This window comes from Pseudoliparis swirei, chromosome 21 (assembly GCF_029220125.1).
Source record: "Pseudoliparis swirei isolate HS2019 ecotype Mariana Trench chromosome 21, NWPU_hadal_v1, whole genome shotgun sequence".
In the NCBI taxonomy this organism is placed as follows: domain Eukaryota; kingdom Metazoa; phylum Chordata; class Actinopteri; order Perciformes; family Liparidae; genus Pseudoliparis; species Pseudoliparis swirei.
This window is the reverse complement of record NC_079408.1, coordinates 11,657,930-12,183,849: the sequence shown is the minus strand read 5'-3', so window position 1 is coordinate 12,183,849 and position 525,920 is coordinate 11,657,930. Positions and strand designations below refer to the sequence as shown.

General features: G+C 45.3%; 42 protein-coding genes, 2 long non-coding RNA genes, 2 other non-coding genes and 1 gene segment (V, D, J or C); 23 read left to right on the top strand and 24 right to left on the bottom strand.

The window, feature by feature from the left end:
• Window positions 1–219: 219 nt before the first annotated feature.
• LOC130211649 (uncharacterized) lies at window positions 220–7,057 on the top strand. Of its 2 annotated transcripts, none has more exons than XM_056442534.1 (6): window positions 220–347; window positions 476–975; window positions 5,936–6,146; window positions 6,219–6,344; window positions 6,428–6,471; window positions 6,597–7,057. In XM_056442534.1, the coding sequence occupies exons 1-6, from the start codon at window positions 290–292 to the stop codon at window positions 6,666–6,668; spliced, it is 1,011 nt and encodes a 336-aa protein (XP_056298509.1). In that variant the 5' UTR covers window positions 220–289; the 3' UTR covers window positions 6,669–7,057. The 2 variants fall into 2 exon arrangements, with proteins under 2 accessions (XP_056298509.1, XP_056298508.1); XM_056442533.1 differs by having other exon boundaries at window positions 6,557–7,057.
• Window positions 7,058–9,668: 2,611 nt separating this feature from the next.
• LOC130212152 (uncharacterized) lies at window positions 9,669–26,733 on the top strand. The gene is made up of 14 exons (XM_056443292.1): window positions 9,669–10,997; window positions 11,255–11,484; window positions 11,621–12,331; window positions 12,443–12,568; window positions 12,656–12,699; window positions 12,844–12,959; window positions 13,654–13,658; window positions 14,212–14,306; window positions 18,508–18,802; window positions 21,287–21,487; window positions 21,626–22,336; window positions 25,992–26,117; window positions 26,205–26,248; window positions 26,338–26,733. The coding sequence occupies exons 2-14, from the start codon at window positions 11,430–11,432 to the stop codon at window positions 26,455–26,457; spliced, it is 2,649 nt and encodes an 882-aa protein (XP_056299267.1). The 5' UTR covers window positions 9,669–10,997; window positions 11,255–11,429; the 3' UTR covers window positions 26,458–26,733.
• A 12,279-nt stretch (window positions 26,734–39,012) lies between these two features.
• LOC130211789 (Ig lambda-1 chain V regions MOPC 104E/RPC20/J558/S104-like) lies at window positions 39,013–40,521 on the top strand. The segment is given in 4 exon segments: window positions 39,013–39,483; window positions 39,558–39,683; window positions 39,767–39,810; window positions 39,944–40,521. Coding segments are annotated over 4 exon segments (624 nt in total).
• A 6,560-nt stretch (window positions 40,522–47,081) lies between these two features.
• LOC130211793 (uncharacterized) lies at window positions 47,082–49,527 on the top strand. Of its 2 annotated transcripts, none has more exons than XM_056442793.1 (5): window positions 47,082–47,136; window positions 47,766–48,455; window positions 48,530–48,655; window positions 48,739–48,782; window positions 48,910–49,527. In XM_056442793.1, exons 1-5 carry the CDS (start codon window positions 47,082–47,084, stop codon window positions 49,027–49,029), a joined length of 1,035 nt encoding a protein of 344 aa, XP_056298768.1. In that variant the 3' UTR covers window positions 49,030–49,527. The 2 variants fall into 2 exon arrangements, with proteins under 2 accessions (XP_056298768.1, XP_056298767.1); XM_056442792.1 differs by lacking the exon at window positions 47,082–47,136 and adding an exon at window positions 47,448–47,627.
• A 1,111-nt stretch (window positions 49,528–50,638) lies between these two features.
• LOC130211728 (uncharacterized) lies at window positions 50,639–53,227 on the top strand. 2 transcript variants are annotated; one of them, XM_056442697.1, is made up of 5 exons: window positions 50,639–50,693; window positions 50,824–51,528; window positions 51,603–51,728; window positions 51,804–51,847; window positions 51,967–53,227. In XM_056442697.1, exons 1-5 carry the CDS (start codon window positions 50,639–50,641, stop codon window positions 52,090–52,092), a joined length of 1,056 nt encoding a protein of 351 aa, XP_056298672.1. In that variant the 3' UTR covers window positions 52,093–53,227. The 2 variants fall into 2 exon arrangements, with proteins under 2 accessions (XP_056298672.1, XP_056298671.1); XM_056442696.1 differs by lacking the exon at window positions 50,639–50,693 and having other exon boundaries at window positions 50,758–51,528; window positions 51,603–51,847.
• Window positions 53,228–60,315: 7,088 nt separating this feature from the next.
• Window positions 60,316–61,874, bottom strand: LOC130211775 (immunoglobulin kappa light chain-like). Its single transcript, XM_056442773.1, has 3 exons — window positions 61,844–61,874; window positions 61,368–61,733; window positions 60,316–60,767 (listed from the first exon to the last, which is right to left on the bottom strand). Exons 1-3 carry the CDS (start codon window positions 61,872–61,874, stop codon window positions 60,316–60,318), a joined length of 849 nt encoding a protein of 282 aa, XP_056298748.1.
• A 5,578-nt stretch (window positions 61,875–67,452) lies between these two features.
• On the bottom strand, window positions 67,453–84,211 carry dvl2 (dishevelled segment polarity protein 2). Its single transcript, XM_056442772.1, has 15 exons — window positions 83,683–84,211; window positions 79,329–79,398; window positions 77,387–77,541; window positions 74,309–74,418; window positions 73,974–74,103; window positions 73,446–73,536; window positions 73,248–73,317; window positions 72,997–73,136; window positions 72,091–72,167; window positions 71,931–71,998; window positions 71,711–71,842; window positions 71,268–71,399; window positions 70,284–70,460; window positions 69,737–69,961; window positions 67,453–69,042 (listed from the first exon to the last, which is right to left on the bottom strand). The coding sequence occupies exons 1-15, from the start codon at window positions 83,841–83,843 to the stop codon at window positions 68,474–68,476; spliced, it is 2,307 nt and encodes a 768-aa protein (XP_056298747.1). The 5' UTR covers window positions 83,844–84,211; the 3' UTR covers window positions 67,453–68,473.
• Window positions 84,212–85,549: 1,338 nt separating this feature from the next.
• Window positions 85,550–90,438, bottom strand: si:ch73-335l21.2 (RING finger domain-containing protein). Of its 6 annotated transcripts, XM_056443111.1 has the most exons (4): window positions 90,348–90,438; window positions 88,873–88,942; window positions 88,272–88,367; window positions 85,550–88,001 (listed from the first exon to the last, which is right to left on the bottom strand). In XM_056443111.1, the coding sequence occupies exon 4, from the start codon at window positions 86,767–86,769 to the stop codon at window positions 86,107–86,109; it is 663 nt and encodes a 220-aa protein (XP_056299086.1). In that variant the 5' UTR covers window positions 86,770–88,001; window positions 88,272–88,367; window positions 88,873–88,942; window positions 90,348–90,438; the 3' UTR covers window positions 85,550–86,106. The 6 variants fall into 6 exon arrangements, with proteins under 6 accessions (XP_056299086.1, XP_056299084.1, XP_056299085.1 ...); XM_056443109.1 differs by lacking the exon at window positions 88,873–88,942; XM_056443110.1 differs by lacking the exon at window positions 88,873–88,942 and having other exon boundaries at window positions 85,550–86,855.
• On the top strand, window positions 90,349–91,949 carry si:ch73-335l21.4 (E3 ubiquitin-protein ligase-like). Its single transcript, XM_056443115.1, has 2 exons — window positions 90,349–90,865; window positions 91,616–91,949. The coding sequence occupies exons 1-2, from the start codon at window positions 90,394–90,396 to the stop codon at window positions 91,672–91,674; spliced, it is 531 nt and encodes a 176-aa protein (XP_056299090.1). The 5' UTR covers window positions 90,349–90,393; the 3' UTR covers window positions 91,675–91,949.
• A 10,225-nt stretch (window positions 91,950–102,174) lies between these two features.
• Window positions 102,175–143,954, bottom strand: si:ch73-335l21.1 (insulin receptor substrate 1-B). Its single transcript, XM_056443467.1, has 4 exons — window positions 141,750–143,954; window positions 133,302–133,603; window positions 129,330–132,504; window positions 102,175–104,718 (listed from the first exon to the last, which is right to left on the bottom strand). The coding sequence occupies exons 1-4, from the start codon at window positions 142,114–142,116 to the stop codon at window positions 104,711–104,713; spliced, it is 3,852 nt and encodes a 1,283-aa protein (XP_056299442.1). The 5' UTR covers window positions 142,117–143,954; the 3' UTR covers window positions 102,175–104,710.
• Window positions 143,955–144,047: 93 nt separating this feature from the next.
• agfg2 (ArfGAP with FG repeats 2) lies at window positions 144,048–153,981 on the bottom strand. 4 transcript variants are annotated; one of them, XM_056443475.1, is made up of 14 exons: window positions 153,491–153,981; window positions 152,596–152,689; window positions 152,010–152,125; window positions 151,326–151,470; window positions 150,315–150,435; window positions 150,089–150,193; window positions 149,775–149,807; window positions 148,398–148,643; window positions 147,458–147,530; window positions 147,266–147,309; window positions 146,952–147,038; window positions 145,867–145,986; window positions 145,204–145,274; window positions 144,048–145,060 (listed from the first exon to the last, which is right to left on the bottom strand). In XM_056443475.1, exons 1-14 carry the CDS (start codon window positions 153,655–153,657, stop codon window positions 145,013–145,015), a joined length of 1,470 nt encoding a protein of 489 aa, XP_056299450.1. In that variant the 5' UTR covers window positions 153,658–153,981; the 3' UTR covers window positions 144,048–145,012. The 4 variants fall into 4 exon arrangements, with proteins under 4 accessions (XP_056299450.1, XP_056299449.1, XP_056299452.1 ...); XM_056443474.1 differs by having other exon boundaries at window positions 150,315–150,438; window positions 153,491–153,978; XM_056443477.1 differs by lacking the exon at window positions 153,491–153,981 and adding an exon at window positions 153,317–153,484 and having other exon boundaries at window positions 150,315–150,438.
• acap1 (ArfGAP with coiled-coil, ankyrin repeat and PH domains 1) lies at window positions 153,614–176,814 on the top strand. Of its 3 annotated transcripts, XR_008835272.1 has the most exons (24): window positions 153,614–153,702; window positions 157,686–158,107; window positions 160,193–160,250; window positions 163,046–163,165; window positions 163,434–163,487; window positions 163,678–163,736; window positions 164,165–164,348; window positions 165,355–165,399; window positions 166,121–166,216; window positions 169,286–169,360; window positions 169,485–169,597; window positions 169,765–169,816; window positions 169,915–170,015; window positions 170,248–170,359; window positions 170,504–170,709; window positions 170,783–170,852; window positions 170,972–171,066; window positions 172,507–172,700; window positions 173,001–173,045; window positions 173,209–173,384; window positions 173,512–173,621; window positions 174,543–174,653; window positions 174,741–175,990; window positions 176,285–176,374. XR_008835272.1 is itself a non-coding variant. In XM_056443469.1 (23 exons), exons 1-23 carry the CDS (start codon window positions 158,055–158,057, stop codon window positions 176,380–176,382), a joined length of 2,289 nt encoding a protein of 762 aa, XP_056299444.1. In that variant the 5' UTR covers window positions 157,572–158,054; the 3' UTR covers window positions 176,383–176,814. The 3 variants fall into 3 exon arrangements, 1 of the variants encoding a protein (XP_056299444.1); XR_008835271.1 differs by lacking the exon at window positions 153,614–153,702 and having other exon boundaries at window positions 157,572–158,107; XM_056443469.1 differs by lacking the exon at window positions 153,614–153,702 and having other exon boundaries at window positions 157,572–158,107; window positions 174,741–174,802; window positions 176,285–176,814.
• Window positions 176,811–182,629, bottom strand: slc16a13 (solute carrier family 16 member 13). The gene is made up of 6 exons (XM_056443478.1): window positions 181,983–182,629; window positions 180,112–180,377; window positions 179,545–179,688; window positions 179,143–179,402; window positions 178,511–179,042; window positions 176,811–178,061 (listed from the first exon to the last, which is right to left on the bottom strand). Exons 2-6 carry the CDS (start codon window positions 180,356–180,358, stop codon window positions 177,823–177,825), a joined length of 1,422 nt encoding a protein of 473 aa, XP_056299453.1. The 5' UTR covers window positions 180,359–180,377; window positions 181,983–182,629; the 3' UTR covers window positions 176,811–177,822.
• Window positions 182,630–184,539: 1,910 nt separating this feature from the next.
• Window positions 184,540–189,262, bottom strand: bcl6b (BCL6B transcription repressor). Its single transcript, XM_056443473.1, has 12 exons — window positions 188,769–189,262; window positions 188,498–188,572; window positions 188,165–188,382; window positions 187,595–187,849; window positions 187,352–187,486; window positions 187,002–187,191; window positions 186,630–186,844; window positions 186,429–186,520; window positions 186,181–186,315; window positions 185,941–186,071; window positions 185,549–185,686; window positions 184,540–185,449 (listed from the first exon to the last, which is right to left on the bottom strand). Exons 3-12 carry the CDS (start codon window positions 188,374–188,376, stop codon window positions 185,309–185,311), a joined length of 1,644 nt encoding a protein of 547 aa, XP_056299448.1. The 5' UTR covers window positions 188,377–188,382; window positions 188,498–188,572; window positions 188,769–189,262; the 3' UTR covers window positions 184,540–185,308.
• A 2,494-nt stretch (window positions 189,263–191,756) lies between these two features.
• On the top strand, window positions 191,757–198,921 carry trip6 (thyroid hormone receptor interactor 6). 2 transcript variants are annotated; one of them, XM_056443470.1, is made up of 10 exons: window positions 191,757–191,827; window positions 194,237–194,480; window positions 194,634–194,737; window positions 194,863–194,979; window positions 195,076–195,642; window positions 196,146–196,242; window positions 196,332–196,501; window positions 196,615–196,793; window positions 196,876–196,996; window positions 197,376–198,921. In XM_056443470.1, the coding sequence occupies exons 2-10, from the start codon at window positions 194,246–194,248 to the stop codon at window positions 197,505–197,507; spliced, it is 1,722 nt and encodes a 573-aa protein (XP_056299445.1). In that variant the 5' UTR covers window positions 191,757–191,827; window positions 194,237–194,245; the 3' UTR covers window positions 197,508–198,921. The 2 variants fall into 2 exon arrangements, with proteins under 2 accessions (XP_056299445.1, XP_056299446.1); XM_056443471.1 differs by lacking the exon at window positions 191,757–191,827 and adding an exon at window positions 191,839–192,321.
• Window positions 198,922–201,568: 2,647 nt separating this feature from the next.
• Window positions 201,569–216,496, top strand: LOC130212151 (uncharacterized). Its single transcript, XM_056443291.1, has 32 exons — window positions 201,569–201,597; window positions 203,381–203,470; window positions 203,557–203,741; window positions 203,825–203,914; window positions 204,075–204,122; window positions 204,206–204,385; window positions 204,592–204,634; window positions 204,716–204,927; window positions 205,313–205,466; window positions 206,098–206,312; window positions 206,387–206,504; window positions 206,588–206,802; window positions 207,919–208,036; window positions 208,117–208,280; window positions 208,364–208,461; window positions 208,533–208,660; window positions 212,733–212,822; window positions 213,090–213,217; window positions 213,297–213,437; window positions 213,507–213,575; window positions 213,661–213,831; window positions 213,909–214,005; window positions 214,083–214,288; window positions 214,500–214,859; window positions 214,943–215,057; window positions 215,135–215,340; window positions 215,425–215,542; window positions 215,621–215,793; window positions 215,883–215,977; window positions 216,060–216,178; window positions 216,259–216,314; window positions 216,467–216,496. Exons 2-32 carry the CDS (start codon window positions 203,383–203,385, stop codon window positions 216,494–216,496), a joined length of 4,230 nt encoding a protein of 1,409 aa, XP_056299266.1. The 5' UTR covers window positions 201,569–201,597; window positions 203,381–203,382.
• On the top strand, window positions 204,095–209,051 carry LOC130212283 (uncharacterized). 2 transcript variants are annotated; one of them, XM_056443480.1, is made up of 13 exons: window positions 204,095–204,122; window positions 204,206–204,385; window positions 204,538–204,927; window positions 205,313–205,466; window positions 206,098–206,312; window positions 206,387–206,504; window positions 206,588–206,802; window positions 207,919–208,036; window positions 208,117–208,286; window positions 208,364–208,461; window positions 208,533–208,660; window positions 208,762–208,812; window positions 208,946–209,051. In XM_056443480.1, exons 4-13 carry the CDS (start codon window positions 205,346–205,348, stop codon window positions 209,020–209,022), a joined length of 1,311 nt encoding a protein of 436 aa, XP_056299455.1. In that variant the 5' UTR covers window positions 204,095–204,122; window positions 204,206–204,385; window positions 204,538–204,927; window positions 205,313–205,345; the 3' UTR covers window positions 209,023–209,051. The 2 variants fall into 2 exon arrangements, with proteins under 2 accessions (XP_056299455.1, XP_056299454.1); XM_056443479.1 differs by having other exon boundaries at window positions 208,940–209,051.
• Window positions 216,497–217,050: 554 nt separating the features above from the next.
• LOC130212286 (uncharacterized) lies at window positions 217,051–220,361 on the top strand. Its single transcript, XM_056443482.1, has 4 exons — window positions 217,051–217,091; window positions 217,170–217,284; window positions 217,366–217,454; window positions 219,626–220,361. The coding sequence occupies exons 1-4, from the start codon at window positions 217,071–217,073 to the stop codon at window positions 220,040–220,042; spliced, it is 642 nt and encodes a 213-aa protein (XP_056299457.1). The 5' UTR covers window positions 217,051–217,070; the 3' UTR covers window positions 220,043–220,361.
• A 595-nt stretch (window positions 220,362–220,956) lies between these two features.
• On the bottom strand, window positions 220,957–234,044 carry arhgef15b (Rho guanine nucleotide exchange factor 15b). Its single transcript, XM_056443290.1, has 16 exons — window positions 233,810–234,044; window positions 230,111–230,657; window positions 227,499–228,440; window positions 227,370–227,424; window positions 226,723–226,790; window positions 226,313–226,587; window positions 225,757–225,917; window positions 225,394–225,546; window positions 224,484–224,613; window positions 224,216–224,290; window positions 223,866–223,958; window positions 223,579–223,733; window positions 221,980–222,147; window positions 221,789–221,874; window positions 221,596–221,700; window positions 220,957–221,135 (listed from the first exon to the last, which is right to left on the bottom strand). The coding sequence occupies exons 2-16, from the start codon at window positions 230,559–230,561 to the stop codon at window positions 220,957–220,959; spliced, it is 3,096 nt and encodes a 1,031-aa protein (XP_056299265.1). The 5' UTR covers window positions 230,562–230,657; window positions 233,810–234,044.
• Window positions 234,045–235,871: 1,827 nt separating this feature from the next.
• Window positions 235,872–249,563, top strand: hdlbpb (high density lipoprotein binding protein b). The gene is given in 30 exon segments (XM_056443468.1): window positions 235,872–236,231; window positions 237,162–237,419; window positions 238,845–238,946; window positions 239,216–239,328; window positions 239,331–239,372; window positions 239,552–239,767; window positions 240,702–240,908; window positions 241,015–241,230; window positions 242,107–242,313; window positions 242,429–242,536; window positions 242,983–243,087; window positions 243,619–243,697; window positions 244,149–244,288; window positions 244,404–244,508; window positions 244,623–244,736; window positions 244,819–244,905; window positions 245,041–245,172; window positions 246,037–246,255; window positions 246,395–246,616; window positions 246,715–246,892; window positions 246,895–247,190; window positions 247,302–247,332; window positions 247,335–247,354; window positions 247,456–247,581; window positions 248,560–248,568; window positions 248,720–248,863; window positions 248,939–249,074; window positions 249,077–249,114; window positions 249,226–249,284; window positions 249,452–249,563. Coding segments are annotated over 28 exon segments (3,438 nt in total). The 5' UTR covers window positions 235,872–236,231; window positions 237,162–237,419; window positions 238,845–238,870; the 3' UTR covers window positions 249,465–249,563.
• A 379-nt stretch (window positions 249,564–249,942) lies between these two features.
• LOC130212288 (uncharacterized) lies at window positions 249,943–252,581 on the bottom strand. Its single transcript, XR_008835274.1, has 2 exons — window positions 251,826–252,581; window positions 249,943–250,720 (listed from the first exon to the last, which is right to left on the bottom strand). It is a non-coding gene; the product is annotated as an uncharacterized LOC130212288 (long non-coding RNA).
• Window positions 252,582–258,821: 6,240 nt separating this feature from the next.
• LOC130212287 (uncharacterized) lies at window positions 258,822–259,933 on the bottom strand. The gene is made up of 3 exons (XR_008835273.1): window positions 259,909–259,933; window positions 259,045–259,204; window positions 258,822–258,968 (listed from the first exon to the last, which is right to left on the bottom strand). It is a non-coding gene; the product is annotated as an uncharacterized LOC130212287 (long non-coding RNA).
• A 1,407-nt stretch (window positions 259,934–261,340) lies between these two features.
• Window positions 261,341–286,269, bottom strand: neurl4 (neuralized E3 ubiquitin protein ligase 4). Of its 3 annotated transcripts, none has more exons than XM_056443464.1 (29): window positions 286,105–286,269; window positions 276,921–277,446; window positions 276,774–276,833; window positions 276,198–276,676; window positions 275,520–275,631; window positions 275,322–275,410; window positions 275,158–275,230; window positions 274,542–274,815; window positions 273,923–274,104; window positions 273,710–273,795; window positions 273,460–273,622; window positions 273,140–273,350; window positions 272,931–273,007; window positions 272,684–272,789; window positions 272,300–272,469; window positions 272,037–272,165; window positions 271,256–271,401; window positions 270,915–271,133; window positions 268,747–268,845; window positions 268,502–268,654; window positions 268,232–268,399; window positions 267,925–268,083; window positions 267,349–267,528; window positions 266,208–266,301; window positions 265,236–265,343; window positions 264,998–265,142; window positions 264,314–264,426; window positions 262,763–262,922; window positions 261,341–262,686 (listed from the first exon to the last, which is right to left on the bottom strand). In XM_056443464.1, exons 1-29 carry the CDS (start codon window positions 286,267–286,269, stop codon window positions 262,482–262,484), a joined length of 4,851 nt encoding a protein of 1,616 aa, XP_056299439.1. In that variant the 3' UTR covers window positions 261,341–262,481. The 3 variants fall into 3 exon arrangements, with proteins under 3 accessions (XP_056299439.1, XP_056299440.1, XP_056299441.1); XM_056443465.1 differs by having other exon boundaries at window positions 271,256–271,398; XM_056443466.1 differs by having other exon boundaries at window positions 272,684–272,762.
• An 828-nt stretch (window positions 286,270–287,097) lies between these two features.
• shbg (sex hormone-binding globulin) lies at window positions 287,098–292,015 on the bottom strand. Its single transcript, XM_056443481.1, has 8 exons — window positions 291,536–292,015; window positions 290,672–290,769; window positions 290,120–290,309; window positions 289,826–289,987; window positions 289,577–289,733; window positions 289,275–289,411; window positions 288,908–289,112; window positions 287,098–288,118 (listed from the first exon to the last, which is right to left on the bottom strand). The coding sequence occupies exons 1-8, from the start codon at window positions 291,623–291,625 to the stop codon at window positions 287,985–287,987; spliced, it is 1,173 nt and encodes a 390-aa protein (XP_056299456.1). The 5' UTR covers window positions 291,626–292,015; the 3' UTR covers window positions 287,098–287,984.
• A 1,273-nt stretch (window positions 292,016–293,288) lies between these two features.
• zbtb4 (zinc finger and BTB domain containing 4) lies at window positions 293,289–319,258 on the bottom strand. Of its 3 annotated transcripts, XM_056443461.1 has the most exons (6): window positions 318,478–319,258; window positions 317,161–317,218; window positions 316,833–317,009; window positions 316,106–316,147; window positions 312,234–312,346; window positions 293,289–301,773 (listed from the first exon to the last, which is right to left on the bottom strand). In XM_056443461.1, exon 6 carries the CDS (start codon window positions 301,755–301,757, stop codon window positions 296,388–296,390), a length of 5,370 nt encoding a protein of 1,789 aa, XP_056299436.1. In that variant the 5' UTR covers window positions 301,758–301,773; window positions 312,234–312,346; window positions 316,106–316,147; window positions 316,833–317,009; window positions 317,161–317,218; window positions 318,478–319,258; the 3' UTR covers window positions 293,289–296,387. The 3 variants fall into 3 exon arrangements, with proteins under 3 accessions (XP_056299436.1, XP_056299438.1, XP_056299437.1); XM_056443463.1 differs by lacking the exons at window positions 312,234–312,346; window positions 316,106–316,147; window positions 316,833–317,009; window positions 317,161–317,218; window positions 318,478–319,258 and adding an exon at window positions 308,294–308,525; XM_056443462.1 differs by lacking the exons at window positions 312,234–312,346; window positions 316,106–316,147; window positions 316,833–317,009; window positions 317,161–317,218; window positions 318,478–319,258 and adding an exon at window positions 308,175–308,283.
• LOC130212149 (axoneme-associated protein mst101(3)-like) lies at window positions 303,495–304,957 on the bottom strand. Its single transcript, XM_056443289.1, has 2 exons — window positions 304,943–304,957; window positions 303,495–304,271 (listed from the first exon to the last, which is right to left on the bottom strand). Exons 1-2 carry the CDS (start codon window positions 304,955–304,957, stop codon window positions 303,495–303,497), a joined length of 792 nt encoding a protein of 263 aa, XP_056299264.1.
• Window positions 319,259–319,828: 570 nt separating the features above from the next.
• polr2a (RNA polymerase II subunit A) lies at window positions 319,829–333,005 on the top strand. Its single transcript, XM_056443459.1, has 29 exons — window positions 319,829–320,109; window positions 320,892–321,024; window positions 321,168–321,304; window positions 321,426–321,599; window positions 321,724–322,005; window positions 322,119–322,280; window positions 322,450–322,670; window positions 322,770–322,902; window positions 323,026–323,150; window positions 323,312–323,522; window positions 323,605–323,814; window positions 323,938–324,106; window positions 324,234–324,328; window positions 324,457–324,660; window positions 324,749–324,971; window positions 325,145–325,328; window positions 325,495–325,666; window positions 325,768–325,873; window positions 326,616–326,821; window positions 326,928–327,191; window positions 327,297–327,504; window positions 327,583–327,683; window positions 327,766–327,870; window positions 327,992–328,174; window positions 328,263–328,466; window positions 328,585–328,771; window positions 328,879–328,992; window positions 329,088–329,237; window positions 329,390–333,005. The coding sequence occupies exons 1-29, from the start codon at window positions 320,023–320,025 to the stop codon at window positions 330,517–330,519; spliced, it is 5,880 nt and encodes a 1,959-aa protein (XP_056299434.1). The 5' UTR covers window positions 319,829–320,022; the 3' UTR covers window positions 330,520–333,005.
• A 1,964-nt stretch (window positions 333,006–334,969) lies between these two features.
• On the top strand, window positions 334,970–349,422 carry capgb (capping protein (actin filament), gelsolin-like b). Its single transcript, XM_056442864.1, has 9 exons — window positions 334,970–335,043; window positions 338,689–338,882; window positions 344,334–344,488; window positions 345,444–345,602; window positions 345,726–345,875; window positions 346,239–346,325; window positions 346,422–346,554; window positions 348,813–348,904; window positions 349,046–349,422. Exons 2-9 carry the CDS (start codon window positions 338,690–338,692, stop codon window positions 349,109–349,111), a joined length of 1,035 nt encoding a protein of 344 aa, XP_056298839.1. The 5' UTR covers window positions 334,970–335,043; window position 338,689; the 3' UTR covers window positions 349,112–349,422.
• A 594-nt stretch (window positions 349,423–350,016) lies between these two features.
• Window positions 350,017–356,414, top strand: si:dkey-219e21.2 (zinc-binding protein A33). The gene is made up of 10 exons (XM_056443286.1): window positions 350,017–350,060; window positions 350,554–350,721; window positions 351,515–351,674; window positions 351,792–351,890; window positions 352,975–353,100; window positions 353,208–353,330; window positions 353,417–353,545; window positions 354,133–354,211; window positions 354,669–354,695; window positions 354,792–356,414. The coding sequence occupies exons 1-10, from the start codon at window positions 350,017–350,019 to the stop codon at window positions 355,325–355,327; spliced, it is 1,491 nt and encodes a 496-aa protein (XP_056299261.1). The 3' UTR covers window positions 355,328–356,414.
• Window positions 356,415–356,489: 75 nt separating this feature from the next.
• LOC130211845 (fibronectin-like) lies at window positions 356,490–358,925 on the bottom strand. Its single transcript, XM_056442865.1, has 4 exons — window positions 358,280–358,925; window positions 357,953–358,210; window positions 357,213–357,479; window positions 356,490–356,721 (listed from the first exon to the last, which is right to left on the bottom strand). The coding sequence occupies exons 1-4, from the start codon at window positions 358,461–358,463 to the stop codon at window positions 356,564–356,566; spliced, it is 867 nt and encodes a 288-aa protein (XP_056298840.1). The 5' UTR covers window positions 358,464–358,925; the 3' UTR covers window positions 356,490–356,563.
• A 1,636-nt stretch (window positions 358,926–360,561) lies between these two features.
• LOC130212147 (macrophage mannose receptor 1) lies at window positions 360,562–363,851 on the bottom strand. Its single transcript, XM_056443285.1, has 6 exons — window positions 363,782–363,851; window positions 362,875–362,966; window positions 362,402–362,523; window positions 362,172–362,356; window positions 361,316–361,567; window positions 360,562–361,178 (listed from the first exon to the last, which is right to left on the bottom strand). Exons 1-6 carry the CDS (start codon window positions 363,849–363,851, stop codon window positions 361,003–361,005), a joined length of 897 nt encoding a protein of 298 aa, XP_056299260.1. The 3' UTR covers window positions 360,562–361,002.
• Window positions 363,852–364,024: 173 nt separating this feature from the next.
• tp53 (tumor protein p53) lies at window positions 364,025–369,808 on the bottom strand. Of its 4 annotated transcripts, none has more exons than XM_056442899.1 (11): window positions 369,682–369,808; window positions 368,729–368,837; window positions 368,562–368,646; window positions 368,220–368,393; window positions 366,953–367,127; window positions 366,713–366,825; window positions 366,288–366,397; window positions 366,005–366,129; window positions 365,784–365,914; window positions 365,623–365,693; window positions 364,025–365,311 (listed from the first exon to the last, which is right to left on the bottom strand). In XM_056442899.1, exons 2-11 carry the CDS (start codon window positions 368,818–368,820, stop codon window positions 365,221–365,223), a joined length of 1,167 nt encoding a protein of 388 aa, XP_056298874.1. In that variant the 5' UTR covers window positions 368,821–368,837; window positions 369,682–369,808; the 3' UTR covers window positions 364,025–365,220. The 4 variants fall into 4 exon arrangements, with proteins under 4 accessions (XP_056298874.1, XP_056298873.1, XP_056298875.1 ...); XM_056442898.1 differs by having other exon boundaries at window positions 368,729–368,874; window positions 369,682–369,807; XM_056442900.1 differs by lacking the exon at window positions 369,682–369,808 and having other exon boundaries at window positions 368,562–368,641; window positions 368,729–368,790.
• A 3,305-nt stretch (window positions 369,809–373,113) lies between these two features.
• Window positions 373,114–383,839, top strand: LOC130211711 (solute carrier family 2, facilitated glucose transporter member 4-like). Its single transcript, XM_056442670.1, has 11 exons — window positions 373,114–373,567; window positions 375,643–375,738; window positions 376,823–376,983; window positions 378,308–378,432; window positions 378,774–378,889; window positions 379,069–379,231; window positions 379,395–379,582; window positions 379,704–379,808; window positions 381,024–381,125; window positions 381,218–381,421; window positions 381,932–383,839. The coding sequence occupies exons 1-11, from the start codon at window positions 373,535–373,537 to the stop codon at window positions 382,148–382,150; spliced, it is 1,512 nt and encodes a 503-aa protein (XP_056298645.1). The 5' UTR covers window positions 373,114–373,534; the 3' UTR covers window positions 382,151–383,839.
• Window positions 383,840–384,052: 213 nt separating this feature from the next.
• On the bottom strand, window positions 384,053–387,143 carry LOC130211712 (Y-box-binding protein 2-B-like). Of its 2 annotated transcripts, none has more exons than XM_056442672.1 (10): window positions 387,036–387,143; window positions 386,360–386,423; window positions 386,171–386,204; window positions 385,987–386,076; window positions 385,649–385,891; window positions 385,393–385,490; window positions 385,089–385,293; window positions 384,582–384,905; window positions 384,431–384,500; window positions 384,053–384,156 (listed from the first exon to the last, which is right to left on the bottom strand). In XM_056442672.1, the coding sequence occupies exons 1-9, from the start codon at window positions 387,106–387,108 to the stop codon at window positions 384,462–384,464; spliced, it is 1,170 nt and encodes a 389-aa protein (XP_056298647.1). In that variant the 5' UTR covers window positions 387,109–387,143; the 3' UTR covers window positions 384,053–384,156; window positions 384,431–384,461. The 2 variants fall into 2 exon arrangements, with proteins under 2 accessions (XP_056298647.1, XP_056298646.1); XM_056442671.1 differs by having other exon boundaries at window positions 384,431–384,497; window positions 387,036–387,120.
• A 3,928-nt stretch (window positions 387,144–391,071) lies between these two features.
• gps2 (G protein pathway suppressor 2) lies at window positions 391,072–395,383 on the bottom strand. 2 transcript variants are annotated; one of them, XM_056442632.1, is made up of 11 exons: window positions 395,294–395,383; window positions 394,754–394,888; window positions 394,257–394,366; window positions 394,004–394,119; window positions 393,819–393,898; window positions 393,665–393,732; window positions 393,382–393,553; window positions 393,069–393,152; window positions 392,907–392,983; window positions 392,570–392,665; window positions 391,072–392,061 (listed from the first exon to the last, which is right to left on the bottom strand). In XM_056442632.1, exons 2-11 carry the CDS (start codon window positions 394,845–394,847, stop codon window positions 391,969–391,971), a joined length of 990 nt encoding a protein of 329 aa, XP_056298607.1. In that variant the 5' UTR covers window positions 394,848–394,888; window positions 395,294–395,383; the 3' UTR covers window positions 391,072–391,968. The 2 variants fall into 2 exon arrangements, with proteins under 2 accessions (XP_056298607.1, XP_056298608.1); XM_056442633.1 differs by having other exon boundaries at window positions 394,007–394,119.
• A 586-nt stretch (window positions 395,384–395,969) lies between these two features.
• On the top strand, window positions 395,970–396,043 carry trnan-guu (transfer RNA asparagine (anticodon GUU)). The gene has a single exon. It is a non-coding gene; the product is annotated as a tRNA-Asn (tRNA).
• Window positions 396,044–397,464: 1,421 nt separating this feature from the next.
• trnan-guu (transfer RNA asparagine (anticodon GUU)) lies at window positions 397,465–397,538 on the bottom strand. Its single transcript has one exon. It is a non-coding gene; the product is annotated as a tRNA-Asn (tRNA).
• Window positions 397,539–398,204: 666 nt separating this feature from the next.
• gabarapa (GABA(A) receptor-associated protein a) lies at window positions 398,205–401,399 on the bottom strand. The gene is made up of 4 exons (XM_056443015.1): window positions 401,171–401,399; window positions 399,511–399,589; window positions 399,298–399,416; window positions 398,205–399,200 (listed from the first exon to the last, which is right to left on the bottom strand). The coding sequence occupies exons 1-4, from the start codon at window positions 401,258–401,260 to the stop codon at window positions 399,120–399,122; spliced, it is 369 nt and encodes a 122-aa protein (XP_056298990.1). The 5' UTR covers window positions 401,261–401,399; the 3' UTR covers window positions 398,205–399,119.
• A 2,119-nt stretch (window positions 401,400–403,518) lies between these two features.
• Window positions 403,519–412,053, bottom strand: LOC130211702 (CTD nuclear envelope phosphatase 1A). The gene is made up of 8 exons (XM_056442650.1): window positions 411,785–412,053; window positions 409,309–409,375; window positions 406,508–406,626; window positions 406,348–406,419; window positions 405,994–406,110; window positions 405,781–405,892; window positions 405,386–405,470; window positions 403,519–404,831 (listed from the first exon to the last, which is right to left on the bottom strand). The coding sequence occupies exons 1-8, from the start codon at window positions 411,887–411,889 to the stop codon at window positions 404,771–404,773; spliced, it is 738 nt and encodes a 245-aa protein (XP_056298625.1). The 5' UTR covers window positions 411,890–412,053; the 3' UTR covers window positions 403,519–404,770.
• A 1,523-nt stretch (window positions 412,054–413,576) lies between these two features.
• elp5 (elongator acetyltransferase complex subunit 5) lies at window positions 413,577–415,879 on the bottom strand. The gene is made up of 8 exons (XM_056442964.1): window positions 415,586–415,879; window positions 415,418–415,478; window positions 415,214–415,294; window positions 414,821–415,032; window positions 414,346–414,521; window positions 414,169–414,264; window positions 413,960–414,060; window positions 413,577–413,879 (listed from the first exon to the last, which is right to left on the bottom strand). Exons 1-8 carry the CDS (start codon window positions 415,638–415,640, stop codon window positions 413,771–413,773), a joined length of 891 nt encoding a protein of 296 aa, XP_056298939.1. The 5' UTR covers window positions 415,641–415,879; the 3' UTR covers window positions 413,577–413,770.
• A 137-nt stretch (window positions 415,880–416,016) lies between these two features.
• phf23b (PHD finger protein 23b) lies at window positions 416,017–420,706 on the top strand. The gene is made up of 5 exons (XM_056442963.1): window positions 416,017–416,598; window positions 417,835–417,866; window positions 417,982–418,074; window positions 418,176–418,779; window positions 418,944–420,706. The coding sequence occupies exons 1-5, from the start codon at window positions 416,571–416,573 to the stop codon at window positions 419,135–419,137; spliced, it is 951 nt and encodes a 316-aa protein (XP_056298938.1). The 5' UTR covers window positions 416,017–416,570; the 3' UTR covers window positions 419,138–420,706.
• A 5,473-nt stretch (window positions 420,707–426,179) lies between these two features.
• On the top strand, window positions 426,180–433,447 carry LOC130211938 (phospholipid scramblase 2-like). The gene is made up of 8 exons (XM_056442988.1): window positions 426,180–426,489; window positions 427,343–427,424; window positions 429,018–429,301; window positions 429,785–429,827; window positions 429,993–430,213; window positions 431,242–431,403; window positions 431,591–431,752; window positions 431,883–433,447. Exons 2-8 carry the CDS (start codon window positions 427,412–427,414, stop codon window positions 431,940–431,942), a joined length of 945 nt encoding a protein of 314 aa, XP_056298963.1. The 5' UTR covers window positions 426,180–426,489; window positions 427,343–427,411; the 3' UTR covers window positions 431,943–433,447.
• A 7,423-nt stretch (window positions 433,448–440,870) lies between these two features.
• Window positions 440,871–443,656, top strand: LOC130211811 (homeodomain-interacting protein kinase 1-like). Its single transcript, XM_056442806.1, has 7 exons — window positions 440,871–441,116; window positions 441,200–441,381; window positions 441,528–441,651; window positions 442,191–442,310; window positions 442,480–442,566; window positions 442,667–442,854; window positions 442,978–443,656. The coding sequence occupies exons 1-7, from the start codon at window positions 440,952–440,954 to the stop codon at window positions 443,318–443,320; spliced, it is 1,209 nt and encodes a 402-aa protein (XP_056298781.1). The 5' UTR covers window positions 440,871–440,951; the 3' UTR covers window positions 443,321–443,656.
• A 1,332-nt stretch (window positions 443,657–444,988) lies between these two features.
• Window positions 444,989–455,786, bottom strand: tnk1 (tyrosine kinase, non-receptor, 1). 2 transcript variants are annotated; one of them, XM_056442962.1, is made up of 14 exons: window positions 455,488–455,786; window positions 453,231–453,405; window positions 452,607–452,677; window positions 452,330–452,521; window positions 451,089–451,241; window positions 450,708–450,985; window positions 450,513–450,639; window positions 450,224–450,370; window positions 449,995–450,089; window positions 448,487–448,723; window positions 448,014–448,078; window positions 446,403–446,890; window positions 446,227–446,322; window positions 444,989–445,494 (listed from the first exon to the last, which is right to left on the bottom strand). In XM_056442962.1, the coding sequence occupies exons 2-14, from the start codon at window positions 453,391–453,393 to the stop codon at window positions 445,342–445,344; spliced, it is 2,265 nt and encodes a 754-aa protein (XP_056298937.1). In that variant the 5' UTR covers window positions 453,394–453,405; window positions 455,488–455,786; the 3' UTR covers window positions 444,989–445,341. The 2 variants fall into 2 exon arrangements, with proteins under 2 accessions (XP_056298937.1, XP_056298936.1); XM_056442961.1 differs by having other exon boundaries at window positions 453,231–453,409; window positions 455,488–455,785.
• Window positions 455,787–457,979: 2,193 nt separating this feature from the next.
• Window positions 457,980–470,461, top strand: trmt44 (tRNA methyltransferase 44 homolog). The gene is made up of 11 exons (XM_056442960.1): window positions 457,980–459,249; window positions 459,332–459,449; window positions 460,795–461,014; window positions 461,130–461,198; window positions 461,526–461,633; window positions 462,212–462,283; window positions 463,773–463,879; window positions 464,240–464,423; window positions 465,329–465,668; window positions 469,662–469,778; window positions 469,869–470,461. The coding sequence occupies exons 1-11, from the start codon at window positions 458,913–458,915 to the stop codon at window positions 470,099–470,101; spliced, it is 1,905 nt and encodes a 634-aa protein (XP_056298935.1). The 5' UTR covers window positions 457,980–458,912; the 3' UTR covers window positions 470,102–470,461.
• Window positions 470,462–488,165: 17,704 nt separating this feature from the next.
• Window positions 488,166–490,687, top strand: LOC130211979 (G-protein coupled receptor 26-like). The gene is made up of 3 exons (XM_056443026.1): window positions 488,166–488,839; window positions 488,988–489,101; window positions 490,450–490,687. The coding sequence occupies exons 1-3, from the start codon at window positions 488,166–488,168 to the stop codon at window positions 490,685–490,687; spliced, it is 1,026 nt and encodes a 341-aa protein (XP_056299001.1).
• Window positions 490,688–494,420: 3,733 nt separating this feature from the next.
• LOC130211735 (carboxypeptidase Z-like) lies at window positions 494,421–500,792 on the top strand. Its single transcript, XM_056442705.1, has 11 exons — window positions 494,421–494,663; window positions 495,129–495,158; window positions 495,506–495,880; window positions 497,436–497,663; window positions 497,762–498,000; window positions 498,393–498,554; window positions 498,702–498,860; window positions 499,319–499,454; window positions 499,640–499,779; window positions 499,919–500,018; window positions 500,241–500,792. The coding sequence occupies exons 1-11, from the start codon at window positions 494,591–494,593 to the stop codon at window positions 500,591–500,593; spliced, it is 1,995 nt and encodes a 664-aa protein (XP_056298680.1). The 5' UTR covers window positions 494,421–494,590; the 3' UTR covers window positions 500,594–500,792.
• Window positions 500,793–525,920: the final 25,128 nt, after the last annotated feature.

Sequence of the window (525,920 nt, the reverse complement as noted above, 5' to 3'; positions counted from 1 at the left end):
TGGGCAATATAAATATAATTGGCTTAACTTTACTCAAAAACAGCAGTCTCAATTAGGTCAACTTTACACGGTCTGTTTAAAAGCTAATTAGTGGAATTAAATGGCTGATTATGGCTCTCAAAAGACAAAATCGTCAATACTGCACATTATATGTGGCTGTGTAAAAGCGTTGGTTTCTTAAGTAGGACATGGGGTTCAGCGTCACCTCTGGTTGGCCAATCCAACGCAGTCTCGTCTCTAAAGTGGAGAAAGTGTCGACTTGTCTTTTCACTTCTGAAGCAAATCAAACATGACGACATCTCCAGTGTTGGCTCTCTATCTCACGTGTCTGTTCTGGGGGGAAATGGGTGAGTTATTATTTCATTAAATAATGTACTCACTCCTCATACAAATAATTATCATGTTTTAACAACGCTGAACTCTGCCACACTTATTTAAATCTACATTTTCGTCGTCTGTTTATTTTTCACTCCAGCTCAGACGACCGATCTGAATTTCTCCTCATCCTTTCAACAAGAGAGTCATTTTGTGTCGGGCAAACCGGGGGAGGAATTGACGTTAGAGTGTTTCTTTGAAGGCATTATCACTGCAAGGCTTTACTGGTATAAGCAAAGGCTGGGAGAAAACCCCCAAATTATCTCTACCGTCTATACGTATGATCAAAAGACAAGTTTTCACGGTCAATTCAAGAACATTTCACGCTATACATTGGATACTGAAAATGGTAACAATCACCTGACAATCGCAGACTTGCAAATTTCAGACTCAGCTACCTACTTCTGCATGAGTTGCTATCTATACGTAGTGGACATTTCGGTGAGCATTACTGTCAGTGTCTGGGGTTCAGGTGTGAGCGTCCCAGTGTTGGTCCACCAGTCAGCGTCTGAGACCATCCAGCCAGGAGGCTCTGTGACTCTGAGCTGTACAGTTCACACTGGGACCTGTGATGGGGAACACAGTGTCTACTGGTTCAAGGTGTTAAGGGGTGAGCAAGGCAGGAACCCAAAAGCAGCACAAGGAGTCTTTCTTTCCAAATAAAAAGGTTTCTTTTAATTGTTCACTGAGTAGAACCACAGTCTGGCAACAGGTGAGAAACAAACAATCCAACAACATAAAGGGGTATGAGGGCAGTTTAAGTAGCCAGCGTCCTAATTGATGATCAGTCACAGCTGCTCTGGCAATCACCGCCCAGGGGAGGGAGGAGACAGCCACACCTTCTTGGTGAGCCCTAGACAGACAGGGTAAACACACAGGAGACAGAAGGACAGGGAAACAGAGGAAACACAGGGAAACACTGTCTTGTCGACAACATGACAGTACCCCCTCCTCAACGGGAGCCTCCAGGCGACTCTCTGGGCTTGACAGAGTGAGTCTTGCGAAAATCTCGAATTAACTCCGCATCCAAGATACGGGAGCAGGGTTCCCAGGACCTCTCCTCTGGGCGTATCCTCCCAATCAACCAAATACTGAAAGCCCCGGCCTCGTCGTCTGACATCAAGTAGTCGTTTGACTGTATATGCTGGATGGTTGTCAATGACCCGGGCGGGAGGAGGGGGATTGGTTGGAGGGACCAAAGGACTGGTGAGGACCGGTTTCAGTCGGGAGACATGAAAGGATGGGTGAACCCGGAGAGCCTTGGGAAGGATGAGTCTGACAGTGGAGGGGTTAATGATGCTCTCAATCACAAATGGTCCAATGAAGCGTGGTGCCAATTTTTTTCGAGTCAACCTTCAATGGAATGTCTCTTGAAGACAACCAAACTTTCTGACCTGGAGCGTAGTCTGGTGCCTGGGTTCGGTGACGATCAGCAGTCCTCCTGTTTCTCTCGGTCGTCTTTAACAGCGCTGCCCTGGTGTCTCTCCAAATCTTGCGACAGCGTCGAAGATGATGTTGCACCGATGGGACAGCCAACTCCTCCTCCTGTGCCGGGAACAGTGGAGGCTGATAGCCTAATGAAACTTCAAATGGAGAAACACCTGTGGCAGAGGAGGCGAGTGAGTTGTGTGCATATTCAATCCAATTTAGGTGAGCATTCCAGGAAGTAGGATTAGAAGCGGCAACACAGCGCAAGTCGGACTCCAGATCTTGATTTGCTCTCTCAGTCTGTCCATTGGTCTGTGGATGGTAACCAGACGACAGACTGACAGTTGCTCCCAGAGCGTGGCAGAATGCTTTCCAAACTTGAGAGATGAACTGAGGGCCACGGTCTGAGACGATGTCTAATGGAATACCATGAAGGCGGAAGACATGGTTTGTCAAGAGGACTGCTGTTTCATGAGCTGAAGGGAGCTTGGGAAGACCAACGAAGTGGGCGGCCTTAGAGAACCGGTCTACAATGGTAAGTATCGTGGTCATACCATCAGAAACAGGGAGACCGGTGACAAAGTCCACGCCGATGTGAGACCAAGGACGGCCAGGCGTTGGCAGGCGGAGCAACCCTATAGGTGGTTGATGAGAGGCCTTGCCCGAGCACAAACAGAGCAGGCAAGGACGTATTCTTAGTGTTGCTACCCATGGAGGGCCACCAGAAGTGTCGTCTGAGGAGGGACAACGTCCACTAATCCCTGGGTGACAAGCGAATCGAGTTATGTCCCCACTGCAGAACCTGAGAGGGGCAGCCTCAGGAACAAACAACTGATTTGCAGGTCCTGTGCCGGATCTGTTCCTCCTTTGCGCCTCACGGACCGCTGACTCCACCTCCCAGGTTAGAGCTCCCACAACCAATGATGCAGGCAGAATGGTGTCGGGCCCACTCGGGTCTCCTCAAAGGCAAACTGGCGAGACAGGGCATCGGGCTTGATGTTCTTTGAACCAGGGCGGTAAGTGATGGTAAAGTTGAAGCGGCCAAAAATAATGCCCACTGGCCTGGCGGGAATTCAGCCGTCTAGCTGACTGGATGTAGGCCAGATTCTTGTGGTCTGTCCATACGATGAAAGGGGGTCTCCGATCCCTCCAGCCAGTGTCTCCACTCCTCCAGAGCCAACTTCACCGCCAATAGCTCGTTACCCACATCATAGTTGCTCTCTGCTGGAGACAAGCGTTGAGAAAGAAAGCACATGGGTGCAATTTCTGGCCAGGTCCGAGTGTTGGGAGAACAGCCCCACCCCAATGTCCGACGCATCAACCTCAACGACAAACTGCCGCCAGAGTCGGGTTGCACCAGAATTGGTGCAGAAGTGAAGCAGTCCTTTAATAAGGCAAAAGCTTGAGCCGCCTCAGCAGACCACCGGAAAGGAACAGCAGGAGAGGTGTGTCTTGTCAAGGGGCATAATCCTACTGTAATCCCGGATAAACCGATGGTAAGTTGGCAAACCCAAGAAACCGTTGTAACATCTTCCTGGAGGAGGGTTCCACTCTGCCACCGCTTTGGTCTTCTCTGGGTCGGTCCTCACCTGCCCACTCGATGATGTAGCCGAGAATCCAACAGAGTTGACATGAAACTTGCATTTCTCTGCCTTCACGAACAACTTGTTCTCCAACAGTCTCTGTAGTACTTGGCGGATATGATGTTGATGTTCTGAGCGGTCCGAAATAATCAAAATGTCATCAAGATACACAAAGACAAAGCGGTTCAAAAAAATCTCAAAACGTCATTAACCAGTGCTTGAAAAACTGCAGGTGCATTTGTTAGTCCGAAGGCATTACCAGGTATTCAAGTGGCCCAGTGGTGTATTGAAGGCAGTCTTCCACTGCCACCCTTACGAATTCGCACCAAATGGTATGCATTCCTTAGGTCCAGTTTGCTGAAGATGGTGGCTCCCTGTAAGGGTTCGAAGGCAGAACTGATTAATGGCAGAGGGTACTTGTTCTTAACAGTGATGTTTAAGCCACGGAAGTCTATACAAGGCGAGAGACTTGTCCTTCTTGCTGACAAAGAAAAATCCTGCCCTAAAGCGGAGGAGGATGGTCTGATAATGCCAGCAGCCAGTGAGTCATTAATGTATGTCTCCATTGTCTCTCTCTCTGGTCGTGACAAGTTGTACAAGCGACTTGAGGGAAACGTGGTACCCGGTAGCAACTCGATAGCACAGTCGTAAGGCGATGGGTGGCAGAGAGAGTGCCCTCTCCTTGCTGAATACCTCACCGAGGTCATGATACTCCCGTGAGCACAAGCGACAGGTCCAGAACAGCAGATCTTGGGGAGGCAACGCTGACCTCTATTGGGGGCAACGCGGACTGCAGGCAGGATGAATGACAGAAACTACTCCATTCAATGATCCTACTTGTTGTCCAGTCAATGTGGGGGTTGTGTTGCTTCAGCCATGGATGTCCGAGAACTAGAGGTGTCTTAGGAGCAGAAAAAACAAAAAACTGAATTAACTCACGGTGGTTACCAGACAAAATGAGGGACAGGGGCTCAGTGCGGTGAGTGACCAAAGCTAGAGACTTGCCGTCTAATGCACAAACTCTGACTGGAGGATCCAGAGGTTCCGTTGTGATGCCCGCCTGGGAAACTACCTCTGTGTCCAGAAAACTCTGCTCAGCACCAGAGTCAATCAAAGCTAATAAGGGGAGAGTGAGCTGTTTAAGACAGAGTCTGGCTGGGACTTGAGTTCTGGATCTGAATTTGCAGGGTTCTTCTAATGTGCTCGCCAGGACCCCCACGGCTACTGGTGAGCCCTGTCTTTAGGCGGAGCGGACACCAGCAAGAAAATGTCCAATCCTACCACAATAGATGCACTCACCCGCTCTGATCCTTCTCTGGGCGTTCAGATTGAGAGATTGAAGCTCGGCCAACCTGCATGGGCTCCTCAGGCTGCATCGAGGAACAGGGTTTGGGTCATGGGTGTTAGAGAAACCGGAGGAAGGTCTCACGAAAATGGGGTGGCATGGGCGCTCCCAGAAGAGTGGGCCGGGTGGTTCCTCTCCGGCGTCTCTCGAATACGATTATCTAACTTTATCGCCAGATTGATCACCATGTCTAGGGAGTCGGCCACATCATGAACCGCGAGTTCATCCTTGAGTCGCTCAGACAAACCGTGCAGAAAAACTCCTCGTAGAGCCTTGTCGCCCCATCCGGACCCCGCTGCCACAATGCGGAACTCCACAGAGTAATCTGCAACACTCCTTTGGTTCTGTCTTAAATTAAGCAGACGTTTAGAAGTATCTTCAGCACAAACAGGATGATCAAAAACTTGTTTTAGTTCACTCATGAAACGGTCAAAGCAATACCCACTGATTCCTCCATCTCCCAACACAGACTCAGCCCAGTCTAATGCTCTTCCTCTTAGTAGTCCAGTAACATAAGATCTTAGCTCATCGGACGTGAAAGTGAGCGGTTGGCGAGAAAACACTAGTGAGCACTGGGTAGGAATCCTCTGCACCTCCCAGATCTCCAGCATAAGGTTCAGGAGGTGGCACAGGTGATTCCTTGATTACCTGAGGCGGAGCAGGGGATGGAGCTGATTGACTGCTGACAGTGTCCAAAAATCCTTGAATCTCCGACAATTGGGTCTTGATGGTTCTGCTGTCATCCAAAAGCTCTTGTATTGCCTCCTGGTGTCGTCCTAATAAATTTCCATGGCCAGCAACTGCCCTTTGAAAATCTTCCTTGTCAGCTGGGTCCATTCTTTTGGTTGGATTGTTCTGTTAAGGGGTGAGCAAGGCAGGAACCCAAAAGCAGCACAAGGAGTCTTTCTTTCCAAATAAAAAGGTTTCTTTAATTGTTCACTGAGCAGAACCACAGTCTGGCAACAGGAGAGAAACAAACGATCCAACAACATAAAGGGGTATGAGGGCAGTTTAAGTAGCCAGCGTCCTAATTGATGATCAGTCACAGCTGCTCTGGCAATCACCGACCAGGGGAGGGAGGAGACAGCCACACCTTCTTGGTGAGCCCTAGACAGACAGGGTAAACACACAGGAGACAGAAGGACAGGTAAACAGAGGAAACACAGGGAAACACTGTCTTGTCTTGACGACAACATGACACAAGGACTCTGAAGAGTCTCATCCAGGACTCATTTACACCCACGGAGGCCGGAATGATCAGTGTGAGAGGAAAGCCAGCACACAGAAGACACACACCTGTGTCTACAACCTGCCGATGAAGAGCCTGAATCGGTCTGACGCTGGGACCTACTACTGCGCTGTTGCCTCGTGTGGACACATGCTGTTTGGAGACGGGACCAAGCTGGACTTTGAGGGTGAGTGACTTTTTATTGCCGGGGTTGTTGTCTCATTGCTGTTACATGTTTCTGGTGTCTGGTTCTCTGCAGAGGAAGTCCACTCTCTTGTCTTGGTGTATTTCTTGAGTGGAGCGTTGATGTTCACCAGCATCCTGAGTGTCTTACTGGCTGTCTCAGTGTGCATGATGAACAAGGGGAGCAGCTGCCCGAGCTCAGGTAACTCTCTCTGTTTGTATCTGGCAGCTTTCTGTCACTGAATTTGGCTTTTTAATAACATACTTTTTCTTTTTTGCAACCAGAGTTTAACACAAGATGTCCAGCTCCCTCCGCAGAAAACGAGATGGTGAATAAAAAACTTTTATTTATTGGAAAAAGCATTGTTTACTGGATGTTGTTAATCTAATAATGATTATATGATCTCTTACCAGGGTCAACAACACAAAGAAATCCTCTATTATGCGGCTTTAGGTGTCCACCTGCAGAACGGGTCAAGAAGACCGAAGGATCCGACCTGGAGTGAATGTGTGTACTACAGCGTGAAGCAGTAGAACTGGACGTACTACATTTGTACTTTTGAGCCTGACAGGGATTTCTCTTTTAAAGTGTAATGTAGATTTATATCTCAGTTGGGAATAAGCGGATTGTATATCTGCTTTTTGAGCCAATATTACATGTTTCTATGCTTCGCTAATGTGCATATTCAGGATACTCATTGGTGGTCTGTGTGGTCTGAAGCAGGTTATCTTCAAACCATGTATCTATATTATCTCTACAAATAAATGTGTTTTCATGACTGAATCAGTATATTTCAAAGTTTAGATTTACCGACTGTTTTAAAGTCACTCAAACGCTTCTAGCTTCTTACTAGCATTGCCTGATAATCAATAAACTGATATGGTCTGTCATTAATAAATATACATGTCAGAATAATCCAGTACGGTGGTTGCCAGTTATTTTCTCATCTAGAGATGGTTCTCTCTATACGTTATGGATATGAATGCTGTTCTATACATAATTATGAAATAAAAATATATTTTCCATTTTGTCTTTGAATCTGGTCCCATAGAGCACTTGCACTTTTTTTCTCTAAACAGGGTTGCACATATATGTATTCCTCCTCGCCATCTGGATTCCTCCTCCTTTTCCCCCTCCACATTTCACTCTGCTTTCTGGATATATTTACATACGTAAATGCGTGTCCTGTGTTAGATCCGAGAGATACGCCCCTTTCCCGGGACGATCTGATCAACCAGAGCAATGTGTCCGGACCTCCGGAGATGTTTGTAGATGACTTGAAGCTGGCGGTCGAGGAAACTCTCCTGGCCTGGCTCACTGCCGTCCCTCCTGACGTCCACTCACAACTCCACTCTTGGCCGAATGCAGCCGTCAGTCATGTCGGTGGATGGACCTTAGCTCTTGGTCAGGTGCCATGATAGATTTAAAAACTAGGCTTTGAGCTCTACGGGTCCGTTTAGTGGACTAGGAACTAGAATAACCGTTCAGAACTATGTTGATGTCAGGGGCACATTATACTTAACTTTTTACAACCATGAATGCACTTCACTACTTTCCTATGATAAACTCTTTAAATGCAGATTATATATTTATTGGAGGATTATTAGCCAGGGCATCGCAACAGCTTTACTTTGTTAGATTCAGTGGCGGGCCGTCAGGGCCAGCAAGGTCTTCTCTGCTGGCCTAAACATCATCAGAATATATATTTTTTTCTAAATATATTTCCCCACAAATATGTATTCAATTATTTCCCAGAGTAAGAGTTATTCTCTTAATTTCATAGCGTTCCTCTTGGTTGCGCTGCTGCCAGCGCCAGGTTGAGATTTGGAGGGCTGGTCTTTATGTTAGATCTTTTATCCAATCATATTCAGCTATCGTGTGTTGCCAGGGGGCTAACATCTGCCCTTAGGCCTTCAGAATCAACATTGAAGGCGCTGGTAGCTTCAAGTGAATGGGAATGACGATGTTGTGTCAACCAATCAGCTTTAGAGTTGGCTCCTCTAGGCCTTCAAGAAGGCCCCGGAACCGGCACAGGAGCAGCTAGCAGGCGGAGTGCTGCAGGTCTTTTGATTGGATTACCAATATTGAGAGGCGGGGTCTATGGGCAGGTAGATGCAAAACCTCAGAACTAGGAAACTGAATTTGATAAAGGAATTAATTATGGACTACAAAGCTGTTTTTTCAACCCACAATGGCGGAAGGAGGAGAAGATGTCGATTTGGTCGAGCATATACTTGAAATCTGCTTTGGGTGCGACAATGCCCTGTTTAGTGAACAAACGAGTGCAAGTGACTTTTTTTCTTCTTCTTCTCCGTCCCGATGCATTCTGCAGAGCGCGGAGAGCCGAGAGAAATGACATGCTGTTGTGTAGATCGATCAACATCAGGCGGCTGTTTAGTTTAATAAATGAACAAAGACGTGCTATAGAAAAATGCGGGGCGGGCCAATTTTTTTAATGTCATGCGATCTACAATACTACGCCGTGATCACGTATTGAGCCCTGGTCAAGAGCCATGGCATAATGATAGTAATAAGAGGTGGATTAATTCGGGTGGGACTGTGTAGGACCTCACTGAAGGCCCAGGCCCCAGGCCCACGGCCCGCCACTGGTTAGATTACATTATCGATGGATCATAACATAGGTTTACTACTGAGCCGAGGCCGGATGGAAGGGTCCTTTTGGTGTTGGTCGAGCAACCAACGTTGCTAAGGTTGGGCCTTCTTATAAAAACAAAGAGTATTTAGCAAAGTCAAGGATATTCAGGTGAAAAGCCGATACCGCATCATGCACAGAGAGCAGAGCGACCCTACAAACAAAGAATAAGCATCACATATTACCTTATGGCAGGGGTGTCCAAAGTCCGGCCCGCGAGCCAATGGTGGCCCGCGGTCAGAATTCATATGGCCCGCGACATCGGTCATATAATGTGTTATTTGTGGCCAGCCAGATCTGTCAGAATAAATAAATCATAAAAACTTGAAAGACGTAATTCCTCCTTTCTAATGTATCTGACTCTGCATCCGTGGCGTGAACCCTTCTCCAAACCTATTTGCCATGGCGACGGCAAAAAAAGGAGAAAAGTTGACAGTGAGGGCCGCCGCTTTCAGGAGCGGTGGGAATTACGAGTGTTTCCCCTCCCATGAGAACAGGGTGGGGGTCCGCCCCACTGACATGTTCTCTATAGCGCCAGATTACAACATAATTAATGTCAGGTTGTTTTATTCAACTAAACGGTCGTATATATTGATCGTATCGACACAGCGGCATGTCATTTCTGTCTCTACGTGGTGGCGTTCACACTTCTCCTGGCTCTCGGTATCCCGGCGGAGCTCCGCCCCCATGCGCACAGACAGGTGCGCACACAAGTGAGCGCTCCAACCAGCCGGCAGAGAGCGTCCAATATGTCGGGAACAGCAAACCGACACCTCTGCGTTCCGGTGGTGAAGACGGACACGTCGTCTCAGAGTAACTCTCTGCTAGAGCAGAGACGAGGTGGGGCGCGAGGGTAAATGCAGATTCTTTTATTTCAAGACCTTGTTTGAGAACTTCACATTTTACAAACTACACGGACATAAAACTAAGTCATGAATAAATAAAGAGCGAAATGCCTGTCGCCTACTTTCGTGTAAATGTGTACGTTACAGAGTTAACCGGTTACGCTGCGCATGCGCGACAGACTAGATTATTGGCGACTTGCCAGGTGTTACCTCAGCGTTCCAGTTGGTGCCCTTCAAAACAAGAGCTCAACATTGAGCATTATTGAGAGTGGCCGTATCAAGCCTGCAACCCCGTTTTAAAAAGAGGTGAAGTGGAAAGCCCATTTTATCACACAGAGTAAAACGTAATGACTCAAACATATCTGCACTTGTTTTGTTTTTCAAAGGTTGCGCGTTTTTGTTATTTTGAAAATATATGCAGTGTAACTAACACTCAGTAAAACTCTTTATGCCCACATTCTTGATCTTATTTGGTTTAATTTGTCACAGGTTGCACTTTATTGATATTATCTTGAAAAGGTATTCAGTGCAAAACAGGTTAATTGCAACCACAATAAGCTAAATGTGAAGTGTGTTGAACGGTAACATATGTCATTAACAGTGAAAAACCTGTAGATGTGACAAACTATTGTGTTTCTGAAAATATCTAGTAAAAGATAAGGGCAAAATTAATTAGTTTGTAAGTGTAATGATAACAGACCACTTTGCATTACTTATAACTCCTGTTTAAAATGTTCATTAAGCAATGTTATGTAACTCATAGAAATGTAAGGTATTCTATATACAGCGTTTTCATTGTTATCTGACTGAATGAAAGGCAGACTTGGTTCTATTATATGTGGTTACATTGTCATTTAAAAAATAAAAGTAATTGTGACAGTTAAAATACATTGTTTTATAACAGTCTATATTCATGTAACTTTTGTGGTTTAAAAAAATGTTTAAATGAACTATTGGCCCTCGGGCATCTTGACTTTATCACAATTGGCCCTCATTGCAAAAAGTTTGGACACCCCTGCCTTATGGTATTTAAATCACAATACACAAATGCAAAATCAACTCTTAGGTTATACTCATTTTTATGTGGGCTCTCTCTTTCACTCACTGCAGCTATTCTGGGATCTCAACTCGACACCTGTCTTCCTCTTCCTGTCCACAGTTTACCACTTAGGGTCATAAACAGAGGCCTGAAGCATTATTACTATGCAGTAGCAGTGAGCATGTGATCAAGTTTCCTTAATAGGATGTCGTGTCACTTCTTGTTGAAGATTTTTCTCATTCAGCACGAGAATTTGAACACGATGACGTCTCCAAAGTGCGTCTTCTACCTGACATGTTTGTTCTTGGGGGAAATGGGTGAGTTGTGTTGTTTGTGACTGCAGTTTAAATCTTAAATTCTCAAAACTAAATGTGTATGTATCAGCTCATTCGATTCAATTCAATTTATTTTGTACACCCCAAAATCACAAATTTTCCTCACAGGGCTTATGATGAAAAGGTTGAGCGTAATTAGACTCCATTGTCAGTCATTGCTGGTGTCCACTACTGTAAATAGCTGTGATCTGATTTGAAATGTAATGCCAAGATAACGAGCCGTTGTTTTCTACATATAGGTCTCTCACCATGTGAATCTTTTCATGAGCCAAACTTCACTCTTTGAAGCTCTCAGATTTCCTTGGTAGGACGTACAGCACCGTGTCACATGAGGGCGGCCAATCAAACACAGTCTTGTCTCTGAAGAGTGAAGAAAGTAAGATTCTCTTCATTCAACACGGGAATTTGAACACGATGACATCTCCAACGATTGCCTCCTTTGTGACGTGGTTGTTCTTGTGTAAAATGAGTGAGTTGTGTTTTGGGGTTTCTATGTTTTCTTATAAATGCCTATCTTTTTATTTATATATATAATGTCATCATTATGCTGACGTCAATCCGATTTTATTAATTGTGTATCTGCTTTGTCTCTCATTTAACTTCAGCTCATGCAACTGATCTGACGTCGTCCTCAACTGTGCGTCAAGAGAGAAGTTTTGTATCAGCTAATGTTGGAGAAAACATTACTTTACGATGTTTCAATAACAATAGTAATGGAGTATGGCTTCACTGGTACAAGCAAATACTGGGACAGAAACCAACGCTGATCTCCTCCTTTTATACTTTTAGTAAAAAAGTCACATTTTATCAGGAATTCAACAACAGTTCACGCTTCACACTGGATACTGAAAATGGTCAAAATCACTTGACAGTTTTTGATGTGGACATTTCAGACTCAGCTACTTACTACTGCGCAGGTAGCTCTACATTTGAAATGACTTTTGCCGAGAGCATTGTTGTCAGTGTCCGGGGTTCAGGTGTGAGCGTCCCAGTGTTGGTCCATCAGTCAGCGTCTGAGACCATCCAGCCAGGAGGCTCTGTGACTCTGAGCTGTACAGTTCACACTGGGACCTGTGATGGGGAACACAGTGTCTACTGGTTCAAGGACTCTGAAGAGTCTCATCCAGGACTCATTTACACCCACGGAGGCCGGAATGATCAGTGTGAGAGGAAAGCCAGCACACAGAAGACACACACCTGTGTCTACAACCTGCCGATGAAGAGCCTGAATCGGTCTGACGCTGGGACCTACTACTGTGCTGTTGCCTCGTGTGGACACATGCTGTTTGGAGACGGGACCAAGCTGGACTTTAAGGGTGAGCTACACTCCAGATCATCTGATGAATAGCTGCTTTTTTTCCAATCAAATGTAACATGAACACAGAGATAAAAGCTGAAAGCTTCATTTCTGGTGTCCGCCTCGGCAGGTGAGGGGGACTCTCTTCTCCTGGTGTATTTCTTGAGTGGAGCTTTGCTATTCGCCACCATCCTGATCGTGTTACTGGGTTTTTCAATCTACAAGGTGAACAAGAAAACCAGCTGTCACTATTCAGGTAAGTGTTATTGTTTGTATCTGATAAATTGTATTCACTAAATATATCTTTTTGAATAAAGGATTATTTCTGTTTTTTCACCACCAGAGGCTCATGCAAGATTATCAGCTGCCCCCACCGCAAATACAGAGGTGAACTTTATCTAATCTCTTTTTCTTTGGATATTGTTTTGTTCAGCCAAATTCAAATTCGTCATTCAGTTTATTTATTTATTGGAAAAAGCATTGTTTACTGGATGTTGTTAATCTAATAATGATTATATGATCTCTTACCAGGGTCAACAACACAAAGAAATCCTCTATTATGCGGCTTTAGGTGTCCACCTGCAGAACGGGTCAAGAAGACCGAAGGATCCGACCTGGAGTGAATGTGTGTACTACAGCGTGAAGCAGTAGAACTGGACGTACTACATTTGTACTTTTGAGCCGGACAGGGATTTCTCTTTTAAAGTGTAATGTAGATTTATATCTCAGTTGGAAATAAGCGGATTGTATATCTGCTTTTTGAGCCAACATTACATGTTTCTATGCTTCGCTAATGTGCATATTCAGGATACTCATTGGTGGTCTGTGTGGTCTGAAGCAGGTTATCTTTAAACCATGTATCAATATAATCTTTACAAATAAATGTGTTTTCATGACTTAATCAGTACATTTAAAAGTTTGATTTCACTCAAACACTTCTACTTTCTAGATCAGCTTGTACCGTTGTGTGTTCTTCCTCGTTGTTGTTTCCTATAACCAGCTCACATGTGGGTTTTTGTTTGTGAAATTTATGTCATTAATGAAAGAAAATAAACATAATCAAACTGTTGAGCACGTTGAGCTTGAAACGATTTGTGTCCGCATGTTCAACTAAGGGGCTTCTTCACTCACGTCTAACACAGAATGTGGTTGACCGCCACAGACACAAGTGGTAAAACTCAATGTTCCAGCACAGGAAGGTGTTTTTTTTTTAAACAACCTAAAACCATGCAAATCTTAAACAAGCCACCCCCGGTTATCCGTCGCTAATTTAAGTGAAGTGCGTTTTCTCGTGCCCCGTAGTTTTCACAGTTAATGACGACTCGCCGTTCTTATTCACAGTACGAGTGAGTGACAGATCGAAGGTCAGCGTTACATCATGTATTCGACGTGTTTATTTCTGGGGATGAACAATGGTGGAAATAAATCCCAAAATTAATCGCACCGTTATTTTAGCTGCCAAGGTCAAAGTTGAGGAAAATAAAGAAAAAATAATTGGCTTAAAACCCGCAATTTACGGTAATATTGCAAACCCATTTTTCTGCTGAAGTTGTTCTGGCTTCTAATCTGCGTTTCATGTTGTTGTATTTAGACACAGCAGCTGCTCGCCCGCTTCCGCCCTTGTTCTCTGGTGGAACTAGTACCGCCAGACCCACCGGCCCCGGTGGCTCCAGGGACCTCACCTAACCCGCAGTCCCCGCCTTGTCCCGCTGCTGCCTCCGTGCCGCAGTCTCCGTTTACCCATCGGCAGCTCGGCCAACGCCTGCTCCCCATGACTAGTTTGAACCCGGGCCGACCCCTTGTCCCCGTGTCCCGCCTGTTACCACTGCCGCCTCGCGGCCCACGCCGGTTCCCGCTTCCGTCTTGCGGCCTACGCCGGTTCCCGCCTCCGTGCCGCAGTCCTCGTGTCCCGTCGGCGCCCCGGCCGGCGCCTGCTCCCTATGTCTCTTCGGCACCCCAGCCACCCCTTCTTCCCGCGTCCCGTCACCGCCCCGGTCGGCTCCAATTCCCCTTGTCCCGGCGCTGTCCCGGCCGGTTCCAGACCCCGTTCCCCCAGAGCCCCGCTCTCCGAAGCCTGGTCCCCCAGAGCCCCCCTCTCCTGAGCCTGGTCCCCCATTGCCCTTATCCTGTCCTCCGGTTCGACCCCCGGGTTTCTTCTGCTGTGCCCTTGGTCCCTCCTCCGGCTCACCTCCACCCACCCTAGTTGAACTTGTGGGATGTCTTGAATCCGTCCCTTGAGAAGGAGGTACTGTAACACCCTGTTAGTTCTGTGTCCCTGATTGTTCTAGCCCGACATCTGTGGTTTCCCCCCTTATATACAGTATACTCTCATCTTTCCCTTGGCCCCTGCCAGGTTGTTCTCATTGATTCCTGTTTATTCCTGCCGTTAATTCCTGTTGTTAGTCTCTCGTGTGAACTTGCCTTCTACCTGAGTTCTATGCTCAACCTTTTCCTCAGTAAAGAGGTATTTTTTTCTTTCACTTCACCTGGACTCCTGCCTATTTCCTCTGCACCTGAGCTTTTGCCCCACCCCAACCCGTGACAGCTACAGTCACGCACCAAAAGCCTGGCGGGTCACATATCTTAAACTATTCTACTGGGCAGCACAGTTAACAGCCATAATGGCATGGTGGAGTGGAAACGAGCAGCAAACAGGATGGACCCAGATATATCTCTGGTATATCCAAGGTATATTGTAAAGAATATATATTATAGCTTAGCATAGCCTAGTATTGTTTGCATAAATGTTATGTGGAAAGTGGAAAATCACTGTGGAAGGTTGGAAACTTTAGCAGGGCAATCCAGCGCCTGAACTAATCAAAGAAGATAACAGTGACACACGAAAGAACTTTATGCACCAACGCTCACCCTAGATTTGAATAGAACAAAGCAACACTCATGCTCACATGAACAGGAGAGCCACAGAGACAACTACTGAGCGCAAATAAGATAAGGAAAGGTCCAGCTTTGACAATTAATATCCGGATTCAACCACAGCCCTCTCTGACACACACACACACACCTACACTGGCCCTTTGTAAATATCCTGGGAACGACCTTCTCGCCACAGCGCATCCCACCTAGGAAGAGATAAGACTATCTTAGAAAACTCCCCAGCTCAGTCAAGGAAGCTACATGTGAATTCCATCTTTCTTCCCACACTTTTTCACAACATATGCTCTCATTGGCGGGCCGAGAAGAACCAATGAAGGAGCGACAACGGCGGAAGCAGAGGAACAAGAACCAATGAGAAGACACCGCCCTCTTTTCTCCTGACCAATCAGAACGGTTCCTGTTAACTATTTCAATGGCCGCGCGCTCTGCTCAGGCATCCTTTCTGCAGCGCTGAGGCCATTGGTGACAGCTCTGGATTGGGGTCCATGCGCATGATTGTCTGTTTGTATCCTGATTTTGAATAAACGCTTTATAGAGTTAAAGTAAAAGTCTACCGCTGTTTCTTCCAGTGAGTGCCGTCCAGCTGGTGTGTTGCTGTCCAACTCCAACAATATCTCTATCAACAGTGCCCTTTATTGAAATAAAGTCCTTTAATAACACCAAAATTGAAAACGAATCTGTAGTGGCCATTTGTCGTCCAAAATCAAACAAAAACATAAATAAAACCGCCACTGATGCACCGTGGGTTTCGGTGTTGACGCATGCAAAAGAAAGCAATATCCATTTCCGCCTGTTAGTATTCTGATAAATTATTTCTTAAACCAACAAAAAAGAACAAACAAAATGTTGACACTTCCTCTCTGTGCTGTGGTAAAAAACCATTGGCCACCCTGGTGCATGCTGGTCCTGTGCCTATCCACCTCTACATATAACCACAGGTGCCCAGTGTTACCCAATCAGTGAACCTAAACCTAAATATATTAAACTAAACTACAACTATCATAAGAAACAACTAACATATCAAAATATAACCTAAATAAGCAATAAATAATCAATATTACTTTACAATAAAACCTAAATACAAATGTCAAAGTAAATAGCTCCAACAGAATCAATAAAACACGCTAAAGATCTAGACACTAATATAAAAAAAGGGCCAAGCTCACTGAAGGGCTATGCCACTAGCTAAACTAGTGGTACTAATATTACAGTTGTATTTATACCTTTTTATTTTTTTATTTCACAAGTCAAAAAGATAATATACTTTTAATTTAAAGGCGGCTTGCCGAAGTAAAAAGAAAGTTGCACTGTGTGCACAGTTAATACGCTTGTTCGACTTGCTCTGACGTCATGCACACATGGTCGATGTTAACCTCACGAGAGGCGGAAACCGTTTTTAGAGCCAGGCAACGCAGTAGCTCTCTACCTGCATGGCAGTCAAGTGTTTCACAGGCAGACGTAAAAAGAACAGAGGATGCAGGAACACACACATTTCTACCTGAATATATATTTATGAAAACATATACACTACCGTTCAAAAGTTTGGGGTCATCCAGACAATTTCGTGTCTTCCATGAAAACTCACTTTTATTTATCAAAAGAATTGAAAATTGAATAGAAATATAGTCAAGACATTGACATGGTTAGAAATAATGATTAATATTTGAAGTATTAATTTTGTTCTTCAAACTTCAAGCTCAAAGGAAGGCCAGTTGTATAGCTTATATCACCAGCATAACTGTTTTCAGCTGTGCTAACATAATTGCACAAGGGTTTTCTAATCAGATATTAGTCTTCTAAGGCGATTAGCAAACACAATGTACCATTAGAACACTGGAGTGATAGTTGATGGAAATGGGCCTCTATACACCTATGGAGATATTTCATTAGAAACCAGACGTTTCCACCTAGAATAGTCATTTACCACATTAACAATGTATAGTGTGTATTTTTGATTAATGTTATCTTTATTGAAAAAACAGTGCTTTTCTTTGAAAAATAAAGACATTTCTAAGTGACCCCAAACTTTTTGAACGGTAGTGTATGAATAAATCCTAAAGAGGTCTGTAAACTACAAGTAGCCTACAGATCGGATCTAAAGCAACGTAACTGTGACTTCCTGTGTATTCTTTGAAGACGGCTGAAAACTGTCCGACTTGACCGCAAGTTTTTGTCGTCTACTTTCCAGGCGAGGTTCATCAGGTGGTTGCGTCATGCACAGAGAGCAGAGCGACCCTACAAACAAAGAATAAGCATTACCTTGTGATATAAATAATAATATAATAGTATTGTAATAAATCACGATATACAAATGCAAAATCAACTCTTAGGTGATATAAAAAAATGTTTTATGTTCTGTGTTTCTTCGCCTGACCTTATAGTCCAGTATATATATATATATTGACACCTGCACTTCCTCTTCCTGTCCACAGTTTACCACACTTAGGGTCATAAACAGAGGCCTGAACTGAAGCAAGATTATTATTTTGTTTTGATTAATGCATTTTTAATTATGATTATTATTTAAAAAATATTCGTCTTTCATGTAGGACCTGTTGCTCAAAAACTCATTTGACTCTGTAGCTGGCAGTGAGCATGTGATCAAGTTTCCTGAATAGGATGTCGTGCCACTTCTCGTTGGCCAATCAAACAACTTGTGAGTGAAAAGTGTCGAAGGGATGAAGATTTTTCTCATTCAGCACGAGAATTTGAACACGATGACGTCTCCAAAGTGCGTCTTCTACCTGACATGTTTGTTCTTGGGGGAAATGGGTGAGTTGTGTTGTTTGTGACTGCAGTTTGAATCTTTTAAAGTGTGTGGCCACTCCTCGTGACATTACTTCTGAAGTGTTGATGCATGTTACCATGAAGTGTGTGTGCTTCGTCTCTCCTATCGCTTCAGTTCAGACGACCGAGCACAATTTCTCCTCATCTGCTCTTCAAGAAAATATTTTTCTATCAGTTCAAACTGGGGAAAACTTGACGTTGAAATGTTTCTTTGACGGCGTTTTCACCTCAAAGCTTCAATGGTATAAACAGACCCTGGGACAGAAACCGAGGCACATCTCTAGCTCCTACAAGTACGAACAAAAAGGAACTTTTTCTGATGAATTCAGGAATCCACGCTTCACATTGGATGTTGGAATGAGTACAAATCACTTGAAGATAACAGATCTGCAAATTTCAGACTCAGCTACTTATTACTGTTTAAGTAGCATTTTCTCAAAATTTGATATTATAGAGGGCATTGTTGTCAGTGTCCGGGGTTCAGGTGTGAGCGTCCCAGTGTTGGTCCACCAGTCAGCGTCTGAGACCATCCAGCCAGGAGGCTCTGTGACTCTGAGCTGTACAGTTCACACTGGGACCTGTGATGGGGAACACAGTGTCTACTGGTTCAAGGACTCTGAAGAGTCTCATCCAGGACTCATTTACACCCACGGAGGCCGGAATGATCAGTGTGAGAGGAAAGCCAGCACACAGAAGACACACACCTGTGTCTACAACCTGCCGATGTCTGACGCTGGGACCGACTACTGTGCTGTTGCCTCGTGTGGACACATGCTGTTTGGAGACGGGACCAAGCTGGACTTTGAGGGTGAGTGACTTTTTATTGCCGAGGTTGTTGCGTCTCATTGCTGTTACATGTTTCTGGTGTCTGGTTCTCTGCAGAGGAAGTCCACTCTCTTGTCTTGGTGTATTTCTTGAGTGGAGCGTTGACGTTCACCAGCATCCTGAGTGTCTTACTGGCTGTCTCAGTGTGCATGATGAACAAGGGGAGCAGCTGCCCGAGCTCAGGTAACTCTCTCTGTTTGTATCTGGCAGCTTTCTGTCACTGAATTTGGCTTTCTAATAACATGATTTTTCTTTTTTGCAACCAGAGTTTAACACAAGATGTCCAGCTCCCTCCGCAGAAAACGACATGGTGAATAAAAAACATTTATTTATTGGAAAAAGCATTGTTTACTGGATATTGTTAAATCAAATAATGATGAACTGATATATGATCTCTTACCAGGGTCAACAACACAAAGAAATCATGTTTCATGCAGATCTAAGTGTCCACCTGCAGAACGGGTCAAGAAGACCGAAGGATCCGACCTGGAGTGAATGTGTACTACAGCGTGAAGCAGTAGAACTGGACGTACTACATTTGTACTTTTGAGCCTGACAGGGATTTCTCTTTTAAAGTGTAATGTAGATTTATATCTCAGTTGGAAATAAGCGGATTGTATATCTGCTTTTTGAGCCAATATTACATGTTTCTATGCTTCGCTAATGTGCATATTCAGGATACTCATTGGTGGTCTGTGTGGTCTGAAGCAGGTTATCTTTAAACCATGTATCTCTATTATCTCTACAAATAAATGTGTTTTCATGACTTAATCAGTATATTTCAAAGTTTAGATTTACCGACTGTTTTAAAGTCACTCAAACGCTTCTAGCTTCTTACTAGCATTGCCTGATAATCAATAAACTGATATGGTCTGTCATTAATAAATATACATGTCAGAATAATCCAGTACGGTGGTTGCCAGTTATTTTCTATTCTAGAGATGGTTCTCTATACGTTATGGATATGAATGCTGTTCTATACATAATTATGAAATAAAAATATATTTTCCATTTTGTCTTTGAATCTGGTCCCATAGAGCACTTGCATTTTTTTTCTCTAAACAGGGTTGCACATATATGTATTCCTCCTCGCCATCTCTGGGATTCCTCCTCCTTTTCCCCCTCCACATTTCACTCTGCTTTCTGGATATATTTACATACGTGCGTCGTGTCCTGTGTTAGATCCGAGAGATACGCCCCTTTCCCGGGACGATCGGATCAACCAGAGCAATGTGTCCGGACCTCCGGAGATGTTTGTAGATGACTTGAAGCTGGCGGTCGAGGAAACTCTCCTGGCCTGGCTCACTGCCGTCCCTCCTGACGTCCACTCACAACTCCACTCTTGGCCGAATGCAGCCGTCAGTCATGTCGGTGGATGGACCTTAGCTCTTGGTCAGGTGCCATGATAGATTTAAAAACTAGGCTTTGAGCTCTACGGGTCCGTTTAGTGGACTAGGAACTAGAACAACCGTTCAGAACTATGTTGATGTCAGGGGAACATTATACTTAACTTTTTACAACAATGAATGCACTTCACTACTTTCCTAAAATAAACTCTTTAAATGCAGATTATATATTTTTTGGAGAATTATTAGCCAGGGCATAGCAACAGCTTTACTTTGTTAGATTACATTATCGATGGATCATAACATAGGTTTACTACTGAGCCGAGGCCGGATGGAAGGGTCCTTTTGGTGTTGGTCGAGCAACCAACGTTGCTAAGGTTGGGCCTTCTTATAAAAACAAAGAGTATTTCGCAAAGTTAAGGATATTCAGGTGAAAAGCCGATACCGCATCATGCACAGAGAGCAGAGCGACCCTACAAACAAAGAATAAGCATCACATATTACCTTATGGTATTTAAATCACAATACACAAATGCTAAATCAACTCTTAGGTTATACTCATTTTTATGTGGGCTCTCTCTTTTACTCACTGCAGCTATTCTGGGATCTCAACTCGACACCTGCTCTTCCTCTTCCTGTCCACAGTTTACCACTTTGGGTCATAAACAGAGGCCTGAAGCATTATTATTGTGCACTAGCAGTGAGCATGTGATCAAGTTTCCTTAATAGGATGTCGTGCTACTTCTAGTTGAAGATTTGTCTCATTCAGCACGAGAATTTGAACACGATGACGTCTCCAAAGTGCGTCTTCTACCTGACATGTTTGTTCTTGGGGGAAATGGGTGAGTTGTGTTGTTTGTGACTGCAGTTTAAATCTTAAATTCTCAAAACTAAATGTGTATGTATCAGCTCATTCGATTCAATTCAATTTATTTTGTACACCCACAAATTTTCCTCACAGGGCTTATGATGAAAAGGTTGAGCGTAATTAGACTCCATTGTCAGTCATTGCTGGTGTCCACTACTGTAAATAGCTGTGATCTGATTTCAAATGTAATGCCAAGATAACGAGCCATTGTTTTCTACTTATAGGTCTCTCACCATGTGAATCTTTTCATGAGCCAAACTTCACTCTTTGAAGCTCTCAGATTTCCTTGGTAGGACGTACAGCACCGTGTCACATGAGGGCGGCCAATCAAACACAGTCTTGTCTCTGAAGAGTGAAGAAAGTAAGATTCTCTTCATTCAACACGAGAATTTGAACACGATGACATCTCCAACGATTGCCTCCTTTGTGACGTGGTTGTTCTTGTGTAAAATGAGTGAGTTGTGTTTTGGGGTTTCTATGTTTTCTTATAAATGCCTATCTTTTTATTTATATATATATAATGTCATCATTATGCTGACGTCAATCAGATTTTATTAATTGTGTATCTGCTTTGTCTCTCATTTAACTTCAGCTCATGCAACTGATCTGACGTCGTCCTCAACTGTGCGTCAAGAGAGAAGTTTTGTATCAGCTAATGTTGGAGAAAACATTACTTTACGATGTTTCTACAGGAAGAGTAATGGAGTATGGCTTCACTGGTACAAGCAAATACTGGGACAGAAACCAACGCTGATCTCCTCCTTTTATGAGTATAGTCCAAAAGTCACATTTCATCAGGAATTCAACAACAGTTCACGCTTCACACTGGATACTGAAAATGGTCAAAATCACTTGACAGTTTTTGATGTGGACATTTCAGACTCAGCTACTTACTACTGCGCAGGTAGCTCTACATTTGAAATGACTTTTGCCGAAGGCATTGTTGTCAGTGTCCGGGGTTCAGGTGTGAGCGTCCCAGTGTTGGTCCATCAGTCAGCGTCTGAGACCATCCAGCCAGGAGGCTCTGTGACTCTGAACTGTACAGTTCACACTGGGACCTGTGATGGTGAACACAGTGTCTACTGGTTCAAGGACTCTGAAGAGTCTCATCCAGGACTCATTTACACCCACGGAGGCCGGAATGATCAGTGTGAGAGGAAAGCCAGCACACAGAAGACACACACCTGTGTCTACAACCTGCCGATGAAGAGCCTGAATCGGTCTGACGCTGGGACCTACTACTGTGCTGTTGCCTCGTGTGGACACATGCTGTTTGGAGACGGGACCAAGCTGGACTTTGAGGGTGAGTGACTTTTTATTGCCGGGGTTGTTGCGTCTCATTGCTGTTACATGTTTCTGGTGTCTGGTTCTCTGCAGAGGAAGTCTACTCTCTTGTCTTGGTGAATTTCTTGAGTGGAGCGTTGACGTTCACCAGCATCCTGAATGTCTTACTGGCTGTCTCAGTGTGCATGATGAACAAGGGGAGCAGCTGCCCGAGCTCAGGTAACTCTCTCTGTTTGTATCTGGCAGCTTTCTGTCACTGAATTTGGCTTTCTAATAACATGATTTTTCTTTTTTGCAACCAGAGTTTAACACAAGATGTCCAGCTCCCTCCGCAGAAAACGACATGGTGAATAAAAAACATTTATTTATTGGAAAAAGCATTGTTTACTGGATATTGTTAAATCAAATAATGATGAACTGATATATGATCTCTTACCAGGGTCAACAACACAAAGAAATCATGTTTCATGCAGATCTAAGTGTCCACCTGCAGAACGGGTCAAGAAGACCGAAGGATCCGACCTGGAGTGAATGTGTGTACTACAGCGTGAAGCAGTAGAACTGGACGTACTACATTTGTACTTTTGAGCCTGACAGGGATTTCTCTTTTAAAGTGTAATGTAGATTTATATCTCAGTTGGAAATAAGCGGATTGTATATCTGCTTTTTGAGCCAATATTACATGTTTCTATGCTTCGCTAATGTGCATATTCAGGATACTCATTGGTGGTCTGTGTGGTCTGAAGCAGGTTATCTTTAAACCATGTATCTCTATTATCTCTACAAATAAATGTGTTTTCATGACTTAATCAGAATATTTCAAAGTTTAGATTTACCGACTGTTTTAAAGTCACTCAAACGCTTCTAGCTTCTGACTAGTATTGCATGATAATCAATTAACTGATATGGTCTGTCATTAATAAATATACATGTCAGAATAATCAAGTACGGTTGTTGCCAGTTATTTTCTATTCTAGAGATGGTCCTGGTTCTCTCTATACATTATGGATATGAATGCTGTTCTATACATAATTATGAAATAAAAATATATATTTTCCACTTTGTCTTTGAATCTGGTCCCAAAGAGCACTTGCATTTTTTTCTCTAAACAGGGTTGCACATATATGTATTCCTCCTCGCCATCTCTGGGATTCCTCCTCCTTTTCCCCCTCCACATTTCACTCTGCTTTCTGGATATATTTACATACGTAAATGCGTGTCCTGTGTTAGATCCGAGAGATACGCCCCTTTCCCGGGACTATGATCAACGTGAGCAATGTGTCCGGACCTCCGGAGATGTTTGTAGATGACTTGAAGCTGGCGGTCGAGGAAACTCTCCTGGCCTGGCTCACTGCCGTCCCTCCTGACGTCCACTCACAACTCCACTCTTGGCCGAATGCAGCCGTCAGTCATGTCGGTGGATGGATCTTAGCTCTTGGTAAGGTGCCATGACAGATTTAAAAACTAGGCTTTGAGCTCTACGGGTCCGTTTAGTGGACTAGGAACTAGAATAACCGTTCAGAAGTATGTTGATGTCAGGGGCACATTATACTTCACTTTTTACAACCATGAATGCACTTCACTACTTTCCTATGATAAACTCTTTAAATGCAGATTATATATTTATTGGAGGATTATTAGCCAGGGCATAGCAGCAGCTTTACTTTGTTAGATTACATAATCGATGGATCATAACATAGGTTTACTACTGAGCCGAGGCCGGATGGAAGGGTCCTTTTGGTGTTGGTCGAGCAACCAACGTTGCTAAGGTTGGGCCTTCTTATAAAAACAAAGAGTATTTATCAAAGTTAAGGATATTCAGGTGAAAAGCCGATACCGCATCATGCACAGAGAGCAGAGCGACCCGACAAACAAAGAATAAGCATCACATGGTATTTAAATCACAATACACAAATGCAAAATCAACTCTTAGGTTATACTCATTTTTATGTGGGCTCTCTCTTTCACTCACTGCAGCTATTCTGGGATCTCAACTCGACACCTGCTCTTCCTCTTCCTGTCCACAGTTTACCACTTTGGGTCATAAACAGAGGCCTGAAGCATTATTATTGTGCAGTAGCAGTGAGCATGTGATCAAGTTTCCTTAATAGGATGTCGTGTCACTTCTAGTTGAAGATTTTTCTCATTCAGCACGAGAATTTGAACACGATGACGTCTCCAAAGTGCGTCTTCTACCTGACATGTTTGTTCTTGGGGGAAATGGGTGAGTTGTGTTGTTTGTGACTGCAGTTTAAATCTTAAATTCTCAAAACTAAATGTGTATGCATCAGCTCATTCGATTCAATTCAATTTATTTTGTACACCCCAAAATCACAATTTTTCCTCAGAGGGCTTATGATGAAAAGGTTGAGCGTAATTAGACTCCATTGTCAGTCATTGCTGGTGTCCATGACTGTAAATAGCTGTGATCTGATTTGATTTGAAATGTAATGCCAAGATAACGAGCCGTTGTTTTCTACATATAGGTCTCTCACCATGTGAATCTTTTCACGAGCCAAACTTCACTCTTGGAAGCTCTCAGATTTCCTTGGTAGGACGTACAGCACCGTGTCACATGAGGGCGGCCAATCAAACACAGTCTTGTCTCTGAAGAGTGAAGAAAGTAAGATTCTCTTCATTCAACACGGGAATTTGAACACGATGACATCTCCAACGATTGCCTCCTTTGTGACGTGGTTGTTCTTGTGTAAAATGAGTGAGTTGTGTTTTGGGGTTTCTATGTTTTCTTTTAAATGCCTATCTTTTTAATTATATATATAATGTCATCATTATGCTGACGTCAATCAGCTTTTATTAATTGTGTATCTGCTTTGTCTCTCATTTAACTTCAGCTCATGCAACTGATCTGACGTCGTCCTCAACTGTGCGTCAAGAGAGAAGTTTTGTATCAGCTAATGTTGGAGAAAACATTACTTTACGATGTTTCTACAGGAAGAGTAATGAAATATGGCTTCACTGGTACAAGCAAATACTGGGACAGAAACCAACGCTGATCTCCTCCTTTTATACTTTTAGTAAAAAAGTCACATTTTATCAGGAATTCAACAACAGTTCACGCTTCACACTGGATACTGAAAATGGTCAAAATCACTTGACAGTTTTTGATGTGGACATTTCAGACTCAGCTACTTACTACTGCGCAGGTAGCTCTACATTTGAAATGACTTTTGCCGAAGGCATTGTTGTCAGTGTCCGGGGTTCAGGTGTGAGCGTCCCAGTGTTGGTCCACCAGTCAGCGTCTGAGACCATCCAGCCAGGAGGCTCTGTGACTCTGAGCTGTACAGTTCACACTGGGACCTGTGATGGGGAACACAGTGTCTACTGGTTCAAGGACTCTGAAGAGTCTCATCCAGGACTCATTTACACCCACGGAGGCCGGAATGATCAGTGTGAGAGGAAAGCCAGCACACAGAAGACACACACCTGTGTCTACAACCTGCCGATGAAGAGCCTGAATCGGTCTGACGCTGGGACCTACTACTGTGCTGTTGCCTCGTGTGGACACATGCTGTTTGGAGACGGGACCAAGCTGGACTTTAAGGGTGAGCTACACTCCAGATCATCTGATGAATAGCTGCTTTTTTTCCAATCAAATGTAACATGAACACAGAGATAAAAGCTGAAAGCTTCATTTCTGGTGTCCGCCTCGGCAGGTGAGGGGGACTCTCTTCTCCTGGTGTATTTCTTGAGTGGAGCTTTGCTATTCGCCACCATCCTGATCGTGTTACTGGGTTTTTCAATCTACAAGGTGAACAAGAAAACCAGCTGTCACTATTCAGGTAAGTGTTATTGTTTGTATCTGATAAATTGTATTCACTAAATATATCTTTTTGAATAAAGGATTATTTCTGTTTTTTCACCACCAGAGGCTCATGCAAGATTATCAGCTGCCCCCACCGCAAATACAGAGGTGAACTTTATCTAATCTCTTTTTCTTTGGATATTGTTTTGTTTTTATTTTTTTATATCTTAATCCACCTCTTCATATTTTGTTACCAGGGTTACCAAAGCGCAGACAACCCCCACTATGCTGCTTTCAGTTTCAACCGGCCCAACGAAACAAGGAGACAGAGGAACAACGCCAGTGTCGAGTGTGTGTACTCCAGCGTAAAGAACTAACCGGACATGTTATAACAAAACTGGATTTGTTGGTATTTTAAATGTAATATAAAAGTACATTTTGAGATGTAATTATCTAACTTCCTTGTGCGTCCCAGTATTATTAGAAGTTATGTTCATATTTATACCTCACGATTTACAACTGATGTTCGGTGCCGATGCAGGAAGCGTGCCCTTTAGCTAGGCGGTAAATATGGCGAGCAATTTGGAAGTGTGTGCTTTTGAATGTCCAATATATGTCCTGAGTAATCAAATAAAGCTAATATGTGTACGTGACACTTTGGTCTTGGGACAATATATATTATGTGTGTGTTCACTCACTGTGCAATCCCCCTGGATTCATTATTGAGGTTGGTAAAAATAAATTGTTCCGGTAAAAAAAAAGAATTATTCAGGTAAAATAAAGGGGATTAACGCATACTCCAAATCAACTGAAAATGTGCAATCAATGTTCATCTTCAATGAGACAAACGCATCACTGGAAGCCTGACGAGATGGATTTGTGTGCGATACGCGACCCGGTGAACCTCCCCTGATCTTGCCGGCATCCAGCTGCCTGCAAAATAAGTTCAGACGTGTTTTCTTTAGAACAGAAGATATGCCAAGAGCTTCTCGGGTCGAGAGCATGCCAAACAAACGGTTCATCTCAAGCCGTTGAACCGTGGCTGCGTTTCCTTTCGCTCGCTCTGAGTGCACAGCGGCAGTCAGGGAGGAGGCTTTAGCTGCACAGCTGATGTCGGCCTGGTGTAAGAAGAGCAAAGCCTGAGTGAGATACTACAATAGTTACTGTGCGCTAAAATGTTGTGTCCCTATGAACTATGAACATACGTAGAAAAGAAGTGAAGCGTGCATTGCTCTCAGAACTTAACGTTTTACTTTGTGACTGTTCGGTGATTGTTGTCGTTAGTCAGGGTGTGAACAATTTAAATTAAAATATTTCTGCAGTAAAAGACCATTTTAGCAAATGAAGGACATGTTTGAAATGTGGTATTGGGCAATATAAATATAATTGGCTTAACTTTACTCAAAAACAGCAGTCTCAATTAGGTCAACTTTACACGGTCTGTTTAAAAGCTAAAGGCATGTCCAGCTGTTTGACCAGCGGAGGTTATTCATGCAGTTAGAGCTGATTCTGGTTCAGCTGCCAGTCCAGTGGAATTAGTGGAATTAAATGGCTGATTATGGCTCTCAAAACACAAAATCGTCAATGCCGCACATTATATGTGGCTGTGTAAAAGCGTTGGTTTCTTAAGTAGGACATGGGGTTCAGCGTCACCTCTGGTTGGCCAATCCAACGCAGTCTCGTCTCTAAAGTGGAGAAAGTGTCGACTTGTCTTTTCACTTCTCACAGCAAATCAAACATGACGACATCTCCAGTGTTGGCTCTCTATCTCACGTGTCTGTTCTGGGGGGAAATGGGTGAGTTATTATTTCATTTGGTTGCACTCCCACGCAGACGCTCCTCCAACCAAAGACCACTCAGATATCCAAGAACAGTGGAGTGCTTATGAAGTCAAACGCTAATACCAATAATACTAAAGCTAACGAAACTACTGATAGAAGAAGAAGACGATGAAGATGAAGACAAAGAAGATTACTTTGTTTAAATGAAGCTCAAGCGGAAGTTCAGTGAGGAAGACACTCTTTACACTCGTGTTCATTCATAAGCAGTCTCTTAGTCTTGCAGGGATTACTCCATCAGTTGATTTGGGGCGTGTACGATGAATGAGCCAATTGGAGGCGACGCAGTTCTGTCAGCCAATCACGGCGTTGTTGTCAACATTTTCCATGATAATTAAAAGAATACGATCTGAGCTCATATGGAGGTGATAATAACAGCCACAGTAATAATATTCAGAGTTGACTCCAGCAATCCAGGACGATGCATCGACTGGGCTCATTTTTACAAATAATATTTATCTAAATTACTATTGCTGATGTTTTTTGGGTTGTTGTATTTGTTACAGGTAAATTCCCAAAACTAAATGTGTATGCATCAGCTCATTCAATTCAATTCAATTTATTTTGTACACCCCAAAATCACAATTTTTTCTCAGAGGGCTTATGATGAAAAGGTTGAGCGTAATTAGACTCCATTGTCAGTCATTGCTGGTGTCCACTATTGTAAATAGCTGTGATCTGATTTGAAATGTAATGCCAAGATAACGAGCCGTTGTTTTCTACATATAGGTCTCTCACCATGTGAATCTTTTCATGAGCCAAACTTCACTCTTGGAAGCTCTCATATTTCCTTGGTAGGACGTACAGCACCGTGTCACATGAGGGCGGCCAATCAAACACAGTCTTGTCTCTGAAGAGTGAAGAAAGTAAGATTCTCTTCATTCAACACGAGAATTTGAACACGATGACATCTCCAACGATTGCCTCCTTTGTGACGTGGTTGTTCTTGTGTAAAATGAGTGAGTTGTGTTTTGGGGTTTCTATGTTTTCTTATAAATGCCTATCTTTTTATTTATATATATAATGTCATCATTATGCTGACGTCAATCCGATTTTATTAATTGTGTATCTGCTTTGTCTCTCATTTAACTTCAGCTCATGCAACTGATCTGACGTCGTCCTCAACTGTGCGTCAAGAGAAGTTTTGTATCAGCTAATGTTGGAGAAAACATTACTTTACGATGTTTCAATAACAATAGTAATGGAGTATGGCTTCACTGGTACAAGCAAATACTGGGACAGAAACCAACGCTGATCTCCTCCTTTTATACTTTTAGTAAAAAAGTCACATTTTATCAGGAATTCAACAGCAGTTCACGCTTCACACTGGATACTGAAAATGGTCAAAATCACTTGACAGTTTTTGATGTGGACATTTCAGACTCAGCTACTTACTACTGCGCAGGTAGCTCTACATTTGAAATGACTTTTGCCGAAGGCATTATTGTCAGTGTCCGGGGTTCAGGTGTGAGCGTCCCAGTGTTGGTCCACCAGTCAGCGTCTGAGACCATCCAGCCAGGAGGCTCTGTGACTGAGCTGTACAGTTCACACTGGGACCTGTGATGGGGAACACAGTGTCTACTGGTTCAAGGACTCTGAAGAGTCTCATCCAGGACTCATTTACACCCACGGAGGCCGGAATGATCAGTGTGAGAGGAAAGCACACAGAAGACACACACCTGTGTCTACAACCTGCCGATGAAGAGCCTGAATCGGTCTGACGCTGGGACCTACTACTGCGCTGTTGCCTCGTGTGGACACATGCTGTTTGGAGACGGGACCAAGCTGGACTTTGAGGGTGAGTGACTTTTATTGCCGGGGTTGTTGCGTCTCATTGCTGTTACATGTTTCTGGTGTCTGGTTCTCTGCAGAGGAAGTCCACTCTCTTGTCTTGGTGAATTTCTTGAGTGGAGCGTTGTCCAGCATCCTGAGTGTCTTACTGGCTGTCTCAGTGTGCATGATGAACAAGGGGAGCAGCTGCCCGAGCTCAGGTAACTCTCTGTTTGTATCTGGCAGCTTTCTGTCACTGAATTTGGCTTTTTAATATGATTTTTCTTTTGCAACCAGAGTTTAACACAAGATGTCCAGCTCCTCCATGAAAGCGACATGGGAGGGTGAGTGACTTTTTATTGCCGAGGTTGTTGCGTCTCATTGCTGTTACATGTTTCTGGTGTCTGGTTCTCTGCAGAGGAAGTCCACTCTCTTGTCTTGGTGTATTTCTTGAGTGGAGCTTTGACGTTCACCAGCATCCTGAGTGTCTTACTGGCTGTCTCAGTGTGCATGATGAACAAGGGGAGCAGCTGCCCGAGCTCAGGTAACTCTCTCTGTTTGTATCTGGCAGCTTTCTGTCACTGAATTTGGCTTTCTAATAACATGATTTTTCTTCTTTGCAACCAGAGTTTAACACAAGATGTTAAATGAGAGTCTGATTTTCCCAGCTGCTCCTGAACGCATCATCTCACTCTTCCGGTAAGCTTTGGTTGCCAGCTCAACAGCGAGCATGACTTCTTCTTCTCTCCCTCCCGCTCCTCTTGCTCTGTAGTGTCTCATCATGTAGTTATCCCCTGCCTCCTTAATGATAACGATACATGCATGAATGTAGGTTTATTTGCTAGGTTGGAGGCAGGTCTAAGTGGGTTAGATGCACGGCTCCGCTATCGAAGCTCAGACAGCTATGCTAGTTAGCCCGCCCTCTCCGTGGTCGTGGCGGGCTACAGTAAGCTGTTAGCTGTGCCCGGTAACCGTGCAGCCGGATGGTTGGGTAACTGTTCGCGGGAGAGGTCGTACACAGAAGCCCGTGCACCAACCACTTCACGTTTGAACCAGTTTTCCCTGCTCAGCGACACACCCGCTGAGGAACACACCCTGGTTATCGAGAGCTCTATAGTCAGGAGCGTGAAAATAGCGAAGCCACGGACCAGAGTCGTGGGCCTCCCGGGGGCAGGCGGGCGACGGAGTCTTGTTTGAAGCTGCTGGCTGGGATAGCGGAGATACAGTCAGATTGTAATACCGCCGGTGGTAATGGACGCCCGAGCCGCGCTTCGAACTCACTAAAATTAATGTGGAATCGGTGTGCTTATGCCAAGGCGTTGTCGGACACCGTAATTTTCTCTGGCCCTCTCCCAAATTTGCAGACAGACAATTGTATAGCGAATGTCGTCTTTCAACCGCTGGCTGTCGGTGGTGCCCAGCGAATAATGTGAGGGCTACGAGACAACTGGAAGACTTTCTGGGAAAACCTGATCTGATGAGGAGGCGGCATTCATCCCACGTTGGACGGCGTCTCATTTCTGCGAATATGACCAAGTTGATCACGGACTTAATCTATGACAACCCAGGGTTCAGATCAGGAACCGGGAGCAGAGTTGTAGTTTAACACCCTTCTGCTCTTCCATTCGAGCAGTTACCACCCTTGACTTTAGAGTAGAGACTGTGTCTGTCCCACGGCCACTTCAATTAAATAAATCAAAAGTAAGCAGAAGAGGAGTCGTACACAATAACCTTATACAAGTTAACACAATTATTTCAGCAGTGCAACAAAATAGGTCTATTAAATGTGGTCTCCTAAATATTCGATCTCTGTCATCTAAAGCTGTGTTACTGAATGATTTAATATCAGATAATCACATTGATTTATGTTGCCTAACTGAAACCTGGCTGAGCTATGAAGAATATGTCTGCCTGAATGAATCGACTCCTCCAAGTCATATTAATACTCACATTCCTCGAGGCACCGGTCGAGGAGGTGGAGTAGCAGCCATCTTTGAATCGAGCCTATTAATTAATCCTCAACCAAAATTACACTACACCTCATTTGAAAGCCTTGTTCTTAGTCTTTCACATCCAACCTGGAAAACACTACAGCCAATTCGATTTGTGATTCTGTACGGCCACCAGGTCCATATTCAGAGTTTATATCTGAATTCTCAGAATTTATATCAAGTTTGGTTCTTAAAACCGATAAAGTTATTATTGTTGGAGATTTTAATATCCATGTGGATGTTGATAATGATTGCCTTAGTGCTGCATTCATCTCCTTGTTGGACTCGATTGGCTTCTGTCAGAGAGTACAGAACCCACTCACAGCTTTGGCCACACGCTGATCTTGTTCTTACTTATGGCGTTGACATTGAGCATTTGAACGTCTTCCCACAGAATCCTCTTCTGTCAGACCACAACCTCATAACTTTTGAATTTATACTACCGAGTGTACTCCGTTAGTCAAAAGTTTCTACACTAGATGTCTAACTGATAGTGCTGTAGCTAAATTTAAAGCGATTCCTTCTGTATTTGATTCGATACCACGTCTCAATATAACAGAGGACTCCTGGTCTAACTTTAGTCCGTCCCAGATTGATCATCTTGTTGACAGTGCATAGGCTCTCTGAGAATGACACTGGACTCGATAGCCTCTGAAGAAGAAGACAGTGAGGAAGAGGAGGTTTGCTCCTGGTATAACCCTCAGACCCGCAAACTGAGCAAACGTCAGCTTGAGCCATATGTATGCGTTCAACTAATCTCGAAGAATCCCGCTTAGTTTGGCGAGATAGTCTTAAAACATATGAAGGCCCTCCGTAATGCCAGAGCAGCCTATTACTCATCAATAATAGAAAAATAAAAACAACCCCAGGTTTCTCTTCAGCACTGTAGCCAGGCTGACAGAGAGTCACAACTGTGGAGCCGAGCATTCCTATAAACCTTAGTGGTAATGACTTTATGAACTTTTAATGAAAGATTTTAACTATTAGGGACAAGATTAATAATCTTGCCCATAACCAGTGCCAATCTGTCCTCAAGTGGAATGGCCTTGAAACCGCTGTATGCCCTGGTGTATATTTGGAGGATTTTCTCCTATCAACCGTGACCAATTATTTTCAACGGTTTCTACTTGAACACGTCTACCTGTCTCTTGGACCCCATCCCACGAGGCTGCTTAAAGACGTTTTGCCTTTAATTGGCGGCTCTCTATTAGATATTATCAATGTGTCTGCTAACAGGCCACGTACCACACTCCTTCAAGGTGGCTGTTATTAAACCTCTCCTGAAGAAGCCCACTCTGGATCCAGAGTATTGGCTAACTACAGACCGATCTCTAACCTCCTTCCTCTCCAAGATCCTTGAGAAAGTGGTCGCAAATCAGTTGTGCGACTTTCTACATCATAATAGTTTATTTGAGAAATTTCAATCAGGATTTAGAAAACACCACAGCACCGAGGCGGCACTGGTGAACATTACAAATGCCCTCTTATTGGCAGCAGATAAAGGACTCCTCTCTGTCCTGGTCTTGTTAGACCTTAGTGCTGCATTCGACACCATTGACCATGACATCCTGTTACAGAGACTGGAGCAGTCGATTGGCATTTCAGGCACGGCACTAATTTGGTTTAAACTTATTTATCAGATCGATCTCAGTTTGTATTTGTAAACGATGACGCCGATAACCACCAACGTTAATCACGGAGTTCCACAAGGTTCTGTGCTTGGACCAATTTATTTACCTTATACATGCTTCCTTTGGGCAATATTATCAGAAACACCCATAAACTTTCATTGTTATGCAGATGACACTCAACTATATTTATCGATAAAACCAGAGGAGAGCAACCAACTCTGTAAAATTCAAGCATGTCTTAAAGACATAAAAACATGGATGACCTGCAACTTCTTGATGTTAAACTCAGACAAAACCGAAGTAATTTTAATCGGCCCTGAGCACCTCAGAGATCAATTATCTGGTGATGTGGATTCTGTACGGCATTGCCCTGGCATCCAACACCACTGTAAAGAATCTTGGCGTTATCTTTGATCGGGACTTGTCCTTTAACTCCCACGTAAAGCAAATCTCAAGGACTGCATTCTTTCATCTACGTAATATTTCAAAAATCAGGCACATCTTGTCTCAAAAGATGCAGAAAAATTGGTTCAGCGTTCGTTCACATTGAGACTGGATTACTGCAACTCCTTATTAGCAGGCTGCTCTAATAAATCTCTTAGGTCCCTCCAGTTGATCCAGAATGCTGCAGCTCGTGTTCTCACTAAAACTAAGAAAAGAGATCACATCACTCCTGCACTAGCTGCTCTGCACTGGCTCCCAGTAAAATCAAGAATCACTTTAAAATTCTTCTTAACCTACAAAGCCTTGATTGGTGATGCTCCATCATATCTTAAGGAGCTTGTCGTGCCATATTGCTGCCCCACTGAAACTCTTCGGCTCACTAAATGCGGACTACTTGTAGTTCCTAGAGTCTTAAAAAGTAGAATGGGAGCCAGAGCCTTTGGTTATCAAGCTCCTCTTTTATGGAACCAGCTTCCAATTTCAGTCCGGAGGCAGACACAGTCACCTCGTTTAAGAGTAGACTTAAGACCTTCCTCTTTGACAGAGCTTATAGTTAGGGCTGAATCAGGTTTGCCCTGGTCCAGCCCCTTGATATGCTGCTATAGCTTATAGCTGCGGGGATTTAGGATGCACTGAGTACCTATCTCCTTTTTTCTCTCATAAGGATGAATTTCATCTCTCAATCACACGTTACTAACTCTGCTTTCTCCCGAAGTCCTTTTGACTTTACGTCTCATGGGGTCATGGACCCTATGAGACAGCATAAATCCTATCTGCCTGATGGATCGTCTGGTCGGTAATTCCTGCTCATGACTACGCCACTGTCCTGTTGAGACTCCGCCCACTCTCCTCCTCCCACGCCATCTGCCTGATGGATCGTGGAGGTCTCCATCGTGGAATATGCCTACTATGAACTATTCATACACTCTGTCATATTCATTGAATGTATTTTAACTCTAAATCTGTCCTTCTGTACACATTACATCTATTGCATCTGTCCATCCTAGGAGAGGGATCCTCCTCTGTTGCTCTCCTCCAGGTTTCTTCCCTTTTTTTCCCCCTGAAGGGTTATTTGGGAGTTTTTCCTGGTCCGATGTGAGGTTTTGGGGCAGTGATGTCTATGTGTACAGATTGTAAGCACTCGAGACAAATTTGTAAATTTGTGGGGTGGGCTATACAAATAAACTGAATTGAAACTGAATGTCCAGCTCCCTCCGCAGAAAACGACATGGTGAATAAAAAACATTTATTTATTGGAAAAAGCATTGTTTACTGGATATTGTTAAATCAAATAATGATGAACTGATATATGATCTCTTACCAGGGTCAACAACACAAAGAAATCATGTTTCATGCAGATCTAAGTGTCCACTTGCAGAACGGGTCAAGAAGACCGAAGGATCCGACTGGGAGTGAATGTGTGTACTACAGCAAGCAGTAGAACTGGACTTACTACACATTTGTACTTTTGAGCCTGACAGGGATTTCTCTTTTAAAGTGTAATGTAGATTTATATCTCAGTTGGAAATAAGCGGATTGTATATCTGCTTTTTGAGCCAATATTACATGTTTCTATGCTTCGCTAATGTGCATATTCAGGATACTCATTGGTGGTCTGTGTGGTCTGAAGCAGGTTATCTTTAAACCATGTATCTCTATTATCTCTACAAATAAATGTGTTTTCATGACTTAATCAGTATATTTCAAAGTTTAGATTTACCGACTGTTTTAAAGTCACTCAAATTCTAGCTTCTGACTAGTATTGCATGATAATCAATTATTAACTGATATGGTCTGTCATTAATAAATATACATGTCAGAATAATCAAGTACGGTTGTTGCCAGTTATTTTCTATTCTAGAGATGGTCCTGGTTCTCTCTATACATTATGGATATGAATGCTGTTCTATACATAATTATGAAATAAAAATATATATTTTCCACTTTGTCTTTGAATCTGGTCCCATAGAGCACTTGCACTTTTTTTCTCTAAACAGGGTTGCACATATATGTATTCCTCCTCGCCATCTCTGGGATTCCTCCTCCTTTTCCCACTCCACATTTCACTCTGCTTTCTGGATATATTTACATACGTAAATGCGTGTCCTGTGTTAGATCCGAGAGATATCAGAATCAGAATCAGAATCAGAAACAGGTTTATTGCCAAAGAATGTTTTCACAAACAAACGAGGAACTTTTTTTGGCGGGTGCAAAATCGCGCACCAAGACACTCCAGGCGCCATCTAGAAAAGGTGGATGAAAGATGACAGCATAACATGAGGGAAGAGGCGAAAAGAAGCCACCCCGACTATGCCCCTAGAGGGTACAGTGTGGGAGCAGGAGAAACAAAAAACACCATTGTACAAGCACATACATCTTAGACATGACTTGCAAGTAGGAAGGAGGGAGGTAATCCAAAGACTGGGCGTGGCCATTGGGGGCAGTAACCAGCACCGACAAAGACAGCCCGTCCTTCGACCTGGGCGCTGCAGACCCTGTCACCCTGGGGGCAAAGCAAAGCGGCGTGGGATGGGGGGTAGTGATGAGTGCATTTCAGTTTTGTTGAAGTTCGTGTGTGAGTGGCCTGGTATATCCCTCCCCAGTCCACAACAGACAAAGTTCTCAGTCCACAAGATGGTCGTTGCCATGGGAGATGGCCTTGAAGGTCCTGGGAGAAACAACCACAGGTGTCTGTGGATAGGGAAGGAATGAGAGAGAGTCTCGCTTCAGTGATCTTCGGGGAGTTGTTGTTCCAGTCACGGCCTTGGCCAAGGCCCGTCCTGGAGTAGAGGAGCCGAAAGCAGATAAGATTGGGATTGTTTGGTCTTCCAGTAGCTGCAATTCAATTTTATGCGCACCCACTATTCCTCCATTTTCCTCCGTTTGCCAATAGGATTTCAAATCGATCCAATTTCATTTGCAGGCCGTCAGCTTCTCACGATGTTATCATTCTGACGGTTTAATGCCAAAGTCTGAGTGCCAACAACTCTGCTAGCCGTCCAATCATGGCTTTAACGGCTGTCACCGTTTCCTTAATTTTCCGATAAACCAGGGCAGCGCCAAATCCAAACAGCAGAAATCCTGTAATCAAAGTTCCGAATAGGTAGATGTCCGTCCTCCACGGAAAGGGCTGCTAGGCACCGACACGTCCATCGTGTAACCAGCTGCAACGTCCGGCAGGACGGGCAGGTTCCCTGAACCCGAGCTTCGTCGAGAAGATGGTGTCAGTGCGTTTAAGAGGACCAGTTGATTCGTCCATGGTTTTAGTTCGAAGGCGATAGCGTCTCGGAAGAGTCCAGTCTAGAGACAGGCGAGACATGACGAGAGAAGCCAAGCAGGGAGGGGAAGGTCATGGGGAGGAGAGGGAGAGAAAAATGCGACCGCCTTCGTCGAGAGCCAAATCCAACAGGACTACTTTCCCGGGACTATGATCAACCAGAGCAATGTGTCCGGACCTCCGGAGATGTTTGTAGATGACTTGAAGCTGGCGGTCGAGGAAACTCTCCTGGCCTGGCTCACTGCCGTCCCTCCTGACGTCCACTCACAACTTCACTCTTGGCGAATGCAGCACGTCATGTCGGTGGATGGACCTTAGCTCTTGGTCAGGTGCCATGATAGATTTAAAAACTAGGCTTTGAGCTCTACGGGTCCGTTTAGTGGACTAGGAACTAGAACAACCGTTCAGAACTATGTTGATGTCAGGGGAACATTATACTTAACTTTTTACAACAATGAATGCACTTCACTACTTTCCTAAAATAAACTCTTTAAATGCAGATTATATATTTTTTGGAGAATTATTAGCCAGGGCATAGCAACAGCTTTACTTTGTTAGATTACATTATCGATGGATCATAACATAGGTTTACTACTGAGCCGAGGCCGGATGGAAGGGTCCTTTTGGTGTTGGTCGAGCAACCAACGTTGCTAAGGTTGGGCCTTCTTATGAAAACAAAGAGTATTTATCAAAGTTAAGGATATTCAGGTGAAAAGCCGATACCGCATCATGCACAGAGAGCAGAGCGACCCTACAAACAAAGAATAAGCATCACATATTACCTTATGGTATTTAAATCACAATACACAAATGCTAAATCAACTCTTAGGTTATACTCATTTTTATGTGGGCTCTCTCTTTTACTCACTGCAGCTATTCTGGGATCTCAACTCGACACCTCTTTCTCTCTTCCTGTCCACAGTTTACCACTTTGGGTCATAAACAGAGGCCTGAAGCATTATTATTGTGCACTAGCAGTGAGCATGTGATCAAGTTTCCTTAATAGGATGTCGTGCTACTTCTAGTTGAAGATTTGTCTCATTCAGCACGAGAATTTGAACACGATGACGTCTCCAAAGTGCGTCTTCTACCTGACATGTTTGTTCTTGGGGGAAATGGGTGAGTTGTGTTGTTTGTGACTGCAGTTTAAATCTTAAATTCTCAAAACTAAATGTGTATGTATCAGGTCATTCGATTCAATTCAATTTATTTTGTACACCCCAAAATCACAAATTTTCCTCACAGGGCTTATGATGAAAAGGTTGAGCGTAATTAGACTCCATTGTCAGTCATTGCTGGTGTCCACTACTGTAAATAGCTGTGATCTGATTTCAAATGTAATGCCAAGATAACGAGCCATTGTTTTCTACATATAGGTCTCTCACCATGTGAATCTTTTCATGAGCCAAACTTCACTCTTTGAAGCTCTCAGATTTCCTTGGTAGGACGTACAGCACCGTGTCACATGAGGGCGGCCAATCAAACACAGTCTTGTCTCTGAAGAGTGAAGAAAGTAAGATTCTCTTCATTCAACACGAGAATTTGAACACGATGACATCTCCAACGATTGCCTCCTTTGTGTGGTTGTTCTTGTGTAAAATGAGTGAGTTGTGTTTTGGGGTTTCTATGTTTTCTTATAAATGCCTATCTTTTTATTTATATATATATAATGTCATCATTATGCTGACGTCAATCAGATTTTATTAATTGTGTATCTGCTTTGTCTCTCATTTAACTTCAGCTCATGCAACTGATCTGACGTCGTCCTCAACTGTGCGTCAAGAGAGAAGTTTTGTATTAGCTAATGTTGGAGAAAACATTACTTTACGATGTTTCTACAGGAAGAGTAATGGAGTATGGCTTCACTGGTACAAGCAAATACTGGGACAGAAACCAACGCAGATCTCCTCCTTTTATGAGTATAGTCCAAAAGTCACATTTCATCAGGAATTCAACAACAGTTCACGCTTCACACTGGATACTGAAAATGGTCAAAATCACTTGACAGTTTTTGATGTGTACATTTCAGACTCAGCTACTTACTACTGCGCAGGTAGCTATACATTTGGAATGACTTTTGCCGAAGGCATTGTTGTCATTGTCCGGGGTTCAGGTGTGAGCGTCCCAGTGTTGGTCCATCAGTCAGCGTCTGAGACCATCCAGCCAGGAGGCTCTGTGACTCTGAGCTGTACAGTTCACACTGGGACCTGTGATGGTGAACACAGTGTCTACTGGTTCAAGGACTCTGAAGAGTCTCATCCAGGACTCATTTACACCCACGGAGGCCGGAATGATCAGTGTGAGAGGAAAGCCAGCACACAGAAGACACACACCTGTGTCTACAACCTGCCGATGAAGAGCCTGAATCGGTCTGACGCTGGGACCTACTACTGTGCTGTTGCCTCGTGTGGACACATGCTGTTTGGAGACGGGACCAAGCTGGACTTTGAGGGTGAGTGACTTTTTATTGCCGGGGTTGTTGCGTCTCATTGCTGTTACATGTTTCTGGTGTCTGGTTCTCTGCAGAGGAAGTCCACTCTCTTGTCTTGGTGTATTTCTTGAGTGGAGCGTTGACGTTCACCAGCATCCTGAGTGTCTTACTGGCTGTCTCAGTGTGCATGATGAACAAGGGGAGCAGCTGCCCGAGCTCAGGTAACTCTCTCTGTTTGTATCTGGCAGCTTTCTGTCACTGAATTTGGCTTTTTAATAACATACTTTTTCTTTTTTGCAACCAGAGTTTAACACAAGATGTCCAGCTCCCTCCGCAGAAAACGAGATGGTGAATAAAAAACTTTTATTTATTGGAAAAAGCATTGTTTACTGGATATTGTTAAATCAAATAATGATGAACTGATATATGATCTCTTACCAGGGTCAACAACACAAAGAAATCCTCTATTATGCGGCTTTAGGTGTCCACCTGCAGAACGGGTCAAGAAGACCGAAGGATCCGACCTGGAGTGAATGTGTGTACTACAGCGTGAAGCAGTAGAACTGGACGTACTACGTTTGTACTTTTGAGCCGGAACGGGATTTCTCTTTTAAAGTGTAATGTAGATTTATATCTCAGTTGGAAATAAGCGGATTGTATATCTGCTTTTTGAGCCAACATTACATGTTTCTATGCTTCGCTAATGTGCATATTCAGGATACTCATTGGTGGTCTGTGTGGTCTGAAGCAGGTTATCTTCAAACCATGTATCTCTATAATCTCTCCAAATAAATGTGTTTTCATGACTTAATCAGTATATTTCAAAGTTTAGATTTACCGACTGTTTTAAAGTCACTCAAACGCTTCTAGCTTCTTACGAGCATTGCATGATAATCAATAAACTGATATGGTCTGTCATTAATAAATATACATGTCAGAATAATCAAGTACGGTGGTTGCCAGTTATTTTCTATTCTAGAGATGGTCCTGGTTCTCTCTATACGTTATGGATATGAATGCTGTTCTATACATAATTATGAAATAAAAATATATTTTCCACTTTGTCTTTGAATCTGGTCCCAAAGAGCACTTGCATTTTTTTTGTCTGAACAGGGTTGCACATATATGTATTCCTCCTCGCCATCTCTGGGATTCCTCCTCCTTTTCCCCCTCCACATTTCACTCTGCTTTCTGGATATATTTACATACGTAAATGCGTGTCCTGTGTTAGATCCGAGAGATACGCCCCTTTCCCGGACGATCTGATCAACCAGAGCAATGTGTCCGGACCTCCGGAGATGTTTGTAGATGACTTGAAGCTGGCGGTCGAGGAAACTCTCCTGGCCTGGCTCACTGCCGTCCCTCCTGACGTCCACTCACAACTCCACTCTTGGCCGAATGCAGCCGTCAGTCATGTCGGTGGATGGACCTTAGCTCTTGGTAAGGTGCCATGACAGATTTAAAAACTAGGATTTGAGCTCGGAGTCCGTTTAGTGGACTAGGAACTAGAATAACCGTTCAGAACTATGTTGATGTCAGGGGCACATTATACTTAACTTTTTACAACCATGAATGCACTTCACTACTTTCCTATGATAAACTCTTTAAATGCAGATTATATATTTATTGGAGGATTATTAGCCAGGGCATAGCAACAGCTTTACTTTGTTACATTACATAATCGATGGATCATAACATAGGTTTACTACTGAGCAGAGGCCGGATGGAAGGGTCCTTTTGGTGTTGGTCGAGCAACCAACGTTGCTAAGGTTGGGCCTTCTTATAAAAACAAAGAGTATTTATCAAAGTTAAGGATATTCAGGTGAAAAGCCGATACCGCATCATGCACAGAGAGCAGAGCGACCCTACAAACAAAGAATAAGCATCACTGTAGTGCCCCCGTTACCTGTTTAACGCCACTGCTCATTGTCCGAAGGTTTAGAGGGTTTTTAAAGACCAAGAGTCGATCATTTCTCCTGTGGTTTTATTCACAATCATTAATTTCGTAGGAGACCTGGCTCACATTTCGACGGTCAAAAACTGTTTGGTCTCGTCAATAAGCAACACCTGGCCTCCCACTTCACCTCATTAAGTAGGGACAAACAACACCTTACAGCAAACTTACCCCACCTAGTGGTGGGAGGTCCAAAGTAACAATAACATAAGAAAATGGCTCCTACACACCGGCCCCTAATTGTTTCTGGCCGCGCACAAAACAATTAATCATACATTTATATAAGGAGCCATTACAACAGAAAATAAACAAAAGTACCCCCTAAAACAGATAATTAATAGCTTGGCGTTATCTTTGATCGGGACTTGTCCTTTAACTCCCACGTAAAGCAAATCTCAAGGACTGCATTCTTTCATCTACGTAATATTTCAAAATCAGGCACATCTTGTCTCAAAAGATGCAGAAAATTGGTTCATCGTTACTTGAGACTGGATTACTGCAACTCCTTATTAGCAGGCTGCTCTAATAAATCTCTTAGGTCCCTCCAGTTGATCCAGAATGCTGCAGCTCGTGTTCTCACTAAAACTAAGAAAAGAGATCACATCACTCCTGCACTAGCTGCTCTGCACTGGCTCCCAGTAAAATCAAGAATCACTTTTAAAATTCTTCTCTTAACCTACAAAGCCTTGATTGGTGATGCCCATCATATCTTAAAGAGCTTGTCGTACCATATTGCCCACTAGAGAGCTCGCTCACTAAATGCGGGACTACTTGTAGTTCTAGAGTCTTAAAAAGTAGAATGGGAGCCAGAGCCTTTAGTTATCAAGCTCTCTTATGGAACCAACTCCAATTTCAGTCCGGAGGCAGACACAGTCACCTCGTTTAAGAGTAGACTTAAGACCTTCCTCTTTGACAGAGCTTATAGTTAGGGCTGAATCAGGTTTGCCCTGGTCCAGCCCTTGATATGCTGCTATAGGCTTATAGCTGCTGGGGACGTTTTAGGATGCACTGAGTACCTATCTCCTCTTTTTCTCTCCTGAAGGATGAATTTTCAACTCTCAATCACTGCGTTACTAACTCTGCTTTCTCCCGGAAGTCCTTTTGCTTTCGTCTCATGGGGTCATCGGACCCTATGAGGCGGCATAAATCTATCTGCCTGATGGATCGTCTGGGTGGTAAATTCCTGCTCATGACTATGCCACTGTCCTGTTGAGACTCCGCCCTCCTCCTCCCCACCGCCATCTGCCTGATGGATCGTGAGGTCTCCATCGTGGAATATGCCTACTATGAACTATTCATACACTCTGTCATATTCATTGAATGTATTTTAACTCTAAATCTGTCCTTCTGTACACATTACATCTATTGCATCTGTCCATCCTAGGAGAGGCATCCTCCTCTGTTGCTCTCCTCCAGGTTTCTTCCCTTTTTTTCCCCCTGAAGGGTTATTTGGGAGTTTTCCTGGTCGATGTGAGGTTTTGGGGCAGGGATGTCTATAATATTACAGATTGTAAGCACTCGAGACAATTTAATAGAAATTGGGCTATACAAATAAACTGAATTGAAAACTGAATTCCTATAACCCTAATGAGGCACTGTGTATGGTTCTGGGGTTTGCCTTTATTGGTCACTTGCCTCACAAAGAAGACAAATGTTTGTCACTGGGCTCTCAATTATGCTCGTCTTGGTTTGCAGACAAACAGAACGCACTAGTTCTTTCTTATCAGGAAATGTCTTTAGAACTCTTCCGAGTAACCAGGAACTTCGTGGAGCTGTAGCATCTGCTACAAGTACAATGTCTCCATGAACAAGATTTCGTCTTTCCTTACTCCACCTTTGTCGCTCCTGTAACAAAGGCAAATACTCCTGCTGCTCTCTCCATCTCTTCCACTCTCCTCGTGAACTCCGCCTCAGACTCAGCTCCTTCTTCAGGCTCTGGGCCGACTGGTGAATGCTGCTCTCTGATTGGCTAACTCTCCCTGAGCTCCTCACTCCTGTTCGCTGAGCCTCCTTCAAGTTTGTTATAGAAATGTGGTTAACAGGCAGAGGGGTAGCCCTCCCAGCTCATCCCTGTGTTGAAGGGGCCATTAATCACCCACCCCAATAGGGTTTTAATAGCATATGGCCCATTTTCACGGCTGTTGATTACCTCCCCTGGTTCCATTAACTTTGATGCGTTTGTGCCAATCAACAAATCGACATCAGCATTAATTCGAGGAACGTCTAGACCTTTCAGATAAGTCAATTTTGACAACTCTTCTTCAGAAATTATATTGCTTGTCGACACTGGCATTTTCTTCTGCGTGAACAGTTTAGGAAGCTCAAAGAACTGATTTTTGGCAAGTTCCGAGATTTCCAAGCCTTCGACAACACAACATGTAACAGTACTGCTGTGACCCATTGTACTGAGATGAACCGTTGTCTTTCTTCCTTTGATGTTCAGCCTTTCCATTAGACGTTCCGAACAGAAAGTGTCAGTACTTCCTGGGTCCAGGAATATGTTTGTATGATTTTGTTTCCCTTTTTACACTTAACATTGTGGGTAAGATTGGAAGGATACGTTACCTCCGCCCCTGTATGAGCACAAGTTGAGACAGTCGTGCTACTCACTGACAATTCCTTTGGCTGATCTTCGCCTTTGCTTCCTTCTCTTGTGTTAATGTGCAAAGTGCTGGGATGACGTTGATTACACACAAGACAAGCGCTTATTGCAACTCCTATTAACGTGTCCTGTGTGCACCCAAAACAAACCCTCTTTTCTTTTAGAAAGTCCAATTTTTGCCTATGGGTTCTTTTCCTTAAGGGTATACAGTGCTCCAATGCATGTCCACCATGACAAAATATACAGGAAATATTGACGGCTGTATGTGACACATTTTCTGTTTGAGTCTGAATGCTTCTTCCGGGTTTCATTCATAGCTGGCCCAGCGGCACAGAGAGACAAGTTGCAAAACTACTTGTGAATTGTGAACCCGGTCGTGACCTCACTTTGTCGCCCCCTTTTTGCACACCACACTGAGGGTCCTGGATGTTTCCGAAGACGGGATCAGAAATCACCTTTACCTCGTGCTCAATGAATTTGGCAATATCCTTAAAGTCAGATCATGACCTTTTGTCTCAGAGATGTCACATGCAGCTGCCCTCCATTTCTCTCTGAGCTTGTAGGGAAGCTTCTGCATTGCCATTTTCATATTTGCTGGCATGTTGAGTTCCTCCAAATAATGCAATTCCTCCATAGCGTTGCAACATTCTCTTACACACAATGCATATGCCTGCAGCCCTTCCACATCTTCTGCTCTAACAGCAGGCCATCCAATGATCTTGTCCATGTAGGCAGCTGTGACTTTTAATTCGTCTCCAAAGTGTGTTCGAAGAAGGTCTTTGGCCACAGAGTACCCTCTCTCTGGAGCCATGTGCTGGCAGCTACGTACCAGATCTCGAGGCTGCCCTCTGGTGAATTGCTCCAGATAGTATAGACAGTCCCCTGGTTTTGTCTTAGCTTCCACACAATGCTCAAATGCTCTGATAAAGGATCTGCAATGAAGTGGATCACCAGCTAAAGTAGGAATTTCTCTGTGTGGAAGAGACTGAGAGTTCTGTGTCTGTATCAGGAGTGCTGTTGCTTCATTTTGTCTTTGTAACAGACTGTAGAGCTCTCCAGGTATTTGATGATTGCCTTGAGATAGTGTTGCTTGATAAACACCAGGATTTACATCTGATCGGTGTGATTTAATTTCATCAGATGTTCCTGTCTGAATAACGGCTCTGGTTGGTTGAGTGTTGGCAGACATGGAATACTTCTGCGGAATTGATTCTTTTTGCTGTGGTTTGTGCGGTGTGGCTTGAGGATTGAGTGCAGTTCCTTTTTTGAAATAGGATTCCATTCCATCTGAATGTGCCTTTGAAACACAATCACTTTTTGCGGCGTTCAACACTGCTAGCTTTGCCATAGTTGCTGCTATTTCAGTGTCGAATTCAAGTTTCTCCCTTTCCCGCCTTAATTGCTCCCTTGCTCTTCAGGCATGTTTCTTTGTAGAGCTGAAGCCCACAAGCGCAGCCTTTTCTGCCTCTGCTAAAAGGCACATGCTCGACACTGAAGACCTGCTGCTACCTATTGAAACATTACTAATTCGCCCCGAGCGTTTGCTGAAAGTATTGGATCCAGCATTTGAAATGCTGTCCTGCGGCTTAACATCCACCCCATCATGATCACCTTCAGTTGTAGGGTCCTTTCCATTAAGGAGCCACTCATTTACATCAGTAATAACTACATTGATTTTAAGCATTTTTAGTTTGAACCACATTTCCTGATTTTCCACCTCCTCCTTCGGTAAAACCATCAACAACATTTCATGTTTAACCTTTGCTTCCCCACAGAGAACATTGAATTTTTCAAATGTACATTTGACCTCTTCGACATAACCTGTCACTCATCAAACCCAAAATTGTCTCTCTGAGACTGCATGCTCTTTGAAGAGTCCCTTTTCTGTCCTTTTGCAGATTCATGATATTTTCCATGAGGGCTTTTTCTGTTAACTTAAGAGTCCGTTTCGTCGTAGAGAAGTCCATGGTATCTGCATCAGCTACGTGTCCTTCCATTGTCCGTGATGCAAATCAGTTCTGAATGTTCGCTCTGGCTCATACAGTCACCACCAGCTCACCTCTGCCCGCAGCTCAACACAGGCGCGCGTTCTGGCGCGCTTCGCTGCGCTGCAACTTCAGCGCCCGGTCCTGTAGGTCCGCTATGATGCCGCGCTTCACCGCACTGCCGCTAACTTCAGCGCGCCCGGTCCTGTAGGTCCGCTATGATGCGCTTTCACACTGCCGCTGCAACTTCAGCGCCCGGTCCTGTAGGTCGCTATGATGCCGCTTCACCACTGCGCTACAACTTCAGCGCCGGTCCTGTAGATCCGCTATGATGCGATTCACTGCACTGCTGCCGCTGCTCCTGTTGCAAACCTGTTGCCGCTGCCCGCCGATCCCGCGTCAACGGCTGATAGTTGGCTGCACCAGGTGTTCCGTCACGCTCTTTAGACGCTGCCTCCACGAGCCAAGTTTTTGATTGACTTAAAGTGTAGTGCCCCGTTACCTGTTTAACGTGGGCCACTACTGGCTGCTGCATTGCGAAGGTTTAGAGCGTTTTAGTAAGACCAAGAGTCCCGATCATTTCTCCTGTGGTTTTATTCACAATCATTAATTTCGTAGGAGACCTGGCTCACATTTCGACGGTCAAAAACGGTTTGGTCTCGTCAATAAGCAACACCTGGCCTCCCACTTCACCTCATTAAGTAGGGACAAACAACACCTTACAGCAAACTTACCCCACCTAGTGGTGGGAGGTCCAAAGTAACAATAACATAAGAAAATGGCTCCTACAATCACATATTACCTTCTGGTATTTAAATCACAATACACAAATGCAAAATCAACTCTTAGGTTACACTTATTTTTATGTGGGCTCTCTCTTTCACTCACTGCAGCTATTCTGGGATCTCAACTCGACACCTGTCTTCCTCTTCCTGTCCACAGTTTACCACTTTGGGTCATAAACAGAGGCCTGAAGCATTATTACTGTGCAGTAGCAGTGAGCATGTGATCAAGTTTCAATAGGATGTCATGTCACTTGTTGAAGATTTTTCTCATTCAGCACGAGAATTTGAACACGATGACGTCTCCAAAGTGCGTCTTCTACCTGACATGTTTGTTCTTGGAGGAAATGGGTGAGTTGTGTTGTTTGTGACTGCAGTTTAAATCTTAAATTCTCAAAACTAAATGTGTATGTATCCGCTCATTCGATTCAATTCAATTTATTTTGTACACCCCAAAATCACAAATGTTCCTCAAAAGGGCTTATGATGAAAAGGTTGAGCGTAATTAGACTCCATTGTCAGTCATTGCTGGTGTCCATGACTAAATAGCTGTGATCTGATTTGATTTGAAATATAATGCCAAGATAACGAGCCGTTGTTTTCTACATATAGGTCTCTCACCATGTGAATTTTTTCATGAGCCAAACTTCACTCTTGGAAGCTCTCAGATTTCCTTGGTAGGACGTACAGCACCGTGTCACATGAGGGCGGCCAATCAAACACAGTCTTGTCTCTGAAGAGTGAAGAAAGTAAGATTCTCTTCATTCAACACGAGAATTTGAACACGATGACATCTCCAACGATTGCCTCCTTTGTGACGTGGTTGTTCTTGTGTCAAATGAGTGAGTTGTGTTTTGGGGTTTCTATGTTTTCTTATAAATGCCTATCTTTTTATTTATATATATATAATGTCATCATTATGCTGACGTCAATCAGATTTTATTAATTGTGTATCTGCTTTGTCTCTCATTTAACTTCAGCTCATGCAACTGATCTGACGTCGTCCTCAACTGTGCGTCAAGAGAGAAGTTTTGTATCAGCTAATGTTGGAGAAAACATTACTTTACGATGTTTCAATAGTAATGCAGTATGGCTTCACTGGTACAAGCAAATACTGGGACACAAACCAACGCTGATCTCCTCCTTTTATACTTTTAGTAAAAAAGTCATATTTTTTCAGGAATTCAACAACAAATTCCGCTTCACACTGGATACTGAAAATGGTCAAAATCACTTGACAGTTTTTGATGTGGACATTTCAGACTCAGCTACTTACTACTGCGCAGGTAGCTCTATATTTAGAATGACTTTTGGCGAAGTCATTGTTGTCAGTGTCCGGGGTTCAGGTGTGAGCGTCCCAGTGTTGGTCCACCAGTCAGCGTCTGAGACCATCCAGCCAGGAGGCTCTGTGACTCTGAGCTGTACAGTTCACCCTGGGACCTGTGATGGGGAACACAGTGTCTACTGGTTCAAGGACTCTGAAGAGTCTCATCCAGGACTCATTTACACCCACGGAGGCCGGAATGATCAGTGTGAGAGGAAAGCCAGCACACAGAAGACACACACCTGTGTCTACAACCTGCCGATGTCTGACGCTGGGACCGACTACTGTGCTGTTGCCTCGTGTGGACACATGCTGTTTGGAGACGGGACCAAGCTGGACTTTGAGGGTGAGTGACTTTTTATTGCCGAGGTTGTTGCGTCTCATTGCTGTTACATGTTTCTGGTGTCTGGTTCTCTGCAGAGGAAGTCCACTCTCTTGTCTTGGTGAATTTCTTGAGTGGAGCGTTGACGTTCACCAGCATCCTGAGTGTCTTACTGGCTGTCTCAGTGTGCATGATGAACAAGGGGAGCAGCTGCCCGAGCTCAGGTAACTCTCTCTGTTTGTATCTGGCAGCTTTCTGTCACTGAATTTGGCTTTTTAATAAAATACTTTTTCTGTTTTGCAACCAGAGTTTAACACAAGATGTCCAGCTCCCTCCGCAGAAAACGACATGGTGAATAAAAAACTGTTAAATTAACTTCTGAACTAGTATTCACACACTTTTCTTGATTGGAAAATACATTGTTTCCTGGATATTGTTAAATCTAATAATGATGAACTGATATATGATCTCTTACCAGGGTCAACAACACAAAGAAATCATGTTTCATGCAGATCTAAGTGTCCACCTGCAGAACGGGTCAAGAAGACCGAAGGATCCGACCTGGAGTGAATGTGTGTACTACAGCGTGAAGCAGTAGAACTGGACGTACTACATTTGTACTTTTGAGCCTGACAGGGATTTCTCTTTTAAAGTGTAATGTAGATTTATATCTCAGTTGGGAATAAGCGGATTGTATATCTGCTTTTTGAGCCAATATTACATGTTTCTATGCTTCGCTAATGTGCATATTCAGGATACTCATTGGTGGTCTGTGTGGTCTGAAGCAGGTTATCTTTAAACCATGTATCTATATTATCTCTACAAATAAATGTGTTTTCATGACTTAATCAGTATATTTCAAAGTTTAGATTTACCGACTGTTTTAAAGTCACTCAAACGCTTCTAGCTTCTTACTAGCATTGCATGATAATCAATAAACTGATATGGTCTGTCATTAATAAATATACATGTCAGAATAATCAAGTAAGGTTGTTGCCAATTATTTTCTCTTCTAGAGATGGTCCTGGTTCTCTCGATACGTTATGGATATGAATGCTGTTCTATACATAATTATGAAATAAAAATATATATTTTCCACTTTGTCTTTGAATCTGGTCCCAAAGAGCACTTGCATTTTTTTTTCTGAACAGGGTTGCACATATATGTATTCCTCCTCGCCATCTCTGGGATTCCTCCTCCTTTTCCCCCTCCACATTTCACTCTGCTTTCTGGATATATTTACATACGTAAATGCGTGTCCTGTGTTAGATCCGAGAGATACGCCCCTTTCCCGGGACGATCTGATCAACCAGAGCAATGTGTCCGGACCTCCGGAGATGTTTGTAGATGACTTGAAGCTGGCGGTCGAGGAAACTCTCCTGGCCTGGCTCACTGCCGTCCCTCCTGACGTCCACTCACAACTCCACTCTTGGCCGAATGCAGCCGTCAGTCATGTCGGTGGATGGACCTTAGCTCTTGGTCAGGTGCCATGACAGATTTAAAAACTAGGATTTGAGCTCTACGGGTCCGTTTAGTGGACTAGGAACTAGAATAACCGTTCAGAACTATGTTGATGTCAGGGGCACATTATACTTAACTTTTTACAACCATGAATGCACTTCACTACTTTCCTATGATAAACTCTTTAAATGCAGATTATATATTTATTGGAGGATTATTAGCCAGGGCATAGCAACAGCTTTACTTTGTTAGATTACATTATCGATGGATCATAACATAGGTTTACTACTGAGCCGAGGCCGGATGGAAGGGTCCTTTTGGTGTTGGTCGAGCAACCAACGTTGCTAAGGTTGGGCCTTCTTATAAAAACAAAGAGTATTTCGCAAAGTTAAGGATATTCAGGTGAAAAGCCGATACCGCATCATGCACAGAGAGCAGAGCGACCCTACAAACAGAGAATAAGCATCACATATTACCTTATGGTATTTAAATCACAATACACAAATGCAAAATCAACTCTTAGGTTATACTCATTTTTATGTGGGCTCTCTCTTTCACTCACTGCAGCTATTCTGGGACATAAACAGAGGCCTGAAGCATTATTATTGTGCAGTAGCAGTGAGCATGTGATCAAGTTTCCTGAATAGGATGTCGTGCCACTTCTAGTTGGCCAATCAAACAGCTTGTGAGTGAAAAGAGTCGAAGGGATGAAGATTTTTCTCATTCAGCACGAGAATTTGAACACGATGACGTCTCCAAAGTGCGTCTTCTACCTGACATGTTTGTTCTTGGGGGAAATGGGTGAGTTGTGTTGTTTGTGACTGCAGTTTGAATCTTTTAAAGTGTGTGGCCACTCCTCGTGACATTACTTCTGAAGTGTTGATGCATGTTACCATGAAGTGTGTGTGCTTCGTCTCTCCTATCGCTTCAGTTCAGACGACCGAGCACAATTTCGCCTCGTCTGTACATCAAGAAAATAGTTTTCTATCAGTTCAAACTGGGGAAAACTTGACGTTGAAATGTTTCTACAGCGGAGTAGAAGCAAAACTTTACTGGTATAAAGAGACTCTGGGACAGAAACCGAGGCACATCTCTAGCTCCTACAAGTACGACGCAAAAGGAACTTTTTCTGATGAATTCAAGAATCCACGCTTCACATTGGATGTTGGAATGAGTACAAATCACTTGGGGATAACAGCTCTGCAAATTTCAGACTCAGCTACTTACTACTGTGCAAGTGGCTTTTCATCTAATTTAGTTTTCATAGAGGGCATTACTGTCAGTGTCCGGGGTTCAGGTGTGAGCGTCCCAGTGTTGGTCCATCAGTCAGCGTCTGAGACCATCCAGCCAGGAGGCTCTGTGACTCTGAGCTGTACAGTTCACACTGGGACCTGTGATGGGGAACACAGTGTCTACTGGTTCAAGGACTCTGAAGAGTCTCATCCAGGACTCATTTACACCCACGGAGGCCGGAATGATCAGTGTGAGAGGAAAGCCAGCACACAGAAGACACACACCTGTGTCTACAACCTGCCGATGAAGAGCCTGAATCGGTCTGACGCTGGGACCTACTACTGTGCTGTTGCCTCGTGTGGACACATGCTGTTTGGAGACGGGACCAAGCTGGACTTTGAGGGTGAGTGACTTTTTATTGCCGGGGTTGTTGCGTCTCATTGCTGTTACATGTTTCTGGTGTCTGGTTCTCTGCAGAGGAAGTCCACTCTCTTGTCTTGGTGTATTTCTTGAGTGGAGCGTTGACGTTCACCAGCATCCTGAGTGTCGTACTGGTTTTCTCACTGTGTATGGTGAACAAGAGAAACCGCGGCGGATGTACAGGTACTGTAACAACTATTCTTCGACTCGACTCACTTTACAGTTTTATAGTGCGGGGCACTTTTCTGTCTTTTTCAGAGTCTCATGCAAGATGTCCAGCTCCCTTCACAACCAATCTAGAGGTATTTATTCTGCAGATTAACTCCTGTATCACCATTCAAACAATCTGGCCCAGCAATGTTTCCGATCGCAGTTTTTATGTCTCTCAAGTACAATTTTATGGTTTATACTTTGTCTACAGGGTGAACACAATGAAGACAACATCCATTACGCGGTTGTAAGGGAGAAGAAGGTCAACAGACCTAGAAGACAAAGGAACAGCACTGAGCCTGAGTGCTTATACTCGGATATAAAGCAGAAGAAGTGAACATGCTTCTCAGTGTTTCCATCAAGCCCATGCGGTCACACTGAAGTCATCTTATCATTATGTCTTTCTTGCTACTTTACAAAGAGATGTGTTGATTATAACTGTTACTTTGGGGCTTTGGTTTGCCGTTGTCTTGGACTGCATTAACTGTGACGAAAAAGTTTAAAATGTTCCGTTCTCCAAAAGATTCATGTTTGAGAAAATCAGATCCAGTCGCTGAAGAAATGTACAACATATGCTTCATGTTCATACTTAAGTAAGAGAGAACTGTACGAATGCTCACTGTTTCATGCACAGGACTCTCACCCAGGAGACTGTTGTTCATGTCCTGTGTGAAAACAAGTTGGTGTGTTACGTTAGGGTGACCAGATTTGAGTTTGTGAACAGATACAGTCAGAGCTCGCGCAAGAAGGTGGAACGTAAGGGAGATACCATTTCCAAAATGTGTAAGGGGTAAATACTAGTTTGTGAAAGACCCAGAGAAACACAAATATCCGACGAAGCAAAATCCTGGACGTTTTTGGAATCCCTGCCGGACGCATTTTTTAGGTCTCAAAAACAGGACATGTCCGGGGAAAACAGGACGTCTGGTCACCCTAGTTACGTGACTACTGTACTTTGCTGAAACCTGTTACGTAACAAGCGTAGTTATTTTTACTTATTGCAATCCAAACCCCAATCTTTTCTCCTACATAACCAAGTAGTTTAATTGCGTGAGTAAACCTAAAGCTTATTTTTGAAAGACATTGGATGCATGTAGCGAGCCCCTTCGTCTCTGACACGTCCACAACTGATGCTGGAGGGGTGACTGAGTGTTTGAAGAGTTGGGAGTGAGAACTTGTTGTCAAGGCATTTGCCACTAAAATAGTCCAAAAACTGGACTGACCGTCCTCCAATCCTTAAGTCCATCTATTAGCGTCAGCATTTTAATGCCCTTTTGTTAATCAGCTTGCTGCTATGAATGGTCAAGTTACAACTGTTTCAGTTATTTCACATGAGAGTTTTCTGGATATTTGTAGTTTAAAAAATAATTCTCAACTAATGTTACATTTTATGAAGAAATACTTCCAGTTACTTCACGTGTGGTGTAATAACTTGCATGGATGTTGTACAGTGTTAATAAATGCAGATGATGAATAAGCAAAACCTTCTGTGAGCCTCACTATGTACCATTTTTATAATACACAAAACCTTCTGGCATGTCATGAGGAGATGTCATCGCCTGTATGATTTGAGCTCAGCATTTTATTGTCACCATCTTGTTTCATTAGGCGATCGAAATGTTTCAATTTAATGTCTTCTAACTGAAAACAGACTTTGAAAGGCTAAATCATAGACAACGTATTGGTAGCCACCTATCAATCACAAGGTAGCCTTGCCCTAAATGCTTTATGGTTTATTTTGCTTTAAATTAGACCATCATTTACTAAATGAACATTATGGTGTGTTGAAGACTTGAAACTAGAGATTGAGACCATGAACTCATGTTTACAATGTGTGCTCAAGTAATAATCAACGTGATTTAACGTGACGTTACTTGAATCCGGAAAGTAACATATGGGACTTTTATTTTGAAAGGAATTTTCAGTGAGCTGACCGTATATGTGACGTTTGTCGCGGGTTCATGACGTTTGACCCGGCCATTTTGTAATCTTGGCCGTAAGCCAACGAAAGTGTAGAATGCTTAAACTCACCAATGGAACTAACTTTCACAATTAAGAGGTGTCGTTATCGATACTAATAAATATTGTAGCTTCAATTGTTTGTTAAACTTCTTGCCATTAAATATTGTTAAACTGAATCCATTGCATCCTGATCCTGATGTCAATCGAGCTCCAGACGTCCAGTTCCTGGAGCATGAACGCTTGTGATTTCCCAATGTGCATAAATACAAAGGATTTCCTGAAGATAAAAGCTCTTCCACTGGGAAAAAAACCACTGAGGACTTTCCCAGGTTATACCAACAGTTTAAAAACTACACTCACAGGTCTGCGTTGCTGGTGGTATTATCTACTCTCAACGTTTCCACAACTCAAACTAATCCGGACAAAACCAACCGCAGAACGTTTCTCGCAGGTTGTTTGTTGTGCACGCTCCCACAAAGCCGCGTGCATAAAGTAAAAAGGATATCTCAAGCCATCTTGTCCTTTGTCTCTGTGGTTAAAGGCAGGATGTCTCTTCATCGCTGCTTCTCAATGTTTCTCCCTGTCGACAAAGGTGGGCTTGTTGTGTGACGAGATAAGCGCCGCCGCATCATGTTACCGTTTTCTTTTCCCCCGAACATGAAAGAACTAGATGAAAAATAGCTTTGAATCTGAGCTGTACATCCTATGCCGATCTAGTTTAAGCAGGCCTTCGACGGGACGGGTGTTTAAATCTTTGAGTTAGGAGCAGAGATGCCACGATGTGAGTGCAAGTAAGTAGCCTGTGAGAAGAGCATGGCGTCTCCTGTGGCTCTGGAGGAGTTTTGTCAAGTTTGGGTTTTGAAGACAGCTTTATGGAGGGGATAGAGGTAGTTTGGAGAATATGAGAAGACAGAAGAGTTGCAGGAAATTAGACTTACTCTGACATGGGAAGGTGTAACAAGAAGAAGGAAGTCCACACATCCGAGCATACAGGTCACAGAGATGGACAGATGCAACAGATGTCATGTGACCAGAAGGAATCATTACAGAGTAACAACACATTCAATGAGTATGACAGAGTGAATGAAAAGTTGGTAGTAGGCATGGACCACGATCCAGACCTCCATGATCCATCAGGCAGATGGAGGTAGAGAGGAGGAGTGGGCGGGGCATCAGCAGGGCCATGGCATCAGACCCAGCCAGGTCCAATGGACCTTATGAGATGTGAAGTCGCAAGGACTCCGGAGAGGAAGCCCAGTTGATGGAGAGATGACAATTCATCCATAAGTAGAGAGAAGAAGAGAGAGGTGCTCAGTGTATCCTAAAACATCCCCCAGCAGCCTAGGTACACTTAACTTGAACCTGCTATAACCTACATGTCTGGGCTGCAGGCCAGTCCAATAATCCGATGATGCATCTCCATTCCATGACTAAATATTTTTTTAAATGGCACAACTAAGCTGCAGGGGGTCCCAGCTAGAGGTGTTCACAGGTCCAGTCTGATTCGAAGAACCAAGACTCGACCCAGGACCTGAGTCAGACCAGGCTCTTTGTTCACTGCCACAGGTCTCACGTGTCAACATGTCTATCGCACCTCAGTGGATCCAGATATTAGATATTTAACTTTTTACATCACATATTTTTAGAAAATCAGAAGCCATTTAAAATATGTGTTCTCTCAAATGACGATTACTTTTCGGGATTTGATTCGCACACAAAATCTTCTGTCACCCACTTTGGTAGAGTGTATTATTGGAGGTTAAATAGGACTTTTAGACTATATTCATCTTTAGAACATGTTTTGATAGCACACCATGCTGGTTTTAATTATGCTCGGTTCTATTTGGATCTGAGAGGACCTCGAACAGAGACAGACGAGTGTGATTTACATAGACGTAGGGAACAATAATGTGGTTTCTTACTAACTATTAGATATTATCAATGTGTCTCTGCTAACAGGCCACGTACCACACTCCTTCAAGGTGGCTGTTATTAAACCTCTCCTGAAGAAGCCCACTCTGGATCCAGAGGTATTGGCTAACTACAGACCGATCTCTAACCTCCCCTTCCTCTCCAAGATCCTTGAGAAAGTGGTCGCAAATCAGTTGTGCGACTTTCTACATCATAATAGTTTATTTACCTTATACATGCTTCCTTTGGGCAATATTATCAGGAAACACTCCATAAACTTTCATTGTTATGCAGATGACACTCAACTATATTTATCGATAAAACCAGAGGAGAGCAACCAACTCTGTAAAATGCAAGCATGTCTTAAAGACATAAAAACATGGATGACCTGCAACTTCTTGATGTTAAACTCAGACAAAACCGAAGTAATTTTAATCGGCCCTGAGCACCTCAGAGATCAATTATCTGGTGATGTGGATTCTGTAGACGGCATTGCCCTGGCATCCAACACCACTGTAAAGAATCTTGGCGTTATCTTTGATCGGGACTTGTCCTTTAACTCCCACGTAAAGCAAATCTCAAGGACTGCATTCTTTCATCTACGTAATATTTCAAAAATCAGGCACATCTTGTCTCAAAATGATGCAGAAAAATTGGTTCACGCGTTCGTTACTTGAGACTGGATTACTGCAACTCCTTATTATCAGGCTGCTCTAATAAATCTCTTAGGTCCCTCCAGTTGATCCAGAATGCTGCAGCTCGTGTTCTCACTAAAACTAAGAAAAGAGATCACATCACTCCTGCACTAGCTGCTCTGCACTGGCTCCCAGTAAAATCAAGAATCACTTTTAAAATTCTTCTCTTAACCTACAAAGCCTTGATTGGTGATGCTCCATCATATCTTAAGGAGCTTGTCGTACCATATTGCCCCACTAGAGAGCTACGCTCACTAAATGCGGGACTACTTGTAGTTCCTAGAGTCTTAAAAAGTAGAATGGGAGCCAGAGCCTTTAGTTATCAAGCTCCTCTTTTATGGAACCAGCTTCCAATTTCAGTCCGGGAGGCAGACACAGTCACCTCGTTTAAGAGTAGACTTAAGACCTTCCTCTTTGACAGAGCTTATAGTTAGGGCTGAATCAGGTTTGCCCTGGTCAGAATCAGAATCAGAATCAGAATCAGAAACAGGTTTATTGCCAAAGAATGAATGTTTTCACAAACAAACGAGGAATTTTTTTTGGTGGAAGGTGCAACATTTGGACATGACAAACAACAATCAACGCAAGGAGGGAGGAGGAGTGGGAGGAAGAGGGAGGAGGAGGAAGAGGAAGGAGCGGGAAGAAGGAGGAGAGAGGAAGGTGGAAGAAGAGGTGGTAGTCCTGGGGGTGACAGTCAGTCAGTCCCGGGGTCCATTGATGAGCCCGACCGCCGTCGGGAAAAAGCTATTGGTGTGGCGGGAGGTCGTGGTCATGATGGATCGCAGCCTCCTCCCGAGGGAGGGACTCGAACAGGAGTGTCCAGGGTGGGAGGGTCGGCGACAATCTTTCTGGCCCGCTTCAGTGACCTGGAAGTGAACAGGACCTGGAGGAAGGCAGATTGCAGCCGATAACCCTCTCGGCCGGCGGATGATGCTCTGCAGCCTGCGCTTGTCTTTGGCTGTGGCTGCAGGGTGCCAGACGGTGATGGAGGAGCAGATGATGGACTCAACGATGGCCATGTAGAACTGTACCATCATCTTCCCTGGCAGGTTGAATTTCCTCAGCTGCCTCAGGAAGAACATCCTCTGCTGGGCCTTCTTGGAGATGGAGCCGATGTTCAGCTCCCACTTGAGGTCCTGGGAGATGATGGAGCCCAGGAAGCGGTAGGACTCCACAGCGTCGGGAGTCACACAGGATGAGAGGGCGGGTGGGGCTGCATTCCTCCTGAAATCCACAACCATCTCCACTGTCTTCAGAGCGTTGAGCTCCAGGTTGTTCTGGCTGCACCAGGTCACCAGGTGGTCAGTCTCCCACCTGTAGGCGGTCTCGTCCCGCCAGAGATGAGTCCAATGAGGTGGTGTCATCCGCGAACTTTAGGAGCTTGACGGACTGGTGACTGGAGGTGCAGCTGTTGGTGTACAGGGAGAACAGCAGAGGGGAGAGAACACAGCCTTGGTGAACCCGTGCTGGTGGTCCGGGAGCCTGAGACGTGTTTCCCCAGCCTCACGTGCTGCTTCCTGTCGGTCAGGAAGTCTGTGATCCACCTGCAGGTGGAGTCGGGCACGTGCAGCTGGGAGAGCTTGTCCTGCAGCAGGGACGGGATGATGGAATTGAAGGCAGAGCTGAAGTCCACAAACAGGATCCTGGCGTAGGTTCCTCGGGAGTCCAGATGCTGGAGGATGTAGTGAAGGGCCATGTTGACTGCATCGTCTGCAGACCTGTTGGCTCTGTAGGCGAACTGCAGGGGTCCAGGAGTGGGTCGGTGATGGTCTTGAGGTGTGACAGGACCAGCGTTCAAAGGACTTCATGACCACAGAGGTCAGGGCGACGGGCCTGTAGTCATTGAGTCCTGTGATCTTGGGTTTTTGGGGACGGGATGATGGTGGAGGCCTTGAAGCAGGCTGGAACGTGGCATGTCTCCAGGAGGTGTTGAAGATGTCGGTGAACACCGGAGACAGCTGGTCAGCACAGTGCTTCAGGGTGGAGGGGAGACGGAGTCCGGGCCCGCTGCTTTGCGGGGTTCTGCTTTTAAACAGCCTGTTGACGGCTCTCTCCAGGATGACGAGGCGTCGCTGAGTTGATGGAGGGTGCTCCAGCGGTGAGGGCCCCTGATGCGCTGTGGGAGGCTGGGCTGATCGTCTGTGGCTTGTTGGTGGGGCTGTGGGGATTGTCTCAGGACTGCTCCATTGTCTTTCAAAGCGGCAGTAGAACTCATTTAGCTCGTCTGCCAGAAGCACATTGTTCATGGAGTGGGGTGATTTGGGCTTGTAGTTGGTGATCTGCCTGAGCCCTCTCCAGACAGAAGCAGAGTCGTTTGCTGAGAGCTGCTGTTGCAGTTTCTCAGAGTACAGTCGTTTAGCATCTCTCACCGCCTTGCTAAACCTGTATTTGGACTCTGTGTACAGGTCCTTGTCCCCACTCCTGAATGCCTGGTCCTTCTGGTCCAGCCCCTTGATATGCTGCTATAGGCTTATAGCTGCCGGGGGACGTTTTAGGATGCACTGAGCACCTATCTCCTCTTTTTTCTCTCCTTAAGGATGAATTTTCATCTCTCAATCACACGTTACTAACTCTGCTTTCTCCCCGGAAGTCCTTTTGACTTTACGTCTCATGGGGTCATCGGACCCTATGAGACGGCATAGATCCTATCTGCCTGATGGATCGTCTGGGTCGTGGAATTCCTGCTCATGACTACGCCACTGTCCTGTTGAGACTCCGCCCACTCCTCCTCCCCACCGCCATCTGCCTGATGGATCGTGGAGGTCTCCATCGTGGAATATGCCTACTATGAACTATTCATACACTCTGTCATATTCATTGAATGTATTTTAACTCTAAATCTGTCCTTCTGTACACATTACATCTATTGCATCTGTCCATCCTAGGAGAGGGATCCTCCTCTGTTGCTCTCCTCCAGGTTTCTTCCCTTTTTTTCCCCCTGAAGGGTTATTTGGGAGTTTTTCCTGGTCCGATGTGAGGTTTTGGGGCAGGGATGTCTATGTGTACAGATTGTAAAGCACTCCGAGACAAATTTGTAATTTGTGAAATTGGGCTATACAAATAAACTGAATTGAATTGAATTGAATTAACCTCTTTCTGTTGCATAACACCTTACAGGGGGCTGTAAGAACAACAGGAAGGCAGAACGTGTTAAGTTACAGACACTGACGACTAACACTACAGCCCAGACAGTAGTGCCATTGTCTGTTTGGTTAGTTCTGCTCTCATGTTACCGGACCCCCTAAGACACAATCACCGGCAACATTACGGTCTTTAAAAGGGTTGAAGATATTGGCAAGAAACCAGATGACAGGTCCTTTGAACTCTCACCAAGTTCAAATATATGAATGAAAATGCATTCTTTCCCAAAGCCTCCTGTTTCCAGACATGCCCACGTTATGCTTATCCCATCCAGTATCGGCCTTTTGCATGATGAATTTTATTTTCCACAAATTATGTATTTTAATAAGTCTGCATATTGGGGAATATCCCACAAGAATAAACTGTTGTAATATATAAAAGAATATCTGTGGATAGCAGATGTCCGCCAGGTGTGTCTCCGACGACCAGTCATGACACCCGTGCTGGCTGCTGTGCGCTTAGTTACGTTAGCCGTTAGCTCTGTTAGCTAAACACACGGTAGGATTCCCACCGGCTGCTAACGGCTAACCAGCTCTTCGGCTATCGGCACAATAAGAGAAGAAACGTCATAAGACAAGTAGGGAGGAGTCAGCGGTCAATGACGATATCAAAACGTGAATACAATATATAGTCAATAATAGGCTATATATTTACGTGAGAGATTAGTCGTGGACAGACAGATACAGAGATGCACACATGACCGAAATGCATAATCTCCACCTACAAACGGTAGCTTTGTCAAAGTTGCTGTTATTGAGAAAATTGTAACGCATTCAAACAAAGACCAAAAACAACAAAAAAGTATGTGATAGATGCTGATTTATTTATAGCCAAACTCTGCATTTAAGACTTCACCGGCTCTTACGAACGTAAACCAGGAGACAAATGGTTCCAAAGAACAAGAGGATCGCAGTTCTAGTGATGGAGAGCCAGACTAAGGTTCTCACGTGTGCCCTTTGGTCTTCACCGTCAACTTTGAGCGCGCTTCCATTACCGAACAGCACCTCCCCGCAGGAGGCCACGGCGCAGTAGTAGATTCCGGTATCCGAGGAGCTCAGGTTCACCTTCTGCAAATGGTAGACGCAGCTCTGTGAAGGGCGCCCTGGTGGCGTGGAGTGGTGTTGACACTGATCCGTGCCTGTCTGAAGGACGCCTTGGCGAGATCCGTGTCGGAACCAGTAAACACTGGGTTCTCCATCGCAGGCCCCCATCACAGAGTGTATGGTACAGTTGAAGGTCACAGTGCCTCCTGGCTGGATCGTCTCAGATACTGGCCACTGGAATATTGTGTTGAGGCTGGCTCCTAAAGCACAGAAGATTTTTTTTTTTTTTTTTGATGGGTTTAACATATAATTAGCCCCTTTTTATCCAGTTATTGCTCTGTAAATACAAATAAACAGCATAATTCAGTTCGACAAGTGTTGATGGGGAAGTTTCAAAAGACAAACAAGTATCAAGCGTTATATAATCTATGATGCATATTTACTATTTTTTAAATGCTATAATCAAACAAACAATGACAATTTTGCAAATACACGAGGTGACCCGAAGAACATGAAATAAGATGATTTGCTTCTTCTGCATTTTATCTCAAGTAATAGCCAATTTGTGTCTTCAAATATAGGTGGAGGGTGGTCTATAAAAATGGACAAGCAAAAGATAATTAGAAGGGTGGCGTTTTTTTATCATTATTTTGTTATTATTATTTTGTTATTATTTGGGTGTATATGTATGTGTGTGCATGTATATATGTATTTATATATATATATATGTATAATTTTGTTTTTTTATGTTTATGTCTGACATTTTTTTCTTTGTTTCATGTTAATATATCCAAACGAAAAAAATATATATATTATTTAAAAAAAGAAGTAATAGCCGATGAAAAAGAACAGCACAGTACCTTTGACGCTGAGAAAGACGCCCTCTCCAATTGTCGCCACGTTGTAGTACGTGCTTCCACAGAAGTATGTGGCTGAATCTGATACGTGGACGTCAGAGATGTTCAAATGATTCATCCCTTCTTTTCTTTGCACTGAGAAACGAGGGTTCTTCTCCAACCAGTGGAAGCCTTTGGATGGTTCATAAGACTTGTAAAAGCTTGACAGGAGCTCAAGTCCACCTCCTAAGGTTTGCCGGTACCAGGAGTAGTGCATTGAGACTTCGCTACTGTAGAAACAATGTAAAGTCACATTGTCCCCAACGCTGGCGGACACAACGCCAATGTCCTGTTTCACTGCTGCCGACTGGATCCCGGCCGCCAGCTGAACTAGATCCAAAAGAGAGTACGGTTTTACAAGCATAAGCTCACGATACGTTTTTGTCCTTATCTAGAAACAGAAAATACACAGAAATTATGTTATATATGAAGAGACTTACATATTCCACAGACGATCGTGAACAAGTGCATCTCAGAGGTCTCAAGAACGAAAAGGAAGAAAGAGCAGAAACCAGCTCAGAAATGGGGTTACTTTTGATTGGTTGCTCAGAGGGTCAAACCGTGTGACACTTGGTAACATCCGTCTTGGCCTCAGTGAAAATAAATTTACATAATAGGATTGCAAAACATATCAAAAGCTTCTCTTCAACACAGGTTTGACAGTTTCCGGAAAGTGAGATGAGAAATTACATCTCTTTTCCGAAGCCACATCCGACGATATTGTCAATAATTGAATCCAAAATATTTATGCAATCTTGTAAAATTCAAAACTTGATCCCAACATCTTCAGGTTGTTATATTGCGCATTGATCCAGCCACCAAATAGGGATCACTTGAGGATTTTCCTGTTTTCCTATAAGAAAAAGGGTGTTTTTTATTTTTATTTTTCCTTCCTATTCCTATCTGTATAGTTATTACTTCGTGAGTTGCGCGAAGCATCTAATAATGGCACAAAAGGGTTTACATAGGAGTTACTGACAACTCTTATACAGTCGCTAACAGATGCCTCAGTGAATCAGGAGCAGACGGCGATACCACGTATTTGACGAGTTGAGAGAGAACAGTTTGACTGGTGGCCCACAGGGCTACATGCTGGGCCCAGTGCTATTCACACCATTAATACCTGAATGACACAGGAGTGGTGGACTGACTCGGTGTGGACAGGACAGAAGAGATGGCAGTGGGCAGCAGGGTGGGCCACGTTGATTTGCTTGATTATAACAGCCAGAACAATGACAGGGTGCCCAGCATCCCAGCTATGAGGTTCCCTATTTCTTTAGGCTCCTCTACAAGAATATATATATATGAAATATATATATGTTCAGACAGATGATTTTGCTGTATATAAATCAGTATGGAAGCCTAGTTTTTCATGTTGATCTACTTCTACTCATGGTCTCTTAGCATGCTCTTCCTTCTTTGTCTAAAAAAACGTACTCATACGAAGAATGAGGTGCGAATCATCACCTCACAGGAAGAGACAGCAGCGTGTGGTCTGAGCACAACTCAGTCAAAAGTCAAAACTTTGTTGCAAAGTATAAAGAGGAGAAAACTGCAAACTGACCTGCTGGTTTTTAAATAAAAGCCTCTGTATTTGTACAGAATTCAAATTAGTCAAAAACAAATAAAGATAATCTTCTTCTTATCACTTAACAATATAAAAATAGGTGCCATCCCATCACTAGTGTCATGTTGGACAGTATAGTGATAGTGGCGAAGGTTGTGTAGTCTGCATTAAGACTTACGGATAACTGCTGCTCATTTTTATTTCATTTATTTATTTATTTGAATAGGGACCGTACACATCAATGAACCCAGGGGTGAATGTGTCAGTCTTAGCTGAGGCTTCAACCGTAGTCCCTGTGGCCAGATATTACAAGCCATGTCATTACTTTCATCTAAAACTAGGCTTCCAAACTGATTATACACAACTGCATACAGGTCTGCTACACTAGCTGTGCAGGGTAATCACCACATGGGAATTAAGGTCACTTTGTCTCAGATCTCATTAAATATAAAATGTAAAAAGATTCAATATTAAAGTAATCGTATTATTTTCTTTTGATTGCGGTAAACTGTATTGTTCTCTATTTGACTGGATATCCAGATGTTTTAAGATGTTAAGACTCTATTGTAATCTGAAGAAGTGAATGTGTATGTGAAAAAATACAAAGGGGTAGCTTTTTTGCCCTGGGTGTGTTGGTGTGGTTGCATACACAAGTCGTGTGTGCCCCCCCCCTCCCCTCCACCCGCCTGTCATTTTCCACTGTGGTGAACGCTTTGTGTGTCAGTGAAAGCCCCCCAGGAACACTGGCCTTCAGCTCGCTGCAAAAAAACCACAAGCAAACAAAAGCTTACTGTTGAAATACTTTCTCTGAAAATATTAACCGATTTTCAGAATAAGGTGGAATCTCATTCTCTTCTTTGTTGACGACACTGACCAACTTGGTCACACTCATTTCCCTCGTTCGCCCGTACGACGTCATCAACATCCTGCATGCAGAAGAGGTACTCGAGTCCCTGGTGATCCAGCAGCTGTGAAGGGTGAACTGGACCCCACTCAAAACACAGCGGACACCAATAGTAGTAGTAGAAGTAGTCGTAGTAGAAGTGCTTGTAGTTGTAGTAGTAGTAGAAGTAGTAGTAGTAGTAGTAGTAGTAGTAGTTATAGTAGAAGTAGTAGTAGTAGTTGAAGTAGTAGTAGTAGTAGTAGTAGTAGTAGTAGTAGTAGAAGTAGTGGTAGCAGTAGTAGTAGTAGAAGTAGTGGTGGTAGCAGTAGTAGTAGTAGTAGTAGTGGTAGTAGCAGTAGTAGCAGTAGTAGTAGTAGCAGTAGTAGTGGTAGTAGTAGTAGTAGCAGTGTAGTAGTAGAAGTAGTAGTAGTAGTAGTAGTAGTAGTAGTAGAAGTTATAGTAGTAGTAGTAGTAGTTGAAGTAGTAGTAGTAGAAGTTATAGTAGTAGTAGTAGTAGTAGCAGTAGTAGTAGTAGCAGTAGCAGTAGTAGTAGTAGTAGCAGTAGTAGTAGTAGTAGTAGTAGTAGAAGTTGTAGTAGTCATAGTAGAAGTCATAGTAGTAGTAGTTGTAGTAGAAGTTGTAGTACTAGTAGTTGTAGGAATGTCACAATTCCGTCCGGGAATGTCCAGCATCCGCTCCAGAACGTCAGAGTTCCGTCTGGGTTCCAGAAGGTCCGGGTTCCAATTCAGAATTTCAAAGTTACTTTCCTGAATGTCAGTTATGTTTCGGAATCTCCGGGTTCCAGAAGGTCCTGGTTAGTGTTTGTTTACATATGGAGTCCATCTTTTAAGTGAAGAGCGCTGCTGTCGGAGGGCTGGCTCTTCCAGAATAGTAATGCTATTATCCAGTAGCTATGCAAGAACTCTGGTCCAGGAGCAGATGGACCACCTGAGACCCTGCAGGGGCCGGCTGTCGTCATCCTGACCCCTTTATGGCGTTGACCTTGGACAGGTGTTTTCAGATGAATGGAAGGATCTTAAAAAAGGCTTGGGAAAATATCTTTTGCTTTCAACTTCAAAAGATACTTGGTTTAAGGATCATTGGGCTAAATTGAAATACCTGCATACAGTTCATATTATAAACAGTTATCATGACAATATAATTGATTAATCTCGGATCAATGGTGCCTTCATCAAATATTAATTATGAATATGATGCAGGTAGACATAAATGGTTCAATTAACTCAGTTAGAGAAGTCAATACAAGTTCATAGAACCACATACATATAAATATATATATATATATATATATATATATATATATATACATAAATGCATACACATATATATATATATACAGAAACACACACATATATATATTAGGGCTATGAAACGATTACAATTTTTAATCAGGTTAATCACAGGTTTCTGTGGATTAATCATGATTAATCCCAAATATACATTCAGGGTTTTTCTTGGGTCAAAATGGGTCTTCGGTGCTCCCAAAAAAATTGTTTGCGCGCTATGCGCGCACCGTATGTTCATTGAGTGAGTGATCAGCAGCTGGCCGCTCAAAATTGCGTATTGATCAGACAAGAAGACACGCTTATCAACTCCAGTGTTTCCCCTACTATTATAACAGGGGGAAATCTCCACCCGTCACCCTGTCATTTTCGTCTACCCCCCCCCCACCCCCCGAAGCTCTGCGGCGCGAGCCGAGAGAAGAGTTGTTGACGGGGGGTGGGGGGGGGGGGGGTGCAAGTGACTTTTTTGCGTCTCGATGTGCGCGCACACGCCGGCATCCGAGCTCTGCGGCGCGTGAGACGGAGATCGGAGTCGTGTTAACGCGACACTAGAGACAGAATGACACGCTGCTGGTTCGAGACGACCAACAACAGACGGATTGGAAGCTCATTCTGCGCATGCGTTAAATGCGTAAAATTTTTTTTACCTGTAATTTAATTAACTGAGTTAACGCGTTATTTTTCACAGCACTAATATATATATATATATATACATATATATATATAAACATATATATAAATATATACATATATACATATGTTTATACGTATGTATATACATTTATACATACATAAACATAAGTATATATTTATATATACATACAAATGCACACATATAAGTACATATATGTGGCACCCTGGATATTTTAAGTGCAAATATTGTTGTCAGAATTGTTATTGTATTATAGTGTGTTAGTATCTTGCCCCCATCATCCTTATTTTCTTATCATTTTAAACGCTTTGTGTGAACTTAAAACTCACCTGCTTTCACCTGAAGTAGCTGCAGGGCGATACATGTGTTCACCAGTAGGGGCGGTAGCGGGTTTTCCCATGACTGGCGCCGTAATTCTTGTCTTAAACTAACGAGTTAGACCAGCATATCACTGACAGTGACCAGCTATTAATGTGAGTCTGTCTTGGTGTTTACAGGTGAGAAACGAACACAAGCGCCATATTTATATTAATGTTATGTTCGCTCGCTTTGGCGGTGCTTTATTTTGATAGTTATTTAGTGTGTAGTAGTTAAAGGGAAGACACTTAATTAAGGCTCGCGCTGTACATACATTTAAACAGGTTTCCTGGTGGAACTCGCCTCTTGTCATGCCTTTGATCTCTGTGACGTCGCTAGTGACTAGTGACGTCACGGAGCGCCGAACCAGAGTCTGTAACTAGAAGTGACTTCCAGCAGTAATTATCTGTGAGTTTCACAGAAGCACCTCCCACCTCGTGAAGCGGTGTATGAACCACCATGCACCCCGATCGTGGTGGGGGGGGGCTCTGTGACGCACAGACTGGGTGGGTGGGAAGGCGATTCTCAGATTCATCTGGGAATCGCCAAGGTTTTACATAAAAGAGAAACAAAAACGAAATAAATTTCTTACATAAAGAAATTAATGTTTGTGCCAGATTTGAAAATAACTTGCTCAAGGCGTTTCTGAGACATCACTGGAAATGTGATGGACGTGGGGGTTACGGTGACCTTTGAGTCCTCCGTCTGCGGCGGCGGCGCCACAGCGGGGAGGCGGGGGCACCACCCTGACGGCTCTCCTTCTCCTCCACGCAGGTTTCGTCACCGGGAAAAAAAAGAATCATATCTTCCTGATTTAGAAATAATAATAATAATAGACTGACAGACAGTATGCACAGAAGGATGTGACGGTGTGTTTGTGATTCGGGGTCAAACTGAAAGACGACCCACCGGTGAGTTTGGTTATTTTGGAGTAAGAAAATAATTCTGGTTTCTGAGAAGTTATTGTAATGTGGCATAATTACTCATTGAGGAACATTTCATGTTTTCTTGAAGCTTTTTACTGAAGTGCCTGAACAATAAAAAGTTACACGTCTGCTGCCCCACAAATATTTAACTCCATGAAGAGGCATTAACACAGGCAGTAGCATATATATATATGCTGCCTTATGAATCATAGAAATAAAACAGTTTTATGCTGATTTATATATATTGTTTTACATAAACTAAGAAGGGCAACAACACAACACAAAAGTTGTTACTAAAGTTTCATATTCACAAAGAGACTTTTTAATCCCTCCCCCCCTGTTAAAATGATGAAGTCTGGACAGTATGTAAGTATCAAATTTATTCTCAAGTACACAAACAAAGGTGGCGATATGAAATCAAACAATGTCATTCTTTTTTTCCATTTCTTTTTTTTATATGTTGAATCTTCATTTAGCACCTTAATAGTTCGGTTATACATGATTTATATAGTCACTCATACAAAAAACGAAATGGGTGAATAATGCGAGTCAGTTACATAAAAATAAGCACGGGGCATTTGGATCACAGTAACTTAAGACACACGGTATGTAATCATAAAGTACCTCTTAGCATGTTGTACCGTTACGCCTCAGAGTTACTGACGACGAGGCCGACTCAGTGATGACCAAACACACGTCCGCCTGACATCTTTTGACCTATTTTCTCTTTCACATTAGAGCTTGCCGTTGTGTATTGTTGCATTTACAGAGGAGGCGTAGATATATACAGGAGATCATTGTCAAACAATGCGGGAACTAAATTTGTCGTTTTTTTATGTACCTGGAGTGTGAAGATGTCTCTAAAAGAGTGAGGCACTCGATGCGCGTGCTGCCAGCCAATCAGGCGCGATGAACCAGGTGCTACAGGATTGCATCCTTTCGGTACGCGGTGTACCTGGCGCCCTCTAGTGTTACGCTGTGGGCCGTGCGCCTCCTGGATGGAAAGCTCCGTTTGAGAAGGCGTTTCCCTTCCTAATAATATAGCGTTGTGGTTTTGAGGATATAAAAAAGCCGGGGGTTGCCGAGCAGCTCCGGGAGGCGATCGAAATCTAGGACTGAAAGTTTGCTTTTTTTGGAGGAGAAACGAGCTCACCGCGGAGATGAGAAAGTAGAACTGGTCTTTCTGAATTTAAAAATAACTCGTTATGTAGTGGAATTTAAGAAGAGGAAATGTGTCGACAAACCGTCAGACCGCATCCCGCGTTACTCGTCGTCGTCTTTGTCAGTGTTAAACCCTGTTCTCGCCAAATTTGTAACGAGTGCCCTCGACCCGGCCGTACCCCGACTTCACATGAACGGCCGCTCCGCCGACACCGAGGAGCTACATGACGTCCACGAAGAACTCGCTGGGGTTCCCCATGGCCAGGTGGAACGACTGGCGGGACGCGGTCAGCTCCGGGGGCACGGCGCCCAGGTCGCGAGTGGGCGGGGCGCCGGGGGGCCCCCCCGGGGTGGAGGAGGGCAGCGGCGCTAGAGTCGGGTGCATGGGGCCCGCGATCATCTGCTGCGCGTGAGGAAGAGCGTGAGCGGCGGCCATGGCCGGGTGCGGGTGCTGCGGGACCATCATCACCATCATGGGGTTGTACGGGAGGATGCCGGGCGGGTAGGGGGACATGTGGGGCTGCTGGGGGATGCGGTGGTGGTGGTGGTGGGAGCGCTGGGAGGAGGCGTGGCTGTGCTCGCTGGGGGCGGCCGAGCCGTGGCCGCGCCGCAGGCTGCCGCGGGCGGAGTACTCCGACTCGCTGCCGCTGCCGGAGCGCGAGTCGGCCCCGCCTCCTTCCACGCCCACGCCGGAGGGGGACTTCTCCCCGCCGCCCGCCGTGCTGCCCGGGCCTTTGGTGCTGCGGCGGCGCTCGCCCTCGCTCCTCGTCGACCCGCTGCTCCGACTCCCTGTGTGTGTGTGTGTGTGTGGGGGGGCACGGTTAGAAAAGATGCAAACGGATTTGAGCTTTAATGTCCTTTTTAGACCGTTTATCCTTCATGCATTTGTAAAATAAACATTTAGTCAAACTTTAAAGACGCTGAACTGTGTTTTTTTTTAACAGCATTCAACAAAATATTACACAGTTTATCCTTCTTTTGGCAGTGAACTCAAATTTCTTTTGACATTTTAAACTACGGCAATTTAAAAAATCAAGCCCGGCACCGAGCCTCGCTCATCCGTGACGTCTCGCTCACAGACGGTGTTTTAAAGGCCGGCGCAGGACGTCACGACTTCAGCTCTTTGCCAAAGAGGAGGACGACTCATGAGAGGAAAATCCAACAGACGTCACTCTTTCTCCCTGTAATATGGTTCCCAAAACAATGGATACTTCGATTCCCATATTTAATACTGTGTCAGGGTATTTTATTAGTAAACGCTGATTTATTCACATCACACGCTACAGACTTGGTCGAAGAGAAATACACTCGTCTCAACAGTCTTTGCTCACAGCTGCATCACCAAAGAATGAATAATAATTGACACAGTTGTTCCTCCGTCTACGCACTGGAGACTATCAAAGAGCAAATTTGGAGAGATCAATCCGTAAATACGCATCATTTGTCGTTTCCTAATCGCCGTGGCGGTTCGATGCCGGCTCACCTTCGCTGTGCTGGCTGCCGGTGCTGCCGGGGGCGTAGCTGTAGCTGGTGAGCTCGTGGTACGGAGGGGGCTGGCTGGAGAAGGCGTGTGTCGGGTAGGGCTGGTAGGGGAAGGTGTGCATCATGGGCCAGGGAGAGGCCCCGGGGAGGGGCAGGGGGGCCAGCGTGTCCTGGTCCGAGGCCCCGCTGGAGCCGTCGTTGTCGTTCAGGGAGAGGTTGGCCATGTCTGGGCGGGAGAGGAACAACAGAAGGGATGTTTAGAAGTCGTGCGCTTCGGGAATCGGGGAAAGCCAGACAGCGCCCGAGAGCAGATCAACGTGCGACAACCGCGACGGCGTGTGGACACGTCGCCGGGTTTCCCTCGGCTCGCTGCGACGCGCTTCCTGCAGCGTCAGAGATCAGGGCTGGCAGCTCATGAAAGAAACCCTTCCAAAAGTGAAGCGTTCACGTGATCACAGCCACCGCTGTGTGCAAATGGGATTAGAGAGCCACGTTCCCGCCGACCGATCCGAGTCGGCCTCTGAAGCCGAGGCTCCCCGGTGACTCACAGTTCTCGCAGTCGCTTAGATCTCCGAAGACGTAGTAGCATTGTTCGGAGAAGGTGATCTTGTTGACGGTGTGCCGGATGAAGCCGGCCTTCAGCAGGTTGCTGGCGTACTTCCTGGCCTCGCGGCGGTCCTGGAATCCCTCGATGTGGTGGAAGAGCCACTCCACCACGTCCGAGCCTGGCGGATGGATGAGAGAAGGCGGAGCTTAAATCCCCCCAAAAGGAGATATCTGGGACAGAGTCACTGTATTCTTCACAAGAAGAAAGTCAAATAAATGTATAGTATCTATAAAAAAATGTTTACTAAAATAGATACACATGAAAAACTAAAAAGGGATGTTTTATATTATATAGATGAATACAATAATATTCCACATACAACTATTTGAAAAACTATTTGTGGAGTATTTTCATTTTATATTTTCAGTGTAACAACACAGAGCACACAAGACAAATGCATTTTAATGAGCTAAACCCGCGATATCCGTATGCAATAAATCTGTTAACTTTATTGTTCCCAGGAAATACTTTTCAGGGGGAATTTAGCGTAACCATTCGAAAGACACGACAAAGAACCACTTATGAAAAGTCCGTTAAACACCTCCCTCTGACATTCTCAAAACAAGTGTTGTTTTGGTCTGTTTTGGTTATAGAAAACAAAATCTTGTGATTTCCTGGCTTTTGGGATTGAGTGGGCGGCGTTGGTGGCCTGACGCCTGAAGTACTCATGCAGCTCAGCAAGAAGCTCCGTTATTACTAAAGTCTTGTGAAATGCATGTTGAAAGCAGAAATTAAAGAAAGAAAACCTCTAATTTCAAGAAGCACAACATCGATAAACAAATAGTGACGTGACGGCTCCTTGTGATTCAGTTGCAGGTGATTCCAATTCAACAGACGCACTTCACGGGTTTAATTCTGAGAGCATAACGGCCGCCCTGTAACGTCCCGCGAGGCGCAGAGCGTCAACGTGACCGACGCGTCTTACCCAGGAAAGCGTTGGGGATGGTGATTTTAAGCCACATGCGGTCCCTGACCTCCAGGCCGGACTCGGGCGAGGCCATGGCCTTGGCCACAGACGCCATGTCAGAGTGCAGCGACAAGTTGAAGTCATCGAAACCTGGAAAAGAGACAGACGGGCATGTGAGGGAAGCGAGAGAGGAACCGTGGATAAGTGAAGGATTAACCAAAGGAGGTGAACTCGGGGTCAAAACGAGGAGGCGAGGAATGTAACTTTGAGGTGGAGATCAAAAGGCAGGAAAGCAGCAGACACAGAGAGACAGAAGGAGGCTGAAACGGGGAGAACACGCGTTACAATAACGATGAAACCGTGAAGGACGGAGCGCTTTACGAGTTTTGGGTGGATGTGAGAGGAACGAGGATGAGGAGGAGAGGTGGGTTACGGCGCGCGGAGGGGGAAGGAGCTCTCACGTTCGGTCTCGGTGACGGAGGAGGAGGTGATGGTGCTGAGGGAGGAGCTGCCCGGGAAGGGCGGGTAGACGCCGGTCATGGCGACGGAGTGGCTCACCCACGCCGCCGGGTCAATGGGTCGGATCGGCTCGTCTGCACAGGTGGAGGAGAGAAGAGGGGACCCGTTACCGACGGCGACCGGCCCGACGCGGCACGGCGTGAACGGCGGCTGTGCACTCACTGCGCGGCAGCGTGAAGTAGCCCTGGGGGGACGGGTCCCAGCACTTGGCCACCGTCAGGATGATGGGCCTGGACAACACCGAAGGGTCAGGAGAACCACCGGAACGCCCTTCAAAGAGCTCGTCCGATGGCGTTTACAATGCGAGGACGAAACAACTCACCCTGGCTTGTGTACGATCTCCCTCAGCACCCGCACCGCGTCGTCGTTACTCATATTCTCAAAGTTGATGTCATTCACCTTTTAGAGAAAGAGACAAACGGTTTCATTATGACATAAGTACGGATACAATGAGTAGTCGATTGATGGGCAGATGTTTTGATCATCAATGAATCACTAAAGTCTTTCACCATGTATATATAGTTTTTTTGTCTCATCTCCACCAAGGAGTGTCTGTCAGCAGCATTGTGGGTCAAATACAGGCCGGATTTTAATGAGACTTGGAAGGATGGAGCATCACGGGAAGAAACGCATTAGATTTGGGGTCAGATCCAAATCACAGGACGGGTAGACACATTACTCTTGACTAACGTTAACACAGAGAGAGAGAGAGAGAGAGAGAGAGAGAACGAGAGAGAGCACGAGATTGAACGAGAGCGCAGAATTTGGCGAGAGAACAAGATCCGAGAGCGAGAGAGCGAGAGAGCACGAGAGAGCGAGAGAGAACGCGAGAGAACGAGAGAGAGCGCGAGAGAGCGAGAGAGAGCGAGAGAGACTCGCCCTCAGAGTGCCCTTCTTCAGTTGTTGTTATTGTCTGTTTCAGATTGTTGGTGAGACAAAACAAACAATCTGAGGCTTTTTTTTAAGGAAACGCTCAATGGAAATGTTCACTATTTGTCATTTTAGAAACCAGGTGATTAATCAATTAAATTAAATAAACCTTTGCTGCAGTCGAACACATAAACCCCGATTTAATTCATTTGCATTTCATGCATCTCAGCACACATGAATAAAAATGAACTTTACCAACATGGTTTCTGAGCTGGTAAAGATCCCCAAATGCATCTCACGAGCCGGACCAGAATCCAGAACCACTTTGATCCGGCATGAAGCCCGACTGCTTCCTCACCTGCAGCAGCATGTCCCCGGGCTCAATGCGCCCGTCTGCAGCCACAGCTCCGCCCTTCATGATGGAGCCGATGTAGATGCCTCCGTCGCCCCTTTCGTTGCTCTGGCCCACGATGCTGATGCCCAGGAAATTGTACTTCTCTGTCGCGGAGAAACCCCAAGAGAGTTAACGCTCCGCACAGCAACGGAACCACGGTTCTGATTCATGCGTTCAATATGTTCCAGGCGAGAACACGTCAGGAGTTCACAGACCCATGTTGAGAGTGACGGTGATGATGTTCAAGGACATCGTGGAGTCCGTCACGCTGCTGAAGGAGGAGGCCTGCGGGGGATTAAAAAAAAACACTCAATGACCATCGGAGTTGCGCACGTACAGAAATGCCACGTCTGAGCAGACCCCTTCAATGCCCCGCGAAACGTGGGAAGTCGGAGCAGTCAGGTGGTACACACCCTCTCCAAGCGCGGCGGGCGCTGTTTCCTGCGTCTGCGGTGGCGCTTGAGAAGCCGAGAGGCCGTGCTCTGCTCCGTCGCACTGCTGAACCTACGAGGTCAGAGGTCAACGAAAGGTGACGAGCGAGAACCTGGAGCACCCGCGGAAATAATGAGGGACTCTTGGAAATGTCATCTCCCACTCTGGTCTAAATGTGCAGGAAGATCTCAATAATTTCTATAAAATCTCATTAACAGACAAATAAAAATAGGTTTTTTTTAAACAGAAAAGGCACCAGAGCTTTATACATCAAACCAACATTTCCAAAAAGCTAGAAACACTCAGATAGAGATATTTAAATCAGTTATATTAATCATTTAATATAAAAAACTGGATCGTCTTCTCTATAAAATCGATGCATGAATTCAAGCAAACGCATGAACGTATAATCGGGTGTCTAAAATAGCTGAATATGCTATTTCTGCAGCACGATGATGATGTTCCTGACCGCGTGTCTCAGACTCCTCTCCCCCCCGTCGACCTCTCACCTGCTCATGGTGTCGTCGTCCTCGGAGTCGCAGAAGCTGGTGGTCTCCAGCTCGCTGCTCATCACCGTGCTGGAGCTCTCGTACCCCGCCAGGTGGCGCTCCAGGCGGGTCTGGCCGTTCATGCGAGGCCCTGGGAAGAAGGGAAGGAGTCCGCCGTGAACTCTCGTGTTTGCTCGAGTCGGCGTTCGTCTTCCTTTTTCCTCGTAGGTTACAAACATTCCTCGCTCCTCGACATCGCCGATTGGATCACGTCTCCATTGTTTGGATGTTGGCGGCGTGCCAGACCGCGGTCATAGAGAGAGAAAAAACATTTGTGCATTGGCGCGCTGGCTTACCGTGCGTCTCCATGCCGTCTCTGTGCCGAGGCCTCTCCCTCCGGAAGGAGACGACAGACTCGGTTTCAGTCTGGTCGTCCAGGGTCTCCACGCTGCCCGTCGCGTTGGGGCTGGAACAGACGAGGAGGAGGCGGCACGGTGAGGAAGAGAGGGAACGTCAACGGGCTTCATGCACCAAGGGTTCATCTATTTGTCCAGATGGGGTGTTCATATAATAAACAATGAACGTGTCGTAGGACTTTAAAAACATACTTAAGCATCCACGCTGATAAAATGCTTACGGACAGTTTAGAGAAGACCAAAACAAGTCGAGTTGGAGGTTCATCTGGTTGTAGATCTTTTCTTTGACTGAGGTGTGTGCTCCTGTGTGAACTGGGTTATGATGACTTGAGTCTTAGTTTTATTCATGCTGTGATCTAAAAGATTATCTTTTTTTTAAATATATATATTGTGTGTCACTGTTTAATGTTGTATTGTCTGAACATGTGTGTGATGAGCTACTGCTGCCGTCTTGGCCAGGACACTTGTAAAGGAGATTTTTAATCTCAATGAGGCATTTCCTGGTTAAATAAATGTAAAATAAAAAAAATTACAAAATGCAAATATTCAGTGAAAGTATGGCAATATGACTCATGAACTCTGGATTGAGGTTATGCATTATGTTTCACTCGTCATCATTTGTTCAACTTGTGTGAAAGTGTAAACTCTAATGAATACATTTAAAAAATAACTTGTTTTCATCTAAACGGGGTCAATTAAAAAGTTTACGCTGCAGACGCACAAACACACACATGAAACACATGGGAATAAAAGCACAATAAATAGGAGATATTACAGAATGCTAAAAAGCATTCAGCACACTTTAAAACAATATGAGCCGCTTGTCTCAAAAAACTATACGGAAGTGACAAGATAATGATATAACATAAATTGTATCGAAATAATATTTGAAACTGAAGCTTTAAGCGACACGCACCAGATCAGGTGACCCATCAGGTGACCCATCAGGTGACCCATCAGGTGCGAGCACGGCCACAACAAGCCGCTCACTGTGAGAACAGGAAGTCCATCGTACTTTAGTGGTTGGTCTAGCAGGTAATTGTTGTTTGTTGGTATAATATCGAATAAAGTCTTCACCGTGACATTTGTCGTCGTGTGATTTATTGTCAAACAAACTAAACTAAAGTTTAAAGTACTTGTCACTTCATGGCCTCCCTCACTTTACTACACAACAGACAGCACATGTCACTGTTCATCACTTTGTGTAACATATTTACACACGCCGTTTTTATATTTACACTTTATTATCGTTTACATTATTGCACTTCCTGTTTGTGATTGCACTGCATCTCGTTTGCATCTTATTTGTCGATTTTTGTTTTGCAGCCACATTTCCTTCATCTACCGAGCGGCACGCGCACGTCTCTATTATCTCGTTTGTTGAGGAGCAACGGAAAAAATAAATATATATCCAAAGTCAGATGTTATTTGCAGTCTGTTCGGTGCAGGCGCAGAAATCTACTGATTAATGGAGGAGAGGATGCTTTGCTGTCCCCAGGTAGTGAATTATAAATAAATAAATAGTTTGCAGGCGTGTGTAGCCCAACTGATATTAATATGTACGAGAAACATCTTTCTTTTCTTGTATAAGATAGATATCAAGCCAATAGACCCTTTGCATCTACCGTAAGCCTAGAGTCCTACTCATAATAAGCGAGCATCAGCAGATGTTTGCCACGTTTGACGCCGTGAGAACACGGGTCACACCGGCAGCTGGCGACGGACCAATGGGCGTGTAGCGACACGCAGGGCGGCCGACTTCAGGACCATTAGCGCCCTGACAAATATGCTGATTACACAGGAAGACGGAGCACGCCTCGTGGTGCACGATGAGAGAAAGATGAAAAGGAAGAAGAAAAAAAGACCCTACAATTTGAATAACCTTTTCATTTTCCAGCGTCGCTCCGGCTCCAAAAACGCAGCGCGGAAAAGAAACCGGAGAGCGGTTCATCCTCTACCGGCTGCAAACCGCACGTTTGTTGGAATAAAAAAAATGTACAAAAGGGGGAAATGGATTCATTTGAAATTCGATTTAAAATCCATCAGGCGACCGTCCTGAAGAGACGAACAGGACGAGCTCCAGACACGAGGGAGGGTGTGTGAACTCCATCTGACCCCGACTCAAACTTAAAGAACCAGACGACATCCGTCTCGCCGAGGCAAGAGAGACGGAAAGATCCTATTTTAAAATACTCACTTCGTTTGTTTTGGACACTACAAGGTTTTCATTTTAGGAGGTTAGCACGGATGCTAAAGGCTAGAGGAGCGTTATTTCTTTCACAGGGGGACGAGATGTTCACCGTTGGTCCAGGAACGACGGCTCTAGTGGCTGCGTGTCATGTGGAAGTTTGTAGTATAAAAAAACAAAGAAAACTTCCCCCCCGACTCGGCGGTTACCCTTTACTCAGTAGAGAGTGTTGAGCCTCCAAAAGCTTCTTGTTTTGGTTTTACAGTTCACAGATTTAAAGTTTTGATTAAAAATTCTCACCCGTGTCATTTCAAAATAAAAGCTCTATTAAGCGTGGCTTCCTGTCCAGCACTGTACAGACAAAGTAAGCAACGAGCTGGTGAACATAGGATTTAGCATCTAAAGAAACATTCTCCCACATGTGGGTACAGATGGATCGCGCAATAAAACTGTATTCTAAATCCTCAACATTAAGATATTAAAAAGACACACAAAATTCTCAGTGAAAGCCAATAACGCACATATTAAAAAACCACGCCCGTGTGAATGTTTAATGTCCGGAGAGCTTCCCCCAGACCGCGCCGCTGTCGTGAGATCGGGTTCAAATGAGCTGTAGTATATTCTCGCTATTCTTGTAGCAACGTGACACCGGGAGCGCAGCAGATATTCAGGAAAAGATACGGCATCGACATTACAGCTGTGGGAGAAGCTCTCGAGTGTATATTTAAGTGCGGGAGAGTTTTTTGAGACGGTTCTTGGCCCGGCGACGCCTCTCTTTCGGCGAATGTACGGCGCAAGGTGGGTTTCAAATGAGCGTGCGCTTCGCTTACTGGAAGGAGGGCGGTCTGGAATCCCCGATGCCCCCGGTCCTCTCTGCAGGCGGGGGCGGGAGGGGCGGGGGTGGGGGCGAAGGCTGGGCCGTCGTCTCCACGGGAGGAACCACCGCCACCGGGGGCTCCGCTGTGGGAGCGTCCGAAGACACCAACTGGAAGGAGAAGGAAAATGGATCAACAGACCAAAAAAGATCAGGAGATACGAAAAGAAGAAAAAAAAGAGAGAGAAAAGATGTGGAGAGAAATTGGCACACAACTGAGGGCGGGGGGGGGGAACGAGACTGAAAAGAAGGAGCGGGGAGGAGAAGCGGGTACGATGTCAACTACTTTGACACACAAACACTGCGCCCGTTTCAGGTGGACGTCTCCGGGGCAAACTGAAACGTTATCCCACACTTAACCCATCTCTCCTCATTCAGGCAACAAAACCGCGCAGACACACACCGCGGCGACACACCGCGGCGATTAGGATGGATACCGGACGGCTTCCAATTACACGAAAGCAGGAGAAAACGCACGCAGGACGGGGACAAGACGGAGCTGTGGCCCCTCCCACAGGGCGGATGTGGCTAAAGCGGAACAAAGAAAGAGTCTTCTAATGCTGTGTGTTGTTGAGGGGCTGCGTTTGGAAAAGCACACACACACACACACACACACACTGCTGAAAGCACACCTAAACAAGCCGTGCATTCCCCGTCAAAATAACTCAGCCCGATGGAGTCTCTCCCCCTCCCCCTCCCCGCTAATAGCAACGCGACTATGAAACACTCGTCTTCTGGGATCCCTTCATCCATCTTGGCCTGCAGATCACATATCAGTCCCTCTGGTCTCGGAGCTTTGTCGTCGTCCCCCCCCTCCCCTCCCCCCCTCTTTTAATTCCTCTCCTCCTTATGCACTTAGCAGATGCTTCAGCCTCGACCCTGCTCATCTCGGCCCCCGTGTTTCGCCTCTGTTCGACTGTAACTCGCGCCGCGGTGGGGGCACGTCTGGTGGAGAAATGGAAAGTATGGAAAAACCGCCTGGCAACCGGCACATTTGTGAATTGTCCGGAAAAGCTTTAGCGAGAATATAGTTCTGTGTTACGTCCAGTCATCTAAATAAACTGTCCAAACGTGTCAAGAAGACGGGGGGAAAGTCTAAAAAGCTCTCGTCTTTACAGGCATTTCACTTTTTGAAGTAAATCTTAAGTAAAGTCATAATAAAGTCCGAGATACTTGATGGGGATAACTTGATTTGGGGGGGGGGGGGGGGGGCACAAAATCTAAGGCCAAAGTTGACAAGAGTCAGTAATGTATTCCCCTCTTGGCTCTTGTGCAATTTAGATTCATTAGTTTTTTCTCGTCTTTTGTGAAACACCTTCAATGGTATCGTTAAAAAGTGAGAAAATGACTTTAGAGATTAGACTAGTGTGTGAATATTTTAACAACGCTGTCGTGGAATGAATCAAAATAAGAGGCGGGGCCAGACCAGAAGTCCAATGGAAGCAGAGGTTCACCGTGTGTTGAGGATTCCTCTCGTGTCGTTTCCTCCTCTCTCGTCTGGCTGCCTTCAGCCGCTCCACTCTTTCCAGTTGACCGTCGCCAGCTTCCTGACCAAACCCTCCTCGACCAGGACAGCGTTTACGATGTTGCAACACGATACCCAACCCCTCCACGTTCACGGCTCCGGGTTGAAATTAATGACTTTTGTTTTATTGCTGCTTTTAATGTCATGAGTCAGAGGGGAGTCCGGGGGAATGCACAGGAAGAGGAAGCGTGGTTTTCTGAGAACAGCCTCTGGCGGCTGAGGTCGGCCGACTTTTTCACGGGTTTGGACATTTTCACAGAAGCCTCAGCGGGAAATTATTCGAAATGAGGTCATTTACTGATTTAGAGTAAGCGTCAGCGGGGGAATCTGGATATACGGCGTTTACATATGCGACAGGTTTATCGTTTCTTACCCATGAAACCACTCTGCCGTTGAAACACGGCAGCTTGGCGCTGTCGTCGGAGATCTCTTCCTTCACCACCCTGAAAGAGAGAGAGAGAGAGAGAGAGAGACAGTGAGGCTCGGCAGGTACTCACGACATCGCGGCGGGTTGAACGCGGCGCGGCGGGTTTCGGTCTGGTCGTAAAGAGAAACTGCAGCGGTATTATGTTATGTTATTGGCTGCAATCTGCCTTCTCTCCAGGTCCTGTTCACTTCCAGGTCACTGAAGCGGGCCAGGAGGATTGTCACTGACCCCTCCCACCCTGGTCACTCCCTGTTCGAGTCTCCTTCCTCTTCCTCCTTCTTCCCCCTCCTCCTCCTTCTTCTTCCTCCCTCCTCCTTCTTCTTCCCTCCTGGCCGGCCATGCCACTTTAACATGCACTTTCAACTTAAACACACGTCACTTGAAACACACACCTAAACACTTTAACGTTATTTGTGGTCCGAGCACTTTATCTTTATCTTATACTTAAGTTCACTGTTGCTGTCGCGTTGATTGTCGTTTGTCATGTCTAAATGTTGCACATTCCGCCAAAAAAAATCCTCGTTTGTGTAAACATTCCTGGCAATAAAACGGTTTCTGATTCTGATTAAATAGTTTACCCGCCTGGCTCGTTACATAACAGACAGAAGGCAGCGACGATGCCGGGCTGAACCAAATCAAACGCCGGGCTCGGTTCTCAAATGCTCCGACAAGCCGTTCTTGTTCGCTCGCCGTACTCCTTGCATACGTGCCACCAGGTGTTTTATGGATCAGCCCGACGAGACGCCGGTTGAGCAACGCCAACGTAAACGTTGAGCTTCAGGCCACGCGCCACTGGCCGGCCAACGCAACCGCTCATTCAATTTGCATCGTAAAGAATAAGTACACTTGTAATGAGAGCGCAATTATATCACTGTAGAGTAAATCTAGAACCAAAACAACCCCGAAAACCACGACGCTATGAATAAACACACACACACACACAACCGTTCATTTGCTTCCACCGTCAAGTGACAGAAGGAATTTCTCCCGTCACGGCGATGAGCTAAAGACAAACACTTTCTGCTTGTGCCTCCTGGACAAATTACACACGCCGGTCAACTAGATGTGCTTCGCAAATTGGATACACACAACAACAACAACAACATCTCAGTGTCCACATGGCCAAAGCTCCGGAGAGGCAACACATCCATCTGACGAGCCTTCCCTGCTCTGTAGTTTTCCTCCATGTTCGTCAGAAAGACAAACATTTGGCCTCAGCTGTGACACACACACACACACACACACACACACACACACACACACACACACACACACACACACACACACACACACACACACACACACACACACACACACACACACACACACACACACACACACACACACACACACACACACACACACACACACACACACACACACACACACACACACACACACACACGTTGACAGGGGCTGGGCCACAGTGCTTCACACGGGGACACTTGACTGCTCCAACTCCTTCAAAAGTTCTCCCTTTTCCAGCTTCATCGGTGAGCAGCGTACGGCCAGATTGTTGAGCGCACCGGTGGGGGGGGGGGGCACGCAGCATTTAAGAGCTGCGTGTGGCTACCGAACTAGTTTTTAATTCCCGTCTTTAAATCTATTGGATTCATCCGACGGCAGTCGGCGGATGAACAGATGCGACATTCTTCCCCCGAGAGCGCCGTCGTCTTCATTCCTCGGCCTCCCGAACAAACAAGCGGCCGGTCGGGGATCATTTCACACACACTCCAAGATGCCTCGAGAACGCACCGACAACCTTGAGATATGCAGAGGCCCGTTGGATTTAATAAACCAACCCCCCCGCCCCTCGGTCTCTTGCTACGATGAAATCCTTCACACTCGACACGGCGTCGCCTTTCTAACAATAAATCAGACGGATGCAGCTCCCTCAGCCCCATTTCCAGCAGACACACACAGACGTATATCCAACGACCCCCGAGTAAACACGGCCCCACTCCCTCAACCCGTGGAAGCTCCTGAACACCCGGCAAATGGCCTCCGTCCAGCCCCAGGTTCCCAGCACCGGCCTGCTCTGCGGATCTCACACACACACACACACACACACACACACACACACACACACACACACACACACACACACACACACACACACACACACACACACACACACACACACACACACACACACACACACACACACACACACACACACACACACACACACACACACACACACACACACACTCTCCTGGGCAGGAGGAGGTGGGGGGGGGTAAACGTCCCTGCTTTGATTGGACAGCTGAGTCTGAGCTATGTTTGAATGTTTTTTTTATCTGAACTGGAGGTATTCAAACGAGAGTGTGTGATGCCAGGTCGAGGAATTTAAAGGTTTGCGCTCTGCCGAGTGGGTGGCTCTCTTGAGAAGTGGAAATTAATTTCACCTTTGGAAAACCACCAACAGCCTCTCAACGTGGCCCGTCCGCTTACACAGGGCCACGCGGCTAATTAGACCGCCGACTGGGAAACTACATGGTGACTGTGGGGAGACCGACTCAAGATCAAACTATGAATGGAGACATTGGAGTGTAAACAAAAAAAAGAGCTTTACACACACACACACACACAGTTGCCAGTGTATCAGGTCCACCTATCAAATCAAACTTTTCTAATGTTTACTTTTAGCTGTACGGTCATTTTGGAGGTCGTGTTTGTGGTGTTGACCTCTATGACATCATAGAGACACAAGGGGAGCGTCTAGCCGTGGAAACGCTACGAGCCAAATGACTAGAAATGTACATTTCATCAGCCCAAACTACAAATCAAGGAAATAAGATTAATCAGACAAGTTGCAGCCCCTAGGAATAACTATGTGCAATCACAGTGGCCATGCACTCAAATTAATTCATTTACACGAGAAGAGCTCATTTGGTAATTCGATATGTTCTTTAGGGCTACTAATGAACATTTCCACGATGTACAGGCTACTTTTTTTATAAAATTGGGAAGTCTACAAACTGTCGGAGGCCAAACACAAAACTCCCAGAGCCCAAAGTCATGCAAGAACATTGCTTACATACTAAGACCGAGAATCGATTACAGTGAAACCAACTAATAAAAACCAAGCCCGTATTTGGGGAAACTGCATTTTTCACTCGTTAAATACCTGAAATATTAGCCAATCAACGCATTGTTGCGGTTGGACTGGACGATTACACCACTAATCACCCAGATGCCGAGTATCTTTTACACTCGCTCAACGCAGATTTTCTAAAAAAAACGAACATCTCTACGCGTGTGTTCCTGGTGTTGTTGTTCTGCAGTCAACAGATCGGGCCGTGGAGCGTCGGCCTGCCAGCTCCGAGGAGGCCTAATGAAAAGCAGCCTCCTCCACTTCATCTCGGTGTTCGGGGCCGATATTGCAGCTTCCTTGGCACAGGCGCCGATGGTGCCATCCAAAAGAGGAAAAAGAGGGCAGACAGCCCGGTTTAAATCCTCATCCGAGACGACGAAGCATTCGGCAGGAGCCCCGAGGGTCTCGCTGGGAGAACCAACCACAAACAGTGCATTCTTCTGCAGGAAAATGCACAGCAGCTACGACAGACTACAGAAAGAAAACAAGATCAATTGATTGAGAGGAGACGGCTCTTTCGGGGAGGAGTGGATTGGGGAAAAAAGGGGAGAGGAAGGGAGGAAGCCAGGGAATGAAAGGATGGCTGGCAGGCCAACGAGTTAAAGAAGAGAGACAAAAAAACGGCTTCAGTCCCGAGAGAAAGAAAAGGCGAGGATTTCACAAGATGATGGACTGCAGGAGGGAGGGAGGGATGAGGATTAGGGGAAGGAAGAAGAAAAGTAGCAGGGACAGGGAATTCCTCCCCTTTCTAATGATGATGTTTTCTAAGGAACGTCCCAGCCTCCAAAAACACTTATTATTTATAGAAACACTTGAATATTCATCGCTGGTCGTGATAACTTGGCTCTTTCAGATTAGGGGACGTGTTGGTTGAATGGCGACCGGGCTTCATTCAAGTGGTATCCCTCCTCCACGAGCGATTCCTTCTGGGACAAATACACGACAGCCGGTCTCGAGATAGGATTGCACGATTTTAAAAAAAGAAAGAGAAAAAAAAGGCATGCATGCTTTTTTTTATGACCGGTTATTATATTATAGCTGAGATTCCAGTGTTACTTACTCGTTATACAGTAAAAAAAAAAGTTTTGTTTTCCAACTTTTTTTTAAAGTAACTTTTTACCAGCTTGCATCCTGATACATGCTAAAGACACACAAGCTCTTCTCTTTAAAATAAAAAGGAAAGATAAAACCACAGCAGCTCACCCGAAGTCCTGGTCCATAGACTTGAAGAAGAATTTGTAGTTCGGTTTGTTCAAGACCTGTTTAAAATCCAGCAGGGTGATATTTTCGGCAGCGATGGGTATCTTCACCAAATACGGCGTCTCCTCTTCGTCGATGTGATAAATTATTTTAGTTTCCGCCATCTCCGCGGTCGCCTTTTTCTTCTCCCCACACACACACACACACGCACACCCCCCAAAAAAGACTGGAAGTCCCCGCGAGGGAGCGTTCGGTTCGTGGGTAGCTGGCCCGCGGCGGAGCTAGCTGCTCGGTGGCTAACGAGGCGGCAGAGGTGAAACGATGATGGCCACTGAGATTTTTTCCCCCCGGTCCGAGCCAGAGGACGTAACGCTGCTCGAGACGCTGCTCGCCGTCCGACTTTACCCGAGTAGACTCCGCTCGCTGCGCCGCATCGTCACCGAGGGGCCGAAACACGACGGACTCGCCACATTCACGCGACCGAGTTTAACTACCAACTAACTTTTTCTTTTCTTTTTTTTCCCCCAACAAAAACATACAGGGGAGAAGAGAGAGGGGGGGGTCTGAAAACTTTTCACCACTTTTTGCGAGCCTACGCGGCGCGTGACGTAAACACGTTACCCCCCCCCTCACACCCCCTTCTTCTTTTTTTACGTTTTCTTTATACCACCTCCACCGTCAACGTTTGTTTGGACAAAGTATAATATATTTAGATATACTATAGTGTAAAAAATACTATAGTAATAATTATATATATATAGGACTTTTATTTATTTTTATAAAGAGTATTTTTACAGTATATCTAAATATATCATACTTTGTCCAAACAAATATATATATATATATGTATATATATATATATATATATATATATTATATACATATATATGTATATATATATAAATAAAAGTCACATATATATAGGACATTTATTTATAACAAGTATTTTTTACACTATAGTACATCTAAAAATATCATATTTTATCTAAACAAATAGATATACATATATATATTATATATATATACATATACGTATATATATATATCATATATATTATATATATGTGTTTATTTCACAATATGGCTGGATCATTATTATTGATACCTTAATGTTGACATCATTTATTACATTTTGTATTAATTAATTAATTTTATTTAAAATCAGGATTTATTAGGTTACGTTAATTTTTTGCATTGATAATCTAAATTCTCAAAGTAACCATTTTATTTAGGCTCAACAATACATGTACTGGAGTAAAATGTACACTATTTGCAAATGTGTAGTATAGTTAAATTATCATAAAACGGAAATACTCAAATACTGTAAAATAACTACTTAAGTGAATGTATTAGTTACTTTTCACCACTGAAAACAAATATAAATTATTATATCTATATTTGTAGGATCTTAGCCATGAGTAATACAAATTATGTCCACAATTAATTATTACATATAGCCACCTAGTTGTTACACTGTACATTAAACACTTATGTTACCAGACTTGTTATGTTTTATGTTCAAACATTTGTAACTACAGCTTTTAGATAGATACAATTGAGTAAAAAGTAGAAGGTATGTTGAAGTATACGCATCGTTAATGAACCGGGCAGCCCGGCTCCCGGAGCCTTAGAGGTCCCAAAGGTCCCACGAACATTGCACACAGCTGGTTTGCATGTACTTCAATGACCTGCAAATATATTTGGGATATAGCAATTAAATATAAATTGAAATAATAGAGTTCTTAAGGCAGGTTGTCCATTATTACCGATCTTGGATAGGTAATAATGGGGCACTGTATCAACATTAAATCAAATTATTTTATTTGTCTAAATTACTACAAACAAGCAAAAGCAGACTTTGTGTATCACATACGTTTAAAATATGTTTGCTTTAATTTCCACCACAAAAGAGACACATCAATCCATATATGATGAAACAAATAAGCACTATTATTTACCCGTGCAAATCTTTGGTGATTTAAACACATTTAAGCAGTATACATATATGTGACGAAAAGCAGCTTTATTCAAAGTATGCATTGGCAGGACAGTCTTCAGCTGCATCATAACAAGCACAGAGAGTGAAACTTCATGAAACCTTAGAGAAGACAGCATATTTAGGGTGTAATATTATATTTACATTTACCAGAAAAACCACTAGAGGGAACTCTTCATCAATCTATTATTAATGAAAGAAATGAAATATGCAGTACAGTGAGTCAGGATGTGTAAGTGGTGAATATATATATATATATATATATACACCACTTACATTAAGTATAATTTGAGTTGGGACCACGTTGGTTAAAATATCTTTAATAAAATATAATTGAAAACAACGGTGTTGTATTTTCTCTAAAATGTGACTCATCACCCTAAAACCATATCTGCTATTTTTTTTAAAGGAGAAAAATCCTCTTCCTTTTTTTAAAGTTTCCTCTTCAAGAAGTGCGGCCCGAACACCACCACGGACACGCAGGTGACCACGAACAGCACCCAGAAGGTGACGGCCAGCAGCTGCACGCAGAACAGCGTCTTCTTGCTCTGCTGTAAGACTTCCTCGTCGCCCGCCAGGCCCGACGCCGCGCCGTACGGCCCGCACGGCACGGCCTCCGGGTGCATCTGCTGCACCCGGAGGCTGACTGTGGGCAGGATGATGAAGCGGGCGTCTCTGCCGTCGCCCTCCAGAGAGAGCACCACTCTCTGGGTGACGGTGGCCAGGCGCGCTGCCATGGCAACGGGCAGGCGGAAGGCCACGGGGGGAAGCCTGGCCAGGATGCGGGAGTTGCAGGGCAAGGAGAGGGCATCGCCTGTCTCCAGAGGGGTGAGGTGGCGGCACAGGGGGCAGGGGATGGCTGGCGTGCTGCCGGGGTCGAGGGGCTCACTGGGACAGAGCTGGATCCTCTGGAGGCACTCGGTGCAGAAAACATGGAGGCAATCCAGCATCCGGGGGCATTTGTTGTACTGGTTGTACTCCTGGTAGCAGATGGGACACTCCACGTCCGTGGGCTCCGCAGGGGTGGTGCTGAGGCTCGGCTCTGGAGGAGCTGGGTCCCCCTTCTGGGGAGGTGGGACAACACCCCCCGTCATGGGGATGAGAGGGAGGGCGAGTGGAGTTGGGTGCTCGGTGACGGCAAGATGAAACTTGTGGAGGAATCTTCAGAAGATGGTCAAATCTGTGAAGAGAAAATAACCTTAACTAAGCCTAATAGAACCCCCAGAGGCTGATGGGGCTTTTTTTTTAATGCAAAGATCTGCTCTCCCTCTCTCACTTCCTCTCTTCCTCTCTCTCTGGGACGAAGCTTTGTTTCTTCCAAGTTTTATGAACAGATTCCACAGCCCATGAGTCATAGCATTCAGCCGTTTAACCACACCGTCTAACCATTCCCTCTCCACCGCCTCACGATCACCCCGAGCCCATGGAGTGTGTGCTGGCCTGCGCACTCGGATCATGTCGTTAAAAAAAACCTCAGAAAATCTGTAAAAGGAAGCAATAAGTCGCTCTATCTGCATGTGTGTGTGCACGTCCACTTTTCTCCACTCAACTTATTATTTTTTTTAAAGGGCCACTTTCCCAAGTTTAGTGAGTATTATTCAGTCTGAAAAAAAGCTGTTATTCGAGAAAATAACCCAGATGATGTCATCGATCTCGGCTTAGACTCAGAGAATGTTTGAAGTCAGCTTGTGATAGAAACTGACAGCATGGAGTTTGAAAGATGTCTATAGGGAAGGACGCTTGTGTAAAATGTATCATCCCAAAGTTCTTGGTATAGCTTTGTCTTTACCCGAGACTAATAAAAGTCTATTTATAGTCTTTTTTTTTAATGCATTTAATGCAAGTCTGCCAACTTCATAGAAGAAAAGAGGACATTGGTTAAGTGTGAGCTGCTGAGCTTGGTAGACAAAAAGTTTTCCATCCGAGAGTTAGATACAAATGATTGATGCTACTTCGTTCATGAGAGGGCTTCTGCCAGTTAGCTTAGCTTAGCATAATGAAAGGAAACGGGGGAGAAAGTTAGCCAGGCTGAGTTTGAAGGTAAATACATCTACTACGTCTAAACCTCACAGCTTGTTTTTATTCTTCAGTTTTTTAACATATTAGCCTCGTTTCCCCTCGGCAACTAGCTGCTGGCTCTTTTTTTCTTTTCTTTTTTTCTTTTTTTAAAACAAAGTGTTATATTTGCTTTACTGACACTTTTTTTTTTTTTTTGCAGTTTCTCCCATGGAACAACACCCCAGATCACTCATCGGGGGATTGTTGCTTAGCAGAGGGGGTCTCCTTTGAATTGATCCATGGCAGCACCTTTTCTTTCACACGTCTACTAAAGAATCAGGAGCAAAAAATAAAGAAATTCAATATAATTTACACCAATAATAAGCGTTTTTTTGCTCTCCTCGGAAAAAACCCACATCACAACATAAGGAATGACAACCTGTTGTGAAAGGATAATGGTTAAACCAGCTCTGAGTGGCGTCTCCGTATAAATAAACGAGCTCTCTTGTCTCCCGCACATCAGGTACACTGAGATTACATTGAGAGGAACTGGCACCTCCATCTTTACACCTCAGAAGTAGATAAGAGAGCCACTTACCCAGCGCTCGCCCCTTTGCTCGGTCCACACTCTGATGCCTCCGACCCCCCTCACCGACCACTCCCCTCCTCATCTCGGGTGTCTCTCTCCCATCTTCTGTGTGCACATTGACCACTCAAGTTCTTAATATCCCGCACCGCGACGTGTCTGAGGCTCGCCCTGCTGTGTTGGCTCCCACTAACTTGATGTCACTCGTCCTCCTCTCCCCGCCGAGTCCCCCGTGAGGCGTCTCCGTGGTGCGCTCAGCGGTAATTAAACCCCAGGGGATGTGACGGTAACCAGGACAAGTCAGAAAATGACAGATTCGGAGTCTACTTACTCGACTCTATATTTAGTATTAGTATATAGTATTGTGTTTTCTTAATGCTCTAATGTGCACCCGGTGCCGTTATCTTACAATGTCCCCACTGTGGGACTAATAAAGGGAATATCTAATCTAATCTAATCTAAAAAGAACATCTGTTCTTCATATTTAAAAACCATGGGCCAATCTAGTTGGAGTCAATTAGAAAAGAAAAAACCAGAGTAAATAAGTTGCAGGGACGCATTGTGTGCAATTTCAAAGCCCGGTGGGATAATTATTAACCGATACACGTGATACCTTGAATGGTTTTCCAGTTTGCCGCACGGCTTCTTTCATCTCCACGTCACAGAGGAAGTCCGACTAACCGCTGACGAATGGGACAGAAGAAATGTTCTGAGCTTGAGTTCGTCTGAGGTGACTGTGGCCCTGGTGCTCTGTGGGGAGGCTTCGTGGCACTTATGTTAGGCTTTCAGACAGAAGTTATGAAAGCAACAGACACACAGTGAATTTAATACTCCTGTGTGGGTTGGGATGTTTTACAGCCACCAGATGTAAAACATTTCAACCTTTTACTAATGTTTTCTAAACAGCGACAAATATAAATCAAACAATTCACATTTTTCTGAAGTGTTCCTTCTGTTGAGAAAACAAACCTGACATGGGGTCACCAGGCGGAAAACAGGAAGAGCGTTCATCCTGTTTCTGAAGAAATCCCTCTTTTGAACATTTGACGGTAAATTATAGTCGACTGAATTCACATTCTTTGTTCTGTAAACTCTGAAGTTCAGCAGAAGCTGAAATGATAGTTAGTCTTGTTAAAGCACATTCCTGCTTTGTGTCGTCTCAGTTAAGAAACCTGTGAGAGCACAAGTCACCAATTTGACCTGATTTGTCTCATTCAGTCTGTTGACAACCTCAGATTAAGTCTAAAATACAGTTTAGCTTTCACCAATTACTTACATTTTGTTCCCCATCATTCATTTAACATTACAATCACAAGGTGATCCATATATATAGTGTTTTCCGACTATATCTGGATTAAAACACAGATTAGCACTTCAGTGGCACTTAAATAGCTCTTATTATGGTACTTTTGTAGTTCGACTATGTTGAGGAAATGTTACTTTCTGTATTCTTGTTGTTCTTAGTTTGTACTCTAGGTTGAATGCACTTATTGTAAATCGCTTTGGATAAAAGTGTCTGCTAAATGACATGTAATGTAATGTAATAATATAAAAGTCTATAGATTCCACTCTTAGCCTTATAGCATCATGTTCAGACTGAGTGAGTTCAGGGTGACATACCTTTTACAGTAATGGCCAAGCTTGTGATTATTGGCGAGGATTTCAGCGGATATCACCATGAAAGGACTTCGTGCAGGAAGAACTGATAATAACTTGTTTGGGGATTACCATGGAGAGGAAGAGATGACGTCACTCCACCCACACCAGCTGTGGAGAAGTCGCACTTCTTAAAATAATAATAATGGGGAACCCTAAACTTTTTATAAAGCAACATTTTTACTTAACATCAGATAGAGTCACTATTGTGTCCATACATATTGTCCATAAACAAGATATACACGAATTTTCGGGGTGTGTGTGTTTTGGTGGAGTTTCATTGCATCACTCGTAGCATATTTGTAACTGTATTACTCATATGTTTATTTGGCTTGCATCCACTACGGTTTCTCCCGATCTCCTCCCACACACACACACACACACACACACACACGTCCTCACACCCTGAGTTATAAACTCCGGAGCGCTCACCTCTTGAGGCACTGAGACTCGGAGGGTAACGCAGACCGCCAGCAGGATGGACTCAGAGCACGAGTGCGGGGTTTGTTACCGGACCTACAACGCGGGTCTCCGGTGTCCCAGGGAGCTGCACTGCGGACACAGCTTCTGCGAGAGCTGCCTGCTGGTCCTCTCTCGACCCCGGGGAGCCGACATGCTCATCGTCTGCCCGCTGTGCCGACACCCGACGTCCATCTCCGGGGAGGGGAGGCGGGTCCGCGCCGAGCTGAGGGTGGACGAGTGCATCCTGGAGCGGCTCATAGCCTCGGGAGTCCTCGACCGACAGGAGGAGGAAGAGGAGGTGAAAGAAGAGGAGGAGGACAGTCTCGTTCGAGACGGCAGTGATGACAACGAGGAGCCGGCGCCTCCGCGGGCTCCAGCCGAGGAGAGCGACTTCTCCCGGGACTCCAGAGGCGGGAGGCTCCGGCGGTGCAGTCGGAAAGTGTGGCGGTTGATTCGTGGGAAGGACTCCGGGCAGAGGGGCGGAGGAAGTAAGTCAGCCGCTGTTTGTGGTTCTTAATACGTGTTTAAAGTAATGTAAACATACTCCTTTACGTGTAAAAGTCCTGCTTTTATTCATACTTGAGTAAAAGTACACAATTAGACTATAAACATTAAAGTATCGATAGTAAATGTAGACTATACTCCATGCAAAATGGCATATTTCAGAGTTTTAAATGATGGACTCTTCAAGGTCCTGAAAGATGATAAAAGCTCCATCATTTAGTTTAGTTGTGTTATATAACCTATAGGCTGGAACAGTCTGTACCCTCAAAGTATAATTAAAGATATCATATTTCTCTGGGACTGTGTGTGCTTTCCGATTTTATTGTGGTGCAATTCACATCTTTTTATCGTCGCCGTTGGTACATTATGACGTCACCTCAATACCAGGTGTAATTAGCAGCACCTGTGAGGTTATGGGGCCTCGGGAGAACACTGACTTCTTATTTTATCAATTGATCATGTGTTTGTAAAATCAAACTATAGCCTAGTCGTTAAATAAACACAACAAACCATATATTGCTCTGAAATGCATGAGGGTAGAAGTATAGCAGTACATATATATTTAGCTTAGTGGTTTTAGTTTCAGCTTTTGCTCGTGTGTAAACTGTGCCACTTATGAGTACAACTAGCTGTTATGAATTGGTGGCTTTGTATCAAGAAAAAGTTATATTTGAGAAATAAATAGTGGATAAATGTAGATGTGTTTCTAATGTGCCCCTTTTTTTCTTTTGCAGTCTGTATGAACAACGATGACTTGAGGAACTTCGCCATGATGGCCTGCTTCATGCTCTAAAGAGTCCACAACTTCAGATACCCCGACTAATGTGATACTGTATTTATTTCCAATGGTTCTCCTTTCCAACATTGACCTGTGATAATTATGATAAAACCATGCTGACACATTCCACTTCTCCACTTCCTGATTGCTTGTTTAAATGATGACTACCAGAAACAAATGGAAAACTTGTGAATTGCCAATGGACTAATGTATATATTTATTCTTATGAATGTATTTAAGTTGTAAATATTTGTACATATTTAAGGACAAATAAAATTTGAAAAACTCAATTTGAAGCTTCTTTGTGTGTGTGTGTGTGGGGGTGGGGGGGTTGGAAAGTAATATTCTCAGGAAGCAAATATTTAATTTAGTTGAAAGAAATTAAAATATATATTCATATATATATATGTATTTATATAAATATACACAATAAATTCAGAAGTATTTGACATGAAATGGAAACCATCCTTCCGATCTGGGAGGTGTATTTCTTGAGGCCAGGTGAACGGCGTTGCTTCCAATCAGCCTCCTGGGCAGCAGCAGAGCTCAGAGCTCAACGTGAATCAGGTGTTTGACAAGTAAAACGCATGGATTGACAACACCACTACGGCACATGGAAAAGCTGCCCATCATGTCAGGACCTTATGTTCTCTACTCAAGGTAAATACCAATTAAACAAGCTTTCTTTTGCAAATGTAATCTATAGCATGTGAAAAAAAGGGGTTGGTGATTATTGTTTGACTGCTTTATGAGTCCCATTACATTACAACAATATCCCTGCAGTGGTTTTCGTTGTCTTTTCCCCTGCAGACTCTTGTTTGTTTTTGCGCTGGTCTGTGCAGCTGTCATGCCGTTCATCCTGTGTTCAGATGCTGCAAGAGGTGAGTGGCAGGCCGGTATCTGTAGTGACCTAGTCCTCCTCTTTATGAAATGTTTTATGAATGTCATGAGGATTATTCGGTGGAGCCACAAAGCTTTCTCTCAATGATGACAGACATTCTAATTTATGATATGATATATACCTTGATTCGTCCCACAGTGGGATAAATTTCAAAAATCACAGCAACGGTGCACATCAGAGCATTAATAAAAATAATTATAAAACACAAAACTAAATACGAAAAAAAAAACTAAAAACTAATACTAATACTAAATATGCAAGGGGAAAACAAAGTAAAGTGTTGAGTTTGCCAGGATCTCCAGCAATCTACTGCAGTTTGTTGTGACAGTCTTTGTGATATAGAGACTCTTAGCAACTTTATATAGACATATTTGAAAGTGTATTGATTATGAATCATGGTTATTTCAGGTTATATTTAACTAAAATGAACATGCAATATTAAAGTGTTGCAGCAATTGTAAAAAAAATAGCCTTTGAAAGAATAACTTTGTTATTTCATTGTCCTCTTTCAGCCAGTTCCATAACAACCCAAGTGGACCATGGAGTGAGGCACACTGTCCTGAGACCACTGTACCCTCCACACAGACAACACCACCGCCTCTTCACTGGCCCGCCATCACTCCAAACTAACAGTGAAACTGAGAACAGTGGGACTTACAGAAAAGCATCGTCAATCATTCACCATCATTTAAAGCCGCTACGGTTAACTAAAGATAGCTTTAGTACCAATAACAACAGTCCAGATAACGGACCGTCCCGAGCAGGAACAACTAGTATCCAGAGTGGAACGAGCACATCAAGCGGCTACCGCCCTCTCTCTTATAATTCATACCCACTTATCATTAAAAAATCCTCTCACAAAGAAGCTGCCAGTCCCTTTCGTCTTTCAGAAGTTGGCGATGCCAAGGAAGCTCTGAAATCCCCCCTCAAAGGACGAGTTCCCAGAAATGACTTTGCGTCTCTTTTTTTGTCTCAGACTGGTAGATATCGGAGTTCTTCCCCGCCGATGTCCAGAGGACAACAACCACAAAGAAAAGTCCCAACCAAGGAAGTACAACATCGCTCCGATAATGCCAATCCACTGTATCGTAACGCTAATGTGACCCATGGGGGTTTCACTCGGTATCGACCCGCAGCTCGAATCTCTCCATGGATAGACGCCTTCGCTGGACGTTTTGTCCCTGTAGTTCACGCAGATGTCCCGGGTAACTCAGCTGTCGGCGGCAGCAAATCTCTCGTCGGTAATGCGACCACGAGAGGATCGTCGCATGCGTCCACACCTCTTCAAGCCACGAAAAACAGCAATGTCTTCCGAGGATTCGACGATCCTCAATGGAGAGCTATGAAGGAGCTCCCGACTCTCTCTTCCAGTGGCTCCGATAAAAGTACCAACCTTAGAGGGTACAGCTTCGACAAAGGGAGGGCCTTCAAAAGCGCAAGCATGAACCCTCCTGTGTCCCCAAAGTATAGCTTCGGCCAGAGAAAAGCAACTGCCACTGAGGGGCCACTCAAAGGCGACGCCTCGCCTTCTCCGGGCACGCATCGGGGTTTTACATCGGGATTTAAGGAAGCCCGGCCGGGGCTACCTGAAAGTGATGCCGGTGTGGACGGCGACCCAGATCTCCGATGGTTCCGAAGCAACAAAATAAAAGGTGGTCTCAAGGCATTTGGCACTCAATCGCTTGAGGGGGACATGACTGAAGTCGGAGAGCCGGATGAGTCTGTCAGAGTCCGGGGTTTTAAACTTCCGAGCTTGCAGATCTGGGAACCGAAAAGCAGCCGCATGAGCCCGACCGAGCCAAACGGCGAAGACCACACGCCGCCTTTAAGACCCTCCTCGCCTAATCTCGGATCGGCAGCGTTGCTCGACGCGGAATCTGAGCCCAAAGCACCGGACGCGAACAAACCGTCTGCAAAGAAGGCGCACCTGCTCCACAGCTCCACCAGCAACACCGTGAGAGGCAAGCGCGTGAGAGCGAAGAAGCTCAACGAATCCACTCGCTTCAATTACACCGGAATCGACGCCTTAATCTGGCGGCCTCCCAGGGTCAGGGCCACCAACAACTCTGGCACTGCAAGCGCCTCGTTGAGCGACGTCACCGCCGCGACGCGGACCCCGATCACACCTACCGCTTCCGCCGCACCCAAGGAAAAAGAAGGCGGGGTTTACGGGACCTTAAACTCCGAGGAGGCGGTGCCTAGTGGAGACGACGCCAGCAGAGGGCCTGAAGAAGTTTGGGGAAACAAGCTGGCTGTTGGAAGTGAAGACGTTGATTTATTCCTGGATAATGAAGGCAGTGGAAGCGGGGTTTTGGATGCTTCTGATGTTTTGCCAACTGCTACCACAAAGAGGCAGAGCCTCAGGGAGGATTTGTCAGAGCTCGAGTATGTACGACTGTCACCTTGGAATCTGTTCGACATGGAGACATGAGAGAAACCTGTTTATATCATCACGTGTGCAAAAAATCCCAATAAAAGATCAAATTAAAATTACGGAATTTATGATTTATTAACGTGAAAATATGACGTTAATTAATAAGTGTCATTAGTTGACAGGTTTAACAGTTTGATATGTTATGATGGTTATAGTTTCCTGGAGCGTCTTGTAGTTTATTAGTTAATCTACCAATTATTCAACCAAAGTAATTCAACTGTATATGGCAACTTGTGCATGCTTTAGTATATTATATATGTAAGTCAATATTTTTTGCACAAGGAATCTGAAGACACCTTTTAGACTTCAGGAAATAAATGGCCTTTGAAATAGTTTCTTTAGATTGGTTTCATTCATTGTAGTAAAAAAACGCTCATGGCATTACAAGATACCAGGAATTCTTAAAATATCATGTTCTATAACCGCTAACAGAGCATTTCTATTAATACCTAAAGAGATATTCTCTTTGGAAGAAAGCTTAGAGGTGGAAACATGAAGATTTTCAGAGTGTAACATTGGCTTCATTTGGAAAATGATTTGCATAATGTAATGTGTGAGGAAGAAGAAGAATAAGAAGGTCATACTTGAGGCTTTTTATAAATGGATTGTATTCCCATTCCTTGTGTCCTCATTCCCAGGCCGGCGGTGGCTGTTAAGTGTGCTGACACCGATTTTCCACCTCCTCTTTCTAGCTTACAAGGAGTTTCAGCATGCCGGTCTCTGGTCACAGATGGAAAGACAAGCTCCTCCCACTTTTTCTTTGAAGGACTTTCAGTGACGTTGCCAAGCCAAAAAGTTATTGAGTGGTTTGTTTCTATTGATTTAAGCCATAAAGGAAATATGTGCTGAATTGTCCATACATTTTAAAGTGAGTTTATCTGCATATACAGTAAGACAGGGGTGGTTATGGTTGTTGCATTCCTAGAGGACATATCAATTTATGAGAGAATGACCTCACATCCTTCCCTGAGCTGACAAAAGTGCTGAGTCAGGTAATTTTCCTTGTTGGAAGCACATGTCTGTGTGAGAAACTTAATGCAAGTACAGGGATTATTTCAGCTCGTGCTTTTTCATTGGGTATATAATCCATTTACAGAATACTGCATGTAAACTATCAAAAACACCCCTTAAAATTGTACCCGTCTTATTTTATAATCTACTTTCTGTTATCTTCACCCTTTGGAATAATCAAATGAATGATCGCCGCGTTCCATTTAGCTGCGTCAGTTTCAGGCTCCTTGTCACTGTCGTGGCTTCCTGGAAACAAAGCTATTGCTAATGTTATGAATAACACATGTGCTTTCCCTTCTATTAGAAATACCGATTGGACTTCTTTTCTGTGTGGGCGTTTTGCTAAATTGTTCCGAGACACCACGACGTTTAAAAAGTGTAACATGAGAATTGTCTTTTTCCCCATCTCTGATTGCTTAAAGTCCTTTAGCCTTTTAGATTTAAACTTCCCTTCAAGTCCCCGGGTGGAGACTCTTGAACAGGGACACCCAGGTGCTCATCGGGGCGTATTGAAAGCTTTAAAAAGAGGATGAATTCCACTATTTGGTCTTAGAAAACTTGAAATATCGTCATCACATAAACGTGAACGGCATCTGTTGCATTGAAAACAAAAAAATCAATGTTATATTTCATTTTGTTAGATGTTTTAGTCAAATTCAGTAGCATAACATTACTTTCTGAATTTAACTGCAAGTGAATTACTTGTTTATTTGAACACTGTTATTTAGGGTGCGTAGTATTATCAAAATTACATTGTTTATTGTTGTTTTCAATTTTAAAACAGAATAAAATAATGCAAGTATAGCATGTCAATGTTGATGGATTATGAAGAGCTGACGTTTAGGGACATTTTAAGGCCCTGCATCCCTTTTCACTCAGTGGCACTCGTTGAGGTCCTGTATGAAGCTCAGTAATTTGTAATTTGTTCTTGGTTTCCATCACCAGCAAACATAATACCATGTCGTCATTCATTTAGTTCAGGGATCCAAAAGTTACATTTGTTATGTTGTATTTTTTTTTGCTGAGCTCAGCGTTTCAATCGGGGCGAATGTGGCTCAGCTGTGTGCGCAGGAGGCTGCCAGGTGTCTGGCATAAATAGAATAAGTACAAATGTATTTATTCTATTCATGCCAGGTGTCTGGCATAAATAGAATAAAGTACTATTGTATTGCATTTTTTTGGTTAGGTGCAATGTTTCAATACGTTTAAAAGAAAAAATTACCAAAAAAAACAATATAAAAATGTATAGAAACTTGTGTTTGCATTTATTATGATGAAAATATGTTAGAAGTGTAAAAATAAAATTGAACGTTTTGGACATTCCTGTGAGATGACAACGGTTGAGTTGGAGAGCAGATGCCAGATGCGCCACTAGGGGGCAGTACGCCTCCATTTCATTGACCACACGTGGCACGAAGTACCTGGTGTCGTAGTTCTCATGCTGCTGGGTCCTCTTGGGCTGCGCCGCGAAGCAACAAAGACTTTAAAGGATCAGATAAAGTGCAGAATTACTGTTATGGATTTTTTTGGGGGTCTTTTTAAGCTTTAAAAAAAGCTTAAAATTAAGAGCAAAATTTATGTTTTTGCTTCCACCCGTATCAATCAGCCAACCAAGCCTTCAGTTTCAAGGGCATTGGGTCCACACAGCATCACGGCAGGACGATGCGACCCGAGAAGTGTTGGGGGGGCGGGTGCTGAGCGATTAAACATCTCTCTTGTTCTGCCTGTTTTGTGAGATACATGCCTAAAAGGTGCCTAATATTTCTAGACTGAAATAATATCGGCATTATAATTATTATAACTATGAGGATTTTTTTAGTTGCCTATTTTGTGGAGCCCCCTCAGGACTTGGTGCCCTACGCGCAGCGCGTTATGGGAGCGGCGGCGCTGGGTCCACACACCGAGCTCACGTCACGTATACCAACAGGTCCATTCACGACACATGACCCTTGACCTTTATCCCAGTAAGCCAGCAACACCTCGAGGTCAAAGGGGCCACAAAGAGAGCCTGGGAGGGGGGGTTTGAGGTATGTCAGTCAAAACTACCCCCCCCCCCCCTACCAATACCCGTGGAAAGCAAGACCATCCCCTTTCCCATAGGGCTGAGTATTAAGGTGATATGATATGATGTTGTCAAGGCATTGGTCGGCCGGCTCCTTTTAAGTTCCCTCTTTCTGGGCTCCCTTTTGTGCAGAGTGCTTTCTGGTTCACACACACGCCCCTATCAGAGTGTGTGTTCTGGTGTGTGTGTGTGTGTGTGGATGTGTGTGTCTGCCCTTACTGTGAGGGGAATTCTGTACCATGTGTCTGCGGTTTTCAGGGAGCTTTCAAGGAAAGAAAGAAAGAAAGAAGAAAAACAGTACAGAGGCCTCACAGTCCCCACGCCCCCACACAACACCCTCCTCATCTCCTCATCTCCTCCTCCCCTTTCCCCCGTTTTCCCCCTTCCTCCACGTGGCACTTTTTTTCCCTTCCCAGTTCAAACCTTTACTTCTTTCTCAGACACGCCACAGAGGCACAGAGCTCATTTCACACGCAGCCTGCGATATAGAGACAAATCCATCATCATGGCAAACTTTCTCTTATGAGGCAAGAGAGAGGGGGGGAGGAGGGGAGGGGGGGGGGGGTGAGCGTCAGTTGCTGGGGTGTGGGGGTGTGCAGGGAAAGACAGAGAAAGGCTTTTTGTTTGGCTAAGTACACTATGTGAAAGAGGGGGCGGTGAGGAAAGAGAGCTGGAAATACATTATAACATGGTTGCATGGGCTCTGGTATTTGTGGCTCGGATTACATCACATGCCATGCAGCGGATGGACCCAACCATCGGATCCCACTTGCTCCGGCCATGTGTGTGTGTGTGTGTGTTTCAACTTACTTTATTGAGTCTACAGTGATTGACTTTGCCCTAAAACCCACATGAGCGGCCTGCAGAGGGGAGGTCTGGAGCATGAGCAGAGGCAGTCTGCAGCTCTCTGACTGTAATCCAGGGCTTTTTTGGACTCAGTCAACAACCAGTCAGTTGATCTAAGCTAAAACACGATTACTTAGGTTGTTTATTATGGCAACTCCAAGGGGGGGAAACGGAAGAAAAAACAAACAAAAATCTGGCCCTTCACACTTTCTGTACCTTCGCTCACGTTCCGCTTTCTGCTATGTATTTGACAAACACGTTTGACTGATGGGGAAGGAAGCAATTTAGGAGCGTGAAATAGCGTTCACATTCCCACATCTGCTGTGGGAGCTGAAGCGATTTCCTTGTCTCTCATCCAGAGGGTTTCCTGGGGTCTGCGCCGTGGAGGAAGTCATAAAGACGGGGAGACTTCCTGTATTGTTGCCGACGCCGAGCGGTACGGACTGTTCGTGCTCCGGAAAGGCTGGGGACCAAAAGGTGTAAACTTGCACCAGTAAAAAAAGAAAAAAGAAAAAAGAAAGCACTCTCGGCCCCGTTAAAGAGGCCGAGTCACACGTCTTGTAGAGCAGTTTGTTTTTACTGGGCTCAGCAGACGTGTAAAGGATCCTCCTATCAAATAAAATCAACCACGATGACCAGCACCAGTGTTGTCTGCGTGATGGATGTCGTCTCAGGCGGTCTCATGTAGAGCAGCGTGTACGACACTCGTCTCGTCTCTTGGATTACTTTGTGCTCTTATTTGGCAGGTTGTGGGCACAGGGTCAAAGGTCAAGGGGAGTTTTCAAATGAAACGATAATCACCCTAAGGAGTTGTTTTTTCTTTTCTGTGGATGAATATGTGTGTATGTATATATGTGTGTATGTATATGTGTATGCATATGTATTGTATGTGTATATGTATGTAAATATATGTGTGTATGTATGTACATATATATATGTGTATATGTATATATATGTGTGTATGTATATATGTATGTATGTATAAATATATGTGTGTATGTATATGTGTAAATATATATATGTGTATATATATGTGTATATGTGTAAATATATATATGTGTATATATATGTGTAAATATATATATGTGTGTATATATATGTGTATATGTGTGAATATATATGTGTGTATATATGTGTATATATATATGTCTATATATAAATGTGTATATGTATATATATGTCTATATATGTGTATAAGTGTGTACATGTATATATGTGTATGTATACAATATATATGTGTATAATATATATGTGTATGTATGTGTGTATGTATATGTATGCATATGTATTGTATGTGTATATGTATATTTGTATGTATATGTGTATATATATTTGTATGTATTTGTGTATATTTATGTGTGTATATATATATATGTTTGTGTATCATTTTGCCCTTTTATTGTATTGATTTATGTCTATCTCTGAAATTTGTTTATCTTTTTATGTTAATATATCTAAACAAATCAAACAAATTTAAGTGCGAAAAAAATAAATAACCCGGGGTTGAAATATATAAAGGAATAACCACCCCAATTTATTTTGAAAAACCCCTTCTGTCGAGAAGAATACACTGAAGAAGAATACACTGAAGCAAAAGACAACCCATTCCCTCTCATGGGTGTAACTGATGCTGACGTGGTCGTCTCCTCAGTAAACTCGCCGTGATGCTCGAGGTTCTCGGCGTGGCCTGCCGCCTCGGCCGAGCAGCACCCTGGTGATGTGTGAGCAATGTGTGTGACCTTTGTGTGACCTTAGTTCTGAGCACCCGATTCTCATCTCTCACATTGTTTCACGTGTGGAGGGTTTTATGGAGGTGTGAAGCTGTGCGCCAAGTATTCCGGCCTGCAGGGTACAAACAAGTGAGTTTACCGAGTTTATTTCTGCTGCTGTAGACACAGCGTCACGCCCTCACAGCGAGCAGATGAAACAGCGGCCCGGTCCACCTGCTGGCCTCCGTCCAGCTCACCTTACCGCCACTGAACCCGGTGTCCTCTCGCCTTGGCCCCCAGCCAACTCCTCCTCCTCCTCCTCCTCCTCCTCGCTCTCTTTTCACTCCTCGTCTTCTTGACCGGAGATGTTGCCGCCGCGGGGCCTCCCCCGAGGCAGGCAGGCATTGTGGCTGCCCCGTCGCCACGGCAACCAGATGGCAGCTGCGCTCATGAGAATCGAGCTCGTTCGACTTCTCACGTCGACCCGAAGCCGCTCCGCGGATCCACGAGGAAAACACGAGAGGACAGTCAGACACTGAATCAGCAGCATTGTGCAAGACTGCTGCAGAAAAAGAGGAAATGTCTCTTAACGGATGTGAAACAGGGCTCAGAAACCCCCCCCCCCCCTTAAGGCCCCCGGGGCTCAGTGTTTAGGATGTAAGTGAGTGTGAAGAGTGTAGGTTTCAAAAGAACCTTCCGGTGAGGGTGTGTGGGGCCTTTTCTTCTCTTACAGGTACCAAGCACCTTCTTGTTGTCCACACTAACCCTATTTGCTAACAAGGTAAGTGAGAGGATCTGCAGGTGCAGGCCTAATCCCTGCTGTGTGTGTGTGTGTGTGTGTGTGTTCTCATCTATATTAATTCCTACGGTGCCTCTGTCCGGATTGAGTTACTTGGCCATCTGTGGACGGCGATGATACGAGAGTGCATACATGTTAACGAGGGGAGAAAAAGCACCGGTTTACCGAGCCGGAAAAAAATAAATGCTGATTTGATTCCACCGAGTGTCTAATAAAGACCCGCGAGGGAGCAAACGCCACGTTGGTCAAATTACCAGTAAAACGAGTGATTAACGCCGCTGGCGACCCGCCAGCTCGCAGTGCAACATATCTTATCAATGGGAGTGGTGGAGGTGACCACCGCAGCGCAGGAGGACAACAATAAGCCGTTTTCTTCTCCACATGTAACAGTTTAGCTCCACACCTCCCTTTTATTATTAGTCGTTTTCATCCTGTCTCTAACTATCACGTCATTCCAGATCCTGCTTCCCATCTCGTCAGTCCAACTCCCCTCACCTGCCTCTGATCACCTCGTTAGTCCCTCATTCCCTTCACCTGGGCCTCACGCCCGTCTCACCTGTTGCCCATTCCCTCGTTAGTCCCTGTCTACTTAGGTTCCCTCACTTGCTCTTGTCCTCTGAGTCAGACACTTCCCCTTAAAGTGGCGCATCGTCCGCCACCTGAATCAGTCGCGCTGTTGTTTCCCACTTTCTAACACTCATCCCCCGTTATATCACTCAAAAAGGAAGTCACAGAAACAAAAGAAACCACGAGTTGTTTTGTTGTTTGATTTTTTCTTTTTTCTAAAGCAACAGACGTCAAATTTTCTACATCAATGGCAAATCTCACAATATTCCCACTCAGTAACATCCCTCGGAGGAGGAGATAAGACGATTTAGAACAGCAGCAGCACTTTCCTGCACATTTGATGAACGTCCGATGCGATGAATGAAATCATACCGCCGCTTAAACGGGAGCTTTACCCCGTGACGCAATCAAAGGAAACATCGCGATAAAGGAAAGAAGAAAGAAAAAAGTTCATGAGATGCTCAAAGTGGCAGGCGGATGAAGTCCATTCCTCAGGACTGAAAGCCTGTTGTTTTGCACTCTCTAAACTAAAGCACCCTCGAGCATTTTGGCTGAAAACCGCTGAGTTTCAATATGAGAACATCTCCAAAAGACATTAGAAATACATCACGATGTGTTTCGCCTGCATGAAAGGATTCATGTGTTGAGCCCAATTGCCCCCCCCCCCCCTCCCCTCCACACACTTCTGCGTTAGTAACCACTATTAGAGCCCATTTCAACCACAGATGCCAATATGCTCATAATAAAGCTGCATGGTTATATTCTAGGCCCCTCAGAGTGTATGCATGTGTATTCTGTTTTTAAAAACTTTCTTTTCTCCTGGATTTCTTCTCTCACCCTCTGGTCAAGGTTGTAGTTCAAATTCAAGGTTAAATCGCCACACGATGACCTTTATCTCCTCGTGTCACAGAGGCAGACTGCGAGGCCCGGATATGTCCCCCCCCCCCCCACCCCACCCCACCGCTGCAAAAAAACAATCACAGCAGAACACAAAAAATTACACATTTGTTAAAACAAAACAAAGCAATACGTCCAGTCTTGAGAGCTGAAGGTTGCTTCTTGAGGTGCTGTCTTTTTGTTGTTGTTGTTGTTGCGTTTTGGCACCGATGGCCCTGCGACAATTAAGTCCTCCATAACCGGCGATGAGAAAAATTCTAAATCTCCTCCGATTAGGGCCGTGGCTTTCAGTCAAGTCGTCTGACGGATCATTGTCTCACCGAACAAACATAAACAAGTCAATTCATGAGACCTGTACAGCCAAGAGAGACAAAAATAGACACAAAAATAGACTTAATAATATATTCTGCTAGAACAGCCCTATTAGTACTAGCTGCTAAGAAGGGGTAGAGAGACAGACAGAGAGGGACAGACAGGCACTTAAGTGCTGATGCATAGCGGAGATTAAAGTAAGGGCTAAGCAAAAGACATAAGGAGGGAGGGAGATAGAAACGGAGTCTTATAGAAGGATTTCCGGTCAGAGCACTTTCAATTCGCCCGGCTTAAAAATGTAAAAGTGTTTAGTTTGACACAGTTTGGTACCTTAGTGTATAAAATAACTGAGAACAAATTAGCAGATCCATTTGATGTTCCGTACCGACAGATTTGAAAATGAAGAGACCGTCTTGTGCTGTGCTAAACGCAGTGTGCTGACCGCTACAGAGCTAGCGTTAGCATGGCTATGGATAGGCCCTCTATCCTCCGCTGTTCGTACCTAAAGTTATGTCGCATCCTGAGACAAAGTAGATTAGAGGAGACACAAGTGGCTGGAGCTAGTAGCACTGATGGGATACCGTGGCTTTGTATCAGGGGTCTGAACCTGAGCCGTCAGCAGGATGCTGAAGTTTCCGCCTTGGCCGCGATGCTAATCTGGTCTTCTGACCTCGCTGGCTTAAGCTAGCTAGCGAGCTACTGCATCGCCTTTTGTTTCCTGTGTGTTTAATACTTTAGGTGTATGGCTTTGTTAAAAAAAGTTAACAGAGATAAAAAGACAGAATAAGAGCAGCACGGGTCACAACGAGCCGAATGCTAACGCGGGCTACGCTCATATTTCTCACAGTAGACGGGAAGGCCAGCAGGTTGGCTCGTACCATTATCATTATTAATGCTGCATTCATGTCGGTTCAGATTGATTGTGTTTTCCAGTTTCCGACTTCAGCCAAGTCATATTTATGAATGTTAAACCGGCTGACAGAGGTACATTTGACATATATAGTGTCGTATTGATTCAGCCCTAAACACCAGAATCAAACCATATGACATGAACGCAGCAACGCTACCCCTCCTATCTTTATCTTCTGCTGCATTTTTCTGTAACTACGTCAACCCTCCTGAAAAACCTCAACGCTTCAGTTAGTAAGTTGAATTTTTTTGTAAAATGGCTACAATCTGAAAATGAGGCACTTTTTGAGCAGATATATAATTCCATTAATTTTCTTATCCATAAACTAAATATCCACCTTAATTATTAGCTTGTACTCTTGAATGAGAGCAGCAAATAGCTTTTCAAGAATGTAATTTGGCACACACATCTGTCGGTTTCCACAAGCGACGAGATAAAAAGCAAAGAAAGAAACAACATTTCCATCAGTCCGTCACAGGGCTTCAGGGGCGTGTCCGATCCAGCTGCTCCCTCGATGTGATTGGTCGTCACAGAAGGAGCAGGCGAGGCTTTGAAGCTCTCTGAGTGGCACCAGATTGTTTGCCAAAGGACGACGCTCCGACATCAGCACTCTGAAGAAAGAAAAAAGGAGATGTTGTTCGGTTAGATGCAGAATAAACAATAACTCAGATATGAAGAACAACTCAATATTATTATGGGATCTATATACAGTTTCTCTTGCTTATCAAGGTAATTATAATATTTAATGTAAGTTATCAGTGTCTGCATATCATCCGAGGAACACAGTGACCCTAAAACTAACAACAGGGATAAACAATGAAGCCAAACACGCTGGGGAAAAAACTCTCAGATTTAGACAGGAAGGAAGCAATAAAAGGGAACAGCGGGGAAGGAGAAAGTGATGACACCTAGGCGAAGGAAAACAGACCCAGAGGTCCCGGCAAGTTGTTTTGTGGCAAGATCGGCCTCTCAGATCACATCGGACATGTGAGCAGCGTCGGAAATACACCAGGACAAAACTGCCCCGAAGAAATATAATTCTGCCCCTGATATCACTGGGAGAGGGGCAACAAATGGCCTATAATTTAATAGAGTTTTATTTGTGTTCTTTGTTTTGTCCGTCTCATCTGTATTTCCTGTACTAGGTAGGTACACACCAAAAATAAATCAATAAATATACTTTTTAATGATTAAAAAAACAACGAAATAAGTTATAATTATTAACAGTTGTATGCAAAATGTAATAACAATAAATAACCACAAAAGAATGAAAGAATAAAATTGAATATTATTGTCTGATTTATGTTTTCTGTTTGTTTTTTGTTCAAAAAACTGTAGACTACTGCCTAATAGTCGTATTATTGCCTAATTGTCGTATTATTGCCAAATAGTCTTATTATTGCCATTTGATGACAACTGCTCATATACTGTAAGCCTAAATACGTATATGTGTTATTTTAAACAAAGGTTAAATGTTATTTCACAAGTTTTTCTGGCCTTGGTTGCTCAGCTGACCGGATTAGCGGAGAAATGCAGCCGTAATGATAATTCTTCTCCAGAGTAAAGCGAGCAGACGCGTCACATGGCAGCTCCTTTCTGTAACGTCCCTCATGCCAAGCGGCGTGATTTTGGGCCGTCACCGGCGAAAGTCGACAAGTGCGAGAGAAGAAACCTGGTGAAATCTAAATCTCTTGTTGGCACCGTGACACCCGACCAGCTGATTGCAGGGGTCAGCGGCCTTTAAACGCATTAGCAATCTGACCCACGCCCGAGAGCCCCCATCAACTCGGCTATTTCTGGAAAACAAAAAGTTCACAATCGCCAGTGAATCGCTGTGAAATCTTTGGTCTCCAGGTCAAAATAATGGCGCTAGACTGCATCGTCAGCATATGACAGAATATTTCCAGACGTTGGCGCATGGGAACTCCACAATTGCTCATTTTATGCCACGTCGTGTGTCATGGAGGACGACTGACCGCCTCGTGAAGTCCGTTCAACAACACGAGTTTTGGGTTTCGCCGCGTCACACGTGGTCCAACGACTCGGTCGTTAAGCGAGATCAACTAACAGCATCGTCTTCCACGCACGACTACGAACATACCAAAGCACAAGCCTGATCTATCACCTCTGATTGAAGCAGTCTGAGGATTTATGATTCTGTTTTGCTACGACCCAACCGACCAATCAGAATGCAGGATTAAATGATGCAGAATGAACCGGCTGACCCGACATTGTGCAACGTCTGACATGCCTTGATACCGATAGGACTAATAAAATATATGTCCCTATTTGACCCGGTGTGACACGCAATTAACCTGCTAGATGGGTGCAACATTGATCATGTGTTATTAATGTTGTTGTTCTGCTGAGGGCATGGTTAATAATCATTATTGCACACAGTGTAATTGCTTCGCCCCGCCTCTTAAGTTATAATTTTTTTTTTTAATTTTTTTTTTTTAAAGCTAATTAGTGGAGTTCATTTAGAGTTTGCTGGATTACGACCGTGGCCATAAAAATTAGTCGATGCCCTATAAACGGGGACACGCTCTGAGAAACGAGATGACGACTCACACCGGAGGCTGCCGTCAGCCCAAATAACGAACAGTGGAGAGAGAGAGAGAGAGAGAGAGAGAGAGAGAGCTCCCCGGTGTCTCCTGCCCCAAAATTTCCCAGCAGTGCTTGACTCTCTAATTGCATGAGGGTACTCTATAGTTCTTTCTCTCTCTCACTCTCTCACTCTCTCTCGTTGGTCCTCTTCCTGGTGCAGCGAGCTACATTTAGCCCCCCTCGGCGCAGTCGGTGCCCGCCAGCCGGGCCGGGCCGTGACGGCCCAGAACCAAAGCGGAGCGGCTCACTCGTCCAGTGAGAAAAAACAGCAACACAAACAAATCGAGCCGGCCACGCACGGATGCTTTGCCACGGACACACACACACACACACACCTATAATTATGCGGATGACATCCACTTAATGATGACCTTTCACCAAACACAGACATGGGAAATTATACAGGGGGAACAACTCTCCAATGCCTCATCCTAATGCACACCGCCCGCTTCTCTGCAACGACGAGCGTTTCCACTCTCTTCAAACGGTGCCTTCTTATTTCCCCCCCGCTTCCCCTTCCGCGAGTCGGACCCTCTCACGGGGGGGGGGGTTGCCCATCGATCGTGTTCATCTCCCTGCGTCGCTTCTCCATCTGCGGGCCGATCGATGTAATAACGACCGCGGCAGTGTGTGTCTGTGTGTGTGTGCGTCTCTTTCCCTTTTCCTTGCCAGACTGTTTAAATCAAGAGGTTAGGCTATCTGCCTCCGCAGTCTGTGTCCAGCCAATAACGGTTCTCTGGCCGGCTGTGTGTGTGCGCGTGTGTGTGTGTGTGCGCGTGTGTGTGTGTGCGTGTGTGTGTAATTAGGAGAGTCTGGGTCTATGTGATGTCTCAATCGAGTACAGTCTCAAATTGAAAGCCGCCCTGTTCTCTGGTCGTAAATCGAGCGTCGGTCTGTCATTTCCCTGCCGCCCCGGCTCCCACAGGACACGGTGCCGGTCTCAGTGACGCACATCACACCGCCGAGTCCACTGGTCCCTCACTTTGAGTTAAATCACTTTTTATTTTTAAAAGGAGACACCGACGCTAGATTTATGAGAGGCATCGGGTTACCGTGAATGGAAACAGAAGCAGCAGAGAGAAGAGGACCTGGAAGTCCTCGCTGCGCTTACATCAGCACACCTCCTCTTCCCTCTCCTCGCTGGACGAGGTCAATCGGTGCATTCGGGCACAAAGAAATGTGCCGTTTGAGAGATTTCTCCGCGAGAGCCGACACATTCCTCCCGGCGTCGAAGCCGCAGCTCTCACGCCAACCCTGACCTCTGACCTCTGAGGACAGAAGGTGTCGTATGCTGCACTGATTAGGAAGCTCCCCCAGGGCCAATTTGTGGTTTGTGATATTTGGCTACATGAATACAAAAATGGACTTTACACCAGTCAGAGATTTTGTGTATGAATTTTCACCCCCCCCTCTTTAAAAGTCTGCAGGGGATAAGGGTTCGATACAGAAGACGGACTTCTTTTTTTTAAGGGAAGTGCCGGCTTTCACATTTCCTCTTTTTGGACCGTCAAGGAGTCGATTGAGAGAGAATACATTCAACCAGTTCGATGGAGTTCCACAGATGTGACGACAGATGTTACAACAAATTAAATTGAGGAAAACACACCATGTGGGCCATCTCGCATGTTTTTGTAGTTTCAATAACCGACGACAAATGTCCAAATAACTCCTCGTAGGCATGTGTTTCCAGTGCTCAGTCGACGGAGAAATAATTGGATCTGTGACGAACAACGTTTAGGTCTTCGACGCCCGCTGCTCTCAACAAACATGGAGGCGACGCGCCTCTCCAGGGAAACAGGAAGACCCTTTTTGTTTTTCGCAGAAACACCAGCAGCAGTTTGTTTTGTATATAAATGAACGCATGAACAGAAAATCCAAAAAGGCAGAAGAGCTTCTCGGTAGCCGCCCACCATGCTGGATTTCTGGGAAGCGCAGAGACATCGCTATGGCAACGACGAAGCATTCGCCAGTAGCTCCCATTCATATCGAGATATTTTTGTTTTAATTTGTTTTTAATCGGCTTCATGCACTTACAGTCGATAACTGACCCGACCGCTCGGCCAGAGGGAGCAGCGCTGGGAAGCTTAAATAACCCACTGGCGTCTCGCCCGCAGGACAACGGCTTCACTGTCGCATTATTGTACTCAGACATACACTACCGTTCAAAAGTTTGGGGTCACTTAGAAATGTCTTTATTTTTCAAAGAAAAGCACTGTTTTTTCAATAAAGATACCATTAATCAGAAATACACTGTATACATTGTTAATGTGGTAAATGACTATTCTAGGTGGAAATGTCTGGTTTCTAATGAAATATCTCCACAGGTGTATAGAGGCCCATTTCCATCAACGATCACTCCAGTGTTCTAATGGTACATTGTGTTTGATAATCGCCTTAGAAGACTAATGTCTGATTAGAAAACCCTTGTGCAATTATGTTAGCACAGCTGAAAACAGTTATGCTGGTGATATAAGCTGTACAACTGGCCTTCCTTTGAGCTTGAAGTTTGTAGAACAAAATTAATACTTCAAATATTAATCATTATTTCTAACCTTGTCAATGTCTTGACTATATTTTCTATTCAATTTTCAATTCATTTGATAAATAAAAGTGAGTTTTCATGGAAGACACGAAATTGTCTGGATGAGCCCAAACTTTTGAAGGGTAGTGTAAAACAAGATGCACAGGACTGCACTCCTGGCTTTTGTTGTTCCGACATTTTTGAGTTGCACAATGACGACGCATTATTCTTGAACATGCCGGCTTTGATACAGTTGTCCGCGATGGAGGAGTGTGGCGACAACAACGCCTTCAATACCTCCCAGGAGGTTTCAAACGCCCCATTATGAGAACCCTGAACGCAGCACGTTCTGCCCTCTCCCCCCCGAGCTGTTCCAAACCTCACACAGTAACAATTCCACACTACGCAGTTGGCAGCGGAGACACACACACACACACACACACTCTCTCCCGCCTTAAGCGCTGCTGCTGTCAATCACTCTCCCTGCAGCTCCGACTGCTCCACAGCAACCTGTTATCCAGGTGTGTGTGTGCGTGCGAGCGTGTCGTTTATGTAGACATACGACAGTGTGTGTGTTCGGGTGTGTGCGGTTGCGAAAGGTTACATAGTAGAGACGGCGACGAGGTGTTATGCAATCACACGAGAGAGTGAAAGAAAGTCAGGGAGTAAGACGAATGCATTAAAAGCTTTCGCTCGTTAAACGCAGTGATTTGTGTCCGATTGTTTGACACGATCATCTCATTATTCAGAGTGAGGAGAAAATAAAAGGCGAGAGGCTGCAGGGAAGTTTCATTATGCAGCGACACATTGGGAGAGACTGAGTGGGTGTGTGGTGGCACACAGAGAGCTGGAATGTGTGGGGACAGGAAGACATACACACACACACACACACACGTGCTGAGTGGGGGGGAAGAGCACATATGTGGGAGAATCACATTCAGCCTCACGGCAGCATCTTTACATCATCCTCGGACAAAGTTGACAGCCAGGAGACTCTTTTGTAATTTTATAAGAGCGACCGACCCGAAGCTGCCGGAGAGTTTACTGAACCCTACATTGGCCCCTCTGTGTGTGTGTGTGTGTGTGTGTGTGTGTGTGTGTGTGTGTGTGTGTGTGTGTGTGTGTGTGTGCAGGTACAACACTATTTACTCGAGCTGAAACGGTTATTCAACAGTCAGAAAATGAATTTCCAACTAATTTGATTACTCGGCAATCATGAAAAAACATCTTCATATTTATTTTTAAGGAGTCCTCAGCCGCGGTCCCATTGTTCCCGTACCTGTATGAACAGTTATTTAGCACAACATAGAAAATAGTCGCGGCTGCATAGAAACCCTCATGCCACTTTCAGATAGGACAGCATTTCAAACGCCAGTAAAAACATTAAATGTCCATTTAACCGAGTGTCTCGTATGCAAAAGATTTCTAATCTCGGTCCAAAAGTCAAACAAGCACTTTGAGGTGGAAAACATCGAGGTGCTCGTTCGACTTTTGGACCTCGTGGCAATCGTGTAAAAAACAAACAGTTGAGCCTCGTTTGAGTAGAATCTTTCTCTGGCGGTTGTAAGTACAGCGTCTGAAACGTGGGCGACCTCGTGGAGCAGAAACTGGCGACGGTCCTGAAACCCGACATGGGACGTCCTGTCCCTGGACGGGACACACGGAGGAGCCCGCGCCAAGAGGACGGGAAGGCTTCTGGGGAATGTTATCTCACTCCATCCGTCACGACGCACACGTTTCCATTGTCTGCTGACTCGGACCACCCATTCCTCTTCTCCGCCGCCCCGTGTGCCGTGTCGCTCCACCAGTTCTGCCACTTTCTCCCCAGCGTGGAAGCATAACACACACACACACACACAGACACACACACACACACCGGCGGCGTCTCGAGTGAAGTGATACGCAGTGGAGAGTAATAGCATGAGCAGGTGTGGTCCTCGGTTCCGAGTAAGGCTCGTTCCAGAGTGCCAGCTCGCTCCGACAGACAGGAACACGAGACGTCGTTGCACCACCTCGAAGGAAAGCCGGCTGAGCGACGGAGCTGCTGTTGAGACATTTCATTTTCTCGCCTTGCACAATTCGGACAACAGTCTCAGCGGGACGATTCCTTTCTTTTGGGAATCTTAAGTTGGAAATTGTACAACAAAAGGGTGGAAAAAAGGAGAAGTAAAAAGCAGAAGCTGCTCGTGGTTTCCATCCTGGAAATTCCTCGCATGTGAAATGTCGACGCCTTCAAATACGCCCTCGTTAAAGTAACACCGCTTTCTCGTGTTTAAGATGGATAGATATCTTTATTTCCGTGTCATGCTCATAAACCCGTCTAAACCCTCAGGGTGGTTATGAGACACCAGAAATACAGCTGCAGTGGCGGACACACATTTAGATAGGTTTAATTTGTTTACAAAATTACAGGTTACTTCAGCGCACCATCTTAAACGACAACAACTCCTTTTTCATAATCAAATCAAATCGGTTAAAAAAAAAGAAAAAGGCTCCTTTCCTGAAGCACGACACGCTTTTCATCATCATCCAGTCAAAAAGGAAATAATTTGACTTAAGAGTAAAAAACAAGAATTGCATCTCATTCACGGAGCGGATTCTGTCCTCTGGAGTGGAGTTCAACCTCCCGGTCTCTGGGGCTGATGGCAGAACTGCATGTTGGGATCTTTGTCTTCTAAAGTTATACTAAACATAAAGTTCTGCACGATCGTCAAAAAGTCATATTCCTGAAGATGTATGAATATTTATATATATATATATATATATATACATATATAAATATATGTTTAAATCAAACTCTGGATACCATTTATGGTCAACATGTCTTCTGAAGTAGCCGTACGTTGTATTTACGTTGCACTGTAATTAACTCTCCAAATGGCCGTTTGTAAGTGGTGGAGTCCACCATTCACTTTTTGATGTTCTGTTTTTACAGAAACCCATTGATATCCAATGCAATGTTATATTATGCTAGTAATAACTCATGTAGTCGGTTATTAATTACTATGTGCTTGAAATGATCATTCAATATGATCACAAAAACCGATATATATATATATAATATAACTATATATATATAAATAGTTATATAACTATAAATAAATATGAATAAATCAATAAATATAAATATATTTAAATAGTTATATAAATAAAGATATATATATATATATAAATATATATATCAATATAAATATATATTTAAATATATATAAATATATATCAATATAAATATATATATATTACAATGTTGAATAATGCATTTCTTATGGTCCTGTTCATTACCAATTCAAAACTCCACAAACTGAACAAAAGCAGATTGCAGTCACATCGGCTTCAAGCTTTATCGGATTAGTCGTTGGTCTTAAGAGTCTTTCAAAAGATCAATTAAAAGCTTCCTTCTTTCCGCTAAGGCGTGACTGTAAATAATACATGTGGCCGTCACTTAGCCACTGAACCAAATGCACCCTCTGCAGCATCGGAGGGTGCAAAGAGCAACGGACCAACCTCTGGATCAGAAAACTAAGGAGGGACCGACGATGTGGATTTGAGTTTGCTTTTCCCGTGTGTTTACGAAACGATGACAATCTGCGTTTCACAGCGCCTCTGTGTGCGTGTGTGTGTGTCCTTGTGCCAGCTTCTGGCCTCTGCTCCGGTCCAATGATGAATTGTGTAATTATTAATAGAGACATCTCTGGCCCTTCATAACACACACACACACACACACACACACACACACACACACACACACACACACACACACACACACACACACACACACACACACACACACACACACACACACACACACACACACACACACACACACACACACACACACACACACACACACACACACACACACACACGTCTTCCCCAGTCGTTTTAAGTTGCTACGTGTTGCTATATTATGGGCAGTAATTGTGACTGCATGTGTGCGCTCACACTGTATCTATCTATCTTTCGACTCCTATGAGTGGCGGTGTGGATGGGTGTCTGTACGTGTGTGTGCATAAGTGTGTGTGCGCGTGGCTGACAGACTGGGCCAACATGCACCACAAATATTTATCTACGGACCTTCTAGCGGCTCTGCGAGCGACGCTGCTCACTCTCACTTCATCTCCACGGGAGGAGAAAATATTTAGTCTTAATTCTTAGTCTTCACCTCCACCCTGTTTTTGGCCTCTTCGCCATGCTCGACCCCTCTTCTTCATTTACTAGATTGAGTTTGAAGTTGGCTCCAAACTGTTTATTATGGGACTTTTCAGACCCGTGAAGAATCTTGTCCTTTTTCCCCCTCCTTCCTTACTTCGGCCACACAAGAAGAAAACACACTACGGAGGGTAAAAGGCTACCCGTCGTCCCACCAGCGTGGCGAGCAGAATGTTCCGCTGCGTTAAAGGCATGTGATTTGGAGCAAACGGGCTCCTTTAAGGACGGCTCTGCGTGTGTGGCTGAAAACAAGAATATATAACGTCAGATAAAAGAAGAAGAGCAGTTAAAGCCATCGAAATGGAGACATGGATGAAGTGTCAGATGTCTCAATAACAGGTCGCGTTATGTCATGTTTTGGACATGAGGCGATGATTCATATTCACATTCAACTGGACACCATCAAGCCCTCATCATCATCACTAGAGGAATACGCGAGCTGACGACACCGAACACACACACACACACACTAAAAAAAACATGTTTCTTTCAACTCCTCTGGATCAGAACTGGTCATGAATACAAACAATTTCATCAACGGCAAATGAAATTCAGAGGGGACATGACGCAGGAGGGTGCATGCACAGATGCCGCCCTCCCCGAACTTCTTTCGCATGTTATCTTCGACTTGTTTGTTCCCGACCACGTACGACTAATAAGCAGGCAGGAGAGCTGGGCGCGTTTCATTTCCTCGCTCCGCTGATTCGGGCCTCTAATGCTCCGGTTAGGTGCTGTGATGCCAGCAGCGGAGAAGAACATCGTGTAACGGCTGCGGTGCAGTGTGGGGGCTGTAATTGTCGATTCCACAGATGCCGTCTGTCAGTCATCAGAAACAGAACATCAAGTCTCCGTGAAGCATTAAAAAAAAAGAGAGACCCAAACCGTCAAAAGAGGTCCGACGTGCTCATGAACACACAGCCGAGTCTTCACGCGCACACAACCTTGAGAACGGCGTCGCCGACGCTCATGTGTAGCGGAATATAAACACGTGTGGGGACGCGTGTCGGCCGGGTGTGGTTCCCCCATCATTTTTTGTTTTGGCACATGAGCAGCAAGTGCAGAAATACATCCTGGCGCACATGGCGATGGAAAAAGCTGAGCATCCTGAATCCAAAAGGTTATTTTGATGTTGCTGCCTGCAACCTGTTGTAGATAAGAGTTCAAGTTTGGTTTTAATAATGATAATAATAAAACCAGAGGCAAGGGGTCAATTCACATGTTGCTCTATTGGTATATATTTGTCTCATCCACCACAGATTCAGTCGCGCTAGCTGCCCGTGCTAATCGTAGCATAGCCTACTCAGTGTGAGCGCTGTAACTGGAGCTAGCTGTAAACAGTGGGCGTGGGTCTCTAATATAAGCCTTTAAGTTTTGGTGGTTGCCCTCTTAGGCCTTACCAAAGGACAAAAGAAAATGTAAATAGTGTATTAAACTACATATGTCAATTTCAACTTCGCTAAAAACGCTAGCATGTCTGGCTAACTACAAAATGCAGTGAGCTAGCTTCATTTCCAGAGACCAAGGGCAGAGCTACCAACTCTCACGGTTTCGCCGTGTGACAGCAGGAGAGCACTCTTGGTATCCTGCATGCTCAAAACATCAGAGCATTGTTTGTTAAGGCTGCCCACATAGCATTTATCACTTTATTTGCAGGCCTCTCAAAAAGTTTCCAAACAGCTCTTTGAACAAGTAAGATGTATTATAAAGAATTTAACATAAAGACAGGACATTTGTGCAATAGAATTAGTCATGTTTTTGTAAATGAGAGTAGAGTTATTAAAAAACATTTTAATTATTTAAGGTAGCAAAGATGCCTCGTAAAAGACCTTTGCCAGGCCAGAATGCAGGGTACAACATGGGTACAACATGGGTACAACATGGGGACAACATGGGTACAACATGGGTACAACATGGGTACAACATGGGGACAACATGGGTACAACATGGGGACAACATGGGGACAACATGGGTACAACATGGGTACAACATGGGGACAACATGGGGACAACATGGGTACAACATGGGTACAACATGGGTACAACATGGGTACAACATGGGGACAACATGGGGACAACATGGGTACAACATGGGTACAACATGGGTACAACATGGGTACAACATGGGGACAACATGGGTACAACATGGGGACAACATGGGTACAACATGGGTACAATGCCACATTAATACAAATTTCCTGATATTTGAGCCACCAACGTGTGTGGCTGCGTGCGCGGCAACATTTTAGTCACCCGACAAAATCTCACTCCAAGTTGGCAGCTCTGCAAGGGCGTGTCATCACATTTTGTTAAGTAGCCATTTACATTAGAACAATACTCGTTCAACACTGGAACATCCCGCCTGATAATATTATGGGTATCAATAGCTGGAAACAACGTTTTCAATCAAGGGAAAGAGATTTAGCGTCAACATCGGCTAACATTAGCATCACGTTTCACGGTCAAATGCCAGACATGAGAAGCCTGCTTTTGTTCACTTATGTGAGATATTGAAGGATAATTGTTTTTTTAAATGACTAATAAGCGAATAACCCAATATCCTGTCAAGTATTTATTACATATTCAGTCTCTAAAAATGCTAAAGCAAACACAAATGAACTATTGACTAAATGTGCTCCTGGTTCTGCAATACAAGGTACAAACGTGTCTCCTGATGCAATAAATCAATTAACTCCCAAGAAACCCATTTCCAGTCAGAAAACCCATGTGCTTACGTGTAACCCACTCGACACAATGCAGCCAATTCAATAAGGAAAGGCCCTGCTAAACACAGGAAGCCGTTAGTTCTGCCACTGAGGCCCGGTGAAGGGCGCCGACGCCGAGGTGAGGTGGCAATCTAAAGGTTAAAGGTGGAAGGCGCCCCGAGATGGGGCTGTATGTTGCGTTTGTTTGCATGTAAACGGCCCCGAGGACGTGTGAGGGGGTCGTCTAAAATCTCTCCGTCCACGTGTCCGGATTGGAAAATGTTCTGTCGTGAAAAGGAAATTCTTGACTTGTCATTTTGGCTCCCTGAACACACTGAACAGAGCTGCAGCGAGCGCGGACCCAGGTCCGTGCGTCAGGATGAGGGAACTGAAACGTGGGGCTGTGTGTGTTTAGTCTACAGCTTCCCTCCAGGCTGTCGGAGTTGAGCAATCCATATGCAAAAAAGATGTCCTCATGATACGCAGGTTTTTTTGGTTTGCTAAGTGGAAACACCCAATTTATAAACTCAACTTCTACTTTGCAGAAAGCCCTCAGAGTCCCATGCTGCAAGATCTGTTGGCTAAGGCGACGAAAAAAAAGGGTTCAGTTTGCATTTTTTGTTCTTACGTCACACTTAAATAAATAAAAGGAACTGCATGTTGACACCAGATTATTGCCATCATAAACTCAAAACCGTTGACTCCACTTGACAACCATCATGACTGGTAATTATGAACATGTGCGAGCCAACTAAAGCCGTTAGTCCGACTGCTCAGCATTCACATTGGTTATAATACCATTCGACTTATTCTTTTTCGCACATTTTAATAGGCTAAAGAGTAGATTTTGCGAGCCGCGACCTACGACTGTAAAATGTTATCCTCTGCCGCAAATTAAAATCTGGTTGGTGTTCTGTCTGCGAGCTGTATTAGTTACACTCGAGGAGAATTAGAAGCAGTAAACGAAGAACAAATAGTACATAATAGTATTTTGTAGGTAAGATATGACATCGTTCTTGGCTGTTACAGTAGTTTATTTTGTGTACTTGGGAGGAGGCCATGAATAATATACTAATAAGTCATCAAAATAACACCAGGAACACTCGCACAAAACTAAACCAAGTGAAGCAGCAGACAATATTTGAGCTTCAACCCAAATAGACAACTTGGAGTTTGACGTAAAAAAAACCCAGCCCTGCTATTTTTGTGACTTTTCTTTATTTCATTTAAAGCCAGGGGTTATTAAACAACGCTGTTCTGGTCTAAAATGGCCTAATTGGGCATAATTCATACAACCGAGTAAGATCATGTCTTTCTTTGTGGGAAAGAACGAAACTTAATGGCCGCTTCCCCTGAGAAAAGAAAGAAAGAAAAGAAATGTAGACTTTTACTCATCCCAGTGGGATTCTCTACATTTGACCCATGCGGAGTCATTAAGGAGCAGTGGGCTGCAGTGAAGCAACTGGGGGTTAGAATCCGACCCCGACCACGTGACCCCTCTGCAGGAGCCTTCGCTGGATTCTCACCCTGTTGTCCCCGCCGGCACCGACGCTGACCCCGGAACCGACTGACCTCCAGTCGTCCCCTGAACCTGCTCCACCTGAACCATCTCGCTAAAGATGCAACACACACACACAGTTACTGAAACCACATGCAGCCACATAAACAAACAAGGTAGACACACAAACACACAAACACACACGCGGCCTCCATGTGCGAGGTGGCTCGTTAGTAGACGGTAATCAGCTTAGCGCTCGCCTACGCCCACCGGCCCTAAGCTCTTTACAGACAAACCCAGTTAGAGAGCGAGCAGCTGAGCGACGGCCTCGAAGCCACACACACACACACACAGTCAGATGCACACAAACATGGGGAGAAACACTTTGGCGGTGTCAACACAATCACCTGAGAGAGAGCAGGGACGTGTGAGGCCGAAGAGAGGCCGGGGGAAACCAACACAGAGTGAGAAGAACAGAAAGCAAAAAGAGAAACTTGGGTGTTTTCCAGGGAGAGAGTGTAAGGAAGGAGGAGGGGGGAAAGCAGTCAAATAAGAAGGAGTGTGTTGCGAAAAACTCCTCTCCTCCTCCTTCTCCTCCTCCTCTTTCTCCTCCTCTGGCCTCAGTAACCCCAGTAGGTTGGTGGTTGGCTGCTCAGTTCTTTTAGGCTCTCCAAATCCGGCATGCATCCCATACCACAGCGCACAATCAGCGCTCTGTAGCCAGGACAGGGAGCTGGCACGCTGCCAAGCTAACGCACAGAAACACACACACACACACACACACACACACACACACACACACACACACACACACACACACGCGTAAAGTGAGTTCATGTCAATGTAACCCGTCGGTTCAGACTGAAACATTCCAACAACTGCTGGATGGATTTACCGTGAAATTTGGCAGCGATCGCCATGGTAACCGGAGGATGAATCCTACACCCGACTTTTGTTATCAACTCACGTCCCCCCCCCCCGTTTGAGACGACATGAGATCGGGTTTTGTAATTCCTCTTGGATGAATGCCAATGAAGTGTGGAACCCACAACGAGGCCTGGCGGGCCGGTTGACGCGGGACTACTGGGAGAGGAATCAATCATTTCAAGTCTCGACAAGAAATTAATTGAGCCTTATTTTCTCACAAAAGAATATTAAACTATTCCTTTGAGCGCGACTTAAAAAGTGACACGAAGACATCCATCAATCAAACTCTGAGTATTAATTAAACAATGACGAAATGAGAGCTGCATACTGGCTTCAGCAGGTTCCTCCCCAAAGAGGCACGGACCATGGCAGACGCCTCTCAATGCAGACATGTCCTGTCAGTCATCTCTCGGGGCAAAGCGACCCCACAGCACTTTCATTCAGGCAGAAAAACCTCTCGCAAACAAAACCGAGCTCTCACACGACCGGCTGAAAGCTTCTTAAATGTGCGGAACGTGGTGATGAGAGAAAGAGAAAAGATCCGGTGTGAAAGTGAAGACAAGGGAACAAAAAGTCTGCAGGGAGAGAGAGAAAAGACAGGAAGAGGCGGAGAAGAAAGAGAGGTTTGGAGAGCAGTGGAGAGAGGCATGGCGGGGCAAGAGGGGCTTTGTTTGAAACAGAAAGAGCAAGACAGTGTTGACAAAAGGACAGGAGGTGTGTGTGTGTGTGTGTGTGTGTGGTAGGCCAGAGACAGGTCAGTGAAGGTAACTTTGGCCATTAGTTAAGGGGCTTTTGGCTGATCCCTGCTTCCTGAAAGGTGATTGGCTAGGATGATTCGTCTCAGCTTTTCTTATTTAGAGCAGCACAGCTAAGAGACTGTGTGTGTGTGTGTGTGTGTGTGTGTGTGTGTGCCAAATGCATGTAAATAAGGCGCTAGTCAGTCAAAGCATGACTTGAGTACTGAGTCATTAGCCGCGGCTTTACTACCCAATTCCCATTCGCTGAGCTGGGCAACTCACCAGAAAGAAAAAAAACACACACATACAAATGATATGATGGCGCTCCTGTTGAGAAGCCCTTGAGCAAGGTGCGTAAACCCTTCATAGGCTCATATGTAAGTGAGTTACTTGTTGGTGAAAAGAGACATTCATCTGTGAATAAATTAACCAAAGATCATATCAAACTAATCCAACTACTTTTTAAACATTTTATTAAGCAAGAGGAAAAACAATGTAAATCTACAGATGACAGCAATTTTAAAATATGCTAAAGAATCCTTAAAGACTCTGGATCATTGTGTCTCGTGCTAATCCATCTAATTATGATTTAATAGGCTGGCTCGTCAGATATTTGAGGAGTTTCCCCCTAAAAGCAGCTCAAATGTCTTCACAATCAAATATTAAAATGCCCACGAATACCAACAGTCATGAATCAGTCTGAGACGGCTCGTGTTACACTGGAGGAGGTACACTCATGATTTCATGAACTATATTTCACTGTCGAAATAAGTTCTATTTTTTCACTTTTTTAATTGTTGGTGTCTTCTTCTACATAGTCGAATTTGTTCTGGTCACAACTTCAGCATATTTCTGTTGTTTCCACTTTGTGACACTTATTTAACTTCCAGGGAAATGTACCGTTGCATTTGCTCCTCATGTTAATTTGGTTTATTTGTATCTGTATAACATCCCACTCAGTACGCACCTCAGTCTAATATTAAAATCTAAATGATCCTAATCGATAATGTGGGTTTTGTGTACATTTATCAAAGATGTGTTGATGAAGGAACAATGATAAACACTAATTGTTTTCTGGGTGTTTAGGTCAAAACAAGCATCAGAAGAAGTCGCCATCAAGTCATAATAACCGATAAAGTAATCAGCAGATTAACCTCTTAAACCTTTAAATACGTATTTTGTTATCAGCCGTAACGATCCAACGTGGGCTCAAAGAGCGGCGCTTATCTTCATCCTCGTGGTGACTCCAGATTCTCGCGTTTCAGTCGGATGACTCGCTGAGTCCATCGGTGTTTATGTTTTAATTTGAACACAGGAAGAGATCAAATATTGATGGATCAGGTAGGCGTGTGTGTGTGATTCTAGTAATTCCAGACAATATAACAAGACACACACACAAAATGTGAACTTTAGTCATCGCTTATTGCAACTGCGACAGAATTTAAGGCTCTTTGAGAGTCAGTGTTTAAAAAAATATTACTTTTAATGCCCAATGCATATATATACACAATATAGGCTGTTGAAGTGCTCCAACTGCCAGCCATCTGACACCATCAAGACTTTAACTAAAAGGGCCTTTTTTTCCGGATTATGTTTAGTTCTACCTTCATATTTAAACTGATAACTCTTAAACTGTTTTTAACCTCAGCTTTTCATTCATGCTTTTTCTGATAATACCACCGTCATTCAAATGAATCCTTCCCGACATCCTTAAGGCCTCCACTCTTACCTTCAACCGGCCCTCCCCAATGACTCGTCACTATTGCTGCATAAAAAGCCGTGTCACGCTTTCTCGTCCCTTATCTGGTTTTAAGTTGGAGTGTCGACAAGCTTCATGAAAAGGCCCTTTGATGTGTGTAATGAGGCCAATAGTCACAGGATGGCAGCCAATATACGCAGGAGGCACGGTAAACATTACGCAGGGAGAGAAGGAGATGAAACTGCTTCGTCCAACGGCTGACTGCGGACCAGTGGCGGCTCCTGAAAAAATTCTCAGGGGGGGCAATTTTTTTGATAATGATTAACCCAAAACCACAGACCTTCAGACAGTTGTTTATGTGTAGCATCATCACAATGCCATCAAGTCATGTGACTCCAGTCAGTGTGACGGCTGTGACTGAACTCTGTCTGTGAGCTTGTAGTTAGTTCATAAGCACAGACAGTCTGAGGCCGTCTGTGAGCTGCTGTCAGTAATCCAGCTCCTGGTCTTTGATTTGGTGATTTTTTTCAACAAGATTTAAATAATTATAATAATAATAAATATCAGATCCCCATTTGTGACTCCTGCATCTGAGCTTTTTCAAATAACAGAATAAATGCAATTGTAATCACTTTCAAGTAAACCAGATTGCTCCACCAGACAAGAAAAAAGCTCAATGTTGAGCTTTTGTTTTGAAGGGCAACACCAGAAAAGCCGAACTCACGGAGGTAAAACCTGGCAAATCGCCAATAATCTCGGCTGTCGCGCATGCGCAGGCGCAACTTGTTAATGCCGTAACGTAAACATTTACACTAAGGTACAGGCATCTCAACATTTATTTATTGATGACTTAGTTTTATGTCTCTGTACTTTTACCTTGTGTAACATGTGAAGTTATCAATAAAGGTCTTTCTGCATTTCCCCTGCGCCTCACCTCTCGTCCTACGTTCCTCTTTCAGGAGCACAGCTGACAACACGGCTGTCAGAGAACCCGTTTCAGGCGTTCATTCAAATCAGGCGGAGATCTTTTCTGACGTCGATCGTCAGGAAGAAAACGTTTCAGAAGACACTTTTGAAAATGTTCGAGAATGAGGAACAATGTGTTTCTGATTTTATTTTCATTTTATTTTGGAGAGTGACAGCGAACGTCTCCGAGATCGACCAGTCGATCGCGATCGACGTGTTGGCGACCGCTGCTCTAGGAGGTCCGACTTATATTGTTGCCAATGTGTCTTCATTGTTACGCCGACCGAAAGGAGTCTCTTTCAAAGAAAGAATTGAATCGCTGCTGTTGCACTGAGCACTGGCCATCTCGACTGAATACGCCTCTGTCGAAGCTGTATGACGTACTGAGACGCTTTTACGTCAATTACTGATGACAAGACCTGGAGGGGCGACTCCTCCCGGAAGCCATAGAGAATGCATTGAGAGCTCTGTTTTGTGAAAAAAATGGGTTTAACATTGGAGTCAATGGGAGAGGTCTGGGGCGATTCTCATTTCGCCCAAAGTCGCCCCAGAAGGGGCGGGGCCATTTGAAGCACGACTTTAGGCTGACTGAATGACTGTTACCTGATTGGACAATGACACACAGAGGCAGAGCAGACGTCTAGTGGTAGAATGCGACTTTTTTCTTTTCCCCCAGAGGCAGTGCGTCGCCCCAATCGCCCTTATGGACAAGCCGCCCCTGCTGCGGACGGTGTAAGACGGTCACACACACACACGTCTCTATTCATGGTGCAGAACAAAACCATTTCCTGCTCCCACTTAGTCAATGAAAGAAAGATTATGTCTGTGGCAGAGTGGACCTCAGGCAATATCTGAAACAACACACACACACACAAGTCCCAACGTCCCCCCCTATGAAGGAACAAGTCAGTTACTACTTGACCTCACTGTCTACCGGAGTGAACGATGGAAATATAACACGGTCTTAAAATATGCAGCTTCTGTGAGGAACTGATATTCCCCGAAGACGCAGCCGATCGATTTGGGTTGAGGTCTTGTCGTCCGTCCCCGAGAGAAGTGAAAGTAAACTGATGGTGTGTGCCGGCGTCGTTTAGACCGCATGACTCAACATAACCTTTTCATTCACTTCTACGAGGCGCCGAGACAGAGAGCGGGCTCTGGGGAAATCACGTTAAGGCAAAAGCAAGAGCACCTTTCAGGTAGACGACTTCATAACGGCCGTAGATCCGGGGAATGAAAGCCACCGTAACACACGCACACCTCCTCGTGAGAACATAAACCGCCTCAAACCAGTCCTCCTCGATCCCAATTCACCTGGAGTTACACGCAACGAGTCCAGATCAGCGATGGGAAGCGGACGCGTGGTTGTCGTACGAGCCTGAACGTCCACGTCGGAATTCCACGGCATGTTCGGTTTCCTGTCCGGCAGCGAGTTCATTCCCGAGGCGAGGACGCACCAAAGGGAAAAAAAGAGTTCCGACACACCCCATAAAAAATAAAAAAGGTACGTCAGTGGACATGCTCTCGTGCACTTTATTGGCTTCCACTCAAATCCCACCGTTCCTTAAAATGTTTAATAAAGAGGGAATCCAGTGAGAAACCAGGATCGTTCAATAGAGCCGCTGTGTGTGTGTGTGTCCTCAGTTTCGTTTAATTGCACAGAGGCGAGGGCCGGTAATGAGCGCGGCGCTCACAGATGACCTCATCACACGGCCTGTGCTTGAAGTCAGAGGGGAAAAAAAGCTCAGCCTTCGTGCCCTCTAATAAAAGTATGTGCATATATACGCGTGTGTGCGCGTGTGTGTGTCACACACACACAACCTTCAACACTTACGAAAAAACCCAAACAGAGCAGAGTTGTTGCTATGTGCGGTGCGAGTTCCGTGACTCCCTGAACAGACCACCCAAACAAAAGCAGACTGGACTTCATAAAACTTAAACGTCCTTGACTTTAACAGAAACAAAACTAACGCAGGAAATAAATACCAAAAAAATATACAAAAAGAGACCGGCCTCCATTTTGTGATATTCCCCCCCCCCCCCCCCAAATAAAGAAACCTAAATCTAAATGTGAGGAGGGGGGAAATATTAAACAAATACAGAAATAGGGCATTTGTTTACTCGGAGGAGGACCTGGATCCAGATTCCTCTGCTGTCCTCAAGTAAACTCACTGGTTGGGGGGGGGGGGGGAACCAGTTGGGTGACGCTTTATTTAGGCTAATGAAGCGTCGTTGCAATGCGTAGAAATTTGAGCTAATTTCCATCTTTATATTGGAAGATGTAATCGTGCGACGACGTGGCGTTCCTCTCGTCTCGGCTCCCGTTTTTCATATCTGTCGGAGGAAAAATGTGTTTAGACGTTCTCTCTCTCCTGGAATGTTTATGGGGGTTAATCTAATCCTGTGGGGTCACGAGAAAAGGTCACGAACCGTTGACTTAAGGTTATGGTCCTTGACAGGCCAAACTCAAATGGTCACTCAGTAGAGTTGGAGCAAACAGACAGGAAACAGATGGACTTTGGGAATGTGGATCGTCTCAGATCTATAAAGGTTGCAGTCTTGCACTGAGAAGGCAGCAGTTATTTCTGACGGTCTTGAAAGAAGGCTCAGGGATTCTGCTCCATTCAGCTGAATGCTTTCATGACTTGTTTGTATTTAGCGCTTGGTTGATAAATTGTAAACGTGTCACTATAATAAAGTGTTATGAGTCAACCATGCTTAAACTACTTTTGATTTCTCACCAGGTAAAGGAACACTAATTTCCACCACAATATCCATTCAGTTTGTTGTACCTACAGCCGAGCACAGAAGAAATGTGATTTCATGAAGTTGCTCTTCTCCATCTTTACCTACTTGCTGACGCTCTCCCTTAATCTCAAAGCGGTCACGCTGGATGCATAAATGTCAAATTGGGAGAAAATGCCGGAAGGTTTCTCTCCTGCTGCTCCACATGTGTGTGCGTTTACACAAGCATGAACATTAGCTGTGTGTGTGTCGCTGTGCTCCCAGACACACATTAACACAATCTGGCTTGAGCCACGTGGGTGTGTGTTACATAACTAGAGTAGTGCTGCCCTAGATTACACACACACAACAATAAAACAAAAGTCTGTCACCTAAATAAAGAAAACTGCGTTTTTTATTGTTGGTGAGGAATGTGTGAGTGAGTGTGTGTTTTGTTACATGTACTCAGTCTATATGCATACACTGCTTATTTAATGATCAAACAATCACATACAAATCATTTCTATTGGTTATAATTAATTGACAATTTCAGTTCATTGCCGAGATGTTGAAATGTTTTTCTTTCTCATTTGGAGGTAACAATTAAATAAAAAAGTGAAGTCGGTCTTTTAGCGTTAACTTTGAGCTACTACGAGAAGCAGAGATCATTAACCAAGTATCCAGTTCACTCACTTCCAGTTTTCACACCAAATTCAGAGGCGTAGAGAGACGTTGGTCTCTGGACAGTCGGATCATCTGCTTCTTCTCCTGTTGGTAATTACTTTAGTTGAGTACTTTAGTGAGTTCAATGTTAAGTGATACCAAGGCCCAGTTGTAATAACCCTGAATTATCCTTTACATTTTCAATCTTTATAATTAAATTTCCAACATCTAGAGAGAAGCACTCCATCAGAGAGACAGACGGGGGGCGAATGGGAGTGAATTACGCGCCACGTGTAAAGCCAATGGTGGACCGGACTTGGCGGCGTGCGAGTTCCACGTACTTTAAGTACGTTTACCTCTTCCTCGCACACGTGACCCGAGGCTTTGAGGAGGTGGCAGCCGGCTGCCAAGCGGGCCAATAAAGCTGCATGCTGCTGGCAGGGTCAACGTCGGGATGGATTTATTTCCAAGTCGTTAAAGTTCAATTTCAGTCGTCATTTGGGAATTATTGAGTTGTATTTTATATACATGTATTTTTAAAAGGGCTTTGAAATTGTAATATTATCAATTGCTATATTTTTCTCCAGTATTTTTAAAATCACTATAATAAAGTTACTTCATCTGATGTTTTTTATTCGGATTAGTTTAAAAAAATACTTTTAATCTGGTTACTTAATCTTTAAAACAACTTCTTAAACGGACAAATTATTCAGATCTAAGTATAAACCACTGTGCAAATATAATATACACAGTGAGAGAAGATTTGATCCACATGGTCGAACCAACTGACAAGTTATTCCTCACAATGTTTGGCATTTTTCCTAAAAAAACCTATGAAAATCTATTTCTAACATTCATCTGTGTAGCATCTTGACAAGTAATGAAAACTAAGAAAATATACACAAGAAATATTTGCTAAATGCATTTAACCTATGCATATGTACACTGTAGCTACTCTAGATCCATGTGGTCAGTTATGCGTGACTTTTCCAATTAGCCAAGAGTAAACAAATGTCAACATTTCCACTTAAGTGAACAACAACAACAACATTTCCAAATGCATCCAGGCTAAATGTGACATAATTAATATTCATGGGTCTCCCCATTAGAGCCTCCTTCCTTTGATGTAGTGTGTCCCAGGGAGGGAGTTACAAAAAAATTGAAAGAACTTTTTACAGGTTATTTTGAGGCTGGCACACACACACACACACGCCCTCTAGAAAAAAAAGGAGTTCAGGGGCAGCCGGAAGCTTAGATAATAAACTTTTCTCACATGATTTCTCTGGGAGGAGTTTGTAAGAGTGACGGCGGATTTAATCGAATTGACATTTTGTCCTCGAAAAACCCCTTTCCACTTCGTAAAGTCCCGTTTCACTTCGTTCTGCCGAAGGTCACGACGACGCGCGGTACGTGGGAAACGCCGCTCCGTGGAATGCCCACATCACAGGCGCTCACGCTTTGCCCGAGCTCAACACAGACACTGATATCTACTTCACAAAAGGCTCGCCGTGTTTGCCGCAGGGCGACAAAGCGCACACACGTCGCATTCATTTAGATTTTCTAAAAGAGTGAAATCCATCACCCTGCGTTTCATTATCTAAATCATGTGAGGATATTTTTACACATTGCATAACCAGTCAAATGGGAGTGTTCTTGGCACATCTCCCACTACTGATGTTCACATTTAGCCTTTGGCCCTCTTTGCCAAAAGGTATGCCGACCTGAGACATGCACACACTCTTTTCTATACAAGCTGGTTCCTGTTGGGGTAAAAGATCCTTGTAATTACAGCAGATCAGAACTGTTTAAAAAAAGCACACTGGATGCATCCAGACAAGATAATTATTAGTTCCTAAACTGCATTTAGTCTGTAGTAACGGATAGATTGGTCGCTGAATTTGTGCTTTTGTTTCTCTGGGTGTCTGCTTTGCTTTCTCACTGAAACACTAAAAAAATCAATTTTTAAGTGTCTCTGCAAGCATTTAAAGGATGGAATGAAACACAATGTGAAAAGGAAGGAGGACGAAAGGCGTTTTGGTTGAAGAGATGTTGAACAACAGTGTGTGTAGTGAACATGAGAGGAGGGGAGGAATTTAAAAAATCTGCCAAGAGTGGATGTCGGATGAGGACGCGGATTCTAGGATAACGACCGTGTGCGAGGTAAAGTACAGAAAAAGAAAAAAAAAGACAGCAATAAAGAGCAAAGTAGGTTAAGACGGGAATCACAAAAGCGAGCTGGAAAGGCCACAAATGTTGGCTGGTCCTCCACTGGTCCGTGCTGAGGCCTGCCAGCCCACCGCGGCAAAAACACTCGAACAAAAGGATCATTTATTGGAGGAGGAAAGCGGGGGAAAGGGAATGGAGGGATGAAAGGAGGGGGGGGGGGGGCACTGTACTGAGTCATTTTAGAGCTGTGAGAGTGAAACACTGGCCCCATCTCAACATTCACAGCCAATGTGCAACATTGTCCCCCACGCTGCCCCGCTGACATACTCAGCAGCCAGAGGCCCATATGGTGGTAGCCTGCTCGCCTCATATATGTAAAACACACCCAACAATACCAGCACGGCCTCCACTTCCCAAGAAAACCAAAACGGGTACGTATGGATGCAGCCTGATGGTTAATTTCCTTATGTGGAATATATAAAAAGCTCAGCCGTGCTGTACTCGCCACAAGATCCCTCGATGAATTTTTGCGAATACCTTAAATTCTTTATTTAATCCAACTCTGGAGTCGGGCTATGAAATGTTAACCGCAGAACCCCATGAGGTTAAAGTCCGACACAACCGTCGGTACAAATCAAGTGGAAGCTAGCAGGGCTACATAAACAACAAGGCTTGGCAGGATGCATTCATGACAAGAGCCCCACTGTGGAAAGCTCAGTAAGACATCTCCATTTAAATGCCTCTATCTGCAGGCGTCTATTTCTTAACGGGCCAATTAAGTGCAGACAGTGGCTCAAAGAGAATGTTTTTTGACCTAGTTGAAGCATTGTTTATCTGTGGTGGAACCCCACTGCTGGAGAATTACCCCACACGGGAGGAACAAAAATGACGTACAATGAAAATCCATCATCTGGCCTTATTGACCTCCCTTCCTGACGATAAGGTAGACGTCTGTGAATGCTTTCTCATGAGAACGCAGAAAAAGAAAACCCTGAACAATCATAGCAGTTTTGCTTAAATTAAGCGACGTTCAAATTTTAGAAAACTATTTTCATATAGTCACGTCTATAAACATGGCTGTCACTCTTCAATGCTTGCATACTATTTTTCATGACATCATAATTTAAGAGATTTAGGGTTCTTGGAACTAAAAAATAACATGAAATCTGAGTCATGGAACAATCATGTTTCTCCTCCATTGGTTTCCTATAGTCATGTGAGAATAGAGGCTACCAGGTCAACTCAAACTGAGCCAGAGTTCAACTTTATTCAACTTCAAGGAGAATGCTTCAATGGCATGCCAAAATAGCTTTGAGTGCGGCTCCTTGGAAAGTCATGGCTCTTACGGAGAATAAGGATTCTGCCGCTTGTCAAATGTCTATAATGAACGCCCCAAACATCAGAAGGAAGCCTTGAGGGGATCAATAGTAATTTCCAGAAAATCGATATTCATTGTTATTCCAATGAGTTATCTGGCCTTCAGCACCTTACATAATCACATAAGGTAAAAAGTGTGAATATGCCTTTCGAAGAAATCTACTTATGAATTGTCAGAGCAGACGATCTATATCTCATATTGTGGATTCTGCAGTCATACAAATCAGATTTGTGTCTACATGGCGCCAGGTGAAGTTTGATAACCAGCATCGGTGGAAAGGGAGACTGTGCCTCCCTGGATGACCTTGCATGCATATTCTTCTATTCCATCTGAATAATGCCACAGAGAAGCTGGGAAAAGAAAGGAGAGCGAGAGGGAACCTTATGTTAAACAAATGGGTTTTAAAAGAATAAGGGCAACTCGTACCTGTTCCCTCCTTGTTTCCATTCTGATGCGTCCGCAGTTCCTCTGATTTGTAGAAGTCGATGCTGGCGTAAGTGTTGAGAGCCGAGCTGCTGCTGCTGCTGCCGACGACTGCTGCGCCCACTCCCACGACCGCAGAACCTCCACCCAGTCCAGAGAAGAGGCGAGAGGGGGCCTGGCTACCTGAGGGTCCATCCAGACCCAAATGGGGGCCCTCTTTGTTGGCCAAGTCCAAGTCTATGTAGTTAAGGCCTTGCTCTGTGGAGGAGGTCTGAGAGTTTGTGGGAAGGGCCTGCTGTCCAGGGAGGGCAAACTGAGTGGGGTTGTCGGTCACAGCACCGTTCCCCCACAGCATGCTTTCAAAGCCCAGCCGGCGGGCCACAGCCTGGGGGTGTTCTGGAAAGAGGGAGGCAGTGGAGGAAGAGGAAGTAGAGGTAGAGGTAGCAAGGGAAGCCGAGGCAAGGAAGGTCTCCGAGCAGTGGCGCCTGCGTCCTTGGGGGTCGGCCCGGATAACTTTAGCCCCGTGGTCTGGGTTGGGTCCGGGTTTGGCGAGGGGGAAATCTAAACCCCGTGATAGCACTGGAACAGAGGGATCAGTCCTGGTGGGGGAAGGGGCTTTGGGGGAGACACTGGCTGGTGACCTAGGGATGGTGTCGCTATTCAAGCTGAAGACCATGTCTGTGTAGTCGCCACAGGATGATGGGGACTCGGACTCAGACACTGATGGGACACTTTCTCGGCTTTTCCTAAGTGGGGCTTCAACCACTTCGACCCCTTGTTCACGACGGTCAGCAGTACCTTCATCGCAGGATTTGGGAGCATGAGCAAGAGTTGGTGGCGTCGGAGGGGTGTGGAAGGAGGGGAAAACTAGAGGGGAGAGGGATGAGGGGGACGGAGAAGGGCCCAAGTCCATATTGACATACTCAGAGGGAGTTGGGGGGCTGATGGGGGCAGAGGGGCCACGGGAAAGGGGGATAAAGTTCCCTAAGCAAGAAGTTGGCCTGTGTTGATGATGCTTGCTGCTTGAGCCATAAGGCAGTGATAATCCATGTCTGAGACCCCGGCCGCGCACTCCTCCGACCCCAGTCGGGCTGTTCTTCTCCCCCTTAAACTCAATGCTTACATACTCCCCAGGGCTCTTAGGTTCTGGGGGCAGGGGGTTCTCACGGACCCTTGGAAGGGTATTCGCCTTGGATACGTCAACAAACAGGCTCACTGGTCTGTTCCTACTATGGCTACCCTGCTTGGACAATCCACCAGAGCCCCGTCTCTGCTGGAGCTTACTCCCATCTTTGGACGGCGTTCCCCCAGCCATGGGGCTAACTGTCTGGGTAGCTCGGTCCTCAGTCTCCCCGAGGCTCTCGGTGCTGGCTGAGCTGGAGGAGTATGAGGATGAGGAGTGTGACAGGTGACGTCCAACCACTGCATTCACTGCTGCCGTTGGCTCTTGACGCCCTACCACAGTCCTACCTCCACCCATTCCCCTAGTAAAACTCCCATTGGACCTTCTGCCTCGTCCGGGTCCATTGTCAAAGTGTCCAGGAGAGGGGTTATGTTTGTATGAGCGGGGAAGAGAATAGTAAGAGTAGACCATCTTGGGGGCCGGCTGTTGAGAACTGGTCTCCAAATGATTGTTGTGTTCAGGTGGTGGGGGGCTGCCATTTACAGAACGTGCACTGATTGGAGACATGTTCATATAGTCACTGCCTGCCCTGCTGTCTGCACTACCACTTCCAACCCACGCTCCTCCAGAGAGACCCCCACGCTGGTCAGGGGAGCAGCTGCTATTGGGGGACATTATCATATAGCCATCAGAAGCTGGTGGAGGTCGGATCTGCTGTGGCGGGGACACGCTGTTGTTGGGAGTCATGGCCATGTAGTCGTCAGCAGGTTTGGAGTCAGAGTCTGGGACAGAGACAGCCAACGACGGGGACAGGGATACTGGAGGCTGAGTGACGCCAGGCAGCATGGACATGTACCCATTGTCCACACTACCACTTGCTCCTCCACCCACTTCACTTTTAAACTCACCCACCACATCCAAGTACCCTCCTCCTCCCCCTGCTGACCCAGCCCCTATGACAGATTCCCTCTGTGGGGCGGAGGAGGTGGAAGCAAAGGACTCGCGGCTGGTGCTCCTGGACATGATGGCATAATCGGCTGAATCTTCATCTGTTGGCTCCTCAGCTCTTCGCTGATGTGGGGCCAGCCTCTCCAGGGCCATCGGCGGTAACGAAGCCCGCTTGCTCAGCAGCCTGTGGTCAGCTTCACTTTCACGACTTGAGGAGCACCGCAGAACTTTTCTGCTGTGTGGCTGGGAGCCACAGGCTGGTGTCACTGGTGCTGGCAGGGAACTGGATGTAAAGCCCCCTTGGTTGGCATTGCTAGCACCACCAATACGTTGGCCCATCATGATATAGTTGGCTCCCTCCTCGCCAAGGGACTTGCTGCCAGCACTACCAATAGAGCTACCGGGGAGGCTCGGGGTGGGGGGGAGAGTGAGATCCCCAGGGCTCGAGCAATACTCATCTGAGGAGCCATAGTCACTGGGTGAACCTGAGACAGAGGCGCGATGGGAGGGGATATGACTGTAGGCATCAGACCCTGGACCAGCACCTGCCGATGTCACGACTCCAAACTCAGAGCCATGCCCTGAGCTAGAGGAGAGGCTCGGGGCTGGGGAGGGCGTTGGAGAGGAGATGGAACGCATCAACCCAAGAGGAGTTTTAGCAGCTGTGGTGGGGACTGAACGGGCTGATTTTGACCTGAGGATCGGGGTGGTAGAGCACGAGCCATTGGTGGAAGGGCTGGAGCAAGGACCTTGAAGCGGTGTGGTACTTCCTATCCCATCCTCGCATTTCGCCCCATCACTTGCAGTGCGAGACCTGGGAAAAGTATGCCGTGGGGTGGGAGAAGCATTGGCACTGCTGACCCCTGCTACACTGTTAACTCCTCCTGGGGGCTCCGTTCGGGGCCGGCGGGTGAAGCCCACCTGGCTGGGAGGAGGGTTTGGGTGATGGCGGCGTGAGGGAACACTGATGGGGTTTGAAGCAGTAGCACCTCCTCCAGGACCGGAGTTCGACTGAGACTTGCTGCGTTGGCGGAACTCTTCGCTCAGTGCCTTCATGGCCTCCAGCAAGGTTTCATGCATGTTCTGGGCCACCACTGAGTCATCCACCTAATCCATGACACAAAAAAATCTCTCAAACAGTGATATCAAACCATGATTTTGGTAAAAACCTATTTACAATTTGAGAAAATTTTAACGGAATATATTCAAGAGAAATTTGGATATCAATTAAATTTGGATTCAAGGCATACCAGCTCAAATACTGGTTGCCCTCTTTTTCTTTCTTCTGAATGCCTTCTAAGATTCATTTCACTTCTGTTTAGTGTTGTAAAGTTGGTTTAAGATTGAGTTTTAAGATCTAAAGGCATGTGTTTAGGTACAACAATACCAGTAAAACCATACCAGAGATATAAACAGTTAACCACCAAGAATAGGGGTTGTTCGCCCAAGATGTTCAGCAATGAGCTTTGGTGTGTGTGACACAGCTGTGTGTTTGAGTGGGACACAGCTGTGTGTGTGTGGGTCTGTGTGTGTGTTTTGTGTGTGTGTGTTCAGCTGTGCCACACAAATACCCGAGCTAAACATAACACTTTTAGCAGCCCTAATTAGATAGTGCTTTGAAATTCGGCACTTAAGATCACAGAGTCAAAGGAGTGCTGGACTAGCGCCCGTTGTATTTAAAGTGATTTTGCATTTTTTTCTATTAACCGAAAATGACATCCCTAAACGGTACAAAAGCATAATTCATTGAATTGGACCATAATGTGGGGTTCTGCGGGCTTTAACCATAATGTTGTGCAACTTTATACTTTCTCTGATTCTCTTGATTATAGGCTCTTGACGTATAGATGGGATTGGAGGGCGCAAAACTCAACGCTATGGAGGACTGCAGATTACAGGCTCACCTGCATCCAGAACTCGCCCGGGCCCGTCACGGCCGAGCGTCCCACCTCCACGAAGAAGAAGTTTTCTGAATGGCCGCAGCGTCGGACGTTCATCAGCTGCAGCACCACGGCAGCAGCGTCAGAGTTGAGCTTGACGAAGTTGACCGTCTTGTCGGTCAGGCAAAGGCGATAGACGCCCACCAAGTTCTTGGCTTGGCCCAGGCCTTTGGGCCACACCTTCACCTGCCACACCTCTTTGAACGCAGGCCCGGGATTCAGTAATCCATAGTCGCCCCCTTCTTCGCTGTCAGTCAGGCTCTTACCTACAGGGACGGAACAGAACCAGAAGATTAAAAAAGGTGGTTGGGGTAGAGAAGAGGAGGATGTGACTGGAAAGGAAAAAAAACAAAGAGGTGATTAAAGTGATTGATGAACTGCACTGGTGACATGACCTTCAAGCACCTGTGAACAAAGGGAACACCGGATGAAACCACCACTATTTACCTGTGAGTAGAGGGCAAGATGCCTCTATTATGTAAGCTCTGCTGATATCGAGTTTTTCACAGATTTTTAAAGCTGATCCGAGTTCAAACGGACCATGCAGGAGCATGAGAGACTCGCTCATACCCGGGGGTCTCATTTGTCAACCGTTGTGGAAAAAACGGGAAACATGGAAAATGCTTAACAAGTGAATCTTCTGCAAAACAAAGCAAACAAAGAGTGGGTCAGAAACCCAAGAGCGAAGCACTTAATGTGCGCTTTAAGAGGAGCTGCTCTACTGACAATAAACTGACTTGGTAAACTAATAACAGAGTGTCTTTGAGCGGGAGTACAGCCAGTCCATTCACCCCTTTGCGTCTCTGTATGCAAACATAATTACTGGAGGCAAACAGAAATGGGAGGGAGGGTTCTGAGATTTTAACAAACAAAGGCCCGGGACTTACTTTTAATACAACAATGAGCTGGATGTTTGGTGTTTTAAGTCACCTTTTTGTCTACAGATCGGAAGCAGGAACCGAGAAAATCAACTTATTCTATCACGCTGTGCAACTCATTGTCGGCAGCTATCGAGACCGACTCTGAATATTCAACAGATTTACCTCTAAGCTTCTTATCTTGCGGGCACAAGGGACTTCATATGTGTTGACTAAAAAGCCCAGGATTAGAGAAATACCATCACTTGTGTTTTAGGGTGGATTCTTCTGCTTCGGGGAACCATCCTGAAATGTTCCTTATGGATCCTTTCCTCACATGCACTATATTTGATGAGTTATCTCTGTCAAGCTGCCAGGTTGGTTACGCCTGAGCTGCTAACTACAACAAACAAACCGCCACAGGGCGGCTCACCTGTTGCAGGAACAAGATGTTCTTTGTGCAACGATGAGCACCTGCCTTAATAAGAGCATCACATCTGGAGCACCGGAGAGCTTTTTGACAAGTCACCGAGTGACGCATCGTATTTCCACAACGTTTGCGTGGTGTTCTACTTTAAGCAGTGATTTTGTCAGAGTCCGGGTAATCACAGTGCACCCTGACCACAGAATTACAAATACATGAACTTACGTCTGCATGCGTTTGTTCTTCTCTTCCCACGACTCTGCTGCAAACTCTACAACGACAACCACATGTAGACAAGAAGCCTCAGCATGCACGGTGGACCCCACATTGGCCGAGTTTCCGTTATGACAAACATTTCCCCAAAGATCCTTCTTCCCAAAACATCTTGACTGAAAAAAGGGAGGTGGGGGGGTCTGACGTGTCCTCTTCTAGTTTGCTTTCCCAAAATTGGAGGATTTTGCGCAACTCGAAAGAGACGTAGAATAGCTGTTTTGTTGAAAGCCGTGGAGGTTGTGGCTTCGTGTGTGTGTGTGTGTGTTAGATGACTCACTCAAGGCTGTTTCATGCACTGCTTTTCTTTGTGCGCCGCCTGGATTTAGATTTACAACAGGAAGGGATGGTTTGGGGAATTTTTTCAGTTGGAATTAGGGACAGCAGGAATTTTCAAAAGATGAAAAAAAATACCTTTTACAAGAGATCTCTCTCTCATATATATATACACACACACACATCTCAAATACAATGTGTTTATACGTAGAATTGCTTGGAACAACATTCTTATCACACTTGATCCCATCTGCGGTGCAGCGTGTTCCTCGAGGACCATCGTTTCCTTCTCAAGAGCCGAAGAACGTGTCTTTTAGGAGAGCACAAGTGTGTTTGTTTTGAGTAGTGCAGCCTTAAACCTCCGCTGTGCCTTCAACAGCACTCCCTCACAAAAAACACCCTTGATCTCAGGGCCACTCCGGCTGCGTGCACTTAACAACGGCTCCTCTCCAAAAGCACTGAAAAGCCTTTAAGAGGCTTTCCCAGACCCCTACAGGGATGCAGAGGGCTCCGCCCCTATCGAACATCGCGGACCGGCCTTCGGGGTTACATAAAGCTATAGTTGATCCTACACGGAGCCACATGAATTATAGATCGCCCGTGGCGGTCTTCCCGGGGGGAGCTGCAGGGCAGTGTGGAGCTCAGCAGACTCTGTTGTTGGGAACGTTGCACCTTTCCCCTGCCACTTTGCACAAAGACGTTATCAGCCGGTCAGCTTCTGTCGCCCCTATATGACATAATGAGCCCTCAGAGAAACACACGCACATGGCGGCCCCTAGCAGGAGGTGAATCCTAAAAGCCGGATGCCCGTGGAATCAAAAACACACGTGGAGGTACTAACACTTTGACTTCTGAGCTTGCCGGTTGAATAAGGGATATGCGTGCAGAAAGAACCGCTCCGCCAGCCTTGATGCAACCTTTCCGTTGGGTGTATATCGGGGGTCAAAGGGTTCACACAAGGTGACTGCACTCTTCCCTTTTTTTAGCAACCTGAAAACCACTTACACTGGCTTATTCATGCACCAGCTGTTTACTTCGCTTTCGCCGCGACCACACATGAAACTTTCATACGTACGTGCGGCTCGAGAGCGGCGACCTACGCGGCCAACACTGCCGTCTATTCATGACGTGTGTTTGCTATGCTCGAGCGGATCCCATACACCGTATATAAACGGGCCATAATCGACCCTCGTTTTCTCAAACTGGCTTTTTAAATGAGAGTTATTGGCTTTTAGGCGGCTCCGTGTCTCCCTTACTTTCTAATGTGCTGTTGGAGTGTGTGTGTGTGTGTGTGTGTGTGTGTGTGTTTAAGGGGGGTAAAGGGCTGCGATATTTACCCCCCCGGGCCGGCCAGATGCCTGATGTGATATCAACAGCTCCTCCCCTGAGTGGCTGATTATTGTGAGGGTTTATCAAACAAATCCAAAAGGAAGTAGGTCTTCCATAGGAGATTGCATCAGCTCAACCACGGCAACAACAGGATGAGGGGTTATTATTCTTATTGAAGAAAAGCCCCACTGGGTGGAATTGTCGTAAGATTACAGTTTTGAAATCTTTAAAAAAGGTTCATGTTTGGGGGGGGGGAAAAAGACGTAATTTTATAGCATCCCTCTTTCTCGTTCGAAGAGGGATAACGACTCTGGCACCGAACCGGCTGGTTCTGTTTCAACTTCCTGATCTCATGGCCGTAGTACGCCGAGTCACAGCGCCACAAAACTTCTGAGGGCTAGACCCCCATTTTACAAGCCCGATCTCAGCCACTGTGCCCCCTCTACCACCCCCGCTGCCATACCGGGTTACTGGATAGGAGACAGCTGTTGTCCTAGCGTGGATCTCAGGGAGAAAAACAGAGTGGGCTACTTGGCAGTGAAACCCAGTTGGTCTAATCTCTTTCTCCCATGTGTGCCTCTTTTCCTTTTTCTCAACTCCTCCACTTCCCCATCTCTTCATCTATCTCTGCCATCTGTGATCCCCCGATCTGGGCCCACAATGCCTCCGAACACCAGCATCTGCCTGAGGTTCATTTCACATGTGGTTTGTGCTAGCCACACACTAACACACACACACACACAGTAAATTATCGGTGACGCCTACAAAGTTTGCTTTCCCTTGACGAGACGCGCTCTCTGCAAATACAGCTCAGTAGTTGTCACCAAACTGGCCGCCATCTTTGATGCTCCTCTGCATATACCGTTACAGGCCAGCATCATTTCAGGTTTTTTTCTTCAACAAAGTCATATTAGGAAAAAAACTGTCTCCAGGATAAGTTTCGTCTCACGCAAATTTTTCCAAAGCGAATAAATCACATTTTGGAATTTAAATCAGGAATTCGTTCTGGTCTTCTGGGCAAGCGGCCGCTCCCAGAGTTCATTTTTAACTAAAACTTTTCATATGTAAGATCAGAGAATTAAATTAAGGCTTTAACGTTTCAAAATCATTGAGGGAATTTAACGTCTACATATTCTCAGGTATATTAAATAGTTGCACTTAGTGGATTCTTTACCTACAAATTAAATGTACAGATTTAAACACATGACCATGCAGCCACAACTGCAAAACTAGTTCAACTTAAAAGAAAGCATGCTGTAGAAAGGGCATCATAGAATTAGGGATTTATTTCATAAAAGGAGTAAAATATATAATCTATAAGCACTGTATGGAAAGGTTCGTAGGAAAGTGTGTGTGCGCTAACACACGTTATTAACCACGTTCTCCTCATTTTGAAATAGAAAACTCCGGGGCTTAATTCCAAAAACATAAAGTTCCCTCTACTTTTATATTAGTATGTTTTTTTTAACTTTTGCAATTTATTGAAAGACAAGAAAAAGAAAAGTTGTTATTTACTGCACCGATAGTGACGGGCGGGGTTCATGCCGGGTGTTGCAGTGCATCCCGTCTTGGCTCTCCCAGAGGAGCAGCACGGCCGCTAATGAGGAAGCGCTTCGCTCGCGTCTCTAATGCATCCACCGTAAAGCTGACGGACAACTGGCGAGCTTCCCCGACCTCCACTAGAACGGTGGCAATGGGCCCCGTTTCAACCCGCAGCGATCAATACAACTCCCTATATAAGGTTACTGTGCATTGAAAGCACCACGGCTCCATCCTGCTCGACAAATGGTCGCTCCTGGACTAAATGGATCCTCAGCCCGTTACTCTGTCTGATGCGCCGCATCCCCAACGAGCCCGGAGCGGGGGGTGGGGGGGCCAACGCGTTACATTTAATTACTGGGTGTCAACGTGCCCCCAAACTATTTACAGAGAGGACATAACTTGTGGCAGCTCTTGAGCCCGGAGCAGGAAAAAGACCCACAAAAAAAAAAAAAAGACCATGGATCATTTTATAACCTATAGTTTGTATGTTTCCCCCCCGGAGACGCTCTCCCGCCTGACTCCATCAGCACACGGCCTCTCTGTGCCACCAGCGGCTGGCCCTCGAGACAATAATTACTCCCTAATTAGGGCGATGAGCAGTGCTTAAGCTCGGCTTAGCGTTTAATCGGACGGCTCTCGGAGCCACTGGTGAGATCCAAATCTCATTGGTCAGGGCAGCCGAACGATAACAACCACTCTGGAGACGCACGGATTGCCTGAGAGTCTTTCTCGACATAATTCGCTTTAGAAAACACATTTTTCCTCATTCGATTTTACGAGCTTTTGGATATCGGCCCAGGCAAAACTCATGTGTATGGCATTTTGTTTTGATAATCCTCGACCGAGAAGGGAAAAGCGCTCGCTGTGAGGTTGGTGGATTAGCATGAATAGTAACCATATCATTATCAGCTTTGAACATGGAAAACTGAATTCCACAGAGCTCGACTGTCCTGGAGTCAACAAGCCTCCGTCTGAACAGAAGGACGGGGATGCGGGCGAAGGACTCGTTTCTTGATCCGATGATCCATATCTCAAATAATCTTTTATTCATTAAGCGCTGCGTGTCGACGGGAGATGAACAGATGGGAGTTCGCTCGAAATAAGTTGTTTTTCGAGTCGAGATGTTTTTCTCACAATGGAAAGTTTAATTTTATGTTCCTCAAAATAAAAACCAGTCCCCTCGATGGGGTTCATTCGAGTTGAGCTACAACTCAAACTGTAAAGTCACCGACATGCCAACAAGGATGACGTCTGTTCGCAGATCAAGCCCAGAAGCGTCGCGTTGGTTTCATCAACAACTAAACACATTGTACTTTCTCCTTTGGATTAATGCAGAAAGTAAAACATTGAGACAAGAACAAAATGTGCAAAAATACTCAGAACTTGGAGCTTATTCTCTCAGCAGCACGACGTCACGTCTTCTGAATCAACCGTGTACCCCGCAGATGTGACATGAACCATCACATAAAAAAACAGCCTCAAATAACCCGAATATTTAACAGATTTCCTAAAATCCTTGTCGACCGACTTTCTCCCAATTAATTCATAATTTCATTATAAATCAGAGACAATCCTGTCAGATTTCATCCGCTTCTTTTTTTGGCCGGCCTTTCATTCTCGCCGCTGTAATCCGTGCAGCTTTCCTGCGCGCATGTGTTTCCTCTCTCGCTTAGAGCCGCCGCCGACGTTTCGACCGGCGCCATATTGTTTCACTCCGGGTCAACAACCGCTCCCGAGGTGGTGGCCGAGCTGCGGGACGGTGTTCCTGACAGACGGCGACTGCGGCCCGTTTTTTGTCGAGGTTAAGCCGTCACACACACACACTCAACAGACTCTCTGGCCCGATGCTGTACTCGCTGCCCCGAAGGGTCTTACTGACAGCTCTTTCCACGAACAGCTATACGCCGTTATCAAAATTAAAAAAGGAACGAACGGGAGCTCTGGACTCTGTACGACAGGCGGTGCCGCGTCTCCCGCCACTCTGGCTTCAGCTCTCGACCCGCGGGCCGGGAATTCTTCCGTCTCCCCAACCGGGCTGAGCGAGGGAGGGACAGACACTCGACTGTACTGACATTGGTGTGTGTGTGTGTGTGTGTGTGTGTGAGAGATGTGGCCAGGAGGGGGTGAGGAGGTTCAGTTCACATACAGACACTGAAGACCTGAAACTGTGTCTGATCAGCACATACCAGAGGAGTGTTGTTACAGGGAGGAATCCTGACTGTGTTCGGCCTGTGTGTGTGTGTGTGTGTGTGTGTGTTAAGCTATAGCCGAAGTGGAACGCCCCGTTCTGTACGTCTGACCTTTACACACTAAAACACTTAGCGGCCGCAGATTAGATCGCCCGCACATTTGGAGCAATTTTCCTTTTTGGGTAAAAAGAAAAAGAAAGGTCGTTGTGCCGGTTTCTCACGGACCTTTAGGGCTCCGACATCTGTCGACTGAGTCCTGCCGCCTCGCGGGAACTCAAATACTTTTGAGGGGGGGCGGCACGGCACACAAACCCAGTTATATAAAAAGGAGACATGGGGGGGGGGGGGGGGGCACCGCGTTGACACCGATTCCAAAAACCTGCACACGTTGCACTAGACTCCCCCGCCCTGAGCTCCCAACATGATGTTGGTTTTAAATGAACGATGAGAGTATCAGATACATCAGAATATCCGTTTTCTTCTTCTCTCTCTTATGTAACAGAAGTCAAGTGCACCTTGAACCTGTATCTTTACTGTTGGCCCAGATTACATCACCAGTCCCCTGTGGTCGGTCAGTGAACGCTGAACAGGTGATTTGAAGTCGCCCCGCTCACCCGCTGTGTTGACACAAGCGGGACAGTGTTGAGAACAGGCTACATGGGTGGTTTTTTTTGGGGGGGGTGGGGGGGTTGAGGCTATTTACACATTTGCAGCGTTGGATAAATCCACTGCAGGAGACGCTCGATGGGCCGGCCTGAGCTGCCCAGCTATTTCCAGTCCAACCAGGAAATATGAATATTTAATGAATGACTGAGCGTCTCCAGTGAAGATGCATGTGCTTCTCCCTTACTACTTTTTTTGGTGGACATTTTTAACCCTCCTCTTGTAGGACCAATGCTTGATGTAATATTGCAGTGTCAGCAACAACAAAACAAAACAAAAAAAGAGGAGAGCTGGCAAAGTAAACAAGAAGAAGAGGAGGGGGGAGGGGGGGGGCAGAGTTGGGAAAGAGAGGCAAAGCTTGCACACACAGCTGAGGCCCACGGAGAGAAAGCCAAAAAGTCTGGAGGACAAACTGAGAGTAAATATCCAGCCTGACACCAGCGTGATAAGAAGCGGCGGAGATGATAAGCTACGCGCGGCGGCTCTGAAGTGTTTACAAACGCGCGCTCCCTCTCGGAGGCCATTCCTAAAGAACTCTCGTTTCTTTCTTTTCTTTTTTAAGTGAAAAGCACCACCCACCTTCTTACATTAGTTTTTATACACAGACGGCCATGGGAGTGTAGGCTGTGTAAACTTGGCCCTCGGGCTGTAATTGCTTTTCTAATTTTATTTAAACAATCATTGCACCAGCGGAATGACACGAGTCCCGACCTGCAGTGCGCTGCTCCTCTGCAGGCGGTGCCACGTTTCCCCTCACACGCGGAGCCCCGCACGGCGGTGCGCGTGCGTGCATCCATATGTGTGTGTGTGTGTGTACGAACTTGCATATTGGGAGTTTGCACCGGGGGTCTCTTCGACTTACTTTTGCACTGCAGCTCCACCATGGCCTGGTACCACTCGTCCTGGTCCGCCTCGTTCTCCGCGGCGACGGCGAAGCTCTCGGCCCGCGTGTACAGCACGATCATGTGCTTGTTCTTGGAGTCGGCCCGCTTGTTGATGTTGAAGCACGTCTCCAGCGCCACCGCTTTCTTCGGCACGGGGGCCTTGCCGCGGAATTTCTTCTCGCTCTCGTAGTACTCCAGGCGGGCCGGGCCGCGCTCCGACGCCGCGCGCAGCACGAAGTACCGCCGGTGCATGGACTTCTGCTTGCGGAGGTAGCCGCTCTTCCGCACGTCCTCGCAGCTCTGGAGGTCGCCCGCTTGGCTCTCCATCACACCCGACGTCTCCATTTATCACCCCCTCCTCACACGCACACACACTCAAACTCTTTCTTTTTGTTTCTTCTTCTTCTTTCCTTTCTTCTCGTGTCGTATTTCTGCAAGTTTAGAGGGACAAGTCACACGTCCCCCGGCTGCGCTCCCCTCCCTCTCTCCCACATCGACGCAGGCATGTGAGAGGGGATGCGGGGGTCGGTTTTGGGGGGGTTGCCGCTACCGAGGAGTCCGGCGGTCGGGACCTGAACCAGGGGTCGTTGGCGGCCGCAGCCTTCGGTAGTTTCGCTCCTCTTTGGGTGTTTCTCTCTGTCCGACGGGCCGGCGCGAAGTCTCCACACGGGCGAACACATGCGGCGGAGCTCGCGCTTCACTCTGCACTGCTGCTGCTGCGCGTGGCTCGAGCGACGTCTGAGCGGTTTAATCCCATTTACTGCACATCGCACGCGCACGGAGCCCAGCCTGCTGCAGCCTGTCTCACTCTCCGCCTGTCTGCCTGTCTGCCCTCGCCCCTGCCCTGCCCTGCTCGGGTCTCGTCGATGTGGAGAGGAGCGGAGCAGCTTCCGTGGAGCGGGACTGTCACTCACCGCTGTACTAGTACTCTGGAGTGCTGGTGCGTTCACGGACCGAGCCCGGACTCCGACACAAGAGCACCCGCCTACCTCGTGTGTATTTCGGTGCTCTACGCCGAATTTAATGGTACAAAGTACTCTATTAATGCAACTGGGAGACTGTAACAAGATTATTAAACATAAATATAACATTAACTACAAACTGAACTCAAACTAAACGAATTGCAACACATGTGTAGAGACCGTTATATATAATATAGAAAATGAACGTACATTGTTTAAACTATACCATAGATACAGTGACATGTTGGATAATCATAACAATAAACAAAAAGCACACGGAATGAGCAATAATAATAAATTACCCCTATGAAAATATGTTATTACGGAATATATTTTTAAGATAAGGTAATTTATGTAACGTAGCTTTCTACTTTCCTTTTTTTAATCTATTTAATTTTAATTCCCTTTATTTTGCACCTGTGCTGCCACGAGGTGAATTGTATTGCATCCTGGGAGTTTAACTCACCCAACTAACAACCGATATGTCCCACAGCACGTGAAGGCAGCAACACTTCCAGTGTGTGGAGTAAGATTTCAGTCCTGGCTCTGCCATGGGTCCATCCTGTTCTATTTATCGTTTATAAAAAATAAAACCTGTATCCTGTATTTGCACGTTTTATGCATCAACTCGACTTCTAAAGGCTTAGAGATGTAGAAATCGAAACATGTCCTACATTAAATACAGCAGGAGGTCGAATGAAGATATTTAAAATATAGGTTACTAGTCAAACCATTACATGCTGTGGGAATAGTCATTTTAAAGTTATTGTTTACTAAATGCTACACAATACATTAAGCTGCTGTAATGTGATGAACGAGGCATTTGTAGACGCCATGTTGTTTGCCACTCAGACTGTCTGAGTACAATGATTTTGATCTGCGTTTTTTTTTTTATGTTTAGTCTGTCTGGCTGAGCAGTGACACCTCCATCTCTCACTGGTCAGAGTAAAATACCATCGAATAACAAACGTATATAATATTAATAACAGGCATGTTTAATCGGAATTTGCCATCTCAGCGCAGCTTTTTAAATGCTCTATCAATAGCCATCCTGACAGCTCTAAAGGGTTTCTATCTGTATCCTGCATGCTGTTACGCAATGTGCATTGAAAAGTAACGTTGTGCACGAGGTCAGGGGGAAATGAAGCTCACGCGCCCTCTGCTGGTTGAAGACGTAATTTCAGCCTTTAGAATAAAACAAATTAAAAAGAAGCCTCTATTATGCTCAATATTTTCTCATTTTATGTTTGTATTTTTTTAAGAGATTAAAGATGAACCAGAAAAACACATTTTAAAAACCACCCGTAGCCAAACTTACTTAAGAAGCAACAAACTGATTTTATGAACATGAATACTTGTCATTACAAAGAAACATGAATCTCTTTTTGTTCTTTTTGGCAAAAAAGGGGGGGAAATTAACTTTGCCTCCATGTCAACCGAAAAAGAAACAAAAGAATAACGAACGAGGAACATTTTGGTCCGAAACATGAAGCCATGAAGATCGTTAAAAGTTTTTTTTACACACATACATTAAAGTTATTCTGAAATTGCTTTTTACATTCAGTAGTATCTCCTTGTAGCCCTCTATGCGCATGCAGCCTAGGAAGTGGGATAAAAGGACGAATAAAAAATAGTAAAACACATTTATAAAAACGGTGACGAATGCAAACATGTTCCACACGTCCATCTTATCTGTCGACGCTCATTCACATGCAACCAGGAGACTGTTAAGGCTGTTTATGACCGTCTGTGTGGACTCGTGAGTCAGAGCCTCAACCTTTGGACACCTCAGAGACTTGGACATTTGTTTGTTTGTTTGTTTGTTTCACCGGCTGTTTTGTTGGACTTTTAAAGCAGGAGATGAAAGCAAAGTAGCAGCAGCGACATGTATGTGTGTGTGTGTGCGTTTCTGCAACAACAAAAAACACAGTACAAAAATGAACTATTGACCCCCACAGAGCCCTGAGGTTGGCGTCTACCGGCACACAAACAACTTGACGTAAGGTCACGTGACACAAACACGGCAGGCTCTCTCACACACACATGAACCTCATAACTACATTCACACGTTTTTTTGTTGTTGTTTCGTCTCCACAAACACGTAAACACAAACAGAGAGAGGGAGGAGGGGGGGGGGTGGAGGATGGCAAACCTCCCACAGAGGGGGACAACACTCAAGAGGTATTGAAAGGGCAGCGACTCCTCCGAGTTCACCTCTCTCTTAGGGTTCCCAGAGGGAGAGGTGGGTGAAAGAGAGATGGGGGGGGGGGAGGGGGGGGTCAGATGAAAGGGTTTCGCGACGTCCCTCGACCGGGGTACACATTGCCCTGAAAGACAAGAGGAGACTTTACTACACTTCCTGGAAGGAGAGCCTTGCAAGAAATACAAATGAGCCCCCTCCTTCTTTGTCCCCCCCTGCGCGAAGTGCACTCGGGGGCCACTCGGGGCCACTTGTTTGCGGTCAACTCACCGTGAACGGGTTCACCGACATCGGCCGGGGGACTTTGGGCTCAGAGTTGGGCGCAGGGAAGGAGGCGAATCCTGAAAACACACGAGAGGAGACGGGTAATGAGACACACGCTGAGAGTGTGAGTTGGTATTCCTGAGCTGTCGCTGGTGGCCACTGTTGAAATAATGAAATGTGTGTGTGTGCGTGTGCGTGTGCGTGTGCGTGTGTGTGTGTGTGTGTGTGTTCCTCACAGCTTCTCAGCGTTTAAACGTGTCACACTTTGGCACACTGCACTGTGTGGGTTTGCAGTTTTTTCATTCTCATGTATGTTAAATGTGTGGCTCATTTAGCCCAACATACTACAGCAGCAGCAGACTATATTATATTATATGGCTCAATGGGATGTTTTTTTATTTTTTGTAATTTTATGGTTATTTCATATTTTCTTTGGCTTTTTCCTTTTCAACTGATAGTTGTGAATTAAAGTAATTAGTTAAAAACCAACAAGAGGGAGAACTGTGAGACATTCTGCTTTTAGTCTCCCTTACAGATTGCATTATTATTAAAACTATTTTGTTAAAAACTATTTTTTTCATGTTAGCATTTAGCTCACAGTTGTGCCTCAGCACAGCCTTCTGCACGCAAAATAATAGACGAATAAAATGACTTTTCAAAAAGCTTTACCATTGGCTCCCTGGTTGCTGGCTGACTCATGATGAAATGCATTGTGGGTGCTGGGTGCTGGGAAGGAGGCAGACGAAGGGAACGCGGAGGCGGGCGAGGCGACAAACGCACTGGACTCATCTGGAGGGAAGAGGCAGACACATCAGACACGGCCACGAATACACAATCAAATTGTTATACTTCAATAAAGAAATAGCTGCAAAATGAGTTCTACAATTAAAGCTGCAGTTCATATGAAGGCAAGAAACGATGATACATTTGGATTTGTGAACACGTCACTGATTTATTGTTTGAGTGTTTCTTTTCTTTTTTTAAACCCTTTTTTTATTGTATTCTTTTTCATTTGTGTATTTGTTAGTTGCAACAAGATATTCAATTTAAAATAATTGTCAAACACACAAAAGCAGATATTTAGCTCATGAGAAGACTGAAACAATTAAATATATTATGCAAATTCTGGCCATTTAATTTTCTGACGAATCGACTCACGAAAATAATAGTTTCAACTCTAAACTAAATATAAAACATTTTACTTCCCCTCTTACTGCCTCTAATCTTACATACTTTCCACAAAGAGAAACTGGATGACATCATACTTTAACCCTTGTGTTGCCTTCGGGTCATTTTGACCCGATTCAATATTTAATCCTCCTGTCGCCTTCGGGTCAATTTGACCCGATTCAATGTTTAATGTCGGTGTTCTTTCGGGAGTCAACAAACAAACATAAAGTACCTCACACTTAAACTTGGAAAACAATATTAATTCTAATAATTTCCTGGAGATTTTAATAGCTGGGGTCATATTGACCTCAAGGGTAAAATATGTTAGTAAATATAAAGGTAACAGGAGGGTTAAACATTGAATCGGGTCATATTGACCCGAAGGCGACAGGAGGGTGAAACATTGAATCGGGTCAAATTGACCCGAAGGCAACACAAAGGTTAAAGTAATCCCATAAACACAAAACCCTCCGATGATGAAGTCACTGTTTTCGCCTCTTTGTCTCAACGACTGTACAACATGGCGAGGGCGTCGTGAAGAAAACACTGAACCTTAACACACAACCCCAAAACCTGCGTCTCACCTGCTGAGGCGTTGCTGAAGGGGTTACTCTGGGAGAGGGCGGCGGGCTGCTGGGAGGCGGCGCTGGAGCTGAATGGGTTGGGGAAATCTGAGACACAGGAGGGGGAGGGGGGGGGGGTCATTCACTGTGTGTGAGGTCAACGGTGTGCATTCCTGTCCACTCAAAAACAACACGTCTCACACACACACACATGCAACCTAATTAGGACGCGTTGCAAGATGAGAGGGAGCTGAAGGGAATAAACAACGCAGACGTGTGTGTGTGTGTGTGTGTGTGTGTATTGGAATCGATGCGGTTCGTGCTCGGGTACCTACTTGCAGTGGTTTGGGAGCCGGACGCGGCGTCCACACCGGGGGAACTGGGGATGGAGAAAAGCAGAACAATAACAAACAGGATCAATGAGGAGGTGACCTGTAAAAAGGAGCTCCAAAAGAACAACAACCAGACTGTCACGTTGAACAGAAGCGGATTTGACAGACTTGTTTTTGTTGTTGTTGTTTCTCTACCTGGCAGGCGTGGCGCTGGACGAGGGCCTGCTGCCGAACAGGGCGTTGTACTGCGGCGGACCACCAGGGGGCGCTGCGAACAAGCGTGAAACACAAGACCATAAAACTCAGTGAGATCGAGAGTTATTCATCTTGAAACGAGAGGAAACATCACAACAAAAACAGTCGATGCTCAGCGAGGAAGTCATCGGAAGAACAAAAGCATTACGCATCTGGCCGAAGAGAATAACGTCTGTGATGGGAATTTAAAGGGAAAATCAATAACCGACTAAAGCTTCCTGTGGGAAGCTAAACGACTCCTCCCATGAATCTATGCATTAAAAACCACCGGCTTGGTTATGAGACCAATACATCCGCTTGTAGAAGGAACCATTTAGGTGAATCTGGAGGCAACACCGTGAGCAGAGCTCAGCTGCTTAAAGCCGCGGCATCTGGCGCGAGGAAGTTACGCAACCTCGTTGAGCTGTGCGGTGGCAAACTGCACACACACACACACACACACACACACACGCACACACACCAACTCTCCCTCCATCTGTGACCTCCTGGTGGAAGACGTACTCAGTAAAAGTGATTTAGGTGACAACAGCAGAATGTACTTGTCACGCAGACAAATGGGCCTTAAATAAAGAATAAAACTCAAAGCTTCTGCTACAAATCTTTATAATATTTGCTTTTTTTGTGAAATATTGGAAGCTGTTTTTGGGAGACTCAAACAATATTCTCTGAAGTTTTTGGCGGAACTGTAAAAATAGGCTGTGACTGTGACACACGGTTTCTTCTTTATCAATGTGTTATATTTCATAAGCTTATCATGCGTTACCATGCCGATACCTGGCCCTCTGGAGAAGAAGTACCAAGTACACGTTGCTGGCTCAATTCCAACCAATCAACACGCAGATATAGCAGAGAGAGAAAAAACACTCCGGCGGTTTCTTACCCGCGACCGCCGGCGGCTCCGAGAAGCAGCTGTCCAGATGCGACACGGCGGCGTATCGGTCCTGGTGGTTGGAGCCGCCGCCGCCGCCCCGCGGGTTCGTCAGGCCGACGCTTCCCGCCTGCTGCTGGGACAGAGAGTGGGGCAGAGGCTGCTGGTGGGGGTGGCTCAGGCCCCCGAAGTCCACGCTGAGCGACTTGGGGAAGGCCCTGAACGGCCCTGTGGCCCCCGAGGCCGACGCCGTGCGACCTGAGAGCGGGACGAGAGCCGAGCGTCAGCGCCAAGGGGGGGGGGGGGGAACCCGGATTAAACACCATGAGTTCTGCAGGTTTTTAGAAAGTACCTCTCGGGCCAAAATACTTAAAAAACAATTCAAATATTTCCAAGTGACTTTAGATTTTTATAACCTCGGTATTTAAAACCACACGGAGGAAAGAGCTGAGCAAACCTGCTCAGGCCATTCGATGGATTTAGGAAACACCATTTCTTATGTCATGCTTAATCCAGATCAATTCATGAACTTTAATCCGGGTGCATGTGAACCCATGTTGTCACAAACTAACGTAGAAATGGAATTATCATCCGTGTTGGACTCAAAACAAATGAAAAGAAAGTCATCGAAACAAAAAGTTCTCATGCCATTTTGCAAGCGTCCATGCGACGGGGCTCGTCAAATGCAGGGTGAGCGTGTAGCGTGTAGCGTGTAGCGTGTAGCGTGTAGCGTGTCGTCACTGACGAGATCATTGAACAAGGCCGCGCAACAAGTTCTGGGACAGTCTTCAAAGCGCCGACCGAAAATACATTCGTTAGATGGGAACAAAGGCAGGAAGCGAGCGTTCGTAGGTAGCAAGCTTTCCACAAACACGAGCCACACAGCATGCACGCATCAGCCTGGACTGTGGGGGGTGGGGGGGGGGGGGGGGGGGGCAGCTCGTCTGTGACAGAAACCAGACCAGGCTTGGTGCAGACGATCTGAAGATAAAAGGCGCTCTGAAAGGCGGCTGCATGTTTCGGGGATGTGGTCATACGCTGTGCGGCTCCTGATTGGCTCCTGACCTCTGCAGACATACCTGAACTTCCTGGAATACTTTGGGGGTGTTGATGCTAAAAAATAGCTGAGTTTGAACTGTGTGTGTGTGTGTGTGTGTCCTTGACCCCCCCCCCCCCCCTCTAGCCTTAAGGTCTGGCTTTGAAGTGGGTAAACCTGACCGATGGGAGGAGAATATCGACCCCCGGTTGACTCTGTCGCGGCAAACTGACGTGGGCGTGCGTCTCCTCTCGGGCCGACGCACCGGCAGAGCGTCACACTCAGCGAGAGCCGATCGATCGCAGCCATTCAGCACACATTCAAAATGCATGGCGGGCGGCGCCGCGTCTTACCCAGAGTGAAGTGTTTTTTGAAAGAGCTACTGGCTACGAGGCCGGGGGGGATGATAAGAAGAGACAGAAGAAAAAGAGAGAGGGGGGTGAGTTCGGGGAGGAGAGGAGAAAAGACCCGTCATCAAGATGATGACATGGATACATCCGATCAGACACTGTGAAGGAGGGACGACAGGGAGAATCGTGCTTTTTAGGGACTACTTTCTGCGGCGGATGAACAGAAACCCGATGCAACCTCTCCCTCCGCACTGCAGTGACTAGGACATGGGATCCATTGGTGGTGTGATGTGCGATAGGGCCGGCGGAGGACACACCTGAGGGCCGCGGGAGGGCGGGGAAGGAGGGGACGTGGCTCTGGGCCCCCAGCGCCGACGACAGCGAGCCGGGCCGCTGCCTCTCGATGCCGCACAGGGTGGGATCTACGTGGGAGGGAGAGAGAGAGAGAGAGAGAGACCGGGTGGTGAAGGGGATCGATGGCGTTCCAAAATGTCCGCTCCTCTTTTCTTCTTTTAAAAAAAAAAACGAAAATCGACCTCCGACCTTTCAGAGCGGGGTCTCTGAAGCTCTGGGAGCGCAGCGACCGGGCGGTGAACACGTCCGCGCGCATGTCGGCGGGCGAGATGGCGGGCGCTCGATCCCATGACGGCAGCTGGGACTGAGACTGCTGGGAGAGAAAAGAAAAAAAAGAGAAGCACACAAAAGGCAGAAGAAGTGAGTCTCTTTCATGCTTCCTTAATAATTCATCAGCAGCAGCTTTGAAGCCGAGGCGACCTGGCGGCTCGCCGTCCGGCCCATCGGGCTCCGGCCCATCGGGCTCCGTCTCTCCGACGCTCGTTTTAAGATTCTTTCCTCACCTTCTGTTCTCTGTTTTTTTTTTAACCGTCTTCTCTTCTTCCAGCACCAAGGCATTTGGTTCTCGCCTTAAACGCCATCTCACTTCTTTTTGAAAGTTTTTAATATTGATATACAGCCCGGCGGCACAGTACAATAGAGGAAAAATATTTAAAATAAAATGTATATACATAATTTGATGTTCGTGATATTATTTTTATTTATTTTTTCTAAGTTATCAGTAGTTCACATTTGTCTTTTATTAATATTTTTACTTTGACTGTTTCTTTTTCTTTTGGTTTTCTTTGCTTTTTCCTATTCTGGTTTTCTGTTGTTGTTGCTTGTACGACATTTTATGTTTTCATCCACATGTGTGTGTACTGTCTGTGTGCCTGTAGTAGTAGTTGGTAGGGGGGGGGTGAAAGGGTTAGGGGAGGGGCTAAAGGGTTAGGGGCGGGGCCGTCCAACTCCTCATCTCAGAGCAGCCTACAGACCTCGGTCTTTGGACGGTCCTCCATTCGTACATTTTTTTCTGTTGTTAATGTCTGCCAGTATGTACACGTTATGTATGTACTTATGGAAAATAAATTACTTACTTACTTACTTCCACTTCCTCTTTTCCTCCCTCCCCCGCCCACTTTCTCTTTTTGACTCTCTCTCTCTTCCCTTTGTCCTCTTTACTCTCTCAACCGCACAATCGGGACACATTGGGTCTCTCACCAGCGGCCTGGCGGCCCTGCCGTTGGGGGGCAGGTTGTGGGGGGGCGCCTGGCTGGCTAAGGGCCCGTGGGACGGGGGCACCGCCTGGACCCCCGGGCTCCAAGGACCCTCGACGTCCCTCCGGTTCTTACTTTTGGAGAAGTGCCTAAAGAAAGAGACGTTTAGCGAGTTATCAAAGACATGTGAGGAATATCTGTGCGGCTTGAAGCTAAACCCCAAAACCACGACTTCTTTTATCCCCGGCATGAAAGCCGCTCTTATCCGGGATCTCATTTTTCGGAGAGGGCGTATACACACACACGTCTAAATCTGGAACAAACATGATGAGTTTGCACTGATATGCCCCGCCCCCTTTTACAGCTGAAAGAACAATTACATCCAGTCACAGTTAAAAAAAAAATGTCTTCCAGGAGTCGACTCAGCTGCAGACACAGAGGTCGGATGAGCTACAGGCACACGTTAGCATGTCGCATGTAACGTTCCCACGACAACAATAATAAACGTGACTTGAGATTTCGGGATTCATCCTCTGGGGTCGACGGATGTCTGCAGCTTAATTCCTGCCATATGCCATTTTTAAGACGTTTACCATGTATTCTTTGCCATTTCCTGATATTTTTACTGGTGGATAATCAGAATACACGTGAGCGTGTCACGTGACCACAACAACCACCACATGCTCACCACTTCTTCTTCTCGTATTTGTCCTGCAGGAACTCTTTGAACTTCTGAGAGTCCTTCATGTCGGAGCAGCCGTCCGTCTTCGGGTCAAACACGCACAGCCAGGTCCTCCTGCCGACCTACACACACACACACGCAGTTTGGCAGGACATAGAGAATCTCTCCGGTTTAAGAGTGTCGCAACAATGACGAATCATAACTGTCCGATCCCTCTTCAGAGGATGAAGAAAAAAAACTCTGCTCACATTATCTCACACACACACACACACACACACACACACACACACACACACACACACACACACACACACACACACACACACACACACACACACACACACACACACACACACACACACACACACACACACACACACACACACACACACACACACACACACACACACACACACACACACACACTTTCATATTCCAGAGTCAGAATGTGAGTTTGAAACCTGAACCAACAGAATTGGACCCAGTTCTTGGATTGATGGCCTTAGATGACTTTACAAGTCTGATTAATTAAAGGAAGGCAAGAAACACATTAAAATGCGTTTCCCATCCCAGATTTATGAATATTACTCACCTCGTTGCCATGGTTTTGGAGGAATTCCACTTCCTGTTGGGAGAAGGTTGTCATGGAGATGGACTTGACTCTGTGGGGAGGGTTGAGGCCTCTCCTGGGAGGAGATGGAGAGAAGGAATTAAGAGGGAAGCCTCTCCTCTGAGATGAGACAAGGAGACAAGGAGACAGGGCAGGTGGCTGAGGAAACACTGGTCACGTGACTGTGATTTTTACCGGGCAGAACCGGTGTGAAGGAGGTGCCTAGTGACAGAGACATGTGGCTTCAGTGACCCACACGCCTCGTATGGATCTCCATGCCAGGATGTGACAACTGCTGTGCACGTGCAGGATTGCGCAATTACGCACCGAAGTGCTGAAACCGTCTTCCGACACGAGCGTGTGTGTGCGTGTGCGTGTGTGTGTGTGTGTCCACGAGGCCGAACATGCAGAACAAAATATGACAGCATACACATATACACACCCACACTGGAGAGGAGCCAAGAGAGAGAGAGAGGGGGGGGGGGCTAATGTCAAACATGCACCATAACGAGATGAAACGTAACTCAGAGCTGGAAAATGACCAACTAGCGGTCTGTCGTTTATGAAGCTGCTGGAAGACACGCGCGAGAGAGAGAGAGAGAAGAGAGAGAGAGCGACTGCGTAAATTAATGTGAGCACACCAGCTCGGCTGTTGCACCACCCACCGCTCCCCGTTAACGCTGTAAGATAGAACATCACGCACAGTTGACGTGGCTCCGGGTGGTGCACGGTGCATTCTCCGGGGCCTGCTTCTTTCCCTTTCTTTTTTCCCCGTGACACTCTCCGTGTCTCCGGTTGTCCTCACACTGATGCTTAACCGTAAATGAACCCCGGGAGGAGGCGCGGCTGGGTTTTTTGTTTTTTTCTCTCCACTCACAGCATTCCGGAGCACGACGTGCAGACGAAGCTGCCCGCCGTGATGTCGGTGTAAGTCACGCCGGGCTGGCTGCACTCGAAGCAGTGTTTGTTTACTCCGGACTGGGCCAGCTCGCGGACCTTGCGGGCGCAGATCTCCTGGTTGTCCCGGTGCTTTCGGTTCGACATGGTATTCCTCCGGTGCCCCGGCGGCCCGGGCTCGGTGTGAAGCCGGTAAGCCTCGCTCCGCCCCTGGGTTCCCCTACATGAAGCGCTTCACGCCCGCATTTGGGAGACGCTGGTAATGCGGCTTCACCCCAACGCGAAGGCAACACGGAGAGGAGAGGGGAGGCGCGTCAAGCCCCACGCCATGAGCCGCGCGCGCACCGGAAGTACTGCGGATATATTTCAGAATAAGAGCAGGGGAAACTAAAAAAGGAACAGGTGCCGCTTTAGGTAACGGTCAGTTTGGCTTTTATGGTTGCCTGTTTCTTTAAAAAAATTAAAAAAACAGTTCCACTGGTTATCTCATCACACTGTGAGTAGGGCAAAGTCTTTCCCAGTATCTCTGTGTGTTCTGGGAATCAGATGTTTTTCACATCACTTTGACATCATGACATTGAGAAAGAAATGTCAAATGTCACAGTTTTTGAAACATAACTAATATTGTAGTGGCCATTTGTCCAATAAATCAAATACAACTATAGATCAAATTTCCACTGACGCACCGTGGGGGGTTGACGCAGCCAAAAGAAAGTAATGTCCATTTCCGTATTTCATTATTCTTATAATTAATTTACTAAGCAAACAAAAAGAACAAACAAAATGCTGACACTGCCTCTCTCGTGCAGGTAAAAAAACCATAGGCCACCCCGGTGCATGCTGATCCTGAAGCTACCCACACCTACATATAACCACAGGTGCCCAGTGTTGGGGGCGGCTTTAGCTCAGTGGGGTAAGAGGGCCGTCCTGCAACCGCAGGGTTGCGGGTTCGATCCCCGCTCTCCCCATTAGTTGCAAGTCGAAGTGTCCTTGAGCAAGGCACTGAACCCCCAGTTGCTTCCCGGGCGCTTCACCGCAGCCCACTGCTCCTTAATAACTAAGGATGGGTTAAATGCAGAGAACTAATTTCCCCTTGGGGATTAATAAAAGTGTATATTCTATTCTATTCTATTACCCAGTGAACCAATCCGACAACTAAATATATTCAAACAACAATCACAATGTATTAAACTAAACTAAAACTATCATAATAAAAAAGCTCTTCTAACATATTAAAATATATAACCTAAAGAGGCAATGATTAAATATTACTTTACAATTAAACTAAATACAAATTCCAAAAATAAATAGCTCTGACAAATATCTTAAAGATTCAAAATTAAGTATTGAACTTGGAAACAAAAGTAACTCGGGACAAAGCCACCCGAGCAGCTGCTTTTTGGAGCTTTTGATTGTATAATTTCAACAACAGGTGGAGTTTGCAGTTGTCATTATATGTATTTGTATTTGTTTGTTTATAAAAAAAATAGGCTTTCCTAAATTGATTGAATATGCCTATTTATCACCAGACCAGGCTGCTTTATGGAATACCAATGCTGAATTATAAACTAGACCCTCAAGGGCCCTGAAGGGCTCGGTTTGTCTGTGTATTGTGGACTATCTGTGTCAGCGTATATGTTGTGGACACCTAAACAAATGAGCTAATCTGTCTGGTAATATGCACCACTAAAACAAAACCATGTCTTCTCGTGTCTCCAGCATGTTTACCTCAACATGACATCATGTATTGTAGAGGGATGCTTAGTTAAATAATATTGGAGCATCTTTTTATTTGAAATCTGACATGAATGTGTGACAGGAAATGAGGGGAGAGAGCAAGGTGAATAACATGCAACAAAGGTCATTGACCTGACGTGAACCCCGATGATGTTGGTCAGTGATGTGTATTCAGTGCCTTAACCCATGACTCACCAGAATGTTCCCAAAATCTAATTTTAGTAGATTAAAACATCTCATTTAGATTACAGGTTGCTTACACGGTGCATATTTACCAAGCCTGTATACTGGGTTGTCACTGTTGGGAGGAAAAGTGCCTCAGGTTATACATTTTCTCCTAATATGAATGGATCTTTCTCAAACAAGCTCCCAATGTTTCGATGTCAGCCCGGCTTTTATTTTGAAAGATGGGTGAGACCTGGAACACTGTGTGGTTTGACAGTTGGACGGACGCGCAGGGAATCTCCTGTCAAAGACCGACGAGAAGCTGTCGAGCAGCCAAGTTTGATGTCGCCCGAGAAGCGTTTTAAAACTCTTTTCGAGCCGACTCGGTGTCTCGAGTCTCAGATGCTGCTGCGCTCACCATGTGCGCCAAATACGCCCCCGTTGTTTGGGTTTGGCGCAGCGCAGCGCTCTTGACGCACCGGCGCGCTCTGGGAAGGCGGCAGATTATGTTGGGGGAGTTTATAAGTGAAGCTAAAACAAAGTATAGCATTTATGAATACTAAACCGGTACAGTTTAAAGCTTATAAAACGTGAAGTAGGATTCCTCGTGCAGTTCTTCCCAGGCACAGTTTGATTTATTTACATACAATTGTTTTTCAGAGCCACATTCCCACGAGGGCTTTGGTGAATAGCGCGGTTTTAAATGCAGGGTATTGCAAATCTCTTTGTCCTCAGAGATTATCCTCAGACTATTTATTTTGATGAAGCGATTTAGCAACACAAAATAATTTACTACGCCCTCTGCGTGACGTGTATGTCATATCTGAGATGTCCTCTCATTGGCACACACTGAGAGACTAGTCCGATCAGGGCGGTGGTCCTTGAAGGCACCATGGCACTGTTATCCCCTGAGAGATAGACTCACGAAAATACATCATCTGTGCAACATATGAACCAAAGTGAAGGAAAGGTTTTCAGAAGAGATGCAGTAACTGTTAATGACCACACGGGGGGTGGGGGCAGACAGACAGACAGACAGACAGACTCACCCTGAGCCTCCAAGATGATAGAAAGAAAGAATCTTGCAATGCACATATATATATATATATGTGCATTGCAAGATTCTTTCTATCTATCATATAAACATATATATATATAGTAAGATGATGTAATACGGACAGACAATCCAGTTGATCCTCTGTAATTACTCTTCACTCCGCAGTCACCACAGGCTTCATGTGTCAGACTACCAGTCTGTGGTGATGATGACAAAGTGTGGATTTCATATTAAATGTTGCCCAACACGTGGTAGTGGGCTGTTGTGTCTCCTCATAGGACCTGGGAATAATGGACGCCTCTTTCTTTATGCCAGAATAAAATGAAGAAATACTCAGTCAGATTAAATGATTGAAGTCAAAGCGTGAACATAGTTATGTGTGTTGTCTTACTTCTGACTTAGTATATTTTTTTATTATTTAGTAAGTCATAGCTTTGTCGAGCATCTCACCTTTTTTTGACTTTGTATTTCAGAATTTGATGTAAAATACTATATTTTTACATTTCTACATTAGCCTACTGATTATTTCAAAAGTTTAACTCACTATCTCATATTGGTCATTTAATCTTAATTTATCATTTTAAGATGATCGATTTGGCGTGTCATATCTTTGACTGAGCACACATATCCTCATGTTTTCAGCTATGTTCTGGATATTTTATTGGCAGCAATGAGCTCCCACAGGAAGTGGCCCGCAGTCTTCCTCACACCTCAGCCAATAGCGAAGAAGAAGAAGACACAAAGGTTGCCAGACAAGAGCACACACCCTCTCTTCACAAGAGGCACAGTCCACTGAAACAAACACTGACAAGTTGGATACACAAACAGCAGAAACCAAATGAGGAGGGGTAGGGGGGGGGGGGGTAATAAAATAAAATAAATCACATAACATGTAATTAACCTCCACACTTAAATATGAATCACCGAGTAGATTCAGTCTATAATTATTATTAGAGGCACGTTAGTAAAACCTCTAATTTTGAGCAGTTTTGCTTCTTCAAAACCACAATTTGCCATGAGTAATACACCCGGAAATAGAAAGGTGGGGGTTGGACCTCTTGTGTGTGTGTGAGAGAGAGAGAGAGAGAGAGAGAGACTCCTGACAGCTCTCTGGGGAAAACACATCCAATCAAGCGGCTGCCTTCTGATTTAATCTAATTCATTTAGGGAATATCGATCCGTGTCGATCAGTGAGGATACTTTTCTTTTTTTTTAGGAAACTTTCTGCATCATCACCCTCCTCCTCCTCCTCCTCCTCCCACACGAGGACGCGCTTGACTTTTTTCTTCTTCTTTCTCTCCACCGGATAACACGTTACCGACGCGGCTGACATCTCCTCGGGCTCCTCCAGTAAGCGGTGACAAGTCGTCTCGGGGCTCGGATGCGCGGCCAGGCACGCGGTTGTCCCTCCGAGAGAGAGAGGAGAGCGCATGCACGAGGAATACAAACGACACGCGCAGAATGAGTCCAGTCGCCCGCCGTGGAGCCTCAACCCTGAAGGTTTAGTGTCGTCTCACCGGCTGCTGTCCGGATTCCGGCTTCGGAGAACTCCCGTGAAGAGTTCGTGAGCCCTGCGACCAGAACTATGACCGTCAAGCTGGACTTTGAGGAGTGTTTGAAGGACTCTCCGCGCTTCAGGTGAGAAGCCCACCTGCGCGTCAGCACTTCGGAGGGATGCAGGGAGTTAATTAATTAATTAATTAGTTAAAGGTAGACTTGACTCCAAGCAGCAGCAGAAGTTAGTGAATTAACCTTCTGGAGTTTAACATATATATCATACGTCCCATAGGTTTTATACAAATAAAATAAAACAATGTTTACTTTTAATTATATTCCTCAATTGAGGTTGTTATTGTTAGTGGCCTTTCAGACTCCAACACATGTATATTCAGTTTTTCTGAGTTCATGTGAATTTGAGCTGCTCACAATCAGCAGTTCACACACTTGAATGTCATTGCACGTTTTTTATTGCAGAGCTGAACACAGGGAGAAGTTGCTGCTCTGTGTCACTGACACACAGGAAGCTGACATTAACCCTATTGTCACTCAACATCTTTTAATAGAAACATGTCAATCAAGTTGGATTGATGGCTTGCACACATGCATTTCTGTATCCTGTGAGGCCTCATTAAAATGTCTGTGACTACGCTGTCAGTGTGGCTCTGCGACGGTCTCCTATCTCTCTACACAGCCTCCGCGTCTGATGTAACCAAAAGGGAAGTGTTGCTAAATTGCTTTTGCAAGCGGCTCAAGAGACATCGGGCAGAATGTAGGTGTGCCCTGATCTTTTGTTGGCATCCCGCCTGAGTCACAGTGGCTGACATCGAGTCTCGGCCTCTCTCTGCCAGTGCTGAGTTCATGAGGCTTTGCAGCAGCGGTGGAAAGTTTGAGTCGTGGAAGCTGCAGCGGTGAGGTCTCGTGTCAGGCCGAGCGCAGCGGAAGGAACAGGGGGGGAGGAAAGTTATCGCCTATACAAACACGGTCAATCCTAAACGGATAAGCCGAGAATGTAAAGACCAAGGAGGATGAACAGATAAGAAAGCTGTAACTGACAGCACTCGCATGTGCTGCCTCCTGTTGCTATGGTGAGGTGGGAGGGCAACAGGAAGTGAGGCGAGATGTGCTGAGGTGATCAACAGCGGAGGCAGGAAGTGTGTTTTCTGCGGGGAGAACGGCGGCGGAAACTCTGCGGTGGCTCTGTCTTCATTTTGCTTTCTTACACTCTGACTGTGACACTAATTCTGAGGGATATTCAAAAGCATGAGCCCGTTTTTAATGAAAGAATCCGTTTGATCTGCTCCGTTCTTTCCCTCTCTTCACGCTGACCTCAGACTTTGATTCAAACTAACAGAAACACAAATGGTGACTGTGTGTCGAGGCCCTCCTCTCCTCTCTTTCCACTCACAAACCCCCCCTTCCCCCTCTTTTTCTCTCTCTGTACTGTTGGTGGAAGGCAGCTGAAGCCACATGGTTGAGCTGATGGTTTGAGAAGAGACGAAAGACAAGCCGACTGTCAAACTAGCCGTGCCCAGGGCGTGTGGAGGCGCTTCTGTTCGAGAAGGCCGGCTCTTGTACTTAAAAACACAATTGAAGGCATATTTATCCATCACTGCGTCTGAATATTTGTTGGAGGGCCCATTGTGCAGGCTCACGCACAACCTCGACGTGATCTAAGCTCCGTTCAAACATTCAAGTGTTGTTTTAAAAACGCTGCTCAAGACCTCGGGTTTAAAAAAAACATGATTTGAGAATTCGTGTGGAAATAATTTCAGCCACGAATGCCGTAGCTTCTTTGTTACGTCAAAACAAATGCAGTCCTGTATGGATGGATGTTGTTTTTGGAGGGAGGGGAGAAGGGGGGGGCTTTAGTCATTTTCACAAAGAAATTATTGAGTTAAAGCTGAGGTACAAACATTACTTTGAATTTAGTGTGAATTTATGACATTTAAATCCTTTTCATGCACTTATTATTGGGTTTTTTCATAGTTTTTAATGAATAATCAGACGGTTGCAACTCATGTTTATTTGTTATCATTGTTTATTCTTCAATGTATTAATTGTATTGATCTGTAGTCCCCTGACAGATGTTACATATATTATTATGTGTCATTATATATAATATTAGCACACTGGGCTTCATGTGTTACTGAGAGTAGATATATATAGGGACCTTTGACCCCGAGCTACAGTTGTGACATTGTGTACTTTGTGTGTCTGTTTCAGAGCTGAAATCGAACAGGTCCAAACCGATTTGAGTGAACTCGAGACGCGACTAGAAAAGGTGAGATACGTCTCCTCCTACGCACACTTCCGTGATATCAGAGTGAGTCAATGCTCTACTTTCAGAAATGTTCCCTCCAACACACACAAAAAACGACTTGTACACACACACACACACACACACACACAGGTTTTAGTGGCGGTTGTCCACGTGATCCTCATGTGAAGAGGCATGGAAGTGAGAGGTGAGCAGTGGTAGTTGAGGTATTTTTCACCTGACGGTTAGCAGGAAGTAGCTGCAGGTGCTGCTTCCCCTTCGTATTGTCCTACAACGGAGAGACGTGCATTTGGTTCTGCTTCCATACGATAACGTATATTCCTCATTTCATGTTTGCATAGTTTCGTACACAGTTTCAGATCTATTCATCTGATAGAGAGGTCACGTGCTGTGTTCCTGTTCCTCTGTGATAATAATAATAATAATAAAAGAACAGACATATACCAGTAGTTTAGATAAATCTCTTGGTGCATTTAACTTGCAAGGCATTATAAAGGTGAGTGCTTTATGAGTGGCAGCAGGGAGATGCATTGATTTAGATTAAAACCCTGACTCGGTTAAAACCCCTCAAGCTGCTTTTATTTGCTTTGTGTGTCCTAGAGCAGAAGAAAAACGGCTGAACTCTGACCTCTGAGATAAGATAAATGCCCCTGCTTGTATGAGAGTTGGACTTTTTTTTGTTTATAAATTTAAGATATCTTGTTTTTAAAAAATCCATATATATAGCTGACCATATGTTTTATATGTAACTTAAGTAGTCCAACTATAAAGTAGCATGTAAAGAACAAGTATCTCAACTACCTTCCAACTTTGACAAATCGAAATGTCTTCTATCAAAAAAACAAACCTGTTGGCCCACACGTGCTTTCCAGATCACGTAAATCTTGGACAAGCTCAAGTAAACTGTGGTACACTGAAGGTGAAGGGAATAACAAGGGAATCAAACATTTCTAAAACTTCAGCAGCACAAGAACAAACGAGTCAAAAAGTCAACAACGTCAAACACAAATGTGGGTTACACTCGCGTTGGCTAACATTAGACACCAGAGCAGTCGAGGCAGAAGCTGTCAAACCTCTGTGTGTCTTGAATTGAGTAAGAAAACCACTCTATACTTACGAAAGAATGAGTTCATTCCTCTTTTAAAAGTACTTAGTCATCCTTGTCCTGTCACTTGACAGTACATTTGTAATCAGGCACATTAAGTTGAAACACCTTTGTGGAAAATGGCGACAATTTCCGAGGCTGCAGTTCAAATTGAATTAAACCTTTTACTTCAAGTAGAACAAATTTTTGTCGTGTTATATTGTTACATCGTTATTTTTTCAGCGCCTCGTTTTGGTCTTTATTGTCCACAATGTTTCTGTTTGTTAAGTGAGTCTCACTCTTCTCTTCAGGGTAGTGTGTAGCATGCCGCACCGTGACCATGTGAATGCATACAAATGTCACAAATGACATGACCAAAATGACACAAATGACTATATGAACATCTATTTATTGAACTTTAACAAAACTGCAAAGTGCAAATGTAAAACAAATCTTTTTTGTGGCATTTAGTCCAGCGCTTCTTTAATGTGTCTCGTCCATATATTGAAGCAATAATGATAACAAATAAAAAAGATGTCATGTGCTGTAAACAATGCAACTAGTGGAGGCGGCAAGGTGCTCAGTGTTGCCAGATTGGAAACGGTGAAGTATCGTACCAAAGGCTCAAAATGGTCTTATTTGGAGGATAATTATCGTGTATCTGGCAACACTGAGATCGGTCGACCAATGACTGTCCTCTCTACAGTCAGAGCTCAAGAAGGTGGAACGTAAGGGAGATACCATTTCCAAAACTTGTAAGGAGTAAATACTAGTTTGTGAAAGACGCAGAGAAACACAAATATCCGACGAAGTAAAATCCCGGACGTTTTTGGAATCCCTGCCGGACGCATTTTTTAGGTCTCAAAAAGAGGACGTCTGGTCACCCTACTTAATACAGAGCAAAAAAGAGCAGAAAGAAGAGATTTATATACATATGGTGGCCAGAAACATGTCGCTCCATGTGCAAATGTTAACTAACGGCAACCTAAAGGGGATGGATGGTACATGTGCAGTACTTCTCCTTTTTAACCCTTGTGTCGCCTTCGGGTCAATTTGACCCGATTCAATGATTAATGTCTGTGTTCTTTCGGGAGTCAACAAACAAACATAAAGTACCTCACACTTAAACTTGGAAAACAATATTAATTCTAATAATTTTCTGGAGATTTTAATAGCTGGGGTCATATTGACCTCAAGGGTAAAATATGTTAGTAAATATAAAGGTAACAGGAGGGTTAAACATTGAATCGGGTCAAATTGACCCGAAGGCAACACAAGGGTTAAAGTGTTGTAATACTGTCTGTAATATTGTACGTACTGTTACAGTTGCTGTCCTTTTTTTGTATCTGTGGTGTAAAATCTGTGCCTTATCTGGCCTCACCGCATGCCCTTTTGTCAGATAACATATTGGAGATGTATTGTTATCAGATATATAACAAATAAAACCCAGTGTTAAAAAGTTAAACAGTCCATCTTGTAAATCCAGTGATTATCCGTCTCCAATTAAGTTTAGTGAACTCCAGACGGTGTTCAACAGAAGCTGGAGGTTATATATGATAGAAAAGTAATCACGCTCTACTGGAATAACCTCCATCTCTGACTGGTTCATTGCTTTAATTACTCCTGGAATAACTTGTGTGGCCCCTCGTTGGTCAGCTCGAGTCCTGTTTTGAGTCATCGGGATGAATCTGACCGTGGCGTTTGTGTCATCCAGCTTGTGAAACAATGCCAGGCCATGCTGGAGGCCGGCAGAGTGTACTGCCAGACCAGCAAGAGCTTTGTGAATGGCCTCCGGGATCTGGGACACCACTGCTCCGGAGACAAGACGATGGAGGTGAAAGAAGTCCCTTGTCCACTCGCATTATGTCACGTTTATCAAAGAAAGTGGTGTTTTTTAAAATATATCTAAGTACACCTGTAAGGTACGACTACAATCTGATCCCTTAAACTGTCAAATTCACGATATCTAACTTTTCTTTTTGTATTATTATAAATTTTACACAACAATCTGCCCTTTAACGACCAAACAGAGATGATTGTTAGAGAAAAGAAACACCGCTATTAAGATTTCATGAGTCTAATCTAAGATGTCTGTCCTGCAGGAGTGTCTGGACAAATTCTCTATAACGCTGTCGATCATCTTGGAGGCTCAGGGGGTGAGTCTGTCTGTCTGCCTGTCTGTCTGCTTGCTGCCTCCCTGTCTGTCTGTCTGTCTGTCTGTCTGTCCTATCAGCCGCAGGATGTGGTCAAACGAGGCTGCAGCACGTCGTCTGGCACATTTGACATTTAGCCGCGATCCGTGCTCATTGTGATGGATGTTGTCTCTGTTTCTTTTTCCCTTTTTAGGAAGTGATTGAGACCACACAGAAGTCGGTCAAGACGAAGCTGCAGAACTTTGTCAAAGAGTCAGTGAGATGCTTTTTCACCTGATCTGTGAGATGCACACAGGCGCCTTCTTCATTACATTACATGACATGTCATTTAGCAGACGCTTTTATCCAAAGCGACTTACAATAAGTGCATTTCAACCTAGAGTCAACCTTCTTCAGGCTGAGTCACTCCTCCTGCAAATCAGCCAACCGCTGTTGGCACACATAAATAATACTAATGGATAGACTTCCCCACGTACTCTGTCTTGCTGTTATTAGTGGGAATGATACAGTAGATAAGATTAGAGCGGATGCCTCATAGCATGTGACAATAGTTATGAGCCAGCGATGCATGTTGAATGTGATTTACCCCTCTGAGCTTCCAGTATTCCTCCTTTTATTCGTCCAATAAATGTGGAATTCTTGCAGTATTTCCCCCCTTTTCTTCCCTCCCTGTCTCGCAGGGATGTGCGTCGTTTCAAGGACGTGCGCAAGGAGTTTGAGCGCGGCAGCGAAAGCCTGGAGGGGGCGCTGGTGAGGAACGCTCAGGCCCCGCGGGGGAAGCAGCACGAAGTGGAGGAGGCGAGCAACGCTCTGCTCAACGCTCGCAGGACCTTTCGGGCCGAGGCCCTCGATTACGTCCTGGAGGTGAGGGAGAACGACGACGTAAAACGACCTCTTGTTTCAGGGATATGAAGACGCTTTGGACGCACCGTTGCGGACGCACTTACTGGAACCAGGGGTCTTTGTAGGATTCAAAGAAAGGGGGGGCTGAGCCCCAAGGGGAGTGGTATGATTTCGCTTATTCACTCTCGCTCACTGGAGACGGTTTCTAAGTTTCCCTTTAATTTGCCTCAAGTAAAGCTAAATGTAAGCAGCTAACACTCGTTAACAACTACCGATATATTATATATATATATAGCCACATTCTGTAATTACCTGGACTTACAGGTGCATCATTTACTTTGAGCTAAACTCATTGACTGTAATCCTGACTCTCTTTGATGAGACACGTTACTTGGCAGATTGAGAAAGCAGCAGCCTCCCCAAGGTCCTAGTGCCCGTGGGCTTTATTTTAAACCACGCTGATAGGCTATTGGATTGTTATTTGAAGGGGGATGAAACATACAAACCAGAACGCACACACATATAGCATGTTGGTTATCAATAATGTGTCCATGTGAGAAACAATAGCTGAAGCTCCCCTAAAATAGGCCGAACGACGTCCCTGCCGGGAACGTGTTATGTTTTATTTAGCAGGGCTGCATATGTTTGATATAAGTCTTAACTTGTATGGACAGCATGATAGTAGATTTACTTTTGCTTGGCTGTTGTAATCAGTTGTACATCTTTTAATTTATTTTACCTATGAATTCATTCCCTGGGCTTACGATATACATGTGAGGAATCAAATGTTCCAGACTGAGAAAAGAAGTCTTAAATGGCAAAACCACATAATCTGGTACCCAAAAACCGCCTGGACAAGACCCACAGCGGCACGTCTAATTATAGTCGGGCTTTAGCTGTTCTGATGATAACAGGTTTTAGAGCTTTTCCGGTGGCCGTGACTCCCTGAACCTCAACCGGCCAATGAGTTTCTAGTTCTGGAAACACGAGCACCGTCTTCAAACCACTGCTTCCTTTTCTGTTCCAGATTAACGTCATCGAGGCCAAGAAGAAGACCGACATCCTGATGGCGGTGAGTTCACGTTGACTTATTACCTTCGCATTGAAAATGCCGGAAGGTTATGTTTTGATCGTCGTGTATTTATTTATTTATTTATTTGTATGCGTGTTATTCGCAAAACTCAAAAAGTATTGAACCGAATCGCATGAAATTTGGTGGGATGATTGTTTATTATCCGGGGACCAGTTGATTAGATTTTGGGATCGATCGGATCAAAAGTCAAGGTCAAAGGTCATGAACAGGTCAAAATCTTTCACAGAACTCAAAAAGTATTGAACCGAATCGCATGAAATTTGGTGGGATGATTGTTTATTATCCGGGGACCAGTTGATTAGATTTTGGGATCGATCGGGTCAAAGGTCAAGGTCAAAGGTCATGAACAGGTCAAATCTTCTTGAATCACATGGAATTTAGTGGGATGATTGGTTATTATCCGGGGACCATTTGATTAGATTTTGGGATCAATCGGGTCAAAGGTCAAGGTCATGTAAAGGTCAAAATCTTTTTTTTACCATAGCACGATACATTTGTGTCCAATTGGCATGCAACTAATGCCAAAATGTTCATAATTCAATGCCCAATCTTGTGATATGCGAAGGTATGCGCTCTACCGAGTGCCCATTCTAGTTCTGCATGTTGTTGCCTTTTGTCCAAACGTGGAGGTCGACGTCTGTAAATGAAATGTACGCCTGTCGGAAGCTTTCTGAAATCCGTTCCTCGTGCTTCCTGTCAGATGTTGTCGCTGATGGAGGCCCAGGCTCAGCTCTTCCAACATGGCCACCAGTCTCTCTCCGAACTGGATGAGTACCGACGAAAGTTGAATGAAGAGGTAATTGCTCATTAAGGCCCGACTGCTCGTTTTCTACCGGTGCAATCATGTGCGCTAACAACATCTCGGTTGATAACGGGCTCTGCACCGATCTTAACTAAATGATAAACGGCTTGGCAGGAAAACGAGATTAAGCACATTTCCCAAAATAAATCGGGCGGATGAAAATTGCCCGGTTGTCATGGAAATGTTGACGTTCATCGTCGAGTGTATTGAAGCAATTAAAATAACAGCCCGGCCACGAGGTCCCTTTAGAAGCTTTTGACCTTATTAGACAATATTCCTCGAGCCCTGTGGAGCCTGGACTACTGGAGAGCAACGCTGGAATGGTTTGTTTCATACGCGGATGCAGAGGTTGCGTAATTCAAGTTGATGAGCTTGGAAGGAAGAAAAAGTTTACCAACACGCAATTTGGCTTCTTTTTTCGGGGGGACTTTTCTCTTTGATGAGAAATGTTGGATAGTTTGCCTCCTCCCTTCCAGGTCTCTTAGCTTCCATGGACCTTATACAGCAGACGTGTTTTGCCTCATCACAGTAGGGAAGGCACAGGTGGAATAGATTACAGTGATGGTGACCCAGTGCACCAGCCTCCCCTACATGGAATGCAGCTATCATCACTGTTATTAATTACGCCTGTGCTTTTCCTCCTCCAAAATGTCTCCTGTGAAAAAGGTCTGGAGTGGGCCAGTGAAAGAGAACTGATACAAACATTGAAAATACTCTTTACGATGATTCGAAATATTAATTCCAGCTTTAATAGATGTATAAATCATGTTGCATGTGAACTAAAACATATTTGTGTACAACAAACCACATGGCAGCTATTACACTAAAGACCCCGGCTTTAGTCCGGTGAGTTCTTGGCATCTTTCTAGGAGTCACACAAGATGACATCACACTTTCATCATTACAGGAAAAAGTGAGCAACAGCAGGAAATTGTGTGTGTGTGTGTGTGTTCCTGTTCTTTGTCTTTCCAAACTCTACACAAACGTTTTACACCGTCGACCTTGAACATCAGCAGGATTATTGTGTTTCTGCTCAATTAAAAGGATTTCACATTTGTCTGCGTTTAATGTCCGACCCTCGCTCTTCACTTCCTGTTTCGAGAGTAAACGATGGGAACAAGAACAAGTAGATGAGAGACACACTCTCTTTCTTTTTCCTTTCTCGTACGCCCTGCAGTGTCTGATGCATGCAGTGAGCATGAAACTGGGACACACTACTTGTCGTAACATTGCACCTGGGTGCGTGCAGTAAGACTGGTATTGTTGGCATACTGCATGTGGCATACTGCATGGGGCGTGCTGCATGGGGTGTGCTGCATGTGGCGTGATGCATGTGGCGTGTGGCATGGGGCATGATGCATGTGGCGTGCGGCATGGGGTGTGCTGTATGTAGCGTGCTGCATGTAGCGTGCTGCATGGTGTGTGCTGCATGTGGCGTGCGGCATGGGACATGTTGCATGGGGCGTGCTGCATGTGGTGTACTGCATGGGGCATGATGCATGGGGCGTGCTGCATGTGGCGTGCGGCATGGGACATGTTGCATGGGGTGTGCTGCATGTGGCGTGCTGCATGTGGTGTACTGCATGTGGCGTGCTGCATGTGACGTGCTGCATGTGGCGTGCTGCATGTGACGTGCTGCATGTGGCGTGCTGCATGTGGCGTGCTGCATGTGACGTGCTGCATGTGACGTGCTGCATGTGGCGTGCTGCATGTGGCGTGCTGCATGTGACGTGCTGCATGTGGCGTGCTGCATGTGGCGTGCTGCATGTGGCGTGCTGCATGTGACGTGCTGCATGTGACGTGCTGAATGTGACGTGCTGCATGTGGCGTGCTGCATGTGGCGTACTGCATGTGGCGTGCTGCATGGGGCGTGCTGCATGTGGCATACTGCATGGGGCGTGCTGCATGTGACATACTGCATGGGGCGTGCTGCATGGGGCGTACTGCATGGGGCGTGCTGCATGTGGCGTACTGCATGGGGTGTGCTGCATGTGACGTGCTGCATGGGGCGTGCTGCATGTGACATGCTGCATGGGGCGTGCTGCATGTGACGTGCTGCATGTGACGTGCTGCATGTGGCGTGCTGCATGTGACGTGCTGCATGGGGCGTGCTGCATGTGACATGCTGCATGGGGCGTGCTGCATGGGTCGTGCTGCATGTGGCGTGCTGCATGTGGCGTGCTGCATGTGGCGTGCTGCATGTGGCGTACAGCATGTGACGTGCTGCATGTGACGTGCTGCATGTGGCGTGCTGCATGTGGCGTGCTGCATGTGACGTGCTGCATGTGGCGTGCTGCATGTGACGTGCTGCATGTGGCGTGCTGCATGTGACGTGCTGCATGTGGCGTACAGCATGTGGCGTACAGCATGTGACGTGCTGCATGTGACGTGCTGCATGTGGCGTGCTGCATGTGGCGTGCTGCATGTGACGTGCTGCATGTGGCGTGCTGCATGTGACGTGCTGCATGTGGCGTACAGCATGTGGCGTACAGCATGTGACGTGCTGCATGTGCTGTGCTGCATGTGGCGTGCTGCATGTGACGTGCTGCATGTGACGTGCTGCATGTGTATTGCGACAAACTGATCGAGGAGGGAAACTACCAGCGGTGCTCTTCAGTCTGACTCCGGATAGAGGAAAGGGAAAGCAGTCCTGGAGTTCAGTAAATAGACAGAAAAGGTACTAATATAAATACATAGATACATGTACATATATCAGAATTCATGCAATTATACTTTTTACAGCTTTTATTTAAATTGACTTTCTATATAAAACACAAACCAAACGTTAGCCTTACCAAATGCCATAAAATCTACATTTTCAATTTATCAGAGGCTTTCCAGACGTTGTCTCCATCGGGTTAACGTGTTATGAATATTAAACTGTGTCTTTAAGCCCCATTGTGGACGAGCAGCCTGCTGATTAACCTGTTCCACTTTGCTGAGTAAAAAAACGGCAAATCGATAAATGTTTCGGCGAATTTAATATATTATACCCTAAGAGCTCTGTTATGAGCGCACTAATGCCCATCATTTAATAATCAATATTTGGGTCTGTCTCAATAGCAAACTCAGTTTATCCTAAATTCTGCCCGTGAGAAGAGGGACATGGAGCAGAGACATGCTGCGATCAAGAAGAAGGTAACGCATCGTTTAACATGTCTCATGGATGCTGCTTTTTTTTAAACCCACAATTAAAATACAGTAATAGCCCATTAACGCTCATTTTAATTTCCAATAAGTTACTTGTTTTTAATATTCCCAGGACGTGTCCTATGACGACTCGATCATGGATTTCAACGCTGACTCAGCCAATGGGATCGCCATGGAGGGATACCTCTACAAGAGAGCCAGCAACGCCTTCAAGACCTGGAGCAGGTACGAGTTCACCCACAGGCTTTGTGCTTCTCTCCCTCCACACGTCGCACTAAAAGGACTCGCATGTCCACTGTGTTGGAAAATAGTGTGTGTGTGTGTGTGTGTGTGTGTCTCCTTTCCAAAGACTTAATCCTCGACTCCATGACCATTTGATCTTCTCCCTCCAGGCGTTGGTTTTCGATTCAGAAAAGTCAGCTGGTGTATCAGAAGAGATTCAAGGTATATTTGAGATAAATGTCTCGAACAGCCAAATAAAGGACACACACACACACGTGTGCATACACCATGCGTGGTCTTCTGACCTGCGTGTCTCTCAGGACCAGCCGACGGCCGTGGTGGAGGACCTGCGTCTCTGCACCGTGAAGCCCAGCGCCGACAACGAGAGACGCTTCTGCTTTGAAGTGGTCTCCCCGTCAAAGTGTGTGTGTGTGTGTGTGTGTGTGTGTGTGTGTGTGTGTGTGTGTGTGTGTGTGTGTGTGTGTGTGTGTGTGTGTGTGTGTGTGTGTGTGTGTGTGTGTGTGTGTGTGTGTGTGTGTGTGTGTGTGTGTGTGTGTGTGTGTGTGTGTGTGTGGACGCGTACGTGTATTCAAGCGGCGGCGGTGAATTTAATCGTGGCGAGGAGAGCGTCCATTTCTCGCGTGTTTGTGCAGGTGTTGTTTGTTGCAGGCCGACTCTGAGAGGCAGCAGCAGGCGTGGATCAGTGCCGTCCAAAACAGCATCGCCTCAGCCTTTCAGGAGCACAGAGAGGACCCACACAGCCTAGTGAGCGAGCACACACACACACACACACACGTCATACCTGCATCTTTTCCGTGGGAGTTTAATCCGAGCAGATACAGAGGAAGTTGTGTGCGCCTTTGTTTGTCTTCTCATTCGCTCGTGTGTGTGTGTGTGTGTGTTCATCAGAGACAGCGCTGCAGCTCGGTATCTCTGAACAGTCTGGGGGGAGGGGGGGGAGGAGGGGATCAGGATAGCACGAGCTGCAAGGCCCTGGAGGAGGTCCAAGCGATCCCAGGGAACAAGCACTGCTGCGACTGCGGGGAGCTCGGTCCTGACTGGGCCTCGATCAACCTGGGCATCACACTTTGTATCGTCTGCTCGGGAATACACAGGTACACACACACACACACACACACACACACTTGCCTTGAAACCTTAGCTGTAATGGTTTCCTCCACTTAACAGGAGCCTGGGAGTCCATTTCTCCAAAGTGCGCTCCCTCACTCTCGACTCCTGGGAGCCGGAGCTCATCAAGGTGACGTAACGTTTGACCTGCAGCAGCTACACAACACCAATATGAAATGAATAATACGTCGACTTTGACTCGGCGCCCCTGGCACTGAAATATATGACGGTATTCCTCGTCCTTTTTAGTTGATGTGTGAATTGGGAAACACGGTCATCAACCGGATCTACGAGGCTCGGATCGATGAGATCACCATCAAGAAGCCCCACCCCTCCAGCCCCAGGTACAGAGTGACCCACGCATAGACGCGAGTGCTGCGTCTCATCTGGCTCTGGGGGAGTGTGACACCGGTGATGTCATCAGGGCTCTCTCAGCGTTGGCTCTTGGCTTCATTTGTTCAGCAGTGAGTTTATTTTAGAAACCAGGTCGTCTCTCAAAAAGACGCCGTCGGGGAAACGATGGACCCGGTCTGGTTGTGACGTGTCTCCTGATGTCGTGGGAGTCCAATAATATATTCTTTAAGTTTAAAGACACTAAACTGATTAATCTGGGAATCAAACAAAGAGCCACAATGTAAAGAAAACGCACAAAATGTTTTTTTACTTTTCACATTCCTTTGAAATGGATTTCCCTAAAGAAATGCCTCTAAATGAAGGCATGTCTCAGAGTATGACAAAAGATCAGAAGAAAAAGTGTTTGATTGACATCCGTTCAATTAGCATTCTGATCCGTCGCATCGTCTCCACTTCCTCATACCGGCCGTCTTGGTTTGTTGAAATGAAATGCGTGGCATGACGACGAGGAATATCTAAGGCCCAACGCATCGAAGCCAGAGAGCCGGAAGGTCTTGATGAGGGAACGACACATCTCCTAAAAAGGAACAAATTGATCCTGGTTGTGAAAGACACGATTAATAATATGTTTATGGATGTTTACACTTTAACATTTTTTCCCCCGTGTGTTATTATTTAAGTACTTTGCCTGTTTCCTAATGAGTCATATTTGGTCCTTCATCATCTGACAACAGTACGCACCTGAGCGACCAACCTTCCTTCCAGGGAACTTCACGTCCTCACGATAAAGACTCTCCGGCCTCTTTCATGAAGCTGTTGATCCAGCGTGACTCATAAATCGTTATAAATAAAAAAAGAAGACTCTTCATCTCCTCCTGCTGTCATATTCATGTCATTGCATGACGGTTTAATTCTGCCTCTCTGCGTGTTTAAATAGTACAGTCTGCAAAGATATTTGTGGATTTACAGATGAATACATCGGCGGCACACAACTCTCTCTCGACCTATTCTTTGACTTCCTGTTCTCTTTGTCCAGGACATACTGACGACTCAAACTCCTTCACAACACAGCGGATGAGCATGCAGTTCATTGGTATTCATAAGCGGGGCTCGTCCTGCGTGTGTGCTGTAATTAAATGGTGACGAGAGGAGGCACTAAATGGAGCTCTTTTTAACAGAATTGATGACTTAATTAAAAGACGCTGCGCGCCTCGGGAGGCCTGTGTGAAGCATTCTTGTCTCTCAGCTGCACGATGAGCTGCGGAGTCGAGTTGAGAACAAGTCCAACCAGAAACACGTCGACACATACGGCCCTGCATGTCTGCTTTGATTTATTATTTACGAATGCGTGAAAGAAGAATGAAGAAATCTGAGTCCCCTCCCGTCCGGTTCTTCTCTTCCTCTCTGCTCTGTCGTTTCTGCCCCTCCAGAGGAAACAAGGAGTCGTGGATCAGATCAAAGTACGTTGAGAAGAAGTTCATCCACAAGCTGCTCGAGACCGGCAGGAACCCGGTGGTGAGGCGATCCAGCGACAGGAGGAACCGAACCGACGCGCAGGACCGGACCGGGCAGCGGCCGGCGCTCAAACCCAAACCCAACAGAGCCACTCTGGCCCGGGGAACAGGTCAGCGCCGAGAGGCTGGAGCCAGACTCCTAAAGAACCCATCATCTAGCTGGTTGCGTGCTTTGTTGTCGAGTAGTTCGTCCCTCTTCATACTCCTGCTGGTTTCAACACACACACACACACACACACACACACACACTCAATCCCCAAAGTTGGTGATTCAGCTAAAGTTGATAATACTCAGGGCCTAGTCAGCTGTATTGTGTGTGTGGCACTGTTGCAGTCAGCAGGATAAACCAGTAATCGTGTCTTTCTCTCTCTTTATCTCTCTCTCTCTCTCTCTCTCCCCCCCCCCCCCAGGACTGAGCCCCAGTGACCTTGTCCAAAAGAACAATGCACACAAAGGTGAGATAAACAAGGTCTTGTGCAATGTGTTCATCACGGACTCCCAGGAGCTCATTTTATTAAGTCTTCATGAAGAAAACTAATTTAAAAAATCAATAAGATGTGTCGAGTCTTCAGTTTGACGAAGAAAAGTTAACCCTCCCCCCTCTCCTCATCTCCTCAGACGTGGACGAAGAGGAAGAGGATCTGAGCGGGCTGCACCCCGGTGCGTTGTTGTACCGCTCGGCGGCCCTGCAGAACTTCCCCGTCATGACCGACGCTCTGGCCCACGGCGCCAGCGTCAACTGGGTCAACGCGGCCGAGGAGTCCAGCACGCCGCTGATACAGGCGGTGTCATCGGTGAGGGGGGCATCGCACTGGATTTGGAGGGTTTTGACCTCTTGACCTCTCCTTTTCGTACACGTGGCGAGGCTCACGTTGTGTAGGTCGTGTGTGAGCTCACGCGTTTCCTGTTTCCCCGGTCCAGAATGCGCTGGCAGCCTGCGAGTTCCTGCTGCAGAACAGCGCCAATATCAACCAGACCGACAGCAATGGGAGAGGACCGCTTCACCACGCCACCATCCTGGGTCACACCGGGTAGGACACACACACACACACACACACACTTCATTAAAAATGCTGCTTTGTAGCTGCTTATCTAGAAGTCTATCCCTCGTCTGGGACGGATTAGAGGAGCATTGGATCGCGATCTATCATTCAAAATCAAGAGGAAGTTCTATTTTTAGAGTACATTCAAGAGAACAAGACTCCTCCCCCTTTGATCAAATTGTTACACAAACTAAAAGAGCCACAGGTACTTCATGCTCTCACTCTTCTTCATTTCCTCTTCCGTAAGAACCGCAAACATTTGGAAAATGTGTCGAAAGAGTTTAACTGTCACATGCATGAAAAAATAAAAACGTCGTCATCGTAGTGTTTCTATTTAAGGCCAGACACTACGGGCAAAAAAACATTAGATTTTTTCCTGCAAGTGAACTTTGAGGCCTGTTTTTGTCATCGTGCGGCCTAAAGGAGAGAATACATCCACAATACACAGTTAGATGTATATTCTACAACATTATCTATTTGTGGCTGGAGATTTCTCCTAAATACAGAAATATCAGAAAACTTGAAACGCAAACAAATATCGTCTTTATGTAATTAATCCACTGGAGAAGTTGCGTGGCTGTGTATGTGATTTCATTGAAAATAATTAACTTGTATTATAATAATACAAACTGTAGAAGGCCGTCTTGTCTCAATATTTTCTTGTCACATTGTCGCTGTCCTCATCTTTCCTTTTATGATATGAATTACTCAACGTGTACCTAGTCACCTGTTAATGTTATGCAGGTCTAAAGTTTGACTTGGTGAATTAAAAGACACACGAAGGGAAGCAGGGGGTTAACTGGCTGTCAGGTGGTCAGATTTTGTGTTTATAAGGGATGCACACACACACACACACACACACACACACACACACACTCACACACACACTTTATCGCTCTGCTTTCCCAGGCTGGTGTGTCTCTTCTTGAAGCGAGGGGCCGACTACAACGCCAAAGACAAGACCCACAAAGACCCCATCACTATCGCCGTGGACACCGCCAACGCTGACATCGTCACTTTGTGAGTATTTACGGCGAGAAAACAAAACAAAAGGCCTGATTATGTAATCCGGCTTTTCTTGACGGATCCTCTCCTCTTTTCTTTCAGGCTGCGGATCGCCAAAATGAACAAGGAGATGCGGGAGATGGATGGAGCGTTTGGCCAATCAGGTCAATCGGGGGGGCAGGGGTCAGAGGGTGTCGTAACCGGAGGAGGGCGGGCCCACACCAGGAAGAGCCTCCTGGCTCTCAAGAACCACATAAGCGGCTGGGCTCTGGGGGGGCAAAACGATTAGTGGGGGGTAGAAAAGAGCCCCGGGCAGCGAGACTGGAATGAGACGGGGTTTTTTTGGTGTTTTTTGTCAAGTGGTGCGGCGTCAGGATCCACTGGCTCTGCAGCGTCACGCCGTGGTCACCTGCAGCGCCTGTAGATAAATGACCCCGGCCTCCTGGAGCCGTGTCACTCTAGGAAACGTGCATCATCACACAGAAACCCCAAAAAGGAGAATTGCCTTCACTGAGAGATGATAACCAGAACACGGCGTGCGGCCGTCTGGAGGCGGAGTCTCGAGGTCACGAGCGAGAACCGATTGATTGCATCAGTGAAGACGGGAGAACGTCGTGTGGAGCTAAAGTTCACGTTGCACTTTGAATCACTAACGCACATCATGCTGCACTTTGAAACACACACACACACACACACTCTGAACACCGCGTCAACACACCGCTGCACCTCCAACATTGTACCTGAGGTTTATGTATATTACAGACTTGCATCAGGCCTATTTTTTTATATTTGGAGTATTTTGTATACACGGTATGTCCAGTGTTTTCTGGCTTCAGAGGTTTTATTGTGTTCGCGCGTGTGTGTACTGGCCGGGTTGTTTTTCCAGTCCGGTTATGGAAGCTAAATGTCTGGTTTTATCTCGCTATTCCGTGAATAGTTTGAACTCTTGTTTATGTTTTAGTCGTTTGAATTCATCAGAAGCTCAGAGCGTCGAGCTGCAGCTCTCCAGCTTCAGGCCGACGGCGGGTTTTGTTTGCGTTTCGTCATTTGGCTCCTTGTCCAGCTACAAAGTCCATTCTTTCATGATTGTCCCTAAAGTGGCCATCAGGGCTCATTTTGTCTCTTTTTAAAAAAAAGTTCTTACGTCAGCTGTTTTCAATCACGTTTTCACTCATGAAGGAATGGAAACGTGACGCTTGTTGTCTGCTTGAAACAAACTGCTGGTCAGTATTTGACGTGCTTATCACGTGTGTGTGTCTTTTGTTGTGTGCACTCATGTTGCCTTCTGCCCGCTGAGATGTCCAGCTGGTCTCAACTGCTTGTGCAGTGTGCCACCTGCTGCAGACTAAGAGGTAAAGTGCATGTGCATGCCCCGATGCGTGTGTGTGTGCATGTTTATTTGTTCAACTGCATGCCTCTCGCTTCTAGGGCTGCAACTCTAAATGTGTTCAGGAAATAGTTCGACCATTACTGAGCGTGTCCTCTCCAGAGTGACGTGGCTCGGACGCAGCTGCGCTTCATTGGAAGCGAGCCAATAATTTAAAGTCGGGAGGGGATGGCGTTGATTTGAGAAACGTTTGACCCTTGTGGACACGCGTATAAAACTGTCGGGCTCATGGCGTCTTCTGCTCTGATCTTCCTCACAGGTGATGAAACCTACCACGACATCTTCAGAGACTTTTCACACATGGCTTCAAACAACCCGGAGAAGCTCAAGCGCCGCAGCGCCGACCCCAAAACCTAACGGGCCACATGTACCCCCCCACGTGCACACCTTCCACCGCGTGTGTAAAGCGCTTCTAGGATCCGACACGCGCACACATCTGACCTGCCACGTGCTCGCGCCTCGCTCAGCTGGTGTTGGCGAACGCCCCGACAGTGAAGGCTTTGTGCGAACACTGGGCAGCTTCATGGGAGCGGCATCTCCGTGCAGCAGAGGCTCACGTGACTCTGCCAAGATGTCTTAATGATATGTTGCGAATCTGTTGCTGATTTTTTTTCTTTCTCTAAAAATGGCTTTTTATTTTTTAAATGGACATAATTGTTGCAAAGATTAAGTGAACTCTTCCATCAAATTGTAATGTGCAGTTTTCCACCTTTTTTGGGGACGTTTGTTAAACTGTGTGGAGGTACTCGAGATTTGTATCATGATCAAATAAACCGCGATGCAAAAGCATTCATGAAAGTGTTTAATTAAGTTTCATTATCTTAACAATGGAGCCTGTGTGCTGTCCTGAGGGCACGTCTCCAGCAGAGGGCGCTGTGACTTCAGAAGACCTGCCGGATGTGTTTAAAGACTCATTCAAACCAAATACATTACCTTTTTAATACAAAATATCTAATTGTTGCATTCTGGGTCATTTACTTAAGCCCCATGTGTTTTGCATCGTTCCAGGTTGCAGTGACCCAGGTGTCTCCGTCCTGCAACGCTCGTGTCAAAGGCAAATATTTGACTTACAAACACAAGTTTATCGTTTCTAAAAAAGTACAAAGGCCTGAAGCAAGGCAATGATTGTGTGATCTGAAAATACACTTCAGTAAGAAGTCTGTGGCAACACAACTTAACAAAAGACACCGATTGAAAGTCAAAGTCCTGAGAAACGTTGCTGGCTTCTGCAGCTCAGAGCCACCGGGGAGCTGTTAATTAAAACATTCATTTTCTTAAGTCATAAATCCAGATGCACAAATTACGCTGGACTGTAAAAACCAAACAATAAGACAGTTAGACGTTTTGGAATAAACGCCAATGAGCGCAATATGTTATAAAAGACTCATGACTCAAGTCCTGCTTCATTACCTGAGGAGCTCTTTACAAATAATACTGGCTCGTGTACTCGGGTAATTGGAGATGCACATACAAACACTGGAGGGGGGCGCAATAGTCAGTTAATACTCATTCAAATAATATAGTACATATTCTAATGATAGTGAAGATCAATTATGGATGTGCTATATTTTGTAGAAACGTGACGGCCTTAATGATAAACTAAAGTATTTCCTTTCCATCCGACATGTAAAGCTCTTCCTTTGGGCAGAAGGTGCCACCCTGCACATTACTCTGAGGTCGGGCTGTGGAGCTTCATGAGCTCCTTTCTTCTTTGGGTCTGGATCTCGGAGTCATCCAGCGACGTGTGGAGCAGCGTGTTGACGGCGGAGTATCAGCGGAGGCTGTTGAATCCTTGACTTACACATTCTCTGGGCTTACTGGGTGCTTCATTAACTCCTCCGTGGCAGGAGGCGAGCTGTGCATCTGTTCCAGCTCTGGAGGGGAACCCTTATCTTTGTTATCCGGCGACCGTCTCCTCGGCTCTTTGCAGGAGAAGTAGTGAGGCAGAGTGCTCATGGTCAGAGTGGCGAGGACGACGAAACCGCCCGAGACCACGAAGGAAGCCGTGTAGTTGCCCGTGATGTCCTTCAGCAACCCTTGAGACGAGATACAGTGACAAAAAAAAGCATAAAGACAAAAGGCATAAAGATGTTGCGTGGGAAATATGAGAAATCACTAAAACTGAGAAAATCAAAAACAAAAAGGTGCAAATAAAACTGGCGAGAACTTTTACTCTGAAGTGATGTGTGTGTGTGTGTATCATGTGTTTAACGCTTTACGTTACTGAGTCACTCGTTGAGTTCCACTAAGACAATTGTTAAAGAGACAGTACGGTGTTTTTAAAACAGCCGGCTATCGGTGTGTTTTAAGTGTGTATTTCAGAGATTTTAAAAACCAAAAGAGGAAGTAAGAAAACAGGTATTTGATTAATAATTCACTTTTTTAGCTTCAGTGTGTTAACTTGTGTTTATGGACTGATTTAGGCCCCTTAAAACAGCATCAAGCGAGGTGCCGTGACATTGTGAGCTGCCCGGTGGTGACCGACCTGACAGAGGAGTCCCCAGGAGTCCGCCGCTGCTCTCGATGAGCTGCAGCAGCCCGAGGGCGCCCATCATGCGCTCCACGCCCACAATCATCGGCACCACGGCGAACACCAGCGAGGTCAGCGCCCCGGAGCAGAAGCCGTAGAGGAGGCTGATCGCCATCAGCGCGCCGTAGGAGCCGGACAAGGAGCTCACGGGCAGCAGCATGATGAACAGCCCGGTCAGGGCCGTCCACAGGGTCAGCAGATGAATCAGCCGAAAGTGACCCAGGTCCGAGAACCAGCCCGACGCCACGCGGCCCAGGATGTCCGTGGCGCCGGCGGCGGACATGACGAAGGCGGCCTGGTACTCGGAGAAGCCGGCCTGGCGGCTGTGGGCCACCAGGTGGAAATAAGGCACGAAGTAGCCGGCGTTCAGGAGCGTGACGGCCAGCGTGTAGACGACGTACGGCCGGTCCGCCAGCAGCGACAGCTCCAGGTGGGCGGAGATTCGCCGCAGCGTGGCGGCGCACGACCACCTGCTCTCCGAATCCACCTGCGCGACGAGGAGAAGAGGAAGACGCTGAGCTTCACCGTCGCCGACGTCACCCTCGCGACGGCCACTTCTCCGCCGTGCGTCGAGAATCCGGGCCTACCTTCTTCTCCGGGGCTTTCGAGCGCCGCCGCGGGCGGATCAGAGCCCCGCAGGCCACGATGTTGAGGCTGAGGCCCCCCAGGATGAGGAGGGCCCCCCGCCAGGCGTACGTCTCCACCAGCAGCTGGAAGAGCGGGTTGAACGCGAAGGACGACAGGCCGATGCTCGAGAAGCCCACCCCCAGCACCAGGGTGCGGCGGCGGGTGAAGTGAGCCATGACCGTCGCCACCATGGGAGTGAAGACCAGCCCCCAGCCCAGCCCTGGAGGAGAGGGGAGGAGTCACGTTGAGCACCTGGAGTTCACCGGGTGAAGTTACCGACATTACCAAGTGGATATTCGCAAAAGGGGAACGGGGGATGGCCTTTGACCGGGTTATCGTGGATGTTTTGGGGTCTTCTTTACCGGAGATGACCCCCATGGTGAGGTAGAGGTGCACCAGGCTGGTGGCCTGCGAGGCCAGGATGAAGCCGAGTCCAGCCAGACAGCCCCCCGTCATCACCACCACCCGGGTATCGTATGCATGACACAGTGCGGTGCCCAGTAGACCTGCAACACACACACACACACACACAATGTACACATTTCCACTTTCAGGTTGTTGAAACCATCTCACTCTACACAGCGTGTCGTGTTCTGCCGATCCGGCACTTTGACGCTCTGCCACGTTTCTATGAAAATGAATTAAATATTTATCGATGACCCAAAACTTACACATTTGGCACATTTGAATTCCAAGTTCTGTGGGTCGTGTGGCAAGAATGTGTAATGAGTGACCGGCTGGGGCTCGTTAATGAGTTAATGAGTTGCATCTGTGAATAGCTCACACATTGAGGAGCCCTCTCTTAAACGCTCTGCATCTCTTTTGTTCCACCTCTTCTCGCGTGAGACGATTAGCTTCTGATCTCAGCTTCGGCTCAACGATGAAAAAACAATTAATAACCGTCGCCATTATTATTCAGAGGGACTCACTGAAGAACTGCTGCGTAGCCAGGCCCGTGGACGAGATCCAGGAGATGGCCTGGGCGCTCTCCTCGAAGTACTGGACGAACTCCACGAAGAAGATCCCCAGGCTGCGCATCAGGCCGAACACGAGGCTGTTGCTGACGAACAGGGCGCCGACCAGCACCCATCCCCAGCCTCCATCCGGGGCGTCCTCCTCCTCCTCCTCCTCGTCCTCGTCGCTCTGACCCTCCGCTTTGGGCTTGGCGTCGCTCATGTCTTCGGGAGCGATGGATCTGTGGGAGCCGAGCGAGGGCAGAGGAGAAGAAGAAAGGGAGCGACCCGAGCGAGTTATCAGACCTCAGGTAAATGCAAATGATCACCTCGGCAGAACGGGCCTCTGACCCTCTCGTGGGTGTCAATCGCCACAATGATTAACTTTCCCACGAGCCAATCGAGTCCCCGGGTTGAGTCGTATAAGTGTTACTCGGCTTAACAGGTGGGCCTCCGTCTGAGAACCAGATGTAGGTGAGAGGTGAGCTCGAATGAAGAAATAGTGGCATGTTCAAGAGTGAAAGCCACTTCCTCAACTTCCACGATGACGGCGGCCGTCTGCAGATTAAAGGGGTTGTCAAGGAGACGGGGTCTCCAGGGAGTCCGCTGGTGAGACCTGGCTCAACCATTTATTCTAGGCTGTGGTTTTCAATGATCCAATGAAGTACACATGCAGATACGTCAAATAGATGACTTGAAGAGACGTAAAACAGTCCTGAAGTTCCTGAGCTACCTGAGCCCCTGGTGAACCCTCTGGGATCTGCTTTTTTACGAGAATATCTCGAGGAAACTTTCTCGTGTGCATTTCGTCATCCGATATCGTTTCCTGCACACATGGGCCTCCGATCTTACCGAGAGCGGCTCACCCCTGTCATGTGCTCTCAACTGGCGCATACCTTTGCTTGTCCCGCGGCTGCTTTCTGTTCACTGCACTGCAATAAATGATGATGCGAACGGTTCACTTGTTGTTTCTGCACGTGTTTTAGTCTTTTTTTATGGGAGTTTTGGGCTGAGAGCCAAAAGCAGCAGGTGGCAACACAGTGATCTGACCCTCTCGCTTTCTCAAACACACGTGCGCTCATGTGAGAGGTACAACTCAAACTTCAGCAAATGCAACAATTGCTTAAAACTTGATTCGTTTTTGTTTGAAGACTGCGTGTCTCTATTGTGTTCTTCCATTCGGATCAAATAATGAATAAGAAGGTTGTATGTAGGCCAGTCTGGGGTTCCACACTCGGGTCATGTGACATTTAACTTTGATTTAATCAAATATATATGTGTTCTAGGTTGAACTGCTGCCAGTTGGTCAGGGTTGAAGATGATACAATTAAATAATATAGTTCCAATACTATTAACTGAGTGATTTAATAAAGGCGAAACTAAACTCTTTTCTGTGAGTCCCATCCACTTATCCACATATAAATATTTGATTAATTAGTTTCCCATAAAGCGTCTGAGTGCTTCAAAAAGCAATATAAAAATGTCATTTATTATCATTATTATTATAAAGAAAATTTCCAAACATGTATTACACGAGCCTAAAATATGGACACACCAGCTGAGCGCGTGCTCGCCCTGATTTTCCTCCACACAGCTGCAGCTCCACTCGTAGTTCGCCTTAATTACCCACCAGCAGGTTCACCGGCGGGAACGCGCACCGGAAACAGTGCATGCGGCCTCTCCAATTACAACTCCACGTAAACGACGTCGGGCTTCACACCGCGCGTGCGCACTGGTCGACATATATAACGCGTATCCATCACGTGTTTTAACTGCTCCTCGACTGTCGCGAGCAGGCGAGTGAGGCAACGACGACGGTTCACCTCGGGGAATTTAACCGGAATTACCTCGCGGATAAAAGCTCCGGTACTCGCCCTCGGTCCGTCAGCTGTCCCCGGAGCGGCACATGGCCCACGGGCTGCGGCTTCCCCTGCGGTGGACAGCGGGCTGTCGGCGGCGTTATCAGCTGCGAGGCGCGGAGGACAAGTCCAACTGTCAGCGCGGATAACGAACCAACGGGCGGTAAAGGTGCGCGCGCGCAGTCCTCGCGGGGGCGCGCACATGTTGTCGTAAATAACTCAGGCTGGTGTACAGCCAGTAGTAAGTCATTAATAAGAAGTCGTTAGTCATTAGTCGTCCTTCAACATTAAAAACAAACTGTTTCGTGATGGTTTTAAAGCCTTTAAAGTTTTTTTGTATTTGTCAACAAGTTCACTTTCATTTAGTATTAAGTTTAGTTTCATAGTTATGTGGCAGATGTGTCTCCTTTCTCATTTTCACCCTAAAATGTAACTAACAATTTACATTACACACGTTTTTCTTTGTCAAATAAATATGTAAACAAAAAAATGTAACTTGTTTTTAAATACAAAATGTTGTCCACTCAACAAATATATTGCTATTCACTCAACACCTGTGTACTCGCTCCTTGGTGTGTTGTTGGCATTAAAGAGATTGATTATAGTATTAACAATAAATATATTTACTGTTGAAAAGATAAGGATGTTTATTGTTGTCGTAAAAAGATATAACATAATGTTGTTGGCGACTCAGTTAGTTGATTTAAAATGAGACATTTGATAAATATACTTAATAAAAGATAAAATATAGGCATAATAACTTTAAAGTGACATGAGGGCTTTGTTAAAGAGTTGTATCATTATTTTTCTGCACATTTTCAAACTTATTTGAGTTATATTAAAACAACAGTAAACACCATACTATTACTTTTCTTTCACATCAGAGTGCATATTTTATAAAATAAAAGGCAGCTTTTAGCACCCCCCCCCCCCCCCCCCCCCATGGTGGACGAGGTCAAGTAGATCCAACAAGTTTCCACATGTCTGACACTAGAGGGAAGCAGCCACTAGGTCTGAATATAACCATATATATATATATTCCTGTTGGCCCAGATGTAAATATGATATGTTCATGTATATGATATATATATATAATTTCAGCTCTATCCATCTAACTTCTGGCTTTATCTTTATCTTCAACAAGCCGAGGATACTTCAGTACTTTAGTGACTAAGTTAACGTTTAAATTCAGGACTTTCACTTTAATGGACTTTTCTTCAGTCAGGCGTATCCTTACTTAATTAGGAGACGCAAGTATTTCTTTTTGCAAGAAGTATGGATTTTTGTGTGTGTAATATATCATGGAGAAGGGGCTCAGCGGCCACTTTATTAGGTACACCTGTACAGTTCAATGAGATCCACTGCCACTATTCTACCATAAAACCCCCTTATATTTTAAAAGTTTGATAAACACTGTCAGAAAGGTGTCGTTTAAATTCTGTCTTAGATAGTGACGGCGTTGTATTGGATTTCATTTTATTAGGCGTTACCTCAGCACGATGTTGTCCAGCACAACCCCACCTATGAACTCAGAACAAGGCCGTGTAAATGTACACAACGCACCGAGGAGACTGAAGCATGATATGAAATCAGACAAGCCCGGTATCACCATCTAGTTATGATTCCTTCATTATTACAGTTTATGGACTTACATGATGCACGCTCCTCAATCAGCTCAACAAACCTGTGACAGAATATTCTTTCACAACAGTGGAATAATAATAATATTTAATGGCAGATACATTTTCCTCTTCTGATAAACTGTGTGACTTCAGTGAACTGATTTATTGGGAGGGGGGAGGGGGGACCCCCTGACCGGTGTCATAGAGGGGGGGAACTATGTTTTTTTTCAGTGGTGTTGAGGGGTGAAGGTTGGAAAGTCCCGTCAGACTTCCAACGTTTGTCTGCAGAGCTCGAACAATAAGCCCAGCGAGGAGCCACAACTCATCGGGGAGCAGGAAGCGGGGATGACAGAGGGTGGGAGAGTTCAGCGGGGGTCTGCGGCCCCCACCCAGCCCCCTCCTCACCCTCAGGAAGCTCGTGTGTGTGTGTGTGTGTGTGTGTGTGTGTGTGTGTGTGTGTGTGTGTGTGTGTGTGTGTGTGTGTGTGTGTGTGTGTGTGTGTGTGTGTGTGTGTGTGTGTGTGTGTGTGTGTGTGTGTGTGTGTGTGTGTGTGTGTGTGTGTGTGTGTGTGTGTGTGTGTGTGTGTGTGTACCCTGGAGGAAACAGGTGCCCTCTGCTTCATTGTTTCCACAAAAGCAACCGAAAGAAAACCAGAAATCTGAAAAAAGATGGCGGCGCGACAGATTTGACAGAGCAGAAGACGTGATGCATGAGCCGAGCGAGTGTGTTAATGAGAGGAAGGAAGTTCAGGGAGGAGAGGAGGGAAGTGTGGCGGAGAGTCGCAGGGTTTGCACTGCGGGAAAAAAAATCTAATCCATGTCCATCTTTTTCCCCCAATTCCAGAGACACCTGAGAGTTTCATCATTTGTTCATAAATCATACAGAATATGTCAGATATGAAATAAAACGCTGACCACAGGAGCTCCAATGCATATAAAATTTAATTTAGATTGTACAAAACCATCTTTGTCCAGCAAATGAACTCATACACATAAAACTGTAATATTATTATTACTCATCCAATTGCTTCCAGTCATCTTAATTTACATTTTTTCATGGCAGAAAACAATATATCAATTAACTTCTAGACCGACTGCAGTCAGCGTGACTAAGTCCTTTGCCTGCATGGACTATACAAGCAGACGTTACTGCACACTTTGTTTTATCTTTTTAAGAACATGCAGGCTCCAGGCCTCAAGGTGAACACAAAAGTCAAATATACATTTAAGAAGAATATTTTTCCAGCCTTAAAACAAATGTTTTTCAGTTTAATTAACTTTAATAAAACTCCCACATTCCCCAACTCCTCCTTCATAAAACTTCCTCTTTCCTTCAAACTATTCACCTACTCATACTTGACATATTTGACCTCTCTTTTCATATCTTGTTCCTTTCTTTCATACCTTCTCAAACCTTCATAATCACTTTCTTCCCCACATCATCTCCATCACATAAAAAGCCCCGCAGGATTTCTAAAGAACCTTATTGATTCACGATCAGCTCGTCCAACAACATGTAAATGTCTCTTTCTCCTAATTAAATCCATTCTAACGTGGTCATCTAAACACATAAATGACCACCTCTTATTAAAAAAAGACATACATTCTCATAATTTAAAACCATCCACCAAATATCCCATTTTCTGATGATTCCGATATTGATCTGATGAACGGGCCAAAGGGCCCGAGGCCCTCAGCAGGCCTGCAGGACGGTCTGGTAGGGCTCGCTCAGGACCTGGTAGCGGATCTTGGTGTTGGTGACGGCCCCGTGCTTCTGGCGCAGGTGGAGACGCAGCTGACTCTTGTGGCGGAAGTGCAGGTCACACTTCTCACACTGAAAAGCAAAAGAGGCCCACGGCGTAAGTCGGTGTGTACATGCAGTGTGTTTAAATACACGTTGTGTATGTGTGTGTGTGTGTGTTCTCTGACTCACGGTGTACGGCTTCTCGCCGGTGTGAATGCGCAGGTGGCTCTTCAGGGTCTGCAGGTGGCGGAAGCGGGTGCCACAGGTGTGGCAGGGGTACGGCTTCTCCCCGGTGTGGATCAGAACGTGGGCTCGCAGATGGGCGACCTGACACCGGACCAACGGGTTGAGAACGTTTGTGTTTGTGAATGTAATTAGAATAATCGGCGTAATAATCTCTCAGGCGTCAGAGGGACTCCGTGTGTCCAGGTGACTCATTTATTCCACCTGACAGGCAACCACCAGACCTTTCAGGAGAAAAAGAGGAAGCTCTGTTCTCCGACACCTGATTGATGAGCTTCCTCTCCCCTCACACACACACACACACACACACGCGTGTGGATCCACACGTGAACGCTCACCTGAACAAATCGAGCGCCGCAAGTGTCACAGCGGTACGGCTTCTCCCCGGAGTGGATGCGAGAGTGAGTCTTCAGGTTGGCCGGTCGGTTGAACTGGGCGCCGCACACATTGCAGCGGTACGGCTTGTCACCTGCCGGGGTCAAAGGTCGGCGTCAGGGGTTTGGGTTTTTTTTTTATAAAGAAGGAAAGAGAATGGGAAAGAGATTTTCTTTTTTTCTTTCTTTTTTTAAAAGCCTCACCTGAGCAGACAGTCTTGGCTCCTTGAAGGTTGCCGGGGTAACAATACGGCACGCAGTAATTCTCGCGCTTGACTGCGTGTCGGGCAGCTTCTGGACCGGCGGGCTGCAGGTTTGGGTGAACGGTGCCGGGGGAGACTGAGGAGGCAGACGACAGATATTCAGGGACATGTTTGAAAACGGAAAATAATGAAGTCGTAAAGCGTTCGAGGGTCAAATGCCGTGCGTTAGGAGAGAGGTTCGGCTTTCACCTGTTCCCTGCTTGTGAGTGTGAGGCGCTGTTGGGGGTGGCCCGAGGGGAGGGGCTCGGCCAGAACCCTCGTAGCAGGAGGCCTGCCCCTGTCTGAGGGAGGAAGGTTCACTATTTTATGAATGTGTTCACTATTTTCCCTCTCTCATCTCCTCATTTAAATCCTTCCAGATGAAGGTCATATATCATTTTTTTGGTTTACCTATCAATCTGACCGGGCACTTCTCCAGACCACGCCTCTGTTGCCTTGGGCGTCGAGTCCTTCCTGTCGGCGGCGGCTGACGCGTGACTCTGTGCCTCCTCCATCTCCTCTTCCTTCACCGCGGCGGCGGCTGCGGCGCAGAGAGGGTTGAGGACGATGTACTTGTATTTCTTCCAATTGCACGCCTTTGGGTCCGGCGTGGCTTTGACGTCACTCTGGAGAAATAACACAAAGTCCAGTTAATGACGTCAATTTGAATTCTAAAAACACAACTCCCCCCCCCCCCCACGTGGGGACAGAGACCACCGCTCGGAGACGACTACTCTCTTTGGGCTCGTTGCTTTGTCACATAAATCACTTCTTTAAACTCACCGCCAGGTTTTTGCTGCAGGTGTTTGATTCTGCTGGAGAGTTGGGCTGGCAGCTGGAGCGGGCGGGGCTGTCCGGAGATGGAGTCGCGGTGCCGATGAGGGGCAACTCTGGCTCTCTCTGCTCTTTTGACCCGGCATGGCTGTTCGGGAAAGCCCCCGGCTTGAGAGAGCCCCCCACATCCGCAGGAACCCTGCAGGAGGAACAACAAGGAAGTGCTGTAATGAGCTAAAGCCGTCAGCAGCAGACGGAGGCTCACCGACCACGGCACTCGTGACGATCCGTCAACGAGAAACATAAAAAGCTCTTTTTTTAAATCTTTTTTTTTTTAGTTACACGCATTATCCTCCTACCTTGTTGCCACAGCGGCTGGGAGTAATCTCCGGGATCCTGGGTTGGGCAGGTCCCCTCCTCTGGGGGCGACACAGGCTACGGACACCATGGAGTCCAGCTCCATTTGAGGATGTCTCGCACTCATTTTCTCCCCGCTGAAAATAAAAACATGTACGATAACACGTTAAAATCACGTTGGATTCTTTTTTTTAAAGTCTCCGTGATCTAATCCGACAACAGATAACTCCTTCCCGGCGCCTCACCAGTGCAGCTGCATGAAATCCCGGCAGGTGTCGGCCACGTGGTCCATCTGCAGGTAGCTCGCCACGGCCAGCACCCCGGGGACGCTGCCCGGGGTCAGCGGGAGGCGCGAGGTGTACATGAAGTCGAGCAGCAGGGAGACGCTGGACGGGTCCAAGGAGCTTGGGAGGGACACGGTCATGAGCTGCCCCCCCTCGCCGCCACCACCACCGCCCTGAAGCAAAACGCGGCGGGAGTACAGCGAGTAGAAGAACCCGCTGAGAGGAGAAAAGGGAAGAGAGAAGATTGAACGTAAGATATAATATAAGGCATTGTATTTCTTTTATTTGGGTCACCTGCAGTGTTTTAATTAAGGGAGAATGTGGTGAAAGGGATCGGAGGAAGATGAGGTAACCATAATAATAATAATAGAGAAAAGAACATGCAGAGGTTTTCATCTATAAAAGGAACACACACACACACACACACACATATACATATATATATATATATATACACCAATTAGAGAGAAAAACTAAAGACTTCTTTTGAGAGGGACTATTTTGTGGAGAGGCCTCGTCCTTCGCACCAACCTGCAGGCCACGAGCACGGCGCAGTGCGCTCGTAGATGTGCGTTGCAGACCACCAGAGTGGTGTCAGTCAGGATGTCCCGGTGACGGAGCTCGTTCAGGTTCAGCAGCACGTCGTTGGAGTGGCGCGTGAACTCCTTCACGTATCCCTCGGCCGGGGCGGAGGACCTCATCTCCTGCACGCCGTCCACCCTGAATCCTTCCATCGTGCTCATCCGTATCTGTAGAGAAGGCGTGATGCGGCCGACCAATGCTCATCATTTCACTTCACCATTGTATGAATGGGAATTTAGATTTTTTTATTTATTATGTGCAGAGTGCACAATAATGACCTACCTGTGTGTGATTGATGAAATAAATAGACCGGAGTGTCCCAGACACATCTAGGTGAGACCAGCTCCCTACTCGTACCTGCACCATGGGAAATAAGAAACTCTTTAATGTGAAGACAACTTATAAGACAATTTAAATCAAAGGGTTTGGACATCCTCATCTGACTTGAGTGTTAACTTTTAAGGAATAATCAGGAAAGGAAAACACAAACATCTCCAGATAAAAACAAACCATTCAAAATATTAAAATACAGGGAAATGATTTTCAAACTCACCCCGACCAGCAGGGACGAGAACTAGCGTGCAGCGCGTTGACGTCAAACCCCGGCTCGGTGTTGAGTCTACAATCGAGGACCTGGAGCAGGGACTCGCCCTGCGTCTCCACTGGCTCTGCACGGCACTGTAACGGGACGGAGGAGGGAGGGAACTCTTTATAATGTCGTACAGGAAGCCCCCCTTACAACCAGGGCTGCTTGTTTCCTCTTTCCTCAATGGCCCACGCGTCCACTGGAAGCAACGCAGGAAAAGCCCAGGCCCAGGCCCCCGGCTCCAAGTATTTTTAGTGGCCTATTAGTTTTTCTAAACCCCCTCTGAGCAAAGTAATGGCAGGAAAGCGGAGTGTGTTTTTGTGCCTCGTTGAAAAAATAAATAGGAGCACCCTCGGGGGGAGGTGGTACGTGCCTGGGGTAGGCCATCGGTCTTCCCCCACCAACGCTTTCCTCCCCATCGCCTCCTCTCCAGGGCAGAGGAAGCAGCGTGAGAGGAAGCTGGAAGACCAACGTGTTGTCGGATAAGCTATGCCCTCATCGTTAAGATTATATCTCATCAAGGGGGCTTTTTGAAAAAAACATATTCCCTCAAGTTTCACTCATATTTTTGTCACCAGAGTCCTCAACAATGTGTCAGGATAGTTTTTTTAAACATGGGGAAGTATAGAGGCCCTATGTGTTCATAGCTTGAGTTGGCCGGTGCAGATATATGGGCGTTATAGCAAGTGCTCCACAACAGTATCCGGAAGCTTCTGGCCTGCTGCCCGAGAGCAGAGGCGTCGTGTTATGAGGGCCGAGAGGAAGGAAGCGAGACCAAAGTGATCGTTCTACATGGGAGACACCTTCTCCTGGTGGTGAAAAACAACCGTTACTCCGCCCCGACTGGGAGAAATGCAGCCGACAGATGTGCAGGAACTGCCCGACACACACACACACACACACACAGACACACTTCTCAAATGCATCCTGCAAAGCTGCTCAGAGACACGGATGAAGAAAAAGAAAAAAAGGTCTGCGCAGGACATCCGTCAATAATAAAGCGGGCAGGAGACAAGGTAGGAGGAATGAAGGGATGGAGGAGTAATGCAGGGAGGAGACGAGGGCTCCGAGGTCATGAATAACCAAAAAACAACAAGTGGAAAGTCACCTCATCCTCAGCGCGGCTGCGTGCAGGACGGTTAATTGAGCCGCGGAACGTGAACTTTGAACTGAATTTCCTTCACATCAAAGTATTTTACATGAGGATATATCGAAGGAGGAGAGGAGGACTGAGTTAAAGATGCTAGTTTGGGTATTGGGTGCAACTTGTGAAAATATCTGTTTTATGAAAAGCAAACGTTTAACATGTTTAACGATCCGGTAACGTGACCCCATGACCGTGTTCGGATATGAACCCACTGAAAAGATGGTGCTCGGAAGTGAAGGTTACGCCTGGTGCGCGTGTCCTCGTGCTTTTATTTGTTTGGATGGAGGTTGCGATCAACAACAACAACAAAAACAATAAAAATACGGAAAACAACGATTAAGAAAACAGAGAGGGAGGTCTCGGCTACTTCCAGGCATTGTGAGAAGAACGGATAGGGGGGGGGGGTGAGGAAAAGTGAGAACATGACTAAACAGGTTCACCAATAGGCGGAAGCCATTGAGTCCATCCCGTTGGCGAGGCCCGGCGACGTTCACAGCGACTTCCTGTCGGTGCCCGTCGGCTCACCATCAAAGTCATAAAGGTTCTGCAACTTCAATCAAGGGCAAACACTTGTGTGAGAAGAGGAAATAAAAAATATCTCAAGACATTTTTTTCTTTTTTAACCTGCCGTCTCTCCTCGTCAAACAGAACAAAGGCAGGGGTTCCCCGTCTTTTGTGGTTTCCTGGTTGCCTGGACAGAAGCTCATTGTGTTTCTGATAACGTATGGAGCTGAAGCTCCGGCTTCAAATCCCCCACTTGGTGCCAAAGATGTCGACGGCTCCGACAACAACAACAGATCTGAGCTTAAGCGGCCTCTTCCTGTGGTCGCGGAGCAATGTGGACATATAAGGGCAAACAGGCCCAGGCTGCTGGAAGGAGGAGCAGGAGGAGGAAGCGGGGGTATCCCAGGGAGCAGCCTCGGGGCGTTTGTCCACGTATTATTGGCCGAGATAGACGTGGAAAAAAATGAATAATAAAGTTATGAAACACTTCCTTTGAAGAAGTGCCTTGGGGAAAGCAGTGGGCCTCCAACATGGTGCTGGGTGGAGTGAACCACAAATTAATAAAGCAAGCTCCTTTGACCTGCATATTCACTGCTGCCTGCAGGGCAGTAAACAACATTCACTTTAATACCTAACGGTGTGCTTCTCCCTCAAAACCCAGAATAAAATAACCTTTTTCATTCATGAATCAAAGTTTGACAGCAGTTAGCTAATGCTAAATAAAGTGTATTCCAACATGTTACATGGATACTGAATAAGAATATGGATCCATCCAGTTTGTGAACATGCATGTATTTATAATTTCTGTATTCTCTATCCAATGTTTTTGTATATTTTTCTTTTATTCTTGTATTTAAATTATATATATATATATATATATATACTTCACCATGTATCTGGGCCACACATATTTCTCTTTATTTATTATTATTATTATTATTATTATTATTCACTATTGCAGTCTTTGTTGCACCCATACACTTACTTAGCCTGTTTGACCTTATTGTGGGGTTAATTTTGGGGGATTTTTTTGTTTTTATACCCGCTCTTGAAGAAACAATATTTGATGTCAGCTGTTTTTAGCTTTCTTTGGTCTTATTTCATTATTTGGCAAATATTGTCTATATATTTACTTTAAAAGTCCCCCCAAAAAACCATTATGGGTATTGTTTAATTAAAGCTTGAATAGACTAGTTATTTGAGTATGGTCGAGTTTGTTTACACTTTTATTTTTCATAAATGTATGTGACAGACCCCCCTCCTCTCTCCACACACACACTCACACACACACCGACAGCAGTTACGTCACACTTCGGGAATGCAGTGAGGAGCCGCCGCCGCCGCCGCTGCCGAAGGCCTCAGGATCCGTCACAAAGTAGGTTAACGACGCCAAACGTGAAGCAGAGCCACGTCGGGGCCACTTTCACGGATCCTCGGACGTTTGGAGCCGCGCGGGTCGTGTTCGCGAGCCTCGTTTCGGGCGGCGGGTGGTCGGGTTGTTTCATTGTTTCCTCCCCTCGGTTGTTGAAGTTAGCACCCGGGAGGCAAAAGGCGCACGAGCTCTGCTCGAGTTCAAACCGGGTGGAAGTAAACAACCCCAGTTAGTAAAGTTAATTGTTGTTATTTATACTTCATCGCGTGTCGTTCTATCGCTCAAGTGGTGCGTTTTGGACACGTCGGTGACGCGCAAAGGACACGTTTAGACGGCCAGGCGAGCGGGTAGTCTCTCTGACGATTCATTATCGCACCAGACGCAACGTCACCGTTAGAAACGAGACAATATATCCTCTGTGTTGGTTTACCCGTTTTAATAATGTGGTTATCGTTCTGTAGATGAGACTGAAGGGAGGAGGAGAGGTACGGTGAAAGGTAAGAGATGCTAACGGGGCGTTAGTGTTGGGGAGACATGCTGAACGCGGATGTATTTTGCATTTAAATTGCTTTATTCATATTTATTTGGGCGTGAATCCCGCTATCTGCGCCTTGTTTTTGTTTTAATTTAACAAGCACACATCGCTACATTAAGTCACATATTGTTTCAAATATGTGAAGCTAACCACAGCATCTCGCCTTCAAAATAATAGAGTAGGCGTCGCAGAATAACAATAACTGTTTATTTTAGAGACATGAATACATGCGAATAAAGTGATTTTAAAATAGTATTTTATTTGTGCTTTGCTGTCTTATTTTATTTTTATCTTTTTGCGTGTGTGTGTTGCTAACGCGCTCATGGTATGGCACTTTTATTCTGAATTTATTTGAAGAAAAAGAAACCGGATGTTGTATTTGTTTGTTCCCTCGTGCTTGATTCTTGTCACTGTCATCAATTTTGACATTTCAAGTGCTGCTAGGACTCCTTTGCGTCCAAAAAGAGGTCCAGCCGAGACAATAAGTTGACAAATGCATAAGCTTTGTGCTTTTTATTTACATTTTAATTTAAAAAACTCCCTGTTGACATGAAAACACGTATAAACCGCTGACATTCAGTTCCCGGCCCAGCCGTCCTCGGGTTTGACTGCGCTCATCTGGATTCATGACGCTTCCATCAAGTCGGTTGTGGAAGTGTTGATCACTCTTTCCTGCGCGAGGTCTCTTGTGTAATGAGTCAAGTTCATGCTGATCCCTCATGGGTTAATTGTAACTATAACCCCACGGAGAGAAATACAAAAAAAAGTGGAAAAACAAACCAAAAGGTTTACATATCGTGTTCTACATCATCTTCTCATCCATCATTATAATCCACTTACCAACAAGGATTTATGACGACCACACCGGCCTCATGCAACCAGTCCCAGTGGGCTGTTCTCCACTAGGACAATATAAATAGTTGTTTAAGCTTGTTTCCATCGAAGCATTGTCACTCACACGGTGGCTGCAAAGACGATATCACGTCTTCTTTTGTGCAATGAGATTGAAAATTCAACCATATATTTGTTGTTAATCCATAAATCTATAAAATGTAAATACCAGAGCACAAAGGGACGTCTTGCAATCTCCTTCTTAGTCTGAACCCCAGTATCACTCAGTTTAGAACAATATATATTGGTTATTGATTATCAAAAATGGATCAGCACTACCTCGTTGCTGGCTCTCAATGATCTTATTTGTCTTGTTAGGTCATTTTTTACACTTTCTATACGTCCCCGTCATGTATTTCCTCGACTTCACGACACCCCTGAGGGGCAAGTCGGCCCTTTTGTGGGCTCAGCTGTGAGCCGCTGCGTTGTTATTAATCCCACGGATCATACACAACATATTGTTACAAGCCAGGTGTTCACGTGAACACACACACGCACACACACATCGTTACACGATGTTTCCTGTCCCCTATTTGTCCGCTTCATTTTTATATCCAATGATACCAGTGTGTAAACACCCTGAGGACAATAACCATTGTGGCGGAGAACCGGCGAGGCGGATTTGCACCTGTTTGTGTTTCTGTGTACGAGTGTTTGTGTGTGTGCTGGAGAATCAAAAACAACGCATGTGTTTCAGAGGCGATGTGCGACCCTGCTGGAAATCCCCGATCCGGTCCGAATGTCCGCTCACTTCCTGCTCCTCGACGCAACTATTGTCCTTCCCGTGTGTCCCCGTTGCCATAGGAAACCAAGGGCGAAGCATCCCCTGGTTTCCATTGGTTACCTGTGAGATAAACACACGCGGCAGAAACATCTGTGCTCGAGCTAATTATGGATGGAAGATGAAAATCAAGCGTGCTCGCTCAGCTGATGTTATGCAAAGTCATTATTGAGGGCAGCATTCTCTTGGCTCCCTTTGATCTCAGAAGCCTGCCATGTCCGGTCCCACCTGGCTGCCACCGAGGTCTCTGGATAGCCCCGAGCAAGCCGCCGCCCCCCCGCAGATGTCTAACAATGCTGGGTCAGCAATCTACAGAGCTCCCAACAAGAAGGGCACGGCTGACTCTCGGCCCAAATATGGCCCCTCTGACCAGAACGGAGGTGTCGGAGCAGGAGGAGGAGGAGGTGGAGGTGGGATGGCCAACAGGTACATGGCTACTGGACCCACAGGTAAGAAGACTACTAGTCGCATACTCTTGTCACTAATCGCATTCAAATAATTCAATGCTAGCATCACTTTGCATGTTTTCCTCTTTATTTAAAATAATTCAGTCATTCTTGGGGGGGGGGATCTGTTAGTGATTACTGTCGTCTCACCTGAAGGTGGGCCCATTCATCAGCCGTCTAGCGATCACTACTACTCCCCGCCTCATGGTCCCAAGGAAGGCCGCAACTGGAGCCCTCACATGGACAGTTACGAGCTGATGGTGGGTCCATTTTTATGATTTTTTGATGTAACTTTGCTGATGATACAAAAAAAAAGAGCCCATTCTAAGCCGAGCTGTGTTTTGCTGACCGTCCTTATCGACCAACGTGTTCTTGATGTTGTTAGCACCGCGGTCCGGAAAAGCAGGCGGGCTATCACTCGACTAAAATCGACGCTGATATTGACTCCCTCACCAGCATGCTCGCTGACCTGGACAGCCACCCGCAGGACGCCAACGCGCAGGTAGGGCAACACACAAATGGAAACTTTACTCCTTTTTTCCCCATATTTTCCTGATCAAAATGAGTGTTGTGCCCCCCCCCCCCCCCCCCCCCACAGCTGTACGACAACGTGCCTTACAACAAGTACCTCCCGCCGGATCACTACAAGCCTGCAGGCCCTCCTCAGGGTCGGCCATCCATGGGCTACCCGCCTCACCCCCAGAGCCAACACCACCCGGCTCCCCGCTACCCCGGCGAGCACCAGTCCCCTCAGTACCCCGCCTCCCACCAGCCGGACTACTACTCCGCCTCTTCGACCCCGAAGCCCTACCCTCAGCCCGTCCCGGCCTCCTACACCACGGCCTCCACTCCTCTCGGGCCCCGGTTCAGCGTCCAGGTCAAGACGGCTCAGCCGGTCACCTACTCCCAGACGGGGCGGCAGGCCGAGCAGGCCTACACGCCGCCCCCTCCCCACCAGCACGTGTCGCGGCCCCCTCCCCAGACGTGTCCGCAGGGCTGGTACCCGCAACACCCCAGCTCGCAAGCTCAGGAGATGCACTCCGAGGTGGTGAACAAGGGGAGCGGCGCAGGACCCGGAGGAAGAGTTCTGCAGGTCCCACAGTCCAAGAGGGGGATGGAGACTCATCAGACCGGGCCGGGGGCCGCGCAGAGTCCTGCTTATCAGGTAGAGACCGCATACACACCTCAAGCCTGTGAGGTTATATGTGAGCATTTATTTTACTGGCAACAAAATATACATATGAATATACTATCGGGCTGCGTATCATTTGACAATTTTGCTAGACTAGAGCCAGTATGATAGCGTTTTATAATAATATAATACTTTTTCTATATATAACTTTTTGAAATGTCAACAGGTTTTTCTACAAAACTATTTTTATATATTCATATGAATATTTTATATATTTATATTCATATGAATATATATTATATTTATATATACGTACAAGAATACAATCTCTGAATTAATTAATATATGATAGAAGAGTAATCATCATTCTTATTTTTATATATATATATTTAAATTATGAATCCGACCAGATGTTGCATGTACAACTATCATACATTTTCAATAACTTTCTGGTTTGAACCTAAATTTCCCTCGGGATTAATAAAGTATCCATCTATCTATCTTTCTGATGTTTTGCTTGTGTTGTTTTCTTCCAGCAGGGCATAGCAACCACCAGGCCCGAGGAGGAGTTGGATCGACTTACCAAGAAGTTGGTATACGATATGAACCACCCCCCTGTCGAGGACTATTTTGGTACAGTCCCGTCCCGCTACATTCCACATGCCGCACTAAAACCCCGCCTCCTGGCGTTCAAAATAAACACACTTTATATGGACCTGCAGGCCGCTGCGCCCGGTGCGGGGACAACGTGGTCGGTGACGGCAGCGGCTGCATCGCCATGGAGCAGGTGTTCCACGTGGAGTGTTTCACGTGCATCACCTGCCACGCCCGTCTCCGGGGGCAACCCTTCTACGCCCTCGACAAGAAGAGCTACTGTGAGAGTTGCTACATCGTAAGCGACGCTTTTACTTCCGTTTCCTCCGTCGTGTAACTGGCTCTTTCCATCCTGGGTTATTGTCCTCTTTCTTCTTTATTCTGATGCCCGCGTCTGCTCCTCTTCATCAGAGTACATTAGAGCGCTGTTCAAAGTGCTCCAAGCCCATCCTGGACCGCATCCTGCGGGCCATGGGGAAGGCCTACCACCCTCGCTGTTTCACCTGTGTGGTGTGCAACTGCTGCTTGGACGGGGTCCCCTTCACCGTCGACGCCGCCTCTCAGATACACTGCATCGACGACTTCCACAGGTACGAGAAAAACATTCACGCGCCGCGACGGCGTTCCCGATTTTTGAGACCGTGGACGCCTGACGCTTGTCCTCCCCGGCAGGAAGTACGCCCCTCGCTGCTCCGTATGCGGGGAGCCCATCATGCCCGAACAGGGCCAGGAGGAGACCGTGAGGATCGTGGCTCTGGACCGCAGCTTCCACGTCAACTGTTACATCTGTGAGGTGGGTCAACGTGAATACGATCATATCACGGAAGCATCGGGACTTGTTGATTTTAAAAAGTCTTTTTTGATGAGTTTGAGGGTTTCAAGTCGGTACGAATAAAGGACATTCAATTTGAAACACCAATGTGCTTTAGTTTTATATTTTAGTCACATTTATTCATAAACAGGCAAAATCACATCTCCATTACTGCAGTTAGCCATTTAACTATTTAATGACAGCCTCTGTAGCTCTATAATCAACAATACTCATGCAACAAATCTCTGTCCAGTAAAAGCCGTGTGTTGAGTGCTGTGTAAATGCAGTACGTGTACGGGATGAGTCCACATGAGCGTGTTTATTCAAAGTGTGTGTGTGTGTGTGTGTGTGTGTCCGACAGGAATGTGGCCTCCTGCTGTCCTCTGAGGGGGAGGGGCGGGGCTGCTACCCGCTGGACGGCCACATCTTGTGCAAGAGCTGCAGCGCGTGCCGCATCCAGGACCTCTCGGCCAAAATCTCCACAGACTGCTAACGGCGAACGCCGCATCCTCCACATTATCGATGGTCGCCGACAGGATGTGACCCGTGAGGTGCTTCTTTTTTTTTTTTACTCCTTTTTGTTGCTCTGACGGCGACAAAAAACGATGCTATAGTTCCCTCTGTTGGCATCCGGCTGTAATTTTCGTTTGCAGAGGAACAATTTGTCTGAGCTGGAGTCCCGATGGAGCGAGAGCCTTTTCATTCTGATGTCCTACTACATTCACTTTGATGATTTTTTTTTTTTAAATTGTTTTTTTGGTACACAGCGGCCCCATTTTTCTTTCACGGTTTAGTTCAGTATCGGTATGACGGTGGCCCGACCTGCCGGCAGCTTGGGCTCCACATCTATCGGTACCGCTCAACTATTCGCTCGCACGTCATCATCAAAGTCTGGAAGGATGTCACAGAAAAAGAAGGAAAGTGGCTTGAATGATAACTAAACTATCTTCACGGTGGGACCTATACATCTGAAAAACACTAAACGTCAACGTTTTTCAAATCTGCCTCAAAACGAGCATCTTAAAAGCACATGATGCAGAAACTGTGACGTAACGGGCCGGTGAGGTCGCCAACAGAGCCGGAGCCTCGTAGCAGGAGCAATGTAGGAGAGGAGGAATGTGTAGTTGTGGTTTTTTTACTTTAGCTTTTATGGAATGAAAGTACAATCTTGCCTCCAACAAATCTTTCATCGATCTCAACCTCACAGCGTCGAGTTTAATTGTTTTATTGGAGTTTAAAACAGATTTTTTTTGCAATTTTGTTTCCTTTTTTGGGGTATTTTATATCATCCACAATAACACTTTTGAATGTCTACGAAACCCACTCTTTTGTTTCACACTCGTGGGTTTGATACTTGACTGTTAGCTTGAAGACGATGGTGCAATGAAGTCAAAGTGTTGGTCACTCGGTGGTTAGAGAGCATCTGTTTGAAGTCTGAGCCTCGTGTGAAGAGTGTACGCCGGTCATCTGGAGGGAGAACGACGCTCACGTCACACTCCATGTGAAGTTATTTTAGGCGAATAGATTTACGTCACAAATACTTTTTACACAATAGTTATTCTTTATATTTGACGAAATAATAGTGGACATAAATGTGATGTATTTTTTACCTGAAAATCAACGGTGGTGGTTTTGGAATGCAACTCTTCACTCTCGGATCCCATGTTGTTGTTGTTGGTCTTCATGTGGGCCGAGTTGTGGTTCTGAGACTTTGGAGCTTCAGTATTTGTTATGATTGTGTTTTCCGTCCTGATGTTGTATTGGTTGAACTTTATAAAGGGCTAGAACTTTTGAAAGCCTTATCTCAAGGATGTCATTCAGTTTCATCATCAATATTTTTGAAACTGGGTTTTTCTGTGAATCTTTTTCTTTTTTTCCCTTCTCATCATGTTAAAACTTTGCATTTTTTCGTCTCGTAATTTATTTACTGCATCCATCTGCGTTTGATCCTCAAGGTTATCATTTCATTCCTGCTCAGAACCGTAATTTTTAGTTTTTTCTTTACCTCGGCCCACGCCAACTCGTGTCATACTCCTTTTTAATCACATCATTTAGTTTTCTTTCCACTCCATCGTGTATCATCCTAAATGCTGTGAATTGGAGCTGCATCTGACCGTTGCCCAGCGACCACGTCACGTGGAGAGGAAGGGCCATTTTGTACCGAATAAACCGGTCGATGAAGAAGAAGAAGAAATGGTATTCATGTTAACGGGAGAGCACGTTGAACACATGGGTGGGTTTACTCCGAATACAGGTTACATCATTATTGTCTGTCGCTTTTTATACAAATACAGTTCAACACATAAAAAGGGAACACTCTTTAAATTCACTTTACTATTAATGTCTGCAGATTACCAGCCGGGTCTGACGAGATGTAATTAAGTTGCATTCTGGGAAATATAGGATCCAGTGTTTAAAAAATATATATATTTGACTCGACTAAAAGTCAAGATTTCTCTGACCTTCTTCAATTCTGATGATTCTTGTTAAAATGCTTCTCTCACAAGTCTACACACTTCACATAAATGCAATAGTAAATCATTGGAATACCCTTTTTAAGACCAAAAACCACATTAGACGTACTCTTTTTAAAATAGACATATATTTCAGACACGACTTCCCCTGTCAGACTCGGGACAAGCGACCTGTTCACAGTTCTTACGAAACACCTGCATGTGTGGCATCTCACAATAAATGATCCAGTTACAACAAAGTGAGCACAAATAGATGAATTTATCCTGAAGTACATTTGAAAACAAAAGTACTCCAGCCGGAACAGCAGTGTGTGTGTGTGTGTGTGTTAACACAAGGTGAAGGTCTTCCAGAAGAAGTTGCGACATCCTGCCTTCCGCTCTCTCTGGGCGAGGGGGAGATGTCGACGTATCATCTCCATCTCCTCCTCCTCCTCCTCCCTCCACCTCAGGGAGCATCTCTCCTCTCGCGGCCGTCAGCTCGGACACAAACCTCAGCAAGAGCAAGCGGGCGAGATCCTAAAAGGACAGAAACGCAACTGAGTGGACACTTCCGACGCCAGCTGACGGACGCCTCAGCATCTTCTCTCCTCCCGGTAACACCAAACCCAAAGCCATGTGACTCAAATGTTAATGAAGCTGCCCACCGGTTTGTCACAGGGTCAGCGGGGGATAAAACATTGAAATGTCAAAACGGCAAGAGGTGAAAACTGTTTCATATTTCAGACTATTAAAAGGGGCTCTCTCAGATGTAATGTTCTTATTGTCCCCTGAAGAACACGCCAGGCAACTAACGATGACCACAGTCTTAATTATTCTCATTCTTTGAATACATGGTGGCCTTTTCTTGTCACCGCGGGGCTGTCACTGATTACTCTGCCTTTTTAAAATCGAGACATCAGTTGCGCTTGAAGTAACATTTTCGGAAGGAGTGGGCACGTCCAGCTGTGCTGCTCTGGACGCTGGAGAGGAGTCCAGCGGTCACGCCTCCAACGCCTCCTCGCCTGCGGCTACACGATAAAGAACTCGTGACAGTGTGACAGCATGTTTGTCAGGGTTCATTAAACACCTCGCGAGGAGCTGCTGGTTTGCACAGAATTAAATAATTACATCACATCAACGACTTTGCAACACACACTTTCACACAAAGAAGAAGTGAACGGTGGAATCAGGTGACGAGGTGAAACCTGGACTCGTCTCTGCTTATGAAATGACAAGACAGCAATGTATTATATTCTATTTAGCCTAAGAACGTACATTTATGTGAGTAAAAGTTAAATATTTGCCTGTGAGATGTAGTTGAGTCAAAGAATGAAGCTGGATAAAATGGTAATACTACTATAAAGGCCTAATAGATGTGTAGCCTGCTTAATTCCACCATTTCAAGCATGTTTAGTTGTTCCCTTCATAATGCCTTTGAAATAAAAGTATCTACTTTAAGATTATTATTGTTATTATTTCAAATGGGCCAATATTGTTTTTACGTTTTAAAATGTAAATAAAACAATTGTGTGGTTATTAGAAGCAACAACTTCACAACTAAACCCTGCATTTCCCTTCATTTAAACTAACATTACTCCAACAATAATAATACATTCAACACATTTAATCTTTAAATAAAAAACATTAACGGTATAGTTTGTAGAAACCTGTGTAAAAAGTAGAGCAATCAGCTGTTCTTAGCATCCCACAGGTGTAATTCCATCAGTGGCACGGTGTGGCCGCTAGGTGTCGCTGTGGGGCTGCGCTTTAAATCACTCGTGAAATATCCGCGCGAGTTTCCGCTAATTAACTGAGGCAAATTGCAAGCTGTGTTTCTGAAGATGAGGAGCAAGGAACACGGATGCGCGTGAACACCATGCGGGTCAGTCAGCATGGCGGCTCTGGCAGAAGGTAAAACACTCCGGACAGTCACGTGACATCAACTCCTAAACATCCTAAAGGATGACGACACGGCTCCATGTTCTGTGCGCGTGAGGTCCAAAAATTAAACGATATAATTGTTTAACTGCAGCCTCATGCAAACACGTGCGATGTGTTTCTGTGACGTGACTTCCGGGTTGCTGCTGCTGCTCGCCTCAGCTTTCTGTGACGCCGCTCCTGTGCCGACAGGTGAGAGCAGCTCAGGTGTGTTTGTGTGTGTATATATATATATATATGTGTGTATACAGGCACGTGCACAGACATTTTGGGGGGCAGGTGCTCAAACCAAAGGATCCGTACTGCCCTCTGACCTCATTTTCAAAGACATCAACAGCCAGATCAGTGGTCCTCGAACTAAGGCCCGCGCGGGCGCGACCCCGCCTATACATTTGGCCGGCCCTCGATTTTATTTTCAGTCTGCCACGCAAATCCTAGACTAGCCAATAAGAATGATCTCTCTCTCTCTCTATTCTAGCAAAAGGGCACTTTACTCATCGTGTATATATATATATATGTGTGTATATATATATATATGTGTGTGTATATATATATATATATGTGTGTATATATATATATATGTGTGTGTGTGTATATATATATATATATGTGTGTATGTATATATATATATATATGTGTGTATGTATGTACAGTACATAAATATATATGTGTATGTATGTATATATGTGTATATGTATGTACATATATATATATATGTATATATGTATGTATATATATATATATATGTGTATGTACATGTGTGTGTATATGTATGTGTATATATATATGTACATGTGAAATGTATATATGTGTAAATATACATACATATTTATATATATATGTATATACATATGTGTATATGTATGTATATATATAATGTGTACATATATATTTATTTGTGTGTGTGTGTATGTATATATATATATATATATATATAATGACATTGGACTCAGGGGGCTCCAGGATAATAACTGGATATTACTTCAACATGAAGTATATATTATGTAATGGTTTTCTTACAATTTAATATATGACCTGCCCATGTACAGAGTTTTATTTGTCTGGGGAAAAATCTATTTCTGTATCACTGCTTGAGAGCTCCTGTCTGAAAGGATATTAAAAAAAGATCTGGAGGTCTGCCGTAGAGTGTGAATAAGATGTGGAAAATTCAGTTTGCTACAGTATACTCTGTAGAGTGATATGGCTGATATTGGTACACTTTTAACACAGAAAAATATGTGTATGATATCAAATATGGGTTTACAATAGAGCAAATTGTTAAAAATGTACACATAAAGTAATGAAAGTCATGTGCAAGGCAATGATCGTGTTCCACTGGGATGCAACCACCAAACCAGTGTATGAACAGAAGTCAAAGAAAACGGCAAGAAGTGAATTTCCATGTCATTTTCATGAAGTTCTCATATGAACACTGTGAAATGTTAAATTCTTTCCCATCCCTATTGCATGTATTTGTTTGTAATGAAGAAGCTGAAACATCTGAATGAACTAATCTCACATGAGTGCTCTTTCAAATTCAAAGAAACCCTTTACAAAATATATTTATTTTGGAATTGGCTTTGAATTCATTCATGCATTTTCTAAAATGTATTATTTATTTTAAAAAATCTTTGGAAATGTCGATAGGCACATAACAAAGCAAACGTGCACTTCATCTGACACTTCCATTGTTTTTTAAAATCTTTTTCTTGATATACAAACATACAACAAACCAACCCACCCCTCCCACTGGTGCACCCACCTGGAGTGCAGAAAAATAAATGCATAAAAATAAATAAAAAGAGGTCTACACATATAAACAAACACGTATATCTGGCACATCTGCACGGAGACACACCTGCATCACACAGACTAAATGATGATGTTAGGCCAGCAGACAGAAACCACAGCGCCCACATTCTTGCCCATTCGACAGTCGGATTAATATAATTAATGCATTTCTTAATCTTTTCAGGAATGCTTCAGACCGAATGTCTCGAGCGTCACTTCCGGCTTTCCGTCAAGTCCAGCTTCCTGAGCCGGAACGTCCGTTTCCACTTTGAAGGTACGTGTCTTTATCCTGCGCGACGACGTGAGCACCGGAGACGTTGGTGACCTTGTTGACCTTGTTGACCTTGTTCCTGCCACCAGACCAGCATGGACTCCGCCCCCTGTCTCACCGGGAGGCCTCGCTCTGCGGTTACACCGTCTCCGTCGACCACGCCGGGCACCTGGTGCTGCGAGCCTCCTTCCTGGCCTGCCACGTCCGCAGAGAGGTAGGCGTGCCGCCGTGTCTTTGTCGGAGGATCGACATTCCTCGCCGCGCTCACCTGTCCGTGTCGCCGCTCTGCAGGGAGGCGACTATCACCTGCGTCTGTGGCTGGTGAGCGTGCAGGAGGAGGAGGAAGAGGAGGAGGAGGAGGAGGTGGTGTTCCCCCTCCAGCTCCACTGCTCACTGCCGAGTCCATGGAGCACCAGAGAGATCATCTGTGAGGAAAACTATATGGAGGTGAACGACTGAGCGGCGTGGTGATGGCATCACGTCCGAGGAAAAGATGTATATTTATAGTGTGTGTGTGTGTGTGTGTGTGCAGCTCATTTGAACATGACCGTGAGCAGGGGGAGATTAAATGGATGTGTGAAGGTGTATCTTGTGTTGTCCTCTCCAGGTGTCCATCCAGAAGCCTCTCCTGCCCACGACGTCCCAAAGCGAGAAGGTTAGCATGGCATGAGGACGCGCGTACGTTGTTTTGATGTTTACCTCCACGGCGTCGCAAACATGTTGCTCTTCGTCCCGGAGGAGGGCGCTGATGAGGCCGACGTGGCCGTGACGTTCCACAGAGACGATCGGCCGCCGGAGGAGGCGGCGGCGGTCTTGTCCCCGACGGAGGCCGCCGCTCTGGGCTGCCACGTCTCCCCGCGTGGCTCTCGCCTCGCCCTCCGCTGCCCCTCCCCCTCCCCGCTCTCACACTTTGTCAAGGTACCAAGAGACGGTGTTCTTCACCGGGGATTTGGGTCTGCACATTCAATGTTAAATCCTTGCTTCAGTCAGTGCTTTGTTTGTTTATTATTCTGGATGCCATATGTGTGTGTGTGTGTGTGTGTGTGTGTGTGTGTGTGTGTGTGTCCCAGGAGAGGGGAGTAGATCTAGAGATCATCAGAGCAACCATCCTGTACCGACTCCAGAGCGACTTCCTGGCTGTGGACGCCACCGTTTCCTGTTCTCGGAGTTAGTTTTGCATTATCAGTCTTGCATTATTTGACAAGTGTAAAATACCAGAGTGAAACGTCTCCTCGTCTCCCGCCCTAGACGAGGCGACGGCGGACGGGTCCGACCTGCTGTGGTCGGTCCCGTACGTCCTGTCGGCGCTGGTCCACGGGCGCTTCAGGGACAGAGGCTTCAGCCTCGGAGTGAACGGGCGAACTCTGAGTGAGACCGAGCACCAGGGATACGAGGTGAGCCTGCGGGGGGGCAGGGTGGAGCTCAGGATTCCTGCAGGAGCCCACGGCGGAAACATTAAGGTACACAGAGAAGATCTGATCTGGGGAAATGAGAGGGGGGAATAAGATGATTGAAAGGATACATTTTAAGAATTGTGAATTTTTTTGACTATTCCTAAATCTTTGCACATTTATGCAGCGGAGATTCTCTGAGAAGATGAAAACATTCCTATTTTTAAACGTTAACTAAAGATATTTAGTCAGGCTTTGTGTGTTTTTATAATCTTTGTGGCTTACCATTTGTATTTAAGTATACATTTGTACATGTATTTTACAATATTTAGTTATCAACATTGAAATGTTGATTGTTTTGAGTTATTTTACTTTCTTAGTCTTTAGTGTCGCCACAACGCACTTTGAGATGCGGTATAAATAAAGTTTTGATTGACTGCGGTGGCTGTTGCAGAGCGGGGTTGTGAGGGGCCGCTACAGCCAGTCCATGACGGCCGATCTGTTCCTCGTGAGGCGCTGGGAGGACGAGCGCTGGCCCCTCACGCAGCATCGCTCCTTCAGGCGCCTGAAGACGCCTCTCGTCCCAAAGAGCCCGGCCCTCACTGACAGTGAGGCATATTTAATGAATAAAAACGATGTAAAATACTAATTGTGCATCAAGGCGAGGTGATGATTCAGTATCCTTTTAGCAGAATAATGCAAGACATGGCTAAATGAATTCAAATAAAATCATTGCATCGCAAAGCTGCACTTTTCCCTTTTAAATAATGGGAAAAGTGAATCATGTGGTATACATTGTAATATGGTGATAACGTTTTAAATGTAATGATCTTAGGTGAAAATATATTTCGAGACGACAAAGCAATTCATATTTAACTATTTATTATATATGTTTGAAGAGTTTTGTCTGATAAAATAACAGCGTTCATTTCTCTGGAAGTCATGCAGTGTGTCAGACAATCTTTTTATATTGTGATATTATGAACTAATATTCAGTTTGAGATGTCTCCAAAACATTCAATTAATTACAAATAAGTCACCTTTCCTTGTAAAGTTGGTCTCCATATGCTATTTTATATTCTATGTTAATGTTTGTTTTCTATACCTTTTTTAAAACTTTCTCTTTATGCTTACTTTTGAAGCTTCAATAAAAATGTCTGATCTTTCAAACATGAGCGCTTGTGTGGGATAACGGTAGATGTTGTCCATTGATCTCTCTCTCTCTCTCTTCCTCCACAGACACGTTGTCCTCCGAGGGATTGTTCTCCGTCACTTTAGGCCTCTTTGCGCCTGATGTTTCCCTCCAGAAGGTCACGGTAGACGGTGTCGGTGACCTTCTCATCTGGACCCCCAGCGACACCGACGGCCTCAGTGTGTCCAGGATCTCCTACCTCAACGGGAGCCACTCCTACCTGCTTAGTTTCCTGTTGTCACACCCAAAAATAATCCCAGAGGTGAGATGAACCAACACTGAGCCTCTGCTGTGATGTGTACATGCGATCTGAAACAACCCGCTGTCTGATCCCAGTACATAGGTGGTGGCTATGAGACGTACAGTCTCTCTTTTACCTTTATTCTTCGCATCTCCCCCAGCGGAGAGGTGTTTTACCATCACGCCACAGTGGAGGAGAGCGTAGCATACACAGGTGAGCGCTTGATCTGTCACCACTGATCTCAGACCAGCTGGTGCAGCTGTAAATCAACGCCCTGTCGGTTCCTCGTGGTGCAGCGCCACCGTCCCCCAAGCTGCAGGGGAAGTGCACCGAGAGCAGCCTGCTGGTGCTGCTGCACCACGGGGCCCACAGAGAGCTGCAGTGGGAGCTCTTCCTCGGGGCTCGCAAGCTGGACTGGGACCTGGTGGAGATGGGCGGCTTCCTGGTGAAGGCCGAGGAGGACTTCCTGACCGTGGAGATCCCCCTTTACAGCGTTGGCATGAACTTTGCGGTAATCAATCATGTTTTGTTTTTTTACTTGATATTTTATTTGGGTATTTTTTACAGAAATACAACCTTCAAAGGTAAGAATGCATAATAATAATAAAACATGAAAATAAATAATAAAAAAAGTAAAAATTAACCATACATCTGGCCAAGAAGGGTCATAAGGAAACACAAAAATATAAATGTTAAAGTAGGAAAATAATTAGGAACTAGAAGGGGCACTCGGTAGAGCGCATACCTTCGCCTATCACAAGATTGGTCATTGAATTATGAACATGTTGGCATTAGTTGCATGCCAATTGGATAAAAATTGACCGCGCTATGGTAAAAAGAAGATTTTGACCTTTTCATGACCTTGACCTTTGACCCGAGCGATCCCAAAATCTAATCGAATGGTCCCCGGATAATAACCAATCCTCCCACCAAATTTCATGCGATTCGGTTTAATACTTTTTGAGTTTCGCGAGTAACGCGCATACAACTAAATAAATAAATACACGGCGATCAAAACATCGCTTCCTTATTACCTTCCGCATTTTCAATGCGAAAGTAATAAGGAAGCAAAAAAAATCTAAACAACCATGCAACACTTCACCAGCGTTTGTCAGTCGATCATAAATTCGGTCCAGCAAACAGATCTCTAGTACAAAATATATTCAGAGTTCTATTCACAGGGTTTCTTTAACTTAGTGTTAAACTTGTGTATATATATATATATGGGTTGCATCTTGGTGAAACATAGTGCTTTTCTTTTTAAGAGATACTGGCGCTAACAAAGTCCCAAATCCTGAGAGGCTAGGGAGGGCGTGTCACTTGCTGTCAGGAGGTTTTTAAAAGTAATATTTACACGTTCTGTCGGGACGATTCAGTTGTTTTACGTTTGCATTATATCTGCGAGGACTTTATGGTTTACTTTCTGCTCCAGTAAAGAGTCGCAGAAAGATTGTTTTGTTTTTAACTTAATTAAGGTTTCAAACATGCACTCTTAGTTTATTAAAAACCTCATACGAAGAGGGGATTTAAATTCATCGTGGGTCTTGTTTACAGTGTAATTCACTTTACACTCCATCACATTGTCGCTGTAAACATTCCCAGTTGCTCCTTTTCTTTCCCCGTTCAGGATCTGACGTTGGGGGGTCTGGTCTCTGGAGTGGAAGTGTCTGTTGTGGACGCCGAGTCTCTGACCGTGAAGGACACTCTGGTCCATAAATGCACCTTTGCCGTTGTAGAACTACTGGGTACAAAGTTCAAACTGAAGCGTCAACATCTGAGGTTGTAGTTTTGAATAAACTTGACTGTCGCCGTGTTTCTCCGACAGTGTGTTTGCCAGAAGGGAGGATGGTGGCGGTCGTGGACACCACCCACACCATCCCGCCCACTCAGCCCAGCCGGACCACCCTGTTGGACCCCAGCTGTGTTCCCTCGGAGACGGACAGCGCCAGAGCCCTGTTCAACTTCAGCCTGGACTCCTGTGGGACGACTGTAACTGTGAGATACCTTTTTAGTAATTAATAGAAATCCACACATTGAACCCTATGTTTTCTGATCTCCTCATATTTCCTCAGACTGAGGGAAGTTTCCTTGTTTATGAAAACCAGATCAGTTACCCTCAAGACTTTCTGCCTTTGGATGATCCTCTCATACACAGAGATTCTCCATACAGGTGAGAAACGTCTGTGCTGAACTCGGTCCATCTTCACATGACGAGGCTGAAGTAAGTCGTGTCTGTTTCAGGCTGACGATTCAGTGTCGCTACCCAGCCAACCAGAGCAGCGCTGTCGCTGTCCAGCACCCTCTGAACTCCTCTCTGGACCTTTCGACCATACCAGTCAGACGCAGACGCAGGAAAGCTGCAAACACAGGTGAGTGTCTGTAAAACTGTGACTTTAGTTCTTTTTTTTTCTTCAAACTGCAACTCATATTTCATATTTATTATGTAAATGTTTGATTTGTTCTCCATCAGGCCAAATAAAATGGAGGGTGAATTTGGAGAGACAGCAGAACCTAAATCTAGGTAGTGAAACGTTAATCAAACTGTAATTATATAATTAAAACTGTGCTTAATGTTCTACACAAATCTACTTAAATGTGGAGAGTCGTATAAATTACATAAAGCTTAATGTTTAACCTCTTATCTGGAGTTTCAGTGTGGACCACATGGACGCTCGTCTCCATCCTGCTGCTGCTGACGCTCGGCTCGTTGGTTTCTTCATACGTGACTTGAGAATGAAATAAATGAACACTGTTGTTTTACATTTGCATTGGGTCTTTATTGTACGTTATTTAATGTATTTTGTCTGTTGTGTTTATCCTGACAAGATATGAGAACCAAAGAAAAGACTCTTTGTAAACATGTAATCTATTCTGTGATTGTTAATGTATTCATTGTATACTCGCATAGTATATAACACTGACTAAGGCCACGTTTACACATAGCCGGGTATTTACAGAAACGAATATTTCTGCCCCTCCGTTTTCAAAAATAACGTTGTACACACAAGGTCATTTTCAAAAAAGTTTCTGTTTATATGAACCCATCATAACTATGCCAAACCTGTAGTCGGCAGTGTAACGAGAAGGATAAAGACATGCAAACCAATCAGAATTCTCAAGACTCGAGACCTCCGAGGAGTATCCTCATGTCAAGGAGGAAATAACTCGGGCGCACCTGACAACGAAAATGAAGGCAGTCGACACTGGACGTAGGAGCCAGTGTTGCCAGGTCCGCGGTTTTCCCGCAGAATTGGGCTACTTTTGAAGTGTTGCCGCGGGTTGAATTTGTTGTCCGCTGGTTCGGGTAGACCTATTTTGCATGCAAATTACATGAATATCTTTAAATAAAAATCCATATTTTAAATGAAATAATTTATTTATACACAAATCCTACCAAACTGACTGCAGAGCAGCACGTACACACATGGACATTGGACACGTCCACATACACACACTTTAAAAGCAGTGTATATGGTTTGGCACGGGCATATTTTGAGTTCTGATATTGGGCTGGTTTTGTCACAGACCTGGCAACCCTGGTAGGAGCGGCCAAACTAACTGTAAACATAGGACGCTCGCATGACATGAAGCATTTTTAGTCGCATACTGTGACGTTTGACAACCTAAAACTCCGTTTGACCTAGTTCACACGCAAACACAAAAACGGAGTTTTAAGAAATCTCCACTTTGGCCGGAGTTTTTAGAAATGATCGTTTTCCGTGATAAAACCTCCGTTTTTGTGTAAATGAAAGGCCAAAACGCATGAAAATATATGCGTTTTCCCATCGTGTAAACGGGGTCTTAGCCTACATTAAATACCTACTAGGGCCACATATATTGTGTTCAGGTACAGAAGCCGTAACCTCATTAAGTGTAATAGACCTTTTGGTGTCATACATAGCAGGTTGAATTAATAACATGGATTACTTCTGCGGTAGCTTCTGACATTCTGGTTCAAGGACCCTAAAATAAACATGCTGCTTACTGAGGCATTGACATCAGCCATCGTTAAGGTCATTGGTTACACCTGTGCTTTTCCTGAGAAATCAAATCCACTGATTGGACATGAGCTTGGTTGTTCAGAGAAAGATACACCTGAAGGCCTCTGATTGGTTGGTGACTAACCAGGCTTATAAAAGCTGATGCAGGACACAAGCAGCCACTTGATGTCATTTTGGCTATAGCCTGCCAAGTGGTTAACTATCGCTTGTGTTGGTTCAGAGCTCGGCTGCTAGACACTGACAACACATTGGGACTTGCTGGGAGTAAGACACTTTCAAGGGGAATTTACACTTCTGGAATGCATGTTATGGTCTTAGTGTGGCCGTGTGGGCAGCTGTAAAAAACGGTTATATTCCAAATGGTAAAATGGTTTTAAGCCAGTGACGGCTAACATGTTGACACTTTGTTTATGCAGGCGCTCTTCATATGTCGTGTCGTATTTGTTGCTTCATGATAGCTGTTCTCTCCTTAACTGGGAACACGCCTCACTTAGAAAATGCCAAGTCCTGCACCGCTTTGGGGAGAGCAGGTGTGGGCTGTAGTTGAGTGCTCACTCTTGAACTACACTGGCTTTTAAAGCCCATGTCTAGAGTCAGTTGTTTAAAATCTGACTTTTAGATCAATTAAACCTGGTCAGGTCAGTCTTAAAAATCAACTCAAATGAGGTTGAAGGGCCAATGTAGCTCAAGAGTAAGCACTCAACTAGAGTCTGCTGTACCTCATAGAGAACATAGGACTTAACCGCCTTGAAGCATCGATCATGAAACTGTCAAAATGGTTTGCAATTATTGCAAGCTGACATTTTAAATCTTACCGTTGGAATATAAATCACATTTTGCAGTTGCCCACAGACAGGAGCAAGGTCAGACTAAGATAAAAAAAATATATTTCAAAAGATGTCATCCAGCAGCTTGTACATGACCCTTGAAAGTAGTGTTGTTGCGAGATGTGCCGACGCTTCGAAGCGTGTGTCGAGTAATGGAGGGGGCGTTTCCTCGAAGCGCGTATCGAGGCTTGCTTCATTTAGGGGAGGAGCCAAAAATGATGACGTCCGAAGCCTCGCTGCCCGGCTGTACCACGTGACTGCTTCGGGAAGTGGTTCAGATATTGCCGGGAGGTTTGACAGCAATATAAACCCCTCAGGCTCCATTCAACATGTGGGTTGTTGGTTGAGAGTTTGGAGAGTTTAGAGAGAGATAGTTTGGAGAGTTAGGAGAGTGAGGAGAGAAGGATAGGTGATAAGATGGAACTGTTGAGAAACTTATTTCTGAATAAAAATGAATAAAATGTCCCCTGTCCTGTACATCACTGTCCAAGTTACACAAGCATATTCAGTCCCCTCTTCCTAGTTACACACACACACACACGTTCACTGTCCTCTGCCTGCTTAAGCCCATGCCATTTTTCTAAAGTGACATAACATTATGACACAACCTGCCGTATCATATCATACTACCATTTTGGGAACATTTACACACACAGAATACATTCAAAACATATTTTATTATGCACATATGTGGTGATTTATGTACAGAAATGATTTGGTCATACATTTGTGTAATTCATAGTCATTCCCAACAGCCATAACAGACACAAAAATTCAATGCATCACATTATGTGGTTCAGATACAGCTGCCTGTGATTATACACTTGGCCAGTAGGTGGTTTCGTGAGCACATGAATCTTCGAGAAATGAACCCTTTCTCAAACCAATTGGCTGAAGTGGTTCGATGCCTCATGAGGCTTCATCTCACCATCACTACTTGTAAGTCACTTACTCATTGCAAAAGCCATATCCACTGAAAAAGCTAGCCTAGCTACTTAAATAAAAACCCTGCTGACGTAAACCATTTAGTAGGCTAGGCCTATATCCTCACCAAAATGGTAACATGTGGCTGCTGTCTCCTGCACCAGCTTTTATAAGTCTGTATCCCCCAACCAGAGGCCTTCAGGCCTTACCACCACACGTGTATCTCGTTAGCAATCAAGCTCACTTCCAATCAGATGAGGTTGGAGTTTCCTCTCAGCCTCGTGGGTGTGAGGAAACTTATAAAAGTTGATGCAAAAGACACATGAAGACACTGTGGGCCCGAAGCAAGTGATTCATGTCAGCCTGTGTTAGTCTGCAGGTGTAGTTTTCTAGCAGCTACGCTAGCTTTAGACACCGCACACACACACACACACACACACACGAGTGGCTATGGCCTTTTGCTTCTGCCTCGGGTAAGTCTGTATTTGTGTGGCAGCCAACACTCTATGAAGCTATTTTTTTGCAAGCAGGAGACTCATGCTTTTGTCTTGCAGTGTGTCCTTGCTCCTCTCCGTGTGGTCAACTGCACAATGTTCTGGCATTCCCGACGGTAACCGAAATATTTGGCTCTAATCGACAATAATGAACAGAACCTCCATATTGTGACCTTCCCTTGTTTGTGCACAAAGGAGCTCTTCACATGGAGTGTCGTGATCGTTACTTCACGGTAGCTGTGGATTTGTCCTTCACTGGGAAGGATCCTCACTTTGAGGCTGCTGGTGAGTCCTGCATAGCTTCCTCACGCTGGGCCGTCGCCATCTGAAACGGCATCACATGGGCTGTGAGAAGAAAATAAGTATTTTAGGAAAATATACCCATGACTGGTGCATCGATCCAGCATTTTAGTAATCCAATCGGCGTTTGTAGTCGATTCAAATTCCAGCATTGATTTTTAACCAATCGCTGATCCATTAGATTACTGTACTTTAACAAGCACAGATTTGGCCTTGATATTAAACTTCCTTCCTCGTGCATTTGTCTTGGAGATGGGACGGGTGTGTACGCCATCACCAAGCAGTATGCAGCGCAGTGCGGCTACAGCGTCAGCCTCCTCCCCCTTCAGGGCCGCTTGGAGCTCCGAGCCTCGTACTTCAGCTGCCACGCCGACAACAAGGTGCCTACAAGAGTGCATGTAGAACGTGTTTTTACTTTTCACTGTACAAACTCTGTATTTTTCCACCGTGTTCTTCCAGGATGACGAGGTCTTCACGTTTAACTTCAACTTGATTGCAACACGTGATGGAAAGGTGGACTCCTATGCTCTGACGAAGACCTGTTCTCCCCCTCTTCCCTGGTCTCCCAGAGAGATTACCTGTGAGGAAAACTACATGGAGGTACGCTTGTTTGTGTTTTTCAACTCGTGGGAAACATTTCAATGTTTACCAATTACAATTTCTTCCCAGATCTCTGTGAGGAGTGAGATCACCTGTTCCCCTCGCACGATAAAGGACGACTGGAAGTCTCTCAAAACTGTATGTTTAAAATGCTGAATGGCTTTCCCATTCCGTCGAGTCAAGCGCCACCTTTTCGTTTTTAAGACTTTAAATCCCTTCTCAGGCGCATAGGTCCACTACCTCAGACTGGCAGGTGATGTTTCAGCGAAATGAGGAGCAGTTGCCGCCCATGAACCTCTCCGAAGCGCGCAAGCAGGGCTACGCGTTCGCCGTGACCGACGGACGGCTGGTGTTTCGTACTCCGTATGGACAACTGGACTCATTCGGCACCGAGGTAAATCGCCAACCAGTAAGGCTGTCTTGTGAAGTTGAGTTCAAAGCCGGTATTTATCTCTTTGAGGCTCTCTCCAGATGGATGGTGTTCCGGTAGAGGCCGTCCATGTGACGCTGTTCTCCAGACAAAACTGGGCGGTCATCATGATCGACCTGGTGGCCGCTTGCTCCATGCGTCAGTATTGCAACCGTTAGTGCTGCTTCTCCCCTGCATCGATGAGTTTAGCTATAACACACGTGTAATGTCCACAGATGAAGGATCTTATGATGGCGGCTACGTGATGTGGGAAACCCCTGAGGTGCCGTGCCGGGGTCTTCACGGCACACGACTCAACTTTGGCCTGAATGGTGAACTCATGGCGCGACCAGTTGCAGAGGAGAGGGGCTTTATTGTGACGAACAGCAACACAACAGTCCAGATAAGCGTCCCCTATAATGCGGAAGGAGGATACAGGAAGGTCAGAAGACTATTTATGAGTAGATCGTTGAAATGGGCTTGGAATTCTAAATGTATAGTCATCCTTGGATGTCTAAAGGGTTTACAAATAATAATTCTAGTTATATTAATATGATTATAGGTCACTGTAGAACAATAAACCCTATAAAAATAACATCAACTTGATGGCATCAGAATATTTGGCACTGTTTTACCTGTTCTGTCTGTTTCAGAGCTACGTGACTGGCGAGCTCTACGAGTTTTATGTATTTCATCTCTACTTGGAGCAAATCCTGGCGGATCCGAATCGCGTAGAAACCAGACTACGAGTTCACAGGACTCTGTCCACTCCCCTGCTGCCACGCTTCATTTTCACTGAGGACCAAACGGTTCTCGACCGGCGCACGTTCACGGTCTACCTCGGCGACGTCCCCGAAGACGTGCAGTTGGCCGCCGTTCAGTTGAATGGACAAGAATTCACGGTTCCCTTCGCGAACTCGCTCGGACACACGGTCACGAAGGTCGTTCACCCCAACAACACCCTCGGCTACACGCTGACGGTTTCCTTTGACGACCCGCTTGTTGGGCAGAAGGTATAGAGTTCTTTTAAATTAAAGAGACTTTAAAGTCTTGTAATGGTCTCCTGAGCTCAGACCTAATTGTGTTTTTCTCCTAGATCTCTGAAGATGCAGTTTTTCACTATCAGCTGGACATAAACTTCACACTGATGGTTTTGCCTGAGAACGAGTCTTTTTACCAATTGACGCGTGTCGTGGCGTTGGCGGATGTCTGTAAGTCCATTACTTTTAGTCATGGGATCTTCGTTACTGTTTGCATCTGCGGTGAGCAGCCCGGTTTGTGTTTACAGCTCTTCCAGCTTTTGACGCAGTCTGTTCGGAGTCCGGCATCAGCTTCACACTGGTCCACCGGCCGTTTCACTCCTTCTGGGAGATCTGGATCGGCTCTGAGCTGCTGACGCCACAGCTGGCAGTCCGGCGCGGCTACGTCATGAGCAACGATAGCCAGACTCTGGTGCTCGAGGTGCCGCTCTTCTCTCATGGCTACGAGTATGAGGTGAGGACAGACTTATTGGCAGCAACGACTTGCGTCCTTCCATTGCGCACGAAGAGGAATGACTGGGCTGCGTGTGTTTTATAGGACGTTACGTTGAAGGGATTCTTTGGCATCTTCAAGATCGTCATGCGGCCTCGCGGGCCGTCGTCCATCCAGAGCTTAACTATCAAGTCTTGTTCGTTCTCGAGTACCGAACTCATTCGTAAGGACGCCCTGTTTTCTTGGAGAGCTCGTTGGTTCTCTGTCGTTGATAAAGTTCCCAATACATTTTTATCTCTAGTGTGTTCAACTGATGGGAGGATGACCGTGGTGGCTGACTTTTCTCTGGCCACCCAAAGTGGAGGAGTTCCTGGAAGCTTCAACCTGGTTGACAGAGACTGTGAACCCAAAGAGACGGACGGCTCCAGGGCTCTGTTCTCGTTTCTACTCAACGGCTGTGAATCCACCATCAAGGTACTGCTGCCGTAGGATTAAAACCATCGTTGCCTTTAGACCGAACGACTGTCTTCATCTCACGTTGTATCACCGTTTGCATCTTTTAGCTCGACAAGGAAAATGTGATCTATCAAAATGAGATTTTCTATAGTCTCAACACATACGACGGTATAAGTACGGTCGTCTCTGATGCTACTGAAGGGTATGTATCACAATGTGGTGTTGAAATTATATATTGTTAAATACAGTATAGCATGAGGGGCATTTCATTTTCTTTCCTGCAGGGTGATGATCCAGTGTTCGTATCCTCTGGCTGGTCTTCATCGCCTCTTCTCAGTGTTTAGGTTTGAGTCTGACGCGGCTGGTGTCGGCAGCATCATCCACACGACGCGGCCCACAGCAGGTACAGTAGTTTGGTCACTTGACGCGATCAGTTATCGCTCATCGTATTGGATTTGAGGTATTTCTTTTTCTGAGCTGCAGGTCCCACCATGAAGCCCACTGCAGCGCCTAAAAGCACACCTGCTAGACGACCTACCGTATACATGCCGGCCAGCCACCCCACTGCCCGCTACATCAAAGTTTATAGATTTCCACAATTTGCCGGTGTTCTGACAAGTGAGAACTTTTAACATTTAAAACCCTGTATTTACGAACTATGCGTCTCATTTTTTTCATTTTCTCTTCACAGGAGCGCGAGGATTCTCAACAACTAAAATAAATCTTCCCTAATTTGAAAAATGATTTTGGAATTTAATAAAGCTGTTTTCTTAAGCGTGTCTATTAAATAAGTGTCCAACTTCTACAGACATGCATTTAGACACAGGAAGTTAAACGCTAATATAAAAAAACACACTGAGTTGTAAGGTGTATTGATTTGAGTTAAAGAAAGCTGGTGAGGTAGACCTGCACTGAACACATTAGCGCTTGAAGCTAAATACAAACTCAGGCACTGTTGAACATGCTGCTTTACAACATTTATGAGGAAAAAATACTAGACAAACTAATAAATATAGGACACATCTGGTCAAACTTTGACGGTATTTTAGGTTGGACTGTTTTTAAAAAGGTACTTTATTGTTCTCTCATTTGAACACTTGACATATAGTTGACCTGCCATGTTTATTTATACATCTATATATGCACTTAAGAAGCACTCTGACCAAAAGGACGGGGTTTCCAAAGTCAACCAGCAGGGGGCGCGTGCAGCCGCACCACCTGTTTGTGACTTTCTTTTGGCTCAACACGTGTGTGTGTAAGCCGACTAGCGGGACGTCTCATCACAAAAGCCCACCATGAACACCGGAGGACACGATGTGAGTTTTCCGTCACGTGACATCCAACCCCCTTAAAGACGACCCTCGTCGTGACCGCGTGCCCATGTTTCTCCCCAGGGGCCACGGCGGCCCACGCTGCCGCCTCTGTCCAACCGGACCCTGCGCCACCCCTCCTTCCTGCCCGTGTTCATGGGTGCAGACTCCCGTCTCACCGACTGCAGCAGCCAAACGAGTGAGTCCGGGTTTAATAAATTAATAACTAAAACAGAAGCGTCGGCCGTCATCTGAAGCTGACTGCTTGTCTTCCCTCCAGTGCTCCCCATCATCCCAGCTGAGCTCTTCTACACGGACCCCACCATGAGCTGCGGGCAGAGGGTCCCCAACGTGGTCAGTGAGCTGCAGGTAAGTCTGAGCACTGGGGCCATGTTTCCACTAGACACACGGGCACTATATCATAAACCAGCATGTGTTAGAGCAGCGGTTCCCAAACTTTTTAGGCCACGCACCCCCTTCTACATCCCGACCGGGTTCACGCACCCCCAATCCCCCACACCTTAAAAAAAAACCGCAACAGAGCCTATTTATAGCCGCATAAAATCGGACCAATGCGAGAACTGTTTGCTCGCGCGTGGCGTTTGTTACAAGATTTAGTCCGCTGTATAAATTTCAGTTACACAAGGCGTCACTTTTAAAGAGAAATAAGGATGGCGAGGAGTCGAGGACACACGCACAGGCTCAGAGGCAGATTGCATTTCACATTTATTTACTTAAACACAGTAAGCCACGTAAAGAACAAAGAGTGGCACATGCATAGGCTCAGAAACGGATATATAAAAAAAGGAGGAGTCCATATGAGGATTTTCACATGCAGAGCAGGTGGCTCAGCCTGCAGCAAGAGAGATAGAGAGGGAGGGGGAGAAAGTGAGAGCTGTGAGTATTCCCAGTAACCTGTAGCAATAATAACAATAACATTTGGCCACATACAAGATTACAATTTTCAGATCAAAGATTTTTTATTTGTCATATACACACAACAGCAGGTGCAGTGTGTGCAAAGTGGCAATGTAATGCAAAAGGGCAAGGCAACAAGTACACACTATTTACAATAAAAAACAACACAATATTTACAGTAAGTGTGTGTGTGTGTGTGTGTGTGTGTGTGTGTGTCGCATCTATTAATGCGACGGATGGGCCTGCATCTTTGCACAAAGCTCTCCGATGTTTGGCGCAATTGAAGACAGTTTAAGCCTCAGATCTTTCTCAACAGCATCCAGTCTTTGCCGATATTTGGTCTTCACTGCCGTCAGAGCAGAGAAACCAGCCTCACACAGATACGTTGTGGCAAAGGGCATCAAAGCCCTCAAGGCTTGCTTTGCCAGGACTGGGTATGCTGGCATTGCCTTGGTCCAAAAATCCACGAGTGGCTTTCGTTTGAACTGCAACTGCAGTGCTCCATCAGATGACAGCTCAATCAGCTGCTCCTGAAATGACAGCTGTGGGACAGGGAGGGAAGCTTCAAATGGGTTGCGAATCCACGTCTGAGATGTGTCTAGAGGTGGGAAGTATTTCCGTAGCTGCTCGGCAAGTTGTTTGAGGTGTTCACTTATGAGACGTTTCACATGTTCACCCATGATCACGTCGTTTGCCTCCAAGAACGCGTGAAGCGTAGGGAAACACAGGAGCGTATTCCCACTCACACAGCTTGACCAGAACCGTAGCTTCTTGATCATAGCTTCTATCTTGTCTTGTGTGTTGAACAGATTAACACTGACTCCCTGCAGACTTAAATTCAGTTCATTCAGAACAGAAAAGATGTCGGCCAGATAGGCGAGCTTCTGCAGAAAGTCCTCGTCATGCAGATTGGAGGCCAAATTAAACGGGTTGTCCTAAAAAAAACTGCTGAAGTTCAAAAAGCCTTGTCAACACCTTGCCGCGGGACAACCAACGCGCACCACACTTTGGGAATCCGTGTTGGAGTATAGGTTTAAAGGTGCATGATATTTTTCTGTTTCTTCCCACACACAAAATGTAATAGTTTTGTAAATGCTTCTGTCAAGTCCACATTAACCTCTTGATGTTCCAGGTTAATTTAATTCAAAAAGTACATCCAAAGAGAATCCAGGCTGGATGTATTGCAAAAAACTTGTGAATATTGAATCTATGTACAATTTTGTCATTGTATGTGATATAAAATCCAGGTATGTGATGAGGGGTTCAGCCTGTGCTCTGCTCTCTGGGTGGCAGGATAGAGGGTCATGTTTACAGCGGGGCCCAGACGAGAGGACATTTAATAAGTTTGGCTTAAGCCAAGAGCCTGACCAGGGAAATTGAGGCCACGGGCAGAGGAGGAGGAGTTTGTTTTGACAGTGAAGCTGTTCATTTCAGGAAATACTGTCTTTATATTGTATGACATACAGCAGCATATAAAACAGACACATGATTGACAAGAAGCTGTACAAAAGTATTCCTGTTCATAGGTGTTGCAAATTTTCTGTGTGCAGCGTTACGGCTTCACTTATGTCTGTTTTTTTTTTCATGAATTCAAACTCTTTTCGCTCCTCTCTCTCCATCAGGTTTTAGATTGCTTCCACCTAAACACTCCGACACCCATCATGTCCGCCTGCCCAGCTCCACCCACCCGTCCCGACCCGTTCAGATCAGGACCACACCCCACCAGGGATCTGGGCAGCCTCACCACGAAAGTAAATCCGCTCCACCTTCCGGTGCGGCCGACGCGAGTCGTCCTCCAGCTCACCCAGGAGGAGGACCAGGCCGTCACCAATCTCCTGCAACTGCACCACCAAGAAGAGCCTTTGCATTGGGGCTCGTCTGAGGGAGGAGTCGCGCCCCTCTGGAACGATGTGCCGTGTGCAGAAGAGTCCAGGTTGCAGCAGGGACGGCGTTGGTCAGATACCGAGCTGGAGGCGGCTAACACCCTCCTGAGGGGCTTCAGCCCGATGGAGAAGGACGCAACCGCCTCAAATCAGTAGCCACACCTCCTGAGGATTCATCTTCAGACACTGAAACCCAACGACTCACGGGATCAAGCGCCTCTGAGGCGCTTCTTTACTAGCTTTCTTTTTATGGAAACCATTAGCTGAGTTCTTTGCACTGGTAGCTCACGTTTTTGACTTGTCTCGACACCAAAACCCCTTAATGCCTCACTTGAATCTCCCTTTTTGTATTGCACGTTTTCCTTTGTAATTTTCTTACCGTATAAGTGTTCAATAAAAATGATCAACCGTTGAGCCTCTATTTTAAAAGACACATTTTTAATAAAATCACGACTACTGCTTTTGAAGGAGAGAATGCTCCTCTCTCATTATTTACAACATATTGTACATGTACAGCACATCTATCCACAAATAATATCCATGTCTTTACGGCCGCGCTGCAGTATTGATCCATAATGGCTACCGACAGCAGCTCGGCCTCATATTCACACGTGTGTTAAAAGCTCTGGTGTGTAGTTCAGTGTTTTGAGGTTGTTCAAAGGCACTTCCTGATTACATTTCTTTTTAAATAGTCTTGTAAGAGAAATGAGTAACAAGGAATGCGTGTTTATCTAGTATTCCGGCTCTCGCACACTGAACCTGTGCGAGTCGGCATCTTAAGACATGAGAGGCGTTCTCAGCGACACCCGACTCTTTCCTTTGCAGCAGGTCTGATATTTAAATGTGACCACGGCTATTGCGAGAATAGTTGGCATGTCAAACATGCCGGGGACAAAGGGCTACATGCTCACGTGGAGAGGTGTGTGTTACCGAGAGGACGCACATCTCCGTCCTCCAGTCTTCATGTCACATGATCTTCACCCTTCTCCTTTTATCTTTCATTTCCTCGTAAACGGGACACACAAACTTCACCGTCAGGAGAGTGTGTGTGTGTGTGTCCGCACAGCGTCCTATTGAACTGTAAACGTCCTTCGTCCTACTGCAGGATGCTGGGGCATGGCCGCCTGCATGACTCGGTAGCGCTCGCGGAGGTTCCTCCGCCTCACGTGCTCGTTGGTGATCTCGATGACGTTGGCTGCGGGGAACCAGCCCTTCTGGCCGTCGGACAGGCGGATGCCTTGGAAGCAGCCTGAGATGAAAAAGAGGGAAGTGGGGAGGAGAGGGGGGGGAACAAACGAGGGACGATTGGAGGTTTCTGTATCGTTCATGCGAGGAAGTCTAAAAAACCAAATCAAGAAACTGCGACGGTGAGAAGGTTGAGGAACGAGGCAGTCGTGCGGATCGGGGTGTATAAACGAGCAGAGTCAAAGGAACGAGCACGTTAATGATGGGATTTTCTGCCGCGTCGGCACATTTAAACACATTTAAACCCTTCTCGGTCTGTGCCAAATAGACGATGCCAAATATGGACACGTAAATAATTATTCAAATCTCTTTTCGGCCCTCCCAGCTGCAGAGCTGAGCTCTGGAAAAGAGGAAATGCTTACAATCGTGTACCTGACCATCTCTCCTAATCTTTCTGTACGTGTTAACGCCTCTGTGGAAGTCCGATAAGTCAACCCCCCCCCCCCCCCCCTCCTCGTTCTTACCCTCATTGGTTTTGCGGACGATGTTGACGATCTCAGTGGGCTCCAGGGCGAGCTCGTCTGTCTGCTGGGCAATGTACTGCTCCACGCACTGCACCTGAGGACAATCTGACACACACACACACACACACACAATAAACTACGGCCATGCAACACACACACAAACATGTCCTGTAGTTTCAGTGTGTGTCCTCACCCCAGTCCTCATAAATCACTTCTTCCTCATCTCTGTCTGGGTTCGTCGGGTTGGGGAAAGCCGCCATCCACCTGTGCATGTCTGACCTGTTCACAGAAACACAGCTCATGATGAAAGAGGGGGAGACCCCGAGACCAGGAGACCCCGAGACCAGGAGACCAGGAGCAGGTTGGGTCCATTCAGCTACCTACTGGGAGGGAGCTTTGAGCAGCCGCTCCATCATGCGGCCCTGGTGGTTTTCCAGCAGTGTGAGGTTGAAGCAGTGCTCCAAGGCGCCGCCGCCCCCCCCGCCCTCCTCCGTCGACTGCACCTGCACCAGAGAGCGGTGGGCGTGGTCGACTACCACGAAGCGCTCGGTGCTGTTGAAGAAACAGAAGGAGGAGAAATCATCATGTGCAGTGACAAACACTGAAGCTTGTGCCACAGCTGGGGGGCCGGGGCCTTCTCAGCTGCTGCCCCCCTCTCTGGATCACTCTCCCCATTCACATCCGTCAGGCTCTCACTTTACCATCATTTAAGCAAGACCTCTTCCAACTTTATGTATATGTAGGTATGTGTGTTTATGTGTGTGTATATATGTTTATATGGGTGTGTGAATTTGTATGCATGTGTATATGTTTATATGTTTATGTATATATATTAGGGCTGTGAAAGTGACTTTTTTTCGTCCCGATGTGCGCACACGCCGGCATCCGAGCTCTGCGGCGCGCGAGACGGAGATCGGAGTCGTGTTAACGTGACACGTAGAGACAGAATGACATGCTGCTGGTTAGAGACGACCAACAACAGACGGATTGGAAGCTCATTCTCCGCATGCGCTAAATGCGTAAAAAAACAACAATTAGTTAATCCTGTAATTTAATTAACTGAGTTAACGCGTTATTTTTCACAGCACTAATATATATATATATAGGTATATGTATATGGTTCTCTAAAATAAGTATTTTCATGAAAGCATAGGTTAGGGCACTTATAAGCTTGATAGCTTCAGCCTTGACCCTTTCGGTCGGCCACTTTCTTCTTTTGTTGAAATTTTGATTTTTGTATCGTATTGCTGATCGAAATAAACTAAACTAAACTCTCTTTCACCTGCGTCTTTGTGTATTTAGAAAAGCTCTATATAAGTTTGAATTATTATTATTATTCAGTGCATTTCCGTTTAATATGCATGTTTTACGCAATTATTTTTGTGAATCACCGTCTGTGGCAACGACGGTATATTTAAAATCTACTCATCTGTTCCTCCAAGTTCTCCTTAACTAAACACTACTTCCTGCTATATTTGAGGAAGTTTGAGTTTATTGAGTTTATTGAGTTTTTTTTGCGATCAGCAAAATATACAACCACCAGTAATAATTTAAAAAAAGAAGAAAGATACCTGTGGCTGACCGAAAGGGTTAAGGTTAAGTGCTCTAACCTATGATTGCTTAAAAAATGTGTTCCAAAGAACCTTATATATACAAAACAAAAACAAAACAAACGGACCAGAAATTCAAGTTTCGACGACATTGGCTCGTGATGACACTCTGAAAGCCTCACGCTCGGACCAGTAACACAAAGTACACCGGAGTCCGATGAGAAGGCCGTTTGTGTTGCAGATATTTGGTCACAGACTTAAAGAGAGGAAGAATCAGAGGGCCACAGGTCGGACTCATCCTCATTGGATGTCTGGTCGTCATTCCCAGCCAATCAATCAAAGAGTCGTTGAGGTGTTTGTGGACTAACTCGTCGCTCTTTTAAACGGTAACGTTTCTCATTGCCGTTTAAAAATGGATCAGCTGTGCTCTCACCCTTTCTTGGCCGCGATGATGAGCAGATCATTGAAGAGGAAGAGGTAGATGGGGTTGAACTTTGACCTCTTGTTGAAGATAGTCCCTCCTTTGGACATTTCCTGCAGCTCCCCTTTCTTCTCCAGGTATCGCGTCTGGGAGATGATCGGGACGGCCTGGAGGAGACGCGAGCACGGGGAGGCACGCGGTGAGGGATTTTTTCAAAATAAAAGTCGAACACAAATACTGATAAATAAAACGCATGCACATGTTTCCTGTGTGTGTGTGTGTGTGTGTGTGTTTTGTACCTTGAGCTTGTAAAACTCCAGTGTTTGAGAGATGTGGTATAACTCCTCCATCTGTCGCATCTTCCCCACCTGTGTGTTACACTCCTCGATGATCTGTCGGGGGGGTGATGGAAAAGACCAGATCATAAAATAACACCAGATGTATTGTTCCTTCCACACGTACACCCCTTGCTGCATCTCAGGTTCAGTCCTTTGACAAGCGTCTCCCTGTCTGAGCGAGCTGTCTCGCACTGGCCTTGTCCTTCGGAGGATTCACGGCGGAGCTCTTTCAATGAGGCGCGTGAAGCGCTCCTTCGTCTTCTTCCCTGGATGTGAAGGTGAAGAGAGGCTGAGGAGAGAGGCGCGTTTACCTTGGACACCGAAGTCAAAGCCTTGGAGGCCGCCTGCTCCTCTTTCGTCTTCTCCTTTGTTCTCTTCAGGATGCTCTGAAATCGACAAACAACCACACTCTTGTTTCTGATACTTGATAAAGTCGTAAGCGGGGGTTTCGCGAGGAATTTTCTTTAAAAATAATCGATGGTTTAGAGTCAGCGTGCAGTAATGACTGGTTCTGTTCTCCAGCCGAAGCCTAGAGTATTTGTTAAAAACATGCTAGTGCTCCCCCGCGGCGTCGCTCACCTCCAGCAGCATCTTGATGCGTGTTATTCTCTGGAAGGGCAGCAGCAAGAAGGACATGAAGGGCAGCCGCTGGCACTGAGGCGACTCTTGGAGACGAGTGATGACCGTGGCGAACTGCGCGTTGTTCTTCCTGTCGACCAACACGAACACACATGTCAAAAGGTACGTAATGTGTTCACTTCCGTGTGAAAATACAGTGACGGAGGAAGAAAAGTATTAAAAAGGAGAAGAAAAAAAAAAAAACGCTGACTGGCATTTAGTTGACATGTGTGTATGAAGACAACACACCAGAGGAAGGTTTTCCCAAATACCATGACATTTGAAATTAGTGGGAGGGGAAAAAAGTAGAAAATGATATATATATATATATAAAGTCATTTGAAATGTGTTTCCAGGTTGCAATATTTCAGTTGATTTGTAATGAATCCAGAGAATGCATTTTTTTTTTTTTTTAATTGCATTACAATATATGTATATGTATATATTATTTACATTTTTTGATATTTATATGTTTATTTTATATTTAAATAGAAAATAAAAGATACAGTATATATATATTTTTTTCTCACTAATTTCAAATTTCATGGTGTGAGTATATATATATATATATATATATATATATATTTGGGTTTTCCTAAATATCAAGGCATTTGAAATTGGTGTAAGAAAAAAGAAGAAATAATATATATATATATATATATACATATGTATATATTATTTTTATTTGTTATTTTTATACATATTTTTTAGATTTAAATAGAAAATAATAATAAAATATATATATATATATATTTTTTCTTTTTCTTTTTCTCACTCATTTAAAATGTCATGGTATTTGAGAAAACCTTCCTCTCTGGTGTAAGTTATATATATATATATGTGTGTGTGTGTGTCTGTGTGAATTCCTTACAAGAGTGAGGTGTAGGTCTTGTCCTGGTAGATCTGGTTGCGGACGTAGTCAATGTAGGCCGGGAAGTTGTGCTGGGCGTGGTAGTGGATGATGTCACAGATGTCCTGGAAGACCAGGTGCTTGAATATGCGATCCTCCAGGTCCTTCAAGAACCTGTCACACAGCGAAGGTTTCACTAAAGGGTTTCGGACCGTAAGGAACAACCAAGGCATAGACGAGGCTTTAATCCATTCAGGGAACGACTCTTTACAGTTTTCTCCTTCCTGTCTCGTGGCATCGTTGTCCTAAGTGACCTTACCATAGTTCAAGTCATCAATTCCTCTTTCCTCCATCTACCTTCATTCTCCTTCTGTCACTTCTCACCTCTCGCTGACCTCTTGGATCTTGTGGATGTTGGAGAACAGGGTCTTCCTGTCTCTGATGATCATCGTGTCCTCCAGCTCCCGGCTGTTCAGGAAGTGTTCGGTCAGAACTCGCAGTGAGCGAAGATACGAGGCCTCGGATGTCAAAACCTCGAACATACTCTGCCAGGGACACAAAAACACACACATATTAACATTACTGATGGTTTCCTGTAGAAAAGCTTCTCCACCCTGTGAGCCAAATGTGAGTTTTCTATCTCAGGATGTACATTATCATCATTTAAACTCTTCCCTGTCAATATTATGCATCACTTTATCTTTTACTTCCTGTCCTCCTCCTGTTGGAAACTTGACTGTAGAAGCTTTCATGAGTGAATCAATATTATATTCCAGCCGATGGATACAGTGAGGCGGAGTGGCTCCTAATTTATCTCAAAAAGAACCACAGCATCATTATTTTACGACGCGATTTAAAGGTCGACGCTGCATCTCCCATTTCTCTTCCCCTCATTGATCTCTCCTCATCCCATTAGCCTCCCCCTCCTCCCCCTCCTCACCTCCTGGTACTTGCACTGCTCCGGGGTGAGCTGCTCCAGCACCCCTCCCTCCCTCACAGTGGAGAGGTCCTGCCACAGGGTGCTCTGGCACCCCGCGGGCACGGGGCTGCTCCTCGGCGTTCCATTCCCGGTCCCGGTACCGGTCCCGGTCCCGGGGCGACGAGCAGCCCAGTCCATGGCGTAGTCCACGCTCGTTTTGCTGATGTTGCGACACACTGTCTGGCGCCGGATCTCCTTGGTGATGACGGTGGCGCGGTACGTCTGATACATCGGCTCTGGGGGGGGGGGGACAGGTCGCAGAGGGTCTGACTGACATTGTGTCCCATTCCAAGCATTACTGGGACTTCTTTTGGCGGCCTGACTCATCTCTGTCCCTTTATCTTTTGATTAGTCACAGGTGTCCGTCTTACCGTCCTGCAGCCGGGACTCCCAGCTGAACGAAGACACCCGCCGGAGGGAGTCGCTCCTGACTGGACGCCTAAAGCAGGAAGTATGGAAAGAGGAAGGGATCAACGAGGGTGATATGAAACAGAGTTTATTGGTGCATTCGATGATGACACTGATGTTGACTGAAAAGATAAGGCTGGGGAGATTTTATTTCTTTGTCATTGTCAACAAATACCCCAAAATGTGTTTCTGCTCCTCTGAATGCTGCATATATGTTATGTATTCAGAAGAATTAAATATATTTAAAAAAGGTTAAATAGTGTCTTTAAATTGCGGTTCTGAAACGAGTCTAAACACTTTTGTTGGGGACTATTTTCAGCTGCGGATGAATACATATTTGGTGTGCTCAGCAGATCTTACAACAGCAGGTGGGTGTATGATATAAAGTAAACCACAGTGTGCATGGTCATAAATAAATATGAGTGTGGCTCATTGGGTTTGAGTAGTTTTCATGCAACAATGAAGAAGAAGAAGAAGAAGAAGAAGCTACACAGACAATACTTGTAAGTAGGATCAATGAGGTTATGGTCTTTTGGTGTTTTTTGGGGTCAAATACAAGAACGTCCTTTTAAGAATGTAAGTTAAAGGTAAAGTGAGAGCGACGACTCACGGTTCTTCGGCTGAGTCCTCCTTCTCTCCTTCACTCGCTCCGTTCTCCTCTCCTTCTGAGGAGACAAGGCACTGGAGTCACCACGTTGGATCTCACACACTAACCAGTTGGACGATGACGTTAACGAACCTTTCTTCTGCGTGAGCGATTGCATCGAGGCGCTGCTGAGCCTCCTGGGGTCCGTCTTGGGCGGTGGGGGCGGCGGCCTGTGGGGGCTGGGTGGCGTGGGAGCGCCGGCCATCTGGGGGCTCAGTCCGCCGGGGGACGAGGGCCGCAAGTTGCGCCACTCCTCCGCCGTGGCCTGGGGCAGGGCGACGCCCCGGTGGACCGGCGCGTGAATCACGGGCATCCTCGGCGGGACGGCGGGCGGCACGTCGTCCGGGCTCGGGATGGACTCGCCGTCCGTCTGGAACTCGGACGTCGGGTCCGAGGCGCTGTAGGTCAGCCTAGACTGGCGGGGGGGCTTGCGTACCAAGATCACAGGGATGTCCAGCTCCTTTGACTTCCTCTGCGCCTGGTTGCCCACCGGGAGCGTGGCCTCGTAGACGTTCTCCTCCTCGCTGACGTGTGAGGCGACGTGTGGCGACTGGGCCCGTTTCGGGGGCACCCGGGGAGACTGAGAGCGAGTGGCGGCGAGGAAGGCGAGGACGGAGCGAGGCCCCGGGTCCGAAAGCCTCCGGTGGCCGTCGGCGATCAGAACATCCAGACAATGGTGGAACTTCACCTTGTCTTGTTTCAGCACGTCACGCTCATCAATCACAGACATCCGGTCCACCTCGTCCCCCCGCGTCGCCACCTCCGCGTCCTCCTCCCAGTCCTCCTCTTCCTCCGTCCTGTGCTCTTCCACGTCAGCCTCCTCCTCCTCCTCCTCCTCGTCCTCTCCCTCCTCTCCCTCCCACGCATCCTCCGTGTCCACGGGCACCCACACCAGCTTCATGCCGGGCCACTGCAGGTGACACACGCAGCTGCAGCCGGGCTCGCAGCTCGGGCTGAGGGGCGTGTGCGGCCCGAGCTCCGCCTCCGCTTCGCCTCCTCCAATCAGCCGGATCTCCACTTCTTTTCCGTCTGGCGCTGCGTCGAAAAAGAAGCATCGAAGATTAACAGTTTTGACACGTCGATGAAAACATTTGTTTCAGTTCCTATTGCAGGAAACACGGATAGATGTCCCTCCAGGCTCTAGTGGACCGATCTGTTTCCTGTCCACTTCTTTCCTACATGTGTATCCCCACATGGGGGCGGCTCACTTTCACGGAGAGCTTTTTTCTTTCTTTTTCAGCTTCGCATTGGCACGGCGCTGGATTGTCTAGTCAGCAGTTAATCAATCTGCAAATATACGGCAAGTCTGCAAATCGGGTGTTCAAATATTCATGGGGAGCTTGGAGCGTTGAGCTAAAACATCCAATATTGACCAAAGGAAATGAAGGAAAGAGAGAGACGAGAGGATGAAGGTTAAATGGGTCATATGGAAGGAAAAGAAGATAAAGTGTAATAAAAAAAAAAAGCCAAACTCAATATCAAACTTTTCCATTAGCTTATACAGACAGGCATCTTATATAAATATAGGAAAATGAAGAGGGTTGCTCTTTTCAGAGCTTTTAAATAAGATGATTTTAGTGTGTTGGCTGAATCGATACATCAATATACAGAGAATTAATTACATTTTTTTAAATCCAGGAATACATCTTAAAGGTAATTTTTTTTGGCCCAAATGTCAAACATTCTCTGGACCCAAATTCTCAATTACTTTCCCACAATTCTATTTCTAAAGAATTATAAAATAACCCACTGATAAATCGTTTAGTTGTGACCAAAAAATAATAAACCTTTATTGATCAATTCTGGTGGTACGTGGACGTCTCTGAAGGGTTCTTGTTTTTGGGAACCAAAACAACCACGTGAAAGCGCGGTATGTGTCGCTAGGCAGGAAACACACACATCTTTATTTACTCAGAAACCAATACAAAGTCTCTGGCTTCCTTGTTGAGTCAGAATGTGACACATCAAGGGACATTCCTCTGTCAGCGAGCTGTAACTGAACATCTCCAGCACACACACACACACACACACACAACACGCACACACCCTGTTTATGGCTGTTGGTTCATATTTTCTAAGAGGAACCACACCTGACTGTCTAAGAGTTCAAATTCAGACCAATTATTTGACTTTCAATTAAATTAAAACACACTTGCATGCTATAGGTTCGCACACACACACACACACACACACACACACACACACACACACACACACACACACACACACACACACACACACACACACACACACACACACACACACACACACACACACACACACACACACACACACACACACACACACACACACTCCAAAGTGTCCAATCAGTGTGACGTTATTATAGAACATCTCAGTTTCATTCATCAGTGACACAACGCCACTCGGTGTGTGTGAAGCTGTGAGAGTGAAACACAGTTCACACTGAGTAATGAGCTGGGAGAGGACTTATAGTTATATAATATAGTTAAATAATAGTTTAACAGCTCTGAATGGTCACATGACACAGCTGATGTTTATCCAGGTCACAACTGTTATCACTCCTGCTCTTATAGGGGGTCCTATCATAAATACTTAAACTTCACTTTTGACTTTATTATCATCCCAAAGTAAAGAGAACAGGCGATGATATAATGATATATAAATAAATAGAAAGCAGTAGATGAAGCCAAAGTACCCACGTCCTCATGTAAAATCCACTGTACCTGATCGACCTCCTTCCACGCCCACGCCGTCCCCCTCCTCCTCCTCCCCCCCACTCCCTTTCCGCCTCAGGGCGACGCGGCTCTTCTTGGCGGGCAGCGGCGGCGCCCTCTCCCCCCCGAGCTGAAGCTGCAGGCTGGCGCAGTCCGGTTTGGGCTTGACCGTCGGCGGCCTCTTGAACCGTTTAATCGACGGCACCTCCGCGGTTCCGTTCGCGGGTCCTTCGTTCACTTCGCCCGACTCCTTTCTGCTGAACTTGCTCACGATGCTCTTGACCTTCCCGGCAGAAATGCTCGCGCCGCCGCCGCCGCCGCCGCCACCGCCTCGGTCTCCCGCGGCGGGAGGGCCGCTGGTTTGTGGTGACGGCTTGGGGGCGATCTCCGGTCTGGGCTTGGCCTCGGGTTTGAGGGGCGGAGGCGACGAGGCCGTCTGGGACGCCTCCTGGACCGACATGGTAGCTCGAGTCTTCTCTCTCTCACGATATGTTCGACGCCCGGCCCTGACCAATCAGAGGTCAGGCAAAGGTCAACGTGCGCACGGCATCGTCACCTGATGAGTAAAGAGGAAGGGAAAGAAAGTTTAGGATTAGTTTGACATTATATTCAAAGTTAATGCATAAAATAAACTTGTCTGGCATTTCAAGCCTGCATTAGGCAGTAGGACGAGATTTGGGGGCGGAAAAGAGCGAATAGGTGTCTGAGGAATCGGCGGTTGCAGAGCGAGCGCCGTCCACCTCTCGCTTCGTGGTTCTCAACCTGCTTGGCGACAGCTGAAATGAACATTTACACAATCCGATAAACCCCACATGAATTCAGCATTTGTATTACACTCTCAGGATCAGACGTCAGAGCTCTGCGTCACAAAAGCCCGACTGTAAGGCCTCCGGGGGGACATGACCTTTGACCCTTAGGATACCCACTCCTTACAGGAGATTATCAGGCGATAACATAGCTGGTAAGTCTGTTTACTAAGGGATGCAGGGAAGGGAAAAACACACGACGACGACAAATAATGGATTTTTCAAATCATAAAGTTGCCTTAAAAATCTTAAATTGTTATTTATGAATGACTCATAGCTGAAAGGACAGATTTGCTGGCGGCCTCTGGAAACTAAGTTCACATGTGCCGCCCGGCCCTCGGTGGGAAGGGACACAGTAAAGCAACAAAGGCAAATGCCAGTTCTTATCTGGTCCGCTGTTGGTTTCATGTGTAATACCTGCAGACGTTATTAACAGCTCTTTATGATTCACGACACACCGGTAATCAAGTTAATAGTTAACCACTGTTTCAATACAGGGGACGGAGCGCCGACGGCTAGAGAAGGAGTTCGGGCATCTCGGGTTCTTGGGGAAAGACCCGATCCCACCCGGCGCCCTGTGGCCTTCACAGGCTGGATAGAAATCTTTTACTTATGTGGATTATCTTGAATATTCCTTGTTCAGCCACATTGTCTGAAGTCTTCACTCGAAAGGCCATTTTACAAAGATGGAGCGCGTGCTGCCGTTCCTTTAAAGACTCGTCACTAGCAACTCTTCACTCGTGACCGTTCCACAAAACTGGTAAAAAAAAAGAAAGGAAATTACAAAAACACAAATCCACATTGATTCAATCCTTTCAAATTAAAACACAGAAAGTTCCTCATTCAAAGGAGACTCTTCGTTCAGCCGAGACGAGCCGCTAAAAAATAAACGGCATGATAATAATGAGAAATGTCAGTTTCCATTCTGAGCCGACCAAATGGCCATGCTGCGGATTCTCCTCATCGTGTGTGTGTGTGTGTGTGTGTGTGCAACAGCTGATGCAACGCCACACCGAAAGAGGGTTGGTCATCTTATGAGTCATCCACGCCGAGCCCACACAACGCTACTCCATTCGTTTGCTCCAGGCTGAAATATATCAACTATTTGCTGGTTTCAGAACAACTGCTGAAGCAGATGATATTCATATTGATGATTGATGATTGACAGCCTTCTCAAATAAAAGAGTGGTCAGCTTTTCATCACGGACAATGTTATACATTACAAACTGGGATTTTTGTACATATATTTTCTAAACCTGTCTAGTCACCCAATGGTTATGCAACAGCAATACCTCAAAGTGTTCACCTGCTACAGTCAAAGATTAGAGGCTGGTCCTTTTATATAAAGTCCTTTCATATAATGTAGTGCCAGACAACAATTTTATCCAGACTATGGAACCTTAAAACCAGGAATAAACAAAAGCATCCCAGCCATCGAGCGGCTCTGCTCACTAGAGTCAACAACACAGAACCAGGCGCCGTGTGTTATGGAGGAAGTGCACCGGCCGGTCAGACAGGTTTGGAAGTCTGAGAGCTTTAAATAAAGAAAGACAGACGAGGTTTCACGTTTCAGACTGACTGGAAAACAATCCAGACAAATAGTGTTGGATCACTGGAGAGTGACCCGGTTCCCTTTGCTGACACCTCGGTTCATTTTCTGACATCCTTCATCAAAATGTTTTGATTTTGAGTATTTAAAAAAAAGTGTGTGCAGGAAACAGGACATAGTGTGTGTGTGTGTGTGTGTGTCCAGGTTTTGATCACTCACTCCCGGGTGACGTATGAACCTCAGATATAGGAGGGTGTGTACAGGCTCACAAAAGCACTCTTCTACACCTCGGGGATAACGCGTTCCGAGTGTGTGTTAATGCACTTATGGACCGAGAGAGAGACGAGACTTGAGGTTACAATTCCCCCCTGACTCTCTCTCTCAATCAGACCCCCCCCCCCCCCCCCACCACCACCAGACTCACTTCTCTTTTGTCTCCTTCTGCTCTATTGACCCGGTTGAATAGCTCCGGGTCAGTCATTCAACCCAGGAAGTGTGTTTGTCCTGCTAACTCCAACACGCATCAGATATGGTGCGACCCCTTAAATCAGAGCAGTTAGGGAACACTCCTTAAGTGTTTGGGCGCCCATTGACACTCTCTCTCTCTCTCTCTGTACAGGAAGCCATCTGCTCTGGACACTAATGGGTCAGTGCGGTTTCCAACATGAGTAGGGGGGGCTTTAAAAGAGCTGCCATCACAATGCATGTGATGTGTACAAGCTCCACGTTGGACAGGAAGAAGGGACGGAAAAGGTGTGTGGAGAAGGGAAACACACACACACACACACACACACACACACACACACACACACACACACACACACACACACACACACACACACACACACACACACACACACACAATACGCAAACACACAGGGTGGGAATCCAGGAAAGACGAATAAGCAAAGAGAGTTGCTGTGCTGACACAAGTAGGCAGATATGCTCCAAGAAAACCTTATAGATATGTAAATAAATATGTAAATAAATCATAATCATTAAAGTTTTCAGGGCAGCGTCTTCATAAACATGTTCAACATCAAAGTTTGCCTATCGCGGAAATATGTGTGTCCATAAATGTTCACTGTAACCCGGATTAACCAAACGTAATATCATATTTTAAGGTATTGAACCACTTCAATATGTTCTACAGTCGAACCACAAGGGTTGAAATCATGAACATGTGAGCGTGACAACGTCCCCATGAATCCCACAACGCATTAAGGTGTGTTGCTGCGTTTCCCTTCAGGGAACAGGTGCTTCCCGGCTCGACCAAGCCTCAACCCGATAGAGGACCCACAAGGACCCCCAAGGACCCACAATGACCCACATGGAACACGAAGGAGACCTCACCCATGGGACTCGGGCGCGTCCGGCTCCTCCAGCCAGTCATCCGGCTCTAGTGGTGTCTCTCCAACATGGTGAGGAAGAGAAAAGCAGACCGCTCTTTGCTCTGAGTCGGTCCCGGGGCGGAGCTGCGTTACTTCACACGCGAGGATATAAAGTGTTCATAAAAAAAAGACGAGGTTCTCATTGTTTCTCTGACAGGCTGGCTGTGAGAGCACCCATCATCCCTCTGTTGTTGTCTCCTTTGTTACCAGCAGCGTGTGTGAGAGGAGAGGACGAGAGGCAGCAGAGCAGCGACCCCCCCTCAGACAAGTCACACGTCATGACCATCACAGGTTCCTGGGAGGGATTTCAAAATAAAATATTATTTCGTTACACGTATAAGGATTTTGACTTGGTTGAAAGGTGCATGGCAATAAACCAAAACAATAAAGTGCAGTAACATGAGACATCATTTAAAATAATAGAAATATGTTAAAATGTACAATAGAAATATGGTAAACAAAGTGCTTTAAAACGAGTGTATTATCAAAGTGGCAAGTGTATTGTAATAGAAAGATAAGATGTGCAGGAGTGAGTCACAGTGACACATTTTTCTGAGGATGAAAATGTCAGAATCGAGCTACAAAATGATTATTATCAACACATATATTGGATAGAAATACATGTTTTATTTACTTTGATAAAAAAAAGAAAAGAAGGTAACTCCATTACAGATTATAATCACTTAAATTCATTATTACCCACACTTATTCACACATAGCAATATAATTGTGATTTCTCCTTTATTTTCCTAATTGCAAAAGTTGTGCAGCATGCAAAATCATCCTTATTATCAGGCAATTAACTTTTGTATCCACCGTTCTATCTGGCTAGTGGATTCCTAAATATACCTATTCTATTTAATCTAATCTACAAGTGACACATGACAAAAACATCATACAAAATTCCAGCAGTAAGCTATTTTATTTCATAAGATACATAGTTTAACTTAAAGAAAATACTGGCATTCTCCCCGCCTTTATTTTAGCACTCTTATTTTGAAGGTCAAAACGTCATAGTTATGTCACTCCTTGGGTGTTAATTACACACTTCACTTTTCCTGGTCTTCCATTCATCGAACGTCCCAGAAGCTGAATGAAACCTCTAAATATTTTAAGGTTAGTATTGCAAAAGTATTATATCGTGTTTGTTATTTACAGTAAATTGCTGGTTTCAATTTAACACTGAAACACGTGTTTTTTCAAATTAAAGTACAGTTACTCATTAAAAAACAAAAACAATTAATTATCTTTTTTAACGAGTAACGCAGTTACATAATGTTACGCTTGTGTGAGCCTGTAAATGAATATCACGTGACGCAGCATATAGCAACTCTTTATTGTAACCACAGACAAGGCACAGGAGGAGGTGCTTGGCTACTGGTCACGTCCCTCCCATAACCTCTGTGTTTTATTTACATTTGTATACTGCCACCTAGCGCCTGAGAGCGGGATAGACAGTTGTGTCCATTAATGGAGATACTGGATTCATAATGTTGATTCAATATATGAATAAAGCCCATTTCTGCGAGGAAAACGTAAAATTAAGAGCTGCCACTTAAAATGTAGAGGCAGTTACAAAAATCGGCTGATTATTTGTATATATTATTTATGATTATATTGGGATTATTTAATATTATATTTACTATATAACATTTCTGATAGTAATCCAAACGTTGAGCCAATTTCTCAAGTGTTCATATGTCTGACTTTACTTACTATCTTTTACTTGTATGATGGACTTTTGACTCATCATTTCATTCTACAAATCTCAAGAATTTTACTTAGAAGGTGATCATTTTAAATTATAATGTCTTAATTTTCAATATATTATCAAAATGTGTACTTTCCATCTCATACTTTTCACTTATCTCTTTATTTCTCATACCTACCATGAACATGTTTGTATTTCTATCATTAATAACAAATTATCTATGTTTTCCTTTCCTGGTGAAAGTGTACTTCCATCAAATCTACGATGCATATAACTTTATGTTAACAATACAAGTTTATAGCGTCTGCCTCCTGTGGAGCCATGTGTGGAGCCATTATGAATGAGAAGTAGACCCGGCTTGAGACGTTGCGGGGGCTGATTACTTGAAACATTATTTAACTTTTCTTTAACCTTCCGGACATTAAATTTCACTCTTTCACATCTGAAAAATAACAGCATAGTTGGTGAAGGGAAACTAAAATCAAGCGGGTCTACTTAAGTTAGATGCTCCTGTTGCGCAAAGATACTGCGGCATTTTCCTTTATACTCTGTGAGTCGCAGTGCATGCTGGTATCACTCCGCCGGCAGAGGAAATGCTCCTAGACCAATCACATCTGTGTTTACACCATCACCTGTCAAACACACGTCCCCTCCTATCGTTTCTCTCTGAAAGGTAGGAATTATGTATTTATTTCATGTTCGCCGCGTCTCTAAAAGGTGAGCACTCGGGTCTGTTAGTGCCGAGGAAGCCGGCTCACCTCCAGCGAGAAGCGGCCGGGGTTAGCAAGGTTAGCGCCCCCGGAGCCCGGGGAGCTGCTTCTCTCTCCGCCTGGCTTGTTTTGTTTTTTTAGCCGATTCTCAGAAAGTCCTCGCGCCTAATCATCTGAGGTCGGAGACGCGGAGACGCGCGTTAGCTTCGCGAACTCGAGTCTGCCGTCCGAACCCCACTGCGCGCGTGTTCGCCGGGAAGGTTAACGTCGCCGTCGAGCTAACGGGGAGCCGAGACGCGCAGCGCATCCCCGAGCGACGAAATGAACCGCGGCGGTGCGCGCGAGCGGCAGGCGCGTCCCGCGGAGCCGTTAGCTCGCGCGCTGCCCGGGTCGGATTAATCCAACCGTCGGACCAGGTGCTTCTTCTTCTTCAGCGGTGTTCGTGTAGGTCGCCGCGGAGTGACCGGGGACCGGTGTTGTTGAACGTGTATCGCTTTCTTGCAGTTTCCTATTAAAACCGTCAACAAACAAACGTTTAATAGAAAATATGTACAAATAATACAGTTTAAAGTGCTGCGTTCACAATTTTACGATGACGTAAACAAACAAAAAAGTGCCGTAGAATGAACCTAATCGCAAAATATTCATTAAGATTAGTAATTATTAATAAGTAACACTAATCTCAGTTATATATTGTCATAGTACTAATTCATATTGCTGCATTAACGTGTAAGTAGCTTTTTACTATACGTACTATTTGGTGGATCTAATTCATGTGTTTCAAATAGACATTTTCCCCAAAAATGTGCTGTTGTTGTTTTGTTTACCAAGTTCAGTCCAAAGTCACATCATCTTTTCTTTTCCTCCAATTTCCTGGACCATTGATGTTTCAGTAAATCTGTAAAGGTGGGCAGGTGAGCAGAGAGAGTCGGGATGGGAGGGGGAGAGTGAAACCGATCCAGACGTGTGAGGTGCAGTGCAGTGTGGGTGTTCACAGGAACAACCGGCTCTGTATCTTTGGGCTGTACAGTATTTGCTTTCAGTCTCTTTTTTCCCCTCCTGTGCAGCCAGGAGCTGAAACACACACTCAGACTGAAGCGCACACGGGAGCCGCTGACTGGACGGACTCTCTGGCAATTGACCTTTTGCAGGTAAGCCTCAGCTCCCTTTTATACTGTGTATACCTTTTACACACTAGTATACAACATACCACTCTATCATACAACATACTACACTATTATACAACACACAAGCCACTGGCGTCTGATCAGTTCTTACACACCTTTACCCTCATGCTGCTGTGTATTTTAATATTTTATTCATTTCTCCTAGAGGTGCGTCTTGTACCTTATATCTTTTTTACTGTCGTCATATCCACTTGTCTTTTAGAAGGACTTAGCAGTGTCCTCACCAGCAGGGACGGATTTCACATGACGCTTATGATCAGGTTACACACTGGAAGCGCAATAGCATCCCACGGCGAGGGGGTGGATGTGCATGCCTAAAAACGTGTTTTAACCCTTGTGTTGCCTTAGGGTCATTTTGACCCGAATCAATATTACACCCTTCCCCCGCTTTAGGATTAATTTGACCCCATTCAATGTTTAATGTCGGTGTTCTTTCGGTAGTCAACAAACAAACATAAAGTGCCTCACACTTAAACTTGGAAAACAATATTAATTCTAATAATTTTCTGGAGGTTTTAATTGCTGGCGTCAAATTGAACCCAAAGGGTAAAATATGTTAGTAAATATAAAGGTAACAGGAGGGTGAAACATTGAATCGGGTCAAAATGACCCAAAGGCGGGGGGAGGGTGTAATATTGATTCGGGTCAAAATGACCCGAAGGCAACACAAGGGTTAAAGCAAAAATATAACCTAAAAATGAATGATTCTTATAATCTTTGGCAACGCAATTGTTATTTGAGATCATGACTTTCTTGAATAAAAGTACAAGTAAGAGACAAAACCTAATTTTCCCCTCTTAACTTAATTAGAGAACAATTTTTATGAGGTTCTTGTAACTGTGTTTTAAAAAAAAAGCGTTTTAATGATTTTGTATTTTATCGCTGCAGCAGCCATTAAATGTAATATCCTCCCTGAATTACTGTCTCTGTGAAGAGCCACAAGATCCCGTGAATGTGATTCACAGGGGATGTCAGCAGCTGTTGTTGTTAGAGTAAGACTTGGTGTCTGACTCGCGATAACCCCGTCCCCGAGGCCTCGTGGCACCGCGTGTTTGTCTGAGCCATGCAAAGCGTTAATTGGAGCATCTCAGGTGTAAAGTGCAGCGCCGGTGCGGTGAAGTGAGTCTTCTGGGGCTCGTGGAGAGCAATCCTAGAGAATATACACCGGGGGCAATGAAAGTAGGGAGAGAAAGAGAAACAGTTTGAAGCAGGTTTCTGTGTATCTGATGGATTTCCTCCAGTTATTATCACTTTATAAAGAAACTTCTTCATGAATATTTCATCGATCAATTCAGCAAACGTCAGCCCACAGAGATTTTAAGTTTTCATGTCATCCTTCCTCCCTCCCCCCCCACACACACTCCATCCCGTCACCGCTCTGTGTTTTAGTGGAAACGCGGAATACGTCTTGAATCATGAGCTCAGTGGCAGTGTTGACCCCCGAAAGCTTTGCGGAGCATCGCAGTGGCCTCAAGGGCCAGGAGATGACAGGTAGGAGCCGCCCGTCTTCATCCTTTTACCTGTGTTTACTCTTGTTAGAGCCGGTCATCACTTTTCTTGTCCTCTACATGACACTTTATGAATTAGTTGTTTTCTTCTGCAGGTATGATTTGTTGTTTGTTTTCATCCCTCTATATACAAATTAACTACCCCCCTTAATCTGAATAATCTTCCTCCATCCATCCACACATGCCTCCTGTTCTCCTTCTCCATCCTCACCTTCATCCTCGCCGTGTCCATCTTCTGTCTCTCTGGGCCAGGCTGCGTCCCGGAGGATGAGGCCTACATCCCGACCTACCTGGAGGCCTTTCCTCCGCTGCCGGAGAAGGGGGCGCCGGGGGAAAAGGCCGGCGAGCCAGCTTTGGCGTGGGGGGGGGGGGCAAGATCAAGCCCATCAAAGCCTCCGTCATCACCCAGGTCAGGGGGTCCACCGACCGACACGCAAACACATCACACAGTTATTATAAGCACTCCGTTTCTAATGAACTGTTTCTGAAGTCATTCAATGCATCAATGTCTATCTGACAGTTATGCAAATGAGATGCATTGCCTGACCCCCCCCCCCCCCCTCCTCCTCTAACCTGTTGTGTGTGTAGGTGTTCCACGTGCCGCTGGAGGAGCGTCGCTACAAGGACAACAGCCAGTTCGGGGAAGGCGAGGAGGCCAAAGTGTGCTTGGACATCATGCAGCGGACGGGCGCTCACATCGAGCTGTCGCTGGCCAAAGACCAGGGCCTGTCCATCATGGTCACCGGGAAGCTGGAGTCCGTCATGAAGGCTCGCAAGGAAATCGTAGCTCGCCTGCAAACGCAGGTGAGCTCACCGCCGGTGTTCCGTGCTTCTGTTTGTTTTCTGGATCTATGTAAATAGTTCCTTTCTTTGAGTTAAAGTCTTATTACCAATAATAAAATAAAGAGTAAAATAGATAAACGTTGTTGCTCCTGCATGACGTTGTGATTTAATCACAGCCGTACACGTGCAGGACGTCATCACCTTCATTTTAATGAGTTTAAAATGCTCGTTGTGACGTCTTTATCGTCGATACGATGCGTGACGATATATTGTGGCGAGCACATTGTGTGCTAATGATGATTAATGTGTTTTTGAGGCATTTTGGAACCTCACCAAGTCTCTGAGTGAATGAAAGTTGAAATGAGTTTTTTTGTCTCGATGATGAACGCTATTGGCCGACGGCCACGGAGTAACAGATGTTTCTTTTGAGGAAGAGGAACGACTCGCATCACTTAAACTCATGAATGGGCTCCGAGGTTTTAATGTGACATAATTAATGTGACATCTGTGACTTTTATTGGTGTTTGCTCTTCTTTTTATTCTACATCCTCACAAAATGATAGAGCAGAGTTAGTTCTCGCTGCAGCTCGAGCTGAAAAATGACCGCCGGCTCCCGAGGGTGGCAGTAAACACGCCGATGTACACTTCAGCTGGTGCACTGAGGCCGGAGAGCTGAGCTGCAGTTATTGATACAGTAATGCAGATCAACAAGCCGTCCTCCTCGCAAGGTTTAATGCTTTTGTTTTTGTTTACCGACTGAAAACTTAAATATTCCTTTGTGACTGATAATCACGGTCCTCTAAAAACTAAAAAAATATATTCTGGTATTCTGTAAATGTCGAAACCGCAGCTGCTGCATCAATAATTCAGTTTTTTTAAGGATACGTCGGACCCCCCCCCCCGCTAATGTCTTTCCAATGCGAGTCTGACTAAAACGTCTTCTCGCTCCTCCCAGGCCTCGGCTACGGTCGCCATCCCCAAGGAGCACCATCGCTTTGTCATCGGCAAGAACGGGGAAAAGCTGCAGGAGCTGGAGCTGAGGACCGCCACCAAGATCAACATTCCACGCCCCGACGACCCCAGCGCCAACATCCGCATCACCGGCACCAAGGAGGGCATCGAGAAGGCTCGCCACGAAATACTCCTGATCTCTGCTGAGCAGGTGAGCTGCGGGGGAGTCCCCTTTCAAGATGGAGGCCTAACAGCGGAAGTAGTTGGCGGTTAAATGGCTTTGATGATTTGATGACCCCCCCCCACCTGTTCAACAGGACAAGCGTGCCGTGGAGCGCCTGTCCCTGGAGAAGGCCTTCCACCCGTTCATCGGCGGCGCCCACAACCGGTTGGTGCAGGAGCTGAGCCAGGAGACGGGCGCTCGCATCAGCATCCCGCCGCCCAGCCTGCCCAGGGACGAGATCGTCATCACCGGGGAGAAGGAGGCGGTCGCCCTGGCGCTCGGCCGCATCCGAGCCGTCTACGACGACAAGGTGATAGAAACGTCACGGTTTCTGGTGGCCGCAGAGCTCCGCGTAACTCACCTGATGAATACTTCATTTGATTCTCCGTGAAGTCATTAGTCTTTAATATTCCTCCAATCTATTTGATTGTGTGGGCGGAGCTTTGTTTCATGGCATACAGCTCTCTCTCTCTCTCCTCTATTACTACTAACTTTCTTATAACGGACAAAAAACTTAAAGACAAGTTATTTTGCGTCAGCTGGTTAAAAAATAAAGTTAATAGTTGATTAATCATTTACACTCAGGGCCCTTCAACTTTAGGTACGACTGACTCTCTTACCTTAAACTGCAAACACTATAATTTATCTGAACCCATTGTCTATTGTCTATTTATTATTTAAATGTTGTTGTCAAATTCCCTTTTGCTGCTATTTGATTTCTTTTTTAAACGTATTTGTTTCAGACGTTGTGATTCTTTCACGGCTGTAGAAACATGTTGACGTTACACAGACTGTTCTGGGAGTGAGCACAGCAGTGGTGTTGTTTCTTCTACCAAACACAATGGATGGATGAAACGTGGAGAGGAAGTGTCAGTGTGTGTGTGTGTGTGTGTGTGCGCTAGATGAATGCTGGCGATAGGCCAGCCGGAGATAATGTGGAGAGAAAATTGGATTTCACCAGAGAACAAGCGGATGAGAATGCTTCCCGACGGCTTATTTCCTTTTGTCTTACTCATTACAACTTTCACCTGCTCGCTCCTTCCTGTTTGTCCTCTTCCTGCCTCCCGTCGTGGTCCCATCCGTTTACCCACTTCCTCCCGCCGTCCTCCGGCTCGCGGCCGTCTTCTTCTTTTCTTCCCGCGACTCGCTCATTGGATTCTCATCTTCTCCCCGGCCCGCCCTGCAGAAGAGGAAGACCACCACCATCTCCGTGGAGGTGAAGAAGTCCCAGCACAAGTACATTATAGGTCCAAAGGGCAACACCCTGCAGGAGATCCTGGAGACCACGGGGGTGTCCGTGGAGATGCCTCCTCTGGACTCTGGCTCAGAGACCATCATCCTCAGAGGGGAGCCGGACAAGCTGGGACCGGCGCTCACACAGGTGTACGCAAAGGTAAGGAGAGGGGAGGGGGAGAGTGCACTCGCCCCTCCTCTCCCTTTACAGTCGTTAGTATTTGGAGATGTCAGTGAGGTGTTGAACGTGTAAACCCTTTCTCCTCCCCGTGCAGGCGAGGAGCGTGATGGTGGTGGAGGTGACCGCTCCCGCCTGGCTGCATCGCTTCATCATCGGCAAGAAAGGACAGAACATCGGGCGGATCACACAGCAGCTACCACGGGTGAGAGGGAGAGGGGGGAGGGGAGAGAGAGATGATGGGAGTTAGAAACACACACGTCTGCTCCGACAAAATGTATTTGCCAATGAAACAATGCAACGTGGAGGTGTCAGTGTGTGTGTGTGTGTGTGTGAAGGAAGAAGCAGAATATAAAGCAAAGAAACGGTGTCATGCCGTCGGCAGAGAGCATCCCCCCCCCCCCCAGATGAGTTCAGGTGTGGCTCATCCAGCTGCATACAGACAACCCCCTAGCAACAAGCACGGCGAGTGTATGGGACGAGGAAAGGTCACACAGTGCATCCCACGTAGGAGGTGAAGAAGAAAGGAGGAGGGAAGATGGAGAAGTGACAGCAGCGTGGCAGAGGACACTCGTAATACGTTCTGAGAGGTGTTCAGTGTGAGTCACCACTTGATGTGTGTGTGTTGTGTGTTGTGTGTGTTTCACGTAGGTTCACATAGAGTTTACTGACGGTGAGGAGCGCATCAGCCTGGAGGGACCGACGGCGGAGGTGGAACAGGCTCAGGCCCAGATGCAAGAGATCATCAAGGACCTGGTGAGACACACACACACACACACACACACACACACTCGACAGTGTACAGGAAGCTTGATGTTCATCTGTATTTAACTTTAGAGCTGAAACTAACTGTTCAGTCAATTGATATTTGTTTGAAGTCGCTTGCTGTTGAGGATTTATTTGTTTTCTGTGTTTCACGTCTTTGTGAACTTTAATATCTTTGAACTTAATATTGTTTTGAACTTGTTGAAGACGTCATCTCGGGCTTTAGGAAATTGTAATGTTAATTTTTCACCATTAAGAAAAAGAATACAATCTTTTCTGGTCGCCCTTCATGGGTCGTTTAATACAAGAAGGTGAGCTGTTGATGTAAATCACTAACTTTACAGGTAAAAAGGCTCCAAACACAGTCCAATACTCGCAATATTATGTATTATTTAATTAATTTCAAGTGGTTCACATTCTTACCTAAAACGACATGAATCTTTGCTGTTGGAAGTTCACTGCTTTTCCCTCTAAAGACACGGAGTGTGACACATTTAGTGATCGCTGCCCCTCTGTGTCCAGCTGGTGAGGATGGACTACACTGAGGTCATCGTAGATCAGCGTTTCCACAGACACCTCATCGGGAAGAACGGCGCCAACAGTGAGTACGCTGCTGCTCCGCTGACCTCAGCAAAAAGAAAAACACTTCCTGGCTTAAGAGTTAAAATACCAACTATCATATTTACTGTTTTTTCAAACCTCTGCTTCTGGTTTTGTTTGCTTGTCCAATGAAAGACCGGCACAGCCGGTTAAGAGACCCTGCATCAAGTGGTGGTTTCCATCATACAACAAAATATACTTTGTTATACTTGTGTCGTGATATTATGTTACAGTCACTCATTTCTACCTTTTACCTTTAAGACCTTTTAAATGTGTAGCGATGAAGTCTTAAGGGCTTGTATAGTGGCTCATGATGTGGCTCATGACAGACGGACCTCCATCCTCTTTACAGCCACCTTTCATTCCTGTAGTTGTGAGATGGTTTTTTAATGCAGATTTTGGGTGAAAAACTATCCTCTCAATCCTTTCTTCCATCCGTCCCGTTACCACAGTCAACCGGATCAAGGAGCAGTACAAAGTGTCGGTACGAATCCCCCAGGACTCTGAGCGAAGCGGCCTGGTCCGGATCGAAGGAGAGCCTCAAGGGGTCCAGCTGGCGCGCAGAGAGCTCCTTGAGATGGTCCAGAGAATGGTGAGAATGGGGTCAAAGTTGAGGCTGGTTCATTCAATCTGCTGGTTGCCAAAAAGCAACAAAACAAAAAGCTCTTTACACGGACTACAAAGTGGATTTTTCTCCCAATTTCCAGGAAAACGAGCGCACCAAAGACCTGACGGTGGAGCAGAAGCTCCATCGGTCAATCATCGGGCAGAAGGGAGAAAAGATTAAAGAAGTTCGGGACAAGTTCCCCGAGGTGAACGCCGTCTCTGCCCCTCCCTGCCCCTTCATCTCACCGTTTAACGTGAAGTAATGAGTATCTAAGCCGGTTCTAATTCAATCTGACGAGTGTTGCCTCATCTGCTTCCAGGTCATTATCAATTTCCCCGACCCGTCGCAGAAGAGCGACGTCGTCCAGCTGAGAGGGCCGAAGAACGAGGTGGAGAAATGTGGAAAGTTCCTCCAGAAAATCATCGCCGACTTGGTACGACCCGGCTCGTTCCATCTTCGTCTCTCCGCCCGACTCCGTGCCTCCAGACTTCACAGCAGCTCTCTCTCTCTTCCAGATTGAGAACAGCTTCTCGCTCTCCGTTCCCATCTTCAAGCAGTTTCACAAGAACATCATCGGCAAGGGCGGAGCCAACATCAAGAAGGTGAGACTAGGAAGAGGACTTTAAAAGTTCATTGAAACCTGAACATTATTGCTGAAATCTGGATTTTAAGCGTTTCCAGAATAATTGCGACATTATGCTAAAGGGAGAAAATAACAGATTATTTGATGCTACCAGATCCGCGAAGAGACCAACACCAAGATCGACCTGCCGACGGAGAACAGCAACTCTGAGATGATCGTCATCACCGGCAAGAAGAGCAACTGTGAAGCCTCCAGAGAGCGAATCCTCTCCATCCAGAGGGAGCTGGTGAGAGAGGCTGTGATCGGTCGCGGCAGCTTCCGGGGTCGTTGTTAGAAATACATTTTCTTTCTTTTGTATGTTACCTTCCTTCATGGTGCCCCTCCCCCCCAAAAAATAACAATATTAAGACATTTAGCAGTGAAATGCAGGGTTCACACGGTCATGGAGAACCTGGAAAAGTCATGACATCTGAAAATGGTTATTTCCAGGCCAAATAATAATAATTTACAAATAATATACAAATAATTTTCCAATGCTCAACATACCGAAAATCGAAAAATACGTTTGTGTGCAAAAAGCAGTAATAAAGTGATGTAGTAATAAATACATTTCAAACAGTCAACAACAACAAACAACATTTAGACAACATACATTTGACTGAATTCACCGTAACTGAGAAGTTCAGTGGCCATAGCAACAGTAGCTCAGGTATAATCCACTGTTATGTATTCACTGAGATTTCACAAAATGTTTGGTTATGGAAATTTGGTTTAAAGTCGTGTAAATCCATTGGTCAACATGTGAAACCTGGCGGACGCTCCAGATGAATCATGAGAGACTAGAACAGGCACTCGGTAGAGCGCATACCTTCGCCGCAGCCTTTTCATGACCTTGACCTTTGACCCGATCGATCCCAAAATCTAATCAAATGGTCCCCGGATAATAACCAATCATCCCACCAAATTTCATGCGATTCGGTATAATACTTTTTGAGTTATGCGAGTAACACACACACACACATACAAATAAATAAATAAATACACAGCGATCAAAACATAACCTTCCGCAGAATGCGACGGTAATAATAAGACGCTGCACATGGAGCGGTGCTTCTATACCTCCGTGGCTCTTCTCTCTTCATCTCTTCAGGCCAACATCAAGGAGGCCGAGGTCTCCATCCCCGCCCGGCTGCACAACTCTCTGATCGGCTCCAAGGGATGCCTCGTGCGCTCCATCATGGAGGACTGCGGCGGCGTCCACATCCATTTCCCCTCCGAGGGCTCCGGCTCGGAAAAGGTCACCATCAGAGGGCCCGTCGGGGAGGTGGAGAAGGCCAAGAAGCAGCTGCTGCAGCTGGCTGAGGAGAAGGTGGGTGGAGGGGGAAAGAGCAGTTTGAAGGCACGGACACAAAGAGTTCATGAACACGAGAGGTGACTTAAAACGTACGAGTCACCGTGGAGAGGAAGGGCAGAGAGGTCACCCACTCACACCCCCTTGTCCTCCGCAGCAAGTCAACAACTTCACCGCTGAGCTTCAGGCCAAACCCGAGTACCATAAGTTCCTGATCGGCCGCGGCGGGGCCAACATTCGTCGCGTGCGGGACAAAACGGGGGCGCGCATCATCTTCCCGTCGCCGGACGACACGGAGCAGGAGCTCATCACCATCGTGGGGAAGGAGGAAGCCGTCCGCCAGGCGCAGAAGGAGCTGGAATGCCTCGTCAGAAACCTGGTAGACACGACACCGACGTGTGTCCCGTCGTCTCGGGTGTTTTATTCGTCGTGTAATTTGTCCGTTCTAAATGTACGCTCCCCGTCTCCGTCCTCCAGGACGACGTGGTGGAGGACAGCGTGGCGGTGGACGTCCGTCACCACCGCCACTTCGTGTGCCGGAGAGGCCAGGTGCTGCGGGAGCTGGCGGAGGAGTACGGCGGCGTCGCCGTGAGCTTCCTCCGCACGGGGGCCAACAGCCAGCGGGTCACCCTGACGGGGGCCAGGGACTGCGGCTCCTCGTGGGGTCGTTAGTCCGACCGCAGAGAAAGCATCATGAACATATGAGTAAAGAAATACTCTATATCACATGAATATGTTCTAAATGACCGATGACCTCACCCTCGTGTGAGGCAGTTTCTGAAGCCGGGTTGAAAAAGCGAGACGAGTCGTACGTTTCCTCAACAGGTCAGGAGGCTCCGGCACAGGAGAACGGTGAGGTCAGTCCGGAGGCGGAGTCTGTTGCCCTCAAGTGTGACATCATCACCATCGCCGGGCGTGCGGATAAGTGCGAGCTGGTGAAAGCCGCCTTGCTGGTAGGCGGCGCTGGTACTTGACCGACAGACGCGGCGCCGCCTGTTCCTTTCGGCGCTCGCCATAATCCGCGTCGTCCTCGCTAACGTTCCCGCCGCCGCTTCCTCCGTCAGGCGCTGGTGCCGATAACGGAGGACGTGGAGGTGAGATGATGGAGGAATACGAGGCAATTATTACTCGGTGGTGCCACCTTGTGGCCAAAAGAGAGAAGAAAGGCATCTCCATTTGACATGCATTGTGTGTGTGTGTGTGTGTGTGTGTGTGCAGGTGAACATCTGGGTGCCGCAGCCAGAGAAGCAGCTGGATGTGATCAAGGTGACGGGCCTGGTGGCCAACATGGAGCGAGCCAAACAGGGTCTGCTGGATCGGGTCAAAGAACTACAGGCTGAGCAGTTGATCCAGAATGCTGCAGCTCGTGTTCTCACTAAAACTAAGAAAAGAGATCACATCACTCCTGCACTAGCTGCTCTGCACTGGCTCCCAGTAAAATCAAGAATCACTTTTAAAATTCTTCTCTTAACCTACAAAGCCTTGATTGGTGATGCTCCATCATATCTTAAGGAGCTTGTCGTACCATATTGCCCCACTAGAGACTACTTGTAGTTCCTAGAGTCTTAAAAGTAGAATGGGAGCCAGAGCCTTTAGTTATCAAGCTCCTCTTTATGGAACCAGCTTCCAATTTCAGTCCGGAGGCAGACACAGTCACAAGAGTAGACTTAAGACCTTCCTCTTTGACAGAGTTATAGTTAGGGCTGAATCAGGTTCACCTGGTCCAGCCCCTTGATATGCTGCTATAGGCTTATAGCTGCCGGGGACGTTTTAGGATGCACTGAGTACCTATCTCCTCTTTTTTCTCTCCTTAAGGATGAATTTTCATCTCTCAATCACACGTTACTAACTCTGCTTTCTCCCCGGAAGTCCTTTTGACTTTACGTCTCATGGGGTCATCGGACCATCTGCCTGATGGAAATTCCTGCTCATGACTACGCCACTGTCCTGTTGAGACCCTCCTCCCCACCGCCATCTGCCTGATGGATCGTGGAGGTCTCCATCGTGGAATATGCCTACTATGAACTATTCATACACTCTGTCATATTCATTGAATGTATTTTAACTCTAAATCTGTCCTTCTGTACACATTACATCTATTGCATCTGTCCATCCTAGGAGAGGGATCCTCCTCTGTTGCTCTCCTGCAGGTTTCTTCCCTTTTTTTCCCCCCTGAAGGGTTATTTGGGAGTTTTTCCTGGTCCGATGTGAGGTTTTGGGGCAGGGATGTCTCTGTGTACAGATTGTAAAGCACTCCGAGACAAATTTGTAATTTGTGAAATTGGGCTATACAAATAAACTGAATTGAATTGAATTGAGCAGGCTGACAGGGTACACACACACACACACACACACACACACACATGCACACACGCACACACACACACACACACACACAGGCACACACAGCATTTAGCCTCCAGCATCGTCTTATTTTCTCATCGCAATGTATTTAAATGTTCTGGGCCCCGCCTCCTTTCAGGCTCTGCGTAGTTTCAAGGTCACCGTGTCCGTGGATCCAAAGTTTCACCCCAAGATCATCGGCCGCAAAGGGGCGGTCATCTCTCGGATCAGGAAGGACCACGACGTCAGCATCCAGTTCCCCGACAAGGGAGACGAGCAGCAGGTGTGTGTGTGTGTGTGTGTCTCCGCCCTCCCTTTTCCCCGTGACCCGTTCATACCCACGTCCTCCCTCCCGCAGGATGCGATCGTGATCCTGGGCTACGAGCGCAACGTGGAGGAGGCGAGTCGGGCCATCGGGCAGCTGGTGGCCGAGTGGCAGGAGATGGTGAGCCGCGACGTCCGCCTGGACCCGAGGACCCACGCTCGCATCATCGGAGCGGCAAAGCCATCCGCACGCTGATGGAGGAGTTCAAGGTGAGACGTGTGGGACTTGGACCCACAGGTTAGACTGTCACGCTGAAAAGGGGAGGAGTTCTGAGGAGTGTCTGTTGTCGTCTCTATTTTAACCGGTGTTCTCCTGCTCAGGTGGATATCCGGTTCCCTCAGTCGGGCTGGACGCCCCCTGGAACGCTGCAGGGAACAAGGTGCGACACGCCGTCTGATTCTATTTCGTTTTTACCTTGAATTCATTTAAAGAGGAGATTAGAGAGAAGATTAAGGGCGAAAAAAGGGGCGCTGCACCTTTAAGAGAGACGCGCTTCATATTTAATGCTGCGTCCAGGCTAATAGTGCCGTCCTCTGCTCGTTTCAGGCTCCGGACATGAGCAGCGCGGAGGATTTCCCCACCTTCGGGATGGGCGTGGCCCCGAAGCAAGCGTCCGCCTGGGGGCCCAATAAGTTCTGAAGCGGCTCGCGTGAAGGAGGGGAAGACCGAACACTTCTGTAGAGGAGACGACGAGAGACGGGACGAACCGCTGCTCGCCTTCTCTTCAGCCTCCCCTCGTCTCTCGTTCTCTGTTCCTCCCACAGCCAGCCCCAATGAATCCTGGGAGAACGATCCCGCCGAGATTTTGCTGTTCTTCTTGGGGGGGGGGGGGGGATATCCTGAAGCTATCGGGGAGGTGGCGTTCAAGTGAGGATCGATACGTGTTGGATTTTTAAGCTAAAGAAAAGCATCCTTTACGGTTCTTTTCCTGTGTTTTTACAAGGAGGTTGTGTGTGTGTGTGTGTGTGTGTGTGTGTGTGTACGTGTGTGTGTGTGTTCAGGAGAGGCTTTCACCCACAGGTGTTTGGAGAACCCCCTTTGTTTATTTATGACCGGGAGCAGTAACAGCTGCTGTCGTCCACTCACTGGAGCTTTTTCTTTTTTTAATCACGATGAATCGGAGGGAGTCGGAGTCGGGCACCGAGTGTTTGTCCTGAAGGTCGTTTTGTTTGTCCTGAATGTCGTTTTGTTACTGTTTATTTATTTACTTGAGAAAACGAAAAGGAGACATTTTATTTAAACTACTGTGATTGCGTGTGTTTTTTCTAAAAGCACCGTGTAGCGCGATGCTTCCCACCTCGTGTTCTGGGACTGAATGTCGTGCGTCGGGGTCATGTGACCGGCCGCTACGTGGAAGTGTACAAAGAACTTTTTTCGCTATTTTTTAAAAAACCGTGTGAGATTTTGTTGTTTGTTAGTTTCTGGCATCTTTGGCAGATTGTATGTCTGCGCGTGTGCATGGAAGTTAAAGATATTTGAATGAAGCTGAACCAAACTTTGACATCGTCCTCGTCCTTTTGTCTCCTCAGAACTCAGAACTCACTCGGACGGTTTTACCCTCTGAGCTCGTCATCAACTCTTCAACATCCACACAATGCTGCTTAAAACCTGTAAGCCCCGCCCACAAAACAAAGTACACACGCGTTACACTTTGCTGCCCCTCGTCTCCAGTTCTGAGACCTGTTGCTAACCCGTACAATGATGTCATAATAATGACGTAATAATAGTTTAACAGTTTGGAAATACGCTTACATGCTTTGCTTCCGAAGATGAGGAGAAGATTGTCGTCTCTCACGTCTTCACGATAGCGTAAAGCTGAGGAGAAGAGAAGCAGAGACGCCAAAACAACGTCAAGTTCAATCTTATTCAATATCAACGCAGGAATACTTTTAAAGAATTGAAATTATTTCTGTAGAAAAACGTGGATGAAATGATTGTCAAGAAGTAGTTCCAATTATAGTTAAAACACGCCAAATAAGGTGCAATTTTTTTTAATGAATGTTTGTGTACGTTTTAAAAACAAAGAGAGGGGGGGGGGCTTATTTATTAAAATGTGAATCTTTCTCTCTGAGCTCGGCAGCTCATTAGAACCCCAAAAAAAGAAAACTCAGGATCCAATTAGAAGTCAAAGGCTCCAGATTATTGAACTAAACGACTCTGCAGCCCAGGAGGTCTTCAAGCGGCAGGACGGCGCCACTATTTCTGTAAAAAGCTCCAAAACAACAAAACAATATTGGCCTTAATGAGTAATTAGTCTCCAGCGTTGGGGGAAGGTAAGTGAGTACTTTTGCAACGCTGCAGCAACGTGTCGGTGACCGGACTCTTTTTTTCTACCTTTAATAAAGTTACATGAAAGAAAACGAAGACCACCAGCAGGTCGTCTCTTCTTCACGACATCCGATACATCTACTTTAGTTATCTTGAGTTTGACTGCAAAAATGTTTGATGGTATGCAGCAGGTGTATAAACCTGATGAATAACATTCTCTTGGACTCGAGGATGATTTGAATCTAGTGCGTAAAGGTCGAGCGCAGCGTGACCTCACAACACATATTGGCCACAACTCAAGAATTAAAGTGCAAATTATGATAATTTTACACCAATAATACCAAAGTTAATGCCTCTTCATGAAGTTAAATATTTGTGGGGCATTCCAGTTTAATGTGGAAGTGAGACGGGACGGATATCTGCTTCATGGGCGCCTCGACCATCGGCCGGCTCCCTGAAGGCGCACGCAGTCGTCAACACGTGAAGACGCTGATGCTCTGACTTTGAGGAGCACCGATTGGTGACATGTCGACTCTGTTGTCAGAGCAACGAGGGGTGTGACAGCGTGTGTGTGTGTGTGTGTGTGTGTGTCTTTGTATAACAGGAAACACAACCTAAAACAGAAGACGCCCGCATGTTTACAGGTTGTTACCCGTCTGTTATATGTTGGTGGTCAAAGGTCAAAGGTCACCGTAACCCCCACGTCCATCCCATTTCCAGTGGTGTCTCAGAAACGCCTTGAGCAAGTTATTTTCAAATCTGGCACAAACATTAATTTCTTTATGTGAGAAATTAATTTCGTTTTTGTTTATCTTTTATGTAAAACCTTGGCGATTCCCAGATGAATCTGAGAATCGCCTTCCCACCCACCCAGTCTGTGCGTCACAGAGCCCCCCCCCACCACGATCGGGGTGCATGGTGGTTCATACACCGCTTCACGAGGTGGGAGGTGCTTCTGTGAAACTCACAGATAATTACTGCTGGAAGTCACTTCTAGTTACAGACTCTGGTTCGGCGCTCCGTGACGTCACTCGTCACTAGCGACGTCACAGAGATCAAAGGCATGACAAGAGGCGAGTTCCACCAGGAAACCTGTTTAAATGTATGTACAGCGCGAGCCTTAATTAAGTGTCTTCCCTTTAACTACTACACACTGAATAACTATCAAAATAAAGCACCGCCAAAGCGAGCGAACATAACATTAATATAAATATGGCGCTTGTGTTCGTTTCTCACCTGTAAACACCAAGACAGACTCACATTAATAGCTGGTCACTGTCAGTGATATGCTGGTCTAACTCGTTAGTTTAAGACAAGAATTACGGCGCCAGTCATGGGAAAACCCGCTACCGCCCCCTACTGGTGAACACATGTATCGCCCTGCAGCTACTTCAGGTGAAAGCAGGTGAGTTTTAAGTTCACACAAAGCGTTTAAAATGATAAGAAAATAAGGATGATGGGGGCAAGATACTAACACACTATAATACAATAACAATTCTGACAACAATATTTGCACTTTAAATATGCAGGGTGCCACATATGTATATATGTACTTATGTGTGTGCATTTGTATGTATGTATAAATATTTATACATATGTATAAATGTATAAACATATGTATATACATATATTTATATATACATCTGTAGCTCAGTGGGGTAAGGGGGTCGTCCCCCAAGGTCATCGGTTCGATCCCCGCTCTCCCCATTAGTTGCAAGTCGAAGTGTCCATGAGCAAGGCACTGAACCCCCAGTTGCTCCCCGGGCGCATCACTGCAGCCCACTGCTCCTTCATGACTGAGGATGGGTTAAATGCAGAGAATACATGTTGTTGCCTGTGCACCTGTACTCTGTGCAATGACAATAGATTGAATCCAATCATTAAATATATATATATATTAACTTTTTAATGTTCAGGCACTTCAGTAAAAAGCTCAAAGAAAACATGAAATGTTCCTCAATGAGTAATTATGCCACATTACAATAACTTCTCAGAAACCAGAATTATGGTCTTACTCCAAATCAACAAATTAAACCAAACTCACCGGTGGGTCGTCTTTCAGTTTTACCCCGAATCACAAACACACCGTCACCTCCTTCTGTGCATACTGTCTGTCAGTTTATTATTATTATTTATAAATCAGGAAGATATGATTCTTTTTTTTTTTATGTAACAGCCTGTACAACGCAACATACAGAAAACAAAAAAGAATTAAGAACACAATACAAATAAAATTGTACAAAGCAGCACCGGGCCGTAAACAACCCAGATAATCACATCTTTCACATTTCTTTGATTGGAAGTTTTTCCTTCTGCCAAAAAAACCAGCTGCTCTCCGAAGGCGACTGAGCTTCTTCAGTATCAGTATTTGAGTTGGACTCATCAAAACTGTAAGTGGGGGAGGGGAGGGGTCAGGGGTCAGAGGGGGTCATGTCATCAAATTGGCACCAGAACTGAGACGTGTGAGAAAGAGATGCTTTGGAAAGCTATTCACATACTATCAATCATTAGGATGTTTTTCGGGGATGAAATTAAAACCCTCGTAGGAACCAGATGTTGGCCAGATGAAAAATCACTGCTGCTCGTTGACGTAAAAGGAACCGAAGCGCCACGACGAATACCATTCACGTGTAAACACCGGCTGGGGGCCGCGGGCCGATGCCGAACTCGGGGAGCGAGTCCGGAGTAAACGATGACGGGGAAACCACTTCACCCGTTTTGGCGCCAGCTCGCTTGACCACATCTTACAAGTTCAACATTATGGGATATCCACTTCCTGGATGTGAATGAGCTCATTTCTTTAAAAAAATAAAAATGAAAAATGTGTTTAACTCCTCCGTTTTCCCCCTTTTCACTGTATCAAAACCCAACACGTCTAAAAGCATCACCCGTCTTATTCTTCTCACATCTCGTCTTCTCGGGTGTAACTAACGAGCTCAACGCGGCCTTTAGATTCCCAAACCTTCCAGTTCAAAGCCTGTGAGTGTTTTCCATTTGACAAGATGGTTGCCTGGCAACAACAGACTCTCACCGGGACCGATAAAGTAGCCAAAACCGCTGATGTGGCGACGCAAAGAAAAAACTACATACGTGTAAACATTTTTTATTTCTTCCTCGTTTAAAAAAAATCTTCCCCCAACTAATGAAGTCACAATCACAAAATACTCTCGGGTTCATCCTCAGATTCAAGTGTCTTTGTTTGTTACATGTTTGTGAAAACATTGTCACTTATATATATATATATTTATATATATATACACATCTATATATTTCTTTTTTTACCCACATTTCAGTCTTTTTTTAGACGACAGTCCGTTACCGTGCAGGTTGGCAGAGGACAGCTCCTCCCAAATTAAAAAACACTGACCAGGTGATGAGTCAGAAAATAAGTGCCAAAAGATAAAGAAAGATTAGATAAAGAAACATGAGATGAAGAAACATTAGATAAAGAAACATTAGCTGTGTGCGTGAAAGAAAACATGTTGGGAAGAATGAAAACTAAAACTAAAAATGCGGCAAAGAGAAAACAAACCCGAGATGTAGCGAATGAACCAAACGCGTCGAGTCGATGAGAAGTTAGTTTAAAAATCGCCCACGAGTGTCCAAAACATAAAGTGCAGGCAGTGTCCGTCCTTCTTTGAAACCGCCGTCGCCCCCGGCCTTTAAAAGAGTCCAAGAGCAAAACAAAAACAACAAATAAAGATCATGAATGCTGAATCGTCGACAATCCGCGGTTCAACGGAAGGATTCCAGAGGAGTCTCTCTCTCAAGGCAGGCGTTGGATTTGGTTGTCAGTTTATTGAAAGTCCGAGGCGCCACGCCCCGCGCCTCCACCGAATGCCTCCTCGCCGCCCGTCACTCGACCCGGACCAGCAGTCCGTGAGCAGCGTGCCGCCCTGCTCGCCGTGACCCATTCGATCTCGGAGTTGCTGAGCGAGGGTCCAGGGGCTCGCTGTGGCCCAGAGTCTGCGGCCCCGCCTTGTAGGAGCCCGGACGCACGCACACCTGGAACCCCACCTGGGCGTGGTGGCTGCGGTGAGAACGGGGGTCCCGAAACCTGCGCGGAGGAGAAGGAGAGCCGTCAGGGTGGTGCCCCCGCCTCCCCGCTGTGGCGCCGCAGACGGAGGACTTACTGCACTTTGGGGGCGAACACCTCCATGCCGGAGTAGCGCATGGTGGGGGAGAGCCGCACTCTGGGGGCCTCCCTGCCGGGGCCGCTGTTCTCCTCCGGCTCGCTGTAGCCGCCGCCCTCGGCCTTCACCGGGGACACCGAGAAGATGGAGGACGTCCCTGCGACGACAAAACCACGTCCAGCGTAAAGACCCCGGTTTCTCACATTTAGTGCGGCCCCTGAACGCGACATGAAATGCAGGCGTTCTACTTTAAATCCTGCTACTTTACAGGTTGTTACCCGTCTGTTATATTTTGGTGGTCAAAGATCAAAGGTGACCGTAACCCCCACGTCCATCACATTTCCAGTGATGTCTCAGAAACGCCTTGAGCAAGTTATTTTCAAATCTGGCACAAACATTAATTTCTTTATGTAAGAAATTTATTTCGTTTTTGTTTCTCTTTTATGTAAAACCTTGGCGATTCCCAGATGAATCTGAGAATCGCCTTCCCACCCACCCAGTCTGTGCGTCACAGAGCCCCCCCCCACCACGATCGGGGTGCATGGTGGTTCATACACCGCTTCACGAGGTGGGAGGTGCTTCTGTGAAACTCACAGATAATTACTGCTGGAAGTCACTTCTAGTTACAGACTCTGGTTCGGCGCTCCGTGACGTCACTAGTCACTAGCGACGTCACAGAGATCAAAGGCATGACAAGAGGCGAGTTCCACCAGGAAACCTGTTTAAATGTATGTACAGCGCGAGCCTTAATTAAGTGTCTTCCCTTTAACTACTACACACTGAATAACTATCAAAATAAAGCACCGCCAAAGCGAGCGAACATAACATTAATATAAATATGGCGCTTGTGTTCGTTTCTCACCTGTAAACACCAAGACAGACTCACATTAATAGCTGGTCACTGTCAGTGATATGCTGGTCTAACTCGTTAGTTTAAGACAAGAATTACGGCGCCAGTCATGGGAAAACCCGCTACCGCCCCCTACTGGTGAACACATGTATCGCCCTGCAGCTACTTCAGGTGAAAGCAGGTGAGTTTTAAGTTCACACAAAGCGTTTAAAATGATACCAAGAAAATAAGGATGATGGGGCAAGATACTAACACACTATAATACAATAACAATTCTGACAATATTTGCACTTTAAATATGCAGGGTGCCACATATGTATATATGTACTTATGTGTGCATTTGTATGTATGTATAAATATTTATACATATGTATAAATGTATATACATATGTATAAACATATATATATACTTATTCATATATACATCTGTCGCTCAGTGGGGTAAGGGGGTCGTCCCCCAAGGTCATCGGTTCGATCCCCGCTCTCCCCATTAGTTGCAAGTCGAAGTGTCCATGAGCAAGGCACTGAACCCCCAGTTGCTCCCCGGGCGCATCACTGCAGCCCACTGCTCCTTCATGACTGAGGATGGGTTAAATGCAGAGAATACATGTTGTTGCCTGTGCACCTGTACTCTGTGCAATGACAATAGATTGAATCCAATCATTAAATATCTAAATATATATATATTAACTTTTTAATGTTCAGGCACTTCAGTAAAAAGCTCAAAGAAAACATGAAATGTTCCTCAATGAGTAATTATGCCACATTACAATAACTTCTCAGAAATCAGAATTATGTTCTTACTCCAAATCAACAAATTAAACCAAACTCACCGGTGGGTCGTCTTTCAGTTTGACCCCGAATCACAAACACACCGTCACCTCCTTCTGTGCATACTGTCTTGTCAGTTTATTATTATTATTTATAAATCAGGAAGATATCATTCTTTTTTTTTTTTTATGTAACAGCCTGTACAACGCAACATACAGAAAACAAAAAAGAATTAAGAACACAATACAAATAAAATTGTACAAAGCAGCACCGGGCCGTAAACAACCCAGATAATCACATCTTTCACATTTCTTTGATTGGAAGTTTTTCCTTCTGCCAAAAAAACCAGCTGCTCTCCGAAGGCGACTGAGCTTCTTCAGTATCAGTATTTGAGTTGGACTCATCAAAACTGTAAGTGGGGGAGGGGAGGGGTCAGGTCATCAAATTGGCACCAGAACTGAGACGTGTGAGAAAGAGACGCTTTGGAAAGCTATTCACATACTATCAATCATTAGGATGTTTTTCGGGGATGAAATTAAAACCCTCGTAGGAACCAGATGTTGGCCAGATGAAAATCACTGCTGCTCGTTGACGTAAAAGGAACCGAAGCGCCACGACGAATACCATTCACGTGTAAACACCGGCTGGGGGCCGCGGGCCGATGCCGAACTCGGGGAGCGAGTCCGGAGTAAACGATGACGGGGAAACCACTTCACCCGTTTTGGCGCCAGCTCGCTTGACCACATCTTACAAGTTCAACATTATGGGATATCCACTTCCTGGATGTGAATGAGCTCATTTCTTTAAAAAAATAAAAATGAAAAATGTGTTTAACTCCTCCGTTTTCCCCCTTTTCACTGTATCAAAACCCAACACGTCTAAAAGCATCACCCGTCTTATTCTTCTCACATCTCGTCTTCTCGGGTGTAACTAACGAGCTCAACGCGGCCTTTAGATTCCCAAACCTTCCAGTTCAAAGCCTGTGAGTGTTTTCCATTTGACAAGATGGTTGCCTGGCAACAACAGACTCTCACCGGGACCGATAAAGTAGCCAAAACCGCTGATGTGGCGACGCAAAGAAAAAACAACATACGTGTAAACATTTTTTTTTTTTCTTCCTCCAGTTTAAAAAAAATCTTCCCCCAACTAATGAAGTCACAATCACAAGACACTCTCGGGTTCATCCTCAGATTCAAGTGTCTTTGTTTGTTACATGTTTGTGAAAACATTGTCACTTATATATATATATACATCTATATATTTCTTTTTTTACCCACATTTCAGTCTTTTTTTAGGCGACAGTCCGTTACCGTGCAGGTTGGCAGAGGACAGCTCCTCCCAAATTAAAAAACACTGACCAGGTGATGAGTCAGAAAATAAGTGCCAAAAGATAAAGAAAGAGTAGATAAAGAAACATTAGATGAAGAAACATTAGCTGTGTGCGTGAAAGAAAACATGTTGGGAAGAATGAAAACTAAAACTAAAAATGCGGCAAAGAGAAAACAAACCCGAGATGGAGCGAATGAACCAAACGCGTCGAGTCGATGAGAAGTTAGTTTAAAAATCGCCCACGAGTGTCCAAAACATAAAGTGCAGGCAGTGTCCGTCCTTCTTTGAAACCGCCGTCGCCCCCGGCCTTTAAAAGAGTCCAAGAGCAAAACAAAAACAACAACAAATAAAGATCATGAATGCTGAATCGTCGACAATCCGCGGTTCAACGGAAGGATTCCAGAGGAGTCTCTCTCTCAAGGCAGGCGTTGGATTTGGTTGTCAGTTTATTGAAAGTCCGAGGAGCGCCACGCCCCGCGCCTCCACCGAATGCCTCCCTCGCCGCCCCGTCACTCGACCCGGACCAGCAGTCCGTGAGCAGCGTGCCGCCCTGCTCGCCGTGACCCATTCGATCTCGGAGTTGCTGAAGCGAGGGTCCAGGGGCTCGCTGTGGCCCAGAGTCTGCGGCCCCGCCTTGTAGGAGCCCGGACGCACGCACACCTGGAACCCCACCTGGGCGTGGTGGCTGCGGTGAGAACGGGGGTCCCGAAACCTGCGCGGAGGAGAAGGAGAGCCGTCAGGGTGGTGCCCCCGCCTCCCCGCTGTGGCGCCGCAGACGGAGGACTTACTGCACTTTGGGGGCGAACACCTCCATGCCGGAGTAGCGCATGGTGGGGGAGAGCCGCACTCTGGGGGCCTCCCTGCCGGGGCCGCTGTTCTCCTCCGGCTCGCTGTAGCCGCTCGGCCCCTCGGCCTTCACCGGGGACACCGAGAAGATGGAGGACGTCCCTGCGACGACAAAACCACGTCCAGCGTAAAGACCCCGGTTTCTCACATTTAGTGCGGCCCCTGAACGCGACATGAAATGCAGGCGTTCTACTTTAAATCCTGCTACTTTACAGGTTGTTACCCGTCTGTTATATTTTGGTGGTCAAAGATCAAAGGTGACCGTAACCCCCACGTCCATCACATTTCCAGTGATGTCTCAGAAACGCCTTGAGCAAGTTATTTTCAAATCTGGCACAAACATTAATTTCTTTATGTAAGAAATTTATTTCGTTTTTGTTTCTCTTTTATGTAAAACCTTGGCGATTCCCAGATGAATCTGAGAATCGCCTTCCCACCCACCCAAGCTGTGCGTCACAGAGCCCCCCCCCACCACGATCGGGGTGCATGGTGGTTCATACACCGCTTCACGAGGTGGGAGGTGCTTCTGTGAAACTCACAGATAATTACTGCTGGAAGTCACTTCTAGTTACAGACTCTGGTTCGGCGCTCCGTGACGTCACTAGTCACTAGCGACGTCACAGAGATCAAAGGCATGACAAGAGGCGAGTTCCACCAGGAAACCTGTTTAAATGTATGTACAGCGCGAGCCTTAATTAAGTGTCTTCCCTTTAACTACTACACACTGAATAACTATCAAAATAAAGCACCGCCAAAGCGGCGAACATAACTTTAATAAAAATATGGCGCTTGTGTTCGTTTCTCACCTGTAAACACCAAGACAGACTCACATTAATAGCTGGTCACTGTCAGTGATATGCTGGTCTAACTCGTTAGTTTAAGACAAGAATTACGGCGCCAGTCATGGCAAAACCCGCTACTGCCCCCTACTGGTGAACACATGTATCGCCCTGCAGCTACTTCAGGTGAAAGCAGGTGAGTTTTAAGTTCACACAAAGCGTTTAAAATGATAAGAAAATAAGGATGATGGGGGCAAGATACTAACACACTATAATACAATAACAATTCTGACAATATTTGCACTTTAAATATGCAGGGTGCCACATATGTATATATGTACTTATGTGTGCATTTGTATGTATGTATAAATATTTATACATATGTATAAATGTATATATATACTTATTCATATATACATCTGTCGCTCAGTGGGGTAAGGGGGTCGTCCCCCAAGGTCATCGGTTCGATCCCCGCTCTCCCCATTAGTTGCAAGTCGAAGTGTCCATGAGCAAGGCACTGAACCCCCAGTTGCTCCCCGGGCGCATCACTGCAGCCCACTGCTCCTTCATGACTGAGGATGGGTTAAATGCAGAGAATACATGTTGTTGCCTGTGCACCTGTACTCTGTGCAATGACAATAGATTGAATCCAATCATTAAATATCTAAATATATATATATTAACTTTTTAATGTTCAGGCACTTCAGTAAAAAGCTCAAAGAAAACATGAAATGTTCCTCAATGAGTAATTATGCCACATTACAATAACTTCTCAGAAACCAGAATTATGTTCTTACTCCAAATCAACAAATTAAACCAAACTCACCGGTGGGTCGTCTTTCAGTTTGACCCCGAATCACAAACACACCGTCACCTCCTTCTGTGCATACTGTCTGTCAGTTTATTATTATTATTTATAAATCAGGAAGATATGATTCTTTTTTTTTTTTTTATGTAACAGCCTGTACAACGCAACATACAGAAAACAAAAAAGAATTAAGAACACAATACAAATAAAATTGTACAAAGCAGCACCGGGCCGTAAACAACCCAGATAATCACATCTTTCACATTTCTTTGATTGGAAGTTTTTCCTTCTGCCAAAAAAACCAGCTGCTCTCCGAAGGCGACTGAGCTTCTTCAGTATCAGTATTTGAGTTGGACTCATCAAAACTGTAAGTGGGGGAGGGGAGGGGTCAGGTCATCAAATTGGCACCAGAACTGAGACGTGTGAGAAAGAGACGCTTTGGAAAGCTATTCACATACTATCAATCATTAGGATGTTTTTCGGGGATGAAATTAAAACCCTCGTAGGAACCAGATGTTGGCCAGATGAAAAATCACTGCTGCTCGTTGACGTAAAAGGAACCGAAGCGCCACGACGAATACCATTCACGTGTAAACACCGGCTGGGGGCCGCGGGCCGATGCCGAACGCGGGAGCGAGTCCGAGTAAACGATGACGGGGAAACCACTTCACCCGTTTTGGCGCCAGCTCGCTTGACCACATCTTACAAGTTCAACATTATGGGATATCCACTTCCTGGATGTGAATGAGCTCATTTCTTTAAAAAAATAAAAATGAAAACTGTGTTTAACTCCTCCGTTTTCCCCCTTTTCACTGTATCAAAACCCAACACGTCTAAAAGCATCACCCGTCTTATTCTTCTCACATCTCGTCTTCTCGGGTGTAACTAACGAGCTCAACGCGGCCTTTAGATTCCCAAACCTTCCAGTTCAAAGCCTGTGAGTGTTTTCCATTTGACAAGATGGTTGCCTGGCAACAACAGACTCTCACCGGGACCGATAAAGTAGCCAAAACCGCTGATGTGGCGACGCAAAGAAAAACAACATACGTGTAAACATTTTTTTTTTTTCTTCCTCCAGTTTAAAAAAAATCTTCCCCCAACTAATGAAGTCACAATCACAAGACACTCTCGGGTTCATCCTCAGATTCAAGTGTCTTTGTTTGTTACATGTTTGTGAAAACATTGTCACTTATATATATATATACATCTATATATTTCTTTTTTACCCACATTTCAGTCTTTTTTTAGGCGACAGTCCGTTACCGTGCAGGTTGGCAGAGGACAGCTCCTCCCAAATTAAAAAACACTGACCAGGTGATGAGTCAGAAAATAAGTGCCAAAAGATAAAGAAAGAGTAGATAAAGAAACATTAGATGAAGAAACATTAGCTGTGTGCGTGAAAGAAAACATGTTGGGAAGAATGAAAACTAAAACTAAAAATGCGGCAAAGAGAAAACAAACCCGAGATGGAGCGAATGAACCAAACGCGTCGAGTCGATGAGAAGTTAGTTTAAAAATCGCCCACGAGTGTCCAAAACATAAAGTGCAGGCAGTGTCCGTCCTTCTTTGAAACCGCCGTCGCCCCCGGCCTTTAAAAGAGTCCAAGAGCAAAACAAAAACAACAAATAAAGATCATGAATGCTGAATCGTCGACAATCCGCGGTTCAACGGAAGGATTCCAGAGGAGTCTCTCTCTCAAGGCAGGCGTTGGATTTGGTTGTCAGTTTATTGAAAGTCCGAGGAGCGCCACGCCCCCCGCGCCTCCACCCGAATGCCTCCCTCGCCGCCCCCGTCACTCGACCCGGACCAGCAGTCCGTAGAGCAGCGTGCCGCCCTGCTCCTTCGTGACCCATTCGATCTCGGAGTTGCTGAAGCGAGGGTCCAGGGGCTCGCTGTGGCCCAGAGTCTGCGGCCCCGCCTTGTAGGAGCCCGGACGCACGCACACCTGGAACCCCACCTGGGCGTGGTGGCTGCGGTGAGAACGGGGGTCCCGAAACCTGCGTGGAGGAGAAGGAGAGCCGTCAGGGTGGTGCCCCCGCCTCCCCACTGTGGCGCCGCAGACGGAGGACTTACTGCACTTTGGGGGCGAACACCTCCATGCCGGAGTAGCGCATGGTGGGGGAGAGCCGCACTCTGGGGGCCTCCCTGCCGGGGCCGCTGTTCTCCTCCGGCTCGCTGTAGCCGCTCGGCCCCTCGGCCTTCACCGGGGACACCGAGAAGATGGAGGACGTCCCTGCGACGACAAAACCACGTCCAGCGTAAAGACCCCCGTTTCTCACATTTAGTGCGGCCCCTGAACGCGACATGAAAAGCACGCGTTCTACTTTAAATCCTGCGCGGCTCCATTTCAGTACTTTCACTTTTTTTTTTAAATCGCTCGCATTTAACCCGCGGCGAGGGTGAACCTCGCGAGCGCCGCAGTTTAATGTGGAAGTGAGACGGGACGGATATCTGCTTCATGGGCGCCTCGACCATCGGCGCCAGTCATGGCAAAACCCGCTACCGCCCCCTACTGGTGAACACATGTATCGCCCTGCAGCTACTTCAGGTGAAAGCAGGTGAGTTTTAAATTCACACAGTGTTTAAAATGATACCAAGAAAATAAGGATGATGGGGGCAAGATACTAACACACTATAATACAATAACAATTCTGACAACAATATTTGCACTTAAAATATCCAGCGTGCCACATATATGTATATATATATATGAATGTATATATAGATATATACTTATGTGTGTGCATATGTATGAATATATATACAGGACTGTCTCAGAAAATTAGAATATTGTGATGAAGTTCTTTATTTTCTGTAATGCAATTAAAAAAACAAAAATGTCATGCATTCTGGATTCATTACAAATCAACTGAAATATTGCAAGCCTTTTATTCTTTTAATATTGCTGATTATGGCTTACAGCTTAAGAAAACTAAAATATCCTATCTCTAAATATTAGAATATCATGAAAAAGTATACTAGTAGGGTATTAAACAAATCACTTGAATTGTCTAATTAACTCGAAACACCTGCAAGGGTTTCCTGAGCCTTGACAAACACTCAGCTGTTATAAATCTTTTTTTTACTTGGTCTGAGGAAATATTAAAATTTTATGAGATAGGATTTTAGAGTTTTCTTAAGCTGTAAGCCATAATCAGCAATATTAAAAGAATAAAAGGCTTGCAATATTTCAGTTGATTTGTAATGAATCCAGAATGCATGACATTTTTGTTTTTTTAATTGCATTACAGAAAATAAAGAACTTTATCACAATATTCTAATTTTCTGAGACAGTCCTGTATATATATGAATGTATATATACTTATGTATGTGTGTATGTACATGTATGCATATATGTAGTTTTGTGTGTGCATATACATGTATGTGTGTATATATATCAATATGCGTGTGTGTATTTATGTACACAGTGGTTAGCAAGTCTGTCCTTCAATCAGGGGGTTGGTGGTTCAATCCCCACCCTGGTTGATGCGTCCTTGATTAAGACACTTAACCCTGAATTGCTCCCTGTAGCCGTGTCTACGGTGTCTGAACGTAACAGGATTGTAAGTCATTTGGATGAAAGCATCAGCTAAATGTCATGTCATGAAGCGGTGGCTCTCCTACCAGACAGCAGCTCGCTGTGGTCCAGCGTGCGCCGCAGGGCTCCCACGGTGGTGCCGTGGTACGCGATGTGCCACTTCTTCAGCGCATTAGAAGCCTCGCAGTGGGGCTTGATCCTGCAGAGGACACGTGGCTTATAGAGATGTGGATATGACAGCGCCGCTGTACATGCTAGTTACAGATTATCAGATACACAGCCTGCAGGTAGTTGAGATGTTTAACTCGTCCCAAATGAAAAACCCATGAATTAGAAATATGATCCTTTTCCGTCAGTCATCCACAGTGGTTATTTCCATTAAAAAACACAAAAAGGTTATAAGGAACTACATTTGATATTTAAATATTTGCTTTGATTGAAAAAATGTTTTAATCTTGACATAACTCATTTTATTGGTATATTAGAAGCTGCTTAGAGCTCGTTAGGAAGTTAGAAACGGGTCATGATTCATCTCTAATCTTTGATATTGCTGTGAAAATATCTGTTTATTCAAGTCTCTAACCAAATTTACATTTCACGTATCGTGACAACAGTATAATGTAACTTATTTTTACTGAATAGAGCTTGATCCATCACATTGTAACTCAGTGGAACAGATCACTGTCATAATAACATTAAGAGACACAAACACATGTTTATCTCTGAGATACTCGGTAGTTTGAGACGCGAGCGAGGAACCGTCCTCTCACCTGAGGGCGAAGCGGCACCAGCCGAAGGGCAGGGCGTAGTCCCGCGGCGGTTCTCCTCTCTTGTAGTACGCCTCGTCGCCCCGGAGCTTGTGGCACGACTCGCAGTAGCAAAGGTTGTACTTGGCGTCCTCGTTAAAATATCCATCTTATGAGCGGGGGGGGGGGGGGGGGCAGCGGTCGTGAGCGTCACATGGTTCTAGAGCCGAGTCAAAGGTCGCGGCGGAAAGGTCAAACTCACCTGGCAAAGTGAGCAGGTCCTTGAAGCGCGAGCACAGGGCCTGGTATTCACACGTCTTGTTGGGGTTGACCTCTGGAGGCGGCGTCCAGCACACACTCTCTTTGATTCCTGCACGGAGAAAAAGGAGAAAGGTCAGACAGACAGGCGGTCAGACAGACAGGCGGTCAGACAGACGGTTAGACGGACAGACATGTGATCACTTTATTATTTTATCATAGGAGACATTTGTGTGAACTTGTCATAATTAGCATGACTTTGATCTGTGTTCCTGCTCCACACACACTGACACACACACACTGCTTCTATTATTAATCTATGTTTCTTTCTATTATTGCTTCTATTATCATTCTCTTTTTCCCAATGATGATTATCATTAGTCGTAATCAATCTGATATTATCATTTCTGATATTATTGCCGCTACAGGCACACCGTGCTATTTCATGACTTATCTTTCATGGTACATTATACCGTGACTTCTTTTCTTAAATTCCTTAAGAAATATGAGACTATAACTTGTTTATGGCATTTTACACTTTGCCTTTCTTGACAAATTCTACGATTACTTTTTTACAACATTTTCCTTTGATTACATTGTTAATAAACTATTCTATGACTTTTTATAGCATACTAAGCTTTTGTTTATGAGATAAAACTATTATAAATCTATTCTGACTTTTTTTAAATGACTTGTTTGCTACTATGCTAGTGCTTTTATTTAAAAAATTTATATAAAACATTTTTCTGACTAATTAATGTTTTTGGGACACTTTCATGAGAATGTGCCTGGCGTGAGGTCACGGTGACCTCACCGTGACCTTTCTGTGACCTTTAACCATCAAAATGTAATTGATTGTAACTGGTAGACAATCGATTTCATGAGATGTTTCCAAGGGAATCGAACGGACGGACAACTGGAACCACGTGGCGTCTGACCACAGCCGTCAACAAAACAGAACCCAGACGCTTCTTACCGTCAACCATGTCCGCCTTCTCCATGTCGCCCTGACAACGGGTCTCACCGCTCTCGCCACCCACAGCTGGCACGCTGTCCGTTACTATAGTAACCTGCCATGATGACAACATTTATTCGCACATCATTTTCGGGTTAAGTTTAGAGTGACGCTGAAATTATTATTAGCCGATCAGTCAATCACCAGGACACATTTAGGAACATTTCATTTGAGATAATTCATTAAAGTCATCAGGCGGAAATATCCAACATCAACCCGACTGCTTCAGAGTGTGAGTGAGTGAGTGTGAGAGTGTGTGTGTGTGTTTGTAAGTGAGTGAGTTTGTGTGTGATTGAGTGAGTGTGTGTTAGAGTGAGTGTGTGAGTGAGAGTGTGTGTGTGTGTGTGAGTGAGTGTGTGTGAGTTTGATTGAGTGTGTGTGAGTGAGTATCAGAGAGTGAGTGAGTCAGTGTGTGTGTGAGTGAATGTGTGAGTGAGAGTGTGTGTGTGAGAGAGTGAACGTGAGTGTGAGTGTGTGAGAGTGAGTGTGTGTGAGTGTGATTGAGTGTGAGTGAGTGTGTGTGAGTTTGAGTGTGTGTGATTGAGTATGAGAGAGTGAGTGAGTGAGTGTGTGTGAGAGTGAGTGTGTGTGAGTGAGTGTTGTCATCATGGCAGGCATGATGACAACATTTATTCTCACATCATTTTCTGGTTAAGTTTAGAGTGACGCTGAAATTATTATTAGCCGATCAGTCAATCACCAGGACACATTTAGGAACATTTCATTTGAGATAATTCATTAAAGTCAGGTGGAAACATCCAACATCAACCCGACTGCTTCAGAGTGCGAGTGTGTGAGTGAGAGTGAATGTGACTGAGAGAGTGTGAGTGTGTGTGAGTGTGTGTGAGTGAGAGTGTGTGTGTGTGAGAGAGAGAGTGAATGTGACTGAGAGAGTGTGAGTGTGTGTGAGAGTGAGTGTGTGTGAGTTTGATTGAGTGTGTGTGAGTGAGTATGAGAGTGTGAGTGAGTGAGTATGAGTGAGAGTGTGTGTGTGTGTGAGAGAGAGTGAATGTGACTGAGAGAGTGTGAGTGTGTGTGAGAGTGAGTGTGTGAGTGTGATTGAGTGTGTGTGTGTGTGTGAGTGTGTGAGTGTAGTTCTGACCTGTTCACACTGGCCATACAAGTCTATGAAGGGGTAGCAGGGTGAAGGAATGTCCTGCACCGCTACACCCTGGTCCATGCCGTTGACGTAGAGGTGGAGACAACTGTTGGCGTCCACCAGCAGACCCAACACCGTCCCCTCTGGACAGGTGTCCAGGTTGGGACCATAGTTCTCACATATCTGAGGAGGGAACAGAGGGATGAGTGTGAGACACAACCAGAGAACACGTGACAGACGAGTTTAGTTTAGTTTATTAAGGATCCCCATTAGTCTACACCGTAGTGGAGACTATTCTTCCTGGGGTCCAGGCAAAAAAAACATTACAATACAATACAAATACATAAAATGCGGTACAGCATGATCAATTATCACAAAAACACTGAGAAAACAACATTTACATGAAAAGTAAAATAATAATACCTAAATATCTAAAATAATAACCTAATCTACTATAATTTCCTTTCTGATTATTGCTGCCTTAAGTTTCCTTTTGAAATCACATTTATTTCTTGTTAGTCACACGAGTGAGCTGAAGTGTGTGTGTGTGTGTGTGTGTGTGTGTGTGTGTGTGTGTACCTTGAGGGAGTTGTGGAAGACAGAGTCTCTCTGCAGAAGCCAGGCGGAGCGTTTCAGACAACACGCCGTGGAGGGGAAGTTGAGGCGGTCGGGCGAGTGACCGATGACCCCCAACGACAGCGACGACGTCCACGACGGGTTCAGACGGTCGATTTGAAACTGGTGACCCCCAAAAAAAGAAAGTAAATGGATCCCGTTGATAGACTGGAACAGTCGCCGCCTAAAAATACCGCGTGGTCGTATTCTGTATACATTAAACGGTTATATAGCGTCACGACCGCGTCACCTGGACGCCACACACAGTTACCTGGAACAGCTGCAGGCGAGCCAGCGGCTGGGCGGTGACCAGCAGGCCCTGGTTGTAGCTGGACACTCTGGCTGCCGTCAGGTGCCGGTTGGACAGCTGGATGTTCTTGCCGTGGTTCTCCAAGAACACCATCCCGGTCGGCACCGACGGGCACGGCTCCGTCTCCACCTGGAGGCCGTGAGAGGCGACACGGAGGGGCTCGAGTTTCTCGGGGAATTCGATGATGCGGCGCATGACGGGTCCTCTTGACGGACAGGCGGGCGCGCCTACCTCTGTGACGGGGGTGCTGTCCTCCTCTCCTTCGCTGCAGCTGTCTGAGGAGAACGGCGGCGCCTTCACGCTCTCCGTGTCCTCCGTCGGCGAGGAGCTCACGATGGACACCGCCGTGACCCGCCCGTACAGGTCCAACACGGCGTAAACATTCTGCAGGGAGCCGGAGAGAGGCGCTGAATGGTAGCTGTGTCCCTGTAGAGGTGTGTGTGTGTGTGTGTGTGTGTGTGTGTGTGTGTGTGTACCTTGGCTAATGCAGTCGCTGCAGGTCCCATGTCTTCCCCGTCGATGAAGATGTGCATGGTGTCGTCACTGCACCTCTTCACACCCACGCGGTTCCCGACCTAAGAAACCGTGATGTTCTGGTTGAGTTCTACGAGCCCGCTGAAGGTGCAGGTATAAACTACCGGTGACCGACTACTTCTCAACTTTGTTCTCACGCTCAACTCGCGTCAGGAGAACGGCACACAAAAAGAAAAACAAATACCTCAATCTGTACATCAAACTAAATGAATGACCTGTTCCTAATCTAATTGTGTATAATCTACATTATCTGGTGACCACAGAATGGCATATACAGGACTGTCTCAGAAAATTAGAATATTGTGATGAAGTTCTTTATTTTCTGTAATGCAATTAAAAAAACAAAAATGTCATGCATTCTGGATTCATTACAAATCAACTGAAATATTGCAAGCCTTTTATTCTTTTAATATTGCTGATTATGGCTTACAGCTTAAGAAAACTCAAATATCCTATCTCTAAATATTAGAATATCATGAAAAAGTATACTAGTAGGGTATTAAACAAATCACTTGAATTGTCTAATTAACTCAGAAACCCTGCAGGGTTTCCTGAGCCTTGACAAACACTCAGCTGTTATAAATCTTTTTATACTTGGTCTGAGGAAATATTAAAATTCTATGAGATAGGATTTTAGAGTTTTCTTAAGCTGTAAACCATAATCAGCAATAAATCAGAATAAAAGGCTTGCAATATTTCAGTTGATTTGTAATGAATCCAGAATGCATGACATTTTTGTTTTTTTAATTGCATTACAGAAAATAAAGAACTTCATCACAATATTCTAATTTTCTGAGACAGTCCTGTATATATATATAAAAATTAATATACACTGCCGTTCAAAAGTTTGGGGTCACTTAGAAATGTCTTTATTTTTCAAAGAAAAGCACTGTTTTTTCAATAAAGATAACATTAATCAGAAATACACTCTCTACATTGTTAATGTGGTAAATGATTATTCTAGGTGGAAGTGTCTGGTTTCTAATGAAATATCTCCATAGGTGTATAGAGGCCCATTTCCATCAACTATCACTCCAGTGTTCTAATGGTACATTGTGTTTGCTAATCGCATTAGAAGACTAATGTCTGATTAGAATACCCTTGTGCAATTATGTTAGCACAGCTGAAAACAGTTATGCTGGTGATATAAGCTATACAACTGGCCTTCCTTTGAGCTTGAAGTTTGAAGAACAAAATTAATACTTCAAATATGAATCATTATTTCTAACCTTGTCAATGTCTTGACTATATTTTCTATTCAATTTTCAATTCATTTGATAAATAAAAGTGAGTTTTCATGGAAGACACGAAATTGTCTGGATGACCCCAAACTTTTGAACGGTAGTGTGTGTATATATATATATATATATAGATCTTCCACTGTAATCACAACACAATCTACACCCTTTGTTGACTCGACTGTTGAATAACTGTTGACCACGTTTCACTGGGTAGAGACTTGGCTTGTGTTCAAGTCAGAGACGGAGTTTGTTCTGGAAGGAGCTGGAGAGTTGCCAGTTCACTTCCCAGGCAGCGAGCCTCTAGCTGCTCATGCCTCTGTGCAGCACTGACCCTTCACTCCGACGTCTCTCCACAAATTAAGAATTCATACGTGGATGTAAATAAAGTAAAATAGTTTAACCCAGAAAACATATATATATATTATATATTATATATTTTATGTTATATATTATATATTTATTTTATTATGACTTTCTGTTGCACTTAGATAGATGCCAACTGCATCGTTGTTGCTCTGTACTTGTACATGTGTAATGACAATAAAGTTGAAACTAATCTAATCTAAAGAAAAAAACTGAATGAAAAGCGTGCATTGCATTAGCAACATGAATGCATTGCATGGCCGGCGCTGTGGGTTTTCCTCCTGTGGCTGCTTGTGTTTGTCCTTATTTGCATCAGGACACTGCAATAGCAGTTTTGTAAAGGAACCGTTAACCGTGTGCTTTGGCAATAGTTTAAAATGAAAACGGAAATAAATAAAGCTCTCTTAACATCCTTAAATCTGGGCTTTCACACAGCCGGAGAAGAGACCGTGGAGGGTTTTAAAGGTCTTTCGCGTGACCTCCAATCCATCTGAGATGCAGCTCACCGTCAGACGGTCCAGTGAACAGCCGTAGTTCTGGCGCTGCAGCACGCCGTTGCGACGGACCTCAGAGCCGCAGAGCAGCCAGGTGACCTTGGTGCGCAGCTGCGGGAGGGAGGGGGAGAGGCCCGACAGCGGGCAGGCCGGCAGCTCCGGAGGGGCCAGCGTGGTCAGGCCGATGTGCAGCGAACCGCACCACTGCTCAGCCACCTCGTCAATCCTCACCTGCAGAGGGCAGAGGAGACGTGAGATACATGCAGACGTGAGGAGGAGGAAGGGTGGATCATTTGTTATAAATGACGGGGAAGGGAGCGTCTTCAGAGCGTCTCTCTGAAGCCGTCGTTTACCTCAAACAGCTCGTCGGCTTTGAGCTCCTTGGCGCTGAACATAATGCCGTGGGCGTAACCTCCGACTCGCACGGCCTGGCAGCCGTCGCCGAGCAGGACCACATTCTTGCCGTGTTTACTGTGGAGTCGATGGGCGACGCCAGCTACTACCCAAACATGCAGGAGAGAAGAAACATGGAGAAGAGGCTTTGAGGACAACTGATATTTTGTATTCTTATTATTACTTTCGCATTGAAAATGCGGAAGGTTATGTTTTGATCACCGTGTATTTATTAATTAATTAATTTATTTGTATGCGTGTTACTCGCATAACACAAAAAGTATTAAACCGAATCGCATGAAATTTGGTGGTATGATTGGTTATTATCCGGGGACCATTTGATTAGATTTTGGGATCGATCGGGTCAAAGGTCAAGGTCATGAAAAGGTAAAAATCTTCTTTTTACCATAGCACGGTCAATTTTTTTCCAATTGGCATGCAACTAATGCCAAAATGTTCATAATGCAATGCCCAATCTTGTGATATGCGAAGGTATGCGCTCTACCGAGTGCCCATTCTAGTTTTATATTATTTTAATCTCTTTTTCTTTTGATTTACTTTTGAACAAAAAAACACATTTATACAAAAGCATTTTGGGAAATTCCATGAAAGATTTTAAAAATAACTAATTATTATTGTATTTTACAGATAATTTTAAAGTTTCGGATCTGAAAATGATCCGTCATTATTTTGTGATGCTCTTCAAGGCTCAGCAGGCGGCCTGAGGAGCCGGATGTTTACCTGGCGACTGGATGGGGAAGCTCTTCTCAGTGATGTTGCTGGCACACAGGCTGTTATCCAGCGGGCCTGAGGAGCTGGTGATGGACACCTGGACACACTGACCATACAGGTCGATCACAGCGTACACCTCTGAGAGAGAGAGAGCGAGAGAGAGAGATGGATGAAGTATTAGGTCGACATGTGAAACCAACACTCCTCACTGGTACCAGCAGTATTTCCACCATGTCGCTGCAGTACGGTCCAGATCCTCCTGCTGGTTTTACCTGGAGGCAGGCCGGTGCAGGCGACGCCTTGATCCACACCGTTAATGTAATAGTGGAGGTCTCCGCTGGCTGAGCGCATCATACCAATACGAGAGCCCGTGGTCAGGGAGTCCAGGTCACAACCGTAGTTGTTGCGCATTGTGTTGCCATCTTGCATGACGGCAGTGCCACTGCGGAAGAAAGGATGAGGACGGCAAAAACTTTGGAATTATTGATCTGAACATCCACAAACATGTTATTTATTTATGTTACTTTATAATTGCTGCAACATTTGCTCGCTGGACTTATGTGGGGCAGATATATATTTATCGAGTCATTTATTTCGATTAAGTTCTTCTGTTATTATCTTTTTTTTTTGTATATGTCCATTTCAACATATTCTACCTCAGCATCCAAGTGTCATAATCGATATCAGTCATAGTGTTGGGAAAATCAAGCTCATCGGGCTTGATGGCTGTCACTCCTGGACACAGAGGGGGGAGGAGAAAATCTGTGGTGATTACACATGAAATATATTTACAAAAAAGGGAGAGAGAGGTTAGAGAACAGACAACAGCTTTTCATTTATAGAATTTTTGACATTTATCGTGTTCAGGTATGAATTTTTGAATCAATAACAGAAACATTTCACCTGCTTCAATTGAACCCGACCAGCGGTCCACCATCTTCTGAATAATGATTTCGAAGAGCTCTCCATCCCGAAGGCACCTGCAAGGAGGCAACAGGTTTAGATCCTTCACAACAAATGATCTGAATTTAGCATTTGTTGTGCGAGAAACGTGTGATTATGAACTTCAGGTGTGACGATCTGCAAACATTCAGAGTCATTTGCTTCCTCACCGGTTGGAAATGACGATGGCGTCGTTGAACTCGCTGCGGCAGTTCTGACGCAGAGCGGTGCGCCCCCCGTTGGTGATGACGGCGTTACTGCCGTGCAGGTGGTGGAAACGCAGGTCGTTGGCTGCGGTGGCCCCTCCCACCGAGGAGGGGCTCCCGGGGGACGTGACCGTGGGGCCCTCTGAGCTGTCCTCTGCGAGAGGCAATAGGTCCACTAACAAAGAAAAAAGGGAATTGGATAAAAGTTCATGTCGTCTCTCGTGAAAACTTTCACTTATTCAGTATCTTTGAATGTTCGGAGGTCAAAAGGTTGCAGCGCTCACCGATGTCGTCCATGATGGTGGCTTGAGCAGCCTGGCCGTAGAGGTCCACCACGGCGTACACACTGGGGGGGACGTTCCAGGCCGCGGGGCCCTGGGCCACGCCGTTTACAAAGAAGTGGAGGCTGCCGTCCTCTTTTCGCACCACGCCGACCGTATCACCGGCCTGCAGGAGGAGCCGGGAGGGGAAAGGGTTAAACAGATCGTGGGAGGAGGAAGGAGGGCGAGTCGTAAAAAGACAAACGGGACTCGCCTTGAGCCGGTCCAGGTTGTGTCCGTACTCGTCCAGGATCGTCGTTCCGTTGTGCATCACGCCGTTACCCGTCATCATCCACGTGCCTGAGGAACAATAATAACGCAGTGAAAATGCTGTGTGTTGCCATGGCAACTCTTAAGGAGACATCCAGTTGCGTGACTTTTATCATCATCCACCTTTCATCGGGAACAAAAGCAAACTGTATGTTACCCGAGCGCAGGTTGGTCATGGTGGAGGGCAGCTGCAGGTGGGCGGGGTTGTGTGTGGTGACGCCGATCTCGATGGACCCCGCCCACTTGTCCACCATCTTATCGATACGGACCTGGAACACCTCGTTGGAGCGCAGCGGCCGGCTGCTCAGCACCACGCCGTGGTTGAAGTCATCCGTCGCACTGTGAGAGCAGTTTATTTTTTAATTTAGGAGTTTACCCCGGAGTATGTTCAAAGTGTTGCATGTAGAGGACTCTACACATCCTCCATTGTAAACATCGTATTTCTTTCACACGGATATTTACTTGCAAAACATACCAATAGATCATAGAGCTCTAAAGCTGAAGAGTTTTTGTAATTTGCAGGTATTTCCCAAACCTTTTGAAACTTTCCACAAATAGAAATATGATTCTCAGACAAGGAACATTTACCTTCATATTATACTATTATTAAACCTCTAAGACTGCGTCATGATGTACCCAGTTGTACGTACAGAGGTTGGTGACAGAAGATGCCATTAATCCTCAAAAAAAGCTCCCGTTAAAAGGTTTCAGGCTGAAACGCATCATAAAGGATTCGTCACGCAAACAAGTCGAGAATAAGAAGGCCTGTGACTCACTGCGGCCGCAGCGCTGTCCGGCCGTCGCTGATGACGGCGGCCTTCTGGCCACAGTTGGGATGGAAGAGCAGCCGGTCGGGCCCCTCCGAGTCCGGAGTGAGGGTAAGAGCCGGCCTGGGCCGGCCGACGTCCGGAGACAACGCCCTCATGATGGCGTTATTGCGTCGGAGGCGTTCGGTGTGGTTGTGGTTGTGCACGATGGTGACTTTGACCGCCATGCCGTAGAGGTCGACCACGCCGTAGACCACGTCGGGGGTCTGGGCTGCAGCGACACCTGGGGGAGAGGCCGAGAGGGTAGAGGTGCAAACCGAGGTACTGAAACCCCCAGGGTGTCCAACTTGTGTTTGTACATATTGATGACATACTTATAAAAAAGGTAGGACTTCTTCAGGCTTAATCTTAAACGCCTCGCTGACGTCGCAGTCAAATCATTAATTCTGGCTATTTTTCTGGCAGATTCTTAATTATGCGAAGCATCAGGGGATAACTAGCTAACGGGGATCTAAAGATCACATCTTTATCCTCTGAGCTGGTCGGCTGTGTTTCTCAATCCCTCATTTATAACCATCACCACTTCCAGCCCCCACCCGACACAGAGCGCCTCGGTGTGCCTCACCTTGGTCGATGCCATTGATGTAGAAATGGAGCGCTCCGCTGGCTTTGCGCATCAACCCGATGTGGTCTCCCTCCTGAAAGTGGAGGATAGCAGGTCACGGAGATTAGAAACACACACACAGTCCCACTCGGCGGCCGGCGGCGGGTGTGTGCGTCGGTACGAACCTGAAGTTCGTCCAGGCTGAATTCACAGTATTCCCTGCGGGTTCCTTTGCCGTTGGTTAGTATCCCACAGCCACTCATCATGATTGTACCTAACATCAGACAATTCATTTCACAATGAGCCGCTTCGTTTGATACAGTGTGTTTCGTGTCTGTGTGTGTGTGTGTGTGTGTGTGTGTGTGTGTGTGTGTGAGTGTTACCTGAGCGCAGATTGGTCATAGTTGCAGGATAGTCCAGGTTGTTGGGGTTGTGTGTGGTCACACCGATCTCTATCGAGCCGGACCACTTGTCCACCAGCTTATCGATGCGGATCTGAAGATATGAACAGAAACACATTTACACTTTTCTTGGAGTTTTTTCTTCTTCTTCCTTATTCATCAAGTGAAACGCTTCTCTGTTCCGCCTCGAGCCCAGAGACATGAACGCCTTATGTTCTGAACATACGGTGTTTATACCGCAACAATATACTGCTTTCTATATTTTTTTGTCAATAAAATCTCCTGATATTTAACTTGTTGTATTCTTTGTCTTTGCCAGCTTATGACCAGCAACTCTCCTCAAATATATGAATACATGCGTGTAATTGCCTTCTAGTGGTGCCTCTAAATCACAAAAATAGATTCTGGAAAATTGTGATGGGCCTTTTTACCGATAATATTATTATAAAACTAATATTACTATTGATCAGTCAATAAAAAAAATACTAAGAGATTGATAAAGGATCTTATTTGAAACTTTACTTCTGAATGTCAAATTATCAATCTCTAAAGTTGTAGCTCATATATATATATATAAGTCAGTGATCGCTCGTCAGCCATCACAACATTATTCTGTGCACAAACAAACATCACAGCACTGAGTCGTGTGATTGTAAACACCTCAAACATCTCGTTGTGTCGGAGCGGCCGGTTGGTCATCACCACACCGTTATTGAACTCGTCCAGCGGTCTCCTCCGCTCCGCCGTCTTGTTGTTGTTGCTCAGTTTGATCAGTGTGCCGCATTTCTCGTGGAACAGCAGCGCGTCGTTGGTGGTCATGGCGCCCGGCACCGCCGCCAGCCCGACCCCTCCGTTGCCAGCGGGGCTGTTCGTATTTCCGCTGCCTCCTCCTCCTCCTCCTCCTCCACTTTCTGCTGTTGTCCCTGATCCACCGTCGCTGTTGACTGCACCTCCTCCACTGCCCCTGTCGATTCTGGAAGAGGAGTCGGAACCGGAATTTCCTCCTGCTCCTCCTTCTCCTACGCCGCCGCCTGCTCCTCCACCGCCTCCGCCTTCTTCCCCTCCGCCCTCGTCCTCCGAGCGATAACAAGATACTATTGCGTTGTTGAACACGTCAAAGAGCTGGTGCTCCGTTAGAACTGGAGAGAAAGAGAGAGGGAGAGAGAGAAGAGGAGGTCATCACTGCTGGTCACGTCACACGAGGTCCATCAACCGGTGATGGAAGGATGTTCGTACCCGTGTCCGGCTCCAGGTTGTTGGGGAACTTGTCTGGTCTGCTGCAGCTCAGCTCAGGCGCTGTGAAGAGGTCAAACGGATGGAAATAACAAATCACAGATAATCCGTTGGAGAAAAAGAAAAAAACAGATCAAAAAGTCCCCCTACCTTCATCTCCATTGATCATTCCATTTATAGCTGCGTCATTCATCAGTGCCGTGATCCCCCCATCCTCCCGATCCCCACACACCACCACGTCCTCCTCCTCCACATCCTCCTCCTCCTCTTTGTCGTCCTCATCCACCTCCTCGTCCTGCTCTATCGTCTCTTTCTCCGTGGAGGCCGGCGGCGGCTCGCAGCTCACCACCGTCACCTGCGTGCACTTGCCGTACAGGTCCACCACCGCCCAGAGCTTGGGCGGCAGGCCGTTGGCGGCCGTGCCGCAGTCCTGCCCGTTCACCCAGAGGTGGAGCTCCCCGCGGGCGCTGCGCTGGATGCCCACGCGGTCGCCCTCGGCCAGCTGGTCCAGGTCGCGGCCGTACTCCTCCAGGACAGAGCGGCCGTCGCGCAGCACCGAGCAGCCCGACACGATCCAGGAGCCGCCCTTCAGGCCCGTGGCGCTGCTGGGAAAGTCCAGCGCGGTGGGGTCCAGCGCCGTGACACCGATCTCAATGGAGCCGCTCCACGAGTTCACCTGAGGGGAAAGAGCCGATGAACATCCGTCCGTCTCGAATACATCACAAATCTTGACGGGTCGCGGCCTTCCCAAGTTACCGACACTTGAAGTTTGTGTTCAATTTGTAATGATGCATGATACTTTTTTTTAAAAAGACATGAAACTTAAACAATAAGTCGTCACAAAAAGGACTCAAATGTCAGCTGTGATGTGAGAAGAGTGACGACTGGGCTAAAAACGGCCGGTAGATATCTATGGCAAACAAAGCGTGCCTTGTTGTATGATCCATCTCGTTATTTGAAGTCTTCCTGTCAGTGCGTCGCTCAGGGAGCAGTCCTTAGAAAATAAAGCAGGACAGTCAGAACACACAGTGACACACGAGGAGCAGACCCCAAGCGGTGTGTGCAAAGTCTACGTATGTCGAGCACTATGCAAATATCATGATTATTTCATCGCAATACAACATATTTTTAAAACACAGCACTCTGGGTCAATCTAATTCACTTCTCATCTCTCAGCACCCAACTTCCAAAATTAGACGTCCGATACATATTGATGCAGAAAGGCCGTGGAGCGTCGTGCTATATGTAGACCGGGTGCAGGAGACCGGATTTAAGGACAACATAGAGGATCATTTGGGGTCATAATGCAAGTGTATGGAGACTGTAATCGGTGTGATCCTCATGATGACCTCATCCTCTGTCGGGTCGTCACCGGACAAAACACCTGAAAAGTCAAGCCGTTCTTTCATTTTTAAATTTTACATTTTTGGAAGCGTTCATCCAAATGTGCAGATTCTGCCCATTTTTTTCCTCCTTTTTGATTGAATGAATTCTCGTGTCACACCACGAGATAATTATAATTGCTCAGCTGCTTGAGTTGCCAGACGGCGGTCCGATCTCCTTTATCGTGTTTTATTCGGCTTTCCACCGAGTCGTGACTGAAACAATGCGGCGCACTCGAAGCGTTACCTCCGCGAGCTTCCCCTTCCGAGGACTCACGCCACGAAACAAACGCAAAACTCCTTCCGCCTTCTTCGTGTGATATTGGACTCGTGTCGCGCGGGAATCTATTCCCCCGAGACACAAAACTCTGCATCGGCTCACGACTACGCGATACTTTATCGATCTATTCCTCGTGCGTTTCGCCTCCATGATGTGGGCGACGGAGCGCCGTGTCAGCCGCGGCGCAGAGGCGGCGCAGCTGGTGGAGATTCACGGTCTCGCCGGGAGACATTTCATCCCCCTCCTCCCTCCCCCTCAGCCCTCGGAGACCGTCCGACGAAAAGCCATGCGGTTTCGTTTCCTCAAAGAAAGAGAATCGAGTCAGAAGTCATCGGTAGACTTTCGTCAGCCGGTCTCCTTTTCTGTTCCTCCGCGGGCCGCCAGTCAAAGTCGGCAGAAATCCTCCCCGACGACGTGACCTTGAGCGTAACATTGAAGCCGTGACGACGCCACCCCCCCCCCCCGGGACATCTCTCTGCAGCTCACGTCCGTGCCAAGGAATAATGAAAGATTTCCTGCGCGGAAAAATCATTTTGAAGATGAAGCATGATGTAAATCTCCTCCTCTCCTCCGTCGTCTGCACCCCGTGGCGTCTCCCTCTGCTCTGAGGCAGGTGCGATGTAAGGCAGTGTGCTACGGAAAGACTGCGGATCTGGGTTAACAGATTTAGTAGTAACTCGGCCCGAACGGGTCGCTGTGTGGAGGAGACAGACATCTCCTCGCTCGCTTACGTAACAGCAGCCTGTCGGTGTCTGCCTCTCAGTCTCTCTCTCTAAGTCGCTCTCTAAATCTCTCTCTCGTTCTCACTCTCTCTGTCACCACTGGACAGCTTTTGAAAAGATTAAAAATTAATTGCATCCAAAGCAGAGCCTGAGAAAAGCTGCGCTGAGCGCCAACACAGCGAGACACGGTTAGCAGCTGCACTCTGTTCAGGGACAATTATCACAAGAAGCGGCGAAATCTTTAGAATAAATTGACATTTTAACAGCGACCATACAAAATATTGAGATTACGTGGATATGTATTCACCCTGAATTATTTTCATTTTTAATCAACCTGCCATTTTATCAATTGAAACATATAGTCATAGGTAATGTTGTCAATAAAACTATTAAACTACTATTAAAGTAGTTAAATTACTATCAAAGTAGTCTATGAAGAGCTGTAATCAGCTGTGACTCATAGTTTGGTGATATAAGCTACAATAGAACATCTCCAATTATAAATACACATTTGACTCATACAATATTCCACAATATGTTGTTGACAAACTCCAGTAGGGTTGCAGACTGCAGAGGCGAAATCCATTACCACAGACGAGCTCTCCTCCACTGATAACAGACAACATGTAAACACTGTGCACAAGATGGAGAGGCCTGAGTCACAGGAGCAGCACGGCAGTGACATAGATAGATAAGCACTTATGTCCAAGTGTTATGAAAGCTATTTGACGGTAATGAAAGAAGGATGTGTGGAAGAATTGAATTTGCTCTTTTTAAAATCACATCAACAACGTCATACTGAACAGCAGAGACGGTCGTGTGAAAAGCAAACTTTAAAAACAAGGTATGCATGTTTAGGTTTTAGGTTATGAGATCCTTTACAGAAAAAAAGATGTTGTTTTGATAACCGAAGAGTATTAACAGTGAACTACCGGTGCATTTACGGATTGGTGAAAGACAATGCGATCAATAACAGATGGTCGAAGACAGAAGCTCTAAAACAATTGATGTCGTTGTTCGCTGGAGAGAGGACGCCCTCTATCTGGAACTGGAGGACAGTAGAGGAAGAAAGGTCCACTCTACTTGGTTCCCACTCTACAGTAGAGGAAGAAAGGTGCACTCTACTTGGTTCCCACTCTACTTGGTTCCCACTCTACTTGGTTCCCACTCTACTTGGTTCCCACTCTACTTGGTTCCCACTCTACTTGGTGCCCACTCTACTTGGTGCCCACTCTACTTGGTGCCCACTCTACTTGGTGCCCACTCTACGGTAGAGGAAGAAAGGTCCACTCTACTTGGTTCCCACTCTACTTGGTTCCCACTCTACAGTAGAGGAAGAAAGGTGCACTCTACTTCGTTCCCACTCTACTTGGTGCCCACTCTACAATATAAGAAGAAAGGTGCACTCCACTTAGTTCCAACTCTACTTGGTTCCCACTCTACTGTAGAGGAAGAAAGGTGCACTCCACTTGGTTCCCACTCCACTTGGTTCCCATACTTGACACATGAGCTACAAGAAAGAACAAGTCCCCTCAGTAGGAGAGGAAGAGAGAGTGTTTACAGATAGCAGGCGAGGGATTAATGAGTTGTACCTTTTAGTGGTCAAACTCCTCGTGCATTAGGCTCCACCAGCAGGTCTGAGGTCTGTTTGTGTCAAGACGCCAGTGGAGAGCAACATGGCAGTCTGTGTGGTGTTGTTCAATGTTACGCATAACAGTTGATTGACATGTATGTTTATCCAATAGGAAGACCTATGTTGGTAGGCTGTGGACCAATAGGATGGGGGAGTGAATGTGGGGGGCGAGGGTCAGATACGGAGTGAGCTGGCGAATAAACATGTCAACTTCAGTACACAGTTTGTCTCACGCGCATTACTAAGCGAACTCGACATGGTGTCAGAAGTGCTGTGTAGCTAAAGCAGGATATGTAACAGTTGTACTAATGTAGGGACGTCGGTCAAAGTTCGGAAGAAGAGTTCGGTGAAGTTTGATGAGTGATAACGAGCAGGACGGGGAGGCAGCTAACATCAGCATGGCGGCTAACACACCCAGCGCTACGTTTAACATCCAGCCACCGGAGCCCTTTGATTTTTCCAAGCCGAACGACTGGACAAAATGGATTCGGAGATTTGAGAGATTCCGTCAGGCAAGCAACCTGTCAGCAAGCTCCGAAGTCAACCAGGTGAACACCTTGATATACTGCATGGGAGATGACGCAGATGACGTCTTGAGAGGCTTAAAACTAAGCGCTCCAGACCAGCAAGTATACGCAAAAGTGAGAGACGGATTTGAGTCTTTCTTCATTGTTAGAAAGAACATTGTATATGAGCGCGCGTGTTTTAACATGCGCAAACAGGAGGCAAATGAAACAGTGGACGTTTTTGTAACTGCCTTACACGCATTAGCGGAACACTGCAATTATGGGACATTGCATGACGAGCTAATCAGAGATAGGATTGTAGTGGGACTGGCTGATGCAAGGCTCTCCGAACGCATGCAGATGGAGAAGGATTTAGACCTGGGAAAAGCCCTTAACATGGCAAGACAATCAGAGGAGATAAAAAAGCAACAAAACACACTGAGGAGTGATGCCAGTAGTGTAGTGCAGATGGATGCAGCCACTGTGGACAGAGTGTTTGAAGGCAGAAAGCAAAAAGAGAAGCCCAAGTTTAACACATACAAAAGTGATGGAGCAAAGACACACTTCAGCAGCCAGAGTAAATACACACATAGCTCCCAGTGCTACAAATGTGGTGGCTCACCTCACCCTAGACATGAGTGCCCTGCCAACGATGCAAAGTGTCACTCATGTGGAAAGAAAGGACACTTTCAGCGTGTCTGTCGTGCAGGCGAAAACGTGGACGGTATTGAGACGGAGGAGGAGGATGAAAGTTTCTTCCTGGGTTCTGTGACGTCCGACAAAGCTGCATGGACCGCTAACATAGGAATAAGGAACACCACAATCAGGTTCAAACTCGACACCGGAGCGGATGTCACTGCTGTGTCACAGACTGATATGAACCGCATATTTTCCGGTACACGGCAGCCTGTTCTCCAGAAAGCAGAGAGACCTTTGCTTGGTCCGGGACGGATGCCGCTGGAGGTGTCGGGATTCGCCAGACTGCAGCTGAGGAGTGGAGTCAAACGGACCATGCAGAAGGTTTACGTGGTCAAAAATCTGAGCACGCCCTTGCTCGGATTTCCAGCCATTACAGCCCTTGGCCTGCTCAAACGTGTTGCCAGCATAGATTTGAACACTCTCAAGTCGACGTACCCTAGACTGTGCAGTGGGCTAGGTGAGGTGAAACGGGCATATCACATAAAACTTCAACCAAATGCTGTGCCTTTCTCACTGAAAACCCCTAGGAGAATTCCACTGCCGCTGGTGGGGAAAGTCAAGGAAGAGCTCCAGCGAATGGAAAAGCTGGGCGTCATCAGCCGCGTGGAGGAGCCAACAGACTGGTGTGCCGGTATGGTGGTCGTACCAAAGAAAAACAGTCCACGTCTGAGACTGTGTGTGGATTATACTGGCCTGAATGAGTATGTGTGCCGTGAAAAGTACATTCTGCCGTCTGTGGATCAGTCCCTCGGAATGCTTGCCGGAGCAAAAGTGTTCAGTAAATTGGATGCTAACATGGGGTTCTGGCAGATCCCCTTAGCCGAAGAGTCAGTCATGTACACCACATTCATAACACCCTTCGGGCGGTTCCACTTTAACCGCCTTCCCTTCGGCATCAACTCAGCACCCGAACACTTTCAGTGCATGATGGCGGAAGTCATAGAGGGGTTGGAGGGTGTGGTCTGCCACATCGATGACTTACTAGTGTGGGGACGGGACCAAGATGAGCACGACACTCGACTCCATGCTGTGCTACAAAGAGTAGAGAAAGCAGGCATCACCCTGAATGTGGAAAAGTGTGACATCTCCAAGAGCGAGATGGCCACATCATCTCAATCACGGGCATCCGGCCCGATCCGAAGAAGACGGAGGCTATCAGGGAGATGAAGGAGCCCACAAATGTGAGTGAGATGAGGAGTTTTCTCGGCATGGTCAACCAGCTGGGAAAATTCATTCCTCAGCTGGCCGAAAAGGACAAAGCACTCCGCGACCTCCTCTCGAAAAAGAACTGCTGGGTGTGGGGCACGGACCAGGCAATGGCGTTTAAGGAGCTGAAGGAGGCACTTGCTTCTCCTCCAGTGCTGGCCATGTATGACCCGAACAGGGACACTAAAGTATCAGCCGATGCATCTTCGTATGGCTTGGGAGGCGTTATTCTCCAGAAGGTGGACGGTGAATGGTGTCCTGTGGCTTATGCATCGCGGTCACTCTCTCCAACTGAACAACGCTATGCACAAGTTGAAAAGGAGGCTCTAGGCCTCACATGGGCCTGTGAACGGTTCCGGGATTTCCTCCTGGGAAAGCATTTCATCCTGGAGACCGACCATAAGCCTCTTCTCAGCCTACTTGGAGCCCAAGCACTTGATCTTCTGCCGCCAAGAATTCAGCGCTTCAGAATGAGGCTCATGCGCTACTCGTATTCAATCATACATGTGCCAGGGAAGTCCCTCTGGACAGCAGACACACTGTCACGCTCGCCTGTGAAAGCGAGCGTGTCCCCAGATGAAAACGAACTGATGGAGAGCACAAACATAGATGTGGACTGTATCATGGAAAATCTGCCTGCCAGCCCCTCATACATAGGGAATCTGAAAGAGCAGCTCAAAGCTGACAGTGTCTGCTCACGGGTCATGACGCTGTGCAGAGAAGGATGGCCAGCGCATGTCAAACAGGAATCAGTGCTGAAAAACTACTGGCTAGAGCGAGCCACACTCACAGTGGAAGACGGTTTGCTCCTCAAAGACTCACGGCTGGTAATACCTGCAACACTGCGGAACGACGTGCCAGCCAAGCTGCATGAAGGACACCAAGGTGTCGTGAAATGTAAAGCGCGCGCACGCCAGGCTGTATGGTGGCCGGGACTTGGTCAGCAGATAAACGACATGGTCCTCAAATGCAGAACATGCATACAAGAGAGACACAATCACAATGAGCCGCTCATGCCCAGAGCTCCCTGACCGACCATGGCAGAAGTTGGGGGCGGACCTCTTTGAACTGTTTGGAAAGACGTACTTACTTGTCGTCGACTATTTCTCGAGATATATTGAGATTGCACTCTTATCTCACACCAGGTCCACCGACATCGTCACGCATCTAAAGTCAATCTTCGCTCGCCATGGCATCCCGGAGGTAATGATGTCAGATAACGGACCTCAGTTTTCTGGACAGGCCTTCGCCTTGTTTGCAGCTGCATACGGATTCAGACATGTCACCAGCAGCCCGAGGTTCCCGCAAAGTAACGGCGAAGCAGAACGGGCGGTTCAGACGGTGAAAAACCTTCTAAAGAAGGCAGATGACCCCTACCTGGCTCTACTCGCTTATAGAGCCACTCCTCTTCAGAACGGATACAGCCCGGCTCAGCTTCTCATGGGCCGACGTTTACGCACCACGGTGCCAACCGTTCCCTCTCATCTGGACCCTACACTGCCTGACAGCCATGCACTGGCTCAGAAGGAAAAGGAGAAGAGGATGTCAGATGCTGCACACTATAACAGGCGTCACCGTGCAAAAATGCACAGCGTCTTGTCACCAGGAGAACATGTATGGGTCACCGACGCCAAGACGTCTGGAACTGTGATCCAGAACCACTCTACTCCAAGATCTTATTTGGTGGATTTACCTCAAGGAGTGGTGAGACGCAACCGCCTGCATCTGATACCTCTACAGGCGCCTACACAAGAGAGGACTTCACCACAGCAGCACATGTCAGAGCAGGCTCCCATGTCACCTGCTGTGACACCTCCAGTGTTACCTGCAGAGACTCCCAATCTCAGAACTAGGTCTGGGAGAGCCATCATTGAGCCCACTAGGCTTAACTTGTGAATTGAAATGAAATGAAAGAAATCTCTGAAATATATGTTGAGTTATTGTTGTGTTAGGGTGTCATGGTTATGTGAAAGCTTAGTTGAAGCTAATACGTTTAGTTAAAGCACTTTATGTTACAATGTGAGAATGCAGGGAACTGCAGTTGTTTAATTAATGCACTTGTTTCATACAAGTTCCAATGCTCACCAAAGTGCCTAACATTGTTCTCCTTACAGGGTTCGAATGGTCTGATGGAAACAATAGTTTATTCTCTGTTCTTAAAAGGGAAGATGTGGTGTTGTTCAATGTTACGCATAACAGTTGATTGACATGTATGTTTATCCAATAGGAAGACCTATGTTGGTAGGCTGTGGACCAATAGGATGAGGGAGTGAAGGTGTGGGGCGAGGGTCAGATACGGAGTGAGCTGGCGAATAAACATGTCAACTTCAGTACACAGTTTGTCTCACGCGCATTACTAAGCGAACCCGACAGTCTGAACGTTAACCGCCGGTAACCGACAGCAATGCAGCTTCAGGTTCACTCATATCCCCCCCCCAAAAAAAATCCGTCTGTCACGCGCTCCCCCGAAACAAAACTCACCAGAGAGCCGACGACAAGTTAACGAGCTAAGCTGAGCTCGAGCGGGCCGATAAACAACAGCAAGTCCTCGTCAACAAGCTCCCTCCACACGAACGCGGGGCTGCGCGCGCGCTAGCCGCTCGTGAGCTAACTGACGGTACCGAGCGACGCGCGGGTTCCGCTTCACGAACCCGCGCGTCAGGACGTCTTCACTCCTCGGCGCGGTGTCCGTCACCGGCGAATCTCAGTGCGTGTGATGCAGCCCGCGGGTAACACCCCGGGGCCCGCCTGTCGAGCCCCGTGAAACCGCCCCGGGGAGGAGAAGCCCCTCACTGCGGGCAGCGGCAGACCCCCGGCCCGTCCGACGAGCGCTGCTCCCGCACTCCCGCTGCTCTCATCCCCGCTCGGGAGCAGCGGCAGCGGCCGCCGGGCCTGTTGTTATTTACCTTTTTGTCGATGCGGACGGTGAAGACATCCCGGTCCCTCAGCGGCTCCTTGCTCAGCACCAGGCCGTGGTTGAACTCTTGGACTGGCTGGTTGCGCTGGGCGGTTCGGTTCGAGTTGGACAGGCCGATCAGCTTTCCGCTCCGCGGATGCAGCTCCGCCGCCATCTTCAGTGGGCGGCCAATATTCACGACAGTCGGGGGGTTTTGCGACAGTTGCTGACGTTATGGCAGCTGGTAGATTACTGTAATCGATCCGAGTTGGCTGCACCCTGCACCGCACCCAGCCCTGTATACAGGACTGTCTCAGAAAATTAGAATATTGTGATAAAGTTCTTTATTTTCTGTAATGCAATTAAAAAAACAAATATGTCATGCATTCTGGATTCATTACAAATCAACTGAAATATTGCAAGCCTTTTATTCTTTTAATATTTAATATTTTTTAATTGCATTACAGAAAATAAAGAACTTTATCACAATATTCTAATTTTCTGAGACAGTCCTGTACATGGGTGCTATAATGAAACGACTTGAAACCTCATTCATGTCGCAAAATTACTCAAAATAACGCTTTAATAATTTAAAGCTCGACACTCATTTGTTTTAAATATAATTATAACACTATATTCAACTTTATTTGTGGCGGTTGCATTTTCTTGTAGACGTTTATTTATCATAAATCTGCGTTTTCTATTGTTTATATTTTGGTGCTATGGTCTTAATATAATGAATGTGATGGTTTTTTAAAAGTGTTTTTATTTTATTTGTGTAGCATTTTATCCATAAAAGTTAATTCTCCAAATGAAGTTGAAATGAACTGAACTACCACTACTTCTATTTGCGTAATTTACATAAACGTGTAAAATATTGTTTTCCCATTTATGTTCTTGTTTTTTTAAATTAATGTGTAGATAAACATATTGATAATTATTTTAGTAATAATACTTGTCATTGTTTTTAAATGTTTCTGCAATAAAGAGGTACACATGTCAGCACATTTCCCTTCAATTTATCAAAACTCCAAATAAATTACACACGTACACATAATATCGAGATACATTTTTCATCCATAGGAATATCTTTAAACATTAAAAATAAAAACAATGATTATTATTTTTAGCCATTTGATGACTAGTTTTTTCTTGCTATACTAAATGAACTAAAACAATTATTTTCCCAAACAAATGTAATATATTTCAACTTTATGACCATTTAATGGAGGGAGAAAAAAGAAACTTATACTTTCTGGCATGTGTGAACATTGTGCTTATTCCTTATTCCTCATAGATAATTTTTCTTAAACAATATTTAATATTAATTTTTGTATCTAGTGTTGTTTCATTGTTTGGTTGGCGTCATACACAGTGGACGAAGCAACTCTAATATTATCTTTAACAATCCACTAGATGGTGCAAAGTCCATGTTTTATGAAAGCTCAGCCTCACTCAGTATCTATTAAACGTTAGTTTTCACAATGTTCTAATCTCCTCAAAAGCACTAGTGGGTTTTAATGTCCCCTAAATGCAGCAATACAATGAAACATCTATAGATAGCTAAATTAAGGAGAATCATATCTTATTTAGTAACAGACTGTTGCACTTAACAAGATCAGAAAACAACCTACATTTCTCAGATTAATTAAGGCATTCTGTAAAATGGGAAAACGCAAGGGATATCTCATAAACAACATATTCATATTTTATTATAATTCTCCACATGTTAGAGGTTAATTGGTTCAAATACCACATTCAACTCCAGATTTACTTTTAGCGGAACCATTTTTCACTTTTACACACCTTTTCTATTGTTGTTAATTTCAACCCCAAGACATCTACTGCGAACATGAGTCCACATATTGAAGGTGCATATAGTGTGACGGTCTATGCAGGGCAGCTGTGAGATGAGATCGACATGTGTTTGACAGCTAGATCCAGGTCCAAATCCTTCCCCTGAACCTGGATCTTTTCTAGACAGCCTGTCAAGAACTGGGAGCCAACATTGTCCTCTTCTTCACCTGAGAAATGAAAAGAAAGAAAGAATAAAAGCCAAGTGACCTTGTACTGCACTGCACCATCTTCTAGCCAAGTCATTCATTTCTTTATGGATATATAACACTACCGTTAAAAAGTTTGGGGTCACACAGACAATTTTGAGTTTTCCATGAAAACTCACACTTTTAATTATCAAATGAGTTACAAAATGAATGTAAAATATAGTCAAGACATTGACAAGGTTAAAATAATGGTTCTTATTTGAAATATTAATGTTGTTCTTCACACCAGTTTTATAGCTTCTCTCACCAGCATAACTGTTTTCAGCTGCGCTCACATAAAAAGGGTTCTCGAGGGTTTTCTACCCCTCCGTTAGTCTTCTAAGGCGATAACACAATGTACCATTAGAACGTTGGAGATGGGCCTCGAGAGACTTCATTAAACACCAGAGAATAGTCATTTACCACATTAACTATGTAGAGAGTGTATTTATGATTAATTTAATGATATCTTCATTGGAAAGAAATGGAGCTTTACTTTGAAAAATAAGGAAATTTCAAAGTGACCTCAAACTTTTGAACAGTAGTCTATATATATATATATATATATATATATAAATGTAACTGTTTTTTGATAGACTTTTATCTAAATCTATTTTGTTATTAATTTCATTTATTGTCTATTTTTTCTATAACGCCTGCATGTAAATCAAATGTCTCTCTCTGAGCAGTAATCTAGACCCGCTACACGCAGACTGATGCCGAGTGGACAGACCATTATGAGACACATGATGAAACGCTGTATAACCTCACCTAGGAGACCTCCGAAAGCCAGATGACCCGCTCCCCATGTGGCCGAATACCCGGGCTGGCTCCCGGGGCCGATGGGTAACGTTGTCGTCTCTGATTCATCTTCATCTTGAAACACTTGCAGTGAATTAGCCTGAAAGGTTATGACCAGCCTCTTGAAAGTGTCTTTCATACGAATCTTTTCTTCGCCCAAAGTAAGTGTGATTTCCTGCAAATTCGAGAGAGAGAGAAAGATAAAAGAAATATAGTAACTCTGGATGAAGTCATAACGGTCTCATTATGCAAATGTTCATGAAAGCTATGAGGCCATGGGCAGTTTTTAACATATTCAGCTTGCTAACAGCCTAGCTTGACTGATTTATGTGCATACCTTTGTGTTATTATTGGCCACTAAAGCAAACATCAGCTTGTGCCCAGGAGCCTTGATGCTAAAAATGGTCCCATCCATCTTACTGAAATCTCCCCACAATTCAGTCTTGACCCCAAGGTCTGCTTCCATTGGGAAAACTGCAGCGAAAAAATGCAACTCACAAAATAAACATAACCTGAGTGCAGATTAAAAGTATATTGTTACCCTAAAATGTCACGTCATGCAAGAATGCATTATCCAGGTCGTTAGTTTTTTAAATAACACTTGTCCACATCTTGAATAATGGAGCACGATGTTTGCACCTGAGGTGTTGAAAATAGCCAATCCAGTGCCGGGGAAGTAACTGCCGGGTCGTACGTCTTGATAGCAGGGCCACAGCTCCTCCGCCTCCACCTCCCAGGGCACGCTGAGGTTGAGCCAGCTGCCTCTCCGCACACAGCCGTCCATGTGCGGCTCAAACTGCAGTGAAAGAACCACAACGATGCATTAAGTGATAGATAAAAGACCAACGTCAATTACTGTATAGTATCCCAGGGTGGAGTTACACCCACCTGAACAAGCATCTTCTCTTTGTCGATCAGGATCCCACCCAGGGCCAGTCGAAGTTCACCTGAGAGGACCTTGACCGTCTCTCTGGACTGCATGCCGACCACCAGCTTATTGGAGCCGTCCACCTCCAGAATCACAAAGGGATCTTGGTTGCTCACCTCCAGCTGGGTGGCACCGGGATCACAAGGAGCATTTAGACAATCTAAACTATATTGGTCACAATATACTTTATGTCCAGTGGTTATTATGCAAAAAAAGCTCTTTGTTTTTAAGACACTGAGACAAACTGCACTCACTGTGTGCCATTTCCCGTCATTGAGCTTGGGGCCCCCGGCCACGCTGACCCGGCTGTCCCCTCTGCTGATCTGCATCAGGGGGATGCCGTCTTTCAGGGACAGAATAAACCAGTCCTGCCCGTTTTTGGTGTCGCCGTAGAAAACGACACCTTCTGGGTCAAACGTCCGTAAATGAAAGGATGACTTGATACTGGAGAAACAGAACCCAACAGTTACAGTCAAGGGGGGGGGGACGCTGGACCACAGAAAATAAAGCTAAACATTTATTATGACGTTTTTCTAAGGCTGCATTATAAATCTCAGTAGCTACCAAGAATATATTTTGCCTACACTTTACCCAGTAAGCAGGTGGTGGTTCTAGGGGCCTAGAGTTAGAGAAATGCAACACGACGACGGCTTATATCATATTAATGTCATCACAAATAAGGGGACATAGTATGCTACAGAATACCTTTACCCCTTTCTTGCTTCCACATATTCCCCCTCAGCCTTTTTCTGCCTCATTTATCACATATTCTTTCGTTGTGAGGTGTTCATGGTGCAGTGGTTCACCTGCTGATCTCACTGAGGTTTACTGTGATGTGGATCAGGGGCCTCCAGATGTCTCTGTCCTGGCCGAGGTAGATGGTGGCCCCGCCCGATACTTCTTTCTGGGAGACATAACGGGAACATTAAATCATTACCTCAGCTCTTTAATATTCATTAAAAGCCGCTTTCGTATTTTCCCGTCACATATATTGATTGTTTAGTGGTTAAAACCATGAAAGACGGAGTGGTGATTTTAATTCAGTGATTTATGGATTCAACTAAAAGTAATTATCTTTCAACAAGTGAAGTGCATGTGATAATGAAGTGCAAAATCAATGTCAAGTCACTTGAGGATCCGTGTCACATGAGTTCATCAATACACAACGGCCATCATGAAACTTAATGTGCAACAAGTCTAAAAAACTGCTTGTGGGTTTGTGGGCGTCGCTCTGACTTGTCCTCCCACAAAGCAAAGTCCTAAGTCTAAATAAACTATTAGGGCATCTGGGATACCCTCTTCAACTGAATGGCATAAAGAGATGATTCCTTTTTATTCTTTTTTAATGGTTCATTAATATGGGATATGCAGTTTGTTTATGCTCCATTTAAAAAAAAGAAACAGAAGTAATACAGATGATGCTTTAAAAAACATGATTTGACTTGCCTGAGAGGCTCTGAGACCTTTATGTATTTTTCCAAACACTTGTAATTGTGTGACCTTCTGATTTTACAGGGAGCAAGAACAGTAAACAAAAACAAAAAAATCATATGAACAAGATTTATCAAAGCTACAACATTAACGCACTTTTTCCAATGCGTTACACGATATCCTGAGACTACCAGAGAGTGATTGATAAGAGCATTTTACCAGCGCGCCGGTGCACATACCTTTCCCTGCCCCTCAACTCCCCACCTCAGCAGACTGAGGCTCAAGGTGAGCAGCAGTCCCCCCGCCATCGCGTTACATAACACAGCCATCCTTCAGCGCATTCATCCAGCCAGGCCTCCCGCTGCGCAGTCTGCTCGGGCCCTCGGTGGTCCGCTTACTCCACGCTACCCTGAGGTGTCAGAGGTGTGATGAAGAGCAGAGAGACACTTCGACAGCGTGTTATTCCTGTGTGTGTGTGTGTGTGTGTGTGCTGGCACACTGTCCTGTGGTCCATAGTCAGTGCAGCTTATCGATCCCCCCAGAGGGAGTGCTTTTTGGCTCCATGCTTGTGCCCAGATCTTTGTAAACATGTTGGTGGGCGAAAGGCAGCGTGAGCAGCAGGTGCAAATCAGAGTAGATTAAAAGTTAAGCGTTGTGGTAGTTTGAGAAATAATTCAAAATTCCACAACATTCAGAAATGTTTATTTATGATTTAAGTGTGCATTAAAATCACCGCTATTAAATCTCCTGCCTTTGGGGTGACTCATGCAGAGTGGGCGCCGCAGCCCGGGTGAGTGACCTGAGCCAGATCACTGATGTGTGTTTACCCATTACACAGGAACCATGATTCACCACCGCTGCTTTATGACTCAGTGTGTGTTGCGGAGGGAAGAGGAGAAAGAGACGAGAGGGGATCTGCTTCAATTCACAAAACTCTCCCCCCCCATCCCCCCTCTTTTCACGTCCTGCTCCCTGTGACATAGTCTCCTTCCAGGAAGACTGTGCACTGGGGAATACTGGGAAAAGTGTAAAACACAAACACACACACACAGACAGAGAGCACCAATCAGTAAACAATCTGTTATTCAGATGTCTGAAGTTAATCAGAAATGTCAAATCACGTCAGCACTTCTCTCGTGTGTGCACTCAAAGTCTGACAAACATCTATTGATCGTCATGGAGAGGCCAGACAAGCTTTTTTTTTAGGAGGGAAAAAGCCCAGGCGTAAAAAACAACATTAAGAATGGCTGCATTTCATTTAGCTGGGTACTTTTTGTATTGCCTATAATAGCCCAATATTGCGGCGTAAAAAAACCCCAATAACTGTTCATGGTATAATCTGTGAAAAAGATCCATCTATTTGCAGGAAACTGCATTTATTATTAAAATGTTTTGCACTGTACCTTTAATTCCCAACCGTCCCCAAGGCCATGAATCCTCCTACCTCCTCCCCCCCACACACACACTCTTAACATTCCATGATGAATCTATTCAATTTGTGAAATTATTTCATTCATATTGAGTTTTCAATTCATCTCTGACATCATGAGCAGAGTGAGTCACCGAGCCGACAGTTTCCGTTCACTCCACTGAGTGTCACTGGTGAGAAAGTGTTGGTTCAAGGACGGTGAGAAATGAACCCCCTGACTGCGGAGAGGGAGCTGGAGTCAGCCTCATTAAAAAAAAAAATCTGTGGTTTAAGGAAAACACCAGGAAGTGAATTACCAAAGATTCCAACAACTATTCACCAGTGGAAACAGAGCTATTGAATGAACGGTAAATAGAGCGATAGAAGTATTAACCATCGGACCGTGTGCTTGATGGGAGTGCAAAGGATGACCACGAAATGTAAAATGGATATTTCCCTCGGGAATTTCCGGGCGGGATCAAACAGGCGTCAACTTTACGCACATGGTTCATATTTATAACTATAATCAACTTGAACTATAATAGAAACATTTAAAAACAAAAAATTGTGAGTCCAGACTAGAGTTGATTTCATTGGGTCATCAGGTTAATACTTTATTTTGTTTGATTGCAGCAAAGAGAAAGAGAGGGAGACGGAAACAAGGGGGGGAGAGAGAGAGAGAGAACAGGAAGCATGTGGAAAAAAAGTGGACTACAGAGCTGTGGCTACAAGCCTTTGTATCAAATCTAGAGACAAAGTCATCAGGCAACATTAAAACATCTTTTAAAAATAACATTAACATATTTCGTGGGCTCTATATGGCACAGTATTACCCTAGACATGTACACGACACCAACTCCTCTCCGCCTCGTCTATGAACCGCTTCATGGCAAACAAAGCCGTGACGTCCGTCTCCACATCGTGCTGCCATTGCTCAAGAAAACGTTCATTTACCGTTCAAATTTCTTATGCCATAACAAGGCACCTTAACAGTTGAAATCTGGCAGGTCCACATCTTACTATAGATAATTATTTAAATATCAAAGCAGAGGCACATTCATTTAAAAACTAAAACAGACAGTAAATAGTTGTATATTACCACCAGATTCCAGTCCAGTCACTACAATACGTTGCATGCTTTTGGTCTGTATGATAACCACGATGGCAAACTATGGCATAAGAAATGGTCCGAAAGCACATAAACAGGAATGGCTTGACATAGTGTGTTGGAGACAGCAAGGCTTTTTTTACACTGAAACTAACCCACAGAAAAAAAGTGTCAAAGAACAACAACAAAAATAACAGGTGGCCCATATACTGCCGAGGGATACGCCGCTCAGGCAGATTTATTTTGGTTTTCATATTCGCTCAGTCGCTCACATTCGTACACCGAACACGTCCACACGCAAAAAGGCTTGAAACCCAGAGGGGAAGCTTGTGCGCCTCTGCGTCGGTCACAATGGGTTGTTCCACACCTGCCTGAACCAAAAGCCGTCCTGCTACCATCACACGCACACACACGCGCACACACACACACTGAAACGTGTGCACTTCATTCAGAGGAGGTGCGGTGTATGCTCGAGGGAAGAGGGAGACTCAAACCGCTCCGAATGACCGTGAGATGTAAATGTGGAAGCTAGTTTTGTGGAATTGTGGTCGACGATGAAATAACACGACAACAAAAACATATTTAGAGATGTGGAAGATGAAGAGAGCCAGAAAATATCAAACAGAAACAAAAGCTGTGCGCACATTGCCAGATTTGCTGAGGATATACACGGTTAGGAAGCAAGTGTTGCTCATGCTGTGTGAATACAGAACCCAAGACTACCGACATGTTCCTAGGACTACTGTAGATATGCATACCAGACGTTATACGGTTCTTTAACAGGTTATTTGTGTCAAAACAGGAAAACAAAAACAAAAAAAGGAACTGAAACCAACTCTAGCATTAATGCAGTTGTACTTCATTAACCTCATGACTAGATTTACATTCATATTTTTTTTAAGTTTACTCCCCCCCCCCCCCTTTTCACTGAAGCCATGTCCATCTGGTGAGAGGGTTCAATAACATAAACAACAACATAGTTGAACAAAACAAACACATAGAGAGAGCGAGAGAGAGAGAGATAACATTACACTGAACAAAAAGGCCCCAGGAGTGCACCCGGGGAGTTTCGGCCCCCGCTTTGGCTGCTCAGCCTCCCCCCCCCCCTCTTGGTAAATGACACAGGGCAGCAGGGGAAATTACTGGGGGCTATTTCAAAAGCCCCCTCAGTTGTGGGGGGGGGGGGGGGAGAAGGACATTTATCTTTTGTCTCCCAAAGTCATTTCTGTGGGTCCTTCCGACTCTTTAGTCCAACAGTTTTGTGCCCGTGTATTTCTTTTCCTATACAGAAATAACTCAATACCCTGAATCCATTTGTTTCTATTTCCTTCCTCACTGTCACTTTATTCTTCCCGGCTTAGCAAATGGAGCCCCCCCCCCTTTTTTGTGTGTCAATCTTCCAATCAAAAAGCGAGAAAAAAAAAGCCACGCAAGACGAAGGCTGACGAGTTTTTATTCTTTTCCTTTTTCTTTTTTTTCAACGTGAAGGAAATGAGATGAAAAAAACGGAAGTGCAATGGTCTACCAGCCTCTACCTGTTACCCAGTGGCCAGCTACATACCCCGAGCAGCTACGAGTGTCCCCTTTAAGTGACCACCGCCTCTCTACTGTGTGCACATAAGGTATAAACTATGGTGAATGCTATACAGATCCTACAGTGCCATGCGGCCACAAAGTCGTCGGGTTATAGTCGAGACGTCAGAAGCTCAGATGATCCGCCGCGGTCACAGACTCGCGTCTCCTTTCGTGATCTGGATGTGAGGAATCACTTCTAAATGCACTTCTACGTGTGGACCGACGGCAGCCACTCCAACTGGAGGAGGAATGCTGCGCCGGGCTCACAGGGAATGAACTGGCCATCACTTTCAAACACACACACGCGCACACACACGCAGTAATCCCTGCTTAAGCCCACCTCTGCATGCACGACATCACCGACACGCATGTGCATGGTCATGCTCGTGTCGAACTTTCAGTTAAACAAAAGGACAGAGCTGCAATCTGATTCGCTCGTACAAATGTGACGCGCGGCTCGAGTTGCTTAGCGCCTTCAGCCGCGTCGTCGAGGGAGGGCTCTTCCGTCTCGCGCCGGGTCCTCGCCCACGCGAGCCGTTCAGAGGAGCGTTTATCCTCGCTATGCGGCGACTATAAAGGGAAGCGGATTGTACTAATTTTTCCACAAAACACACACACACACACCCTGTTAGCAGTTCTTATTTCTTATAGATAATATAATGAGTCAGAGAGGAAGATTAATCAAGCTCTAGAACTACGACACACTACAGCAAGACAGGAGAGACGCGGAGAAAAGGGGGGAGCGAGAGTAAAGAGAGGGAAGTAAATGATCAACACTATTTTATCGGCCCCTCTCCCGTTGCTTTGCTCCTTCTCCTCGCGTCGGCTTACTCCTGAAATTATGCCTAGCTCTGATCTCTACTGAAAAAAAAGAGAGAGAGAGGCAGGGGAACTGTGCGAGTGTACTCAGTGACCCGGTGAGCACGCGCCCCTCCCTCTCCCATCCCAAACAGGCCCGGCCCTCCCCGTTGAAATATATTCCGTCTCGTGCTCCCGCGTCCTACGGTTTGCTGCTGCTGCTGTCTCGCTGCTTCTTGCTGCCGCCGCCGCTGTAGAAGCTGGGATTGGCCACGAGGGGGTGGGGGGCGGTGCCCATGTAGGGCCCGGCTGTGTAGTTGAAGATGGCCGGGAGGAAAGGCAGAGACTCCACCTTGTCCCCGCCAGGCGCCATCATATTCAGAGCCACGGGAAGAGCCGCCAGGTTGTACGGGTAGGCCAGCAGCTGGGGCCCGTAGAGCAGCTGGTAAGGGTCCGGATAAAACGGCAGCTTAGCCAGGTCCCCGCCGTTGGGGACCATCATTTTCCCCAGTGGGCCAAAGGGAAGCACTCCAGCAGGATAGGTGGACATGAGCAGGCCCTCCTCTTGGTTCTTACCAGAGTGGTAGCCGTCCGGCACAATCAGGGGCAGGGGGTAACTCTGGGCGTGGTAGCCCACCAGGGTGGAGTTCCCCCGCTGGGACTCTCTGGAAGGAGCGGTCTCGCGGTGCTCCGGCTCCGGCGGCTGGGGGGCCCGGGGGAGAAGCAGAGCGTGGGCAGAGGGCCGGTCGCCGGCACCGGCCGCCCCAGTGGGCAGAGGGAGTCTGTCGAGTCCTTGTGAACCGGAGAGGACGTGGCGGCTGCCTTGAGCTCGGAGGACATTCGTGGCGGGGCAGGGAGACTGGGGAGTGAGCCTGTGTGAGGAGGATCCATTCATAGTGGTTTGAGTGGGGATGTGCTGGGGGGACGGCACCGGGCTCAGGGGCTCCTCTTTAGGGACCAGCAGAGAAACCTGGTCCTGTGGGGAGTGCGCAGCTCGACTCATCTGATGGGCCCTCTCGATCTCTTTCCCTCTCTCTTTGTCCCTCTCGTTCTCTCTGTGCCTCTGGATCTCCCTCTCTCGAGCTAGAATGGAGGACATGGTCAGGTCTTGTGCTTCGTTGGGGGAGGGACTCCTGGACAGGGACTGACCTCGGAGGTCTTGGATCCGGGGTGGTTCCTCGTAGCCCACGCGAAGAAACACACCGCTCCCACCCTGCCTCTCCCTGTCCATAATGACCCCATCCCGCTTCACGAATCCCCCCTCGGAGCCGAGCGCCGTCGTCATGGAAACAGGGGGAGCAGCAGTGGTTATTCTGGTCTGTGACGTCACGGGCGCATTGGGAGAGGTGCTGGCGGATGCCGCGCTGTGCGCGGGGCTGGGCGTTCTGTGTGTGTGGCTGTCGAGGCTCTTTCTGCTGGGGGTGCGGTAGTCCAGACATTCGGGTCCATTCATGACGAGCACACTCTGGAGAGTCGAGGCAGGCGTGAATTTGTGTTTCGTGGGTGGAAGTTGAACTGGACTTTCTAATGGAGGCTCTGCAATTTGCGGGCCGGGCTCTCTCTCTCTCTCCGGAGGCGAGAGCTCCGCCGCTTCAGGTTTGCCACTTGAATCCGACACCCGACGTTCACCCGTCAGCTCGCCGCCACGGCCGTCGTGCTGCTGCGACGCCAAACAGTCGCCGCCGCCGGGGGGGTCCGGTGTTGAATAGCTGATAACCGAAACGGCGCCGGGAGCCGGGCCCGTTACGGTCTCCAGGTCTCGGCTGACGGTGTTAACAACCGCCTCTGCTGCTCTGGGCGCCGGGTCTTTATCCTCCTTTTCTCTCTCGGGGGAACTGCTTAACTCGTGGCGTCGGATGTGGCGAGTGAGCGCCGAAGATGTTTTGCACACCTTGTGACACTGTGGACAGGTGTGCCGCGATAACGCTCTTCTGCTTAGGCGGTTCGGACTGGAGTGACACCCCGCCAGGGCGACTTGCCCCCCCTTTTCGTCATCGCATTTCGCAATCTCCGGCACAGTTTTAACCACGACTCCTTCGTCGTGTTGGGGTGCAGGAGGCGCCTCAACGGGCTTGGGATGCCGGGCTCTCTGGTGGTCTTCCAACTTGTCCCTTGAGGGGAAAGTGGCTCGGCAGAAGAGGCACACAAACTCCAGCAGATGGCTCAGCTCGTGTTTGTCTCGCTTCCTCGGGCTCGAGAACCAGCAGCCACACGTACCGCACTCTGCCGCATTCCCGTTCGTCCAAGGCCGCCTCTTTATTCCCGTCGGGGCCGCCGAGGTAGACAGAGGAGACGTCGGAGAGTGCACGGGAGGAGGGGGAACCTCGCGGCAAGCCTCCTTCACTTGTTCTTCTGGGTCTTTGTTTTTCTCCTTCAAAGGGGCGGAGAGATATTCTCTCTCCTCCCCGTCTCCCTCGTCTCCGTCGGCGTCTGACAGTTCTTCGGTCTCCCCGATCTTCGCGTCCTGCTCCTCGTCTTGCGACGTCGCCGCCTCTTTATTCACGTGCTTCTTGAGCCTCTCCGTCCTCTTCAACCGGATGGAGCGCTTGAATTTCAGTTTCATCTGCCAGCTCTTGGCCCTCTGTAGATGTGCTTGGGCCTTCCTCTTCGGCTTGTAGGAATAGTAAGGCCGCCATAAATTATCCTCCGTGTCGTTATCGCTCTCCTGGTCCCGCACCTCCCGACGGAAATAGTACTCCCTCACTTCATCCGGGGATTTAGAGCTCTTTTTTCTGACCTCCTCCTCACAATCTCCTCCTTCTTTATCGCCGTCTTCTTCCAGGATGACTCTGCGGTGGAGGCGGTGCTTGTGGTGATGGTGATGGGAGTGGCGTGTCTCCTTTGCTTCCCGCGTCGACGACGTTTCGCTCCGTTTCGTTTTGGGCGGGGAGAGGCTCTTGTCTCTCCTGAGATCCGTCTCGGAGATGCTGCGCTTCACTATGGCTTCCTCGCCGATGCGTACAGTAATCTGGCACAGGGGCCCTGCCTCTTTGACCTGTGACCTCACGGACGCCGACAGGTGCTTTGAGTTAGAGACGTCGCTCTTGCTGTGGGATTTGCGTGACTTGTGATATAACCTGCCCGTCTCTTCGCCGTGTCTACCTCCTGAGCCCTGCTCTGCGGTATCTGAACGGTCTCTTGACCTCTTTCTACGGCCATCTGCACCATCCCTCTGCTTTTTGACCGGCCTGGGGATGCCCTTGTGTGACGTCTGACTGTTGCTGGTATCGGGGGATGGACTGCTCATTGGGCTTTTTTCACTCCCAGAGGTGACCTGGTTGCTATGCACAATGACAGAGGAAGACACGGCTGTCCCGTGAACTATGACGGAGGGCTTCGTGTGGCCATAAGTTATTACAGACGGCATGCTCGTGTCTGTGCCTCGACCAGTTTTAAGATTTTTGGTTTTGCTGCTACTAGACATTTTGAAGCCGCCAATGCCTCTACCCTGCTCTAACTCTGGGGCCTCACTCTCATGTTTTCTAACTTGGGGCATGTCCGCTTGGGGGAGGGGTTTTAGTGTGGAGAGGTCCCCGTGCTCGGCAGAAACGGGGAAGCCGTCGGGGAAGTCATCTGGATCAGGCTTTACACTCTGAGGGTGGGCCCCGCCGATGAGGCTTTGTAGCTCCCCGGGGCCCAGAGTACAGCCCAGTCCAGGCAGGGAGAGGGAAGGTGTCTCAGTCGGTGGGAGTAGCAGGCCGTTATGCAAACCGTCGCTGTACGTCTTGTAGGGTCTCTTCTGGGAGCGCATGGGGAGGAGGCGGTAGAGTTTCAGGGCATTAGCTTTCTGTTTATAGCCCCCGTTCACTGTCTTTTCGCTGGAGATGAGGCTGGGATTAATCCCATGAATGGTCTTCTGGTGCGTTTTGAGATTGTAGTAGGTGGCAAAGGCATCCCAGCAGAAGATGCACTGGTAGCGCCGCTCGCCAGTGTGCCACACCTCGTGCTTTGTGCGGTACTCGGCCAGGGCGAAGACCTTGTCGCAGAAATGGCACGGGTACTTGCGGCGCCACGAGTGCACGTTGGAGTGGCGCTTCAGGCTGGATAGGGTCATGTAGGAACGTTCACACACGGAGCAAAAGTAAATGATATTGCCGTCGACCACTTTCACAAAATGGTGCTCGTCACCCGCGAGTAGCTCTGCGGCTGCTGCATCATCACCTTGGATGCGTGCCAGGAGGCTTCGTGCCTTCTTCCCCGGCCGCGCCTTGCTGATGTCCGATTGTCCCACGATCACTCCCCCCTCCACTCTCACCTCGCCCTCCTCCAGCGGCTCCTCCTTCGGCTGCACGGAGAGAGAAGGAGGGCCCAGGCTGTCGGAGGGCAGGCCCGGCACCCTGCAGGAGGCCTCGTGGGACTGCAGCCTCTTGCTGTGGATGAAGACTTTGCCACAGTAGCAGCAGCTGAGGGCGCGGCTGCCACGATGCAGCCGCATGTGGACCGTCAGGGAGGAGGCCGAGCTGAAGAGCCGGTGGCACACCCCGCAGATCAGCTCGGGCTTCAGGCTGTCGGTGGGGGGATAGGAGGACGAGTGGGGGGGTGCGGTAAGACCCTCAGATGGGGGAGGGGGAGGCGGCGGCAAGGGGGGAGGAAGGTGGAGGGTCGGTGGGTGAAGACTTGGTCCGTGAGGGCTTCCCACTTTCCCAGCTGGTCTTCCTGTCGTTTTCTCTCTCCTCTCCGCATCCCCGCCTCTCTGATAGGCCGATGTGCCCAGACTGAAGAGGATCTGGGCCGCTTGAGATGGTGAGGATGTACCGTTGGCCGCCCGGTGCCTCTCGTCCCATCCGTCGCCACCGCAACAGCCACCCGAAGAGCCACCGAAGGATCTCGGGGGCGACCTGTGGAACTGAGTCTCTGGATTGAGTTTGGAGCACTTCAGAGGAGGCGGGGACTTCAGATCTTTCCGACTAAGTGCGTGAACGGTCATGGGAGACGAGGAGGAGGAAGGCGACGAGGACGGAGAGCCGTCGCGCCTCGGGGGCTTAAACGGTCTGTGTTTAACGTCCATGGTAGCGTCCAGTTTCCACAGCGACCCCTCGTCCGAGCTCTTGGACGATGGCCGCCGTCGGTGAGGGGAAGAGGAGGACGATGACGAGCTACGACAGTGGTTTGGAGATGTCAGGGAGGCGGGGAGCGGGGCGGCACTAAGTGGGAAGCTCAAGGTGATTTTTGCAATTTTGGGTCCATCAGCCATGTCCTCCAGCCTGTCCTCCATCATGGCCTCTCCACGGTCTCCATGCCTTTTACCCTTCATCTCCGACCGCTCAACTCCCCCTCCCTCCTCCTCCTCTTCCTCGGACGGAGAGGCCACTCCAAGACGGCGGCCTGGTTCGTTGAGCCCTCTGATCTGGTTTGAGCAGCGAACCGGTTGAAGGTCGTCCGCAGCCGCTGATGACAGCGGCGGAGAAGGCGGCGGCGACAACCGCCGGCTCTGTTGGCACGTCGAGTTCTTAGTTGCACTGTGTCTGATGTTGCAGAGGGGAGGAAGCCCGGGAGCCAGGCGTTGCTCGCTCAGACGTGGCTGAATAAGGTCCGCGTGGAGGGGGTCCCGCACCTTCTCACCGGACACCATGACCAGCGCCCGAAATCTGAAAGAGAAATCACAGAGTGCGGCGTTAGCGTTGCGATCGACACGTGCGACAACGACGCGCACGTCGACTTATACGCAGAGAATTCACATCGACGTACACCCAGAGCGTTCGCAGGAACAGTCGTGACGCCTGTGGAACACTTTTCAGAAACGGAAAAAGCAAACCAAATGCCCCAGCAACGCTGAACTCTATGAGCTGGGCCAGGAATGGCGAGTGAAAGGAGGGAGCGGGAAGGGGGAAGGAATGAATCTGCGGCAGTGCTGGTTTAGATTTCAGCGTGCCACAACCAAGCCTTTAGAAAAGGCATTCCAGAGGTCCATCTCTCTCGCCTGTGACACAACATTCCCGATGCGCCTAATTGGAAGGAGTTCAGATTTAATCGAGATTCCCCTCAAGAGCGTCGACTCAGATCCGCGGCCCGAAGTGCGCACGTAAAAATAGTCCCCATTCTCTTGCCGTTGGAGCCTTTTTAGCCGTTCCTGGCAGTGGCTAGTATTCGCCGGACATGACTCTAACCATTTATTTGTGAAGGCAACGGCGGGAGGGAAGGAAAGAGGAGAAGGGAGGGAGATTGCATGCATGTGCACGGAGAAGGGATGTATTTCAGTCCTCTGCATCCGGTACAATCTCAGCTTAGCTGGAGGAGAAGATGAGCGACAGGCTATTCTCATTTCCATTTTAATTTGACTGCCATGGCGGTGGATGCAGTCCCGATACAAATTACCCACACGCCGGAGAGCAGCCGATTCTCGCACGATAGACAATTTGCTGTTATTACTTATTTGAAATAGGTCGATGTATTTAGGTCTGCGTATCGGGGAGACGAACGGAGACGGTGTGAGGCCATAATGATGCGACGGGAAGAAAAAAAATCCTCAGTCATGCTTTTCTTCCTGCGTTTTTTAAAGCAGCAAAAGCGGCCAGGAAGGCAGGCCGCTGTAAAATTCCACAGGCAGCCCTTAACAGGCAGAAACTAGGTCAGCACTGTTATTGCAGAGGGAAGAGGAGGGAGAGAGAGCGAGAGAGAGAGAGGGAGAGAGAGAGGGTGAGGATGAGGGAGAGTGAAAGGGTGATAGAAAAAGGGAGAGAGAGAGAAAGAAACCGGGAGAGCAAGAAACCGGGAGAAGGAGAAAGGAAGAGGAGGGAGGAAGGGGGATTGAAACAGGAACAGTCAGATACTGTCAGACAGACAGGAGCCCAGGCAAACACACACAAGCTAGCAGCACATGGACAAACATATAACCACACACACACACACACACACACACACAATCAGAAGGTGAATCTGAGTGCACCGTGTCACTGAGGATACAGGTGGAATAAAGTAGTCAACAAAAGGAAAACACCTGTGTGTGTGTGTGTGTGTGTGTGTTAATGACGTCGTGGCCAAACACAACCAGCTCGTGGCTGTTCGAGATGTCGAATAACGAGGACGCACAAGCCCATCTCGCCGGGCTCGCTGTATTTTGTCGCTCTGTATTGAAACGGGCCTCCTCACAGGCCTCCTCACAAGCCTCCTCACAGGCCTCCTCACAGGCCTCCTCACAGGCCTCCTCACAGGCCTCCTCACAAGCCTCCTCACAAGCCTCCTCACAGGCCTCCTCACAAGCCTCCTCACAGGCCTCCTCACAGGCCTCCTCAAGCCTCCTCACAGGCCTCCTCACAGGCCTCCTCACAGGCCTCCTCAAGCTTCCTCACAGGCCTCCTCACAGGCCTCCTCAAGCCTCCTCACAGGCCTCCTCACAGGCCTCCTCACAGGCCTCCTCACAAGCCTCCTCACATGCCTCCTCACAGGCCTCCTCACATGCCTCCTCACAGGCCTCCTCACAAGCCTCCTCACAGGCCTCCTCACAAGCCTCCTCACAAGCCTCCTCACAGGCCTCCTCACAAGCCTCCTCACAGGCCTCCTCACAGGCCTCCTCACAAGCCTCCTCACAGGCCTCCTCACAAGCCTCCTCACAAGCCTCCTCACAGGCCTCCTCACATGCCTCCTCACAGGCCTCCTCACAAGCCTCCTCACAAGCCTCCTCACAGGCCTCCTCACAAGCCTCCTCACAAGCCTCCTCACAGGCCTCTTCACAAGCCTCCTCACAGGCCTCCTCACAGGCCTCCTCACAAGCCTCCTCACAGGCCTCCTCACAGGCCTCCTCACAAGCCTCCTCACATGCCTCCTCACAGGCCTCCTCACAGGCCTCCTCACAGGCCTCCTCACATGCCTCCTCACAGGCCTCCTCACAAGCCTCCTCACATGCCTCCTCACAGGCCTCCTCACAGGCCTCCTCACAGGCCTCCTCACAAGCCTCCTCACATGCCTCCTCACAGGCCTCCTCACAAGCCTCCTCACAGGCCTCCTCACAGGCCTCCTCACAAGCCTCCTCACAGGCCTCCTCACAAGCCTCCTCACAGGCCTCCTCACAGGCCTCCTCACAGGCCTCCTCATATTTGCTGAGCGATAGATGTTGTGCAGGAAATCCCTTATGGCGAGCGGCAGTCTGCTACAAGTGGGCGGACACACACACGGGGAGAGAGACGGCGCTGGGGCAAAAAGAAATGTCACCATCTCAGGGAAAATGCGTCTGACGCCCACTCGCTCTCTGTCTTTATCTCCCTGTGACGCACACGGCCGCTGCACGAGCAGAGGCTGCGCGGCGCGCCATCCGACCGGGCCGGGGGGGGGGGGGAGGGGGGGGTTGTACTTTCGATGTACTGTATTCACTCGTATTCTCAGAAGTGTGAGCACGTGCAGAAACAGACACTTTTATCTCTCTATTATTCCGAAACAAACACAAACACACGGCCTTCTGTACAACTCACAAACAAATGGGACTGTGGCGAGGATCCCTAAAGCAAAATCAAAATAAACAGCGACCCTGTTCCCACACCTCTCTGTAACAGGATGTTCCGCACAAACAGAAACGCCGGTCAGCCGATGAAGTGTTCATCTATTTACGCTCGCTGCACTTTAGAACCGCATCGCACAAACGGGTTCTCAGCTGCTCGCGGAGAAACGAGTAACTAGTGGAATCAGAGAAGACGTGACGACAAACCGTTCTGCATCGCAACCAACGGCTCGGACAGAGCCCGACTGTTTCTATTGTTTTGATATCAAATGACAAACATGACGTAAACACTTTTTGGTTTTGTTTTCTTGGAATTTCAAGTTTACGAATAGCACAAACATGCGGATGAGTCTCCCTTTCTGAGCGCTGTTCAACTCCGAAAACAATTAGCGTGGTGCCGTTTGGCTCAATAATCAGAACATATTGTTTGGTTGAATTTTTCGGACCAATTCAAAACAGCAGAAGTTTCACTGTTGACTCTGGCAAACTTTTTTTCCATTAGTATCTGAGAAACGTGGATCACTTTATGACCTTGGAAACCACGGGACGGCAGAGGAGTTTGGCCGGGACGCCAGCAGAAGGCCTTGACCCAGCCGTTGAGCAATCTGTTTATTCCACTCTGAAACTGGTACTTGTGTTGACAGACAAATAACGGCTAGGATTCGATTATGATGCTTTTTTATGTTGTCGCCCTCTTTCATCGCAAAGGAAATTCCAACCACAAGAATTGTGATATTATGCAGTTGGAACGAAAACTAAATCCGGTTCTATAATTGTCTGATCATAGGAAAATATATTTTGAATACTGTTTTCATATTTCAACATGAATGTAAGCATGTTGTCCTGTACTCTCACTATTAAAGGACGATTTAAAATGAAATTCTGCTCTTATTTTCATAGTTTGCTGTGATCTGAGAACCGAACAACGTCGCTAAGGGGCTCAAGGAAAACGGCGGTCAGTTTAAAGACGAGCCTCACAGCTCAATTCTGATATGAAACAGTCAGTGAGCACGTTTGAAATGTTGGTAATAATCTCTAATTGCTCAGAAAGCACGTGTGTTCACGAAGCTACAGCAATCTAACGGAGCGCACTGGTGCCTGCGGCGCTGCAGGTCAAAGCAGGAAGTCATTTTGTAATTTGCATATTTCTTATTTCTCTGCCACCGCATTCGCAGATCTACACGGTTAGTGCAGCGAGTGCAACTTTATTATTTATTATAGGAATGATGGGCAAAACTATGAGCTAAAAAAATAAAACCCTTTACCTACAACTTAAACCTGCATCCTACGAGTGGACCCAAATATGTCGGCGGAGCGAACGGCGTTTACCTGAGGGGGAACCGGAGGGCGCTACACCTCGTCAGCCGTCACCTCACATGCTGCCCTCGTGCGTCAACTTGAGAGGGACAGCACGTGCAGCCGGCCGGCTCCGTTAACAAAGCAAAGAGGAGCTCGGATAACAACACACACACACACACACACACACACACACACACAGAGGGAGAGACGCTTCTTTCTCGGCTCAGGTAGACTTTACTACACTATATCTTTACACAGCTTTCTGTTGCTAGAATAACGCTCTGAATGGCGTGTATTGCTCCTTAAAAGCACGAATGTGCTGTCCGCGTGTGTGTGTGTGTGTGTGTTTGTGTTTAAGGGGTCAAGGGGAGTGACTGCGAGTCAGAATGTGGGGGGGCCTCGGTGTTCCAGCCGGTGAGCCAGCGGCGAGGAGCATGTGGAAAGAGGAAGGTGTCAGTTGGGCTTTTTTTTCTTCTTTTCCCAGCGAGGGGGCAGCCAGAGGGGCCCAACTATCGGAGCAGCAGTTGGCCTGTGAAGAGGAGGGTGTATGTGTGTGCGCATGAGGGTGTGTGTGTGTGTGTGTGGGTAGGGGGGTATTGTTCGCAAGAACAGCCACTGAACTCTCCGCAACCCCCCGTCCAAGAGAGCGTGGTGGAGCCAGCCAGATGGGATAGAGGGAGGGAGGAGGTAAGGGAAGTTGGTATGGGAGTGGTTGAGCGGAGGTGGTGGTGGTGGTGGTACTGGTGGGGGGGGTAACTTCAAACACGTCTCGCCTATGTTCACATTTCATGGTTTCCGTGTCTTTCAGATCCCCCTCAGCATGACCGGGTGGGTGCCCCCTCCTCTCCCCCTCCCCACTTGTAAACTGTTGTATGGCAGTGTTTTCGCACGCCGCTTCACGCGCCAGCGAACCTGCCCAAGTCTAAAACACCAGACTCTTCACGCTACGTTAGCTCTCAGCCCAGCACGTAATTCCCGTAATTCTGCTCGCTGCGAAAGAAACGCGCGAGGCGGGTTTTTTTTGGGGCCGAGCAGCGAGGCCGAAAGGAGTACCCGTGGAGAGCGGCGACGCTGCACTGGAGAGCCTTTGAAAGGTAATTTCCTCCGAAAATAATTTTTCAATTTCACACGCGGTCCCCGTTGAAGGCGGTGTGAAAAACACGTCGAGGAGTTCTCCGCCTCAAACATCCACGAAACCATCAGAGAATTAGCGAGGAGGCTGAGTCAGACACCCCCGTGAACTGAGAGTATAACGACGGCGAGAGAAGACGAAGCGCTGCACTGCACCCACATCCTATACGGTTGTGACACTAAAAAAACAAACTAATAATAAAACAAAGCTAGCGCTTCAAGTGCGGGATGGGATCAAAAAGATCCAAACACACACCACCACCACTGTGACAACATCATTGTTGTGACACACTTCCTATTGTCTGACCTATGACCCCTATCCCTGTGGCAGAGTGGAGCATATATTCTTTACATTGAACACTGGGGGCTTGGCTTGGCATCCATGGAAACCAGGAATGTGGAGTAGTTGGCAGCAGATGCCGTGTTGTTTTGGGGAAGAAGGGAGAGAAAAAAAGAAAAAGAAAAAGTACGGCTTCGGGCAGCAACAACGGGATTGGTGACATCAATATGCCCTCTGCTGCTCTTCCAGAGACAACCTCCAGATAAACAACAGGCTGGTAAAATGGATGACGAACTGGGCGGCCCGCGACCAGAACAAGAAACTCAACCAGCCGGGTGGAACCGGAGACGTTTACCGTCGCACACACATGCAAGTTTAATCCCCAAAACACTTCCTCCGATGTTGTTGGTAACTTGATGAGAAAGACTGGCCGACCATGTTTAGGCCTCAACAACAAAGCTCATATCTGTTCTGACTGGCTGCCCCCCCCCCCCCCCCACACACACACACACCCCACGCCCCCCCCCTTCTGCGGTGAATCACAGAGACGCAGGAGGCTTCGATAAATTAAAAGTTTCATCACAATCTCAAAACGAGTCATCGCTCTTGAAAAAGAACTGCGTGGTGCGCCAGCAACAGAGAGGGGAGAGCGAGGGAGACGAGGCCTGTTACTGGCACACACACACACGCACACACACACGCACACACACACGCACAGACCCAGCACAAGGCGCGCTCGCGAGCACACACACACACACATGAATACGCGTCTACAAACACACACTGCATAAATACACACACCCACCGACACTCACGCCCCAACAACACACGCACAGTCAAATAAAAACCTTTTCCTCCTCTTCGAGAGCCGGCGCAGCAGAAAAACAAGCAGGAAAACAACAGAAATCAGCCTCTCTTCCTCTTAGTCTCTCTGGCTGCGTCTCGGGAAGCATACAAGAGAACGTACCTCGGAAAACCTCCTGCTGCATCTCTGCTGCGATGTGTTCTCTCCCCTCACACTCCCTCCCTCGCTCGCTCGCTCTCTCTCTCTCTCTCTCTCCCTCGGTCTGTGTATGCGCACGTCTGAGTGTGTGTGTGAGAGAGCGAGTGAGCGCAGGGAGAGGCGGTGCGCACACACAGACAGACACACACACACACACACATACAGGCAGCAGTGTGTGAAGACAGAGGGCAGGAGCGATTCTCACACTCGAACTTGCTTGCTTGCTCTCTCTCTCTCTCTCTCTTTCTCTCCTCTCTTCTCCTCTCTCACTCCAGTTTTTGCCTCTGACACACGATTCTTAGTGCTTTTGCTCTTTTTTTCCTCTTCCAGCAAGTGAATGCCCCCCTCTCCCTCCCCCCCCCCCCCACTGAATCCAATCTTCTTTTTATTTGGAAGTGTTGTTCCCTCTCCCCCTTTCTCTACACACACACATTCACGCATGCACACACACACGAGCACACACACACTACTTTATATACACAAAGCCCCGCGATAGGGAGAGGGAGGGAGAGGCAGAGGGAGACAGAGTGGGAGAGCAAGCAAGAGGACGCCATTTAAGCAGTTTGTTACGAGCACTGCAAGTCCCCAAAATGGCTGAAAACAAACAGGAACCACGCCAACTCAAAAAGCCTGGGCACGAGGACGGACGGACGGACACACGGAGAGGGAGTGAGAGGAGAGCGGGCCAGAGAGACAGAGAGACAGAGAGAGGACACGCTGGTGGTAGTCAAATGGCGGATGGGAGCAAGTGAAGTTGAGGGAAAAATGTGTCCTTAAAGGGGAACTCCGGCCATTTCGCGTTGCACTCGAGTAAAGTTCAGGGACTCACGGGAGAGGGATTAAAAAAAAAGAATGGTCGAAATCGCGGGAACAAGAGGCCGAGCCGGCCTGACTTTGAGTCCCCAGTGTGGGTCAAGCGCCAATAACACTGGATCCTACATTTCCCAAGATGCACTCGATTCTCCCCGTCGAGCAGATTCCCAATGCGCTTCATACGAACCCCGACGGGCCTTCAGATCCAAAATCGCCCAAAGCGACCGCCTGTGCCGACGGGACAACTTTGAACAACAACAACAAAGTAAACGGTTATCCACATCGGGGGAACGGGCCCGTTGGAAATGTGTGAAAATGACGTCGAAAATCTCATTTGTGGTGTGCTGAACGTGGACTGAGGATCAAGTGTTTCGCCCTCATGCAGAGTTTCCAGAACGGCGGCCAGAGCACAAACGTATTTCCTTAGATTTTAGAAAGCGCCCTCCAGACATTAAACTGTGTTCACGGCCTCAGGAGCACGCCCCGTGACCGGGAAACCGTTTGTCACGTGTACAAACAAAAAAAAATCGATGGAGTGCCTCGTTGAAAGAGAAAAGGAATAAAAGGTGAACGGACCGGGGACGCCACCTCAAGCGCGTTCAGGTGCAATCAGTGGCGATGCCAATCAGCTGCTCTTAGGTCAGCGGTTGCATCCGATGTGTGACACGTGTGGCGAAACACAAAACTGCTGGTGCCCCCCCCCCCCCCCCCCGCGCGTTTTGTTTTACAGCACAACAGAAACTCCGCCCCCTCCCCTCGCCGAAACAAAAGGCGCCGCCGCATCGCCATCAACTTCTGCAGATGGATATCGCTCCCGATTCACCCGTGTCCGTGCAAAATGCCTCGCTCGGGGTGTCACGGCCAGTGGAAATTCCACATCGCTCTGTTCTCCCTCTCGGCGGCCTGAGATCAGGAGCTATATTCTCTCAGCCGGAACAATGGGGCAGGAATATTCGAGGAGGGGTTGAAGAATGTTCTAGCACTGTTATGCTCCAACACCATTATACTTCCCACTGTCCTTTTGAGTGGAGCCGTTACACCCCCCCCCTCCCCCGGCACCCACCAACTGAACCTTGACGCCAACAACCCGCCCTCCTCCTACTCGTCCCCTGCCCTTTCCCTCTCTCCCTCTCTCCCCCTCTCCCACCCTCATTGTACGCTGCCACACTCGTCTCCATGGGAACCGCTCTGGGATTGGGTGTTGTTCCTGTGACCTCTCTGGCTGTTGGAGTTAGACAAACTTTTTTTCTTTTCTTCTTCTTTTTACCCCACCCACCCGTGCACTCGTCCACGCTCCCAACGCATGCTGGGTGTGTGTGTGCCTGCGTGTGCGTGTGCGTGAGACATGACAGCAGTTGTGAGCAGCTTCAGGACAGGACGGTGAAATTAAAAAAGAAAAAAGAGGCTGCGTGTGTGTGAGGCAGATTGCCCCTTGGCAAAAACAATAGAGAGAGAGTGTGTGTGCGTGTGTGTGCGTGTGTGTTCCAGGAGTGCGGCCACTCGGTCCACACATGTGTGTTGGCATTGTCCTGTGGCCGCAGCCAGCCACAAACTCTGTATTCAGAGGCGCCCCCGTCGTCCAGCCGGCCCCATTCATGGATGTTTGGCCAAACGTGATCATGGCTTTTCACGCTGTGCTACCAAGCGACACGCACATCTGAATACACAAAGATGGAGGCACTAAGGAAGCCATCTTGGTGGAAAATGTAAACCATTAGGACTTTAAATATTTAACTGAGATCAGAATGAAATCCAGACTCAGGCTAAAATCGTTTCAAGCGGCATAATTGATGATTTGAACTTAAAGTATAAAATATGAACAAAAATGTGAAGCGAATTAGCACAATTATCGTAGAAATCACCCAGATGTCAGTAAATGGTGCGGCCCGCTGACGGCGCCGTCGGAGCGGTGTTTTGAACTGCGAGTCCTTGTATTGTTGGTTTGTCATGGTCCGCCAGCATGACGAAACAGATGCGCACACGATGGGGGTAAAGCAAAACACATTGTGCCGACTGTGAAGGGCCGTAACAGTCGACGGCGTTGATGTAGCAACGGGCCGACAAGAGGAGACCGCAAGAAGATCTAAAACAACTCACATTTCAACTTCTTTCTTAATGTTTTGCACATGTTTTATGGAGGTTTGTTCGCCGTTAAACCGGCACCGATTGATTTACTGGCCACAAGGGGGCAGCAACATCAAGCTGTGACCGCGACGCTTAAAACACACGTAGCGCTTCGAGAACCCTTAAAAGTCAAGCGCTTCATCGAGAGTCTCGGCGTAGCCGTCTATGGATTCGTCGCCGTGACCCTTTTCTTTTCCCGTTGCACAAAGTAATTGAATTAGTGTCACCATAAACATATTAATTATAGCCACTTTGAGGAGAAACACAATGCATCTTCGTAAAAAATAAAATAAGGACATTTTCAGTGATGCGACACTAATATGATCCTCTCGGTGATTTACAAGACGTGCGGTCTCTCCTGCCATAACTTTGTCATAACTAATGACAAATTGATGGCCCCTTAAGTTGTAACCAGCACGTGTGATTATGTGAAGTGTGTGTGTGTGTGTGTGGGGGGGGGGGGGGTTCACAGCGGTACTCTTGTCGATAAACTAATGTTTATATGTAAATATGAAGCTGAACAGAACGTAAACCTTTCAGATGACAGTGTTATCTGTTGAGCAATGTTCTGGTTGATAGATTAATAATTCATAGGAATTTAGAAGAATGTATTTTCCAGGACATTTGACTTTTCCTCTTATTTTCCATGCGTTCTGCATGACCGGATAATTGGTCAAGTGTTTTCCAGGTTTTCCAGGACACGTGGGAGCTCTAATATACCTTCTAAATGTGCTTTGTGGTTCCAGTCATCGTATATTTTTGATAAGGAGGGGATTGATTGACGTGCACATCAGGTATCAGATCGCAAGTTTGAAAGATCAGAAGAAAAAAGGATAAAATATTAGTTTCTTCTCAAATTCAGGATGAATTCCTTCTGATACATGCATGTGAAATCTTTCGACGCATTCTCAAGGGTTGGTAATCCTCAGTGTTCTCAAAAAAAGAAACAAAAGAAGGTGTAACCAACCTGCTCTCCAGCTGACACTTGGACTGAGATCAAAGTGGGAAGTCAAACGGCGCTCGAGGAGTTCAAATGTCCGTGGTAGAAAGTCGAGGCTTCGCGAGGCCGACAGACACAGCCTGCACACAGGAGGACAGAGGGTTAGTGAAGCACACGCATGTTCTGCTACTCTGTGTTCAGATGACACATGTTTACATTGGGACGGATGAGCGGGTGTTTAAAGTCCTCCGCTTTGTTTTACAGATCTACAGTGAGGAACTTGATGAAGCCGCCCTTGTAATGGGGACAGATGAGCGTGCTGCGACACGTCCGCAGCGTACGCTTCTCTGCTGGTTAATAAAACAAATGCAGAGGAAGCGGTCGAACAGTACGGACCAGAAAAGACAAGATGAAGACTTTAGGGCAGCAGAAAACACATGGAATAAAAACACAAGCGATCTCGGAGGCGAACAGGCTTCAACTTGGCTCGCGCGAATCGGGTTTCACTCTGAAAATATGACATAAAAAGTTTAAATGTTGAAGTTTTGCCTTGACATCTTTTCACATGTGAAAATCAGGTCCGAACAGCAGCGGCATTTAAACTTGCACTATTAATTTCTTCAGCGACTAAATGTCACATCTGACAAAATGTTCAGGGATTTGAAGCTTCAGGAGAGGAGAAACTTTTAAAAAAAATGTCATGCACTCTCAGCTTTTTCTAAATGTTGAGTAGAGTTAGCGAGTTCGACACTGCACCGCCCGCTTCCTGCAAGACAAGGCCGAAGCCACGGAGGCTATCCTGAGCAGATGTCCACAATCTGCACGCCGCCAAGTTGAGACTATTTCGAGACGGCGTGCCGGATGAGAGCGGCGGAAGGATTCATAGAGTTATGTTGACATGTGATGTAAGACAGTCGTGACTGTCGATTACAACCCGGTGGGCGGCTCCATCGGAGTATGAAACGACAGAAGTGGAGCTTCATCGCGCAGAGGGCGAGCAGGCCGGCTGCAGACGCGTTGAGCTGCAGACACGTGTGTGTGTGTGTGTGTGTGTGTGTGTGTGTGTGTGTGTGTGTGTGTGTGTGTGTGTGAGCTGTGAAACACCGCTGAGTCACGCTAACCCCCCCTTGGCACGCACAGGAGACTATCAATGTGTTTTCTTTTTTTAAAGACGTAGATGGGTCTAGGCAACACAAGGGGAGTTACAGCTGGAAATGCAATATGCAATCAGTTTGATGCGCAATAAACAGCTGGCAAAATATGGTTGTGTAACAGGAAATAGAAAAGAGAAGAGGAAAAAAAAAAGAAGAGGAGAGGGTTTCGGAGTGTGGACGTTGCCAAAGGAGACTGGAAAGGATAGGTGGAAAATCATCTGGGAGGGGTGCCTGATACGGTGTTGGGGAGGTGGGGAGGAGGAGGAGGAGGGCTGGTTTTTCCACTGCCAAAGCGAGAGGACGGCTAAATCAAATTAATTAGCTCCTTCATCTCCAGGCAGCTACTCAGGCATGCTGTACTGGCAAAGAGAGACAGTTGGAGGGAGAGAGAGAGGGAAGGGGGGGGGGACGTTGGCATAAGAGAATGGGAGAAGGCGAGATAGGACACGGTGGAGGGGCGAAGATCCCGCTGTGTATGTGCGCCATTCGGGGGGGGGGGGGGGCATCATTCTCTGATAAGTGTGAGGGTTGTTTTGCTGGAGTCTCGGTTCAGTCATGAGGAGGAGGAGGAGGAGGAGGAAAAAATGGCTGCGCGGTACTTCCTGTTTCTAGGCCGCCTGTATTTCGAGGGCACTGTCCTGTAAACAACGAGCGCTTTGCTGCGCGCCTCTTGAAACAGCGCAGACACTTCAAGCAGAAGCTCCCGGAGAGACGCGGAGCCGAGAAAGAGTTGCGACGAGAAAGAGAAAAAGAAAGACGTTCCGGGGTGTTGAGCTGTGGCAACATGAGGTCAACTTATCCTGTGATTTAAAGTAAATAAATTAATAATAATATTGGTAAAGCAGTAATAGTTGCACTGACGTTAGAAGAAAAGGGGGAAAGAAAGCGGGTAAAAACCCCGGGAAAGAAATACACGACAGATGGTTTCGGGGCCTTGGCGTCATGCCAGGGAAAACAACAGCGGAGAAATTGAAGAGCGAAAAGTGAGAAAAGAGGAAAAGAGGCAGGGCGATGTGCGCCCAGGGGAGCGCCAACCATCTGAAGCTTGGTGAGCACGAGAGAAGGGTGAAGGAAACACGGCGAGGGAGGGAAGAGGAGAGTTGAAGAGAGGGAGTCTGAGAAAAATAGGAAGACGGTTTGAGTGCAAGTGGGAAGTTCAGACAATAAAGGTTGAGGAAGCGTCACGTGACTACAAGGGTGGACTTTACAGAGAAGAGGTTTGGCCAAGTCGATCCAGAATGAGAACATTAACGCTTCGTAAACACTCTTGTGTCTCACTATTTATGCAAAATTGTCAAATTTGGAACACGAGTTATTGAGCTATGACCCGACTTGTGTTTTGTGAGGCCACAGCGACCTTTGACCTCTCCATTGGAATCAGTTCATACAAATATAGAGACATAGAAATAATGAGAATGATGTTGTGTGGGGAAAAGGGGATGACAGACAGCGCCAGAGGCCAACACCTTGGGAGAAGACAGCAGCAGTCAGCTCAGTGCAGCAGCGTTGCCCGGACGAGACCTAAACCGATTGCAACGCCGGGTAGGATCGAGAGCAATTCATTTAGCACCCAGATAATTCCAGAAAGAGGCCGAAAGAACCATAACGAAACGCAGAGCTCAGAACGACAGCTGACTCCACGTTCCTACTTCAAGAACGTCTTCTGCAAATCGGCTGCCTGAAAAGAACTGTGTAGAAAAAGAGAGCGGACGGAATCTGGAAGGTCTTCAAGGGTGTGTGTGGATGATGAAAGGACGGATAGAAGAAAGACGAAGACGCCTGGCAGGGGCGGACATCGGCCAAAACAAACAGCCAAAGAACAGGACATTCTCTCGCGGACAGAAATGGGCCGGCCTGTTCGGCTCCAATGGGCTCTCGGGGAGAGCATGCCTCCGACCCTGCGTCACCCATTTTTAATCCAAAGCAACATCCTGGTGCATTACTTACGCGGCAAATACAGCCTCAAACATTTCTCTCTCATTCGTGTAATAACAGGCATTCCACGCTAAAAAACGCACAAAACAGGCAAGGTGAACGTCTTGCAGCTTGGCGTCTATTTTTAATTGTGCGTATTGAGTGGATACTCTAGATTACAATTCGTTCATTTTACAGCAACACATTCCCAGAATTTCATTGACTGAGGCCCACGATCTTCATTTCTTGGTCAGCTGGGATGTTTAAGTCAACGAACAGCATCACAGTCGTCAGGGCCTGTTGCCTTGGTGTGTAGTTTAAACCAGAGTGCCGGTATAGTTTAGGCTTTTTGATTGTAAATCGGATTGACAAAAAGTCGGCTCCTCCCACCATGCTTTGCATCTGCCTCCTCTCTTTCTCCCGCCCTCCTTGTTCGCCTCCTTTATTGTGCTACAAGACTCCCCCTTCCCTCCCGCCCTCAACCCCTGAAAACACACACTCACTGTCAGGCTTTGACAACAGACAAGAGCTCCCCCTGGATACACAAATCCTCACCCCACCCAGGAATTATTACCTCGGGAAGAAAAATACGTGCTGCAACACGTATACCGGAATATACTATAGAAATGTATATAAAAATATATACCCAATTATACCCATTGTCGGAACCTTTTTTCTTTTCCATTAACACCACTGTGATGATTGCTCTAAAAGAGCAACCGATGCAGACAAACTCTACCCATCGACGGGAAATGTAGGCAAAAGTAAACATATCCAAAGGTGATTTAACAGTGGGGTTCTCTTGAAACATCCATTATGTAGTAAACTTACATGTTAATAGTCGTAGTCCAGTGGTGAAGAAGAAATCAGATGCTGAAAAAGTAATAAGTGTAAAAATACTCGCATGGTAAAGTCCTGCATTTAAAGTTTTACTCTGGTATAATCACATGTATTACCAGCAAAATATTATTTCGGTAGCAACACTAAACACGCTTTAATGGTTCCCATTGTAAAATTAGATGATTAACAGCATTTTACAGGAGATTTGAACCAGGTCACATCATCTACATGACTGCTGTATATATCGTAAGTCAATTATGAATTCGATGGGAGTTTCTTAACCCTTGTGTCGCCTTCGGGTCAATATGACCCGATTCAATGTTTAACCCTCCTGTTACCTTTATATTTACTAACATATTTTACCCTTGAGGTCAATATGACCCCAGCTATTAAAATCTCCAGAAAATTATTAGAATTAATATTGTTTTCCAAGTTTAAGTGTGAGGTACTTTATGTTTGTTTGTTGACTCCCGAAAGAACACCGACATTAAACATTGAATCGGGTCAAAATGACCCGAAGGCAACACAAGGGTTAAAGGGCATTCAGTTTCTTTTATTCATGAAATCTCCATCGGTATATGCTATTCTTACCTTGATTGATCTTATTATATATTTCACATGTAATACTCAAAAAAGCAATTGCTTCTCATAACAAGCTAACATTTTGCAGACGGTGCTGTAGATTTTAAACTATTCGAAAAATGTGGATAATTCCTACCACAGTGACAGTCAGGCGTCATCTATGCACCGACCTCCTCGCAGCAGCAGAGGGAGCACGTCTGACAGCCTGCTGGGACTTGCTTCCGCATTGAAAACGTGGTTGCGCAATGTCTTCGCAACGCTGATCGTTCTCAATGTGAGCCAGAGGAGGGAGCCATCTGGTCAATCATGAATCCTTTGTATAGTCATGGTATTGCATGGCACATGGTGAACAAAGTGATTCACTGTCACATTCTGCTATGCATGTCAAACATGGCCTGCGTGCTGTAGTTTCGGTGTATTAATATGTCTTAACATAGAACATGATGTTGACGCCAGAAGGATACTGCAGATGTGGCATCAATCCTTGCTTCTCGGCTTGACTGATGTTCTTCTCTGCTATACCTGCCAAAAAAGACATGATGGCAAAGAGGTATGTTCATGCTGGGAGCAGCATACATCTCTGCTGTCCCACTCCACGTGCATGTGGTATTTCAACACGACTATGTGGAAAATGTAAGTTTAGTTGAAGTGCTCGATAATAAAACAGTCCCACAGTCCACCATGTTGGATCAGTGTCTTTATTTAAAACAAAAAGGCAGTACATATTGTCATGATGTCGTTTTGAGTGGTCACACAGTCAATGCATGTAATAAACACCACATCAGAAGGAGTTTCTGCGATCATAGCACAGATATTGAGACGTGATTAAATCACTTCCACTTCTTGAAATGTATCATAGACAAAACGCAACAACAAAACCGGTCAGACATATCTCGGCACCTTGTGCAAATGATACAACACTGCTCGACTGGGACAATGGATATTTATGTGTCTCGGAGGCTCAGGCATCAACACTGTGTAGCGTTCGGTTCTTACACCATTATAGGGCCATCACCACCGGGCAAACTCGTTTCCTTCCCATGGGCGATGCGAACGAAAGCTGACCGGCTAAATCTATTGTGTAACAAGCTGAAGGCATCAGAGGTGGAGACGAGATTGATCCCAACTAACCGACAACACCTAAGCTAGTTAGTTAGCTAATGTTAGTGATCAAGTAATATAATGATTGGGTTACCTTAATGGTAAGAACAGCTGCTAAAACAGCGTATTGACTAAACGACAAGCTTATCCTTTCAATAACCGACTAGTGAGTCCAACTTCAAAACCGACGAAGAGTCACGACCATTGAAATAACGATACTGAACGGCAAAGTTCACCCAGTTTAAACCATATCGCATTAAAAATTACAATACATACACATACTGACACAGTCGCTTCTATTTAAGCTTGATATTTTCTGAAAATACGCAGCTATGTGGTCGGTCCAGTGAGCCAACAAGAATATCCCAGACTCCATTTTTCTCGTTCACAACAAGAGGCATATCGTCAAACACCCGCCATGTTGGGTGCTCCCGCAGCCCAACAGCGCCAGCTACAATACCCCTTAATCTTATCCCAAAATGCACCGTTAAAAAGCAGGATACACAGTCATTGCTCCAGCATGCCCGTCAACTAACGTCAAGTTACACCAAGACCCGTAAAACCAGAGCTTTACTCGGCGAATAACTATAATGACGAGCTAGCTAGGTTACTGGGAGGAAGCTATCTGGTCGTTTTGTCACGTAATTACAAGGCTACGCCGACCGGCTAATTTACTTTACCGTGACATGAAGACATCGCCTGGACACAGGAGTACATGAACACGGTCTCTGTTGCATCGAAAGCTCACGGAGCTCCACCAGACAAATCACAGCAGACACACGTCGTCGTCGGGGAAGCAGTCGTTTGCTAAGTCAAGCTAACTAAATCAGGAGCTACGATGCTAAGAGAGAGAAGAAACTGAGCGTTTGTAACACAAAATGTATTCATTTGGCTCCTAAATTACTAGTAGAAATCATACTTATTTAATGTAAATTACTTACAGATTAAATACACACTGACCCGATGATACAAACGAATGTTAATTAGCTTTAACCGCCAAAACGACAGTATTTTATACCGCTTTCGAATCGCGGCCTTCGACAAATTCTTACATTTTGACAACAACAACAAAAAAACACAACAACTTGACGCAATAATTGAAAAATAAATAAAACACAGAACACGTTCGTGTAAAATTTTGACAAATATTGTTAAAAAAACAATGTTGAATTAACACTTAAGGCTTCCCCCAGACTTTCCTGCAGGGCGTACGGGAAATCCAGCCCCCTGGCCGGGCATCATTCCCAGGCGAGTCCGAGGCTTGCAACAAAGTCCCATAGATAGAAAAATGCAGCAAACGGAACACCGACACGTCGATGTATTTTTTAAAGAAGCTCAAAAATAATCCATGATACAGTGTTTCTAGATGAAAATATAATGTATTTTGACTATTTCCCCAGTTTTCTCAAAGGTCTTAACAGGCCTCAGCCCTGAGCCTCTTTTCTTAGAGCCCAGGTTGATCTACAGCGAGACGAACGGGAGGACAGAGATTTTTTTACATTTTTGCTCAGAGGGAAGAATTTCACATCGGACACGTTCGGCAAACATCGGAGGAAGGGCGGGTTTTGTTGAAATTATTCTAAGAGGGTTCATTTCTTCATAGCCATTGGTCATCTACGTTGTACTCTTCAATATTAATAAGTAAACGGACGAATCGATAGGATTTTAATTGAATATTCATATTTTGCATGCAAAGCATACGCAGCACCGCCTACACTGTTTTAATAAAGCCAATCGGGGTGAGTTTATATTATACCAACACCCGCCTATGATTCTGATTCGTTAAAAATATATCCGTGCTCTGTAATTGGCTAAACGTGAGACCACATTAATTATTCATATAACTGTCTTGAATGGCCAATGAGCGTGTTACTACAGAGATCTATGTCCCACCCTCGTAAGAGTCAGTCCCTGCTTTTCTGAGTCGGAAACCCCGTAGTCTGCACTCAGTCTATAAAACCAAGCGTTGAACCGTTTCACATTCAGAAGCGCTCAGAGCGCTCCAGAGAGTAGACCTAAAAGGGGAAGGGAACAGTCGGTAGCCATTATACTTAGGAGCTAAACACAAGTAACTTGGTTATAAAGCAGAGGTCCCTGGGATATCGCCTTCGGAGACTTTCCGGTCACCGTTGGCGGACTGACCAGAGTCGTGGTGGCAATTTAAAGGCTGTTCCTGCTCACAAAGCGGCGTGTCGAGGAAGGACGCGTCTCTTTGAATACACAGGATGAACGGACCGCCCTCCGGCGACAGCGCATGCCCATTGCGCACGGTCAAGAGAGTTCAGTTCGGCATCATCAGCCCAGAAGAGCTTGTAGGTTTTCTTTTTAGGGGGGAGTTGGGTATTTTATTAATTACCGGACAGATCACACATCACGTATACAGTTTCTTGACTAATCTTGTAGCTTAACATATGTAACAAAGACACGGTTCTGTTTACAACGGGAAATGCTCGCTGTTAGCCTAGCCTAGCTAACTAGCTGTGACAAGCTGGTGGAGCTTGTGCTAACTAGCATGTTGCAGGAAGTTTGAAAAACTAAGCACAACATTCTCAAAAACGGATCCATGCGATCACATGAATTAAACCCCCTTTTTATTTACGCAATGTACCCGATAGGCCATTCAGTAATTCCACTTTTTGCTTAATTTATAGCTTTTCGTTATGGAAACAGTTAGCTTGGTTTGTTACAAACTCGTCGAATTGTGCGCATTGGTCTGTTTATTTACACAATAAATGTATAGAAGGGTACTTTTCTTTAACTCTGGATTGGATCTTTATAGATTGTAATGATATGTTTACGTATTTAAGCATAACGTTTGACGTAACATGAAAGTTAATGTTTACATAACTTTATTTTACAAAGTCAACTATCGTTCTATAAGCTTTGTCTCGATCTGAATGAATGTGTAGCACTGGATATATGATGATGGTTTATTTAAACTGTTTATATATATTTAGATTGTTTTGCCAAAGATAGAAGAATGATTTTGGAAAATGTGTATTTAAAACTGACTGACATGTATGCAGGAGATGGTCAACTGCTGATGATTGTGTATATATATAAATAGTCACATGACCAATGTCTTTCTCCCCAGAAACGGATGTCCGTTACGGAAGGGGGAATCAAGTACGCCGAAACAACAGAGGGAGGACGTCCTAAACTTGGTGGTCTTATGGACCCAAGACAAGGGGTCATAGAACGAACGGGAAGATGTCAGACATGTGCAGGTATAATGTCACGTTAGCATTTCATGTTGAACATGTTTTATTTATTCATTTAAACCGTAACAACAATCTATTGTTTGAGGGGCTGCTGTTCTTATCTGATGGCATTACCTGATGATGTAACCATGTTTTTTTGGTTCCCTCAGGCAACATGACGGAATGCCCCGGCCACTTCGGGCACATAGAACTGGCGAAGCCAGTTTTCCACGTCGGCTTCTTAACAAAGATAATGAAGATTCTTCGATGCGTTTGTTTCTTTTGCTCGAAGCTGTTAGTGGATTCGGTGAGTACAATCATCATGTTTACCATAGATGATGATAATAATCCACTGATATTTGAGTTAAATCAGTCTTGTTTATGGCTTATTTTGATGTTAAACGTGGTCCTATTGCTGTTCCCTACAGACCAATCCAAAGATCAAAGACATCCTGATAAAATCGAAAGGGCAGCCGAGGAAACGTTTGACACATGTGTACGAGCTGTGCAAAGGAAAAAATATTTGCGAAGGAGGAGAGGAAATGGACAACAAATTTGGAATGGAACAGCAGGAGACTGAAGAGGACATCACCAAGGAGAAGGTATTTGCATGTCTTCTTTTTGTCACAGTAAATGGGCATTTCGGCGCTCAACATTCACAGTGCTGCCCAACTTTTCTTTCTTTCTCACACTTTTCCGTCACCCCCCACAATGTGACTTACGCAGGGCCACGGTGGATGTGGGCGCTACCAGCCACGCATCAGACGCACCGGCTTGGAGCTGTATGCTGAGTGGAAGCACGTCAACGAGGATTCGCAAGAAAAGAAAATCCTGCTCAACCCCGAGCGCGTGCACGAGATCTTTAAGCGCATCTCGGATGAAGAGGACGTCATCTTGGGCATGGACCCCAAGTTTGCCCGACCAGAATGGATGATTGTAACTGTGTTGCCCGTGCCTCCCCTGGCTGTCAGGCCTGCTGTAGTTATGCAGGGCTCGGCTCGAAACCAGGTACAGTAGTTTGAACCCCAGGCTGTTTTGTTGTTTTTCTGTTTGTTCCTACATGTAAAAAAATGATCTGTACCGTACAGCAATAACAACAAATCTATTATCTGTTTTTAAAGGATGACTTGACCCACAAGCTGGCCGACATCGTCAAAATCAACAACCAGCTGAGAAGAAACGAGCAGAGTGGCGCTGCAGCGCACGTCATAGCTGAAGATGTCAAACTGCTCCAGTTTCATGTTGCCACCATGATTGACAACGAATTGCCAGGCCTACCAAGGGTAAGTATTAACTTCTCTGTTGCCTTAAATGTCGAGTTAGAGTTGTACCTGTTCAATGAAACATAGTCTTCAATACACTTAAAGTGAGCCCAGTCCCAAAGTTTTCTGTGAAACATTTTTTTAACCGTGTTTATTATCGTGTTTAAATTTCAATTCATTTTTCTTTCAGGCAATGCAAAAGTCTGGCCGCCCTCTCAAATCCTTAAAACAGCGTCTAAAGGGGAAGGAGGGCCGAGTCCGAGGTAACCTGATGGGCAAGCGTGTGGACTTCTCTGCACGAACCGTCATCACCCCAGACCCGATGTTGCAAATCGACCAAGTGGGCGTACCGCGATCCATAGCGGCCAATATGACCTTTCCAGAAATAGTCACACCCTTTAACATCGACAGGTAATGCGAAGGAGTCGGCTGATGCCACTTTATGTAACGTGTACAAAAATGTCTTCGTGAAATTTGACGTCGGCTAATTAATTCTGACGACAATCATAGACTACAAGAGCTGGTGCGAAGAGGCAACAGCCAGTACCCGGGAGCCAAGTACATCATCCGTGACAATGGAGACAGAATTGACCTGCGATTCCACCCGAAACCAAGTGACCTCCACCTGCAAATTGGCTACAAGGCAAGATTGAAATACTTACATGCAGCTCCAGAACTACTTCTACTAAAGCTATCTTCTGTTTGATGGTGATTTGAAATATATTTTTATACTAACTTAAAATGATGGTTTTTTGCTCTATTTTAGGTGGAAAGACACATGTGTGACGGCGACGTCGTCATCTTCAACAGACAACCTACACTACATAAAATGTCCATGATGGGGCACAGGGTGCGGATCCTGCCGTGGTCCACGTTTCGACTCAACCTCAGGTACCGAATCAATACGACATACAGCAGCGCGCCGTTATAATAGCATAATCATAATTTTCAAACTGTATTCATTTGATCTTAATGCAAATTCCTCCCACTGTTAAATTATTCCTGACTGAAAGGAGCTGGTTCTAACATCCCATCCTCTGGTCTCCCTCCAGTGTCACCACTCCCTACAATGCTGACTTTGACGGGGATGAGATGAACCTCCACCTGCCTCAGTCCCTCGAGACGAAGGCGGAGATTCAGGAGCTGGCTATGGTGCCGCGTATGATCGTCACCCCCCAGTCCAACAGGCCCGTCATGGGTATCGTGCAGGACACCCTCACGGCCGTCCGCAAGTTCACCAAAAGAGATGTCTTCTTAGATCGGGTAAGGGATAGCGACGTGGTCACCGGTTGATGTTTTATTCTTTCCTGAACGGGTCTCAACATTGTGCCTCTCTCCACCACAGGGGGAAGTGATGAACCTCCTCATGTTCCTCTCCACTTGGGACGGGAAAGTGCCTCAGCCGGCCATCATCAAGCCCCGTCCGATGTGGACGGGCAAGCAGATCTTCAGCCTAATCATTCCCGGACACATTAACGTGATCCGCACACACAGCACCCATCCGGACGAGGAAGACAGTGGCCCTTACAAGCACATCTCACCTGGAGACACCAAGGTACATGTCCATCCCCCTTAATCGCGCAGAGATTCAAGAGTGGGAATGACTGACCATGCAAGTGACGCCACGTTCAACTCCTGTCACACACACACACACACACACACACACACACACACACAGGTCGTGGTGGAGAACGGCGAGTTGATCATGGGAATCCTGTGTAAGAAATCTCTGGGAACCTCAGCCGGCTCCCTCGTCCACATCTCCTACCTGGAGATGGGCCACGACATCACCAGACTCTTCTACTCCAACATTCAGACTGTGGTCAACAACTGGCTGCTCATCGAGGGTAAGTGAACACACGTTTTATTTCTGTCCGTCACTGTTACGAAATTGATTTTTTTTTCTCTTTTAAAATCTTTTTCCTTTTTGTTTTGTCTAAATATTTATGAATTTCCTTTTGATATGTTCTTCAGGTCATTCCATTGGTATCGGTGACTCTATTGCTGATGCCAAGACCTACCTTGACATCCAGAACACCATCAAGAAAGCCAAACAGGATGTGATAGAAGTAAGCCCAACACATTTCACACACGTCACAGAATTACTGTAAAGTGGTTATTTCAACATAGTTAGACCCTCTTAGCAGAAATCCCAAATAGAAAAGTTGACATATTGCCTTTGCCTTCTGTCTGCCAGGTCATCGAGAAAGCCCACAACAACGAGCTGGAGCCGACCCCTGGTAACACGCTGAGGCAGACCTTTGAGAACCAGGTGAATCGTATCCTCAACGACGCTCGTGACAAAACGGGATCCTCAGCCCAGAAGTCTCTGTCCGAGTACAACAACTTCAAGTCCATGGTGGTGGCTGGTTCTAAGGGATCAAAGATTAACATCTCGCAGGTAAAGGAATCCATCCAACGGTCATGACCCCATAACGGATGAATGATGGCTTATGTTATATTTGACATCATCTTGCCTCCTCATTCAGGTTATTGCCGTGGTGGGGCAGCAGAACGTGGAGGGTAAACGAATCCCCTTTGGCTTCAAACACCGCACGCTGCCTCACTTCATCAAGGATGATTACGGCCCTGAGAGCAGAGGCTTCGTGGAGAACTCCTACCTGGCTGGCCTGACTCCAACAGAGTTCTTCTTCCACGCCATGGGAGGCCGAGAGGGTCTTATCGATACAGCTGTCAAGACTGCCGAGACTGGTGAGTCCATGCAGCCGGGGGGGGAGAGTGCCGGAAGAAATTCTGAATACATCGTAACTATTTGTAGACGTTATTACTAGACTGGCAGACTCGACATGCTTTTAAATTTGCTTCCCCGCGACAACAACATCCTCTGTAGTTTTTGACCCGTTACATCTGTTCTAACTGTCCAGGTTACATCCAGCGGCGTCTGATCAAGTCCATGGAGTCGGTGATGGTGAAGTACGACGGCACGGTGCGTAACTCCATCAACCAGGTGGTTCAGTTGCGTTACGGCGAGGACGGCCTGGCGGGAGAGAACGTCGAGTTCCAAAACGTGGTGACGCTCAAACCCTCGCACAAGGCCTTCGAAAAGAAGTAGGTCACACAGACATACGCTTGGGTCATTGGAGCATTGTTTGACCATTTTGATTCGCTGGATGGATGTTCAACCTCGATGGCCAAACCATCTTCATTTATTGAGACTTTTCTTTAAATTTGACGTCGCTTACCAGTATCTCGTATGAATTTGTGATCCGCCTAGGTTTAGGTTTGATTGCACCAATGAGCGAGCGCTGCGGCGGATACTGCAGGAAGACGTTGTGAAGGACGTGCTGACCAATGCCCACGTGCAGGGATCCCTGGAAAAGGAGTTTGACAAGATGAAGGAGGACAGAGAGATCCTCCGAGCCATTTTCCCCACTGGGGACAGCAAGGTGGGCGCTCAGACCCGTGCCTCTGCTCTTTAGTAGTCTCTCTTTGCCACGTGAAATCAAAAACAATATTCATGACATGCAATTGTTCTCCTCGCCTGCAGGTGGTGCTGCCATGCAACCTGGCCAGAATGATCTGGAACGCTCAGAAGATCTTCCGCATCAACATTCGAACCCCAACAGACCTCAATCCTCTCAGGGTGGTCGAGGGTGAGCTAAAACACGTCGACCAATAATACAGCACGGCTCGATGTTTACTTGTCCTCTAGTCACCGTGTCTGTTCACACTCAGGTGAGGTTAAAAAAAAAAGAGTGATTTATTTGCTTCATTTGCACCTGAGAGGGGGCGTGGCTTATCTCCGCGGAAACAGTTATCATTTCCGCAATCCACCACGGAAGAAATAACCCCTATTTCTGCTTTATACTTGTTGTTGACATCCCACAAACACGGGAACATCTAACACCCTTGTGTTTGGGTTCACAACATTAATATCATATATATATTTCTACATAGCGCTACTAGAGTAGCAGCAGCCAGATAGATTCACCAACGGCCCGATGTCAGTGATGACGGGCGTAGCGTCTCAACGCTGATTGGCTTTCGCAACTCAGTGTCAGTGACAGGATGTTGTGTGTGTGGAAGAAGCACTGGCTGAATTAGAACTAGGAGGTTGTTGCCTGGCCTCAGGTGGCCCTTAAAGCCACGTAAAGCCGCCTGGTGAATCCATGCATGTTGCATAACATAAGTAGAACAGTTCAAATCCTAGTTTCCCTCTTGGCCAGAGAGAGAAAGAAGACCTCTTCTAGCATCACAGAAGGAAGGATTACATTTCACAGCGTACAAAGTTCAGGAATTTTTAGACGGTGCAAAACTTCACCAGAACGCCTCATAAATGTCGACGACACACGCATGAACAACTGTCTTATCTCTACGTGTATTTGCGATCTCCAGGTCTGCAGGATCTGCGTAAGAAGCTGGTGATTGTGAATGGCGAGGACCCGCTGAGTCAACAGGCCCAGGAGAACGCCACTCTGCTCATCAACATCCACCTGCGCGCCACGCTCTGCTCCAAGCGCATGACCGAGGAGTTCCGCCTGTCCACGGAGGCTTACGACTGGCTTCTGGGAGAGATCGAGACCAAGTTCAACCAGTCCATCGTAAGTTTGGCGTATTGTGGACCTCGACTGAACCGCCTTGACGTGGAACTACGAAGCCTCGTTTGTTTCTTTTCCTGATCGATCTCGTGCCGTCCTCCGTCCTCAGGCTCACCCGGGTGAAATGGTCGGCGCCCTGGCCGCTCAGTCTCTGGGCGAGCCGGCCACCCAGATGACCCTGAACACCTTCCACTACGCCGGTGTGTCGGCCAAGAACGTGACACTCGGTGTGCCTCGTCTGAAGGAGTTGATCAACATCTCCAAGAGGCCCAAAACGCCCTCGCTGACCGTGTTCCTGCTGGGTCAGGCGTCCCGCGACGCCGAGAGGGCCAAGGACATCCTCTGTCGGCTGGAGCACACCACGCTGCGAAAGGTGGGAGGAGGACAGCGGTTGGCTGCCGCCCTTCTCGGGCTCGCCCCCGAATGATTTCCCCCTCCATTTATAAAGCGGCGACTAAAAGTGTGCCTCCTCGCTCAGGTGACGGCCAACACCGCCATCTACTACGACCCCAACCCCCAAAACACGGTGGTGGCCGAGGACCAGGAGTGGGTGAACGTCTACTACGAGATGCCCGACTTCGACGTGACGCGCATCTCACCGTGGCTGCTGCGCATCGAGCTCGACCGCAAGCACATGACGGATCGCAAGCTGACGATGGAGCAGATTGCAGAGAAGATCAACGCAGGTGGGTTGGGCACACACACAATCAGGAGGGAAGGTGGTTTTCTCCTGATGACGGTTTGTTTCTCATTTCTTATTCAAGGTTTCGGAGATGACCTGAACTGTATCTTCAATGACGACAACGCCGAGAAGCTCGTCCTGCGAATCCGAATCATGAACAGCGATGAGAATAAGTTCCAAGAGGTGAGCGTCGAGGTTATGTTCATTGTCGCCCTGCGGTCGGTTTCAATATTAATCATGAATCCCTGGATTTGTCTTTGTGCAGGATGAGGAGGTGGTGGACAAGATGGATGATGACGTGTTCTTGAGGTGCATCGAATCCAACATGCTGACGGACATGACCCTCCAGGGCATTGAGCAGATCTGCAAGGTAACGGAGTGAACTCACACACACACACACACACACACTCACACTCACACACACTGACTGTAGTTTTCTGAGAGACACCCGTCTGTGGCCATAAGTCAACGGTCCCACTCTTCTCCCCCAGGTGTACATGCACTTGCCCCAGACTGACAATAAGAAGAAGATCATCATCACAGAGGAAGGCGAGTTCAAGGCCCTGCAGGAGTGGATCCTGGAGACAGACGGCGTGAGCCTCATGAGGGTCCTCAGCGAGAAGGACGTCGATCCCGTCCGGACCACCTCCAACGACATCGTGGAGATCTTCACGGTACGAGAGCACAAAACGCAGCGTTGTCTCTGTAGAAATGACAGCGGATCAAGACAAATATTTAAGTCTCTCTCTCTCTCTTGTGTAGGTCTTGGGAATTGAAGCGGTGCGAAAGGCTCTGGAGAGGGAGTTGAACCACGTCATCTCCTTTGACGGCTCCTACGTCAACTACCGTCACTTGGCTCTGCTGTGTGACACCATGACCTGCCGCGGTCACCTGATGGCCATCACGCGTCACGGCATCAACCGTCAAGACACGGGGCCGCTCATGAAGTGTTCCTTTGAGGAGACGGTGAGGGAACCGACAACAACACCTCCCTCAACTACTGCTGATTGTAAAAAAAAAAGAAGAAGAGCCAACTCAGCAACTATTAACCCTTGCACTCTTTTCTTGCATTTCCTCCTCCCAGGTGGATGTGTTGATGGAGGCGTCTTCCCATGCCGAGAGCGACCCCATGAAGGGCGTGTCGGAGAACATCATGCTCGGCCAGCTCGTCCCGGCGGGTACGGGATGCTTCGACCTGCTGTTGGACGCGGAGAAGTGTAAATACGGCATGGAGATCCCGACCAACATCCCCGGCATCAGCGTGGCCGGACGTAAGTGCAACGCACGCGTTTTGTCGGATGCGACACGGAGGGGTTCCCGTTGCCGGCGTAGTGTAAGAGCCGCGATGTTCATGTTGTGTATCCGTCCCGTTGTGCAGCCAGCGGAATGTTCTTTGGCACGGTGGCGAGTCCCATGAGCGGCATGTCGCCCGCCATGACCCCGTGGAACACCGGAGCGACGCCGGCCTACGGCGCCTGGTCTCCGAGTATCGGTGAGTGTTCGCTCTGGTTGCTTTGGAGACATTTTTTTTCTCCTACGGGTGAGAAGTTTCCTTTAATGAGTTTCTCCCTTTTTCTGTCCTCCCAGGAAGCGGCATGACCCCCGGAGCAGCCGGCTTCTCTCCCAGCGCGGCGTCGGACGCTAGTGGCTTCTCTCCGGGCTATTCCCCGGCCTGGTCTCCCACTCCGGGGTCTCCGGGGTCCCCGGGACCTGCCAGCCCGTACATCCCGTCTCCAGGTTAGACAGAAAACCGATTTTTGTTTTTGTTTTTATTTCTTGCAACATAACATGCAGAAATGTGTTTAATATTCAACGGTATCCAGTGAGTGTGTGTGTCAGCAGGTGTGTGTCCTCCACCCTTAAAGTGTTTCTCCTGTTTTCCCCCTCAGGTGGAGCCATGTCACCTAACTACTCCCCCACCTCCCCGGCCTACGAGCCGCGCTCCCCCGGAGGCTACACCCCGCAGAGCCCCGGCTACTCCCCCACTTCTCCCTCTTACTCCCCGACCAGCCCCAACTACAGCCCGACGTCTCCCTCCTACTCGCCCACCTCGCCCAGTTACTCCCCGACGTCTCCGTCCTACTCGCCCACGTCGCCGTCCTACTCCCCGACGTCCCCGTCCTACTCGCCCACCTCCCCCTCCTACTCGCCCACCTCCCCCTCCTACTCTCCCACCTCGCCGAGCTACAGCCCGACGTCGCCGAGCTACAGCCCGACGTCGCCCAGCTACTCTCCCACCTCGCCTTCCTACTCCCCCACCTCCCCCTCTTATTCTCCAACCTCCCCGTCCTACTCCCCCACCTCCCCGTCCTACTCCCCCACCTCTCCCTCCTACTCGCCGACTAGCCCGAGCTACAGCCCGACGTCGCCCAACTACACGCCCACCTCGCCCAGCTACTCCCCCACTTCTCCTTCCTACTCGCCTACATCGCCCTCTTATTCTCCAACCTCCCCCAACTACACCCCGACCAGCCCCAACTACTCCCCCACCTCTCCGTCTTACTCCCCCACCTCTCCGTCCTACTCCCCCTCCAGTCCGCGTTTCACCCCGCAGTCGCCCACCTACACGCCCAGCTCCCCCTCATACAGCCCCAGCTCTCCCTCCTACTCCCCCACCTCCCCCAAATACACCCCGACGTCCCCCTCGTACAGCCCCAGTTCCCCGGAGTACACCCCCACCTCTCCCAAGTACTCCCCGACATCGCCAAAGTACACCCCGACATCGCCGAAGTACTCGCCCACTTCTCCCACTTACTCGCCGACGACTCCAAAATACAGCCCCACCTCTCCCACCTACTCCCCCACCTCGCCCACATACACCCCCACCAGCCCCAAATACTCCCCCACCTCCCCTACTTACTCCGCGACTTCACCCAAGTACTCGCCCACGTCTCCTACGTACTCGCCCACTAGTCCTAAAGGCTCCACGTACAGCCCCACCTCCCCCGGATACAGCCCCACCTCCCCCACCTACAGCCCGGCCATCAGCCCGGACGACAGCGACGAGGAGAATAACTGATGAGCCGCGGAGGAGAAGGGGAGGCCGCTGAAGAAAGCAGCCGCCTCACGGTGGACACTTGAAGGACACTTGAAGGACGGCACCTTTTAACCAGCTGTGAGGGGGCGGTGCTTGTTGCCACAGGGGTCCTGATTGGGATTGTTTTTCTTGGGGGGAATCTCTCCTTTGGGACCTCTGTTATGCTCCTGTCTTTACCATCAGACACCTCCCCCCCACACCCCCCCTTTCCCACAAGAAATTGTTAAAACTATTGTGTGAAAGACTTGACTGCTCTGCCTGAAGGGAATTAAGGCTGCCTTTTGAAATAGTTTTTTTTAAATTTTCACACGAGGTGTTGGGGCTGAAAACCGGCAAAATCCCAAGAGGGAGTGAAAAGGAGAGGAAGATGTGGTGAACACATGGCGGGGAGGAAAGGTCCCTTTTTAACTTAATAGTGTGCTGCATCCAGTCTCTCTCTTTCTGGGCGTGTGGTCGTGGAAAGCGTACATATTGCCAAACGCCTTTTGAAAAGAGGGTTGAATTCATCACTAAAGCTAAAGCTCCGAAAGAAAATCCAGGAGGGTAAAGTTTATTGCATATTTCATACAGTCGGACCGTTGCTGCCACTTTGGGGATCAAAGATGGAGCGTTCGGTGTCGGGTACATTAGAGGGGTCAGATTGTCCAAAGGAGAACGTTGAATGGTCGGCAGAAACACATTCACGATAGGAGAGAAACTGGCTTGCAGGAAACTGAAATTTCACTGTTGAACACCAATAACGACACAGGTGTACTTACCCATCCCCCTCTCTTCGCCTTCACGCTCCAAAGACAAAACCCCTGAAAGATGTCATGAAACGCCCACCAGCATCTTCTAGCCCGATACCATTTGTAGATTTGTGCGTCAAAAGCAACAACAACAAAAAACACTTTTCCAGATGAAAGTCAAATTCCTTGACGCTGGGAATCTAAAGATTTCTATGGAGAAAAAAAATCAATAAATGATTATTCTGTCTTTAATATTGTTTCTAGGAGGAAATGGGGCACGCGTGGCCGAGGGACACTAGTGCGGCGTCGCTGCTTCTGTCATCGTTTGCATGAGTAGCACATTGTTAATACATTTTATTCAAGCTTTAGGTTTAAATTTCTTTTGGACTCCCTCCCACTTTCTCGCTAATCTCGGTCCCATTTCTGATAGCTGACGTGTACGCAGGTTTATTTGGACTGTTCAATTTATTTAAGAAAGAAAGTTGAATGCTATTCTGTGAACATGGATAGAGGAAAACTACGATTTTTTATTTTTGTTCTGCTTTTCTCTCGTTTTGCTCCTTTCGGTGACTGTGACTCTGTCTGCAGCCTCATGTTTGTGGACTGTGGATGAAGAGGAGGCGGGCGGGGGGGCAGAGGGGAGTGCTTTAAAAAAAATACCGTTGTCCCCGTTCTCCTCGACCGTCTGAGGCTTCTGCCAGCGGCTCTTTTTACTCACGCGTCGCACGCCGCCCCGGTCGGAGGTAGAGCTCGGGGGGTTTTCACTTCTCGGGACGCCAGAGGGCAACATTTGTCCTCCCGCTGGCCTTTTTCTGTCCGACGGCGTTGAACAGTTCATTTCTTTTGAGCAGAGATCGTCCAAAAGGAACAGCACTCTTGGCCTCTGTTAAAAAAACAACACACAAATCCTTACCCACTACATTAGTGCAAACTTTGTTTTTTCGAATATGGGTGCTTTCCCACACGGCTCCACCTAGTTTGATTGTGTTGGGGAACCGTCTGGACGCCAGATGATGATGATGACGATGATAATGGCGGGCAAAAAAAAAAGCCCTTTTCCCTCCTCGCTCCATTTGATCAGTCGACGCGGTTTTTTCCGACTCGATCGGGCTAGCTGGGTCTCCCTCTTCCCTCTTCATCCACAAGTCATCCGCATTTCTGAAATCAGTGTTTTCTTTTTTCTACCAGTGTATGTACTCGTGACGAGGGGAATCATGGGAGGGGGGGGGGAACGACGTACTGGATCTGACTGGGAGTCCCTGAGGCGATGAAACGCAGTCGGTAATCTTTTTTTGGGGGGGTTTTGTTCTGAAAATGTTGAAATGATTTGTCACGACTTTGTGAAACATTGCTTCCGAGACGGTCGTGAGTCGAGAGGACGACCTCTTCTAGCCTCGTGAGATGAAGCGGGGTTTGGTGAACGCACTTCTAGACATCGTGGTGGACCGAAGACCCCTTGAGTCCACCACGCGTGCATCGAATCCTGTCGTCTGTCCAGTTGATTCAGGACATCAGGGCTCCCAGGTTGTGTGAATGTGTGTGTGTGAGAGTGTGTGTGTGTGAGAGTGTGTACGTACGTCTGAGGGCCAGACAGGGTTTCAAACTGAGGAAAGACTTCACACGTCTGGGCAAAGGAAGGTTTCACTTGAAATTGCCACTGTATAGAAATCAATTCATTATCTCACTCTGTATCTTTGTTCTGTTTGTTTTTTGACTTGGAAAAATAAAAGTTTTACTACGCGTCTGTCTTGAAGTTTTTTAACGACAGTTTGTATACTGAATATGCAAAATACTGTTTTTATGCAACAAACACATTATTTTACACCAAGGCTGAATTGGTGTAACTTACATAAATAGAAAATGAGACTTGTATGCCACTATAAACTACTTCAATATGTTATGACTTAAGCCAGTTTAACCACTTGTTTGACAAGCTGCTACACACATTTTTAGATTGTATGTATACAATGGCTGGACATTTTTTTTGTTAATGGTTTTAAGTAAATATCACTGATAATACAGTTTTCTTTGTATAGTGCTGTACAGGGTACTCATGGCACTTAACATGGTAAATCAATTATTGATGTACTTTCAGAGATTTTTTGACTAAACTGAGTTGACATAAATTGCACTATTGGTTTTCATTCTAATAGCCGGAGAACAAACTTCTCTGATGACACTTCAACGAGGCAGCAGAGGAGTTATTGATTAGTGCTGATGGGGAACACCTGTGCCAGTAAACCACGTGACCTGTGTCACGCAAACGTAGCTCCACCTCTTCTGTTGCCTTGCCTGGCCACAAGATGGCGAAAGCTGAGACCTCCCCGCGATGCCTTTGCTTCCCCAGAAGAGGTCCCTCAAAGCCCAAGAAAACAGTATGTAGAAAGTAGTAGAAGCAATATCATATATATTGAAAACATTTTAACCCACAGCTGCACCATTAATTAGATTATTGGTGTCATGTGATTAATTTACTTCGTCTTAGTTTTTGAGTTATATTTTATTTATTTACCTTATTCCCAGGTGTTATTTTCATTTGACTTTATTGACTTTCATTTATTTTAATTTAAGTGTTGTAATTTTTAAATCTCTGAAGGCACGCTGGGCTGCATGTTTGTATGACAGCTGCTATATACATAAATAAAGTCACACAGTCCTACCTCACATTATTATTATTATGTGCGATAGTGAGCTGCACAATGTGAGTTGGTCATGACAGACTCCTTAAAGGGTTAAATAAAGCTTATACAAGAGATCAGTGATTACTTTGACATCAGCTGGTAGTCACAACTTTTTATGTTGACTAATTACCTCATTTAAGTAACCCGGGTCATGCTGTCAAGCAAATATACATTTTATATTTCTGTTTGCTTAAATTTTTATTTAAAACCTTTACTTTACGATCCACTATAATCCAGTTTACCGAGTGTTACTTCAAACTATTCAAACTTAAGTCAGACTTTCCTCTTCTACATGCGGCTTCGTCAGTTTTAATAATCTTCACCTGTGGAAATGATGAATCACAGGTGTGTCTACATGGGCGTGTTCGGGGGAATCCATGTATGACCTTGACATCGGTTTCTGTGGTGATGTTTACCAACTGTGGAGATCATGAGTCATTATTCAGAGGGCAGTTGTTGGAAGGAGAGTTAAAAAACAACAACATTCTTGTCTTAAAGTGCGAGGAGATAAGAAAGAAAGAGCAATCATATCCAAGCTGTGGGGAAAGATCTAATGTAGGGAACATCTTAAATTTGGGAGTTTTTCCTGATCCGATGTGAGGTTTTCGGACAGGGATGTCTATGTGTACAGATTGTAAAGCACTCCGAGACAAATTTGTAATTTGTGAAATTGGGCTATACAAATAAACTGAATTGAAAAATTGAATTAAATTAATGTTTTTGTATCCCCTCATTTTAATCTCTCGTCAAGAAATTAATGAAAGTCAAAAAACTAAAAACATGGTTGAAAATGAGATGTTTGGTTGTAGATGAATAACAATTTGTCGGCCTCGTGCTTTTTTTTTCTTCTCTTCCTTTTGAAGTCCTGATTCAATCAAGTTTCTGCACTTTTTGCTTCTGAGTCAGAGGGCTGGGCTGAGACAGAGGCAGGAAATATTTTGTGTGTGTGTGTGTGTGTGTGTGTGTGTGTGTGTGTGTGTGTGAGAGAAAGAAAGAATGTGTGTGTGTGTTTCGGGACGTGTTTCTCCTCGCTTCACTGCTTCTCTCTCTCTCTCGGCTCAGACGTGTCGTGTCCCACCACCAGCTTCCTCTCCAAGGTGAGTCTTTAAGTGAACTTTGTTTTTTAAAGTCTGATTTGTTCTTTCCTTGTCCATTTTTACTTCTCTGTTTTTCTTCTACCTTGCCTCCCCCTTGCGTCCCTGTTTGCTCATCACATTCCTCCTCCTGTAATCAGTGGAGGAATCTCACAGCGGCACAATGAACCTTTAGTTTAACTTCAGCGAGGCTCACTCTGACGTCCGTCTTTCAGACTCGTTGCTTTTCTGTCGTCAGGGTCGACCTTTCGTGTCCTTTCCCAGTGTGTCCCAGTCTCACTTCCTCAAAGTGAGGTGGGGTATCAAACAGGAAGCGTGGTATATTTAAAATAGAATAAAAAAACACAGTTTCCTGCAGCTAAAAATGTGTTTTAACATTCATATTATACTCTGTTCCTTTGTTCTCTGGTCCTCTAAATGTATCTCCGTCTGCAACACTGATGGATTTCAGTCTCCTAATCTCATAAAAACCCACTGCACAAAGCCATATAATCACACATACTCACACCCATCAACAGACTGCGCTCAGGTCTCAGCACGCCTGCTGCTCTCTACATATTGTCTGCTCTCATATTTCTGTCTGGTTATCAACACATGAACGATAGACTGAGTCAGTGACCCCTGTAGCCCATCGGTGACCTCTAGTTTCCATCGGATCCCCACGTCTCCTCCATCTAACCAGACACCACTGACCACTCCAGTAGCCGAGGTCAAAAGGGCAAGCTCCGGTCTTTAAAAACAAATGTTTTGGTCTCATGTTACGTTATCTTCTCTTTTGGCGACATAATCAAGACTCACGTTTTAATTTATTCCTTATTGTAATTTCAAATCAGCGCTTTCTAAAGATTCAATCCATAAGCCCTTTAGTCAATAATTAGCTCAATGGAACAGAAACATGATATAAACATAATATACATATATACTGATCCTTTTAGGACTAGTGCTCACTAGAGCCCCAACATACAGGGCGTGCCCTTAAATTACAAAAAAAGTTTAATAAAAAATGTCAAAGGTCAATAAAAGTAGATTCTCCACATGGTAAAACCTTTGAAATGTAAATGTTTGACATTGACTGACATGGAGTGTGCATTCAATTTAAGAAATAGCTTTATTATTGCCATATGAGTCGTTAACAAGAATAATTTAATGCTCATCCACGGCAACTTTCAATCTGTCAATGCAGAAAAGGGGAGGGGCATTCTGAGTGACCTCCTGCATGTTGAGGGCTGAAGCCAATCGCTGCACCCCGATAGGGGAATAAATACTGAGGGTGTTGGACTTCCATTCATCTTTGGAGGAGGAGGAGGAGGAGGAGGGAAGAGTGGAAAGATGGAGGAGTCAGCAGTTTGCTCTCCCACTAATTGTCCACATGGTGTTTAGCTTTAATCAGGAACCCGACTCTACTCTCCCCCCCCCCCCTCCCAGACCCACACCCCCACGCGGCGTCCTATCCCGAGGCCGCAGGTAGGCTTTCATCACACCGGCTCCAGTTACCTGCCACATAAAAGCTAACTGGGCCAGGTGAGCGCTAACACTCCACATCGCCGGACCTCTCGATCTCTTACACGCACACACACACACACACACATACTAACACTCACACACACACACCAGTGGGCACGCGGAATGGAGCCGGACTCAGACAGCATGCTGGAGGTACCACAGGAGATCATACAGTTAAGTGGATCGGGCCTTTTCCTCTGCCTCCTCGCTCCTCCTCGGAGCGGCTGTCCAAGCAACCGTAACTCAGGGCCCTGCATGTGGCTCCCTTAGGCCCTTTCCTCGCTTCCTCACTCCCTCGCCTCCTCTACCAATTTCTGTGTTCCAATATTCCCTCTGCTGCATTGTCTGGCTGGTTTGGGTCAGTAAACAGCACCTGTGTAGAGATGGAGACGGTCACTCCAGTGAGTTGTAACAGGATATTATATCATGAAGTTAAACGTCCCAACAGACCCTAAGCGTAGGGGGCGTTGCCGCGGCGACGCCCTGTGCGACTGACCACAGCGTGTTTGGATCGGTGTCCTCGGTTGACTCTCATCACCTTGTTTATGTGAGTTGTTTGTTTTCCACTCCTTTATCAGTTATGGCTGCTGCCTGGCGTCAGTCAGCAAAACTGAAACATAAACAGCTGACTCATATAATGATACGAAGGTGCCACCTGTAATAAAGCGGTATATTTTAACACAGTGATATTCATATTGATGGAGCCCATGAAGCTGCAGGGCTCGATTCTTATCCACAGAGAGGAAACCTGGAGCTTGACGAGCTTTCAAACGCTCGCGCGTCATCGTCCATCTTCTGATTATCGGGGGAAGCACGAAACTGCAGATGTATAACATCAGATATCTTAGAAATAAATATGTCTTAAAAAATTAAATATGTGATGAACTGAGCTCTCTCTCTCTCTCTCTGCTGAGGAACATCATGTTCGAAGGGGGGAAGCCAGTAACTGAATCTTTAATCCATTGTTGTCAAACATGAATATTTTGAAGGAGTAAATGTTTATTCTTGATCTTAAAAATGAATTTGTCAAACAACAACCCACTCCTATTTTTTTATAAAGCTTTCAACTGCATCTCATGGTCTTCCTCAGTGACTATACTGCATCTCATGGTCTTCCTCAGTTAAGATACTGCATCTCATGGTCTTCCTCAGTGACTATACTGCATCTCATGGTCTTCCTCAGTGAAGATACTGCATCTCATGGTCTTCCTCAGTGAAGATACTGCATCTCATGGTCTTCCTCAGTGACTATACTGCATCTCATGGTCTTCCTCAGTGAAGATACTGCATCTCATGGTCTTCCTCAGTGAAGATACTGCATCTCATGGTCTTCCTCAGTGAAGATACTGCATCTCATGGTCTTCCTCAGTGAAGATACTGTATCTCAGTGGTTAATCACATGATCTAAGTTCTCTAACTTTTAAATTCTTCAGTTCATTACATAAGACTAAGAGTTCTGGGTGAAAGTGGACCTTCAGTTTTTCTTCGTAACCTCTTTTCCCGGCAGCGATGTCATCTTTACGTCCCTCATGTTGGTTGTTTTGTGTAAAACTTGTATTTGCTCAGCTTATTGTTATTTATTTTGACTCATATGAAAGTCAAGAGGCCAAACTGTGAATATGCCACAGAGCAGACAGGTGGAGGTGACCGTGACTCATCCAAATCCACACCTGCTCGTTTCCACCTGTGGCCTGCTGCTTCGTGCACACGGCCACGCCCGGCTTTGTTGCGTTGGCGCCTGCTCCGTCTTGTGTTGCACATAAGTGATGTAATGCAGCCCGTGGTCGTTAAGCAGCAACACCACCCCTCATTTTGTGTTACCCCACCTCCCCCCATTGAGTACGAATATTAAGAAATGGACGCCCGTCTTCTGACCGTGTCTCTCACTTGAGAACTTCTCCGTACTTTGAGCCAAACCGAGCATCCACTTCCACATGGAAACGGTGCCACAACCCCATGTAGTCGCACCTCCTGGCTGAGCCTCTCCTCCGTCTGTGGGCGGGGCTTCACTCAAACGAAGTGAGACTCAGAGTCCCACGAGACCTTTTCACTGGAGTCCATTTCCTAATGTTCTGCTCTCTCGACAGCAAATCAATCCTCTTTCTTCTTGTCTGACCGTTCTTCTTCTTCTTCCTCTCCGTGCAGTATGCTCCACTTCAATGCAGCTCCAGGTCAGTTTGGTCCGGAGGTCCGCGAGCCGGGCCTCCGGGTGTGGAGGGTGGAGAAGATGAAGGCGGTGCTGCTGGATCCCTCTGAGGTCGGAGCCTTTTATGACGGGGACTCCTACCTGGTGCTGGAGAACCGGGGTCAGCTGGGAGCCGACCTCCACATGTGGATAGGTGAGACAGAAACATCTGGGCGATGACGTGTGTGTTTGTCATGAAGGAAAAAATGCAGAGCACAAGATTCAGATTCACAGATTCAACTTTGTTGTCATGACAACACAATGCAGTTCAGCATCTGGCCAGAGGTGCAACACAAAGCATTAGAAGTGCAATGTACTGGATAAATACAATATATAGGCAGTATACACAGTATACAAAGTATTGGCCAGTATAAACAGAGGATATAAGTGCAGATGTATTCAGTACATATATAATACAGCGGGTGATGTAGCATGATGGCGCCGCGAAAGGTCGCCTCGGTGTGTTGGTGCGCGATGTTTTTTATTGTTTTCGTTTTAAATACTGTTTTCTGCTGGGATTCCCAGAGCTCTTTCACCAGAGAGGAACTCTTGAACATAAGGGGAACAACTCCAGCGGATTTACTTCCAACGTTTTTAACTTCTGTGGAGTTACTGGACATTTTTGTAAAAGGTGTGCTCACCTTCGCCCACGTGGTGAAACGCCGGCGGAGAGGAAACGTCTGAGCGCTCAGACGGCTACGGAAACGGGATCTCGTACAGCTGCCGGGCATATTTCTCTCAACGTCCGCTCACTGTGCAACAAACTGGACGAACTCCAGCTGCTGGTGGGAGAGACAGAGACTTCTCCTCATCCTCCGTTCTGTGTTTCACGGAATCATGGCTTAGTGGCTCGATACCAGACTCTGCGCTCCAGCTCGCTGGCTTCCAGCTGTTCCGAGCGGACCGGCCACGGAGCTCTCCGTAAAAAAGGGTGGAGGAATCTGCTTTACCTCAACAACGGCTGGTGCAACGACGTAACGGTGATTCTACAGCACTGTTCGCCGGACCTGGAATCCTTTATCATCCACTGCAAACCCTTCTACTCCCCACGTGAGTTCGCTTCATTCATCCTGGCCGGAGTTTACATGCCGCCGCAGGGGAACGTGAACGTGGCACAACAGACACTCGCTGAACAGATACGGCGTGTGGAGCGGACCTTCCCGGACTCTTTGGTTATTGTACTCGGGGATTTTAACAAAGGAAACCTCAGCCACGAACTCCCTAAATATAGACAGTTAATTAAATGCCCTACCAGAGAGAAGAGCATTCTGGACCACTGCTACACAGCAATCAGCAGGGCCTATCACGTCCCTCGAGCTGCACTGGGAAACTCTGACCACGTCATGGTCCATCTGATTCCTCATACAGGCAGAGACTAAAGCTCTGCAAACCTGTGGTGAGGAAGTTCAAGAAGTGGACCAGTGAGGCTCTGGAGGATCTACGGGCGTGCTTTGACTGTACTGACTGGGATGTCTTCAGGACTGCTACCAACAGCCTGGATGAGTACACAGAGGCTGTAACTTCCTACATCAGCTTCTGTGAGGACAGCTGTATTCCATCCAGCTCCAGGGTGAGTTATAACAACGACAAACCCTGGTTCACAGCGGAGCTCAGGAAGCTAAGACTGCAGAAGGACCAGGCATTCAGGAGTGGGGACAAGGACCTGTACACAGAGTCCAAATACAGGTTTAGCAAGGCGGTGAGAGATGCTAAACGACTGTACTCTGAGAAACTGCAACAGCAGCTCTCAGCAAACGACTCTGCTTCTGTCTGGAGAGGGCTCAGGCAGATCACCAACTACAAGCCCAAATCACCCCACTCCATGAACAATGTGCTTCTGGCAGATGAGCTAAATGAGTTCTACTGCCGCTTTGAAAGACAATGGAGCAGTCCTGAGACAATCCCCCACAGCCCCACCAACAAGCCACAGACCATCAGCCCACCCTCCCCCAGTCCATCAGGGGCTCACACCTCTGGAGCACCCTCCATCAACTCAGCGACGCCTCGTCATCCTGGAGAGATCCGTCAACAGGCTGTTTAAAAGCAGAACCCCGCAGCAGCGGGCCCGGACTGCGTCTCCGCCTCCACCCTGAAGCACTGTGCCGACCAGCTGTCTCCGGTGTTCACCGACATCTTCAACACCTCCCTGGAGACATGCCACGTTCCAGCCTGCTTCAAGGCCTCCACCATCATCCGCGTCCCGAGAAAACCCAAGATCACAGGACTCAATGACTACAGGCCCGTCGCCCTGACCTCTGTGGTCATGAAGTCCTTGAACGCTTGGTCCTGTCACACCTCAAGACCATCACCGACCCACTCCTGGACCCCTGCAGTTCGCCCACAGAGCCAACAGGTCTGCAGACGATGCAGTCAACATGGCCCTTCACTACATCCTCCAGCATCTGGACTCCCGAGGAACCTACGCCAGGATCCTGTTTGTGGACTTCAGCTCTGCCTTCAATTCCATCATCCCGTCCCTGCTGCAGGACAAGCTCTCCCAGCTGCACGTGCCCGACTCCACCTGCAGGTGGATCACAGACTTCCTGACCGACAGGAAGCAGCACGTGAGGCTGGGGAAACACGTCTCAGGCTCCCGGACCACCAGCACGGGTTCCCCTCAAGGCTGTGTTCTCTCCTCTGCTGTTCTCCCTGTACACCAACAGCTGCACCTCCAGTCACCAGTGCGTCAAGCGCCTGAAGTTCATGGATGACACCACCCTCATTGGACTCATCTCTGGCGGGACGAGCCCGCCTACAGGTGGGAGACTGACCACCTGGTGACCTGGTGCAGCCAGAACATCCTGGAGCTCAACGCTCTGAAGACAGTGGAGATGGTTGTGGATTTCAGGAGGAATGCAGCCCCACCCGCCCTCTCATCCTGTGTGACTCTGCCGACGCTGTGGAGTCCTACCGCTTCCTGGGCTCCATCATCTCCCAGGACCTCAAGTGGGAGCTGAACATCGGCTCCATCTCCAAGAAGGCCCAGCAGAGGATGTTCTTCCTGAGGCAGCTGAGGAAATTCAACCTGCCAGGGAAGATGATGGTACAGTTCTACACGGCCATCGTTGAGTCCATCATCTGCTCCTCCATCACCGCCTGGCACCCTGCAGCCCCAGCCAAAGACAAGCGCAGGCTGCAGAGCATCATCCGCTCGGCCGAGAGGGTTATCGGTTGCAATCTGCCTTCCTCCAGGTCCTGTTCACTTCCAGGTCACTGAAGCGGCCAGAAAGATTGTCGCCGACCCTCCCACCCTGGACACTCCTGTTCGAGTCCTCCTCGGGAGGAGGCTGCGGTCCATCATGGCTGAGCCTCTCCTCCGTCTGTGGGCGGTCGGCTCATCAAACGGAGTGAGACTCAGAGTCCCACGAGACCTATTCACTGGAGTCCATTTCTTCTTCCTCTCTCTCTCCTCCTTCTTCTTGTCTCCTTCTTCTTCTTCTTCCTCTCCCTCCCTCCACTTCAATGCCTCCAGTTGTGTGTTTGTCATGTCGGAAAAATGCAGAGCACAAGATTCAGATTCACAGATTCAACTTTGTTGTCATGACAACACAATGCAGTTCTGGCCACAGGTGCAACACAAAGTGCAATGTGCAATATAAATGCAATATATATAATAGTATATACACAGTATACAAAGTAGGCCAGTATAAACAGAGGATATAAGTGCAGATGTATTCTGATTCTGATTCTGATTCTGATGCGGCGATGCAGTCTGACTCGAGACTCAAGCTTCCAGTGAGTCTGGTGCCACATTTACAACGACGGCGTCTCACGTCTGGACAAAAAAGATGAGTAATATCAGACGAGTGCTATTTAATCCGCTTCATTTATTCATCAAAGCTCCTCCGAGCTCTGTCGGATCAAGAAGGGGCCAACGACTACGACTGATGCACGTTGCAGGTCGTTGAAAGTCCACCTGAAGAAATACCATCTCCTAAATCTATAACATTTAACAATAGCTTCTATATGTGCTGAACAGGACATGAGACCAGACGTGTCCCTCTCCACTGATTGGTGAGGGCGAAACAGTTTAATAAAACAATTAAGAAATGTCAAAGAATGATAACACAGTTTCAGGTTGGGCATCGGGCTCAACCAGAATCAGTTGATGCCTCAGAATATTTTCTTTAATCAAATTAAAAGATGGATTGAAATTAATTGGTGATCGGTGCAGAAAAAACACGAGGCTTCTCTCTATAACCTGGAATATATTTTGAGGATGAGGGACGACTTCACTGCCGATTGGACCAACGCGGCCTCAGGAGACGCAGTCGGGACCTTTCACACTGAAACGCGTCGTCCTGAGTTGCTTTTCCTCTTCCTGTTTCTCGCTGTCTTGTGCTCGCCACACGTCTCATCCTGTCCCCGTCATCCCACTAATGGCGATGACACATGAGACATCGCTGTGTGAGGGGAGAGGCTGGATGGAGAGGGGAAGGAGGGATGATGAGAGGGAGAGAGTAAGAAGTCCCGGGGGGAAGCTGGGATGGGTTTGTTTGGAGCGGGGCTGCATAAAAAATGCAGGCCTGCTCCAGTACTCAAACGGGGGCGGTTGTTTCCAGCATGTATCCGGTGCTCCGCTTGGAGAGGCCTCTTTGTGCTCCAGCATGCCTCCTTGCCTCCTTGCTTCCTCCACTTGTTCACCACGTCTGTGTCGTCTTTGTGCGTCCCGCCAGACCGACACACTGTTTGCTTTTCATCTCTTTTGTCTCCGTGATGACCCGTCGCCTCTGTCGGCGGCTCTTTGTTGCGCTCACCGTGGCGTGGTGACCTTTCCGGCCTCATCTCCTCATGCCTTTTTACCTCTAATTTTCCTTTCCTTTCCTTTCTCTGCTGCCACACTCTGTCCTTCAGCTCTCGGTCTCGTCTTCACTTTCATTTTTGAACTGAGCTCCAGGTCCCAACTGACCTCTCGGACATAATTGTGTTGAACGCGTCGCGTCAGCTTTAAAGTTAAACGTGACAAAATTCACCTTGTTCTAAAAAATTTCTTAAATTAAAATGAGTATATATTTTCACAATATTTTCACAATGCAATAAAACATGCAGAGAATACGGAGCGATAAACATTACAGGAAATTACACAACAAGCTAGGAAAAATAAGAAAATAAAAATACACGAGGAGATGAAATAAAATGAATTAATTAAAAAGAGTAAATACGTTATTCCCCCACCCAAAGAGCGCGACAACATTCTTGATCTAATTAATACGTGTCGTCCTGAGCTTTTAAAATGCATCGAATGCTCCATCATTTTCGGAGTCGGAGAGAATAACCTTGTTTTGACCGTTTTGTACATTCATCCTCTAATAACCCAAACGTTTATTAAGAATAAATCAGAAACTATGAACAAAAACTAGGTTTCGAGTTTATATTTGTTCGAGAGGGACACTGTACATTAATAAACACTTTAAATGATAATGTAAATGCACCTGAATACAGCCGCAAGGCAAGGGGCGCCTACGTGTGTGGAGAAACAAATGGAAATCAATGTCATCATTCTGTTGTGGATCTTCTGTTGCATCAATATTAAGCATAAGTGTGTGAGCACCTTTTGAACTTGATGATTAGTCATTTCCTCTCTTACTCACCTCTTCTGTCGTAGGTGAGAAGTCGTCTCGGGACGAGCAGGTGGCGTGCGCCATGCTGGCCACCCAGCTGGACAACTTCCTGAGCGGTGACCCCATCCAGCACCGGCAGGTCCAGGGCTACGAGTCCCCGGAGTTCATGGCTCTCTTCCCCAGAGGGGTCAGCTACAAGGTGAGGAGGAGATGGACCTGAGGCAACTTCAGGTGCTTTATCGTATGGGTTAGTCATTTGTTTAAAACGTCCACCAATGATACAAGTTGGTAAAATAGGAACATGACAATTTCCTTGAAACGGCGATCTTTAACGCAGGTACATTTGAATTATTATTCATGTTTAATCTGTTTTTTTGGAAGACATAAAAGGGCATTATGACAAGATGGAAAAGAATCGTGTTTTAAAAGCTTCTTTTTTTTAAAACGAATATAAGAAGAAGATATTACTAAAAATGTAAATCTTCATTCATGTATTTTTTAATTAAGGGTTGAAATTGATTCAATCAAACTTGACCAGTAATTTACATTATTTTGGAACGTGAAAAGTGCCTTCAGACTTGTGTTGCCTTCGGGTCAATTTGACCCGATTCAATGTTTCACCCTCCTGTCGCCTTCGGGTCAATATGACCCGATTCAATGTTTAACTCTCCTGTTACCTTTATATTTACTAACATATTTTACCCTTGAGGTCAATATGACCCCAGCTATTAAAATCTCCAGAAAATTATTAGAATTAATATTGTTTTCCAAGTTTAAGTGTGAGGTACTTTATGTTTGTTTGTTGACTCCCGAAAGAACACCGACATTAAACATTGAATCGGGTCAAATTGACCCGAAGGCGACAGGAGGGTTAAATATTGAATCGGGTCAAAATGACCCGAAGGCAACACAAGGGTTAAGACTTATTTCTCATTTTATCTGCCATCTTTTTTTATTGTCGGTTAAATCCCTTTTATCATTTTACAGCACCCTGCATGTTACGGCCTTTGCGCCCAAAGTTCATTCCCGACACTTGAATTTGCAGAGCGCCAATCATTTACCGGCGGGACAAATTATATAAAACATACAAATAAAATCAACCTAAAAGCCACAATGCCTTTTACACGAGCGCATCCCGTGCACGTCTCTCCCAGGTGGGTGGAGTGGAGTCGGGCTTCAGGAGGACTCAGGGCTCCGGCCCGGTGCAGCGGCTGTACCAGATCAAAGGGAAGCGCAACATCCGGGCCAAGGAGGTGGAGATGTCCTGGAGCAGCTTCAACAAAGGAGACTGCTTCATCCTTGACCTCGGGGAGGTGAGCGCGCCAACAGCGGGAGGACGAAAAACACACATCAAATAAAGATGGCCCTGCACGAGGTGATGACGTGATTACAGTTTCCCAGAGGTCGTGACCTCGCGCTGTCTCCTTGACCCCCAGAACATCGTGTCGTGGATCGGGTCGCAGGCCAACATCTTCGAGAAGCAGAAGGTGCGCGAGATCGCCTCGCTGATTCGTGACACGGACCGATCCGGAAAAGCCCGAATTGTGGACAGCGGCGAGGGGGAGGAGCCTGAGGAGATGCTGAAGGTCAATACAAATGTTTACGTCTCGTTAGTGGAGAGAACCAGACTGGATTTGGGGACAGCTGTAATCACTCGGCTACCATGAATGCACATGAATTATGTAAATTACAATTATTTTAATTATAAAGGACCGTAATCATTTTAAAGGACACCCAGATGCACCAATTAGCTTTCTGTGAACCAATCCAGGCTGCAATCAGGTGTCAATCTTCTCATCCAGCTCTTGGGGAAAGAAAGAAAATAATCATATACGTTTCCAGTTCAATCAGCAAAAATGATTATAAAAAATCAACTGAAGGAAATGCTGAGCACCAAGCGGTGGATCTGGTGTTCTGCTCTGTGAGCATTGGGTCTTGTTGTGGAGCAGGTCCTGGGTCAGATGCCTCAGCTGGCCGAGAGCACGCCGGAGGAGGACAAGCAAGCGGACGCCTCCAACTCGCCGTCCCTCTACAAGGTGACGCCGTCGGCCGACGCTTTTGAAAACGTCGCCGCTGCATCAAACTGCCGCTTCTGTACTTTAAGCGTGCGCGTGTGTGCGTCCACTCCGCAGGTGTCCGATGCCACGGGTTCCATGACGATGACCAAAGTGTCGGAGAAGAGCCCGTTCGCCAAGGACCTGCTGGTCCGTGGCGACTGCTTCATTCTGGACAACGGCGCCAACGGAAAGGTCTTCGTCTGGAAAGGTGAGGGAATACTCCGTGACCCCGGGAGCGGCCGACCGCGCGGCGCCTGAAACGCACACCGAGGAAAGTGACAGTCGTCCCGTGCCGGGGAGATCCGGTATCGGATGGGATCAAATTTTAATGAGCATTGTGAAAAATAATGGCAGACAGTTTTCACAGGGAGGAGGAGGAGGAGGAGGAGGAGGAGGAGGAGGAGGAGGAGGAGGAGGAGGAGGAGGAGGAGGCATTGGGAGGAAAATGCTAAATAACAGCAGCATTTTTTTATCGTGACTGTCAAACAACATTTAAATACCTGATTGAAAACTACGCGTTAAATAATGTTTTCCAAGATGACATATTTTAAGGGTTTATTTCTTGAAACAAACTTTAATTTTAAAGTAATGCAGCACAAGAAAAACACAAACACAGATACAACTAAATGTGCAGAACACCATTTACACCTTCATGTTGGGAAGTAAAATGTACAATTATAATCGAATTACATATATATATATATACAGTGCATCCGGAAAGTATTCACAGCGCTTCATTTTTTCCACATTTTGTTATGTTACAGCCTTATTCCAAAATGGATTGAATTCATTATTTTCCTCAACATTCTACACACAAAAACCCATAATGACAAAGTGAAAACTGTTTTTTGCAAATTTTTGCACATTTATTAAAAATAAAGAACGAAAACATAACATGTACATAAGTATTCACAGCCTTTGCTCAATACTTTGTTGAAGCACCTTTGGCAGCAACTCCAGCCTCAAGTCTTCTTGGGTATGATTCCACAAGCGTGGCACACCTATTTCTGGGCAGTTTCTCCCATTCTTCTTTGCAGAACCTCTCAAGTTCCATCAGGTTGGATGGGGAGCGTCGGTGCACAGCCATTTTCAGATCTCTCCAGAGATGTTCAATCGGGTTCAAGTCAGGGCTCTGGCTGGGCCACTCAAAGACATTCACAGAGTCGTCCCGAAGCCACTCCTTTGTTATCTCGGCTGTGTGCTTCGGGTCGTTGTCCTGTTGGAAGATGAACCGTCGCCCCAGTCTGAGGTCCAGAGCGCTTTGGAGCATGTTTTCATCCAGGATGTCTGTACATTGCTGCATTCATCTTTCCCTCAATCCTGACTCGTCTCCCAGTTCCTCCCTCTGAAAAACATCCCCACAGCATGCTGCTGCCACCACCATGCTTCACTGTAGGGATGGTGTTGGCCAGGTGATGAGCAGTGCCTGGTTCCCTCCAGACATGACGCTTGGCATTCAGGCCAAAGAGTTCAATCTTTGTTTCATCAGACCAGAGAATTTTGTTTCTCATGGTCTGAGAGTCCTTCAGGTGCTTTTTTGCAAACTCTAGGCGGGCTGTCATGTGCTTTTTACTGAGGAGGCTTCCGTCTGGCCACTCTACCAAACAGGCCTGATTTGTGGAGTGCTGCAGAGATGGTTGTCCTTCTGGAAGGTTCTCCTCTCTTCATAGAACAACGCTGGAGCTCTGTCAGAGTGACCATCTGGTTCCTGGTCCCCTCCCTGACTAAGGCCCTTCTCCCCCGATCGCTCAGTCTGGCTGGGTGACTCTAGGAAGAGTCCTGGTGGTTCCAAACTTCTTCCATGTCCGGATGATGGAGGCCACTGTGCTCATTGGGACTTTCAATGCTGCAGAAATCTTTCTGTACCCTTCGCCAGATCTGTGCCTCGATACAATTCTGTCTCGGAGGTCTATAGATAATTCCTTGAACTTCATGGCTTGGTTTATGCTCTGATATGCACTGTCAACTGTGATACCTTATATAGACAGGTGTGTGCCTTTCTCAATCATGTCCAATCAACTGAATTTAGCACAGGTGGACTCCAATCAAACATCTCAAGGATGATCAGTGGAAACAGGATGCACCTGAGCTAAATGTTGAGTGTGATGGCAAAGGCTGTGAATACTTATGTCCATGTTATGTTTTCGTTCTTTATTTTAACAGATTTGCAAAATTTGCAAAAAACTGTTTTCACTTTGTCATTATGGGTTGTTGTGTGTAGAATGTTGAGGAAAATAATGAATTTAATCCATTTTGGAATAAGGCTGTAACATAACAAAATGTGGAAGTATATATGTGTGTATATATACGTGTATATATATATACATATATGTCTGTATATATGTGTGTATATGTCTGTATATATGTGTATACATATATAGACATATATATATGTCTGTATATATGTGTGTGTATATATATATATATTAAACTGCCAGTGCTAATATGACCTTGATTGGCTGTCAGGTAACAGAGCGAACGCTGAGGAGAAGCAGGAGGCCCTCCAGATGGCGGATAACTTCATCGAACAAATGAAGTACCCGCGGATGAAAACACAGGTACGTTCTCCACTGTGAAGAAACTTCCTGTGAAAGTGATCCGAGCTGCTCGCCCACTGGTGGTTCAGCACCAGCAGCGCGAGATGATCCTGTAGGTTATTCACGGTGTAGTTTAATGGAGCGCCTGTGTCTGTGCTGCAGGTGGAGATTCTTCCTCAGGGGAAGGAGACCATCATCTTCAAGCAGTTCTTCCACAACTGGAACTAGAACATTTGACAAAAATCCTGCAAGCGAGGAGACGCTCACATGCCTGAAATCAGACCGCATCTGATATAGAAAAACATTTTTTTTATATGCATTTATTTGTATGTACATATTTGTAAGGTACCGTGCGGACAGAGCACACTTCAGCTTGTTTCTAAACTGGTAGAATAAGAGATGTGACGCCACTTTTATAAATGCAAACAAGTTCCTCCTGTTGAGATTATAAGGATTATAAATTACACGAGTTTGGATTTTTTGTTCTTTTTTTAAAACATTTATTTTAGTCTTGAAAATAAATCTGAATCTGCTTGCTAGTCGTGGTTTGATTCTTTGTTTTCCTTGCCGCCACAGCAACATGCAGAACGAAGGTCTTTTGCATAACGCTGGTTAAGCTGCGCCCTCTCGGTTGCCATGGCTGCGTGATTATTGCGCCCTATAACCATCTGAGGCTTTGAGGTACTTGAACTGGGTTACAGCAACAGGTTGAAGTCACTCCACCTCCAACGAGGACGTGCTGCTGACACCTTATTGCATCAGTGACAGAAATCCTCTAGAATATATGGACCGTCTCTCTCACAGGGACATTTATATGCATTATCAGTATTTTTACTTTCGATCCTTTGGTAATTTCCATAACATTACATTGCATTCCATAACATTACACGTCATTTAGCTGACGCTTTTACCCAAAGCGACTGACAGTAAGTGCATCAACCAGGAGTACACACTCACAACAACAAGAATCAACAAAGTAACATTTCTACGAGAAAGCCGAACTACAGAAATAAAAATGTTACATCGTTGAGCTGCTGCTGAAGTAAAAACTTTGTCACGGCTTCAAAAATAATAGTTTATCAGTCACTTTTTCCAAAATGGGCCAGTTGCATCTTTCATGTCATGCCGTATTCATGGTCTGTCAGTCTGCTCGAGGTCAGGAGGTCAGGAGGTCAGGGTGAGGATGTGAGGTGAGTACCAGGAAGTAAGTAAATCTCCTTTCTTCATGAGTTCCCTGCATTGTAAACGTGTCACAGGGATCACGTTGTATTTTGACCTTTTATTGAACGTCTTTCATCTGGGAAACTCTTGAAAAGACGGAAATACGAGTGAAAAAGCATAAAAGGCACAGGATTAAAGCGTGAGTTAAAACTGACATAAAAACACGTTGACATTAATTTATGATTTAAGATTCAATTCAATTCAGTTTATTTGTATTGCCCAATTTCACAAATTACAAATTTGTCTCGGAGTGCTTTACAATCTGAACACATAGACATCCCTGTCCCAAAACCTCAAGATGACGACGACTTAGATCTACTTAGGTTTTATCCTTTTTAATTCACTATAAGTCTGAAAGTTCTTCTCTGTAATGGACGAAATGGACAAACTCTAAATCCACCCAGAGACTTATAGCCGCCGGCGTGCCCTTATGGGAATCGTGCCAGCAGCTGCCGGGAAGCCGTGGAGACGTCGTGTCAGAGACCTCTGCATAAAGTTTCTGTCGTCATCTCGGAGGCCATAAAAAGTCCAAAGATCAGAGAAACGGGAACAAAACGCCTGGTGAGAGAGAAGCGGCCGTCCACTGCTCTCCACCTGCAGAGCTGCACCACCCTCAGGTATGGGATCATGTCTTTGAGATGTTAACATGTTTATTTTAGAGTCATTATTTTGTATTGCATTCCTGTCTTTGGTGATATTCAGCAGTACAGATTGAATTATTGTAAAGTTGATTGGCTTTCTCATCTTTACAAAGTTCTCTTATACTAAATTGATCCTCATGCATCACGTAATTATACATAAATATATGATTAATATGATAAATGATTGAGATTTTTAACTTGTTTATCATTTACAGTAACATGTATTTATAGAGCAAGCGTATAGATTTTTTTGTACGTCTAGGTTTTACAGCAAGCTGGAGCTCATAGAGTTTTCTCTTTAATTTATGATGTAAAAATCTGGAAATATTTGTTGTATTATATATAATTTGTTCCAACTCCACATTTATAGATCAGTAGAAAAATATTTCAATGATAAAATAATCAATTTAAGCAACTTTTACTTGTGATGCATGAATAAAATGTGTTTATATTACTTACAGTTTCAACGCCGTACTGTTATTCGTGACAGTATTTCTTATAAAAAGGCATTTTCAGTATTTAATTTGTTGATATGTGCTCTGCTTCACAGCTGTGAGCTCGTCACCATCGAGATGAAGAGCATCCTAAAGTCCTCGAAGAGTAGGTTTCTTTCTCTTTGTTCAATATGCTAATGACGCTTTTCTCCTGCATTAATGTTCGGATAACTTCCTCCAGCCTCTCCCTGATGTGGGCATGGTGGTGATGTGGCCCCCGGAGCCTTCATCCAATCGGATGCTCGTACGTACAGTGACTGCTCCGGGCTTTAAAGACGTTGTGTGTGTGCAGGAGTGGACGTGCTGCGGCTCGGCGACAGCAGCACCCAGAGCAGCTCCGTGGGCGCCGTGCGCTGGACGCTGCCCGAGGAGGACGTCCAGATCCACAGCTCGGCCCCCGGCCGGGCCGGCAGCCGCCTCGCCAAACACTCCCAGGTACGCGGAAACCTCCTCGATAGGGATGAGACTGTCACACTTCACTGATTCTGTTTGGTTTACGATCAGGAATGTTTAAAAACAGCTGTACACATTTACCATTTGGGATTGTTCCAGCAACATCCTCGCCAGAAGGGCCTGAAGGATCTGCGCAGCCTGCAGGAGTGCGTGCTGTTCATCCACCGCTGGAAGGAGCAAGTGGACCAAGTCTGCAAGGTAGGACACGAGAGAAGGAAGCGAGAACGCGAGTTAGTGGCTCAGCGGACTCATTTCCACTGTGATTGACATCATATTTATACAGCGCCGCTCATACATGCAGCCCAGAGTGCTTCATATACACACACACACACACTCACACACACACGCACACACACACACACACACGTTATCTAATTTCCTTTTTGAAAATACAAAGAGAGCTGGTCGTTGTAATAAAAATAAAAGGCAGTTTATGGGACTTATGAGGATATTAAAGAGTAGAAGTGGAGGACCTCGGTTAACCGGTTGAAAAAGGAAATGAAAGAACATCTCTGTTACGGTTTAGATTTAAAGCTTTATAAAGACTTTAATATCTAATCATACAAAGATACCGGAGCCAGTGCGGCGTCTTAAGCCCGCTGTAGTTTTCTTCTTGACTTCTTTAGGTGAAAGGGGAATTACAATTCTATCCAATATTACTCATTAACAGCAGTGTGACGGTGTGAATCTAGAGGTCAAAGGTCAAATGCATAAACCTTTGGTGTGATCAACCTGCACGCCAATCGTAGACTTAAAAAAAACAGGACAAAGAAGCGCTCATGTTTGTTTTCCCCCCTTTTTCATCCTTTCATTTATTTAATATAGTGATATAAATGTTGATTGCCAGCTCGGGTAACAATTTGAGTTAAAACATCTGCATGAGAGCCTTTTGATTCTGACCAGAGGGAAGTGGACGGTTGATTATGTAAACTCTGTTAAAAGTTGGAGGTTAAAAAGCTTACGTTGTACGACGCCTTATAAGGCCGTGTGTTTGGATAAGCGTTGCCGTGGGAAACGATTACTTTGCTTGGTGATGACGTGGTTATTTGGGCTGGCTGTGTGCTGATAGCTTTCGGGGTTTATTGACTCTTTTACAGCCGGTTGCGTGACCCTCTGGGCCCCAACACGTCACGTCAGAAGTATAGCGCACCAGATGTGAATTTCTATCTCAAGTGTTAACAAAAATAGTTCCCTTCGAAAAACTCACATCACCAGCTGGCATTTGTCTCGATGTCATCCTCTCTGCCATCGTCTGACCGTGTGTGTGGTTGTGTGGACGCAGGGCGGCGGCGGCTCTGAGCCCAGCGACGAACAACCCCCGAGTTCAGGCAGCCGCACCGAGCGCAGCCTGGAGGAGAGCAGGAAGCTCATCCTGGAGTGGGCCGGCGAGCTCCGCCACGTGGACGAGGTCAGCGTGGGGTCGAGGAGGGCGGCGCCTCCAGAACACCAACCGGTCGCCGTCTGGATCCGACGTAAGCAAAATGAAACATCCATGTCACCTTCCTGCATCTTCAGCTCCTGAAGGAGACGCCCTCGGCATCAGAGAGAGAAGGACAGGAGGATGAAGAAGAGGACGCCGAGGAGAAGGCCCAGCTGAGGATCACGGAGTGGGCAAAGGAGCTCCACAAGGCCACCGAGGTGAGGGGTCCGACCGCGTGACCTTTTGGTCTCGGTTGCCATCGTCAGTTTGTTTTGAAGGCCTCGCGCGGCGGCGTGTTTTCCAGAGCTGCGGCGTTCAGAGCGACGAGCTGGGCAAAGTGCTGCGTCAGCTCGGCCTGAAGAAGAAGCGCCTGGTGAACCTGCTGCCGCTGCTGGAGTTCATCACCTGGTCTCTGCTCAAAGAGGACGGCACGGTGAGGCGCCGCCGGGGCAAACCGAGGAGGAGTATTCAATGGCGAAAAGAAAAGAAGAGCAGATGTGACAATCAAGAAGCCCGAAATATCACAGGAACCACGGGAAAGGGGATTTAATTAAACATTTTGAATCAGATAGGCTGAAAACATTTGTTAGAAGCCGTCAAACATACATAATTAGTTAAAACGACACAAAAACAAGCAGTTGATTGGCACACACGGCGTGGTTATGAAATGACTTCACGTAACGAGCGGAGTGAACTCTGCTCCTGGCGTGCAGAGCGTCAACAGATGAACTCGGTGATTCCGTTTATACGACCCTGATCGGCCGTGTAAACGACAACAATAAATGTCCTTGATAACTGATGTGATAACTTTATCTTCAGTGTCATCGCTATCGTCGACACACACGCAAATCACGTCGCGGTGATGTTATGTGGTTGTAGCTTTACTTTATTTTAGTTAAGTTTACGTCACATGACCCAACCGCATGCTGACCTTTTGTTCTATCTGTGCACCTTCATGACGTCCAGAGGAGAAGAAACACGCTTTTTCTTATGAAACATTTGTATTTATTTCCTTTTCAGAGATGTATTCCACAGCTGTGGTTGCTGGCCAAGCAGAGGACGTGGACAGCAGGAATATCAAGATACATCCCCAACCCAGGTGCACATTCCTGAAATCATTGTAAACTCGTCTTAATCTCATAGCTTCCCAAAATGACGTTGATTTGCCGAAAAGCTTAAAGTCAAATTGTTAAGTGGTCTCCAAACTATTTTGCTTGTGATCTGTTCATACGAAGCAATTTCTCCTCAAAGCACTCGTCACAGTTTGGGTTACGAATTCTGAGCGTTTCATTCAAACCGGTTCTGTTCCTTCTTAGAATAATTTGCAGAGGCCTGAAGAATATTTGAAAAGATCAAAAGAGTAACTTAACTCGAGGCAAAATGTCCAGAACCATATCGGATCATGTTGAGTAGAAGAGTAAATTGACTATTTCCTATCCTGGGAATGATCTCAAACTTTAAAATTGACCTTGCGACCCCTCGCCCCGACCATCACTGGTTCTGACCCTGTATGACGGTTTATCCACTGCGACTTTAACACAACGTCTCCATTTCAGTTTGGAGTTGGATCTGCAGCGCAGCCGGTGAGCTCCGTCTGCAGCATCTTCACCTCACCTCACTGAGGAAGAAAAGCAAACGTACGGATCGCTCATTCGGGCCTTTCTCTTTTCCCCGTCCAGCGGACGTGGTTCTGGACCCCATGACCAACCACCCCTGGCTGCAGCTGTCCGAGGACCAGCGGCGGGTCCAGGAGGGCCTCTCGGAGTCCGACGTGCCGTCCAGCTTGCAGCGATTCGACGGCTGGCCCTGCGTTCTGGGCTGGGAGGGCTACAGCGGCGGCCGCCACTACTGGGAGGTGGACATCGCCAAAAACGGCCACTGGCGCGTGGGAGTGACCACGGCCGGCTCCAAGCGGCACGGCCGGTTCCCCATGAGCCCGAGGCACAGCTACTGGGTCTTGTGGCGCAGCCCGAACCATTTCTACGCCTGCACCAAGCCGGAGACGGCACTGCCCGCCGGCCTCGTGCCTCGACGTCTGGGGGTCTACTTGGACTACGAGGAGGGCCAGATGTCCTTCTACAACGCGGACACCGAGTCCCACATCTACACCTTCACCGGAGCCTTCAGGGGGAAGCTGTACCCGCTGTTCGCCCCGCTGGACGGTCGCACAAGCTTGACCATCCAGCACACCAATGTGGAAATAGCTGAGCTGTAAACGCCTCTGACCGGACGCCGGGGAGAATTCACCTGGACTGGAACACAAATTGCATTGAAAACTAAAATCGACACGAAGATTCAGATTTTCTTTGAGAGGGGCGTCATCAATTGGATGATACGCATATCGCATGCATGTTCCTTCCCTTGCTTTAGACGTGTCTTTCAATTTCTGCCTTTAAGCTGAATTTAAAATCTCTTGAATCGTGGATCATTAACTGAAGACTAAACTCTGTCCCGGTGCTGGTGATATTGTTGTTAGATGATGTCAGAGAATTGTCATCGGACCACGAGAGACAAAAACCTTGAGTGAATAAGTGTATTTATTTTATTTAAATGGAATGTTTTTCAAGAGCACTTCAATTTCTACAATTCATATTTATGCAAAGCACATTGTTCATCCAGATGCATGCAGAAATGAACATAATACATATTTAATATGCATCATATGTTGTCTTTCATTCTGATATCTGAAGAGACTCTGACCCCCCCTCAAGGGGGATTCTCTATTTGGTCCATAATCAAGATTTTAAGTTCACTTAACATTTTGTGTTTTCTTCTTTTTGCTGTTCTTGCTTTCTTTGATCTTTTCAGTATATTTAAAATGAGAGTTTAAGGCAACTGAGGGTCAGAGGTCAACATGCTTATTGTTCTTCAACTGTGTGGTAATGTCATAAATGAAGCTGTTTACCATATAGTTGATCATTAATAGTTTTATTTCAGGATGCAGTGAAATCTGAGTAAATATTACACAAACATTGTGAAACGCTATTCAACGAAGACTTTGAACAAGATTGAGCTGGAAAACTTCATGAAGCGCCAGAACATGATAAACAGTATTCTTAAAATATTCACTTTAGAAAAGAAAACAATTTCAGCTTGGAAGAATATAATATAAACAGAAAAAAAACATGATAATTATGAATTAGTAAGAATATAATTTGATTTGTACTGAGCTTACTCAGTCAAGTTGTTGACTCCGTGTTTCACTTTTTTTTCTACTGACCACATCTTTATTTATACATTTTGACCGTCATGGGCCAAACAATGTTTAAAAAAAAATAAAAACAAGAGGAAATCAGCAACAATTATGCTTATTGTGTTCCTTTGCCTTCTGTTTCCTGCTTCTCAAGTTCCCAGATAATCTTGTCCCCCAACAGCTCGTTGACATGTTCACACACACACACACACACACACACACACACACACACACACGAAGAGAAGTGTACGTTGTAGACTAAAACAACCTTTGTGCCGACTCACCCCGGCTGTGCGGGGCGCTGAGGGGTTTGATTACCTGACGGAACACGCGCTCCCTGGTGGCGTGCTCGTCACAGAGGAGAGGTTTAGGCGAGGAGCACGACATCGACAGACCGATTTCCCTTTTCTCTGCGTCTGGGGGAACAAGGCGAGACGGCGAGGTGTGAGGAGAGGAAGCTGACAACAGCCTCACTCATCCTGGACCACATGCATGTGGATGAAGACACAAGGCCCAGAATTACATCATGTTGCACAACTCTTCTCCAGGTCACCACACTTTTTTGTGTTTTTTCGTGCTCAAACGTTTGTGTTGTGTGTTTCTGCTGAATGTCAGAGTCGAGTTGAGCTACTCGAGTTACTAGGAGGTGCTATTGTATAAGAAAAAGATCCAACATCTTAGATCTGAGAGTTCACTGCAACCTTTTTAAATAAATAACCACCAAATTCTCATCACGTGTTCGGTCAATTCTTTTGAATAGCTCCCTCTCAAACCTCAAAGTGTCCTTGAATGCACCAGAGAGGGTTTCCTCAAGTCCATTAATCTCAGAAAAGTGTATAACACTGATGATGTGCTTATGAAAACACGTAGCTGCTAACAGCCAGCGTGGGGGTCTTGGGGGTCTCACCTGTGTAATGTGACGCCACCGCTGCGCTACTGGACTTTCCATCCGCCACCGTTCGCACTTCAAAGTCGTACTTGGTCCCCGATTTCAAGCCGTCGAACCTGTGGAAGGTGATCTCGTCCAAATCCTCGGAGCGGTTGTGGCCCCAGAAGCTGCTGTTGACCCTGACTGAGTACGTGGCCCTCGCTATGTTGTCAGGGGCCGACCACTGGAAGGTGATCTGGTGTTTGTCGGAGGAATTTACCGTGGCGTTAGTCGGCGGCAACAGCGCTGGGAAAAAAGAGAGAGAGAAGAAGAAGAACAAGAAGAGGAAGAAGAAGAACAAGAACAAGAAGAAGAAGAGGACGAAGAAGAAGAACAAGAAGAAGAACAAGAAGAACAAGAACAAGAAGAAGAACAAGAACAAGAAGAACAAGAACAAGAACAAGAGAGGGAACATGAGGATCATCATCATATATGTTTCATATAGATTGAAGACTGTGGGAACCGATTTTAAAGTTATAGATTTCCATGAATCCTAAACTGACTTCAACAGCCATTTGTTGCATTTACATTATGTGAATAACTCTATATAGTATTATTATTATTATTATTATGAGTGTCGGAGTCCGACATACCCTGCAGGTTTCAAATAGCCTTCACAGGAAACTATGCAGGACGTCCTCCCTCAGTGAATCACACTTACCGTTGCCGGTGGCAACCGCGGGTACCACGCCATCACGCCGAGCCCCAGAGCGACTCACCGGTGAACTTGGAGGCTCCCGCCGACGGGCCTCGGAAAGGTCCACTCAAGGCGGAGACCGTCACCGTGTAGTTGGCTGCGGTCTTCAGGCCCTCAAAGTGCTGCCTGGGTTCGGTGAGGTTGTCGGTTGCGGCTCCACCTCCGTCCTCCAGGCGGAGCTCCGCGATGAAACGTAACGAGTCGCCCTCGGGCGGCGCCCACGTGGCCGTGAGGGAGTTGACCGTGGTGGTCAAAGTCAGGTTTGAAATCCGCCCGGGAGCTGTGCAGGAGTCACACGGTCAGACGGGTGACACTCAGCCGACGTAGCAGGAGAAGTTACCGGCGTTACCGGTGTAGGTGACGGCGGTCACTCGGCGTCCCTCCAGAGTGTTGTCGGCCGTCAGCGCCGTCACACCGAGCGTCGTCCTGGAGCCCGGCGGCAGCGGCGTGACCGTCACTTCGGTTCGGGTCACGGTTTCATCGAACAGCACGCTGGAGAGTTGGCAGAAGTGAAAAAGACATGACCAGTTCATCCCAACTTTGAGGTTTGGGACGTCATCCTAACATTCTGAAAAAGTCAGATAAAAAAAAAAAAAACCTGATCGGTCCAACAATCTTACGGGTTGAATAAACCTCCGACTGGACAGATTTGGAAAAAGAAAGTTAAATTATCCATCACAACTTTCCTCATTCTCAACTTCAACTCCTAGTGTACACTGAAAAAAAAAAAATTTATGAGTGGATCTCGACTTCTCCAACATGTGCACGATTAGATAAAATAAAACTACATCCCTCTGGCCTTCTTTATTTCCATAACGCTCAAATTCAACATATTCATGTGTTGAAATACTTCAGCGCTGGACCCGAGGGGCCGCGCGGCGAAACGCAGAAACAAATACACCTGAACATCAAAGTGAACGAAGCGAGCGCACCCTGGGTGTACGTGCCGATGGCTGTCGCTCGTGGCCGTCACCCTGAACCCGGAGGTGTTTCCGTGCGGCCGCACCCAGCGGAGCAGCAGTGAGCTGGCGGTGTGCTCGGACACCTTCAGGTCCGACACTCCGCCCGGCTCTGAGACAGAAAACCACTTCAGCACCACGGCTAATTTGCATCCGTTGACAAATTAAACAAAGTGCATGATGGGTAACACACAGCCTCCCCCTCTGCAGTCTAATCAACGCATTAGTGCTGGTGGAACTCACTGGTGTATCCTGTGATGCTGGACTCTGCGCTCCAGGTGGAGTTGTCCCCGGCTCCGGCGAGCACCGTGAACGTGTACGTGTTGCCGGGCGTCAAGCGGCAGACTTCTCTGCCCTCCGTTTTATTTTGAATCTGCTTCTCACCCTGGACCTCGATGAGGTAGGAGGCCACGTGTCCCGCCGGCCGGCTCCAGCTCAGGAAGACGGAAGTTTCGGTCACCTTGGTGACGGAGAGGTTTTCCACTTTGTTTGGTGCTGGAGAGAGAGAGAGAGAGAGAGAGAGAGAGAGAGAGAAGGAGAGAGAGGGAGGAGAGGTAGAGAGAGGGAGAGAGAGAGAGAGAGAGAGGGAGAGAGAGAAAGGTAGAGAGAGAGGAGAGAGAGCGAGAGAGAGAGAAAGGGAGAGAGAGGAGAGAGAGAGAGAGAGAGAGAGAAAGAGAGAGAGGAGAGAAGAGAGAGAGAGGAGAGAGGAGAGAGGAGAGAGAGAGAGAGAGAGAGAGAGGAGAGAGAGAGAGAGGAGAGACAGCAGAGAGGGAGAGAGAGAGAGAGAGAGGAGACAGAGAGAGAGAGAGAGGAGAGAGGGAAGAGAGAGAGAAGAGAGGAGACAGAGAGAGAGAGAGGAGAGAGAGAGGTAGAGCGAGAGAGAGAGGAGAGAGAGAGAGAGAGAACGAGAGAGAGAGAGAGAGAGAGAGAGGAGGGAGAGAGAGCGAGAGAGAGAGAGAGAGAGAGAGAGAGCGAGAGAGAGCGAGAGAGAGAGAGAGCGAGAGAGAGAGAGAGAGAGAGAGAGAGAGAGCGAGAGAGAGCGAGAGAGGGAGAGAGAGAACGAGAGAGCGAGAGAGAGAGCGAGAGAGAGAGAGAGCGAGAGAGAGAGAGAGAGAGAGCGAGAGAACGAGAGAGAGAGAGAGAACGAGAGAACGAGAGAACGAGAGAGAGAGAGCGAGAACGAGATTGAGCTGGGACTGAACACCCCCCTGTGTGCTTGGATCCTGGACTTCCTGACCGCCAGGCCACAGGTGGTCAGGGTGGGCAGACACACCTCCAAATCCCTCACCCTGAACACAGGATCCCCCCAGGGTTGCGTCCTCAGCCCCCTACTGTACTCCCTGTACACACATGACTGTGTGGCCAGGTTCAGCTCCAACACCATCATCAAGTTTGCGGATGACACAGTGGTGGTGGGCCTGATCTCCGACAACGACGAGAGGCCTACCTGGAGGAAGTTGCTGATCTGTCACTCTGGTGCCAGGACAACAGCCTCATCATGAATGTCACCAAAACTAAGGAGCTGATTGTGGACTTTAGGAGGGTACAACAACAGAGGACGTACTCACCACTGGGGATTAACGGGACTACTGTGGAGAGGGTGAGCGGTATAAATACCTGGGAGTCCACATCACCGAGGATCTGACATGGTCAACGAACACAGACACTCTGGTGAGAAAGGCAAGGCAGCGCCTCTACCACCTCAGGCAGCTGAGGAAATTTAAAGTTTCCCAGAGGATCCTTCAGTCCTTCTACTCTGGAGCTGTAGAGAGCGTCCTGACAGGAAGCATCACAGCCTGGTTTGGCAACTGCTCCGCTCAGGACAGGAAGGCTCTGCAGAGAGTAGTGCGTTCGGCTGAACGCACTATTGGAACTACACTCCCCACCCTGCAGGACTTGTACACCAGGAGGTGCAGAACCAGAGCCGGCAGGATCATGAAGGATCCTCACCACCCCAACAACAGACTGTTTCAGCTGCTGCGGTCAGGCAGGCGCCTCCGTAGTCACGCTGCAAGAACAGAGAGACTGAGACGGAGTTTCTTTCCTCAGGCCATCAGGACTGTGAACTCCGACCTCACCAGGACCCCCACATAGACCCACACAACTGCCCCTCTTAGGCACACACACACACACACACACACTTACTGTAAATATTGTGTTGTTTTTTATTGTAAATAGTGTGTACTTGTTGTCCTTGCACATTCCTGCTGAGCATTGCCACTTTCATTTCACTGCACACCCTGTGTGTGTATGTGACAAATAAAACATCTTGAATCTTGAATCTTGAATCTTGAGAGAGAGAGAGAGAGAGAGCGAGAGAGAGGGAGAACGAGAGAGAGAGAGAGAGAACGAGAGAGAGAGAGAGAGAGAGGTTTTACTAACGATTGGTGAGGAAACAAGTTCATGTGTCATGTTGGTGAACTCACTGCTGTAGAAGGCGATCTCCTGCGGGTCAAGAGCTCTCGTACACTTGACGGGGAACACCTGGACGGAGTAGTGGGTCCCTGCCGTCAGGTTGACGAGGTCATAGGTCAGACTGTTGCTCTGGAATTGTTTTAGCTCTTCGTCCACTTTGACTTCGACGCGGTAATGGCCGACGCCCCCGGGCGCGGGCAGCCAGGTGAGAACGGCGCTCTCAGACGTGATGTTGGTCACGCCGGCTCGGCCGAAGAAACGATCTGCGGTCGGAGATGAGACAAAGGTAGAAATATGCACACAAACAGGTGTATATTCTGTATCATGAAACTATAAACGCTGCATGTGTTGCGTTTAAATTAGTGCGGAAACCAATTTTGCAACAATACATAAGCTCTCAAATAATTCATCACGTTGCCGCGGAGGAAAAAAGGAACAATTAATCATCTTTTGAACGTCGAGGTGAACTTCAGTCTGAACTCTCTCTGGATAACAATTCTCAATTCAGAAAGTGCTCTTGAAACAATTAAATACGAAGTATCAACACGTTTACTTTAAGGAGTTTTAAAGAGGGAAGTAACCCTGTGGTCATTATTTTTTTTCACAATTTGGGATATTTTCAGTTACAAGAGCGTTTGAAGGTTGATGAATTGGATCCTCGAGTGACGACGTCGTGTACGTTTGGTACGTTTGCTGAGCAACTCGCTGACGACAAAACACATTTCATTTAGTTTCTATTCATTTCCTCATGTTCAGATTGAACTCTAAACTCCAGCTGGCGGCAGGTGACCCATGTCATATACGTAGTTGCTCTATAATAGAAAAATAGGGGGATAACAATGAAAGAGGGCTCTAGATGAGCGGTACCTTCATAACATATGAAAGGCAGGAGGTCAGAGCAGTTCTTTTCCACCCAGGCCCCAAAGCTGAGCATGGCCACGCAGGAGTCCTCAATGGAGCTCACACACTCCGCTTCCCCTCCCAGCACAGGCCAACCGGGGTACCAGTTCTGGAAGATGAGGGGGTCCCCGTCGGCCCAGCGGGACCAGGACCTAGAGGAATTGAGGGGTTCCCCGTCGGCCCAGCGGGACCAGGACATGTTGGTGTCGCCGGCGGAGGAGAAGTTCTTGCGGAGGCCGACCCAGCAGTCAGAGGTGAGGTTCTGGGTGATGGATTTGATGTTTTCCGGGGTCACCGTCACCAGGTCTTTGAAACACACCTGGTAGGAAGCGCAAAGGCCACACAGTCGTGTTTCACACAGAGATCAACGTGGTTCTGTTTGTACAGGCGTGAACTAAACGTCGGTGTTGATGGCGGTCCACTGTTCTTAAAAGTTATAAATCAACAGTGGAGATTCTTACCAAATCTGTACAGCGACGCTAATTCATTTAAAAGTGTTTTCAACTTCGTTTCTCACACACAGTGCGACACGTTCTCATCAACGCATGAATCCCCCTGAATGACTTATTCCAAACTCTGCTATGTGAATGCAACATGGAAATAAAGATGTTAATTATTAGACGCTGCTCAGTCCAGCCTCACTGCAGATGACGGAGCTTCCCCGTGGTACCTGGCAGTGGGTCCGGGCCTCGTCCCACATGAGGCTGCTCCAATCCTGGAGGAAGTACTGTCGCTCTGCAGCGCTGCACACCGACGCCAGAGCTGAGGAGAAACACACGGACAGGAGATCGGTTGTCTGTGAGGACCTGATCCAGTCTGACGTACGGGGAGAGAAAGGCCATTATGATTTATCAGAGGTGACGTCGTTAATTGATATTTTGTCCAACCTCTGAAAATGTTTTATATTAACGACTGAAGGATATAAATATATATATATTTATATATGTATAGAAATATATAATATATATTTATATATATATAAATTATTATATATATAAATGTATCTAATAATATAGATATTTATAATATAATATATAAATATATATAATTAGAAATATATATATTTATTTTAAACTCCAGATTCTGATTTCTCGCCATCAACCAATCGATTAATCGTTTTTACGCAACCCAAAATAATGTATCAATATCTGGCCTAAATGTCTGCAGTTACTCCACAAGCAGAATACTGTACTTCTTTTTGCTCAAGTTATGTCATTTTTCAGTCACACCTATAAAGGATAAGCTAGAAACATTCAGCGATGTTAATGTGCGTACCTTTAACATTCTAATCGAGATTTGGATTAATCATTAATGATAATCATTAACTGCAGCGCCAACTTTTTCCTCCATTTTTAAAATTATGGTTGTATTTTACAGATAAATAAATAACCAGAGAGAAAATAATACTCACAAGAAATGAAAAAGCAAACTCCTTGGAGATATAACTTTCCCATGTTGGATTCCAGTGGATCCTAAATTGAGGGCTGCGTCTTGAAATGTTCAGCTGCTGTGAAATATGTTAAGTAACAAATACATTTTATACGTTAAAGTAATAATGTACACGTCTCACTACTCACCCAGACTAGATACTTCAGACCTGCTTCTCTGAACTCTTCTCAGTCCGAGACATCCAGGTAGCAGCGACATGGACGTAAGCAGCACATTTGACTAGACACAAAACTCCCTTCAGCACGAGGAAAACAATACGGTCGTGGGTTTGCATCTTCCTAACATGCAAAGTATGAATTCATAAAAGGGGGTTGAGGTAATGAATCGTAGTGCAGTGCCAGCAAAGACGGAAACATTTATGAATACAAGAGTTTGATATTTGGCATTTATTTTTGCTTGAAGTAACAAAATGAAAATTAGTACAAAAAAGGCCATGAAAAAAGCAGCCATGAGAAATATAGAAAGATAAACCTCTTATACAAAACTAACAGTTCCCAAAGTAATCAATTAGGAAACAGAAATACAACTGAGTAACACCCATAACCATACTTCTTTTTGGCAGTGTAATAAAGAAAGTGGTTAATTGACCGACAGCGATTGGTCACATCAAACGCAAGTGCTGAAAGTAAAAATACAAAATAAAAAAGCACTGTATAACTCCTTTAAAGCAGTTTCTCGTGTTATATTATGCTGCAAATGTATTGTTCAAGTTGCTCTGTAGAAATCCCTCTTTTCAGTGTGTCTGCTGGTATAAAAGTTAGAGACTAAAGGCTGATGAGCTGTTGGGGTGATCCAGCACCACAGCAGTTTATTTTACTTAAGTAAAAAGAGTTTCCTTGTTCTAACTTTCATGTGTTTTACGTTGGACATCTGCTGATTTGGTCCGATAGCCGCCTACGGGAGAGTTCGGCAGGTTGTAAATGTTTGACACTTGGAAAGTAACATGGAAAAATAAATGGAGGTAGCGTGACTTTAAACAAATGGCAGTGACTCGTATCAATATTATGTTCCTTTGCAAACACATATCCATTTATTTTAACAAGCTGCTTCTGGAGATCATAATTACCACTTAGAAAATTATAAAAACAAATGTCAATGAAAAACCAAGATCACCAATCTCTTCATTTTCACTCAAAATAATGCATTATGAAGGACGTAAAAAAAAAGGGACTAATTTAAAACGAAAATGAAAATCCCAGCTAAGATCAACACTGACGAAATATAGTCGCTCCTAATTCAAAGTGCCACCCCGACTTCCTGTTTCATGCAGCCGCTTCCCAGGACCTTTAAATACAGCGAGGGCATTGAGGAGGCGGCAGACCTGCTTACAGTGTGAACTGCTCTCCTGTGTGAACTAGGCAACGTTTATTCATTTGAAAACATCAAAAAACAGCGAGACACTGTACACTACTTAAAGTACAGTAAACAATCAGGCAGTATGGTTGTTGATCTAGTTTTCCAGTGTACTTATACAGGAGGTGATTTAAAGTAAAAGCCTGAAATAAACCCGATGATGTGGAAGACGGAAGGAAGGACATTTGTTCTCGTGGCCGAGACGTCGAGCTCCTCAGTCGCTGTCACTCCTCTCTCCTCGCTGCACCAGCCTCTTTCCGCTGGAAGGCGCCGCAAACTCTTGTTTCACTGACACCGTGGTCTCGCTATGGACAGAAAGCAGCCAGTGTTAGGAATTAAAGGCAGAAGTGACACCATTGAGAAAGTTATAATGATCCCAGCTGATCTGTGGCTGGTAGGTTTGATTTAAAGAACCACAGCGACCTCTAGTGGCAGGTCATCTCTAAGATAGCAGTAACGTTAAGGCTTAAATCCAGTAAGGGACGGAGGGTTTAAATTCTCAATTAACCAAGAGCAGCTGCCCAATGTGTGGACGATGTTGAGCTGTACCATGAAGCTAGAATAAAGTTCAATCCACAGAAAGTAATTCAGGATGTTTCCAGGCTGCAGTTCCTACCTGTCTTTGTCCAGCAACTCCTGGCCATCGTTGATTTTCTTCAACATCTCATAACGCTCGCGACCTTTAACCTGCAGGAGAGTAACGGGGAATTATCAAACAGAATGAAACATTTTGTAAAAACGCCCCGCAGCAGTATAACTCTCCGCATCTTTACTTACATACAGAAGATAAACATCCTTTTCCTCCTCCTCCTCTGCACTGGAGGACGACTTGGACTTCTTCATAGAAGCGGTGCCAGTAGTCGCGCCAGTAGTCGCGCCAGTAGTCACAGCCGGGGGGGGGGCGCCCTCTGAAGATAATAAAAAGGTGAGGAGGTTGGCAAGGAAACGGCATGCCGATGGAGGGAACTGAAACCTCAAGAAATGCAACAAAGACGTACTGCGTTTCTTAGTTTGCTTGACGCCGCTGTGCATCTTGGTGCTATTCTCCTCCTCAGTTTTGCGGTCCCTGCCTGGACAAGCACAGACACGGACCTCCAAGCACCTCCGGCCCAAAACAAGTCCCCTGCGGAGGAAATGTCAGAGTAAAGGATTCTTTCCTCGAGAGCACAAACGCATTTAAAAAAGCAATTCAGAGTAGCAAAACTGCTTCTTTATACCCAAATGATACGTTAACATGCCCGCCGCCTCCTTCACGTCTGGTAGAAGAGGAGCAACACTTACTCTGGCGTCTCGAGGGTCAGGATGGTGAGGATGGGTCTGCGGTTCATGCCCCCCATGCAGGAACTGTTGCACATAAAGCTCAGCAAGACGGTTGTTATATCGGAGCCCAACTAAAAAAAGAGAGGAACAATTTTTACAGACTGCTGGTATAATTGTGTACGAACAGGGTGGAAAGGTCAACTTTTCTGGTTATCAAAGTCCAAATCGACTCCTCTGGGAGTCCGAAACGGAGCCGTCTTTGTTGGGAAACACATTCATGGATGCCTTCACAATGTCTGTAATTTATGAACATTTCATTTTCAGGCACAAATGTGATACACAGTTGATGGTTCAAATACACAAATTCACATATTAGGAAATGTGATAAAAATAACGGCTATAGAAGAAAAGATCCCCCTCAGAAAAATCGAGTGGGGCAGTCGCACCTGTGGGGACTCGTAAGGGAGAGTCACGCTCTGCCTCTTTGTGTTCGGATCCTCAAAATACTGAGCTCTCTGGTTGCCCTCCACTCGGATCAGATGGCTACGGTGCTCGGCGGCTGAGAGGAAAACAGGAACGAAAAACAGTTAGTCTTCTCTGAAACATGCTCGGAATCAAATCCTAGCAAAAACTAAAATGATCCCACTCTATATAAAAGCATTTTTTCACTGAAACTTTTTCCTTACCGTCCTCCGTCTGGTGGTGAGGACATCTGCGGACGACTTCTGCCACATGTTCAGTCTTCTTATAAACCGCCGTGGCCCTGAGAACAGCACCCAAAGGAGGCTCCTTGCTCACGAGCACTTCAACCGGGCTGGTCTTTGCCAGCTGGCAAAACAACTTGTTGAGAAGCTCTGAATACTGAGAGGAAGCACAGGGAGAAACATGTCTTCATCACTAACAGAACAAGTCGGCGAGGACTCAAATGCCAAGCACTGGTCTGAAGACTAAACGTTAAACACTATACTAAAAGGTTTCATATAGAGTATTCATACACCACTTCATCTCTAAAACAAAAATAAACTACAGGCGAGGTTCTCCATAAGGCCAGATATGTCAAATTAAAATATTTTACCTTGCGTGTGCTTCTTTTAACCCATTCAATGCTGGAGGAAGCCGGCGAAGGAACATGTCCCGTCATGTCGGAGCTGGGCTTTACAGCCACACGGCAACTCTCACACAGACCAGAGCACAAGTCGCGGGGGGAGGGGGGAAGGGGGGAGGGAGTTTTAGGGCAGAGCACCCTAACCTTAGCTAAACCGGCCAACGGCAGTGCAGTGCTGGTGAGTCACCGCAAAAACATGACTGCCATTGGCTCTTCAACCGCAGTGACTGACTTCAGACTTCTCAATTTAGCCAATCGTCACAATGAATGAGATTCCAGACGAGTGCCACCCTGAGATTTACAAAAGAATGGAGTTTTTTGTGATTTCTAAGGTAAGATATTAACACTATTCGAGAGCTTTTCTGTGTTTTACACACAACTTTAAATAGTTTTGTGGGTGATACAACCTTAAGAGACGGTTGTGTGACTTAACTGTCGTAAAACCTTTCAATTTCCTGACTTGAAACTTGTTTATAGTAAAGTTGTATTTAAATTTAAACAAAGTTTAAAAAGAGTGTCTGGAAGTTTTCTTTACTACAGATGGATAAAACTAAAGAGCTGTCGAAATCCTTTGTCTCCCACAATGGGATCACATTTCTGCTCCTTGCCATGTTTGGTTGCAGGATAATCTGAGTCCTGTTGAACTTTGATATTTGAGCTCCAACATTCTGTGTAATTCTGTCAAATAACACATTTGCACTTCGTACAGAAGTCTGTTGAAGTTGATGCCATTTGTCAAACATTTATCAGAACAGATATAAGACATACAATTTGAAATTAGCTGTAAAACTTACCAGTCAGTTAAAAATATCTGAAGAACAGAAAATATTAGTCCGTTGATTACTTACAGTGGAAGTCACAGACTTTGCTGTGCCGGACTTCTGGAAGCGAAGCTGGAAGCCAAATTCTCCTGGGTGGTCGGTGGTAACGGGGACGGTGGAGGCAGGGGGAGTCACACTGTCTTTAGGGGAGACCTCAGGGAACAGCTCAAACAGCTTCTCATCAAACCCCTCAGTCAGTGTCTGTTCATTTCCAAAATGTAGAAGTGTGAAAATGAGAGATTCAGACTTTATTCGAAATTAAATATGTTCAGACTGAAGTTACCATCATATGAATATCAACAGAACATTTTCAGCGACAGCACTTCAATCGAACGTTTTGTAACAGAGGCATAGGTAGGTAATGCTTACCATCATATACATATTCCCATCTGTCCCCCAAGTTTCCTGACACCCATCGGTCCTCATTGGCAGGGTGGACATCAAGGGAGCTGCCCTGCAGAGACAAACTCTGTGGTAAACTGATATGAAAAATTAAATAGAAAGATAAAATGATATCTACTTGTAAAACAACTTACACAGTATCCCATAGCTCTTTAAAGGAGTCCTGGCTGAGCGGCAGGGTCTGGCTCAAAGTCAAATCAGCAAAATCTTGCTCTTCCATCATCATTTCCTCTCCTTTTCCAGCTGAGAGAAAATTAGGAAGAGCCAAAGTGCAGGTGTGCTGTGGGCATCAACAGGAACAGGAGAGATTCATAAGGTAAGAAAAAACAAATCTAACTTTATTAGTTTGATCTTCAAATAGCGAATGTTGTATGCTATTGCCTTGCTTCAATAGTTTTATGGGAAAATGTATTTGTTCCCAATGAAAAGAAAAAGCAAATCCCTACATTGGAGAAGATGACTTATTTATTCACCAATAACTTCGGTTGAAGTAAAATTAATGAATCATAACATGATAATTGCAGCTACACAGGAAACACAAATTAACGAAGTTGAAAATAAGTTGAGCTTCCTTTAGCCGTCAACTGCTCACTGGCGCTGGTGGAAGTTTGTGCGACAGTTAAATGAATTAAATGCATACATATAATCCCGGTGGAACGGATTATTCAACGAACCGATGCAAATATTGAAATTATAACAGACGTCACAATTAGCGCGAGACAGCATCGGCTCGGGGGACGTGAGCTAGCCGTGAGCTAACCGCGGTACTTTCAGCACCAGGCCCAAACTAAACTAACTGACGACAAATAGTTGTCACTTTCACAGTAACCTCATGAAAACAACATCAATAAACACCAACATGTGTCGACAAGCTAAACGAGTCGACCGCTTGACAGGTTAGGTTGGCAATTTAAAGCGCGCGTGCACAGTGTTGCACAGTTTAGCGTTAGCTTAATTAGCTTTACGTTAGCGCAACGTTTCGGAATCTGTTCGCATAAACTGTCGTAAAACTTTTTCCAACGGACACACGAGTGGCGTTCGGGCGGTTCGCTGTGAAGCGTTGAGATACGCAAGACTAACCGTCTACCTTGTATGTCCCGCGACCGCCGTCCGAGAAAGATTAGTCACCGGTGGGTGTCGAGGTACAGAGCGGAAACAGGCGAAAAAGTCCAAAATATTTTGAGTTTAAGCGGAGCACGTTGTGGCCGGGGAATCCCACAAAGAGACAAGTGGGAGGGGCAGATATTTAACTCCGTCCACTGTCCAATCACAGAGCGCTCTGACCTCCGACCTGCGCAGACGCAACGTCGCGAAACACTTATGCTGCATTCACGATTCTCGGAAATATTGCAAAATTAAAAACGAGCGTCCTAAGCAAAGGGATTGTTGCTCTATACTTGGCTGTTTTTTTTTGAAGGACTATTTAGGATTGTTGCTATATACTTGCTGTATATCTGAAGTACTATTTGGAGGGTTCAGTTTTCTTTTTTGTGCAACACACACATGTATACTTACAAAAAACTACACGCTTCTCCTGAGCATGAAAGCAACGAGACGACATTATGATGCATGGAAATAAAAAATGTTGGCCTTATTTACACCATTGGTTGCTGACTTTAGCTATTACGTATCCCGCGTGATACATTTAATGGACTATGTACAGCACTTTGATATATTAGGATTTGCCAGCAACATAAAAAAAACATATATATTGCTCTCAGAAACCTTGGTGTAAACTTGAATTAAAAAAAACTAAATTAGTTACTTGCTATTAATGTAATTATTTTGTTGTATGACATACAACACACACACAAATGCAAAGTAATCAGTTGTAACACCTTGCTGTTTGAGCTCTTGTTACTGTAAACCTGTTACGGGTGAAACCACACACTTCTTTCTCTCTCCAGCGAGGTCAGAGGTCAACTTTGAAGCTACATCCCAGGAGTGGGCAGGGTCACCATTTTACTCGAGGGCTGTCGGGGTTTCCTGATTGGTTTCGGATCGTCCTAAAACTAGAGGTTACATCTGTTAATTTCACACTTAGACACTGTTTAACAATCTGCTTTTACAGGCGGAACAACGTTGCCTTTCATCACCCTTCAAATGCCCCTGTACTGATAAGATAAACTTCTCCACCACTGGGGTCCAGAGCTGCAGAGAAACTCAGGGCAGGAACTCACTCAGGTGTTCGTAGCTGCGTCGGGCCGACTTGTCCTGAACTGGCAAGAGTCACATCCAACGAGCACGCACTGAAAGTTGATTCTCATGGGTCGCTCTGGCTGCCCAGACGTTATTGGTGCCTCTGTGCGGCCCGACTGCTGTTTGACCTTTGAGTCGATGTGCTGACGGTGCCAGTGAGTTCACTGTGAACTCGATCCAAGTGGCAGAGATCCAATAGTGAGGTCCAACGGGACAGGGTCTGGGCAGAAAGAGAAAAGAGAATTTACATAATTCAGCAGCGGAAAGCTGTGTCTGTGTTTTGAATCCGAGGAACACGGTCCAGAATGATTGCAGGCGTACATCAGATAGCGCCATATGAATGAACTTTTCACATCTAATTATAATATGGTAGTGGTCATAAGGTGTGTTGCTATACGCAGCTACATGGAGAATAGACTCGGCACGAGCCGAGAGGTATCGATCTTCTCAATATTCTCGACACACAGAGAAACGTATCTCCCGAAATGTCGATCTATTCCTCCAGCGCTTCTTGAACTTTGTGAACTCAGGGTTGGTAATCTGTCTTGGGCTTTTGTATATTGCCTTTTTTTTACAGCGATGAGGTTTCAAGGTTTTATTTGCCATTCGGGCCTAGACCAACAGTCCAGAACCATTTGAGATCTAGTGCAGGGCTCTCAGAGTCAACAGTTTAGAAATAACACTATCATAATGAGAACAAATACAAAATATAAAAGAAAGGTGGTAATATGTACACTTTGGGATTAAACATCACTGATGCTTGTGTCTGACATTTTTAAACATAATAATTCATAGTTTTTATCCCGACAAATGACAGAGTTGCAACTCGGTATGAGTGTTATTGGCGGGCACATCCTGACCATGTCGTGCAACACCTGCCATCCATCACGCTACTTTATTGTAACATGATTTTGAACCAGCTGATCCCACCGACCACACACACACACACACATATGTCCAGACAAGAAGGAACGGTATTTATATGGGCTGTGCTTTTGTGAGTAATAGAAGGCAGGTATGCGCGCGTGTGTGTGTGTGGGGGTGTGTGTGTGTTTGCGTCCCTGTGGTAGGTGTGAATTTTTGTTCAGATAACAGAAAAGCACACATTGGCAGCCTTTCCATTTTAGGGATAACACAGGTGACCCTCTGCATTGTGAAATAGTGCTGCACACTGCATGGTTTCACACTTATTTATACACTTTTAGTCATACTCTTGGTCCCATCGTTGTTCTTGGCTCTCTCTCTATGAATGAATGTGATACTTTTTGGAAAGCTATCATCTGTCTGCCCCCTAATGGCACAAATGAACCCGTAAAGTATGCCGGTGAGGATCTATGGCACTCTTCTGATGGTGTAAAGTTACTCTAGATTTAGTCCCAGTCACACACAGACACATGACAGTGACGGGGGCCCTGGCCCTGGATGAGGGGTGTCCGGTTCTCTTTCTCAATGTTCGTATGAGGGCAGGAAAGGGCGAAGGCGGCAAGCTCCAAGGAGAGAGTGGCGTGATGTGGAGGTGTGTCCGGGGTGGGTGGACCTGAGAATATAGAGCAGATATTTTACCGCTGAGCTCTGAGTCGATATCTGCCCTCCTCCCGCCCTGCAGTGCAACCCTCCCACAACACAACCCCAAATCCCCGCCCCGGACATCACCCCATCAACAAACAGCCCCTCGCCACAAACTACACTGTGAACTCAAGTGGCGCAGCCCAAATTTAGGGGCCACCTGTTGCCTGCGGGAGGAGGCGTGAGCTTTGTTGTGTGCCACAGAGGGGGGAGGGTTTGTGGAACCGGCGGCTGTGGTGTGTGACCCCTTTGGCATGTGATCTGAAATAGAAAAGGGATTTATGGCTTTTGGGAGGACAGACAATGGCAGCCTGGGCAGCAAAGACGAGCCCCTCTCTGCCGCCCATGTGAAGCGATGAGTCATAGCGGGTTGCATGTTCGGCTCTGACTTGGGTTCCTCTAAGGTCCAACACGTGTGCAGAGCAGTATGTTACCGTCCATAGATGATGCTTAACAGATCTGTTGTTAAAAAAATCAAAAAGAAAAGAGTCAGATGCACCACGTTATTGGATGTGAGCCTTTTAATTACACGAGAGAATTTATAATACTTTAAAAGGCCAGACAACATTATGTAACTTTAATTTAAACAAGGGGCCCTAATAACCTAATTTGGCCCTCAGCTAACCTCTGGCTCATGAGCTCCGGAGATGTATGGCTGTTGATTTAAAGAGGAATCTTAACATGAATCTTAACTCTCTCTCTCTCTCTCTCTCTCTCACTCTCCGCATCTGTAAGAGAAGCCCAGTGTTCTGTCGATCCCTTCAGCCAATAGTGGTTAAGGTCACCAGAGCTTCCTGCTTGCGTCTCGACCTCTGTCAGAGGACCTCTAGATCAGCCCACCGGGCCTCTCTCACCCCCAACCCTCTCGATACGAGAAGAGGCGTGCACGTGGGCGTGCGGCTGTCACTCTATTCCAGCTGGACGGACACAACACAAAGTTTAAAGACGAGAGGGCACGCTGCAGCACAGGACGCACCGGGCTGATCACTTTGGGCTGGTCACTTTGGGCTTCTCCTTTTCGGATTTTACTTTTTCCGTTCCGTTGTGTTGTTGTCAAAGTGCTCCTCGGTTTAATTCCGGGCTTGTTGTCCTTTTGGGGGAGTTCTCACGTGTCTCCATTTGGCACAAGACGCATCTGTCATCAACCGTTACTGCCAAAAAGAGCTGCCAAAGTCATGCCGGCCGGGTTTCAGCAACTCGGAGGGGAGGTATGTGTGCTTCTTGATAGCTTTTCGAGATTTGTGACATAGTTTAAATGTGGCAGGGCTTGTTGTTTACTAGGGGGAAAAAAAATGCTGTGCGCATTTTTATTTGGAGAGATTTTACGCACAGGTTTATCTCCATCATGCAAACAAAGAAGTAAAATAAGAGCACATCAATGCTTTTCTATGCCCTATTGCAGATTGCCTCGTATTAAAACAAGAGGGAACTAGAATGGGCACTCGGTAGAGCGCATACCTTCGCATATCACAAGATTGGGCATTGAATTATGAACATTTTGGCATTAGTTGCATGCCAATTGGACAAAAATGTATCGTGCTATGGTAAAAAAAGAGTTTGACCTTTCCATGACCTTGACCTTGACCTTTGACCCGATTGATCCCAAAATCTAATCAAATGGTCCCCGGATAATAACCAATCATCCCACCAAATTTCATGCGATTCAAGAACATTTTGACCTGTTCATGACCTTGACCTTTGACCCGATCGATCCCAAAATCTAGTCAACTGGTCCCCGGATAATAAACAATCATCCCACCAAATTTCATGCGATTCGGTTAAATACTTTTTGAGTTCTGCGAAAGATTTTGACCTGTTCATGACCTTTGACCCGATCGATCCCAAAATCTAATCAACTGGTCCCCGGATAATAAACAATCATCCCACCAAATTTCATGCGATTCGGTTCAATACTTTTTGAGTTCTGCGAAAGATTTTGACCTGTTCATGACCTTTGACCTTTGACCCGATCGATCCCAAAATCTAATCAACTGGTCCCCGGATAATAAACAATCATCCCACCAAATTTCATGCGATTCGGTTCAATACTTTTTGAGATTTGCGAATAACACGCATACAAATAAATAAATAAATACACGGCGATCAAAACATAACCTTCCGGCATTTTCAATGCGAAGGTAATAAAGTTGTTTATTGGTCAGAGAAAAATTACATTGAGTCTAAAATAATGTACAATTGACAATAATAACACAAATTGACAATAGTAAGAACAAATTACATTAATAAGAACAATTAACCTTGTCCCTTACATGCTGAATTTAAAAATCAACATCAGCCCTGATCTGAATGATGTGGCCCTTATTTAGTCACGAGCAGTGACCTTGGCCAGCAGAATATCTGAGTTTACAGGTCAGAGCTTCGTCCTTTGAGTTTGTTACTGGCCACATTGTCTGACCGGTTCCTTTCCCCCACCCTTGTAAACAATGGCTGTAAACAATGGCTGTAAACACCGTCTGTGACAGGTTGATCTTCCAGGGATGTGGGAAAACTCAAACACAGAGCAAAGACGCAGTGTGAGTTCTCAGGAATCAGATTCATTCACGATTAGTGAAAAGTAAATCAATTACTGAGCATTCAACTCGTGTGTGAGGCCATTTAAAATGAAATGCATGAAGTGTAATGGAGCATAACGGGCTGCTTCTGATGTTTCACCTTTTCCGTTGAAAGAACACTTGCACGCACACACACACACACACACACACACGAACAGCCTTTTGTTTTGTGTGAATACGAAACATTACTTATCTAGAGACTCAACACAGCAAGGTCAAGTTACAGATGCACGTCAAAAAACATACAAACTCAAACTTTGCTGAATTATTCATAAAACTGACGATGATACAAGACAATCAGAATACAATAGTTTGAAGTCACATCATATGGTTGTTGTCAGGAGGCCCCGCATCACCAATATGTAAACAATGGGCGTTTTCTATTTTACCAGCAGGTCTTAAAAGACTTCATAGGAGCATTATTAATGGTTATTGGTGTGTAATGTCTCTACCATGAAGCTATAGGTAACTAATCTGACAACACACTTAAACTTTAAAAGACCTCATCTCCCCAAGGCGTTGTCTCACCTGTTACCGTGGAGACAGGCGTAGCCTGATGGGGAGTTAAAGGAAGCGATTTGCTCACATCAGGATTGTTGCTATACTGCTACAGTTCTTAGGCTCTCGTATATTTGCCATTATTATCTTTACACTCACTGTTTTGTTTACCTCTCTCTCTATGTGTTTCTTTGTGTGTGTTTGTACTCCAGACATTGACTGGAACCTTTGTTCTCTCTGTCTTTACCGCCGTCCTGGGATCTCTAGAGTTTGGATACAATATCGGAGTCATCAATGCACCTCAGAAGGTAAAAATAGAAAGAAAAACGCAACTATCACCACCTAATTGACAAACTGGCGTCAATCTGCTGTTAAGAACGGAGGCGTGTTAAAAGAAGCCGTGACGTACGATGCGGGAGGCGAGCACAGTGACATTAACTAAGTTGTTTTCTCTTATTTCTTCTGATTTTACAACGTGGTGTGTTTGATGCCGCAACATCCGCCTCAAACGGTGCCGATGGTGTTTAGGAAATAAACACGGAGGAGGAAAACAAGTCCTGGAACATGAAGCATGTTACTTCTATGGAGACGCTGCAAGTGCACCTCTGTCTGTCTGGTTCATGAGGGAAGGGGGGGGGGGGGGGTATTTGATCAGTTTACTGCCACATCCAGGTGTCAACATGGTGCTGCACACACGTATGATGCCCTGTGTGTGTATAGATAGAGCTCATGTCGCAGCCACATCTGGTGTTCCAGTATGAAGCCATGCCGCATGGGAGAAATGTACGATTTATGACTGCCAATATAATATACTGTAGTACATCCATTACGAGGACTGGTATTTACAAGTCAGAATCCAAATCCATATTGTTATGTCACACTGTAGTTGGGCATCAGTAACACATTCACCGTGAGTCAGAGCTCAAAGCGAGTCCCGTGAGATGTCTCTGCTGCCGGTGTCCAGGCACCTGCCGATGAGTCTCGACCCTCAACTACAAACCTCCTGAAGACACTTAAACCAGAATAGACGCTGGGCTGCTGCGTCTCTATGTGTGCGTGTGACATGATGAGACAGTTTTGTTGGCCGTTAAAATGGAGCCGTCTAAAAAAGAGGGTAATATAGGCTGATTTACAGAGAGCAACAGATCTATCGTTGAGGCTGTAGATTATCCGTTAATCTCTGCACTGTGCAGCCTCCATGTGGATTGATGTTGGCGGTTTCTACCTCACTGTGTCGATACTCGGCCCCGGTGTTAATCAGATGAGTTACGTTTACAACGGCTGGCTTTAAATCCCAATCGGGCTTAAGAAAAAATAATAAATCTTCCTCTGTTGCCGTTTCACTCTCGGGTCGTTCAACGTGTCTCGTGCTTCTATCTGCGGCCTGTGTAGATCATCGAGGAGGACTATAATGCCACATGGGTGCACCGGTATGGCGAGCCCATCCCCGCAGGGACGCTCACCTCCCTCTGGTCGCTGTCCGTGGCCATCTTCTCAATTGGCGGCATGCTGTCCTCCTCCTGTGTGGGCTTCGTCTCCGAGTGGCTGGGCAGGTGGGGATCCACACGGGATGCAACACACTGAGCTAGGGATTCATTCTGGGTACCGTTGCATGAACTGAGGCTCCATAAACCCATTAAAGCTTTGTATATGCTCCCAGCTACATAGGGTTTAGGTGTAGGTGCTTATTTGCGGCTATGTCTGTGGTTGCTCACTTGTCTTTGCTGGTCCAAGACTCAGGACCTCTGGAGCTGGAATGCACATCATCAGATCCCACCGTCCAGTTTCCAGTCACGCACTCTTCAAAAGATGTTTCCAGTTGACCCAGTTTCCCTCTGTAACCCGAGCTGGGATGCAAAATGGACCGCAGGCCCAAGCTTCCACTGATTAAAATGGGATCTTAATAGACCGGGAGGGGAGTAGCTTTGGGTGTCTTCAGGACAGGGTCTTCCTAAAAAAACCAGTACTGGTGCGGCTGGTAGAGACGGCGGGAGCTGCCGTGACCTCTGAAGTCAAAAGGGATTTAGATGCAAATTAAGTCTCTCGTGCACAAATAGAAGTTCACTTTTAACCGAAGCTCTTATTTTTTGGTGGGGGAGACATAATGGGGGCGGAGTCTAAAAACACCCACTGTGCAGAATGATATGCCAATAGTTCACACCGAGAAAGGACTTTACAGTGAATTAGTTATTGTTATTATTAGTTATAATCTTTAAAAAATATAGACTCTGAATTTTTATATTTTTTTATTAAGTAATTAAATCTTTTTGTGGGGAAAGAAAATCTGACTTAATATATCTTATATCTTATATATATTTAAAGATCCCCCTAAATAGAAGTTATGTATTATATATATATATGGATTACATAACATCTCTTTAATATTTTGATCTTGATAATTTGTATTTTTAGTGTTAATTTTCATTCTTGCTGCGCAGAACTATAACATATAAACATTTGGCCTTCCTAGTAATGATCATGGTTTAAAAGAACTTTGCAAAAAGGTGCACAATTTATTGAAGAATAACTACTAATTTCAGGCTAACTGAGTTAGCGTTAGCACTGAGTTAGCTGCTCACGGAAGGCCTCAATGTGTTTGTATGGCATTGCCCTCTGGAGGCTGTGAGGCGACTATCATACTGCATCTCTATATCCAACAGTATACCAACAGTATTTTGTATGTTCATTCTTTCATAAAAGCATGTTTTATTTTTCCAAACAGCCTTTAAGCAAAAAATATTTGAAGAACAAAGTTTATGCTATTCTTAAATTAAGATTTTTGTTCCAAATGTACCCCATGCTAAGACTATCTGATGTCAGATTAGGATTTTAAAGTCCGCTGAATTAATACAAAGATACCCGTCTGTTGTCCCCCAGGAGGAAAGCCATGCTCATCAACAACATGTTTGCCTTCATTGGTGGAAGTATGATGGGGTTGTCAAAGCTCTGCCGCTCCTTCGAAATGATGATCCTCGGACGCTTTGTCATCGGCATCTACTGCGGTGAGCACTGTTTATATTTTCTCCTTTTTTATTGTTTTATTTCTATATCTATTTTAGAGAAGGGAAATCCCATTCTTACAACTACAAAGAAATGCAAAACATCCAGAAAGTGACGGAATTTGTCGACAAGGAGATGCAAAATGTCTAAAAATATACACAGACCGACAACAAGGGGATTAAAAACGACCAAAAAGAGACGTCAAATAAGCAAAAACGTCTACAAAGAAATGTTAAACGACCAGAAAGGTGTCAGCCTTCACATGACGGTGCCTCAGGGGCCTTTGACTCATAACCCGTCCATGCACCTGATGAACGTTCCTGACGGCTTTTCACCTCTGCAGGGTTGGCGTCAGGCTTGACACCGATGTACGTGGGCGAGATCGCTCCCACAAATCTGCGAGGGGCGCTGGGCACGCTGCACCAACTGGCTATCGTCACTGGGATCCTCATAGCACAGGTAGGACAGCGTGCTGTTGCTAAGATGATCAAACATACCTGGATAACCCTCTGAGGCTTTGTCCCATTATATGAAAAAGTGTTCCCTGAGTTCAAGGTTTATTCGGATATTTTGTCACAGCCTTTCCTTGAAGTTCTTCTCCCATCCTCCCCTCACACTTGACCCCTCTTCCCACGCAGGTCCTCGGTCTGGAGTCGTTGCTGGGCGTTGAGGACTTGTGGCCCATCCTGTTGGGTTTATCGGTGGTGCCGGCTGTGTTCCAGATGGCACTTCTGCCTTTCTGCCCCGAGAGCCCTCGCTTCCTCTACATCGTCCGCTGCCAGGAGCACCAGGCCAAGAGAGGTGAGCAGGGCTCCGCTCTGGTGGAAGGACGTCTTTAATGCGGTATTCTGTCATAAAAAAGGACACGTTCACCATTATTGGTTTGTTTTTGAGAGGCTCAAACACAAAATGATGGGAAACTATGAACCCTTTAGATGTAGAGTTTTCATCCTCCTGTGTGCAGGCCTGAGGAGGTTGACCGGCAGGCAGGACGTGAGCAGCATGCTGGCGGAGATGAAGGAGGAGAAGAGGAAGATGGACATGGAGAGGAAGGTGTCCATCCTGGAGCTCTTTCGCTCTCCGCTCTATCGCCAGCCCATCATCATCTCCATCCTGCTGCAGCTCTCCCAGCAGCTGTCTGGGATCAACGCAGTGAGTCTGCGGGGTTCTTCATTAAAAAAAATAATGCACCTGGCATGAAGTGCCCAAAAGAAAAGTGAATCAGAGCAGTATAATGTTGACATAATCCTAATCTGTCTGCCCGACTGCTCAGATTTTCTACTACTCCACCAGTATCTTCATGAAGGCCGGAGTCCAGAGCCCCGTCTACGCCACCATCGGAGCAGGCGTGGTGAACTGTGCCTTCACCGTGGTCTCGGTCAGTTCCACACCTTCGTCTGGGCTTTGATGCCTCTCCTCCCTTGATAAATTATCTTATTTTGAATCTCCAAACTTTTTCATGAAATTACTACGATAAAGATTAGAGTCCTGTCATGAACCAAATGGTCATCGATTCTTACCTTCCGCCAAAAAAAAAAAAAGTTCCTCGTTTGTTTGTGAAAACATTCTTTGGCAATAAACCTGTTTCTGATTCTGATTTCTGATTCTGATCAAAGAGCAAATACGAGAAGGCGGCTGGTTTTCTTAAGGCCCGCCTCTGGTCGTTTAAAATTTCTTTGTAGATGTTTTTGCTTATTTGACGTCTCTTTTTGGTCGTTTTAAATCCCCTTGTAGTCGGTCTGTGTATATTTTTAGACATTTTGCATCTCCTTGTAGACAAATTCCGTCACTTTCTGGATGTTTTGCATTTCTTTGTAGTTGTAAGAATGGGATTTCCCTTCTCTAAAATAGGCGTCATCCAAATAGGTCAAGATGTTTCAATGTCACTGAAGAGGTCACGAAGCGGGATCGGGCAGCACGGTTCTTTGGATTGCAACGTCGGCCCGATCGGCCCGGTCAGACACTTTGGTCCCAACAAAAAATATCTCAAGAGCTTTTTGATGGAATCATGTGAAACTTAAGTTATAACTCATTATTTAAGTGAAAAGTCTCCACAACGATTGGAAATTAATTGGGCGACTGCAGGTCCGTCTTTCAATCAGGTGGTTGGTGGTTCAATCCCCGCCCTAGTCGATGTGTCCTTGAGCAAGACACTTAACCCTGAGCTGCTCCTTGTCGCGGCGTCCACGGTGTATGAATGTAACGTGAATGTAAGTCGCTTTGGATAAAAGCGTCAGCTAATTGACATGTGACGTTCGTACAATCATCCAACGTTCTTCTCAAGTTGGTGACTGCTCTCGACATTTCATGTGTCCAATACTTCTGTTGAAGAGCAAAGCAAAGACATTATCATCAAACGTCGCTTTGATGGAGCTAGTGTGTTCCCATCGTCATTGTTAGCATGACGTCGGCGTTTCGAAGCACCACTACTTCACCTCAGAGCTGCAAGCTCGACTGTAGGATCTACCTCTGGTTGTGACCATGAATCATATTTCAGTGCACTCTCGCCAAGTGGCGAACTTCATCAACTAAAGTAGAACATGTGAGTTGTACCTCCAGGCTGAGGATTAAAAACCTGTTTTTCTCACACCAGCTGTTCCTGATCGAGAGGATGGGTCGACGGACGCTGCACATGCTGGGACTTGGTGGAATGTGCGTCTGTGCCGTCGTCATGACAATGGCTCTTGCGTTGTTGGTCAGTCTCCCAAAACATGCGAGCATCCCACACCGGTACGTCCCTTTTTTTCCTCTACGAACCTCTGAACCGTCTCCTCTCCCACCTGATAGGACAGCGTCCCCTGGATGAGCTACATCAGCATGCTGTCCATCTTCGGCTTCGTGGCCTTCTTTGAGATCGGTCCGGGTCCCATCCCCTGGTTCTTTGTAGCCGAGCTGTTCTCTCAGGGCCCGAGGCCGGCTGCCATGGCCGTGGCCGGCTTCTCCAACTGGACCGCCAACTTCATCATCGGCATGAGCTTCCAATATGTTGCCGTGAGTATTTCTTACTTTTAAATGGACGTTGTGGATGTCCTGCTCCAAAAAGGTCTACAGACTTCTCCTTCTTGTATATTTTAATCTGTTGTGGTTGTTGTGTATTTTATTCAGTCAATCATTGCAATACAATAAAATATTATTATATATAATATACAAAACAGAAAGACTGAAAAGGTATAGGTAGAAGCAGAATATATATATATTAATATATATATACTGTATATAACACATTTTATATATTCCTAACCTAAATTATTATAATCAAATAAATCAGAAGATTAATATAAAATATAATATATATATATTATATATTTTTTTTAAATGAAAATAATAAATAATACAAATAAAGAAATATATATATATATATACAAATACATATTTACATATGTTTCAATCACACTTAAAACCCTCAATTTGTTTAAATAAATATTTCTTTTGAAAACAATAAGTGAGTGGACCTTTCTTAATCCATTTTTTTTATCTGGACTTCTCCCCATCCTTCTCCAGGACCTGTGTGGGCCATACGTCTTCCTAATATTCGCAGTTCTTCTCCTCTTCTTCCTCATCTTTACATTCTTCCGGGTGCCAGAGACACGAGGAAAAACCTTCGACCAGATCGCAGCAAACTTCCATCAGGACTCCGTAGGAGGAATGATGGACATGGACATGGATCTGGACAAGCCCAGCACCGAGCTGGACTATTTGGGGGAGGAAAGCAACAACTGAGAAGTTGCTGCTGAAGAGAGATGGGACTGAGTAGACCTTGGAATGGGCCCGACTCCAAACTTTTACTTTGACATATTGTATATTGAGGTCACCTGTTGAATAGATGCCAAAGCAGTGTTACTAGTGTGACAGTTTGGGTGTTTTGGAATTGTCCCTTGTTGGTATCAAATATGAGGTTATGAATTGAGCCTCGACACCTGTGGAGTAAGAGTTGACTACTGTAGTTTCAAGGTGAACATCAGAGCGTCTGGACTGTTGAGGCATTGCCTTCCCTCGTGGGAGGATTTCAGTCCACGGTGGTGAACTTGACTTTAGAATTCCTGCACTTTATCTACAAAGACATCCAAAGTTTTGAGTTTTGGAAATACCCTCCCCCCCCCCCCAAAAAAGAAATAGCATCCACAGCCACAGAGCAAAGTATACTTGCATATTTTGTACTAAATCTGGGAACGCGTAAATCTAACAGACTGAAGAACATTTAACCGACTGTATTCAGATTTTTACCATTTTGGTGAAGAATAGAATAGAATATACACTTTTATTAATCCCCAAGGGGAAATTAGTTCTCTGCATTTAACCCATCCTTAGTTATTAAGGAGCAGTGGGCTGCGGTGAAGCGCCCAGGAAGCAACTGGGGGTTCAGTGCCTTGCTCAAGGACACTTCGACTTGCAACTAATGGGGAGAGCGGGGATTGAGCCCACAGCCCTGCGGTTGCAGGACGGCCCTCTTACCCCACTGAGCTAAAGCCACCCCTAACAAAATAGTGTTCAGCCTTAATTGTTGCTTACTCAGTGGAGCCACCTGTGAGGAGAGAATTACCCACAATGCACGCGTGAAATTACCAGGTTTTCAATGTAGTGCGTTCCCAGCTTTAGGCAAAGTGCCATCACACGATTTGTGATCTTAACTTACTTCAGAAATACTTTTAAAAATGGAGAACTATCCGTAGTTCACATGTACATATAGTGTGTTATTTGGTTGTTGATATTGAGGGTCTAAAAGTTTCAATTCTTTATGCACTCCAGGTGTGAACAGAAGCCAGACACAAGAGCAAGATGTGCAATTAAGGGCTGAATGTAAAGACTAGCGCTTTTATTTTATTACACAAGCATCATATGTTTGTGTTTTTCTTCTGTTGTGTGTGCAGTATATTCTTTCATGGTGTGTATCACTACCTTCTGATTGTATTCAAGGTGTTCAGGGAGGATCTGTAATTATAACACTGGTCATTTAGTGACTAAACGATGCAAGTACTGTATAATAATACTTTTTCTGAAAACACCTGAGAAGGCCTCCAGTAATTTATACCTAGTACTTGAAATTGTGCTAAATCCCAAAAAATATATATATAATACAATCAAAAGCAGCATCTTAACCTGCACCATCAAGAAAAACCGACTGCATCCTGAGATTTGCAAACATGATTTATTAATAAGCATTTTTACTACCGACATTGCACATAATCCCCTCCAAAGAAAAGCACACACACAAATAAGTAAAACACAAAAATAAAGTTTATCATCAAACTTTCCTCAACCGAGGAGATGAAGGGAGTAGTACGTTTCAAGAATCGATTGAGGTGGTACCAGAACTAAACTGACTCCCATAATGCACCACCAACCTCACACCTGCTTGGTTTTCCCTCTTCAACCAAATTTTAAAAAGTTAAATAAAAATCAAGGCTGGTTCCTCTATAAACTTCTTGATTTGTCCCATCTAGGCAATTAAAGAAAAAAAGTTGTTTTTAAAGGGGGGTTGGTATAACTGGGCTACCAAGCAAATTGTCCATTCATTCCCATTTGTCTTTTTTAAAGATGTACTTTCAATTTCTAAATATGCACCCACCACCCACCTGGCTCTCCTCCCTCACCACTCTCCAACTGTGCCCGTCTAGACAGGACAAGCTGAGGGGAGGAGGCCTGAAGGAGGACAGCGAGACAGGGTGGGGGGGGGCGTGCAGGGAGGGGAGCGCAGTGCATGTTTCTGAAGGACCAGTCCTCCAACCCTACGAAAAAAACAAAAACAATTCATTTGAATTAAAATAAATACGAGAGAATTGTGCATGCATGAAATGGATGCACACAAAATAGAATCTGGAATCCACGTTTAAGCCGTCACTGGAATCCTTAAAGACTAATCATAACAATCTTGCCATTTAATCCATACAGGAAAACTTTTTAAACAGCCCGTTAACATAAGTTTGTCCTCTGTGGACGATCTGAGCCAATGTGTGCAATCCAACACCCTCACGTCTCCACCCTGCTTCACCCAACTCTCACCAAGGGTCACGAGACCGTCCTCTCACGAGGGTCACTCTGTTGCTGCTGGGACTGTCGTGTCAGCTGCCTGCTGGAGGGAGAAGACAGTTTAAATAATTGGGTCCATACAATGAACATAGGTGATCTTTAAAAACACGTTTTTCCTACTTACCTCAGGTGATTTGGGCGCTTTAGGAGAGGTTTTAGGAGAAGTTTTGGGAGAGGTTTTGGGAGAGGTTTTGGGAGAGGTTTTGGGAGAGGTTTTGGGAGAGGTTTTGGGAGAGGTTTTGGGAGAGGTTTTGGGAGAGGTTTTGGGAGAGGTTTTGGGAGAGGTTTTGGGAGAAGTTTTGGGAGAGGTTTTGGGAGAGGTTTTGGGAGAGGTTTTGGGAGAGGTTTTGGGAGAGCGCTTTGGTGATTTTGATCTGGTTTCAAGGTCAGCTAGTGGGGAGGTCTGAGGGGGGGTACCGGTCTCCGATGCAGACCTTTCTGTATCATTCTGCAACGTGTCCAAGGAAAACAATTGTTACTCATGCAGTAAGCACAACCGTTACTTTTAATCAAAAATAGAATCAAACCAGCAAATGACGGCATGCACCGTAGAACACCGAGTCACAGGGGCAGTACCAAAGCCATTTGTGCATGAGAAGAAGAAAAAGGCATCATTGATTCAAGCGCTCACTTTCGAGGTAGAGGACTCAGAGTTCCTTTGCCTGCGCCGTCTAGACTGGCGGCGTTGCTGCTTCTGGCCCTCGGCTGCGTCTCCGTTGGTCTGGGGGCCCTCAGAGGCCTCAGCCAGCTTCAGCTCTCCTTCCGCCTGGAGCTCTCCCGGAGCCGCCTGCTGGCCGTTGGCAGCCTCATCGGGAGGCGGCCGCGGGCGGAACGGTCTGTGAACGCCAGGACGGAAGAAATATTGAATCAACTTTGAAGGGCTGAAATACAGAAGCTGAAAATAACACGACAGGTAGGGAACGTCGCCACGTCACCTGCGGTATGGGCGCCAGAACCTGCGCTGTGGCTGTCTCTGCGCTTGTTCGCCCTCTGCCACGCCGTTCTTTGACTCTCCAGCCTCTCCAGCCTCTCCCTGACAGAGCAAACAAAAACAAGTCAGACGCAGAACAGCTCTCGTCAATTTTGACATAACCCCAAAATACCAGCACTGTTCCTAACCGTTAGTTTATTCAATTCTAAACCTATAGTTAAAAAAAAGTCCTGCAGGTTGTCGTTGCCCCTTCAGCTTACATCTTGCACCTCCAGCCGTGGTCGTCGGGGTCTCCTGCGGCGCTGCTGAGGTTTCACTCCGTCGTTCTCTCCCGACCCCTCGCCCTCAGCGGCGGAGGATTGGCCGTCGGCTGGTTTGCCCTCCTCTCCGGGCCCCGGGCTGCGTGGGAAAAATCGCCGACGGAAGCGGCGTTTGTTGGGAGCGTAGCGGCTGCCTTTGACTGGAACGCCGCCCGGACCGGTTACATTGGCTGCTTCAGAGCCCTGTGGGACACCAGAGGGACGGGAAAAGTGACGTGTAAAATAATTTATATCAGCGGACCTTCATGCCATTCGATGAAGTCGATTCTGAGTCTCACCTTGGTGGCTTCAATCACATCAAACTCTACAACCTCCCCGTCTCCAACACTGCGGAGGAATTTTCTAGGATTGTTCTTCTTGATTGCGGTCTGAAGATACACATTAAACATCAGAGGACAGCTTCACATCAACATATACAATTTTATTGTAGTTAAAAAAAATACCAATGCACCATGGCATTACCTGATGAACAAACACGTCTTCTTTGGAATCATTTCTGAGAAATAAAACCGGTTTAGCAAACATGACTCATTGGGCTTTCAATTATTATTCAAGTAAAGTTTTTTGTTCTTTTTTTAATAATGTAAGATGTAAATGAATCTGAGTGCGGAGTGTAATATGGATGCCCTGAAGTTATAGAGAGGAAAGTACCTGTTTATGAAGCCGTATCCATTACGCACATTGAACCACTTCACGGTGCCTTGAACCAACGTGGCTACGACAATGAAACAAGAGCACATGGTTGAACGGGCCTCTCGGGGACATTTCACGAGTTACAAGAACACACCGGGGGATAACGGTACCGCGATACATCAACGGCAGCCCTGCTTACAAGAACCAGGAGCTCCGCGCGTCACTCATTGCAGACTTGGAAACGAGGACACGAGGGAAGGGAGGGGAGGGGGGGGGCTGCCCAATTAAATGGAATGAGTCGCACCTGTGCGACAGCTAATAAAGAAATTTAGGTAACAGACACTTCAAATAAAAAATATTGCCCCTTAATTGTCCCTTTCGTTCTTAATGCAGAAATAATAAAAGGAAGCTGCTTAATGAAAACAATGATTGGCCGTTATTTATCGATTTAGCTGAAGTGGTGGGCAACATGGAGACTTAAGAAAATAGAAGTTTCACATTAAAACAAGTTTTTTACACTTATGGCACAAGAACGCAAATAAAATGTTCGCTGCAACAGCAGCCTATAAATCAGTTGCTCACAGTTCAAAACTCACATGGATTAAAATATTTAAAGTTGGTAGTTTCAAACTTTTCCTAAACAAGTCGGCGCGCGCGCACGCAGGGCTGCACCACCACCGCTCTCTCCACCCACCTATGACTTTCCTCTCCGGCTTCTCTTCCTCAGTTACCGATGGTGGCGCGCTCTGCGCCTCGGCGTCGGTCATGCTCGCTGTAAGATTGCGACACTTTCACCCCTTCCCTCCCCCTCTTCTCGAAACTTTTCTTCTGCTTCCTCTTCTTCTGCGTTGGGTTTCGCGGCCGGTGGCGTCCTGGACGTCTCATTACTGCCCCCTGCTGGATGTGAACCTCATCTTCCTCCAAATCGTGATTGATCCAGGAGCTAACATTAAAATCACACACACACACACACATATATATAATATATATATATATATATATATCATTTAATATATATATATATATATCATTATATATATATAATACATAATATCTCTTTAGGGGGTCTTTAAAAATAATTATATATATCTCAGAATGTCCAAGTAGACAGTTTCGTATTGTATTTTATGATTGTATCATATGTTTTGTAATTTGCCATCCTATTTTGAAAGGTAATAAGTAACTACCTGTCCGATAAACAATATATATATATATATATATATATATATATATATATATATATATATATATATATATTACTATTATAATATACAATGTTTCCCTCCTGAATGTGTTGGAGTTTGTATCTTTTGTAATTTGCCATCCTATTTTGAAAGGTAATAAGTAACTACCTGTCCGATAAACAATATATATATATATAATATATATATATATATATAATATATATATATATATATTACTATTATAATATACAATGTTTCCCTCCTGAATGTGTTGGAGTTTGGCCAGTAAGGAGAAGAACATACTGTGATGATGATGATGATTATGATGATAATGATGGATGAGAATAGTTTTCATTTTAGTATTATGTGATAAATTTGACTTTAACTCCAGCCTACACCACTTAGGTCATAGGACTCCAGTTTCACAACCCTAAATTTAACCCAGCAGCTCTAATAACTGGCAAGTTCAATGAAACCGTTCACCGTGCTCATTATTATTGGCAGAGAAGCACACAGACAGACAGACAGACAGCCAGACAGGAGGGAGGGTAGCACTGCTACCGTGGAGTAAGAACATTCTCAAAGATACAGCGTAAGTTATGAGAAGAAACACTGGGAACCTGTTTATTATTAAACTTTTGTTTAGTAAATGAAAACACACTCCACACCCTGATCTCGTACTTTCACTGCATCCGGAGGAGCTGTGTGATTATGTCAGTTGAATATCCCCTGGCCGATCACAACAAATCATCAAGTAGAGACACTTTGTTTTTGCTCGCTGCCCTCGGATGCAGGGACACAAAATACAACTGATGTGAGAGACAATACTGTGCTGTAAAAGCTCCAAAGCTTGTGAGAAAATATAACCCTGAATACATCACAATTGGATTCATAATAGCAGTGATGGGTGAGGATATGTAGACATTGGCATAGCACACCATTTACGGTTTACAGTGCATCCGGAAAGTATTCACAGCGCTTCACTTTTTCCACATTTTGTTATGTTACAGCCTTATTCCAAAATGGATTAAATTCATTATTTTCCTCAACATTCTACACACAACAACCCATAATGACAAAGTGAAAACTGTTTTTTGCAAATTTTTGCAAATCTGTTAAAAATAAAGAACGAAAACATAACATGTACATAAGTATTCACAGCCTTTGCCATCACACTCAACATTTAGCTCAGGTGCATCCTGTTTCCACTGATCATCCTTGAGATGTTTGATTGGAGTCCACCTGTGCTAAATTCAGTTGATTGGACATGATTGAGAAAGGCACACACCTGTCTATATAAGGTATCACAGTTGACAGTGCATATCAGAGCATAAACCAAGCCATGAAGTTCAAGGAATTATCTATAGACCTCCGAGACAGAATTGTATCGAGGCACAGATCTGGCGAAGGGTACAGAAAGATTTCTGCAGCATTGAAAGTCCCAATGAACACAGTGGCCTCCATCATCCGGACATGGAAGAAGTTTGGAACCACCAGGACTCTTCCTAGAGTTGGCCGCCCAGCCAGACTGAGCGATCGGGTGAGAAGGGCCTTCGTCAGGGAGGTGACCAGGAACCCGATGGTCACTCTGACAGAGCTCCAGCGTTGTTCTATGAAGAGAGAATAACCTTCCAGAAGGACAACCATCTCTGCAGCACTCCACAAATCAGGCCTGTTTGGTAGAGTGGCCAGATGGAAGCCTCCTCAGTAAAAAGCACATGACAGCCCGCCTAGAGTTTGCAAAAAAGCACCTGAAGGACTCTCAGACCATGATAAACCAAATTCTCTGGTCTGATGAAACAAAGATTGAACTCTTTGGCCTGAATGCCAAGCGTCATGTCTGGAGGAAACCAGGCACTGCTCATCACCTGGCCAATACCATCCCTACAGTGAAGCATGGTGGTGGCAGCATCATGCTGTGGGGATGTTTTTCAGTGGGAGGAACTGGGAGACGAGTCAGGATTGAGGGAAAGATGAATGCAGCAATGTACAGACATCCTGGATGAAAACATGCTCCAAAGTGTCGGGGGAAAAATGTGTTTTAGAAGTTCTCTCTCTCCTGGAATGTGTTAACAGTTGTCTCTCCCAAATGTTCATGGGGGGGTAATATAATCCTGTGTGGGGTCATGTGAAAGGTCAACTCTAAGGGTCACTGGGTTGTGGGGATGCAGATTAAGCAAAGCCTTCCGGGGACTCCACTTCATTTTCAGGAAACAGACGGGCTTTGGAATGTGGATTGTCTCGGATCTATAAAGGTTGCAGTCTTGCACTGAGAAGGCAGCAGTTATTTCTGACAGTCTTGAGAGAAGGCTCAGGGATTCTGCTCCATTCAGCTGAATGTTTTCATGACTTGTTTGTATTTAGCGCTTGGTTGATGACTTGTAAACTTGTTACTATAATAAAGTGTTATGGGTCAACCATGCTTAAACTACTTTTGATTTCTCACAAGGTAAAGGAACACTTATTTCCACCACAAATAGCGCTCTGGACCTCAGACTGGGGCGACGGTTCATCTTCCAACAGGACAACGACCCGAAGCACACAGCCGAGATAACAAAGGAGTGGCTTCGGGACGACTCTGTGAATGTCTTTGAGTGGCCCAGCCAGAGCCCGGACTTGAACCCGATTGAACATCTCTGGAGAGATCTGAAAATGGCTGTGCACCGACGCTCCCCATCCAACCTGATGGAACTTTAGAGGTTCTGCAAAGAAGAATGGGAGAAACTGCCCAGAAATAGGTGTGCCACGCTTGTGGAATCATACCCAAGAAGACTTGAGGCTGTAATTGCTGCCAAAGGTGCTTCAACAAAGTATTGAGCAAAGGCTGTGAATACTTATGTACACGTTATGTTTTCGTTCTTTATTTTTAACAGATTTGCAAAAATGTGCAAAAAACAGTTTTCACTTTGTCATTATGGGTTGTTGTGTGTAGAATGTTGAGGAAAATAATGAATTTAATCCATTTTGGAATAAGGCTGTAACGTAACAAAATGTGGAAAAAGTGAAGCGCTGTATATCTCTCATGGACAATATATGCATTGGAAACTAATTGGAAGTGTCAACAAGTAAACTACGCTGTGTACATGCACACATAATGAAAGCACATCACGTATGGACAACAAATGCAAATAGATAAAAGGTCAGAGGTGAAGAGGGAGGTCTCTCAAATATTAAGTAACTGCCTCCCGTCAGGGAAATGAAGGGTGGTGTCAACACTGTTGGTTTTACAAAAGGGCTTCAACTCTGGATCTGCAGAGTTCTGCTGAGGCTTGAATACCAGGTTCCATCTTTTATTTTAAAGATCTGAACAAGCCCATTCGGCCGTTTACTTCCATCACCCGACATGTGACCATTAAACAAAACAGTCGACGGCTGGTTCGGTTTCCGTTTCTCTCAAATGTTTTGAAGTGTCAAAAATGTACAGAAACACCTCAGAGCGGAGGCATGGAGTGGGATAGAACTTGGTTCTCCTGAACTTAGCGATGACCCACGAGGCAGTTTGGTATCTGTGTGTGCGGGATGATATAATAAAGACGACACAAACTGTTGCGCTTGGCATTGGCTTATTTTATTTAGCAACATAAAAGCTTTAAAAACAGCAAAAAACATGTCAACTTGATTTCATTTGTGGTAACCAGCCGTGTGGGGTCCATTGTGATCGGCGAGAAGTCAACACAGTGAAATGGACTCCTGCGGTTAAGTCAACGCGCTGCAGTAACAGTGTTCATCACGTAGACTTAATCTACAAACTGTAAATTCTAATACCAAGAATAGTTTCCTCTATTGTTTTTGCTCCTACCTTTCAGTGAGCAGTCATGTAACCCTCCACTGATGTTGTAATTATGAATGTTAGTACACAAAGAATCATTTCTGGCTCATGCAGTCTCTCTTCTATACAAGTTATTGACATTTTAGCAAACACCCTCCTCCAGAACATCTTTACAGTGTAGGTCAAATAATCTGCAGACAAAAAGAAACCTCTCGCTTTACTTCAGGAACACCTGCAGCCCTTTATGCCCTTTTTAGTTTAAGACATATCAAAGTTCAAAAGTACAACTGGGGTCTTCCTCAGGGCACAGCTTGAAAGAGGCGTCCCCTTTTCTACCTTATTTGTGTAATACTTCAAGAGCACCTTGCATTCACATGTGAGAGCACCTGTTATTTTCTCCTTTTTGCTTCTGCGAAAATAATCTATTTGATAAATCAGCTTAATTTGAGGTTATGTAAAAAAATCAAAGTTGGATGTGGACAAAAACACTTAAGCATGAGGACTGAAAATCACTCATTAAAAAAGCAGAAAAAAGCAACAGAAGATACTGTACATGAAATAAAACAACTCATAAAAGGCATAATCCAGCCAAATGACATAATTTGGAAAAGTGGATTACTCGTCCAAAAGGTCCTCCGGAATCGAGAGTGAAGCTCGGTGACGATGAAGGCGAGCTACTTGCCGTGGTGGTAGAACCTCTGCCCGCTCTGGCTGTGGGGGAGGAAGCCATGCCGAGGAGCAGCCTGGGGAGAGGTCTGAAACGGGGCCTGGTGGTGGAAAGTGTACGGCATGAACCCACACAAGGACAGTAAAGAAAGGTTGATATCAAAAGGCAGTGCGAGGGTGGAAAATGGTTTCTAGGCAACAATGTAGGAAACCATGCAGTCAAAGCACAGCGCAAATGAGGGATGGGAGCAGCTCTGAGATAATAGATATTAATCTCATTATCTGGACACATTTAAAGAGGTAAACACAGGTAAAGTTTAAACATGTGTAAATGACGAAGTTTCCGCATCATTGAATCACAGGAAAACAATGACTCAGCAGAAAGTCTACAGCCAATGGGGGCCTTGTGAGGCCTCATGCTCACACACAAGATAAAACAGAAGTAGTGGCGGAGGCCTCAAGGTGGCGCAAGAGGGAAAGCGACTGTGATACACTGCTTGCATGGATACAAATATACATACCCAGACTTATAAGTGGAGTGATGACGATGTATAAACAGGCTTGGTGAAAAGAAAGAGAGTGAGTGTGTGTGTGTGTGTTGGGCTTCACCTTTGCAGTGGAAATCTGGACTGCCAGCGCCGGTGTGGGCAGCAGTCCCGGAGCTGCAGGATGCATGGACGGTGGATGCATCGGCCTCAAAACACCCTGTGAGAACAACAAATGAGGCGGAACCAAACTAAATGTAATCAGATAAGGAAGTTAAGACCTGAAGGAAAGTGCGTTGGAAAGAAGCTTCCATCATTTAGAAAATTAAAAAAATGTAAAAAGCCACGTTTAAAACACGAAATACTATCTAATACTTTTTTATAAAGTGCATGAAAACTATCTATTTGCTTATGGATGAAGCGTTTCTAGAGCCTTAAACTGTCGGTATTTGATTTCTTACTGCGTCGGTGAAGCCGGACTGTTGGTTGGCATGTTCCAGCTGCTTCTGGAGGGGTATCCCTGCTCCGGGAATGTACCCTGCATGATGTACAAAAGTTACTATTTATAAACAAACAATGATGTACAACAAATACAGAACACACATTCAGGTTGTTTTACTGACCAGGCTGGGAGGTGAAGTGACTGTGAACAGGGTAGCCAGGCTGCTGATGGGGGAGGTACTGCATGGCCTGAAATGCAGAAGCACCTGTGGGAGAACAAAAGTGACGTTGTCTTATAACCACCACAGTGACTGATGCCAGAACAACTATGAAGAACGGATGAAAAGACTACTGAACTGAGTAATTTGTATTCAGGAGAAAAACACTGCAGAGAAATCTCAGACTGTATTCACTGCACTACAGAAATTAAGTTATTTCAATGTACACATTTCTATACATTACAGGTGATAGAGGGATCCCACACACGTCTTTTACCTCTGATCTGAGAACTGCTTGCGAAACTGACAGGTACTGATGGTCCAGGGACGTAGGTGGAGGGATGCTGGACCTGAGCAACCCCATAGGACTCGTGGACCCCCTGGCTACCGCTGAACTGCCCGTGCTCTGCTGAGCCCGAGCTGAACCCGGGAGTTTGATAGTGACGAGCCTAACGGAGAAGAAGGAGGGTTATATACGCCATCCTGGTGCCTAAATCAGCATCTACTGAAGCACATGCAATATCTGTAGCGAGATATTTGCAAAACACCACTTTACTCACTGGAATCACAGCAGTCGGGAACAGCTGTTTACTGCGTTCTCCAGGTCGACTGTGGCTGACTGGGCTTCCTAAGAGAGGCAAAGAGAGGGAACATTATTGGGAACAGACTAATACAAATAATGTAAAAAAAGACCAGTAGTAAAAACTTCCTTACCTTGAATGCTGAGGAGATGCTGCCCTCCGTGCATGGGCAGGCTGGGCTGGTAGCTGGCCGATGTCAAAGTTGTGATATCACTAGAAAGAACAAAAATGCAACTGAATACCACAAATACAAGAGTAGATTTCTAAGCTCAATAAGAAATTGTGTGATGAAGTAATTTAAAGCTGCGTCATCCTTACTACCTCTGCTCCTTTCTGCGCCTCTTCTCCTCTTCATGAAGTACCTTCTTGAGTTGTAAGAAAAGCTGGTGTTTCTCTTCTTGGAGGCCTTGAAGTTTTTCCCCCATTTTCATTACCTGAAGTTCAGTTTGAGGTTGGGAATATTAGCATAAGAAGATAACTTGTTATCCAATTTGCAGTCCAAAGTTGGACATCAAAGCCAGATGTCATTGGATACACGGATTGCAATTGAAATGTTTAAAATGTTTCCAACCTGTTCTTTGGTTTCCTCCAAAGACATCCTCTCCTCTATTTCTTTTGTTCGCTTCCTCTCTTCCTCCTCTTTCATCTTTTGCTCCATCATTTTGTCCACCTCTTCCTCCTCTGAAATATGATATTAATGTTGCGTCGTTGTAGTGGAAAACACAATTTGAGGAAGTATTATAAGATATACAATTGGACATACAATGGAATAATCGGCTTGCTTTTATAATAGACAAAGTAAGTAATTAGGGTTTGTGAAGTTGTCTGCTCTAGACATCTATAACATGCATTTGATAACCATAATACTTCAGGGTGGGTAGAGATAGCTTCATATTTAGGAGAATAATAAATCGGTGCTTGGGTTTGTTCCAAACTAAGCTAGTAGTGATAATTCAGAATCCTTAATGTAGAAGAAAAACACTCTACATAACATGTTAAATAGAGAAACGTATTATTCATGAGTTCTGGCTCGTTTTAAACCCCTAGACAGACACAGTGAGCGCACACCTTGTCTCTTGCGCTCCCTCTCTCTCATGATGTGCTTGTGGAGGGCTCTGGCCATCGCGTTGGACAGCTTGGGTCTCTCCAGTAGGGCGGGCATGGTGACCGGCAGCGGCGGGGCCAGCTGGCATCGATGTCAGTCAGCAAGATACAAGAAAGAAAAACGGGTTAACATATGTTTATGCTGCTTTATAGCGGAACAATTACAAATACCACAAGTGTAACTTAGGCCTTACGGTGAGTTAGCTAGCTGCTAACAGTTAGCACTGTCATCTTTAGCTGCTGTTCCCCAATAGTGTGTTTAAGTATCATACTTTAACTGTGTAATTAAAAAACGAAGATGTGTGGACTGTAAACATGCACATCGGCAGCAGCTGTTTGATTATTTCTAAATGCCCAAGAGCAGACGTGAACGGGAGTTAGCTAGCTCACGTTAGCTGCTTAGCTCTCACGTTACCCTTTTTCTGCTCGTGTGATGCATTGTAGTTCACTCAAACGGTTAACGTCACTTTGTTGTGGCAGAGGGATTAAGTATAGAACACTTACTTTTGTTTTTTTGTGGGTCGTTTATTATGAACCTAGCCGTCTCGCGGTTTTCAATTAGAGGCGGTCCTCCGAATATAAACAGACGGAGAGGTTCACATACCGGATGTAATGTTGCGCTTCCGGTGCCAAGGATGATTTCCTTACTGCATTGCATTCTGGGAAATGCAGTCATTTCTGTATTTGGTCAGATATCTCCGATCCCCGGTCTATATAAGCACATTTAAACTTCTGGCAACGCTTATATTGTGTATCAGTTTATGGAGACCTTTTAAGATATATTTTTTAAAGTCGATATTATTTAGAAAATGTCCTTTATTTACATATCGTGACATGGTCTTCAGATGTGTTTTTTATTTGTGTGTATTTCTAGAGGAAAAAGACACATCCACCCTGAACATGTCTACATACGATGTAACATGTATAGATAGACAACCATTCACGCTCACAGTCCCTCAGTTTAGAGTCATCAATTAACCGGTGCTGCTTGTCTTGTGGGAGGAAGCTGGAGAACTCGCAGAAAGCCTACTTGATACATGTACATGAGGCCAGTACACCACTTTGTAGCCCCTAAATGGGACTTGTTAAATAGAATTAAATATTTATTTAGTTACTTAAGGAAAACTGTGAATGCCTCTATTTTGAGTTATAGCATGCCACACCGTCGAGAGGTGCAGTTGTCTCTGTGGCGCAATTGGTTAGCGCGTTCGGCTGTTAACCGAAAGGTTGGTGGTTCAAGCCCACCCAGGGACGGTACATGTTTTCTTCTTGCTTAGCTTAATAAGTAACTATTTAACGGGTATCACATTACAGAAAAATGCACTTTAATTACTTGACCTAAAATACAAGTCGACAAGAGGTACATTTATCTTGAAATGTTATTCTGAAATGCGCATGCGCATAGTTTGGAATTACAATCCCCTCATCGATCCACAGTACCAACGCGCCATCTACTGACGTGATAGTGTGTTACCTTAGTAACACATTCTGTGAACATTATATAAATAGAGAATAGTTCAATTATTAACACAAACAAGTGTTTTCATAAAAACTAGTCGCATTTCCAAATTCACTTGTGGTGTGTAGTATATTAATTAATAAAAATAGTTGATTGCATTCACAGGATCATTTCAGGTGAAAACTGAGCATTTAAATGTAGTAATCTTTTATTATTAGACACCACAATGTAGTGTACTAGGTTTTAAATGGTTTTTTTCAGACCTTTATCAAAGTAACACACTATCACGTTGGCGTGCTGTGGATCGAAAAAGGGGAAATGTAGCTTATATGTATATATATAGATATATATATCTATATATATACACTTTTTTATTTCTTACACTGGCCTCCTGTGTCCTGTATTGAAATGTGTACTTAAAAGTATATAAAGTATATCATTTTATATCTATAATTGTGTCTCTGCTTTTTGTGAAATAGTAAATGTATCAACCTCTTTGGGCATCATACTGTGATCCAAATTAGATCATCAGAATGTCCAAGTAAACATGTTTTGTGTGGAAATGTGCCAATATATTTTAAAAGGTAATAAGTAGTTGCCTGTCCGATAAACGATAATATGTATAAATATATATAAGTTTCCCTCATGTGTTGAATGCACTGGAGAAATCAAAGAAAGTGATTCTCATAGAGCCACCTGTTAAGCAAATTGCAGAGGGTCCAGTGAGGATTGCACCAGCAGTCGGAGAGATGGGCCAAGACCAGCCTCTCCAGCACCTTCATCACATGGGATATGAGGGCCACTGATTGCTTTCTCCAGCTGTCTCCTAACCTGGCTAGTCATAATGTCAGTGTTGGAAGAGCCCGTTGAAGTTGAGGGCTGTGTGTCCATGCAGCCCAACCGAGGTGTTTCAGTGCCAATTAAATAGTTTCTTATCAGCTAGGTAAGAAGAAAACATGCCACCAACCTTTCGGTTAACAGCCGAACACGCTAACCAATTGCGCCACAGAGACAACTGCACATGTCCACTACATACAGATTTTTCTGCAAAGACAATGAGTCTTTTTCAAAGTGAGTTTGTTAAAAACATTTAAACATTTGCTGCAGGAAGTTAGCTGGATTTCAATTAAACCTAATGTAGATGAATGGTGCTGGTCACAGAAGGGTGGCTAATGGTGGTGGGATCATATCAATTCGGTAGGAAGAAAACTTGTACCGTCCCTGGGTGGGCTTGAACCACCAACCTTTCGGTTAACAGCCGAACGCGCTAACCAATTGCGCCACAGAGACGACTGGAGCACTGTCGTGTGTGCTCTCTGTTTGACGGCACACTACCCGTGTCAGGCCAAATGGATGTAGGATGTTTAAATCGTGTTAGTATTTAGTGTTCAAGCGCAGTAAAATTTTATTGAACATAATATTACAAATTACTATGTTGGCAGCAAACATGAACAATTGTTATGTCAAACTTGTTTTCTGTTTCATGCACGTTGTTCAATGTTGTTCTGTTATATTACCCTTTGGTCTGTTGAATTCTGTCATCTGCTAACATATTGCGAAATGTATTTATTTGTAATGCTTGTATTTTAGCTTGTAGACTCAAATAGTGTGCATGTTAATAACGTTTAAATGTCAATTGTTAATTAGTTTGGTTACAAAGACATACTGCTGATGACATCCGGTTCCTCCTGCCAGTTAATCCTGTGTTCCTGGCTTCTGTAACATTCAGCCTGGGGAACTAGCTCATATATTCACATAAAGTAAGCAGTAAGCAGTTTTAAACAACTTGGAACGTTGGTGAATATAAATATAGTGGACTTGACTTTACTTCTATAACGACTTAAAGTTTGGTCTTTCTAAAGTTTGCAAGTGTGAGCCTCTCAAAAAGGGAAACTTTATTTTTATTTTTAATAAGCTTCTAAAATGTCAAAAAATATTCAATAACCACAAAAAACGGAGCATTTAATCATATTTTATCATGTATGGTCATGAGTGGAGAGAAATAGCCAGTAATGCAGCTGTATACAGAGTTCAACCCCTTATTTCTTTTTAAAAAGGAGACAAACTTTAAAAAAAAGATTTAACCCAGCTTTACAATATAGTTTCAAAATTAAGCCATCTAAAATAACAATATCAACAACAATCATAGCAGTAAACATAATAGTCTTTCCACTGAAAGCAGAGTGATTGTTAGTCTGAATTATATTAGACTCCTTGCTTTAGGTCAGATGCGATGCAGCCCATACGATTCTCAATCATACTTCTGTGGCGGGTGAATTTAACAAAAAGAAAAAATAAACTCACCCGCCACTTCAGGTTTTTATTATGGGAAAATAACTTCAGGCAAAACAGTTATCCTTTAGTCAGAGACAAAACAACCTGCCTAAAACTGGTTCCTTCTCTTTATTTCATAAACTCAAAGCAAACTTTAAACCCCAACAAGTCAACAGGGTGAACAAACAATAATCTATACTCATGGTCAATAAGAGCTTTTAACTCGTATACCTTTCTTCCTTTAAGCGTGGAGGGAGTATATATATATATATATGGTCTAGTTCCAACTATATTTTGTTATTGGTTCTTAGTTTTTTTAAATTTAAGTATGGTGTACAGATACAACACTAGAAAATAAACTGGCCCCGAGACCAATGAAGTTGCTAGTGAAAAGAAAAAAAGTGGAGGCAAATACAATTCAGACTGCAGAATAATAAAGAAATAACTGAATGGTAGAGGGGTCATGTATGGGGGGTGAAAGTGCATTTGACATATTCACTCCGAGAACTCTAGGCTGCTTAGCTGGATTTAATATTTAAATGAATGGTGGAGGTCTCAGAAAGGTGGGTAGTGGTTGGAGGGCGGATGGTAGCGGGATCAGATTTCCCTTTGGCTGCTCCCGTACACACTCTCATCACTGTAGGCAATGTAGAGGAAAAAGTCCTCTTCATGATGCTCCTGAGAGAGAGAGAGTGAGAAGTAAGAGTGTTAGCGTGACATTAGAAATGTAGCGGGACGCTCACTGTGACACAAGTGAAGAGGAAGTGACTCTTGCCTGGTACAACAGTCCCATGGTCGCTGAGGTGGGTGGAATGACGTTGTTTACAAAGAAGAAGAGAGCGTCCTCAGCTCGCAAGTGGATTCTTTTCCGGATGAGGAAGTAAAACTGGCCCACTGATGAATAATAATAGACAAAACTTTAGATGTCACTGCACTCTTATTTTTTAAAATTTTGTCCAGGGAACTTGGCATGTGATCAAATGTTTACCTGTCAGGTCGGAGGGGACAAGATATTTCTTCTTGTCCAGATCTCCTATTCTGGCTTTGGGGGCTTTCTCCACAATTACCTGAAGAAGAAAAAACAATAACACATGTCCTTAACAATAGATTATAGTTTCCACTGAACAAAAAGGTTGCGTGGATGAGGTGAGAAGTACTTTAATACATTGTGTATTCTCAGATCGCTTCTTTTTTTTATTTTTAGAAAAGGTGAAAGAACCTTCTCAGTCAAGCGAGGACTGAAATATCTCTAAACCATATGTTTCATGAATTGTATCTGGAGCCTGTTATTTTGTAATTAGTCAGTGTGATATATTTTAAAGTAACTCAGACCGAGGAATTAGCAACAGAGGACTGACCTGAGAGCTTCACTATCATGTCTTCGGTCTAAAAATAGGACTGAATACTACTTGCGCCCACACCACCAAAAATGAACAAGCACTTTTTTTTTTTTAGAGCAAACCTAATTTATTCCAGCGTCATAACTGTGGCTATCATCTGGTTTCCTTCGAAACCTAAAGACAGAAACATGTATAAATTTCGATTCTGGACTATTGGTTTTAAACTATTGATCAGAAAAATTTATACTCGGGGAACTTGTGATGGGCTGTTTTTGTATCTCCAGATATCGCCAGGGCTCTCAAGTGTCACGCATTTCGGTCTTTAGTCACGCACTCCCGCCACACATCGTATTTCTCACGCTGAAAAAAAACTCGGCTATTTAATGTTTTAATGTGCCGCAGCGCGCCAACATGAGCTGGCCGCGCTGCCCTCACCGTGGAGGAATCAAGCGCTCCCCTGGAGTTCTGCTGTGAGGTGCCACTTATCAGCCAATCAAAAAAAAAAAAAATGGGCTACACAATAGCCAATCAGAAAAAACGTATCTGTTGTATCTGGGTAAAATTTAATCCAGCACCCAATGAAAATAAAGCATCCTGAAATTACGCGCGACAGATATCCGAAAGTTTCGTTCTGGGGGGGGATAGATATGTCACTCTTGCCCGTCTTCAAAACTTGAGCCCTGTATCGCACACACCCACATTTGTGTTCAGGCTAATTGTGAAATAGTTGGAAAATAAAAATAGCGATAAATGAAATAGCTGGAGCAATACCTCACGTGTATCACAATATAACAACAACTGAGCAATTATGAAACTAGATTAGCTCTCGTGACATAACAGAAAGAGCACTGCGCATTGTTCTCTTGATGCACCTCGGGCAACGTAAACAAGTGCCCCGTTTGTTGACGCGTACTATTTTAAGGCGCAGCCTAGAACTACACCCAGGCCATAATCACTCCGTATATACACCGTGCGTTATAATATTAAACCACCATCATCATAGCTCGTGTAGCTTTATAGCAGCTGATATGAGCTGTGATGTCTTACAGCCATGGAGCCGCCAGCTGACGGCCTGCTCCGAGCCGCCGACCTCCTCCTGGTTATTAACCTCTACCGTGAGCTTCGCTAGCTCACCGTCCACTAACGTGGCAGTCAGCTAGAACATGTATACGCGCAGCCAGGTGTGGCTACAAGCAAACCCCGTGATTATAAGTGGGTTTATTACGGGTAGAATAAGTGTCGTTGACAGCGCGAGCGTTGCCACATAACGCTGGAGCTCGCGCCACCGAGCTAACGTTAGCTACTTACAGGAACCCTGTCCGGATACTTCTTCCGGATTTTCTCGCCTTCGGACCGCCTTTTCTCAAAAGGGTGCTCTTCTTTGTACTGGAACTTCATCTTTAAACGAGATGATGGACGACAAGTCGGTCCCTCCGAAGTTGTAGGATAGCAATCTGCTCGAGGAACTTCTCAAATCGCTGTCACACACGACAAAAACAAACTAGCTCTGTAGCACGCCACAGCTGTTTTCCTAGTGCGACTGCGGCGGAGGGATACAATAACAACATGACGTTGCAGAGTCTAGTTCGCGGGGGTAGATTTGGCTCTATCGCAGGTGACGTTAAACGTCACGTTCCGATAATTGGCGTTTGTTCAACTGAAATGTGTCCCGTGAAATTAATCATGTTCAAGTGGCTTGAAATCTATGATGCGTTTGTTTTTCAGTGGAACTATTTTTCGTTGTTTATCTAGCGCTGCGCGTAATGACGTTGGACAGGGGCGGTGAAGCGGCAGCTGTCCTTGTCATATGACCGCGGCCCAGCAGTTAGCAGCTAGACACAAGAAACAACATGCGACAATAAACTCTCTTTTGGACTGAAAATGAAACTGTGCTCAACACATATCTGCGTCTGAAGGCATTCAGAGGGTCCTGGGCAAACAGCCACATGTTGTGAATTATTGTCACGGATTATTTGAGCTCATAAATTACTAAATGGGTTTGAAGTTTCGCAATTTCCGCTGTTGCGGCAACATAACAAGTGAGACAACATTATTCGAGTCGTTAACCCGATTTGTGGAAGAATTAAGGGAGGAAATCAAATGTCAAATCTAAGGGGTAAATTTCGTAGTTCTTTTATTTGGGTTTAATGGTGTGTAATGATGGTGAATGCTGGCTTTAAGGGAACTACTGGGCTAGTTTGGGGAACTGTTTATGTTTCGTGACCAAATGTGTTATATGATATATGTATCCGACATACAGTATAGACTACAATATGTCAGTCACAGCTTGCCATCCATATGTCCATCTCATGAAACGCTCATTTGAAAAGTAACCATTATTTTTGTGCTATAGTGACTCACAGCTCCATGACTCACTTAAACTCCCATTCTGTCTTTGAGATGCAGACATCTAAAAAAAAAAAGTCTCTTATGTTAGACTTCTTTTCAACAAGGGAAACCACAACTCAAATTACTCTGACCAGAATATTAACTGATAATTACAGGTGGCCGTGGTTATGTGTTTGTTCTGGTTAAAGTATGGTTAAAAACACAGATTTTAGAATACCGACAGCAAACAGTAGAGCACACCTTTGACTCATACTCACGCGTATTGTGGGACTTTAAGGTGTGACAGAGCTACATTATAAATAGTTGAAGTCAATGTTTGACAATGGAGTAGCCTAAAAAATAAAAGCTCTCCATCGTTGGTGACAACCCCAAGTAAAGCTTTCCAAACCATTATGTGGTCCCTGAACAACCAACTCAGCCTCAGCTTGGTGAGGTCCTGGTCCAAGTTACGCACGCACACATCTCCAACTCGGTTGGAACTCTTCGCTGCAGCCATTAGGGGACTGTACTGTGCACCCGAGGATTGGTTGACAGAGGCAGTGATGTCAGTGGTTGCTCTTCTTACAAGAGGAAAAGTTACAACAAGAGATCCACATTTACAGTTTCAAACCTTCGGTTTTACTTTAATACCATCGTCAGGAGGTAGAGTAGAAAACAACAGCTGTTATGTACCAATATACACTTGGCCCACCCGTAGAACAGTTGCCTACCTTCATGGCGGTGATGTAACTTGTGGCGTCGTTGAATTTGATTGCATTATAGAGACGTAAGGAAGGATCTGGCCTCCCATCATTGATGTGAATGGAGTGGACAAAACCTCAAACACTCGTCAGTATAATGCAAAACAACAAGAAGAGCAGCAAAGGCTTCAACATTTAACCAGGAAGGTACTATTGCACGATTACGTCTTGCATTTAGTTTAAGCTCGCTTTCCCCAATTTAAATCAACATACACGCTAAAAAGTGTCATCGGTGACAATTATAGCTCTTAGTGGTCAGTTCATCCATGTTGCTCCCTTCTGGAAGAGACACAAAACCCTTCATATCTGGTTTGATAAAAAGGAGTATTTTTTGGGGGGAAAACCTGAACCAACATTAAATACAGGTAGGAATACCGAGTGGACGAATGCAGTTTCCCGTCTCACCACATGATGGCAGCAGATTATTAGCAGAAAACAACCAAATTCCCTCGAGAAAGAAACTGTGGGAATCCACTCAAACTCATTTTCACCCCCAGTAAAAGTGGTCCGCCGACAAGCTGCAGAATGACGTGGATTTAAAAAACAAAAGCAAGCTGGATAATAATGGGCCGATACTGACAAGTGTTTTATTAGTAACAGACCTGGAGACAGAGCCAATAAGAAGCCGTTGTGAGCCTTGACAACAAGACATTGTTCAGAAGGCATTTAAAGACAGAAGGTCTAATAGTTGAATCCATACAGGAAGCCGAGCGGGTGGAAACTGAACGAGGAAGGCTGCAAATTTGAATCAAATACAAAACCAACTGCAAAAAAAAAAAAAGAAGGGGGACAAAAAAAAAATGTAAGTGCAATTCCTATTCAATGAAATCAGGATGGCGTCCGATTGCGAAAGGGGGAGAATGAAATGTTGTGGTTTGCAGAAGTCATATTATCACATATCATAATAGAGAAAATCAGATATGGAAAGGCGGCACGGCAGTCCACATATCGTTTCAAGCCAGTCTTTTTTTCCCTCTCATTTTCAGTAAAGTCTTTTTCAGAGTTCCACCTGGAGCTTTGTGGAAACCGGTGACGTTATGGCTGAAAAACAAAAAGAATCTCAGGCTGCTCGGCTATTTGTCCAGAAAAATGCCTGTGGATGGTATGTTGCAAGCAAAAGTCCATCGATTTCACCATGTAAGTTGATCCATTCTTGGTTAGGGAGAATAAACGTACCTCAGGAATCAATTATTTATCGTCCAAGGGTGAGGTTGATCTAAAAAAGAAAAGAAAAGGGGGGGGGGGGGCGGTTGTTTTCTGTTTCCCTGGCTCGGTTGCACTGAGGTTAAGACAGTAAATTGATAAATTGTCTGCTTAAGTGCAACGACTGATGATGATGGAGAAGAAAGAAAAATAATAATGTAGAATTGTCTTTGTTGTTCCCCCTCTCCCCCTCCCTCCTGATTCTCAAAAAAGTTTAAAAAGGGTTAACGTATTCAGCAAGCAAACTCCGACTCTCGTAGACAAGCTCACCTCCAATACGAATAGTCAGTATCAGGAGCAATAAGGCAGAGAGGCTCCGTTTTGTTTTTTTTGGGGGGGGGGGGGGGGGGAGAAGAAAAATACAAATAAAGAATCAAAAAGAAGAAAAAGAGACAGACAAGCTGCCCCCCCCCCCACCCTCAGTAGTTTCTGGGCTCTGGTGATCCCGTACATTTCATCCCGTGTCAGGCGGTCACCCAAACCCTCATCTCCTCAGGACACGTCTGAGAGGCTCAGAGAGGGCTGGTGGGTCGCCTGCGTGGGAACGGAGGGCAGGGTGGAAGCGGCAGAGAGGAAGAGGCTGGTCAACAAGCCCCGCCCCTCTTGATTCAGTCAATCACCACAGTCGATGCTGGTGGAGGTTTCGACTAAGGACGGAGCGAACATCAGCAGTGAACCTAGGAGAGAGAGAGAGAGAGAGAGAATGAATGAATGAATAGAATATATACTTTTATTAATCCCTAAGGGGAAATTAGTTCTCTGCATTTAACCCATCCTTAGTTATAAAGGAGCAGTGGGCTGCAGTGATGCGCCCGGGAAGCAATTGGGGGTTCAGTGCCTTGCTCAAGGGCACTTCGACTTGCAACTAATGGGGAGAGCCGGGATCGAACCGACAACCTTGGGGTTGCAGGACGACCCCCTTACCCACTGAGCTACAGCCGCCCCAGGCGTTCAACTCGCTGACATTGAAGGTGTCACTATCTGAGCCGTTAAAGGGATAGCTCAACATTTGGAAACTCTCAGAAAGAAAGCAAATAAAGAAGCATTTAATATAGCCTTATTCAAAATAATATCATTAAGTCTTTTCCTTCCGTCATCGTAGACAAAATGAGAATTTGACAGCTGTTTAAGACGATAATAATGTAGTCAGCTGCAGCCATTAGCTTACCCCTTGAATTACACCTCGGATCATTTGATTACAGACAGTTAAGAGTTTTCCTGCTAACTTTACCTTAGTGCATCCAGCATAGGCAGCAAGTTAAGAAGTGCTGTGTCACTAGGGTCGCTGAACCAGGACTTGATGGGTATTGCATTGTCTGGAGGGCAGAAAACAAGTCAGGCATGTTAGTGAAAAGGACGGATGTGATGTTATGCTGCTCTGTTAAAGACACCGAGCGCGGAGAGGAATTACAGATTTAATGTGCCGTTACAACAGTTACAATACGAGCCTTGTCCTGAGAAATAAATGGCTCAGTTATTCAGACGCTTCTTGTGTCATCACAAGGTTGACGTGTGTAAGATGAAGCGTCATTTGACCTTGTACGACTCGACGGATGTGCACAGAATTCAAGCAGCAAAATGTACACACATCGAAAAACAAGTTTACGCGAGGACTTTAAGTCTTACCTGGATGGCTACGATAAGCACCAGGCGAGTTGTCCAGGATGACAATACTGGACAGGTCATCGTGTACTACAGACAGGTCTTTAATATAACTACCTAGATCCAATGTACAATGCTGAGGGGAAAAAAAACACAAAAATGAGGAAATGAAGCGACATCATACGACAGACGGGATGACAAAGCCCAAACAATGCGCTGAATAGTTTAGAGCAGCACCTGCCGGTAGTATCTGCGTTTCAGGATGTTCCTATTATTATCCAGCTTATCGGCCACTGCGGAGCCATAGATCTCCATACTGGCTGTGAAAACCACCAGCTCATACCACTGGCTCACCTGTACACACAAACACACACACACACACACACACAACAGTATGAATTCAAACGTCACAGTAAGTCACACGGGATCATTTTCTGAAACAAATATAGTTGAGCGACAGAGCGATGGCAGAGACAAGTCAGGTGACGTGAGACGAGACGTTTCGAGTCCATCGTGCGTCACCGCTCCCTTCCGTCTTATTCTGGACTCAAAGCGCACAAACGGGGACATCGATCACGGGTTGACACTCACCACTTCTAAAAAGAAGTCAACATGCGGCCTTTTGTGCACGAAGAATCTGACTGGATGCTTGTCGATGACGACCTGCACGGAGAGAAGAGAAGACGGCGTTGAGGCTCGGATGCACACGTGCGTTCCGACATGCACACAGTGCGCGGCCGAACGCTCGTACTTTGAGGATGAAGTCTGGCGGCGTGCCAGGCCTCACTGTGGGTCTGAGGACGCCGTCATGGTGAGAGTGGATCAGCGTCTCGTCCAGGTCCAGAACCAGAATCTTCCTCTTTACTGCATCTGGAGTTTATCACAAGAGGTGGACACTTGTAGGACGTGGACAGGCAAACACAAGGAACCCGCTCACGGGGACAAATGAGGTGACGCGAGAAATCGCACAACGGGTTTACACCACTTTTAAAAATCAGTTTCAATTTAATAAGACATTTACTTAAATTGTTAGAATTGTATGTTGCAGTTGTATACATTAAAGAACTAACAGTCCTCTTTTCGTGTGCGTGGTTGATCAACGTATATTTGTGCGGGTTGTCCGGTGTCGATTGGCTCTCATAACAGGCCGGTATTAAAAAAACATGACATCACTAACGGGCAGAAATATCTAATCGCTCACTCGACCCCTTCAGTTGAACTCGACAGAGCAAAACAAAACCAGGTGTAAATGTGATCCGTTTAAATGATATCTAGATACAAGACGGGTTTTTTAACGTACGGTTTAGAGACATTGTGTTACTTTATAAATCACGACTGGATCTTTGGGGAACTGTTTCGCTTCATTCCATTTGTGCAACAACATTTTGTAAATGTGCTACTGGGCTACTTAATGTCGGTCTCACTCCTAGTTGGACTTTTTTTAATTTTTTAAATACAAGGCGATGGCACTCGGTATCCTCTCTTTGGATTCCCGATGCCGTGCTCCATTTGCAAGCATGCTTTACTTTTGGGGGACGAGCGCTGCAATTTAAATCCCCAAAAATAAATAGAAATTAAAACACATTTGGGAGGCAGTCAGGACTTCCAGAAGGTGTGGCTCCAACCTCCTAAAAGCTTTTTCTGCGCCCGCTTTTCTGTTCTGTGAATTACCGAGACTCTGGCGGCCATAATCCATTTAACGCCGCCATAGTTTTATAATGAACTGAAAATATTGTTACACTTCTCAATCAGGGGGCTGGCGGGCGCTCTCCATGCAGCACGACCCATTTACAGCCAAAGGAATCACTCGTTCACTTGAAACCGGACCTGGGTCTCCAGCTGAAGCCTCTGGAGTGAGTGAGAGGCGAGGAGAGTGAAAGTGAATTGAAAGTCAAGAGGGTGCCTTTAAATGAGGTCTCGACAGACAAGTTCATTCAGAGCGCACACAGCCGGCCATTCTCGTCTAAATTGTGGCTTTCCTCTCCACTTCAACACCACAAATACATTTCGTCACTTTAGCCAGAGAAGGACGCCACATTTATTCCCTTTTTTTTTGTGGCCCCCATGCCCCCGCGTGCTGGGCGGATCCTGACTTTAACCCGCTGCCATCATTCACCGTTTTACTCAAACGCTCTTTTGGGACAATAGCCGTTTGCGTCACACAGCGGCTTAGCGCCTCGTTAACATTCTGGTAACAGGTCTTGAGACACAGTACATCTGCTACCTCTTTGTTCGGAAAGGCTCGCGGTGCAGTGGAATCCACGATGGCAGACATTATTTAGACAATGCAGTACTGGTTCCACATCCTTGGCATTTTTGCACGAGTTCAGGTGGAGGCGACCCTCGGCACGCTACCAATGGGACCAGTAGCTTCAACAACTAGCAATACGTGTGCAAGAGAGCGCCCTCGCACCCCCATGCCAAATTATCCATGTCACAGCCATTGGCAGTTGCTTAACTCGAAATTTAGGGTAGTTTGATCCCTCCCATCCGCATTTTGCAAAGCCGGTGCGGCCCTTCTGAGCCTCTGATTGGCTACGACTCGTCGCCTTCGTTGCTGAATGTGTTACATTTAGTGCTGATGAACCAGATTGGTGTACGGTCGGTAGGGTTTCATCACAGATGCGGGTGTTTGCATGAGGGGGGCAGCCTTCTCTCACAGTGGTACCAGATATAATTACAATGTTAAATGTTGCTTTCCTTCCCACCTATGGATGGAATACAATTACAGATCTGCACTACCCTATTAAATATCTAGCAGGGATGCTGTGGATTAGTGGTGGTTTGGGAAGCGTCTGTATTTGCTTTGGGAGTCATTACGTTTATTTCACAAAGCACATTTAAAGCTGCGCAACAGACTGACATTTCCTTTGAAGTGCCACAGCGAAATCACTTGTTATTTGTAACGCTTGTTTGGCTTTCAATTGTAAAGAAAGTGTTATCGCTCTACCCTTTAGAGGAGCCAAACTTCATGCAAATGATCCAAATGCAAAAAACAATCTTTGACGGTAAGCTATAAAAAAAAGCCAAGCGACCACACAATAACGGACCAATGCAGCGTCACGGGTTGGATGAAACAATTGAGAGAAAATACGGCGGTTTGCATCCAGCCACTTGATCTACCGCAATAAACACACTCGGCTTTGACCGACAGGCCACGCACTCGTCTCCATGTGAAGAAGGAATATTATCAGAGTCCTGTGAAGTTTATTGGTCCAGAAATACGCACGATGTTCATGTATTCGGAGGACAAGAAGGTCTCGAGAACGAGGTCGAGCACACGTCTGTTTTCCTGCACAATCGCCTGACTCGACAGACTGGTCTAACTCGTACTTAAATTACCACATTTCAAATGTTTTGCGGTCGCGTCTCACCCGTGTATTGTTACCGCAATAAAATTAAACAATTGCGTCTGGGTAAAAGCAGCATTTGTTATCCATCAGTATATATACAAAATAAGTATTTGGGACATCAGCTCTTTTATTTTGTGATACTTTAGCATCACAAATGCTGCAGTCCTAGACTGGCTGAGCGGTCATATCATGTACTCACTGAGTCTGTTTCTGGAGATAGGCGACAGAGGCAACGTGTCGTATCGCACCGTCTGATACTGGATTATCTGTAAAAGAACAAGACACATGAAAGTCAGTCAAACCGTAAACCGATCTCTGTTAAAACAACACGCCGTACACAAATACAGCGAGCCATGACTTAACTGCACCGCGGTTACATTTCAAGTGTGTGTCTTTTCATTTCCTCCTGCACACGTCACGCGTTTGACAGGACATTTTCAAACAATACATATTTGGGGAAATCAGAGCTCTTATTTTGCTGCACATCGGCGGCGAGTCAAGAGAATAGAGAGGGGACATCCACGGAAACATCCACCCCGTGACTCCTGCTTTGTAACTTCCTTACTCTGCTCAAGTCCAGTGCCACTCTTGACCAGGGGCCGATGCACTTTTCTTCACGGGGCTATTTCTATCCCCCCCAGCTGTCAGTGGGTGTCAGTGGAGCGCGGGGCACAACCAGAAACAGAGACGTGCAGGGTGACTTTGACTGAGCCGTGGTCCCTAAGGCTTGGACCGGGCCTCCCTCTGAGGGCCCTCCCTGCTGCTGCCTGGCAGAGTTCACTCGGGGGAAGCCTATTGGTGCCACGGGGGAACCTCACCCTGGACTCAGCTCTCTGCACCTCCAGGAGCGTCCTTCTGGACCGCAGGCCTGCAAACTCAGACAGAGTCCTTTTCCTCCAAACCAACGAACAGCAACTAAACACGTTTAATCTTCAGCGAGTAGCGATGTGTAAGTGTGAAAAGCAGCTAGCCCTTGAATGTGAGCGACTGGAACCAGGATACAGGCAAAGGGAATGTGGGAAATGGCAGATTTCTTCAGTTGAAAAGCTAAAACCAGACAAGTTAGTGTAATATGTGTGATGAGGGTCCAATTGATGATCAGTTTTCTGTTGCTTAAGCAGATCGTTTCAGCACCCGGCTGCACACCGTTACCGTCTCATGCAGGAGATAAGCATCTGCTGACAATGAGATTACCCGGTCCTAATATTCATAATTCAAGAGAGCTTTTATTGATCTAAATGTTTGAACAGGTCCCTTAATGGATTGTGATCTTCTCCAAACGGAAACACCTCGAGCCCCATCTTACTCAGACAACAGCATGATCTTATGAGATAGAAGAGGTTGTCATGGTTATAACACATGGGCATTAAACGCATGTTATACATGATTTTCATAATACCACCTGCCATCTACCTACAGTAGCGATCGGGAGCACCACATTGTTCCAGTGTACAAAGTGCAAACAGCAGAGCACAACTGGGGGCGAGATTGAGGGAAACGGAGGGCGGGAGAGAGAACAGTACAGTCTCTGTGCCGACGTAATCCCTCTCTCTTCAGCCACATGGACTGGACTTCTCTCTCAGGGCCGGTTGACAGCCAGCGAGTCTCACTGCCGCACGATAAACTCCAAACAAAACCTCAACCAGCCGAGCGTATTACGGCGCACAGGGCATTCCCCCCCGAGCTTTGTGGAGTAGATACCGAGCTCGAGTCGAAGTCCGCTCATATTACACCACATATGCACGTCTATTAACGACGACTCAACAACACGAGCGTGTCTAAGTTACAGGCAGGTGGCTTCTGACACCTTAAATGCCATGTCCATTGTGTGCAAGGTGACCTGCAGACTTGTGCTGGCTGCTCTTCAAATGCAGCATTTGAATGTGGGAGGTTTCCACTAATTGAATGAGACATTTGTTCACACAAACAGAGACATTAATGCACTATTCAGGAGCTGAAACAATTGGTCTATCGATCGATTAGTTGACCAACTGATAATCAATAGAAATGCAATAACATAATATGTTTATGGTTGCACAAATGTGAGGAGTTTCTCGTTTTCTTTGTTCAACATCATTTTTAGCGTAACTTAATATCTCCTTGAACAGACTTTGGTTTTCTACACTATTTTCTGACATCTTCCCGCTTAAACGAGGAACCACCTAAAAACAATAACGATATATTTATTTTAAAAAACAAGTTATATTGCGGTTGTACATTTTAGTGCACTTTAACTTCCTGTGTGGCACTTCTTGTACTTCTTGTATTGCAAATGGCTTGACACTCTTCCTCTCCTCTGAGCTGGAGATGCCCCTGGCCATCTTTATGCTGAATGATGGAGCAATACATTTGACACTGGTGTTATCGAGTGGGAGGCTCGTGCTACTCAGCCGGTGGGATTTTGGTCACACATTTTCTGAATATTTGGCACAACCATCACGGTGGATGCACATAATGAGACACTATGACTGCACAGGTGAGACACACATGGAGTCTGAGAGCCAGCAGACCCCCTCATGGTGGATGCGATCTGAACAGTAATGATTAGGCACACGAGACCCGTGGCAACGTAAATACTTCGCTCACGTGTGTGTGTGTGTGTGTCTCTCTCACAAACACACAATCAGACACACACACACATCTGCCAAATGTCTTCCCCAAACCCCCTTTCTCACCGTCCGTAGGTGCTTCCTGAGGATGTACATGATGAAGCCCCATATTCGCGACGTTACGCCGAGAAACATGCGGATGCCAAGTAAACACTGCCGGGTCTTCAGCATGTTGACGAGCACGCAAAGACCCCCGAAGCAACCACACTTCCAATCCTCAGTCGGTGGCCCGCTTCTGCCCCTCAGTTGTCGGAACAATCCCTGCGAGAGGTGGAGGAGGAAGAGCTGGTGGTGGTGGTGGGGGCGACTTGCGTGCTCGTGAGGAGTCAAACCCCGTCTTTAGCCACAGCCGCCAAACTAGCGATTCAAACTAACGAGGCCAAGCAAACGTGTGAGTACCTCGCTCTGCACACTTGTGGCACATTTAGCGTCAAATGGAGTTCATCCGCATCGCAGCTTTGAAAGACGAACGAGGACGTGGTCGAAAAAAAAAAAAAGAGAGAGGGGGGAGAGCCGCTGCCGCTCGACGAGCCGCCGCTGTGTGGACCTTAGCACGCAGCCCGGGAGCTAGCCGTGTACCGACCAGCGTTAGCTCGTAGCCGCCGAGCTACCGCTAGCTCGACAGGGTGACCACCTTGAACCTAGGAGTAAAATATCCCCCCGAAAAGGCAGTGGGGTGGCTCGTTGTCAGGCGCCGGTTGACCGCGACTGTCCTCTGCGCGGCGTCGGAAGACGGTCGGCTTCACAAAAGTTCCCACAAAGTCTAACCGGACCGGTTAAAATCAGTTTGTATTCCGGTGGAAATCCGGAATGAATCTGCGAGCCACCATCGCCGCCTCTCCGTCACTTCCGCGAGGAATCCTGTGGAGGCGCGCAGCACGTCCACGTGGAGAGGAAATAAACAGACGTGGACGAGCGCGTGAGAAAAATAACCCGTTTTTATTGCGCGCGCTGTCATTGTTCAGCTGCTGTTTGTGTGTTTGTGGTACAGTTTAACACCGACACGATGTCCGGATTTGTGTGTGTACATAAAGTGTTGCTTACATTTTGACAGGAGCGTGATTGATGACAATCCTCGGGGTCCAAAAAAGCTCGTCCCCGGTTCAACGTTGTAAAACAATCACATCATAAAAAGACATGACTGTGTGGATGTGTATATTCTATACACACAGATTTTATTCTTATAGCAGGGACAGCTTTTACAACTGCTGTCGGAAGACACGTGGGACACTGCAGTGGGCAAAAAGTGTACTTTACACCTCGTGAATTACTTCAAACTTTTAGGAAACTAGTAAACGATCCCACATGACACTGTCATGCAAATAGCACTAATGGTGTTATTTATAATGGTAAGAGGTTCCACTACTAGATAATAATTATGTTATACAATTAGACCTGGCACATTCACTGAGATATGTCAAAGCCCATGAAGGAATCCAAAATGGTCATTAACAATAAAATAAGATACAATTATGAAAATAAGTTATCCATAATCAATGAATATCCTGAATATTACTATCAATAATGTATGAAAAGGTCTGAATTTACTTAAGAGTGATTATGTTTGAGAGATTTTTACACTTAGGCAAAGCATCCCGGAATTATATTTTGAAGTCAAAAAATAAAAAGAATTGCTTAACAGAATATTTTACTTTCTTATCACTTTTTATTTTGGGATCCACTGCACCAAATCCTGGTGTAAAGAGTCAATTGGACGTTGCTATAGCTCAAACATAAAATGTACAACATTCAATTTTATGACTAATCAAAGTGTGGTATTAACTGTTGGATAAAAGACTTGTTTTTTTCAACAATATATTTGAAAAAATAAAGTTGATCAATAACTTTAGAAACCACCTTTGGATAAAACCATTTTATAAACAGCATACAGATTTCTTACAGAAATATTTTACATTATATTCTTTCTTCAAAACTCCATGAGATGGCCGCAATATTTCAATCTTCACGACTGAAAACGACTCAGTGGCACGAAAAGCAAGGAGGACATGAAACGAGGAGCCTCTGTGCCTTCAGTGGGTTTCGTGCCGAAGCCTACACATCAAGATCATCATCAGGATCCTCCTGGTCGTAGTCATCGTTAGCATCCGGTTCATACAGAATTCGTCCTGAACCTGGGCTTGAGTGGAGCAGAGCTGTTTTCCTGTAAGAGAAAAAGGGCTGTGTAAAAAAAAAAATATATAGAAAATTGAAAAATCTGATAAGTGTGGAAAAGTTTCTTACTTCTCTTTGCTGAAGACAAAGGGCAGTGCAAGTTTCTGTTTGGCCTCACGCTCTGTATTCGATAGTCGTAGGTTGAAGGTTAAGTTAGCGGTTGGGTCCGTCTATTAGAAACAGAAAAAGGATATTTTTTATTTCTGCCATATCTTAGTCCTATCTTTATTATATGTATCTGTTTATGTTTTGAAGGTGTTAAGTGTGTTGTATTGCACCTCTGATTCCTCAGGGTCCGCCTGCTTGTGTCCAAGTTGGCTGGACATGCTCTGTATTACGACTGTGAGATCAGTTTTGATGCTGAAAAACTCCTCCTAAGGACAACAAACGAAGTTATCAACAGTACTATTTTTAACAGTAACAGAACTACAAATCCCAAAGAAAACACTGCTTACGTCTTGCACAACTTTCCCCGATTTTGAGCGCTTTGTTATCTTTGCCACAGCTTCGTCTCCCTTCGTCCCAGGTGCTACAGTGATGACCGAAGTGGCCAAGTGGCATACATTTCCCACAGTACCCCTCTGATGCATATCCACATGGAGCAGACCCATAATAGCTCTGACAGCCCCCCCTGATGAAAACACAGAAAAAGACCCTTAAATAGGGGTAAAGACTGCATGGTCCCAGAGTTCCACTTTATTCTAAAACAAGTCCGCCATGAAGGTAGATTTTTTCACACAAGCCTTGTGTGGTTCTTTGGATAAATATTTGATTGTTTAATTCCTCCTTATTGATATGCAAAGAAAACATTGAAATGATTCTCACTGCCTGGATGTCATCGCTTCAGTACCAATACATTACAAACAAACGTGTGACATCATGCTGATGCATGCATTAACATATTCACACATTATGGTTATGATTTATCACCTTTTCGAAGTTGCTGAAGAGTCTTGCAGACAGCAGGGGCACCGACGTGTCTCAATATCCATGAAAGAGAGTCAATCACTAAGGTAGCTGGTTTGGGGTGTGATGTTTGCTTGACCAGGCGTGTCAGTTCCTCCAAACAGAACTGGTGAACTGTGAAACCTGGTTGATCAGTCCAGCCAAGGGGGTCTGAATAGGCATTGTGAAAGTGTAACCTGAAATGACAAAAACAGATGATTAGCAGTCAATCTTCTATTTAGAAAGATACCAAATTAAGATAAGCAACACTGCAAAAAATAGAGCCAGTGAATCTTGCATTTTGCTTGATACGTGACTTTAATGATTCACCAATGTCGAAGTAGATGGACTACTTATTTCAGCACTAATAGTAATTACCTCTGAACAGGTGATCCTATCAGTCCCTCTGTCAGCTCTTCTTCACTGACCTCAAAGCCAAGGACATGGACAGCTTCTTCCCTAAAAACATATATTTTGTTCAATTGCTAATTTGTTTTTGAGGTAAATACATAACTTTAATGGACATTTATACTTGATTGAACATCCACAACCAAACAGTCACATATACATGTATTTAAATACCTGTTTAATGCAGCATTGATGAAGCTCTTCAGGAGATGTCTACCAGAATAACTAGCAGAATCTAACAATGCATATAAATAACATGGCTTTACTGCTTGCTATTGCTGCGGTTCAGATTAGTTATTGTTCGCAAATTTAGATTGAATTCATAACATTTAAAGCACTTACCTTGAATTATGAGAAACCCTCCAGCTTCAGTGCCTTGCAACAATTCAGTCAACATTGTCTCGCGAAAGGAAATCAATCGTAAAGATCCAGCTAGCTTCAACTAGTTAGCATGCCTCTGATTCTCTACCTATTTAAACGTGGATACCATGGCACAAATATAACGAAGAGCTCAGGAATTCAACCGAAGAAGAACGACATCTCTCAAATGTCAGACTGTCAAGCGACAAAGACGCAGACGCTCATATAAATGTAAATAACGTGTTGTCTGTCCAACATGTTTCGCTGGACAGCCTGATAGGAGTCTACCGGTTAAAAAACATCGCATCCCAGAGTTCCCCTTGGTGTGTTATTGATCATATGTGGGAAATGTAGTTCCTCGACACCTTCTGGTCGGGTGAATGACTTGCCTGATGAACTACGTTACCCAACATGCCCCGCGCGACACACTACGCTGGCAGCCTCAAGAGGTTTCTGCCGCGCACGGAGAAGACCGTGCGGAATAAAGTCAAAACTCCAGTCGTTTTGTGTGCGAAGATACGAAAAAAAAAACTTCATCGGAGAAGTTCGCGTTACGGACCTACATCAAGACAAATCTAAGGATTTTTTAAAACGATTTTGCTCCACTTTATTACACAGGGTTATATAAATGTAGTGCTGAAGAAAAGCGAGCTCGTTAAGCAACAGAGGAATTAGTATTTTGTCGGCTAATAACGTTAGTAAGCGACAGTTCAGAGGCGGTTTGCTTGTGGTACGTTAACGTGTGCTGCTGTAACTGATCCCCCGGGAGGGAATCTCACAACTTCGACCCACAGTGTAGTATTTGCGAGGACGAGTGTCTTTCGCACCCGTGGCTTGTTGCTGCTGAAGTTCCCCGGCGGTAAGGTGCAGCCACGCCGGGGGAAGCACAGCGCGACGGCCGCTACTCTCCGGCTAGCTCGCCTGCTGCTTCTGTTTCTTGGATCGGGGCCTTGTCGGTGAGGCGACAATGCTTGACATAATGTCTGAGCACCAAGGTATGTTTCCCCGGTACCACCCCGCGAGCTGTTACACGAACTACTCCCGCGGGACGCGAATCTGTCCTCTGTTGAAAAATGTGTTGTATTTCTCGGACATTAAGATGAAGCTGTCGTCCCGCAAGTTGTGTCCTCCGTTGGTGTTACCTCCAGTTGCGTGCGCTGTATTAATAACACACCAACTTGTGGGTTGTCGTCGAAATGCCACGAAAGTTGTGATAAAGTGAACAGTGTGTGGTCGTAGTAGTTTAACGATCAAAGCAGTTGACTTGCTAATGTGAACGTATGTTGTGTTAGCTCGTTAACGCGCCGATCCATCGAGCCTAACGTTCGTGGTGAGGAGATGGACGCACGACCCCCTCGCAGAAAACACGCTCAACCGCGGCAGCTTTTTTGACACATTTCACCGCCTGTCACCTACGAAAACCGCTGTTTTGTGCACGAGTTTTAGCCGATTAAACGTGACACCTGGCTAGCGTCGAGCTAACGGTGCTAATAAGCCTCCCACTTCCATTTCTAGACAGCCAGCGTGACGAGCTAGCCGCTCCGGAGGCTGCTTGTCGGCTCAAGTTAACTCTCATCAGAGTGACCCAGTGGCAATACAGAGTTGAAATGCGACGCGAATAGTATATTAGGCGTTGAGAAACTCTCGCTAGTCGCGACCCTGATTGCATTCGTCTCCAAACTTGCGCTTAGCTTTTCCTCCCAAGGAGTCCGCTAACGTTAGCCGGTAGCATCTCCAGACAATACAACAGTTTTTAAAAAAACTGAGCTTTTTATGAGCGACCCCGTTTTTACAAAAGTCGCCAAATGACCTGGGACGTACCGTTAAATCGGTAAACTGTTATCTGTGCTTAATGCTGAAATATCCAGACTTTGCGCGAAGTTCAGGTGATGCTGATCAAGTGACACCGGTTGCGGTTGTTGGCAGACCGGGGGGAAGGAGCGCTACGGTCCGGGGACCTGTCTGTCTCACTGCCTGCTCAAACCGTCACCGGAGACATCAGTCAGTCAAGTTAACGTCGGTAAACAAACGCGTCTCTTTGACGATCTCTCCACCGCCGCCGATAACCCCGATGAGCTGGCTGCGCCGTGTTAGCAAGCTAAGCTATCGTCAGTCCACATGCGCCTCGACGGACCCCGGGGCAGCCGAGTGCTGGTTATTGTGTGCGCGAAACTGAGTTCATCCAGGCTGGTTCACTTGTAACTCACAGCTTTGTTTTTCTTCTCCACTAGATTCACTGTTAACGTGCAAAACGGAACCATTGGTGAGTACTGTGCAATGTTGCTTTGAGCTTTGTGTTAATGGAGCTTTTTTATTATTTATTATTACATGCGTGTATTACCTTCATGTTCCTAAACTACGGTATGTGCTTGTTGTAGCCCCCAGAGCGGAAAAAGAGGACCGTTGAGGACTTCAACAAGTTCTGCAGCTTCGTCCTGGCGTACGCTGGTTACATCCCCAGTCCAAAAGAGGTACGCTGCTCTGAATGTCACCGTGGATGTTAGGACGTGCGCTTATTGCGTGCCTTGCTCTGGTTACTAAAAATGCTTTTTTTCCCCTTGTTGCCTTGCAGGAAAATTCATGGTCTCCAACATCATCCAGCTCTGCACACAGTTCAGGGTTGTCGGTGGATGGAGGCGGTGGAGGCAGCAGCAACACCTGGGCAGACGGAAGCTCCAACATCCACACCATCCACACGTTTGTTCGGAAAGCTCGAGCAAATAAGGGCAAAAGTATTCGCCGCATGCACTCTGACAGCACTCTGCTGGACAAGATGCGCCTTAAAGACTCCCTGTACGAGAGCCAGGTCAACACGAAGGCCGAGCGCAAGAAAGACAAGAAGCTGAAAAAGCTGTCGCTGGGTTCCGGCATGACGGCTGCAGATAGCGGCAGCAGCGAAGGGGAGAAAAGGGCTCGCATCAAACGCAGCAAAAACTCAAAACAGCCAAAGCCTAAGAAGCTTAAAAGTTCCACTGCTCAAAGTGAGACGGACTCTGAGGTTCAGCATACACACACAGAGGTACGACCCGCCAGGGAGGAGCTGACGGAACACGGGGGCTCCACCCCGAGCATACAGGGGCTGGGGAAAATGCAGCCGGACGAGTCCATCAGGGAAGAGATGAGCTCCAGTGAGGGTGAGACCTGGATCGCCGACGAAGACATTATGGTGGAGTCAGGTATGAAGAATGTTTTTTGCCCTTCTTTTTTTTTTTTTAAATAACACATTTATTCAGATCAACTTTGGCCTACATCTAATAATCAAATGTGTAATTTCAAAACAAACTTGTTTCTTTTCACCAGCGATAATGTCTCCTAACTGTGTTCTCCTTTGTCAACACAGGGGATGACTCATGGGACTTGATCACCTGTTACTGTGGGAAGCCATTTGCAGGACGGCCGATGATCGAGTGCAACCAGTGCGGCATTTGGGTGCACTTGTCGTGTGCAAAGATCAAGAAGTCAAACGTTCCAGACATCTTTTACTGCCACAAGTGCAGGGACTTGAGGCGGTCTGGACACAAAAAAGACCCCTAGACCTAAAGAGGATGGGAGGGACATGGAGCACCCACCCTGTTGTTGCTGTCCTCTTTGACACTTGTTTTCTTTTATGCCTACAGCCAAAACAGCCTAAATTATCACATGGATGGCAACTATATTGTCAGTTTGTAGGATTTCTTTTGACAATCACAACCATTCTTATTTATCCCCTCGCGTTTTTGTTTTCTTTTCGGGTTTTTTTTTGGCTACTGTGAAGAACTGGACATCAGGCAACAGTAACTATGGAGACTCATTTATTGGTTACTAATGATTGCTTCATTAATTGGCTTTATTGTTGTATACCGTGCTGGTGATGTGCACATACACCGTCACATTTAATCTCATATCCACTGTCGCTGCATTTTGAGTTGTAAATTATTTCTTGAGGATATTGACAAATCAGTAAACATTTCCCTTAGTATCTCAAGAAGTTAAATTTCCCGTTAATGCCCATTTCCTTTCAACTTTTCCAATCAATGCAAGTTTTACACATTGGCAACATTTATTGCGTAAAGGATGGAACAAGTCACCCAAGTTATTTGTCTCAATGTATGTCATAGAGTCGGATGAGGAGCGAGTTTTTATTTTTCATCGTATTTTGGCGATTTATTTTTGAGTTTGCATTTTGGTCGTCAGTGATGATCACTGAACTTTAACGTGGAGAGATTTCACTCTCCTGGAAAAAAAAAGTGATCTTTAAATTCATAGAATCTGTCAACATTTATTCTTTTTATTTTATTTTTTTTCATCTGCAATTGTATCTAAATTGCTACGTCTCAAATTGCACACAGACAAGTCTTGCGGCAGTGCACTTTTAAAATATAAACCCAAATACCACCCCTCTGCATATATGGGTGGTATTTGGGACCCGATGGGCTTCGGCTGATTTAAATCTGTACTTGGCATGTAGCTGTGTACATTCATGATTGAGCGCTTAATGTTTCTTCCTGTCTGGCTTGTTTAATCAATGATAGCCATTTACCATGAACAACATTTACATTGAAAGCTGTTAAATTTTGATGTCTTTGTTTCATGTGCGGTTTTAGTTTTCCATGTTTTAAAAAACTCATCTGACGTGAGGGCGTAATGTTGCTGGAAGACGAATGGTTTGGCGGCGCGTTACAAAGATCAGTAGCTCTGAGGCTCGTTTAGGAATGGTTGTAAAAAATAATTTTTTTCTGTTTTCATATAATTGTTTATTTCTTAGCTTTCTGAACAGCGGGATTAGGGATGCGCCCGCATCAGAGAATGGACATAAGATTGTCTCACATCGAGAACAAAGTTGTAGTGTACAGAAAATAAGTTGACGCTGCGTAGGTTGTGGCATTTGTTTATGTTGTTTGGTTTTACCATGTGCTTTTTCTTTTGTTGGTGGGAGAGTCTTGTTCTCCAGTAGCAGTTGCACTCTCTCTACAACTTAAATTCTGTGTACATATCCTGTTCTTTGACAACTGTACATATGTGAAAGTGAAGAGAGAAAATACCGAAGCAAAATCTATATTTTCTGCAGTCTGATATTGTTTTCTTTAATTGTAGCTTGAAAAATAAAAGTCTTTGGGAACATAATGGTGGTATATTTCATCATTTGTATTGAAAGAACACAGACTTTTAAATTGGCCATTTTTCCACATTTAATCCGATGTGCACGCGGCGGTGTTTGCATCCTCAACCGCTAGAGGGAGTAGGGCGACCAGCATTCCTATGGTTGGCATGGCAGTGAGTTAATGAGCAATAAATACAGGTTATGAGGAGCTCAATTGTTGAAGTTGGGCTTCATTCCTTGTGTTCTTCTGAGTAGATGTCTGGTTCATCCTGAAGCACAAACGTAAAGATGGTCAGTGATTTACAAAGGCAGCGTATTAAGAACTATTTAATGCTGTAAATCATTGTCATACTCGACAAAAGCGAGCCAGTGCCATGGAGAACCTGGGCATGTCATGCCAGTAGAAAAAGTTGCTCATGCAAATAATGTGAAATATAAGTGATTCAAGAATTGCGGAGGGAACTAGACCGGGACATTCAAGACCACTACTGAAACTGGAACATTTAACTGCTGATAATGTAACTGCTGATACAGATACATGAAGGGTTTTCTCTTGTAACTCACCTTTCTGTTTCGGAAACTGGACATTTGAAAGCTGCTGATGGAGTCCAGAGGAGCAACCTTCCTCCTGGATACACAGCAGTCCAAATCACTTAATGTATGTGACATGCTGACAATGAAGAATATATACTTTTCATTCATAACGTGCAATCACTCGGTACCACACATCCCAAAAAACTATGTTAAACTATGTAATAACCTTTTTTTTTAAAGTCACATAAGACAAATGAATTACAGGGAGCAGAATTTAGAAATGTCATCACATTAATCACTATACATAAAATAAAACCGATCAGATTATATCATGAATTTAGATGATTGACATGCACGTCATTTAAATGATTTATATTGTGAGTTAAGAATATTCCCAATTGCCCTGCTTTGTTTATGAGACACAAGCTAGATTTCCTAAATTAATTTCACTATGTGTGACACACCAGTTGAAAGCCATTTAAACTAAGACGGGTTTTTCCCATTTTCTCCTCACCTCTTTTCATGGGCTTTACGGTGGTTCTGGTGTTGGCTCTTCCTTTTGGGAGGAAGGTGCTCTGTTGGGGCGAGGACTGTCTCTGGAGCAGGGGGCCGGTGGTCCACATCCCTGTCCGTCTCCCCATCGTCACCCACAGACAGGTGTCCCTGGTCTGAGCGATGCAGGAAGAGCTCTTGGTCCGGCCAGTTCACTTCCTGTGGACAGCGATCACATTATAAATAGACACATAGACTGTATTCCTATCCCATGCATGCTTGCAGGTATGTGCATGTAAAAGTGTATTACCCTTTTGTCTCTGAATCCGTCTGGCAATACAGCAGAGGACGTCTCCTGTGGCAACATGCAGAGAGCCAGGAAAGGTAGCACACATGTGGAGCCGAGCATCTGAACAGAGAAAGACGGACAGAGTCAGAAACTAACAAAACACACGAGCAATCGCATTTGAAAAAGAAACAACGATCTCACCTTAAATCTTCTGTTTTCTCCGTGGAGTTCTGTCCTCAAATCCGATTACCGGTGCAGGTCTGTGTCTTATGAGCTCTTGACTAGTGTGGAGGGTATTTGTAGCCATGCATCTATGGGTGGGTTTATATCATGGGACTGTGTGTGTGTGTGTGTGACTTCAGACATGACAATTACGCCTTGCCGCCTGGCATTGTTGTCATCATCAGTGTCCAAGTCTCTCTTAAGAGATTGTAAGTGCTGACAACACGTACATATGCCACTCCCTCGTTACCAGGGCCGTTATGAGGGACGATGGGAGCGAGATAAGGTCATCGTTGGGAATGTAGCTGTAGCCCCGCCCCCTAAAGAAAAATATGATGTCAGCTCATCCTTTGGACAAAATTATTACTCCAATCGTTACTCCGTCATTTGTTTCTCTCGACTAATTAACGACAATATAACTCAAACAGTTAATCGTCCAAATTAAATTGACAGTCAAAATTAAGATTCCACTTTATCCAAAGCTGCTGCATGAACTCAATGTGTTTGGGTTTGAAAGAGAAGCAGACAGGGAGATAAGAGATAGCGGGCCTAGCAGGACCCCAGTGTGTGTGGTCATCTGGAAAACCCTGACTTCACCGGCCGACCCAATCCAGACCACACACACGTCTCTCCACCCGCCTGCCGCCTCTCAGTCCAGAAAACAAAACAGAGAGGAGACAGTGAAGCAGAGACGGATAGAGAGATTGGCCGGCTGCGGGGCGGGTACCGCTCAGAGCTATGCGCATTCAGACACGTTTTCACTCTTCCTCGTTTCCCTCCCTGTCCTAATTATTTCTGTTCTGGGACGCCGATGCCCACCAAACATAGAGCTGGTGCTGATAGATCAGGAGTGGAAAAATAAACCACGACAAGGCTGGCAGCATGTCAGCAGGGGCAGAGGCCAGATAGGCTGCACTGATTACCTCCATTATCAGGGGCAGGCCTCATTCGTAGCTTCTGGCTGTGTGTGTTTGTGTGTGTGTGTGCATGCGTGCGTGTGTGTGTGCGAGAGAGAGAGAGTGAGAGAGGGTTGTATTATTACAATCCAAGATTTCCTCCTGAAGATGTAAATTGAAGGATAATCCTTCAAAATGCGGAGTTAAGCTCATTGGATGCCGGGAAAACTTGGCATAAATTTACTCAAATACATTTCAGGTGTGTCGTTAAAAGCATTCAAAGTAATATAAAGCATTTTATTATGTTTAAAAGTGTACTATTTATTATACTATAACATATTTTCAACATTCTACTTTGTGCATTTAAGATATGTAAATAGCAGAACATAGACAATATTGACAATGGTTAAGGGATATTTGACATTTTGGGTATTATGCTAGTTTCATGCCGATCGTTAGTTGAGAAGGTTGAAACCACTTTTTACAATGTCTTCAGGGTGGCTATCAGAACCTCATCAGCTTACTCATGACTAAAAATAGTGTACACATGAAAAGTTGTGGTTTCATGGGGTGTTATATGCCAGATCCTCTTGTTTCAGAGCAGTGACTTCCTTTTGTTAAGCTAAGATAACCGGCCGCTCGCTGTAGTTTTATATTTAGTGTACAAACATGGGAGAAGTATTGATTTTCTCATCTCTCAGCAAGAAATTGAATAAATAATAGGAAACGGTTCATCTAACAGCACTTGTCTACACTTTAGGTTATTATAAATTGTTTATACTTTAAAAAAAGTTAAAGTATACATCTTTTATGGTTTTAAATAGTACATTAATTGTGAGAATATGTAAAGGTCCTCAAGACAAGTGACATTAAAGTGTGCTTCATCCCATATCTGTGTGTGTGTGTGTGTGTTTTAAATCTCATACCACGCCCTGGGCCAGTGCCCTATAAGTATCAGGCATTGCAACGGGGGCCAAATATAGACTCAACAAAGACTGCTCCCTCCACAAATGTGAGCAACCCTAGAAACGACTAATGGGACAACGATGTAAATCATAAACAAAACATTTGTCAGATGTTATTTGTCCAGAAATGTAAATTCTGCCATTTGTTTGTGTGTTGTTCAAAAACGCATGAACTGAACAAAGGTCGTTGTCAGTGGTAATAAACTGGGAAATAAATAGCAGACGTTTGCTATAGCAGGGAAAGCACAGGTGTAACCAATAGCACTAACGATGTCAGCCAGCATTTGGTATAGAAACTTTACCTACATATATTTACTCAGCTACTTATTGCAGTAGGCCTACACAAAAGTGTACTACAATTAACTAAATACCGTATAAACATTAGGCACATGTTAAGTGAATGTAATTGTAAGTCGATATTCAGTGTCCTTTGGGCTTTTTTTGGTCTCAAACAACTTACCAATAGGTCTTTAAGCTAGTTTGCTGCTAGCATACATTTGTGACTTTCTTCAATATTAACATAGCTGAGCAGGTTGTAAGTATACATTGGGTTATATACTTGTCTGAGATACATTTAAAATCAAATACAGCAGGTTGCTAAAAAGCTCCAGTGAGTGTTGGTTATAAAATAGTGCTAACTGTTAGTCTAAAGTCATGAGCTAATGTAACTACTTTCACATTTAACATAATTATTTTAATCTGTGTAAATATTATTATAGTAGTCTTAATTAAGTCCTGTGTACTTTAGATAGTATAAAGAAGAACTTAGTTTATTTAACCCTTGTGTTGCCTTAGGGTCATTTTGACCCGAATCAATATTACACCCTCCTGTTACCTTTATATTTCCTAACATATTTTACCCTTTGGGTTCAATTTGACACCAGCAATTAAAACCTCCAGACAATTATTAGAATTAATATTGTTTTCCAAGTTTAAGTGTGAGGCACTTTATGTTTGTTTGTTGACTACCGAAAGAACACCGACATTAAACATTGAATGGGGTCAAATTAATCCTAAAGCGGGGGGAGGGTGTAATATTGATTCGGGTCAAAATGACCCTAAGGCAACACAAGGGTTAAGTTTGATGCTGTTTTGTTTACAATGTAGAGATAAAACATGGCAGGGTGTCAGTCAGCCCTTTGTCTAGTTAAATTAATTTACCTAATTTTGATTTATATATATATATATATTAAAATATATATTATAAATATATATATATATGTAGTTTGTTTAGTTTAATTTAATCTGTGTATTTAACCCTTGTGTTGCCTTAGGGTCATTTTGACCCGAATCAATATTACACCCTCCCCCCGCTTTAGGATTAATGTGACCCCATTCAATGTTTAATGTCGGTGTTCTTTCGGTAGTCAACAAACAAACATAAAGTGCCTCACACTTAAACTTGGAAAACAATATTAATTCTAATAATTTTCTGGAGGTTTTAATTGCTGGTGTCAAATTGAACCCAAAGGGTAAAATATGTTAGTAAATATAAAGGTAACAGGAGGGTGAAACATTGAATCGGGTCAAAATGACCCAAAGGCGGGGGGAGGGTGTAATATTGATTCGGGTCAAAATGACCCTAAGGCAACACAAGGGTTAAGTAACATTGCAGCCCTATAGCTTCTAAAATATTAACTATTTTTAAGATAGTCACAGATAACTGCCCACCAGTGTATTATATATGTGTCTGTATAATGACGAAAGTTAGTACTACCTTTTGTATTACCTGTATTTAGATCATTTTGTTTTCTGTCCTTTAAAAACACACCTATTCCTTAGACCTCTGCTTGAAAATGGCATACCCATAATAAAAAAATTATATCTCTGCAAACACAAATTCAATTTGAATAACATTGATGTAATACTAAAGGGAACACTTGTGAGATTTGTTAATGTGTGTACAAATTAGTTTATATGCTTTACGTCTTTATGTCTTCTCCTGACTTCTCTTGTAGTTTTTTCTGTTGATTGTCCAGACACAACGTGCGCGTCATCACGTTGCCTCTGGCGCCCTCTAGTGGCCATTGGTAGAACAGCAACCCGGGCATCGCTCCCTCCTCCACTGCTGCACTGATACCACCTTACAGATCCGAGCGTGACCGCCCACCGGATGCGAGAACAACCGTGAGAACTTCAACTATAGACACGACGTCGTGTTCAGTGTCCCCCAACTCGATGTTAAGTTGTGGCCGAACACGGAAGCCCGCCATAAAGTTCTCGTGAGTCTGAGAGGTGGGAGGAGATCATTTGTGTTGATGGGAGGGACGAGCAGGGCAACAGAGAAGCGACGTTAAGCAGGTCTGGAGAAGAAAAGCTCGGCTCGGCGCGTGGACCCTTTTACACAACTTTCCCTTCATTTGTTTTAACACTGTTGGAACACGAGAAGAAAAGCAGCCGCCAGGGAGGTGAGCTTCCTGCGTCTTTTACAAGTTCTATCAAGTTGTTACGAGGCGTCGTGTGTTGGCGTGAGCGCGCGCGCGTGCGCGTGTACACTGAGGAAGAGATAAGGTACTGTTAGGTCACGTGGTGGGGGGGAAACACAATTTCATTAGACACATGTTATTCTGGTGACTTTAAGGTTGTCTTGAAGTCCATCTAGCCACACTGTGACGGTTTCCTCTCGTCATGGGTGACGGGAGAAAACTAAAGCAACAGGATGCAGTGGAAAACAACAGTGACCTAAACCCTCAGCTAGATTACGCCACACCCATTATTAGTGTGTCATGCATATTCCCTCTCATGTTTGCTGCCTTTCCACTGAGTCACAGACTGGATTCATGGACTCACTGTTGTGAATACGTCGGCTGCAAATGTTCACTTTCATGCAAAGTAAACCTCTGCACACCGAACTGTCTCCCTGGTCGGTTAAAGAAAGGGACACAACGAAACTCTGAGACGTTGGCAAGCTCAAAGAGAAAAGCCACTGCTCTTCCCATCTGTTCTTACATTTCAGGAGAAAGTGATTGGGTCTTCCGATGGATATCTAGGCTTCTTAATGGCTTGTCGAGGCTTTGACTGAACTGGGATCAGGATGATCTGCGTGTTGTTTTTGTACCTTTTTTTTGGTTTTTTTAAACCACTGTGGTGGTGAACAAGACTCATGATTACAGGGAAATGGAAGTCACTCAATGTCCTCCTCTAACTGATCAGAGACTAAATGGGTCCCGCTCCTCTTCTTCATTGCCACTTCTCTGTCCACACCCATCCCTTTTGTATCGCCCCTCTCCCCGGCCCTTCCCTCCCTGTCTTCTCCTTTAGAGATCCTGTGAAGGAGCGGCCACCTCCTGATACTCCGTCCCCACAAAAGGTTTCATCCAGCTGCTCGCCATGTCTGTTCCAGGTAAGCCGCCAAATGCAACACCTACGGCAAGAGGAGAAAATAACCACTTTTCTTTCAGATTTCCATCTTTTAATTTAGATTTTTCAAGAAGAATTAAGCTCTGATTGTGGGTATTTCCTCTGATATTTGATAACGGTGGAAATTAATTGCTTCAACTCTTTCTTCTTGGCTTCTTCCATTATGTAATATTAACTGTCATAGTTGAATCAGACATTCCTGATCAATGAGCATCACCTTTTAGACTCCATAGATTGAGAAACGTTACACTCCCCCGGTTGGTGAAATTCAAACAATGTTGATGTGAAACTTGAGATGAAAACACTTCTGTTTTTTTCCGTCCGCCTCCCACTGGATGGGAAAGAGCAGTTTTGGAAGTGAAAGGTACCGTCGGTGTGAACGAGGGCCGCCTTCCTGTCCACACTCGGGCTTCACATTTGCTTTTGTTTCCTGCAAGTGGAGAAAGGAATGTGGAAAAAACGTGGAGCAACCACACGCCCACAAGCCTAAAAGATTATACACCACATTACTCACGTATTCTCTTTGATTTGTATTTGTTTTGGGATTCAACACGCCCACGGCCGTAAGCAAGAAACCTCTCGCTATGAGACGGTCTATTCTATTCAATTCAATTGAGTTTATTTTGTATAGTCCAAGGACACAAATGACAAATTTGCCTCAGAGGGATTTGCAATCTGTACACATACGGCGTCCCCCTCCCACGCGAATGACCTTTAAACCGGTTTCGCTGGTTGTTGGTGGACTGTACGGCCGCACCAACAAAACCAGTTGGGTCAGCTGTGAAATCATTTATATTTGGGTGCAAAAACCAACAGGTGTCATGTGCAGAGGGAGAGAAAATATCCATTGAAATTAGACCAGCATCAACTCGAGACACATGTATCTCACGTATGTGATGTTGATTGACATAAAGACGGAAGATTCTTCATGAGATAAAACATGGCATCCAGTTGAAAACCTTACCGGGTGGTCTAGTTTTCTCCGGTCAGATTAGAGTCGGTAGTCGTTATTTTCTTTCGAAAGGACATTTCTTTCCGTGTTATGCCGTTTACAGAAAAGAATACAACTCGTGTGTGTGTGTGTGTGTGTGTGTGCTCTGTACTCTGTACTCTGTACTCTGTATTTTCTCCCTGTTAAATGGTTCCAATCTCCTCAGTGGTAGTCAGGAGCTTATTGGCTCTGCTGGGTCACAGGTAGGAGCCCCGAGCAGCTGCTGTCGGACACCAGCAGATCAGGACTTCCTCCATGTAGCCGCCGCGGTGCAGAGTCTCTGGTCATTATTTATTTAACGTTTTTAAACCCGATTCCTGAAACAAAATGTTGAAAGCTTCTTTTTTTTTATGTTGGGATTGTGTTTTTATGCATGTCCCCTCCCCTCCCTCCTCTTCTTTAAATCATTACATGGGTTTCATTCATGTTTTTCTTCGAGTTGAGTTATGTTTTTATATTTATTTAGTGACTATGTTTCGTGGTTACAGTTCACCGTGATTGCTTCTCTTTGAGTGTGTTTGTGTTTTCGGCCTTTCTAAGAACAGAAATGACCACCGCTGTCCACGATGGTGTGTTTCTCCCCAGGTTACCCAGACGCTCACAACAACACGCCCTACCCGATGCCTCAGCCCGGCGGCTACGCCGTGGCCCCGTATCCAGCTCCTCAGGGTGGATACGGAGACCCCAGACAAGCCCCTCCAATGGGCTTCAACGCGGGCTACAACCAAGGCCCGCCTCCTGTCATGAATCAGCCTGGTCCCGTCGGACCAGTTCCAGCACCGGAGTACGGCGCGCCTCACGGAGGGCTCTCGCAGGCTCCGGCTGTGGTTCCTGTGGGGGTCCCACCGGGGCTGGAGTACCTCACCCAGGTAGGAAAGAGAAACCACAGAGAGATCTTCATAGCCCATCATCTCTGGTGATGCGGCTCCACCTGATTTCATATTTATGTTTTAAGCCTGAATCTTGATATTTTATTCACGCTCCACTCCTTCTGGACTTTGTTCCCTCACCGTGAATCCTAGAAATGATTACGAGTTACACTTGAGGGTGTACTGTGTCACACCCTCACGGGCTACTGGAGTTAAAACCATCACATGTGAATTCCAGTTCATTACAGAGTAAAAGTGTCTGCGTTGCATTATCAACTGGAGCAGAGGGGAATGTCAATGAAAGAAAAAGGAGTAATTGGTCTTTAGCTTGTTCACTTTTATTCAAATAGAGTGAAAACAAAGATGGAAGGAATAAGTTAAAGGAATATGAAGTTGCTTCCATCTTGTCCTCTTTGTTTTAAGACTTTCAGACTTGAGGTTGGATATATTTCGCTGTGATAAACCTCCTCTTGTGTGTTTTAGATCGACCAGATCCTGATCCATCAAAAAGTGGAACTCCTCGAGGGTAAGACATGTCGCATCTCCACTTTATGACCTCCAAATAACCGGCAGCAGCGTTCTCCTCGGGCCTTCAGCGAGCTTCACACCTCTCACTATAAATCAGAAATGCTTATCTGAACTCTTTTGTTATTCACCATTTCCGCCCACTCTCCTTTCTTTTCCCGCCCAGCATTCATCGGGTTTGAGACCAACAACCAGTACGAGATAAAGAACAGCCTGGGCCAGAAGATCTACAAGGCCAAGGAGAAGAACGACTGCTGCACCCGCAACTGCTGCGGCTCGCTGCGCAGCTTCGACATGAAGATCAAGGACACCACGGACCGGGAGGTCATCCGGCTCATACGACCGTTACGCTGCGTCTCCTGCTGGTGTCCCTGCTGCCTGCAAGAGGTGTGTGTGTGTGTGTGATAGAAGCAGTTTTAATAGCCTTCTATTGATTTACCACAACAAGTTTAAAGTTGAGCCAATTCAAGTACCCGCTCTACTTTTTGATAAGCCCCGTGATAACGTGTTCCATTATTCAGGTTGTTAATATTTAACCTTATTGATTGTCTGATGGAGAAGAATGAACTCTTACCTGCAGAGGGAGTTGACGATAATCATCCTTGAGGTTACTTATGGAAATAAAGCTCAACAACCAAGGTGAAAATCCTCACCCTTTATTAAAGCCCCAGTTCTTGATCTTATTGGTCAAGATGTTTGTATGTGGCGCTCACAGCATTGGACATTTATTTTAGGAAGAAACAATTACTCTGGATGATCAGTTATAACAATAACTATTTTCTATGATACAAATAGTCCTCATGAAAATACATTCAGAGGGTAACAGAGTTGTTGTTGTTGAGATAGAGATCTCCATATATTGGTTATTAAACTTAAAACTATTTGCATGTCTGAACACCAAAAAAAGGAATGCATAAAAACATCCCTTTAAAATAAAACAAGGAACAAATTTGATTTTGGAGGTGATTTGTGAGCGTGTTTAAAAGCCTTCATGTCACACATGAAACTTATTTGTAAGCTTGAACATCCGCCGCCTTCCAGCTCGTGATGAGTCGCCGAGTGGTGCTGGGACGTCTCTGTGCCCCAGTCTGCTCAGGCGGGGGAGGGGGTTGTTAAGACTATGAATGGATCCTTGTCTGTCCAAAAACCATCCCCTAGACTCCGCGGTCCACCTCTCACTCTGTTTCCCTGGTCAATCACACGCTGCTGTCCTGTTTACGGGCCAAACGGGAGACATGTGAGACGCATTGCCTTTTTGTTATGCGCTGCCACAATGGAGCCGTCACAGGTCCAATTATCAGCCCCGGTGTCCCGTGTCACACGTCAACTTGTATTTAAAGCTCTCAGGGAAAACCTTCCCGTCTTGTTAGTGTGTGTGTGTGTGTGTGTATATAATTCTGAATGTGACGTTCCAGATCGAGGTCCAGTCACCGCCGGGCACCACCATAGGCTACGTCAAACAGGACTGGCACCCTTTCCTGCCCAAATTTTCCATCCAGGGACCCAACAAGGAGACCGTCATGAGACTGGATGGGCCGTGCTTCGCCTGCACCTGCTGCGGAGACGTCAACTTCGAGGTGAGCTCAGAGGATCGTAGCGTTGGAGGGAAGGTGGATGATAGACGTGAAGCCGGAGACGGGGTCGCTAAGCTAAGACGGTGGATTCATTCTTCTCATTTCAATGAGCATTTCCAATCCGTCTTCTGGAAACGCCTCGACAAGATCTCGGCATCGTAAACTTATAGAACGTGTTGTTACTCTGCAGCTGAAGGGCAAAGACGGTGACGCGCCCATCGGCCGCATCAGCAAGCAGTGGAGCGGCCTCCTGAAGGAAGTCTTCACGGACACCGACAACTTCGGCATCCAGTTTCCGATGGACTTGGACGTGAAGATGAAAGCTGTGCTCATGGGAGCCTGCTTCCTCATCGTAAGACCATATCCTTGTTTTGTTTCCCACCACTATAATCTTGTTGCTGTCTCGGTCTTGAAGTGTGACGAATTAATTTCCTTCTGTGACGTCACTTTGCAGGATTTCATGTTCTGATGTCACTTTGCAGGATTTCATGTTCTTCGAGAAGGTCGGGGATGGCAACCAGCGCAGCACGGTGTTTTCATAACGGAGAACCAAGAGGCGGGAACTACCGCATGAGATCAAGTGCCAGTTATGAGTCACTCTTCTTTTTCCTTTTCTTTTTTCCCCATCCCTTCACCCATTCCAGCCAAACGGGTGCTCATCCCAGCATCATTTTACAAACACAGACCAAATTGACCTCATGACCTCTTGATTCCAGATGCCTGCCGTGGATTGTTTTAAAAAAAATCTCTCCAAACTCGGTGACTCACACCGGCACCACGTTGCCAATGTTGCCTTTACACATGCAGTCTGTAGTTTTATCTGTCAAAGAATGTCGACTATCGTCCCTCAATTGTCTTTTTTTAGGACCCACACGTAGAAATAAGAGTGAATAAAAAAACAAATGTTTTACAAGAGCAATAACATTTCATATCTTTGATGTAGGTTTGTCTAATAATATCTCATGCTTACTCGTGTGTTATGAAGAAATCACCTCCTGCCTCGTGTCACTGTAACACCGTTGTGAAAGCAGAGGTTGTATTTAATCCCTCGCGGTGGGCGGATACTTCTACCGTGTCTCGTGCTAATTGTTGTTAATACAAGTTCAACTTTCTACTTGCTTAACATCACAAACGGCCTCACAGCTGCTGGCGTGGCTGTAGGCTTTTACTCTTATAAACTAACCAACGCTTTGTATACAACCGTTTCTATACATCAGCCACAGTAAGCCGGCTGTCATTATTTAGCGCCCGTAGGGTCGTGATGGTTTGTTAGCGGCAGTGTTTCCCAAAGTGCTCGGCGACCTCTCTGTTCCTCCAGACCCTCTGCCGTCAACATTCGTGTACATAATCTAACAGTACTTGACGTGTATTTGATGCCGGCTACACATGCTGCCCCTGTGTTCTCGTGGTTACCATGGAGACTGACATCACTGCCAAATCTGCCCCACCCAGGTGCCTTTTAAGGTGTGCCAAGTGCACATGGGAGCGAGAGATTGTGTAAAGGAGGACTGGAAACAAAATGAAAAGCAGAAGTTGAGGTTGGTTAACATCAGTTATGGGAAACTTGTTGACTTTCTGACGCAGGGAGCGACCTGAATGTGAACTTGTGACGTATGATCGGTGTTTATTTGCTGTGCTTCACAACGGATTCAAAGAAAAATGTCAGGTTTATGTTTTGCAAAAGCGTCAATGTGCTCTTGAACGCAACTCTGTGCTCTGTTGATTAATGCTTCTCGTGAGACGACATGAGGGGGGGGGGGCACTAGTGCTCTCAGATGCAGCTCTCTCTCTAACGGCAGTCACTGAATGCGTCTTATAAATATAAATATAATAATACATATATAATACACACTTCCATCAAGTTGGACAGCAATTATTTGTTCATTGTGTCAGTTTGATGATCCTCTAAGACACACAGCCAATCGGTTATCTCTGCAGGATCTGTTGCATCAGTTTCCTATTTTGTAATTTAGTTCATTAATTTTTACTGAATTTAAAAAATACTCTGTACCTACTCGAAATAAAACAAATGCTATATGAAGCCGTATTTATGTTGTGTTTTCTGTGTTCTTCTCCTCCGGGGACATTTTTGGGAAAAAATAAAGTACACCGCGTGACTCACCATCAACCAATCAGAATGCTTGATTTCATCTACCTGTATTATACTAAGCATAAAGACTGGAAGCTAACCTGGCTTTCTACCAGCACCTCTAAACGTACTTAATGCCATCCGGTATCGTGTCTGTTCGATCCTACGACTGCCGGCTACCTGCAACCTCACCGATTACAACTCTGGGAGAACTGCATCGTTTGACAATAGTCACAGCATCGTAAAAAAAACACTAACTGATTTTATATCCTGTATTTCTGCCACATGCTGTTGGTCGGCTTCTTCTCTTTCCTTTGGACAAAGCCAGGTTTATTGAATGATTTAAAGATCTGTCAGTATTTCATCCTGCAGCCTATTTGAGTCGCTACTCTCACTTTATTGGATGTATAGTCCTATTCCTATATACTGGAAACTGGACCCAAAAACTCAGTCATGCATAGACTGCTATTGTTTTGAATAGTAAGCATCTCATTTGAAAGAGCTGGAGGAAGGTTCATCTGGTTGTAGATGTTGTTTTTTGACTGAGTTATGTGCACCTGTGTGAACTGGGATATGATGACTTGAGTCTATTCTTCTGTCCATCCTGGAGAGGGATCCTCCTCTGTTGACCTCCTGAAGGGTTCTTCGCTTTTTTCCCCTGTGAAAGTTTTCTTTTCTATTTTTTGGGGAGTTGTTCCTGATCCGATGTGAGGTCAAAGTTCAGGGATGTCTCATGTGTACAGATTGTAAAGCCCTCTGATGCAAATTTATAATGTGTGATATTGGGCTAAAATGAACTGAATTGAATTGGTTTTGGTTTTACTAAAAAAATATTTATCTCAGGATATGAACGTAACGTTTGAATATCTTGTTTAAGGACTATATTTAATACATACTCCCTTCTATGCATGTAAACCGCAAACATGATAATGCATCCTAATGTTTTTGATCTAAATCTGTAAAACTAAATTTGAAAAACGTGGTTCAGTCACGCACACATAAGAAAAATACAATTTCAGAGAATGTTTCATAACATTTTTGACATTATCCCTCGAATTTGCTAATCTCATTTGTAATTCCTCTAATGTGATATACTCTAAAATCTAAGATAACACTTAAAACTACATTTAAAACAAACAAATGCATGTGCAAAACTGCCATGGGAAAATATCGCAAAGTAACCTGATAACTAACAAAGCCTCAGGATATTTTTTATGCATTAGAGTGCCGTCTATTCACAAACGTTCACGCCAAAAGCAAAGTGAATGTTCACCTTGCTTTACTTTCCTGATCCAACGTGAGGTCAAAGGTCAGGGATGCCGTATGTGTACAGATTAAAAAGCTGTATGAGGCAACATTTGTAATTTTTGATATTGGACTGTATAAAACATACTGAATTGAATTGGAAATGAAAGTTATAACTGGCTCTCTGAGGTGCAAACATGAAGCTGATGTGGCCCACTGTGAAAATGAGTTTGACACCTCTGCAGTCTAGAGTATACAAATCGGCACATGTTGAGTTGTGTGCTGCTGCCTGTAGATTTGATCAATGTCAACAAATATGCAATCTGTGTAGTTGCAAAGTCTAATGGGAAACTATTCTTTGTAAAATATATCAAAACCATTTGTAAACTGAGAAATGCACAAGATTGCGACGACTATTCGTGACTGAAGCACTTTCCCCTGCTTGGATCACGTGTGCGTGTGCACCTAGATGATAGATATTATGTTGAAGCAATACTTCAGCCCAAAATATATTTCTCCATTTTAGTAATATAGCATAGTAATAACAAAGTGTGCTTTCTTAGTAATTAGAATATGCCAAAAGTGTAACTTTGACGACAATATTATCATATTACCACAATATTATCATATTTATTATATACCAAGAATATATAGAAAATTAAAATGTTAAATGCTCGATGTATAAAGAGCCAATTGTTTGTTTAAAAGATCGCTAAAAAACAACTTTCAAAGGTGGTGATATGTTAGTATAGGTTTCACAAGAGACGTTTCTGCTGCTCTCTGTGCACTTGAGATTTAATCTCAGGTGAATGCACTACGACGATGTTAAATTGGAGGCACTTATATTGATAATTGTGGTACATATGTGGCCTTTTAATACATTAAAGATATGTATAGTATGTGTGTATCTGAACTTGCTGTTAAAGAGGATTTTATTGTGTTCATAATGCAGATATTCTACAAGTTTTATTGTTTTTGTCAAACAATTGAGTCAAATATGGGACTAAAATGTGTGTGTTCTTTACAAGTAAAGGGTTGCATCCACCAAGTCTGGCTTATGATACAATGAATATCATAATAACCTTTTATTCAGCCATTTTGGTTCATTCAAAACCGAATTTAATATGGGAGGCAGGTTTAGAATGTGGGGTTCTGGAATGGAATGCATATGACCTCTACCACGACTACTACATGGAGACACCCAATATGAGTGATCAGTGCCTTCAGAAACCCAGAGAGAGAGCCACAACTTTCTACCTGGACCTTCAAACCATCACTTGTGAACTTTGAATCTCCCGCCAACTCGCATCCCTCCGAACTTGGGATAAACACGCTGTTATTTCCAACATTTGGCGGAGGAAATCCCAACAGATCTCAAAACATCTCAAGCGCCGACATCTGCCGAAATCGGTAAGTTCCTTTACTTTGCCGGTTGTTCTCGCATCATAACCTTTATCGAAATGTTACCGTTGTAGCGTTACATTGTGACTAAATATTGTGTCCATATCTGCACTCCTCTCAGCTTCGACTTCCTGCCAGCAGGTGTCACATCCGGGGGCTTTAAACATGGAAAGCGCCCCATCCGAACTGAACCGTGTAGAAATTGGTGACTTGCTGAAGTCGGACTCCTCCAGGTACCTGGTGGAGTCTGTCCTCGGGCAGGGCACCTTTGGCATGGTTTTTAAGTGCACGAATGTCGCTGACAACAAGACTGTTGCCATCAAAATGTTGAGGAATCATGGCTATCTAGCCACGCAGGCCAGAGAAGAGGTATGAGAGACATGCACGTCAAAGTGTGTTTGTAAAACTTGTGCAACAAAGCTTTGTACAGCTGTTCCATCAACTGTATTTGAAGAAATGCCTACAATACAATACAATACTTATGTAACATCTGTCTGTGATCTGTTGTGTATCGCCAGGTGGATATTGTTAAAGAATATATATTATAGTTTAGCATAGCTTAGTATTGTTTGCATATAGATTATGTGTAAAATGGAAAACACTGAATGGAAGTTAAAACCTCCAGCGGAGCACTCTGGTGTCTGAGCTGATCTAAAGAAAGATAACAGTGACACCTAAGGAATGTTGATGTAAACCCCCTTCTGCACTGCACTCATCAAAGAAGATGACTAGAGAAAGAGCTCATTGTATTCATTGTTTAGAAAGAGCAATCACAGTCCTTACCTCGTCGGGAGGATAGATAACAAGGGTCCAGATGGGGCCATTTATTCTCCTTCTTAGACACTTTAAACCCTCACTGTCTCTCCTCACTGACCCCCTTCACCGATCCCCTCACACGCACACACTCACACGTGGGAAGAAGCCCCCGGTGTGTGGACGAACTTCGGTGAAGATCCACGCCTCATTCCTGAAGAGATAAGGCCCGAAGGAAGTTTTGTTACAAGAGAGGGTTTATGAAATCAACTATCTCCTCTTCCCCACCTTTTCACAACATGTGAACTCATTACGAGAAGAACCAATGAAGGAGCGGCAGAGGAGCTGGCAACAAGAACCAATGAGAAGACACCGCCCTTATCTCCTGACGAATCAGAACTGTGCCTTTCGGCTATTTGAAATGGCCGCATACTCTAAGTCGTGGTCTTTTTCTCCAGGGCTGGGGCCACTGGTCAGAGCTCTGGAGAAGGGTCCATGCATGATGTCTACTTGTATCCTGATTTCTGAATAAAACGCTTATAGATGTAACGTCTTTCTTCCAGTGAGTGTCGTCTAGGTGGTGTGCCGATTTCCAACTCTAACAAATGGTAGCAAGAGAATGGTTGTGAAATCCGGTCCAGAGACCTGAGAAGGACGAGCACGAGAAGACGGACCACTTGCTTTCAAGGCCCACTCCAAGAAACTGATCGAACGCCGGTGTCAACAAAAGGTAAAGACTGAACCCGTTTATTTCAAATCAGTCAGATTGAATACTCTAAAATTGATCAGGAGTATTGAAACTGCAGAAATTTTTGACTTGATTTAAATAAATAAAATAAAGCGTAAAAAGGGAAATCACGATACAGTTTGACATTAAAGCCCTCTAAAAGAAGTGAGGCCGGCGAATAACGCTGGAGAGTCGAACCCTGAAAGAAACCGGGGCCGCGTAGTTTAAAGCCCTCTAAAAGAAGTGAGGCCGGCGAATAACGCTGGAGAGTCGAACCCTGAAAGAATAGTTTAAAGTCCTCTAATAGAAGAGAGGCCGGCGGGTAACGTTGGAGAGTCGGCCCCGAAAGTAACCGGGGTCGCGTAGTTTAAAGCCCTCTAACAGAAGAGAGGCCGGCGGGTAACGTTGGAGAGTCGGCTAGTTTAAAGCCCTCTAACAGAAGAGAGGCCGGCGAATAACGCTGGAGAGTCGAACCCTGAAAGAAACCGGGGTTTAAAGCCCTCTAAAAGAAGTGAGGCCGGCGGGTAACGTTGGAATAACGCTGGAGAGTCGAACGAAATTAAACACATGTGTAATGCATAAACTGTGAATGAATGTTGAATACCGGTGGTGAATACATGTTGTCAAAGTGGAATCAACAAAGCAGAGTCGAAACCTCACGGTGTCAACGCAAGCTCTAGTCTGTTGAATTTCACGAGTGACAAATAAGGATTTATTGTTTTGAAAGGCACGCTGCCGAGTAAAGAACACCCATATGGCGATTGAAGAGCAGTTACGAGTTTGAGATTGAGGAAACAACGAGGAAACTCAGCTTAAACACTGCAATAAGGCAAGAGCAGAAACGTAAACACAGAAGGGAGAGAACAGCTGTAAGAGGCTGCAGCGGATCACCGCGAGTTGAGAGAGGACAGTGACAAAGAGAAGATAAGATATAGTGTTGGGTTTACTATTGATTTTAAGAAACAATAGTGGTTATTATTACAGTAATGCCGTCCGGCGTACGAGTAATTGATTTCATCACTGTTTTAGTACTGAGTTTTTATTTGTTTATCTGTTTTGATTGACAGTTTTAGAGAATAGTGTTGGGTTTACTGTTTTTTCTTGGGAAAAGACAGTGGTTATTATTACAGTAATGCGATTTCTCATCACCGTTTAAAAAACTGAGGTTTATTTTTATTTTAGTCGGTTTCAAAGGATAGTTTTGGGTTTACTGTTTTGGAAAAATAGTGGTTATTATCGATTTCTCATGAGCTGTTAAGAAACTGACACCTGTTTATGCGATGTGCAAATGTTTCCCATAAACTGATAGAGTGTGTGACCATCAGCTTTCTGTCTGAAACATAGTTTTATTTTTTATATAATATTAACAGAAAACGGACATTTGCAGTTCAGATAAAATATAAAAGAACACAACAACACATAATGACGAGCCCACCCAAAGGAGAGATGACAGTAGATTGGTTGAAAGAACGAGTGAAGGACAGAGCAGGCCTGAAGTGGGCAGAAGTACATGAGGAAAAGCATAGACAAGGATGTAGAAGATGCAAAAGACAGATATGACCAGATAAAAGGGTTTGAGTACAATTTCAACCAGGTCAAACAATGGGCCAAGCTCAGCAGCAGGACAGCAGTTTATACCCAAACCTAAAGAACACTAATCTAAAATAGACAGCAGAGCAGAATGCATTGTTTTGCCAAAGTTTTAATTTTTCTTTAAATTAACTGATAAATTGCTATTCAGTTTTAAATTGATCCCTTTATTATTTTATATAGTCATCTATTTTATATTCTCTCTTAGCAGTTCACATTAAAAATAATAAAAACTGAGAAAAAGGTTGATGGTTCTAAGATAATGATGATGCCACCATTTGATGGTGAGGGATGAGCAGCTTATTTAGATAGAATCAGAGAGTTGTAGAATGACAAGAATATAGCATGACTGAACAGTTTTAGGTTATCAATAGAATCATCAGTGACTGTGACCATACAGACCGAACTGAAAGGGATAGTAGGACTAAAGTACATGAACTTCTATGACTTAGAAGCTCAGGTCAGACGACAAACAGATAAAATAAACAGCAGAGAAACATGGACCTTAAGTCCTGTATAGTCTGTATCCAGCTCCTCCTCCAAATCCATAAGCACTGATCTATCAACAGCCACACAAGTTTAGTTCCTCAAACCTTATGTCCAACAGGTGGGTCAGCAGCCCATAGATGGGGCCCCATAACAGATTTTAATTATAGTCAGGGTCCTTATCCACCACAGGGTTAAGCAGTCTCAGTCAGAACCACTTCAGTACTCTGCATGACAACAGCCTGCAGTGGTAGAGAGAACACTGATCATGGGGACACTGACAAATAAATAAATGTGTAACCCGTTCTTTAATAATTAGGCCGACTTATTATGACATTCCTTACCCAAGCACAATGATGACGCTGTGAGTTCAGACAAGACATGGTTCTCCTGCATTGATTGACAATTTTATTTCTCTTTTCTTCTAGAAGTTGACTGTTTATTAAGATTATTATTATTGAAAATTTAGGAATTCCATCCTATTTCAAAAGAGGATAGAAGCACACAACAATCTATGTTGAGGACAGACTATTAAGAGGAGGTAGCAGCAGGTTTAGAATCAGTGACCCCAGAGAATCATAAAAGAAATCATAAATATGCTTGATAAATGAAAAGATGTAATCTTATTTGTGTTCCTTCCATAGTTGTGGTGATAGCCAATCAAATTATTAAACAGAAACACAATCAGATCTAAAGATGTTGAGTGACTGTATGTTAATATTATAGATTGAAGCCAGTTGAATTACATGAAGGAAAAGATGGCAGTCTCATCAACAGATATCTCGATGCTGGAAGGCTGAGGAAGCAGAAATAAGGAGGAGGAGTAGAACTGAGATGCTGATATGCTGTTAATAATGTACTGCAGCTGAAATTAGACTACATTGAAAAGGCTTAAACAAGACACTTGGCATTTCAAATGACAGGGCTGCCACCGGGACTCCTGAACTTGCATTGAAAGAAGAAACTGATACTGAGATAGTATTGTTTGCATATAGATTATGTGTAAAATGGAAAACACTGAATGCTGCACTGCACTCATCAAAGAAGATGACTAGAGAAAGAGCTCATTGTATTCATTGTTTGTGTGGACGACCTCGGAGAAGATCGACACCGCCCCTTCAGAACTGTTTTCGGCTATTTAAAATGCTGCATACTCTAAGATAGATGTAACGTAAGAGTACGCCTCTTTCTTCCAGTGAGTGTCGTCTAGGTGGTGTGCCGATTTCCAACTCTAACAATATCCTTTTGACACTTCAACTGATGGACTCTGACCAAAGCAACCTGGTTGAATGGTACGGAGCTTTCACCTGCAACCAATACTTCTGTCTGGAGTTTGAGCACCTGGACAAAAGTCTTCTTGACTTCATGAAGGACAGATCATTTCAACCTCTCCTTCTGAAAGAAATCAGACCCATTGTCAAGCAGGTACGTTCTACTGCAGTTCTTATCTAATAAGCACATTGATTGAACATCGTATTCGGAAATGACTGACTTTAATAACTTTTCAGGTCGCCAATGCACTTGATTACATGAAGGCTGCTGCGATAATACACGCAGACATCAAGTTCGAGAATATTATGTTGGTGAACCACGCGCAGGAGCCTTACAGGCTTAAAGTCATCGACTTTGGCCTGGCCCACGAGGTGTCGGACGCGGCCCAGGGCGCCCGCATTCAGTCCCTTCCGTACAGGTGAGTGACCGGAACCATGTTGGATCTGTCGGGGTCGTAGTAGAGGTCATATGCTTCAAGTTGTAAATAATACAGATGCCTCTCAAATTCGTGGACGTTGTCATCATGGCGAGTGTGATCATGTTTTTGTTTTTTTCACGTCTCAGGTCTCCAGAGATTCTTTTGGGCCTACCGTATACCGAGGCCACGGATATGTGGTCCCTGGGCTGCATCGCTGCCTCCCTCTACCTCGGATGCTTCCTCTACCCCGGCAGGACTGAATATGACATGGTGAGTACGATGGGTAGTTTAATCATCGGATTTACTTGTGTGTCTGTGTGTAGTAAATGGAAACCTTTTTATGACCCCTGTTGTTGCTAAGTTGTATTAACCCTCCTGTTACCTTCGGGTCAATTTGACCCCATTCAATGTTTAATGTCGGTGTTCTTTCGGGTCAATTTGACCCCAGGCTGTTCTTCACTGTGTCAAACATATAAGAAATATCAACTTTTTTATATATTTAAAGGGCTATTTAGGTCGTCAACAAACAAACATAAAGTACCTCACACTTAAACTTGGAAAACAATATTAATTCTAATAATTTTCTGGAGGTTTTAATTGCTGGGGTCAAATTGACCCCAAGGGTAAAATATGTCAGTAAATATAAAGGTAACAGGAGGGTTAAACATTGAATGGGGTCAAATTGACCCTAAGGTAACAGGAGGGTTAATTGGAGCAGTTGCTCTGGTGGTCATGAAAATGTATATACAAATTAATTGGTTGAAACTCGCTGACTCCGTTGTGACTTGACGTTGATGTTGTATCTTCAGGTGAGGTACATAGTGGAGACTCAAGGTCATCCATCGGACACGCTGCTCACCCCAGGACTGACAACTGACTGTTTTTTCCAATATGACGGCAACTCCAAGAACCGTATCTGGAAACTCAAGGTACCTGTCACTTCACCACGACTCTGACCTTGCTGACTATCTCTTTGTCCGGTTAATTCTGTCTATGTTGTATTTCTAACATACTGTCGAATATGTGGGTCTGTCTGCCTGTTTGTCCACTTTTACTGCACTCAGAATGTCATTTCTAACAATAACACAATCTCTTCAGACACCTGCACAGATCTTTCGTGAGACCGGGATTCCGTCGAGAGAGAACAGGTTGATGAAATTCAGCTCGCTGTATCACATCTTGAAGGTAGGTGTTGTTATTTTTGTATTATTCACTTTAAAAAAATTCTTTTCTGGAGGTAACTTAAGATATTCCTGACCGCTCTTATTGGTTCTTCATTTTCCAGACCCAGCGCTTCAGGAGTAAAACGACGGTTGATAAATGTGCCGAGTCGAGTGACAGGCTTATCTTTGGGGACCTCCTCCGTGGGATGCTTGAGTTTGATGCCGCCAAGAGACTTTCACCCCGTCAAGTGCTCGAGCATCAGTTCACCAGCATGCAGCACATGGTCAGCAGATACCATCTCAGCCCCTAGTAAGTTGATGTTCAGATTTCAGTTATTGAACTTGTATTGGTGTGTGTAGAAGGGAACACTTAATCCATCCTACTTTATTTGAATGTGGGAGTTTATTCATGTAATTTGTCCTTTGTTTGCAGTGTACAGTCCTGTTCTGAGATAATGGACCTCGGTCAGAACCGGGAAACAGAAATCAACAAGATCCCGAAAGACCTTCCAGATCCGTCCACCTCAAGCGTCAAAAGAAAGATGGCTGATGATGACAACTCTGACCGCCACCAGTTGTCCAGTCCTGAAACAAAGAGGGTTCGAAAAAACTCTGCAGCTCCGTCCACCTCAAGCAGCAGCAGTTGCTTCCCACCCAGCGTCAAAACAAAGATGGCTGATGATGACGACTCTGACCACCACCAGTTCTCCTGTCCTAAAACAAAGAGGGTTCAAAAACCTGAACCTGAAAAAAAAGATTTTAACCTGAACAAATAAGATTCGAAACTTTTCATACACATTCTTATTTCGAATTCTTTTTTTAAAAGTTCAAGTCAAGACTAACACTGAAATCTTTAGGTGCACTTTTTTTTCTTCTCAAACGAACAAAACTATTTGGCCTGGATTTGGCTCCCATACTTCTTCTCCTCCAATCCTCCTCCATCACACTGTAGACCTCAATACTGAGTATGACTGTCTCTTAGTTTTGGTTGATGAAGATGTGCTCTGTATGTGCGGCATCCAACAAGAACGCCGTCCGATCTCAAGTCAATAATCACACAAAGAAGTCAGGACCTTACATCAATGGACTTCATAATAAAGCATTGCATTATATCTATTGTCTTCATTCTTTTATTTTACCATGACAGTATTTGGGTGTGAGGTGTATCTACTGTCTATGTTACCACACGTGCACGAGCCAATGGCTTGATTAGACATGATTGTTAAATGATCGATATGACGGTGGACATGGATTAGATGTTTAACTGTCAACGATCAGACATTGTGAAATTAATTGATAGAACTGACTTTTGTAAACCGTCAGGAATAATGTAGGCGTCGCTTACAGTTACTCTGCATTGGAGTGCCGGGGACTTTAAACTTCAGCTTCATCTTCATTTCTCCGTCTCTTTCTCCAAAGATTTGACTCCAAATGAATAGCTGACCGGCGAAGTTTACAATAAAGGTTTAATATTTAATATTATATATATAATACACACTACTATCAAGTTGTACAGCAATTATTTGTTCATTGTGTCAGTTTGATGATCCTCTTAAGACACACAGCCAATCAGTTATCTCTGCAGGATCTGTTGCATCAGTTTCCTGTGTCAACTATTTTGTAATTTAGTTCTTTCATTTTTACTGAATTAAAAAAATACTCTCCCTGTCCGAAATAAAACAAATGCTATATGAAGCCGTATTTATGTTTTCTGTGTTCTTCTCCTCCGGGGGCATTTTTGGGAAGGCCCTGGGAAACCTGAAGTCTAAATGTGGAACATCTGGTTTCTGTGCTTCAGAAGGAAATCAACAACACCAGCCAATGTTCAGCTCAACTCACACTCTGCTCTTAGTTGCTGGGTAACTTCCTCAACACAACATGCACTTGTAAAGCTGTCAAGACTTCATCCTTGACCCACTTCAGATGACACAAAGGGAGAGAAAACAACCTCCCAAGTCAAACATTGAATATCAGACAGCTCCTCCCTCTGGACCCACGTGGGACATACTGACCTGGTGTTTCAGGAGTATTGTCTGTACATGTCTGTCCATGACTCAGTGCTGCTGGACCAACGTCTCAAACTTTAATCGTCCACCCATGATCTCAATCCTGTGCTTCTTATTCTAAGAGTCACACATTCAGGGTCTGGTTCTATGTAGGCAGTGAGTAGCTTACAACCACACTGTGTACATGTGTGTGTTTGAATATATATATATATATATGTGTCTATATATACACATATATATATAATATATATTTATATAGTTTTCCCACATGAAAATTACTGCATATCTAGGGTCTGAGGGTTGATGTCTAAAGTCAATGAAATCCGTCTTAAAACAAATTCATTTAAAATGCACTTGAACACACCACAAAGTTCCTTGAGTGCTATACGATACACAGTATATACAATACACAGTAAACATGCTCTTCCACACAGCGCCTTAGCATTTAGACCAGAGAATCACTTTTATTCAATAGTCATTTCTCATACAATATTTACACAGATGCATTAAGATACAAAAACATATTTGCAAGATGCACAAAATGTGCTGAACAACATTAAAAATACAAAAACAGTCATCAGTAGTCTTTTTGTTGAATTCCCGTCAGAAGTCTTTTCCTTTTCTACATTCATACAACTTCACTTCTCCACTTATATATTTATTGGAGCTCCCATCTGTTCCCAAAGTTGTGTCGGGCAGCCTCCGGTGCCACAATAGTTACTGAACAAGTCGAGCACTTATGAATGAATACATGTACAAAAAATAAAAAATAAATCAGCTATAAAATCCCTTCAGACTCGTCTCTCGGTCCCGACGGCGGGCCTCTCCTCCCGCGACCATCGGATCAGGTAGCTGCTGGCCAGCTGCAGGTTCCACTGGTACTTGGAGAGGATCTTCAGGCAGTCTTCTCTGGAGCAGAGGCTCAGCAAGTACAGCTGCTCCAACTGGAACGGCATCAAGCAAGAGGAACGGGGATCAGACGTGGTTCAAAACATCTTTAGACACGCATGTCCACGAACCCCTCCAGGATTGTTTTCTTCCAGAGGGTTGACATGTGCAGGTAAGTTGCACCTCTGTGCAGGTGTTTCCATCAGCATTCAAATGCAACGCGCCTGCTGTGACACCACGGCCGAGGGTATGTCCTGGAGTGCAACATGCTTCAGTTTTCTTAACTACAAGTCGTTTCAGAAATCACACACAAAATATCAAAAATATTATGTTTTTTTATTATTTGCTTTTAATGGTGTGTATTAATTACTCTTAATGATTTGTAATACTTACTTTTGAATGGTATGTTCATCTTAAATTTGAAATGATGTACTGTAACTTTGCATTGTGTGTATTAATCCTACTATTAACAAATATACTGTTTGTTATTGTTTTATGTGGTACAGTCTGACAGGGGACTACAGATGCAAATGAGCTGAAGCTACACTATGGTAGCATCGAATGGTGACGTTTATGTTTTAACTGTACATGGTCCCTTTTAAATAAAGATAATAATAATAATAATATCAAATTACATATTTACAATCGATTAAAGTTGCACTTTAAAAAGGGAGCAGATACATTATTAAGGCTACTTCTTGACACATTGTATATTTGCTCTATTTATCTAAATTAAATACACTTTCCCAAACTACACTTTTGAAAGTCTGTCATCGCGGTGGCCTGACCTTGAGTTGTTGTTGGGCTCGCACCGGGTTCCAGTCGTTGCGTTGGAGCGCAGCGTGGACCTCTTCGATGGTCACTCCGTGAACCGCCTCCATGATCTGAGGGGAGCCGAGCGACAGCTTCAATACGACGGACGAGCTTTGAGAAGAAGAAGCCAACAGATCAGAACTCGGGTTACCTGCGCGGTGAGACTCTCCCTCGTGTTCTGCACGTGGGCCTTTTCTCGCTCCCTCGACCGCTCCCTCTCCCGCTCCCTCTCCCGCTCCCTCTCCCGCTCTCGGGTGTCCGTGCACTCGTCCAGCTGCGGGGTCGAGCGAGCCAATTGGGCCATCTTGGCCAGGTTGGAGCCCCCGAGGCCCTGGTGAGGCGGGTAACGCGCCGGAGGAGACAGGACCAGGGGCGGAGTCCAGGAGGTCCCCTGGACCGGGTGGGCCGTGGGCCTCCGCTGGGCTTTCATCAGGTTCAGGCGTTTCAGGTTGGGCGGCGGCGGCCGGGGAGGCGGCATGATGCTGGCCTCGCTGAACCGCCGCGGGTCAGAGGTCACCACGCTGCGAGCCGGCATCACGGGGACCACGAGCCGGCCCTGCTGGTCCACTCGGAGCGCCCCGACCGTGTGAGCACTCGGCCGCTGTCCATTCACAACGGACTCCAGGCTCTTAGACATACCTGGAGACACAGGAAGGCCTTTTTAATGCAGGATTCAACATTAATCATGAAGAGGCAGCGAGGGACTTTATCACCCTATTCATAAGATGTATTCACAGCACATGTCCTATTAACATGTGGAGAATGGAAGCCCTTTCAGCTTCTGGAGGATTGAACAATCTGATGACAAACATATCTGCTTCTTTATCTTCATCTGTAATGCATGCAACTTTTTTCTTTCTTTTTTATCGGCTAAAACTTGCAATTTGGTGTACCTGCATTGGTGGCATACTGTGAGTAAAACCCACGTTAACACGTAAACACACTGCACATGAACATTCACCCTCCTACAGGTCAGAAGATTTTAACTTTGAGTACAAATATGACAATACCTGCTGAGCCAGCTGTTTCTACGCAGGTGGTGTGGAAGCTGAGTGACTTGCATCAGAAGTAGACGCACACATACAAACCCAATTTATTGACATTAATAATAAATATATGGTGGAGGGATGATCAGGACATGTTTTCTGTAAACCACGGATATATTTAACCCGTGTCACGTAACATTGTTACATTATTAACAGTATTTTTAAAGTGCATGTTGAGCTGCTAGGAGCCTGAAGAAGCCACCAGAGGGCACTCTGCTGAGAATGAATGAATACATAACTTCAGCTGAAGAGGCTTGTTGTTTCATAATTTAAATCGCAAGCAGCTTTTTATAATAAAATGTGTTATAAATGTAATTATAAATACTTTTATTAAGCTATATGCCAAACTTTTCACGGCATTTTAGGGTCTGCACAACACAGATCACGACCCCCGAGGCTGCATTATACATCAGTGATGTAAGATGAAATATGAAAATATGAAAAGGGTGGCAGCCCTTTTTCTACAGACTATAGAGCTTATTACTGGAGCATGTATATTGACATGATTTGTGAGAAGGTGAAGTTATCGGTGGACTTTAGGAGGAGGAGCTAATGAGGATGAGAATAAAATTAATGAATCATTAAGTAACGAGGACGCGACCGTCTATTTTAATGCAGCCGGACGACGATAAAAAGATATGGTAAGTACAATAATTTAACATTACAAAACCCAGATGATATTGAGCCATATCAGAGCATTATTTTGAGTTGCCTACCTGCCATTTGCTGCAGATTGGAGTCCTCCCGCTCCCTGGCGGGGCCCGTCTTCCCACTGCCGTTGCTGCACAGATCAGAACAGGAAACACTAATCAGACAGCTGATGTGAGGAGTTGAGGTGTTCTCAACAATCAGGAGCTTCAATACGGAAATAATAATAATAATAATAATAATCATTTATTTTATATAGCGCTTCTCAAGGCACCCGAAGTCGCTTTACAGAGTACAGAGTCCAGTAGTCACACACACACACACAGTCATCCCTGTGGTGGTAAGCTACATCAGTAGCCACAGCTGCCCTGGGGCAGACTGACGGAAGCGTGGCAGCCAATCAGCGCCTACGGCCCCTCCGACCACCACCAATATTCATTCACAGCCATACGAACTGGGGTGAGGCTGCGGTGCATGTCTTTATAAATACAGCAAACAGACGAGGTACGTCAGAGAGGAATGAATGCGCGGCGTCACTGACTCGTCCAGGTTATCCGGCGCTCCCCAGCGGCGCTCGGGTTTGGTGTCTCCGTGGCCCGTGTGCTGCAGGCTGCCGTTCAGCGGGGTGGAGATGGAAAAAGTGGGGTTGGGCCCGGAGTTGCCCGCCGTGGCGACGGTGGCGGCAGAAGGGTGCGACGACGGCGCAGTGAGGATGGCGGGAAACCAGCCGACTGTCAGCGTCTTCTGGTTCTGGCCTTTCCACTCGCTCAGCTCCAGACTGGAGAGAGAGAGAGAGAGAAAAGTGTTTGAGAAGGAGACGACTGGGAGGTGACCTTTGACCTAAAGCGGGTCAAACAGCGGCACAAGTAGGGATGAGTCTTAAATCAGTGAGTTAGCCCTCATAACTTATATGTACAGGACTGTCTCAGAAAATTAGAATATTGTGATGAAGTTCTTTATTTTCTGTAATGCAATTCAAAAAACAAAAATGTCATGCATTCTGGATTCATTACAAATCAACTGAAATATTGCAAGCCTTTTATTCTTTTAATATTGCTGATTATGGTTTACAGCTTAAGAAAACTCAAATATCCTATCTCTAAATATTAGAATATCATGAAAAAGTATACTAGTAGGGTATTAAACAAATCACTTGAATTGTCTAATTAACTCGAAACACCTGCAAGGGTTTCCTGAGCCTTGACAAACACTCAGCTGTTATAAATCTTTTTTTTACTTGGTCTGAGGAAATATTAAAATTTTATGAGATAGGATTTTAGAGTTTTCTTAAGCTGTAAGCCATAATCAGCAATATTAAAAGAATAAAAGGCTTGCAATATTTCAGTTGATTTGTAATGAATCCAGAATGCATGACATTTTTGTTTTTTTAATTGCATTACAGAAAATAAAGAACTTTATCACAATATTCTAATTTTCTGAGACAGTCCTGTATGTAGATATTTAGTCTCGTTTTAATCATAAACTGTCCAGGAGGCTACAGATTTTTTATTTTAAATATAAATTTCCCAAAAGGTCAAGAATTAACTAAAAGCTTAAAAAACACACAATTTTATGATTCATTATTGAAATGATTGGGATGAATATCATCTTATCATGAATGAGCTTGTCCCACAGTACTTTCTATTTTGCAATAATAATAATAAACCAACAGAATCAACATAATATGTATTCTCACAGTGGTTTATTTTGTAAATGTCACTGATGTCCAATGAGCTTCACACTTAGAGAGGTAGATTTCATTGAGAGGTTCTACTGCATGACTTATTTTAAAGGTCTGTTGAGGCTAATTCACAAGAAAGAAAGAATTTATTCCGAGCTGATTTTAATGGATGTCGTATGTGTGTTTGTCAGAGTGTCGTCGCTCAGAGACCTGGTCAAACAAACAAAGCACATTAAGGCCTCCGTGAGATGAGGGCTGGAATGCGGTTTGGAGATTTAAACCCCCGTTTAATCTTAACAAAGGCTCATTGTGCCGGTCAAAGTATTTCCTTTACTCTTTTAGCCCCACCCTCCTTTTCTCTCACCCACCCATGTTCTATGACGGTCACAAGGTCGTTGGCCACAAGGGCAAGTTTTCTGGGTTCTGCAAAGTCTCTTGTTGCTTTCACTTCCATCGGTCTCGCCTGCAAAGGAAAACAGACGTGGGGGGGGGGGGGGGGGGCAAAATAAAAAATGTAAAAATCATGCAGCATTTAAAAATGAAAGAAGCGAGGGCCTCCTCTGATTTCATCCTCAAGCTTCACATGAAGTCGCAGACCTCCGCCAGAATCGCGGTGAGCTGGACGAAGCTGGGTCTGTCCACGGGGTTGCAGGCCCAGCACCTCCTCATGACGGCGTACAGCTCTTTCGGGCAATCCGGCGGTTTCTCCAGGCGCTCCCCCTCCCTCTCCACGCGCCACAGAATCTGCATGAAAGACGAGGTCACGCGGAGTCACGGAGGACGTCACAAAAGGGAAGGTCGCGTCGGGGCGGGGACACGCATTCCAAAACACGGCGACAAATATGCGGACAGCCAAAAGCAGAGCGCGGGCGGGGCGTGCGCGTACCTGTCTGCCCGACAGGCCGAACCACGGCTCTTCACAGTAGGTGAACATCTCCCACATGGTGACGCCGAACATCCACACGTCTGAGGAATGCGAAAAGGTGCCGACGCGAAGACTCTCTGGAGCACACCTGGAGAAAGACGTCGTTGGTGAGAATGCCAAGTATTATTTCCTCCTCCGGGCCGCGGCGGTCCTCACCACGCAAACGGGATCCTCCTGTGTGCGCTCATCACATAGTGGTCCGTCTCCAGGCTCAGGCCTCTCATCAGGCCAAAGTCCCCGATCTTCACCATCTCCCTGGACGCCAGCAGGACGTTCCTCGCGGCCAGGTCCCTGTGGATGAGCCTCCTGGTCTCCAGGTAGTCCATCCCGGCCGCGATCTGGGACGCAAAGAGCCAGAGGCGCAGCAGCGGGTACTCGTACTGCCGCGAGCGCAGGATGTCGTACAGCGAGCCCGACGGGGCCAGCTCCGTTACCTGGAGGAACAGGGGGGGGGGGGGGGTCAAGCTCCTGAACGCACCTCGGTTTGAGTCCGTCCACATCGCTTCTCCCACGTTTCCAAACATCCAGACGTCTCACCATCTTGAGGGGCTGCGTGAGCACCACGCCGTACAGCCGGATGATGTTGGGGTGGTCCAGCGACTGCATGGTGGTCACCTCTTGGAGGAAGTCCGTCAGCGTGTCCGTCTGCCTGGCCATGCTGCTCCTCAGGGACTTCACTGCCACTGGCAACTGAGAGAACGGCTCCATCACAACCCCGTCTCCAAGCACAGAGACTCCCAAACCCCACCCTAGTCGTGACTTTAACCCTCGTGTTGCCTTAGGGTCAATTTGACCCGATTCGATATTTAACCCTCCTGCCGCCTTAGGGTTAATTTGACCCCATTCAATGTTTAATGTCGGTGTTCTTTCGGGAGTCAACAAACAAACATAAAGTACCTCACACTTAAACTTGGAAAACAATATTAATTCTAATAATTTTCTGGAGGTTTTAATTGCTGGCGTCAAATTGACCCCAAGGGTAAAATATGTTAGTAAATATAAAGGTAACAGGAGGGTTAAACATTGAATCGGGTCAAATTGACCCTAAGGCGGCAGGAGGGTTAAATATTGAATCGGGTCAATTTATTATTATTTTTTATTTATATATACTTTATTAATCCCCAAGGGGAAATTAGTTCTCTGCATTTAACCCATCCTTAGTTATTAAGGAGCAGTGGGCTGCAGTGATGCGCCCGGGAAGCAACTGGGGGTTCAGTGCCTTGCTCAAGGACACTTCGACTTGCAACTAATGGGGAGAGCGGGGATCGAACCGACAACCTTGGGGTTGCAGGATGACCCTCTCACCCCACTGAGCTACAGCCGCCCCAATTGACCCTAAGGCAACAGGAGGGTTAAACCTTTAGAAGAATTGATTCCAGCTACTGGCGTTGTGCATTTAGTTTTTACTTCCTAAACACTTTGCTGCAAGATGTGCATATTTTTAATCTAATTTCTGTTTTTTTAATGCGTATCTCTCAAGAGTTAAACCCTAAATGTATTCTACTAAAATATGACTATATTCTGCTGTTTTTTTCCTCAACTCCTGAGGGAAATCTCGGGCTTCTCATCTGCTAAATGCTTCACTGTGTTCACCAGCTGCTCGCTAACTGTGCCGGTAGCGTACAGTTGGTTTGTAGGAGCTTTAAAAAAAAAAAAGTAGAAGTATCTGCTTGCTGCAGCTATTTCTTGGGGTGCGGTACTCTTTGACTATCTGTACAGAATATAAATGCAAAACAAGCGTAAAAACAATAAATAAATTCCACAAATGTGTCCCTCACCACTTTGCCGGTAGGCGTGTGCCACTCTCCCCTCTTCACCACCCCAAAGGACCCGGAGCCCAGCTTCTCCCCCAGGACCAGCTCGCTGTCCTGGATCAGGCACGGAAGAGCCCGGCTACCCCCCTCCTGACCCTGAGCCGGGCCTCCCCCGCTCCACGGCTCCCCCCCGTCCCGATCTCGACCGCCGGCTGCCTGTGTGCATCAATAAATTAATCATCACATTCAGCTGTCACACAATCCATATGAACTTTCCAGCCATGAGCTACACGCGTCAGACCTTGGGCGTCCATGGCCGCGCTCGGGCATTGGTCTTGTGGCGTTTCAGAGCATCCCATAATCTTCTTTGGGCTGGAAGGGGGAAAAAAGAAGAAGAATGTATTCATATCCATCACGAGAAATCAGATTTATTTCAAAACAACTCTGGAAAATGGTGGAAAAAATTATTTTCACTATTTTCTGGCAGAATTTAGACAAAACAGATAATAAAGTGTGTAAAAAACAATCATCAGATGGTAAAGAAAATAATTATTTGTTCCTATTCTAGTTCATATTAGAACTAAAGAGAGGCAGAGCTGGAAGTAAAAAAGGAGAGTGAAGTTGTTCCTGTTGATCTACCCGATTATCTCATAATCATACAGAACATCTCTATAGATTACCGGATCAGCTTTGTGGTTTTCACTCTCTTTTAAATATCTGGTTGAAGGATGGAGAGATGAATTAATTTTGAAATGAAGCAATAAGCAACACACTAAGATACAGAGAGCAGCATGGGAAAGTCATTTCTCATTTTCACGGCAGCTTTAGATCTAAACTGTAAAAAAAAAAAAAAAACGAACGAAACATCTGATGAGATATTGATTTCTACCCGGTGACGACGATCAAAGGAGGCGTTCAGGCTCACCGGGTTTGCTGATCCCGATCTGCTCCAGGTCGGACTCCTTGACGTAGTTGAAGTGCTCGGTGCGGGTGATGTTGAGGCCATCTCGGAGGCGCAGGTAGAACTTCTCCAGCTGGACCTCGGCCAGGAGATGATACAGCCACTGAGTGTCTTTGTCCATCAGCATCACCTGGCCGACCTGCCTTGAGGGTCAAAGGTCATACGACAGTTGTGAGACCTTTTTGTGGAACACGACAGCACTGGGAACCTAAAAGACCCAATTAGGAACCAGTGCTCTCTCTGGGTCTCCCTCATCTCACCAAACAACCTATTTGATGGTCACTTTGCTCCCATTTGGGCCTTGGTTACCATGGAGACCTAACAAAAAGCCCTTGGTGTGCATTGTTCTGCTTGTAGCTCTGTGCCAACCTTTCTAAATAGTGCGCTGGTGTGAATCTCACACCGGCAACTTATGTGTTCACCCTCTTCTCATCACATCCACGATACTGCATCTTTTCTTATCACCAAGAGAACACGACAGTCGTGTCCTACGTATGCAGACCTCCACCCGAAAGTGACAATCACAGAAGGGAGATGAACCGCTGAGGGGGAAACAAAAGGAAACAAGAAGCAGACACAAAGGTCCCTCAGACGTGAGCAGGTGGATTCAGTGTCAGTGAACTACAGTGAATAACTGTTCTCTGCACTGTGATTCATGCTGAAGCTCAGAGGACTCACACGCGTGCAGGGAATGTGACAAACAAAGAGCTGGAAACATGAGCTGGTATCTGGTTTAGGGGCACCAGTCGGACTGGATCCTGTTCAACACATACTTATGTAATAGTCGTGCTGCGTGATGTCAGCAGTCCTCACGCCGGGCCGCCTGCAGCTTCACGTTCTCCTCTTAACTATCTTTTAATTTGCTTTAAAAAAAAAAAACCATGTAGACAGTAGGAGTAACAGGTGCAACGAGCACGAGGATGACGTTTGCTTCACGCCCTCGTTTAATTAGAAATAAGAAGAAGGTGAAACCCAGCGAGTTCTTTGCTCTTATTGTTACGTGAGGGTTGTGCAGTCATAGATCTTCTGCTTATCAGGCCTGCAGCGGTGAGTCAGGGGAGACCTCCCACATTCCCCGCTCAGCTACCTTGCGATAACCGAACATCTACGTAAAACAACCAGCAGAGCCACATTGTCAGCCATCGCTCGCACTCGCACCCAACTGATGCTTCAAGAGCCAGACAAGTGCAAGAGGGCACGAGTCTGAGCATGCTTTAATTTACAGGGACAACACCCGATTATGTTAAAACCGGCTTGAATGAGGCGAATTGTCTGCAGGTCACATACAAAATAAATAAAAAGCAGACTGGTGAACAGAGAGACCCATGTGATCATTCTCTGTGTACAGAGTGATCAATCATTAACCTGTCCAGCTACTGGAAGCGCTCTCAGCCCACAGGCATGCGCTACTGCGCAGCCAGAGTTAATAACTTTATATGGATGGTCAGTCACAAGTTGAACTGGCCTGACTTCTTACAGGAGTCTGTGACTTCAAATGACCAACAGCATCAACTGCACCTTCCCCCTTATCCATGAGAGAGAGAGAGAGAGAGAGAGAGAGAGAGAGAGAGAGCGAGCGAGCGAGAGAGAGAGAGAGAGAGGCTCTAGATCACACTGTTATTCTGATTAACTATCTAAGAAGTGAAGACCGGGCCTTTAAATACTTGACAGCGAGATACTGTGTGTGTTTTTCCAACTGCAGACTTAGTTATTATATGTTCTGTTATTGAATTATTATCAGTGATGGATTACTGTGTAAACAGGATGTCCATGTTTTGGCTGGTGGATGTGAATTAATCCATGATAATGCAACATATTGTATTAAGCTGTCAGTGTGTAAAACAGGACACTATTTACCTCTGGTGTGTAGTAGAGTAGAATCAAGTAGTATACAGTTTAACCTCAAATAAAGTACCATATCATGTTAATTAAGTGCAGTAGCCTACTACTAAGTGTGTGTAGACCTAATTATGTTATTCCTACTACTTGTAAATACACATAAGCTGGGAAAAACTTCCAATAATAACCAGACACATCTTTAAAAGAACCGTTTCTATAATAAGGCCTTTATGTCGATGCATTTAGGAACACATTCGCAAATTCAATCACGAAGATCTTTTTAGAAACCCGATATGTTGATAGACTCTCTGACTTGTTTCCATGACCCTCATCTCCTCGCACTGCGCGTCCATAAACCCCCGATGTAGCACCTTGAACTCACCGTTAATCAAAATAACTCGGGTATCCGGTTGACGGCTATATGTCGCAATCAAACACGCCCCGAGACCAGCGCTCCATGTCGGCGTCGACTCCTCCGGCTTCGCGGACGGAGGGCTTCCCCGCCAATCACAGCTCTTCTGCCCGCGACTCCTGAACTTCCTCCAGAGAAAGTATTCACCATGGGACGGATTCAGTCGGATAACCGGCCCGATGTCGCCTGTTTGTCTTGTTTGTGTAACGTCGCATGTTCCCAGGAGCCACCCCGAGCGCCTTCTGGTCTACCTGCGCGCGTTCAGCGTCTGGCTCCGCCCTCTTTCCAGTTGCTCTTTCTGGCCACGCCTCTTCCGGACTTGTTCTCACCTGAGCTTCACAAATATGAAAAAAAAGCACCTGCACAGGTCGTAACGTCCGAGACAGGAGTCCTACTCGTGGCCATGTGGTTTAACCTGACGGGGAAGTGACACACACATAGTTTACATATCTTTAAATTACACACAGAATACAATTAAATGTTTTTCAAGTTAATAGTGAATTAATGGCGTACACAACATGTATTGAACAACATGCTATGTTGTTTCTTTTGGATACACACATGTACACATAGTTAACTAAATGCTGTGTTTTTGTGTACAACACACACACACACACACACACACACACACACACACACACACACACACACACACACACACACACACACACACACACACACACACACACACACACACACACACACACACACACACACACACAGTGTGCTAATGTAGCTATTGAATGCAACACCCTGCAATGACTCCTCCCTTCACTCCTTCAGGTGTTATAGCCTGATGTTTTGTCTTTGTTTAACCCTCCTGTTACCTTCGGGTCAATTTGACCCCATTCAATGTTTAATGTCGGTGTTCTTTGGGGTCAATTTGACCCCAGGCTGTTTTTCACTGTGTCAAACATATAAGAAATATCAACTTTTTTATATTTTTAAAGGGCTATTTAGGTAGTCAACAAACAAACATAAAGTACCTCACACTTAAACTTGGGAAACAATATTAATTCTAATAATTTGCTGGAGGTTTTAATTGCTGGGGTCAAATTGACCCCGAGGGTAAAATATGTCAGTAAATATAAAGGTAACAAGAGGGTTAAAACCTTTTTCATTGTTAATTCGACTTCATGATCAGGGCGCAGGCTTTTGTTGACGTTGAGTGATATTGTTTATCCCGCACGTTGACGAATAAGCTCCTCAGGAAAACGCAATACAGTTCAGTACAGCCACAACGTGCAGCTTCTAAAATGACCATAAAGTTGATTTCACTTCATGTTAAACAATGTTTAACATGAAGTGAACATTGACCTCCAGGAGGATTCATTGCAGGGCCGCTGCAATAGTTTTAACTTAAAGTACATGCCGAATTAAATGGGAATCTGTGTAAAAACAAGTCATTATGCGATGACTTACAAGCTTAGATTGTTCCCATTAATTGATCAGAAGTCATCAACTTTTTATTTTAACCACTATAACACACTATGAGTTATAACAATGTCCAAATCGTCATACTGAGGTTAAATGATGTCTAAAAATACGATAAATATGATTAAGTAGCTCTATTATCCAGGGTTCATTTTGTGGTTACTCAACAGAAACTTGCCATGAGTCAACTTAAGAAACTCAAGTGTTTTTCTCTCCTCCACCTGTTGTTGCAAAGCCAGTTCTACAGGATTCTTTGGGCTCTCACGTGGCTGTTGATTTGAATATAACCGAGAGGCAGCAGTGTGGAGGACCTGCCTGCACTTTGCCCTTCATGGTACAGTATCTCTCCTCGTGGCTCCTCCCTGCCGTCCTGAATTACTCACAACACACAAAAGATTTCTTCCATTCAAAGGATCCTGCAAACAGGAGCTTTACACCCCTCTCATTCACCTCCTAAACTAGATTAAGTCCCAGAGTACAGTTTACTTAATGACTGAGAATGAGCAGGAATAAATGTGGGGTTTCAACCCGTAGTTTATATAAGTTTCTTCTAAAAGCATTCAACCAGGAGCTTAACAAAGAATGCAACTATCAACAAACACATATAATTATGAGACCATGAATGAGTAAATCATCCTTAACTTACCAAAACAGGTATTTAGACAAAAAGCCGTCATTTCCAGGATTTGTTGAGTCTATAAGTCGTGTGAGTGCCGGATGTTGATGCTTCTTCTGCCGTCTTAAAGTTCCTCAGTGTCGGTTTACAGTGTGGGAAGCGGAGAGAAATGCTGCAGGTGAGGGGACGTGGTCCACGAAGCACCGCAGGGGAAGTTCAGTATTAGTTGAATTGAGTGAAATACGATTGTGTTCACAGTTTTCTTGCTCATAGGTTAATATGATATAGATACAGTATGAAACAACGGCGTCAAAGAAATAAGAAACATAATGCACGACAGAGGAGCAGTGAACAATTATTAGGGACGTTTTTTGCAATATTTATTCAGTTATCCCGGAATAGAGATAGCGTGACAAGATCTAGTGGGTTTAATATGAACATGAAAGTTTGAACCTACAAAACTTTATTCAAAATTTTGGTGGAGATCCCAAAGTTTCAAAAGATACACCAAAAAATGCCAGAACGCATTTTTAAGAAATCTGTATGACATTTCAGAATATTATGGGATTATGCCGCTATTAAAAACAAACAAACATAAAATGATTATGCTCTGCGTGAACATTATTTAAGCGGATGGAGATGCTGCAATTGTCAACAATGTTAGCTCATGGGCAGGCAAAAGTAAGAAAATAGGAAATTACTGATATTCTGAAGGGAAGTAGAAGGGTACGACACATGTAAGTAGCACAAATATAATCAAATAACAAATTAAGGTTGAAAGCTATACACAGCCTGTAGAGTAATGCAATAAACATATTGCATGTGCAAAACCAACCGTACACTTTCCACATCAAAGTTATAGTAGATATACATTGAGTGCTTTTATGCATTTTCATTTGTGTATACTATTTATTTATAAGGGGTATTAATAATGCATAATGTACAAATAATCTGAAATAATGTAAAGGGGATGTTCTTCAACCTGAATTTACATGAATCAATGTAATGATAATAATGTAAGGATGTATGTGGCTGATGATTAAATGCAGACAAAGAGAGAAACAGCGCCCTCTGCTGTCTAAATCCAACATTGCTTGGCGACATAGCCTGTAGGTACGTCATCATAAGGCGACAACATCGCTCTTCTTTTTATGTTCAGAGGCTAATGTTGACCATAAAGCTCCACATGTGTTTATCAAATGCGAGAATATGAGTCGTTGAATTACAATAATTAATCCTAGAGGCAATTCTTATCTTAAGAGTACTAGTTTTCTATAATATATAGAGTAAAAACAACCGGAAGTCGTTTGTAAACACATGACGCAGTCGCGTCTGATACTCAACTATGCCAAAACTCTTTGACATAAAGTTTCCAGGAGAATGTAAGACTCTCCCCGACGGCTTTTGGTCGGCAGTGGACGTGTGGATAAAGAAACCTCACGTTGTAAACAAGCGTCTCTGCGGGGTGAAGGTGACGGAGAGCAAAGACGAGGGCGCAGAGGCTCTGCGGTTCCTGCTGGATGAAGCTGCTCTCGCGGACGAGGTGCTGCTCTTCACCGCCGGCGGAGTGTCCCCGGCACTGACGCACGAAGAGGCAAAACCCTGGTCCTCTATTGTCAAAACGGTTATTCCCAAAGTGAACAGTTATGGGACAAACCTGCACAAAGAGGTGATACTCAAAGGTAAGACTGCAGTGGAATGAACGGCTCTACCACAGTCTGCTCTCTTATGTCAACTTTTTGTAAATGTCTTTGTCTGTTTCAGACTTTGACAGACAACTAGTGACCTTTCTTCCATTTGAAGAGGATTCACAAGGACAGGTGTCTCTGAAGAGGGGCAACATTCATCAGTTCCAGCTCCGCCATCAGGACTGTGAGGAATGGTGAGAAGCTGAATGAGCACAAGCTATTCGATTATCCAACTACGGTGGCCGGGAGGTCAACAACTCATCACAGTCTCACAAATACTGATAAAACTAGAACGGGCTCTCGGTAGATCGCATACCTTCGCATATCACAAAGTGGGCATTGAATTATGAACATGTTGGCATTAGTTGCATGCCAATTGGATAACAATTTACCGCGCTATGGTAAAAAGAAGATTTTTACCTTTTCATGACCTTGACCTTTGACCCGATCGATCCCAAAATCTAATCAAATGGTCCCCGGATAATAACCAATCATCCCACTAAATTTCATGCGATTCGGTTTAATACTTTTTTAGTTATGCGAATAACATGCATAAAAAATAAAGAAAAAAATAAATAATAATACACGGCGATCAAAACATAACCTTCCGCATTTTCAATGCGAAGGTAATTACATGTCTACATTTTTAAGCTTTGGGATCCTTTCCGAAATATTTACACAGTCAATGTTTACACAGGATCATTATTTTCATTTGTCTGGTTCATTGAGGACATTATTAACAGTATTTTATTATCCATCGTAGTTTCACAGTCAAGATGCAGAATCACATTCAGTCTCTGATATGAACTATTGAATAGGAACAAAAAAAACATATAAATTCAAGCAGCCTTCATTATTTCACTTAAACACGCCTATTAGTAAAATAAACAATAAAAGAAGTTAGTTGCTGCGTGTTCAATAACCATTCTTCCCACTCTCTGACACTATGGAGAGCTAGTTTGAGTAAACACATCGATTTTAGACCGATGCAACATTTAATGTTGAATCTTAACGACTGGAACTCCTAACATGTGATTTGGACACAGGGACTCCTAAAATAGGCCCTGCAGGTTAAGTATAAATAGAATAGAATATACACTATTATTTTATTATAGGAAATTTAATCTCTGCATTTAATCCTTAGTTATTATTGCTGCTGTGATCGCCTGGCTGTGACTAAAGGGGAAGTTCAGGTTCAGTTGACTGCTCGACTTGCAACTTGCAACATGGGGAGGGAGGGATCGACACAACCCCCCTCTTGGTGACGGCCCTCTTACCCCACTGAGCTAAAGCCGCCCCCCTGGCTCACATCTCGTAAGTGCTTTAGTCGAGCAGGTTTATAAACAAGTTTTAATTTTAATTTTCACAAATATGTTGTCACACAGTACTCCCGGGGCTTCCCGCGCTCCTCAACCTCGCAGGGAAATCAGCTTCCACAACTCACATTATCCTTCGGGATTTTAAAGTTAGAATTTGTAAATAGTTTTAACGAATAAATAAATAAAAAGTAAATCTAGATGACTCTGCCTTTGTCCTCAGGACCCTGGAGCTGCATGTTTTGGCCTCAGACGCCTGGTTCTCGGACGGCGTGGCCTACCCAAAGCTGCCCTGGATGTCCACTGACCTGATGCCGAAACTGGTGCGCTGGGCCACCGAGTGCAAGAGCAGTGAGTTCAAGAGCACCTTGTCCCTGCTGCCGGTGGAGAAGTACAGCGTCATGTACCAGCAGCTGAAGGAGAAGTACAAGGCCCTGGTCAAGGTAAAGTCTGCTCAGTGTGAGGCTGTTGTTCTCACACTGTAAACTGTTCTAATGCTGTTAATGTTTAATGATCTGTATTGCTGAGTACTGATGTTTGTATTCCCACGCTCTCTAGATCTGGCCTGAGGTTACAGATCCTGAGAAATTTGTCTATGAGGATGTCGCCATAGCTACATATCTCCTCGTGAGTTTCTTTTGATATCAACATAAGGGAATCATCAATGCTACACGACTCGAGTCCTAAAGGTTGACATGTGAATTGAGTCTCGATTACTTTAAATATCTACAAACATGTCAACGATGCACATGTGTGTGTTGGTGAAGCTCATTTCTATCTGTCACATGTTGTCTGGTCACACAACCAAAGATGGGTCAATTAATTGAAGTGTAAAAATTGTCTCGGACCCAGTAGATTGATTCCCATGTCATGCCAGAGGCAGGTGAGACGGTGTTAGACTGTCACACTGCCGCCGATCGAAGGCTCTCGTCAACATGAGTCTCTGTCCTGCAGGTGCTTTGGGCTGAGGAGCGAGCGGAGAAAGGTCTGACCGCCAGACAGTCCTTTGTGGACCTGGGCTGTGGAAACGGCCTCCTGGTCCACATACTGGCCAATGAAGGGGTGAGCACGGCACGCTGGACACATGTGGGCTGTGTGTGATGTACGACGCGTTGCTTCCTGGTTAGAAGCTCAATGAGAATCAACAAAAGCCACAGAATAACATTTCTGTTCTATATCTGTACTAAACTAAATGCAACACTTCTGACCCCTGTAGCAACTAGTTATTCCATTTGAGAAGCTGGAACCAGCTCACATTTGTCTTTTTTGCTATAAAAAAATTATATTCATTAATTAATTCAAATAGTTGCAGATTCATTTTCTTTCAATCAACGGATCAATTAATCTAATTATTTTTAGATGTTCTTGTTTGGACCTATGTGGCGTCTGACTGGCTGACACCGCTTCTCTAATTAGTCATTATTGACGATTTAATTTGATTAGGAAGGACAAACTGATTTAAACCACTATAAAATACTTGTAAAAACACGGATTCCTTAAAGAACAGATATTTAAATTAGCCCAATCGGCAAACGGTCAGCGACGTGATGCTGGTGAGGCGAACTGGGACGGGTGTAATTTAAATTAAAATTTAAATGAAAGCGATTCGCCGCTGACCTGCAGGCCGTCTTGTGTTGCAGCATCCTGGAAAGGGGATCGATGTTCGGAAGAGGAAGATCTGGGACATGTACGGCCCCCAGACTCTGCTCGAGGTGAGCGAGCTGAGCCCCAAGAAGGCGGACAGATTGCTTTTAATGAGTGTGATTATCTTTTCACATGAAACTGAGAATCCATGCCGCACGCTGAAGGTGTCTTTTCAGCTGGCGTCTCCCCCTCACTGCTGCCGCTTTGTGCTCTGGTTGGCGGGGGGACGACGTTTGACAACTTTAAATAATCTTTTGTCTCGGAGAACAAAGCGTGAATCAGGTGGCTGTCAAACTCATCTGGAGTCAAGGTCAACGATTTAAATGTTATTTATATATCGCTCTATCGTCACCAAACGGATGATGAGATATTGCTTTGTCATCTGCTGTCTCAGAGGAGATTGAAACTGGATATTTTTGACGGGTCAAAGACTGAGAGCTTGAATTAGAGTCGCACATAGAACAATTTAAATAAATATAAAAAAATATGCATTTATTTTCCATAATTGTTCCCCTTTTACCGACACTAGGAATATATTTTAAACGTTTGTTTATTTTCTACCCATCGGCCAGTGAAACATCTTTTTTTTAAAGTATGTTGGCCCTGAATATATTTCTCAATTAGTTGATCGACAGAATACAGCAGCAACAATTTAGTAAATGTATTAATCTTTATATTTATGGAGGAATGTGAGGATCCCCTGCATCTGGTGTCTTATGAGACAGCAAACATGTTCTGGACCAAACAAGCATGCTGCGTTCATATTATTCACTTTCTTTTGGCACCGATTGACCTAACAATGAATTGATTAATAGACGGAGCATTCAGCAGATCAATTGATAAGTAAAATAATCGTCAGTTGCTGCCCTTGTACGAACCTTTTAGTATTTCCTGAAATCTAATACAGAGAGTATTTCTTTGTGATTTATTGAAACCGTGTCACGCTGACATGACCCGACATGTGACACTCTTGATAGAACGACTCCCACAAGCGACAAAAAGAAAACACTCCTGCACAAGGGACTGAATCCAGACTAACACTCACTGGCAGTGAAACCACTGCTCCCTGCTGTCGGCCTCCTGGACTTCATTTGACAACAAGCTGCTGACTGCTTCCATTTCAGGGCATCTATTATTGACACGATTTTTTTGGGGGAGTGGATGTGGCAGACCAATCTTTCTCAGCCCCCCCCCCCCCTCCCCCCCAAGGGTGCCGTGCTCTGCTCTTAAATCTTCATTTGGAGGCTCTCTCCGAACCTCACAGGCCTGCTGACGTACTTCATCTGAGATGCACCTGCCTGACGTGACGAGCCCAATACGAAATGGTTAACGTCAAATTCTTCGATGGATTTGATGGGATTGTGTTATTTCTGATGATTTAGAAGTCATCGTTATGTCAAGAAAGCTCAAGGATGAGATTTTTAAACAGTTAAAGGAGGAAAAAATGTCATTTTTTTTGGACAATTTCCATAAAGCAATTGAGAATCAAGTCCCGGCTGCATGCGTCTTCTGAGCTCTAAGGAGCTCTTGTGCTTTTTTTGGTCTCTGCTATTTCAGGAAAAGGCAATTACTCCTGGCGAGAGCTTCTTATTCCCGGGTACGGACTGGCTGATTGGGAACCACTCGGACGAGCTCACACCATGGATCCCCGTTCTAGCTGCCAGGCGAGTCCTCAGCAGACACCATCTCACACAGCAGCTCAAGTGCCAGCTGATCTCTCTAATTTGGATTAACATGGGCACAGGAAGGATGTGTGAATGTGTGTGTGTGTGTGTGTGTTCCTGCATGTCAGTTCACAAGTTTGTATTTCTTCCAAGGCGACCACCTGGTGGCGATGTTGAACCTCAGTCTTCTACTTCACTCTCAAACGACTGCACATGACGGTCTCTACTAATGGATTCTTGTTTCCAGATTTTTGTCGAGATTCAGAATCTTAAAAAAAAAGAAAAGGCGAACCCGAGTGATTTACAGTCGTCGTTTCCTTTCCTCCTCACCGGCTCATAATTCTTTCGCTCTTCCTGCAGGTCGTCCTATTCGTGCCGGTACTTCGTCCTCCCTTGCTGTTTCTTCGACTTCTACGCCAAATACCAGAGACGCCAGTGCAAGAAGTCCCAGTATAAAGAATACATCGACTTCATCACGGAGGTCAGCCAAGTCAGTGGCTTCAACGCGGAGGAGGACTGCCTGAGGATCCCATCCACCAAGCGGGTACGCTGACCCAGGAGCCCCCAACGTCCGTCATCTTGTGTGTCTGACACCTTTAAAAAAAACGTGTGTTCTTTGAATCTACGGTCCAAAAACAAGCCACAAAGCACGATTTCACTTCACAGTTGATGCGGCGAATGCTCACGTATCCTGACCTTCAGACTGACCCCTAGTATTTGACATGACCAATCATGTGTACAGTGCTTCGTTCACACGTTGCCACGTGGGTGGTCTGCGTAAACAACGAGATGAATAGACTATTTTGATTGTGAGACGTTTGAAAATCATTTGGACATTGATGACGGAAAACGCGTAATAATTTATACAAAGTTCACGCCCACGGCCTCGGAACTTTTTACAGCACCGGCAAAGTGTAAAAATGCTCCATCGTCAATCAGCGGGTGGTAAATAGTTAAAGTTTCCCGAGGAGCGGATGCAGTCGTACCTCATACCTTTTGATGTGTGTGTGACTCTGACTTCAACGTTACATGTCATTTTTTGCTCTCTTTCCTTTCTAACAAAAGCTCATTAGAATTCTCTTGCAAGAATGATCGTGAAATGCGTTCGCTGTTCTTCAAACAGGCCCAGCTGTGCATCCTTGCCTTCTCTCCACCTGAGCCTCATTTAGCGCAGACAGACGGCAATAAATCCGATCTTTATTGTCCCCAAAGGGATGTTTCTCTCACAGCTGGCAGCCATTAACGGCTTCAATACACACGGACACATAATAGGAACACGCAAGTATTTACTGGGCTTCTAATGCGCAGGGATCAGACGTAATCGGGTTGTTTGTTTTGTCCGTAGCAACACGCATATGAAGGATTTGCAGTCCTCCTTCTCGAGGTTCCCCGTTGGGACCTCGCCACCCACGGGAGTCGCCCTGACAATTCGCCGCCTTTCTTCTGCAGGTGTGTCTGGTGGGGAAGTCGAGAAACTACCAGCAGTGCGACGAGGCCGAGGCCGAGCTGCGAAGAGCCCGTTACATCCGGAGCCACCAGTCCCCCTCCGCGAGAAGGTCAGGCGGCGCGACCGACGGGGACGGTTGCCAAGGGAACAAAGACACCGACGGGACCCCCGACGGCAGCTGGGGGGCGGGCTTCCAGCCCAGAGACCGGGTTGAAGCGGTTCGAAACTGCGCCGCCCTCCCGCGGGACGTCGTCGACGGCGTCGTCCTGCAGGTCGCCAATGTTCTCCTGGGAATGACGGAAGATGGCGGCGGGGAGTCCGCCGGCGACTGGAATCAAGGAGGTAACCCGCCACAAAACACCGGAGATTCACAAGAAATGCGTCACACAAGCTGCTACTTGTGTGATGAAGAGGTTGAAGGTCACCACCAGAGTAGGCCTCGGTTCCCGTGACGCTCACACACCCAGCAAGGGTATTGTGCACTTTGAAGGTTTCTTAATTCATTGCTTTGTAATATATTAGAGATATGAATGTATCCTTCAGAGGAAAAGATTAGTACCTACAGAAGCAGGGTAGTTAAGGGGAAAAGGGTATGTATATATATGTATATATATATATATTTTTTAGCACCCTATAGGGTGTATATACCCTATAGGGTGCTAAAAAAAAAAAAAAGTTCAATAAATGAGGGAGTTCAATAAATAATTTTACTTTCTGAGGAATACACCATATATATATATATACACACCCTATATATATAATATATATATGTGGTGTGTGTATATATATATATATATGGTGTATTCCTCAGAAAGTAACATTATTTATTGAACTCCATCTAAACAAAATATGTTTTTATCTTTTTAAGGATGAATCACTTCTCACATTGCTCGTCAGAACCGTAAAATATATTCCTCTGCAGCCTGAACCTCTCGTCTGATTCCTCCCATCCCCCCCCCCCCCCATCAGTCACCAGGGCCTTCGTGACACACAGCGCCGCTGCTTTGAACTGAACTCCGTATCTCACTCTCCGCCAGCCACTTCCTGCGCCGCACGGCACAGAGTGCCACATACGCACGCACACACATCACACACTTGTACACACCGCCCACGCGTCACGTTTGTCAACGTCCCTACACACACACACACACATTATGAATTGCATAAGGAGATGTGGACTACTATCATTAAAACATGCCAGTGCTGCAGTTTGAGGTATAAAGTATGAAGGCGAGCGTATGAAGGGATCCTGTGACCCTGTCTAGAGATGACTGGATGAATAATGCACCGCCGTCCATGGTTTATGCATGGAGATGCATTTGTTTTGATGTATTCCAGACAGTTATCTGCTGTGTAAGAACGAAGGGTAACACCTATATTGGAAAGATCTAGGAGGCCTTTGAGGTTTAATATATCTTCAGAGATTATGAGGATTATTGATGTTTCTATCGCTTCATGATAGATATTCGAGGTGATGCTCAAGTCAATTTGAGTCAAAGTAGCGTCCTAGCTTTAGTGTAAATCCACATTTTGTTGAACATATTCATCAGTTGCTCCGGAGTGCAATGAGTCTGTAGATATTCCTGATTTACCCAAACACATATTTGATGTCGGACGTCTACATTTCTCCGTAGAGGCAAATTGATCCTTTAAGGCAACACCAGCAGTCTTAGAAACGGCGATGATTGACGGCCTGTGTGCGTCTGTGTGTGTGTGTGTGTGTGTGTGTGTGTGTGTGTGTGTGTGTGTGTGTGTGTCTGTGTGAAATATTTTCTTTTTTCATTTCATAACAATCAAGTCCAAATGGTTTCTTTGGCTCGTTGTCCTGGTATTTCCTGCTGAAAATCAGGAGGCTTTCTTTTCTTCAGTTTTATTTCGGCAACGTGATTAAATACTGTATATCTCTCTGGCCTTTTCAAAGAGCTCACGGCAGCTTTGAGTCGAGTTATTAATTAATGCACGCCGTTCTGCTGACTGGACTCAGGTAGTTATGTAATCATGCTGAGAATGAAAGTCAGTGTGTGGACAACGTGTAACTCACATGACACATGGCACCACTAAACCTCAGATTAGTCCCCCCCCAAAAAAATATTCTATTTCCAAAAGTCAGGAACAATTAAGCAAAAAAATGTATTCAAAAGAATGTTCTTTGTATTGTGTCTTTGTGCTCCCGTAATATATATATATATATATATAAATGTGTATATATACTGTATATATTTATGTGTGTGTGTATGTGTGTATAAATATATATATATATATTATTTGCTTAATTGTTCCTGACTTGTGGAAATAGAACAAATATATATATATATATATAGACTGAACAGTAACAGCCTGCATGAAAGAGGGTGTGGGTGTGAGCTGGTACAGTATGTTATTAACGAAGGGCGCCCACCATCAAACCGTTTGCCAATCTCTGCCAGACTCTTCATCATCATAATCTTCGTCATCATCTTCCTCCACAGCCGCAGTCTTCACTGAACTGAAGTCCCCTCACACATAAGATGACACCTTGTTCATCGTATTATTCGTCAGTTCGAGTCATGTTTTATGGATGTATGGTAAACACGAGCAGTTTGAACATGTGACCTTCAGGCCGCAATTATATTTGGCATTTCCACTACTTTGCCACATTTTAAAGACCAAACCGTTTTGCCACGATCATTTAGAAATAATTGACACATTATTCAATAATGAAAATAGCCGCCTTTCATATAATTACGTTGGGAATTAAAACTAAACGTTGTGTTCCTGTTCTCACAGCGTTATAATTCTACAGTGGGAGTTTTTTTTTGTGGGCTTTTCACACGATTTTACTTGACAAGAAAAGAGAACTTGAAGGAATTCAACAATAAGATAACTTGTTTTTTCCCCGTCGCCTTTCCCAACTTGTTATTAATCGGTACCCCTTTTGTTTGATTCTGACTCGCGAGGAAATATACCAAACCGCTTCTGAGCGTTTTGAGGTTTTGACTCTCGAGCAAAGCTTTTATCACCGCAGTGCTCTTGTAATGATCCTTTCAAATGTTTTTTATTCACCACTCGACAATCTTGGAGCTCATTTTCGGCACTTAACCTGATTCTGAATGGGCTTAAGCAGCAAAAAAAAAATTATCCTCCACAACAAGCAATCAATCTCTGGCCATCTTATCGTTTTGCATATCCTTAAAAAAAATTAAAAAAAGTCCAACTGCACGTCAAGCCGAGCCATTAATAACCGTCTCCGTTGGTCTGAGTCCACGCAGACTCTCCTCTGTCAATACTGCCCTCCTCCCATTAATCCCAATTACCATGCTAGGCAGTAAAGGGCAGCTCTAAGCGCTGTATTGATATTATATTAGGGCCTGGAGCTCCCCGGCGTCTGGGCCGCAGGACGGCAGTCTGCCCAGTTTCACACCCGGCAACACGGGGCCGTCTTTGGCCTCGTGAGTGTCTGTGAATGTGGGAGTGTGATGCATATTTTAGATATTAACTCAACAATTTTTACCAGCTAACTGTACAGTGTATCTAGGTGGACAATATGTTTTAGATCGCTGAAAACCCTCATAGTAAAAAAAAAAAAAATCAAATATCTTAGTTTTAATGTAGTAGCTTGATTTCTTTGGCCAACTGAACTCAGATCAGTGGCACAGAAGCAGATATATTGAAGAAGATATATTGAAGAAGATATATTTCCTCGTGAAATTCTCTCATCTGCAATAATCTCTAAGCCAACAAGGGTAAAGGAGTACAAATATGATGACGATTGCATCGTGATGCCTGCAGATTTAGGTCAAATATTGTTATGAAATGGCACAAAGAAGCAATAAAAATCCTGCGCTGGGGTCCCTCTCCAATATCTCAGAGGGAAAAAGGGAGTGAGACTCATTTCCAAAGGTCAGGAATGATGGAATTCTTCTCTGGGGGTAAAAGGTCAACAACAGAAATAGAGAAAATCACATGAAACGAAGCCCAGAAGCGAGGTGCTGTCCAGTAATCTGCTCCCTACTCGCTAAACTCTCGCTACAGACTTTCCCGTCCCTGATTTCCACTGAAAGGCGGCGACTGAAGTGTTTCCCCCTCTATTCCAGTCCAATGTTTGATATCCAGCGTTGGTCATCTCGTCCCTCCCGGAGCGTTTCCACTGAGACAATGTCGTAGCTCCGCCTCTCACGAAGCAACCGGTGACATCAGCTGACTGAAGTGTTGGATAACATTTATTATTTCTGTGCGTGCCTGAAGCGCCGTGTTAATATATTGATGAACGTAGCAGCGAAAAAGACTTCCCCTCGCTCCACTGTCACTCTCTGTTCTTCGCTCTTTCATCCCTCCCTCCTCCCTCCTCCTCCTCAGGCAGCCTCTCTGTGAGCGAGGTCGCCGGGCTGTTGGTGCAGGAAACCCTGCAGCTCCTGAAGAAGGAGTGCGGAGGCCTTCAGACGCTGCTCAAGAACAACCACCAGGTCTTTCGAGGTAGTTTGAGGAATTCATTTGTAACTTTTGGAGGAAGCGCTTTATTTTCCGAAGATGTCCGCCATCGTCCTGATGTTGCTTCTCTTTCAGTCGAAGGAGGAAGGGTGTTCATACGAGACTGGCGGGACAGGAAGTCCTCCAGGGCGGATACCAAGAGGAAGCCTGTTGCCCCCGGGGCCATGAAAACTCGCCCCTGCTGGTTCTATGACCACCACCGGCAGCGCTGCCCCCTGCAGGCCGAACACTGCGCCTTCGCCCACGGGCCGGATGAGCTGCGACCCTCCACCAGACCTGTGAAGAAGATGAGAACCGACGCCTTTTGATTGGCTCGTTGCTCAGGAACACTTCAGTTGAACTCGTTTAGTGCGTTGTTTTCATTGCGCGTCTACTTTTCTGATCGACGGTATTCATTCTGTCCATTCGACCCTCGTCAGCCACGAGGAGGAAGTACAGGTCCGAGCAGCGTGACGCGTCGGCATGAATACAAAGTTTCTGGGAACTCGAGTCTCGAAGGTTCTCTCTCTCGTCTGTGCGAGGACGCCAACATGTTGATGCTTTCTGTCGCAGCTTTCTCTTTCATCGCTGATTCTTTTTTTATTTTATGAAATTGTACACTTCCTGTATATTAAAGTGTATTTCAAGCTGCAGCCTTTTATGTACTTATTTAAAGATGATCAACTCTTTCGCGTGTCTTCTTTATTCTTGTCGAGCACTCAGGGTGTTTTTTCAACTTTTCCCTCCGCTGCAGCGCAAATTTAAAAGCTTCTGTGTACTCCGCTTGGACAATCGACCCACCTGAGACGGGTACTCTGAGGGTACTCTGAGGGCCACAGGCGGGGCGGCGGATGAATGCCGGACTGCGTTGGAACAAAGTCAATGTGAGCGGTATGAATTATTTGTTGGCAGGACTTTAGGGGAGCTGCATGCCGTCCCCTCTGGACGGATCATCACGGCTGTGGCTCCAACACATTTTGCCGTCACCCTGTGGCTCAAATGTCAGGAAACAGTACGGCCCTCCGCGGTCTGCAGCGTGTCCACGCTGGTTTATTTGTTTGTGTGAGCGACAACAAAGCATAAGGACACACCATTTACATCTTTCTATTTGTTGGTAACATATAAAGATGATGATGGGAGTGATGTCAGCATCCTCTGTGTGTGTGTATGTAGTCTCATATACCGGCCTCTATGTGCAGGTTTCTGAACGTACATGATGAGACGTGTGGCCCCTTTGGAGCCACTCATGCAAATTGACTACTGAAGCTTGAAAGGGTCGGTTCACCCAAATTCTGAAAAACTATTTCTTGACCCTTGCTTCTTAAAGAAGGATCATTTTGCCAGGAAAAGAAAAAAGAAAGCACTTTTTTTTGGTGATTTTCGCTTATGAAATTTTTTGCTTAGAAATACTAAATTTTGACTTATCTGACACTTGATTCACAATGTTGACTATATGTATTGATTTTGTTATTTAATCTAGCATATCATGTTTTTGTCTATAGTCATAGTTTTTACTAATAACGTATTTAGACTTGGTATCAACGAATTTTGACAGAACACTTTATCTTGACTTAATTATCTTATTATTATCATAAGTGGGACTCATTCAGGCGTAATTTGGACCAAGAGCTTAATTGATCTCAATTGTATTTATATATATATATACATACAAATGCACACATATAAGTACATATATATATATATATATATATATATATATACACACAATGTAAATACAATTGAGATAAATTAAGTTGTTGGTATATATATATATATATATATCATTTTTTCTTCTTAAATATTCTAGATTTTGACAGTTTTTCATAATTCTTACTAAATAATTTAGATTTATGACCTCCAATTTACACATACTCATCATTTTGACTTAAAATCCCAGAGTTTTATCTTACCATCATCTTGTCATAAAAAAAAAAAAACTTTTACCTAGAAAGTAAAAGTTCAGACTTATATCTTATATCTTTGGTGATTTATGATTTAGATAAAAAAAAGTTTAAAAAGCAACTTTATCCAGACAAAGTACTCGACACCGTCACGTGAACTGAATCTCTGGTTTCCCTCTTCAGAATATGAAATCATCCGGCGGTTCAAAGGGAGATCCCATCAGGTTGCCGGATGCCTTTGTCTCCCCTGCAGCTCAACGGCTGTGTCATTGAATATTGATGAAGACGTCCAACTATTTAAATGTAGTCTGACCCCGGGTCAACACGTGGGGAAAAAGCAGTTTTCTGTACAATTTACTGTTGATGAAAGGCTATCGACGGAAATGATGCCTCAGCAGTTTATGGACACAAACTACCGCTGCGTTGAAAGTGTGTGTGCTTGTGTTTTGGCAGTATCCCTCACATCGTGTGTGTTTTAATGACCCGCTCACCCCCCCCCCCCCCCCACATGTCATTATGCTTCCAGGAAGAGATCAGTTCATGAAAATAAATATATATATCATCGATGCAATCAATATGACTCTGTTTACATCCACCTCGTACCACTGCTGCCCTGGAGATCCTTCCCTCCTTCCCTCCTTCCCTCCCTCCCTCTCTCCCTCCCTCACTCAGGAGGGCTGCTGCTCACCCGACTGAAGAATGCACCGTCGTGCCAAAAACAACACAAACGAGAAAACACGTGCGTACAGCCGACTTACTAAAGAGACGTCCCGGCGTCTCCGTTAAAACTAAGTTTCATTTAGTGGACGATGTGTTTATTAGAGGTCAAGGTTGCATACAACACATGTTTTTGTCAACATTAGAAGCTGTTCTGAGGTAAATCCATTAAAATGCTGGTGAAACAATGTTTATATGTAAATTATGTCCCCCCCCCCCCAAAAAATGTCACGTTCCAAGCCCATTTTTTCCAGACATCAAGGCATCTTTGGACCAATCAAATGACTTTACCAGCTCTCTGCGGTCGCTGAGTCATCAGCGTGAATTCTGTGATACGCTAATCTGAATTATGAAACGGTGGCTGGATTCTTCCTGAGCTCTCAGCCAGTCTTCATCATGTAATATATAACATGTACAGAAAAACAGCCCACGGCGGTTACCAACATGAGGGTATTGAGGTCACGAGGTGCAACAGAAATGACAAATCTTTGCTTTTTCCTCTCTTGAAATGTCAGTCTTCCGTTTTATCTGCTCAATGCAACCTGTGAGGAGGGGCCTGAGTGGGCACTGTTTGGATATAAAGGTCACAGGTCAATAAGGTGGGGAACCAGTCACTAGGAGACTGCCAGGAGCGGCACAGCATGACTGTGTGTGCAGCTGAATTGGTTTCCAGATATCCGGAATCTGGTTGCCTCTCCAGTGACCTATGCAAACAGCCGTAAATTCTCTTTAAAAGTTAATCTGCGCGTCTGATTCTGGACGGCGGCTCCAGTTGTTAATTCTGCAGATGATATTTATCATGTCAGTGATTTCTTCTAAAATCCCAAATGATCTTTTCTTGTTTAAAAATAATATATAAAATCGTACAGTGTTTGAACGGCATCAATCAGCCACTTTCCAGTCTCAGTCCAGAGGAATGAACTAGAGACAGGGAGGAGGAGGGGGGGGGGGCAGACAAAATGACTCCTCATCGCTGTAAATGTAGGTCAGGGAGGAGAAGTGGCTGCGTCTCTTTGCCTAAGCTAACTACTTTCCCTGTGTTGCCCTCATGCTTTATTCATGGTGGCACCACGATGTACAAACGTCTCTCTCAGAAGGCGAGCCGCGTGTTGCTGCGACGCCGACAGCTGTCGATACAACACATTTTTCTTTCGCTCGACTGTCGCTGCCTCCCAACATCTTCATTTTCTTCACCCAGTTTTATTCCTGTTTGTGAGTTCTCTCGAGAGAAATACTTTATTTTCTTTATTTTCTTTTTTTGTATATGTTTTTATTTTCTAATGCGTGGCTTTAATTGGATATTGTGAGGATGTGGTTATGGCATCGGGGGGAAGTCGTGTACATTACATTACATGTCATTTAGCAGACGCTTTTATCCAAAGCGACTTACAATAAGTGCATTCAACCTAGAGTACAAACTAAGAACAACAAGAATACAGAAAGTAACATTTCCTCAACATAGTCGAACTACAAAAGTACCATAAATAAGAGCTATTTAAGTGCCACTGAAGTGCTAATCTGTGTTTTAATCCAGATATAGTCGGAAAAGATGTGTTTTTAGTTTCCGGCGGAAGATGTCGAGACTTTCTGCTGTCCTGATGTCAGTGGGGAGCTCGTTCCACCACTGAGGAGCCAGGACAGCAAACAGTCTGGATTTCGAGTGATTAGCTCGAGGTGCAGGAGTCAGGGTTGATTTTCAGGTGTACACGATATGTTGGCGGTGCTTAAACCGTTATAACGTCTGCTGCTCGGCAACATGGACCCTACACCGTCGAAGCTAACAATTAAAAAAATGTGAGGAAAAAAATAATGGCGAGCAGGCAATTAAAAAAGGAATAATGACATGAGGCCAATTACTTAGAAATACTCTATATATGACTACAATTTAAATATATACATAAAAAAAAAAAAAAACCTCAAGCGAAGATTTACACCACGAGGTCGTCGTTCACATGACACACTCCGACCTGAAGGCAGCGCGGCACTGATGAATAATACATCATTCATAATACAGACTACGACATGGTCACATGCACCTCTTGAAACACTTAGTCATATTTTTAACAAGCCTTAATTTCAGCCATTGAAAGTAAGGCTGAAGTATGTGCTTCTATTCCTAATCCTATTTAAAGATATAGTCAACGGGATGTAAATTATGTATTCCTCTTAATTCCTTGCTTTTTCCTTTTCATCTGATCCGCTGCAGCATTGGCTGGAATACTAAAGGAATGCTGATGTTTGGGGCTTGATGTCGAAAGCCCGAATGGAAAGTGTATTAAATACTTTTCCCCCACTTTTTCTCCTCATTATCTGAAACAGAAGGAGCTCCTCGGAGGATTTTCCAACCACAGAAAGGTCCTCAACCTCTAAATCTTAAAAGTCGAGGAGGATATTCCCCAGCAGAGGACGGTCACAGCAGATAACACGTTTCTCGCCTTTATTCCGTGTACCTACTACTCAGAGTCATACTCTACCTGCAGGAGACCCCCCCCCTCACCTCCTCAGAGACCCGGGTGACACTCAGAGATAAGGGAGTTGGCCTCTCTCTCCAGCCTTTATCCCCGGTGCTCCCTCAGGCTGCCGTCACATGGCCTGAGAGCGACAGGAGGAGCGAGATAAGGCTGCAGGAGGTTTGCCTGGAAACGTTTCACCGTTCAACACTTGCTTCAAAAAGTTGGCAGTCGAGAGCGAAGACGGTGCTCCTTCCCGACGGAGCTCGAAATACCCAACACGCACATGGGCCGCGCCATCCACACGATGTAACAGCTTATGCATCGTCCTGTATGTTCACTGGTTTATCTCATGAGCTAAATCCTGAATTGAGAGGTATATTATTTTGCCTGTTGAAATTGCCACTTGGGGGCCAATCCACCGAATTCATATTTTATGAGATGTTAATTTAATACTGCGTTCGGCACAGGATACGATGCCTCACGGTGTCTATTCCCACTCTCCCGTGTCTTCTGCTAATCATATTAAAATATAGATCCTCTTTTTTTCTTGCACTATTCAGATTACCGCCTGTTGACATCTCGGCGACTACATTTATAGAGCGAGGTCGTTTCCACCGAAGCCGTCGCTCACTCTTTGGGTCTTTCTGTCGTTTCCCTTCTACCAATTTCATTTGAGCGACACGTCACACCTCCCCGGAGTTGATTAGAGGCGTATTTACACCACCTGCTGCACAAGGTGTGGGGCCTGGCTCCTAATCGAGAGTTCGGAGCGGCCAATCAGGGTGTGACGTTTCACACCCATCATTTTGGTCCTGCTCCGTCACGCTCACCTCATTTTAGTATAAACTCTGCTCTTCAAGCCATTTTGATGTCCTAACTTTTTTTTTGAGTGGGCGATTATGAGAATTTCCGTAACACCTGAGGGAATATATAGCATTTCCAACTTTCTCGAAGCAAAGACTTAGCAACCGATATCTACGACACACACACCACAACGTGATCGGTTTATGGATTCATCGTTAAATGAGCATAGATGATGTTTCACTGACTTATTGCTGCTTAGTGGTTGCATTATTATGAACAATATAATAAATATATCAGCACATATATAATTTTTTTGGGGCTTTTCCACATTTTTTGTTTTGTTTTGAGAAACAATAAGCACAGTTAGGAGTATTTAATGACACCATCAGCACAACTTTCCTCCAAGTGCACGCTCCACATGCTCTTAAAACTCTTGGCACAGTCAACACACATTATAAGAAGTCTATCTCCTCCTTTAATCATGTGCATCAGCAGCTTTCACGGATGGACAGGACTGCATCATTCATATGAGAAACAAGCACATTCAATTAGGCTTTCATGATGCAATATTACATAATCCTTTTTTTCTTCTTCTTCTTTTGCTCCGAGTGTGACATCACACCTTCCGCTGCCCGTCAAGCTAGGGACATTAAAGTGCTGCGAGCGTCCGGCTCCCCTGGGCTCAACAACTCGCCTTCACAAGCTTGTCCGAGTGAAAAGAAGAAAACGCGTGCGACCGACAGTGAGAGCGGCAGCTTCACATCAGCGAAGTGAAAATGGGGGTTAGAGGCACCAACCTGGAGAGGGTGTCGTTACCATGGGCGACGGGCCGAGGTGACCCAGATGGTACAAAAGCAGCCGAGCCGATGGGCCGACGTGCTCTGACAGCCACGCTAAGTAGAAGAAGCCACAATGCATCAGCCACAAGTCTTTCCTTAAAACGTGGTCACACCCCTGATGGAACACGTACGGCTGCACGATGGATGGACATCATCCTGCATTTACTCCTGCGCGTGCACCTTGTGATTACGCTTCATCTCCAAATACAGCGTTGTGTTAATGACACCATCAGCCTGTGTGGAGCCAATAAAAAAAAGTTAAATCTTTCAACTGATACATAGAGGAGGACAAACGGAGCCAAATCACAGACGCGACTGACGCCGAGCTGCTTGTGGCCCCTGGAGCATCACGATAATATTCACCTGAAGGTCCCGGTTGAACAGCAGACTTTACAGGAATAGTTCGACAAGTTGGGAAAACGGCATTTAAAAAAAAGTAATTAAAAAGGCATTGAGATTATTTCATTAATTCCTCTAATTTTCAGATGCTTAACATTTGGCCTATACCTTAAGGGTACATGAATACGCCTTATAGCCTTTATATATAGCATGTATAACCTTTATAGCATTTATAACCTTTATAACATTTATAAACTTTATATCATTTATAGCCATTATAGCATTTAGAGCATCTATAGAATTTTAGCCTTTATAGCCTTTATAGAATGTATAGCATTTATAGCCATTATAGCATGTATAGCATTTATAGCCCTTATAGCATTTATAGCATGTATAGCCTGTATAGCCTGTATAGCCTATACATGATGCAAATTAGTGCCGATTCACCAATGATTAGGCAGAATATTCTTAGCATAACTTCTCTTTCCAGCCACCGTACATTTAAATCAGGTGGAGGAACACTGTACTTCTTTATGAGTGCACAATGTAATCTTGGTGGCAGTGTCCAAAATAATCTAGAACATCCAAAACACACAATTAATGCATGAGAGGGACTTTCTGTGATTGAATATGGCCCCTGCCACATCTCTAATGAGATCCTCCACATCTTTTACATGATCTCAAACAAAGCCACGCATAGCAGACCCTCTCTTTATTTAAAAAAAACAGCCCACGGTAATAAAAAAAAAAATCCATCTGCGTTCAAATGTCCTTCAATCTAATCTGTCCTTGGACAGGAATGTTTTTTAGCTCCTTCGTTGCTTTTAAAAGCTCTCCGCCTCCCCGAGAGGAGGTACGAGTGGCCGACGGTGGCTGAAAATAGCCCCTCGCCCAGAAAGGATGAATCAACGCTGCACCTTATGCTTAATTAAAGATTAACGAGAAATTGCTCGCCGGTGTGGAGGTTTCTCAAAGCCTCACTTTACTCCTCTGATTAAGGTTGCGTAAGTCTTGTTAATACTGCATGGAAGACGCTTAAAAAAGTAATGACAACTGCCAGCCTGATAGAATCCATCCGACCCCCGTTGCCAACACATCGACACATTGGCTGCTCACAGCTGCTAAATCAATTTATTCTTATTTAAAAGTGTTAAATGTATCTGAATTAATGATGAACCCCTCAAGAAGAGGTTTAAAATGTGGACAGTTTGTCATCTCTTGGTTTGAAGCTCTGGTGGAGATCTGTGAGATCTGGTTCACTGTTTAAAAATAAATCAATAAATCATACTGTTTATCTTTTTTTACTCAATTTCCATATTTCCTTAAAAGCAGCACGATTATCACGATATATTTTCTTTTTGATCTGCCTCAAGAAGTTTAATTTCATAGCAGGACTAGTGGAAAAATAATTTTTCCTATTTCACAACATAAGCCAAACCTCTCAAATACATCATCACATGACATTGGGCTTTTATCCAGAGCGACTTACAATAAGTCAGGGCTTCATTTGTCTTAACTTTCCCGAAATACAATTCAACGCAAAAGCAAATATATCATTGAAATCCCAAAGATTAGCGAGACTAAAACTCTGAGTCTTCCACAGGCCACGTAGCTGCTGTTTCCAATAACGGTCTCCCCAGAAAGTGAAGTTAGAAGCTTTGCTTTCTTTTAGGAGCCTTTTCAAAATATACCGAGAGCCTAGAATCAGTATTCTGTGACTCAGATAGAAAACCAGGAAAATACTAGACGTGGCATAAGTTGTTCCCACAAAAACACAACACCCAAAAAACTAAAAACTACAAACAAACGAACGACAGCGAACACAACTCACAACTACCACCCAAAGAAATGAGAAAGGATTGGAGGGTATGGAGGTACGTTGGTGAATAATAAGGCGATTAAAAAACACAAGTTGTGTGGCAAACACAGATCAGCGAGATATTCTTCACAATAAAATGATTCTGATTCTTGAAGCGTGAATGCAGCTGCCAGAAGTAACACGCTCGCGTGAAGCAATAAACAAACTATCGCGGTTGAATGAGCGCGTTTACCCAACGAGGCTGTAAAGGCGTAACCTCGTCAAATGATCTGTATGTGCAACGTACTCGACAAATACATTCTGAAGTCTCACTTAACCACATTATTGTTGCACTTAAACGCTTCACAAGGACGGGAGAACATTCCTGCCCACTGCAATAAGACTTTATAAAAAATCACCTCTAACACTGTATTAACTTTTTTTAAATTTTTTTTTTTACATTTTCATTTCCTTTATTATTTAATTGTTTTAATTTTTTTTATATTTTATTGTATATTTGTAAACATGTTTTGCTGCTGCCCCCTGGGGATGAATAAAGTAATATCTAATGTAATCTAATCTAAATTTACCAGAGGGGGCTTTATTGACATATTTTACATCTTAGAACCACACTTTAAAAATCTATCCCACAGACGCACAGACCTCATCTCAGGGATCTCATCAAAAACTCATCTCTATATATTTAAAAAAAGAAAATACCGATTGACTTTGATGACTTGAAGGGGGCAAAAATGAAAAGTCCCTTCCCTGGTGTGAGGACGTCTTCCTGCAGCACTCTGTAGTCCTGAGGCGGTGAAGCTCTCTGATGCCTTCACAGGAGTTAACAAAGAAAAAGAAAAGGGAAGCTTCTATCTTTGTGTACTTCTGCTGTCCAATCCTGTTGCACGCCCGCCACACCGATCCACGCTACCGTGACAGCCTTCTAAATAGCCAAAGTGTGTGTGTTTGTGTGTGTGTGTGTGTGTGTGTGTATCAACTGCTTTCCTGCTCGGCCCTTTCGTGACTCATTTAGCATGAGTCACGCCGCTGCAGCTCCACACCTTTGAGGCCATTCGAGGCTGGAAAAAACCCTGTGACGGATGGTTGGAGCAGATGTTTTGGGATGCAGAGACTTCTGGTGGAGTCGTCTCATGTGAGGCAGACGGGGGGAGCGAGAGCAAAAACACTGTGAGATGCAAACAGGGAGGACACACCGCCACTACTGGGGATCCAGCTTTGGATCTCTGTGTGTGTGTGTGTTTGCGTCTGTGTGTGTGTGTGTGTGCAGGAAGAGAGAGAAGGAGATAGGCAGAGCTAGAAAGGAGTGAGTCAATGTGGAGCACAGGGAGAGAGCTGGTGAAATTATCTCATCATATTATTCACTGGAGGTTGAGAAAATGTAAAAACACGGCCTCACACGGCTTCAACAAGCTGTAAGGCTAAAAATAAAAGCTTATTCGTGGATGATCAGGACATTATTTAGATTTGTGTACTCATTTAAGAGTTGATAGGGAAAAGACTAATAAGAAATTAATGTCCATTTTGATTAGATTTGGTCTGGAATGTCTTACAGGCCAAGGTACGGTTTGACCGTCGTTGTTCAGGGAAGTTTTAAAGGAAATTGTCACATCTCTTTGTGAAACAATCTAAATGTGTACCCGGTTTAAAAGGCATTGAAGTGCTTCTGTGTGCCGAATTAGCTTCACAAACTATAAAGGGATAACACTCTTCCTCAACCTATAGTGTGAATATGAAGTTCACCAGGAAATAGTGGCCAACGCCTCCGATTCATCCAACAGCAGCGCTGAGTAACATGTATCCTCGAGTAAAATGGGCGCCTTGTGTCACACTGTGATGGTTTACGGGTGTACAATAATTGCAGAGGGACATTTACACGTGGGCTTTTGTTATGGATAACAGTGCTGGGATAATTATAGGACAAAGTGGTGGATAATCTACAGAGCTGCACTGTAAACCAGTACTCACTGTATGCAGGACCAGTACTCCAGCTATCCTGGAAGTGAAGTGTGTGTGTGTGTGTGCGTGTGTGTCTTTGCACTGATATACTTGATAAACACTGGATGTTAGGTATTCAAATATTCCGATTTATTTGGATATCTTTTACAGTTACTTTTCTTTGCGTATGTTATATTATTAAAGTTCAAGAATAGCAACCGCAATGAAATTCATCCTTTACAGAAAATCAACAACTTGCCCAAATCAGCAAAGATTTACTGAAAAAACAACTTTATTTACGAGCTTATCAAACACAATTGTCCCCCCCCCGGTGGCATCAACTTATATCTCACGGTCTTAGCTACAGCTCAGCTTCCATCAAGCGACCCGAGGAACTCGGGGCATGTGAACAATCTTCATGGCATGACACGGGCACATTGTTTTACTTTGGTCACGTTTTGCTCCCCACTGTCAATCGGGTCAGCGCGTTGAACCTCGCAGTGACCTCTGACCTCTGTTCGTCACACCGTCCCCTAAAAGGCGTGTTGAGTCACGTCTGCCCCATCAGTGGGCCTTGCATGTCTGATGAAGCTCTTCCCACAGTGTGCTGCAGAAGCTACATAATGCTCCATCACGTGCTCCGTCTGCCCACTGGAGCCCCGGCTGGCTTCAAAGCGCTCCCGTTGCCTGATGAGAATGAACGCAGCGTGTCTGCTCAGTGCGCTCCGTGGCTCGCTGTCAATCTGTTGCACTCAGACTCCGGTTACAGGCTGCTCCATGCAGACCTCCTGCAGACCTGCAGTGCACGAGCAGCCACTCTGTTCGACGAGCGTCGTGACCCCTCTGCAATAACGATGTGTTCATGGCCCCGCGGTCCAAATTCGAAGGAATGCTCTTTAGGTCCAATACTGTCGTCAGCATTTTGATACAATTCTGAACTCTTGCACCATTCCTCCCTCACATCATTTGCAAAAGCTGTCCCTGGAAGTCTGTGTCATGCACGCCGAAGCTTCACGAAGGAAGTATTTGACTGTTTGTAAAAGGACTGACAAAGAAAATCGATAAACGCGCGGGGGCATCGATCGCCCAGTGGGATATTAATAAAACACGAAAGGGGTCCTTTCAAATGTGGCTTTATTTGGTCTGTCCTCAATGGGTCAAAGCAATCTGTTTACGCCTCTCCCTCGCCCCTGCTATCTCTCCATCCGGTCCTTTGGGCCTCCAGATAAAAGAGGGCTCATTGTGAACAAAGTGGAGGGTCTGACAGAGCTTCGGCCACCTGCAGCGGACCCGACCGCTCGGTCGGCTCAGGTTCCGTAAAACGGGCCATGTGAGGATCGGGAGGAACGAGTAAGTCCCGTGAGAAATTTGTCATTAACACCATTTGAGCCAAAAATACAGAAAATTAAAACGAATATAATTTGCCTCGGATAGTAGCGGCTTCATAATCTCCCCGCGTGGCCGCGATAACCCCCCCATGTAAAGGATATTTACATCCACATGGAGAGCATGTGTTGCCAGCGATGGTGCGATAACTTCCCAGACTGGGGTGTTGCTATGGGAACGTGACTCATCACAAGTCTGTCCTGCTCTACCTGTGGCAGCTGCACAGCCCTGATGAAAGCTATTTCATGCTCCTTTTGTTTGCCGAGCAGCAGCGCTGAGCCTCCATTTTCAATAACATATCATATCAGGTGTCTGGGAATACACGGCGTCACGCAGGTGCTAAAAAGAGGTGTTTGTAGCCAGTCGCTTCTTTTTTTCTCCATTTATTTTCTTCTTCTTCTTCTTTTTGTCTTCGCAGGAGGTGTGGTGTGTATTTAGGAGTTAAAAGAGTGATGCCAGTATTTAATTAAAGTCAGTCAATCAATCACAATATTTTGATCGTGGGAGGAACAACGTGATTTCTGTTTGTATCAAAGCAATTTGCACATTTTCTGAAATCATATGGACCTTATGGACCTTAATGTGTTAGTTTAGTTATAGATGCAATTATTTAATGGAGGATTTGATGCATTTTAATGTATAACTCATAAAAAGGTTTTATGTCCTCATAATGACCTCACAGTTCATCAATTTGTTTTATAACTGTCACACAAGTTGTAAATACAATGGGACTAAATATGCCTCAATAAACTAAAATGCATTAACACTTAATGAATCTTAACCTTTCCATGTTAAGTTGATCAGTGTATAGCGGAACACATTTTTTTATTTGAGTGCCGATGGAATAGTTGAGTTATAAATACAATCGGCGTGAATGGGACTCGAATGCATTACATCTGATCCTGCACACACACACACGCACACACACACACACACACACACACACACACACACACACACACACACACACACACACACACACACACACACACACACACACACACACACACACACACACACACACACGCACGAGGAACAGATGCACATAGATTAGATAAACACACAAACACTCACAAAGGATACACGTACGCATGCACACAGACACGTACACCAACACAATGATGCACATACACTAATATCTATATCATGCTATTGTTACAATGTTTTATTGTATTGTCCCTGACAAATAAACAAATAAATAAAATAATACATAGTAAGCATAAGTCACCAGAAGGCACTAATGTATGCTATGAAAGTGATCATTGTTTTATATGAATAGACCTTGTATAGCACACATTGATTCTAAAATATTAATAAATAAAGGTGTGTTGGATTGTTTTTAAAATGTAGTAATTCATCAACGTGTCAATAAGAACGGTTCCTTATCCACATGATCCATGATATTTTTGGTGGCGTTAAAACGGTGCGTGTGAATAAAAAATGTGACATACAAGCAAATGTATCCACTCAATAATAATAACAAGATACATAATGATTTTTTTTTTAAATAGAAGAAGAAAACAACACAATTCACCCGACATAAGAGATGAGATCCACAGGTTTTAATGTAATGTTTTCTTACTGTGCAACACACACACACACACACACACACACACACACACACGCACACAGATGTGTGAGTTCAGTCGTGTTTCTGTGTGGTGCTTCAGGCATGTTGTCAGACCCCGGCGTGTGGAGGAGGCCCATCTGTCACGCCACTCACCCAGGAAACAGAATCCTGAGCTGTCCTTCACGACAGGCCCTCGTCTCTGTCTCCTCATTGGTTACTGGGGACGTGCACATCTTCAATAAAAACAAGAAAACGGAAATATGCGGCAGTAAATGTCTGTTTTGTGTCCTCTTGATGTGTAAGTCGGAAGCTGTGGTTACTTCAGGTGAGCTCATCTATACGATGGACTGGTTACCGCTAACCTTCAGGTCAAATATCGATCCGTATTTGATGGATCCTTTGAGTATGAGTACAAGCGCAGCAAATTTCGGAGGTTAATGATTTCTGACCTGGTTTCTAATCCTCACTGTATCTCCATCCTTATACCGACTCATTAGACCTACGGTCAATATGAACAGTCTCGAATAATTGGGTCCGCAAAAGTAGAGAGCAAATTATATTTACGTGAGAATCTCGACAGACCCACTGTATCGGTATCTTTAATATCATGAGTAAAATCTATTTGGAAAAGAAAACGTCACGATATTTGAAAATCTACTTACAGGGAACTGAAATTTGTTTAAAATAATCCATCAGTCATGGAAAAGTTATGTTAAAAAACATTGTAATCTAGTACAAACTGTTCTAAACGTACACTGGTGCTATATTTATATATATTGTACACCAATCCCATGAATTGACCACATCTATCAATACGTTTGTTCTTTTGTGAATGCTGCTACTCTGTTATTGCAGATAACATTTTAAATTTTTTTTGTCTTTATTTTACAATGTCCACAATTGCTTCGTGGATCATATTTTATTTTTTTAAACTTTAATACTATGATCTTATTGCTCAGTGTTACATCCACCCATCAATAAACTTACACATACAGGAGTAGGTCAAGCTAAGTAAAGGTGAATATATGTTGACTAATTGATTATTTTATTCACTTTAAGACGGTCAACCAATCTCAAATTTACAGCGTGTTTTGGAAAATGACGGAGACAGAAACTACACAATTATTAACAAATGGGCTCCACAATTCATAAGAAGCAAAGTAAGAGTGTCTGAGTAGCTCATGATACGCGCTGTGAGGACCTGAGCATCGCTTGACCTGCATCGTGTCAACCTGTCCGCTGACTCTGAGACGTACCATTGTCCAACTTACCTTTGCACTTACCCCCCCCCCCCCCCATCCACCCTTCTGAGGTGCAGTGCAGGTAAAAGCTCCGAGTGCCATCCCAGGTACCACAGAGTGCACACGGGGGGATTGCAGGACCGTGCAGAGGCCACACTTTTGTCCTGAGCACCTGAGGCACTTCTCTCGCTGCCTGAAGGGGACGCCGGGCTGTTGTTGTAGCCTGAAGGTCAGATGATTGGTTCTGATGGAGAGTCTGAAGCTTTCAGAGTAATCTTTGTTATAAGGCAGAGGTCGCCAGGTGACCGCCGACGTCAATTTTGCTCTCAGTGTGCGCTGCTCTCGCTCTCGCTGCCAAACACAACACGTATTGGGTTGCTCTGTCCGTGCACTGTTTTCTCTTCTCGGCGAGCAAAGACTATTCTCATTAGTTATTATTTTGTTGATCATTTTCACTATTCACCAACAACTTGTCGAGTCTGCAAAAAAGGTCGATCACAACTCCAGCGAGAACAACGAGACGTCTTCCAGTCTAAAAGCAAACAAAAGCAGCAAATCCTCCCATCTGAGATGTTTCCCTTGGTTTGTTTAAGACATTATAAACTCTATATTTGCTAAACTTCAGCACCCTACTGTGAGCATGTCAGCTAGTGTCGTCGTGTAAAGTGGGCAGGGCCCCTTCCCCCAATCCCTCCCAGCGGCCCTGCTCACCCATCATCGAAACCTGCCTCCATTTTGATCTCCACCACACACCTGAAAGAAACACCGTGATTGCATCTGGAACGGTTGTTGATAAGAATACAAGCACCTGGCAAAGTTCTCAAAGCAGGATATGGGAGTGTCTCCGGGGCCACGTTGTGCCGCGATGACACGCACAAAGACTCAGCAGGTGAACACAACACGAGCGTTGCTGTCGCAGGAATAATCATGAATTGCAGCCCTAATGTGAAGTGGGGCATTTTATGGTCACATATTAGGGCGGTGGCTCATAATTGAATCTTAACTTTACATGTCCAGCTCGTCTTATTTCCAGAAAATTGACTTCCTTCTTTTTTCCGGACTCGTGATAACTTGCAATTTGGTTCATTTTGGCCAAACTTCAGAACTGGAGGTCAGCGTCCTTCCCTAGATTTCGTTTCGTGTTGGATGTAGAAGACACGCCGCGTGGAGCTCGAGTCTGTGTGACTGCGGGAGCCACAGTTGTGTTTGGTGTTTGAAATCATTTGTTAAATTGCAACAGGTCCTTGAGGTCTTTTAGAGGAAACCTAAAGCGGCAGCGGCTGATTGCTCAACACACATAAAAGCATCCTCTAAAAGCAATCTCATTTGCAGTTCTGAAGCCGCGCTCGGCGCTTCACTCTGATACTTTGGTTTAGTAATAGGCTACACCGGCGCTGTGAGTTATATTGGAGGTGACACCCAATCATGCCTATAGCTTTGCACATTCCCCCTGGGAGCCCAGCTGTAGCTTTGGCCCTGGCATTTGATCACTCGTTTGTAGGGAACTGACATCACCGCTGCTTTGTCTCGGACTTTCTGACACACACACGACAGGCTTTGAGTAAAGTGAATTCTCTGATACTGTAAAACAATGCACTTAATTGGAGGGGGGAGAGGGGGGGATTCAGGCACAAGGATGCAGGCCTCATAACAAGTGGGTGTAGGAAGCAAATGAAAACGGGAAAAGATGTGAAACCCCTGCAGGCGGCGTCTGACCCCCGTGAGTCACTGTCCTGCAGGCTTCTCCGTGACTCAGGAAGGTGGGCGCACTAATATTTCGGAAATGCACTTCTGTTACCGGCCGCTGATGCATGTTCATCCAATTTTTATTTTAATGCTCAGTGTTGAACTCACACAGACAGAGACTTTTTTGATTCTTTCTGTTTCCTGCTGTTTTTATAAAAACAAGAGAAACATAAGGTGCTGATTCTGGGACGCGCACCTCACTTCCTTTTCATCGAAAACAAACGACAGGATCCGAGCACAAAAGAATGTCTGATGAATCAAGAATACAAATAGTGTTTGCAAACTTATTTAATATCTATTCAAACTAATTATTTAAATATGTGATGCCAATAAATGACACACATGTCTATTGTTGGATATCTCCACAGGATTTAAAAATAAAATATGCTTCAAGTGTCGATACATAACATTTCAGAAGATGGAATAGTGGATGTGAAGGACTTCATGACTTCTCATGAACACCTAACGAACAAACAAAATATGCCATGACATGCAAAATATGCCATGGATGGGAAAGGAGATTGAAGATGTCATCATTTCGTTTGTTATTTTTTAAAATTTGTATTTCTTCTGTGCTATTGGTTGATCAGTTGCTTGATTAAGGGGGTTTTGGTCAGCAGTGGCACTGTTCAGTGCCCAATAATAGTTTGTACTAATGGTTGAATGCACTTATTGTAAGTCGCTCTGGATAAAAGTGTCTGCTAAATGACATGTCATGTCATGTAATGATATAATCTAGGTTTCCTCCTAACTATAATTCTGCATTGTTATTCAACTTGAGTCATAACGACAAAAACCCAACTGTGATCTCTTGTATATTTCTGCACGACAGACATAATTCTTTGGGTATCGTGCACAGCGAACCAATAGCCACGGCGCCATTAAATAATTAATTTTAGGAAAAGGTATACATCTGCCTCTCCCGCGCTCGCGTGCACCTGCGGTGCCATTTGGTTGCTGGAGGCAGATGCGTCTCCAAATTTCCCGCTGCTAGATTTTCTGCGCGCCCTTTTGCTTCCAGACCCACGTGATGACAATGCGGACGACTCAAGAAACTCGCATCTGAAAAACTTTCTTTACGCGGTGTGATTGACTTGTATTTGTGCAAAGAAATCAGACACCGGGCGGAGGGGACATCAAACCCGCGCACAGCAGCGCTCCAATATGTCGGACAGACGGTGTGAGTGTGTCTGTCTTGTGACGAGGGCGAGTCGTTCCCACGTCTCTGGGTGTGATTGCCGACTCTCCACGTGATAAGTAAAACACCATCAGTCATTTCCGTGAGGCATGCCGGTCCTCCTCAGTCCCCCTACCAGATCTGCCTCGCGCCCTGCATCACTTCGCCAAGCTCTCCATGCACCTGTCGGACGTTAATGGGAAGAAATAATCGACGCGTTCGAGGAGGAGAGAAAGAGAGAGAGAGGGAGAGAGAGAGAGAGAGAGAGATGGTGGCGGCTGCTCGCTTCAGCACGCTGGACAGCGCTCGTGGAAGTTGGAGGGGACGCACGCGGATTTAATTGGAAAGGGGGGAAAAGAGAGTTGTGGAGAGATGAGCGACGGGTGACCATGCGGTTGATCTGAAATGCGCACTGCTACCAACAACCGGCGCGCGTAACCCGAGAGCGGACTTCCCGGAGTGAGACATGGACTTTGCTGAAACCCTTTTGGCTTTGTTCATCATCGCGGTCGCGGTCGTCTCGCTGTTGTCCAACTTGTTGGTGCTGCTATGTTTCATCCACAGCACCGAGATACGCCGACAGGTGCCCGGCGTGTTCACCATGAACTTGTCCTTCTGCAACATCCTCATCACTGTTCTCAACATGCCGGCCACGCTGGTGGGGATTATCAGGGACCAGCAGCCGTTCGGGGACTGCGTGTGCCACACGGTGAGCTTTCTGGAGACTTTCCTGACCGCCAACACCATGCTGAGCATGGCGGCTCTCAGCATCGACCGGTGGATAGCGGTGGTGTTCCCGCTCAGTTACTCCACCAAGATGCGCTACAAGGACGCGCTGATCATGGTGTGCTACTCGTGGCTGCACTCGTTCACCTTCTCCCTGACCGCGCTGCTCTTCTCCTGGGTCAACTACAACCACGCGTACGCGTCCTGCACCTTGCAGCCGCGCGCGCAAGAAGGCGGCGACCGGATCAAGTTCGCGGTGTTCACGGTGGTGTTCCACGCCACCAGTTTCATCCTGTCGCTGCTCATCTTGTGCTTCACCTACTTGAAGGTGTTGAAAGTCGCTCGGTTTCACTGCAAGAGGATTGACGTTATCACCATACAGACTCTTTTCCTGCTGGTCGACATTCACCCGAGGTATAGTTCACCCCCCAAAAAATGCTTTGCTCATGAATTCATAAACGCATGTTTATATATATATATATATATATATATATATATATATATATATATATATATATATATATATATATGTCACAGTCTAAAAGTCTTTTGCTGTCTTCAGCGTCAAACAAAGATGTTTGGCGGAGCAAAAGAGGAGAAAGCAGAGAGCCATAAAGAAGATCAGCATCTTCATCGGTTCCTTCATCATCTGCTTTGCTCCTTATGTAATTACAAGGTAAGTCGGATTGATATCCAAGATTCTCATTGGTACACAGTAAATTACTGTGAAAAGAGACACTTGACCATTAGGATCATGGACGCAAGCGTTATAACTCCCAAAATGCATTGCTTTGACAGTATCAGATATATATACAGTTAGTTATAGAATTCCACTGCAAATTTACAGCAAAGTCTTACAGTGCAGTTACCCATAACTCATCTAATTCTCTGCAACACTCCTGTACGACAACTTCAACAAATTAAATAAATGGCCTTATAGTTTAACAATAGGTGTGATTCATAAACAGCATCCCTTCATCCACACTCATTAGAGTTGTTGATGTCGACAGAAGATACAGATCCGTCGCTGCATTAGATCAGATTAGATTAGACACAATTCAACACCTGAAGCCACAGAGTCTCCCCGGACCACAGAGGGCTCATTAGTCGCATCATCCGGATTATATACTGAAAAACACACAATGCAGGACAATAAATACCGAGCAGACAAGAACTTAGTGGCTCCCAGAGAAATAAGGAAATGATTCAGGGTTTGTCAGCCAGATGTGCTGCTGATGATCCATCAATTTGACATCCGGGTGGGAACAGGGAGAATACATTAACAGGGAAGGAGAGACGGAGTGACCTCTGACCCCAGAGCCACTGGAAGCATCCCGAGCCACATCTAATGATGCTGATTCATAATCATGCTTCTGCTTTTATAGCATTCATGAACATGAGTTACGGGCAAAGCATGACATTCTTCGCTCCCGGTAACCTTTTGCTTTCACACATTTTTATCCCGTAACATCAATTAGCAGATCATAAAGTACTGGACAGGGCGCTGAGGCTTAAGGTTACATTTCTAAAAAGCCAAAGCTGTCCGCATTATTGTTTCACTTGAAATACCTAAAACATAAATCAAACAAGGAAAATAAATGAAAAAAACCTACATATTATTATATGTTTTACCTTATAATGATGGTCTTTGGAAGGATAAAGCTTGCCTGCACCTTCTTGTGCAAATGAGTGTTTCTCCTTTGATATTGGCGGTTTAAGCTGTTTTCTGATGCCTACTTGTTACAGTGTGTGTTGTATTTCACTGTATCTCTTTGCTTTATAAGGAGACCTTTTGAAACGTCCACACAATTTATAAAAACTAAAAAGAAAGCTGAAATTGATGGATTAAAATGTGAAGACCATCTCCTGCTCTTAAAGAACTTCCGGCTATAACCTGCCTTCCCTGACCATCCAGTCCCTGTGTTAAAAATGTCTCAATTCACTTTGAATATTTAAAAAAGAAGAGCTCTTACTTAAATATGTACTTTGCCTATATACTTATGTTTCTGCTGCGGCCCATTCAGGTTGGCCGAGCTCATTCCCTTCGTGGACATCAACCGCCACTGGGGAATCATCAGTAAGTGTCTGACGTACAGCAAGGCTGCCTCCGACCCCTTTGCCTACTCCCTCCTACGTCAGCAGTACAAGAAAGTCCTGGTCACCGCCGTCAACAGGCTGCTGCGCCGCGACCTGTACCCCTCGTCCGGCCACAACAGCTCTTTGGACACGGAGAACGACTACTGTCTCCAGAGGATCAGCTAATGGAGAGACGCGGCGGAACCGACAGATACGCACCAGAGGCCCACAAATAAAAAAGGTTGTCTCTCGGAAGAAGGCGGGGCGGGAAGGAAGAAAGAAAAGGATGAGGAGGGAGACGGAGAGAGGACGGAATATTGTTAGACAGGGGGAGAAAAGAGAGCAGAGAGATATAGGGGGACAGGTTGTGGGAGGGGGAGAGGAGGAGGGGGGGGGGTAGTGGGCGGGGGGAAGAATGAGAAGACAGTAACGAGGGGGAGGATTGAAGCGGTGAAGGAAAAGCGCAGATATGGAGCGATGGGGACGGTGTGGAGACGTCGACCTCAGACTGATCTGTGATTCATCGGCGACCCCCCCCCCCTTCCCCCCCCCACACACACAAAACGACACAGGTGCGCACACAGATCAGACAAATCAATTTCATCCGGTCAGTCATGGGGTTCAGATTGGATCCACACAGCTGGAGACGGGCGTCTTCTTCCCCTTTGAGCCGCATGCATAAAGTGGCCTTCTTGTACACACAAGCGACCACTTTGTAATGAGTTCCGCAAATCCACACGTGGTGACCTTCTCCCACGCGACGCGGGGAGGAGCTGACGGCCGACAGGTGCCGGGGCCGGAGATGTGAAAAGAAGGAGCGGCCATGTGGCTCCTGGATTACGTACTCTTGCTGCGGGCGTGCAGGAGACTCGACTGCTGCATATCATCGCCATGTTCTGTATGGACCATGTTAGACTACTCGGCAGGGTCACATCACTGAATATTGATGCACTTTGTCTAATTCTCTCAGAGCTGCTATAGTTACAGGAGCCAAAGGCAAGTAACATTGACACGTGGTATCAAATGGAGAGGCTGGTGATATTCTATGTTCTGTGTATGGAACAAACGGGTTAATGAAAGAACTGCACTTATACCCTTTGGTTTGCTTCTGAATCTTCATCTTATAAAACGGGTCGTGGATGTTTATTTCCATTTATTAAACCAGGTTTCATACTTTTTTTCTGCAGCGGTAGGTTTTATCAAACATAACTCAAAGGGACTATTTTCATATGCGGATTAATGCACATGGCGCACATGGTGACTATGTAAAGTAGCATGAGGGGTATGTATGTTTGGGTTATGATGAAGAAGGAAAATGTAACCCTGCAGGGCAACAGTGTGATGGGTCTTTACCAATAAGGACTGCTCCTCGTGAGGAAGAGGAGTACTGGAGAGAGGCCGTTTCACCAAACTCCAAGTTCCCCTTTGGCTACACATTTATTAGTAGGATCTATTGATTATTGATTGATTTCTTCAAAGTAAGACAAACATAGAATATCACTGACTTCTCCTTTTAAGCGTGCGTTTGAAGCTGAATGTCGTAGAGATAGCCCACGTTTGACTGAAAAGTATTTGTACGACTGCTTAGTTTTGCCAGTTGACTGGAGAAAATGTTTCTATGGATATTTACAATATGTTATTAGATATTTTGCATTGTAAAGAAACAACTGTGTGTCTATAGCTAAAAGGGAAGCTATGTTGTGTAGGATGCTTTCAAAGTGCTTTAAACACACCTTTTTGTGTACGTGCCAGATTTGAATATTTAAGTTTCTCAATATACTTTAACCAGAATAGCTGCTTTATTATTCTGTTTCTTTTCGTTGTATTTCATGCACATGCTTATGTCTCCCCCTGTAAGCCTCCTGCTCTTCTTGGGCAGTGTCATTAGCTGTAAGTGCACTAAAAGCTGTCAATTCTAAAGCTATTCAAAATATGAATGTTTCCACAGTAAAGTCATTGAATCGAGATAAAGCGCTTTGATTCAAATTTGTAAGTTTGTAAATTAAATTTAAGCAGTTAAAGATCTTGGACACTAAATAAACAATATTAGGTTTTTTTTCCACTCGAGATGAAAATTATGATCTTTTATTCACTCTTTTAAATTGATGGATTCAGTTATATCTGGAAGGAAGCATACCTTGTTGACCGTCGTCACATTGTTTTGTTTGCATCTGCCTCGTAGCTCTAATTACATCAAAGATGATACGGTGTAAATGTTTCTGTTGCAGTCGCATTATTGCCAAGTGTAATTAAAGAGACGGGTCAAAGATCCTTTTTTGCCAATTAGTGATTCTCATTTATTCTGCCTCGGACATAATTTTATGCATGGAAACAGACCAACAGTAATTATTTGCAGCACGACGTGAAGGAATCACCAGCACCTCTGATGCCAAAGGGTTCATGCTAAAAGCAGCTCACAGTGGCACTGAAGCCGGTTTTTGGCAATATTAACACGTTATATGATGAACCCTGATCACCGGAAACTGCTAAAGGAGGAAATAGCTCAGTTTTAAAGGACAACAACTGAGTGTTAAACCCATTTGAAACTGTAAATATGTGTGTGTGCGATAATCTGCACAGTACAATATGTATATCGGTCATAATTCCTATTTCTTTCTTGGATACAGTATGTCTACCACCCTCAACTCACTCCACTCTTTAGAGCCAGAGGACTCAGCTTGCTATCACGCTCCTCAATCCAGTCTTGAACCCAGGGGTCCTGCCATTGGTCCTGAGCCCGGGCCGCCCGCCCGCCTGCAGGATGAATAATCAATGTGTCCTATTATGCTAATTCAGATCAGATCACCTTGAAGGAGAGAAGACGCTGTAGTTAGGTAGCATGACAAAATGCTCCTTGTGTGCTTCCAGAACATCAATTTAGGATGTAGAGTTGTTCACTTGATGATGGAGTTCAATTGGTAGGAATCAGGTCAGGTGGCAATCACCTCGGCTGAGTGTTGGAGACGATGTATGAATTCTCTTGACAATCAGAGATGTAGTTCGGTCTGATGACTATCTCGATATAATCTTTGTTCCTGAAAGGAGATATTTAGGGTTGTTGATGGCTGCATCTCCCACCAGCTCAACAACGCTGCCTCCCTTTTGCTTTGACTTTGATTTTCTGGCTGGAGTTTAGAGATATCGTTTGACCCAAAATAATCCAGATTTAATCATAAAAAATAGTCCAATCAGAAAGGTGTCACAGTGGTCATTAGTGTTAGCCTAAAACTGTGCACTCGGATGTATCTGAGAGCACAGAACAACACGTCATTCCAAAGCGTGGCCCAGATTGTGCACGAGGTCTTCCTGTGATTAGGATTCACAGCAATATCCCACAGACGTCTGCTGTCATGGCTGATTGATACGCATGTTTGCCTATAGGACAGAAACAATCAATCAAAGCACAAAAAAGAGAGAGAAAGGGAAAGTTGTATATAATTTACACACAACATCAAATTATCAAAAGGCGGTTAAAAACTATCTCAGCTGCAAAATGTATCATCATTTCTTAAAGTCAGAACAGAGTTGATATTTTCTTATTTAACACTAATTACACATATCAATTTCTGAATAAAGACATGGTGTGGGCACAACAAAAGTGCTAATATTAATTAAATCATTATGTGCATGGGTAGTGACCCTGGTGTCCATTATTGGTCATGTGACTGAAGAAGGCAACTGTGGATTATACAGTCTCTCTAGGGAAGGACAGCTCCAATTAAACCAGGTGAGAATATTAAATGCACATAGATCATCAAAGGGGACATTTATTCTTTCAATATTGTTATTACAGAGAACAAAACTCCAACTAAAGAGAAAAACAATTAAACAAAATATATATATATATGTGCGCCATATGTGTCAAAATATGACGTTACGTCCTCAATTGTCATGCAAATGTGGTTATTTCACCTCGGAGGCGCTTCCTCTGTAACTTGATAGTTGTCCTCAATACGTGCAACGCAGTTCGGGGGAATCGACGCGCACACCCTCTGGCTGCTGCTGCGCGCGCGCGCGCGCGTGTGCGTGTGTGTGTTTGTGAGGTGCCACATCGAAACGGAATCAAATAAATCCCGGAAGAGGAGCACCATGCTGCTGATCCTGCTGCAGCTGCTGGTTCTCGTGTCGTGTGATCCTCGACGTTGTGACCCGAGCTTTCGAGGTAAAGTTCCTGCAGCTTTACGCGACACGATATACTTTTATTACTGACGCGTCACTTGCATCCGGGACCTGCTGCAGGCATTTGACACATGTCCTGGCCTGTGCACGTTGGAGTTCTCTAAATTCAGAAGCGGACTTTGATGCTGTAAAACTTGTCAAAACAACAACAACAAAACACTTTTAAAAGTAACTTTTAAAGGCACACAACGACAGTGATTAGACTTTGGCTTCAACTTTTCGTGGTACTAATATTCCAGATGATGCTTTTCAACTTTTTATGATTTAATATGTACAATCTTATCAAATATGTTGAACTTTGGTGACTTAATGATACGTTTAGACCGACATGCATGTTCTAAAGCTGCTGAGGCACCAGAGAGAGATCAAGCAGAGTATTAGACTACTCTGCCATCTAGTGTCTGCCACAGTGTCAAACTCATTACGACATGCCGATGTGTCTTTGCAGGACAGTGCAAGACAAAAGTGGAAAAAAAACGTAAGTACCCTTGGGCTTGTTATGTGTCCAGTTGCATCGCTGTGAGTCATGGTTTAAAAACGAAAAAAGAAAAGCGGATGAGATCATAAGTCTCACTGGGCGTAGTCTTAATGGAATCTGGTCCGAAAGCCATGTATTTTTAGATGATCAATGACGGTTTGAAATATTCATATACTAATTTCCAGAGATAATAGAAACATTTGTGAGGTGTATGATTGAAGACAGCGCGGCGAGACTCATTATTAAGTGTGAGATCCATATATCCGGACCCTAGCTCTAATAAGACTGAGGAAGTGAGATTGCTCATCATTTACTTTTAAGTAGTTTTTTTTGTCTTTCCACCTCAGCAAAATGCACGGATGTGTCTCTGTCCTACTGCGACGACATGGCCTACACTCAGACCATGTTCCCCAACATCCTCGGCCACAAGACCCGCAAAGACGCCGAGGCCGGCGCCGAGTACCTCCTCATGAGCGTGGTGCACTCTCTGCTCGGGGGACAGTGCAACCCGGAGATCCGCATGCTGGGCTGCTCCGTGCTGGCCCCGCGCTGCGAGCAGGAGAAGGTGCTGAAGCCCTGCCGCACCACCTGCGAGGCGGTGCGTAAAAGGTGTAGTCACGCTTTCGAGGGCATAGAGATGGCGTGGCCCTACTTCCTGGACTGCGACCGCTTCTTTGTCGGGGATCAAGAGGGATGTTACGACCCGCTGGAGGGCCTCAGAGGTGAGAAGGAATCGCAGCGCGTCGGTAGTGTGACCTTAGTGAGCTTTTTCGGTTTCTTTTATGACTTAATACACTATTGTTCAAAAGTTTGGGGTCACCCTGAAAATGTTATGTTTTCCATGAAAACTCACTTTTATTTATCTAATGAATTGCAAAATGAATAGAACATATAGTCAAGACATTGACAAGAGACTTTGAAATATTTATTTTGTTCAAAGGAAGTACCGGTACAGTTTTATAGCTTCTCTCACCAGCATAACTGTTTTCAGCTGCGCTCACATAAAAAGGGTCTTCAAGGGTTTTCTCCCCCTCCGCTAGTCTTCTAAGGCGTTAACACAATATACCACTAGAACACTGGAGATGGGCCTCTGTAGAGACTTCATTAAAAACCAGAGAATACTCATTTACCACATTAACAATGTAGAGAGAGTATTTATGATTAATTTAATTTATCTTCATTGAAAAAAACATTTCTAAGTGACCCCAAGCGTTTGAACGGTACTGTATATTCTTATTAAAAATAAATATTTCTTTTTTTATGACCCTTTTTGCAAGAGGAACTCAAGAAGGTGAAGTCCTATTGAGTTTCAATAGAGCTCCATCTGGTTGACACCCGTGCTCATGTGGATCAAAATACAGTCCAACTTGAACGCCTTATTTCCCCACATAAACCTTCGCTATCGTCATTGTTTTTATTAGCAGTCTAGCCGTGCAAACGGCTCTGTAAATCGCCACATAAATGCAAATGCTGTCTGACAGTACTCATGTGTGAGCCACGTGAGAGCGTGGACAGCAGGAACTGAAGCAGGACAGAAGGAACTGGTTTGGGCATTTGTGTCCAGTACAACGTGTACGTGGCTGCGCGAGTCTTACTTCCAAATAAATGAAGTGTCTCACCTCTTATTGAACGGCAAAAGTTTTCCAGCAATGTTGAATTTAGTTCAGATGTCTGGCAGCAGGTCGGATAATTACTCCCATATTCCCATTCATTTCAATCTGACGTCCTTGTTTCTGTTTTGGTATCATGTGACCTCCTCCCACAGCGATCCTCTACAATGTCTACGCCGCGTGCTCACTCAAATCAAATCCAAAAAAAGAGATGGAAATGGAGAAGGGTATGGCTGCTGCCTACAAATGAACTTGTATTAAAGGTCAACGGGTCCGTTAAACTTGCATGCATTAGTTTAAAAAGGAAGAAGATTGAACCCAGAATGACATACTTAAAATAACAGTTTTACACGGTGCAATTAAATCCGTGGTAGTCTCCGAGCACGAAGGCCTAATGTGGTCCATGTGGCCGTGGAGCTATTGTTGGTGTGAATACATAAATAAGGGCCGACATCAGCCATTTTACCGGATCCATGTGCCAGCCGTACTGTATATCTCCCAATTACGCTCTTTGGCCTCTGCAGTACATACCAGACTCTTGAAACAATCTATTTATAGCCTGGCAGCCTCGCAAGAATGTAGACGGCGGCTTTGTTTGATGGATCTAAAACATGTCGAGTCACTGTAATACCTAAAAGGTCGTTGGTGTTTTTTTTCTCCTTTCCAGCGGAGCAGGATGGAGAGGCTGTCGACAGCATGGAGTCTCTCCCCCCCGAGGAGCCCGCCACGGCGATGCAGTTCACCTACCACACCGACGCTCAGATGAACAGCATCCTGAGGAGAACCGAGGAACAGTGCTCCGACATCGCCAGAACCTACAGCATCGGCCGCAGCACGGAGGGCAGGGAGCTGCTCGTCATCGAGTTCTCAGACAACCCCGGCCAACGTGAGACGCGTGAGTAAAGCTTGTATTGTGTGTGTGTGGAGATGAACTGCATTCTTTCTCATCATCGAGGAAGTGAGACCAGTGACTGTAAATGCGGTCCTCTGTAGTCGAGCCGCAGATGAAATACGTCGGCAACATCCACGGAAATGAAGTCCTGGGCCGCCAGCTGCTGGTCTACTTGGCTCAGTACCTGTGCTCCGAGTATCAGCTGGGGAACCAGCGCATCCAGACCCTCGTCAACACCACCGGCATCCATCTCCTGCCCTCCATGAACCCCGACGGGTACGAGTTGGCGGTTTCTGGACTCCAGGACAATAACTACGGTGATGATGAGGAGGAGGAGGAGGTTGGTTCTCCACCGTCGCATATGAATATCGCCACGCAGTTTGTTTCTGGATAAACGCATTGCAGAATATACCTGAGCTCATTATAGAGCAACAACATCCATGTAACAACCCCAAACTATCCAGAAGGCATATATTTATCATTCACAAGTATTAAAGTAATTTACCCAGCAGTTTATGGAACTGTTTCTCATCCAGATGTATAAATGCCATGTCGACTGAAGGGTTGTACATAAATACACCATCAGTCAGGCATTTTCAAATCTTAAATTCCCTTCGATTACTTTATGCATCATACTGTTAAAATTCAACGTCACTTAAATCATAAATACTGAAATGAATAATAATAATCGTCATTGGCTGATTGGGAAACACCGACGTGTGACTTCCTCAGGGTCCCAGATACAATTCTGGGAACGTCGGTCGAAACAACGCTCAGAACATCGACCTGAACCGAAACTTCCCCGATTTGACGTCGGTCGCCTACAGCCGACGGAGACGGAGCCGCCATCGCACCGACCACATCCCAATCCCAGACTATTACTGGTTTGGTAAGGTACAGTGTGAGCCCTTATCCACAGAGGTCGTGAAGTCAGTGACGGATGTTTTATTGTCCGTGGGTGACGTTCCTGTACCACTTCAAATCCAATGAACCGATCGGTTTCATGTCTTGATCCAAATAAGTCTGAACGCTGCATTCCAGGTCGCACCGGAGACTTACGCCGTCATGAAATGGATCCGCTCCATCCCGTTCGTGCTCTCTGCTAACTTCCATGCGGGCGACCTGGTGGTGTCCTACCCCTACGACCTGTCCAAACACCCGCTGGAGCGCAACATGTTCTCCCCGACTCCGGACGACGCGGTGAGCGGAGCTCCGTCAAACACATCGGCATCGAGTCCACAAAAAGAGAGGAAAGGAAAACACGACATCACTTCACTGTAATAATCTTAAAATTAATAATAGCTCCTTCGAGTCGAATGGAGTCAGCTGAGGTGGTTCGGGCATCGAATTCAGACGCCTCCCGTAAGAGGTTTACCAGGCACGTCCACGATCCCCCAGAGTGAGCTGGAAATTGTTGAGAGGGAAGTCTTGGTCGGCCTGCTGGGTCTGCGACCCGACCCCACGTTAAGCGGATGAGAATGGATGGCTGAATAAGAGCTGATGCAGATAAACATGACTCTTTGACATCCGTCCAAATAAAACTTCTTTATTTTTCCTGCGTCCTTAATCTTGGACCTATATATATATTTTTAAAAAAAAGATATCGTCTATTATGCACTTTAAGAAGAGAAATTACCCTCAGGCTCTTTATTTCTCAGGTATTCAAGCTCCTTGCAGGAACATATGCAAACGCCCATCAGACAATGTCCAATGAAAATGCCCGATGTGGACCGTCTCGTACGAGCAGCCAGAAAGGAACTGTTAACGGAGCGCAGTGGTCCAGCATTACAGGCGGTGGGTTGAACAATTGAACAAGAACATTGAGTGTAGCAATAAATGAGATGTGAGAGGAAGCCACTAGGTGTCGCTGTAAGACCAGTCCTGATAGGGCATCAGGGAAGCAGTGAGGAGGGTGAACCATCAGGACGCTTTCTCATAGATTTCTACGTCAAGCCGTTTTGTTTTCGTCCCCCTATCAGGCATGCAAGACTTCAACTACCTTCACACCAACTGTTTTGAGGTGACCGTGGAGCTGGGTTGTAATAAATTCCCCGCCGAAGAGGAATTGTTTACCGACTGGGAAGCAAACCACGAGGCTTTAATCGCATTCATGGAAGCGGTAAGAACAATGATGAGACTAACATGCCAAACAAAAAAATAGAAAGAGAACAAAACATGCACAGGATGAGAGTAAGAAGTCCAAGGTGATGGAATATGAGCGGGTGGGCATCTCCTATCTGTCCTGTGTTGCTCCTCAGGCCCACGGAGGTATCAAAGGGATCGTTACAGATGAGGAGGGGAACGCCGTCAACGGTGCACGAATATCAGTCCGAGGAATACGGCATGACATCACCACAGGTAATCACAACATCAGCTGCTAACACGATGAATTAGCCAAAACTATGACATCGCTTTCTTGTGCATCGTTTTTTGACTCAATGTGTTCCATTAAGGAGCCCTCTAGCCATTTAGGATCACACTTCCCAAAAGGTTATGGGGCTTTTAGAGATAACAGAATGGTACAAATTGGGGCACTTGCAAAGTTGTAAATATTTCTCCCGTCCGTCCTATTTGAACCAGCTGAATACGGAGAGTACTGGCGCCTCCTCTCCCCCGGCGTTCACATCGTGACCGCCTCGGCCGCGGGCTTCTCCAGAAGGGTGAAGAAGGTCCATCTGCCTCGTCACATGCTCACGGCGGGCCGGGTGGACTTCGTGTTGGAGATTGATGCTCTCGACACGCAACAGGTGGACGACACCGTGCTGTCAACGGGCACCTACCAGCGCTTTGACCCGTACAACCATTACGAGCACTACACGAGGATGACGGATTTGAGCCTCGACCCAGAGGAGAGGGCAGAGAAGCCCTGGTGGTGGAACTACTTCGTCCTGCTGGGAAACCCCGCACCAACATGGCTGCTCAAACACTATTAGAGGAGATTATCTATTTCTATAGTAGACACACACACACCAAGCTATTGTGCAATGAATGTGCTGCTTTTTAAGTGCTCTGTTTGGTCCCAACATTATTTCACTTAATACAAGAATGTAAAACACAGTTATAACGATTTTACAGCAGAAATAAATCACTTTTGTATCAATTTATTGTATTAAATCCCAATGTGAGTCATTACAGCTGCACTTAATCCCTCTTTTCTTTGACATTATGGGAAGAAAAGTTTATTTGTTCAGCGAACAAAAGCAACATTAAACACTTCTAGTTGGTAATGAGACCAGGAGGCCACTAGGGGGCAGGCTGAGTCAACTTCTGGCCCAACTGACGCAAACCATGAGGTCTGGTCTTTCTTCCACAGTGGACACTTTGTACAAATAGCAGAACTATTTTCTGTCCAGGTGTGTCTTAAACAATACGCTCAGATATTTTATAAGGATACTTTCTTTTACATTTGTTTCTGTGTAACTGTTGCCGGGCAGGTTAGATGCTTTAATTCAGAATGTAATATATTACAGCAAATAATACAGTACTAAAGTTGGTTATAATTAATGAATTCATATTTTTAAAAGCCCTGAAAAAAACATTAACATACAAGATCTCATCGGGAAGTATTATATACTTGGGGTCATTATGACAGTATATGGTAGTTCCACCAAAGTCTGAGTTTCCCAACTCTGATTCTTTTGTGTAAATAAAATTACTTTTGGTAAAAGCATCAAATTGTTCCACGAAAGGCAAAGGAAGAACAAATATTTTTTTGTATCAAATAACTTTTGTCTTCTTTCCGTCCCAGTGATTGTCTTGCGACAGCTCAGCTTTGTGACTGGAGAATGATGCTCTCGACACGCAACAGGTCTGATCTAAATACAGACTTTTAAAACTCTCCTTGAAGCAAATACAACCTGCGTGTAACGTTTATTCCGTCATAACTGGACTAAAAACTCAAAATAATGGCAGACAAGGAAGATGAGAACGAAAACATGAGGATATAAATCAAGATTGCCAAGTAGACTGAGTATTTTACGGGTCTTTTTAAAAAACAGAGGTAGCACGCACCAAGTCCAGGTATTAGCAACAGCAATGGAGAACTGACAAGAGGATGAGGAACGTGTATTGTGCTGCAACCAAACTGGAGGATCTGCTTGAAAGAACCGAGACGAGAAGAAAGAAATAAAAGTAACAAGCTCAGCCAAATGTATCTTATGCAGCTCCAAAAAAAAGCAAACACCCAACAACAACAACACAAATTCACCTTAGCAAAGCCAAGTGGACACAAGATCGGCCCAATGAAAAGGAGTAAATTGGAGTAAAGCGTGCTCGAGCGTTGCCACCCTCAGGGTCCAGTGAAGTCCCAAATCCTATCAACAAAACAGCTCTTATGTGAGGTCATAAAAGAAGCATGGGAAAAGCAAATTTACCCCGGCATAAAGGTCGAGGAATACCATTACACAGTCACAGAGATTAGTCCCTGAACGAGGCGACCCGACGACGAGTGAACAGAACACCGGGCTCCTCAGAGGATTTACTAAACACAAACACACGATTTGGCATCGAGCAGCTGAGGAGAGACCTCCATCCACAGCAGAGCTGGACTAGACTCTACGTGGTTGCACTATCACGTGATGACCTGTGGAGACACCGTCACTGTGTTTCTCCATGAAATGAAAGCATGTTTTTGGATGTGTTATTTTCATTAATGGTGATAGTTTGTATTGCAATGTACATCTTGGGTCCTTCCTCAGCCGACGCAGTTGCCAGTTGTCGTAGAGATGGTGCATCATGTGATCACTCGCTACGATAACAATTGGTTGTGTATTGTCTCCATGACAACAAAGCAACTCCATCCATAGAGGACGGACACGGGATGTGGGCCTTTCTTTTTTTTTCTGGCCCAAACTGTTGTTTCTAAACTCAAAGAGGAATCTGCCAACTCAACTTATATAACGAGCTTTAAAATGAGGTTAGATATATCTTTATGATGGGTTTAGATAACATTTATTTTGTAAGTAGCCCACTAAGAGTGAACCGCTGCTACATCTTTTTTGTAATATTGTGCATTTTACTCCGTTACATTCACAGGTATCAGCTATCATACATCATCGATAGCAAGACTCAACACTGAACTTATTCATCCGTCCTTTTCTCTGCAGAGATTTTCACGTCAGAATTTGATTTTGTGGCTTGTTTTGAGAGTTTTTACCAGATCAAAAACAGAGCTTTAAATAAAGATGAAAACAAGAGCATTTGTCTCAGTTTGGCATCAAAGGATTATTTGTTTACAATGTAGTCTTTGCAACCAGTGTTATGCGTTGAAACATTTAAAGGTAACACAACAACGCTATTGTCTCCTCATTAATATTATATACATGGTCCATTGCATCATTCAAAAACTTGCACCACGAGTGCAAAGCCTTTCTTATACAACACATTAACACAAAATACACCGATTTAGCATGTGCTACAGTCCAGTGTGAGAGCCGTGCAACGCAGCCATCACTAATGCTGTTAATTACAGCTGTGTGGTCACGTCTGGTGTGGAAAAGGCTTATTATAGAAATACAGTGTGCAGAGAACCCCATGACTGCTGGTGTCAAGGTCAAAGGTCATTCTAAATTATTGTTACACCATCTGCTGGTGCAGAGCTGCACACTAAAACAACTTATAATAATAGAGGAATATCTAATCTAATCTAACCAGCTAACCAGTTACTAGTAGTATTCATGATCTTCCATTATAGAGCTGGAACGTTCCATTCTAAAGAGAGTTCCATTCTGAAGAGAGTTCCATTCTGAAGAGAGTTCCATTCTGAAGAGAGTTCCATTCTGAAGAGAGTTCCATTCTAAAGAGAGTTCCATTCTGAAGAGAGTTCCATTCTGAAGAGAGTTCCATTCTAAAGAGAGTTCCATTCTAAAGAGAGTTCCATTCTGAAGAGAGTTCCATTCTAAAGAGAGTTCCATTCTAAAGAGAGTTCCATTCTGAAGAGAGTTCCATTCTAAAGAGAGTTCCATTCTAAAGAGAGTTCCATTCTGAAGAGTTCCATTCTGAAGAGAGTTCCATTCTGAAGAGAGTTCCATTCTAAAGAGAGTTCCATTCTGAAGAGAGTTCCATTCTAAAGAGAGTTCCATTCTGAAGAGTTCCATTCTGAAGAGAGTTCCATTCTAAAGAGAGTTCCATTCTGAAGAGAGTTCCATTCTGAAGAGAGTTCCATTCTAAAGAGAGTTCCATTCTGAAGAGAGTTCCATTCTAAAGAGAGTTCCATTCTGAAGAGAGTTCCATTCTAAAGAGAGTTCCATTCTAAAGAGAGTTCCATTCTGAAGAGAGTTCCATTCTGAAGAGAGTTCCATTCTAAAGAGAGTTCCATTCTGAAGAGAGTTCCATTCTGAAGAGAGTTCCATCCTAAAGAGAGTTCCATTCTGAAGAAAGCTACATCTATTGTTCCAAACACACTGTTAACGTTGACACCTGACTTTGATTGTCCTAATAGAGTGAAACGTCTTTATTTAATTATAGATTTATTTAGTTCTCTCTGGTCCGCTCACACTCTGGTGTGTCACATTTGTAATTGTGTCTAGAATTGTCCAGCACTTTGGGAAATGACAAGATGCAGACATCCCCATCAGAACCAGAAGATGAGGTGTAGTTTCAAGTTTGGGTAATTTGAAGAGGCCCGATTGGGAAACTCAAAAGTAGAGTAAAAGGTTAGCCACTGTATGGGTCAGGGGTGTGAAGAAAATATCAATACACTTTAGCATCGTGAGTTTACTTGTTTATTTGTCTTGAGGATCGATCTTTAAAAGCTCGATCCAGTATTTATCACATTATATTGAATCGTAACCACTGAAACATATCATTTTCAATACACAACCCCATGTTGGTGTCTTAAGAGAAAGATGTTTTTCTTTCTGGTTTTAGGTCCTTAGTTTTTCATTCTCGATATTGTCTTTATGAAGATCTTCAGAACAACAGGACTTGATTGAGAGTCGACATCAGCCAAATATTCACTGACTTTGGAGGTTATTTTACAATGCGTCTTTGTGTTGCTGGACACCAAGTTTCACTGTCTTTGTTTTAACATGCACATAATGGTTCAATGCGTAGCGGTGAGATTTAATCACATTGCACGAGAGGAACAAACTGGGTCTATACTCGGAAATAAGATGAATACATGATAAACTGTCTAATGCTGCTGGCATACCTCAGGCATGAAGAGATCCATGAGATCTACATGGAGTGCACGTCTAAAGACATCGGTACTATATGCTCTGTAAGAATCTGACAGGTGGAACATTTAGACATTTTGAGAGATTGTCTGAGAAAACTTACATATTTAGCTTTAAGTACAATACGTGGACCTGTCAGCTCAGAAAAGGATTGTTCCGTTGCTTCACAAATTCCCCTCTTTAAGGAATGTTGAAACTTGTCGATAATGCCACCACGGTCCCTCCTGAAGAACGTACGGAGGAATGGGACTGAAGTCTAAACCAAACACTGTGTCCAACCGGGCCACACAGGTCACATGATATTTCGTGAACATACGACAATTCCATATGGGATTGACCCTGTTTTGCTGCTCGGGGACCGGTTCCTTGTGTTGCCCGTGTCAGGTGGGGTTGCTGGCTGGGTCACCAATGACTTGGTGAGGCTGAGAAAGTAGCAAAGCGTCGGCCTGAGCTGCTGCCGTGTTGTATAAGCATCATGCTGCTGCCAAGTAGGCAGGTGACGCCTCATTTCAGCTCAGTGGAGCTGTTCTCAGAGGAGCTCAAGATCAGTTTGTAACTACGACTGTTAATGAACGCTTAGGTTACCATGGGAATATAGTGCGACTAGGTGCCAGTATTGCAGCAGGGGGTTACTTTTATTTCACACTTTTTTAAATATTTAATATTCTCATCAGCGGATAGACAGAGAGGACAAAATACTGTAGATTTTTTTTTTAATCAATAAAGAGAAAAAACAATTAATTCATTCTTTCTATCAGCTTTTGCTGTAAATGGACATCATGCTTTGTATTTTGTAAAATGGTCAATACTGGGAGCATCCTGGTGGCACATGTAATCAGGCACTAAAGTATTTCAGCCTTTGTTGTAAAGTATCACACTTTTGCTTTACTTACTCCCTAAGTCTTTCCTCTGAAAGATAATTTTAGAATAGATATAAGAATATTTTTAACAGCAGCGCTCCAAGGAGTCGCACAATAAACCAACTTGAGGGATGTGCAGATAAAATATTTTCTGCATATTCAGTTGTAAAACAAAACATTTATTCCCACAACAGCACTTAAAACACAAAGTTTCCAATTGATGAGCACGGTTTTTAAGGAGGATTACAATATATTACACTATTAAGCATTCAGTCTCATGACAGCTACAGGCTTTATAACAGTATGACATAGATTGCTGGCTTCTTTCAATTCTTTTTGCTTTTAAGTTTTACAAAAGAGCTTTTTTGATCTCAAGTACAAACTCGATCACTGTAGAAAATGTAAATTATATCTAATCAGTAAATTGTCTTACCAGCCAACGAAGTTCTAATGTCGGACTAGTTCTCTTGTTAGACATCTGCATGTAGAAATAATCCTGATTTATACTTTTTGAACCGATTCCCTGCCACTGAATTGGAAAAGTTGAAGATTGCTCCTGTGAAGTCAGGATTACACTAACAATGCTACTGACTCCTGTCTAGCGAACTGTGACGTTTTAACAGCAGCCAGCCATTCAATTAAATATGTTTGACAAACTAAGTACCAAAAATGAGTCTGTTATGACTAACAATGACACCGCATCTACAGAAAACTAAATTTCAGTGACATTTCTCTTCTAAACTTCCGTGATTCATAAATTACACCCACGTTTATTGAACATCAAGGGAATACCTCGTAATATACTCTCAAACATCACACCGTATACTTCTGCGATGTTGTGGATGTAACTGAATTCTCTTTTGGGCCCTTCGAAACTCCCATAATTGCAACAACAGCATTTCATTTCCTAATAATGGCTCAATGTCAAGTCCAATTCAGTCTGCCTGTTAAGTGGCAGCAATTACCAAATGGTACATGTGCAGACAACTCCTCCGCTGGGTGATAATAAGCCACTTTCTTTGTTACAGACCCCGAACAAACTCGGGGGGGAAACACGCGAAGCAAAGATAATGCGACCAGTCAAGCGCCAGTGTGTACAAAACTCCACCAAAACGTTGTTGTAGGAAAACCCCGCAGCTATGACAGGAGCTGGTCCAACTGGGTTACGGTGATTCCACTTTAATAGTGTTGGGATCCCAAACCACAACAGCATATAACAATAGAAAATACAGCTGATCGATTGTGAGTCACGTCCTCCACAAGAAGAGGCTGATTGACTGCTGGTGTGTTTATGGACTTGGGAGGTACGTCGTGGATTGGAGAGTTTCGTTGTTGCGTTGCGATGTTGGTATATTTGGGGTTTCTCCTTCGGCGTGACGGTCAGAGGTCACCGTGCAAAGAGGCCACACAGGCTTTAATTTGACCTGCGGACTCAGATGAAGAATCATGTGTGTTGACATGTTCCTCCTGAGTTTGATCGTGTTCATTTGTTTTGATTCATTCCTGCAACGCTTAGATACTCTCTTATACCTCGGGATCAGAGGGGAGATCTGTGTGGACATGGCCTGTTCAGTCAAGTCACAGGCCTGGTGGACGAGGGGCAGCGCTGACCCTTAAATCTACAAAGATTCAGAATGTTTAGGAACCAAACTTCAGCATTTGGATATTAAAGAAGAAACACGGTTACTAAAGTCGAAAACCTCTCTCATTTATTAGTGCGAAAGATGTCTTTCTGGTTATGAAACAAGTCTCCTGTAAGAGTCTACAGCCAATGCTAGCTGCTCTGCAAGGCTGTATTGTACTGGACTGGACTCTACTGTACGGTTCTATTCTATTCTTGACTGGACTGGACTGGCACAGGGGTGAATAGGGCTAACTGCTAGCATCGGCATGCTACCATTTGCCCTGTGTTCCCAGGGTCCTATATATATTCTTGATATAAACCAACATTGTAAGCAGTGGCTCAGGGCTATCTTCACAGTTCAAGAGCAAAATAATATCAGGAGAGGGGCATTTAAAATCTAGTGTGTTGGTTTGTTTGTCTAAAAAAATATTTAATGAAAAATATCAAACAATGCACATTAGAGGTGTGATTTGTTTTCTTGTTAACATGTCATTAAAAGTATTAAAAGATGGGGAATTTGAGACCCATGGAATACAGAGTATGCTTCTCTCACAAATGCTAATGCTAATGTTAATGCAAGTCATACAGCAGACGTTGAGATGTTTTAGTCTGGACAAAAATAAGTTTTTTTAAAGACTTCTTTTTAACAAAAGAAATAAGCCTTTGTGGCTGCCTGCACGTGTCTCCTGACAACACAGGTCATATTGTGTTCTCTTTACCTTCTGCTTTGAACAGCGTGCTCATATTCCAGTATCATGCTCTGGTTCTTTTGGCCTGCTAGGAAGCACACGGGTCTGTGTGCATGTCCGGGATGCCGATACAGATAAGTCTGCTTTGGTGTCAAGCTTCATGGAATAAAGTAGCCTCAAAACAAAGATTTTTTTTGTCAGTACTTTCCAACGGAGTGAGCATCAAACAATGTGGTTCTCTGGGTATTTGAAAATCACACCCAGAGAAGACTCGGAGGCTGCGGGATTGATTGATCAAGTTTGAGTTTGCGTGTTTAAGTAACGACAGTACCAGAATGTATGAATATTAATACATAGACTTTCCTTCCTGGAGTTACATTCATTGTGTCGGAGAGGAGGAATGTGTTGTCGCACTATCGGGTGTTGTGTTACGCTGCTTTCATTTCTCTCTTCTCGGCTTTGGGCCTGGACTCTGCAGTGATCTGGGTTCTTCTGTGTTTTCTGTCATTTGCCGATCAATTGTGCAGTTTTCAACACTAGCTTGCACCTTTCCCCCTCTCCTAACCTTCATAAACTGTAATTGATTAGCGAGTGAGGGCTCTAAATGTTCTATGTGTCCACGTCACAAACTGACTTCATGTTTAAGAAGTCAGTATTAAAACTCGAGAGCATTACTGTATTCCAAATCACATACTTTACTGTCTTTTTACTTTTAGTACTTACTGCAGCTGCCCTTACAAACTATGTTATTATTCATACAGCATGCATTCAATACCCCTTTGTTATAATATTGCACCTTGAACTTTGACCCTCTGGCTTATATTTCCACTGGGCAGAGGATTGTGTGTCAGAAAAGCTGGAAATGCAAAAACATATCTATTTTTAAGGATTCCAATGAGTTGTTGAAGTCAAAAAGTGTCAGATTATTGTTGTTTTGGGTATTTCTAAGACAAGAATAATACAGAAAAAAACATCAACCATCTCTTTTTTCAAACACAGACACACATTACATCACTGTTGTTTTGAAAATGTGCAGTTTTGTCATCGATGCATATCAGAGTCAAGAGATTGATGATTACTCTATAATCTAAATTCATGCTATGAACATGTTTACAGTAGGGATTAATTTGGCTGTGTTGGCTCTGTTGTGCCTTTTTAAAACTCATTTTAAATTCCTTATCATACATGAATATTCTCAGCAAAGCGTAGTCTATAGACACTGCCGCATTTAAGGCCAGTATAAAACATAAATCACAATTGAAATAAGTGTTCTTGATCTTAATGCACATCACTGCTGTGTCCCAGGGATAAAACATTTAAAAGTCAGTCATGAAGAAGACAAAGCCCGAGGGCTCTTGAGGCCGGGTACATGTCTGCGATGCACCCGGCTACTTTAGCTGTCATGCAGCAATATCTCAGAGCCTTCGCTGGGTGCACTGATGCTTGGCTTAAGCCATTTAACATGCGCCCTGGTTAACTGAAACCGACAAAACTTCTGATTCCAGCCTGATCTTAGAATAACACCCACGGCGACTGCGAAGCTGTCTTTGCCCATTTCATCCGCCCCGCAGAAGAAGATGCTTTCTGATGTTACAACTGTTCCTCGGAGAATTAAATTAAATGGAAAACATTCGGATAAAGAGAAGAAATCTGATCCGGTTGACAGTTGTCGAGTGGGAGGAGAGACTCACTACGTATATACTATTGCTCCGAGAGGAAAGGCAGTGCAGAAGTGCCGTAACATGAATAAAAGAAGATGGCGTTTGGCCACTTAAAGCCAATGGGTGCTCCAAAGGGTAAAGTGTTGGATGACTTGCCAAGGGTTGCTCTTTGCACATCGTAGTTGCCCAGAACCATCAGAGCAGCAGCACTGGGCGATGAGATGTTTACAGCCCAGTAGAAATGTGAAAGCCGGGCGTTGGAGGAGTCAAATCTGCTCATGACACTGGACACGATTTCACTGAACAGTACAAACACAAAGGGTGTCGGCCTCGACGATGACGAGTTGTGCAACACATTTCAGCTGGTGGGTTTCCTGGAGATGGACTTTAGTTTCTTGTGAACCGCTCGGTTGCAAAGACAAAATGTCGCAACGTGCCGCCTTGACGGGTGAACATCTTCACCTCGTTAGGAAGTCCTTTTGGGAGATGCTCGGTGGGAAACATCTGATGCTGCTGTTAACGGCACAGCCAATGGAAACACTATAATCCTCCTAGCAACTGGGAAAAGGTGAAGGAAACGTAATGTGTGCACCAACACGTGTGATTAGACTTTAGAAGGCCACCGTCAGTTTAACATCATAAAGAGAAAACTAAATGTTTACTTTCATGTTTTAAATTGACTTGCATATTTTAAACTCTACCCATTGCTTTGTTCTGCTAGAATATATATTTATAGACAACTGGTTGGTAAAATTGTAGTTGTTGTTGTGTATTTTATTCAGTCAATCATTGCAATACAATATTATTCTATATAAAATACAAAACAGAAAGACTGAAAAGGTATAGGTAGAAGTAAAAAATGCTTATATATTTGTAGCAGGCCTGAGGCCGCCACCTGTGGGTTTCCCCCCCCAGCACCAAGGATCCGCCAGACAGCAAGAGGCGTTGTTCAAAGACATGTTTTATTCCGCACACACGACACCGGGCAGACCGCAAAACACGCACCTCTGCTCACCTCCCCCTCCACTCTCAAGTGGGAGCTTTTATAAGGGCGGCCTCGGCTGCTGACTGATTGCCAATCACCAGCAGCCGAGGCCAAATCAGACACAGCTGCCACAATATTCCCCTCCTAAATTATTATAATCAAATAAATCAGAAAATTAATGTAAGCATTTAATTCATTTAAATCAAATGTGTTTTGAAGCAATCCCGTCTGTATTATGTTTCCTATGAAATTAAAGAGGAAATGTTGTACATTAACATATCTGGTCAAATGTATATATTTTGAATGCATCAGTAAAATCTTATGTGACGTATTTAATTTGTTTAGTGATAAAACATCCAATCTAGCATTTCCATATATGCTCATATAGGACCTGCAGCAATATTACACTGCAGCGTCAGTGTTGTCTGCAGCATCCAGCAGTAGATAACTCGCGCACAGCGCCCAGACAATGTAAAACCACTGCAGTTCATAAAGGCCGGTGTTTCCTTTCATACTAACAAGTTGATTTAGTCCTCTGCACATGAACTTTAATCTTGTAGCCTCCTCGCAGTCAGAAGAGATTTGCCGTTAGGCGCAGCAAGCTAATTATGTGGCGATAAATCTTCTATGGCGTGAGGTAATTTCTCATTGCTCTTTAAAGATAGTAGAGAGTATGGCAGATAACTGCTTGGAGCCTTTGCAAGTCAGCAGCGGCTCAAGCTAAATGTGGCAGCAAGTGTCAGGACAAATCAATACACGCTTCCCGGGATTCCTTTGGTGCCGTAATCCAGGCTGCGCTGGGCGCTGACCCCGGGGAGGCTTGGCCTCTTGTTTTCTTGCCCTGTTTTTTCAAAAGCAGCTGCCCTTATGGACGTGGCAGCGTTGAGCACAAGCTAATTACCCTTAAAACAATGAATTTGTGCTATAAACCGCTTAGCTCATATCTGAGACATGTTGAAACCTCTGCTCCCAATATTGGGAAGCTGGCCAGCCCTTGGGAAGGATGTGTGGAGTTTACATGAAGGTGTTTTGCAAACATTTAAAATGACCCTAAAGCGTAAAAAGCTGTGTACATTTCACTACAGTAGCTGTGAACTCTTAATGTGTGGTGCATAGGTCAAATATTCCCTTTGGATATAGAGTTTAGGTCTGTTAAAGTTTTGCTATTTCACCTCTTTTTGCCTTTGCATGAACTGCATTTTGCAAATCTGTCTGTGCGAGAGGCCCCGGTGTCTTCCAGCTGATTTCACAGATCCCATTTAGTCATAATCTTGTATTATCTGCCTTAAAATAACACAAGATAATCCCGGCATCAGCCTAATCAGCCATGAAATTGAGGAATCTCATGGATTCCAGCAGATTAACTCATAATGTGTAAAGTGTGCACACATAAGTATAGTCATCATTCAAATTTTACTTCAGCATGAAAACATTTCAATCTTTCGGAATATAAATATGCACTCCACGCCACTTTCCCATCTCCGTCCTTCTCGGAGATAATTCGGAGTTGAAGGTGTGGTGAGGCGGAGTTCCAGAACATCACATCTTCCTTTGTAAGCGGCACTCACTTACTTAAGCCATCAGCCAGTCATTGAAAATGTCAAATTAACATCTTTTAAAGCGGAACATGATTCGGTCCTGTGCTCCCGGAGCCAGTGGAGCGCGGCGGCGCCTGCATCCGAAATGCGTTCGGTCATCGCCCTGGCAACGGAGATGGAAAAGGTGCATTAAGCGAAACGAGAGCAGATTGCTTTTATTCTTTATTTAGAGAGTTATTCTAGACACCGAGCTACAGATGCCCTGCATCATGAAAATCCTTCCTGCTCAATTGAGACTGTTGGAGAAAAACGTTAAAGGCTCGGGTCTCTGCGGAGGAAGAAGGAGTCTCAAACATGTCTTTTCTTTTGTAAATATGTTACAGATTTGGGCTTCTAACTGAATATCCCTCCTGAGACAGTAGCAGGATACAGACTAAGTTGACACCATAACATAAATAGACTTGTTTGAGGATGAATTTCATCCTTTTTCTTGACATAATAATGAACGTGTGTGTAAAGTTTAATGCATCTGTGAACAGGCAGGCTCCTTTATGAAATGTGCTCTCGTTCAGTGTAACGTTTGGCCATGAGGCTTGGCCATAAACCTAAATGTACTTGTATTAATGTGTTTCAGATGTGCGTACGGTGTAATGCGCTCCATATTGACAATTTCCGGCACAAGCAGTGTATCCAGTTCCTTCATGGAGCTTAAATTGTCCTCCATGTTCTGGAGCCTGACCCACAATTAGCTGATAATATTGGCCAATATTAGCTCATCCACAGATGTATCGCTTACTGCAGACCAGTAATGAGTCTGTTCAGCTATATCTCTGTTTGTTCACCAGATGTACTAAATGTGTATCATTAGCCACACATTGGGCAAGGGGCAACACAGTCTCTTAAAATGAAATATCTCAACAAATGTTGCTGAGTGACTTTAGTGAATGTTCCTCTATATGGCCGACATGACATTGATATTTTGGGGTTTTAGTGAAATGTCAAATACTTTGCTTTATCACCAAATACTAACACAATTAGTTATTTCCATCAGCTATAACTGAACTTTGTAATTGGGAGTGATTAGCTAATGTTAGCGTCGCGCCTTATACTTGCTAAACATTAGCGCATTAGGATGCTGCTCATCACATTCAGCAGTGCAGCCGTTGGTTAACTCTAAAGCTGTGTTTCAAATGGCAAACTATTTATTTTTATGTTTAGTACATAGAGCAGCTGCTCTTGCTCAGTATATATGTTGGACACAAAAAAAATCTTTGAAAGGTTCAAACCTATACTCAGACTTTTTTTGGTCAAACTGCTATTTTTAAGCGGAACAGTGTTTGATTAAAATAAATATTTTAATGTTTTTCATTTTTGTATTTTTTTACCAGATTGTTAAAACTCATATAAATTATTATTAGAGTCACCAAATGTTTGACAAAGCTTAGACCCAAACAACAGAAAGGCTTTGTAAAATGTATAGTGCCACTGTAGCAATACTACAGTGATTGTGACCCTAATACTAATACTACTAATACTACTAATAATAATAATAAAGTTGAACTCATCAGCTGAATCGCCACATTTCAAGTTCCTACTGTGAACTTTTAACAAAGGAACAACTTTCTCACTGAGAATGTAAAGGCACAAATCATTTCCCCTTTTTTGTCATCATCAATCATAATTACGCCACAATTTCTTCACCTTGGATCAATTTGTGCCGCTCAGATCAAACAGCCGTGTTAATAGGTGCCCAGATCTCTCCAACGGTAATCTATATCATGTGGTGTGAGCAGTAGCCTTTCAAGCCTCAAGTTAGCTCATGCTGTGTTGTTTGTCACTGAAACCCTGCAGCTAAAATGTAAATATACACTCTGTGGTCCTGTTTGTATAGCGGATCACCCTCTGAGTCAGTCATTTAAATAATCAGGGTTATCTTAAAGATAGCGGTTGGAAAATGAGCAACTAAACCGTGTATGACGTATTTTTTGTGAAACAAGTCTATAGGGGAAGTATGGATTTTTAAAGTGTATAAGGGATGCTCAGTGTTGCATGATAGGAAGACATAATAGTGGCTTTTTAAATGTGGTCACTCTCCTGTTTGCAGTTGACAAGTGAACGAGCTCTAATCATCATTGTTTCAGTCACAAAGCAAACTGGGTCTTCAAAGGTTTCACCCGTGGTGCAATTACACCAAATTACTCTCATTTGGGGCGTCAGTCCGGGGCTCTGTGTTCGACCGGTCGGCCCGTAAACAGGATGTCACGAATGCATTGCAATTGAAACTTTGTGGAACGATGGTGAAAAAAACCCCAATCATTCAAGTTGGACTAAATGGACATGGCTTCACACCAAAAGGGGTTAGGGTTACTCTATATCCAAATAACAGAGAATTTGACAATAAGATACTAATTATCTTTAGTTATTCATAACAACTGAAAGTAATTGAAAACACAGTGAAACAGTAAAGCTAGTGGACACTTTCCAAATAAATGTGGTATTCGGTTCATTAATTAATGTGCAAGTTGTTTTAAGTTGGCTTTTCAAAATGAGTTCTAAGACTATCAAAATAAAAGTCTGTTTTTCACAGTTTTGCTATTTTCCTTTCGGATTTCAATGTAAACCGGCAGAATGTAGACGGCACCAGATAGACAGCCAGGTTGAGTTAAACACCGGAGAATCACTTTGTTCTGCCTGAGTTGGACTAAACACAATGACTTAAAGAACAATCGTTGGACTCCTCAACCGTTCCATAAACTCACACTGCTTCATGCATTAGCATGTCCATACCCAGGAGATGTAACACTATAGCGTGGGGACGGTGCAGATGAAATGAGCCCATATCGCCGCTCCTTACATAATGTGTTTGTGGTTAGCATGCGGCGGTTGTTCCTCACCTTCATGTACTGTATTTTAAGCACGCCGTCACTTCAAACTAGAGTGATCCAAACTTCTTTGGGTGACTCCAGAGAATGCTAATGCCTTGGAAGTTGTGTCCTGTGGCTCTTTTGGCTAAAATCAAACCCAGAGAGGCACAAGGAAGAGCCAAAGTTTGGTAATACAGGCCTCACACAAGGCTTTTAAAATATTTTCATCCCTAACTATAGCTATTAACAAGTCCCGATGTCCGGGACTCTAAACCGCAGAGTCTTAGTGGTCGATTTGTACTTGTTTATTTGATGCTGAAATAGCGCCTCTGCTTTTTGAAGCCCACTCAGGGGCTTAAAGTTGCAAGTTCCTCCTTAGTTTTCATAAACTCTCATTCATGTCTAAACCATTTGAATTCTTCTAAAGGTCGGGACTGTTTTAGCCGATTATGAATATGATTTATCCGTGATCGCGGGGACCACGGCTGACTGGGTCTGTTCCAGTCTGGGTCAGCTGCTGTTGACAGCCGGCAGATACAACCACACTGTGTTTGATATCCACAGGTTCAAGTCTTCAGATCTGGTCGCTGCCAGTGACTGTTGTAAAGATCGGAACATAAACAGAGACATACAGTCGCATATGCCTCTCCACGCTGCACGATCTCACCACCACTCGCTTTGTTCCTTCTTTTCCTGGCCTTGTTGAACTTATTAGAAGTAGTACAAGCCACTGGTTGCCTAACTTTTTTGTTTCTGTGCGACAAGAGGCCTTCTGGTACGGTCAGAACTCAAGATGTTTCTGTTCACGGTTGCCTTGTGTATTTAATCAGCCGGACGGTTTTATGCTCCTTCCTGACTTAATCTTTAAGTGTGGCTTGTTCAGTCTTTGCAGGTTTTAGCTATAACCAGGTTTGTCCCAAGACTGTATGACGAACAGTATTCGACAACAATGCAGTTGCATGATTATCCTATGATTCTTTTTGTGACATCTTACTACTTTTCAATGGTGTACGACGTTGAAGTTTGTAAAATGCTAAAGGGAGCTGTACTCCTATTTCTTTTACTTTAATAAGCCACTTAGTATTCATACATGTTTATGAATCAATCGAGTGAACTGCGTTGTTTAGCCCGGTCCAGGTGACTCCAGATAGAGGCACCTTTTTGAGGTTGCTCTTGACTGCAACATTTTTGGCTGCAGGGAGATATGCATTTCACAATCATGAGCAATAAATGACACCAGCTGTGCGTAAAGCTGTTTCATCATTAAACATGACATGTACATTATATGTCACCTCACCATAGTGCTTGTGTGTCTCGATAACCAAATAGATTCCATAACAAGCATCGGCAAACTAATCAGTGACATTGTGTTGTTATGATGAGACAAATGAAATTATCTAACATGATTCATTGTCTTTTATTCACTCTTAAATATTGGGAGACTTTCCACCTGAAGCAGCAGACGTAGAGGAAATCCTCCATGTAAATGATGGTTGCAGCCTTTTATGATTTGCTGGTTGACAATAAGGATTTTTTTTCGGTTTAGTTTTTATTAATTCAGCAACTGGTAAAATATTCAGGAGCATTCGTGCAAACCTTGGCCCACATATTCAGAAAACCACTTGAAAATATGAACAACATTAACATGACAGCATGCTCTCCTATAGCACGTTCACATATGCAGCAGAAAGCATTATTGTTCTGTCTGCATTGGCTCCTGGCAAAGAAATATCTGTCAGAACAGCTCTGGTGTTTTACCACTCGGAGGAAACACAATGAATTGTGTGCACTTGATTGTCACTGGTTATCAGTATCATAATCATTCCCAGCTTTGCTTAAAACAAATATGACATGCAAGTGATGCTTGGGAATCTGACACCACGGTGCAATAAAAACAGGAAATTCATCGGGCATGCTATTATTTTTCTCCAACTTGAAGTTACAAGCACACATAATTTATCAAGAAATCTGTTTATACCTTTTAAATTGACCCATTCACTATTGATTTATGGGAGACTTCCAGTAAAGGTTTGGTCGTTTTCACACAGCGTTTTCATTAAGCATCCCATCTCCTCGTTGCTTGTTATTTACCACTTAATGTTGATATGCCTATTCCCCTCCCAATGACGAATAACTGGTTTTTAATTTCCCAATGTGTGGGCGTTTAATGAGGCCTAAGATGTTTTTTTCTCCCGCTATAAGGCTGTCTACAAAATTGTGCGCTGTTGAGTGTAATCATGCAACGCTATCTGGCACAGACACTCTCTGGCGGCAGCGAGGCAAAACCTGCAGCCCAGAATTGCTCCACTTAAGGGAGGCTGATGTGAGAGGAGCAGACAGGCGAGAGTGGAAGGCCCTCCAGTCATGCAAAATGCAAAAGAAATATGACTTTATTACAGCTCCCTAATGGTGACATAACAATCTGTTCAGCCACTGTCCTCTAAATCTCAAAGCAGTTTCGGAGAGTGCTTCAGTCTACGGGAGAGAGGATGGGTTTGAACACGTCTCATTTTGAATGACTTCAAACACAATTGAGTTTGAAAGATGGCTTTGATCAGCGCTCATCTGACAGCTTTTATTTATTGTTTGACTTTTTCCTCATGTCAGGGTGCTAAATGTCCAGAGAGAGGAGAAACAAACATGTGCCTTCAATTTAAAATGAGTAACTCTGTAACTGCATGAGAGGAGGAGCACGAGAGGAGCAGATTGCTACATGCCTCATGTCTGTGCGCTACGATAGCGATAGCAGCTGTTAGCATAGCTCCTCATATAGACTGGATGGAGAGGGAAACCGCTAGCATGACTCTCTTCACAAAGGACTCCCGGGCCGGAAGTCACCCAGTTATTTGTTGGCTAGCTAACTACCTGCATGCTTCATTAATACCACAATATTACGAGTTTGCGCGGCTGTACAGGTTCACAAAATGAATTAAGACAACATAAACATGTATCGCGCCAAGCTAGGCTAATCGGCCCCGGCTCCAGCTCTGTCCAGCACTCTATCCTCGGGTATCAATCTTTAAATCATTAAACTCTAAGACATAATGTAATTTAACCTATTTTACAAGATGTGAAACTATTCCTTTTATTACTAAAATTAATTTGTGGAGAGGACTTATTGATTGATAATGATTAGTAATGTGTATGTGTACTCATGGTCGTTACTCCAAGAGGAACACATGCTTTAAACCTGAGACGTTACTACATGTTGGTATGAAAATACATTGGATGTTTCATTTTAGGATTTATTTCAGTACACTTTATATTTAACCCTGAAAATGTCCAAATATAAAAAAGTAAATAAATCGTTAGTTTTTAAATCGTTTCTCCAGATGGGTTGGGTATTGATAGGCACAGATATGGTCATAACCATTTCAGAGCAAAGTTTCACCATTTGGTGACTGCTCATGAATCTTTCACAAGTAACATTTTGCTGCTATCTATTTGTGGATTTAAGAGATGAATAAAATAAACACAAACACTTCTGTTTTCTCTTTTGTAGGGTTGTGGAATTAAAGTGGTGAATAATACATGGCTGAAAGCATCCGTCCCTCTGAGTCGCCACTTCTGGACAGCGGGGGATCTGAAGCACAGATATTTATGAAGCGTTGTTTGATTTCAGACCAAACCAGTGCTATCAAGTGGCTTCACCACTCTAGACAAAATAACCCAGGAAATCACCTTTTGAGCTTTGTAGTTTTCAACTGATGGAAAAAACTTTGAATGACCGTTATAGTGGAAAACTTGTTTTTCCAGAAAGCTACGATAAAAGCCTCAGAACGAAAAACCTTTACAGACTTTAATAAAAGCACTGTAAATCCCTAAGAGCACACTGAACGTCAGCCAGTTTTAACAGAATTGAACGAGGGCTCAGTCACTAATGCGCCTGTAGCTGTACAGTGGAACCTCATGCAAGCTACCTGAGGAGCACCTGGAGGTGTGGTGCTCCGCTTCTGCAATGACTCTGTAACCTCTTTTAACATTGGGACGATTGTGGAGTTGTACTGTATGCACTATTTTCCCCTTGGGGATTAATAAAGTATATATCTATCTATTATCACTCCTTATTGTACTTTCATAAAATAATTGTTCATGAAACATGTTCAGTGCAATGTGAAAGAGCTACTCTGAGTCTCACTCATCCACGCACGTATGTTCCAGTGGCAATAATGTCCATCTTCTCGACATGCATGAAATTCAGTGTGTGACGTACGGCTGAATTGACTCTGACATTTGTTGACAGTCTGAAGTGGCTTTGACGTGTGGCCTTTGCTCCACATTATTCGGCTCAGCTGATGAGACTGCCTCGTTAATAGTGTCTTGGATAGCAGATGCCAGGTTGTATGAGAGTCTTTTGAGAGCTCAACCTCAGGCTGCTGTCACACCGGGTCCATTTGTCAGTTGACGTGCAGAGAAGATCTTCAAGCCTCCTCAACACCAACTAAAGCAGTGCATCATTCTCTTTGTTGACTTAATGCTATTTACAAAGTGACAATGGTTGTTTTCTGCCCATCCCGGTATAGCTGGATATCCATCATGCAGTAATTACCCGAACAGTGAGTTGTGTTGCACCATCTGTATCCGCGCATCAGCCAGACCCACTGGATTTGTTTCAGATGAGTGGATTGAAAGCAGAATAGCTGGACTGTCACAAATTGTGTTACATTGGGGAATTCCAGCGAGGGCCAAAGAGCTGGTGAACAGTGTCAGAGCTCTGGCGCCGAGGCAGCGCCACTGTTCGGCTCTGATGTGACCGGCGCTGCTCCAGAGGCCCGCATTGGAGGGCAAGTGGAGCGGGAATCTGCCGATTGATTCATAACTCTGAAAACAATCACATTGTGGCATCACATTATTGTCAAACAGCGCCACGCGTTCATGCCTGATTGAGAGTGAAGATTTTCATCCAGAGAGGCTTTCAGTGTGGGAACAGGTAGGAACATATATATATATATATAAATATTAGGGCTGTGAAACAATTAAAATTTTTAATCGGGTTAATCACAGGTTTTTGTGGATTAATCATGATTAATCACATATTACCGATATTCTCGGTATATTTTGTGAGAACATAGAGATTTATGACAAAAGACGGATATATACATTTATACTTTCTTCTATACAATGGTGCTGCAACTCAGCAGTTATTTAGCAGTTTTCTTCCATATGGAACATTAATACAGCTTCATCCAAACAGAATGTTTAACCCTCCTGTTACCTTTTGGGTCAATTTGACCCCATTCAATGTTTAATGTCGGTGTTCTTTGGGGTCAATTTGACCCCAGGCTGTTTTTCACTGTGTCAAACATATAGGAAATATCAACTTTCTTATTTATTTAAAGGGCTATTTAGGTAGTCAACAAACAAACATAAAGTACCTCACACTTAAACTTGGGAAGCAATATTAATTCTAATAATTTTCTGGAGGTTTTAATTGCTGGGGTCAAATTGACCCCGAGGGTAAAATATGTTAGTAAATGTAAAGGTAACAGGAGGGTTAAACAGAACATTTTTCTCTTGTTTGTCAACCATTAACTCCACCATGATACAATCTAAAGGCCTCTAGTCTTCCTCTAGCAGCTGCTGAGGCAAACTGACTGTGTGGGTTTTCTTCATGAACTGGGCCGTGATGAAAGGGACGGCGGGGACACCGCTGCAAAGCTGAAACCTCACCGGCCCGGACACGGACAGGTGGACAGATTGACATGTGACTTTTTTTTTTGCTCGGTCCCGATGCGCGCGCACGGAGCTCTGCGGCGCGCGAGACGGAGATCGATAAGTGTTAACGCAACGCGAAGAGACAGAAATGACATGCTGCTGTGGAGATACGATCAACAACAGACGTTTAGTTTAATAAAAGAACAAAGACGTGCTCTAGAGAACATGTCAGGGGGCGGGCCAATCTTTTTAATGTCATGCGATCTACCAACACTACGCCGCGATCGACTGGCAGGTCGCGATCGACGTGTTGAGACCCTGATCTACAGGAAGTAAAAGTCGTAACAAGGTTTCCGGAGGTGAACCTGCGGAAGGATCATTACCGATGAACAGACCGTCTGCATGAGAGCGGACAGAGTTCAGATTGAAGTGGTGTATTGGAAGCTCATTTTGCAAGTGACTTTTTTTTCGTCCCGACGACCAACAACAGACGGATTGGAAGCTCATTCTGCGCATGCGTTAAATGCGTAAAAAAATAATAACTCGTTAAACCTGTAATTGAATTAACTGAGTTAACGCGTTATTTTTCACAGCACTAATATATACACATATATATATATATTAAAGTGCAAAACTTGTCACAGGAGTATTACGGTGGACCCAAGAGCACGACTCAGGAGACATAACTGGAAATATTTATCTTTACTCCGAGTACCAGCAGGAACACAACAAGCAGGAACAGATAAATACAATTTGTAACGCTGGAGGTTCTTGGGCAGGAAGAACACAAAACAATCTGGCAGAGGACAAGTGGAAGTGAGGGGACCTAAGGAGAGAGGGACGAATGAGGAAATGGGCAACAGGTGAGACGGGTATGAGGACCAGGTGAAGGGAATGAGGGATTGACTCGGGAGTGATCGGAGGCAGGTGAGAGAACAGGTGAAGGGAGCTTGACTGACATATGGGAAGCAAGATCTGGAACGACATGATAGTTAGTGAAACAGGATGAAAACAACTAATAAAAGGAAGGTGTGGAGCTGAACTGTTACAAAACTAGTCTGCGTTTACATGGCGGCTTCTAATATGTTCTTTTTTAATTCATTTTTTTAATGGAGCAAGAGGGAGAGACGATTCAGAAGGAAGCAGAATGGTTACTGTAGGCAGATTATGACATTTTTTTGTGGCGAGAGATATCAGTCAGGTTACTGTCCTGTCGCCAATTGCCTGGAAGAGGAGAATAAATCAGCAGGAAACACACCTGCTGTGAATGATCTGTCGGTACCATCGCTCCACTGTCTATTGAGGCAGCACTTTGGATACAAACATTTCCTTTTTTAGCCCTTTGCTCATTCACATATCTTATAAGTGGACGATATGAGTGCAAATTGTGCTTGAGATGGTACTAATTAAAAGAAATGTTGATTGTTTCTTGAGCTGCAGTGACATAGGATAACTGCAGTAATATGTAATAAATACACTGAAACAGTGGTGCTGGTCTGGGGGTCAGGATCCTTCCAAGCAGTGACGAGATAATTGATGGGATATCTTGAATTGTTAAACTTCTTGGGAGATTATAGTTTTATTCTGGCTCAAATGAAACAATCAGACCTTTTGAGAGGAAATCCATCTCACAGCGGTGTCATTACAACTCATAGACACATGCAACCTGAAAGAAAATCACACAAAAATCAACCCGTAAGCCCAAAATGTGTTTTGTAACGTTAATATTTTATCAACTTTCTGAACGCAAATGTTCGCAATTAAATCATTATTTAAAGGAGAAAAGTTTGTTTACTACATTCAGCATAGTTTAAATTATGAAACGGCATTAAAAACACAGTGAGACACAAGAAGCGATTTTTAATGATGTCATATTGGAGCACAAATAAACATCAAGATTGTCGTTTTCATATTCCTGAGTAGAAAAAGGGATTGAGCAAGTAATAAGCGCTCAATGATCAGAGTGAGAGTCCCTCAGGGCTGTTAAGAAGCTGATACGTCTGCATTCACACACATTAAAGCTGCACGTGCACAAGCGCTTCTACATTTATTCTAATGCAGGCGGACTCTGTGCCTCCCAGTTAGTCGCAATAGCGTCTTCCCAATTCAGTCGATAGGCCTCCATTAAGAGGGGGTAGGCTGTCAAAGCAATCTGTGACCTCCTCTCGCCCTCTTGGAGCCCACTGGCCTGTGATGTCCGTATCAATATGAATTTCAGCCCTTTGCTCCCATCAGCCGCAATTCCCAGTGTCCATTAGTCTCCAGTATCTGTTTCCTCCAACTTGTACTATTGATTTCGGTGTGTCTTTTGTAACAGAGCATGTACATGGATCTTAAAGACGAGGATGGGTGGGGTGGGGGGGATTCTGTCATCTGGGGCGTCAAAGTTCCTCCATGTTCTACTTATGAAAGGATTTTCATGACTTCTGTCTTGTAGCTGCTCATAATTGCCTCACTGCTGTGTGGCTGTGTGAACGGAAGGCAGACGCTTATGGATCTGATGACACGGTAGTTTAGAGTTGGCGACACCGGTGCCCTCGAAGGTCAGGGCTTTTCATCTCAGAGGCTGCAATGAAGTGACCTGTTGTTGCCATACACACACACACACACACACACACACACACACACACACACACACACACACACACACACACACTGAGGGGTGTCGCAGCAAACACAGACTTAGTATGGTCCCGTATCCCTGGAGACTCGCCTACATCTGTTACTGAAAAGTGTCCGGGCGTGATATTATTTTATTATTAAACCTTTATTTAACCAGGTGAAACCCCATTGAGATTTAAAATCTCTTTTATTTGTATAAATTTGTTATATCAGACGTCACCCGCCTTCCTCGAGACTGAGGTGTCGGTACAGATGAGATAAATTAGGGAAATACATTTAATGCAGCAGCACAAGATCCAGTCTTGTGAAAAGGAAGTTGTGGAGGACCAAGACAAAAATGTAAAAAGCCAGAATCGTGACCTTTTAGCGTCACATTTTAGACGTTGAGTGTGCTCTGCTGATGATCATGTGACGCAATCAAAAACGTGATATAACATCTATTGGGGGGGAAATAGCCTGGATCAATTAGTATTAAAACATGAAAGAATAACATGAACCCTTAATAAGTGAAATAAAAAAATGCAAACATGAATTCAGTAATGGCGTCCTCCAGGTGCTTCCTCCCCACTGAGCATCTGTGAAGTGTGGAGAGCATATGCTGACTGCATATTTACCACTAGGGGGCCTTCAGGGATGAGTTGCGATGCCCCTTGACACAGTAGACGGGTTCCTGACAGGGGAAGATGAATGACCTTTGCCTTTTATTTATGTCGTTGCCACTCATGCAGGACCTTTTCATCAGATACGGTCATTGTAATCCCTCAGCCCCCATTCAATTTACAGAGGCACTCTGTCACTGCAGACCGCTAAAGTCGATGAAATTAATGGATCAATAAGCCCTCTGAAAGCCTGGCGGGAGAGTCCAGATCCCCCTGGTCGCTATCAAGTTACGAGTCATAATGAATGGGGTGTTGTTTATGTTGTAAAGTGCAGCGTCATTGAGTCCTTTGAACAAACCGCCCTCTTAGCCGGAGATTAATACACCACTGCAGAGAGTTGTGTGGAAATGTAAAAGAAATAACTTGAAGCTTTAAACAAAAATACTGGCTCACGTGTTTAGCCAACTCTCCACTGTTTACTATCATCGCTCTGAACAGTCGTGTTTTCTCACTTCTGATGCATCACGTTAAGAAAATTAAGCTCAGGCTCCCCAGCTATAGTGGCTGATCCAGAACCAGCCGACCTCGAGGCAGATCTAACCTTAATTGGTAGTAATTATGAATCCCATCTGAGAATGCACAAAGACAGATCCGCGGCAGAACAGGCCTGTGGCGGATCGCCAAGAAGTGTGAATGTAGATTTAACGGCTCCTTGAACGCCTCCTTTAAGGCGAATGGCTTTATAGAGATCTCAATTAAAGTAGAAACGAGATATGAAAACATGTCAACCTTTGAGACGGAGACGAGATGACGAGCCTCCAGCTGACACACGCTTGTAGCGCAACTACTACTCTGTTTTTTGGACGTAGTCGTTGGGTCACGTATATCCGATATTTGCATGCTAATGCGGCGAAGAAACTCCCACCACCATCATTCAGCGGGACCATCATCACTTGCAATTTGGGGATCAATGATTTCAAACGATAGCGCTCGGCATTCATACGTTTAACGGCGAATGGAAACCATGTGCTTCGCGGTGGACTGATGGTCAAACTGGAGGAACGTGCTGACAGCTCTGGATGGCCTTGAGGTTTCACATCGGCCCCGGAATAACTCTGCCAAACTCGCAGCTCCATTTCTTTGTAGGAACCGAGTCTCGGTTGCCCCCGTTGGCAGTAAGTCAATCGCATCTATTCAGCTTCCCCCCCAATGCTCGCCAGTCATCGATAGCCCTAAATGACTGCATATGGTGTCTTGGCTTTGGGCTTCTTTTTGATCAGGTCGAGATTTTAATGGATTTTTCTTCGCCTCTGACAGATGAGGGTGGGGGTAGGGGTGGGGTTGGGCGTGGGGTGGGGGGGGTGCAGCCCGGCCCGGGGCAGACTGCAGGCTGCCGGCGGGGGTCACTCGAACCTTGCGGTTGCAGAGCAGAGTGCTGAGACGCAAAGAGCCAGCGCCGCCGCCGCTGCGCTCACAAGTGTCCGACAGCGGGAGAGTCAGGAAGTCTGGCGACTGTAAACCCCACCCGAAGCCCACCACCACCACCACCACCACCACCCCCACCCGTCTCAGACACACTCCATGACACACCAAGCGGGCACTTCTGCACACAAACCGGTACCACTCCACTGGTGAGGACATTTGTGTTGACTTGCATTCATTCCTTGCAGTTTAATTCTGAGCATAGCGGCTCGATGTAAAACCTTTAACCTCATTTAAACCCGGTCATAATTCAGACCTCAGAGGCTCTGTGATGCAAATGTAAACAAGAGTGTCACACCACCAGCAACAAAACACAGAAACAACACAAGTAAATAACGTAAATGAATACATTTGTTAAATTCTGAACTGTTAGTGTTTTCAGTCATATTTGTGTTGATGTTTGAGTACAATTACCCTTTATTTTATATAATAATCAGATTTTAATTGCACGAAATGAGGATTTTCTATCACTTAACTAATTATTCAGTTTATACTTAAACCTAAAA

Excerpts from the sequence above, each read along its gene's own strand:
- LOC130211649 (XM_056442533.1), top strand. The coding sequence starts at position 290 with ATGACGACATCTCCAGTGTTGGCTCTCTATCTCACGTGTCTGTTCTGG. Across the intron at positions 976-5,935 it reads ACAGTGTCTACTGGTTCAAG|GACTCTGAAGAGTCTCATCC; the intron begins GTGTTAAGGGGT and ends ACATGACACAAG. Across the intron at positions 6,345-6,427 it reads GAGCAGCTGCCCGAGCTCAG|AGTTTAACACAAGATGTCCA; the intron begins GTAACTCTCTCT and ends TTTTGCAACCAG.
- LOC130212152 (XM_056443292.1), top strand. The coding sequence starts at position 11,430 with ATGACATCTCCAACGATTGCCTCCTTTGTGACGTGGTTGTTCTTGTGT. Across the intron at positions 22,337-25,991 it reads GACCAAGCTGGACTTTGAGG|GTGAGGGGGACTCTCTTCTC; the intron begins GTGAGTGACTTT and ends CCGCCTCGGCAG. Across the intron at positions 26,249-26,337 it reads CCCCCACCGCAAATACAGAG|GGTTACCAAAGCGCAGACAA; the intron begins GTGAACTTTATC and ends TTTTGTTACCAG.
- LOC130211793 (XM_056442793.1), top strand. The coding sequence starts at position 47,082 with ATGACGTCTCCAAAGTGCGTCTTCTACCTGACATGTTTGTTCTTGGAG. Across the intron at positions 47,137-47,765 it reads TTTGTTCTTGGAGGAAATGG|CTCATGCAACTGATCTGACG; the intron begins GTGAGTTGTGTT and ends ATTTAACTTCAG. Across the intron at positions 48,783-48,909 it reads CCTCCGCAGAAAACGACATG|GGTCAACAACACAAAGAAAT; the intron begins GTGAATAAAAAA and ends ATCTCTTACCAG.
- LOC130211728 (XM_056442696.1), top strand. The coding sequence starts at position 50,775 with ATGCATGTTACCATGAAGTGTGTGTGCTTCGTCTCTCCTATCGCTTCA. Across the intron at positions 51,529-51,602 it reads GACCAAGCTGGACTTTGAGG|AGGAAGTCCACTCTCTTGTC; the intron begins GTGAGTGACTTT and ends GGTTCTCTGCAG. Across the intron at positions 51,848-51,966 it reads CCTTCACAACCAATCTAGAG|GGTGAACACAATGAAGACAA; the intron begins GTATTTATTCTG and ends CTTTGTCTACAG.
- LOC130211775 (XM_056442773.1), bottom strand. The coding sequence starts at position 61,874 with ATGCACTTGTTCACGATCGTCTGTGGAATAT. Across the intron at positions 61,734-61,843 it reads CACGATCGTCTGTGGAATAT|TTCAGCTGGCGGCCGGGATC; the intron begins GTAAGTCTCTTC and ends TTTTGGATCTAG. Across the intron at positions 60,768-61,367 it reads CGTCTTTCTCAGCGTCAAAG|GAGCCAGCCTCAACACAATA; the intron begins GTACTGTGCTGT and ends TCTGTGCTTTAG.
- dvl2 (XM_056442772.1), bottom strand. The coding sequence starts at position 83,843 with ATGGCGGAAACTAAAATAATTTATCACATCGACGAAGAGGAGACGCCG. Across the intron at positions 71,999-72,090 it reads GAGATCGTACACAAGCCAGG|GCCCATCATCCTGACGGTGG; the intron begins GTGAGTTGTTTC and ends GGTGTTGTCCAG. Across the intron at positions 71,400-71,710 it reads CTCCGTCACCGAGACCGAAC|GTTTCGATGACTTCAACTTG; the intron begins GTGAGAGCTCCT and ends TCTCTTTTCCAG.
- si:ch73-335l21.2 (XM_056443111.1), bottom strand. The coding sequence starts at position 86,769 with ATGACGGGGGGTGTTGTCCCACCTCCCCAGAAGGGGGACCCAGCTCCT.
- si:ch73-335l21.4 (XM_056443115.1), top strand. The coding sequence starts at position 90,394 with ATGGACTCAGAGCACGAGTGCGGGGTTTGTTACCGGACCTACAACGCG. Across the intron at positions 90,866-91,615 it reads CGGGCAGAGGGGCGGAGGAA|TCTGTATGAACAACGATGAC; the intron begins GTAAGTCAGCCG and ends TTTCTTTTGCAG.
- si:ch73-335l21.1 (XM_056443467.1), bottom strand. The coding sequence starts at position 142,116 with ATGGAGACGTCGGGTGTGATGGAGAGCCAAGCGGGCGACCTCCAGAGC. Across the intron at positions 133,604-141,749 it reads GGTGGAGCTGCAGTGCAAAA|GTAAGAGCCTGACTGACAGC; the intron begins GTAAGTCGAAGA and ends CCGTCCCTGTAG. Across the intron at positions 132,505-133,301 it reads CGGGCGAGTTCTGGATGCAG|GTGGATGACTCAGTGGTGGC; the intron begins GTGAGCCTGTAA and ends GTCATGGATTAG.
- agfg2 (XM_056443474.1), bottom strand. The coding sequence starts at position 153,657 with ATGTCGAACCGAAAGCACCGGGACAACCAGGAGATCTGCGCCCGCAAG. Across the intron at positions 152,126-152,595 it reads TCCAAAACCATGGCAACGAG|GTCGGCAGGAGGACCTGGCT; the intron begins GTGAGTAATATT and ends GTGTGTGTGTAG. Across the intron at positions 147,039-147,265 it reads CGGCTCCCAAACCACTGCAA|ATTTCCCCAACCCATTCAGC; the intron begins GTAGGTACCCGA and ends CCTGTGTCTCAG.
- acap1 (XM_056443469.1), top strand. The coding sequence starts at position 158,055 with ATGACCGTCAAGCTGGACTTTGAGGAGTGTTTGAAGGACTCTCCGCGC. Across the intron at positions 173,385-173,511 it reads TGATACAGGCGGTGTCATCG|AATGCGCTGGCAGCCTGCGA; the intron begins GTGAGGGGGGCA and ends TCCCCGGTCCAG. Across the intron at positions 173,622-174,542 it reads ACCATCCTGGGTCACACCGG|GCTGGTGTGTCTCTTCTTGA; the intron begins GTAGGACACACA and ends CTGCTTTCCCAG.
- slc16a13 (XM_056443478.1), bottom strand. The coding sequence starts at position 180,358 with ATGAGCGACGCCAAGCCCAAAGCGGAGGGTCAGAGCGACGAGGACGAG. Across the intron at positions 179,689-180,111 it reads GGCTACGCAGCAGTTCTTCA|GTCTACTGGGCACCGCACTG; the intron begins GTGAGTCCCTCT and ends TGTGTGTTGCAG. Across the intron at positions 179,043-179,142 it reads CGAAAGCCCCGGAGAAGAAG|GTGGATTCGGAGAGCAGGTG; the intron begins GTAGGCCCGGAT and ends CTCGTCGCGCAG.
- bcl6b (XM_056443473.1), bottom strand. The coding sequence starts at position 188,376 with ATGAGCACGATGGAAGGATTCAGGGTGGACGGCGTGCAGGAGATGAGG. Across the intron at positions 186,316-186,428 it reads CACTCACAAGCAGGGAACAG|TCTCCCCCGGCACCGTTCAC; the intron begins GTGAAAGCCGAA and ends CTGCCTCCTCAG. Across the intron at positions 185,687-185,940 it reads GCGGCGCTCGATTTGTTCAG|GTCGCCCATCTGCGAGCCCA; the intron begins GTGAGCGTTCAC and ends GTCCGGTGTCAG.
- trip6 (XM_056443470.1), top strand. The coding sequence starts at position 194,246 with ATGTCCGGTCCCACCTGGCTGCCACCGAGGTCTCTGGATAGCCCCGAG. Across the intron at positions 194,481-194,633 it reads CATGGCTACTGGACCCACAG|GTGGGCCCATTCATCAGCCG; the intron begins GTAAGAAGACTA and ends TCTCACCTGAAG. Across the intron at positions 194,980-195,075 it reads CGCAGGACGCCAACGCGCAG|CTGTACGACAACGTGCCTTA; the intron begins GTAGGGCAACAC and ends CCCCCCCCACAG.
- LOC130212151 (XM_056443291.1), top strand. The coding sequence starts at position 203,383 with ATGCTTCAGACCGAATGTCTCGAGCGTCACTTCCGGCTTTCCGTCAAG. Across the intron at positions 203,471-203,556 it reads CGTCCGTTTCCACTTTGAAG|ACCAGCATGGACTCCGCCCC; the intron begins GTACGTGTCTTT and ends TCCTGCCACCAG. Across the intron at positions 208,281-208,363 it reads TGGACTCCTGTGGGACGACT|ACTGAGGGAAGTTTCCTTGT; the intron begins GTAACTGTGAGA and ends ATATTTCCTCAG.
- LOC130212283 (XM_056443479.1), top strand. The coding sequence starts at position 205,346 with ATGACGGCCGATCTGTTCCTCGTGAGGCGCTGGGAGGACGAGCGCTGG. Across the intron at positions 208,287-208,363 it reads CCTGTGGGACGACTGTAACT|ACTGAGGGAAGTTTCCTTGT; the intron begins GTGAGATACCTT and ends ATATTTCCTCAG. Across the intron at positions 208,462-208,532 it reads CACAGAGATTCTCCATACAG|GCTGACGATTCAGTGTCGCT; the intron begins GTGAGAAACGTC and ends TGTCTGTTTCAG.
- LOC130212286 (XM_056443482.1), top strand. The coding sequence starts at position 217,071 with ATGAACACCGGAGGACACGAT. Across the intron at positions 217,285-217,365 it reads CGACTGCAGCAGCCAAACGA|TGCTCCCCATCATCCCAGCT; the intron begins GTGAGTCCGGGT and ends TCTTCCCTCCAG. Across the intron at positions 217,455-219,625 it reads ACGTGGTCAGTGAGCTGCAG|GTTTTAGATTGCTTCCACCT; the intron begins GTAAGTCTGAGC and ends TCTCTCCATCAG.
- arhgef15b (XM_056443290.1), bottom strand. The coding sequence starts at position 230,561 with ATGTCGGTCCAGGAGGCGTCCCAGACGGCCTCGTCGCCTCCGCCCCTC. Across the intron at positions 223,959-224,215 it reads CTTTGACTTCGGTGTCCAAG|ATCATCGAGGAGTGTAACAC; the intron begins GTAAACGCGCCT and ends CCCCCCCGACAG. Across the intron at positions 221,136-221,595 it reads CGTCCGCAAAACCAATGAGG|GCTGCTTCCAAGGCATCCGC; the intron begins GTAAGAACGAGG and ends TTTTCATCTCAG.
- neurl4 (XM_056443464.1), bottom strand. The coding sequence starts at position 286,269 with ATGGCGGCGGAGCTGCATCCGCGGAGCGGAAAGCTGATCGGCCTGTCC. Across the intron at positions 275,632-276,197 it reads GACACAACGAGATGTTTGAG|ATCCGCATCGATAAGCTGGT; the intron begins GTGTTTACAATC and ends TCATATCTTCAG. Across the intron at positions 271,134-271,255 it reads AAGCCGACGAGCTGTTTGAG|GTGAGGATTGACGAGGTGGC; the intron begins GTAAACGACGGC and ends TGCCCTCTGCAG.
- shbg (XM_056443481.1), bottom strand. The coding sequence starts at position 291,625 with ATGGCTGTGTTATGTAACGCGATGGCGGGGGGACTGCTGCTCACCTTG. Across the intron at positions 290,310-290,671 it reads AACCTCAGTGAGATCAGCAG|TATCAAGTCATCCTTTCATT; the intron begins GTGAACCACTGC and ends CTGTTTCTCCAG. Across the intron at positions 289,734-289,825 it reads AAGAGAAGATGCTTGTTCAG|TTTGAGCCGCACATGGACGG; the intron begins GTGGGTGTAACT and ends CTTTCACTGCAG.
- zbtb4 (XM_056443461.1), bottom strand. The coding sequence starts at position 301,757 with ATGGTGTCCGGTGAGAAGGTGCGGGACCCCCTCCACGCGGACCTTATT.
- polr2a (XM_056443459.1), top strand. The coding sequence starts at position 320,023 with ATGAACGGACCGCCCTCCGGCGACAGCGCATGCCCATTGCGCACGGTC. Across the intron at positions 322,281-322,449 it reads AATTGCCAGGCCTACCAAGG|GCAATGCAAAAGTCTGGCCG; the intron begins GTAAGTATTAAC and ends TTTTTCTTTCAG. Across the intron at positions 324,329-324,456 it reads CCAAACAGGATGTGATAGAA|GTCATCGAGAAAGCCCACAA; the intron begins GTAAGCCCAACA and ends TCTGTCTGCCAG.
- capgb (XM_056442864.1), top strand. The coding sequence starts at position 338,690 with ATGCTCCACTTCAATGCAGCTCCAGGTCAGTTTGGTCCGGAGGTCCGC. Across the intron at positions 344,489-345,443 it reads CCAGAGGGGTCAGCTACAAG|GTGGGTGGAGTGGAGTCGGG; the intron begins GTGAGGAGGAGA and ends CGTCTCTCCCAG. Across the intron at positions 348,905-349,045 it reads ACCCGCGGATGAAAACACAG|GTGGAGATTCTTCCTCAGGG; the intron begins GTACGTTCTCCA and ends TCTGTGCTGCAG.
- si:dkey-219e21.2 (XM_056443286.1), top strand. The coding sequence starts at position 350,017 with ATGGTCTGTCAGTCTGCTCGAGGTCAGGAGGTCAGGAGGTCAGG. Across the intron at positions 350,722-351,514 it reads CAGAGCTGCACCACCCTCAG|ACGTTGTGTGTGTGCAGGAG; the intron begins GTATGGGATCAT and ends CGGGCTTTAAAG. Across the intron at positions 354,696-354,791 it reads TTGGATCTGCAGCGCAGCCG|CGGACGTGGTTCTGGACCCC; the intron begins GTGAGCTCCGTC and ends TTCCCCGTCCAG.
- LOC130211845 (XM_056442865.1), bottom strand. The coding sequence starts at position 358,463 with ATGAACTGGTCATGTCTTTTTCACTTCTGCCAACTCTCCAGCGTGCTG. Across the intron at positions 358,211-358,279 it reads GACCGCCGTCACCTACACCG|CTCCCGGGCGGATTTCAAAC; the intron begins GTAACGCCGGTA and ends ACTCCTGCACAG. Across the intron at positions 357,480-357,952 it reads GGGAGCCTCCAAGTTCACCG|CGCTGTTGCCGCCGACTAAC; the intron begins GTGAGTCGCTCT and ends CTTTTTTCCCAG.
- LOC130212147 (XM_056443285.1), bottom strand. The coding sequence starts at position 363,851 with ATGTCGCTGCTACCTGGATGTCTCGGACTGAGAAGAGTTCAGAGAAGC. Across the intron at positions 362,967-363,781 it reads GTCTGAAGTATCTAGTCTGG|CTCTGGCGTCGGTGTGCAGC; the intron begins GTGAGTAGTGAG and ends GTTTCTCCTCAG. Across the intron at positions 361,179-361,315 it reads GGAGATCGCCTTCTACAGCA|ATTCAAGATTCAAGATTCAA; the intron begins GTGAGTTCACCA and ends CTCTCTCTCAAG.
- tp53 (XM_056442899.1), bottom strand. The coding sequence starts at position 368,820 with ATGATGATGGAAGAGCAAGATTTTGCTGATTTGACTTTGAGCCAGACC. Across the intron at positions 366,826-366,952 it reads TCACCACCAGACGGAGGACG|CCGCCGAGCACCGTAGCCAT; the intron begins GTAAGGAAAAAG and ends TTTTCCTCTCAG. Across the intron at positions 365,694-365,783 it reads AGGATGTTTATCTTCTGTAT|GTTAAAGGTCGCGAGCGTTA; the intron begins GTAAGTAAAGAT and ends ACTCTCCTGCAG.
- LOC130211711 (XM_056442670.1), top strand. The coding sequence starts at position 373,535 with ATGCCGGCCGGGTTTCAGCAACTCGGAGGGGAG. Across the intron at positions 379,232-379,394 it reads GGAGCACCAGGCCAAGAGAG|GCCTGAGGAGGTTGACCGGC; the intron begins GTGAGCAGGGCT and ends TCCTGTGTGCAG. Across the intron at positions 381,126-381,217 it reads CAATGGCTCTTGCGTTGTTG|GACAGCGTCCCCTGGATGAG; the intron begins GTCAGTCTCCCA and ends CCCACCTGATAG.
- LOC130211712 (XM_056442672.1), bottom strand. The coding sequence starts at position 387,108 with ATGACCGACGCCGAGGCGCAGAGCGCGCCACCATCGGTAACTGAGGAA. Across the intron at positions 386,077-386,170 it reads AAGACGTGTTTGTTCATCAG|ACCGCAATCAAGAAGAACAA; the intron begins GTAATGCCATGG and ends GTGTATCTTCAG. Across the intron at positions 385,892-385,986 it reads ATGTGATTGAAGCCACCAAG|GGCTCTGAAGCAGCCAATGT; the intron begins GTGAGACTCAGA and ends GGTGTCCCACAG.
- gps2 (XM_056442632.1), bottom strand. The coding sequence starts at position 394,847 with ATGCCCGCCCTACTGGAGAGACCCAAGCTGTCCAACGCGATGGCCAGA. Across the intron at positions 394,120-394,256 it reads TGGAGGAAACCAAAGAACAG|GTAATGAAAATGGGGGAAAA; the intron begins GTTGGAAACATT and ends ACTGAACTTCAG. Across the intron at positions 393,733-393,818 it reads GCATCTCCTCAGCATTCAAG|GAAGCCCAGTCAGCCACAGT; the intron begins GTAAGGAAGTTT and ends TGCCTCTCTTAG.
- gabarapa (XM_056443015.1), bottom strand. The coding sequence starts at position 401,260 with ATGAAGTTCCAGTACAAAGAAGAGCACCCTTTTGAGAAAAGGCGGTCC. Across the intron at positions 399,417-399,510 it reads TGTCCCCTCCGACCTGACAG|TGGGCCAGTTTTACTTCCTC; the intron begins GTAAACATTTGA and ends ATTATTCATCAG. Across the intron at positions 399,201-399,297 it reads CCATGGGACTGTTGTACCAG|GAGCATCATGAAGAGGACTT; the intron begins GCAAGAGTCACT and ends TCTCTCTCTCAG.
- LOC130211702 (XM_056442650.1), bottom strand. The coding sequence starts at position 411,889 with ATGCTGAAGACCCGGCAGTGTTTACTTGGCATCCGCATGTTTCTCGGC. Across the intron at positions 409,376-411,784 it reads TCAGGAAGCACCTACGGACG|ATAATCCAGTATCAGACGGT; the intron begins GTGAGAAAGGGG and ends GTTCTTTTACAG. Across the intron at positions 406,420-406,507 it reads CGCCAGACTTCATCCTCAAA|GTCGTCATCGACAAGCATCC; the intron begins GTACGAGCGTTC and ends CTCTCCGTGCAG.
- elp5 (XM_056442964.1), bottom strand. The coding sequence starts at position 415,640 with ATGTTGACTGAATTGTTGCAAGGCACTGAAGCTGGAGGGTTTCTCATA. Across the intron at positions 415,295-415,417 it reads ATCAATGCTGCATTAAACAG|GGAAGAAGCTGTCCATGTCC; the intron begins GTATTTAAATAC and ends ATATGTTTTTAG. Across the intron at positions 414,061-414,168 it reads CGGACCCTGAGGAATCAGAG|ACGGACCCAACCGCTAACTT; the intron begins GTGCAATACAAC and ends TGTTTCTAATAG.
- phf23b (XM_056442963.1), top strand. The coding sequence starts at position 416,571 with ATGCTTGACATAATGTCTGAGCACCAAG. Across the intron at positions 416,599-417,834 it reads CATAATGTCTGAGCACCAAG|ATTCACTGTTAACGTGCAAA; the intron begins GTATGTTTCCCC and ends CTTCTCCACTAG. Across the intron at positions 418,780-418,943 it reads AGACATTATGGTGGAGTCAG|GGGATGACTCATGGGACTTG; the intron begins GTATGAAGAATG and ends TTGTCAACACAG.
- LOC130211938 (XM_056442988.1), top strand. Across the intron at positions 429,828-429,992 it reads AAAAGTGGAACTCCTCGAGG|CATTCATCGGGTTTGAGACC; the intron begins GTAAGACATGTC and ends TTTCCCGCCCAG. Across the intron at positions 431,753-431,882 it reads TGGGAGCCTGCTTCCTCATC|GATTTCATGTTCTTCGAGAA; the intron begins GTAAGACCATAT and ends GTCACTTTGCAG.
- LOC130211811 (XM_056442806.1), top strand. The coding sequence starts at position 440,952 with ATGGACTCTGACCAAAGCAACCTGGTTGAATGGTACGGAGCTTTCACC. Across the intron at positions 441,652-442,190 it reads GCAGGACTGAATATGACATG|GTGAGGTACATAGTGGAGAC; the intron begins GTGAGTACGATG and ends TTGTATCTTCAG. Across the intron at positions 442,855-442,977 it reads AGATACCATCTCAGCCCCTA|TGTACAGTCCTGTTCTGAGA; the intron begins GTAAGTTGATGT and ends CTTTGTTTGCAG.
- tnk1 (XM_056442962.1), bottom strand. The coding sequence starts at position 453,393 with ATGCTGATGGACAAAGACACTCAGTGGCTGTATCATCTCCTGGCCGAG. Across the intron at positions 451,242-452,329 it reads ACACGCCTACCGGCAAAGTG|TTGCCAGTGGCAGTGAAGTC; the intron begins GTGAGGGACACA and ends CCGTTCTCTCAG. Across the intron at positions 445,495-446,226 it reads GAGCCCAACAACAACTCAAG|TTGGAGCAGCTGTACTTGCT; the intron begins GTCAGGCCACCG and ends ATGCCGTTCCAG.
- trmt44 (XM_056442960.1), top strand. The coding sequence starts at position 458,913 with ATGCCAAAACTCTTTGACATAAAGTTTCCAGGAGAATGTAAGACTCTC. Across the intron at positions 463,880-464,239 it reads ATCCCCGTTCTAGCTGCCAG|GTCGTCCTATTCGTGCCGGT; the intron begins GCGAGTCCTCAG and ends CTCTTCCTGCAG. Across the intron at positions 465,669-469,661 it reads CGGCGACTGGAATCAAGGAG|GCAGCCTCTCTGTGAGCGAG; the intron begins GTAACCCGCCAC and ends CCTCCTCCTCAG.
- LOC130211979 (XM_056443026.1), top strand. The coding sequence starts at position 488,166 with ATGGACTTTGCTGAAACCCTTTTGGCTTTGTTCATCATCGCGGTCGCG. Across the intron at positions 488,840-488,987 it reads CTGGTCGACATTCACCCGAG|CGTCAAACAAAGATGTTTGG; the intron begins GTATAGTTCACC and ends TGCTGTCTTCAG. Across the intron at positions 489,102-490,449 it reads GCTCCTTATGTAATTACAAG|GTTGGCCGAGCTCATTCCCT; the intron begins GTAAGTCGGATT and ends CGGCCCATTCAG.
- LOC130211735 (XM_056442705.1), top strand. The coding sequence starts at position 494,591 with ATGCTGCTGATCCTGCTGCAGCTGCTGGTTCTCGTGTCGTGTGATCCT. Across the intron at positions 499,780-499,918 it reads TAATCGCATTCATGGAAGCG|GCCCACGGAGGTATCAAAGG; the intron begins GTAAGAACAATG and ends GTTGCTCCTCAG. Across the intron at positions 500,019-500,240 it reads ACGGCATGACATCACCACAG|CTGAATACGGAGAGTACTGG; the intron begins GTAATCACAACA and ends TATTTGAACCAG.